This window comes from Fringilla coelebs (assembly GCF_963513975.1).
Source record: "Fringilla coelebs genome assembly, chromosome: 2".
Taxonomy (NCBI): domain Eukaryota; kingdom Metazoa; phylum Chordata; class Aves; order Passeriformes; family Fringillidae; genus Fringilla; species Fringilla coelebs.
The window spans coordinates 24660937-25157701 of record NC_140029.1 but is presented as its reverse complement, the minus strand read 5'-3'; the positions used below and the strand labels follow the sequence as shown (position 1 = coordinate 25157701).

General features: G+C 40.7%; 4 protein-coding genes across 9 annotated transcripts; 3 read left to right on the top strand and 1 right to left on the bottom strand.

The window, feature by feature from the left end:
• The first annotated feature begins 9363 nt into the window (after positions 1-9363).
• RAB20 (RAB20, member RAS oncogene family) lies at positions 9364-38451 on the top strand. Its single transcript, XM_084226388.1, has 2 exons — positions 9364-9715; positions 36437-38451. Exons 1-2 carry the CDS (start codon positions 9544-9546, stop codon positions 36955-36957), a joined length of 693 nt encoding a protein of 230 aa, XP_084082514.1. The 5' UTR covers positions 9364-9543; the 3' UTR covers positions 36958-38451.
• Positions 38452-43465: 5014 nt separating this feature from the next.
• On the bottom strand, positions 43466-183287 carry COL4A2 (collagen type IV alpha 2 chain). Of its 4 annotated transcripts, none has more exons than XM_084223454.1 (48): positions 183183-183287; positions 182691-182794; positions 182493-182553; positions 142765-142845; positions 94249-94383; positions 94125-94169; positions 91890-92006; positions 91083-91154; positions 89506-89541; positions 89353-89415; positions 87158-87193; positions 86486-86527; positions 85887-85961; positions 84722-84766; positions 83461-83523; positions 82642-82686; positions 80572-80625; positions 80233-80299; positions 78808-78909; positions 78238-78393; positions 77534-77626; positions 77063-77229; positions 74472-74544; positions 74277-74383; positions 73044-73245; positions 72201-72260; positions 71378-71440; positions 67343-67450; positions 65940-66161; positions 63624-63785; positions 62975-63145; positions 61699-61842; positions 60310-60435; positions 59766-59947; positions 58253-58316; positions 57798-57872; positions 57025-57132; positions 55973-56080; positions 54655-54726; positions 54147-54272; positions 52676-52792; positions 51176-51337; positions 50942-51040; positions 50041-50187; positions 49315-49431; positions 48263-48454; positions 47692-47978; positions 43466-45101 (listed from the first exon to the last, which is right to left on the bottom strand). In XM_084223454.1, the coding sequence occupies exons 2-48, from the start codon at positions 182732-182734 to the stop codon at positions 44847-44849; spliced, it is 5148 nt and encodes a 1715-aa protein (XP_084079580.1). In that variant the 5' UTR covers positions 182735-182794; positions 183183-183287; the 3' UTR covers positions 43466-44846. The 4 variants fall into 4 exon arrangements, with proteins under 4 accessions (XP_084079580.1, XP_084079578.1, XP_084079579.1 ...); XM_084223452.1 differs by having other exon boundaries at positions 183094-183216; XM_084223453.1 differs by having other exon boundaries at positions 183089-183196.
• A 99-nt stretch (positions 183288-183386) lies between these two features.
• COL4A1 (collagen type IV alpha 1 chain) lies at positions 183387-304429 on the top strand. 2 transcript variants are annotated; one of them, XM_084223487.1, is made up of 52 exons: positions 183387-183526; positions 231477-231527; positions 249019-249108; positions 249203-249247; positions 250760-250804; positions 250914-250976; positions 251078-251131; positions 251279-251305; positions 252590-252673; positions 252786-252848; positions 253463-253498; positions 254041-254082; positions 255676-255765; positions 256361-256396; positions 256538-256597; positions 258723-258767; positions 260488-260541; positions 261008-261049; positions 262233-262326; positions 262987-263022; positions 264531-264695; positions 266558-266653; positions 267755-267838; positions 268583-268653; positions 271678-271869; positions 272720-272888; positions 273239-273331; positions 273430-273534; positions 275012-275109; positions 275404-275554; positions 275897-276010; positions 276413-276580; positions 277137-277226; positions 277814-277966; positions 280733-280831; positions 280922-281011; positions 281850-281989; positions 282851-282977; positions 283081-283161; positions 283910-284008; positions 284518-284568; positions 286470-286655; positions 287293-287426; positions 290776-290848; positions 291544-291615; positions 292964-293092; positions 294568-294666; positions 294815-295027; positions 295780-295957; positions 298768-298882; positions 299502-299674; positions 301370-304429. In XM_084223487.1, exons 1-52 carry the CDS (start codon positions 183464-183466, stop codon positions 301449-301451), a joined length of 5010 nt encoding a protein of 1669 aa, XP_084079613.1. In that variant the 5' UTR covers positions 183387-183463; the 3' UTR covers positions 301452-304429. The 2 variants fall into 2 exon arrangements, with proteins under 2 accessions (XP_084079613.1, XP_084079612.1); XM_084223486.1 differs by having other exon boundaries at positions 282851-282981; positions 283085-283161.
• Positions 304430-443252: 138823 nt separating this feature from the next.
• Positions 443253-472081, top strand: IRS2 (insulin receptor substrate 2). Of its 2 annotated transcripts, none has more exons than XM_084201492.1 (2): positions 443253-447110; positions 469655-472081. In XM_084201492.1, exons 1-2 carry the CDS (start codon positions 443600-443602, stop codon positions 469657-469659), a joined length of 3516 nt encoding a protein of 1171 aa, XP_084057618.1. In that variant the 5' UTR covers positions 443253-443599; the 3' UTR covers positions 469660-472081. The 2 variants fall into 2 exon arrangements, with proteins under 2 accessions (XP_084057618.1, XP_084057617.1); XM_084201491.1 differs by lacking the exon at positions 469655-472081 and adding an exon at positions 448354-451229.
• The last annotated feature ends 24684 nt before the right edge of the window (positions 472082-496765 follow it).

Genomic DNA, 496765 nt, shown 5'->3' with positions numbered 1-496765 from the left:
CCTGAAGCTCACTGAAGTGGATGGATTTTTTGCTATTTGCTCTGAAGAACACAACTAACAACTGTTCATTGCAATTTCTCCATCTGCGCTCAATTATTTCTTTTTGTTAGTATCCATGATCAGTGTGTCCAGAAGTTAATTTATAACCCTAATCAAAAACTCTTAACAGAATTTAAATTCAAGTCCATCCTTCTTCATTCAAGAATTTTAGCATAGGTTTCATTTAGGTGTGCTTTTAACTGTTAATGGTATTCCTAAGAGCCAAGAAAATACTTCAGCACCTAGCTGAATATGCCATGGGATTAAGTCCATACTTGCCATTTCACTGAGAATGGAATTTTTTTTCTAGACTCACTGATGTCTTACAATCAGACTGGGTATTCCTATCTCTTTTTATTTTACCCTCTTCCATTCTTGTTTTCCATGCATATATTCTGTAATGAAGGTTTGAATCAATATTTTGTAGTCCTTCTCTTCTCCTTTGGACATACCCCCTTCTGTTTCACCTTTTAATTTCAAGCACGTTTTCCATTCATTTGTCTATATTAAATTAATTGTCACCTTTCTCTTTTTTCTGATTTATGAATAGCAGTGTTGCCATGTTATTTTATAGTTTGAGCTTTAGAGAAGAATTACAAGCTTCCTTATTTGACTTAAATAGGAACAAGCTTGCTCCAATAATAATAATATGTTAACATCTCCAATATCTTCTAAAAGTTTTCTTTACTCTGTTATTTTTACTCCTTAAATAAACTAGCTTTGACAGAAGCAGGTGTTTGAAGTAGATTAAATTATATAATATTATATCTGGAATGATTTTTACCCAGCACTTCTGTTTAAATTAGGGATTTACATTAAATAGCAGCTAACATTAATAATTTCTCCAATGTCCTCTATCTCACAGGAGCTCTTTTCTCAGTGTCTTAAAAAGATACATATTATTCACCGAAGAAATTCACGGAAGAAAAATCTCATAATAGAAACTTTTTTCTTGAGTATTTTCCTTCTTCTTTCATCCTTTAGGGTTCCAAGTTTTCCCTCTTGATTAAGAGTTTCTTGCCCTGGGTGTGAAGGAGGGTTAGGATATTTTTATATATATATATATATATATGAGCCCAAATACAGAACTGATTTGCTCCCTTAAGCAATTCAAGCGATGTTTTAGGGAGGTGGCTTAAGTGAAAATGAGCACAGATTGTGGTGCTGCATTTCTGCAGCGCTCTGAAGATGGAAACATCATGACAATGGTAATTAATAGTGATAACAAGGCCAAAGAAAGCCAATCAACAATTATATTTACCTCCCACTTAGCATTTCAAATGGAAAAAAGCGAGCAAGCAGACTTTTAAATATTTTCAGAGCAGAAGCCATTTCAGGAGCTACTAAATCAATTATTTCAGCAAATTGCTTTTGAAAAAGGAAATCCTCAGCAACAGATTTCATTTCTAGGTGACTTTCCAGGCCCCAAGAAAGACAGCAGTATCTACAGCCTGGAAAGATGTTGAAACAGCAGCATGCAATTCCTAGCAACTCATAAGTGCCAAAAAATATACTGCTTCAGCAAACATCACAAATTTTCACATAACAGAACTACAGAGAGAATAACTATTATAGCAGAGGAAAAAAGTTTAAGTTTCAGCTGCAAGCACTAGACACTGTTTGTCAGAGGCAATTTTAAAGTATTTTTGCTCTTGATTTTACAGCAGCATTTTCTCTACATAATTAGATTGGAGAATATTTTTTGAGATGACTGAAGGTCAAATTGCATCGTATTTATTTATACCTTGGCTATGAATAGTTCCACTGATCTCAGTAAGATTTCTGGAGGAGTATCCAAGGTGAGTAATGATTAAAACCTTGGTTATTAAAAAAGAAAGGGTAGAGGCAAACCAGAACAGTTTCCTAAGATCAATCAACAGCAATTTTTTGAATGGTGAAATTAGAAATGCACTCAAAAGAATAAAACAGAAATTAATTCTCAGAAACACTGTGATGTAAAGTGATGTCTGGGGACTGGTGCACTTCATTTTAATCATAAATATATTGTTAAAGATACAGAAAAAATAGGAAATTCTGACTGCACCATCTTTATGTAAACCCTCTACAGGATATTACAGTATGGCAATGTTTCAAATGTAATGAACTTGCCCTCATACTGTGTTTGAAACTATTTTAGTAAAACTTAGCATTTTTTAGTAGGCTTTTAATGTCTAGATATAATGTCTGAAACAGCAGAAATGCAACTAACTAGCTAGCAACTAAAATCTGAAATATTCTGGGGTGTTTTGTCTCTTTATACAATTTAGAAAGCAGCCCAGAAGCCCTCTTTCATATTCTAGGAAGTAAAGATTTTCTTTTACAGAAGCAACTAAGGAAGTCATCATAGCTTCCTTTTTTTCCTAGTTTCAAACTAGAACTAGCAGAGAACTGGAACCTTTTATGCAGTAAGTTTCTAATTTGAATGCTACAAACTTGACAAGAATTTCCAGTATTACTCTCCAAAAACATGCTAGTATAAAATATATTTTTATATTGTAAATTCCACTTTGATCATCCTTTTTCCTTCCAATCTCAAAGTCACATCTTCACATATGTAAATAAATCATTACTATCTTTATGCTTCTAATTGCATTAATATTTCCTTTCTAAATAGATTCTCTTATCCATGAATAGCTGAGGCATCTCTCATCCAAGGGCCAGATGTGGCCAGATGAAACAGGAGCCCATGAAGGGGTGCAATACTTTTAGGAGAAACCATTGTGAAAAATTTCTTTTCATAGTGATCAATTTTCATTTTGAAGGTTGCAGTGTTGTCTTTCTGTAAGGGGATAAAAAGAGGGTAGCTGTTTTTTCCTGCCATATTCAATCAATTTTTTTTCAACTTTAACATGCACCAGGAGGAGAAATCCCACTTCTCTCTACAATGGCCAGCATGGGTGGGGAGGAGCTCAAAGAGGAAGGAGAAAAGGAGATTGCAATGGCTTGTCCAGCCAAGAGGTGAAATAAAAGTGTAGTAACAGGGCAAGAGGCAGGACAAAGTGTAACTCCTGACTGGATGTGTGTCATGGTTTAGGAATGGTTCCCCAGTTTAGTGTTCCCAATGAAACACTCCATACCACATGCCCCATGCTCACTCCCCTGTATCCCCTCCCTTTCCCTGCAGGGAGATGGAGGAGAATTGGAGGCTCAAAAGGTGAAGATTGTGGGTTCAGACAAGAAGAATTTCTGGAAACAGCAATGAAATACAAAACTGAAGAGTAACAGCAGCAATATTAATAACAAGGTGTCTAAGAGGTGAACAATCCACATGTGAGTGCTCACCACATAGAAACCCCACCATATGGCCATGCTTTGAGAGCAGGAAGGGATCCCTTTCCCTGTCCCTAGAAAATGATGTGAGTATAGAATTACCTCCAGGCCTTAGCCATGATCCCTTCTGCAAAAATTAACACTGTCCTGTCTGGAGCCAGGGCAATGGGATTTTGCCCTGAGGCAAATTTGTCTGTGAGGCTCTTCAATGGCCTTTTCTTCATTGACCAGAAACAATGATGGCATGCTTGGCACCATGTGAATTTATTCATAGGGAATAGCTATGGCTACAGCCTAGAGAAATGACTTAAGGTATAATATGCAAAAGATACTTGATATGCATGCATGCCATTAGGAATGAGGTGGTCCAACTAAAACTGCTCTGTATATGTTGCCTTTTTTTAACAATTCATACAATGACAGAATTTAACTTGCAAATAAAAATTAAATTCTTTCCACTGTCACAAACATGTTGTGGAAATAACATTTAACAGTCAGAAGTTGTATTTTTTTTTTTACTCCCATATCATTATTAGTCAATAGAATCAAGCTTTCTGATTCTGCCAAATCTGCACTCACATTCCCATTGTGGGCTGCTGCAGTCCATAGGATGTCTCCTAGATACATGGGTCTGCTTATTATGGACAAGAATCTTAATGAGTTTATAAAAACTAAAGCAAATTCTGTCTTACTACTGGCTAACTTATTCCATCTCCTTCATGATGCCAGGAAGAATGAAAATCTAATGCATTTTTTATAGGCCATAATTCTGTAACTTCTTGTAAGCTTATGTGTACCTTTGTACATATCCACACACAGCGCCCTATTAAACTTCAGGAACATGGTAGTAGGACAGCCTTGGATTCTTGTGTGCTGGTAGAGTCAGACTAGACCTTAAAATGCTGCAGTTAAAAAAAAGCCATCAATGCAAAACTAACATTTAATGCATTTACCAGAACTTCTTGCATTGTAATCACTTTGAATCACAATGCTTACTTTTTGATTGAATTTCCAGTCCTATATTTCTGTCATTTATTGAGTACATCCACACTAAGCCCCCTGAAACTCAGGTAAAAAAAGTTTTCCTTCATATATTGGGAAGTCTAGAAAAACGAGAGCAACTAATTCCTTCATGCAGAGAAACTCACCAGTCTGGGCAGAAGGTTCTGGAGAGCTCAGATGACTTTGGTGAGCAGGAAGTACTAGCAAGGAGAGAATCGAGCTGTCTGGTCCAGTGGGCACAGCAGGATGGCTCTCTCCACACAGTGCTAGCAACAAAGACTAAACTAACTTCCTATGAAAGCCTGGGAGGGGAGCTCCTCCTGAGCTCCTGTTTTCATCGGCATCTCTAGCACCTGTGCATCAGGGAAGAGTTTATTTTTGTTCACTCAGTGGCTGAGTATATCTATAGCTCAGGTTGCTTCATGGTTTCAATCTAAGACCTGATGTTCAACTGCCTGTAACACAAGCAAATTCTAATCATCCAGGTCAGGCTTTTCTGTGATAAGGATGTCTTGAGCTGGTTTGTTTACCCTCTCAATGTCAGTGTGGAGTGATTCAGACACCGACCAGGCAGAAGTTACTCAGTGAAATACTTTTCCAATCCTGGTGAAAGAGAACAGTCCTACAACTGAGGTGCTCCAAAACCTGCAAGGTTTGAAGATGAGGTAGAGCAGGGACACTTGCCAAGGGAAGGTAAAGTTCTGTGAGCACCCAGCGCTGCTTAGCTGAAGACCCAGCGGACTGAAGCTCAGTGCCTCCAACCATGGGCTGCCTCATCAGCCTCCTCTGTGCTGACCACAAAATCAGCAGAAAATTACTCACAGCCACTGCTGAACTTGTTTTTCATCAGCTTATCGAGCTCAGTTGTCATGCCAAAGCCAGTGCCAGCCTAAGAAAAGTGCCAGGAAGAAGAGAGGGAGAAAGGTGTAGAAGTGGAACCCTAGAGAAGGGCAGACTAGCTTTTGATAAGCAGTACAGGCAATTTCCTTTATTAGGGCATCTAGGTTGTGGACTAACCCTTGGGGTGGAGAGGAAGAACCCAGTATATGTCAGAATAAATATGTAGGCAGAGCAGTGGCAACCTGAAGAATAGCTTTTACAGGCTACACAGCTGCTCATCACATTGCCACTGCTCTGTCTACATATTTCAGGCTTCCTAGCCTGGAAGAAAGCACCTTGAGAGTGAGCTCTAGTTACAGCTGTCTGGAAGATGATGAGGGCAAATATTTCTGTTTCGTGAGCATACATACTCATTAAACAGAGTAAACTCATTGCTCATTAGAAGAAAGAAGTCATAAAGGAAGGCAATAAGCAGAAACAAAACCAGAAATTGCTGTGGTTCACCAAATTGTACCTGTTTGTAGCTTCTGCAGTGACCTCATGCTTCATGAAGAGGTGCAACATAGCACTGGTGTGCCAGCACGTATTAAGGACAAGGAATAAGCCTCCTTTATTGTCCTTCTCTTTGGTTTGTAAAGCCTTGCTTGGATTCAGTAGGTAACTGAGATAGAGATGGCTCTAAGTTATGGATTCTTCCATGTTTTAAAAGTATGATGAGTTTGTACCACCTTTATTATTACAAACAGTCCCATTGAGGTCACCTGTGGTACCTCCAGAAAGCACACATCAGGTCATGCAGATTCAAGATGCCAAAAAACACAGAGACACTGGCAGAGGACAAAAAGGAGGCTGGTTGAGGTGCTGAACACCAAGTCCACAGCACACCTGTGACTCGTTGGGGGCAGCAGTTAGTAGCTGACTTGACACATCCTTTCAACCACTTGCTCAATTTGTCTCCAAAATAAGATCAGCTCAGCAAAAAACAACTTTGTTTTGTGACAAACATTTCACCTCATGTGAACTGACAAATATTGTTAGCCTGAAGACCAAATGAGGACCATAGGCAGGACTATATATGTGTATATATATATATATAGGGAAGGCTGGCAAGGAAAAAAATAAACAGGCTCTAATTTTCTCCTGCAATACTAAGCAGCTTTCATACTGCGGGAGACTAAAAAGGTTGAGTTACCCTGACGTCAGTACAGTCATTATTGGCTCAGGTTTTTGGCTTGTGTACAAGGCTAACATTCTTACTCTTGGGAAGGTCTTACTCTAGCACAGAAGTGGGTAAGAAACTTTAATGTGTTGTCCCTCTTTGTATCCTCATCCAAATGTCTGAATTTCAGAACATCTGGAGACCAGCCATGGTGAGCACATTGTCACACCGTCAGGAAGGCTAATGAATAACCTCATTGTAATTAAAGGTGTCCTCAGATGCTCTAAAATGAAAAACACTAGACAATGTATGCAGTCCACATACTTGCACTACCTAGAGAGTAAATTATTCCATATTCCTTCCTATCAAGCAATTTGACATTCTCCATGCCCATCCTGACTGCTGTGGAGACGTCTTGCTACAGACGACACAGTGATTTGGGGAAATCATCTTGCAACAGGCCAATACATCTGAGTGCTAGAGAGCAAATTACAGGCTCTTTATGTTTTCCCAAATATTTTCACATATGCTCTGTTATTATTTATATTGCATTACAGACTATCGTGAGCCATTTGACTTTAACCAGAGGTGACTTAAATTGCAGGCTGTAGTTCGGAGTGCATTCATCCAAGGCGACGTCGGCAGTAATAACAAAACACGCTGTGCTCTGCCCAGTGAGCGTGTTTTCCTGAGGTCAGTGGGAGCTCAGGCTGCTGAGGACTTCCCAAACTTGACTCTTTAAGGGCTTACCTCGGGGGACCTTGGACATAACTTGACCCTGTTCAGATCACCGCTGTCCTAAATTCTCCCAAGGATCTGAAACAACACACAGCACCTTCCAGTCCTGTTGCACCTCATTATTAGGGACAGATTGCTGTGAAACAGAGATGGCCCTTTAAGTAGGCAGTGAGTGGGAAATCAATACTAGTGGGATAAGGCACATCCCTTGCTGAGTGAGAGTTGTTAGTTGTGGCACCAGGTTCAAACCAGTACTGGACCAGATGAATTTGGTGCCTCTTTGAGATAGGCTATGTTTAGCATACAAAAGCAATACATTGCCATCAGTGACATTTCGCTGGTGACACTTTCAGGAGAGTCCCCTGTCTGACTGCTGCTAGCTGGAAATACACCCACTCAAATATGAGGGGATGTAGGTATGTGTTTCAAGAAACTGCAGAAAACATCTGTGAAGGGAATGGACTTCTCTTTTTATAGAGCATGTTATTAACAGAGCCTAAAATCCCAGCTGCATTTTCATCCTATTATTCAGACTGTTTTCTGTCCTAAGTTCTCTGCTTGCTTTTAGAAACTATTGATACTTGTTTTGAATACCAGAAAGACCTACATTTCACTAGTACTTGAAAACAATTCAAATACAGCAGAATTTTGGTAAAATTCAGAAATAATTGGTTTAAGTGCTTTGACTGCTAGGATTTGATAGCAGAAGCACTGTTGTAAATCAATAACTCTGTTTAAGCTTTTAGGTATTTTGTTATTTTGTGGACAGTAAAACAGTTCATAAGGCAAGAGTATATAAACCCAGGAATTTTTTACAGGTGCAGATCCTTATGGTCTAAACTCTTTGATACAAGATTCTTCTTTTCTCTTTCTGAAATGGCATCTGCCACTTCAAAAGGGTGAAACATATTGCACATGGGAATTTGCAAGCAGTATCCATACAAAGAGAATTTCTGTTATTTTTACACTTTCATGCCAAGCACCCAGAAGAAACCTACTTGCTTAGAGGTATGTCAGAGAAGCACTTTGATCCAATGAGTGTATTTTTTTCCCCAACTCTGGGAGTGAGATAGGAATCCAGGCAGAAAATGGGAATCTGAGGCAAAGGCTGCATATGCCACATAAAAATAGTGCCACACAATTAGCCAAGGGCAACAATTCCCCCCCCCCCTAATTAGTATTGCACACAGCTCTGAATCACATCCCACATTAATATCTTGAAGTCACTTGTAAGACTTTTTTTACCTAACCATTTAACGTCCCCTCTCTTTGGGTATCTCCAGTACTTTAATATCTGGAGCATATCTTATTCTGAACTGAAATTACATATCACTGGCTACAGCTGCAAGATTACAAATCTAATCAGTAAAAGCAGAATAAGCAAAAGTAAGCAGGCAAGGCTTAAAAAACCCAGACTGTCACACAGCTAATCCTTTTTAGCAGGTAGGCAAAAATCAAAGCATCTCATAAATACGGAGCCTAGACTGGCTGAAGAAATTCTAGCAGTTTCAACATGAGGCATGCAAGAATGAGGATGCGTGTTCACTTATTAAGAAAAGTGCTTCTATCTGACCACTTTTCTGTGGGGAGTGAGAGAAAATTAGTAAATAGTAGGTTCTCTTAAGAATACTGTAACTGTTGCTTCCTCCCCCCACTTGGTCTACACATTATCCTTTTATTTGACCCAAATTTGTAGCAAGTTTGTATTTTATTAATACTTTTTCCCAGATTTGTTTGGCATAAAGAGGACTGATGCAAAAAGGATAGGCTAGATCTCTGGATCTCTGTAATGGAATTAATCTGAATTACAGCAGCTGGGCAACTGACTGTGAAATTAAGTAGACCTGCCCCTCGGAAAATAATCCCTGACACCTCCCTCTCACCAGGGCCAAGGTGTTTGCCTGGCAGCTGTCACAGCGTGAGAGATCTTAATTTCGGAGCAACTTTCTGCCCCTCCATGTGCACCCCAGGAGGGGAACGGGATGAGCGGGCTTTGCCTCGTGCTCCAGGAGGACTCCCGAGATGGTGCTTGTGCCATCTCTAGCTGGAAGGACGCAAGCATTCCGGGACTCAGCGGCATCCCCCGAGCTCGGCCCCGACACCCCCGCGAGAACCGGGTTCTCGGCGGCCGCCCAGCGGCCAGCCTGCCCCGGGGCGGCGGGACAGCGCGCCCGGTTCCTGCGGGCCAGGGCAGGGCAGGGCAGGGGCGGAGGGGCCGCCGAGCTCCGGTCGCTTCCCCGCCCGCGTCCCCTCCCCCTGGCGGGGCGGGAGCGGGGCCGGGCCGGGCCGGGCCGGGGGAGGAGCAGCCGGAGCCGGGGCCGGATCGCGGCGGCTCCAGCGGAGCCCCCGAAGTTTTCGCTGCCGGCGGAGGCGGCTCTCGGCCCTGGTCCCGCCGCTTCCGGGGCCCCGCCGGGCGGAGCGGGCCGGGCCGGCAGGGAACCGAGCCGGGAGAGGGGGCGGGAGCGGTGGCCGGCAGGGAACCGAGCCGAGCCGCGATGAAGAAGCCGGACGGGAAGGTGGTGCTGCTGGGGGACATGAACGTGGGCAAGACCTCCCTGCTGCACCGCTACATGGAGCGGCGCTTCCAGGAGACGGTCAGCACCGTCGGCGGCGCCTTCTACCTGAAGCAGTGGGGGCCGTACAACATCTCCATCTGGGACACCGCAGGTGAGGCACCCCCGGCACAGGGCGCGGCACGGAGGGGATGGGGGTCCGGCACGGCGCTCCCCGAAACCGGCGGGGCGTTTGCTGGCGGGCTGCCCCTCTCCTCCGGCTCCGGTGAGAGCGGCGCTGCCCGCGGCACCCTCCGTGCCTTGGGATGCGTGGGGCTTTCTTTTCCCTAGTTTTGGCTGGGCCCTAGTGTTCGAGCTGCGGGGTGGGTGACCTCGCTCGGGACGGCTTCGCTTTCCGAGAAGCGGGGGCAGGAGATGAAGACGTGATCCCCGCGGTGCCCCGGAGGCGGCGGCCGGCGCCGGGAGCCCTGCCCCGCTGCTTATCGCCTTGTTTCGGCTCTGCAATGAAGTCAGTCGCCTGAATCATAGCGTTTGGCGATAGGACAGAGTCTGAAAAGAGACACGATTTCGACGGGCCATAAGGGACCTTACTACTGCTCATCTTTGATATTTTTGGAATAGATTTGCGAAATGTGTATGTACCGGGAAGATTGCGGTGCCTAGTTGCTTTCTTTTACCCGAGTAGCTGGCTACTGACTACAAGTTCAGTCAGGAATTAGAGAGGTTGCAGCTTCTCCCTTCTCTTTCTTACTAAGTTCATCCCTTCTCGTTGTGTACTGTTGAGTTTGATATCAGCTGGTGTCGGACGCGGAGTTCCCAACGCGTGCTGCCTGCCAGCCCTTCAGACGTGGCGTTCCCCTTCCCCGCAGCTGTGAGAAATCGGTGCACAAAGAGCACGGGCTGCCGGCAGCTTCTGTCTGGGATAGCAGCAAGGGGCTGTCTGTCCCACTGCTGTGGCAGGCAGCATCTCTGGGGTGCGGGACTGAGCGTGGGCTGTGGTTTGGAGGCCTCGGGTGGAGGAGGTGGGAGAGCAAGGGCTGGAGAAGTGGTTTGTGGTCTTTGTCATATGAATGTCTTGCTCTTGGTTATCAAGTCAAGAAGCTCTCCTCTGTCATGTAAAGGACCAGAGTTTCCTGCAAAATTAAGTCAGTGGACGCTCTTGCCTTTAAATTGTTCTTTGCAAATATAATCTTGTTCCTTTTTTTTTTTTTTTGCAGTTGTTTTCATGTTTAGCTGAATTTTAGAACTATTTAGCGGCAACATGAAGAATGCTGGTTATATGTCCTTGTGAAACTTGAGGAGCTGCAGCATCGTGCAATATTCCAGTTTCCTCTTGATGAAATTTCGGAGGGAAGTTCATTTGCTGTGTCACTTCGTGTCACAATCTAGTCCAAAGTAGCTTTTCCTGTGTCAGGAATTGAGAAGGAGGAAGGGGAGACACGAAACTGCCAAAAAGTTATACAGAAACACTTCTGAGAAGTGTGGGGAGGAGGTGTTTAAGAGCTTTTTCTTGCATTTAGTAATCTGTTACTATCATGAAAGCTCTCTACCAGTAGCTCTGTTTTAAATATACTTTTTATGTCATTTGCAGTATTTTTTTTTTAATCTACTTCAATTTTGCAGTTTATGTGCTGTACTATGGGGAGTCTCTTGTGCGCAGTTGCTGCTTGTTTCTAGTAAGCCAGGCCCCCGTGGGTGATTAGCAGTGGGCTTTTTTTCAGCAGAAAAACCATCTGCCTTGGTGACATTGTTCCTTGGTAATTTTCAGTGCACTCTTTTATTTTTTTTTAATCATACATAATAAAATAAGTCCCTCCAAGACTTGTCTGCTGGTTTTAGAGCCCTTTTTGTCAGTCATTTATTCTTATTGTGGTATTTTATTCAGTGTTAATTGAGGAACCTGGTTCCAGCTGTATGTGGAATCTGGAAAGCTCCAGAGGGGGAATCTCCATGTGGAGCACCCAGGTATCTGTCTCAGGACAGTGCAAGTGTTCAGAGCTCAGCAATCGCTTCCCCAGTGGCCACAATTCCCTCTGCACCCTGGAGCAAGGCCACTGCCAGTACACAGCTCTGCAGTAGAGGTTCCTGCTGCTCAGCAGCACTCCTGGAGCAGAGTTGCTGAAGCTCTATTTGCAGACCAGCAGTTGAAAAGTGTTCCTGTATTGCACCAGGGTGGCATAACACGTCTTCCTCGTTCTTCTCTGTTGCTGGAGTTAGCACTGAGCCTGGCTGACCCCTCTCTTGTGTTTCAGGGGCACACAAGGGCTCCTGCACCATCTCCCTGTTGCCTTGTGCTCCTGCAGAATGATGGAAATTTCCAAAACTGGGCTAGACTGTTGGGGCCTGTGGGTTTTTGTTTATTACCTGCTCTCATTACTCTTGGAATTTAGAGAAGCTCCCAGGGCACATATGTGCTTTCTGCTGTCCTGGTGAAGAAGGGACCTTGTTGACACTAACTCTGGTGTTAAGTCACAAGGGGATTCAAAAGTCGACGTTATTTATTTGTTTATTTTTTTTATTTTGTGTGGGTCTTATGCTTTTGCTGGGCTCAGTGTGTCTGGAGACCTTGGTTTGCACCTCTTATCTCTCTGTGGTCTCACTGTCTTATCTCTACCAGGGGGGTACCAAGTAAGCTTGGAATTTGCAGTAAGGAGGAGTTTAAAATTTAGCTTTTTTGTCTGTTTATTAACCTGATGTTGCTAACTACTGAATTCTTGTGAAGCAGTTTTTGGGTTGTCAAATACTGATACATTGTTTTCTTTAGTTATGTATGTGTAGAGCTACAGAGAAATCCAGCAACAATCATCCAGGAGAGTCGAAATTCTTTAGCACAGCAATGACAAGAATGTGGATCAAAGTTTGCACCCATCCCACCTACCTAAGTACTGAGTACCAGGTCAGGATGTCTGTCTTAATACCTCAACAGCACTTTACACAACGTATGATGTAGAAATATGGAAGATTTGGCCTAGAAAAATTAGGGTATGCATGGTAGTAGCTACTGTACTAGTTAAATACATAATTAACAAGGTAAACTGGAATATATCTTCTTTTTAAATTTCCCCCATTTGTATTTTATTTAATATGTGAATGTATGTTTATTTTTTTTGTTGCTTATGAACATTATTTTTGGGTCTGATCTCCGCAGAAGTCCCCTATGTTCTACTTGCAGTTCAGATTGTATGGTTATTTTTCCCTCTGGTATGGGGTAGGCTTTTGGCTGTAACAATGCAAGCTTCAAAACATGAAGCTTCATTCTTGTAATACAAAGTGGTGTTTGTGCACACTTAGACTTTAGTGATCGATGAGAATATCTGCAGTAGTGGTGATGGATCAAAAGTTAATTACACTAGTACAAGTGTAATTGCTGATTTTCTGAGCTATTTAAAATACGTGTCATTTTCACTAATCACTCTGTTGATTTTGCATTACTTCCTGCCCTGAATTTAGAAAAATCTCGTTTTCCTAGGAAGAACTATATTTGCTTACCACAGCGCTTAAAATGTGCATTTCTGTGTTATCTTTAATGAAATCAGTGTGCACACCTGACCTGTTCTACCGAGTTAGATTTGAAGTGTAAATCAGTTATTCTAGGGAGGAGTCTTAGCTGTACATTCACACCCCTCCTTATCTTGGAAAAATCAGCTGCTTAGTCTAGTCTAAATCTTTCATGTTCTTATCCTGAAGCCCTGTAAAATGGGTGTGCAGAAGTTTTCAGACTTGATTGTTTTTTTATGTAAATACTCATCGCAAATAGTTCAACATCTCCTGTTTTCCAATTTGATGATTATGAGAGAAATTATTTGGAAGTTGCATTCAAGTCAAGGAAACAAATAAGTCCCAGATGGAGGAATACTTGGGAGAAGTATCATATGCTTGCCATGTTCCAAAGCTCTCCTTTTCCTAGCCATCTGCTTTTGGCTGTTTCTCCATTGTCAGAGGCTTGGATAGGCTAGTCTGACCTAGCATGGCTGCTATTTTATTTGTGGTTGGTGCATAGAATTTTTTACTTCTTATATTCTGATGGAACAAATTATATTTGTTGTTTTCTCTTTGGGTCAGTTAATTCAAAGAAACTAAAAAAAAAAAAAGGCATAAACTGTACAAAAAGAAGTAACTGTACACTTTTAGCATATTTTAAAGAGCTAGTGTGCTGGATAGAGGCCTAGTCCTTAAAGCATTTGAGTACATGCTTTGAGACCTTTGTACTAGTTTTTTGAAGTAGTGTTTTTCTGCAACAAGGAAAGTAAGCAACAAAATCAGTAAGAAGACCTTCCTCCTCGCACCAAAAGATTGAGGGTTGGGCACTCAGGATGTCAAAGCTATATATATGTATTTCTGTGTGTGTATATACATATGTGTATATATAAATATATTTTCTAGGCAGTGCTGACAGCAGCACTGGAGTAAACTAAAACTTCCTGCTGGGTGCTGATGACATGTAGCTCACAGCTAGCATATAATCTTTTATGTTTGGCAGCACAAAACGTCCTGAAGTTTTGAGGGTCTTATTCCACCATTAAACCTGGAATAATAATGTGTGGTGGCTACAGCTAATGATACTGTAGGAGTGTTTTGGTTGTTCAGGCATGTTTTCTGATGCCTTGGTGTTTCAAAAGGTAAAGCTTTTTCTGTATGTTAGATTTCAGTCTCTTTAAGTTGATATTTGTTCATCTGACAGACAAGTGGTTTCTTAACCCCAGCAGCAAGGCTTCTTAATAATTAGTGGCCATGTCCCCTGTGTTGCTGGCATAGTATTAGAGCAGTGAACTGGTAAATGAATGACCAGTATTTTAGAAAGTTCACATCAGGATCCTCTAATTCTCTTTTAAGAGACTGAGTTTTGAACTTGCTAGCAGATATTCATGCAGCATTATAATGGGAAAACATAAAGGTTAACTTTAAGGAAAGCAAACTTTCCTTCTTTTCCTTCTTTTCTTCTTGAACTATCTGTCAACAAGGACTGACTTGATTTTTTTATTATTCTGTGAATACTCGGTTCGTATTTTTACATCTTTCAACCATTTATTTTTACCTGCATATATCTATATTTTTTTAACTTGTCAGAGCTAGTATATTTAGGGACAAAGGAGATAAACATAGCCTAGAAAAGGCTCTTCTGTGCCTTGGGTCAGCTGCAGTGTATCTGCCTAATGAGTGCTTACATCTCCTGTGACTGGTTTGCTGATGTCTGATGTTAATCAGTGCTGGTGAGCACGTGTGAATTGCTCACGGCTTCTGATCTCTGACTGCTGGGCTTTCACAGGCTGCAGTGCAGGCAGCTGCCTGGGCTGAGATCTCTCGGGCAAGGTGTCAATGTTTAGCTGGTGAGATGTGTTAGATTCCCCCGGTAAAAAGAATTAGGTTCCCCCCTTGCTTAGTTAGGCTTTGAGGGTTTTGTGGGTTTGGTTTTGTTCTTTTTTTTCACAATTTATCTGTGTTGATGAGCGCTTCCTTGTGCACTGAGTCAAAGGCTATCTTGAGTTGAAAGTGACCCATAAAGACCGAGTCCAGTTCCCTGCTCCTGCAGGTTCACTTAAAACGAAACCATTGAACCGTGTGACCAAGAGGGAGCTCCTTGAACTCTGGCAGGCTTGGTGCTGTGGGGAGCCTGTTCACTCCCTCTCAGCCAAGAACCTTTTCCTAATGTCCAATCTTAACCTTCCCCTGATGCAGCTGCACTCCATTTCTTGGTAAAGGCTGTGAATCAGCAAACCTGAGATGGGGTGTGACTTGGTCCTCAGAGTGTGAGACCAGCCCAGGGAGCTGGAACCAACCATTGCCTTGTGTGGTGACCAATACCCAAATTGTAGGTAGGGCAGGAACATGGTCCTTCATCATATTGAAACAGAACAAAGAGGAGGATTTAGGTGACACATTTCCTCACAAGTGAACGCTGACAGTAGCTACTCTGTTTGGTATTATTCTGGTTTTGACTTTTGGAAGTAGAGGATTACAGCAGGGAAAATGAAGCTCCAGATGAGATGGTTGGGTGGGTTAGTTGAAGCCAAAGAGGGCTCTGATGCATGTGCCTTTCTGCAGCTGATGGGATTCTGGCAGTGGTTGGGGTTGGCTGTTGCTGAATGTGTAGTGAGGTATCTTTAGTTCAGGAGGTTTCTTGTTGGAAGGACATAGGGGATATCACCTCAAAAAGTGTCTTGGGTATCAGGGACCATCAGTGGGGGAGGCTGCTGAGTGTGTACCCGCACTCAACAGGTGAGAACTAAACAACATAGAGGTTGGAAATAATGGAGAATAAATCCCTTAAGTCTGTTGCTGGTGAGTCATGGCTTGGGGACCAGTTACCAGCAAGAGTCTTTGATTTTCAGTTTTTTCTATAAGTTCTTAAGACACTTTTCTTTCCTTTCTGCCCTTGGGGAAATTATTTTGCAGAATATTATGTTAGCCACAATTAGTTGCTCATGATGGTTGTATTTAAAACAACGATGGCTGAGGACCACACATGGTGTGGTTTCCTTGAGATTACTGTGCAAGGTTATAAGCTATATATTTTCATATCTTGCCAAGGAAAACCATAAGAGTGGAAGCTCAAAGGGACAGAAATTCCTGAAGAGAGCTCACTGTCAGTGAGCTCTGTATCTAAAGCCTCTGAAGCAGATTCAGAGGAAGAAATAAAAGTTTCAGCTTTAGACCATCCCTGGAAACATGGTTTTGTTGTTGTGAAACAGTGCATTGGATTACTTTTTTTTTTGGCAATGAATGTTTCCTGAAAAGAGCAGAATAACTTGGGAGGTGATTAAAAATATGAAGAAATAATGAACTGCCTGGGAAATGTCCTGGAAAAAGTTCTGTTTTCTGTGTCCAGCAATTTAAAATACAGTGATACACAAGTAAAGTCAAAGGTAACAAATTCACTGCAGCTGAAAGTGCTTTTGTATGCAAATTAAGTAAAACCACAGAAATACCTTGTCAGAGGGAATAGTGAAAAATACATATCAAAAAGAAACAGAAGACAAAAGTAATACAATTTATTCAGCTATAGTGAACTGAATTTATTGAAAGCAGAGTTTTATTTCTAATGTGTAATTTTAGTACTGACTTGCAGAGGCAAGCTAATGGGGAGGTTATGGCACCTTGTGAGTACTTGATGCAGGCTAAGATAAACGCTGTGTGTGAACCTTCTGTGCTCCAGCCCCCACGTTAAATCCCCACTTTGCATGTGGTATTTAATCATAGTGTGCAAAATGACTGAGCTGTTCTAGCCCAAGTGGGAAAGCACTCAACAGTTTGAGTAGGACTCTCCCTGAAGAGCCTCAGTGATCTGAGATGTGTGCTTGGCTAAAGCTGTCCAGGATCATGCCAAGGCATTGTGGCTCCACAAATATGAGCAATTTTCAAGAGAACTTGAGTTTGTTCAAGTTCTTGAATTGACTAAATATGCCATCTTTTAAAGTCACAGATTCTAGGCTGGAGCAATATGGAGAATCTTCCTGATAAAGAGTTTGTGCCTCTGGCATTGCATTTTTCTTCCCTGGTTACTGAAGGAAGAGGTGTATTTTGCACATGTCTGTCAAAATTGACTTAACACCTGAAAGATTAGTTTAAATACTGTCTGCTTTATGCTGAAATACTGAAAATGTATGAGGGAGGGAGACATGAGCAAGAGGAATGGTTAGTAAAACAATGTAAATGCAGTGACAAAGCTGCTCACAAAAATTGCAGATATATGGAAATTCATCTTCCTGGTGGATCAGGAGCTGGTAGGAGAGACTGTAGAAAATAAGGGTGTCCAAGAACTGGATTATTGGCTTCAGGTAAACTGGTGTCCTAGAGGGTATATACAAAGGCATAGGTGTTCTGGGCACTAAAACAAGTTACTAATGCCCTGTTGCATTCTTCAGTTTGACTTTGTGAAATGTATACCTGAGCTGTCTAAGAAACAGCAGCTCTGTCAGTTTGAGTGTGAGGGGAAAAACACAGGGATGGGACAGGAAATGTTTTTCCCAGTAGTTCTCTGTCTAGCTGAGTAAATAGTGTGGCACAGAACAGCAGAATGCTTCACAAACTGTAATATAGAGGAGAATGTATGCAGAATACCACACATTGATTCAATTGTGGGGGTGTAGTGGTTTTAATTGTTTTTTGGTTTGTTTTTTTGTTTTTTACTGGGATGCAGTCACATTCTGTAATGGAAAACAAATAGGTATTTAAAATTAGTATTGTATGTTCAGGTGCCTGAACTTAGGCAGTCAGGGTTGTGGTGTCTTTCTGTTGACTATGCAAATGCAATTAACTTTTGCTCTCAGTTGGAAGGAAAGGGACAGTGGATACTTAAAATACAAGTGTGGGGCTGGTAACTGGCTGCTGGTTGTTGTGCAGTTACTACTTGGAGCGATCATGTATGGTGAGTACATTTCTAGTTTCACCTCAGTGCATGCACATTATGGTGACACAAGTGTTAAAACCAGGGAAACGCCTAAGGAGCCTCACAGTGCCTTGGCTGACCTTCTGATACTCTATGGGCTGGTTTGAGTCTCTTTGCTTCACACTGCAATCACATCTTATATCTACATGAATTGTTTGCTTCACTGCAATTGCTGTCTCATGTTGAAGCCACTGGCCATGTGAGCTTCCAAGGGGCAGTGTTTTACTGCCTGAACTGAAGGTACACTTAGTAATCCCTCATCTGAGTCACATTTTGCTATTGCAAAATATCCAAACAAATAACCTTTGTTTGGGTCTCCATCTAGAAAAATGCTGAGTCTGTGGTGGATACATTTGGAGCCATTAAAAATTGTGGAATAGAAAGAATATTTTCCCTTCCAAGTCTGAATGATTTCCTTTCTTTCAGAGAAGCACTGGGTACAATATCCAGGGGGTTGATCAAAAGGCATCAAAGCTGTGATAAATTCCTTTTCCTGTGCTTGATTAACTGTAATTTCATATTCAGTACCTGAAGATATGCCTAGGAAATGAGATTTCAGGTTGGTGATTAAACTTAACTTATGCAAGTGTGCTACAGAGAGCAGAGGTGGTCAAAGGAAGTGAGTGGGTTTTTGCTCTTAATTTGAATTCTTTACATAAGTAATGTGCTATCCTACATCACAGGAGATTCAGGATAGCTTCCTTTAGGGCAACCAACTCAATAAATATACAAGATTTCCACACCTACCTGGGTGTGGAAAGAAACAAATCTAGAAGAGTGCTTATTAACGTGGTTTTTAAAGGGAGATATCAGATGTGTTTGTGAATTTTCTAGAATATCTTTCCATCTCTTAGGAAGCAGATGAGAATGGAAGTTGGCTTTGCATGGGCCATTAAGAAGCCATTCATGGAGGAGCCCTGCTGGGAGCCTAAAGACCTGTGTGAGCATTTGGTACAGATACTTCTCCCTGTTCCCTCAGCCTTTCTTTTTGATACACTTACATATTTTCTATACTCTGTTACACAATTTAATTTTCCTAGCTACTGCTTTTGTACTTCAGGAGATTCTTGCAAAATACAGAGAAAAGGTGTTGTCCAGCCATACAACCACTTTTACATACTTGGTTTAAAAGTAATGGTCTTCAGTGCAGTTGAAATAAAAGGAAAATTTTTGATTTACATTCTGCAGCTGATGACTACTTAGGAGTTTTTAGTCATATATAATATTCTACCATATATATTTAAATATGTGAGATTTTGTTGTGAAAGGCCTCCAAAATTCAGTTTCTGTTCTTCATCATGGGATCTGTGATCTGGGCATATAAATCTGTACATCTGTTGTTCTTTTCTTAATTGTTGAAGGTAGAAATAAGGATCTTGTTAACATTCTAGAGGGTTTTTTGTTTATATTCCATCTATCATTTGCTCTCAAAATTTTCATTCATTCAGAAAAGGGAGAAATTACCAGAATCTGTAATGGCTTATAGGTACAAAAACAAATGAAAGTAAAAGCTGTGTGTAGTTGAGTCAGCAACTTTCAAGCCTCATAAAAGGGATCATCAAATCTTGTGGTTTGCTGCAAGTGAGACTTGGGTGTTTTAAACAAAACAAAAAATCCTTACTGTTACAGTGAGTGAATTTATTTTTAATTTTTTTCCCCTTCCTAATACAGGCTGTTGCTTTTTAAAAAAACTAAATCTCCAATTTTGTGAGACTAAAAATATCTCAAAATATCTCAAAATGCTCAGCTCCTCCAATCCCTACCAGTATAATTCCTTCTTATTTTCATGAGACTGTAAGACTGTCTTTAGGACATGAGCTTTCCCTCCTGCAGCAGATAGCTTTAGGTATGATATTTGTATTGTTTCCCTTATCTCCCTTCCTGTTCTAGTGTTTTGTGTCCTTTCCGTGTTGTCCTGTTTGACTTCTTTTTTCACTTCAAGTCTTGGGACCACAGTGGCAATGGAATAGTTGTCTTCTCTTTGAGTGGCAGAACACTTTGTGACCTAGAGATACTGCCCTAATTATGGAAGAGAAGGATGCAGTGCAAGCAGATCAGTGAGCGGTTCCCTTTCCGTAAGTAGCTTCCCCTCTTGGCAGGAGGGTTGAATGGGCAGACACTGGACAGTGGTAGCATTGCTCTTGGTCACTTATTTATCTAGAAAGTTCAGAACTGAGTTGTTTATGATTTTTAGCACTGCTTGCTTTGTACCAGGTTGGAAAACCATAATGAGATGAGATTGTGTATCATGTTTCTTTAATTCTCAGATTAATGCTCCTGAACTGTGGATGTTACGTATGCTCTTAAGTGTGTAGGCAGAGAGACCGGAAGGAGAATTAAAAGGGAGAAGTAGTGGCAGAAATGTAAGGGCCATTTGTTTATCTTAGCATAAGCTCTGAAAACACAAGTTACACATCCTGTGATAAAATTATCTTAATGTTTTGAATAAGTTTTAAATACATTCCCACAAAACCCAGGTAGCAGAACTGTCTGGCACAGTCTCCCACTTCTGATACTTGCTGAAGGCAGCCCACTGGATAACCAGAACTGCCTCCTGCTTTTGACAAATAGCCACTATTTAGAAGCACCCAGTGAAGAAGATTTGAACTGAATAGAAACTGATGGTAGCTGGTAAGTAATAGAAGCAGTTATCATTTTCTTCAAGGCTTATTATGCATGAATTCATTGCTTGTGTTCTTAGTTGAGAACATGCCTATAAATAATTGAAAATGTAGAAACAAATAATGAGTGAGCCTAATGTTATGTTCCCTGTTATTAGTATGAGTTTCTCTTCAAAAAAATAAAACAGTTGACTTTTTAATTCAGTTTGCAAGATCCATGGCCTTTATTTCTACACATTTAGCCAAGTTTAAATACTTTTCAAATTGCTGGTGAAGGGTGGTTTGAAGTTAAACTCAGTGTTACAAATCAGGAGCTAGCATACAGATATCTACTGTGCCTCAGTTCCATTTCACCAAAAGATGATTTAACCTTAAATAAAGAGGCACTTGCCAAGTAACTGCAGGGGCAGACCAGTTGTGGGTATCTGCTATTGATCTGATAACAAGAGCTTCCTGAAGCATTTCAGACAACTGTGTTTTTTGTTATGCGTGTAAGAATCATTCCTCACTTTGGAAACATGTGACACAGAAGGTCACTTCTTACAAAACAGCCTGCCAGATCTCAAATGTGGTTTTTTTGTGACCTGGACTCTGTTTCTTGGAATGTGAATGTTGTGATTCGTAGATGCCTTTCCTTCCCCCTCCTCACCTAGTAGTGATCAGTGATAAATACCAGCATTTAGCTGCTGTCTTGCATTAACTTCAGTTTTGTAAAAACTAGGCCTCTAGAAGAGCTTCTAGTTCTCTTCTTTCTGTCCTCTACTCCTAATCAACCTGGAAAGATACTATTAGGATAAAAGATTTACAGAAGCAGTGCTTGAGGGGCTGCCTACATGTGAGCCTAGTAATGAATTTTCTCTTAAAAAGGAAGTGTGGCCAATATACTTGGGTCCCTTTCTACACTGCAGTGCCCCATGCGTGTACTGAATCAAACTGTGCTGCAGCTGTGGAAGAAGAGAATGATGTCTGGCTGTGTGGTAGGGTTGGAAGGTGCATTCCCATGGATATGTGACCTTCCAGACTGATTACTAAAGGCTAAAAAACTCTTGCTTTTGGTGACCTGGTGCTGTGGTAGAAATGGCCTGGAGATTCCTGAAATTGTCTAAATACTGAATTTCTTGCAGGTTCTTGAAAGCCTCTGGCTGGTGTCCTGGGATGACCCTGAAGTGGAGTACTGAGGAGTAGGGCTGGGTTCTGTTGGCCTGTCTTTGCTGCTAGTGCTTTTGAAATATTAATGGAAGGAATTATCATGAAAGCAGGGCTGATGGAAAATAGGCACTGCCATAGCTCATGCTCTTGCAGATGAATCTGGAATGGTTTGGGCTGGAAAAGGTCTTAAAAATCATCTAGTTCCAAACCCCCTGTGATGGGCAGTGATACCATCCACTTGATCAGCATACTCAGGCCCCCATCCAACCTGTTCTTGAACATTTCCAGGGAGGGAGCACCTACAGCCTCTCTGGGCAACAAGCTCTGAAGCTCTCTGTGGGTCTGTGGAAGAAAGCTAACTTACTGTGTTACCATGTGTGACTCCCATTGGGTGGATGTGCACAAAAGAGTTTAGAGCTGCTTCTTCATGGTTTGGCTTCCCTATACGTGGGGAGAAGGGAAATGACTGACAGCCAGGAGGCAGAAATACATACAATGTGTTTGGGGTTAAAGCAATAATATGGGGAAAAAAGAATGTTTCTAAAAGAGTAGACCATTTAATTTTATGTATGGATGGATACAAAATTTAATCCAAACAGGCTCTGGAATGAGTAACAATAAACTCTTTTTGTTGTCTCTAAAATGTCAATTCCCTTAATTGAGATTTTTATTAAGTTTATGGTGTTTCCTCACTCAAAAATGGTGTACTGATTGTCTTGGTATGTATGTAGTTAACCTTTCTACAAAAAATCCTTTGGGGAATTTTGGTTTCAAAAAAAGAGGCTGCAATGAACTAAGGCTATAGCAAAGTATCTAATGAGGAAGTTAAAAAACCTAACTCAGCTTAAAACAGGAATAAAGAATGAAGAAAAACAGGATGAATTTCTTGTCTGTGAGGTAGTGGGCAGACACTGACTTAACAATTCTCTGCTGAGAGCTGGCAGGAATGCTGACGAGTGGTAGAGTTTCAGAGTGCTCATTGAGATACATTTAGAAGGGCAATCTTAACTTAGCTCCAACCACCCTCTTGCTTACTCTGCCCCGTGGGGGTGAGGGAGAGAACTGGGGGAGTAAAAGTGAGAAAAGTTGTGGGTTAAGACAAGGACAGTTTAGTGGGTAAAGCAAAAGTTGCGTGTGCCAGCAAAGCAAAACAAGGAATCCATTCTCACTTCTCATTGGTAGGCAGTTGTTCAGCCATCTCCAGGGAAGCTGGGCCCCACAATGTGTAGTGTTGACTTGGGAATACAAGCACCATCACTCTGAACATCCCCCACTTCCTACTCCTTTCCCCCAGCTTTATCTGCTAAGTGTGACACCATGTGGTGTGGGATATCCCTCTGGTTAGTTTGGCCCAGCTGTCCTGGCTGCATCCCAATTTCCTGTGCATCCCCAGCCCCCTCGCTGTTTGGGTGATGTCACAGAATCAAATAGGTTGGACCAGATCTCTGAGATCAAGTCCAACCTTTGAACGTCACCATGTCAGTTACACCACGACACTCAGTGCCATGTCCAGTCTTTCCTAAAACACCTCCAGGGACAGCCCATTCCAATGTCTAATCACCCTTTCTGTGAAGAGATTTTTCCTTAATGTCCAACCTAAATCTCCCCTGCTGCAGCTTAAGTCTGCTGCTGGTTACCCAGGAGAAGAGGCCGACCCCCACCTGGCTACACCCTCCTTTCAGGTGATTGTAGAGAGCAGTAAGGTCCCTGCTGAGCCTTCTGTTCCCCAGGCTAAACAACCCTAGCTCCCTCAACCCCTCCTCATGGGACCTGTTGACCAGCACTCCCAGGTCCTTTCCAGTCACTCTGCCCCAGCCTGTCCTGCTCCCTGGGGTTGTTGCTGCCAAGTGCAGGACCCAACCCTTGGTCTTGTTGAACCTCGTGCCGCTGGTTTTGCCCCATTGATCCAGCGTGTCCAGGTCCCTCTGCCAAACCTTCCCACCCTCCAGCAGATCGACCCAACTTGGTGCTGACTGTGGACTTGCTGGAGGTAGATTCAGTCTCCTCATCCAGATAATCCAAAAATGTATTAAACAGGACTGGGTCCCCCACTGATCCCCGGGGGATACCATTAGTGGCCAGATGCCAGCTGGCTGCAGCACTGTTCAGCACCATGTCCTGGGCCCAGCCATCCAGCTGGTTCTTAGCCCAGTGAAGAGTGCTCCTTTCCAAGATGTGGGCTGCCAGCTTTTCCAGAGCATGCCATGGGAGGTGGTATCAAAGGTTTTGTTGAAGTCCAGGTAGCCTACATTGTCTTTCAGCACACAGGGATGGCCTGCTTGTGTGTCTTCAAGATTTCTTTTTTAAGGTATGTACTGGTTAAAGTATGTATTATCTATTAATTAAAGTTAAAATATGTATTGAAGTTTATGAAAAACATGAAATTTTTTAATACTGTACTGCTCAACAGTAGCTAAAATATCCCCGTGTTATCTATGCAGTTTCCCAAATCAGCAGCACAAATCCCAAAGCACAGCCCCATACTGGGTACTGTGAATAAAATTGACTCTGCCCCAGCCAAACCAGCACACCAGGCTAATCTGCCAGTTCCTTATTGAGCAATATAAAACAGTAAGTGTGGAGTGACCTCCTGGCCCTGCAGTGGCAGTCAGACTGTGCTAAAGTACACCTGGCCACGCATTCCTGCCTGAGCTGAGGACCTGCTTCTCAGTTTGAAGAGCAAGCTTTGGGAGGGGGTGTGGGCTTTGAAGGTCTCCTTTGAGAGACTCTGAAGTTAAGCACCTGGCAACACCCCCTGCTTGGAAATTGTGTAGGGAAGTGGGCTCATCTGCAGCACCTTTACCCCTGTGGAAAAGAATTGGAAATTATGGGAAAAAGTATCAATTTTCAGGTACTGCAAAGAAAAACCAGCTGCCTTTAGAACTCACCCTGCGGAAAATGATTTGTTTTCTGTAGAAGATACTTCTCTTTGAGGAAATGAATTGGTGTTCCAGCAGGTGTTAAAGCTGAAAAGCTTCTCCCAGAGGCCAGAAGTGAGTGTGTTGCCTAGGTCAGGTTGTTGTGCAGCCCAGTCCTGTAACTGGCCTCTTTGTTACTCACTGCTGAACAGGATTTGACCGTCAAGCTCTGCTGCTGCAGTTAAGTGTTCAGTAAATTGCTTCCTGCAGAACTCTTCCAAAGTAAATCCAAGGTTTCTTTTTTCCTCTCCCCTTATGATTTCCTTCCAATCATATTTTCCTTAAGGAAAGCTGCCAAATGACCACTTCTTTCTAAGCAGCAGTTTCAACTTCTCTTTTAGACACATAGTTTCCAAAGAATTTTACATTGATGCTTTTAAACTTACTTAAACTTCTAGTTTCATTATTTCATTCCATCTCTCATTTCAGTAGAGGCATATAAGAACTTAATGGATTTAACTTAATTAGCTTAATTTAGTACCCTGATACATTTTCAGCAGACACGGCGTTGATGCTGGATTTCAGCTGGAGTTCTGGTGGAGCATTTGCTTGTAGATAGGATGGTAGTGTTTCATCAGTCTGTTTGGCCCTTATTTCTTTTGCCAGATATCAGTGTTTAGATAAAACATTTCCCTTCACAGCTGTGAGATTTCAGAGAGAAAGAGTTAAAAACTGGTGTCATTTTTTCAGATTGTGTTGAAGGTGCTCCTTGTGGTACACTTGCCTGTCTGGCAGGCCTAAGATTGGTTCTGTTCATCTTTTACAAGGCACTGCCCTTCCAGGCTGCTGAAAATAAATGAAGTGTTTGAATCTTCTGGGGTTATCTCCTTTTTCAAGAAATGAACACAGTATATGAAGAAAACAAAATTAAATGAATTGTTTGAAAAAAGTAAATCCAGCTAGCTAAATGTAAAAGTTACTCAGGGTTGTAGAGACATCAGTGAAATCTTTAGCTACAAATAGTTGGTTTTTTTTTTAATGTGGGTCTAGCCAAGGTTTTTGTTGGCAAAAACATGTTATGTGGTGTGGTTAGGAGGTTTTCTCTGTGTCTCTGTGTAATGCTTTGTATTGCTAGACGTAATATGGTGAAGTTTAAAATTTTGGATAGAAAGCATATTTGTGTTTTTATGAAATGTGATAGCTTTGGATGGAAAGCATACTGTTTCTATGGCAACATCTGTTTTGAAATTAAAATTCTTGTGAGTTCAGAAGCTCAGTCTTAATTTCACTATTAGAATTGTAAGTCATGATTTATTCTTGGCGGCAAGAAAAATAATTTTGCATTTATGTAGCAGAACAAATTCCAGGTATTCTTTTGTTCCAGAAAAGCTGAAACTAGTGGGCTAAATCTTGCAGATAATAGGAATCTTCTCTGATATTTCTTCTCCTTTATGTAGGCATTGTGCAACTGAAGGCATTGCTGATGATAGAAACCCTAAATATGCCTTTAGTCCAAAGGCACTGAGTTATGTCTCTTTATAACATGACAATTGCAGCTAGAAATATACAGACTAAACAAACATATAAGGCTGCAAATGAAGAGAGACTGGTGTTATGGGGTGCTGGCAGCAGGTTAAGCTAGATTCATTGGGCAACAGTGTGTTTTGCAAGGTCCCTTGAGCTGGTAGTAGATGGCAAACCAAGCTCTTGGTACCTTGTGCTGTCCCAGAACCTAGGAGCTGTTCTGGAAAGGACAACAAGTGCAGGGAGAGATAAAAGTCATCAAGAATTTAGGTAACACTGTGACTTCAGTGAGATTCTTTTTACATTCTCAGTAATAAAATAATATGGAAAGGTGGGAGAAAGGAGCTCTGGGTAGGGTTTTTAGTTCAGAGAAATATGCCAGAGGCAAAGACTCTGAGTGAAAAAAAATACTCATTTCTCTGGCCTAACAAGAAGGAGGTTAAGCCATAGGGGAATACCTTTTATGAGGACTGTGGAGTTTTTCTGGGATTTGGGAAATGTGGTGGTTTTTAGTTTGGTGTTTGAAGGAGGGGTATTTGTTTTTTGAACAGATTACTTTGTAAAGGTGAAATCTATAAAAACTCAGAATCTGAAAGCTGAACTCCAACAAACTAATTGGTGAGATACTAACTTTCCTTTCTTTAGATACTTTATAGAATTCAAATTCCTGCTAAGTGACAAGACAAGGACTGAGTGAAATTCTATCATCTTTATTATGCAGGAGTTAAAATTTGAATGAGGATTACACTTGGTCTCTGATCATGCTCTATAAATGTTTTTTTTCCTTTATGAATTTTTTTTCCTCTCCTCTTTTATTCTCTCCCACGTAAACTTGGTCTCCTTTCATTGAGTGTGTCTGACAAGTCTGTCTTTGGGAACCAGAAATGCAAGCCTTCACTACCAGTTATGGAATGAAAATGGACAAACTACTCTTCAGGGCTGGATTAAAAAAGTTTCTGGGAATATTTAAACTAATTAATGATCAAATAATATGGAATTTGACAAGATGACTGAGGAATGTTTATTATATTTGAGCTGCGGGTGAGAAGGCTTCATCTGTGGTAATTGGCTTTTTTGGATTCCTCTGGGACTCAGAATGCTCTGCAGGATGTAACTGGCACCTGTATAAGCTGCTAGGCTCTGCTATTAGTTTAGCTGCCTTTAGAAAATTAAGCTTTTACTTAAAAGCAGATTTCTCTGTAAACCATCACACTAACTCAACAAAACTAGGAAATTTTTACCCATGTTTCAATTGTTGGTTCTTTGGAGGTGTGCTGTGAATTAAAGCTACATGGCTTTTGAGGCTTTTCTTCCACACATCAGAAAAAGGTGGTAACTAGCCTTTTATTTTGGAGTTTCTATCAGAACATGCCTACATTGATAATCTTCTTGGAGAATACAGAATAAAACTAATCTGCAGCAAAAAATTCCCAGTATTTTCTGTTTTGTGATTCTTATCAAACAGGGGTTTGTGTGTGCCTTTTTGTGAAGAAAAGCATATTGCAACAACCCATATTCTTCAGATAACACTCAGATGATCCTGTAAATCATTAACCACATCTTGCAGAGTTTGACATGTGATGTGCAGCACACCACGCTGGCATTCTTGCATAACTTCTCAGTGTGTTATTTGTCCTAACAATAAAAGGCCCATTTAAGTGAACTTCTTTGGAAGAATTGTTTTATGTGAATTGTGCCAAAGTATCACTTTTGGAATGTTAATTGAATTGATGGTCTAATAAAAATTAAAGAGTCAGTTAAAACTGCTTGACCTGTTGGTATACTTCAAGTTTGACGAGGGAAAGATGTTCTTAGAAAGGTCAAGGGTATAAAGGGGATTTTTCTCCCAACAAATCAGGGCTTACTTGAGTGGCTTGGCCTATAAAAACAGGAAACACAGCCAAAATAAAATTATGAGCCTTTTTACTGGTGAGAACCATAAAGAGGAGCACATTAATGGTAGTTTGTGCTGTTGTTTATTTCAGCCAGTTAAGATGGGATGGGATCTTGCCACTGCATACAAATCTTCAGGGCAGGTGTCAAAATGGTTGGGCCAGACTTTTCAGTAGTGCCCAGTGTTGGGACAAGGGACAGAAGGCACAAATCAAAACACAGGAAGTGTAATCTAAACATTAGGAAAATCTTCTGTACTTTGAGTGTGATAGAGCACTGGAACAGGCTGTCCAGGGAGGTTTTGTATCCTTTTTATCTGGAAATGTTCAAAACCTGCCGGGAATTATCTTGTGCAACCTGTTCTAGGCAAGCCTGCTTCAGCAGGGAGGTTGGACTTGATGATTTCCAGAGGTCCCTTCCAACCCCAACCATCCTGGGATTTGTGTAACTTTCCTTTTGTAAATGCTCTAAACAAGCAATAGCTTGAATCTGTAAAGAAATATAGGCAGCATTAATTTAAGCAAAGTTAATAATCCTTTTTAAGGGAAGACTTGTCTTTCAAGAGAGTAGGTGAAGTGGGTGGAATTTTAGTACAAATTGTTCTGCATATTTGGTATTTGTTGGTCCTTGTTGAAACACGTCCTTCAAATCTTATTTATGGCATATTAGTTAGCTTTAGTTTAGTTGTTATACTTTCATGGGAGAGGAAAGAAGTAGGCTAAAATAAATCTGCATAAAGCTTTTTTCATTAAAGGTATTACTATTCTCATGTATAAAGTACAGTGGAATTTCCATTTCCAGTAAGTAATCACCCCATTTTTCGTTATTTTAGATGCCTTCTAGTAATTCTTTTTGTTTATAATTATTCTGAATTAATTCCTTTTCCAGACACACTGATTGTAGTGATTTTTTTTTATTTGTGTAGCAACACAATTTGTGCTTTTGGTACTCTTAGATAAAGCAGAGGAAGAGTGAGCTGCATTTCTTAATGCACACAGCAGGTGCTGGTGCAGACCTTCTAGAGGGTAGTTTGTCTTCTCTTAGCAGAATCTTAATAGCTAATTTAGATGCCCAAAAGGATGTTGGCTTTGTTATGTAAAGGAATGGAAATAAAGGATGAGCTTTATTTTCTCCCTTGCATATTGTATTAGAAGCAGAATCCCTAGTAAAAGGCCTTGATGCTTAGCAATGCTATTAATTTCATCCAGCTTTTCCTGAAACCTGTTGTAGCTTTTCCTCTTATTCCATGGAGAATATATTAATATCTAAGTAAAGTAATACTTAAGCTAAGTATTCCTGAATAAGTTTGCTTCCAAAGAGAAAAGAGTTATGCTCTTTTAAAAAATGTGTTTAAGAATTAGCCCTTTCTCACAGCCCTTCACGTACTTATCTCTTTCCTAGATTTTTCCTAGATTTTTATTTCTATCTTAATTTAGATTCCCTATTAACAAAGTTGACATATATTTTCGGATGTGTTTTATCCCAGACACTGTTGGATCACTGATGGTAGTTTAGTAGTCTTCTAAAAAAAATCTCTCTTTAATATTTTTATTTATGTAAAAGGTACAGCTTAATCTTTCAGGATAAAAGTCATACTGTGCAACCATAGCTCATAAATTTTGGATTATAGTGTCAAGGCATTTCCTGTTATCAAAACTTTCTCTGCTTCCAGTTAGATGGCTAGTTGGATTTTCTTGAGTAACTTTATCCAGTTGTCCAGGCAAAAATCAGATCTATTAAACTGAATTTTTAATATTGGATAGAATTCTGTTCTATAGCCTGCCAGTAGATTGTATGAAATTTCTGAATGTGAATTCAGTGGGGACTAGGTTATAGTGACATAATGTAATACCACTTCCAGATCAGGAAAATAATGTTACATTCCTCCTGTATAACAGTGCTCTGCAGCCTTGAGATCTGCCTTTTATTCAAATGTCACGGAGTTAAATGTATTAGAAAGCATCTTCTGCTTCACTGCTCACGTTGCATCAGGCTTTCTCCTCTGTGGCACTCAGCTCAAATGCATCGTTGGCTCCTCTGATTCTGGGACGTGCCTCCATTGGGATATTATGATCTTTTTATGGGATGAGATTTGTAGCACTTGGAGCAAATGTCCAGAGCATATTTGCCTTCCTGACCACCAGCCTCCAGGGGAGGAGAAGCAGCTCCTGCAGTACATTTCCTTTATCTATCTAAAAGCAGCAGTATAAATACCTAAATGCTGTCAGGCTTGGCTCTTAGCTTTGGATCTAAGCTTGTGAATAGCCTCTGTGATAAGGACTCAGTGTGTGTGTGTAGGTATTGGTAGGGAGAAGGAATCTTGCAACACCATGGTGCTTTTACGTGTTTTTGTGTTTTAAATCAGAGCGAAAATAAAAAGGTTGTAAAGACTGAAGTTGTGTTAATTGTTTCTATTTATTTTAAAAGTGTTTTTAAATAACTTCCATTTTCTAAGACCAGACCTAAGGGTGTTTAAGTAATTCATAGAAAATGATTGTGCAGTGTGCAAGTTCTAGTCTTTCTAGTCATTGATTTTGTGTCCAAGGGGCACATTTGTTAGTGGAAGTGTGGTATTTCTAGTACAATAATTAAAGCTGACTGGAGGACAGGGCTCAGTTTGATTTCTTGTCTTGCCTAAGTGAGAAGTGAAAGACTGCTTCTGGTTCGTGTGGGTTGTTTTCTCACACTGAGCTGCTGTTTTGCAGGAGGAGATTTAGGAGACTAGAATAATTCATGTTTGTAGAGTGGGGATGTTTGCAGGGTCTTGGCAATTCCAGACTCCTTCAGAACCCAAAGTATTTGCTCATTAAGTAAAAACTGCATAGATTTAAGGGAAGAGATGATTTCTTTCACAAATTTAAGTCTTCTATTACGAGATAAAGATTCTCGAGGTAACAATTCAGAATAAATTGTGTTTAGAAGTGGAGTAAGCATGTCTCAATCATGTATTACTTTGAACCCACTCTCTTGACTATTTTTGATGTTTTCTCTTTGGAGAGCTTTATGAAAGAATTTTCCTTTGTTCATTGTTCACTTAGCCATGTGGTTGCTATTTTCTTCTTCCATGTGTAGCTCTTTCTACTTTAAAACATGCAAGTAAAGCCCTTTGGGTATTAAGATCACTACTCTCCTATGTTTATGTTATATTCTGCTTTGGCCAAGACATACACATCTAATTTTAATAACTTAAATGGAAGCTGCTAAAAAAGGGCACAGTTCATGCCATGAATGTTGATTCATATCTAAGTAATGAGTATAAACAAAATAAATGTCATCTTTTTTAGCAGAGCTAGACATCTGTTGCATACTGAAGCTTCAACATATGCAAGTGTCTTCTCTAATGCAGCTCTGTGAATGTATAATACTGGGTGAAGGTGGAGCTGAAATGAATTTTATCGTTACTCAACTGTAATTGTTTTTGTGGTTGGTGGTTGTTTATTTCTGGGGAGAGGTGGGGGTGTTGTGTTGGAGTTTTTTATTTATTTGGATTTGTTGGTTTAATTATTTAGTTTCTCTCCATCTCAGAGACTGTCATTCAATGGGGAATTTTGTGTTGAAGAGAAACCAAATGTTGGCATTTTTCTGGCAGATCAGGAAATCATGTATTCTGACAGCTCCTGGACATGTAGGAATTGGACTCTCCAGTCCTTTGTGACTCATGTTTCCACAAATTTCTATTTATGCAATCCTTGTTAATCCTTTGGGATGGAGAGCTTTATTTTTATCCCCAAGTAACCACAGATGCAGTCCAGTTCTTAACAAAGCTCCTGACTTCAAGGGAAACATGATAAAGCCACCTACAAGAAATAAATACCAACCTTGAACAAGGTAATGAAGAACCCTGACTTCTTCACTCTCAAAACTTGACAGCCTGACTCATATGTGGGCAGGAGAATTTTCCTGAAACCTTTAGGGGCCTTTACTGTTTGTTCTTTGGTAGTCATTACATATCTTGGTATATGTGCACAAATAGAAATCTCAGTTCCTAGCAAAATTGTTTCCCCTGATGTCCTTTAAAGGGTCACAACTTTACTGCCTTGTCTGTGAACAGAAAGAAATGTTGTTCCCCTTTCAAAAGGGATCTTTGTCTACCCTTGTGATTGTGAGGATGTTCCTGGTGAGGTAACTCAAGAGCATAAGGGTCACCCTTTGAACCTTCATCTACTGCAGCTGAACCCTCAAAGCTCATTTCTTTCTAATACTGATTGCTGTGCTGTGTCATGGGTGTCATGCTTTCTCTTTTCTTTCCTCTTCCAGCTATCTCCCCAGGGTAGAGTTCCTATCCCTGTCTCTGTACACTCAAGTTCAGACTCCTATAAAGCAGAAAGAGAATCTGAAAGACAAGCTAGCTGATACCTTGTGTTTCTGTCGATTCCTCTCTACTGTTCAGATTACAGTACTGCACAAATCACAGTGAAAAGCCTTGGAAGGTCCCTGGTTCATAGACTGAGCACTTCCTGGACAATTCTGCAATCTTGTGCAATTTTAACACAATGGTGGCATGCCTCTGTAGCCCACATTTGTGTACTTTTCCCCACTACATATTTACCTTAGGAACTGAGTTGTGCTGCCACTTAGACTATGATATCAGAATAGAAACAGTACTGTTTTCAGTACTTCATTGAAAACATTTTTAGCTCTTTAATAGTTGTTGTGTTTTATTCCCTCCAGACTGAAAGTAACAGCCTGCTTTGTATTCTTGTACATGCTCAACACTGAGAGATTTAAAACTTCTGGTAGAAGCTGTGGTGAAAGCCTTTGGAGAGCTGGTAGCTAAGGAACATTCGAATCTGGCTTCTGGTCTCATAAACATACACAGCAACTTCATGGGCTCCTTTGGATACCACCCTCAGGGGCCGTGGGCAGGTGGAGATCTGAGAGCAGCATTGAGATGCTGCTGTTGTCAGTGAATCCCACAGGAAGGGATTGGGATGCTTGGATGGGCCGTGGTCCCATCCAGAGTAAGCATTCACAGGGGCTGATCCTTCCAGCTGAGAGGTCAAAGTGCAGTAGGAGGTCTTAAGTTCAAGCCTTAGTACACTTTAAATCTAGCCTTGCTTATTTATCAAGCCAGCCTCTTGCAAGCTCTGCTTTCCCTTCTTTCTCTGTTAGGTTCACTATGAACTGCATGGTACTGGGGTCCATTTGGCTCAAAACTCTCTGATTTGTTTACGACAACCATCGCAGGGCTTTGAAAATGCTCGTTGGTTGTGCTGCCCCTCTGAGTGGCTGAAGTCTCCAACAGGTCTTCATATTCTTGATGGAAGACCTTCTAGAAAGCTGGTGGTGCTGCAGATAGGGATACAGCTGTAAGGTTGTTGAACTGCTCTAAACACAGCAAAATAGAAACATGAAAAGGAAATGAAAATTAGTTTTTCATTGCTTGGTTTCCAGAATTTTCCCCGATGTTGTGCCTTTGTGGTTGATTTGATGGTTCTTGCAATTCCTTTGACTGCAAATTATTTTATAGTTCTTTCACTCTTCTCTATTACCTTTATTTTTTTGAAAAGGCAAAATTGTTTAATTGCTGGTTTCAGGGCTTACCACTTACTAATTGTATAAAAAAAAATGTGGTTGGAGTGGGACCAGATGGGTCCAGAGGGAAAAATACCTGGCCATAAGACAGGGATGGCTGTTCTTATGCAGTAAGTTTTTTGTCCTAATGTCTGATACTATTTTGCCTGACACCTTGAGGACATACATTAGTTTAAATACTTTGTGTGGTTTTGGGTTTTTTTTCTATATGGAGAGTTGTTCCAGCCTGTAAGTGTCAGAAGAGGTCTCTGCAAGGAAACTGCTACAAAAATACATTGTGCAGTTTTTTCTGCAGGTTGATTGTGCTGTGGAGACTATCCATAATTCCTTTGATATAATTAGTTCCTTAGGCAAGGTAAATTCTTACTGTTTCTTTCCCCCTTTCAACAATATATTAGTTAAAGAAGTAGTCAGTTGCTAGTTGCCCTGTAAAAGTGTCATGCTTTATATTATGCTGTGCAAGATTAGATTAGCATACAAATGCCATGAAACAAGTAATACTATTGTTCTACTGCTTGGTTGCTGTAGCAAACAATTCTGGGGGCTGCATTTTATGTTTTAGGCATCTGAAGTGGGAGAACAGGGGGAGATACATGTTCCATTGTGGTTTCCAGACCACAGTATAATCAGGGTTTGGATGAGAATAAAATTGGTCATGGTGCAAACTTTTATTGAAAACTTGGGGACACTTAAAGACTCAGTTGCAGTGCAGCGGGAAGTACAACTTTAACATGAGATTGGAGAAGAAAGCATTAAAGGACTGATCTCCTCCATCCCCTGCATCCTAATCTCCCTTGCCCTTACTCAACATACCTAAACAAGGGTATAGCTATATTTTTTTTTAACTTCCTTTTTTCCTACCTCCCAGATCATGAGTTAAAGAATTTATTTTTATGAGGGAAAGCAAATCAGAGGTTATACAAAATTGCACTGAAGTAATTTTCCATAAACTTTGCCTAATGATTTTCTGAATGCTGTTGACTGAACTTTTGACGTCTGCAATGTTTTCTAAGTGCTATTACCAACTTTTCACTTTGCGGGAAGGTATTTAAATTACATGCATGATGTTGATGTGAAATCCTCATTTTCTGTGTGACGAGAAAGTAACTGAGGAACAACTATTTATTTTTTCTCAGCATTACGCCTGAATTTATAGACATCTGTTTCTACCCTTTTTTCCAGTCATTCACCAGCCTGAAAATCCCACAATTTTTCCTCATGCAAATGATTCACATACTTCTGAGCATTCTCCCCAGCTTCCTTTTACACCTCTTTATAGTGAGCTCTGCACCTTTCCAAACCTCTCTCTCTGGCAGTTGCCAGAGTTTCACTCAGTGTTAAAAGTGCAGTGAGATTTGGATTTCATGTTCTAGCTTGAGGTTTCCCAGATCTGTTTTACTGATAATGATGAGCACTGTTTCTCTTCTGGCAGCTGTGGAGTACAGTTCTGATGTTTGTTGAAGGACTGACTGCAGTTCTGTTCCCCACTGGAGGTAGATTTTGAGTTCCTTTCACAGAGTGCATGTTCATGTGCAGATGTGTTTTCCCAATGTGTGCTGATCTGTATTTTTCAGCATTAATTTCTTCTGCCTTTCCTCTTCCAGTGTCATTTACAAGGATTTCATGATGAATCATTGATGATGATGAAATAGCTCATGGTGGTCAGTAGCTTTGTGCAGAAGATGAATGTAACCAGATCTCTTCCAGATTTTCTATAAATGAAGGCTCTATGCAAAGGGATTGTATGAAAAGAGTTGGAAAATGCTGTTGATTTTTAAATGCTTATAAGCATGTAGTTGGCTCTTTTTTTCTCTGTTGATTCACACTTATGTAGTGACCTAAGGCTGACTCTGATGGCTGGAAATCTAGTGTGTTTTATCTTTTTCTTGATGCAGTTTTGGATAGTAAAGCATACAGCATATTCTACAGGGAGCAAGTATTTGGGGAAGGTAGCAGTTCTCAATAGGAAGGAAAGCACAGTTTGTCTTCTGCCTAATTTTCTTTAGTCCTGTTGCAACTATTAAAGAACATTATTTGCTTCCCAGGATTTAAAGAAGAATCAATTTTGTCTTCCAAGAAATGAAGTTGAAGGACACCATCAAAGCTTACTTGGAGGTGCTGGAAGATAGTCCCTGAATGAGGAGAAAGAAATGTTTTAACTGTTGGTTATTGAGCAATGGCCAGGGCAACTTAAAAGATTAATTTATCTTAGAATGTATCAGGATTTTCTGTATATTGTGTGTTTAGTACTCTAAAAAATGTGTGGAAACCAGTGAAGGGACAGATGCATATCTCTACAGGCTGGATACCACAAAACACTTTTCCTGTAAAGCCAAGGTACCTGAGAACTGTGGGAATGTAGCATCAGACCACATGGCTTACAAAGTCGTTCAAAACTTAGGAAGAAGTGGATTACTGATTTTGATACAGATTTCGGAACTAGATGTACTTGAAAATGCATGCTGGATTTTATAGGAGTAATAGATTCTAGCAGAACTTAAAACAGTAGAACTTTTTTGTTTGTAAATGGTGAGGTAGATGGATGGGCCATCTGTGGGTGCAAGCAGGGTAGTAGTTAATGTGACGGAAATCAACTAGCGTGCGATGTAATGAAAAAGAAGCCAGGTTTTTTTGCTCTCTGCAAGTATGAATGCTACATGAGCTTCCTTGTTCACTGGTCTCTACAGATTCCCTTCTCTGAGACCGAGCAAGCAGTTAGCAGAACTGTTCTGTGGCACTGTTATGGAAAACCAGAAGGAGAAACCCGAAAGTGCTACAAATACCGCATTTTTATCTTCACTGCTTCATCCAGACTTGTGAAATTGGTTTAAAATTCCTTAAACTCTCTTACTTGGTTAATGATGTGTTTTCCATTGCACTAACATTTGCTGTGTTTAAACCTTTGCCAGGACGGGAGCAGTTCCATGGCCTCGGGTCTATGTACTGCAGAGGAGCAGCTGCCGTGATCCTCACGTACGACGTGAACAGCCTCCAAAGCCTGACAGAGCTGGAAGAAAGATTCTTGGCTCTGACGGACAGTGCAAGTGCTGACTGCATTTTTGCTATTGTTGGAAATAAAGTTGACCTCAGCGATGACTGTACTTCAGCGCCGGATGAAAACAGACCTGGGAAGTCGGGTGCCAGCTGCGGCTCAAAGGTGCGGAAACAAGTGCGCGCAGAGGATGCAATCGCGCTCTATAAAAAGATTCTGAAATACAAAATGCTAGACGAGAAGGATGTTCCAGCAGCTGAGAAAATGTGTTTTGAGACCAGTGCAAAGACAGGATACAAGGTGGACTACCTGTTTGAAACTGTGTTCGACATGGTAGTCCCGATAATCGTACGGCAGAAAGCTGAGGGGCCGCCGCAGACCGTAGACATCACGGACTACAAGCCAGCCAAAAGGACAAAATCAGGTTGTTGTGCCTGAACCATCGATGTGACGTAGAAAAGGGGAGGGATTTTTCACTCCAGCAAAATGAGGAACATGAACTGCTTGCAGTTGGCTAGAAAGGAAAAGTCAAGGAATAAGTAGACTAAAATGATGTATGCAAAAAAAAGAAAAAAAAAGAGAGAGAGAAACAAATAAATCTTCTGACCATTAAAGGCTTCTGGGAAGCTCTGTGTATAAAAAAATGGGAATGCAAGTGAAATTATGGAAAAAGACTTGCCAGTTTCCATGGGCTCTGAAGAAAAGTGGTGTGTTATTAGAATGGGTAGTGACAATCATTTGGACAGATTTGAAAGATTCTGATTTTTAGTGACTTGCCATTTCATGTTGCATGTAAATGATCTGTTTGTGTACTCTTGAAAACTTTCATATGATGATCTTCTTTTCCCTTATGATGCTGACTTTGGAAGACAGAACACACAGTACTTTTTTATTCTTAAGGAAAAAAAGAAAATCCAGGTGTATTTATATTTGTAGCTAATAAATCAATTGCAATCTTTTTATGTCAGACATGACAGCATACGATTTAGAAGCTGAACTATTAAAATCACTGTGGATATGTACCGTTCATTTGGAGACTTTATTAATGAGAATTCTTCTTCCATAGTGGGCTTTCATGTGTTTACAAGCAGTATCCCAGCTCTTGCTGTTCTAATTGCAACGTGCATGAGGAAGTTTTTTTCTTTCCTTCTATTTTTCCCTTGTAATTCTTTTTAATATAGGTGGGTTTTGGGGAAGAAATCAATCTTATTTTGTCTGTATTTTTGTAAAAGCCTTTAGGGGTATCATTGTGTTCAGCATCTGTGTTCTGTCTCCTTTCCCACTCCTTACTTGTTCTCAGGCAGAGCTGCAGCTTTGATTTTTATCAGCTATGCATGACATTACTACCTGGAGTAGTAATTACCTCTACCTGGAGGGAAGTGAAGACTGGTGTTTTCTGATGTGAAACAGGCTAATGCAGGAGGAAGGGAAGAAACTGCCTTTTGTGGAGTAAAAGGCCCATGGAGGAGCAATAATGAGGTACAGGTTTCTCTCCTGAGGGCAGTAAAAAGGCGTGGCTAACACTTAATGCAGCTCCTGGAGTTTCCCAACCCTCTCAGCTACTAAGAATGAATCTAGTGACCCGGGAGCTCACACTGAACTGAGGCAGAGTGAAGAACTTCTAGTTTTTAAACACACTCTGAGACCCACCCCCATTCCTCCCAAAACCAGCCAACCACTCAACCCCAAGGATGCAGCTTGCATATTTTCAGTTTTGCGAGCTCCTGTGTGGGGACTTCATCTTCCTTAGGTGCCTCTGGTACAATTTTATAAAACTAAGGGTTGGTGGTTCTTATGCTTTGTCACTGCCTCTCTCTGTCCCACCCAAATCACAGTTGTTCCATACATAGGGAGAAAATTCCTAAATAAATATTAAATTAAATTTTTACTAAATGTATTTAAAGCACTTTTTTTTTTTTTTGGAAGTACATCCTATTGAGTGAATTGCTGCAGAGCAGTAGCTCCGTTTTCTGCTTTCAAGTTAATTCATAGTACACATGTAGAGGGGTAGAATGGCTTGAGAGAAACCACTCAGCATTAAATAATGTAATCATAGGTTTGGGTTTGAAGGGACCTTTAAATGTCATCTAGTCCACTTCCCCATGCATTGAGCAGGTAGGTGTTCAATTTGATCAGGTTGCTCAGAGCTCTGTCCAATCAAAACTTGAATATTTCCACAGATGGGGCATCTGCCACCTCTCTGGGTGGTACCACAGGTGCAACACCTGTTGCAGTGTTTTACCAACCTCATTGTCAAAATGTCTTCCTTATATTTAGCCTGCACCTGTCCTTTTGTTTAAAATCAGTAACCATTTCGGTTAACCCTTTTGTTTAAAATCATTAACCATTTTGGTTTAAAATCATTGACCCTTTTCCTATTGCTACAGGCCCTACTAAGGGTTGTAACCTTTTGGGTTTGCCAGTGGCTTGCAGACACCTACCAGTCTGTCAGAGACTAAACAGCACCTGAGCTATGGTATTTTAAAGTGTGTATAATTAGAAACCTTCTAGCCATTAACAAAATTCCAGGGTCAGTGTGTAGTCTTCCCTCAGGACTGGGAAGAGACAAACAGACAGGCTACACTCTCAGTTTTGTTGGTTACCAAAGGGTTCTGCAGACACACCTGTGAGAAGCCCAGCACTGGCTTTCCTGTGTCTGTTGACAGCTGAACCTGCAACACATGCTGATTGCAAGGTCAGGCACTTTGGGAGATGCCTGGGAGCTGTGCATCTAGAAGGTACAGAATAGGAAAAATAGTTGTAAATTTAACATCCAACACTTCTTAAGGTGTAAATATTTGTAATTCTGTTGCACCAGTGCTTGATTCATATGAGATGTTAAGTAATTCTTAGTCTTTCTAAAAGCTCCAACTTGGGTGTTTTCACCAAATGAGGTGACACAGGAACCAGTCTTGTGGGCTGCACTCTTGCCCTCAAGGCTGCACTTGTCTGGTATGATGTTCTTGTTTTTTCAGTGTTGCTGGCTATTGTTCCTTGAGAAATTTCTGGGTTATGATGGGTTGACACTGTACCAGCCTTTGTGAGATCATGGGATTACAGGACAAAACCTGGGACGCAGTTGTGTAATACATGGGAGCTGTTGAAGAGAGGTCAGTTGTCTGGAGCTGGGGCTGTTGAGGTGATGTTGGTGAAGCCAGGGGAAATCCTCCCTGCCAGGACCAGTGAGGGTGGTTGAAATCATGGACTAAGGACTCTGCCTGCCGTGCCAGGGAGGGGGAACACCTTTGACAAGCATTTATTCCCCCTGCCCCTCTCCCTGTTATGTCTGGATTATGTGAAGTGATCACATAGTGAAATAAAAGAGGGGCTATTTTTGGCCAGGCTGGGTGAATGTGAGCTACAGGCTAGCCAGTGCCCGAGGTGATGGCTGAGCCAGGCTGACCATGGGGGAGGATCTGGGCCAGAGTGGTTGGGAAGGATCCATCCTGCTTTCTGCCCCTTACAGGCACTTACTGTGCAAAATGGAGATTGACATGGGCCCTTGACAACCCCAACAAGGCTACAAGTCCTGTGGGGGCCACAAAAGAACCTCCTCTGCCAGTGCCCATAGGGCTGGGCTGGCAAAGCTTCTGAGCCTCTTAGCTCCATCCTTGTGGTGGGAAGCCCTCCTGCCTGTTTCTGCTGCTCTGTTGGTGAGTCACGGGGTGCTGTGATGCTGCTCCTTTCCCTTGTTCAGCAGGGTCTGGCTGTTGTGTGCAGAACAGCTGCAGGGCCATGTCCCAGCTCCCCCTCAGCTGGTGGCCGTGTCTGGGGGTGCCACTGGTCCCATGTGGTCACAGGGGCAGCTGCTGCCTGCCCTTGGGTGCTCTTGGCATATTGGCCGTGACCCCTCAGCCTCTCCTCTGGCAACAATCTCACACCTCCTGTGCCAAGGCCATGCTTGCTGCTTGCTGTTTGCTAATTTTCTATTTCTGGCAGCCATGAACAAGCACAGTCATACAGGGTGTGAACAGACTCTGCTCATTTGGTCAATGGCTCTGAGGGAATAATTGGGGTCAACTCACGTCACTATGTTGTTGACTTCACTTATACCTTCGCTTATATCAGTGTTAATACACTGATGCACTATTACCTATAGAAGGGGAACATGATCTCATTTATCTTCTCCAGGTTTGCCAGCATGTTATACTTCACATGTTTTCAAACAGCAAAGTGGAATGGTTTGGGTTGGAAGGGATCTTCAAGAATCATCTAGTTCCAACCCTCTGGTCAGGGGCAGGGACATCTGCTAGCCACTCAACCAGGTTACTCAAAGCCCCATCCAGCCTGGCCTTGAACACTCTTGGGCATGGGACAGCCACAGCTTTTCTGTGCAGGCTACTCCAGTGTCTCACCACCCTCACAGTAAAAAAATGTCCTCCTTCTGTCCCATCTAAGCCAGCCCTCTTTCAGTTTAAAACTGCTTTCCCTGTACACTACAGGTCTTGCTAAGTCTCCTTTAGGTACTTTGAGGCTGCTGTAAGATCTCCCCAGAGCCTTTTTCAGCTGAACAACCCCAACTGTCAGCCTGTCTTCCTAGGAGAGGAGGTAAGCTTGCAGCTGAGAGGCAGTTTGACAAGTGAGTGTCCTTCCACGCAGAGCTCTGGATGAGCTCACCAGGTGAAATCCTCTGTCTGCTGCGAGTGTTCCACGTGTCTGTGTGCACGAGCTCCCTGCCCTTCTCTGAGCGCGATTGCGCAGGCTTTGGAGAAACGCAGCTCTGGCTGCGCTGACCTGAAGCATGTGACGCACACAAAGTACAGCAGCTCAAGCCTGCTTAGCACCCTGTGGGTTTTATGGTTGGTTTGTCTTTTCCCTGCACTATGCTGAGGTGTTCCACTTAATGCTGTGCTGGGACCTCTATGGAGCGGCTTGACAGCTGGCCTGCAAGCAAAGCTGAGTCAATAGAAGAAACAACAATGGATAATTTTCGAGTGTATCCATAGCAAGGAAGAGGACAAGGCCATCAGCATGGAAACCGATTAGAAAAGATACATGAGCATTTTTGCAAGCCAGACTACGTGCCTAAGTAGATGTGTACGCGTGCCTTATTAAATTTCTGTAAAACTTTTGCCAATTATATTGACACTAATTGCTTTGCACCAATGAAAATAATAAGTTATTGTGACGTAGTTAATGACTTAAGATCACGCTTTGTTAAAAGTATAAAAGCTAGAGAACACACAGAATAAAAACCCTTTTTTCTTCTTAGACCTTGGTCATGTGTGTATGTCACATCCAGCCTAACAGTGACAGACCACTCTGAACAAACTTGTTAAGATCAGCTTATTGAATCAGAGAAAATGAAGAGCCAAAGCAACTGTTGGTGGAAGAACCATGTGCCGAAGTTTTATGTGCAAGAGCGATGATCTTTGTAGGAAGATTAGGCAATACATTAGCCATGAAAATCCAAATAGTTTGCTGCTGTTGTTGACATAATCAGTTTTTACAGATTTGTTTAACCTTCACTTGAGTTCTCTTAAAACACTGAATGTGCAGCATTGCCAGAGTTGTGTGCTGTGCAACCCACAAGTGATAGCAGTATGACATCCCACAAGCACTGCTGTCTAGCAGTATGTGGAAGAGGCAAGTTGTCTCTTCTTGGATATTTGTTACTGCCACGTTTAAGAGAATTGAAAAATATGCAATAGATTTAGCTCACGTTGACTGCAATTCTTTCAGTACTGGGAGTTCTCTTTAGCTGAAATAAATAATAGTGGGATAAGTTTGTTCAGGGGCTGCCTTTCAGAGCTAATGCAGGGTCAGAGAGCTCATTTAAAGCTCAGGTAATTTCCCTGTTTATGGCCCTATCTAATTATATGAGCAGCTAATCTAGTTCAGACAGTGTGCTAGGTAAGTACCTGAAGGCAGCTTACTAGAAAGATGGCAGGAGACTTTTTACAAGGGCATGTAGTGCCTACTCTCAAATTGAGAGTAGGTTTAGATTAGATATTAAGAAAAAAATCTTTCCTGTGAAGGTGGTGATGCACTGGAACATGTTGCCCTGAGAAGTTTTGGGTGCCCCATCCCTGGAAGTGTGTAGTGGTCAAGGCAAGGCGCTGCGGAAGATTACGCGATGTAACGGGAAAGCTAGACATTCCTTTCTCCCCAACTCCCTAAGATAAGAGATAAGCTGAAAGAATGCAATCCTCCCTATTCCAGTAACTTTCCACTAACTCTAGTATAGTTCCACCCCTTACAAACCATAGAAGGTAATGCAAGACCCCTAGGTGATGTAATGCAGACCCCCAAACCTATATAACCCCATGATATGAGACAATAAACGCCTTTGATCGTCCATCACATTGATGCCACGCGTGTCACTGGCCCAGATGGTCCTGAGCAAGGATTGGACCACCGTGCTGCTCCATAGAACCAGGTCGCCATTGCCTTGTAACAAAAGAAGGCAACAGAAGTGTTTAAGGCCAAGTTGGATGTCACTCTGAACAACCTGGTCTAGTGAAAGATCTCCCTGTCCATGGCAGGGGGCTTGGAACAAAATAATTTTTATGGTCCCTTCTAATTCAACCCATTCTATTATTCTAGACCTTTAACTTAATTTATATATATATTTTTTTTTGTGGAGGTAACACTCATCAAGTCTGGTAAACGTTGGTTTCCTGAAGAACATTGTAGAGCATGAATAAGGGTTGTTTTAATCTGCAATGCCACAGTTTATTTGCTTTCATCATTCTAACAACAGATTAAATACTATTTTACTTGTTCATCTTAAATAAGTGATTTTAGAGACAGCTTTCCTCTAAGATCTTTTTAAATGCAATGAAACAAACAAGTGTTCTCTGGTTGAAGAGTTTGAGTTTCAGCAGGAGGAGTTTGCTGGGAGTGCTTTTCTAATTCCCTAGTACAAAAGAAGTATTTCAACAGAGTAGTCCATATGCTTTGTAAGGAAAAACACAGTTTACAAAATAGAAATCACCAACAAATAGAGATGTAGAAAAAAAGGGTTTATTTATGATACAGTGAGGTTGGAATGTAATAATAATAAAAGCCAAGAAGCACCTGAAGCAGGAGTGAGGTGAGTTACTGAAAAATCACTGTAATTGCTATAAATATTAATCAGATTATGTGAACATGAAATTTGTAGCTGATCCTTTTTTCCCTCCTCTCTTGCAGTGCTGACAGACAACTTTGGGCTAAATTGTTTCTTCCTACAGAAGGAAAGAACTAGGCATTCTGGCAATTATCAACCCTTTTCTACAGGAAAAGATGATGCCAAATAAATGCCTTGCTTCCCTCCCCTTTGCTTTTGCAAGGATGACTCTGCAGGTTGGGATGGTGGCCATCCCACTGCCACTTGTCCCCAGCTGCCAGGACAGGACAGATTAAAGAGCCAGCTGGCAGGGCTGCAGGTGCTGTGTTTGAGGGTCATGTGGCATTGAGCACTCCTGCAAACCCTGCCCTGTGTGCTGCTCCAACATGATGTGGCCAAACCCTGTTTGTGATCAGTGGCTTGATTTTGGAGGGGAAGAGGTGCAATGCAAAAACCAATTGCTGCTGCTGTGGGGGTGGTGTGACACAGATGAAATGTCCACACCACGATGGAGCAAGGGATGCTTTGGCTTGGGGTATGTCTAGGAAAAACACCATCAAGCTTATAGAATAAAATGCTAATCTTCATGCAGACTTCTCACCAAATTGAAAGAGTTGCATTTTGTGGTTACTGTTTTTGGGAGCCTGTGGGCTTTGTTATTGGCAGTGGTTAAGTGCTAAAGCATGGTGAGGCTTGGGAAAAAAAAAAAAAGACGGTGTTGGATGTGTTTGAAATGCCCAAGCATTTCATGTAAATGTAAATTAGGCTTCAGTGCTGGACATGAGCATTTTGGACCACAGTATATTTTCAGTATTTTGCAACAATTTAGGACTTAGATCATCCTGTGTTAATTTATGGAACTGCAGCTGTTAGTGTTTACTGTTGTGACAAATACAGTAAATAGCAAGATACATATATTCTCTTCAGGTAAATGCAGTGGGTATCTGACCAAGGAAACCTTTTATTACTGAAATTTTTTTGGTGTTTCAAAGCTGTGAGTATTTCTATCATTTGGAAAATGATGTAATATTAGACTAGCAAAAAATGTGTATATATTCTGCATAGTGGGAGAACACACCACTAGATCTGTTCGACTTAATTTGTGTTATACTTAACTTGCTTTTACAGACACTTAAAAAATTAATTTCCATTCAGCTTTTGAGGTAATAAGTTAAAAAAAGCACCAACATGATTTATTCAATTGTCTAACCACCTCAGAAGGCTCCTCAGTATAAGAACTACGGGATAAGGCGGTTCCTTGTACTGTGAGAGACGTCTATAAGTTTTTCATACAGACTTGACATCTGCTGATGTGGCTTCGGATGAGTCCTGCCTTGAGTGTGTCTCCCGAGGGCTTGCTCTGGAAGGGCTGGTCGATGGTGGTGAGCCAGAAGCTGTACTTGTTTGCAAAGTAGTGACAGGTTCCGCGGGCGCCGTTGCACTCGATGAAAGGAGTCGCCCTGAAATCTTCTAGGCAGCTCCCAGGAGAAACCAGCGACTGTCCTCCACCTTCATCACCAGCAGCAGTGTGCTAAGGGAGACAAGGAGGGCAGTGTTCAGAGTGCAGCCTCAGGCAGTGCTGTCATAAACTTACATGTGTGAAAAAACACTAGAATTGCTCCTAGTCCTTATCTCCAGAGCAGAAAGCTGGCCAGTCCTGCAGCTGTGTAAGGGCTTGGCTATGCTATAACTATACAGAGCAGCTAGCCCATGGGCTGATGCCTCTTTGAAACCTTCTGACAAACATCTTTTCTGTCGTTAAGATTTTCACTGTTGGAAATCTTAGAATTGGAGAATCATTTAGGTGGAAGGGCCCACTGGAGGTCACTTCCCCCAGTTCCCTGCTCAGAGCTGACAGCAAAGTTGCCCTCAGTTGCTCCAAGATGCTGTGAAGTTGTTAATACCTCCAAGGACGGACCTCCCACAACTTGTCTGGCCATCTTGCTCCTCTGTTTTATTACCCTCACTGAGAACAATTTTTCACCATATATTTAATTCAAACTTCCCAAATTATAAAGTCTTACTCTGCATTGCGTGTGAGGAGCACTGCAGAAACAGAATTACCTTATATACAATAACTAGTTCCTTGTAATACATGTTTTTTAACAGTAAATTACACCAGAATCATGCATCTTTACACCCCTCAACTGTTGCCTTTGACAGGTTCTGTAATTATGAATTGAATGTTGCTTTTCTTCTGTCAAAGGCATTACTAACAAAATGGGCATTTTTTCTGTCCCTTTAATAAATATATAGCTGTATTTTTAAATCATACTGTAGAATTTTTGTTAGGAACTGAAAGAATCTGTAATACAAAAGAAAGCAGCTGGAAAATAAGTTCTTAAACAGTCTTGTAAATGTAGGTAATGTAAGAGGCAGCATAAACTATTTCAACTTTGAGGCCTCTGCAGTTGGAGCTGGAAAGCAGATAGTAACACCTGCTGATGCTGTTTGAGCCCTGGTGTGGGAGCAGCCCTGCCTGGCAACCTCAGGTTGAGCTCTGGTATTCCATGCTTGCCTGCAAGCTCCAGCTCTTTGCTTACAGCATCTCCTCTGGCATTCCCTATGGCTTTTTATCCTCCTGCAACGCTTACCCATATAGGATGTGTGACAGTGGAGTGCCCTTGCTACATGAAATCTCTCTGACTTCTCTGGCTGTTTGGGCAGAGTCTGTGCTGACTGAGGATTGTCCCCTGCTCAGGGGAAGGAGGGAGAAATGTAAGCCAAGGAATTAAAACAGCATGTACTCTGAGAAAACCACAAGTGTGCTCTACTTCTTCCACAGTTGCCTGAGAAGCAAAAATGTGCACACCAAACACTTCATTTGCTCCACAAGCCAGCTGGGAACATGGGAATTTTTCTCACAATGTGTACCACAGTGCTGACAGACTTTGCTCTGGCAAAAAGTTCTCGCTAAGGTGACAACTTTGCTCTTAACAATACCCAGTGTTTACATGGGGCTTTGCAAATATTTAATTAATTCTTGGCATTCTTTTGAAGGAACTATGAGATTGGTATCAGGGCTTTTTATAGAAGCAAAAGAAAGGTCAAACACAGGGATGGTAAAAAATCTGACCTACTCTCTCAAAATGTAGGGATTTTTTTTTTTTCTGTACCAAATTTTGGATTTGCCTGTATCTTATTTTCTGAAAACTTTAAGTTTTTGGCTTTTGACATACAAATGGTTTGTGGGTAAGATTGACTATTGTTCTTTAATGATGTCTTCTGCCACAGAAATCTTGTTTCTTTTCCAGTACTGTTTACTTCGGGATTCAGCCCAGTCTTCAAAAAGTTAACAACATGGGCATGCTGCTGCAGGTTTTGACTCTTGTGTTCATTCAGCAAGTCAGAAAAATGAGCATCTGTCAGACCACTCACTGACATTTTAGATGCTCTTTACCATGCAAAGCCCTCTGGGGCTCATATGATCCCTCTGTACAGTCTTGCAAAAAAAGGTCAGGCCCTTCAGTAGGTCTTCTGCTGCACACCCAGCACTAAGTTTTTCTGTAACATCCCATTTCCTAATTATAAGATCACAAGATTGAAGAGCTCATGTAGACCATGGGATGCACAGCTCAGCTCTTACTGCCAACAACACTAAAAATTAATTTTTAAAATTACCAGAAGCTGTCTCTCTTTCCAGAGTAAGTGAAAGACTTTGGCTTAAAAATCTTCAACCAAAACACCAATGATTTTTAAATTTCAAAAAGAAGGGAAAAAGCATGTTGTTGCTTTTCCTTTTTTTTCCCCTAGATCAACTTCTTAGTAGTGATGTATGTAAATAAGTCCAAATCTTTAGCTGTGAAAATGCTTTGTATGCTCCTGTTGCACCTCAGTGTAATTTTATTTGTTAAGTCCTTTTATTCTGTTCTGAAGTGCTATTTTGTACATAAAGTAAGGTCTCCAGATGCTACTCTGACAAGAGACAATTTTCTCTGAAATTCACAGAAATTTTCATCTTCCTTTTCTGCTTCCTAGAAATTACTTTTGTAGTTCCCTGGTTCCCCAGAATGATGCATGGTTTTGGTCTTGCTGCCCTGAAGCGGAGCAGCCTTACTAGTACCAAACCCTCAAATTTAAAACCCACTGCTGCACAAAATGTGTCACTGGAGACCCAGTACCATAAGGAAGGAATATCCGATCCACAAACTGCGCCAGCCTTCAGGGCAGTGAGGAATAGAAGCTTCTTGGCTGTGGACAGCAATTGCCACAGCCGGGGCCTCGCAGACCGAGCAGCGACTGATGTATGGCTTAATGTCTTCTTCTGCCACGGGCATCATTGGGAGAGGGGCCGTAGTTGAGAGCCAGTAGGATTTATCATTTCGACTGGCATAGTAGCAAATATCCCCAGGGTTACAGTAGAGGAACGGCATGGTGCTAAAGCGAGACAAACACGAGCCAGCCAGCCCTGTTCAAAAGAAGAAGGAAAAGGCAATCATTCTCACAGGACACAATGCACCCTTCCAGTTTCCTGCTCTTCCCCAAGTCCCTGTCAGGAAAGCCCCGTGGTCCAGAATGTTTTGCTGGCTTTACAGGTGCCCTCAAACAACACTGATGATTTGCAGGAGCTCTCTCAGGGGCACTCCATGAAGACATGTAGTTTTTATACTCTCGTTTTAGTGCTTCCCATGCCTGTTTGTTGTAGTCCCAGCCTTTGGAATCGAGGCTGCTGCCAGCAATATTTGTACATACCTAGATCCTGGTTGTGTGCTTTCTCTTGTCCTTCAAAATAGAGTAGGCTGTACCCGCTCCAGAGTTTGTTCATGCCAACGGGGCACATTGGCTCCTGGTCGGACTGGCTGTGCTTCACCAGCAGGTAGCCCATGCTGACACTGCGCCCCGGCATGCCGGGGGGCCCCGGGCTACCCGGCCGGCCTGGCTGGCCTTAGAGGAGAGCAGAAAAGAAAGAATCCAGCTGAGCTTGTGCTCCCACAAATGACCTGGTGCCAGCTGATACTCCAGCTAAGCTGCTGACCACAGCTTAATGGCACGATGCCTTTTCTTTATGGTAAATTATTGTTAAAAGAGCTGCAGTTCTAGGATTATAACAGTCGCTGGATCAGGCTCCCTGATTTCTAACATAATGCATATCACACCAGAACTAGGGAAAGTCACAAATAAAGTTCTGATGAATTTGAGCATATTTGGTACAACAGAGATGAGCAGATTTTTCCTTTAAAATATTTTCTCAGTCCAAGATTTACCCGTGGTTGTTGGACTTCCTGCATTTGACTCATACACTTGAAACTGTGCTCTGGAAATACCTTTTTCTTTGTGTGCTTAGCTAACTAAGATAGTAATAGTTCTGCTCTTTGATTTGATAAGGACACAGGTATTTCCTTTGCAGACACATTCCCTGAAACTTCATCTATCCAAGTTTCACCTACCCACCCAGTCATCTCCATGAATCTAACTGTTAGTTAAACACTAGGCTGAAAATACTTGAAGAGAATAAATACACTCAAGAATGAACCAAAATCATGAGTGGACCGATATCTACAGCTATCAAAATTTATTCTAAAAATACTGCCCTAAGGTAACTGTTAACATTTAATTAGTTGTCCCTTGTGAAGTATCTATGAAGACAGAAACTTTCCTCCCCTCCCTTTCCCTCCCCTCCTCCACCTTCCTTTTGCTCCCTGCCCCTCCTCTCTCTCATTTCCTTCCAGTGAAGTAGTAACTGCAGAGTGATTAGGTGCAGAGAAATGGCAAAGAGGAAAAAAGTGCTGTGTGATAACTCTTACCTTCAAATCCCACCGGACCCTGAAATCCCATTCCTCCTTGTTCCCCTCTGGAGCCAGGAGGAGCTGGAATGCCACCCCTGCCCTGGAGTCCTGGCTCTCCAGGTGAGCCTCTGAAACCTTATACAACAATGATTGTAAGCACAGTGCCTGCAGACATATCAACATGCCCATCCCACTTCCTTAACATGAGCTCTACTTGTGTACGTTTGGTCCTGTCTGCTGGGCTGGCACTAAAGGTAAGATCCCATGGTACTTCCTCAGGCAAAAAAACCCAAGTTCATTAGAAAAGCTTGCTGGGGTGAAGACTACATGAGTCCCACAACCTTAATCCTTCACTCTTGGCACCACTTATCTCTGATGAGGCTCATGACAGAAGGTGCAGTGCATCAGCTCTACACATCACTGATGCTATGTTATTAGCATCCAAGCTGACAGTGTTCCCACAAGGATGTGCACTTTCCACCAGAGATGTTCAGTCTTGATGTGCATGAGATCCATACCTGATGTTGCTTTGGCCTTGTGAGTGTTGCCAAAGTTATTTCCTGTTTTGCTTATGTTCTGAATGCTATGAGGAGGAAGAAAGCTGAAGCCTCAGCTTTGGAAGACTGAAAATTGACTCTCCTTTCTGGCTTACAGACTTTAAAGTAGAAGAGCACCAAATCAGTGGCCTCAGTGGCCTCAATCTGCTAAGGGGAGCAGCTTTCAGCCTGAATGTGTGATTCCTACCTGGATCTCCTGGTGGGCCCTGAGGTCCCATATCTCCTGGGCTTCCTTGAGGTCCTATATTTCCACGGGGACCTGGTGAACCTTGCTCAGCAACCAGCCTTGGAAGATCAGGGACTGGCCCAGGAGAGCCTGGAGGTCCCTGGAAGCCTGTCATTAGAAGCAAGATGAGATAGTTTGATTAAAAAAAAAACCCAACCACCCTATATTTTTCCTTAATGTACTTTCATCCAGAGACATGTTGCTCTTGCTTGGCTGCACATGCATGAGAGGCCTATGGTCTGCAACTCAGCAGCTTGGGTATGGCAGCTGTATTATACTGGGGAAATATGTGTGGGTATGGGATGCCCAAGATGAGACAATCTCCCAGTATGGGATCATCTCCAAGAGACTGTCTTCACCTGAACTGTACATAGATAGGCAAAAGGAAATTTATGATGCTGCTGCTCCCTCATTTATGACACAGGAAGCTGGGAAGTTACCCCAAACAACTGCAGCTCTCTGAGGTGCAGCACCATCTTTTGGTGGGCTTCAAGAGACACAAATACATGATGATATACATGGAGTGGTGGATTTTAAACCCCTCTTTAAATATTCAGGATGTCTACTCTGCAGGATTAATTTAGACAATAAATCCTTTTCACTGACTGTAAATGTGGCTCTGACTTTGGAGTTGGCACCTCATACAAATCAAATTCATAAAGCTAAAACTTGACTACTCATGTTGAATTCCAGGCATCAGCCCCCTGGAACTTCCCAGCATTCACAGAGTCATGCAGGTTGGAGGACTGTGGAGGTCACCAAGCCCAACCTCCTGCTCAAAGCAGGGCTAGTCAGGTCACTCTGTGGAGCTGCAGGATGAGTGGTTTCAGAAGGAGTCACACATCTGACTGCATGCGCTTACCTGTTAATCCTCTATCCCCCTTGGGTCCAATGGGTCCCAGGTCACCTGGAAATCCTACTGTGCCCATAAAGCCAATGACACCTTGTTCACCCCTAGGACCTTTAATGCAAAATGACAAGTGGCATTATTGCATTTCAGTACAAATCAAGTGAGTGCAAAAGTCATGGTGTTAAAGCTGCTGTAGCACAGAAGGCTCTCCTGCCTCCTGCCACGATCAGCATTTCCCATCCTTACCTTTTGGTCCAGGAAATCCAGGCAAGCCAGGTCTTCCTGATAATCCAGGATCACCTCTACTTCCTTTTGGGCCAATTTCTCCAGTCCTACCTGTTTCTCCACTTTCTCCTTTGCTTCCTGGTGGAGCAGGTATTCCAGGCTGCCCCTGTGGTCCTGGATAGCCTGTTTAGAGGACATAGAGATTGCAATCTGTTTATACTTAACACCTGGGCACCGAGGAAAGTAACAGAACTATCTAACCATATCCCATCAGGTTCTATTTCCTTAATTTAAGCAGGGGACAGACTTATTCAGCACTCCTGCTCCTGCTCTCAGGCTGGCAGCAGTGGCAGAGGAATTAGAGGATGAAGCTCCCACAAAACAGTGTTATCTCAAGCAAGATTTCAGCAGAAATACGGTGCCTGCTGAGATACAGTCTTCCATGAACTATTTCTTCACTAGCAAATGCCCCACCTCCCTAGATGTTTCCTTGCTTCATCCTGAATTATCCAAGTAGCTAGAGAGAAATCAGAGAGCAGCAAGTATCTGACTCAGAGACAAGGACTTACTGTTCTGTGTATCTTAGTGCTTCAGTTGAACATCTGGAACCAAATAAGTACTTCATGCTGTCTTGGGAATTATGGGAACAGCTTCTTTTTCTAGAATTTCATACTGCCTGAAGCTAAACCTGGCAGGTTTCTCTTCAGTTACCTCTGCTGCTTACAAGACATTTGGACCTTTTTTTCTGAGGAGAGGATAACCCTTACTATGTAGGGTTTTGAGTGGGGCATCTCTTGTGCTGCCTTTTGAGGCTGGATCACATGAAGATACGATTGCAAGGCAAAGTCAGAGTGAGCCACACTTGTCTCATCATATTGGCTGGGATATGGTGTTCCTGTTTCCCCTCTTCTGAGTGCTTGGAGAGTTGGAATCAGTATGCAGAGTCAGGCCAACTAACAACCTCTTTAAACTTGGAAGTCTAGGCATTTTGTTGGTTTACAGCTGATTTGTCTAAGTTTTTGCTGAGTTTACACAAAAATTTCCATCCATTGTATAAAGATGTTAGTGGAACAACTTCTGCTACAAGCTCTTCATAGTGGCACTGCAGTTTGAAATGATTGTGCAGTCCAATAAGCAACAGGAATTTTAAAGAAGGAAGAGCTAATACTTTCCAGTGTAATTTAGCTTGCATGGTCATTTCACATAGGAGAATTTTGTAAATTATTAAGACAATTTAATAGACTTGCAAATCTGCCACAGACCTCAGATTTTAGAGTAGTAGATTAGCATAATGCTTCTGAAAGTTGTCAAGAGAATTCTGGATTATTTAATCTGTTATTTGCATGAAGATCAAACCCTTCCATCAGGACAACCTGGAGGAGTTGCCTTTTGCTTTCAAGAGGTCTGTCTCTATTATCTGATCTACCATGAGTTCTGTCCAACAATTTTAGTGCTGTATTTAATAGGGCTACTTTACTGAAACCAGACAGAAATAACAATGACTGCTGTTGCATGAATTACCTGGTACTCCATCTAGACCTGGGGAGCCTTTATCACCAGGATATCCTGATATATTTGAAATCCCAGGAGGCCCTGGAAATCCTTCCTGCCCAGGAATACCAAAGGATCCTGGGACTCCTGAAGGGAAGAAAAGAAATAATTAATACTGCAAGGAAAATGCACAACTGAGATTAAAATGACTCATGTTAGACTAAGGAGTGGGATTTTCAAAATAGAAAACACCTGCAGTTCCCACTGATTTTTGTTTTATTTTTTTTCAGATGATACTGTGGAAGTTGTTTTTTATTTTTTAAAAAACCAAATACTAGTCCTCTACCAAAGCTCTCTGGGTAGCAAATTACATTTCACTGTGTTGAATACTAATAATCTTGTGTCTGCCAGGTAAAATATTATTTCAATATAGGAAGTACTCAAAATATCCTAGGTATACTGAAGCAGGCAGGAAAGCAGCTTTGTTCTTCAGTGCCTGCAGGGTGAGGGCTGACAATTAGCATTATCTGGCGTGAGTTAAAACCAGAAGTTCAAATCCAAGAAGTTCTCTAGAGATGAGAAATTGTTAAGTGGTCAAAAATCTGCCCTACCAGTAAGAGATTATTCTTTTAAGTATATTGAAGTTGTTAGGAAGTTGACCTTCTGTTTATAATTGTGACAAATAAAAATGAATGAGGTAAGCTGTTTTTTTGAATGCTTGATAATAAGTCTCTGAATGGTGTTTGAGGTGACATAGCATGTTAGTAACAATGAAGTGTAACACAAAAGAATATGCATGAGCCATTGAACCAAGCAGGTAAAGGCAATAAGTTTTTATATATCAGTCAGTCCTTAATCCTTTCAGAGCCAAAATGTTGGAAAAATTCAGAAAAACAAATCCACAAAAAACATATGTAATTAGTTTATTTGTTCATAACATAAGTCTGGTGACTTCTTGATGGGTGAAAACCAGGTGGTGACCCGTTCTGAGATGAGCAGAGTCTGTTACAGCACAGAGGGCTGGAGCTTACTCTGCACTAGGTATAGATGGCACCAGCAAAGCCTTGTGTATGGGAACAGAGCCCCAGGGTGCCAGCAGGACATTCACACATTGAGAGGCAGTGAGGCTCTCAGGAGAAAGGTAAATATGGACAGGTTTGCCACAAAAAGAGAGAGGTGTCATGTGTTTGTGTAACTGGAACTTGGTTAAAGATATTTGGGGAGCTAATGGCTGAGAGCAGCCTCTGGCATTTGCAGCCTGCTGAGCCCAGTGGGTGCTACAAGAGGGGGAAGCACTCAGGCTGTGCAGCCCTGGGGAATACACACTGCTGTTCCCTGGGCAAGGGCTGGCTGTGCTGCAGCACCACAAACTCCAACAGTGACCTTGCCAGCTTCGGGAGCTCACCTATTCACCTGTCTACCCCAGAGTGTATTTTGTGACATCTCTAACACCCACATATGAAACAAGTAACAGGTGGATCCCATTCTCTGGAGCACAGACCTGGAACACCTCTCTCTCCCTTCTGGCCTGGAGGTCCTCGGCTGCCTTCTACTCTGCTTGGCTCTCCTGCTTCTCCTTTGTCACCCACTGCACCTGGGAAACCTGCAGAGCCGTACCCATCTGGACCTGTGGAGTTGTTCAGAAAAAAGAGGAAAGCTGAAACATTCCTGCATGTAACAGTGCATGCTGAAGTACATGTATAGATCATGCAGATTTACAAAATACATGAGACTGTAGTGGGTCACTGAATAAAAGGCTCATGATGAGAAAAAAGGCCTTGAAGTTTTAACTTTATCAGAGGAAAGAAATTATGATTTGAAGTTGTGTTCTGATCCACCTGTGGGGTAGCACATAGTGTATGAGTTGTTTGCCAGAGCCCACAATGAAGCACATTCCAAAGCTTTGGAGGACACAGTTTAAAAAACTGCATTACGAAGATCTCACTGACCAAACTTGAAGAGAACACAAAGTTGTGCCTGTGAACAGGCAGAGTAACAGCCTCACTTACCTGGTGATCCTGGTAAGCCCTTAGTGCCCGGTAAACCATGCAGTCCACTGATTCCCCTGAAGCCAGGCTGGCCTGTTTTAAAATTATATTCATGATTATCATAACACTTTCTATTAGTCTGTATATATTCCTGGGCAAAAAAAATCAAATGCTTGAATAAATGCTATTCTTTGTTAAAATATGGTGCATTATATGCAAATGAATTAATTACTGTAAGTTTATTATGAAATACACCACGCTATGGTTTTGTGATTGGCAAATTTTGTTATTATCAAATAAACTCATTACTGCAGAGATATTTTTAAAAATATCTCTGATCTGGCAGCATGTCATTAGTTCCACTCTTGCTGCCATAGGTTTTTTAATACCCATTTAGTTTTCCGAAATCCTCAAGCCAAGACAATTATGACATAATTGAAGACTCTAAAAGTGGTTATAATAAAGCTGTCTTCAGGAGCAATTCATTCGGTGTCATTTAAAAAACCCCAAAAAAACTCTACAAAAATGTCTGATAGCTACCTTACTGTTGTTACAGGTAAAATTTATTCCATCTATTTGTACCTGTCAAAGTGCTAAGTATGATGTTAAAGCTAGACAATGGCCAGAGCTCTGGAGGACTATTCAGTCTCAGAAAAATAAGTGTCTGTCTCTCTTCACTGTCTAAAAAGGCAGTCTTCATAACTGTATTAGCTTAGCTTTGAGGCAGAATCAGATAGAAGAATCTTATTGAAAGGTTTCTGGCTGAAAGGTAGAAAAATTCTGCTGTCTTAATATATTAAGGCATTAAGTGTCAACCATTGAGATTCTGTATCCTGTGATACAAATAGCTTCATTTGAAACTATCACCTGCATTTTCATAGCACAATTCTGTCTAAACCATAAGTCATTTATTCTTGAAACCAGATATTGGATCAGTTAACAGTTTTTGGTGATGATGCAGGACAAATATGTTGTTTGCTATCTAATGCCACATTATAATATTCTCATATTGTACATTACTACCCTTGCTGCATGTTTAGTAATTTTTTATTGCTTTTTTTTATTTCTTAGCTGTCATGAAAAACAAAAATGTTTCTCGAAAACTGCTTTCCTAGTTGAAGAGGTCATCAACAGTTAAAATGAGCTGAAAAGACACCAGAAGCCATAAATCAGCAACGTCCCATTGTTAACGCACTTGAACTTTGCGAGGAACAAATATTTTAGTACAGGAAACTCTGCCACTCTGAACTGCAAAAATCCCTTTTCTTCTTCTTCACCCCAGAAGAACATTTGCAAGTGCTCACGCAGAAATGACTGAATAGCTGAAGCTGTACAATACCTGCTTGTCCTGGTAAGCCAGGCCAGCCAGGAGCTCCCTTTTGACCTGCAAGTCCAGGAGTCCCAGGGTTTCCTTGCTGCCCTGGGGGGCCAACCAGTCCTGGCAAACCTGCGTGACAACAATGAATCATTGCTCATGAGCATCCTTAAAACCAACAGCCAAAACACTGACTTGTGCTACTTTCATTCTCCCAGGCAGCAAAATGAAGACCTTCCCTTCCTGATGTCATTGTATGGCACTGCACTGCTCATCCAAGTGGATGAAAACTAAAGAGAGCACAGGTAGGAGAGACAAAGTATAAAAGAACAGCTCATTACAAACTTCAGCTTTCTGACAACCTCAGAAAGACAGTGAGCTCCTCCTAATAAAATAACTTGACTTCTATTGCCAGTTACAACAAGTGATTTCATTTCTGTGCATGTCACTTTCCCCTTCTGCTGCACTCGTTTTGCCTTTCCCACTGAGAAGCTGATCAAACAAGAAATGTTTCCCAGTGAGGCACCTGTTGAAGCTCTTCCAGTCTTGGCTGGAGTTTCTAGGCCTTCTAATGAGAAGAAGTGTGGAGCACTGTTCTGAAAGAGCATCCCCATGATCCTCCTGCAACCGGACATGTTCTTAAGCCCTGTATGTGTGATCCAGCCACAGCTGAAGCTGACTTTGCTTCTCTTGTACAGCTGGCCCATGAGCCTGGCTCAAAGGCTCTGTAACTGTGTCCTGGGAGATACTGACTTCATTTACGGCAGGAAAGGTCATTGAAAAGCCTACTCCTCGTAGTACTGCAACATTAGAATAGCTGAGTATGCCAGCAATCAACACTTTGACTGGACACATGGTTGCTATAGAAAAGGAAAAAATTCTATCAAGTAGAATTAGGTTTTTGCAATTTTCTCTTAACTTCTGCTGTGAGTTCCATATCCTTGTCACTGCTCCTCACCAATTTACAGAATGATGAAGATAATAAAAATTTAATTATTTTCTTTTGATGGAAAGAGTATTTTTCGTTTTCCTCTTAAACAGTGTTATTCTTTGGAGTGTTAAAAAGAATATTTTACCTTCCTGTCCCACAGAGCCAGGGACACCCTGCGTGCCCTTGAGGCCTTCAATGCCAGGGAAACCAGGATCACCACCTTCTCCTTTTGGTCCCACACCTCCTCTTATGCCTGGAAAACCACAAAACCAGTTTGTTCTTTTAATTCTTTTAATATTCTTTAAAGCAAACAAGCATAACATGAACTTGGCCACTGAATGGGTCCTGGTCTTGCCACATAGAGACATTCTTCTAGTCAGGGAGCTTACATAATCTGGGAGCCACATAAAGACATTCTTCTAGTCAGGGTGCTTACATAATCTGGGACCATGAACAGTCCTCTGGCCAAATGATCCTTAAACTTGTTTTTAAAAGTGCTCCCCAAATTACGTGGAATTCATATTCAACATCACTGATATTCAAGTGCACTGCATGTACAGGGAAATTAATTCTACTACCTAACAACTCAATCCAAAATTTACAAGACTTTGCTATCCCACCTTCTATCATCATGGCCTGATAATGCTCTTTTTGTCATCAACAGCAAAACAAATTATACAGAAATGTTTACTGGAGTTGCCAGTGATGATGTTTACTGCTATAATGGTATTTTCAGTTGAAGAGGTAAATGTAGCACATATTGATTTCAATAAAGAAAAGATGAACCTCTCCAGGAGCTGTCATGGGAGCACAGGTTCAAGAGCCATCAAGAGCCCATAGAAATCTCCCCCTCCTTTCCTCTGGGAACTTTGGTATGTGAAAAGAAATACATTCAGAGAGCAAATGTGAAATTAATACCTGTTAAGCCTGGCACACCAACTTCCCCTTTCAGGCCTGGCATTCCTGGTAAGTTTATAGTATCTCCTCGATCACCTATTTCAAACAAAAATGAAATAGTGGTAAGGCTTTAATTTAAACAGCACTTCATGTTATTTTGAAGGAATCGCAACTTCAGAGGCAAAATTCTGCAACTATTATCTTTGTAGAATAAAAGAGAAGTAAATTAAAGACAGCAAAAAATGTGTCTGCAAGAGCCTCCCTCCTTGCCACAGATGGATTTATCCATGGACAGCACGTGTTGCATGAAATTAACAGTTTTAACCTTTTTAGAATCTTCCACACCTACAATATAATTCTGTAAGACTGTAGAAAGACTCTGAGATTGACAACACACTGAGGCCCCTCAGAACTTAATGTCAAGTACTGGATGGGTGATGAATACAGAGAGTACTCAGATAAAAGAACAAACTCACCTATTTCTCCATGGGAGCCAGGAGTACCAAAATGGCCTGAAATTCCTGGAATGCCCTTCTCTCCCTATCATATGATTGAAAACAAGCATCAGTTAGTGAAGATGAGGACTTATTCAACCTTCCAAGCAGCTGACTTTGGAAATACTAAAAAAGGGCTATTGAAAGTACCACTTTTGAGTTTCTGTAGTACTTTACAGAGTAACGTGGCAGCAGTCTGTTCATCTAAATCAGTACCAGCCAAGGGACAAGTTATGTTTGCAAAGACTTAAGTTTAAAATTGAGGACATCCCATTATGCATATACAGCAGTGAGTCCTTGTGCTGGCTTTGGCTGGGGCAGAGTTGTTTTTTCACAGTAGCCAGTACAGGATTGTGTTTTGGATTTATGCTGGAGACACTGTTGATAATACACAGATGTTTTCATTCCTACTGAACTGAACTTATGACGTGTCAGGACATTTTTTGCTTGTAACCCCACCCACCCTGCCAGCGAGCAGGGATTTGGGAGGGGACACAGCTGGGACAGCTGATCCCAACTAACCCAGTGGATATCCCACACTCTATGGCCTCATGCTCAGCATATAAATCAGGGGGTATGATAGACTGGGGGGTAACAATGCTTGGGGATGGGCTGGGCATCAGCCAGTTAGTGGTGGGCAATAGTTTTCATTTGTATCACTTGTCTTTCTTAGGTTTTATTTATCTATCATTGTTATATTATGATTATTATTATTACTACTATTACTATTATTATTTATTGTTCTTGTAGTTTATTTCAATTCTAAAACTGTCCTTATCCACAAGTTCTCTCCCTTTTACCCTTCCAATTCTCTTTTCCTCCTGCTGGGAATGTGTGGGGGAGCAAGCGACTGGGTGTGGCTTAGATTCTGGCTGAGGTTAAACCATAAGAGTCCCACAGTCCTTGGTTAAAAAAAAATCTTACTGAAACCTGAAGGCAAAGAGAACCTGAGAAAGGAACGTAGTTTTTGTCTCTCTTAAATAAATGGTGTCTATAAGTCTACTGTCAGGCCTTTTCTAAGATTTTATTTCTTCCAGTGTAACTTATTTTGCAGCCAGAGTGAATTACAATGAATTACCCTCCAGAAGCTAAGATTCTTAGGCTCTTTTACTGTTAGGTAAGTGACAGTGAGTAACTGTTGGCAGTGATACCACTAAGGCCTGGGACAAAGAGAAAAATAAGCCCAACACTGAGAATAATTTTTACCAGCAGCTGTGGCAACGGGATCAAAGATCTAGAAGGAACCATCTGGGTCCTCACTGGCAAAATGCCGGCATATGAAATTTGGACGTCTCACAATGAGAAAAGAAATTGCTCTGCCTGATGAATGTTGGAGGGAGCAAGCAAAAGTATTTGATCTATTCACTCAGTGCTTATGGCATTTTTATCTTTGCACTGCTGTTGTTCAGTAAAATTTCAAGGGGTGAAGGCCACTTCCTGAGAAGCTGAATGCCAGCACAAGGACACGCTTATTCCCTCATGTGCACGAACTCACTCTGACTCCTGTGGTGCCAGGGAAGCCTCTGATGCCAGGAGAACCGGCAGGACCAGGATACCCTTTCACACCTGTCAGCCCTTTCGCGCCGATGTCTCCTTTCACACCAGCCACGTAGCTGGGATGCCCAGGGGACCCTGGGGTTCCTGTCTTTCCAGGAAGGCCTGGCATGCCCTTGCTACCTGCAGGCAGGGAAGAAGAAAATTAAATAAGGGAGGACTGACATGCAGGCTTGTGTGTAAGAAGGTTTCCTGCTACTAATTTTCTTACTACCTTCTTCTCGAAACATGGCACCACAATGTGCTGTACAAGGCAACACACACACACCCACACCCACACACACCCCCATATCATCTCTCAAAGCTTTCCTTGGGGGTGACTCTGTGAAATGCATCCAGGAGCTCAGTTTCTGCTGTCAGAGACCTTGCTGGGGAGGCTGCAGCCAAGTGGAACAAAAAGCAGGGAATATTTAATTTGGTAGCTGAGAAAAAGCACCTAATGAGAGTTCTGCATGTGCTTGCCTTGTTTTACTATGACCACTGACCTTTTAAGCCGAAGAATCCCTTTGTGCCCCTCTCTCCAACATCTCCTTTTTCACCTTTAACTTCCATCATCATGCTGGGCATGAGCTTTGGAGGGTCTCCTGGGGGGCCTTGATCCCCACGGTCACCTAAAGGGTAAGAAGCCCGACCATGTTACAAAATGCTAGTCAGCAGCATGGTCAGAAAAAGTGAACAGAAGAGTGAATGAGGAAAAAAGGAATGACCTTGCACAAGCTACAGAAAATCCACTCGCATGAAAAGTAACCTGTGTCGATACAACATGGCAGTGGAAGAGTCATGCTTAAGAAAACATGAAAACTGAGTTAAACTTTTGTAGATACAATCCTGGGAGTTGGACCCAGACTCCTCTGTGAAAGATAATTTATCTCTCAGCAGATCAGTTAGGAATCATGTTTTCATAAAAAAAGTCCCAAAATCATGGTTTATCAAAAAAACCAAGAAGCACATTGGAGAAAGCACTTTAGTGAAAGAAAGTAGTTTAGTTCTAGTGCAAAGGAAATCCTCAATCAAAAAGCCTAGGGCAAAAGAAAGTGTTTGGATTTGTTACCAGCTATAGGGTTCATTTTCTTGACCTTATCGTTACTGGTGATATCAGAAAATAATGTCCAGAAGAAGGGACCCATACAGACTCTATGAGTGTCTTTAGTTCTTTGTGGGGTGCAGAGACAGGCCAGTAACCCAGACTCGTCTCCTGTGATTATGCACTGTCTCATATTTCTTCAACAAGAAGTGTATTTGCACTTCTCTTCACAGGGGCTGTTTTCACACATGTCTTTTGCTGAGACTGTTGCTGGGATCACTGTTCTGCAACCTCTGAATTGCAGATACTTTTAAAAAAAATACCAATCCCCTAGAAAGAACATTTTGGTCTTGTGGCAAAACATTAATTTAAAGGCAATTGAGTGTAATCAAAAGAGGACTGAGTTACAGTTTTCATTTCACCAACAATAATACCACCTGAATGCTTGTGACTTTTAACTTTTTAATAATGTTTTTGACTTTTAACTACTTAATTGCCTGTTTTTCAGAATATTTAACTGTCTTTACAGTGCAACTGGAGAAAAATCTAAATATTCTCCCCCAAACATGTCAGGCTTCCTGGGAAAATGCTCTCTTGACTTCTGCACATGTCCAGGGGTGCCACTATCTGAGTTCAGATGAGTAATAAGATATTTGTCTCCAGTCTTAAGTGTGTAAAGAAGTAACCTTTCCCTGAGTCTAAAATCCAGGCCTCTTGGCCAGAGGCCCATGTGTGAAATAGGTGGAGGAATGTCTGAGCTAAATTTAACATGTGAAAAATGTGTCTTCTTTGTAAAATAGTTCTGCAGATGTGAAGAGCAAACACACCAGTACCACCCATAAGCAAATACCTTTGAAGCCACGTGCACCCTGTGAGCCTTTATCTCCCCGAGCACCAAGTGGGCCAAATTCTCCTTTGATTCCCTTGATGCCTGGTCTTCCTTTCAGGCCTGTCATGCCTTTGAAACCATCAATGCCAGGTGAACCTTTCAAGCCTTTAAGAAACAAGGGGAAAAAAACTGTTACTTTAGATTTCTGCAAACTAAGTAAATATGAACCAACAACACATGACATGACATGGTATGAAAACTTCAGTGCAGCAGTACCTATTTTTCAGGTGTCTTGATGCCTACAGCAATCCGTGAGTCTGGAGCAGGCACCCAAGCTCTCTAAAAGGTAGCAGAGCCCCTGAGGTCGTGTGCTCTCAGCAGTACATGAACCTGCCTCAACTGGCCAGGAAGAGGGGTTGTGGAGATGACCAGAACCACTGCACTCTTCTGAGGGATCAGCAGAACCCCTCTCCTAGAGGTGAGCTTGAGATATGTACCTAGTTCCACATAAGGCTTGTAGTCAGCCTGGTCTACATGTAGAGATACACATCATGGGTCTAGGACTGGCTGGTCCTTTCTCACCAAAAATTCCCCTACTTCACTTTTCTAAACAAGAGAATGCCATTTTACATGGGAAATGCTAACAAACAGATCTTAATTTCTCTCAGTTGAGAGCTGATCAGTACCCCAGAGCTAGTCTTGTCCTGTCCTTCCAACTGATGAAATTGCAACATGCATTTTTAAGCATGCTTTGTGCTCAGCTTGGTTTCACATGGAATTGAGCCCTCTTCAAACTCCCTGTGTGGTGTAGGCAATGTGCATTACACATATGTGTTTTCTTGTGGCTGGTAGGTGAGAATCTCACATTCTCAACATAACACCAGTGTCCTAAAGTCACCATTGAGGTCTTGTGTCTGGCACTGCTCAGTTCACAGCTCCCAGCTTTTAAAAACTTTAAAGCCGATGTTTGGGGAAACATCTCTTAAATTTCACTGAGGACCAATGGGACCAGGACAAGGGTAAGACTTTTAGAGAGAAAACAGTAAATACTGTGTATTTTTTAAAATTAGAAATAAACCAGCCATTGCTCTTCTCAATAGGGCTGCATATCACAAGCTAGCACTGTGCCAAGCTCAACATAGGGGAAAATAGGCAGTAATTTTGGAATATATTAGGCACAAGACCCTAATTCTACTGTTTTAAATAGAGGGAGACCAGCAGAGAATAAGCCTGGTTCATGTCTGCACAGAAAAGCTTTAATCAACTACTGCTTTCAAAGCAGCAGTCCAGAGCTCACCTTTATCTCCTGGAAAGCCATCCATTCCACTTATGCCAGGGGGACCAGTCACACCACGTATCCCTGGCAGTCCCGTGTGACCCATGTCACCTTTGTCACCAGACAGACCCTTCAGGCCCACAGGGCCAGGAAAACCTTGCTCACCATCTTCTCCCCTAGCACCAGGTGGACCTGTTGTGTAAATGTGAGAACAGGCAGAGTGAAAAAGGTTTGGACATAGATGATGATTTCATACACAGTAGATCAAGAGGGAGAAAACTGCTGTCCTCCAACTTCATATCGAAGCAGGAAATCAGGACTTTTTCATCAAAGAATTGCAGAAATGATTGTAAAGATAAAGTAGCTCATCAACACGAACCAGCCTCGCTATCAGTTTGGTTCCACATCCACTTACAACAGGACCTTCCCCTCCTCTTTAATTTAAGAATTAAGCCCCTTTTCCATCAGCCCACACTCATTTGATGGCTTCTTTTTTCCACTCTGCCAGCAGCCAGCTCTGACCTGACTTGGTAGGTGGCTACAGAAAGAAAAGCAGCAGCTCTGCCTGTGAAGATCATCCCCCAACTTAACTGTCTGCTGTGGAAACCCTACAGCTGCCCTGCCACAGAGGACTAGCAAGAGGGATGATGCAGGACTGCTACTTCCTCACCGAGAGGTCCTTGAGAGCCAGGGCCACCATCTGGCCCACGGTTTCCTGGTGGACCTGGGAATCCATGTGCTCCTGGTGCTCCTGGTAATCCCATCAAACCAGGGAGACCTTGTGGCCCTGGATCTCCTTTGGGTCCTGGCAAACCTGGGCTACCATCCGCTCCTAAAAGACCAAAATTATGCATTAGAGAGCACCATATGTAGAGAACATGTTTTCATATATTTCTTCTGTGTACACCCTAGACTTCCAGGGTGTGTTTTTCCTTTGAAAATTCAGTAAGAACAGGAAAAGTAAATTAAAGGACTGGTCTTTAGATTTAAAATAATTGATGTTACCAGCAATGATCACAATATTTGCATCAGATAGGTTGACTGACTCTTTCAAATTAATTGTAATGATTTGGCACCATGTGGATATACATGCAGGTCTCTTTCAGTTTTAATCCAAATCTTTCTATTTTAATCCAGATAATTCTGTTATTCCTGATCTCCCTGTCACATTTATCTTAGTAAGAACTGAATCAAGCAGCTGACTGAACCACTGAAATGATGCTATGTATTTTTTCTAAAAATTTTATATGTAGGAAAAGTAACATTTAAGACAGATGGTGGGAACTGTGTTATTGTTTAGAAATTTTCATGTAAGGTCATTACAAGGCATTTCTGTAAGACTGATACAAATTCCTAAGCAAAAAGGCCCTATTTTGACTTCATGCACTGGGTGAAAAATTATGACTCTGCCATAAATGAGTAAAGAGGGTGTTAAGTTTTAAAAAGATAATGCCTGCTTTTCATTCAGACTGGAGAAGCAGCAGCATACAAACAGTACATGACATTTAAAATCTTGGTCAAGTGAATCTCCCTGTCTTTCTTCAGGTTTTACATCAGTGTAGGTCCATTGGCTTGATTGTAGCTAAATGAGCTATATAACTGTGGTCATTTAAAGTGGGTTTTCTCAACAACAGCATGCAGGCTTTAGTTGGCCATTCTAAACAAAGTGGCAAAGGTGGTATAAAGGAATCCCTAGTAATTTAATGTAAAATTAAATAAATTCATTCTTGTAGAAAAATTCACATGCTATCTGGAGCTATTCTGTCAGAACTGTAAAATAAATCAAGAACAGACAAACTAGTAATGCTTTTTATTTTCACTGTATTTTTTACTATTGAAAAATTAGTTCTACAAAAATGCTTACAATGAGGGTGCAAAGTCACACCATATTACTTTTTTTCAAACAAAATTGGATTTCATCCCCTCTTCAGAGATGTTAGTGATGTTTTCTGCCTTTTCTCAAACTTGTTAAAGTCCACAGAGCTGCTTTCATCCCTTTCATTTAGTCTGGGCTTTACTGAAGGTGAAACCAGCTCTCCTCATTTCAAACAACTCTGAGAAGATGATGCTCTTCTTTATTTATTTTCATCAAAAATAATGAGAAGGATATCCAAAACTAGTTCCTGTGATAAACCTTGCTTCGAGCTAGTCATACAGTTACTGCTCTTTTCTCAGTTCCACACAGGGGAAGGGGTAATCAGCCATCCAAAATTTAATTATGGGTCCAAATGCAATTGAAACTGTGTAGCAGGGTATGCTAAATTCCCATGTGTGCTTTTGAAAGCCCTTCACAGAGTTGAGAGAGTGAAAAAATCAGATTTTGTTGAGAAACACTGTTTTCTGCAGGGACTTGAGGGTATTTTTTATAGTCTGTGATATAACAAACTAAAATGAACACCCTGAAGTTATAAATAAGTATATATTATATTTTTCTTATTTGTGAGTGCCCAAAGCCTGACAAGGTAAAATAGCTTATTAGCAGTTACCTAATTCTATGTCTTAGCTAAAATTTATGAATTCAGCACTACTGCAATGTCCTTATCAGCAAAGCCATGCAATACCCAGACATTTGTGGTGGAAAAAAAAAATCTTAGTATTATTGCTGTATGTAAGTGAAAAGTCAGGATAATAGTGACACCACCATTCCCTTAACTACATTGAAAAAAAATGAGCAGTACATCTGAAAGCGACAAAGATGAGCAAAGTCTGGTTCTCTGCTATCCTCCTGTAGTTGATTTCATGTAGAGCAATGTGAAGGACTGCTGAACATAAGCAAAGGATCTGCAGAAAGTGTTCAGAGGAGCCAGGCATGTTGGCAACAGCTGACACAGAAGTGGAAAGAATGGGAGATCACCAGGCACTGGGAATTGATACTGAGGTCATCAGTACTTCTGATGCATCTCTTCCTACTCTCACATCCCTACAATTTGGCTGAAACTGTATCACACTCTTAGGCAAACCTTTCTCGATTAGAAGCAGCTGTTACCTCTAGTTCCTGGTACTCCTTGATCTCCTGGTGCACCTTTCAGCCCTGGCAAGCCGGGGAGGCCAACATCCCCTCGGGCCCCTGCTGCTGCTCCAAAAACGTCCCCAGGAAGGCCCTTTGGTCCTGGTACTCCTGCAGCTCCGGATTTTCCTGTAAGGCCTGGGTGTCCCTGCAGTCCAGGTAGCCCATTTGGGCCTCTGTCTCCCCTGGGTCCAGTGAAACCTATAAATAAAACAGGACTAGGCATCACAGAGTTCACTCCAGATGCTGGAGTTCAAATCCTAGATATACCAACATGATGTTCCCATCACCACAAATGACAAGGTAAAGGCTTCTTCTGCACTGGAAAACTGGAGCTGGACTGAAAGTTAAGCCAAATCACTGGTGAAAGATAGCATGGAAAACTGCAGGGGACTGCTCCCTGTGGCTGGGAGCCATATGGGAGCCCTAATATAGCAATCAGAGCACTCAGTGGAGCTTACCAGGGGAGATGGGGTTCGTGGTCCTGCCTATGCTGCACAGAGCCATGCTGTATGATGCACCCCTTGATGCATCAGCATGCACCAGGACATGCACCAGCCCTTCTTTTGCTTTCTCTATTGCTACTACAGATGTTGTAGAGGAGTCCAGAGAACACTGTCAGGCCATGTGCTACCTAATGGCAAAGCACCACCTGGCACTGGATTTGGGAAACTTTGCAGCACTTCAGAACCTGTGAGGATTTAGGACTTTGAAATCAGATCTCTCAAAAAAATTTCCAGAGAGCTCATAAATTAATTTGCATCAATGGCTTCTGTAACGGGGTACAGAAAAAACCCCAAACAACTCGTGACCCATTTCTCTGACCAAATACACTTGGTCAGCCACAGGGAAGTGGTAGTTTCTGGAGATAATTCCTGTCATTCTTGATGGACTGACTGATGCTTTGTGAACACACACACCCACTGCAGCTTACATGTGCATGCCACTGAATGAATCATGTGTGTGTGCAGTGGTACACACAAAGGCACATTATACTAATGTTGGAAAGAATGAACTGGAACTACTAAAACTATTATTTTCTTCCTTTCTTCATCATCATTATAAGTAAAATGCACTTGGAGTCTAAAATATCTTGTTATTGAATTTCTTTATGAGAATTTCATGAATTTTTACCGTCACATTTATAATTTTGAACAGTAAAGCAGATTGTAAAAGGTTGGCATCTATGAAATTTTTCATCATTATGGAAGTTGCAAGAAATACTTCTGTATTTGAAAAGTAATATTTTTGTCTAATGGCTTATTGATTCAATGCAGAAGGGAAGATAAGTGAAAATGTACCTAGAATCAAGCATTTGTGTTTAAGTGACTTTAGTAAAAAGGTCAAAAGTATATAAAGAATGACTAATTATTTCAAGATACCTGGAGGACCTGGGAATCCTTCCCGACCTGGATCACCTCGTGTTCCATTTAGCCCTGGGTAACCCATTGGACCTGGATCACCTGGGAATCCTCTTGCGCCTTTTGCACCTAAATTATGTAAAAGGAAGTATGAAAGTGTGATCTGAACAAACAAAACAGAAATGTACATATAATGTAAAAAAAAAGCTAGTAGTAAATACCATCATGATGTGTTTCTGGATGCAAAGATGAAACCTTTAAAAAATAATTAATGGGGCTATACAATAGCTCTTTAGAAGTATTCAAGACCCCAAAACATGGACCAAAAATCTAGGTTAAGTGCTTTTACAAACATGGATTAATCTGAGTTAAAGACTAATGATATGGAGACTACTAGAGTAAAGATAATTGGTTTCACAGACTTCTGGAGCTTTTCAATATTTTGTAAATTAAGGCTTTTAGATTAAGGTCAAAAGGCAATGTCAAAAAGGAATGTTCACAGAAATGGGCACAGATGAGATGCTGTAGGAGGAAAAAAAATTTCCTTTCCCTGCTAAACTGATCACAGAGCAGACCGGCTTAGATAACCAAGAAGCAGAAATGTAAGGCTAAAGGTTACATCTAATAATCCCTCAAAATGAATACAAATTAACTAGCCTACTTACTATATTTGTAACATTACAGGTCTAGAGATTTCCTACTAAAAGAAAGGATGTGCCCTGGAAAAAAAAAAGGATGTGCTAGTTCTTCAGGCACTGACCTCTTGTTCATACTGATTTTTCTTCTGACAGCTAAAATGATACCTCCTTCCCTTGTGATACAGTATTTGACATTTCAGTAAGGGCAAATATTACTGGTTTTTAACATCTCAAAACCTACAAGCATTTTGTAGGATTCCTTTGTTATGTTTCAAAAATTATATATTTTTTCCCATGCAATAGTTTTATTACATGAGTCTCGTTAATCCACTGTATTACAAGATCAAGATTTTTGGTAAAGTTCTTTGAAAATAATTCCTGGGAAATGCTTTGTTCCACTATGCTCCCCAGCACTTTGAACTTTATAAGTTCCCAGCTCAGGCTTGAAGGTCAACAACATGCTTTAACATTTAAAATGTTGTTGCTTAGCATCACCATGAATTACAACTCATTTATTCATTAGTGAAAGCAAGTTTCTCTCCCTAACTATGACAAACCAAGGGAAATATCACTTGGATTTTGATACTTTCTTCCACTTTAGTTTTCTGAAATTTATATTATTTAACCATGATTATTTGTAGTTTTAACTATCATTTGTGAAGGGGAGCAGGAAACATTTTAAAAAATGAGAAATAAGGTGCACATAACCAGCCAATGCAGTGTGCATATTTCACTGTGCTGTACAGGACTATTTTTTCTCTCCCTTATATGAAAAGTAACTTTTCAGAAAGAAATCAAAAGGAAAATCTTAGGCTTTCAGGTCTCAATGAAAAACTCCCATGTGCCTCTTACCCAAATGGCATCTTGGTCTTGTTTTCCATCTGCAATAACTGGCTTTCATTAATTCTGTTCAGTGTTGCACTAATTAAAAAGCCATGTGAGAGAAAGAAGTTGCAGAGGAAGAATACATCCACTGCTTACCACGTATTTCTGTAAGTCAATACGTAATGTTATCTGGTGGTAACATGTGCCAAACAGCAGGATGAAAAAAATTTTGGCAATGTAATGTCTGAGACAGAAAATGGCCTAAAAATTTTATTCAACAGCAATAGCGTAGACTTTGAGACTCCAGAATAACCAAGATGTTTGAGTGTGTTGCCAGGAATCCCAAAGGAGCACAAGGACATGAGGGTGGCAGGCTAGAAAGACGACTCCTTGCTTGATACACTGTGTGCCAATAGCACCTAGGACACCCAGAGACTTGACTGTCTACAGAGGAGCTCCATGCTGGCTGAACAGAGGATGGGAAATCTTGTGGACAAACCACTTCACTCCAAGCAGATCATGAAAATGGTGTAAAGGAGGTGCTGGTGCTTTTGTGTTGGTTTGGCCAGTGTGGGTAGGAATGATGCTCCAGACAACTCAACTGACACAGCTATGGCAAAAAGAAGCTGTGGAAATGTGTCCTTTTCCTCCCAGGCTTCTGGTTCCAGAACTGCCTCTGGAACTGACTGAAAGGCAGCTACAAACAGAGTTCTGCACTGGGCTCTGCAAGGGGCCCTTCCAGGTTTTGGAGAGAGAGGATGAAAAACAAGTCTTAAAAAAAACAAGTTGTAAAATTACTAAAGCATGTAAGCTAACAAAGGCAGAGAAAGATCTGTTAAAGAGCTAACCAAGAATACAAAATGTAAAACACATAAAACAGCATCACTTGTGTTACAGCAGTCTTACAGCTGGGAGTTAAATCTGACTGTGCTCACTGAAAAAAAAACAAACCTTCAAGCTCATATGAATGAAAATAAACAAATCATATTCAGGAAGAAACCTATAAATATTGCAAAGAAAACAAGAAGCCATGATCCTACCAACAAACTTAGGCACTAGGACTAAGGAAACACAGATAATCTTTCAACAGAGATAAAATGTTTCCTTCTAAGATGAATTAGTCTGTGATAAATCAATTAATCAATCCATGATGTCATAATAAACCTGGTGCTGAAAAAAAAAAAAAAAAGAGCTTGATCTTAAAATTTATACTCCAGATCTCTAAACCTGGCTAAAGCACAGAAACAGATGCATCAAGAATTTTACATTTACCAAAATCTGAAGGACCCAGCTATGTTTTTTGTCAGTGTCTTTACAGCTGGTGATGAGAAGGATTTATTGAAAAACAGTTTCATTGCCTAGGCTGGGAGTACATAAGTTTATAGGAACTATCAGTGCTGGTCAGACATTTCCCCTTCAAGGTCAGTCATTATGACCACCCAGCACACCTTGCCCATGTGTCTCAATTCTATCTCACACGGTCCCTCGGGCTCTGTCCTCACCTGCTCCTCCTCTTGGAAGGAGGTGTGTCACTACTGAGTCAGGAATGGGGGTGATGTGACATATGGACTCTAGGTCTCTTCAGAAGGCAAATCTGAGTTTATTACAAACCCATTATTTTATACACTGTTCTGATACAGGTGGACCTGACTGGTCATTTAACCAACACCCTGCCACACCACTGGCTAATTAAGACACCCTTTGGTAAACATCTTATGAAAAAACCACTGTTCAACACACCAGCTGCAAGACTGTTGTAATTCTTTCTCTCAGCCTTCTCAAAACTCCCCACAACGATTCCTGGGAAAGTTTATCTGGCTTCTCCCTCTCTGACTAAACTGTCACATCCACGGGTGCCCCTTTTTGTTTAAAGGAGAGGGGTGTTTATACTCCCCTGTAGGGCCCTTTGCAGGATGGAGAACAAACACAGCTCAGAGGTGGGGAACCCTCAGGGGTGGGGAGGCCCAGGATGACCAGGTGGTCCCTCTGGGCTAGGAGGGACCAGCTCTGCAGGGCAGGTGTGTGTGGCTACAGAGAGATGGGTGCTGTGTCAGACAGCCTGGCCCTGAGCTGCACCACTGGGCTCACACTTGCTGAAGGAACTCTGTACAAAACTTGAAGGGGAGCAGTGAGAAGCATCTGTCCCAGTCCTCCATCCAATCCTGTTATCACCCTGCTCTCAGAGGACAGGATTTGCCTTGTGAGGTGTGCAGTCAGCCCTGAGAGCTCAGTACACTCTCTAGCACCAAACCTGTAGGCTCTGTAGACTCTTACTTGCATGTGGAGGATAGCAAATGGGCTGTCCTTTCTGCCTTCTGCTTCGTGGCTGACACTCATTAGCAAATGGGCTGTCCTTTCTGCCTTCTGCTCCGTGGCTGACACTCATTAGCAAAGGCAGGCTTCATTCAGGAATGGTGAAGTCACCTGGGCTGCACACTGCTTAGATCTCTCTGCAGGGTCAGGTTAATGCTGTGCTCCAAAGTAATTTCCAAAACTTGCTGTCTGCCAATGCTCAGTTATAATTGATATGGCAAGATACCCTTCAAATGCAGTGTATGTGGGAAACCCAATATGGGTAAAGGCAAAACATTACCTGTGGCTCCTGGCACTCCTGGCCTTCCTTGGGATCCCTTTGGTGGCCTTACACAGCCTGCACCTGCAAACAAAAAACCAAGTTGGTCACACTATACGTGCTCCTCTACTGTCTCTCCATGTCTCTGGGCCTGCAGTTGAGCCAGTTTCATTAAAACAGGTGAAGAAAATTAACAAGCAAAGTCCTAATTTGAAAAGAAATTTTATTCTTCATTGGAAAAAAAAAAAGGCTATGTGTGGCATTTTCAGGGGAGGTCTCAAGCTGATCTCCACCCCAAGAACTGCTCTTCTGCCTGTTTTACAGGGGTTATGGTGGCAGGTCCAGTTGGACCAGCACAGGAAGGGTAGTCCAGCCTACTGTATTTTTCAGAATAAGAGAAATGCTTTGTTTCCCTGTGGGCGGTTTATACTCATGAAGCAATCAAGCTAATTTTTGTAAAAATCTAATGTTTTTTTCTTACATGTCATATGGCACCGAAAATTTTCACTCAAAGTTCTTCCTCTAAAAAAAGTTGCTAAATTTTTTTTGGGCCCTTGATTTCTGGTAGTGTTTTTATAGATTGCACAGTAATCATACAATAAACACTCAGGAGTGATGAAATAAAGAATCTCTGAATTGTAGAGACAAAAGTGCAATAATTTTAGAAAATGTTAAATTTGATTAATTTAGTTTAGAGCTACATAGAGTATATGCATTTTTATTTGTGACCTAAAGTTCAAACAGTTTACAACCAAGAGCATCCAAAGCAGTCATCAGAAGAAAGTATCAACCCATAAAAGCAGCATAATACTAAAGATATTCAAGCCATTTGTATGTACAGTACCTGACCATATTGGTTCAGTTGCATCTCCTCTAGGAAAGTCTTCAATGACCTGCCCACAGTCTGTGAGCAAAGAATTAGAAAACACAGTTATTATCTAAAAGAGAAGAATTGCAAAAAGACAAAAATGTTCTCAATTCTAACTAAATGCCTAGAAAACCAGCAGATAATGTATTCTCTTGTGTATTATGCACACATACCACACAAATTATTTGCTGTAATATACTGAACACTACCCACATATTGAGTAGATCCAGACCTAAAACCTATCCTGTCCATGTTAGGAGGCTGTCCCAAGCACTGTGTAAGGTTGACATGTGCTTGCTTTAGCTTGAATATTCTGCCAGAATATTCTGAATATTCTGCTTCTTGAAGTGGAGGAATAAAGCTCTGAGCTTGAGCCCTTCTGAATGTATACCTGGCATTGCTACACTTGGAAGGGACTTGAAAAGCTGCAGAAATGCTATGAGGAGCTCTGAAGGGTGGAAACATGATTTTCCCCGGTCAATTAAAAGATTATGTTGGATGGGAAAAATCAGAGAAAACCACCTGTGGGATTTCCAATGGCAGGACATCGCTCCTTTGCCTCCAACTGCTTGAAACCTGAAAAATGTTACTTGCTGGCACTAACACATTAATTCCTGTTATTTCAAAACCTGACATGAAACTACTGGGACTTCTGAAGTATCTCCTTCTTTAAGATTTCTGGACAATACCAGCATTTCCTTTTACCCCACATAACCCCCACCAAGCTGTCCCTTTTCAACAGTGTGCTGGCTAAATGCTTCACACAACTCAGAGCTGCTCTCCCATGGCTCTGATGTAGGACAGAGTTGTGTCTCTTACCTACTTGGCCAGGCTCTCCTGGCAGACCAGGCAGACCTGGAGATCCTGGGCTTCCAGCTTGTCCTTGGTCACCTGGAGGACCCCGGAAGCCTTTTGGACCAGGAAATCCTTCACCTGGCAGGCCTGCTTCTCCTGGAAAGCCCTTTGGGCCCAATTCACCTGGATAACCAGGATCACCAGGGAAACCTCTGATAGCATCACCCTGTGGGAAGTGAACAGAGGTGGTCACTCCTGACTTTGCTGAGAAACAACTCAAACAGTCGAACTGCTCTCATGAACAACATCTTATAGGCAGTAATTTCTCAAGTGTTGTATCCCAGCTCTTTTAATCAACATAGAAAGTAAAGTATTTATGAAATAACCTGACTTTAATGTAGGGGCATTAAAATGCTGGCCCATGAAAAGCACTTGAGCAATATGAATCTGTGTTGTGGAGGGGCTGCTGGTCCTTCCTGAAAAGCTCCAAGTTGATTTGGGGAGACAAATGCATTGTTAGAGATGTTCCATTGTGGCATTTATTTCTGAGGAAAGCTGACATAAAAAGGCACCCAAAAGATTTTTTCTCTGTCTGCACTTCCAGTGATATTTGTACACTATTGAATCACATTTTATAAACATCATTAGAGAATGCTTTTCTTTCTTCAGAAGCAATATAAAGTACCATCTTCACTGGTAGAAAAAGTACTGTGGTCTAGAGTGCCTAGTAGAGCCCTTGCCCATCTTCAAATATGATATATGAGCATCCCAGTGGTTCAAAACATCATTTGTGGTGGGCCACAGGAATTCTTCTTGCAAGGGATTTAATTTTGCCTATAGAAGGAAGTTATAAAATGAAGAAAGACTACATGTCTAATTTCTAGATAGCTACAGTTAGGCGAATTGCTATCAAGCAATATGATGACACAATGTACATTTTAAGAACATAAAATGGTAGTAAATTTTGCTTTTCTTCAACACAGTTGTAGCAAAGCTATTGAAATTCAGTCATAAAGAATCTCAGACTACACAGAAGGAGTTACTAATGAACCATACACTACCTCTAGTTTGAGTAAAGTGGAAATCAAAGATTATTCTAAAAACCCGGAGAGTAAACCTGATGCTTAATTTATCAATAACCAGCAAACCCAGTCTAGTTTTGCATCATTATCTGTGAGAGAAGGACAGGCTGGTGATCACAACTGCTCAGAATTAAGTGCACTAGTAGCTGGGTCTGGTGTATTTGCTGTTGCTCACCGGAAGGCCAGGCTGTCCTGGTAAACCATCCAATCCGTCTCTGCCGGGCAAACCATCTTCACCTCTGATTCCAGGCAGCCCAGGGTCTCCTCGGATCCCTTTGGTGCCTAAAGAAGACCTCCCATTGTGAGACCAATCTTTCATTAATACTATAAATAATAGGAAAAATACAGGTGATAAGAATTTTCACTCTACCTTTTGTAGTTACATGTAAAGAGTCTCCCTTTTCTCCTTTCCGTCCAGGAAATCCAGCTGGACCCGAAAATCCCTGGTGTTACAAACATTAAAAAAAAATCAAAACCAAACCAGAACTGCTTAAGAAATAAGTATCAAGATTTGCATTTCTACTGTACTGCTTGAAAAAAAAAAAGCCTCCTTAAATTTTACTGGTTTCCTGTTACTTTCCATGAATGATTTCCTCTTCAGTAATCCCACTCTTGTGCAGAACCTTTATTAGTATGTTCTATCAGGACTAAGGAGAAAAATCTGGTGAATTACTCAGTGTTAGCCACTAAAGAAAATGCCCCAAGCAACTCTTTGCTACCTTGGAAAAAACCTTAGGGTTCTACTGACATGCAATTCCTCCTGTGCACCACTCCCAAGGAGAACAACCTCACAGCTGGCAGCAGATTGTCATTCAAGCACTGTTCTGGGGCTGAAAAGCAGCACCACCTTCATCTACCAGACAAGGCCTTGGGCACAGAGGGATTAAATTATCAAATCACTTAATCAATCATTCACTAGTGATTGTTTTATGCCAGTTACCTTTAGCTCTGAATAATTACACTCATGATCACTAAAATATAATCTATGCATGTCAGGTTTTCCTCAGCCAACTCTTACAGAATTCCAGGGCAGACACTGAATGAAAGGGATGTACCTGATAAATTTATTTTTTGTTTAAAATACTCCTGTGCCAGATATTATTTAAAAGTGTGCCTTTGTCACCACCGTATTTTATTGACATTCTGGGTGAAAAGCATGTATAAAAACTATCTCAGCTGCAGGTCACCACAACAATGCAGGTTTGCACTTCTGTTAGTCAAAAGATTAGTTTTGATTATAAGCATTCTGTTTTACCTGGGACATATTTGAAAATTACATTTTAATGTTACTGAAGGCAATCTGTACTCTGTGGTAATTTCTTTTGGACATTGATTTTTGTCAGCCCAAAAGAAATCTCAAGAACTTAAAATAATGCTGAATTACTGCATTAACACTGCACTAATAGCATGATCTTCACATTGCTATTTTTTTTTCTTAAGATTTAGTTGTTATGTATAGTACAATTTAGCATGGAGATATTTTCAAAATATTTTACAGCTGTTTCTAATTTCTCTTTCTCCACAGAAAAAAAATCCTTTTGCTTGGGATAAAGGGATAATGTAATTTTAACAATGTAATGAAATTAAACTGACATAGATCTCATCAAGATTAATTGTATTTATCATCCACATATGTAGCTTGTTGAACATGCTTAAAAATTATGGAATTATTTTTGCCCCAGAATATGGACCAAGAATATATAAGCTACATTGTTTTACTTTTTGAATTTGCTGTGCTATGTCTGTACATGTTTATACTTTTCTCTGTTCTACAGTAACTTAAATTTTGGGATGAAGAATCTCAAAAGCAAAAAAGCCTAGTAGAAATTACAAAGTTTTAACTAAAGTATCAGTATTATATTTTTGGAAATATTTCTGACAATTTTTTATTGACTTCTAGAAAGTACAGCTTTTCATAAAAGTATTTTGAATTAAAAAAAAAAAATCTACCTTTTCTGGTTTTTTTTAATACAGCCATAATAAAGTCAAAGTTTAATGCATTATATTTTAATTCTAAAAAATCCCAAACTTTAGATAATTGTGAGTGAGCTTGGTTTTTTGATGTTCAGAAGATCCTAAAATACTAATTGAAAACATGTTTGCTCTGACATCTTTGGAGTTTACAACGGTACGTAGTGGTAGGAAAAGAGGAATGGTTTTATACTGACAGACAGTAGTTTTAGGTTAGATACTAGGAAGAAATCCTTTACTGTAAGGGTGGTGAGGCTCTGCAGCAGGTACACAGACCCAGAAGAGCTGTGGATACCCCACCCCTGGAAATGTTCTAGGCCAAGAACACTTGGATGGGGTCCTGAGCAACCTGGTCTAGCGGAGGGTGTTCCATCCCATGGCAGGGGTATGGAACTGGGTGATCTTTAAGGTCCCTTCCAACCAAAAGCATTCTACAATTCTTTGACACACAAAATCAGCTTTTGGGTCAGCATTACAAAGGACTTATTCTAAACTTGAGAGATGTGACTGACTGAAGCCAGTTCTGCCTGTGAGGAGCCATGATGCAGTTGGCACACCACACAGCACAGCACCTCTATGTACCACCAACAAAGAGGCTGTTAGGAGCCCCTTCCTCAGTGTTACTGAACTGTGTTTTTTACAAAGACTATATTGTGAACAAGAGCCTTACATTTTATCAGTTTGACATGTGCATCCTATCAGCAACAACCTTAGGTTACTACTGGAGTTGCTCCCCTTCCCTGGTCAAATCATACTCAATACAACAGTTTGAAAGGGTTCTGCCTTCTTCAGATGGAAGGAAGGGAGGGAGGGAGGAAGGGAGGGAGGGAGGGAGGGAGGGAGGGAGGGAGGAAGGGAGGAAGGGAGGAAGGGAAAATCATTTTTCCATGGAGAATAGCTTGAGAATTTGGAATTTTTTTTTTCATATAAAATTGACATATAAAACTAAGGCATATAAAACTAAGCAATAAAAAAACCCAACTATCTCACTTTTGCTCCAGGGAAGCCAGGAAGACCATGTGGTCCCTGATCACCAGGTTCTCCTTTCCTTCCAGGCTGGCCAGGGGTTCCTGGAAAGCCAGGAGGGCCACGGGGGCCAGTAGAGCCCCTTCTGAGTTCCTCACCCAAAAGGCATCTAGTGCAATCCCCTTCTTCACCTAAGGAAAAAATTGGAATGAGAAGAAAGAAAGCTCTATCAACAACAAATATATGTGGAGCTGTATCCATCTTATATATAGACTTGAGAACATTTGAGTAGTTTGTCAAATACTTGAGAAAATTACTAGGTTTTTTTTTTTTTTCCTGACAAGAATCCAACACAACATTTCTTTGTCATGTTAATGCCAGATGAAATTCATGTCGTCATGCACGTCACAGCTCAATAAACCCAGACTGAACACAGTGGAGTTTTACATAATGCATAACAGCAGATCATCTTTTGAGTTATCTGTTATTACCTACCTTTAGGTCCTTTTTGTCCTCTTGGCCCAGGAAAACCTTGTATACCAAATCTACCTGGTGTTCCCTCTCGTCCTTTTAATCCAAAGAGAGGACCTAGAAGTTTAATTTAATAAAAATATAAATTCATCTACTGTAGATTTTTTTCTTTCATTCCTATTTCTTTGAGTTGCAACACATTTTCCCGTTTCCCCTAATGTCACTTCCTGTCTAACCCAGCCTGCTGTGATGTACTCCCTTCTCTCCTCCTCTCTCCATCTTCTGACAGCCTCTCACACTCATTCTCAGTAACTTCCATCTGTTGTGGCAGAAAATCCTCAACATTCTTTGCTCTCTCTAACACTGAATTCCTCCTCTCAGCCCAACCTACTCTGCATTAGCACAAATAACCTGGTCTGGATCACCTCCTGCACGTCCTTTTCTTCAGTCTTTCAAATGTTGCCAGGACTGCCTAAAAATCACACAAATCTTTTCTTCACTGATGAGTGAAGAACTTCTCTGTGTGTCCTCCCCACCTCTCATTTAATTTTAATTTAATTTAATTTAATTTAATTTAATTTAATTTAATTTAATTTCATTTCATTTCATTTCATTTCATTTCATTTCATTTCATTCTGCAAATGTCTCACTTTGCCCTGCCAGCAGCTGTCTTTAAAATAATCAAAGATGTTCCTGAGAGTTCTCATCATCTCTGGTTTTGCACTTACCAGGGGCTCCAACGGGACCAGGTGGACCGCGAATTCCAGGTGCGCCATCCTTACCAGGAAGCCCGGGCGGTCCCGCAAAATAAGCAGGAGATCCAATTTCACCCTTTTCACCTTTCGGTCCCATTTCTCCAGGCAAGCCTGGCTTATCCCCATCCGCTGAAACAGAGCCAGGGAAGAAGTTCAAAGCAATTCCTTAACAGTGCTGCCCAAAGATGTATGAGCTTTCTCTTCTGTGATGTAACAGAAGAGAAAGTCCATACAATTGCATCTAACATGCATGGAAAAACAGGCATGCTTAGCATGGAGCAAAAATGGTAACTGCACTTTTCACTTGAGCAAATCAATAGCAGTTACAGAAACAAGGCACTGTCATCATCTCTACTTCAGTAATTCTGCAAGAGTCCCACTGGTCCAAAGGAAAAAGCTCCTCTCATTCTTTGCCCCCCCAGTTATTATATACTACTATGCACTGTCATATGATCACCATAAAGATTTTCCCCACTGTGACCCTGTGTCAGTGAAACTCTCTATAAAGTTAAGCTGTTAGAACATGTACTGCTGGGGCATTACCATCAGAAAATCCAGGAAGACCAGGCAATCCACGATCTCCCTCATCTCCTCTGTCTCCTGGGAGTCCAGAAACACCTGGGAAACCTGGATCACCTCTTGCACCTGAAAAACATCCCCAATTCCACCAAATGTGTTACTGTGATGCTGCTCTTTGTAAAAAAAGAAATATTAGAATCTTCAGTGCTTTGGAATAGTAGAGTTCACAACAGTTTCAAAAACGTAGCTTTAGACTGACAGGAATAGTGTGGAGCCACCAAGCCCAGGAAGCAGGATAGTATCTTTCACCTTTTACTGATATGCAGCTACATCGCTCCTGGGAAGCACAGAAGAGCAGCTGTCTGAGGAGAGCCCCTCTTTTTCCTACAGGAAGTTTCTACTGTAACAGATGTGTGATATGTGAGCTTTCCTTTGCTTCCAAAAGCATCTGGGCCCAGCCCAGCTACTGCCTGCAGAAAATACCATGCTCTTGTCAAAGATCAGTGATAGTAGATCAAAGATAGTAGAGGACGTGGTGTCCTCACCCTCTGCCTGCTTCTTTCTCTCTCTACACAGTCCCTCCTGCTTCTAAAAGGCTGGCAGGGTATTCGGGGTGATCTGACCAATGTTTTGGGCCTCTTGCCCCCTTTCTCTGGGAGGAAGGGAACCATTCACTGCTAGTCTCTCTGGCTTTCAACAAGACTACTAAACTCTGTGGTATGAGGACAAAGGCCAAGGCAATGGCATGTGATCACTCTTGCTGTTTGCTGGCACCTTCCCTTGAATAGTTTTGGCCTTGGCAAACTGCTATCACCTTTTATGTGTTTCTAGTCTAGCCATACAGAGCCACTACAGCTCTGCAGAACAGCTATCACTGGGTGCTACAAACTTAGTGAAAAGATTGCAATGGAAATTTGTCAATTTTGAAAAGGAAAAAAATACTCTTATATTCCTCAAGGCTTTTTAAATGTGCGGATTTCTTTTTCTTCCTTCCTTTCTTCCTTTCTTTCTTTCTTTCTTTCTTTTCTTTTTCTTTTTCTTTTTCTTTTTTCTGTCTGTCTGTCTTTCTATTAGATGACAAGAATGCTCTCTGCTGTGCTGCCACAACTGTGCTTTATCCAAAGTCTGAACCAGGACACAGAAGACAGACTCCCATTCTTCCTTTCGCTGGACAACAAAGTCACACGCTTTTTAGCTTGCTTCTTCTCTGTGGACACAGGCATGCATGGAAGCCTTTTGTATAGCAATCCAGCTCAGCAGGAGAGACAAAGAAACCACCTGCCTGCAGAAAGGTGATTAGGGCACTCTCTTGGAAGGCAATTACAGCTTCTGGAACACTTTAGCAAACACATTTTTTTTAGGAGTTGAATTCTTAGAATGTCATGCTTTTGATCTATGCAGAAGGCAGTAAAACAGCTAAGATAAACAGTCTGAGCAAAGAAGATGTACCTTTCCTTGGGATGCGGGAAGGAAAATAGGAATCTGGCCCTGGAGGACCCATCTCGCCAGGCTCCCCCTGTCAACAGAAGTTGAAGTATCACACCCAAGCACATTGTTATGGAGAATTTATTTTAAAATGAAGAAGTGTCCCCATGAAACACAAACGCCCAAACTCCCAAAGGCACTGACACAACGTTTCAGAAACCTCAAAGATATCAAATTAACAAACCACATAACCGGTTCTACAATGACAGCAGACACAATTGTTACTGCATGATGACAGAAAAGGAAAGAAGGCAAAATGACAATCTGGCTTCTTGCTTCTAGCAAGTGAAAGTCAAGCAGCACCTTGCTTCCTCGGGGACCGTGGCCACCGGGTGGACCATCATATCCTGGGATACCCTGTAATACACATAAAAACAATTGACTTTTCCTTTGTCAAAGAGAGACTAAAATTATTTGGTCTGTAGCAATTCCTGTAACACCAATAAGGTTCCCTGTGGTTTGCTGTCCCATCTCTTGGACCAAGCCTAACTCTTGCCAAAGGCCAGAGGAACCTGCTGTGCTGCAGGCTCTGTCACCCCAGCAGTGGTGCAGATGGAAGGAGCACCCACACTCACATCATTCCAGGGATGCTGCAGGGTGCAGGAGGAGAAAAGGGGATCCCCTCCATGCCAGTTGACCCTGAGACACATGGGCTAGGCAGTCAGACCACAGCAGCCTGCTGCAGGAAAACTAAACTAAAAGTCAGAATCATTATAAGTAGACATATTTTCACTGGAATGGGAACAGTGAGCAGTGAAATAGCACTGGAGTACACAGGTCCTTTTTGCTGGTCCTTTTTGCTCTTTTCCAGGTGGCTGGAGACTGTTTGGCTGAAGAAGGGCTGAATGAGAAGAACTCAGAAGCAGACAGATTTCAGAGATGCTGATCTCTTTTCTGTGTGCTTTACTCAGCTCTTCGACAACATTTGTTGTCTACAGAAAACGTTTATATGTACTCTGGAAAGAGACTGGTGTTAAAAAGGTGTGCTTTTAGTAGAAAACAGTGGCCAGATCAACAACTGATGTCAATTAACACAGTGGTTGTGTATAATTCATGCTCAGATTATTAGTCAGTTTTTTAAAATCTCAGCATCTCTCAAGTTTTACAGTGGGTACAACTCTTACCCAAAACTTCAGTGTTAATAACCAGCTCTGTAAGTCATTCTTGAAGTAGTTTTGAAGCACTAAAAGTACCACAGCTCTCAATCAGATGCTGCAAACCCAATCATGTTTCAGAGGCTTTTCCATAATGGCAAGTGTACACCTCACCACTGGAAAAAGAGCCTCTTGATTATCAGGTGTAAAATCTCTTTACACTAGGTGGAGCTGGCGCTCTAAAAGCAAAGCCAGCAGCTTCCTGCTCAACTGCAACTTCATCTGTGTGCTAGCAGGACTTAATCACCCTTCTTTCTTTCTCAAGAATAAAATCACTCAAAAGTCAACAAAAAGGAAGTTGTGAATAGCACATAGAATAGGGTGTCCCCTCTCACACACACGTTATACAATGACAGTCCATCCAAACCAATGTCCATTCTGCTACAATTATTGTCAAGATTCATCCTCAAAAAGGAGCAGCCAGTGCTCACTTCTGACTGGAGCATGAACCCATGTTAAGGTCACCCAGTGGGCTTTAATGGGTTTTGCATCAGCCTGTCCATGTATGTATCACTAATAGCAATGCCCTTCCACACCACCAGGACTGAATAGCTGTGCAAATGTTAGTTTTTAGATTTCGTGTACTTTCATGTCCCATGTGTTTCATGTTATTATTGTTATGCCTTGGTGGCAGGACAAATCTTTAAACAACTAAAGATGGCAAAGCATGGAAACATCGTGCAACCCACAGCTATTTACCTCATGGAAGTGATTTCTAATGCTGACTGAAGAAGCCTTTTTCTGAGACCAAACAGAAAGTCTCTGTCTGACAGAATGCTATTTTAAATATTTGGGTGTGTTTCCATGGGGACAGAGATTTAACTGGTATATTTATCAGTTTCCATCTCTTCTCCCTTTGTGATATGCAAGATAACTGTACATCTGCAGAAAGCTATTCAGAAAAGCTTCTGCTTGTAGCAAGAAAATGACAGAAATCATAATCACAGTAATTAGAACAATGAAAGTGATACTTCCCTGTAATGGTCTCAAAAGATGCTCATGGTTTAAGCAAAACTGGACTTTAATCACAGGGTAATTTTTTTTGCCTCACTGATGAGAAAAATAACTGACCCAAAATTAGAATGATGGATGAACCCAGATGATATCTGTTAGACTACAGCTAGTGTAATTGCAGGCAGAATTTGTCCTTTACAGTTTACTTTTCAGACAGATTGTCTTCATATGTGTTAGAAACCACAGTCTTGTATGAAATACTCACTCTTTCTCCACTGAGTCCTGGGAAACCAGTGATGCCAGGTAGACCCTATGAAGATACAATAAAATTAACAAAATAAAGTGACATTCTAACATCCTTGTGGCAAAGAACCATTATTATTTCTTAGACAAAATAAATCTAACAGCTTGAAACTCTGAGTTACACTTCAGATATGTTTTCAATTAGATTTTTGTATGGTGCAAACAGTACAAGTCTGAAATCTAATCTGGTATTATATATTTTTTTCTCCCTTAATCAATACTTTGTAAATTGACCATAAGATTATAAAGATGACTGAGATTTTTAAAAAAAATGTATTCTCAGTACTGTTCTCACTCCATTTAAGCACTTCAGAAACACTGCTCCAAAACAAGCAGTCTTGGATGCTTTAAGCAAGCATTTAGATTGACTTTTGCTTGAGTCCACAAGGAAGTGGAGTCAGACTCATGTTTGTTAACCATGGTCTGCAGACAGCTCAGATGGGAACAGTGAAGTACAGTCTGTGCTGAGGACCAGGACAGCAGCTCTGGTTAGTAAGCACAGCTTCAGGTGAGAGATGCACAAGGCTTCCCAGTGATGGCACAGGCATACCTTGCCATTCTTTGGCACACCTGGGAGTCCTGTGGGGGCCTCCTCCCACCACCATTTCAAAATGGCCTTTTTGCTTTCCTGCTTCAGGCAGTTCTGAGCTGGCCAAACCTATTGATCTGAAGAACTATAACTTCTATGATTTTTTCATCTGTGTTTTGTTCCAGAAGGCAAACTCTCAGCTCAGATCCACCCACTCAGCTGAGTGAACTCCACCTTTAATGAGCGACTCACCCTTTGTCCTGGGTAGCCCATTACCCCTTCTTCACCTTTTTCGAGAGGAAAGAGAAGAACACCCTAGGAAAGATTGCACTTCAGTTCAATGTACTTATTCATTATGTACAAAAAAATTGCAACACTGTTTTATGGAAGCTAAACAGGAAGAAAGCATCATTGTAACACAAGCATAATCTAATAATAGCTGCATGTGAAAGAACTGTTGTCCTTTTAATTAAGTGTAACATGCTTGCTTCATTACAATAGCAGGAGCAGGCCATTAGAGAGAGGACAGTGTCTCCCTCCTATCATCTCCTTTATTTCTTCTGTGTCTGCAGCTCTGAAGAAGAGCCAAAGTAATTATTCTGCTATACAACCAATTAAGCAACTCAGCTTATGCCCAAACTGTGGCTTTAGAGAGCTATTTGGCAAACACAGGCACGCTGCTATGCATCCTACTGTACTAAACAAAAGAAGGGGAGAAGCACATATCCCCTTCTGCTACATCAGCATATAATTACAGTTTTTCTAATGAGTAAAAAAAATTCCTACATGTGTAGAATATGATCAGCAGCTGAACAACTGGCTAGCAACCACAGATGGAGGGCATCAGGGCTCACAATGTGACCTTCTCCCATAACCTTGTGGAGCTGCTGACCAGACCATCTGAGAAAATAAAGCTCTGCAAAATGCTCAGCGAGGCATCCCTGCTTAGTAAAGACTCAGTTTTAAACCCCTCTGGGAAGTCAGAAGAAACCCCTCAATGGCCAAGCTATTTACTCAGTCTAGAGGTTGTCTGTGAGTTATAACTAAACCATGTTCAGTCAAGCTGGTTGACAGCTTTACAAAATACAGCAACATATGGGATTACTGCCCACTTACTCAACAGATCTAAAAAAGCATGAGACAAAAAGTTTGTATGTGTTGGACAGTAGGCTAAAAAGGATTAAAAATACAGCATGTTCTTATTGAATGAAATACAGTGAAATTTTAAGACATAGATCAGAAGAATAAGTAGGAGATTTATCAATAATTAGAACTAAAATTAAAAATTTGTGAGGGAAAGTCTTACTTCAGTAAACCAGTAAGAGAACAACTGATTGTACTGTGGAGTTATTACACATCAAGTTGTTCCATTTTTCTGAAGCATTAGAACTGGTGTCTCTGCTTATAACACATCTATATTGCTCCATATCTATATTGCATCACATCAGTGAAGAGCACACAGGTATTAACTCCAATATTATTATTTGACTTTGTTCTTCTCCATGTGACTTACTGGAACTCCAGCTTCCCCTCTTGGTCCAGGGTCTCCTCTTTCACCCTAACAATAAAGAAAAAAAAAGTATTCAGATAGGCTTGGCATTCCCACTTATGTTTCATAAACTATTACAGGCCTGCAATGCAAAGTGACTGATCAAGAGAAAAAACACTACTCTTGTACTGTTCTTTATTCATACACTTCTTGTATTAATGCTTTTATGGTAAGTTTTTGAAGTTGCTCTTTAAAGAAATACTTGATAATTTTTCTGAAAAGGTCTCTAGGCATGTCAATGTCCAGCTCTTTCCAGGCTTGTTCATGAGATGTCTGGGTGCTGAGTGCCAAAGGAATGCTGATGAATAAATGCACACTCTCCCATTTTTACCTACTGATTATCTATGAATTATTTGATCAAGAGCACCAGTTAGGGTAAGACAAATCACAGCCTAAATTTCACTCTCTATATTGATGACATCTCCATTGAATATAACAACTCTCCAGCTAAGTAGCTCAATGTGGGTGTCTGCTTAGTCATAAAAATCTCAGCGTGTACATTATTTAGGGCAGACTGCAGAGTCTTAAAGGTGTTTTTAGATCTTCCAGTATCATAGCAATTCACTCATCTTACTGCAGAAATCGAATGAGCCACATAAACTTTCTAACTTCAAATACAGGACGAAAAATAACTGGTCTGGAGGCTGGTGTCGATACAGAACACACACATACAGGGTATGACTGCCTCTGCTCCCAGCAAGGAGCAGCAGATGAGAATAAACTGCATCTTGCATGTGGGGATTTCTCCAATATGTAAGAATAAACCTTAACTCTAAGTATATAAATATCTGCATCACATAGATTAGTTATCAAAACAAACACAGTAATGGTTTCTCAGCAGGCATTTCTGCTTGTAAAATGAGATGTGAGTCATGGCCAGTAGCTGCACGCTTAAACAAAAAGAACAAGTTTGCCAAAGGCACCTCTAAACTTGAGAAATACTTTCTGAATTACTTTAGCCACCACAGTTTCAATAAATTTGGTATGATCCAAGTTTGTGAAAGTAGCAGATTTCTCTTTTGATATATTGAAGTTCTATATGTTAAAGCATGTTTGCACAGTATTTTAGTTTTGGTAGTTCAGAGCTCCTAGTTCCTTTTTTATTTTAGAAGAATACTCTCTTCGTTACCTTGTGCTTGTCAGGGGGGACACCTGTCAGTTCTCTTGTAGGAAGCCCAGGTGGACCTGGAGGACCTGGGGGGCCCTGCAGGGAAAACACAAAGGAACATTTACCAACAGCTCTAGTACCTGGTCAAGTTGATCAGCAGAGGCTCTAGGACACTCCAAAGGAGCAGCACAGATCTGCCCCTGCTGGGAGTGTGGTTCTAAGCCATATACAACCATACCAGATAAATTTGTGGCAAGTTAAATTAATTTTGTGCTGGGTTAACATGTAACAGTACTTGCTCTTGCCCTGTGTGTTTTCACAACAACAGCAAAGATTCCAGCATTGCATAAAGTTGTCTGGCTTTGTACATTTCAGAAGTGTTACCTCTGTGTCAGTGTAAATGAGGGCACAGAGAGACCTAGACATATATATGGGTTAGTTCAGCTGTGATGTCCCTTACAGAGATTATAATTACTTTCAGACCTATACTTCATCTTTCTCTTATAATTATATAATGCAATTGCAAATGAAGAGAGTATTTAAAGTATGTTAATTTATAAATAGCAGAAAACATCCACCTGCCCTTTAATAGTGATATTAATCCATTAGTTTTCCTTTACCTGTTCACCTTTTTCTCCATAGAAGCCAAGGCCCCTGTTGCCCTGCAAAAACAACAGGTCAATGTTTACCAAGTGTACAGCTCTAATCTAATATAAAATTCAAATTTAAAGGCTTTTCCAGGCTTACAAATCTGTGCGACACCACTGAAGAATGCAATCAAACAATAGCCTGGGCTTACCTTGAAGTATTTTTATAGATTTAGAAGTAATTTTACAGACCCAAACTTTTATAAAGACAACTGTTTAAAATACCATGCTACCAGTTCTTCTTTGAGTCATCCACGAGTAATGTCATGAAAAGATCAAGCATTTCTTCTGAAAGATTTTTAATAGCCTTGAATGCTAAATAAAAACACCTAAATAGGCTGGAACAATGAAGTAATATATGTTTTCCATGGAGATAAAATTGAGTATTGTGAAAACTGCAAGGATTCTCTGTTCATGGGAAGCTACTGTGACTACAGTAGCAAATTAAATCTGGCTCTAATCTTTTCAGGGTAGGTGATCCCAGTGTAAGATTAACTTCCCATGGTATGCAGCCAACACAGAAAGTCTTGTGCTACACAGTCTTTCGTGCTGCCCATGGTACTTTCTTTTACTGCCTTCAAGTAGGTCTTGGATTAACCTCAGCAACACAAAATCAACATCAACAACTCTGACACAAAGACTTACTTGTGGTCCTGGGGGCCCTGGGGGTCCTGGTGGTCCCTGGGGAAGCACAAGAGGGGAGAGCAAGTTACTTGTTGCTTTCTAATCAATGCATGCAGGAGGTTGGTTACCCTCTGGCTGAAACATAAGTATTTATTTAGTAGGGAGTGTATTCCTCAGCATCCCATGTGCCATTGTTACTACATTAGCTGGATTTACTGTTCTGAAAAAATACCTTCCTAAGTCACCTTGTAATCTTTCTGAGCAGACTGACAGTTACCCAGCCTAATCTAATGAAAACTCATTTTTCCAGGTAATAAGAACTTGTGCTCTTGGATCCTGACTAAGCAACATTTTAAGCTCATACCTAAAGCTAAGCACATCTTTAAGTGCTTCACTGGGCTGCAGTTTTGGTACTGTATTGGTCTGTAAGGGGGCTGAACTACCAGAGGCATCTCAGATTACCTACCTGGGATTGTGCAGAATGAAATCAAAGGAAGATGATGGAAAATCAAACTAAAACAGGAAATACATCTGACAGAGCCTTACAAGAGGCAGGAAAGCCATTAATTGAAGAGACAACCTCCCTTGCTTCAGTCAGCTATGGTAGTTAACAGGCTCCAAAGGGCTTTACACATTAAAAACTCTGTCAAAGCAGGGAAAACTGGGGTGAATAAGAAGCATGAGCTGCTCAGCTCATGGTGAATGAGTGACACAGAAAGGAGAAAAGGTTGCAGATGGAACTGTCCACCTACTGAGCCCTGAAAGAGGATGTTAACTGCAGAAAGCAAAGCAAGTCTAACCTGCAAGGAAAGATAGTAACATTCAGGTGAGACCTGAACTTTTTAGGCACCTCTGCCTTGCAATATACCTTTGTTTTGTTCTGAAAAAACCCCTGCTTTTGAAGCACTTTTGGTGACTCGAGTAATTTGTGAACTACTGCCTGACCTACTGGGCAGATGCACTGCACAGGGAACCCCCTAGCCTGGAGAGCCTGCAGGGCCCTGGGGGAGCCAGGCTGCCTTCCTGCACTACCCAGCACCTACACAAGAGCACTGATGCAAACTCACACCTGTGATGTGCTCATGGGTCTCTCTCACAGGTGAGTCATAGCTTTAGAGGCAGTAAATAAAGCTGGAAGCATTTTGCTCAAAAGAGATGTTGCCAATATGGTAACCAGAGGGATGTGGTTGTGGGACCTTCCCAAGACAGAGGCTCCAATAATGTATGGTTCACAGCATTCCTAATATCCCAGAAAGAGCACTGGGAATATGAGTCACTGCAGGCTGGGCTCCTGTGTGAAGCTCATGAACTTCTGTGGGTTTGCTCTAAAGAAGGGGTTAACTAAAGAACTGATTCTCCTTCAGGATGACCAGTGAGAAAGAAAAGGTGCAGTTTACTCCAGGTGATAAAACAGGCCAGTGCAGAAAATTAACTTTGAAAGGCTTAGCATACTGTGGATTTTGTTTTTGTTTTGTTTAGTTTGGGTTTTTTGGGGCTGGTGGGTAGGAGGGTGTTCCTGAAAACAGCTATGAAGGCTGTGAGCGAGAAGCCCCAGATGAATTTTTTTCCCCTCAGATCAGGGATGTAAAGTGGGTCCAAAGTAAATTTTGACAAAGCAAATGAAAAAAGTAAATGCTATGAAGTTGTGTTAGAGGAAAATAAAAGAAGCCTAAAGAAAATGAGATCTATTGAATTTGAATACATGCTTCTCACCCATGAAACTATTAACCATGGAAATAAGAAGTGTAGAAACTGTGTCTGGAGAGAACATAGTCTTCTCAAAGAACTATTCTGCAACAATTGTCAACATCAGTGCTGTAAATGGCGATTTTGGAAAAAAAAATCACAGAAAAATAGTTTAAAATTGCATTCTAAATACCATTCAACCTCCTGTGGGAAGTACAGAGAGCTAATATACATGTCCTTTGTGAGCAGAAAAGGTAACACATTCAAGTCATTCTGATAACTCAGTGTAGGGAGATGTTCTAAGGAGGCCAAAAAAATACAATATGAATCAAAAGCTTCTGACAGCCCCCCTATACCTCTTCATGCAATATTCATCCCTCAGTGTCTCACTGTGCTTTTTAAAAGGTCTAATGTCCATTGACACCTTCTTGCTATTTCTAACCTAGGTTACAATCCAACATAATGGAACTTGCTGAGATAATTCTTCTGTTTGGTTAATTTTCCAGAGAACATAATTTTAATTTACTTACTGGTCTTCCTCGCTGTCCTCTTGGACCAATAGGTCCTTGAATACCCAGCGTACCCGGAGGTCCCTTTAAATAAAAAAATCCACCAACTATCAATAAATGTTCTGATATTAGTTACTGTTGACACTTTATCACATCCACTGTAATGCTACTTACTGGAAAACCAATGATCCCTGAATCCCCAGGATCTCCCTAAAAAAAAACCAAAACAAAAACAAAGAAGTAAAAATCCAATAAATTCTATATACAACATTGAATAAAATATTTTTTATCCATTACTGTTTTTTTTCTCATTTAAACAACTAATTATAGCATGCAATGCTACTCAAACCCCTCCATACAGATGCATTCCATAGAGATGTTGGGATAACTGAATGTGGGCCATAAAGATTTCATACTCTATAGATAATTGCATGCAATAAAGTAGCAGGGTACAAAGTTGGCCAATGAAGTTAGGGATCCAAATTACAAGGGTGAACTATACAACAGACCACACCGATTTTTTTTGTTGAAAAATCCTAACTAACCAGTGGCTTAATTAGGGCTATAACCTTAGCTGAAATGTCCAAGCTCATTTCTGTGAGTTGCATGGGAATTACTGAATCATTTTGATTCTCTTCTGAGTCACTAAAAGCATTTGGAACATACTGTTTTCAGTGACCACATATTTTAACTTCAGTACATGCTGAAATGTTTTTGGAAATTAAATCCAAAAATGTTCTAGCCCAAAGACCTTTCAACACACATAAATAATGTGTTATTCAGGCCAAACACCTTCAATCATTTTGAGTAGCATCTTAACTACCTAGTTAATTTGGGTTTAGTTAACAGAATAATTTGTGGAACCAAGTAGTTTCTGAAATGAATACAGGTGTCAGTATCCATCCTTGGCCACAATATTGTGGAGCATTTCTTAAACATTACTTAATCACTCCTGATTGCTAACAGTGCAGATCTGAAGAGTTTCTAAAAGGAAAAGAAGTTTCCACTAAAAATACAGGCGACTTACAAATATGTCAAGAGAAATAGCTATTTTGGCACTTACTGCTGGCACAAAACACATACAAACAATGTCAGCAGATCCCTTCTGTGCTGAGTATGGCTCAGTTGCAGCTTTTCAATCAGCCACAATTTATACTCTACATAAGTAATGTCTTATCTCTTTTTCAAACCTTCAAATTATGCAAGATTATAAATATATATGTATGATAAAAAGGTGCAAGTGATTACAAAACAAGCTTTAAGGATTAGACACAGTAAAAGCAGCCATTGGAATACTTGGGATTTACTAAAAAAACTAAATAAAATATTGAAGGATATTCTACCCTAAGTCAATCAAACACATGCATGAAAATTTTACAGGAAAGGAGCTAATAGTAACCAGAATCATTCAATGCACAAACCAGTGGCAAAGAAAAGGATTTTGCCATACATGATACAAAGGTAGTCATTGAACAAAGAGGGAAATACTTGACCTATGTCATGTACAGTGCTTTTGCAATCCACCTATAAGCTGAAATTCCTTGGAAATAACAGAGTTGAGATTTTTTCCCTTGGACATCATATAAACCTCGCTGCAAACAGAGAAAGCAGAAGCTGCCTTTCAAAGCCTACACAAAATCAAAGTGGGCCTCTTGGGATGTGCCCATCAGAGTATAAGAAGAATTTCCTCTCCATCATGTGTCTGAAAAACCATCCTGGGCCAGAGTAACTGCGGGGAGTTCCAGACGTACCCTGTGTCGGCTGATGATCTCCGGCGCTACTATGTACGGCTCCCCCTTCTGCCCCTTGGGCCCCTGGACTCCCTGGAGGTGACCAAAAAAACCAAAACACAACGTGAGCTCTCACACCATCTCTGCTAACATGTAAACAGCTAAGAGTGAGATGAAAAATATTTGTTGGTGTTTTCGTAAGTGTACATAAACATACTGCAGTTTAGAGGTAGAGACTATGCCTAGCTTTGGAAATTTATGGTTTAGAAAAAAAAAGTGTAAACCCTCACAGTATGTAAAAGAATGAATTTCTAAATTTTTGGGGAGAAACCCCACATTACCAGTGAGTGGTATTATGTGGTAGCACCTCCTAGCTAGAACTTATGCTGTGCTTCCCAGGGCCAACATGTGCCCATGTAAATCCAGGAGCCCCACTGCTCACATCAGCATGATCCTGTGTATCTCACCATGAAAAGCCAACACTATGGCCATGGTGCAGGGTGGAAAAGGATACTTTCATTGACAATTTTGAGTTTAATATAATTTTACTGCTGTTGATTAAAGCTGTACAGGTTTTCCTACAGCACTCTCTCTGCAAGACCTGTGTGACAGGTATAGCTCTGAGCAGACCTTGTGGCCCTGGCTGCAATGCAGTGACTGAACACAGTGCAGTGTGTCCATGATGAGTCTGCACCAACGCTCTGCTGGGCCAAAAATCCCCACATTCCCTTTGTTAAGAGATGTCCCATTAACCCAACCCACGTGTGAATCAAACTCACTCCAGCAATGCTCTTAGCTTCAGATACTCACTTACTGCCAGCTACTTACAATGCTACCAGGGAAACCAGAGAATCCAGGAGTTCCCGGATCACCAGGGTCACCTGCTGTCCCATTGCAGCCATCGTGACCTGGTTTGCCCCTTGGTCCAGGCTGGCCTGGATGACCCTGTTGAGGAAAAAAAAAAAAGTGTTTATCTATCCATCTGTTTCTAGTTTTCCTTTTCCTGTAGTCATGAAGTATTTAGACATTCTCACATTAAGCCCAAGGCTTGGATCCATGGGAAACTAGGATTTTCAAAGACAGAAACAGACAGTGCCTTTTTTTAATATAGCTGCAGCTTGAACCAGATGCCCCAGACAGCATGAAAAAACGAGTAGTGAAGGACCTCTCAGAAAGGGTAAGAAAGCTATGTTCAATGCAGGCTCTGTTATGCAGAGAACTAAGCCAGATGAGGCTGCTGTGCAGGGATCCACCAAGAACTGGGATTGTTAAGCATTTCAGTGCTTCACACTGGAAGAGTGGGAAGAAATGTTCCTCACTGAGTTTGAACAGCTTCCAAGCCAGGAAAAAAGTCAAAGGTGCTGTTGGAGCTAGATTGAGTGTCATGATGAGGCTGTGAATATGGAAGAAAACAGCAGGGCTCAAAGGTAGTGAGCTGGGGGCACTCCAAGACCTTGACACAGAGCTTCTGAAAAGTTACTGCTGTCTCAAACTGTATTTTCATTGCTGTTCCTATATTCACCTTAACTGCTGTTGCTTCTGGTTTGCACTGAGGCTGATGAGAAGCAAATCCTCCCTTGAGCAGCTCTTTGTTCCAGCAGGCTCAATCACAAAAAACCAGAAACTAACATAAAACATTTCTCCCTACTCCTTTATCTATAGCAAGAGTTTTCTCTTTGCTTTTGCTCCATTGCTTAGAAAAAATAGAAGAATACCCATGTCCTTACTGAGCTCCACCAAATATTTCACTCCTCATCCCAGCAGAGACTCACCATTCTCTCTTGGCTCCCAGCCCCACATCTTAGCACTGTGCCATGGTGATTTGTTCAGGGGTCTATCTACCTGCCTTCCCATGGCCAGTGAAAAAACTGGTTGGAAAATGTAAGGGTGCCTGAAGGGCAGGGCAGCTTGAAGAGAGTACACGATGGAAATGCAGGTTCAAGTTCTGTTTGAAGGTATTTATGTATTTATCCCTCACAATGCAATGTGCAGAGGTCAGGGAGGCAGGGCTAAAAAAGAAAACATGCCCAGGTAAGAGAAGCAGTCCAGCTATAGCAACACTGGGCTTCACAGGGGAGCAATTTTCTCTGCTTCCCAGGATGTGTCAGTGCTTAGAAAAAAACTCAGCATGATGCACTGAGATGAACAAGATCCTTGGCTCAGGAGTGTTAATAGAAATGGCAAATATGGTCTTCTTTTTTTCCTTAAGGAGTAAAAAAGAGGGACACAAGGAAGACTGTGAGAGAGAAATCCCTGAAACTTGATAGGAAGCTCTTCTGGAAACAAAAGAGGGTGAAAGTAGAGTGGATGTGGATGCGTGGGCTGCAAAGCGGGGCCCCGGTGTCAGGGAGCACTACAAAGGAAACCCAAGCCTGGGAACTCTGTCCAGGGATTCCAGTGACTCAGATTTCTTTGTTATTTTATGACACAAGATGTAAAGAAGTGTAGGCTGGGAAAATACTGTGCTGTGAACTTTACCCAGTTTTCCTCTTTGAGTGTTTCAGTTTCATAGACCTGGTCCATTTGTTCAAAGTTTTACAATGTTTAGTGCTCAGTAAGATTTTTAAGACAATCTCAAACATGCCATATGAGCTATAAAGCAAATTAACCATAGTTAGTATTCTTAATATCACTGGTTGTTATACAAGCTTTGCAAATCAGAAGTAATTAGGAATGACCAACTTGTGTCCTTCGTTCACAAGCTTAAGAGTTGTGAAGTACTTCAGTCACAGGTCTTTCCCACAAAAGAACATACTTAGCTGGGTAACCTCCAGAGACAGAGGAAATTTCTATCCTTTTCTGCCCCTTTTATAAGGGGATTTCTCCATAGGACAAAGCAAATGGACCTTAATTATCTGAGGGAATGAGAGGGAGCACAGATTCTGCTCTTTTATTGTGTATCTGCAGTTCCACTCCCTTCAGCAAATGTCCTTAGCTGAGAAGTGTGTACGTGGCTGATGTAGAATTTAACCCAGAAATTTTAATTAAAGTACAAAGGCTTTAAGCTAGCCTGCAATATTTGTATTTGGTGATTTCTTAAAGATGAAGTAACCCGCTACTTACAGGAATGCCATCTGCCCCGGGGAATCCAGTGACTCCTCTTTGTCCCTAGAGTGAACAGCACAATTAAAATTATGTTCTGCTAGCACGTTGCTTATTTGCTAAAACATTTGATATTCAAAGTTACCACTTCTCCTTTGGGTCCAGTTATTCCTGGGTATCCTCTTTCACCTTTGTGACCTTTGGGACCTTGCACTCCTGGGATCCCCATCAATCCTGGTGGTCCAGTGAATCCCTGTGATCCAAGGAGTCCTGGCTGGCCCTGATAAAAACAATAAAACAGCATTGACATAGGAACAGTTGTGATGCATGAAGCTGGACAGGTTATCACTCCTCCAACAAAGTCAATCTCTCAAAGAAAAAATAAACAGAGAATTTCTTTCCATCGTAGTAGGCCAGGCTCTTTGATAAAAGTAATCTGAAATACCCCATAAAGAAACTCCAGCAGCAGTGACTATATTGCACATATGGTCACAAAATTAACACATGGATATTAGCATTATATTCACTACTTCAGTATTCATGGACACTCTATGAAAAAACTGTTTTTTTGGAATGAGGTTTCCCAAGAGCGATTCTCCTACAACATAACGTATGACACTCCAAACAAGTAAAATATGATTAACTGTGAAATTTGCTTATTGGCCATATTTATTTTAACTGGCGTCTGATATTTAATGGCAGGAATTTCTGCCTCTTTAGTGACAATATTTCTGTTCAGCAGTGGAGCCTGAAAATGATGGGACACGCATGGATCCACAGAGGTTGAAGAGTTGCACACAGGACTCCCTGGTCATTCTCACTTCCAGCGCTGGTTTGGCTCTTCACGCCACTTCAACCATTGTTTAGAAATAATCCCTGTTGGCTGCCAACATCACAAGGCTCAAAAGGGGAAAAAACAATTTTGAAATGACACAATGGAGGTTTAGGTAATGGATTGTGACAGTATGTCTGAGATCTGTGAACTGAAGTATTTGAACAGTGTTCCAGACGTAGCATCACCGAAGGCACACATGTTTTGCATGTACTCACTGCACTAATGACATTAATAGTACATTGCTGCAATCTTTTCTGGAGAAATATGTTTTAAATGGAGCAAAGCACCATTTACCAAGACATTCAAATTAAGTCAAATCTAATGAAAGTTGTTTTTAAAATGCAATTAGATTTTTTTCACAGACCAGGCTGGAACAGCAACAGTATCTCACAGAGGAGAACTACAACAAACCATGAACAAACACATTCATACCAAAAAGTTGATTAAAAAATACTATCTTCTTTTAGTATAAAATACTTACAGTCTTGCCCGTGCCTACAAAGAAAGAGCAAGAAGGTGAATGCAATTCCTGTTCAAGAGTTCAACTTCATTTAATGCCACTGAGGTGGAAAGAGGGCAGTGTGGGGACTTGAAAAGAAGAAACCTGAAGATAGCCTAATTTCTTTGGATCAGGAAGTTGTACCAAAGACACTGAACAATGCCATACTGATATTAGGCAAAATTTATTTTAGTTTCATAGGCCCATTTGTGATACACTTTAAAAATTTCATAGTCAACAACTATCTAAAATAAAGATTTATCCCTGCTATAGTTGTTTTCATACCACATACCCCAAACCACTGCTATGACTGAAGCTCAGCTGACTTGCAGCTTCAAAAGCAAATCAATTTTCCACACTGCTTCCATGCAAAATGGTTGTCACAACACTTGGGGTAGGTTTTATGCTTTAAATCTTATTGTATCACATCATATGAGTCCATATTGAGAAGCTGACACAGCCAAACAAAGTACAGAACTGGGTGCGAGTCTTTAATTTTGGAATAAGACTAAGAATGAGCCAATATGTACAGCATGTACAGTATGATCCATACTTGTACAGTATGGATCTTTTGCTCTACTGCTAGGACTGATTTGACAAGACTGATGGTTTAGGAGCAGTGCCAAAGGACATGAATTTAAGTGTTTGAGCTGTCAGTGTGAAAGAGAATTCCCTCTGCTTACAACCAAACCTGACTTTATACAGCATCCCTACTTTTAAACCAAGCCTGCTCATGTGAATTATTAGGTGCTAAGAGGCCAATGTCTTTGCAGATTAACAAACTGAGAAGAAACAAAGATTACATGAATACATCCAAAACATAAAAGAACTCGTGTTGGCAGGAGGCATATGCATCTGAACAAGCAGCTGCTCATTTCCTTATGTCAGGCACCACTGGCTGGTGCAAATGCATCCACCTCCAACAGCAGTAGTTTTTAGTTTTTTTCAAAATGCAGTGAATCTCTAAAATTTATTATGTGGAGGTACAGATCCCAGAAGACATATTTTCTGAGCTGTCTGACTCAAATGGAAATCTAGTGCTGATTAAAAGCACTAGAGTAATGACTTAAATCTGAACCAGAATTTTTCATTGCGAGTTCCAAGATCAGGAAAAAGAAAATCTTTCTTATACCACATTTTCTCCAGTTTTCTTATCTACTATGGCTCAAAATTTATTTATTTAGGAATTGATAAAATACATATGAGCATGCCCCATGAAACTGCCTTTTTAGGGAAACAGACATTTCATTCATCAAAAAATGGAGTCAATTATATTTTTTGTTTGGGTTCTTTTGGTAGAGAAGTATAAATTCTCATGCAAATATCAATCAAAAATATTTCAATTTTACTATAAAGCCTTAAAATATTATTCAATGTTTAAGGTAGTCTGTTCTTCCTCATGCACTCATATTTAGAAAGGAATCTTTAAAAAGATTCAAAAAGGATGGAAACATATTCATTACATCTGTAAAGAACACTGAAAAATGATTATCATTCATTTGTGGAGATTTGAGTTGGCTCCAGTTGCATTTAATTTCTGAAAATAAATGTTTTAGTTGCTTCTGCAAAGAAAGGAATACATGGGCTCTGAACACTGAAAATGCCACTTCACTTTCGGAATACCTGAAAGCCAGAATAAATAATCTAAATTCCAAAACCCACTCATCCTCCTGAGATAAGCAAACTGTCTCTTTAGTGCCCCTCTACCCTCCTTTAGAGGGCAGCTGGAGGTAGAACACATGTAAAACTTTTCATTGCAGTTTCTGATAAAAGGCTGGTTATGTTCAGGATTTTCAAATCTGTGCCTGGCTGTCTATAGGGACCATGCAGAGCAGTACAGTTCAAAGGTGGTATTCCATGGAACATGTTTACCTCTCTAACTCCTACATCTCTAACTCCTACATCTCTAACTCCTACATCAGATACTATTCTCCCACTTCCAGTCCCATTTTCCTGTCTGGTGTGGAGGAAGAAATAAACAAGGAATGGAAAACAAGGAAGAGGACTGGGCATCAGCACCCCTTCCTCATGCCTTCCTGGTAGTTATCTGGTCATCTGTTTGTTGAAGAATATGGGTTATTTAAGACAAGGAGAAGAGAACAGATCCTCATGGGACTAGTTTAACACAAGGCTAGAGTCAGAGCTAGGGAAATACTTAATATCATGACAATGTTTGTGTAATTCTTCAGCCAATTAATACCTTGGCTTGTTAACTGAATTAACTTTGTTAACCTTTGTTAACTCAGACATGTCAGCTTTAACTCTGCTTTCTTTATCTTAGATCTTTTGTTAGACAAGTATGTCCCCTTTTCATTAGCAAGTGACCTAAGAACATTCTCTCTTTGGCAAAGGTCACTAAGGAGATTTAAGCAAAGACAATCAGTTTGAAAGGCTCAGTCAAACAAAGCATGACTCAATTCTTAGCCCCAAATACCCCTGTGTGACACATGCCATGCACGGTACTACTCTGTCTGTGCTCCTGGAGGGTCAGAAATTCTGGATAATTCTCCAAAGCTGTAAAATTGTGCTTGACTTAAAATTTTCAGATCTTAAAAAAGAAAAAGAAAAAGAAGCAAGCCTAGGGAAAATATCATCCATGTCATAGTTCAGAAAACGCATTAAGCTCTTTCTCTTGTACATGCAGTGCCCTTCCCATTTCACTAGGGTAAACTGGACCTCTTCCCTAGTCCAGAGCATGGCACCATTACCCAATGTCACCCACCAGGGGACTTACAGGCCAGTGCTAAGAGGCTCACTGACGTGTGTGTGGAATGCCATGGCCAGCACCTCTGAGAGAGTGCATGAAAAGGAAAGGAAAAAGTGGGCTGATGGACTATCTTGAAGATTAGCAAGAAGTTTGTTCATTGTTTTTATACTTCCACAACCCTTTAGTTGAATCACAAAGCTCCCAATGTCAGGATATACACCTAAATAGGCAGTCCAAGCTTAGCTCTTCCTGCAACTTCAGCTGACTGGAAGAGGTCTCACAAAATTCTTGTGGCCAGCCTCAATATTGTGGAAAAACTACTTACAGAGAGGAGCAAAGGTTTGAAATTAGAAAGCCTGAAGGAAATCTCCCCAGAAAATATTTGCTATGTTGTATATACATTGTCACTTGTCCAGTGACATGCATGAAGGAAAATGCCGCCAAGGTTGTGACTGAATTCAATAACTACGTTTTGCAATTAAGTACCAATGGGCATAAGAAGATTCTGATCAGACTTTTAAATTTGTACTCAATGTTCATGTTTTGCAGCTGGAACTTTAATTTCCAGTTCTTTTACCAACAGTCAGATGAAAGAGATGTCATGTTGCAATACTTTCTTCCTTCTAATTTACTGTTAATCTACAGTGTGGAAACAAAATTGACAGAGGAGGGTGTGCTAAGTTTGAGAGCAACCAAATGTTCGATGTGCTATACAAAGAGAGATGCAATAAATGACAGTACCTGCTCCAAAGGTTTTAAAACACAAGAATCATGAATTGCTGAGAAATCCACCTACCAGGGTGGAGATATAAAGACAGGAGAAAATTGTTGATTTGCAATAAAGAGGAGGCAGAATCAGAGTTTCTACAGAGCTTCCCAGCCACTGAGCCCATTTCTCCATGTTTCATTACAGATAACCATTTAAGCAATTGCTTCTGGTACATGGAATGTGATGATTCAGTATTCCCCACATGGAAACGAGCCTTGTAGACCATCATTTCCTTTAACAGTGGACAAAAAGAAAGGAGGTTAATTCCCTGACATTTTAAAAAGGTCACTGGTGAAAGGACAAGTTCATTTCCTGCGGGAAGGGTGATCTGACCATGACAGAAAAGCTGGAGCTGGGATTTTTTTGTAAGAGCTCTTAGTCTGGAACGGTCCCTGTAAGAACAGATGGGGAAAGGACGTGACAGCAAGGACCTCAGTGCACTCCTACTCAGTGAGACCAGCAAGTGGAACAGACAGCAACTCAACAGGGAATAAAATAATTTATAAGGAAAATGAGCAACTTTTGAGCTGATTAAAAGCGCTAACCCAGGAAAAGACATCCCTCCAGGCACACAAGAAACAAACAGAGAAGTTTTCAAATGTAATCCTGGGAAAATGTGGAAAACTGGGTGTAAACGTAGGGAATTTGTGACTCTTTCAGGTGGTTTCAATGGATGTACTGCACTAAAGCAATCACTGACCCCAAATAAAAAATGTATTACCTTAGTGCTCTCACTACCCCCAATAATATAAACTACAAGGAAGAACCTCAGCAACCTGCTGTGGCACACGGAGTCAGACTAGGATGGGCATCTCACTTGACATTTCTGCTAGAGCATAAATCCAGGAGGTTATCTAGGAGTTTATGGATTAAAGAGGGGAATATGTAGGGGAAGGGTTTGAGGTTCAGCTCCATGAAGTGCACACTTTGTCAGAAATACTTCACCCATGGGGCTGAGAGGCAGAGAAAAGCAGACCACATGGAGCACCTGCTGCCATGGCATGGTTTGACTCAGCAGCTGCTTCTGGTGTCCCTGGGCTGCCCAGCACAGAGAGACCTCCAGAGATCTTGGGACACTAATGAGTAAAACACCTACCATGACGCAGAAGAAAATGGAACATTTATGTGCCTTCCATCATTATGTTGCGCATTGATGACGTAGTTTGAATGGTTCCATTCACCTCAGCAACTCAAGAGTTTTGTTTAAGCAAGACTTAAATGCTTTTGTAATTCCACCTAGGAAGAATAGATAAAACCGTCCACAGAAGGATAGGAAACACAAATACACAGGGCAAAGCACAACCAATGCTAGCTACTGGAGAAAAAGATCACCTGAGAGAAAAAAATCCAGAAGCTTGTGCAGGCTTGGTTGTTAATCATATTAGCACGTTACTTTATTTCTGTGTCTTCAGGACTGTAGAAGTGACTACTTCCTACAAGATGCCTTGTAACAGTTTGCAGTGAGCCTTCAGAAGCTCTCACTAGATGGCACCAGCCATTGCTGCTGCACACAGCCCCCAGCACTGCAGGTGCAGGATTCCAGACCAACCTTCAGGAAATCTGATAAGGAGTTCAGATAGGGTCAAACTGTCCTTGAGTGAGGTCTGAGGCAACAAAAGCAGAAGGTTTCTGCCAAAACGTCTGTAAGTGAGATAGCTGGGGAAGTGCAAATAAAATGGGATTAAATGCATTGTGCAACTGAGCAGCATGGCTGCCCTAAGTGAAGATGTTCTGTCACTCCACCTATATTTTGTGTAGTAGGCACATTTGCTCTTCTAAGAGAAATGAGAAAAACTCATTACCTTACTTCTTGCTAAATTTACATTTACTGTCACAGGCTTGAAAATTCTCAAATTTATCTTCCAAATCTGTATTTTTAGTGTAGGGCTGGCATTAATTTCTGCCACCACATTGATACCAAAAGGGGAGTCTTATTCTGATATTTTGGACATTTGGTAACAACATGGCACCAGGAGGAGATGGAACTTCTGCTGTCTAACTAGAATATTGATAAGCAAATCAAACAATCTTTTCTCTTGTGCCTTATAAGACTATTAATATAAGAATATTAAATTCTTAACACAGAGTAGCACTGAAAGAGTCAGCAGGCTTTAACAAAAAGGTACATAACTAATGGTTATTTCTACCTTTTTTTCCGTTTTGCTACTTTAGAGCAGATTATTTAGCTGAGTTTCACGTTCCAGCTCTTATTCTCAGAGAAGACTTTCCTTCTCATTTGTTAATGAGCTTTTTTTTATTTATAACAAAAGTAAACACAAAAAATGATAACATTCATTAAAAATAACTAAAAAATGAGGCTAGTTCAGCCTAGTGGCATGGTAACAATCTGCTGTTCTTTTAATTTCATTGTCCGGACATACGACATTTTCTCTCAGGACAGTGGTGACCAAATGACATTAATTCCAGAACAGTGATTCAGCTTGCAAAAGGGTGGATTTTTTTTTTCATTAAGGAAGGAATACACATTAAATCTTCATAAAAAAAGAACTATGAAAGCATTCCCTTTACCAGAAGCCACATCCCTTTTCTGTACTCAGTAATGAAATAATTTTGTACTGTTTTCTGTTCCCACGGTTTGATCTAATTTGTGATCTTCCAGAAAGCTGCTATGTCACCCAAGAAGATAAAACATGTGCAAAAGTAAATATATGCTGGAATGTAGGTCAAGAACTCAAAAGAACCAGTTAATAGTTTCTTCATGTCACAAAATACACAGGAGTGAATGTCAGAAATGCTTTCTGCGCCGTGCAGTGCTTCTGGTGCTTCTGTAGTAAGAACAATAGTGGGACCACAGCAATGATCTCTCAAAGAAAAGCATAAGAAAGGGCAAGTCTAGACAAAACCACATGAGGATTTCCATATTAAACCTTCAAAAGGTCATTGGATAGAGGAAAGAAGAAGAGGATGGTGGACAAGATGTGGGAAAAAAGCACTGGGCAGAGGCAAAGGGTGCTTTTGTTTGCAGACTGAGTAAGGGGATATCTCTGAAAGTACAAAGTAGAATCTCTGCTGAAATATGGCTAAACAGAAAAACTAGGAAATTTAGCATCAGAATCAAGACCTATATTAGTAAATGTATCTCTCTAGTAAGCATGGTCTACTAAATTATGTGAGAAGACTTGGAATGACTTGAAAGGCACTGAATTTTTAAAGTATTGCATTTATAGAACAGATGTAGACATTTATCTGCCTGCAGTGTAGTCATCAAAAGATCCCATCAGGTGCAGGTGATATCTCATGGCATGATATCCTAATGCAGATATTCAAACTAAGTCAAACAAATGCACCTGAATGGAACCATTTTTCTTAAGTGTCTATAAAAGAAGCCCAGGTTTCTGGCTCAAAAGCTTACCTCACATCATTGCTTTCTAAACCGTGCAAGAAGGCAATACCCCAAAGATCGAGTCCTGAAATGGTGGATTTAGCAGTTAGAATTAAGATTGAAATAAAAATTGTGCTACATGAAAAGGGAGCCGATATAAATGCAATATATTTACTTAGCCTGGCAGACAATACATGGCAGAAATGCTGCTACTGGTAGTACAAAATAGTAGGATTTTAGTGGAAGTTAGAAATATTTCAGCATTAAAGAGTAATCAGATGATAATGGTGTGTGCTCAAAAACGTATCCATTTATTCCACATTAGCCTGAGAGAGGAAGTGCAGTTAACGGAGCTACTCACTTTATGTTGGTTAAACTGAGACTACCAAGCTAAGACAACTATAAAATCAGAAAAAAACCCCCCTACTTCAGTGACATGTAAATTCTGTCCCTTTGACTACCAGCTAAATTCTGGTTTTGAGAAAGAGGTAACTAAAGTTAAATTTGGAGACATCAACTTTGAATGAACTTGAATAAACTTGAACGAGATAATGATGTTTTACAGAACACTAAAATGACATTGATTTATACTTGTCAAATGTTCATTACTACGTAATTAATTGGAGAAGGTTAGTTTGATAGCCAACCAAATATTCACCAGAGAGGAAAATCACCTTGCCAAATATGCTTTTATAATGAGACAATTATCACACTGATGGGTGTGGACAAGGAGCAGAAGGAAGCAGGGAACTCCCAGTTACTCTGCAACATTTGCTGTATCATGCCCATGGAAAGAAGCAGACTTTGGTCATGATGCCTATTAAATGTGTGATTAAGCAATTGGAGGACAGTAAATGCCTTATATGTTTTTAGTACAATGAGTATATTTCTAGAAGAAAATTCTGTTCATTCAACATAGGTTTTTACAGGATCAAAAAAGCCAAAAATTTTCCAGGGCACCATAGAATGCACCGCAATCTTCCTACTCTGCTAGTATCTCCATCAATTTTTTTCTTAAAGTTATTTTCATTCATTCTATTCATTTTATTACCATCATAATATTAAGATCAGCTGCTTTCTGGGACTTTTTAAAAGCATACCTCGCACATATTGCCAAAACCTTGGATAACGCAGTCGGCTGGATAGCTGTAACACTGCTGTTTGGCTAACTGGGCTTTCTCAAGGCAGGACAACAACCAGCACCTGCTTGAGTTAGAACATTCAGTCATAGACACAAGAGCCAATCTGCCAGCCCAATTGCTTTCAAATGGCTTTCAGTGGTGTGTGGGAGTGTTCTCAAGATCCTAAAATTCAGGAAGTTCAACACAGATGTTTTCTGTCAGTAGGCGTTGGAAGCACCAATAGTAACATCTGTTCACTTTTCATATTTGTGAGAACATTTTTTTTTTTGGTCCAAAAACCATTCACTGTTGAAATGTCCAAATTGTGCAACTGGCCAAAATGTTAAGCTCATTAGGCTCCATGAGTTTAAGAGTATGTGAAAATTAAAACCCCTGCAGGATTCAGCCTATCGTATGCCAATTTTTCCATTCTGCGTTCTTCTGTTTAAACAAAAGTGTAACTATTTTTGTGGTGGGAACAGCTATCAAAACTGACTTGATCATGCAAATAAAAGTTACTACTGGCTGTTTTAACTACAGAAAGAATTCAATTCTCTTACAGAGGCAGTGACTTTTTAGTAATTTGTGTACTGGGATACCCTCTCCACATGGGAGCCCAGAACACATGTTCTAGCAGCATGTACAAGAGGCTCGGTACAGACCTTCGTGCTCCGGTCATGGGAATTTACAGTTTGGGACAGTCTCCGAGTTCCTGACAAGGCCAGATGATTGGCTCTGAACCACCAGGAAGGACGCTGGGCTTTAAGGCAGATGTCTGCAGCAATATGAAGAGTCATTGTCGATACAGAATCAGAGACATTTTTTTTCTCCCAGCCCTTCTAGACAGATGAGCCTCAAGAGCAGTGGGGTGCTATGATATCATCAGAACGGAGTTTGTACAGTTGTTCCCTCCACGTGATTTCCCAGCCTTGATGTATCAATGCAAGTGGTCTAGAAATTTCAGTAACTGGGACTCTGTTGAAACCTGCTGTTGAATCAGCTCACACTGAAGCCAAATCAACCCTTATGCCTTCCAGTGTACGTGGGTTGTTAACCTCACAAACATTCTAACGCAATCACTTTGATGGTTGTTAAGCTGGGCCTGCCTTCACGTTGGGTTTGCCTCCAGAATCAACAGTCTACATAATCTGTAATTTATGAGAAATCTTCAGTTAGTAAATAGAAATACTGGAAAGCAGTTATCTTTTAAATAATAGAATTTTGTTCTCTGCACAGATTCCCAGTAAGTTTTTACAAGTTGGCAGTACTAGATCAAGCTGAATGATCATCTAGGGACGATAAATTATTTGGAGAAAGTACTATGGCAACCAATTACTTCAAGAATGCTCTGTGATTCTGTGAAGTCTTCTTTTTTTTTTTTTTTGAAATCAAGCAGGAGAGTAAAAATATTTTCCTTTGAATCATAAAGGAAATAGTTCTGTATTGTCTACCTGGAAAAAAATGAATCTAACTTGTGATAACTGTCTTGGAGAGGGTCAAGGGTGGAATACAAACTTGAACAGGAAGATTCTCCAGATCCATTACAAAATATCTAGTTTTTCTGGCAGACTCAGTTTGAGGTAGCACTAATGGGGGCCAAGAGTACCCACACATCTTCTGCAGATTCCAAAATGTCATCACTCAAGGGAAAGGATGTTCTGGAGAACATCAGCAGCAGACAGTTCCACAGCTGTTTAAGGAGAAAGCCTATTTATCATTTCACATGATGATTTCAAAAGCTACTGGGAATTTTTTAACCATTTATTGTAGGCAGTATGGGCTATGGAGCTTCTTCAGGAAAGGATCAGGATAATAATCAGAGCAAACCATTTTGTTTGATCATAGAATCATAGAATAGTTTGGACTGGAAGAGACATTAAAAATCATCTCTTTCCAACCCTGTTACCAAGGGCAGGAATATGTTCTACTACACCAGACTGCACAAAATCCAACGTAACCTTGAACAATTCCAGGGGTGGAACATCTACCATCTTACTGCCTCACCACACACACAGCAAAGAATTTCTTCCTAATATCTGATTTACACTTGCCCTCTTTCAGTTTAAAGCAAATACCATACGCCCTTGTGAAAAGTTCCTCTCCAGTGTTTTTGTAAGCATCCTTTAGATACTGGAAGGCTGCTGAAAGGTCTCCCTGGAGCCTCTTCTCCTGGCTTAACAGCCCCAGTTCTCAGCTTGTTTTCATAGGATGGGTGTTCTGGCCCTCTGATCATCTTTGCAGCTCTCCTCTGGACTTGCTTCAACAAGTCCATGTCCTTCTTATGTTGGGGGCCCCAGAGCTGGACACAGCACTACAGTCTGATCTCACCAGAGTGGAATGCAGGAGGAGAATTACCTTCCTCAACCTGCTGGTCACATCACCTGGTTTTGATCCAGCACAGCATGTGTTGGCTTTCTGGGCTGCAAGGATGCAGTGCTGAGTCACGTTGAGCTTCTTGCCCAACAACACCCCCCAGTCATTCTCAGGGCTGCACTCAATCTGGCCATCCTCCAGCCTGTATTGATCGGGCTACTCCAACCCAGATGCTGCACCGTGTACTTGGCTTTGTTAAACTTCATGGGCTTTTCACAGGATGACATCCTTCCCCTCCAGCATGTTGACCACACCACACAGCTTGGTGTCAGCAGGAAACTAGAGGGTGCACTTAGTCCCACTGTCCATGCAGCTGACAGAGATGTTGAACAGCGCTGATCCCAAGACCAACCTCTGAGGAACATCACTCGTCACTGCTTTCCACTTGGACACTGAGCCATTGACTGCAACTCTGTGTGTGTGTCCATCCATCCAATTCCTTGTGCACCAAGTGGTCCACCTGTCAGATCCCTGATTCTCCAGTTCAGAGACAAGGATCCTTTATTCCTTTTCATTCTGCAGATACTGAGGAGTGAAGGCACTGCAAAATTGTACTGGCAAGTTGCTTTTATTTGAAGGACATGCCTTTAGTTTGACAGGTCTTGGAGAAAATTTAGGTTGCTCTCTAACTGGTAGCTAATGCAGGTAATATGGAGGAAAAGAGAAGCCTTCAAGACAAGGAGAAACAATAGAGGGAGCTTATCTGCTCTATCAGAACACCAGAGAGACTGCTAAACAATTTGTTATAACTACTCATCTGGGTTCCATCACTGGGGACTGGTTTCAAGCTTCAGCCTGAGGAAAGTATCCTCAGTATTTGAGATTCTAATTCTAGAGTGTCTCTAAGCTTTGCTAAATTAGTGCTTTCTTGGCTAAAACACAGTCTGCCTACAGGATTAGCTGTGTCAAAGGAATCAGTGATGTGCAGTGATGCGCTGTCTTTGTGAACTTTTAATGTACTTGCAGAGATGCTTCCACCAGTCTCATGGGAGAGGCTGCATTTATTGATGGGGGAAATTGAATTACTGGTGGTGAAATGGTCAGAATGGCACAGTTCACAAGTCAACCATGACCCCAAACTTCTAAGACGCCTCTCTTGCTTTACCATATCTATTACAAGCAAGGACAAAAGGAAGCAAGAGATAAATGTGAAGCTTCTCCTCCTTTCCAAAACACTAATTAATGTTGGAACATCTGTACCTGAGATTTATAGGTCCTGGATCCTCCATGTCCCTGAGAAGATCTCAACTACCACACAGAGTATCAGCCTTCTGTATTTCTGGCAGAGAGAGTAACAAATGCACTTTTATTTATGTGGTTCCTTTGAAGTTTTGGCTCCTACTCCTCCCTTTTTTCATGAAAAAATATTTTCAACTTTTCTGACTGTTTCTGCATCTGGGAGAACCTAAGGCTTTTATGTAGCTACTGAAAAGAGGCAATGCTAGCTCTCCTGTCCAAGTTAATGCCTATAACTTTTATTCCCTTTTTTTTGTCAAGAGATAAAGAACATTTGCTATATGAGAGCAAACAAACCCTGAGCAATAGTGTTATGGAGGCTACAGTACTCAGTACAGACTGATGATGTGAATGGCTGAAAGAGTCATGATGGCCTGGAGATTGGTAATCCCCAAATTATCTGGGCAATAAAAAAGGCTAATCAAATATTACTTGCTCTAGCTGACCCTCCTTGAGCACAGGCGGTTGGACTAGATGATCTTAGAGCACCTTTCCAACCTCAGCCACACTGTGATTCAGTGAAATACGGTGATACTGATATTTAGAATCCTCTTTAGGACCCTGCAATTTAGCTGTTTGCCTATTCTATTGCTTAGATTTTTTCCTCTCTGTGATGTCTGTAGAACGTGTACATATTTATTCTCTCTTTTGTTTGCTGTCTTCAGATCTCTGTGTATCTAACACAAGCCATAAAGCACTCTAGTTTCTGTAGAACAGATAAGGGCTGGGAGTCACTGACATGAGGTGGAACAGTTTCTTACTGTTAAAAACACGGATAATTATTATGAAGTGTTTGGTAAAGTTAGCATTATTGACAAAAGCAAGATGCAGTTTTATAGCTATCTGCCAGTGGATAACTGTAGCTGTGTGTTTGTTGCAGACATACTTATGTATGTGTGAGGTCTCCCATATCTTTACAGTTTACATGGGTGCTTACAAGAAAAAACAGCCCTCTGGTCCTGCAATGATTTAATAATCTTGCTAAAATCCTGCCAGACTATCCCTCAACCAACTCTACTGATTTATACAGTTATGAAGTATAAATCAGACTGAAGAAGTTTCTGCTGTTATTTGTTTCCACCACAGGAAGACACCAACAAGCACTCCTAAGGATAAAAACCAACCTACTTTTTTATGAACACAGCTTGATATTTCCATTACATTTTGACACAAAAAAGAGGGTGCACTTAAAAGGAGAGATTTAAAGAAAGAGTCGGAATGAAAAAAGATGACAGAGCTATTCAGCTTCCCCTGAATATTTTTGATTTAGAGCCATATTTCTCTTCCTGTTTCCCCTGCTGCCTCCAAATAAACAAGAAACCCACAACAGATTTTTAACAGGGACAGAAAAAAAAAAAACAACTGAAAAATTGAATTTGTCTTAATAAGGTTGACAGAATTTTCATATGGTAAGTTTCCAGTAACAAGGACCAAAACAAGAATCAATGAAAACTCATTTTTAATTACGCTGGCTGGGGTAATGCAACATTGTCTCAATAAATACTAACCCAACTGCAATGAAGAGAATCAGCAATTTGCCTATTTGTATATTCTTTCTGGTCTTCAAGATCTTATCAATCTAATTCCTATACATATCAGATATCTTTGGAAGATGAAGCTAATTCTAAGAGAATATAGTTTAGTAACCCCATGGGGATGATGCCATTCACGAAGAATTTTAATGAAGCATCATAGAGAAAGAATTTGAATTATTAACTATGATAGATTGTGGACAAAAAAAGAAAATCAAATCTATTTCCTCTCAGCATTCAATAAAACTATTTTATTCTGAAGAGAAATATGGTTTAATATGATTTTCCAGTTAATTCTTATTATTTATAAAGGCCTGACTAGACACTGAGCTATGAATATCTAAGATTTCAAGTTACCACAGAAATTTAAATAATTTTAATTATTTTATGTGAAGTAGTTATGAGATTTAGTTCCTCCTTGACTGAACTGTTCCAAATAAATTCAATTATTTGACACAATTCAATTATTTGACAAAAAAATATGAAATTAATATATTTTGAATGTTCAGCAGAACTATTAAGGAAAATAGCTGGAAATGTATTTCCAGGCATACCAAAGTATAGGCTTAGATTGCTTTTCAGCTGTTTGACTAAGCAACATGCTACTTCATTCAATTAGTATCTTAGAGAACTGGTGACTTTGTTACCCAATTCAATGTTTAATCCTTGTCAGGAGGAATCAGCAGTGACTCGAGAAAACAGCTAAACAACAGGACCCAACATTCTCCATCCCACTGAGAACACTGCTGCCCTAAACCTTCCTTCAGATATAAGACACAGCTATTAATTGGTGTGCTTTTATGGAACACAGCTTTCAACTTAGAAAGATTAATGGCACTACCCTGACAATATGCAGGGTTCACTTGCCTCACTATAGATGAACAAATTAGTAGCATTAAGAAACCAGAAGTTTTAGGAAAACTGTTGCCTGATAATAAAGAGTGGTTGTAGGATAAACAAAACTACAGCTTTCTTGTTGCTCAGTAAACGTGTGCAGATACTGAGGACGGCTTGAGATGGGTCTGCACTGAATGAAGTGTTGTCATTGCTGTGTGCCAAATGGAAGGTGGGAAGCACCCATGGATGAGAACACTGCTCTCCAGTCAGTGCCCAGCACCTCCCCTCACTCACCCCTCTGAAGCCCACAGTGAGTGCCCTTCCACCTTCTGCAGAAAGACAGCTGGGTATCACAATCCTTATCACACCTCAAGGGTGACACAGGTGTCAGACAAGCCCTTCTGAACTGAGGTGAATTTCAGCCAGTTTAAGATTTGCTATTAGATTGTTTCAGCAGCAGCAATCCTTCATCACAGAGATAAAGAGAGACTTGGAAAAACATTTCAGAAGACAGTTTTTGTGCAGCTGCTAACAACTTCAGAGGAGAAGTGCAGAAGATATGTGTTGGGATAAAACACTCAGTGACAAAAATGTAAACACAAAAAGCCAGGCTGTGACCTAATTTAAGCCTTGTTCAGTCACAGGCTAGCTAAAGCACGCTTCCATGCTCATAATTAAAAAAACATCCTGAAATTTAAAACAACTGAAACCATACAACAGCGGGACTTCTTGCACTGTTCCAAAGATGTGTAGTGAAAAAAAAAAATCAGTTAAATGTCTGAAATTAAAGAGAAAGCATCCAAGAATCCATTTAAAAATCAATTTAAAACCTTATTAATCACTTCTTTTCCTGAACCTAATAGAGCACATTTATTTTAGTAAAAATGCACCAGTATTCACTCCAGATTAAAAAAATTGATGACACAAATTATCTTAAATTTAAATTTTGGGAAATTATTTAAAAACACTGTTGAAAAATCTACATTCTAGGTGTCATCAGTGTTCCTTGTTGCACATCAGGCATGTCAAATGGCACAGAGTGAAGCACAATGCCCTAGGCAAACACAGCTATCAGAGGGCACCTTGCAGGCCATTTTGAATGAGCACAAGAAAAAGAAATCTGAGAATTACTCCAGGAAGTCCTCCCAGCAAAGCTGACTATCAGGAGCTGAAAGCTTGTGGGTACACAAGAAGCTACTGACTGAAGTAAGTGAGACTTGATAAATGTGCATTTCATGACCTTCAAGATATGGCCCAAAACACGCTTGTCTTTTCAGGAAAATTTGATACTGCATTAGATGAGATTACACAATATGATGATTGTCAAAGCCTCACTCAAGATGAGCTGCCTGCAACCACACCTACTTATGTTTTTGCATGCAGTGGTTGAGTGGTGTGAGAGGGACACGGGAGAATCTGTGAAGCAATTTCACGTCCTCTTTTTAGATGTTCCTAGGTATCCTTCAGGAGAATTAAATGGTATAACACTGAATAATTATTTGTAATAAAGTTGGGCAATAAGCACTTCCAAAAACTGTACTTAGATATTCATTTCTTCTAAGCTTAAATTTTGTCTTGCAGAGACTCTTGCACCACTGCTATTCCTGATACCCATCAGCACACGGCATTCCTGGTGGGGCTGCTGCCCTAGAAGTCAGGGAGCCACTCATTGCATTCCATTGCCCTGCTGCTTCAGCCTAAAAAATGCAAAGTATGAGTTACTTCTGGTAAAACTAAGCCCATGCTAATTTCCTGGCTGAAGCTCATCAGTTCCTTCTCTGGAGAGATGGGTGCTATGCAGAGTGGCTGCTCTCCTCACTGTCCTTCCTAAGGACCACAGGAATCCAACGGGACAGTTGAGCTGTAAAGATGAAATCGGTGATTTTTGGGGTGCCTATTTTATGGGTCTGCTCAAATGAACCTCTCCCAAACCATCAGCGGCTTCTCACAGCATCTGCCAGAAAAGTTTTTTCAGCTTTCTTTGGGAAGCAGAAACAAGGCATACTACACAGGCATCTCTGTACCACCTGGATTTCCTTCTGCAGGGTGGAGGCAAAGGGTGAACATGGGAAATCCTCCTTGCTGGGGGTGCTGCTGATCTGCCTTGCCTTAGGGAGTCTTAGGTGACACTGTGGACTGTCAGCTCTTCCTTCCACTGACCATCAGGTGGACTGAGAGGAATGGGCCAGCACCAGTACTTGTACCCCTACAGTTCTGATCAGTGCAGTCCATCATCCCCAAGTGAAGAACACTTTCTATCTCCATGCTATTGATCTCCAATAGGCTCAACAAATGTAAAAAAATGAACAGCTCATGCGCAGCACTTGTGGTTTTTTTACAAAGTTACATAAAATTCCCACAACAATTGCAGAGATTCCTTTTAATCCTCTGCATGAAGACTACAAAACCAAAAATGAGCACAAACACTACGAAAAATGAATGTCCCAGGATACTTGCTATCACAAACATGAAATACAGAGCTTCTTGTTGAAGTTCTCCTACACCATTCCAGTCTACTCCTTCCTCATTATATCCACAGAAGGACTATTCATTCATGATAAGCTAGTTTGATGCGTTCAGATAATTCTCCATTGCTGTTCCATGCAAGCCGCAATCACGGCAAAGACTTAAGGCCTTCTCAGGATCTTGTTTCAAAATTTGTCTGTGTTGCCCAACGCCTGAACCCAACACAGTAATTATGATAATGTTTGCATGTGGTGCTATTAGCTGATTCTTGAAGCTATAGCTGAAGAAACAAGGAGTAGAAGCTTTGCTAGTAATTACAATCAGATGCCTGTAACAATCCTTGCGGTTTTGCCTGCTCGTTCAGTTGTTGCTCACACAGACTATCCACAGCATGAGTGGGAAATTCCCGTGAGAAAAGATTCTGGAAATGAGGCCCAAATGGTGCACTCTATTGGTCTGAATGAAGAAAATAAGCTTTTTTGGGTCAGTTTACTTTGATTAAGGCATCACAGAATAAATTGAATATAGCCCAATAAAGGACAAATCTTTTATCAGTGATTTCATAAAAGTGAAATGCATTCACTTTTGCATTATTATATATTTTTATAATTTAAAAAAAACTGTGGCTAGAAAAAACTTACTGGAAACTGATACACACATACTTGATATTTTTATCTAGTTTTTATTGGTAAACAAATTTCTGACACATCAGCAAGTAAACAGACTGCAAAACATATCTTTAGACAAATATCAATGTAGACAGATAAACAGTCTTGAGAGAGGAGGTTTCAAAAAAAAAATCTTAAGCTTCATGTAATATTAACAGGAATACAGTGTGCTTTCCACAGCACTGCTTGGAACGAAATGTTATGCCCATGGATGGTAAAGCAATGAATAAGCTGCAATGAATAAGTCCTGGTCGTGAAGCACTGTTTGAAGGCTGAACACGAATGCCAAAAAATCTGTACAATTAAGTGCTACTGGTCCTACAGATCCCAAGTAGGCCGTGTAAGAGCTTATCACTCTGCTTGCTGTGGAAAATCAAAGTGAAACACAAGCTCAGCCACTGCATACTTGCAGTTTTTCTAGCTTTTAAGGGCTAAACAAAGCTGGGAACATGAAGCCACAGAAGCCACCCATCCTAAGGGCAGTCTGAAGAGAGTTCAGCACTGGACTTAAAACAGCTTCAAAACCAGAGCTGCGTGGAATTATTTTGCTGAATGAAAACAGAAATATGTCAGAAAAGGTTCTTTGTATGGATTGATTTAAAAGACAGTGGGGAGGAAAAATGGGACAGAATTCTTAATTACAAAATAAGGATTTTAGTCAAAATGAGATAATGTGCCTACTCTTGAGCTAGTGAGTAAATACAGCCCTTACAGGACAGATGGCAAGCTCAGGTTTGAGCCTAGAGACAGCTGCATGGCCATGTCTGTATGTCTTTTCTAAAACTGTTTTTTCACCTCAGTCTTAAAAAAAATAAAAATAGTTTTGCCTTATTTAGGAATAAAATATAAAAAATCTTGACAATATTTCAGGTCAGCACAACTAGCTCTGTTAACATTTGTTCTGCCATCCACTACCCAAGAGCAGACTCCTTGCTTTGACGCTGGAAAACAGCATGTTTGGATCTTGCTGTCTCCTGCTTTTTACATCTGCTATGCTGTGAATGGAGTCAATGTCACCATGCTGGCTCTGCTGGCCTTATTCCAGCCTAAGATTTCCTCATGCTGGAGGGAATTGCTTCAGCTGCTTTTACAGACCAACTCTAATTCCCCTTTCCTCTGCTACAGTTTACCAAAAGGGCATTGTGCAGGAATTTAATCTTCCTTTTTTCTTCATCTTCTTCCCAACAGTGTAAATTCTTACTAATGTGGCTTTGATACCCAAAGTAAAGGAGGCAATAGCTTGTGCACTCATCTTAAATCAGGCTTTTAAACTAATTTATTTCCCCTAATCTTCATGTGAACGGAAATGTAACTGTACACACTGCACATCAAAACTCAGATCTAGATATATTTCTTTCTGAAAGATTTAGTGAAAATGGAAAGGACATTCAAAAGATAGAACAGCCTGAATATAGAGCTGGAATAAGACATTCACTGGCTTTCAGCAGTGGACCCAGAAAAGGTTACCACTGCAAAGAGATTGATGCCGAAAGTCTGCTAGAATAAGGCCCCCTCTGGGTCAACTTATGGCCATTTACAGTTTCTTCTTTATGTTAAAAGTTATAATTCACACGTTCCTCTGCCTCTCACTACACAATTTTCCTAATTTGCAAGTAATTTAGCTTTCAGTAAACTGCCATCACTGCTATTTAAACAGTAGGTGTGTTGCAATAAATGCTATTGCCTTGTCATCGCTGATTAACTCCACTGAGTCCTGTTACACCAACCCAGTACTAGACCAGAACAGCTGAACTGGGAACATATTCGGGTCTAACATCTAACAGATGTCTGATGGGAAAATTTCCAATATCTCTCCTTTTTTTCTTAGAAAGCAGTTTAAAGAAAAACTTGTTTAACTCCAGTTTCTCAAGGCTCAGAATCTCTCACAATAACAAGCTTTAGGAATAACATGGGAATGAAAGAAAGCACAGTAATGTAACAAGAGGGAATAACTGCTCTGCTTAAAATACAAACTATTTCACATGCTTACTCCTATCCATATTATATAGAATCTTTCCACTGAAAGCATTCCAAGAATGTGCCATTTACTGCTAAATCAATGAAGTCAAAGAGCATGGGAATGTAGTCTGAGATCCCAGAAGAATCTATCCAGATTGTGCTATCAACAACCTGCAATGCAGTGCAAGGTTGAGACCAAGTCTGGTACTTTGTCCAAAGTCCGGCAATTATTTTTGTTAAAGGCTACAAGCGCAGGAATTTTCAGAGTACCATTTGTGGCTGTTTGCCTTGGGAAAGTTAAGTAAAGCTGGAAAGCAACGCTTTCTTAATGAATATATTTTACTTTCTCTCAATCCACATGCAAGTGTTTATTGCAAACAAATTGCTTGTAAGCTGTTCTAAAATAACCCCCTAAAAATAAGTAATTGAAGCTTATTCTAATACATGGCAGAAGTAAGAATTTTGCTGAGTTACTACATGCTCATGTATCCCATGCCTTGTCTAATGTTAAGACCACAGCTTCTGCGATAAATATGATTCTTGTATAAACACATTCTTTCCAACAATATTCATCTGGCTCTTTGCGTCTAAGAGAGCATGAAACGTTACAGAGCTCTCAGCACTTCATTCTCTCTCTCATTCAGTGAGCAAAAATAAATCTTTACTTCTTCTGTTGGTATATAATATGCAGTGCCAGGAGCTGCAAAATCCTTCCCTTTTCTAGTAGTGTCTAGCGCACTCTGAGAACTCGCCGTTAGCCACAAACGTGAAGAAATGTTAAACAAAGTTGCTACTGCATAACCACCTCCTCCTACATGAGTTCTTGGGATAGGTTTAATCCCCAGCTGCACTTGAAGAATACACTTGTTGAGATTAATGTGGCATCACAGCCGGACTGCTTGCGTAGTTTTGTTTAAAGCGGCGTCAGCATCCCTGCAGAGCCAGCCAAGCAGCCTGTTTGAAACACATCTCACCAGGGCAAGAAATCAGATTTTTTTACATTGAATGCAGTGGAATTTCCACAGGGGCTGGGGAGATCTCGACTGCTGTTGGTGTTCGAAAGAAGTCCTTATACATGTAGGATAAAATTTAGCTTCTCCTCTTCAGTTTAGGCTGCATTACAGAGAAAGACCCAACACAATGCCTAGCTCCTGGATCCAGATGCTTACCCAACCATTTCCTTGCTGTGTATCAGGATGAGACACAGGTCCTTTATGTTTCCTTTTTCCCTTTCCTCTGCCCCTTACTCTAGTGGAAGAGCACAAAGATCTTGAGAATGCAGCCATACAGACTGTAGGGGCACTGGCACTGAAGGGCTGGCTCCAGGAAGACTTAAGAGTATACTTCAAATTAGACGCCATTCTAATGAAATAGCTGGAACCAAACAGGTACATGGAAACCAAAAGCAGAAATTCAGAACTCTACCATTATTTCATAGCTAAAATAATGGATTAGTACTCAGCAGACATGTGCAATTTAATTCTCAGCTCTGCCATGTCTTTTGTTAAACACTTGCAAAGCTCTTACAGCTGCATCAGTGGGTAACACCTCCTTTCTTCATGTTCTGCAGTGGAAAAACTGTCTTTTCTCATTATTTGCATCACTTTAGTGAGTAAAGTCCTCTTTTCAGATTAGAACCACATTTCTGCGTGAATAATGATGACAGCAGAATAGCTGCAATTCAGTCCATTGTACTAATTTGAAACTGTTTGTTAAAGAATTCCATGTTTATCTTTTTGATTATATCAAATTAGAAAGAAAGGACTACTTGCATGAAGAGGACTACTTACATGAAATTTCTTCACAATAAGTAATTGTGAGAGTGATGTGTTCAGTAAAAGCTTGGGTCTTGCACATACAGACACATGAACAGGCACACACATACATGGAAAGCTCTTCACGCCCAGCCTGCAGATATCCATTTCTGTACAGGAGTGGAATCACAGTTCTTCCACATTTGCTCAGCATCATCATCCTTATTGTGTGCCTGCTGAGCCTCACTCTCTGGAGGTCCACCTCCTGGGAGAGAAATGTGATATGGGCAGTTTTCTGTATTTAGACCTGAGAACAACTGAGAAACCCAATGCTGGCTGCACTGAGCAGCTTTTCTTTCTACTGCCAAGTCTACAGCAGCTTTGAGAATTCACGCTCTGCATAGCAAAGGGATATGTTCCTTTATCATCTGAGTCAGTTTATTCACCATTGGCATTTGCAGAGCAAATCAGTAATGCTGTGAGAAGACAGTATACAGATGAAAGCCAGAACCTGATCCCCCAAAGCATCCTTTCCAGAGCTACATTACTCCAACTGTAATACAGCACTTCACACAAAACCAAGGCTATGCCTTTTTTCTTTAGTAAGAATAATGTATGTTTATGGCTGAGTTCTCCATCAGTGTCTGTTTCTGACACAGGGAGCTAACTAAAAAAAAAAAAAATCCCTTTCCTGTTTCTTTGTGCCAAAAGGAAGCATGTTTGGATACTATTATGCAGCTTGCTGAGTAGCTATCTTAAACGTGAGGTTTCTTCTTTCCTACTAGCCATTATGGCTTCTTATCTCAGGCATTCAAACTATTTGCTAATTGCTCTCTTTTCTGTTATGGAATTTTTTTTTTTTTTTTTTTTGCAGGGGGACTTTTTGTTGCTTTACAAAGTAGTTGCTATGAAAATAATAACAACTTGTGGACAAGAATATTTCTGTCCATATTTTTAATACTGAAAGCCCTGTATTTATTTTGTAGGAATGTTAGCATTTCTCTGGGGATACCCTTGTAGAAAGCAGGTTGAATTTTGCTGTGAGATTGAAATGCTGGTGAAATAAAAAGTCTGAGTAAGTCTTTGTGACTAATTGCTACTAGGAGTTACTAGATCCATAACCATTAAAACAAGAAGAAAATGGACTTCCATCTACTTTACATTATATAAGATATATAATATATAAGCATAAAGGCTTCAACTATTTCTCATCGCAAGATCTTGCTCCCCTTTATCTCTTATTTTGCTCTAGCCTTAAGGAAAATCCAAACATATTCAAAGATGCTTGTTATATGTTAACACATTTAGGGTGCTTTTTAGATTTATCATGCCCACAAAGTTACTAATATGGATATAAAGGGAGAGAAATAGAAGTGTGACCTGTATATGGGAACAAGATTGACAGGAACCGTGCAACATTGTGCTCTAGCTGGCACTAGCATTGCTCTGCTAATGCACAGCTGGAATTCACAACTAAAACATGGAGATGGAGTTGTTGTTCCTTTTAAAAAGAGGTAGATGGTATCAAGATCAACTTCTAAAATCTCCCAACAGAAACATCTTTCCATCTGCTGCTATAGTTTCTTTATCCTGAAATTGTTCTGTGGAATTTCCTGTTTACTCTCAAACTCCTAATTTATAGATCATGTCCTTCAACACCAATGGTACAGTTTATGTAATTCCCATTCACTGAATTCCTTCATTATGTTCTTTTAGAACAAATTGGGTTATTATCTTAATGTGTGCAAGTTCAGGAGGTTTAATATTTTTCTACCAGCTACAACTTAGCTGCAAGTTTGAGCCTCATACTGACAATGGCCTTACTGAAAAATGAATATTAAATTCAAACCAGTGGAAAAAAATCTAAAGTCTATCTTACAGAGTGACTCTGGCATTACTTTTGAATTTTCTCATTTTATTGGTGCTCCCAGTGTGCATTACTTCTACCTGAAACACCACCAAAATGTAACATCTCCTGTTCAGTTACCTGAAGAATCCTTCTCTGCATCACTTTTATGGCTGATCTCAAAGTACAGGACCAGCCTGGAGCATCACCAGCATGACAGCTGAGACAGCTATAGGTGACCAACTCAAAAGGGAGAAGTTTGTGCAATGAATTTCCCTTTCAAGGAGTTGGTAGGATAGGCAGCCTTCCCACAGAGCAATGGTAGGGCTCAGCACTGGCCATACAGACACTACTTAAGCAGCAGAGACCAGAACTCATCTCTTCTACCATCTTCCCTTTTCCTCCAGCCACACTTCTCTTACAGAAAAGGACAGGCACAGAAACCCTGCCTGTGCTGTCCTTCCTAGGCAGTGCTTAAGGAGGAGGATGGATGAATCACTTTTTCCATCTCACAAAAGCATGCACTTCCATCCTCAGCCCATCTACTGTCGGCAGACTTCCTGCAGCCTGGGAAAACCAAAGAAGAGAGCAAGCACTGGATCCTGGTGCACACCACTGTTTCTGTCTCTCAGGAAGTCTTACAAAATCCATTAGTAGAGGGGCTTTGGAAAATTGTGATTCAGTTTATTTACTAAAATAAGATTTATTTCACTATGTCCTCCCCGCATTTTTAAGTGGTTTGTTGAAAATCTTCCAAAGGTTGACTCGGGAACCAAATTCATTTTAACTTAGTAGAAACCTTCTTTTAACCAAGTACATACAAAGCAAAGGCCACTTGTTGCTGACTGGCCAAACTCAAGATGAGATTAAATAATCCTCATGCTCCTTTGCCCCAGCTTCTCCACCTTCTCCCCAGAAGTCACCAGGCAGAAAAGGTCCCTTCATTCCTCTACTGACACCACTGGGAGGGGGACGGATGCTCAGTGCCCACGGCGAGAGCAGCTGAGATGGCAGTGAGCCATCCATTTAAACAGCACTTGGGCTGCACAGGGAGTGAGCTGGGCATTGTTATACCTCACAGGCTAACCTGGCCCTCAGACAAACAAAACACTACACTGACAATACTCCAATTCCCTCTATTTCCAGCAACTTTGTTCCAAGTAGGAGAGGAACACCAACATGAAAACCTGCTCCATGACAGTTTATTGAGGATCATGTCCACCACATTAACTCTGGCACAAAACAGCTTGAAGTTACCTTTCCCTCGTGCAGCCCTGAGCCCTGCTGCACATTTAGAATGGTTTCCTTTACTGCCCAACTCACTGCTCCCTCCTGCTCTCACTGCCCATCTCCTCCTCTTCTGGGCTTAGTCCCAGCCATCTGCTGCCAGCTCCTGGACAAATCACATCCACAAACTTCCTCCTTCTGTCTCCTTTCCACTGTCCACTCCCACACTCTCCTGAAGGATCTCCACCAATTAGCCAGCTAGCAAGAAGAGTATCTTCAAGTTCATTAGGTGAACATTCCTGGATAGAAAAGCACCAGCTGAAACAGAAGGGTGGGGTTGGCATGGAATAGGCAGGGAGAAAAAGAAAAACAAACATGCAGTGAAAATAGGGTAGAAAAGCAATGTACAGACTTGGGAAGTTCCATGCCTGGTAGTACGGATGGCTAATTTGGTTTCAGCAAAACTTAAGAGTGAATAAAACATCCTGCCTTACTTCTACTCTATAATCTGGTCTTCAACAAAAGTACAAAAGAAAACAAGAAGAAGGTGGCTGGAGTACTTTGATAAAATTTTTATGGGCTGTGAGATGCTCTAAAATTAATCACTAAAAGGATCCAGAAACACAAAGAGCTAATTTGAGGGCTTGCATTTTTGTTTCAGCAGAAGAAAGTATAAACCAGACCAAAATCAAACACAGCTCATTTTCAGAAGACACAGGGTGGTAACAAGCAGTTGTGTTTTGTAAGAATAAGACATCAAGAAGAGGAATGCATTCTACTTCTGACTTTTTTCTAAACATGGATCTGAGGTCGATAAAGGCGAATGAGCTCACCTCCCAGTAGAAGATAAAATTCCACTCATACAACTGATTAGCTGTAAGACAGTCCTCATACTAAAACTATTCCAACCAACCCCTCCTCCTAAAACCTTCCCACAACACCCCCCAATGCCACCCACAGCTCTCAGTGCATTGGAAAAGTAGCTGCTGACAAATGGGAGTGCTGTCCATCTACTGAGTTTTCCAAGTGTTATGTTTTGGCTATTTATTGGCACAGTTACATTGCAAATGAACTTCTCACTCACTGATGTGTTCCAGCAAAATTTGACCTAAGCAAAGCGTACCCAGTAATTTTGGCCAAATTGGCCAGGGATGATTAAGATTGCTGTTATTTTTACTTTGTTTTGACTGGCTTTGAAAAGGCAGTCCTAAACAGGCTTTTCTCACTTTCTGGAGCCTTAGGGAGCCAAGGAGGTATCGTACTGTACATGTAGAAGCTATTGTGTGTCCACACACACTGCTGTGCCATTACAGGCTGCCACTTGTACCTCCTCACTCTGATTTACCACCCAGATATGAAAAAAAATGCACTGTTGTGCAAGCATTCCTTCCAAACTTTGATAAGGGAAATGATATTAAAACTCATAGGGGCATACACAGATTTCCACAACTGCTGGTGAATGCCACATTGTTCTCATGCTCCCCACCATTTGCCAACCAGACACTGAAATTCCTACTACTTTTCTAGAAATATTCAGAGTGTCCTAGATGGTGAGTTTCTGGAAACAGATGAAACCCTCTAGTGATGAGAGAAAAGAATTGTCATGCAGACTGACAATCTCTTCAGTAGTTTTTGCAGACATAGTCTGCGGAATAATTCCCCACCTCCTCAGATTTACATCCTGTAGGTCTAGCTTCCACCAATAAGAACTACTTGGCAGTAAATGTTGCCATAAATATTGAACTGCAATATTTAGCTGTATACATATTCATTCCAGTACCAGATTCAAATGTGAAGAGATGCCACAGCAACAACATAATTCAGGAAGAAAATTACAACTCTCTCAAAGAATACTAGAAAAGTTTGAGTTGGAAGGAACCTTTTAAAGGTCACCTAGTCCAATCCCCAGTGACCCCTCCAATGACCTTCCTTGCCTCTGAGATTGTGAACACTGTGGACAAGCATAAAATACATGAAATAATCCCTATCTTCTTCTCAGCATTGATGGGCTTATGGTCAGATGGTCTAAGTTCAGTTCTGGACACTGCATCTCAACAATTAGGAAGAAACCAGTAAAGAATGGTCAGCAACACACGAAACTTTACATAGAAGTAATAAATGAATGGGTCAGCTTTCCCTAGACGGCAGCAGCAAAGACCACATGGGGTATAATAGCACAGACACCAGCACAGGAACTTCAGATAGGCTGACAAGCTTGCTGCTGGACTGTGGAAACTCCATCATTGGAGCTCTTTGGGGGAAAGTTAGATATATCTGTGTTGGCAACAGTAGCAGAAATGGCATATCTCATAGTCTAGTGGGACATAAACAAGGAAAAAATAAAGCCCTGTCAAATCTAGTAAGTGCTTATTAGTTGTACTGTGTACAGAGCCCCCAAGAGATGAAGGCCTCTGTGTCACAGACACTTCGATGCACACCAAGTAACAGTTTACAGAGCATGCACTGCAAAGAAACAAGAGGGCTGAAGGAGGGAATTGGTGATATTTTCTTTACTAGGGTTGAGAACCTCAACCACAGTGGTATTATCCAAAAGACAAGAACCTAGTTTGCAAAAATAGTCAGTACCAAACCCTGGCTCCAAGCTCCCTTTGGTGCCTTCAACTCCCACTTAATTATTGGGTAAATAAGCATGATGACCAAAAAATCAGCACACAATGGATGTAACTCCTTGTCAAACACAAAAAAATCCATTTTACTAAGGAGAACTGGGCTCTTGGGAGATTTACCTTACATGACTTCCCCCCCAGCATCTCATCAGCCTGTGAATAAGCCAAGAGAGGAAGCAGTGTCTCCTGAGAGCCTCAGGCTACAAGCAGGAGAGCTTGTCTGGAGGCTGCAGCACCTCCTGCACCTCACTTCTGCTCTATCACTGGCTGTGGGCACAGGTGGGACACCCATGCAGCAATGAATGAATATCAGAAGCACATACAGCTGGGCTGGCCAAGCTCAGTGCTGCTTCACTGCACTTGGGTGAACTGGGAGCTGTGTGATCAGCTGCTGCCTCCTGAGCTGGCAGCCAATTCACCCCAGGAGCAGTGACGGGCTGATATACTGTACGCAAGAGGGAAACACTTCTTGATTTCGTTTTTTTTTTTTTTTTTTTGGTAATAGCTCCTCATAGTCTCCTAAATTTGCAAAGCTGATAGGAGCTGAAGCTCCTATATTTTGCAAAGCTGAGGTTTTCTCGTGACAAACAATGTATGTATTGAAGTACCTCGTGTCTGAACAGGCCTGAGAGCTTCAGAGTGTAAAAAGTGCACTTCTAGTAATAAAAGCTAGTACTTATATGTTGTCTAAAGATGATACAGAAATCTAATCTCTTTGGGGAAAAAAATACTCAAACCTGTTTTGAAATCAACATTTCCGATTTTGCTCGTTGGTCATAGAGCACTCTGAAGGTGAACTGGTACACTGTACAATGACTACTTTTCACCCTGTGCATTCATGATTTACACACTTTAGTGAAAATATTAAAATTGCTTGATGCTAATAAACTTTGCTTGTTGGGATCTTTTTGTTTGTTCATTTTTGCTGTTGTTATTTTGTTTTGCTTGTTCTTCATTAAGACAAATACAATGTAATTGACAGGAATGGCAAATGAGAGCTAGATGAAATCTAGTGGAAACCATGGGTGAGATGTCCAGCTGATAATAACTGGGGTAGTTCCATCTTCTTCTTGAAGCTAGCAAGTTTCTTATAAGGGCATCTGACTGCTGTCTACTGTCATCAGAGAGCCTTCAGAAAAAACATGTGTGGGCAAAGGAAGGGGAATGGCAGAGAAACCACCTACAGGACATCTGACTACTGCTGGTACACAAAAGAGGAAGACACAGTGCAATGACAGATCATAGAGTACTGAACTTCTTTCCCCACACCAGGCTGCCATCAGTTTTATTCCAGACCACAGGAAAACTACCAACAGCCACCTGTAGACCTCCCAAGTCTCATTTCAAGATCCTGAGTGGATGTCAGAAGCCTTAAGTTTTGTGGCTACTTCTCAGTTCAGGAGTGAATTCAGCAGAGGTGAAGGTGGACTGTATAGGAAAGGTCACATGCAAAAGTTATCCTGAATGTATCCGAGTTTTGGGGCTTTTCACTTAAGAAATCAGAGCAGTCAGCTTTAGCCTATAGGAGGAGCGTGAGCGTAAGTCCTCAGTAACACGGAACATCTTTCTTTTCACAATTTTTCTCAGCATAAGTTCATGTTCAGTCGCACTGCACTGGGTACCCTAAAATCTGGAGAAGATCTGCCCTATTTTTTGACCTGGGAGACTATAAATAAATGTAGATAATAGCAGACAACTGCATATTTTTACATATATTACATGAAATTAGAGCAATATTCTACCTTGCTGAAGCGACTTTTTCCCTTAAGCTCTTGAGACCTTTGTACTTACTGAAAATGGTTGTGTGTGTGGCACTTTAATGTAATGACACCATCTGTAAGTACAATAGTCTAAGTTAAATAATGCTTCCTCACAAAGTTTCAGGCACACAACTAAGGAGTTAAGTAGTTTCCATGTTTGTTTTTCCTGGATCCTGTTCTGAGACTATCTTCCATAGCTGGAAAAGGTCAACATCCTACCATTAATACAACATTATTCCCACAAGTTTCTACAACAAAAAAACTTTTCATAAACAAAAGCCATTTTTTAATATGGTGCATCAAGAGCCATGTTTACTTGCACTGTTATTTTGCCAGTACCTTATGGTTTAGAAAAGATAAGGCTATTAACAAAATTTAAAATACATATTTTTTGATCTTATTCCACATTGGGAATGAAAGAAAATGTTACTAAACTGTCCTCCCGACTTCCTCTCTTGAGAGGTCAGATAATTTGGCAATCTATCACTTCTGAAAAAGAAAGTATACATATGTGTATTTGAAGGAGCCAAGACATGTAAAAAAAGTCATATACAATCATTCAAGATTTTTCTGAACTTTGCTCTGAAAATAAATAATGCTGACATTAAGAAACCAGTTTGAAGTATTTTATAGTTATTAAAGCAAAGCCCCACAAATCTTCTCATAATCAAAACGCCCAGAGGAACTTCTCTGCTTTGACTTAACTCTCTTTGTTCCTGTGCACTGGTTGGCAAACACGGTTCATCTGGGAAATGCACATACATTTATAGTCTTTCCATTTGTCAGCTTTCTCTAAAACTTCAAGAGTGTTCACAAAAGCAGTACCAAAATGCTTGCATGACATCTGGCTAAAATGTAAAAGGAAAAAAAAACCACTGACGAGATGTGAGTTTTGTTTGTTTGGGTTTTTTCCCTTCACATACAGTATCTAACTGCAGCACCTGTTTGGATGGCTCATTTGTTCCTAATGCATATGATTCACATCCCTTCTTTCCACAGAAACAAATGCACAAAACTGCAATGTACAATCCAGAACATGGATCTCACTATTTCCTCTCTTTGAACTTCAAATCTAAAGTAGAAACAATGTATTGGAGTGGTGGTATCTTCTGAATAAGAAGGTGCAGTGCATGGAATTAAATATGTGATAATGCTGAACTCGGAAACACATAAATTGTTATTATCTGTTAATCTACTTGATGTGCCCCTTCCCTATACCATGGCTTCCCAGGGTAATCACCGAGCTGGTACATGCTGTCAGTTACCAGTTTGAGATGAGAAATGCTCCTGTTGAGTTTCCTGACATGAGGGCACACATGGAAACCTGAAGAGCTGAGGTACTCTGTCAGCCCCTGCACTGCCCACACTCTGTCAGCGCTGGGTCATGTTACAGGTCTGCCTTGATCTCTGGGTGCATCACCTGGGGACCTCTTTCTTTGAAGGATTCTGTTTCCTCCCCTACTCCACTAAGGAAAAGGATTTTGTGTCGGGGAAGCAACTTTTGACCTTTGCCTGACACTTGAGCAAGATATAAACCTTTGTAAAGTTTCATGCACTCAGCAAAGCTTTTCATTCCCAGCAGCTGAAATGTTGGAAGATCCTGCATTTCTTTTGGAGTGTCCCTAAACTCTCACAGCTCCTTTTCAGGACCAGGCTCTGGGAAAACAGAGCATCCCACGTGTGTGTGTGTGTCTGTGCTGTACCTTTGACAACCATTTGCATGGAGCAGCATCAGCCTCACAGACACCCTCACAGTGGGTGGGAGCCCACTTCCCAAAGCTGAGGAGCTTCTGGGGAATCATTTCTGCAGCTCTCCTTCCAAACCAGCCTGGGACAGACATGGAAACTGAGACCAAGTTCCCTGGTCCTCCTCAACAAGCACTCAGGCACCATGGAGCATACACAGGGACACACACACCAGGCTGGATGAAGAGGTTGGTGGAGGCTCCCAGATGGAGGTGTCTAAGAAACCAGAAGCAAGGCTTCTTTTCATTACTAAAAAATGATTGGGAATGAGTGTCAGAGAGGAAAGATGGACCCTGGTGGCCCAGGATGATGTACCAGCACAAGAAGGGACTGTGTTTTTGAAAATAAATGAACAAAGATGTTCAATGGGTAGAAGAGGGACTTTAGGGTCAGATGGATGTAGATAGATACAGTTCAGTACTGAATAATGCACAAAGGGAAAAACAGTTCAAATAGTTGTAATTTCAAATATCTTTTTGTACCTGATTGTGGATTATGCAAGAGATGAGTTACACAGGATTAATGACTGGATGAGCAGGTCAGGATTTTGTAAGTGCATTTCTGCTTCTATCCATGAGCAAGCCAGCAGTACCAGGTACTGCTGACTACTGCCTCTTCTGAGGAAAACACAGAGAGCACGTGAAGAATATAGGTGGTGCTTGCAACTTCAGTCGAAAGACAGTAAGTCAATTCATAGGAGTAAAGATGAGGTAAATTCCTTCTGAGAAAACTTTCACAAATCTGTTCAAATTTCTGATGTCTATATTTGTCTAGCTTCCCCCCAAGGAAGAAGTTTTGTTCTGAGTTCTCCATTAAAGGAGCCCTATCAAGAACTCAGGTAACCCATAGCTCAAGCATTTTGAATTTCAAGAGAAACTACTTTCACATGCTGAAGATTTGGGTTAAAACTTGGAAGAATAAGTGCAAGGGGGCTATCCCTAGTATCCCACCTAGCTGAGACATTGAGACATGTAATGCCCTGACCAAAGGGAGAGGGACAGAACACAGAAAATACCCTTGTAATACAGGGATAAAAGTAACAGCCTTCTGAAGTGGTTACAGGAACACACTCAGTTGGACATAACAGAAAGTAAATGTGCAGTTCATATTACTCGAGCTCCATATTCACCAGCCACAAAGCAGTAAAAATACATCTCAAGCGACAGCAACAGAGGAGATTACATCACTTCAGGGACACATCTGACTCTGGCTGTAAGAGAATCTGGAGGAGCACAAGTGTCAGGCTAAAAGCTGGTAAAAGCCAAGAGAACATTAAAAGCCCCATGGCATAACACAAAGGCACATGCTCTGGACATAGACTAAACTGGCCCCAGTTTCAGGGTGATAAACAAAGCAGGGATTGTTTCACAGCCCCCATCAGAATTTACTCTTAGCAATTTCAACTGCCTGAATATTCAGAAGTCAGATAGGAAGTAAATGAAATTCATCAATCATCAGCTGGCTGATGCTCCTGCATCCTGGAGTCTTTGTGGGTTGTGCAACATTTCCTCTCCCAGGAAAAGAAATACTTGTTTCAAGCTTGAAATGCTTTTTCTTCAGTCACTAGTTCTTAACAGCAGTTTCTTGCTGAGGTTTGCTTTGCTTTGTCTCTGCTTACCTCATAACACTTTTGTATCTAAATATTAGTGTTTTAGTGTTTTGTTTGAAAGACTTGCCTTTTGTTTGGTTTACATATCGCTATATACACTCCTACAATTTTTTTTTTTAACTACCATCCTTTCCTCCTTTCAGCCCATCCTAACCAACTCAAGGAAATTTCTGCTCGTTCTGTGATTACACCAAAAGCTTTGTGTCCAGGGAAGGAGGCACTTCTAGAAAGGAAATCTCAGTAATATTTTGCTTTGGAGAGTAGTAGATTAGTATCTCCAGACAATTTTATCTCAATTCTCCCCTGACAGTCAAATTTAAGCAAAGATGGCTATTTCCTATTTCCATTACAAGAAACTGAAAGGTTCTCACAGAAGACTAAGCTGGAAGCTTAAGCATTTCCCTCCTGGACCCTCTGGAATGTCTTCGTTACTGCTGCAGTTTTGATTTAAAACACCTGGGTCTTCCCCGGTCAAACACAATGTAATTTGCCTGTGATGCTTCTGCTTTCTTACAAAACACATCAGCCTCTCAAGAATTCCTAGATGCTTAGTTAGGTCTTAAAAAGCCAAAGCTTAATTCTTGACAAATTTCAGTTCTGAAAGCTAATCAGACCAGCAGCTAGAATATGTGATCAAACCAGAATAGTCCTTTTTGCAGGACCTCAACCAAATTGTGTCTGGTGGCAATAGCTGCAGTCTGTTTGGCAAGCATAAGGCTGGGGTGGGATACACCTCACACCTTACACAGACCTGCAGCTAAGGGGATTCATTTGTAACACAGGCATAAAAGGGATCATGTACTTGCTTAAAGACACAGGTTAACTGACAGAGGTTACAAGACCCTAGGAATTACCAGATTTTGTGAAGAGGGAATTTTGAGGAAGTTTTTCCTTGAACTAAATAGCTAGTTCAGGGATAAGTTAAAGTTTGACCTGTGTTTCACTTCATGACAAGAATAGATACTCAAGACAACACAAGCTGAACAATCTTTTTTCTGAAAACTGGTATATGTTTGAATAAACAAATGGCAGGGATAGACGACCAATTATAAACTGCTACCAGGCACTGAATTTCATTATGGGAATGCTCTGAACTGAACTGAAAATGAAATAGTGTTCCACTGGGTACAGGTAAAGCCTCTGCAGCCTCTAACTGCAGACGCTTCCTGAGATCTTCAAGTTTAGAGAATTTGGAATGTAAAAAAAATATTACAGTATAAAAGATCTCTTCTTGAAGCAAAGGATTCACAAGTGGCTGCAAGAGTGTTCCAGTGACTGTAAACACATGACAGAGAAGTATGTTTATCCCACAAAAAAGGACTCCTGTTGATTTAGTACACAGAGGCAGGAACACATTTAGCTTTACAATTATGCCTCATTGCAAGGAGGGTTTATTTAGCCAGTTGGTGCTCTGATTTACACCATACAAAACATCTTTGAAGTCACTAAAGTTACACAACATAGATAAGTTAGGACATTCTCTGTCTAGGACTAAGAATAGGTAGAGAAGGAGAATCCTTACAGAGAAAAAGCGCAACACAATGTCTGTGAAAGAGTAAACAACAGCCCAAACTGCAGCTGTGTAAATGCACCAAGCCACAGCCACAGGCTGACAATGTCATGTGTGCATTTATTTATACCAGAGTGTTTGGGCTTTTATAAAAAAGATATGCTTACTGTGTATTTGGTTTGGTAAACACGAGGGGCCAAGCTGCCGTGCTTAGGCAGGAGATGCTGAAATTATATAGAGGATTTTTGCTGATTAAATGTACACACGACTGATACCATTGGCATTGTATGGCAGAAACTATTACTTATGAAAACTATCACTATAAATTACCTTACCAGAGAGGGTAGCACTCCTGTGGTAACAGAGTCACGCGTCCCTCCAGCAAGGATGGGACATGCTGAGAGGCACATGCAGCAGGCAGGAGCGTCTGCATCCCCTGAGGGGGAGCACCCCCACCCCTCTGCATGTTCCTTGTTCTGCACACCCTATACCACAGTGGGGCAGGGGCTGAAGTGTCCTGCTGAGTGTTGGCACCTTGGAGCAGGGTCAGGGTCACTCGCAGGGGCAGCCCAAGGACACTCTGTTCCTTCCCATGGGTGTTTTCGCTTGAAGCAACCTGATCTTCCTTGGTCTTAGTGGTAGTCATCAGTCCAGACTAGCCCCAACAGCCCTGTTCTCCATGTCCCATGTATCTGGAATAGCTCAGGCATCTTTAGAGGTATGGCACAGAAGGATGTTCTCAGCAAGCTTGTGCTCTCGTTCACTTGGCTAAGGTTACCACTGCAGATCAGGCCCTGATATGCTCGATCCCATGGAGCTGCCCTGCACCTTCAACATCACTCCAGCACATACCATTCCCTACTCCAGAGATGCTTGAGCCATTGTGCCAGATTGAAAATATGCCTCTACATGCCTGACAGGCCCTGAGAAAATAGCTTTAAAGATGCAGGGGTGAGCAGCTCCCTGCTGAGACACTGACTGTGGCTCTGTGCATAAATCCATCCATGATCTTGGGTCTACAGGTCTACATGGCCTAGCAGAATTTACTATGGTGGCCAAAAATGTATCAGCAGATATATTTTGTGATTACACTTTTCAGATGGCTTTACAGTTCACTAAGCAACTGTCTTTGGCACGGTTTCTCTCCTCAGACCGCTCTACTGTTTTCAGGGTAGGGTGGGTGGGGGTATGAGAGTGTGTGTAATATTTTTCTCCTGTCTCCTTTGATGATAAACCTCTATTCTGCCTCAAAGAAGTTTTTTGGTTTTTTCCCCTCCTCCACTGTGTTGAATTCTGGATTTCTCCATCGACTTCTCTAATTTTAATGCTGTTGTTTAACTGGATAATCTGACTTCTTCTATCTTACATTTATATTTCACAGCACATCTGCAGGATTTGAGAGTTCACTGCATGGATGTTTCAAACCACACCATAGGATCTTGGCAGTTACACACGACTTCAGAGATTTTATACACATACATCTGATGTACAGAGGAAGTAATTAAACCATATGGACTCTCCTATACAGTAGGAAGCACAACACAAATCTTCTCACTTGATTTATTATAACCTTATGTCATTTAGCAAAACCAACTCTGCAACCGTCTGAAGGAGGGAAGCCAGCTGAGGAGAGGAGAGGGAGGAGCTGTATGGGGAGCTGCAATCCTGAGGGGTTTTATGTGCCTGCAGCTGTGCAGGGCAGTTGAGACCTTGCTGGCAGCACCAGGTATGAGGCAGCAGAGCAGGGACTGCAGTTTGGTTTGCGAGGTCTTGTAACAACAAGAAAAACGAATGGATCTGTCCTCAGCCTGCACATCCACCTCTGCCTCTATCCAATGGCAGGGGCTAAGGATGAAGAGCTGCAGGGGACAGCAACAACATCCTCCTCACACAGCGAGTCCACCCCTCCTCTGTCCTGCAGCCTCACTCTCTGAGGAGGGGCTGGAGGTCAAGGCTGGGCTCATGCAACCTGGCTTGTCCTGTCTACAGGACTGTCATGGAAGGGTTAGTCTCACAGTGGTAAGGGACACTGCAGTAGCAGCACAGTCCTATTTGAACCGAAGAGTTTCCTGTGGAAAAAACATTTTATCCATAAATCTGCATGCTAGTGCCTACCCTCATTAAATACTGGAATAAGGAATATATATGGGTCCAACACCCACAGCATCACGTGGTGCCTTTGAGCCCTTTGCTGCTGGAGTCCCTGTCCACTAGAAAGAAGCTGTTGCTGCGCCCCTCTGGATGATGCTACCTCTGCCACAAACCTGGAAGGGTTAGCAATGCTTTTGGCACCATACAAAGAGCCACATGCAAACAGCTCCTGCCCAAGGAGCTCATATCCTAACACAGACAAGCCCAGACAGCTGCAAAGACCGCGACATCCTGCATTACAGGAGGGAGACCTCATCTCAGAACCAGCTTCCCTCATTCCTCTTCCAGGCTACCAAGACAGGAAGTCCCTCGTAGGAAACTTTAACAGATAAAGGGTGGTGAAATGGAGAAGGAAAAGATGCTGCATGCTTGAGAGCAGATAACAGTTCACCAAAGAAAGAGAAAAGTAGGGGGTCTAGAAACTGAAAAGCAGCCAAAATGTGGTTTATAGAGAAAAAGGGGTATTTAGATCAGACAAAATAATACAGACATATCTAAGTCTTTATTTGACTGGACAGAAAGACTATGCAAGTTGCCATACTCTGAATGGAGTGAAATAATTTGTTCTGGAGAGGATAGCAAGTACAACTTTCTTTTTTGCTCTTACACTTCTGCTAGACTTTGCCAACAATCCTGGGGACAAATAAGCCTGGTTTAAACAAGTTTATAAGGGCTAATAACATCTTTAACCAGTGATACTGTATTTACAAAAATTAGTTTTGCTAAGTAATAAGATAAGGAATAGGTAAACACAATTTAATTGAACAACCATGACCCATACTGAAAAAAACCCCCAAACCATCAAAAACCCAAAGTGCTTTTCTTTGCTGGGCATCTATGATAGCAGCAGACAAAAAGGAATTTTACAGACTAACACAGTCTTTTCACAGAAAGATAGTTTTAGCCTGGGGGAGAAAAAAAGCTGCACGGATGCTTTATTTGTTTGGCTTGCAGCTTTATTCATCATCTAGAGCTGTTGCCTGTGCCTAACACACAGACTTCTATCCTTCAAGATCCTCCTTCTGCATGCTCCCAAATATCTAATGGTCAATATAATATATTTTAACATTTGTCATCCTTTTCCAGATACACGTAATGGAAACACTCAGGTATACTTTAACAATCTGGTTGCAAAGACACTGAAGATGATTTGGGAACCTTTTGTACTAACTGAGGTTAATAAAGAACATTTATTTTCTTAAGTGTCAGTAAGAAAATGCTGAGAACAGACTCAGTCTGCCTCGGCAGATACTGTTTGAGATGACAGCCTGCCCATTCCCACATTCCTGGTCTCTCCAGGTCAGACTCAAAGGATTCCACTAATAGTTTGGTACTTAGCAAAGCAGACAAAAGGAAAATGGGTCAATGTTACTTGCTCCCATGTGACAAAAATACAGAAAATAGAAGCAAGCACCATTTGAGAAATTTGTAAAGCCTCAGACATATGTCATGAGAAACATTTACAATCTCTAGAGTATAATTTAAGTGCTAAAGGATGACCTGGATTATCCCTCTTGGATGCCTGTGTGAGCTACCCAGTCACACAGTAAAACCATCATCCCCCCGCTGCTCTATCTTTAAACTTCTTCTCACAGTAAGCAGAAATTGCAAAACTTGGCTGAAAGCACAAATAATACTTTTGTGCAGTAGTTGAACTGTCTGAGTGCTAGAAGTCAAAGCCTGACAGTCTAATCAAACGGACAACACATTTTTCTGAAAGCAATCCTGACAGCGCATTTAATTTCCTTAACGAAGTGAAATTCATATGTGAAAACCAAACAAAAAGATCAATGATACAGAATGACAGAATATTCTCGGTTGGAAGGGGCCCATAAGGATCATCCAGTCCAACTCTTGAGGGAATGGGCCATCCAGGGATCAAACCCTTGGCAGTATGAGCACCCCATGGTGGGAAACTTCTACCCAACAGAGCTGACAGACACACACACACACACACACACACACACACACACACACATACATACATACATACATACATACATACATACATACATACAGGAGGATGTGCTGTGCTATGCAGACACTATTGGCCCCAATGAGTTGAAAGGTGACGGATGAGTAGACACTCGAAACATTCTCTAACTTCAGGAACTTATTTTCTAAATAAGGTAATATATACTTGCAGGATTTCATAGGAAGACAGGAAGGATAAAAAGAAAGCCATTCAAGAAAAAAGGTATGGCTATATTTTTGAATGGTTGTGAATTGCATCCAAAGGATTCTTATCTCAGCATTGGCTATTATCACCAAAGTTAACTTTGCACTACTCATCTCCAGCAAGTTTCCTTTCTATTATTTCTTTACAAGAGTTAACGTTTCCAAAATTAAATTTTAAGTCTTGTTTTATTTTCTGAAATAAAATGGTTCTTGATTCCTTACTGTGATTTCTCTTCCATTTTTTCTCCATCTCTCTCATCCAAATTTGTGAAATGCAGATGTTCAAATACACTCTTAAAAATGCTGCCCTCAAAATAAATTCCTGAAATATCAGTGAAATACTGTTTCGATTTATTAGCAAACTGCCATAAGATTTGTTTTTTCAATGAGTGTAACAAGGCCATAAATCCACAGATCACATAGGTAATGCAGAAGGCATCAGATGGTGTCATTCAAAGGGAAGAGCTGAACCTACAATGCAAATAGTTAATCCAGCATATTGACTTCGGTCATAAGTTTGTTTAAACTGCAGCCTTGGTATTCATTCTGATTGATGACATGAATTCTTGAGCTCTGTCCAATGCTGCTGAATTGTTTTCTCATCACACCAGCTGAGATTGCAAACATTTCTGATACAAGGTCGTAGAAGTATCTGCGCAGGTGTAACCTTGGGCTTTAGGAGGAAGGGGCACTATCTGCATGAATGCTACACAACTTGCACTTATTTTGCTGGAGATAATGTATGTCAATCCAAGGAGTTTAAAATTATTAAACTGAAAATGCAAATAAAAAGGTGAATGTGTCCTTTTGACTACCTTTAACTAAAGTACCATTCTTCTTTTCTTTGGTACAGTTCTGTACAGTTGATTTGAAAAGGCTTTGAAGGAATTTTGCTTTCAGGGATGGAGCAAAAGGCAGGGAGTGCAAATTGTTACCATGGGATAGGCTTAAAAAAATCTTCTATTCCTTTGGATTACAAATAAATACAAATTCTATGCATTACTTATGGAATCAATCAATGTTTCATATCTGGTTGAAACAGAAATGTTTGGCAAAAGAGTGAAAGGGTAACAAGGAGCGAAAAAATAATTTTTGGAAAGAAAGCCTCCATTTGAGTTTATCTTTTAAATATTCTTTACAATGTTCTGAACATTTACAAATGAAAATGTGATTTCTTTGTGAATGTTTAATTGCACTCCTGCATGTACTGAAACAAAACAGCCTGATTTGCTTTTAATATATCTTGCATTTGTTCATTTGAAAGAGATTCTGAGGAAGACCTTTCACTGCTTCCCAAATCTCAGATTTTGTGTAGAATGCATATATGGGAAGTGGAGCTTCTTGCTCATGGGAAAGTTATCTAATCTCCATCCACCAGTTCAAAAAGATCTCTGATGTTGATTAAACATGTATAAACAGAGCTTAGGGGGAAAAAAAAAAGGAAACATGCATATTTCACTCAAAAAAATGTCAAGACAAATGTACTAAAGGCCAGCAATTAGCAAACAACATAACTATCCCACTACATGGTTGATTAATTTTCAGTGTATCCCAGCTAAAGCAACGTTCATTAAATAAAACATTAGGTCATAAAGATATCAAGCTTCAGACTGACACAAGTTCAAGTTCTGTCAAGCAAACCTGTAGACTGCCTGCCTTTTCTAGTGAACTCTAAAGAGTTTGGGTCTATTTGCTGATGACAGTTCATGCAATTAAGCCTTATACCCGAGATTTAGATGCCTATGGAAGAATATCGAGAGTTCAGGCATTTGTATATGCTGGCAGGACCACGTAAGGCTGAGTTTTAAAAGTATAAACCTAAAAAAAAGCATTCATTTGAAACCACCCTCACACACATGTGCAAAAGAAAACTGTATGCATGTATCTGAAAGCAGAATTTAGCTTCACACTGTTAAATAGATTTTACAGTAACACTTTTCCTGTCTTTTGCCGATGGAGCTGCTCTCCTCTATTACCTTGACTAGAGAAAAAAAGAAAACTAAATCTTGATGTACCACACCAGACTTGATTACAGCACTGAAATAATGAAGAGTGTCATCCCATGCATAGTGCTCATTAATACCATAGACACTTGTAAATCTGTTACCATTACAAACACCTCCTCCAAATAGCTTCCCTCAGAGGGCAGCTTTTCACCTGCGAATTTTCCAGAGACTTAACCTTGGTCTATGAAGCAATGTGAGATTTTGAAGCGCCAATTTTGCTTTTCTATCCATTCTGCTGCAAAATCTGACAATACTTCAGTAGATATGGGATCAAGTTCACTCCCAAAGCTTTGTATATGGCAAACACTGGAGAGCAAATAGGACATTTTCCAACCCATTTCTCTCTTGCTGACCATCAAAAAAATCCCACAAAACCTTGATGCTGATCTAAGAAGTATTTAGGGGTTGTCAGTCAGAGGGAAGGGGGATGATCAGCCTGGAAAAAGGGATCAGACCTCTGATAAACTCTAAGCTCTGGCTGACTATAATGTCTGCTTGGTGTGAGGATGCCTCTGGGACAGAGTGAATCTTCCAGGAGAGGACAAAGCTGGCAAGGGCAGCAGGAGGTTTGATGAGTTGACACAGAGAGCTGGATTTGGAACAGGTGGGAGGACTGAAAGGCCTTCTAAGTGTAAAGGAAGCAGAGCCCAAGAGATGGCCAGATAGGAATTTGTTCTGGTGGAAGGGACTGGTGACCAGTGGTCACAATTCTGTATTATACCCCTTGTGAGGGACAGTAGAACAGGGGTGTCCAAGGGGGTTAACTCAAGGCAGCTGAGGGGGAGACTGAGGTCCAGATCCACCTCGTGGAATAGGTAAGGTAAATAACACCGTTTACAATTCCACTTGACTGGTGCTTGCAACAGAGGATGGTCAAAAGCTGTCAGTGCTTCTACAGCAATGCTAGAAATCTAAAGAATAGGATTATGGAATTGTGCTACCTGGCAATAAATGATATCCCTGGTATAAAAGGCATCTCATGCTGGTGAAAGGAAGATAATCAGTAGCATACATAGATTAGTTCATCTAATTTACAGGAACAATAGAAAAGAAGATAAAGACAAGGAAATGGCACAATATTTGAAGGCTACAATAAAGTGTTACAGAAAAAAATACTCAGGGAGGAGGGGACCATTAGGAGTCCTTGTGGTGGAAATAACAGAAAGGTAGGACTTTGTATTTAGGATTCCTCTGTTAAAGACACCAATAATTAAATACCCAGTGAAATTAGAGAAGCTGAACAACTAGGTCAGGTAGCAATACTGGCCAATTCCAACTGCCTACATACTGTCAGGCACAATGCCTCATCCAGATGTGATAAGGAAATAAAAGTTTTGGACCCACTGACTGACTTTTTCTTAGCACAATAGACACTGAGACCCATAAGAAAGAATGCTGCTCTGGGTTTAGTGTCAAGTGCTGCACAGAACCTGTTTCAAGAGGTACTATTGAGAGAACTGCTCTGCAAGAGCTTCAAAATTTAACTGAATTTAATGCTGTAGTGTACTGAGATAAAGTAAGCCAAACAAATACATCACACAGATATCCAATTTCAAGAAGGGGAAATACATTAAAATCACAAAAATAGTAAAAGCCTGAAAAAACAGTCAAAAAGGCAAGAAGCCTAAAGCAACCTGGAGGCTTTTCAAAAACACTGTATTAAAAATCCCAGCAAACTATGTGTCACATATCAAAAAGAAAGTAAAATGGTTCAATAAAAACTCTGGACAGCTCATAAAAAAAACCTAAGAATGCCATTGTAGGCAAAAGGGTTGGCATTTAAAAAATTGCTGAAACGGACAGGAAAGCCCATATAAACCAGATCAAGAATAAATGACAACTAGGATGGCTAAAAATGAATGAGAAAATTTTGCAGAAGATAACCAAGCTGATAGCAAAAAGCTGTTTAAAGGACAACAAAAAGGCATCAAGGGAAATAGCAGCACTACATGATGCCAAGGGCTCATAAGGGGCACTTGGGGATAGTAAGGCCATAGCAGAGAAACTTGGTGACTCCTCTGCAGAGGTCTTTACTGCTGAAGGTACTTGAGAAGGTCTCTATTCCTCGAGACTGAAAAATTTCAGATAAATATGAAGGAAGTAGTAGATAAAACAGGTAAGGCAGGTGTTACTAAGTGAACACGAGTGGGGACATTCACCCCTGACTTCTGAAGGAACTCAAGTGTGAAACTGCAGAAGTGCTGGCCAAAGTGTGTAACCCAACATTGCAAACTGCCACTGCACCAGTGGGCTGGTGCCAACCAACCATGTGGAAAAGGGGCTCAAGAGGAAACTTTGAGAACTGTGGGCCAGTTCATTTGACTTTCCTGCTTGGCAAGGCAGTAGTCCACCTTAAGGAACACAATTACTGAACTCAAGGATAAGCATGGTAAAGCAAGCCTTAGTGACTACAATGCATTTGGATTTTCAAAACTGTTTTTATAAAATGCTTCACTGAAGCTTTTAAAATAAATTATCTTGGGGTTGTAAGAGAGGTGCTCTTATGGACTGAAGGCTGCTAAAGGACAGGAAGAAAAGTACCTGATGGTCACATTTCAAAATGAAGACATAACACCACTGGGTTCTCTCAGACACATGCTGTAACTCGTTTTTGCAAAGATTCCAATGGTGATCTACAGAAGGGACTGAACTGTGAAACATCTGAGTCTACAGATGATACTGATTCCTCTTAGGTTGTTAAATATGATGCTGGTGCTGAGGAATGGGGAGATCCGGTGATTTCTCATGCTGGAGAAGGACTCCACCAAACTGGATGGGTACAGTTCTGGTCTGTCACAGAAGAGAGAGTAAATGGACTAAGGGCTGGAGTGTCACCTTCAAAAGAGAACCTGGAAAGGCTGTGACTCACCCTTTTAGAGAAGAGAAAGCTGAGAGGGACTAGAACCGAGATTTACAAAATTAGGGAAACAGTGAGTAACCTAAACCCAAACTCAAAATCTCCCAGTACTGGAAACAGGGTGTATTTATTATAAGAATATATTATTATATTTATTATTATAAGAAACCAGAGGGAGCTTTGCTTAGAACAGGTCAGAAAGTGATTTATATAATTTATATCATTTGAATAGCACCACTGGAGGTTGCAAAGACACACAGTTACAGTAGCTTCAGAAAAGGATTAGACAAATTCAGGACTAAACACAGATACTGAAGGAATATTTAAATTGGGTTATCTTGGGTACAAGTGAACGGACTGCAGAAAATTGCCAGAACTCTGTGCTCCCTATAAATAGCATCTCTTATGGTAGTTCACTTTGAGAACAGAATAATGAGCTAGATGAATAACTAAGAAGATGCTTCTAATGCTATTATTTTGTGGAGGGGTAAAAAAAATTAAATATCAGTTTTCATCAGATATATCAGTTTACACCAACAGACTTACAAGGAGCTGCTATCACTATACCAGCTTGGAAGCCAGTTAATTATGATATACAAGAATTACACTAACAGTTGATAAAATCATTTTATTTGATTTAAACATTTCCCTATAATTTAATAATGGAGTTGACTTTAGAATATTTGTGTGTTCTATTTTGTTGTTGTTTGTTTTTAATTATGAAGAAACACATCTAAATCTAGCCCATGTGTTAAGACTTAGACTTGTATGGAAAATGCTTGCAAGCAAATATCACACACTAGATTTCCCAACTGTGTAGCATCCAAAAGCAGACAGAAGTAATTTTAGGAATACTGGTAATAGCTTACCCTTGGCCACTGCATCAGTGAAAGCAAAGACCAGCTATCTGTAAAGGACTGCTAGTCAACAGTCATGTCAGCCTAGGTTAAAAATAAATGTTTGGGCTTTCCCAAGAAGTGGCCTTTATGGGGGGACACAAAGCTGTCTTATAATTTCAGTTTCCATGAATCCAGTTCCTTGCAAAAACAATGGCTAAACGGCTTGAGCACTGTTAGACGCTTGACTTGGGAAGTACAAAAGAGCGCAATTTCTCACTCTATAGAAAGATCAAAAAGATTTCTACTCACTTCCACTTTCTATAAAGCCTTCTAGGCTGGTTATGAAGTGAGGCTGATTACGAACTTCAATGGATCAAACAGCTGGCCATTGTACTGAATGGAGTTATCGTTTCCTACATAAGTGCATTAATGTTTAACAAATTTTAAGGCACATATATTGTTCTCTGAGCAATGCATGGTTTGCAAAGAAGTATAAATCTCAAGATTTTAGGAGGCGCAATAAAAATCTTGAGGAAAAAAAGAAAGAAAACCAGTTTTTTAAAAATTCATTTAATCCCAACTTTCCATTTCATTCAAAACAGAATTTCAACACCATATCAGTGTTTCCCTTTACTCTTTTCCCTCACACCTAGGAATCTGTGTACTCCTTATATTATGTTCTCCAAATGTACCTTAGGGAAAGGGCGAATCTCTTGTTGTAGGAGAACAATTTAGGAGAAGTTGCCATAGAAGAAAATGAGAAGATTAATCTGGGAGATTCGGGAGAAATGTCTCAGGGAGAAAAGTCTCCTGTCTTTCCTCTGCCTCCTCACTCTGTGTCCTCCACTGAGGCTTATACTATGGTTTCTTGTCATGTGGATTTGAACACTCCTTCGGGAGCTTCGATTTGCACTGCAACTCCACTGAGTTCTTGCCCACTGTGAGAAGGGAGATGAGGCTGAGGCTGGTCCCCAAGCCTGGCTCCTGCAGCCCCAGCTCCAACCATCCACCTAGATGCAAGGTATGGTTAGATAGACTGGGTATTTGTAACCAGCTAACAGTAACTGCAACTGGACTGCAGTGAAAAGAACAAAGACCAGAGTGTCATTAAAGACTAGACAAACCAAAAGCAGCTTATAGGAGGAACTTCACTCTTTCTGCTAGGAAGATGGGAAGACAAAGCAGGACTGGAGGTGGGAACTTCAAGGAGATCATACATGGCCTGAGAGACATTTCTTTGGAGAAAGTTCTCCAAGAAACAACCCAGCATTTGCTGTGAGCTGCAAACACAGTTATCACAGCAATGTCCTGATTCTCTGCACATTTGGATTTGACCAGCTTTCCTTTTGGGAATGAAGAAGAAAGTGCCATTTGCAGGTGTCCTCACAGCCCTGGGAGCAGCTCAGATGAGAGGCAGGAGGTTGCAGGCTAGATGATGCTTTTGCTTAGCTGCAGCAGCTCCCCCACCACTACAGTGGACAGATGATGCTTCTGCTGTTTTATTTTTCTGTTCCCACTCAATTTTAGCAGTGTCTGAGTCCAGTGAAAGCTGCAGGGTCAAGCCCAGCCAAAACAGAGTAGAGGAAAACATAAAGCCACATACCTCTTTCCAGTAGGCCTGCTAGGTGGGTGCATTGATTTGTGATAGGTTGCCTTTTGCCCCTAGAAAGTGCCCCTGTGAAGCAGGATTCAACTTTCCTGTGCCTTTGCGCCTATCCTTACCAGTCCTGAACCAAAAGCAGTGTAGACAGTAGCACAGGGTTTCCAGATGCCCTGCACCTGGAGACCTGGCCCAGATCACCAAAGCCAGGATGATCTCCACACATCTTGACAGTGCCTCTCTGCCTCTAGCACAGAGTCCCAGGAGATACCAGTGGGCATATTTTGCAAAAAAACCCCTTATTTTGCAAAAAAACAAATGAAGTAGAAGCACCTATAAATAAAGAGCAGGCATTTCTTCAGACCTTCACTCCTTTCATAGTTTGCAATTATGTTTACCACTTCAATGAATTCACTTCATTCAACAGATGCAGATGTGCAGTCAGTAGCAGCAATCCAAAGAAAATGCTTTTAATTTGCCTGGCTTTAGACCTGTCACAAACAGAGGGTGAATTTCCAGAGGATGGCAGTGCTGACAGCTGGCTGCAGACCCTTGCAGTGCTGCTCCTACCTGAGCTGCAGGCAAGTGACAGCTCTGTGGCACCTGGGCTGGAGAGGCAGTGCAGAAGCAGGCTCTGCCAGACTGCCTCAGGCACTCTTACAAGTGCAAGCACGCAGGACATCTATTGTGCATGCAGTGAGTCACCTCGAACAGAGAACGTGCGCCGTGCCAGATTATACAGAGGTTTTGTGAAAATAAATATTCCCATTGAGGATTAGCATGAGACCAGAAGCTATGCCAAACCTGACTAGACTCTAAAGGCCAATCTTGTTCCTTAAACCAGATGTTTAACAGAGGTTGTGACATCTGAAGAGATCAGCAGACACAAAATGCAGGCAGTGTATGCTAACTCAGAATGAGGTGTATCATTTCAGAGAGGTAAAATACAGAGAGATAAAATATGATTTTTGAAATGTAAAATTCTGTAAATCCCTTTTTCCAATACTTTTTCACATCTTGCACAATTGACCACAAGTAGTAAAATATAATTTATGTTTTGTAGCATATCCTTTTTCTCTTTTTGAGTATCTATTTAAAAGGAGGCCAACCTCATTAGTTAGTGGGTTTACTTACTTTCCTGAGGTAAAACTGAGAATGGTAAGCAGGTACCTAAAATCTGCTCTCACTTTCCCAATCTAGATAGGAAGCAACCCACAGGAGCTTCTTGTCAGTGGCACCTGACTGCTTCTCTACTGTGGTATTTTCACATTTTCAGCTTTTCCAACCTATGCAGTTAGTTTTGTTTAACTGCCTCTTTTTCCTTTCACATTTGGCAACTTGAAATTCAAGGTCATTCAGTCAATAAGGAGCATGAAAAACATTTCAAAGTTGGTAGTTTTGCAACAGATATTTTCATGAACTCTAGTGAGCATCTTACAGCATCAGTTTTTGATTTTCAGTCAAAAGTGGGAAGTGGCAGGAGGCACTTGCCAAACTTCGTGTGCTGGATGATGAGGGTAAGGCAGTAACAGCTGGAGGGAGCCCCATGGGAAGCTGTGTCTCAGGGGATGGCTTGTTTGTCCTCAGATCATCAGGTTGCCACTGGGTTATTGTAATGGAAAGCAGATCAAGAGAAGCTCACGGTCAGGCCATGGGAGTATAACCATTACAGTCCCCATGGCATGGTGGCTCCAGGATCATCTGACTTCCATGGAGACATCAGGACTTCTGCTGTAAACAGCAATGTTCCTTGCCTCCCACCTACACTGTGACTTTCCTGCCACCTCTCCCTCCACTGAGACGTGGAGTCAAGCTTGAGGAATGCAATGGGAATGGGAACTGGTGTGGAGGGAAGGCAGAGAACTGAAAAATCTTATGAGGTTTGTGATAGCAGAACAAGCACATGACCTGCCACCACATCTCTTGCCTGACCTATTCTTAGAGATGGGTGGATGGAAAAGGCTGAGTCACTGTCTCAGCTGCAGAAGACCAAGTACAGAAGGAGCCTGCCAGCCAGGGCTCCAAGCCATACAGGATAGGAGCCCTGCCCTATTTCTCAGTGCTCTTTGTGGCAGGTGGCTAATCCCCTCCACCCCATCTCCTTTCCTCTGCCTCATTCCTCACTAGTTCCCAGAACGAAGAACAGACTGTCAGCCACAACATAATGCCAGGAATTATAAACAGTTGCCTTTCAGCAGGGATTTCAGGTTTTGCAGGCATGGTTCCTTCTTCCTTTAGTGGAAATCATATAGAATCACAGAATTATTGAATCATTTAGGTTGGAAAAAACCTCTAAAATCATCAAATGTCTGTATCCCATGCATGTATCTGGTATCTTTTCATCATTCTGATCTGATCAGCTTGTCATGGCCATCCCTTGGCCCTCATCTTTGCCTGCTACATATCATAACAAGGCATTCACAACAAAGCATTTCTTCAAATCTACAAGCCTGTGAGAAAGTAAGATGAAACACCAACAACTTTTTCCTGAAAAAGAATAATGGTTTTAGCACTCTTAGCAGTCTAGTGCAAGTTCACCTATAGCAAAATATATAGCATTGAACTTGTACCATCAAGAACAATTTACAGGAAAAAATGTTACTTACACGGCTTCCTTTTTCAGGGAAACACTGACATCCTCCACTGCAGTCTCTGCCTCCACATGGCCCTGTGTATTTCTTTCCACCCTGCAAACCAGAACACATAACACAAAAGTTAAAAGATATCAGCTAGGATATTTGAAACAGCACAATCAGTTTTGATTAGCAGACTTGCTGGGAACTGCTAAAGCAAAGATCAGGATCAGATCTAGGATTTACAGCTGAAATCTCTTTAATATGTGCTAAGAAGCAGCAGTGAGTGGCTGTCCAGTTCTTGGAGATCAGCATCAAGAAATATAATATTACTTTGTTTATTTCCCTCCACATTTTCAAAACACTGCAGCTCGAGGCTGAGCAGTATCTTACATATCTTTTGGACACATGCAATAGATATCACATCACAGAAGTGCAGCTGCTTGGATTCTTTAGGGACATGGTCTAAGACCTAGGTCACAATGCACCACATCCTTCTATGCATGCTCCAAATGGTTGCTGTATTTTGAAATATTTATTGGTGGACATAAAGGAAGATGTAGGCATCATGTTCAAAATCATGAGCCAAACTCCTGCTTTCTCCTTGTCTATGGCTACCTATTCTGGAGGAAGAAAAAATTTGCTAGCAGTCAGCCACTGTGATTTAGAAGTCACTTCCAGTTTAGGTAAATGTCTTCAGTTACATCTCTCCTGCCTGACCACAACCACGTTGGCCTGAGCCACAAATACATGGATCACAAAATATGCACCCCTCCACAGAAATCCCTGGATGGACTTCAACAGGCAGGCAAACTCAGATTATATTCCATGCAAGTGCCTGCACAGAATGCAGCAGCCACAGTCAGTCTTGTTCAGAAACCTGAACAGCAGAGATGCTGTGCATGCTGTGGTGTGACTTTTATAAATGTAACTTAATGATTAGGAATGTTGTGAAGACCAGCCTGCAGCCCAGTGGAGCTCAGGGTTTTGAACCCCTGAAAATGACCTGGCAGCCTAGTAAGTAATCTGTGAAAGGAGGAAGGGATTTCTCATCACTATTTCTGAACCTGACTTGGCCCACAGTACATAATTAATACAGTCAGAAGAACAAGAGAGAAGGGCTAAGTCTAGTGGCTACAGGAAACCCAAATCCCTCATTCAAGGCATTTCACATGCACTGCTCCTCCCATGAAACCTCAAGGCAACCCAGCTGCAGGGTACAGAGTCAGGCTCCATGTCACCTGCTCTCCTCTTGGCTAAAGCAAATGGTGCCTCTATTTTTCTGCCTCCTTCAGAGCTTCAGCTCATCATCTCTTGAAAGGGAGGTGAAAGGGATATAAACAAGGCTCCAAAACAGGATGGGTGCTCTGAACTGCTGTGCTGTTTCACAAATAGACAGTGATGCTGCTATTCCTGCCTCTAGGGCTGACTTAAGGAGCTAAAACAGAGAGGGGACCAAAGCTGCCATGGGGTTCTAAACAATCCTCTACTCAACACCTGAGGTTTTTTGGTCACATTCTCAGGTATCCGTTTCTGCCTTCACACTCCCTGAAAACACAGCTCTGAGATTTGGATACCTCCCTGGCAGTCAAATGAATAAAAGGTATGGAGAAGGCACCAAGCATTATCTAAGTCCTGCTTTGGTCATATTTGTACAGCAGACTCTTAATCTTACGACACACAGAAATACAAAGTTCCCAAAACAAGTTTTTATGCTTGTCATGAGAAGGTTCATATCTGTATCTTAAGTACTTTTATGTACTAAAACACTTTTGTTTCAGCTTTATATTTAATTCTCATATTTAATTGAAGAGGTAGGGTTTTCATACTGATCGAAGCAGTCCACCAAACTGAAACCATGCCCTGACCTAGGTTAGGTGTTTTATTCAGGAAATCATTTCATGGATGTAGCAGAATTCTGTGTCATGTTATGAATTCTGATTTACGTTTAAGCTATTGTTTAGAGGAAATATTAAATCAAGACAATTTTATAAACTCCAGCAGTTTGCTCAGGTTGGTCCATTTTTTAGTTAAGTAAAACTCACTATTTCCATGGAGTTTATTTCTTATTAACCTATTTGCAGATGAAATGTGCGTATTTTTCTCACTATCCTTCATTTAACGGAGTTTCCCCCACAGTTCCTTTTCTGAAATTGAGTATAGTTCTACTAATTTTTATGGATGCCATGCAGACAAATGGCCTGTGTGATCATATTCCCCTGGAGGGTGTGGGTATACTTTAAGGAGAACTGTGCTATGGAGTGCTGCCATTGGTAACAATCAATTCTGGACCTTAAGAATCTGTTTTTGTCAGTGCTGTAAACAACAGCATATCCCAGCCTAAGAGTAACAGACAGATACAGCAATTTGATCATGTGGGTTCTCAGTTTTGCCTACTGAGAAAAAAATAATGAGAACAATAAGTTTATTTCTTTAATTAGCATAGTGACTCTAAATTTGGTAAACTGTTGTCAAGGAGAAAATAGAAAATGAATCAGAACTACGTTAAGATATTTGTGCACTTGTAAGAAAAAAAATGGAGGAGGCTGCTAATGCTTATTTCAAATGGAAGTTCAAGGTCTATTGTTTGTGTACTATCTACCATCCAATATTTTAATTTGCCTGCTGTAACAATACCAGCAGCTAATATGGGGACACAATTGTTTTCTTCCACAATTTTAGGAAGCTTTTTTTTTTTCATTATTTTCTCATTTTGTATCCTTTTATGCACATAGATTCTGCAGATAAAGAAAAGAAAAATCTGGAAGATTCTCCAAGGGTAGGGAGCATAACAGGAAAGCATTTGATACCAGCAGTAATATACCTCTTCTTGATTAAACTTGGGCTTTTCTTATTACCTAATTTGTACCTCTTCACTTTTCAACTGCTAGTGGAATGACAATGAGAACTTTTAGTCACATGCAGCATTTTCTACTATCTTCCACGATTACAAATATCTAGAATATTTGTAATTTTTTGAAGATTGCTGCACTGCTGTTTGATCTTACATTACTGGGGGTTACAGGCTAAAACATCATGGTTTACAAGCTTGTTAATGTTCAAAAATAAGTCTGTTAAGGATTCTTGTAGAACTTTGCTTAAAACAATTATACCCATGGGCCCACAACTGAGATGAAGGGAAATCAAATGGATATATATCAGCCAGTAATTAGAATGCAAAAAGCCTGAAAGTTTCTGATTTAGCAATGGACAATGTACTTTGAAGTCCTCAACTGTTTATGTCCTGAGGAAAACAGGTTTCTGGGAACATGACACCAATGGTGACAGCCCAGTGTGGTTGTTTTGATCTGAGCAGGAGCCTTTTTGGTCAGTGGCGAGAACAGTGAGATCTAGGACATGCTTCATCCCATCCTTACACGGGCATTTAAACTGATCAACTGCACCTCTCCCAGAAAGGTCCCACTGCTTTCTCTCAACCACAAAGGTGGCTGGAGGTGACTAGCTTCCACAGAGAGATCCACTCCCTGTAGAAAGTGTAAGGATGGGGAGATGACTCTCCTGACTAGCTCAGTATGCAATTAAATGAATATAAGTGTGCCTGCACCAGAATGATATTCCAGGATTTGTGTAATCAAGCTGGAAGAACTGGCCTTCAAGTATGAAGGTGTCTGTTGAGAAGCCTTCTCATGTTTTGGATGATGTATAATCCCACTAATCTCTAAGAAGTCCAGAGTTTAGGCAGAGTTTAGAAATGGAGTTTATAGGATCTCATTTAAGATTTATATAACATAGGCACAACATCTGGCTGGCTGCTGTTTTAGATCACCCAGAGACTCTCATCAGATCTATTTCAGATACCAGACCTAAATCTCATCACAGGAGAGTAAGGGGATTAGAGATGTAGCACAGGGTAACTGTTTGAGACGTGTCTACAGAGCAGATGTCCAGCTTCACATGAGATGAATCCTGTGCTAAGTGTTCAAGTCTCACCCTTCACAGGAAGCTACACACCCTTTGATGGGAACCCTGAGTGTGAAGAACTTTATTTAAGAGTAGACATATGTGCAGACACCAAGTGAGCTATGCCATTGCACTGGTGTGCAAGCTTTCTGTGCGTAAGGTGAGGTGCTGCTTAATTAGAATTAGGTTGGAGAATCAAGAGTAAAGTATGGTAATTCTATCAAAAAATGTGTAACAATAAGGCAAGGCTGTCTCATTCAGCCAATGGTAACACCATATTAGAGAAAATATTGTCTAGGTAATAGTGTCAGAAAAAAATAACTTTTGAGTGTAAAAAATGGGACCAATGAGGAAAAAGAGATTAAGAGTAGGTTGTTTATTTGGGAGGAGTACAGGCAGGAAATGGTAGTGCAAGGGTGGTAAACACTTGGAAAATAAAAAAAAATATGAAGACGGCATCAAATTAGGTGAAGAAAGAAAGTGGTGAGAATATACTAAGAGCAAGAGCAGGGACATCTGCAGGTAGCAGTGATGTTGACTTGTGAGCACAAGCCCACTGGGAGCCCCCATGGGGAGAGACCACAGGTCTCTTGACCAGGCATGTCCTTGTGGGAAGGTGGGGTAAGAAGGGATAAGCTTCTAAGGAAGGACAGGCTTACTCCTGAATACCAGCTGCAGGAGCAAAGGCAGTAGAATTACAACTTAATAGCCCTTTCGTGTCATTTATCAGATTTTTTACAGTGATTTTGTACAAATGATAATAACAAGACAATATAGAATTGTAATTCACTGCTTCTTGCAGTGATGTAGTTGTGAATTGCTACTAATAAGAACAGTGATATAAACATTGCCAAATAAAGAAATGCTAGGTTATTAGAGGTGTTTTCTTTGATCAGCAAATCTTAAGTTACATCTACCACTGCTCAGGTTCACACTGTTCAAAGCTAAGCATCTCCAGAACTGGCTTACCCAGCCACTGTGCTGGGATGAATATATTCATCATGTTCAAGGAACATGAACACTGCTCAAACAAAAGCAAGAGAAAACATGTAAGTAAGTGCCACCTATGTTTGTAAAGCTTGCATATTTGCCTAGTGTAAATACTTCTCATTTTTATGTATAGCAAGCATACTATGTGTGTGTCACAAGACAAAAATTTTGACGCCCTCTTGCTTTCTCATAATTTCTTTTGTCTCCAAACAGTATTATTTCTCTATTTACACATCTTCAGCCAAAAATAGACAACTTAAATGCAGTTTCTTTCAGCCAAGCTCTTAAAAAACACAGAAATATATATGCACTTTTCTTTAATCTTTTCCACACGTTAATGATTTATTTGTTGCTAATCTTGGCCACATTTGGGTAGCTGTCATTTCTGCGTGCCCATTCAAGTACCTCCACTTCAAGAGCTGGTATTCTAACAAAGAACAAAAGCAACCAGAGACAGACCTCAAAGTACAGTTCTATGAGTACAGAAAGACCAGGAAATATAAGCCATTTCCTTACATACAGCTCAAAAAATAATTACGGAAATTATAATGAAAATATTGCAACTTGGAATCAAAGACTCCATACACCGACATCTTCTTTGATAACGTTTTGTACGTTGCAGTTGTGCATTAACCTCTGTGCTGACAAGCCCGTTCTGCACACCCAAGGTTCACCAAGGCGTGTTTTAGAAGTTTTAGGAGCTTGCAGAAACACCGAACTAGGACTGGAGGTGCTGACATACCGCATGCCTCTGCAGTGGGGCAATGAACAGCACACTGGAGCAGCACATTCAGATGCTTGGAGTGAGGCTTCAGCCTGGAAGTCCCGAGGGAATTCCTGGCATGCCTGAGAGTCAGCCTCTGTGTCAGTGCCAGGGAGACCAGACCAGGCCACACCTCCAGTAAGAACCTCTGCTTCTACATTTGACCTTCAGCTGTTGATACGGACATTAATTTCAAATTCGGTTTATACAGCCCTGACTTAGAAACATTATTTTTTTGCTTCTTTCAAAAGAAAGAAGAAAAAGTAAAGTAGGAGTATGACAGAGTACTCCTGCTGCTCATCATCACGAGACAGAGAAGAACTTCATCGGATTCAAATGTGACAGCACAGTTGTCTTTGCTCAAACCAAACATTTTACTCCTTTAAGAGCTGAAAACATTTGTTGCCTATTACCAAACTTATTTCTCTAGAAATATGTATAAACAGCCACTCAAAACAAGTATTGAGAATGCTGTCAGCGGAGAAGGCCTGGATTGCCCAGGAACAGGCTTGGTCACTCCTCAGAGCTACAAGGTCAAAGATGCAATCAGCCATCTGAAGCTGCCTGCTAACAGTCCCTCTAGTGCATGGGACAGTAAGACCACTGTGAAGACCTTCATTGTCCAGGGAAAGGGAGAGATAATTGGCACAGTCAGAGAGGAAGGAAAAGATGTGGGTGTGGATCCTCTCTCCAACTGTTCTGAGAATTATTTCGCTAAGAACTAATTCTTTCTTTCATATTTGAATGAGAGCCAGAACCTTTTCGAGAGTGGATGCATGGCAACTAGAATAATTTAGTGCGTGACCTCAGAATCTTATGAATGTTTACACTTCCCACCAAAAGTAGGGGGAGCCATGTATTTACATATCCTTCAATGAAAAACTCTGGAGGAGGAAACTGGTGCCAGGAAGAACACAAAGATACTTCCCACCAGCTGTATGAAGAGAGCTGGTCTCCTAACCACTCTGCCTAATGGAGTCTTCCCAATGCAATGAGAAGAGCTGTACTTGTGGTAATCAATTATTTATTATAAACTGGTGTGAAGTTTCACATGCCCTCTCCCTCTCATGTAGTGTATCAAGAAAACTGGGAAGCAGGATGCCAAGAAAGCAAGCGGCTTGCTTCAGCTCTGAGTCCTGATGGGCATGGGGATGGGAACAAAGGCACTACAAAAGCACTGCCCAAAAGCACTACTGCTCCCAGGGACTGAGATGCCTTTGTTTGATGTCTGGGGTGAGCAAAGGAAGGGCAAGGATTTAAAGTCTCCAATGCTGAAAAGACCCCAAGAGACAGAAACTGGTCTTCTCAAGGGTGTCTCAGCAAATATGCTGGAAGCAGAGATGCAAAACATGAATTCTGTATCTCTCAGAAATGAAGCTATAAAAGACTTTCCTCTTATGGACTTGCTTGTGACTCTTGATTATATGAACCTCCTGGCATGTAGCCTTGATTTGAAGGCTGCATAGTTTCATTTCAAAGTGAAACTTCACAGCTCCACATGTTCACTTTATTTGAGGTACTATTTACTGTCCCACTTCAGATTATAAAGTTCTCTTGTTGCTGTCTGGAGACACTGTCTTGGAACAATGGCAGAAGCCAGATATGATACAGTGTGAACTTATCCATCATATTTCCATAAAACCATTTCTAATTTTGTGGCTTTCATCCAAACACATATTTACCCAGAAAACCAGATGAAATCCAGAAAGAGCAGCTGTGATATAGTAGGCATTAAAAGAAAAAAAAAAAAAGGTCTTTAAGAGGCCAGGCAAAGAGAAATGCTTAAAAGTTGCTTCCATATAAAGCACAGATATTTGAATAACTCTCCAGGGGTCTTGCCTAGTTGTACAATATGAGTTTGTTTGCAAACAGCACACTTTGAAGCAAGCAGCATATGTTGTGACACGGTTTTCTGTCAAGAAGTGTGAGAATGGAAGTCTCATAATATTTTACAGGCAATAAAGTTGAATTCAGCCATATTTTTCCTTTTTTTTCTGTCACAAGGTGATTACATGCTATGCTACAAAAGAGCATAAGATAGGAAAACCCAGTTAAAACACTTTAAAATGTCATTTTAAAAACAATTTTAAAAAGTCATCTCCATGGAAAAATATAGCACTCCTGCTTATTTTTGAAGAATCAGTAATGCCATGGGAAAGAGAATCCTAAAAGGCTGCCCTAAGTCTCTGCATGAAAGTGCTCCAGCTTTCAGGAGCTAATGAAGGAGGGATAAGATGCAAAAGGCTTTTTCTGGAACAAAATTTCATCCAGAAAAGGAAGAAAAACATCATCTGGCACTTATCTATTTGAGCCTGCCTAAAGAAATGACAAATTTTGCCTTATTAATCAGCTAAGGTTTGAATAAGGAGACAGGTGATACTGCAGGAATACAAACTCTTTGAGGAGTGGGCAACCATGGTTAAAAATGGTTGAATTTTACATCTTACATCTTACAAAGGGGCAAATATTAACCAGCCATGAAGCAATACTTATGGCCCACAATGATTATAAAAAGAGAATAAAAGTGTTGCTCTGTTTTGCCAAGGCCAGAATTGGGTTTGCCTGCAGAAAAAAATACCCCACAGGTATGAGCCTAGTAAGATTTTGAAGCTGGAAATGTTTTAATAAAGGTAAGCAAAGATATCTACATAAATTATTACTATTAGTTAAGGCAAGCCCATTGGCTTCCTTGATTAAAATGAGAACTCAGACACCTCCTGAATATGCAGATACCTAAATTTAGGTGACTTCATGTCACCTGGTTCTTTGTTCAAATCTGAGAGAAAGGTAAAGGATGCAGCAGTAACTACACTGCATAGTAAGTTGGTAAGTTAACTTACCAATACAACATCTGTATTGGTAAGTTAAAATTTGATATCCTATTGAACTTGATCCCATCTTTGTAAAGCCATACTTTTGGAGATGTGTATTATTTCACTATTATCTTTTCTTATGAGACAGCAGACTCTCATCTAACATTCAACATGACATTCCTCATCTGAAAGGATTGCTGGGACATCTTAACATGAGTCCTTGTTCACAACACCCCACCCCTAGAAATTAAATGCATCTTCACAGAAACCAACTTAGGTCATTTCAAAACCAATATTACAGAAGTCAGAAGTGTTTTCTAGTTATCAGCAATGAAAAAAGTCCTTTGACTTAAATCTGTCATTTTATTGTGACTTGCCAAAGTAGATGTAATCACTTGTTAGGGACACTGAAAAGCACAGATTGTTTCTCTTTTAATTTTTAATTTTCATTCTAATATTTTATTTATGCAAGCCACTGTGCATTTTGTATTTGATCTGCCCAAGCTTATGCAAGGTGCAAGTTAGTGGACAGTGTTATCTTGATAGTATAGTTACACTGGAATGTTTTCCATAAAGGAATGAAGTCAAAGACACTATCAACCCTTAATCTGAATTTGGTTTTTGTGCAGTATCTTATATTGCTAGAATAAAACCTCCTTTCCCATCCCTAAGAACAGAAAGACATTTGTTCACATACTAGTAGCATAATAATGAACCACAGCATTCACTCATTAAAGTAGCAATTTCTATATTTAACTACTTCTGGTTTCCGAAGTCTAGTCATTTTCAGTTTTGGAAAGACATCCAAATAATGATATCATTTGCTTGAAACAATAGAAAGTCTGGATACTAGTCTATATATGGAGATTTTTTTTTAGTCTATTTATAAACCACGCCAGTTATTTGACCTGTCTAGTTTACTCACCTACGTAAATTGGCAGACTCAGGAAACTTAAGAACATATTATTCTTTGTGACTGGTAAGGCTTAAAGGTTGCTAATCATACTTCAGATAGGCAACCAGTATTTCTGAGAACTCATCTGCGCCTATTACACTAAGAACAAACCAGCCAGCCAATGTAGGAAAGTTTTTTTTACTTTTGAACCAGCAGCAGTGCAATTGCATTAGCTCTGCTCGTGGGGAGGGGACTGACAGAAACCAGCTGTTCACATGGCTGCAGCATCTGGACTTTCTTCAGTGCAGTGCAATGGTGCCAGGGCTTCCCAAAATGTGAGCATAACCACTGAGATTTTATTCCTGTTTCATGCTGTCTGTAATTACTTAAAAACATTTGATTGTGTCTGAACTGCTTTTATCAATTGAATTTTTTAACTTTGTTTTCCTCTGATAACTGTTTACAGACATCGTTCTGTTTACAGTCATGGTTCAGACATGGTTCAGACATGCTGATCTGGTTCTGAAGTGAATACTTAAGAGATCCTGGGAGTTCTTTTTTCCCTTGGGAGGGATGAAGTTGGCAATGGTTTTCAATGGCCTTTTAAAATCTTGTTGTGCCTGCAGAATCAGATATAATAAAGAAGCCAAGAAAGCTGAATTTAAATTCTTCCTGCAGAATTATACAAATCACAATTAGAAATATCTACCGAGAAGTGGAAGTATGGAACTACCCCTCACAGCACGAATTGGAAGGAATGGATTTGCACAGGTTTATCAGAGATGGCACAGATTGGCTGACACTGCATTTATCATACATGCTATTGAGTAAGTCCAGTCCAGTACAACCTTTACAGCCCTGGCTCAATTTTCAGAGTTGGCTGTTAGACAAATGACTGTAGCGGAAATATTAAATGTGGAAATTTGCTATGCAATTTTTCAGAACTGCTTCTTGGGACTGGACTGGTATTTCCTTAAAAGTAAGAAGAATGGGTAAGAGATTTGCAAACTGGAAAAAGAACTGCATTTGATGATGGAAGTGTTTACTGCTAACTGCTTGGTCAGATGCTTCACCCACCATTTCCTTTCTATTTCAGTCAAGAAAAAGCCCATGAGAACTAGCTTTCTTACTGACCCATTTCACTTTCCACTTTTGATTGCAAAACTTAACCTCCTGCCTGAGCCTTACTGCTTCTGCTCCAAGGTGATCAGTGCTGCCACTGATAAAAGCCTTGGGTACAGGTTTAGGAAATAAAGAAGCTACAGTAGAGGATCTGACATATCAGGGCTATATGCAGACATCTGTGAAAGCTTTTCTATTTGCCATGAGGTAATGAAGGTAATCTAACAGAAGAATGTATTCAGAAAGAAAATACTAATATGCCTCTTGTGGATATAAAATCTGGTAGTCAACTATCATTGATAATCTGTTTTCTCACCTATATACTTTTGATTTCATTAAATGTCAAAACATTTGCTCATAAAACTCAAATGATATCTTTCCTTCTGCCAAAGAGCTCTTTTAGTTACTTACCTAGTTAGGAGTCAAAATCTATACCTCAATATAAGTATTTGTATCTGTAGATTACAAAATCAGAAACCTGGAATGGCTGAATTGTTACCCTAAATCCTAAAAAATAATGACAGTTTATTCTTTGGATAAGTTTATTCTTTGGATATTTCTTCATCCTGCATATCTGTTTCCACATAATTTTAATGGGAGGAGTGGGAAGGTTTGTTTGTTTTATTGTTTATTGTTTGTTGTTTTTTTTTAAGGGGGGAATAGGGGAGGTTTCACTTCCTTCAAAATATCCCCTTGACTATACAAGAACATTACCACAGCCATACTGTGAAACATTGGCTCAGGATATGGTAATACGGAAATTACATTTATTTACTCAATGAAAAAAAGGGTTCATCTTTCCCATATTGCCACTGACTTGTGACTTAAAGCATGCTCTGGTTCAGTTTGGCAGCTGAGCTGATTTCTGCAATGTTGCAGAACTGGGTTAAATGCACTTTCCCAGAGTTTGATGAGTCACTGGTTCAGCTTGGTCTAGGACCCAGATCTTCCTGCTTTCCGGTCCACTTCCCTGACCAACAGACAAACACTGTCTGCATTGCTGCCATTGTTGCTCAGCCTCCACACCAAAAATGCTCTTATCATAGTACAAACAACTAACATACTGAGATTATATAAACAACCAAATATCGAGCTTTAAACTGACTTAAGGGATGTCATTTGGCTTCTCTTTCACATCCTTTTTCATGACATGCTTGCTATTTTGCAAACAGATCTACAAAATTCAGAAATGCTCATGTTTTGGCAGTAAAGAGTAGAAAATAGACAAGAAAAAAGTAACACATTTAGAGCTCACTGAATGCAGTGACATGATCTTGACTCATGATATGAGCTTGACTCTTAGAAGAGGTGGAACAAATCCCAGAGTGCTCATCAAGCTCAAAGGTTTTAGAAACTGGTAACTGATGATTTATTCAGAACATGTTTCTGTATGGGCTGTACACACCACCTAACCCAGAAAGAATAGCCTTGAATTTGAAATCCAGAGGCAACCAGAATACTGGATGCATCTATACAGCTTTGCTATAAGCAGCTTTCTGTGAAACTCCTCATAGGTGATACCAGCTCAACATAATGATATTGAGAAAGAATGCCCAAAGACTAAGAATGGATCTTAGAAAAACTTTATCAGCAATGGTGTGGAAATAACCTGGGGCTGCAACGTTCATGTTCAACAAAACAACAATGAATCCAAGCTCTATGTCCTTGCTTGCCTCCTTGAAACCTCACAGATTGTATCTCATGCCTCTGTTCAGAACAGATCTTCAGATTAAAGATCAGTAATGAGACTGTTGGTCTCTTGAGTAGGTACCATCTTATTATGGCACTGGTCTGGCTTCTCCCAAGATCTGAAACACAAAAACCCAGCGGTTTTCCTCTGACATAAGATGCAAGACTCTGCTAAACTTCAGAGTAAGTAGACAAAAACAGTTCTCCCCATGCAGATTGAGGAATCAAACTTCTAGTGAATCATTACTATACATATGGCTCAACCACCATAAAGACTGTTCTCCAGGGGCCCTTTGCACTACCACAAAAACCACAGCTTCATTTTCAGGCATCAGAAGGTAAAGAAAAATCACATATTTGTCTTGTCTTTCTTTTCTGTGATCATGGAGAAGTCAATATCTACACTATATTTTGTGAGCAGAATAGATCTCAAACGCATTAAGCTTCTAGAAGGACTCTACTACATACCCCCTCCTGGAAGAATCAGTCTCTCACCATTTACTTATATAAACTCCATGCTTCATCTGCTGAAAGCCTGGTAAAACCATTTCATTGCTACCTCTTCACTTCTATTTTCCCAACGTCTAAGAAATTATTCCAGTGGATTTTTGAAAGGCAGATCTTCTTCATGAAAAGGCTGCAGTACTGACACATGCTGGATCAGTAATGAGGTTTTGAGTCTGGTCACACTCTGTCAGCAACATCTGCTGTTCACAAAGATGAATGTCACCAAGCACTCATTTGAGGGGCTAAGTTCTGTTTGGTGCCTGCAAGCTGTGTAAGTAGAACTTCATTTCTCCATCTAACAAGCTGAGCAATAGTCCACAGAAAATTCTCATTCTCTGTTTATACTACTTAATTTGTAGTCTTCCCTTTTGTATCTTGAAAGGTAAGAAGAGGGTTTCTCTAGTCACCAGATACTGGGATCTGTTTTACTGAATTGGAAAGCTGGTAAAACAAGTCTTGGGGCATTTACTCCAAACCCTCCAAACCTTATCCACTTATTTCCTTAGAGTGTACTTACACACATACAAGTGTAATTAATTTTCCAGCTGTGAAATATAATAGCTTTTCTTCTGGTTTCTTGTCTTTACTCTTCTGTTTTTCCTGATGAATTGGGTTCCACTCAGCCAAAAGCTTCTCAGTAGCAGGAGATCCCAGATAAGTTGCTAACTTGGTTTCAGTTTTATTGATGCTGCTCAAGTACAATCTTTCAGCACAGCTGGACCATTTCTCTACAGTTCTCAGGGTGCTACACCATCCACACAATGTCCACTAACGAACATTTATTCTGCCGTTCTGATAATTCAAGCATAATATTTCAGTTTTCCTGGACCTTTGTGACTGCTGCCCATCACCTTCCTTAATCATTGACATGCTCTTTCCTTCTCTCTGTACGACACTGAGGTCACCAGATCATGTGCTTAACTCCCTAAAGTAGGTTACAGTCACACTACCATTCAGCCTTATTTTGTGGCATTAGTGATTCCTGCTGCCCACTGCTACACAGAACACTGGCTTTAGTATCTTAGGAGTGTGCTTGTTCCTGTTGGTGCTCCTGTGCTTCTTTATTACACACAAGCCAGATTTTGAGTCTAGGTCAACACTGATGCAGCAAGACAAGATACTAAAAATATGGGCACGACAAAAGGAATCTTTGAAGATCTTAACATGGTAACAATTCAGACCCTTTATGTATTTCTCTTCTCCTATTTACTGAGAAAGATAAAGGGTATCTATAGTAACACATTTCTCATAAATTCTTGTGACATTTCAATGCCTTGCTTTTTCTTATTCATTCCCAAAAAATCTCCCACTGCAAATAGCCAGTTGGCCTTAACTCTGTTGTCCCACCAACTGTATCCCTTAATCATGAAACCCAGCCTCTTCTTGCTTACTGAAGAACTTCCTTACCATCATAAAATTTTATGTTCTTGCCTGTGAATTCCTGCAACAATGTGAATTAGGATCCCAAGGCAAGTAAGTTTTTTTCTGCTTCTGCTGTTTTTATTATGTTTAGGTAAGTAAGAAAACATGATTTCTTGTGTTTTCCTCATTAAGCCACATCAATAAAATAAAAATAATGTAAAAAGCTACTCTTAACATCTCACAATAACAAACCCCTTATTCTCCACACAAACATACGTTTTTAACTCTTACAGTTCCAAAGCCCAGTATGCTTTTCTTTCTAAAAAACCACAACCAATGTAACTATTATCCCTGCATGGTAACAGTCTAACTCTCCAGTCATCTCTTTCTAGCAACAAGGGACCTAAATGAAACATGACTGAAAACAGCAGCTTATGCCAGATGCTTAAAGAGCAATAGGACACATTAGACAAACAATTATCTGGTTTTGTATTTTGACCAAACATACAAGTTATTAGCTACCTCTGTTCCATATCTTGTCTTTTGCTAACTATTCTATTCTTTCAGGAAGAGAGCAGTACAATGCTGACATACTTTGCTGTGTCTATTTTGCTGGCAACAGCTGGCATAGCTGGCAAAAGTGAGGTTAACTTCTCACTTCCCCCACTCCCCACCACCCCCCATCCTAGGAACACAGGAGGAAAAAAGGAATTGTTCTTCTGAATTGCACATCCGTCAGCCTCCTCCTGGGAAGAGACAGCTATTTCTTATCTTGGCTGTTTTACACCACTGAAATGTGAAGGGAGAATCTGAAGGAAGTCATAGAAAAGAGAGACCTCTTTTCTAGGTTTCGGAGCACTGGAGGGAACTACCAGAAAAAGGGTGGGATGGTTGACGGCGGTGGGGATGAGAATGCTGTAGGTAATGAAGAGCTACAGAACCTCCAACAATAAAAAACTTTTTAAAGAAAATACTTTTGATTTGCTATCTTTTACCCTTTTGAAAAGACATTTAAAGAAATACCTTCAAATCATTTCAGTCTGCAAACTTCTTATCCTCTAAGATTCTAAAGGAAAGATGTCTCTCTCTAATGTTATCCATGCCTCAAATATAGACAGAAAAACATCCTTTTTGCACTATTCTGGGACACACTGCTCCTGAAAGTAGGGATTTACAGCTAAATCTAGTATAAATAATGTCATTTGGTAATACTTCAAGAAATGGCAGCAGGGTTAATTTAGTCTTCCCTTGGGACCATAAATGAACACATGGATTCACTGAAAAGACACAAAGAAATTTTAATCATCTCATTTAGAGGAAGATCTATTTAAAGGACAGAGACTTGAAATGCATAGGGGCAAATTTCAAAAGATCAGGAGTTAAAGATAAGCATCCAAAATGCAGAGTACTTCTCTGAAACTTATTAGGACTATTTGATGCTCTATGAAACAGTACCAGAAATCCTGTACTGGCAGGCCATCTGCAGTTATTTCACAACTTGCTTTCAGGCTAGAAACTTGATCTGTTTGGTGGTAATTCCTCACCTCTGGATCTTGTGTAAAGCTGAGAGCATAGCATAAGAACTCAAAACCCAGTAACTTTAGAATCTCCTATCATGGAAATGTTAACCAGGCATGTCAGAACTCAAAACTGCTCATGTAACAACAGGAGCTTGGACAAAATCAGTCACTTTCTCCAAAGAAAGCAGATGATCTGAAAGGCAGCTCTTTCTCAAGGACTTCTATGGACAACAAGCCTTCTCCACAGCCTAGCAATGAAACATCATCTCTTGGCATCTGCCTAGGAGGGAAGGGAAAAATGGACCAGGCTTTATCAGGTTTAACTGAACATTTATTTTCTAGCATTTTGGACCTTTGTGTTAAAACCCATTAAGTTAAAGAGCGTAGAAAATGGTATGCCAAAACATATTTGCAAAGAATTGGGGAGGTAGGTTTTTAATAGCTCATTACAATTCTTCTAGCAATTGGTAGGCTGAAAGTTCACTATAGTGCCTATAAGGATAGGTATCCTGGGGTAAATAACGGTCCCAATAAATTGCTCTTGTCCCAAGAAGTGGAAAAAATGTGTCTATGTGGAGGAAAAGATTCCTGAGAGATTATTTCTTCTTTTCCTTTTTTCCCCTAGGAAAGAACAAACCACTTAATTCGGTCAGTCCGTTCTGCGTGGCTGGGGCTCTGCAGTGGCCGTGGATCCCCGCACCGCTGCACTTTCACTAAAGCAGCAGGAGCGCGGCGGAGCTGCCAGCCGGGGAAGGGAGTGGGCAGGAAGGGGCGGCGAGCGCGGCAGGCACCGCTCCCGCGGCGGCAGCAGCGGCACCAATAGCAGCACCAATAGCAGCACCAATAGCAGCAATAGCAGCATTAGCAGCAATAGCAGCAGTAGCAGCAATAGCAGCAATAGCAGCAATAGCAGCATTAGCAGCAATAGCAGCATTAGCAGCAATAGCAGCATTAGCACCAATAGCAGCAGTAGCAGCGATGGTGGCAGGGGCCGCGGGGCAGCCCGGCCCGGCACGGCCGGACACGCTCGGGGCGCTGCGGCGGAGCAGCTCCGGCCGCTCGCCCTGCCAGGCTCGGGCTCCCCGCTCCTCGGGGCTGGGAACGGGAAGCCACCACCGCCCCTATGCCCGGCTTCTGGAGGTCGATAATGACCCTGCGATGGCAGCTCTGTGATGGCAGCTTTGCCTCCTGCTGTGGAATGCTTAGGCTTTCCAAAATGACGTATGATTAATTGGGAGGTGGAAAGAACAGGGAAGTGTAAAGATTTATTTATTTTGTTTGATTCATTGTTCCTGAGGAGGGAAGTACTGCTCAATAAGAGAGCGTGATTTAGACTGCCAGATTTCTGGGTGGAGGCTCAAACTGGTGCAGTTTGTTTGGTTCTGCAGGATGGGTTGTTTTTCTTTCGTAAGCAAAGCTAAAATTGATTCTGACCTATACTGCTTCTTGCCAGAGAGGTTTCCCTCACGTTGAATTCCCTGCTGGGTTAGACATCTGTCTTCCTGAATGATCTCAGCTCAAAGATAATACAGACCTCTACAGAGTCAATGCATACAAGTAGGTATCAAATCTAGAAGCACAGCTGTCTTGCACAGAGTGGATGTGTTGAGTGTCATTTATCACCTGGACAGCTCGGCCAGGAAAGGCTGCTATTGCAATCACCCTGTCAGATCACACTGCTACAGTGGAGTGCCTCTATGCAAGAAATACAAATGGGGAACAGCACAGCCTTTACCCTTCTAGCTTTATGTATAATAGAGGCTTTTGTCAGCAAAATGTGTACATGTGATCCACTGATGGCTGGACTACAGACCTGGCTGAAGTAAGGATGCTACTTCGACTGCTTTCAAAGACTGGGCAAAGACTGCTTGACTTGCCACAGGAGTTGAAGAGACCATGAGCCAAACTGTTACTGACCCCCACCGACCCAATGCACCTCACCCAATGTCTGCAGCCTGGACCCAGCCTTCATAAAAGCATCCTCCTTGCCCATATTTCTACAGCAGCTCCCAAAACATTAATTAGTGCTAATTTGCAGTGTTGAAACTGTGTTAGTATGTCAGTCACTTTGTTTCATTCTGAAGAAGCTCTGTTTCCATAGCACAGCACCTGTAGCATGTGTTTTGTGGCATGATTCAGTTCCAAAGCTCAGGACAAACACAAATATCCTTTGTATCTGCCTGCTGCAGGGCAGATGTCCATCCCATCTAAATATCCCTTGCTGCAAACTGAGGAACTGATCAAGATCAGTACTACCAAACACTTCTATTTTGCTGGTTTTTAAGAGCTCATTACAATTCTTCTAGCAAGAAGAATTTGTAGGCTGAAAGTTCAATCCAGTGCCTATAAGTGCATTTATATGCTTTCTGCTTTCATATTTTTCTAATCCTTGGACTCAAAAATAGCAAAAATTAATTGTTTGTGGTAGGAGACAGCAACAATATCAAAACATATATAAGCCAAGCTGGGAAAGTTTACTTTGACTGTGTTTTAGATCTACACAGTCAGAAAAATGTATATGACTGCAACATACTTTCTATGTAAATATGAAGTGTAGAAATCTTCAATATCAAAATGATAGATCACTTGAGTTATTAATCTCTTCTTTCTGAGTAGGAAAAATTTGTTTTTCAGCTACTTTTCCATTAAATTTGTTAAGTATCTTTGAAATGTGGCTTCCTTTTTTTTAGATTAGAAGCTGCCCACACCTTCAGGAAAATAGTAGCAGTAGAAAGGTCAAGCAACTTTCTTATCCATGCCTCCGTACAGACTAAAGGCGCCTGTACTGAGACTTCTCTGCCTCAGGGAGCTTGCCCAGCTCTGCTTTGCTGGGGAGATCTGATAAGGCTGCAGGTTGGACTGACAGCGCTGCAGGCAATGAAGACCAGCAAGGCTGTTCCAGCTGTTTCCCAAGCATGGCTGGAGCCTGCCAATGTTACTGCTGTAGCACAGACTTGTGCATCAGATCAACAGCCAAAAGTGGAGAAGCATCAGTGGAATATCAAAAGCAGTTTTGGTATCCTTTTGCTATCTGATCTCATCGAGGTTACAGACTTTCTGTGGAGGGATTGTGTCTTGTTTCATTAAAATGCTTTTATGCACGGAATTTTTTTCTCTCGGCATTAAATGTCTTTCTCTGGGATATGGCAATACCTACTGCATGAAGAAAACAAGAGGTCCCACAAGCATGTGGAGAAAGTTCTTGGCTAACAATGCAGAAAAGAAAAACATTCTTCACTTACTCACTCATTTGCAAAAGAGAGAATATTCCTGAGAACTCCCAAAGCCTCTGTTATCTTTGTGACTGATCCTTGGTGGACAGCCGGCAGCAAAATGAACTTTCCAGAATGGCTGAATATCAAATAATTGTGGGTTGCCTGGACTAGAGAACAGCACCATTACCACTTATCTTGTTATGACAAAATGAGTTAGCATATTTATCATTCTTTACTTGATAAATGTAAACACTAGGGGTATGTAGGGACATAACATTTTCTTCCATTTCTCAAAAATAGCAAAGCTAAAAGTCCTCTCTGTAGGTGCAGTATGCTCAAAAATTAAAAAAAAAAAAGACTGAAGAAAGGTTTCTAGGGCTTGGTTTTCTAATTTAATAATGGGAAGAATGGTTCCTTCCATTCTTCCTGTTTTTTTGCGTCTCTAACTTGGCGGGTAGATAGAAAGCAATTTAAGAAACAGGGAGTTGAGTTACATCCAAGTAAAAAAAAACAAAAAGAGGAGCTATTGAACTGAAAGAAACTGAACTTTAGTGCTGAGTTAATATTACATAGGGGTGTTCCCTGACTTACTTGATGATGGCAACAGCTCTTGCCTTTACAGATGTGTGTATCTATCCCTTGAATTTACAGATGAGCTTGAATTGATGAATTCAAAGCTGTGCAATTCTTTCATCTTCCTGTTATACACACTGACTCCCCTAATGCTCTAGCTCCAGCCTCCTCAGTCAGAGCTGTAGGTATCCTGCAGGGCTCTTTGCAGTGCACCCACGCTAGCAGGCAGCAACAGAAAGGTGCTGCTGATTTTCCTACGTGCACAGGGAGACTCGGGTGAGCTGAGCTGGAAGCTGCTCTCTCTGGCTGGTCCCCACGTTCTACTTTCAAGCGCTGTGCCCACAGGGCTGTTTTATAAAATATGGTCTGAGAATCACACGAGAAACTGAAGGGAAAAAGAAAATGGACTGAAAAAACAACCATTATAAACATTTGGCTCCTTAATGCAGCCTAAGTCAGAAGTAGAGGCCAGAGGAGCCTGTCCATAGACTGAGCTTTGGTATTACACATCTGGAGTTCTGTCACTTGTGCCAGCCCATGAAGGGAAAAGATTCATGGGTGTTACTCCTGACACCAGTGTGTGGAAAGACCATGACAATAAAGCAGGTTCATTTAGAGTATTCAATTGCTATAAGCAGCATAAAAATGAGGTAATTGTAAGAGCAAGACTAAGTTGGAGAAAAAAATGTGTTGACTTGGAGGAAACAGAATTAGTAAACCTAAAATATGCGCAAAAAAGAGCCCATAAAAAAAAAAAAATTGACAGCTACTCTGAATCTTCTGACTGCACTAAAAATAGTCACATAAACTAACTTCCGTGCTGCTGCCTTTTCTTAAGCAGAAGTATGCAAACTAGCTTTAAACTTATCTCTTATCTCTATACTTGTTGTAATTGGAATTTTCCAGAGGAATTTGTCTAGCAGTTGTTTTTAACTAATGTTCATTAAAAGTATGATGAAGTCCCATCAGGGAAAATAAATAACAGTGCTATGACACTAGGAACACAGTTGTCATCATTAGTGATGAGAAAAAAGATAACTGTCTGCCCTGGCCAGTAGTGTTTTGGTGGTCTCAGTAAAATCTAAGATTGAGGATAATAAGTTGGACCAAATTCTGTGAACATGAGTGTTCTGTCATATTTCTTCATATTATAAAAAGCCTTGATAAGTTATTCATCTGTCTACAATATCAGATTTTAGAAGCACTTGCTGTGTATCTGGAAAATACAATATCTGGGAAAAGGAACTGCCTCTCATCCAACTAAGAGTGAAAGGCTGGAGTCCTTAGACCTTTAAGATGAAAAGCTTTCATCCTACAGAGGAGGAGACGGTTTAATGGTGAACATGGTGATAGTGCTAGGTTGGCAGTAGGACTTGATAATCTTTAAAGGTTTTATTCAACCTTAACAATTCTAAGATTTTTCTTACTTAAACTACTAAAGGTAGTCACAGAGAACACATTCAGTCAGGGAGAAAGATGAAATTGGGTTCTCAGCACATTTCATGCTACCTGTGCAGCTGGCTCTTCCAGGCTGAGAAAGGAAAATGCCTGTAGAAAGGGGGAGGAAATTCTACCGGAAATTTGGTAAAGATTTCCTTTTCTTGTTTTTCTCATGGAAGAAGGTGACCTGAACTCATAAGGATAAAAAATAAATGCTCCATGAAGCATCATACAAATCAACTTCTTGTGAAAAAAGCCTGCTCTTCTGCATGCAACACTCTTACAAGTTCTAATGGAACAACTTAATTTAACTACTTCCATCCAATCTGCACAAGTCCATCTCTGATGTACTGCTTTTGCAATACCAGAAGCAAAATTGAGCATGACTGAACTCTTTTCCTGAAATGTCATGTTGCTACACAAATAGCAGCTGGCTTCAGGCTACAACATCACGCTGCCCTTTGAGTCCAGGTTAGTCTGTGCAGGGTGGCTGCACTCTTGGGCCTCTTTGGAGAGGCAATGAAAGGACACTGTGGGTGGTAGAGAAAATAGAAAGTAGGAGCAAGAAGTGGAAATCTATTACATGCCCACAAAGCTAAAAGGGAAAGAATAAACAAAGCACTATTATTCCTTCTGTTGCTGCTTTTTTGTAATTCATTTTCTCACTGTTTTTTTTTTCACTAGATTTCTTTCATCTTCCTGTCTCCTGATCATTCTTTACCAAAAACCCACTGCGTTGAGATGCACTCAAGCTTAAAAATTATTACAAGAACCACACTGTATTTATCCTCCCACGTGTTCCTTTGTGCAGAGGCACTGCCCTGCTGACTGGGGTGCTGAGGTGGTAGCAAACACACAGTGCCCCTCACTTCAGCAACCATGCTCCCACATACACTTGACCCTGGATCCCTGTGGAGTGCAGAGCAGGGGTGTCCTATCTCTTAGGGAACCCCTATGTCCCTGTCCCCTGGCATCAGGAAAAGCTTCCTCAGCAGAGGCTGTGGCAGTGCTGATCCCTGCTAGCAGCAGCCTTCCCCCCTGGGCTCGCCCCAAGGATGGATCTGAGAAGGCAGAAGTCGCCTCTTGTTATGGGCGTGTGGTTGCAATGAAACACAGCTAAGCTGTGCCCTGCAGGGTCATGACAAACAAAAGCCTCAGAGCAATAAAGAAGTGCCTGGGGATTTAACATGCTCAGAGGCAAAGCCTTGAGCCCTTGTCTCCATGCACAAACCAGCAGTGTTTCCTAAATGACAAAAGGCTATGGACACCTGGAAGATGAGGTGTGCTGCTGAACATCTCAGAAGGGTCTGTTTGACACTCACTGCTGACTGTGCAACCAGGGAAGAGACAGAGACATCTGCAGAGGAGAAACAGGTTCTGCTGTGCCTGTCTAGACACCCATGCACGATGCAACAGGCTCAGCTGTGCCTGGCAGGGTCAGCCTAGACCTACTGCAGAGCCTGTCCAGCCAATGCAGGGCAAAGGGAAGCCAAGCCTGTCTGAAACCTGACTTCTCTGAAGCATCTCACATTGCACATTTACTCTCCTCAATACTTGGACCATTATGAAGGAGAAAAGCTTTAATTAATGAGTTTATCAAGTCAACAATTTATATCAACAAGTAGGCAAGAAGATTTTCAGGTATAGAGTTTATTTTTTCCTGACAATGTGGAGAAATTCTTAGATTAGCAGCTAGCAAAAGGAGGGATGGATGTGTGGTATGCATTCAGAAGCATGAAAAGAAAAGCAAGGAGGTAGAAATGCATGCCTGATAAAGTCTCAATTTACTTGAGAAGATGCATTTTACTGTCTTACGTGTGAAATAACTTTCTAAAATTGAGTTTCCAAAAGATCCTATTATTATTTCATCACCACTAAATTTAAAGTACTTCAGGGAAGGCTTCTGTTTCTTAGGATACCTCCCAGAAGATCCTGGCATTGGAATGCTTGACTCAGTAAATGCCTAACTTCAGCAGTACAACCTTCTTTCCAGCAAAACTGTGACCTCTGGTTATTTTTGCTAAAGAAAACATCATTTGGAGTTATCTATCTGCACAGTATTTTTTAATTTACTGAAAGAACTCCAATATTTTTCCCTTTGAAAGTAAATTTCGTGAATCTTTAGAATATAATTAAAGACATTCACAGAAGGGATTATTTTTCCATGTAGGATGAATGACATACGTTATACAAGATTGTATAGATAGGCCAAACTTCCAGTTTGATTAATCCACCAACTTTGCCCAAGGCAAGATAACCTTTCAGAAATACCTTCTCTATACAAAAAATAGGACCTGAGCCAAAAGGTGGATACTTTTGAATAGGTTTTTAATAGCCAGTAAAGCCAAAACTGCCTTTACTGTGTGCCTCTTCAAGAGTACAGACAAAGGTGTGTATGTTTCAATATAAACTGAAATGACCATTTTTAAAGATGAGAACACTAAGTTGCCTGATATTCTTATGAGACAGAGATCATCAAACAAACACTTGATTTGGAAGATTTTAAACTCAAAAGAGCCCTAAAAGCAATTGTATCCAGGGATGAACTATACAATATAATACTCACCAGTGAATGGTAACCACAATTTCATCCTTTCAGACCACGAACAGCTGTACTTTCTAAGTACACTGTGGGTGTTTCTTTGCATTATTTCATCCCTGGCACCCCAGTTAGGTAACATACAATCTCCTCTTTCTATTCATCCTTTATAAACTTAATTAAAAAGTCTGACTGGGGAGAATTGTTTGTAAACAATTGTAAACAATTCTCTTGTCAGTGGAATGACCTTTTTTCCCTAGGTATCAAGTGTCACAGTTTGTTTCTCTCTTCACCCTGTGAAGCCTGTATTAGGAAACAACAAAGTAAACAATAGAAAGAAAAGAAAAAAGCCACCAAGCTCCAGACCAGCTGAACTTAAAGGACTTAACATAATCTCTAAGCTAATTGAAACAGTGTGGTAGCCTTTCTGATAAGTCTTGTATAATATTGCAGACTTCCTGGAATACAATGCACTCTGTCCCAAAATTGCCCAGAATTTCAAATGAATCTGCATCCATATAAAGAAAAGATGCTGTGTTATGGACCAATCCTAATTTGTACTGGTAGCCCTAAAGAGACCTACATTCAACCTTTTAATAATGTCAGAATTTTAAAGAAAATGCAATAAAAAGAAACTGCCTTTGTGATGGCACTTTTCATGATGACCTGTGCTGGATGGGAAGATCTGTTGCTACCAGTGTAGAATGTAAGTATACAAGAGTCTCTGTATGACCCCAAAAGGGGGAAACACACCTTTTATTTGTGAGCAGGGATTAAATTCCCACTCTCCACCACTGCAAATTTGACAATGATCATCACAGCTAGCTGAAATGCACCAAGATTTAAGAATTGGGACTTTGCCACTCTGCAGAGTGAAACTGCATTGACTGATGAAGTTTTAACCTCACAAATGTCAAGTCTTGATGCCCACAGGAATATTGCATTGGCCCTACTCCACGTGCCAAGTAAGACAATAAAGTTAACATCAGGGTAATATCACATTTGTGGAAATAGGCCAAGTGACAAATGATACACATCTGAATTTCCTCCTTTCCTTTCACAGAAGAATTATTATTAAATGTAAAAACATAAGAGACTTAAGTGAAAACAAGTAGGATTGTTGGTTAAATTATTTAAAATCACTATGACTATCTTAAGAGAAAGAAAATCAAGAGCTTTAACTGGAATTCATTACACTGTAAGAAGTAGGCACACCAATCTCAAGTTACTATTTTCAGCCTAGTATGCATAATAGGACAAGAGGGCAAAGGTAGAAATTAAAGAAAAACAAATTCCAGCCATCAGGAATAATTTTTCACATGAGAATCATAAAAGTTGGAACACTCTATCAAGTAAGGTTAATGAGGCTAACAGCTAGCAGCCAAGGAACATCAAATTAGATGGCATCATGGGTGGATGACAAAAAAAAAAGGAAACAATTTTGCAATTATCCCGAAGGCAAAAATGCTTCTGATACTCTTTGCCTGCCAACATACATAAAGGGCCACACTTCCCTTTCAGCTTTATCTGCAAAATCCAATAACCATCCCTATATGAACTGCACAGCATCAGTGACAGGATAACCTGGTCTATGGGTTTTATGGAAGGTATGCAAGAAATGAGAAAGGAAATATTATTTTTCCTTAATTGGCTATGATTTAAAAATGATGTTAATTTATATATATACAATACCTATATAATGACATAATGAAACTAGTAAACTTGTAACATTAAGCTCTTTCATCTACCTTGCAAAGGTAAAACAAAAGCTCAGAGACTGATTTTAAAGCTATATCAACATTGTTAAATCAATCTGTGTTTATTTTAAGAGTAATCAACTACTGGAAAAATTTAGTAGGGGCTGTGGTAGGCTCTTTGGCACTTAAAACCCCAAAAAATACAGATGGGATGCTTCTCCAAAACTGGCACTGTAATTCAAATATTAATTAAACTCAGAAAATTCTCACAGCCTACTTTGTAAGTATCAGTCTTGCTTTATATATTCCATGCATTTCTTTACACCAATATGCCACATGAATCAAGTTTTCTCTATCAAACTGAGCCTGTACTTTCAGCTGATGATAGGCAAGGACTACAGATGAGAGATGAAAGACTTACAGTTACTGCTGTAGGTCTCATACAGGTGTATTGTAGGGGGGGTGTCATAGGACACTCTCTGCTTGCATGACTTCACCCCAGGTATAACTTCATTGGTTGGTAACAAATGTAGGTGATCTGGTGACATATTCTGACTCCCTTTTCCAGGACCCTATTTTCAACTTATGGTTCTTAGAAATTAAACTTGAACCTCCTTAAAGAAGGGAATATGTTTTTTGGCCCAGACAGAGAGACAGGACATACATAGGAAATACAGCTACAAAACCAGGAAAGCCTGAAGATGTATGTGATGTTAAGTCACTCATTATTACCTGGGGGAGGCTTGAAAAGCAGAACTTCAGTAACGATTAACATGAAATCTCACTGTCAGCACACACTGGAAGAATTTCTATTAATTGTTACCCTGAAAACTAAATCCAGTCAATCCTATTGTGTTCTGTTGCATCCCACAGCAACCAGCATAAAAGGTGAAATGCTTAAAGCCTGACACAAAGTGTGCTTAAACCCACTGATTTAAAGGGGGTTTCTGCAAACGTGTTGCACTTTAAAACCTGACTGAAAACTTTAGACCTTTTGATACCACACACAAAATTGGAATTTTCTGTTGAAGACATCATGCTGTTCTGCTTAAAAGCTGGTGGCATGAAATTAATTATTAATTATAGTGCCACTTCGTGGCACTGAAGTTAATTATTAAAAAACAGTGGAGCCGGGGAAGTATTGTGTTTTTCAGCTTCAATTATTTAGACTTAAAGCAACTTGTCACATGTCCTTAATGACAGAATCCATGCAACAATACACTGAGATCCCACACCACTAATTCTTTACAAATCATGCTCAATATATTGTTTGGAAATGTGACCTTTTGGGACATGTTTAATGCAGCACAGCAATACAGCACAGAGATTTAAAAATGAGTTTCAAGTGAGCTGCCTTGGGTTCTGTGTCTGGCCTGAAAAGCAAAAGTCGCAGTGCATTTGTAAAATCTCTTAGAGGACTTCATTCAGAAAGTTCTTGCTGCAGAAACACACAGTTTGCTGAAAGAACTCTCATATTAGCCATGTAGCCAGCTCAGTGATCTGTAGTGGTGGCAATGCCACTCTGATAAATTTCTTTTCCTGCTATTTTCAAAGCTAGAGATGTTACAGTTAATATAATGCAACCATGGCAGGGATGTGTGTACTGAATGCTAAGGAGGAGAAAATGGTTAACCTGCTTACAGACCAACAGGGAGAATGAGTTCCCTCTCCCCTGTATGCTGGGCCAGGCAATACACACCTTCTGCCTCATGCAGATTGGGGCATGACTCACAAACCAGCAGATCTGAGGATAACAAGGATAACACCAAGTGTCGATCTGCTGGAGGGTAGGAAGGTTCTGCAGAGGGACCTGGACATGCTGGATCAATGGGCTGAGCCCAACAACCAGGGCTGGGTGCTGCACTTTGGTCACAACAACCCCAGACAGAGCTACAGAGTGGGGGCAGAGTGGTTGGAAAGCAACCCAGCGGAAAAGGACCTGGGGGTGATGGTCAACAGCCCGATGAACACGAGCTGGTGTGTCCCCACATGGCCAAGAAGGCCATTGGCAGCCTGGCCTGTCTCAGCAATAGTGTGGCCAGCAGGACCAGGGCAGTGATTGTCCCCTTTACTCAGCACTGGTAAGGCCACACGGTGAGTCTTGTGTCCAGTTCTGGGCTCCTCCATCCAGGAGGAACCTTGAGCTGCTAGACTGCATCCACAGAAAGGCAACAAGGCTGGGGAAGGGGCTGGAGCACAAGTCCTATGAGGAGCAGCTAAGGGAGCTGGGGTTGTTTAGCCTGGAGAAGAGAAGACTCAGCAAGGACCTTATCAGTCTCTACAACCACCTCAAAGGAGGCTGTAGCCAGGCAGAGGTCAACCTTTCCTCCCAGGCAACCAGTGACAGGACAAGAGGACACAGTCTTACACTGGGCATATTCAGTTGGACATTAGAAAGCAGCTCTTCACAGAAAGGTTGATGATACATTGGAATGGGCTGGAGTCACTGTCCCTGGAGGTGTTTAAGGAAAGAGTGGATGTGGCACTGAGTGCCACGGACTGGTTGACATGGTGGTGTTCAGTCATAGGTTGGACTCAATGATCTCAGAGGTCTTTTCCAACCACACTGATTCTGTGATTTACCTGCACCATGACTGCAGTAAGAGCAACACCACAGGGAAGGACAGACAGCAAATCCTGGCTTGCTCATGCTCCCTAATTAGTCAACCATGGATCTCTCCTTGGGGTTATGTTTCTATAGAGTGGCTTGGGTTGTAAGAGACCTTAAAGATCATCTAGTTCCAACATCCCTGCCATGAGCAGAGACACCTCCCACTGGAGCAGGTTTCTCAAAGCCTCATTTAACCTGATCTTGTCAACTTCTAGAAATGGAGCTTCAAAAACTGCTCTGGTCAACCTATTCAAGTGCCTCATCACCATCACAGTAAAGGATTTCTTTCTAATATCTAATCCATACCTAACCTTTTTCAGTTTAAAGCCATCCTCCGTTGTCCTATCACTACAGATCCTGGTAAAGTCTGTCTTCATCTTTTAGGCCTCCTTTAGGCACTGGAAGGATGACAGTTTTTAAGACAGTCAGTGCAGCTCTCTGTTGTGGAGGCTGATGGACGGTCTGATGCTTGAAGGAGACCTAAAGAGGTCACAGCAAACCCCATTTCCAGGTCCCTCACAGCCTTGGTCGAGAGCTCTGTGCTGCAGCTGGGCTCCTGAGAGAGCTGCTCCCTTCTTCTGTTTGTGAAATGCTGGAGCTTCCCCTTGCCTCAACTCTCCAAGTCTTATGGTATTTGTCTTGCTGCTTTTGGACACGCAGAGATTTTGGGAACAGATCATCAGATCAAAAGGTCAAAAGTCTTTCCTGCTTGTGCTCTGGAGCAGTTTTTGTGTTCACTGCTCATTTGAAAGATGCTGGGACAGCTGGATACTACTAACAAGACTCTCTGCAAAGGCTAACCAGACTGTCTAACATTACCTAAAATTTGGTTGTGAACTGCCAGAAAAAAAGGAAATTTCTTGAAGCTATGACAAAACTGATTTAGTATTTTACCCAAGAGGGAAAAAAAAAAAAAAGAAGCAACGACCTTGCACTTTTATTTTAATTCACCATTTTCCCATGTCCTTTCTTAGGAAAACTACCCACTTTTGACAGTAGACAAACTGCAAGATTTCTGCAGCTGAAACAACTTCAGATCAATCTGACCACAAAAAGACAAAAAATGGTCCGAGGTCTGGCTTCTTAGCTACTGAGGAATAGGACTTTCCTCAAAGAAAATACTAAATTTCTATTTACAGAAATGCTGCAAACATTGGGGGATCTTTGGATGACAGTCAAATAATTTTAGGATGGTCCTTGTCCCTCTGTTAAATAAAAAATCCTGTTTTTTCTGTATGTACATACATGGGTTTGTGGAGTTTCTGCACAGTTGAATGGGGTTTCCCATTAGCTGCAGGCAGCACTGTAGTCTCTCCATGGACTGTGTCTGCAGGGTAATACTTGGTAAGTGCATTTTTATAGCCTTTTTTTTTTTTTTTTCTGAGGAGGATGAGCTTTAATCTCCCCAAATTAATTATGCCATTCTATGAAATGATGTGCCCTTGTCTTAATGGAGCATTCTTTTTAGAGCCTAATGAAAGATCAGTAGCCTCAAGTCTAAGCACACGTGTCCAGGGTGGATCTCAGTCTCCTCCTCATCTATAACGCATGATGACTGTACTTCAGTTCCTCTCTCCTTGTTTACACATGTTACTGACTTCATTGAAGACAGTGAATGATACATGACTAACATGGAAATCATGTTGAATGAAAATTAAATACCTTGAAGAAGTAGTAAAAATTACATCATCCCTAATTTGAGATGGTACAGTTCCACTGCAGCTAACAAGCCTCACGGAATCTATCTCTACATGGAAACTGGATTCTATACACAAAGAGCTCCCAACATGCCAGTATGATGATTCTGGCTGCCTGTGATTTGCTCATAGTAACTGCTGTATGTTTTTCCTTGGAAAAAGAACAGACCAGTTGGTTCAAAGCATGAAGCAGCACAGGATCATGCAAGCACGTTGCTGTAGGGCTCACAGGATTCTTTACTCAGACAAATTCAAGAAGTCCCAATCTTCAAAGTGATTTATGATACAGCCTCAAGCTACCTTACTAATCACCCATCTACTCACTTGTGACTCTGTGTGATACTGTGTCCCCAAGGGACAATACGAACCTCAAGCAAGAGATTAGAGCTGTAAAAGCAGAGGCAACATTTTCTTGAAGAAGGGCTACTGTATTATCCCCTTGAAGACACAAAAACAATTACTATGAACAAGTAACAGCAAGGAGAGTTTAAAGTTTCCCCTCTCACACAGAAACATAATCAGAACAGTGTTGGGCAGATCATGCATTGTATGGATGGTATGAGAGGTTTGGATCTCAATTTGATTACATAAATTCATAAAGGGTTAATGAAAAAAAGGGTTTATAAAATGAGATTTTTTTTCCCCCTGGATTTTTCTCAGTCCATCAACCATATAAGTTTATTTAAATAATAATTTCTTAAAAGGGATTCAGGTATAGATGGCTTGTTGTCCAAAAACAGTACCATATTTCACTCTTTTTGAGTCTAATAAAGTCTGTTTACTCAAAAGAAAGGGATACTGATCCTTTTAGTCCTGAGATCACTGAAAGGATGGAGTCTCATGAAGTTCTCTCCTTATTCTCTAAGACCAAGGTAAAAGCTAAACAGATGATCCTATGATCCTATAGTAGACTTTTTTTTTAAAGGCAGTATTAATAGCCTAATAGCTAAGGCAGCAAGGCTGTGATTCACAAAGAAATAAAAACCTTTTGCCGCAGGAAAGAAGTGGAGTAGAAAAGTTAGAAAGAAGCCTAGACTGGAAGCTGGCACTGTGTGACTGACAACTGGCAAACCCCAGTTCACATCAAATGAGGACAATTAAAACCCTTCACTTCTACTACTCACCTGTTCTTGACTGCATTCTAAAACCACAAGGTAAAAGAGCACATCACCTATTCCCTGGAAAAGCTCTTTGGAGAGCGGGGCAGTTGAAGAAGATGCACTGCAGTGTTGACACTCCAGAACAGATTACGGAGCAGTTGGGATGTTCAGCAAAAGCCACCAGAAAACAAGGATACAGCCATTTGCTAAATATTCTAGTCACTTTCCTTTTGTTGGGAAGGACTACTTTTCCTAACACTTAGGCATGACACAGAGGATGAGTAAATAGTTTTTTGATATCTATGCTTTTGCAATTTGACTTGTGACCTGTTGCCAGTCACAGCTTCTTATATGCTTATTTTTGTCCTTTATTTTGCTTATATGAAGCAAAATACCAACAGATAGGGCATGAAAATGCCATGAATCATCACATAAAGCTTAAAACAAAACTAAGAGGAAGGGTTTGGGTTTTCCTTGGCACAAATTTCCTATTCAAATAGGTGACAGTGCTGCTCAGTTCTTTTATTCCATTCTTACTCTGGTAAAACTCCCCAATACAATGTGAGAAATGAGAGTGGGCCTTGATTTCCAGCCAGTCGACATCAGTCTAAGACACACATGCTCCAGGTCTATAATAATGTGTTAAGGAGCCCTGTGCCCCACAGCCATGGTACAGACCATCTGTACCATTTAGCTGCCAGAATGGCCTCATGAATGCCTGCAGTTTGGGCTAGGAAGCTTTGACTTGCTTTGCTTGCAAAGACAGTTTTGGCCATGGTGCAGGAGTCAGCACAATGTAAGGAGCAGAGGCAGTCTCTAAGGGGCCACCCTGTTTTGGAAACTAAGGAGGCTATTACTGTTATGGACATGGACAGACTGTGCCAACTGACCACAAGGCAGAGAATGCACCTGGGACTCTGTGGTTTACTGTAAGGGACACAGCCAGAGAGGAAGCAGCCTCTATGCCTAAGTGAGTTAAGAGATAACAGATGTGCTGGCTACCTCCTGGGCACGTCTACTGAGGACAGATTTGGACAACTTCACACCGAGTTCTTCACACCTATTCTTACCACAACCTGCAAAGCACCTGGTGGAAATGTAGCCTCAGCCCCACAATGCTTACATTTCCCCATTCACATCCTTCTTCCAGCCAGCGTCACTTCAGATTTCCTAAGTTCCTTGCAGAGACGTTTGGGCAGTTTCCAGCAGACTGTTTCTCTGGCTGCCGGCTTGGGGAGATATGCAGGCTTCCCATGCTCCGTGGCCCCAGCGGCTATTCCCAGCCCTGCGCGGGAGCGGCATTCCTTTCTGCCCACTCCCTCTGCCGAGGCTCAGCCCAGGACACTCCGGCAGCCCTTGCGAGCAGCTCCGCTCTCCTCCCGGAATTGCACCCTGGGGTCTCGGTACATGTGTTCAGGATGCCGTGAGACTCAGACCAGGTGTCTGAACATCAATTACACGGGGTCAGCGAGGCTACGGCTTGAATGTGGGAATGCCTTTCCTCATCCATATGCAGCATGCCCGGGGACTGCACAGATGGAGCAGCAGGAGCCAACACTTTGCTGAGAGCAAGACGCACACCAGGGCGACAGAGAAAGCCTGCAAAACTTTCCCAGTTTCCCGTCCCAGCCTTGGAAAATGATCCTGCTGCCTACAAGCATGGGCAGGACCTGACAACAGAGACCCACATGGTACAGGCAGAGAACTGACATTTTGTACAGATGGCTTTTTTCCTTCTTTTTATCTCCAATGAACAATAGGTTTGTTTCCAAGCCTGTGTTTCCACAGGAGGCTGGGGTGTGCGCCAAGGGGGTCAGCTCTGTGTTGAGCCAGGAGCTGCAGCCTCCAGAGGATGGACAGAAAGACAGCCACACTGCTCAGGCACCGATGGCAGGTACGCAAGGTCCCGAAGTTCCATCGGATGTAAAATCTCAGGAGCTCGGAGCTGTGCTTTGTGACAAGGCTCAAACCTGAGGCAGTTAGTTGTTTTGTAATGACACAAACTAGAAGACAACAAAAAAACACCAAAACCCCAAAAAACTCCAATTGTAGAACAAAACAAATGTACTGTATGCAAAATATTTTACTTTGCCCAGCATTACGTTTCTTATACAGCCTGATTATATATTCAAGTAATTTTGGTCAGACCTCTTAGGGTCTGGTGAAATATAAAGGAAAAGTATACTTGGAATAATGGATTTATTCTTTGGCTGCATCATCCAATAGTGAGAAGAGGTGTGGGTAGGATCTGCAGCTAAGACCTGCCAAAAATAAGCCAAGCCCTATTTATCTCAATGATCTTTACTTGCTAACTTCTGAAAGCTACTTCAAAATAAAGGTCGGGATCATTTACAAATAAATAGGACGCCTGAAATATCCCAGTAAGCGTGCATCCTCAGTAACTGATATGATCTAAATGTTCTTCTGATCTCGTGTTTCTAAAATAAAAATAGAACTTGTTAGTAAATTTATATTGAAAATCAGGGGCTTTTCTAGACAAAAAGTCCCCTGTTGAGGAACTATTCCTGGAGAGATATACCAAATGATGCTGCCCTTTCAATTAATACAGAAGGCTCTGGTAAATTTTTAAATTCTGTTCCGGCCCTCCTAAAACATGTTGATTTCTGTAAAATTGCCACAAATTTGAAGCTTACACATCTGCTTTTCCAGCTTCCCGGCCTCCCTGCAGCCAGCTGGGCTGCACCAGGACCTGCTGGCTGCCTCTGCCTCAGGCTGGCTCCCCCATCCCAGCCCAGGGGAGCCCCGGCTGTGCTCAGCGGGCGCGGGGCCAGCTCCGGGCGCAGCTGCGCTCCCAGAGCGCTGTGAAATGAGCTGTGTGGGAAAAGGCCTGTGAGAAGTGGGGCTTCCCCCTTGGCCTGCCAGCAGCCTGGGAGCTCGGCTGAACGCTGGGCGTCGGTGCTGACCTGAGCCGTGCTCAGCCATGTCTGTGCCAGGCTACCCCGACCTCCTCCACCTGCGGGCAAATTCCCCAGCCTGGCCTCTGCCTGACTCCATCCCCACGGGCCTGCCCTGCTCTCCAGGGCTGGGTCTGCCCTTGGCGACCACCTGGACCTGCTGGAGGGTACATGTCCTGCCCACCTCCCCAGCCTGCCTGTGGTCTCATCCTCCTGGCTCCCCTGCCCACTCTGCTGCTGCCCAACCCACATCCACATCACCCCTCGTCCCTGGGAAGCACAAAAGTAAAGGCAGAAACTGAAAGACAGCACAAAATCAGGTGTGTCCAGAAGATGCAGCAGCTAGTCAAACGCTCTGACTGCCAAAGAGGGGAAGCTGCAACAGAAACGTAATTCTGCTGAAGCAGGGAAAATTAATCACACGAATGCAAGTTTGCTCATGAACTGTGAGAGCGTTTTTCCTTGCCACACATTGTTTCTAGGGTGTGAAAACAAGGAGCTTTCTTCGTATCAAACCAGCACCTTCAGCTTCCAAATGGACAAAAAAGGGCACGTGGAAACCAACAATGTTGGTCCTTGGTCACTCAGAAATGTTTGCATGATAAAGATCACATACTTTCACTGTGAGCTGAGTCAACTGCTGCTATCAACTAGGTGCTGCCATTTTAAAGAAAATAACTGTTGATAAACATCAGGAAACACTGCAAATTTCACTGTGCTTTTTTACTCCTGAGGAGCAAACAGGGCACTGGGAATAAAGCAAGATAAGCTACCTTCTTAGGCAAAACTATGTAAGCTACTAAATTAACATTGAACTCTCAGAAGATCTTGGATCAGTACAATATGATATGAAGAATGTTCCGCTCCTTGGCCAACTTTTGGCTTGCCAAAACAAAAGCAAAGAAGTAATTAAGAATAATCTGGTCTCAAACAAGAAATGTGTTCCTTCAAAAAAACTCCAAACCCAACACTAATACAAAATGTGCTCTGAACTACTGAATTAAAATACTTATAACAAATGTGTTTGCTTATAGTATAACTGAATAAGCTACAGTGCAGCTTTACATTCTGAGTAAGGCAAATATATTTGGATCTACAAATATTTTTTTTGCGCAAAATTTTAAAAATACATGATAGGCTTAGTATCATAATGCATAATAAAGGCTTCCAGTGGTAAAATCACTGCACAATAAAACCCAGATGTCCTACCTTAAAAGTTCAAGGAAAAGCAATGCTGAATTTCTGAAACCACTTCAGCTACTTTCAGAGCGAGGTGAAAAAACAAGAAGATCATTTTATTACACAACAGTTTACCTTGTCAGGGTTCTTGTCTCTCAGTATCAACATTTTAACTCTGAAAATTCTGGGAGGCTGGCAGGACTCTGTCTATTCTGCTACCAAATGCAGCATGACATATGATATGCCAGTTAGTAACTCAACAAGTAACTCAACAACTTGAATGTATTATAGTAAGTATTCTTTGAGCATAGTTCTGATCTATAAAGAAGAAAAAGTGAGTAAAGAACCTATATGTGACTTTGCCCAGAGAGCTCAAAAAATATGGTCACATGCAAGAAACTCCTCCTCATCATCACTAACTTCAGGCAGATACAATATTTTGCTTTTGGTGTAACCTGTCTTGTCCTTGCATGAATAACTTGATTCACTTATACAGGATATGACTGTATGCAAAGAATAGACTCTCTAATTTTTTCCACACAGACATAGAACAAATGACTCTTACAGAAATCTTTGAAGAAAGAATGATTAATTAGTAAATTAGAATCAGTATCAGTTTCATAGGCATGGCAGAAAAAAAGAATTTCAAGGAAGAATTTTGAGAGCAACAATAAAAAGACTTACTGATGAGTGGAGCAGACAGCACACAAGAAAGGAGGGACCAAAAATAAGGAATTCAAAGCTATCAACCATGACTACATGTCCATGTGTAAAATACGGGCTGTGAATGTGCTTGTCTGTCTGGCATCGTATGATGTTGATGGCAGAAGTCATGGCTCTTAAAAAAAACATAGATAAATTCCCACTTGGGCAGCCATCCTGCTGCCAGTCCACAATGTGATACAAACTCTGTGACCCTCAGCATCGAAACAGCAGCTGCCACCTCCTTCATTCAGGATTTCTCAGAGTAATTTAAAAGAGCTGCCCCTCCCTGTCAGTTCCATGACTGAACATGGAAAGAGTCCCCAAAATGCTAGGGATTTTTTCTAGGTATCATTATTCTGTCTGATTTTCTTATGGAACACCACTCACACTCAAAGATGAGCCCGCGTGGATATACTTCAAATCAAGCTGTTCTAAATTAGGATTGCAATTTATCTTTTTGGGGAACCTTCTAGGCTATTTCTGAAGCAGCCCACAGGTAGGGAGCCTGGTATTTCCAGGAAGAGGTGGATTCACTTTGGTGGTGGATGTCACTTACTTTGCACCAAGTAAGTAACATGGCAGATGAAATCAATATATCAGATTGAATCCTCCTTCCTAGATCACCTGGGCAGTATGCCTGCCTTATGACATTTTTCACACTGTGACCTAGTGCCTACATTTACAGTAGACACATTAAGCAGGATGGGCCAAGTGATTACTCCACCCTGGCTTCTTTAGCCTGGAAATCCTGTGTTAATGAAAGAAGTCCTCCTGTTTCAACCAGACAAAACTTTCCAGATGGAATAAAACAGGACACATCTGGGAAAACCTGGATGTGAGATAGCCCAGAGCATTGACACATTTAAACTTAGAGCAGTAACTTCGGCCCCCATGTCAGCAACCTAATTTCACAACAAAACCAATAGAAGTAGTACATAGTAGTGTTGGTTTTATTTTCTCTTTTAAAGATTTATTGCTTCTTCCACTTGATGACATCCTCCATGATATATCCCCTTAAAATCTCACAGAAGTGAAGAGAATTATATCTCATGCACTACTTCAACTGTTTTCTTTCTATACATGCATATTTGGTCTCCTGTTATAATGACAGTTGTGATCTGTTACTTGCTGTTATTTTTGCAGATGTTATTCAAACTTATTCTCTCTCAATTTTCTTACTTTGATCTGACAGTTATTTCTTTCTTTGCTGGGATTCTATTGCTCTTGCCTGAATATAACTTGGGAAAAAAGTAACTTTTGTTAGAGGCAGTTAAAAAATATACTAAGAGGGCACAAATAAAGGAATCAAATGTTACAAAACTACTTAGGGAAAAGTGTTCTTTTTGGAAAAAAAAGGAAAAAAAATCAGCATTAGCAGAAGATACATTGTCTCTGAAAAGAAAAAAACCCCAAAAACCCAAGAACTATATTTTTGATGTAATGCAGGGACAGAAAGGGAGAAGAAAATCTGTAAACTTAGTTGAACTTCAAGTACTTAATACTACTTAATTTTATTTAAGCCATGTGAATTATTAAATCTACAATTCAGAGTAGTTCCAAAGTTATTTGAGGCCTCTAACATCACTATCCAATGTACGCCAAAGAGCACTAAAGATAACTGCGCCTGATCCACTCCTTTTGGCTGTCTGTCCTGGCACTTCCATTCAGGGACTTCTCTTCCTTAGTTCTTCAAGCTTGCAACCAGCATCCTCTTCTCTTGCCATTTTTTTCTCTCCCAGTTCTCTGATATTCTAAACATCCTCCTTATTTGAGGCCTCTAACATCACTATCAAATGTACGCCAAAGAGCACTAAAGATAACTGCGCCTGATCCACTCCTTTTGGCTGTCTGTCCTGGCACTTCCATTCAGGGACTTCTCTTCCTTAGTACTTCAAGCTTGCAACCAGCATCCTCTTCTCTTGCCATTTTTTTCTCTCCCAGTTCTCTGATATTCTAAACATCCTCCTTCTTTTTCCTCCTCTCATGTCTTTTTCTGCTGAGAAACATCCGTCTCCCTAACAGCCAGCAGCAGCCTGCCAGGCAACACATTCAGTCAAACTCTCCGAGTTCCGCTCTTCCTCTCTCCCTCTTTCCTGGCCTTTCCTTCATCTCCCTCCAATTTCTTCCTATGTGCAATTTTTCTCATTCAACACCACTTATATCCAGCAGCTGTAACTCTTTCACATATATATGGCTGTCAAAGCCAGCAGCTCAGCCTGTCTCATTACAGGCAGAACCATGACTTTTAAGACCTGGTCCCACAGACTCTAATAATTCATAGCAGTTTTTTTAATTCAAGCTAATAAAACACTTCTTAACATTATCACATTGATCTGTGTAACAAATAGGAGAAGATTCAGTGTGACAAACAGGATTACAATTTAAAGAATATGACTGCCAGCAACTCTGGCAATTGTTCAGGTGCTGCTGCTTCCCGCTGACACCCACTTTGTCACTTTGCAAACATATTTGACCAGAACAGTCATTGCAAGGAGCAAGCTCAACCCTCCTCCCACCCCCAGCTGCCTGCTTCCAACCCCACGCCAGCCCAGGTTTCTACGAATACAAGTGATGATCTGACCCAGGATAAAGTTAGCTCTCACCCCTCTTCTTTTCTGGCATAAGTGATTAGTACAAACAAGGAATTTTCCAAATCAGCTCACCACACAACTACAGAAAGACCTCTACTGACCAAGGGAAAGAAGCAGCATATGAGTGGAAAATGGGATAAATATTGTGGTGGCAGTGCAGCTCAATTTTCATGGAAACATGACCAGACTTCCCCATTCACATTCACTGGAAGTGTTTCATCTCCTATACAGCCGCCACCTTAGGAACTACTAAATCTGAGAAACTAAACCTTCAAGCAAGCCAATTCACTTTTTCAGGATTCTCTGGAAAAACCAGCATGTGGAGATTCAAGCAGCCATGATCAGACTGCATGCATTAACCGAGATCTCTTGAACACCTCTTCAGTATACCTCTATTTTAACACCACAGCTTGCAGGCTACTGTAAGAACATGAAGGAGAATGAATTAGTCCGTGGTATAGCTAAAACTCAGGTATCATGATATGCACACTACAACACAACTTCATATAAGAAGAGCCATAATGCCACTGGTTTATGTCAACTGATCCCAGTGATATCATTACTGGGCATAAAACATTTGCAGTTATCACCAGCCTGCTCTGGTTTCAGTAGCACATGGTAATTTTATCATCCATTCAGCACTATGCAGCAGAACAATGTTTGTATCTAAATGAGGCAAAGCACATGACACTTAAGGTTCTAGCTCCTGTCCCTTCCCACAGGGCTGTGGGTCCCCAGACAGACAGGTCTTGCTCAGGCATGACGTGGAGAGATCAACCATCCACACAGGCTGATGGGCAAGCGCTACATGCCAACTGCAGCTGGAGCACAGGATTATCGTGTGTCACAGCACCTGCTGCAAAAGCCCTAGTATTCCCCAGACCTTAACACAGTATTCCCCAGACCTTAACACAGTATTCCCCAGACCTTAACACAGTATTTCCCAGTCCTTAACACAGTATTTCCCAGTCCTTAACACAGTATTTCCCATTCCCTAACTATATGGAGTGGAAAGTCATAAAGTTGCAGACAGTAGGATTAAAATATAAGAAGGATAGCTTTTGAAAAAATGTAATCAAGGTCCCCCAGTACATGACCACAGAGCCTTACCCACACTTGTGGGTCAGCTTGTGGCTGATCCACACTTGTGGGTCAGCTATTGGTCAGCTTGTGGCTGGCCAATAAATGCAGCCACAAGCCAAGCCTACCAACCTCAGTATCCTATATTCAGGCCTGATCCAAAATCTATTCCCATTAATGACAATCTTTCCATTAAACTCACCAAGCTTTGTAACTGGCAAATGTTGCACTCTCCTATGCATTATCTCTCACAGCTTTCACATCCTAGTGACAATGATGCAAGAGTTTAGTACCTTCTGCTTACATCAACAACTCAGGCAGATAGCTGCAGCCACCTACATGGCACATAACACCCATTTTTGGATTTAACCATTTAATTTAAACAACAATTTGTTTATAAACTCTGACTTGTAGAAATAAGCTTCACAGGTGAGGTTTGTATGTAAATGAAGACATTACACCTGCAGGTTAACTTTTTTTTTTTAACCAAAGTAATCATTGCTATCTGCAGCACTGCATTTTTTGTGTGTTTCTCACAAAAATAAAGAAATTGTTGGGTTTGTTTCACTATTGTTTTAACAAATTACCCAAACAGAGAAATTAACAGTGGAATACTTCAAACAACCTGACACTTGAAGCATTATGCTGCTCTGCTGAACATCATTTTATTGAAGGCAGCAATCTGTAAGGCTTGCTAAGATGATCTGTTAGTTGTTTCTTTTAATAGAAAGATAGATAAGCCATCTGGCAAGGAAAACGCAGTTCCTCACTTATTGGTACCAAGGAAACTGCTTTTTTCTCCTCTCCTCAGTAAAAGTCAGAAGATGTTTTACTTACAGCGTCCACTTTGACGGCTGACAGCACAACTTCCATCAGGATCAACAAAAGCCCCGTATCCCTGCAGGGAAAGGTGAATAAGGACGACATTGTTTTAAGCTAGTGCAAAACAAGCACGTGATAACGCTCTGAAGTTAAAGGTGACAATACGACTTTAAAAAAGTTATTTCCAAAAGCCTATCGAGCGGAATTACTTACTGACAAAGGAAAATACGTGCACTGGGAAGCTGCGAGATGTCCATTTTCGCTGCTGCCCCGGCCGGGGGCTCGGCTCAGGGCTCCCTCCCTCCGGACGGCCACCCCTGCAAGGCAGAGAAGAGCCCGCTCGCAACGCCGCTCCCCCCGCCGGAGGTCTCCGGGCTCGGCGACACCGCTGCCGGGGCAGGGAGCGGCCCCTCCGGCCGGGCCGGGCCGGGCCGGGCTGCGATCCGGGGGGAGACAGGGCTGTCGCGCCGTGCACGGACCCGCGTCCTCCCGCCGCGCAGCCACCCGCGGGGCGCGACCCCCACGGGCCGAGCGGAGCCGGCGCCCCCGGCCCTGCCCCGGCCCTTCCGCCGCCCGCCCCGCGCCCGCTCCGCACCGCTGCGCTGCCGTACCGTACCGTGCCGTCCCGGGCGGCCGCGGCCGTGTGCGGCGGGGAAGCGGCGCGCCTCCCACCTCCGCCCGCGCCCCCCGCGGCCCACCACACACCCGCGGCGGGGACCAGGAGGCGGAAGAACTGCGGCCAGCGAGGAACGGGAGCGGGCGAGGTTGAGCCCTCCCAGGGTCCCCGCCCGGAGGGGAGGAGAGGGGGGGCTGCCACCGCCCATCGTGTACGACGAGTCGAGTCCTTCGCCCCCGAGGCATTGCAGGCGCCGCGGCCGCGACGGAGGGAAGAGACGCGCATGTGGGGCCGGCCCCGCGGAGCCCCACTCTGAGTCGCCGGCGCCCCGCCGCCCAGGGACCGACGGCGCGGTGCGGTGCGCGGCAGCATGCGGCTCTGGCTGGGCTTCGGGCTGCTGCTGAGCGCCGAGCTCAGCGCCGTGTCCGCCGCGGTGAGTACGCGGGGGCGGCTCCTTCGGGCTGCGCGATCGGGCGCACACGCGGGACCCTCTCACGGAGAGCCGCGGGAGCGGTGCGGGACGGGACGGGAGCCGGCGCGGCGCCTCGGCTCTCCGGGCGCCGGGGCAGCCAGGTGGGCTTCGCGCGGATGCCCGGCTGCCCCGGCGCTGCTGTGCGGGGCTGTGCCTGCCCGCGGGCGCGGAGCGGAGCGGGGCGGGCGGCACCGCGCGGGGATGGCCGCGGGGGTCCGGCGGGGACGGGCCCCGCAGCGCTCTCCCACGGCCCGGCACGGAGCGCCGCTGACTGGGGAGGGAATGGAAAGCACGCAACCACCCGGGACTGAAAAGTACCGAGCTGTGTTTTCACTGCGAAAAATAATAATAGTTAAAAAAGTAAAAAAGAAACAATATTTATATGAATAATAGTTTAGAGTTGGCTGCTTGGATTCAAAGTGCGGTGCACTCTGCCTTTGACCCCGCGATGGGCGGTAGGCTGGGGACTGCGAAGGATTCTAATGCTAATGGTTTAAGCTGAATTTTGGCATCTTTCCGGATGGAACTAGATTGAGGCATAGACTTTGTAAAATCGAAAGCATGCAAGTAGTCTGAAAGTTTTGCTAAGGGAGCTAATTTTATCACTGTGATAATAGCTATTAGCTGTCCTTAAGTCTAAAGGACTCTCTTCCCTGGCGCTCCTGAAGTATTTGGGCTGTTCTTTTTGCATGTCTAAGTAATGGGCAGCTGACACAATAATTTGTGTTAGCTTATCTTTTTGTGTCTCCTTGCTTCCTTGAATTTGCTTAGGTCGATACTGTATTAATGAAATTCAGGAGTGCAGAAAACTTTTCAGTAGCTGTAGACACATGGCTTTTTGTCATGCTTCCTGCTATAAATGTAAGATCTTGCATTAACATTTCAGCCAACAATGGAGGTATGGGAAAGGGTTATTTTAAGCTTTTCTGCAATTTCAGCTGAAATTAAGTCCTATAATGAATTTTGACACCTCTATGTGACCAGTGGGATGTATTGAATCAACTGAAGTAAGCAATGCACTGAACTTCCGATGTCTTGTCAGTTGCTCCTAGGTTGATAATATCAGGCTTACTGTCATTGCAATAAATCACTCAGTGATGAATCCTCTAAGGTGATTGACCCAGCACTTGTCATTAAGCCATTAAACTCTATTCCCTTAAGGTTGTAATTTATTTTAATTAATTAGAGTATTTTGAAGTAAATTATGTTTGAGTTCTGAATTTGGTGTATCTAGGGAAAAAATACCTATCTGTGAGACACATTGCCACCTTATGCTGTAAAGTGAAGTCATTGGGTGAACCATGACTGTCAATCAAAGACACAAAGCTATGTAGGGATGAGGTGCTTATTAAAAGAAGATACAAATTTTAGTTTTTGTATTAGTTGTACAATTTCAGATCTTCTGTGGCAACTGTGAAGAGGCTCTGTTCTAGAGGAATCTAGCATGTGCTGGATAAATTATTCCATTAAAATCAAGATTTCTTAAATTGCAACCTGAAGCTGTTAATTATATTAAGAAGCTATTCCCATAATTAACCATTCTTTGTGTGTTAAGCTGACTGTGGATTTCCAGTTCCTTGTCAGTGCCACCAGAAAACACAAGTATGCAGTGGAAGTTGAGCTCCTTGCAGTTTTGTTGCCTTAGATACACCTTCAGCTGTACATGGGTGGCATTTCAATCAATTCAGTTCTGCTGCTGTTGTCCCCAGCTCCACACTGTTGTCTGTCACTAGCAGCCACACAAAAGGTGATGGAGATGGCTGTCAGCCTGTGCCACACCGTGTGTGGGTGGTGATGGGGAGGCTGCTCTTGGGAGATTCTTGAGCTGGGCTGATGCCTGTGCATGATTGTGGCATGGTGGTGGGAAGCACTCTACACCTGGGCAGCACCACTTCTGCTTTTGCAGAGCTGGCAGAGCTGACCCAGTGCTCACATTGTCCTCAGATGAACGTGTTCCCACTGTTTACATTTAAAGAGTAGTTGTATTAGCAGAAGATTGTGTGGTAAGGAAGGTTGTAGCAGTACTCTTTGCAATAGGCTGAATGGAGCAACCACTTTTCTGCAGGAAAAAAAATTATGCTGGTTCCTTCCTTCCCTAAAGTAGCTTTTATTGGCTAGTCTTTTGGTTTTTTTTGGTTTTTTTTTTGTTTTTTTTTTTAATGGCAGTTGTACAACCACAGTCTTGTTGATTGTACCATGGCCTTCATCACAAAATTGGTGAGGCTGGTGGGCACCTTGGAGATCATCTAGTCCAACTTCCTGCTCAGAGCAGGGACAGCTCCAACAGGCTGCTTAATGCTGTGTCCCACTGAGTTTTGAATATGTCCAAGGATGGAGACTGCTCAACCCCTCTAGGCAACCTGTGTCAGTACTTAGTCACCCTCACAGTAAATGTTTCTTCCTATGTGCAAAGTGGTTGTTCTAGGCTTGAGACCATCCATGCCTGTGAGCCCAAGCAAGTGTGACAGAAGCAGCTCATGCTGTGTTGGTGGTGGTGATTCTGCAGTCTGTCAGGGCTGACAGAGTGAAAAATTGTTTTTATCTCTGACATATCTGTGATTAAATACATACAAGGAGATTTGGAATGACTGCTCTGACAGAAGCATTTGACGTAGCAAAGCCAGCCCTGAGCCAGCTACTGTCACGATCACGTGCCTCAGTACAGAAAGCAGGAGCTGCTCCGTTGCAGCTCCCTCTGGTTTTAATGGGGCACTATAAGGAGCTTCCAGATGTGACACTGGAAGTTTAAGTGTTCTTTAATTTGATGAATTATAATGAAAATAACATTTATAGCTGATCGGGGCTTTTGTGCCGTTCTGCATTCTTCTCAGGAGATTCGCTTTCAGGTTACAATGAGAGCAGAGTGGAAGAAGGGCAGTAGATTAAGATGTTTCCAGGTCAGGATAAAAAACTGCTCCCATGAGACGGTTACAGGAGAAGCTTGTTTTGATGGATCTCTGCAGGGGCTCTCATTTCTGACACTCTTCAGGCTGCCATTTCCTTTGGAGAAAGTCTGTTTCCTAGCATTAGTACTGCTTGGCTGAGAGTGGGCAGTGCCGTGGGAATGCCTGTTTCATGGTTTGGTACCCTGTCCGTGCTGCTGCAGTGCTGGTCCTTGTGCTGCATGCAGCAGAGCAAGGTCTTCAGCTGCACTCGAGCCCTGGTCTGAGTCACCTTCCACACAAGTGGCTGCCATGTAAGCCCTGGTGGAAGGGAAGAGCTCTCCTGGCCGCCACTGCTCAGCAGCAGGTTTAGCATTCTCTCCAAGTTCCCAACCAATCTCCCTTTTCTGCTTTTAGTCTTGGTGAAAAGGGTGCTGGGACAGAGTGAGAGCAAGCTCTGTGGAGCTGATAGGGAAATGTGTCCCAAAACTGTGATAAAAGCATGCATAAATTTTTCCACAAGGGCAGTGCTGATTCCAGTAGTCCTATTTGAGCTGAGAGTGTGGTGGCAGCTGGGGATGCACTGGTGGGAGGCCAGGAGGTTCCTGCCCCTGGTAAGCCCTGTATAAAGAGTGGTCCTGTCTGTGGCCAGGCAGAGACAGCTCTGCTGTATTATTCTCATGCCTTCCTTGCATCACCTCTCCTGTTTTTACATGATATCTGGGAGTGCATTCTGATGCAATTAGGAGCCAAAAGCAAAATGAATATAATTGCTTCCAATTAATCTGACCAATTTTTCTATTCTCTTTTCTTTAAAAAGTGATTTACTGAGATGGAGATGTACAGGGCACATAAACCTAGAGTAAATTAAAAGAATGACCTGGGCTTTTGGCATGTGTTTGAAGAGAAGTCGTATGACTGAGTCTGAATCACTGGTAGCACTTCACTTGGGTGTGCTTTTACTAATGAAGTAAGGCAGGGTTGGGCAGCTGCCTTCTGCAGCAGTTATGTCTAGGGCTGCCATGTCTTTGATGCTGAGACACCCTGAGGCCATCTGGCACCCTTGTCCCTGAATGTCCTTAAGGACTTGGTAATGCCAAGAGCACGTTTAATAAACCCTAGCAAGTGTTAATTCAGGAGGGAGATATTGTCACTCTGATTCCAAAAATATGGCCAGAAGGGGAGACCCAAATGATTTCTAATGAGTAAAGCTCCTCTCAGTCTAGAAGGCTTCAGAGAAGAACAGGAAATGGCTTTGGTTGCCCTTGCCAGGCAGTGATGGGGTGTGGAAGCATGAAGAAGACAAGTGCAGTGCTCCCTTTTCCTCCTGTCAGAGCAAGATGGCAAGAAGAGGTATAAGATCTGGGGTGGCTGAGGGTGCTCCAGAGAGGGTCATGAGAGCATGGGCAGGAGGGTGGCCTTCCAGCTTGTGGCCAGCACTGCTTGCTGGGAAAGTGGAGGAGTTGTGGGCATGGGTTCACCTGTCCCAGCAGTAGGGAGTTATTACTCAATATGTATGCACAGAAAAATGCATGGGCACTTTGTGGACGAGGCTCCAGGCCCGGTGACTTCTTGCTCCCAAAGGAATGTCTTTATACCTGTTGTCCTTTCTGCCAACTTCTCCTCTCCCTCTGGCCACTTCTTCTACAGCATCATGGCTGGAGGAGGGAGAGAAGGGCAGGATATTTTGGAAGCATGCACCTGCCTGCTGCCAGCCGTGTTGGTGAGCGCAGTCTCTGAACCTGCTGAGTGTCAGCACATGCAAGTGTGTTCGTGGACTGTCATCCCAAGCTGCACAAGTTTTGCTTCTGAGTGCTTGTATCAAATGCCTGCAGGACTACTGCAATGTTTCATTGCAACTTGTCTGCTTGGTGTTTATAATCCTGGATGTCGCTAGCTTGTATAATGCCTGAGGTTATGCTGGATGTATTTTCTGTCAGTTGCCCTGATTATGTAGAGCAATGTAGCACAGCTGCTGCAGGCAGCTTAGACTATTGTTCTAAAATGTCAGAAACCTTCTTTAGGGATAGGCTTAGGAATATTGTTCTTTTTATAGAACTAGACTAAACAAAGGAAGATTCAACAACCTCTACGCAAGAATAAATTGACTTACTTCATCAGTGTTTGAAAGTTACATAGTACACCCTTCCCAGAATTTCCACTGACTTTCCCATCATAAACACTTAACACCTTAACACCTTGCAAAATTTGATCAAAGAGAAGAATTTGGGCATGGGCTATGACCGGAATGGAAGAGCAACCTGTGGCTTTAGTGAGTAGTTGAAGGTGTGAAGTACTGCTGCAATGTAAAGATGTGTGTGGGAAGATAAACTTTTGATTTCTCTGGATTGTGACTGGCTGGTATTATTCATGGTGATTTAATACATCAGAAAAGTATGTGGCATTAACCCTTCAAGAGTCTTTATATAGCAGTGTCTTGGACAATGTGTCAGTAAAATATAGCACAAGTTAAAACATTATCAATATGTAATTACTGCCATTGTGCTGGTGTAATCTGAGGTGAGTTACACTAAAGAAATAGGCAAGTGTATTGTTCATAAAGAGTATATCTAGTGCAAAAACTAGTCCTTTTTTGCCCTTTGGCACGTACAAACAGTTATAGGATGAAAAACTGACTGTTTAATCTTCCTTTATCTCTGACATATCCTCTTGCAGAAGGAGGAGCTTGAATAAACTTTCTAAATTGAAAAAGTACAGTGTAGATGTTCAAAAGCACTTCAGCTTCCAGTCCCTTGTACTTCTGCTATACTCTGTTCAGCTCACTTTGTACCACTTTGGCATCTCAAAATTCTCAAATATGTATTTTTTAGGAAACCTCTTAACATGGTGTGCTTTCATTACATTTCCAACATAGGCAAAAAAACACTGTAAGCCTGAATATTAGCTCTTCTTAACTTAGACGTTTGTGTGGTGCTGGTAGGAACTACCCCTTTCCACCTCTGATGTGCCAAGTCATCAAGCCTCTGAAAACCTGTAATTATGGGTTCCAGTGAGAACTGTAGTCCTGCTTTTATACTTTTACACCTGTGCTGGGGTGTTCCAGCACAGTGACATCAGTGAGGTGCAAGGTGCTGAGGCCTGGGTGCAGGCAGCAGGTGCTGTGGGACCCAGCAGCTTGGGAATCTGCTTGGGTGGAGATGAGTCAGCCTCATAGCAGCAAAATACTTCCTTTTTTTGGCTTGGCTTGCTTTACAGCCCCATGATTTAAAGGACATGTCAGAAAATGAAATGAGGGAAGCCAGAGAAGAGCTGGAAAAGGATGGGTTTCCTTTTTCTTGATTTTTTTTTTTTTAATGCTACCTTCATATCTAAAGTATGCTGTTCTCACACATGTTCTGAAATAAATGGCATAAAGTTTGCCATGAATGCACCAACTTAATTTATAAAATGTGTAATTGTGTCTTTAGGAAAGTTATTCAGTTACTTTTATGGAATTTCTTGTAAGGTAGAGGGTTTCTTTGTGTAGATTCAAGAGAATCACTAATCATACTGTGTTCCCCTCCTTTCCTATGCTTTTTTCCTCTCTGTATGCATCCGCTGCCTTCACCTTTACTGCTGCTGGCAGACAGCCTCTTTCTCGCAGGGTCTGAGGAAGGGTGTGCTTCTTCAACAGAACAATGTGAAGGACAAAATACAAAGTGCTGTCAAGTATGTGGAGTAAACAAATTGCAAAGTAATAATTAAGTTTCTTTCATCTTTTTGTGGCTTTCATCTGCTTGTAGCAGTGACAGACCACATTTTGACATGCAGATTTTTAAGATGGCTGAGAGGGAGCCGTCAGAATAAATTATCAGAGTTATAAAATAAGTCCAATAGTTAATTTAATGTGCTAAGATTGGTAGGAAAACCAAGAATATTTTATTTAAAAATCAAATGAGTTGTCATTTGCATTCAGAAGAGATGTAGTTTTTTATAGAAGACTGACACGTGGCACAAACTATCCATTATCTTGTCTGTAGATAACATATGCCTTATTAAAGAACATTTCAAATGCTACAACTGGGAACAGAAAGTTTTTAGGTAAAGTCTGTCACCCCCGTGGAGATCCCTGCCCAACTGTTGAAGTGGGAGTGGAAGAGATGTGCTGACTAGCTCCAGTTTGCAAACTCTGTTCTTCATCTCTGCATTGAGATAAAATGAAAGCCACAAATCAGGTTTAGATGTTAAACTTTCTTGAAAGGTGCCAGAAGTCTGGTGGTGTTGCCTAACATTGCTAGAAAAAAAATTATTTGAGGCAAGTAACATTCACCTCCTCTACTGCCTTTAAACACCAGGGTCCAGCCTTCTCTCTGCCCATGTGTGTCTCAGCTGCTGTGGGATTTACAATCTCTCTGGCTACATGGGAGGTCTGAGGGTTCAACCTTTCTTCTAGTCAAGATGCCCTCTCAGTATGTCTTCTGTGCATGTGGATGTTGTCTTAACACTGGGGAATAAATATGGTAAAGCATTTCTAAGTGGTTTAGTGGGAGAAAGAGTTCAGATTCATCATAGTCAATGATCAAAATGCCATTTTTACGTGAGGATCCTTCCTATAGATAATTCACATTGGAAATTCATAATGAAGTATGTAATCTTTCATGCAAATAATCACTAACTTAGTGGAAAATAAATAGTTTAATTAGTTTGTTCTCTTTGAGTACATGATTTATGGGGTTCTTAGTTTAGTATACAGAAATCAGAATGAGAAAGGTTCTTCCTTTTATATTTTCTCTTTGTCATGACAAATGTTTCAGTTGTAGCTAAGGGATAGAACAAATTAGCCCATTTTCACTGGATAGCTATGTGCTGACTAGATATTGTAAGTCTTTTGGTCTTATTAGTCCATTTGTTTATCTAGGGGAAGAAAACTTGTTTTCTACTCTACTGAAAACCTCTGTTGAAATATTTGTTAATCTAAAAACATTGAAACATATCCTAAGATTGTAATGAAACCCAAATAAGGCTGAAAAATTACACTGGTATGGACTGATGGGGCTGTCAAGAATAAGAACAAAAGTTTAAAGAGAAATTAGTGCACTAATAGTTTGTATTCATAGTGCACATATTAAGGGAATAATCAGCTACATGAGGGTAGATTCAAGCATTCCAGGAATTTTCATATTGTACTTGAAGCTTGTCCCTTTTATGGCAATGGTAAGTCAGTTATCTGCTAGCAGAATAAAAAAGGATGAGTTCTGGCTGCCATAAAGACAAGATATATGTGCAAGCACTAATTGTGGCCAAAACTCAGAAGATGTTTTTAGCTGAAAATGCTCGTGTGCTTTTAGCAGTTTGTTAGAATAGGCAAGGAATACTAAAGCCATGTAGATGCTTGTAATATAAAAGCTTTATTTGAGAAAATGATGATTACCTTTTTATTGAAACTTTTTTTTTTCCCCTGAAGTGTATTGACTGGGGCTGTATCTTTGTTAAGAGCAGCTGCATGTTTTGGAATCAACATGGACATTTTTAGAGAAAAGCAGAGAATGGCAAGAGGCATAAATGAAAGAGAGAAGAAAGTAAAAAGCTTAACACTATGCTGGTTTTAATTTTTTTTTTTTATGGCACAGTGATTCTGAGGAGTCAAGGATACATGATCCATCTCCAGGGGCCAGAGTAGAAAGCAGGGCATGAAAAAAGGTCAGGAAAAAGGGAAAGAACTAAGTGCTAGAGCCCTCCACTTCAGTTTTGCTTAGCTGGACAACAGCTGTGGGAGCTGGCTTTTGGTCCTGGCCACTGCCACCAGTTGTGGGGACCCTCCAGCTGGCAGTCCCAGCCTGGAAGGGGATGTTCCCTGATTGTTACTGGCTAATATCAGCTGGGACACGACTTAGACATGGATTCTGGTGCTGTTAATTCTTACGCAATGCAATCCTACTGTCTGTGACTTTCTATTGCTATTTTAAACCTTACTTCCCAGTATGGACCTTGGTGATCCAGCAAATGTTGTACCAGTGCCTAAAGTCATTGGGTTAAATAATGTCTCGGCTCACGCCCTTGAGAATGCCAAAATAATAGTTCAAATCATGCAGAAAACTAGATCCATCTTTCTGGGAACATGCCTTTGAAAATGTGCTCTGATTCACACTGCTCAGACAAACAGTGGATGCTGATTTCTGATGCATTTTCCAGGAATTATGTGCTTGATTGGGACAGAGCTTGTGATTTTAAATGGACTGGATGTGTCATAAGCATGGAAAAGCTTTGAATGGTAGCCTCTGAGATGTGCAGGCACACAACTGCTAACCTTGTAGTGATTGTAGCTCAGTGCCCTCTATCCTGCCAGGTTCAGACTCATTTTCTCTAAGTTGCTAATAATTTCAGCTTCCATTTAATTAATTTTTAGAGTAGTCAAAGAGGCTATGAATGTGTAAAGGTTTTTTTTCTGGAGTATCAAGGAGACCAAAGAAGATGATGGTGACAGGACAAAGCTAAAAGAACAGCATAGGTCAAAAATTAGAAAGATTGTTTTGTGAGAATGCTTCTGTGTGCTGTCATTATAAAAATCGTGTTTTCCTTTTAGCGCCTTCAAATAAAATCTTTAGGGGAGCAAGCCTGGCAAGTGACTGCCTTGTACCTATTTGTGTTCCCACAGCCTGTGCAAAGGTAATACACACACTAAAATATGCATCTACTGAAAAGTGTTTGTTCTAAATGCCTTCCTTGCATTCCAAAAAAACTTTCTCATTGATACCACAGGAGCTGCTGGTGCTAAAATTGATTTGGCAATGTGAAAGCCAGAGGAAAATGTCTGTTTGGGCCTCTGGATACACTACTTTGGATGCTGCCAGGCCTGCAAAAAATGCAACTGCGCAAAACACAGATATTATCAAGATTAGCTGACTCTGTGTTAAGACTGAGATGGCATTTACATGGTCCCTGTGTAGGGGGAACATGATGGTTTTGGTCCAGACTTTGCAAATTAACAATTCTGCGCACAACTTTATTTACTCACACACATCTGTGCATTGACAGACATGTACATCTGGGCTCTATTTCAGTGGAAGACTTTTTATTTTTGTTCAATGTCAATACAACAATATCCTTTATTTTAATAGTGTCCTGTTGCTTATAATTAAGTAGAACGAATTTAACTTGCAAAATAGAACAGCCTGCAGAATTTAATGCAATGCCAAAGCAGTCTGTGCAGTGAGTGTCTTCTGCTGAGCTCAGGTTTATTTTAGCTGGACTGTTGTCCTGCACCACATGGCTCACAAGCAATTCTTTGTTTTTTGTAAATCCCCATTCAACATCATAGCTTAAAGTCTGAACATTTCATGGCCAAAATGTGAAAAGTTCTGCGTTTCCCTCCCTGGGCCCTCTCAGATGTGTGCCATGATTGGAAGGGTAATTGGCAATTACATGGGACAGGTTTGCACATGGCACAGTGTGTGGCTGTAGTGTCCAAGGGAAATTGTGAAATTGATTGATATGGGAGGCTGCACATATGATTATGTCATGTTGTGTATTGTTTTGGTTAATACCCCTACTTTTCTGATAAATGTGGTTCAGCTGTCTAGAAAAATATTTCATAGTTCTGAATCCAGAGATCTATAAATCATATCAAATCAGTCTTGAAAACAGAATGAGACTTCTAGCGAAGCTGCACATATTATTGCACGAGGTGCTACTGAAAATAATTGAATATTGTGATCTGCTTAAAACATGAGCCTCTTACCTGAGTTTTCTGTACTTGAGGACAACTGATGAGTTTCTATTATGTTAGGTAAAATGTAAAGCTTTTGGTCAAGACTACTCCTTAAAACAGAATTTGTAAGTTTGTGTGTAAAGTAATCTGTTTCTTGTGACTATTGTTTGCTTTGTTTGAAAGTATAAAGTGCAGAATTTCTGTGCTTAGATTTATAGTATTAGATGGAAGCTGCATTTTTTAAATCTGAGTCACACAGTGCTAAAGGCAAAGTTATGATGTACATTAGTAATTAACCTATCTCATAGTTGTCACTGATGATGGATAGTCATTTGTGTGTTTCCCTGAGTATCAATTGTTATTATTCTGATAGCCCAATATCAAGTAATATAATTGATAGGAATTAGTCATTTGATTAAATTTTAGTGCTGATGCTTCACTATCTGACTGGCTGCAGGAATTATTTAGTGAACCATTAAGTGTAAAACTGGGTCTGTTTTTGGAGAAGCCATCAGCTTCTTTAGACTGGTCATTTACCTGCCTTTGTTTGGGAAGGTGGAAAAGGGGTGGGACTGTAAAGAGCCAAGGCACTTTGCACGTTGTGATGAAGTGCTGAGGTACCAGCTGGGTGAAGAAATAATTTCTGAGTGTATTGTCTGGGTAAGGCCAACAGCTACACTTTGCCATTCCCTGTGCCTTCCTGTGTGTGCTATGCTCCCTGGGGGTCAGATTGGTGTTTCAGCCTGCTCCTTATACCTGCTTTACTGTGCTGTATAGAAAAGATAAGCCAGCTTTTCTTTCCTGGCTGGTGCCTCCTACACATGAAGCCACTGAGGCTGGGGCTGGCCAGCAGCAAGGATGTGCAGCAGGAGGAGCAGCAGAACCCACTTTCCATCATCCCACAGGAGGGGCAGAGGACTGCATATCAGCTGGTGGGCTGTACATGCCAAGTCAGACCCTTCATCTCTTCCAGTGAGTTCAGCGGTGTCCAGCAAGAGTGCATCATTGCTTGTCCTGCTGGGACTGGAGAGTTTTGCTCTTCAGTAGAGCCTGAAGTGGTAGCCCTGCTCCATCCTTTCCTGATGTTGCCTTTGAAGCTGAGCTCTCCAGCTGACTGCAGTAGGGAGCCAGAGCAATGCCAGTTGCATTCCCTTCAAAACCTACATGAGAAATGGGAGGGAACAAGCTGTAAAAATGCCAGAAAATGTCCATAAGATCTATGTGTCTGCTTACTCTTAAGGTTTTTCAACAATTTATTTATGGCATGAGAAATTACTTTTGTCACGGAAGAATTATGACCTGCAGAGAAGTAGATTAGTGATCTTGATCAGCAGAGTAAAAATGAGTTTCATCAGCTTGGTTGTTTGAGGATGATTTTATCTTGACAGGCCTACAGATGGAAAATAGAGGCTGGTCAGATGTTCTGTGCCTCTTTTCCTCCCTCATAACCAGCCTTGCTCTGTTCCCCAAACTGAATGTCCGAAATGTCATGTCTGTGATCACTTCATTTTTCATGCTTATTTCATTGTTGGGGCTTCATGATGATGAGCCTATCATCACTTCCTAAAAACTCAGTCAATTAAAATATAGCACGTGAAAATGAAATTCTATGCTATTGTCTAACATTGAGAAGTCATTAAAAGCTTCTGGATGTTTTGACAGGTGAGAAACTACTTAGGTGTTGTGATCAAGGTAAATTACCAAGGGAAAAGTGTCTCCTCAGGCTCTCAGATGAGTCATCAAAGGGATTTTTTTTTTTTAATAGTAATAAAGACATTAACAAAGAGACATCCTCTAGAATATTATCAGTAGAGTACAAGACAACCTTTTCTTAGGCTTAATTTTTCCCACTGTTAAGTGAACATTTCAAGCTACCTTCAAAAGTGGTGGATGTATTTCTTGGCACCCTAAGTTTTTCTCTTGTTGTAACTCTTAACATTGCCAATGAGATGGATTACTTAGTGGTCTTTAAATCCAGAGATGATTGCAGGAAAGAGAAACTAATAATGTAAGGTTGACTGAAACCCAAAGGTTTTGTAGCTGTGCCCAGCAGGTTTATTACTGCTGTTTTTTAAGGACAGCTGAGAGTTGGTACAGATCACAGCATTTAGAATCCGTGTGAAATGCAAGAATACAGATGGGCTTTTTTTGGGGGGGAAAAGAAAAAGGCAGTCCAAAATGAGTAAAAGGTGGCTTTGGTTTTTTTGTGTGTTTTATTTTCGGAGTTTTTTTCAGGCCTTATCGTGAAATACTGTAAAGAAAAAAAATGGAGAAAAATGCAAAAGAAATCCATATTATGTATTTTTGTCTTAGAACAGGCAGTAAAGTAATTGCTAGAGTAATGAAAATGTATTACAACTGCACTTATATTTATCAGATTTTTTTTCTGAAATTATATATAGTTTGAATAAACAACTTCCTTTTGGAACCTGCAGTATCAGCCAAACATAATTCCTGTACTGCAATCTGTACTGTTCTCAGTCCTGTGCAAAGTATGCTGGTGTGTATTGGCATATTTGTTTCTTGACTATGATCTTTTTTTACCAGAAGCATCTCCTTTATTTTTATTATAGAGTGAAGTGCCTATGCACATACTTGTTTCTGAAATCTTAATTTCTGTTTAGAAGTTACTGATATTAATAGTGACACTTCTATCTTTTTCAGCATTTTCTTTTTCTCTGTTCTAGACATATTCCATTGGTGCCTACTCATGGAAGTATGTGCTAGTAGAACCCCCTCAGTATTACATGTAATATTCAGAAGTATTTTATCATTTGTTTCATGCAAACATATCTAGCATGGCTCAGTCATTTTAGGACTAAGAGATGCATTATGCATAATAGTGATAAAACCTCATGAGAAACAATTATCTGTTGCAGATACTATTTTTTCTTTTCCCCTCATTCCATTTTACTTTTCTTCACCCTCCTGCCCATTCCCAACACCTTTAAAACCTGTGGAGAGCTCTCACATCTAAGTGAGGACCATGATCTTGATAGATAATCAAAGGAGAATAAGAGTTCCAATGAATGTCTTTTCCCTTGCTAATAACATTGTCCTAACCTATATTCTGATTCAGTGGCAAAAATAAAATGTTGGGGTTTTTTTTTTTCTGTACTTTCAGGTTAAATTATGAACTTTCTTGCTGTGCAGTCTAAGGTTTTATTTTCCATTTCGCTTTGTTCACTGATATGTTCATCAGACCTTTTTAGATATGAAGATAAGGACCTTGCATCCCATCCAGAGGTGGAGTGTGTTTCAGAAGGAGGTCTCCAGTGTTGCCTCTGGACATGCACCACGTGCCACAAAGCCCTGGAGGGCTGTCATTTTTTATCTGAAGGTTCCAGTGCAATCCTTGTGTCTCCAGTGGTTCCCCTCCTGCTGCACATCCACCTGCTCTCAGCTACAGGCAGAATTGCAAACAGTTCAGTCCTGCAGCCTGAAGGGATGAGTCTGGCTTATTTGTAAGGAGCTTGGTCCCATCCTTTCCCTTTCCCCTTTTCCCTTTGGTGCATGCAAGGGTTTCTCCCTCCTGAGCAGCTCCAGCTGGCTGCATACCCTGTGTGAGCAGGGATCTCCAGCTCCATAACGCTGTTCAGCTGCTCATCTCATTCCTGTCCAAGGGGAGGAGAGCTTGGAGCTGCTCTGGTGGGCTGAGGGGAATGTTGAATGTTGCAGGCAGTATCCAGTGCAGCTGCACATGAGTGTGCCTGGGTTCACATGTGGGAGCAGAAATCCAGTCCCTGTTTTGCCACAGGCTGCTTTGGCAGCCCTAAGGCAGTATTTTTAGCTTCCCTGTGTCTCCCTTTCCTAAAAGTGAAATAAGGAGAACAAAACCTCCTGATATTCAAAGTAAGATAGAAGTAAGTTGTGTGATATTCTGTGACAGGTATTATACAAAGCTTTAAAGTGTGTAATAAAAATGAATTTGATGGAGACTGAAGATTAATTTCTCAGTATGACCAGCTTCAGGAATAAAAGGAGTTCACACACTCAAAAGTTGGCAGCACATTGGCCCTCATGACCTAACATGTAACTCTGGCTTGCCAAGCTTTTTCCTGTATTGGCCCTTGCTGCTCTCATTTTAGGTGTTTCTGCAGTAACCACAGAGACAAAAACTTTAAATACAGAGGCTAAATATCAGAATGGGAAAAAAGGACAAATGATCAAGGGGAATTTTGTGATGGGTTCAGGATGGTATACCAAATTAACTTGGGATTTCCATCCAGTGATTTTGGCTATGTCTCTCTGATCCTCTTGGAGGACCCTCACAATAAATACAGTATATATAAAAGCATATTTTCTAAGTTGTTTCTGCCTAGGACCCCAAAACAGAAAAATCTTGGTTTTTCTATCAGAACAGGAAAGTATTCACAGAATTATTTAGATGAGTAAGGTAGAGTAGGAAAATAAAACTAGTAAGACAGAATAGCTTTAAACCTGCATACCTTATGAAGCCCATCAGTTTTTCTGAGGTAAAACCAGCCAAGATCTCCATATAAATTTATTTTAATGATTAAAAATAGTCTTTTGGAAATGGAAATTTAAACTTTTAATTTTTTTTTCCAGTTTAACATGAAATTCCTGTCCAGTGAAAGAAGGGGAAATGAAGTAAATGAATAAAGGAAAGGCTTGCCAAACAATGATAAGCTTTGGATTGTTGCAAATAACCGTAAGAAGTTTAGTATCAGTATAGGAGAGTATGTTACCTGTTCTCCTCTTCCTTCACTGCTAATTGAAATCAGAGGGGACTGATTTTATTCTTTACAGTTAAATTTACAGCGTTGAACAAGCCAGGGAATCCAGGCTGTTCTCAGCTGGATAACAAACAGTAGAGCTATTCTTTTGGTCTGAAAACCCTGACCTCGTAGGGAAAAGTGATCCAACTGCTTCCAAAATAGGCACATCTGTATACTGTGCTACTTTGTCTCTCAGGGATACTTGGTGTGTGCTCCACCAGCTGAAGAAGGGGTGAGGTAAATGCAGAGTTCCAGAGTAAAAGGCATGAAACTACACCTAATCCCAAAAATTTTAGGCATCCCTGGGTGTTTTTTATTTAGAAAAGTTCGTGTCAATCTATTTTAGGAAGTAAGCAGACAGCTTCTGTTCTTCATTCTCCTCACTACTTCTAGTTCTTGGTGAGCACTTAAATGCTGTACCTGTCTTAAATACACTTACAAATATTAAATCACTCTATGGCATCATATTGAAAATATTTTTTTTTTATTCACATGCTGAAATACTAAAATTGAGATGGAAATACAAAGCAAGTATCCAATCAGTTGACTTCACTCTAATTTTGTGTTGAAAATGCAACGTTTTTGAGATAATCCAGAAAAAACATTGAAATATAAGCATGGTTATAGAGTGAGGGATAGATGTGGCTTGACTTTTGTAAGCCCTGATTTTGCCTGTAGACAGTTTTCCATGTGGCGTTGAATAGCAGAGCTCCCAGTCACCACCAGCTCCTCGCCCCAGTAATAGCAGGTAGCTGGGAAGGATTCCAGGACCCATTGGTGGGGAAAAGATGTGCTGCCTCTCCCCAGAGAGCAGTGAGAACAAGCAGCCCTCTGAGCAAGCCTTTGGATTAGGAGAACAGTAGGGTTAGGAGAACAGTTAACCACACCAGCAAGGCATTGGCAGTGAAGCTTTTTGGTCCCTTGTAAACGTTTTGTGATTAATATAGCAGGGTTGGGCAGGATAGGGAGGCAGGTTGGACTGACTTGCTGGCTGAAGCTGAAGCGGCTGTGTCCCACAGGGCTGTCAAGAGAGACATTTCCACTCCTGTTCCTCCTGTGTGTCAGCGGTGGTGTTGCTGTGAGCTCTGACCCGTTCGGGGCCGGCTGTTGCCGAGCTGGCTGCTGGCATGGCTGGCTCCTGGCAGGGCTGGCTCCTGGCAGGGCTGGCTCCTGGCAGGGCTGGCTGCTGGCCGGGAGCGCGGCCAGACCGCAGCTGTCCGCGGCACGAACCGCGCTGACCGCAGCCCCAAGATGCGCTTCCACCTCGGAGCCGGACTGACCTGCAGCAGGGGTGCCGGGTGAACGGGGCTGACCTGCTCTCAGACAGCTGCAGCCTTGCTTTCTCTCTAGCCTGTTTGCAGTGCCCCCTCCATGCATGATGTATAGCCAAATGCGCTTCCTTCCCACCGCTGGCCATGTGCTGACATATTAATGTCTTCCTACAGAGAAAATGCTTCAGGAATATTCTGTTTTCATAGTCAAGCTCCGTGCAACCTAAACATGGGCCCCTTTTGCATCATTCTAGCCTTTAATTGCTTGATGGGTTTCACAGGATCACATCTTATTCAATACATGGAACAGAATGTGCTCGCTGAGCAAGGGAAGATGCAGGAGTTTTTGCCTTACTCTTAACTTTTTGGACTTGTGTCTTACTTAAGGTCTAATAAACAAGTTGTGCTTTGAAGGCAGAATAAATGCATTCAACTTCTCATGAGCTTCCTGTGACATTTATCACAGTGATACCTGAATGTTCTGAGAAAGCATGTGCTGATTTTTATATGCATACTTCCCAGAAGGAAGGAGGCAGTGTATTGCTGCACTCAGTTTTTTCATCCCATTCTGTCTGTGCAAGCCAGAGTGGTGCTTTAACCTTTCCTGAAGATTTCATAGCTATTTGCTGACTCTTTGGGAGAGGAAGCCTGGGAAAGGTGGTGTCAAAATTACCTCCTAATTAGCATTCAGTAGCATTTCACAGCCTGCTTTTAACAGAGTAACTTCAGCTGAAGCCAGGACTTTGAGGTGTTTCATTTGAGAAAAGATCCAACACTAAACGTGTAGAAAAAATGGGGAATGTATAATTAGTGACTGCCTGTGAAAAGTGTGGAAATGATTTGTGCAGCATCTTCAGTTGATTTCATGGGAGAGGCACAGACTGGATCCCATTCTCCAGGGCACCAGGCAACTGCCTTAACCAGGAAATATCTTTCCAGTTGTCTGTCTCAGCTCTCTGTGCATCCTGCACTACTGCAGCAACCAAGCAGCAGACATGCAGGCAGTCAGCTTTAGGATTGCAGAGCCTAGTGCTGAGATTTCATGCTCTCCATATTAAATGGGTCTGAGTAGGGCTGGTGCTGGCCAGGGATGGCCATGCTCTCTTACAGCTCATACCTATTTTTGCATTTCCTAACTTGCTTTAGCTTGGAAGGAGAAGGTTGTAGATTTAATACCCTCCAACAAAAAAAATAGTTCAAAGAATAAAGTAAGTTGATTAAAAAAAATAAAAAAGTAATTTTTTTTCCATTTTGACTCTTTCAAGGAAGACTTTTTTCCCCCAGTCCTAAGGTTATGAAGTGTAGGTACATCACAGAGATTGTGATGAGATGTACCATTTCCCTGCTGCTTTCAGTTATTCCATCACTTTCTCAGGGCAGGAGGAAGGTGTGGTATTTGAAATCCTTTATGAAAGGCTTCACACTTACTTACTGAAAACAGTGGTTAAATGGAAATTCATTTTTCTGTGTCTCATCCAGACTACAGTTTGGTCCACCAAAGAGCCTGCACTTTTGCTTCTTCCTTCTCATTTTCTCAGCCCCGTGTCTTTCACCTGACTGTATTGGTTATTTTCCATTTACATTATCTGTTTATCTTACCTTATCCACATTATTATCTTTTTCTCCTTCTTTTTGTGCCTTAATAGTCCAGCCCCCATGTATTTGACTGTTATTTCAGTTTTACCCATCTTCCTTCATGAAAACCATTGACCTTACATACATGAAACCATTGACCTTACATCCATTGGTGGGCCTACAAGCTTTGTCTGTATTAAGCAGGAAAAGAGTAGGCAGCAAACTACGGGTTTTGATGTTAGCATCGTGTATATTTGAGTATTTTCTCCTTTTAACTGCTGATGAGCAGGAGTTCCTAGTTTACAGCTGCTTAATCTGTTTGATTACAAATGCTTAGGCTGTGCTTCTCCTTTGGTGTTCCTTCCTTTCTGTTGAACTATTGCCAGATATAATTCATATGTCTGAAAACATGGAAGAGTTCATGGAACAACTGTCTTTTTCCTTGGAAATAGTTCAGTGGGCTTTTGGTATGGCGGGGTTCTGTGTTGTGTTTATCTCTGTCTCCTTCTACGCTTAAAATTACCGTGAGAAAATAAAAAGGTCAGATGCTGCAGGGCTTCCTTGCAAACCTGCTTTCCATGTCACGAATGTGGAGCTTTTAAAGCTAGCTAAAAGCTGTGTTGAAACAACTGGAGAATGATAAAATCCACGAATTCAGATGAAGCAATGGTGAAACAGCAGTATGGTTGTTTTTAGGCCTCATGTAGACAGAGGCAGGTTTTTGCAACCTGTTTTGAATTATCTTTGGTAGTAGAAAATGGTATATTACTGTTAACTGTGTGGAACTTGGGGTTTTCCTAAGCATGTTTCTCCTTAGAGAGGAGAGTATCTTTCAGAAGATCAGTGTTGGCACTGTGACAGGACATGTCCTCCTACACATGATGCCTTCTGTGCACTGCTGGTAGCCCCAGGCATCTCCTGATGGCACTGAGCGCCTCGAAAGTAATCATCAACCTGGCGTGCATTGTACGTGTGCTAACCACACAGTGTGTTGGGAGATTGTTCTAATTGTCTGTTTAAAGGGGTAATTAATTATAAAAAAGGTCTTAAGTTATCCAAAAAGATCGTGATATACCTCCTCTGAATAAAGTGATTTGATGTTGTGAAGCTGGATAAGCAGTGTGTAATTTTATATAGCCTTTAGGACGAAAAGAAATGTGTAGTTTTCAATCTGTTAAGAAGCTGAACAGAAGTACAGTAGAAGGGAAAAATTAGAAGGTAAAGTGTAATATTGCAGCAGGTGTTTTATAGCTTGCACATTCAATAATTTTGAGACTTAGAACTAAAAGGCTACCTGGTGTTTCAGCGAGCTTTACTTTAGATCTTTAACACTGGGCTTAGGGCTGTACTAAGACTCAGAAATTAAGAAGGAAGCTATAAGAAACCTGTCAGACACAAGTTCCTGCTCCACTGGAGTTCTGTGTTCTGATTTTGCTGAATGGGTTCAGTAAATATTGATTAATAGTTGCAGGTAGGTATCATGTCATAAACGTAATCTACTAAGAATCACTAAAAAGTTTGAGGAAATATGGGACTGGCTGCTTTGGCTACTGTTGATGTTTGAACAAGAATTGTTTTCCTTTTATTCAAAGTGAACAAATACTAGGATTACATCACATCTTTAAACATTTATTTCCATAATGCATAAAACTGCAAGGAAAATAAGTTGTGCTTCTTGAACAGCAAGATTTAAAATTCTCACTGTTGGTATTTCATTGGTTTTTAGGGCCAGTTCTTTTTAAAGAGTTTTGCTTTTAATATAAATGATCAATTGTTTTACATTTTCAAAGGAATAATAATGACATTGTGTTGCATTCTAGATAGTTCGGGGTTTAGGAATGTGACTTTTATTTTAAGGTTGCATGGGATCTCCCAAAGGCATTTCACTTTTGACCTTTAGATGAAATAAATGGATGTTCCCTCTTTGTGAAATGGACAGAGCCTGCTGGTGGAGTGCAAAGGCATTTCTTATTTAGCACAAAGTCAAGCTTTATGTGAGGAATTAGATATACAGATTAAGCAACAGTACTAAAATGAAGTAATGCCAATATAATGCCAATCTTGTTTTCACCCTGAGTTTACATTCTTAGACTCAGACTGGTAATGTACATCTTTGTTGTTAGCTCTGCCTTTAGCTTCTTTGCTTCTGATTTTCCATTCACAAATTCAGAGCAAGAGATGCGTGTGCATGTATATGTGTGATGAGAGTAGTACATATATTTGAGGTAGTACATATATTTGTTAGCAGATATGTCTAATTTTCACAGTAGAACAGTTTTGATTGTCGGTGGTGAGAAATAGGTAGATACCTAAATTAAGACTTTTGCAGTACATAAATCTTATACTTTGTCTTCCTTTTATTATGGTGTTTCTAACATGGTCATTCTTTCAGCTGTTCTTCAGGGCACTGTATGTGCAATGGTTTTGTGTGGCATTAATTTTTAAAATAAAATTTGTGTGCTATAAATGGATTTTATATGTTAGAAAAAGAAGAATTAAAAAAATCCCATACATTGGGAGCAGAAGGTGAAGAGATTTGTTGTGATGTTTAGGAATCTCTAAAATCCATTCATAGCTGTGAACCAGCTTTTTTGAAGTGCAGAACCGATCAGAAGGACCAGGCTCTGGACTTGCCCAGTGGTTTGTCCAGCTTTCCAACAGTGGGATGTGGCCTTGAGGGGTGACCATGGTTGTTGTTGTCAGTCCTGCCCACCTCAGAAGAACTGTACACAGATGGGCAGTGCTGGTGATCACTTGTCCTGGCTGGGGATGTAGCCAGGCCTGCTCAGTTTTGGTTGAACAATGCTATAAGGAGGAAACACAAATGTTGTTTCCAGTTATTTACTGTACATGCAAAGTAGGTCAAAGTGGTGTTGAAATGTCTACTTCAATTTTCAGGCAATTGGTTTAGATGTACCAATAAGGATAACAAAACTTGTCAACACCCTTCTTCTCTCTCACCTCATTTCTGCTGGACCTGCATAGTTGAGGGGACAATCAAGCAAAAATATTGTTCAGATAAATTATTAATCACTCATCCATAAACTGTTACTTTGAATCCCAAGCGGTATTGTATGGGGTAAAGTGTATCCCAAAGGAAGAGTGTGGCACTTCAGTACTACAGTGCCATGCATTTTCTTTTTCAGGAAAGTTATGAGTTTCGGTATTAAAATGGATTATTGTTCAGTTAAATTTTTTCTACATATTTAGGTCAAAATCTGAAGCTTGTACAGCCCCCATTTCACTGAGATGCAGGACATTTGGGCCTGAAAGGCATTTCACATAAACAAGGGCTTTTGAAGAGCAGGTGTTTCTAAAACTGTTTTGAGAGGCCTGAGCTTTGAATCACCCCAGTTAAGTGCAGATGATTTCCTTGTTTCAATGAACCTCCTCACCTCTGTAGTTTGAGCCCTATTTTGTATTTAGATGAAAGAATTGCAGAGAAAGTTAAAACTTCCAATAGTAGTGCCTGCAGAGTTGCTTTTGTAGGTGAGAGATGGCTCCTACAGATGAGGAGAGAAAGGATGCCTTTGTGTAGGCTCCTGCTTTGCTGCTTTCCTCTGACTATTTGTTTTGTGGATACACTCTGGAGCTTTAATGAGCTTTCTATGCCACCTGCTCCCAGTGCTGGGCTCTGGTGTTATGAAGAGACTGGACTCTCAGCTGTCTGTCTGCCTTTGATTGTATCAAAGGCAGAAACAAGGGAGGGAGAGACATTTCACTGCCCAGTACCCTTCTCAGCAATTAAAGTGATAGATGTGGAGAACATCCAGCCTGGCCACTGCTTATGCCAAGCACATTGGACTGGGCACCCATACAACTTTGTGCTGGTAAGGACACAGCAAAAGGAGTGTTTGTCGTTGATTTGATGTGATTTGTGCTGTGGGCTTGAGCCAACACACCTGTCTGATAGTCAGGGATGTTTTGATTTTGAAAAGCTGTCAAAATGCTTCCATAGCTGTGCAGCTTTTCAATCTGATTTTGTTTATGGGAGAGTGGAAGGGTGAGTATAGTTGTATAATAAAAATTCTCAGTAATTTGTTTTGAGCTACAGGGAAGTTTTTTTACCTTAATGAAGTATCAGTGTGTTAGAATAAACAGGTGGAAGATTGGAAACAAAAGCATTGGTAGAGCTTCCAGTTCCCTCCATGGCACTGGGGCTGGGGGACCAAACCACCTCTGCCTAAGGGTGGCAGTGGGAAGCAGTGTGAATCAGATGCACCCAAAACACAGTTTCCTGTTTCATAGAAGCATCAAGTTCAGTGATTCCCCTCTCTGTGCTGGCTGCAGAAGAAAACCATTCTTGCATTCTTCCGAGTATTTAACCCATCATCCAGTTACAGTTGTGAAAAATACAAAAAGATTGGAGTCCATAAAAGGAGATAATTTGAAGTTAATAGGGGAAGCTCTGTGTCACACAGAAATGGAACACAAGCTGTCATGCCTTTCACTCTTGTGTTCTGCTCTATTAAATTAATCTGCCAATTTAATTCATGTCCGTACTAAACCAAACTTTACATGACATAATAGAAATTAGCTTGTGTTTCTGCCTTGTTGCCTCGGCTCTTTCATAATGCTGTAACTTTCTGCCTGCCTGAGGACAGCAGGGTGAGCCTCAGTGTGAGCTGAAAGGCAGGAGATTGAATACTTGAAGCTAAAAGGTTGGCCAAAATGTCCACTCTGCCTCTGCTGTGCTCCCTGATACAGATTAATCTAAAGTGGTTAAATATACAACTTGATTTATGAAGCACAAAATTGTTTCAGCAAATGAAAGCTACCTAAGCCTGTAGCTGTAGGATATTTTATTGCACTTTTTTTTCCTTCAGTTAATAAGTTAGTACAGTAGCAAGTGCAATAACTGAAATACTCTGCATCCCAGTGTGTTTGATGAGCCAGGAGTATCAAAGTCAGGTAAGGCTGATGATCATTGCTCCTAAAGTTTAAGGCAAATGGATTTTACAGCAAGGAACTGCATGTGAGAAAAAATTTAGCTTAAATCACTGGAAATGAAGATTAGAGAGGAAGCAGCTGTGCCCAGCTGGCTGATGGCCATGGCAGTGGAGCTCTTTTGGAAGTCTGGATGCCCTTGGTGCTGCGTGCTGTGCTTTTTCTCCCCTCCATTGCTTTAGCTATAGGCAGGTGGGAGACAGGGGGCCCCTGGCTGCCCAGGATAAACCCAGTTCTGTTTGGAATGGCTGACATGTTTCTGAACTGAAAGAAAGGGGGGGACAGAAGTAAGCCTCTTTTTTGTCTCTGTGTTCTCTGAGAGAGGACCCTGGAGCTCCTGTGGGGATGAGGGTGACAGCATGGACACAAGGGAGGGTGGGAAAGGTGACTGAGATGATGGGGGTCAAGTGAAGACACAACATATGGGAGCCCTAGTATCTGCAGCCTTGGTTTGCTGACCAAATGTGACTAATGCTTGGAAGAGTAATGGTCAGATCCCACCACTGATCTGTTAATTGAAGATGGCTTTTGTCTTAATCTCCTGTATTGCAACATGTTGGAGATATGCGTCACTAGATGTTTACTGTGAAGATTACTGATGTTCTTCCAGATTGCCTTGTGTATGCTCAGTTTTGAAAACTTGAGTACAATTGTTCCACTGTGAATTTTAGAAACATATGTTCAGGGATATATATCTTTCATATTCACTTTGTGCAGCTGCAAACAAAAACTTGGTACTATCTCTTGCTTGCGAGAAAAAATAAAGGACGTGCCATACCCATGGATGAGTCATGATTCATTTATGTTCTATGAGAAATTATAAATGCTATTGCATGACCTTTGTCATCTTTGTGTACAGTGGAAAAAATATGCCAAGCCAGGAATATCAATGAAAGTCCTCCCAATAACCAAAAACAGGCAAGTGAGTTCCCATTGGGTTGTTTTTGTTTTTTTTTTTGTTCTTCACTAAATGGGTCTTTATTATGGAACAAATGATGATGACTGCCTGAGAATTTACAAGCTAAATAAGCTTTGAGATCATACAGCCTGCTAGATTAACCATCATTATTTGATCTTTTATCAAAGGAATGGGGTGTTTTTGGTGGGCAAACTGAGTCTGAAACAAACCCATCTGCTTCTGTGTTTTGAATTAAAGAGTTATTTAATTTATTAATTAGCAGGTGATTTGGATAATTCATTTATTGCAAGTGTGCCTGTAGCCGTGCCCTGTTCATTTGGTGCAGTACTGAAATGTGTAAAAGATGGTAGATGAAAAATCAAATCTTCACACCTAGATCTGAAATACAGCTAGAACATCCAGGACAAGGTACATCTCCTGGGTTCATTCCCTCCTGTGTTTCAAGTAGTGTTCTTACCCAGTGCACTTTTCTTATCCACCCCCTTTCTCCCCAGGCATCTGGGATTTTTTTCAATGAGAGTTAATGTTTGGCTTGGAACTAATCTAACAGCTTACTACAGCTTGCTCTGTGGACCCAAGCATGCCCTGTAATGGATTAGATACATGTCCTTAGAATAGGAGGGATAATGTGTCTGCTGTCCAGGGATATTTGTGGGGGTGGCAGAGAAATTGGAATGCACAGATAATAAAATGCTCTTTCATTCATGTCAAAATTTTCGTGAAGTTTCATAATGCTATTTTCTGTGAGTTTGTGTTTTCCTAGTCTGTGTTCTTGTCTGACAGTTTTTGTTAGTTATTATCCTGTTTATTAACATATATGGGCTCTAACATAAGGATATACCACTTGCATTTTTCGTAGGAAAGTGGGAAATTGAAATAACTTCTTAGGCTGAAAAGGGACATTGTAGGAGTATTAGTCTTTTAAGGCTGAAGAAAGGGAATTTTGGGGACATGGGCCCTTTAAATTTGGTTTTCGTCTGTTCAGATGAACTTTCAGAGATTATGAAAATGGTGTGGAATTGTGAATTGTGGTTGGTGATGATTGTGAATGATAGTTTTAATAATTTCTGAAAAGAGGAAGAAGCAGAAAGTAGTTGGAAGAATAAAGTTGAAGTAGACAGTCTTCAACAGGCTCTGGGATGCTTTGGTAGGATCTTGCTGGAAGCGAGACTAAACAGTTAGTGTTGTACTTTTAAGCAGCATAAACTATACAACCGCAATGGGAAAATCAGAAAGTGTAATCAGAAACTAATTGAGAGATGCACTGAAGAGATTGAGGGAGTTGGGGCACATTCCACAGAAAATGGCAGTGAGGCCAAATTACTAGAAACCTTTAGAAGTACCACGGGCATACAGGGACAAACTTGGAAAGGGATGAATGAAATAAAAGGATCTGGGGGCATAATAGATAGTCCTTGTGCTTGCAGATGGTAAGGGAAAACCAAAAACGCAAGAAGCTGCACCTTAGTAACTGGAGATGAAAACCTCATGACTGAGGCTTATATGTTCAGGTGGTTAATGCATGCATCATGAGGAGTCTGAGCTATCTTGGGGAGAGAGCAAGCTAGAACCTACTTAAAATTAGATGGTTATTTTAAAGTCATTTGACCCCCATGACTCAGACTCATGGCAGGACTCACAGTCTAGCTTTTTTTAAGCTGCAGAACCATTAGACGAAGCAGTGTCTCTCTCCTGCCCCTGCCCAGTCCCTGGAGCTTACTCCCACTCCTGAACTCTGCCCCTTCTTGTGCTGCCACAGGAATTCATCCAGTTATGTGGCAAAACAGGGGAGTGAGTTGATTTGGCTCTAAAGTTTTGATGTTTTAAGAATGCTTTGTTATGTTAATTTTTGGAAAACTGCTTTCACCTACCCAGTCCACTGCACACTTACGTTGCTGGTAGAAGGGCATCAGGGAGAAGTCTACTTTTGGTGGCTGTGCTTACATCAGCTGTTGGTGGACCTACAGCACTGCCTCATGAGTGTAAGCCTGAAGTTCCAGCATATAAGAGCTACGAGGGTGTATTGGTATGTTATGCTGATGTGATTGCCTGTATCTTCTTATGCTTAGCACTGAACTCTTGTTCCATCTGCTGTAATTGCCCTACTCTGAGCCAGTTCAAGTTCAGTAGCCTGTGGAAAGCAGAATTATTCTTTTAAAAATAGTTCTTCTTTTTTGGGGGGGGGAATGGGATGATTCCTTTATGGTGGCAGTGACTGAGTTTACTGAGATAGACTCAGCTCCACCTTTGGTGAGTGGGCTGTAGCAGTCTTACAGTTGTCAGCACCTGTCTTTGAGTAGTTATGTGAGGACAGAGAAACTGTAATAATCCCCTTTAAATGTTGGGAAAGGAATACCTGTGAACTCATTCAGACTATTCAGTTTTTCTCAAATTCCCCAGAAGGATCCCTGGCCGACTAAACAGAGTGGAAGCACCCATGTAAATAAACACCCACGCGGCTCATGCTGGCACCAGCTGTATTAAATCATCTCAGTGGCTCTGTAACACAGTAGCAAGTGGAGAGTGGGAAGGAGCAGATAACAGTGATTTCAGTAATGGTTTTAACAAGTCTCATCTACTTTGTGATGGAAATGTCATGTGTAAATGTTGGGTCAAATGGCAGAGAGAGACAGTACCATACCATCCTCCATGGGAGGCTTGTGTATCCTCTCTGGAAAAAAAGGAGGGACATCACTTCTCTGAAATGTGAGAAAAGAAAAAGAACCAAAAAACTTTAGCTAACTGAAAAGTTGTTTGTAAGTGGGTAAGAGTAAATTCTTTCTGTTCTCCAGGTAAGACAAGAATCATTAAATTTCCAGGAGAAGGATTCAGATTGGTCACTAAAGTACTAAGTTTTAGCAAAGACAGAGAAGCATTAGGTGAAGTATAGTTGATCCTCTCTTGAGACAGTAGGCTTAGTAGCTTCTTGAGGTCTGTTTTTCAGATACTATTTTCTAGTATTTCAACTTAAAGAGGAAACATGATTCTTAACTGCAAGTATACACCAGCAGAAATTCAATGTGTAGACAATGAGCTGCAAGATACCTTCAATTAAATTTATTTTGCTTCAGAGGAGCAGAAGGACTGTTAGGCATTACATGATGTCCTGTAGTTCTCTCAAATATTGGCAATTAAACTCAGTTTCAGTGTGCATCAATAAACACTTGGAAAACTAATCAAACTAATCAAAACTAATCACATGCTGTATTTTTATGTTTCTTCATTCCCCATCTTCCCCTTTGTGGGATTCATAAGGGAGGTGCTTTTAAATTTTTTGTTTCTTTGTTTGTTTCAAGAAGGAGGCTATGGGTGATTGCTGTAAGCAAAACGGCTTTGCTTGAATGCACCTCAAACTGCCTGAAAAATAAATGTGCAAAAGGCTTAGAGGATCTTTAGGTTTTTTTGGGGGGTTGTGCACCAGATGGAGAGCCTAACTAACCGCCTTTCCTCCTGACCCTTTGTTTACATTTTTCTCAAATACTGGGGAAGAAAAGTGCAAAAAAATCAATTAAGTAACAGACATTAGTGAAGCTTTTATTTTTTCAGAGAAACTGGAAATGTAAAAACATGCTTCACAAAATAGGTCTTTGTCCAATGCTGTTCTTTCTTGGTAGCCAAATTTATCATTCTCTAAGATTCTTCATATTGCCTGTAACTGTGAATTTTTAATCATCTTTGGGACTGAATGCTCATAGGAGTTATGAGGCAGTATTGAAAAACATCAGTGAATGTGGTTGAACTGAGTAGAGACCTCTTTGGGGGCAGAGAGCAGTTTTAATGTTTCTAATGTTGACAGGGATGAGGGGTGTGTGCTGCCAAGCATGCCAGTTAATGTGGAAGAGAGCTCCACTGTCTCCTGAAAGGCTCTTTCCTCACCCTGCTTGCTTGCCCTCCCATGTAGCACAGCTTTTCAGCACTTCTTACATTTTACACAAAACATATGTATGGGGACAGTTCAGCAAAAAGACAGAGCCAATATATTGTTCTCTTAATTTGGTTCACATATGGCCTTGGACATATGTGCAGTTTAGATTAAATTACATGAACCATGGATTTAGTACTTCAGGGTGAGTTTTTAAGCATTGTATTTGTTATGAAGATAATGCTTCCCCTAGTGGGAAAAGGAAGACTGGATTGTTACAGTGACACATCTTTGTAATTTGAGATGACGTTTCTTTTCAGAGCTAAGACTTTGTACATGTAATTATAATAAAATCCCAGATCCTGGGTATTCTAAACTGCAGACAAACACAGTTCAATAGAGGGATGCAGACAATTATTTTTTTAGTAGTTTTCATCATGACTTAGAAGCCAAAAAGAAAGAGCTGTGTTCCCCTTGTGCTTAAGAGCCACAAAAATATGAGATGCTGATTCATAAAAGTTTGTCAAGATGAGAAGGATTCTTGATAGCAAACAAAAAAATTTACCACGTGTTAGGATTGGGTGGCAGCCCTATGTGAGTGTCAACACACCCAGACTGGAAGTGCCAGGGATGGACAGAGACCTCCCTATGGTGCCTTCTCTTCCTTTAGTCCACAGTCCTGATCCAGTCTCAGTTTACAGCTCATCTGTGGCCTATCTGGGGGATTTCTCTTTCTTCACAGCTCATCTTTTCACTGACCATCTCCTACTCACCAGTCTTGTGTGAATCAAAGTCCTTCATATTCTCCAGTTCTCCATATCTGATTCCCATACCTCTGCTGCCTTATCAGCAGGAGACTCTCGCAGTTCCCTTTCTGAGGCTGCCCTTGCCCCTGGGTTAAGCTAATGACATCTTCATCTTTATCTAGGTACCATGGTCTAGTGCACTCATCCCAGCAGTCTCTTCAGTCCATCCTCTTATCTGGTCCTTTTTGTCACAAAAAGCCTGTTTCCTTTTGACTTTTTGCCATTTCCATACTCCCAGCCTTCCAGTACAGGAGGCTTCCCCAGGGTTTTGGATGCTTCTGCACTTGTCCATCAGTCCTGCTGAAGCCACAGCGGATGCTGTGTGTGAGCGCATCCCCTGTCCTGCTCATCCCAGTCGCCGTTCTGCCCAATGTATGCTCTTCTAGGAGGTTGCTTCATTTCCCCTGGGATCCTGTTAATCATAGTTCAAAGGCTGTATTTGAGCTCATCCCAGTTGGGGATGTAGCTCATCTCAAACTTGTTGGTTTTTTTCTTAGAAATATTGTCTCTCTTCTCTTAGTTAGCCGTGTGAAAGGAACGATGGAAACAGGTGTGCTCTGAGTACTATTTCAGTAAATTGGTGACAATACAAAGAGATAGTCCATCTGTCTAAGGAATGCTGGTAGTGGAAGCTTAACTGATGTGTGTCTTTGGGGGAATTCATTGAAATTAAACCTGTGTATTGTGAAGATCCACACAATAAGTACAGTTTTTGCCTCCATTGACATGAATATCCCACTGACCAACTGAACTTCCAGCTCTGTCAACAAAGGAAATATAGTGAAGGATTGTTTTAATATTTTTTTATTTCCAGTCATGTATTGTAGTTTGTTCAGTAATGAAATACAAGTGTGCCATGATTTGGAAGTATCTTAAATATCTCTACTTAATTCTTATGGCCTGGTGATGACTTCACTCCTAGAAGAAGCTGTTTCTCATGCAACTCTTCTAGAAGTTAAAGGTTAAAAAGCTATGTAGACAAATGGTGATGTTTAAGAAAATTTCACAGTGTCATTTGAACCAGCATAGTTCAAACTGTGTCAGAGTTTACAACATTTCCTGTTTTTGGTGCTTTGTAATTGTAATCTAATCTCTCTTGGTTTGGAGGAGAGATTAAATCATTGCCAGGGACTAATTTTCAAAAGCTGAAAGAACCTGAAAAGTCAGCTGGTTTTGCTTAAAAGTGAAAATATAAAGTGGAGTAAGTTTCTATGTTGAAGTGAAAATAGGAGGACAAATATTACAGTAGTCACTGAAAAGCAGTTGTTCAACATACACCTGTCTAATGTTATTTTTTTTCTGGGTAAAGGCTAAGGCTTTGTAGAAAATTTATTTCTGTAATAATGCATTTTTATAATCCACTTCTATAATACTTTAAGTATTACATTGCTAAATCCTGAAAGCACCTTTCAAGAATTCTTAAGCTAGTACCTGTAAAATGAATTTATTTTTATAGCAGATTTATTATTATGTGGGTTATACAGGTACTGCATTTGCATTGCTAGAACAGCTCTTGCCACTTGCGCTCATCCAAGTCCAAATCTGGTCGTGCTACACAGTTAAAGAATGTGAATTGGTAGAGCAAACCAACAACTAAATATTAATGCTGCTGCATGCCTTTACAAGGTGGAACAAATCTGTCACATTACCATACAAGTAAGCTATAAAATAAAAAAAGGTCTCCAGGGACCTGTCACTGGTGTGGAAGTTTCCACACAGGACATGGTGAAGGCACTCCACAAATTGCCAAGAGCAGGATTAGGATGTGAGCTGGAAATGTGTCCTTTGTCCCAGGTGTGTGCTTGTCCACACTGTGCATGTAGAAGGAGCCAACCTAAGGATTCTTCAGCATAGAACAACTTGGGCATTGTTTAGTTTGTCCTTGAGCTTTTCACTGCCAAAGTTCCCTTAAGACAACGTTTGACTGCCAGTGGTGTCTTCTGGTCAAAAATAATCAAAAGCTTTCTGTACTTTTACATGTGTTTCTTAGAGCCTAATGAAAGTTTACTTGTGATTCAAATATTTAAGAGGTGGTGCACGTATTGCCAGTAGCACTCGAAATAGAAAAGACCAAGATAGTTTGTAAGGGAAAAGTTATGAAAGAAAATGGTCCTTCTGCCACTTCCTTTAGAATGAACTTTTTCATTAGGAATTTGAAGTTAATCATGATTGTTAAGAGAAACCAAAGCATTTTTAATGTACTTTCTGTTTGTTTTTTGTTTTTTGTTTTAGTAACAGGCACATTTTTTAAAATGTTCCATTACTTCTCCACAATTATTTAAAAATTCTGGAAGTAATACACTTGAGGTTTTGCAATGATAAAATTCAGATGCTTTCTTCTTTACAAAATGGCGACACACAGCCACCTAAAAGGAAGGAAGGATGTGAAAAATAAGACCAAAGGAAGAAGGATGCTGCCTTAATGAGTAAAACAGAATCTTTGTGGTACCAGTTGCTTGATGTTTCCATCTTCCGACAGATGCTATTTTTGTGTGGAGTTTTTCCAAGGGATGAAATGGTGACTCCATGGTCTAAAAAGTGATACAAGGTACTGCTTGCTACAGGATGCCTTGATTTGAGGATTGGTGTTTTTGTTGTGTACATTTCAAGACATCTGTTCAATACATCCTGGGATGGTGACATGTTTCTGAGATAAAATCAGGGTTCTTTTGCTTTTGCAGTTAAACTAACTGTTTACCTAAGCAGCTCCTAACTTTGGTTTTGGTATTTTGGATTATTTCAGAAAATCTGCTGAGTGTGGAGGCTTTATATGAGATAACTTTAGATGAGTTGACTTTATAACATGCGATGTAAAATTCTTATCATGTGAGAAATAAAACAGCTGTGTTGAATATTAATGCATTACTAATAAGTAGTGATAAAGTCAGGATCCTGTACTGAAGGTAAGAGAATTTGTGGTGATCTTGTTTTACTTAGGCCAGTTGGAGTGCCTCTTAAATTAATAAAGCTCTTTGACTCAGAAAATCAGACTGAAGGTAGTCATATTTATTCAACAAAAGTTGTGCTCATATAGCCAAATTGAAAGGATTTTTCTTACAAATCTAACAAGGTTTTTCAAAATTGTTGAATACCTTGAAGTTTCTGATCATAATTTTAGGTGATATGGTAGGTGCAACACTCTTGAAAGAAACTGCTATGGTGGTTTGATTCTGCTTAGTGCCCTGTACATTTGACAATTGTGAAGTTTATTTTGATTTTTAATAAAGGAGCTACTAATGTTAATGGTGTTGTTAAACTAAACTTTGTGTATGTTTTGTCTAGTGGTTTGTCATTACTTACATTTTTAAAATTGGATGCTTTAGGTGTTTCCCTATCCAGCAAAATGCTCATTTAGTTCCTCAAAGCTTGTTGGATGTTCAGAACCTCTTGAAGGTGTTTTGATTCACGTGGCCTGTTTAACACCACTTTTGTCTCCTTTTTGAAGCTATTGTGGCAAGGAGTCAGATATTATGGGTGCATATAAAAAAACCCAAAACACATGTATCTTTTTTTCTCTCTGGGTTCAGTTTTTGTTTTGGCAAACAGTATCCATCCTCCCAGCCATTCTGCTGGTGTGTACAGTTTGTAAATCACTGTAGACTATGTTCCATCTGTCAGACACTGTGGCATGAGTATGTTTGTGACTGCAGATGTTTGGATTCTGATTTCTGTTGAGGTCTGTGGAGATTAGTTTTGCTTTTTTTTTTTCCCTCTAATTTTAGTTGGAGTTGAAAGGAATGCCAGACAAAGTAAAATAGCAATTCATGATCTTCAATCTGCCCCTGTGGAGAGTCCTACAGGTTCTGCAGTCTGAATGTCCTTCTCCTTCTCCAGCTTGGGACAACCTGCCTCTGCTCTTTGTTCTGCTTTTATTTGTCAACCAAAACTCCCAGTCATATATCATAGAACCTCCTGAACTGGGATGGACTCAGAAGGATCATTGAAGTTCAACTCCTGGCCCTAGGTGGGTTACCCAAAGAATCACGCCCTGTTCCCAAGAGCATTGTCCAGACGCTTCTTGAGCTCTGTCAGCCTTGATGCTGTGACCACTTCCCTGAGGAGCCTGTTCCAGTGCCCAGCCACCCTCTGGGTAAAGAACCTTCTTCTGATATCCAACCTAAACCTCCCCTTATACAACTTCAGGCCATTCCCTTGGGTCCTTGTCACTGGTCACCAGAGAGAAGAGATCAGTGCCTGCCCCTCCTCTTCCCCTTGTGAGGAAGTTGCAGTGAGGTCTCCCCTCAGCCTCCTCTTCTCCAGGCTGAACAGACCAAGTGACCTCAGCCCATAAGGCTTTCCCTCAAGGCCCTTCACCATCTTTGTTGCCCTCTTCTGGATGCTCTCCAGTAGTTCAATATATTTTTTATATTGTGACACCCAAAACTCGAGGTGAGCCCACCCCAGCTCAGAGCAGAGCAGGACAATGCCCTCCCTTGCCCAGCTGGCCATGCTGTGCCTGATGCCCCCAGGACAGGGATGTCCCCCCTGGCTGCCAGGGCACTGCTGGGTCTTGTTCAGCTTGCCATTGACCAGGACCCCAGGTCTCTTTCCACTGCTCTGCAGCCTCTCACTCTCCAATCTGTTCATACATCCTGGGTTGTCCTGTCCCACGTTCAGGGTTGCCCTATCCTGAACAGCAATGCTGTTTTCCTGCTTTGCTTTCTCCACTGTAAGTCCTCAAGTAGTGCCAGTCTAGAGTGATACTCACTGAGGTCATGTCAAGTGATGATAGGGGTGTAAACTCTGATGACTCTGGCATTTGCACATTATAGTTATTAAGATGCTTTTAAATAAAGTAACTTCTGTTTCTTTCTAGCCCTGTATATTACTTCAATTAAATGTTTTATCTTAATGAGGTACTTTTCAAACCCAAATTATTTTACTTGATGATCAAATAAACTGTTAGAGACAGAGAATAATAAATATTATAAAAACCTAATATAAATAAATATCCCCTTTAAAGCAAGCACCAGTGAAATTAAGGAAATAATCTCCTTGTAAAACTTTTGCTTACATTACGTCTGGTTAAAATATGCTAATGGTTACTTTATCAAGCAGTCTGAATCTGCCCTAAAAACTTGAATTATTTAATAATTGACTTTTTTCCTCTCTTTCTACTTCTGAATTACATCAAGTAGAAAAAGATACATAAGCCAATTCAAATGGAGTAACCATTTTCCTTGTGCAAGAAACATGAGCTAAGCCCAAAGGAAATGTGATATTAGTTTAAAAAGAATATTTTTTAATAATTACTCTGTTTAAATTTATACACTCTTTTTGATCTTTACTGTGTAGATTCCTGATGTATAAGACAGTCAAACGGATGACAGTTTTTAAATAAGTAAAAAAAGATAACAATGAAGTCACTTAACTCCAGTCTAAAGAATAATGCCAAAAGTGAAAGGCCCCTTGACAATCATGAGCACTTGCTATGTGTCTGTAAGGCAGCAGTCACAAGCTTAAGGCTGTGTATAGGCAGGATTAATACCCTTTTGGTTAACGACACGCTTTTATTAAGTAGAGGTAGTGATGTTAATGACTTCACTTTTTAACTTCTCAAGCAGTGTGAATATGAGATTTTTTTTAAAAAGTGTTATTTAGATGTGTGGTTTAAAGTGTGGTCTGTTCAAGGGAGCGATTTGGGAATACATCTGGCGCGTTAAGGATGTTGCCATAAGAATGACATGTTCTGAACTTTGAGTTTTAGTACGACTTTTGCAGATGTGCTGGCCTTGAAAGGCAGTCTCGTGATGTGACTTTGGGTGGTTTTGCTTGCATTTGTCACTTTGATTCCTGTTTTTTTTGAGGGCACTTGTTGCTTAAATTTGTCAATATTTGCATAGTTTATAGTGAAATTATTAAGCTGAACATTTTTTCATCCATGAATCTACGTGGAATGTTCTGAAACAGCTAGACACTTATCATTTGCAATGAGCATTAATTCTAGCAAAATGCTGGTCTGGTAGGACTGTGTGAGATTTCACCTTTCTTTTGTACATGACTTACATTATCTGAGGATCATTTTCTTGAGTTTATGCCGGTATGTTACTGCTGAGAGCACACTGCAGATCACAAGGATGTATGTTTAAGGAAGAGGGATAATTATGAATTTTAAATTTCTTTCTAGATGTACTCTGGATGACACATCTTCTAGAGGTGTTTACAGGCAGGGAAGTTTTTGGAACGCTCCTTTTCAACATCTCTCTGAGTCCCCTGAAATTTGCTAATTATGGTATAAAGCCACGTTGTTAGTGCCACAATGTATCATCATCTTGGTAGTTAGGAAGCCTGGCTAAGCTTGCAGTCACATTACAAGTAACTGCTACAGTGAATTCAGCCAGTGTCCATAATGATATGAAGCTGGTCAACCTATTTTCAAAAAATACTTTCAACCTTCTTTCACAAATACCAATAAAAATGAAAGTACCTTTGTTGGTTACACTGTTGGAGAAGGGAGTATGATCAATAGTATTTTAGTATAAAGGTAAAGTCTGGGGACCTCCAGACTTTTTCTGTCACAATATCATGCAGTAGCTCATAAATGTATCAATTTACCAATTTATCTCATAAAATGATACATCCCTTTGATAATTAAAGTACTTGTGACATCTGTGTCAATCTTAAACCCCCTGCATGAGAGTGTTCCTGGGCAGTTTTGCCTGTGGTCCTGTTTGCATTTTCTTGCCCCTCCACCATGGCAGCATTTATTTGATTGACCTCATTGTGATGGTAATTCAATACACTAAACTGTACCATTACAAAAAATGTGAGTAAAAAGGTCACTGTATTTAGTCCTCACATAGTTTAATTCCATGATGTGTTGAAGTGGCAGGACAAGGGCAGGGTTGTGACTGCAGGAAGGAAAACAAACGTGTGGCAGGTCCCAGGAAGAAAGGTCTCTGTGGCTTTACCCATGGTGACCCAGCCCTTCATCAGGTCTCAGGAGGAAAGGCCTTTGTTGCACCCTTCATCTTGCCCTTTGGGTGCCTTATACCTCTTATTGGCAGGATCTTTTTTTTGGAAGAACTCTGAAATGGATACTCAGCCTGCTTCTATAATTACCTGTGTTTATTAACTTCAGAAAATTTTGATTAATTTTTTTGATGAAGTATGAGATCTTTAGTATTGACCTTTCACTGGATGAATGACCTTAAGCTTATTGTTTCTAATTCTAAATAACAAGCATGGATTTTGAAGCCTATTTGTGTCTGCTTAATCAGTGCAAGATATCTTATTGCTGAAACATTATCTGTCTGCTTCTTACAGTTTTTAAATAAGCTGCTCACAAAATATTTACAGCTGAATCTCAATGTTCATCAATGTTTGCACTTCTGCTGACCCTTACATGCAGGAATACAGGTTAGGAAAATGTTTAATTTTACTCAACTATAACTTTTCCATCACTCAGGAAGTTGCCATAGAAAAGAATGGATTTTCAGCCTCTCTTCTAAACCATGTTATTTCCGTTCCTGCGATGAGTGCTATTTACTTTTCTTCTTGTACCTAATTAGTACTGCATTTTTGTAAACTGTCAGATATCAAGCACTTCCCTGGATGCTCATGAAGTATGCTTTTATTTACAAAATACAGTCAGCAACTGAAGTGGTACAATAAAAATTATGTTGTATGCTTTACAAGAGGAAAAAAATCAATTTTTGTCAGCTTCCTGTCTAGTCAACAAAGAAACATAAAAGAAAGAGAGGACTGACAAGTTTGTTTCCTTTTGCGTCTGGCAAATGTTGCACACTAAAATAATATTTCCTGTGGCTATTTTGTTCTCATGCTCCAACATTTCAATTTTTATTAAAAGTGGATTTTCAAATGTCAATTTGGAAAAATACGGGTTGGAGAAAATTTTGTCTGTTTTTCATTTGGGCCAGACAAATAAATTAGAGAACATGTCGATAGCACTGGTTTTTGCTCGCGACTATGTTTTAAAAATGGCAAAAGCATCCAGTTGACCTGCCACATAACTGAAAGTGAGTTCCATGGCTGAAAAATAAACTAAAAAGAAAAAAAAAGTTGTTTGACAATCAATCTATATTATTACTCAGTGACTTTTTTTAATACAAATTGCTCTTTAATAGAGATGTTTATTTGCTGTGCAATGTGCATTTAGAATGTCACAATCCGGTTGCAAGTGAAAATGGTTTTTGGATTGAGGAGCTAATTTGCGTAGGAAGACATGGCACTCTAGTTTCTACCAGTATAAATATTCTGCTGTGTTTATGTAAGGGTGGAATTCAGAGCAAGTTACAGTTTCAGGCTACAGGACTTCAGGGCAATATAATTCAAACTGAAGATTTGCACTGCCTTTCTCTGAACTCCTTTTTACCATAAGGCTCTTAACTAAGAAATGAATGCAACATGAGGTGTAACTACTGGAAATGTGCATTTAATGGGACAAAGTGTGAGTTTGAAACTTCTACTTTGCACCTAAATCCCCTGTCCATGTAATTTTGATGTTGATTGACAAGGAAGACAGCAACATCCTGAAAGAAATCCAATCCATCCACTCCCTGTTAGCCCAATGCACACAAATTCTGTGAGTTCTTGCGAGTCATTCAGATCATTGTTAGCTTTTATGCCAATGTTGTGATACTGCTACTCATCAGAGAACAAAAGATGTGGGCTCCTCTCCATACCACCTAATTCTCAGAGAAGTTTTGCCATCCATAGGGTGAGGCTGTGGCAAAGCTCATCATGGTTTTTGTTGATGTCAGGTAGAAGGGAGTAAAACTGTCATAAGCTACGGGTGTCCAGGTGTGTTTGTTAAAGACAGAGGCTGTTGTTCACTGAGGGAAGTATTTTCCTGCTGCTGGCATTGTCTGTGAGGGATCTAGAGCCAGCACCTTGCTCCAGATGTGAGGTGGTGCCTTAGGGGCATTATAGAGTCTTGCACAGCAGACCTCTGAACTGAAATTGTGATTTGGGGCCATACCCACATAATTACTTCTCAGCCATACCCACATAATTACTTCTGTCCAATTGCTGAATGTCACGTGTTTTGAGGGCTGAGGTTTGTTTTGGGGTCTCTTTTTCCTCTTGTTTTCTTCTCTCTAAACTCTTTTTTAAAAGACACCACCACTTGGAAAAGCCCAAATCTTTCTGCTTAACTGGTGTTTCTCAGAAAGGAATAAAGCGTCCTTTGGGATCATTTCTTTGTAACAGCAAAGGAAAGTAAAAACCCACTTTTTTGACTTCTGGTCAGCTGAGTCCTCACTTCTCTGTTGAGCAAGGGCTTTTGTTAAGCCATGAGCTTTGCATTTAAGAGGGATATCTCTTGAGAGTTGTGACTCTTCAACAGTCAGAAAGACCCATACGCATCTGGAGTCTTTAAATATGCAGTAATGTCCTTTGAAGTGTAGCTTGAACTGAGTAGATTATTTCTGGGTTGTGCAGAGTCGTTAGGAGAAAAGATGTTGGTGTGTCCTGAAGAGAAAGCAGGTCATAATCAATGGCATCCTTGACTGGAGCAAAAGACAAAATTCAGTGGCCTGTTAAGGAGCAGAGAAAGCAGTACTTCCCCTTATGGCTTTTTAGGAGTCCAGACAGATGAATGACTAGTGATTTGTTGCTAAAATTATGAGTGTACTGTGAACTAAAGTTGTAAGATGGAGCTTAAGAGAAGGTGCCCAGATAAATTGATACCTGGCAATTTGTTAAAATATTTGAGAGAAAATGCATGGTGTAGACTTCTGATACTGCTTCCATTCCAGAAGCAGTAATTATGGTAGTATTATAATGCAAATAGTCCAAAAATGTATTTCTGAAAATACTCTTCCAGTTTTAGACCTTTTCTATGGTGCTGTAGTTCCTGTCTGCAAGAAGTGGCTGAAATCTTTCACTAGGGCGGTTAAATGCAGGTGTAGTTTTTTGGTTGTTTTTTTTTTTCCTGTAACAGTGATATTGACATAGGATGAACCTGTTTGGAGGAACTTTGAGATCTGTGCGGAAGAAAATTGGGTTAAGTAGGTTTATCAAATGAATTTTTGTGTATTTTGGCTGGCTGCTAAGTAGACTAAACATGCTACATGCTTTTTAAATCCTGTGTTTGACAAGGATGTTGAACTGCTGTGGTTACTACTGCTGTTTCCAGAATACCATAAGGCTCTTAAAATGTACAAATTAATTGCTCGTTAACAATCTTGTGATTCATTGTTGAGTCTGTTGGCCAGAGTGAGGCCATTGTTACCCTACCTGTCTCCTCAGTATTACTGAGGAGATGAGCAAGCTGGTGTTGTGAAGTGCAAACAATGCATTTAAAATTGTTTATATTAATTGTTACTATTTCATTTTCAGAAGTCTTGAAAAAGTTGAGGCTTCTTTCAGAAGAAAAGATAACATGTTTTACTCGAGAAATCAGAACTTGGAAAGTTCTGATAAATGTATGCAAGAGAAGTTGCATATGTTCTTGTAAAATTTGCTAATCTTTAAATGCCCTGACAGAGACCTCCTGGAAGGGTTTTAGAGGCAAGTTGTATATATACCTGCAATATGCCATGGAGGTCAGTGGAGTCTTCCATCCACTAAGGTTTTCCTTGCAGAAGCTGCAACATTTGACAGGTATGGGCAAATCTTCTGGTAAGGTCAGACGGGGCTGTGCGTGGCGGATGTTGGTGCTGTGCTGGTACAGCCACAGCTTCAGGGAGTGATTGCAGCGCTGAGGAACTGCTGCCTGTGCCTGTGCAGAGCCTGGCTGCAGGTTAGCCATACCACATAAAGCCGTGTTGTTTCCTAAGTAATGCAAGTTCAGGCTTGGGAGAGCTGGAGGGTAAGGAACTGCTGATGGGCAGCAAAGGACTAAGGAAGGAGCAAGGGGACCCTGGTCATGCCGTGTATGTGACATGAAGGCAGGAGGCCTCCTGGGCAAGACCCATGGTGATGGTTTTACCTGGAAGTGCACGCAGCCTCCTCCACTGGTGATGGATCACATTGCAGTAGGGTGGTAAAAGAAAATGAGGAGCTGCACAAATAGAAGCTGCACAACCTGCTCAGGGGAAAGCCCTGCTCAGTGATGTGAATTCAGGACACAGCAGTAATGCAGCCTGTGCTGGACTGTGTGTCACTTGGGTTTCTCCTCTGTGCTCAAACACAGAAGTCCAGTTTATCTTCTGTGCTTTTTTCACATCTTTGGTGTGCGTCCCAACTAAGAGGATATTGCTTCTCTGTTTATTTAGTCTGGGTGAGGATGGTGGGGGCTGAAGACCTCTGCTTCCCAGCACTGTGTTTTTTAAAAGCTGTTACTTCTAAATGTATTTGTTTATGTTGATGTTCATGTGTATCAGCTAAGGGAAGGGAAAGCAGTGCTCATGGATGTTCTGTACACATTTGCAAAATGGCTTCACTGGCTTCCTGCATGTCTCTCCTGATGCATCTCCTTTGCTTTTGGGTTTATGAGAATGCCTTGCTGGACAGGGGTTGCAGTGCAGGAGGGCTGCACCTCCCTGCAGACTTGCTCTTTCAATGCACTCCCCCATGTAATGGGGGCTTGCTGGGGCCAGGCAAGTTTAAAGGGAAGACTTAGTGATTGTGTGGGCAGCGTGGCAGAGGTGGCTTTTCCATCAGGACCAAACGCACAGCAGCCACAGGGATGGCCTGTGCCCTTTGTGGCCCATGGTGGCACACCTCTGGGGCTGGTTGCCACCCTGGCATCCGAATCTTACCTCGTTCCCAGTGCTGCTTAGAGAGGGTTGCTCCCTGTGGGAGGAGGGAGGGAGGGAATCCACCTTGGCAGTTCCCTCTCATCCTGGTTCTGCCTCCAGCCTGGGTTGGGAAAATGCTGGGAGGTGGAAGGTGCCTGGGAGGGGCTGCACTGCCTGCTGAACTGGTGGCCGCTACCACCTCTCCCTCAGTCCCTGCCTAGTTTTGGTGGCATTGTGTTTTGTCTGCCTGCTGGAATGGTTTTGGGGCAGGCTTTTAACCACACTGAGTGCCCGTACTCAAACTTGCTATGGATACCCCCTGTGCTTGTGAAAATGGGGTCATGCACTGAACAGCACAGGCACAGGGGCCAGAGGAACTCTGAGGCATTTCTAGAAAACAGTGAAGGTGTGGATTTATTGAGAATACAGCAAGAAAACTGCCACCTGTCCTTGCACCACCAGCCACCACGCCATTGTAATGACACTGACCATTTTGCCAGGTTATGGCTAGATCCAGCCTTGTACCTCTGGCAGGTGCTGTAAGTGGTTGTATGGATCCATCCCATAAAGCAGCAAGAAGAACAAACTTGTGTGATTTGTTTCAGAGTCCACAACCTCTGCACCTCAGGAACAAGAAAGAAGTTTGATGTTTTGTTAGCCCTGCACTTGTATACACGGGGATTGCTAACGCCAGTTTCACCAAACACACGAGTTAACAGGACAGGGGGCTTGGATCTCTTCCGTGCAGGACTTCTTTTGCACTTTGCTTTGTGGGCTCCAAGGTAGTTGTATATGAGGTGGGTGCATGCAACAGCCATGGGGGGGTTCTGCAACAGGATTTCCTGTCCTCTCTGCAGGTTTTTTCATGTTAGCAAGATGAGGAATGCGAGTTTCTTACCTGTATCAGCTGGCTTTAGTTTGCTTGTTCACAAAGTAGAAGAGCTGAGTGAGGATTGTTAGCAGTGATTACCATAATTGAATTTAGGAAGGGTCATGCCCTTTGAAAGGTATTCCTGAAATGGCTTTTCACTGGGTGTTAGGAAGCCCTGGAACATGCTCTAATCCTCAGCTGTCAGTGAAGAAACACCAGTGGCTGCAACACCAGAAGACCTTACTGGCACCTGGAATTTTTTTCACTTCTTTGAAAATAAAACTAACAGTGGAGTTCTTGTATAGGCAAAGGGTGCAAAGCCTACTGGATGGATTGGTAAATACAGCCTTCTCTGTTGGAGGCTGAGCAGTATCTGACAGTTCATGGAAACAGACCTGTTAGTAGATAATGCTCATGGGAGGCTTTTTTAGTATGTATTCACAAACCAGTTATTTGCTTTGAGCTGTGCAGTATGGAGTCTATAATGTGATATTCTGAAAATTTGCCTAAGTAAGCAGATACCTTGATTGTTTCCAGAGCTTCCTGTAAAAGAATGTAGCTGGAGGAAACAGTTGTTTTAAATGTCGTTTCTGTCCAAATATGGAACAACAGGAATAACTATATTTCCTGTGAACTAACGGGAAGCCCCCTGGATTTGCATCACTTTGTGAAAACGATGTTCACATCACCAACAGGAACGTCATATTCACAAAGCAGCCTTTAGGGTAGTCCCATGACCCTACCTCCAGGATAGACCCCTGGGGAATTTGGAAAAGAATGTAAAAAATGAGGTTCAAGCAACAAAACATTTCAGCGCCAGCAATCTGATATTCTTTTGATTAAGAAGACACAACTCTTTTTTCAACATATTTTAAGTGAAGTACTTCCAACTGATGCTAATTTACAAAATAAATATTTTCATGAATAGTTATTTTAAAATCTACTAAATTCTGAAAATTTGCTAATATTCCTTTGAGTGACTGAAGTACACTGGAGATAGATAAGAATCTGTGGTCTGTCTGCAATTTTTGTATGAACATCCTGCATGATTATGGTAATGCTAAAAACAACAACAAAACAGCCCTCCCACTAGCCAAACAGAAAAACTGTGCCAAAAATATATGAACGACCCCCTCTTGTCCCAATAGCCATAATGATTTTTTTTTCCAATTGCATTTTATAGAGTTTTTCTTAAAATTAATTATCTTCTGAAAATTGTACAAGGCTTTTCTCAGACTCACAGAATATTCTGAGTTGGAAGGGATCCACAAGGATTGTTGAGTCCAGCTCTTAAAGTAAATGGCCCCATACAGGGACTGAACCCACACTCGGTATAACTAGCACCATGCTCCAATCAACTGAGCTAAACTTTTAAATAAAACCAGAGCTGCATTGTTGTAATTAGTAAAAATTTCATTATGCACAGCAATACTTCAGAAAGTGTCTTGCCATTTTTTCCAGATATTGCAAATATGTTAATTTGGAATTTGGGACTCTAAACTTAAAGTTCCCCTCAGACTAACAGGACTGCTTAACTCATGCAAGTAATCATGAAGTGCCACAGTTTTCCACTGTGTAGGTTTGTTTTCATCTGGTCCAGAGCAATCCCCAGAAGATATATTAGAGGAATGGCTCTGCATTTACAGAGAGAAATGAGTGGGAGCCACTGCTACTTCCTCCTGTTACACTCATGTACATCAGCCTACAAGCAAAGAAGGTCTGCAGGAGAATGAGTATTGTAAACCTGAAGTTTAGTGAGTGTTTGGAGATTATTGGGCTGTATTTATTTCCCTTGCTTAAACACAGGCATTTGGTGCCTTCTGAAATATATACATAGACCAAGCAGGTATGACCAGGACCCTAGGGAAGAGTTGTTCCAGCCTGTCCTGGCAATTGAAAGCAGATGATATCCCACAGGACATCTTGAATGGCACTGTTCTGCTGTCCTCTGTGAAGACTGGGTCTGCAGAAAATTGAAATGACACAACCAAGAACTTTACATAGCTACTGCATGGCAGAGGCTTCCAGTCACTGCTGACGAAAGCTGAACTTAATTTGTTGACCTAGAGGGTTAAAGTTTCAAAACCAGTAAGTCTTCCCTTGGTTTGGGGAATTCCCTGAACAGTCATAACTGGAGTCTACCCATGATTTGCTGGGAAAAATTTAAAAAAAAGGACGTGAAGATAAGCTGCCAGTGTTGGTTTGTGAAGGGTCTTTTTTGTTTGTTTTGTTTTTTAATAATGAGAAAAATAACTCTGGGCAGGAGGAAAGACTGGAGCTTGCTGACATTAAAAAAAAAAAACCTGTCTTTTTGTCCGCTATTTTTCTGTCTGTAGACATCTGAAATTGATGGGTTTACAAAAGACATGAGAACTGTGCTCAACTTCTGGTCTTTGCTTTAAGTCACCAAAATGAAGGAATAGCAGATGTTCCTTTTCCTAAACCATTTTAAGAGTTGAAGTTCAAATAATCAGTTCAGAAAAACTGGCTTTGTATCAACTCCTTTAAGGGTGTATAACTAAATTTTGCTAATTGCTAAAACAGTGCAGATTTTTTTTTTTGTTATCTTTGTTCTAGCTAAGTGTAAATCAGGAGTTTTAGCTACATGATTTTTTTCAAAGTTGTTAATGGACTGTAAAATCAGTTAACAAAAAACTAATTTTAACTGGAATATAACAGTGGTTTCCTCTAGTGGTACTTTGCACACAAAATAGCAGTTCTGCTAATTCAGTAGTTATATCTAAAGGTTGAAGACAAGAATAGTAATACAGCCAGGGAGCTATTTTGACATTCTGCAAAGAGAAGAAAATATGAGAGGAATGCAAGATAAGTGTCCTGCAGTTGGCATCAGCTCCTTATTTCTGTGTTTGGTGGGATGTGAAATGTGAAGATATTATTGATCCAGCTCTCATGTCAGCTACATGAGTTGCATACATGTGCACTTAGGAAGAAGTGGCTGCTACATAGGGATAAATCTCCCTTGGGCTTCCAAGAGACTGGGCTTACACACAGGTGGAAAGGGGTTGATTTTGTGGAGAGAGGAGATTCAGACTTAAAGCTGTCACTGTCAAACAGCCATCCTATTGGCTTAGCCTTTCTTGTGTTTCAGCTTGGAACTGGAATTGGAATTCAGCTCAAACTGGGGTTTAAACAAAAGCAATATAGAGTGGGAAATCTTCACTGTTTAATTAGAAAACATCATCAGTTCAAGCATTCCCCTCTAAACAGAAATTGTCATTTTATAACGAATTAATCACAAGATGAAGTAATTATGATTATTTTTACCTTTTTGAAGCACTTTGGCTATTAAATAGGTAATTTGTAAATAGAGAATTTTGATCTCTGTTGTAGCCTCACCTATCCACAGTATTTTCTGTTATTTGAAAGACATTCTATTTTGTACAGGAGAAGTGACTATGTTCCCTGGAATGAGATTTTTAACATGAACAGAGTTAAGTAACCAGGGAGAGTTTAATTAAATTTTTACCTTACAGTTGTGCTTTGCAGGCTACAGTGTGAACTCTATTGATACCTAGGCAATTAGCCTAAGCTGGTGGCTGTTCAGCAACTGAAATCCAGTAAGCAGAGCCTGAGGTGATATTGTGGGAAAGGGAGCTGTATTTTGTCTTGAGAAATGCGCTTCTTTAAGAGAGTGTAGCTTCCAAGAACTGACTCTGCCTTTGTATTTTTTTGGAGATGTGCATTTCCAAATATGGCAGTCATCTCCCTCCTAGGCTGTTTGCATCGTTCCTGTGCAAGTTCCAAGCAGTAGTCCTCAAATGCCAGGAAAGTAGCTGGACGTGGAAAAGCAGGGCAGAACGCAACAAGTCTGTAGCTGCGAGCTGACAGATGTCTCACAGGCTGCCTTGCAGAGCAGAGTTTGTTCCGTCTGCTGCAGGGAATTTTAGCAGCTTTCTCAGCTCTGTCACTGACAGGGCTTAAGGCTTGTGAGGCTCATTGTGTGGGTCATGGAATCTAGAGGTGCAGATTGGAATGCCCATTCATTAGCAGGACTTTTTTTTGAACTATATGTGAATGTGATAGAAAATAGATAGGTGTCCTTTAGGCAAACACTCAGGCTGCATAGAGCACCTCTGTGTGTGTCGTGTTGAAGGGATGTAATCTTTTTATAGTTTAATACTGATTTGCTTGGATGATTCACCAAGCTTATCAGTTGCAGACAGTCTGGGAGAATGAAATGGAATGGAAATGCTTGTCAAGAAATGAAACAATTTGCATCACTAAAATAAGCTTCTGCTTCTGGGCAGACTTATATTTTGTGGGTGGAGTAAGATAAAATTAATGTCCTCTGATGTTGCATGAGAGGCTGGCCTGTGGTTTAAGGAAGTTATGGCTATTTGACAATTGTGAGTGTACCATGCAAAACAGAGGAGGTACCTGGTGCAGTGCACCTGGCCAAAGTCTTTGGATTAGCCTGTAACTGGCTCCTAGACAAGGAATAAAGAGACTGCCTTTTCATCTACCACTCCCCCCCCCCCAGATTATGCTTCCTGCCCAGCACTGTTCCTTCTCTGTTTTGGCACTTGGAGGACAGCAGTGATTGTTCCAAGCTTCATGCAGTTTCTGGGGAAGGCGTTGTCTCTATGAGGATGTCTGGGAGATATGACAAAGTTATTTCTCTCTATTTGTATCAATATCTCTAGTCATATATAGTGGGATATCATTAAGTGGATTATTCATGTCATGAGACTGATTGAAAACCAAAGTTTAGAAATGAATAATAATTTGCATAGTTTCAGTTTAATTGCCTTGTGATGATTCCTGTACTTGCTATATAATCATCCTTTTCTCTTCCAGCATCTCATTACTTAAGTGCCCCTTTGACCTCCTTAAAGTGACCTTTGATCCACAAGCTTCTTCCAGTCTGGCCCTCCCATTCTACCAGGGAAGCAGAAGGAAAAACCTCATACTTCTTCCTAGTATAGGCAGAGTGCTATCACATTGCTCAGATTCTAAATGCATTTTAGTAGTTGAGGATAATGCTATTCAGCAGTGGCTGTCATTGCTGGCCAACCTCCCACCCACCCACAGAGGCTGCAGTCAGTGACAGCAGGAGATGATGTTACTGTAAAATAAAGGCAGTGTTTTATAGAGCAGGTGCCTGTTCTGGCATGGCATGCTGCAGCCCTTGCCCCAAACAGGACCTTGTGCACTTGTGCTCCCTGGTGCTCAGTACCTTCTTACCTTCCTCGCCTTTGATTGTTCTCATCTGAGGCATTAAAAAACAGGAAAAATTGAATATAATGGACTCATTTTTGTGGGGACAAAAAGAGGCTCGAAAGCACAAGCCCATTCTTCTGGCTATGCTAAATTTGAGAACAAAACCATACTTAAATAACAACACAGTTTTTTTCTAAAACAGTGCATGTTAAATAATAGGCTGAAGGAAATATGTGGGGATTAACTTGAAAACAGATGTTTATAATGATTCAGGGACTTATGTTAAGTACATTCCCAGACGCAATTAAAACAGACTTCTCCTGAATTTAGGGGATGTGTTGATAAAACTGATAACATTCTCCATGATCCTGGAGGAGGAAGTATGAGCTGCAAGCAGGCGTCCTCCAGCTGAGATCTCATCAGGTCTGAAAAACTAAGAGAGGTCACACCAGGTCACTTCTTGTAATGGGAGACCCAATGTTTTTCCAGGCATAACCATGTCCTGCAAGGAGTAAAGCTGATTATTCAGTGGGTGGCACGTTTCCCTTCTGATCCTTGCTGAGGTTGCACTGCAGCATGTCTTGGTGTTGTCTTCAGGTCCAGTTCTCTTTCTGCATTATATCATAAAAACTCATTCTAATAATGTTAATTCTCACCTTTGTGTGAATTTATGATATGACATGGTGTAATAATGTAAGATGAAAATTTGTAACTATTTTTGCTTTATGTCAGTATGGAGAAAATTCTACTTCAAGAAACAAATTCAGTGGATGTACATATACAAAAAAAAGTGTCAACAAAAGCAATAAATTTTTCAGGAGATAGCACTGTAGTTTCATTGGACAGCCCCCCTTTTTTTTTTTTTTTTTAAAGTATTAAAGCCCCATTTCTCTTTGATGCTTTACTTTAAAGTAAAATATATTTGCCAAGTAAAAATGTTACTGTATTGTTTAACTATCTGGGGTAATATTTGTTGGTCTCATTGGGGGCTTTCCAAATGCAAAACGGATTAGGGGCATTTTCTTTTCATTTCCCAGCAGTACTGAGATCCCAGTAGACTGTGGAGCCTGCAGGTGTAGAGGGACAGGTGCCCAGCATCTGTGCTGAAAGCTGTCTCAGGGGAGGTGCTGTTCCTGTCTGCTTCTGAATAATGGCCTGAAGGGGCTGCTGAAGGATCTCCTGTGCATTGGTGGAATATTCACTGATACAGATGTTTTGCTTCTTTTCCTCATAGTTTGTTTCTGAGGGGCATTACAACAGTAAAAGCAATTGACAGCTGAGTTGCTTACCAGTTGCTTCATGACTGTGAGGAGGAAAATTAGACAGTAGCCCTGATGCTCCTAAGGGCATCTTTGGTAACACAAAGTGACTGTAAGATTTTACCTGTGCACCAGTTAATCTGCTTTCTCTCATGTTATTTAGCCCATGTATGGGCTTAAGCAAGCTTTCCCTGCTCTGGCCAGCCTTGCAGTCAGCGGGGTGCTGCTGACATCCCTGGCTCATTGCAGTGTGTTCTGCCTGTCACCCAGTTCAGACATTTAATTCTCAATTTCTTTTATTTTCAGGGATGTTCTGGTTGTGGAAAATGTGACTGCAGTGGAGTAAAAGGACAAAAGGTAAGCCAGCTCTGTCCCATTTCATTATCTTGCCAATTTCAACCACAGGGTATAAAATCTACTGGGAGCCAGGTGAGTTACTGGGTTCAGTGAAGGCTTGCACTGCCAGGGAGCATTGCCAAGGCCAGGCCAGTGCCATCAGCAGGGTTTCTGAGCAGCAGCCACCTCTGTGGCTGTGGCTGCAGAGGGCAGGAGGGCCAGGGCTGGGGGCAGGTGAATGCCCTCCCTCTGGAGTGAAGCCCCCAGCCTAATGTGGCCGTGCCCTCTCTCCTTCCCCATTGAGTGGGATGCTAACCCATCACTCTCACCTTTCCCTCACCTCATCTCCAGCCTCTTCAGTGGGTAGCAGGCTTGACATCCTGACCTCCTCTGGAAGTGGGGCAAGCAGTTCAGTTCAGTTCAGAAATGCTCCTCTCAGCATGCCATGCAAGACTGCCCTCCAAGATGGCTGTGATGCATCATAATCAATGTTCCCTGACCAGGGTTAGCCCTGGGAGGCAAAGACTTGCAGTAGGAGGAGGGAGGTTAATGATCAACTTAGATACAGAAAAGTGTTGCAGGTCAAGAAAAAAAAATTTAAAACTTTTGACAGAACCTTGCAAATGAGTTTTAAAGTTCTCATTCAGTCATCTAAACTTTTGGTATATGAAACAAAAAAAGGCACTTAAAGTCTTCTTTTAAAGCAGTTACAGTGAAGAAAAATTACAGTGCACTTAAGCACTCTGCGAATTCCCCCTGTAAACTACCTGCTTTTGTAAATATTATAGACATTCAACCACTCTCCTTATCTCTTCCAATTTTGCTTGTAGAGATTTTAATCTATGATGTGTTCTCTTGTGCATGCAAATGTGCTGTACATCTACCATTCTAAATGAATGTAAACTAGTTTTCTCATCCTGTGGTTGCTTTGGGTATGTGTTTCGAGGTAAGTTGTTTAGGTCACCCAAAGGAATTCTTGGAAGAGATGGGGGTGGATGGGGGTTGTTTGCTTTTTGTTTTGGGGATTGTTTTGTTCTTTGAAATAAATAGACAGCTGGTGTTCTGTGCTGTCTGAAAGGCAATAGCTGCATATTTATGGATGATGGATTAAAGAATGTCTGTTTGGTGTTTTCCAGAACTAGGAATGTAAATTACTTAATTGGAGACCCAAGCAAGATAATTTTCTTTGTAACAGAGCATAGATGAATTTTTGATACAGATAAAAAGTATCAAGGTCCAGAGCATCATTCAAATGGAGTCTCATTTTTTTAATGACCCATTAATGTCTGTTTAATGAAAGTCAACTATATATTGAAAACAAATACAGCAAAGATTTGGGAAAGGTTCAAAACTCTGAATTTATTCCTTGATAGCTTGATCTTATTGTTCAGTAACAAGTACAAATGAGTCATGGTGTAATCAAGGAGACATATTATAACCCTTTTGTTGAAAGACATCAGTTTTCAGTTCACAGAGTATGCCAGCATCTTGTAAAAAGATAATTTTAAAAAATGATACCTTGGGGAAATAAATAGTATTAAGCCTTATGCTTCATTTATTTCCAGCTGAGTTCCTGTCTAGAGCTCTTGCTGGCATTTTTCATTTGCATAGTACAGAGAACGTCTCAAAATGTTCTGTTTAAAAGAAATAGATGCTTGTCCAATATGCTAGAATCCAAAACTACCTCACATTAATGCAGGCTGTTTAAAAATGTTGATGAGAGAAAAAGATCAGTCCATAGTAACTGAAGGCATATTAAGTTCCAGTGTGTCAGTGTACTCTCCACTCTTCCTAATGGGTTCCATCACAAATTTCTCTGACTTTAAGCAGGCATATAATGAAGTATTCACATAATTTTATACTTTATAGGAAATGTAGTTATTGACATTAGAGACATCTGGACAGGTGAATGTCTAGTTATACCTAGAAAACAATAGTCAAGGCAGGCATTTGAAGGTATTTTGGAATGCATTTAACATGCATAAATCTGGTTTAGCTCAATGCTTGCTCATTATGTTAACTATTTTTCAAACATACTTAAATTTTGAACAGATAACTGACTTTTATTTTTAAAAAAATCTGCCCCCTGCCCTTCAGCCCTGTGTAGTTTTTTTATCCTGATTTGTTACGTTTGATGTCTGTCTAGAATAAGGATAGCCTGCCAGTTGGTCCCAGGCCTGGAGACAGAGCCTTGTGAGGGAAAGTAAGGGGAGCATCCTTCCTGCTTTCCCCTGTATTATTTCTGTAATTTCTGTTTCCAACAAATGCATTTAGATTTGAAACTCATCCCTGCTAAATGTGGTTCCCATTAACACACACATCAGTAATGGTACCTGTTACTTCAAAAATCTATGTGAATGTTTCTTAATCAGAGGACAGATGAGAAAGACTGGTTTTAGCCAAGATCTGGGCTAGGAGAAGGCTGCCATGCCCAGCTCCTGTGGTACCTCAGGAGACCACATAAAAGAACATCTGCTCTCCACTTCTCATGTGGGAGGACATATCCACTCTACCCTCCACCATCCTCAGCCAACATTCTGCCTACACTGGAAACCCTTTTGATCTGGCTTCCATGTCATGCAGAAGTGCACAAATGCTGAAGGGCCTTTTCCAATCCTCCCACACTCTTCAGCAATCCACCCACACCACTTCACTGCCATGGGAGCCCCGGGAGCTGCGGAAGTGGGTGCTGGGTTTACTCTTTAATGCCTTAATTATTAACATCTGGAGGGATACTTCCTAGTGTAGTGTGGGAAGAAGTTCCAGACCCAGAAGTTCCAGACTAGAGTTCAATTAAAATTCATTTGGCCAAATAATCATATTCATGATCTCATCAGAAAAAGTGCTGAAAATGGTATTTGACTTAAAAGCTGTGAAATGCCCAGGAAATAGTACCCAAGAGCATTTCAGACGTGGAAGAGTAAATCACATTGCCATGTTTTTCTCTCTCCTTTGAGAATAATTTCATCAATATGATGGCCATATTTAGAGTACATTTAAAATGTTCTCTCATCAGACTGTTTCCATGAAAATTGCATTTCTATGCCAAACTCCTTTAACGTGACTCATATGTTATCAAGGGCATATAATTGACAAACTCTAAGGGTTTTCCCTTTCAGAAAATTCAGAAAGTGAGTGTAATTGCAACAGATGGCCCTTATCCTATAAAGCCTTTATTATTACGCTGAACATCAAGCTGTTGTTTTAAGCTATATAATGTCAAATATCACATAGTTGCCAAACAAAAGGTACAGAAATTTTAGAAAAATATAATATTGCTAAAATAATAAATAATACCATACTGTTTTCCATTAGAGAGATTAGCCTAAAACATCTTCGTTTATTACCTCATACTTTTTATTTGGTTTTCTGCATAATAACTTGACTGTTCTCTTAAACCTCACTGAAGTGTGAGATCTGTTTAAATTGATTAGAGTGTTGAATGCTTGCCTGCATTTTACTGAGCTACTCAGAAGAAGACTGAAGCTATATTTTCTCTTTTATGCCTACCTAGATTTTGAGAACAATTTCAAGCAGCTGTCAAGATAAGAAGTGCTAGCTGTTAGTGTGTGCAGAAAAAACACGTTAAGCATTTAATTACCATTCAGAACAAAGACTGCACAGAGATGAGTAAAATTCTCCATGCACTGACTTTTTCTAAAAATGTTCCTTCTCTCATTCATGACCATTTGCACTACTTTTACTCTGTATCAGAAACAAGTGTAAATGGAGCCAACACTGGAACCTTGCTGTAAGCAATACAGAATGATTAAACTTCTTAGACTTATCAAGTTAGAATGCACTGAAGTATAAATCCTCATTCTTTAGTATAAATATTTTATGATGATTTCACTGTCTCAGCATTACCCACTGAAAGTTGAAGTCAACAAGAATATCAAACATACTTTTGTCATTGAGCATGAAGTATTGCAATTTTAAAAAAATTCTTTGCTAGATAGAAGATAAGACTAGAAGTAACTCTTAATGTACTGCTGCTTTTAACATTTTTATTATTTGAAAGCAAGAAAACTTGAGCAAATAACGTTATTTTGGCTTATATTTGTTTCCCTTACTCTGAGGCTGTATCTGTATTATTATACCTACATAAATTTGAATTCTCTGTTTGCCTTGATGGGTGCATCACCCATGTGTGGATTGACCATGCTGAGGAAGTACACAGACTGGCTTTGCTTGAAGTATTTTGGATCTGGAAGCCAGGTAGCTCTGACTTAGACTGAGAGCCAGTGGGACATCTCTGGAGTTCCCCATCAACAGAAGCAGAGACCAGTGTTTTCTCTCCTGCACAGTTCTACAGCCTTAAAGATCACAGATGGTTTTGGTGTATGCAGAGTATTGTGCTTCTGCCTTTGCTCTGTGTAATGAAGAGCTGACTGCTGCAGTGGACTGTGTCCTTGTATTTTTTTTTTTAAGGTTTAACAGACTGGGAGGACCTGTGAGAGTTTTCTGTCATTTTGCATACCAAAAGATAGAACAAAAATATTTCTAATACTGATAATTTAACACAGGATAAGCCCCCTTGTTGGAGACAAGCCCTGGCAGTTAGTGGAAGATCACTATTAAGCACTTTGAGTTTCCTTGAAAATACATCAGAGGCAACAAGTCAGTTCCTTTAGTGGAGCAAATCAGTAATCATTAGATCTATCTTTCTATAGTCAACCTTTATTAGATCTTTTAGAATCAAGAATGTTCATTTTTTTAATCACTTTTCATTGACACTGCTTGGTTTTAGTAAGCACTGCTCAGTGTTCCTATTTAAATCCCCGGAGAACAAGAGGACACAATCTTAAGCTGCACCAAGGGAAGTATAGGTTGGATATTAGGAGAAAGTTTTTTACTGAAGGAGTGATAAAGTACTGGAATTGTCTGCCCAGGAATAGAGTCACCATCTCGGTATGTGTTTACAAAAAGATTGAATGTGGCTCTCAGTGCCCTGGTTTAGTTGAGGTGTCAGGGCTTGGGTTGGACTCAGTGATCTTGACGGTCTCTTCCAACCTCGTGATTCTGTGATTCTGTGAAGTGGCTGCTGTAGGAACTTTGAGTCCAGCACCAGTTTATGCCTGAGTTGGAAAGACCTTGAACAGGGGACGTTAAGGAAACCTCAGCCAAATAATGTACTCTGGAGATGGCCATAAAGTTGGAAAGAGGGGTGACAGGGAATGTGGGAGGCAAAATGTGTCTGCAGTCTGGAAAGGGCTAATAGATAACATGAAATCATCTAATTATGCCTGAAAGGGCAGAGTCAGAAGACAGTAATAAAATAAACAGAGATACTGATCAGCTGCAGATCTGATGTTCTACAGGGAAACTTGTGATTCATAAATATTTTTGAAAGTCAGGATATTGTCAAAATGGTTTTTGTCAGTTCTGCTTTGGCAGTAGTATATTTTTATTGATTTATCCTTTACTCTGAGAAAAATAGTATTTTGAATTCAAATCAAGGGAAAAGAACATAATTTTTCACGAAGAGGGCTGCTATTCTTGAAAAGAACAAAATATCAAATAACTTTGAATAATATTGACTGCGATATGCTAAATGTTGAAGAGTTCTCTACTCTTTCCCAGATGTCAGACCAAACTGCTGAGTGGCATCAGAAACCATCATCTTTTCTTAGCCTTAAATAGTTATATTTGTCCTAGTTGTCTCTGGCAACATTTTTTATGTTAAGATACATTTTTGCACTCAGTACAGTGGGTATCTGTGATTTATACGAACTGGTAGATGACACTGATCAGTTTATCTCTATGGAAAGAGGGCTATAAAAGCTGTAGTATTATGTGCTGAGACATGCTCATATTTAGTGTTCAGAGCTGTCTTCTGAAGGTATTCGCAAAGCAATATTTCATTTGGCACAATATGACCTTTTAAGCAGCTGTTGCTAGATGCACTATCTTTGATTTTAAGGGTATTGGCACAATGAGCTCAAGCTCTATTCTTCATGGAATAAAACAAGCTTGCTTTTAAATTTGCACAACAACTTTTAGTGTATGCCTTCACTAGGGTTTCTTGAAGGATTGCAGGGCCTTAGCTTGATCTGAAGTATGTGAGCCTCCAATGAATTAGTCAAGTTTCCCCAGTGTGAGATACGAGATATAAGATAGGAAAAGATGTGTAAGATCTCTGCTTCTCTGAAGTCTTCAGGCTCAGGAAGTGGAGCTGCCCAGTGCCTGTGCAATACCTGTGCATAGCTTGAAATCTTCCCAAATTTAAAATTATGCCTATACAGCGTCAATATCTACTGACTAGCTACTGATTACAAAACTTTTGTCCAGTGCAGTTTTTCAGTATCTGGTCTAATTGCCCACTAAAGCTCTGTGATGCTGCAAGGGTTTGTTGGTTTAACTCAGGAGTCTGGGACAGCAAACCCTGGGGTACAGCAGTAGCTACATTTTGTAGTTAATCCTTTAAGTTTCTTTAAATAATCCTGCTCTTCAATTTATATTGTATTTGCTGGGATCTCAGACCAAGACAGACATTAAAGTAGACAGTTCTGTGATATATCAGTTCCCACACAAGAATTTAATCCTTGATGTGCTTAATAATCATTTTCTGTGTACATTTTCTCTGTAGCAGTATCCACAAGAAGTGACCTGGGTGCATATAATTATGACTAGGGAACCATAGTAATATGGTATATAGTAGTCTTCTTAAATCACTTTCTGGTCAAGAGCAAAAAGTTGTTTGGGAAATTGGTGGGGTTTTTTTTTTAATTTTAAATCCCATACCTCATGGTAGTTAGTTGTTTGATTCCTTTCTCTCAGCTACTTCTTACTTCAGATTTTAGACTTATGCTTTCAGAGAAAGGTCATAACTAAGATTAGTCACTGAAAACATCTGGCCATATGATGTTGGCCTTCAGAAAAGCAGATCTGGATTTTCTCAAAGTTTGGATTTCATTAAGGAAGGGTAAAAAGCCAGATTTTATACAAAGTTCTCAAAACCCCTTCCAGCAGAAGCAATAGCAAAGCTCGTAACAGTATATGCCTGGAAGGAGACAGAACAGTAAGAAGCAGCATGAAAGTGGGATTTTCAAAGAGGAAACCTGAAGTAGCTGCTAAAGGAGTGATAGTGGAGCACTTTATCACACAGGGAAGTTTCTAACCTGCTGGAGAACATATTTAGTTTAACCACAAAAGAAGTTTTATATCACAGTGGGAGCAAAAACAGTTGAGAAACCGTGCTTAAGAGATGTTGAAGAGGATTTACATTTCTCTTCAAGTAACAACAACACCTGAGAAAGGGCTACAGAATAGTTAATTGAAGCATTGATAACATAGCAAAGGGAGTTCAATTAAATGATGAAAATAATGACTAGCTTTCACTAATGACATTTTCTCTTATATAATCTTCCACAGCAAGAGAAAAGCAAAATCAATGTAAAGCCAAGGGAAAAGAAACTTTGACTCCTGTCTGGAAAATCATGTTTATATCTCTTAGAATATTTAAGAGTGATTATAATGGCAAAACGTACTCATAAATTTTGTAGCTCTTAAAGAAAGCATGTGACAGCTTCCACCGAAGTTCATCTGGAACATTTTTAAATGTATTGATATGCCAACAAAAATAATTCTCACCAAGGCTTGTGTCAAAGTTCAGTGTGCACAGTGTACTGAGCTGAGTGAGTGAGCACAGTCACCAGCATCGAATGGGGTGTTCTCTCACTCTTTTCTCACTGACTGTAAACACATGCAACAAAAGCATTTCATGGCTGGTTAGCAGAATACTTAAAGCCTTGAGGGGGTTTAGTCACCCTTAATTTTGTTAGGTTTGAGTGGCAAGCAAAGTCTGAAAGATGGTGCAGAACTGCAAAATAAATGGTTTTAAGTGGTGGTGATGGAGGGGGGGGACTCTGGTACAGAGAAGCAGCCTGAAATGCCCTCTGGCTCCAATGTCAGTAGTTAGGTGAAATAAAGGGAGGAATACCGAAGGCTTGCACAGGGAGCAGTGAACAGATAAACCAGTGCTGCCTCCATCTGTACCAAAGCATCTTTAATGGGATCGTGAGTTAAGGATGTGATCACAACACCTCAACTCAAACTTCGTTTCTGTCTGAAAGTGTGGAAATAGAGGCTGGAAATCCAGCAGGGACACATCCAGCCCCGTGAAATTCCTATAAAAGGATCTCTGTGGGAAGTTCTAGTATTAAATGCAGTGACATCAGTGTCAAGGCAGGAGACACCGTTTCCCTCATCAAAAAAGGAGGGATGTTAGTGTTAGTGAAACTCCCCCGAGTATGAGCTTTGGGTATCAAACCTGCCCTTGCCCGCTGTCTGTGGCTGGGCTCCGTTCGGGAAGAGCAGGCGAGGGCCGGCAGGGCAGGGCTGTGCCCGGGCTGGCAGTGTCCCAGCAGCCGGGCTGGTCACTTCCCTGCGGGCTCCTCTGGGTGGCAGTCAGACATTGCGGATGTCGCTGATTCTGACCGGCCTCTTACGTGCCCTTCTCCCTTTTTTTGGGCAGAAAAAATCTAAAAGCCACCTGCTGAGCAATACAGCAACTTCTGGTGTACACCAACGTGTACTGACAAAGATACTGACATCCTCTACAATGTCAAAATAAGAAAGATACTTGTTTTCATTATTGTTAATAATTATTGCATCTTTATGAACTTCATTGACTTAGGCTGAACAACCCTGGAGGAATTACAAAAATATATATTGTCGTGTCTGTTTTACAGTGGATCTGGTGGAGTCAAGAGACAATTAAGTGAAGAAGCGCTGATTGACACTTTTGAGGCACAATGTTGTCTGCCTTGTGATATTTACATGATTAAAAGTCAGAAGCCAGAGAATTTCCTCTGTTTTGTGGAAAGACATTTTACTCCTATGGAACTTTCAAAATGTTTTAATCTTTAGAAATGCCATTTCCAACCTGACCCAAAAAAAGCAGCTAGACTAGCACTGTCTCAAACAGTGCTGTCTGTCACATGCCCTCAAGATTTGAGAACCTCATTATGAGAACTTTATTGCAGTCTGTACTGTCTAGGACCAGCTGCCCATGTTTTTACTATTTATGGAAGAGATTATTTTCTGTAAATATGTCCATGACGAACCTTTGGCAAGAGAATAAAACTTGCATGTAACGTCACTTTTCATTCCCAGTCTAGGATCTGAACAAAAATAAATTAAAAACTCAGAGAAGTTTAGGACCCTTTTTTCCCCCCTGCTGTTTCATCTTTAAATGTGAGCCTTTAAACAATGCCAAATGCAAACAAATGCTAAATAATTTTCATTAATGAAGTAGGAAGGGTGTGGAACATTTTTACCCCTTATATTCTTGGACCTTCAACACTGGAAGTGATTTAATACAATGTGTAATAAAACAAAGGAAGAGTTACTCAGACCTAATGTGTTCAACAGATGATTAGAAGGGGTGGGAAATATAGCACCCTTTTGATTCAACCTGTATGCAGGTGATAGAACTTCCTTTTTCTTTTTACAGTGCAAACACATCTGTCCTTCAAACATCCTCTTCCCTTATGGTTCTTTGAGGTTCTTCTGTTCCCCTGAGTGACTCTAGCTGATGAGAAGAGGTTCCTTGACCGATGTGTGATAAAAGATTCAAAAACTAAAATAAAGTTGGAGAACCTCATGTGTACCTTTTGTAAAAAAATTTGTGTGACTTCCTTCTGAAGCATCATAAGCTGTGTTATTGTGTTGGGCTTTTTTCCTTTTTTTTTTATAATCAAGAAAAGTTTAAACAAAAAGACAATGAACCACATACTTCGGTGTTAAACTGCCAAATTCTGTGCAGCCAGACTTCCACAGCTGAAGATAAAGTTTAGTTGCTGTGAGTCGTCTTCTTCTCTCTCATTTTCTATTTCTGTACTTCATATATCATGCTCTCAATCATGCTATGAATAAATATGTACCCCCTCAGCATCCCAGCTACTTCTGGATCTGTAACATTTATCTATGCTGGAATGCAATATCACACAATGAACCAAAGACATGCAAATATAAGGAATATTGAGAGCTTAAGGTGAGAGTGTACATGGCTCAAAAAGTCCTAAAATGTGAACTTTGGGCAGCTGCATTGAAAAAAACTGACTACTACATTTGGAAAATGAGGAATATAACTATGAGTCAAGGAAGAAGAGAAATTGCATGAAGAAGACTTCTAAGTTATGTAGGGAGTGGCTCTTACTCATAGTTGGTTTAACTGAAATTGTATGATGTTGATACAATGGATGAGGAAACCAATTGCTTGGCACCAATTAAATGATAGCCATGATTGGCTTTTGAATGTTAATTTTACTTCACTCACTTCTTATTCAGCTTCTGAATTTCTTTGAGACACATTGTGTATCCATGCACTTGAGCACCAGCTAAGCACATAGATACTGATATGTAGGGGAAAGGATAATCAAAGATTGTTATTTCTATTTTTATACTCCTGGGAAACACTTAGCAGCTTCCTGAGGAATGTTCTGTACAGCCATGAGGTGCCACAGAAATATGCTTTTGCTCTGAGCATTCCTTAGTATTTAAGAGGCAGAAGCCCAGGTTCAGTCCCTTAACCTTAAACCTGAAAAGCCCTCTAATGAAATGTTTATATCAATGGGGTCGCTGTTGGAGGTTTGGGCTCATCTTGGACCAAGCTGCAGAGGTTCCTCAGTGTTGTGAATTCATGACCCTTGAGAAAGGATACTTTCACAGTCAGAAGAGTAATCATGTCAGGGAGTGATAAAACACAGTGAGATTTGGTGATCAGCGTGCCTGCCCCATGGTATATGAACCTGTATGGGTTCCTGTAAATTAAGGGTACAGCACTGGCTTTTGCACCATAAATAGCTGCTCCCCAGTGTCCTCCCCTCAAAATGCAGCCTGAGAGCCCATTTGGCTGTGGCACTGGAGGAGTCCCACAGGAGAGAGTCACTGGGGAGGGAGCAAAGGGAGGAGGAGATGCAGAATGAGCAGCACGGCTAAGGGGTCATGAGTAGGAGAGTGCTGTTCCCCAGCAGCTCTTGGGGTGGCCCTTCGTTGTCACACATGTCTGAGTACAGTGTAGAGCAGCCCTGGTAGTGCTTGAGGTTGTTCAGGGCCTCAGCCAGCCTGGCTGTGGAGCTGTGCAGGTGATGTGAAGCTGTCATGGCTGCTCCTTCTGCTGCCAAAAATGCTGCACTCATGTTTTCATGGGGCTGAGTTCTTTCAGATGCTTCCTGGCAATGCAAGAATCCAGATTGGGCTCGCTCTCTCCCCTCTCTCTGCCTTAGCCCCTCTTCCATTCCACATACTGCCAGGAACTCAGCCCCAAAACTTCTGGGTGAGCCAAGATCTTCACAGAGCTCCTACACAGATTCTTTGCATGTCTGCAGAGTTATGTTTGTGTAATTAATTGCTTGTTACTTGTGTGGCTCCAGAATTGTATAGCTATGGTGCAGATAGATTCTGCTGAAGAATGTGCAGTGGGAATTTAGTAATGTTAAACATGCTCAGTGCATTTGAGGACACATGTCCTGTAAGCATATAGCAGTAACTCTGCTTGACTGATATCCACTTCACACTTTCAATAAAATACTGAAAATGCTAAGTGCAGCTGAGGACAAACAGATGACATTTATTGTACATGTTTATTTTATTCCTGAAATATATTCTGGGCCAGTGCTCCCTCTGGTGGTTAAAAATTCCATTTTAATAAAAGAATGGCTATTCTCTGTGTCTTCTCTAATGTAACACTGAGAAACACTGAGGCAATTACAATTCTCTAACACATGTTTAAAAGAGTGTTGACAGAAACACTGTGGCTTGAGAGCCACGCTCAGGCTGCCCAGTGCTGTTTCCCACTGTGGGCTGTCATTACTGCTCTGACACCTTGGAGCCAATTCACTGGGTGCTCACAGGTACATCAGCTGAAGGAACAAATACAGAGCTGCACTCAGCTCTCACGTGGCTGGCGATAGTCTGGGTAGAAACCATTGCTGTGGATTTTATGAGGTCACACTGGAGCATCAAGGTGTGATGACTGCAGCTTTTCCTGTTAACAGTCAGGCTCTTTTTTTACTCTGTTTGGAACTGCATTGCCAGTTTTCATCTTGAAACAGCTGCATTTCTTTGCCAGATATGCCCCTGGTAGAATTTCAGTTCAATGAATGTTAAATTTTGGGAGCAGGACAGCACGTGCATTTGTGGGAAGAATTCTGAGTTTATAACACGTTGGAGTCAGCAGTGACAGTGGCCTGAAGACAGCCCTCTGGCAAGCCAAGGATTTGTTGGCTCCCAGCTCCGTTTCCCTTGCAGCAAAGGCACAGCTGAGGAGCTGTGGTGGAGGAGCTCCAGCAAACCCCACTGTGCTGGTGTGAGAAACTGCTCTAGCTGCCATTCCACCTTGTGTCCTTTTGTCCTGCTGTGTCCTCCTCACATGGGCTTTGGCAGCTGCATGGCCACCTGGCTCAGCTCAGAGAGGCCAGACCAAGCTCAATCACTAGAGAAAAGGGAGTAAATTTAGTGAGCTGAACTGGCTGAGGGAATCAAACCAGGTGGTGTAAAGAAGGGTGAGGTGGCACCATCCCTTTAAAAGGAGAAGAGCCACCTCTGCTGGGTAGATCAGTTTACCTGCCTTGTGACATCTTTCCCTTAGACTGAGTTCTGTGCCTTTCAGCTGAGGGACAGACACGTGTCTGTCCTGCTGTTTCAGCTGCTGGGGGATCTCTGGCAGAGGCAAATGTTAAGAAATGAAGCATCTTTCAAATGGCTTTGGGAAGATCTACACATTGTTATTCACCATGTGCCTGAGTCTCTGGAGAGCCTGAGAACATCATATTTGTACAGACACAGACACCCTGTGAGCCCACACGTTGGGAAGCAGCTGATTTATATCCATGTTACCAGTCTCTCAAGCCTAAAACCTCCCAGTCCAGTAGTCCCTAGGCAAAGTAATAGGGGAAATAATTTATAATGGGGTGGTGATTATTTCCTCCCCCTCAGCCCTTGATATATTACAGCTGAACCTTCTGAAATGACTTACTTTATGTGACTCTCTTGCTTAGCAATCTGTGCTTGTTCTGTGTGCCAAACAGCATTTCATGGCTAATTTGGAAGTGTAGGTGTCAGAAAAAAAAACATCAACTCATGCAGTTAAGCTCTTAACAGGTTCATGTCTGTTTAGAAGTCCATTCAATTTTAATTTGAACTACCTAATGCAAAGGCATTTCACAAAAGCTGTCACGGACATTTTGCTTATTAATTGAGTGCAGTGGTGACTGAGCGCTTGCTGTCTTTTTACGTAGCACCTCTGCATTTTCAGCAGTTGAGTGGCAGAATATTCATTTTTGTGAGCTGAGTAATGTGTTCTCCTTTGTGCTCTCTGACAGCTTGCATTGAATCAGCAGAGGTACAGATGACATGGTTACATCTGTTTTAATTTTTGAGTCTCATGAATTGATTTGTAAGAAGCAGAAGCTCTTTCAATATTACTTGCCAAGATTTTGCAGCTGTGAATATTGGAACTTGAACAATACATAACCCTTGCAGTCAGAGTCTCATGCTCTTCATGCATCACAGCTAGAAATCTCAGTGCTGAGTAAAAAATAAGTGGGGTAGCAATGATGACCTGTTGCTTGCCAGTTTATGCAGTGTATGTGCTTAATGATTTCCAGCATAAATGTAGCACAAGCACTCACTGTTGGGCTGTTTGGCTGGAGAATTGAATGAAGAAAGGAACAGCCAGGCAAGCAGGGGAAGGATGCAGCAGATCAAGTGTTTCCTTGCAAGGCAAGGCATCTTCAGGACATGCTTATGTCTGTTCTGTACAGCATAATAAGTGATAGCTTCATGTGATCTTGCAGTTCCAAGTAAGCCACTTCAGGTAGGAGTGCAGCAGTGTAACTGTTGTCACCTCAGTGGTCTGTGGGCTCTGATCCACTCAGTGACTTTAGGATACCCTTCAGTCATGGGACTTTGCAGTTTAAGGAATGTATAGTTTCTGTACTCTCTTGTTCAGTGTAGATACTCTGCTAGAATTTTACTGTAATTTAGTGTAGTATCACTGATGAAAAAAAATACGATGAAAGTTTGTACTAGCTCAAACAGGAGTATTGAAGTAAAAGCTTTATTTGTTAGTCCTGACAAATGCAGGCACCATTAGTTTTCTAAGGCTGTTGTACAAAGAGGAAGACTGATACCTGGACTAAAGAAAGGAAATGGAACCCAGGAGGCATCCCTAGGTCTCTTACTGGGTCTCAGTGGAACAGGTTGCCCTAACTTCTCTGAGTGTCCATGGGTGGCATAGAGAAGTTAAATCCCATTAATTGTCTAGCCTAAAACTGCAGAAATTTGGACTTCTTACACAATCATTAGTTTGAACTATTTACCCTGGGCTTACTTTGCAGTAAAACCAAATGGGAAGGCAGAGTAGAGGGAGAGGTGTTAGCAGTGTGTAAGTCCATGATTCCCTGCTAGAATAAGCAGCCAAGGTGGCAGGTTGCATGCAGAGAAGGATGCAGCAGCTCTCACATGTTCTTTTATGCTTCCTTACTTCCCTGTTGCAAAAAGATGAGCTCAGTTCCAGAAAGAGAAATCATGAGTCTGCAGGCTTTGGGGTGGTACAGACCTCCACGTGCTCAGGAATTATATTTTCCAGGCCTTGGAACATCCAGTACCTTGACTGGGTGTCCAGAAGTTCTGGACAAATAGCCAGTTGTTTTTCTTCTTGGCCTAACAGTTTAAGTAGGGAAAATAAAAATGTTTCCAGGGAGACCTCAATATATCTTAGCTCAAAGTGACTTGTTATGCTCCTCCAGCTGTTTTAACCCTCAGGCAGGGCATCCTGGAAGGCTGAAGATAGCCTTAAGAGAATTTACTATAGTTGCCTTAGAAGTTGTAAGTTTTAATGTATTTTAAGCCTTTAGGAAACCTCCTTGGTCAGCTGAAGCAGTCATTCCCTTAGTAAGTGATTTACAGGCAAGTTAGGGCCCATTTACAGTTCCAGAATGATCTATGGGAGTCTTAGACCAAGTGAAAATCTGATCTGTAAACCTCAGTTTTCACTTTCCTTAAGAATGGAGGAAAGACTATTTTTCTGTGTTGCAGGGTGCAGTGGTTCAAAGTGTAGTGAAATCCTCAGGGGCAGAACTTCTGAGAGCAGAAGGTGTTAGCCAGGTTACACATTACTGATGTGGGTCACCTGTGGTACACCGGGGGGCATATTTCTCTGTGGCTGTCAAAATAATCTCATTTTCTTCACATTTGCACGTGTTGTACATTCCCTCAGCAGTGGAAGACCCTCTTGTATGTACTTGAGTGTCTTCTCCTTCCTTAGCCTATCGCAGCAGGTCATGAGAGCAAGTGCCCAGGGTTCAGTGGGAAATTCTGGTCTGAATGACAGAACAGCTGATTTTGTAGAAGTACACTTGTGACAGCAGTGCAAATTAGCCAGTATGGGTTTATGTTTAACTCTTTAAATTTACAAATATATTTCAGATGGTTAATTATTTCAACATTCGTTCAGAGACCTCCATCATGACGCATTCTTCCTTCACATATTTTTCAAAACAATTTTAGTTACTTTAGAACTTGGACTTTGTACCTCTACAGCTGACCTAGAAACATATTCTTCCAGCTGTTCTGATGTTAGCCTTGTTTTGCTTTGTTTTCTGGTCTAGCACACTGCTTCAGATTTGGCTCAAACCAAATAAAGAATTCTCAAACCATGATAAAGAATATTGGTAATTAAATAGAGGAGGTCATGCCATTTCAGCACTTCAAGGAACTGTTTGCCTCAGAAAGTACTCTTATACTGAAAAATTTTATTTTTGTGGGAAGATGGAGAGGAGAAGCAGCAGCATAATTTTTTCTATCAGCAATTTTAAATAAATGAATGTTATTTTAATTTTACTTCCTTGTGCTCTTATTATCTCACTTAGTTTTCTCCCTCCCTCCTTGGCCCTGCTTTTCATACCCATCAATAATGTCCCTTTGCCCTTGTCTCTTAATTTTAACAAAATCCTGGACAAGGAACTAAAAAACAACATCAGCCCAGTAATTCCACAAATTTTCCAATTCCTCTCATCTTCTGACACTGTAACACCATGTCTGTTGGTTATCACTCAGTTTCCTCTGTCTGCATGTCATAACTTTTTCTTTGCAAGATGCCTGTTGTACTTCCTGGACAAATGAGCTCTCCAAGACTCAGCTGTTCTCACGTGTGCTCAGTCCTCAGCTGACCTCTAAGTAGCCAGCATATTTCTGGGAATCTTTGTCCTCAGCAAACAGGAGAAAAGTTTATTCTTAATCGCCATCCTGAAATCAAATACTAAATTGGTTGTTAATTACAAGTTGCAATTTCTTCTATCACTGTTTTGCTGAAAATCCTTAAGTCTCGGTACTGTCCTTTAATGTGTTTTGGACATTGTTAATTTTATTTTCTTTTTGCAGTCCTTTGAAAATGCCTGTATTTTGGGTTTCTAAAGCAGGTGCCATGTTTTTTAGCTGTTGACCAAACTTCCTCTTTTCACAGTTTCACACTAACCTTTTATTAATCCAGTATTCCCACAGTTTTTGACAGGATGAAGTGGTTCTGCTCATGTCACATCAGGCCTCGAAGGGACAAATCTGGTTACTTCCTGCATGGAACCAGTGGCTTTTGATTTGCTTGATTGGCTGTTTCCAGGGATTGACATGCATAAGTTTTTTCCCCTCTCCCTACGTGTAGGTTTTGCATCCTCTATTCAGATAATGTTCCTCTTGTTTTCACTGGGAGTGCTGATATATTTGCATGTATAATAGCTGCAATATTGATCCAGGGTGTGGATAGGTTTTCTGCCTCTAGATTTATCTGGTTTAAATACATTTGAAGCTGTAGGGAGAGGGACAGCACAGGTGTCCCATACAGCATTAAAATAGAATCAAGAGGATGACACATATACAAACACAATTTTGTGTTCAGCTTCTTGGGAAGATCCTGAATCTTGAAGCACCCTGTCTCTGAACCACCCTGAAATTCAAGTCCAAGTGACAAACCTGGTCTCCAAAACCTGCTGTTGTGAGTGGTGTATTAGAAGAGTGGTATTTACCATTCATACACTAGTTGACCAGACAGTGATATTTTTGGTTTTCAGAAATTTAGTTGCTGATTTGAGCTGTTAGATTTTCTTCTGGGACTTAGCAGCACTTCTGGAGGAATGCAGGTAGGTTTTATTAAAGGGAATGTGACCTCCTGTTACCAGGAGAATAAATCTGCTATGAAGAGTGCTATCCAGAAAAAAAGGTTAACAGATATTTAAAGTGTGCTTTTGTATTATGCCATACTCAGCCCTTGCCAATCTATTATTGAACCTATTATTGAACCTAATATTGAATCTAGTATTTAAATTCATTGAATAGAAACATTTCTTTATTTATAATAATCCTTCTTTCAAGTACCAGCATGAACTCTTTGCTGTCACATCTAGCTTCTTGTCACTTAACAGGTTCCTTGAGCACAGAAATGGGATATGTGAGTTACTTGAAGAAGGAGCTTCAGTTGTGTAGTTGCTAATTAGTTTTTCTTCTTCCACAGGGAGAAAGAGGCTTGCCTGGGCTACAGGGTGTGATTGGGTTTCCTGGAATGCAAGGACCTGAAGGTCCTCCTGGGCCACCAGGGCTTAAGGTAAGAAGATCTGCTTTAGTATTCAAACAATCAGATTTCACTAAATTGTCCCAAAATTTATCTCAATTGTTGTTGCTTCTCTTTTACTTTTCAGGGTGATACTGGAGAACCAGGATTGCCAGGAACAAAGGGAACAAGAGTGAGTTCTGTCTTACTTTCTTGCAATTCTGATGTCTTTGGATATGGCTGCCTTCAAGTGCAAGAGAAATTCTCTGAGTTAATGAATGACATCCTCTTGAGCTGCACAATAATTTCAAATTTTTCACTTTTACCTTTCAAGTTCTTGCTGTATTGGACAGCCAGTGCTTTTATTAATTTGCATTGTTACCTGATACTTATCACTGTGTCAACATCGCTGGTTTTAGTGTGCCTCTGATATCTTTCTGACATACCAAAAGGCTTTTTTCCAGATTCAGAATGAACCAACCTTATTTCCTCTGGCAAAATCTCCTTTATATTTACATCTACCCTTGAAGCACTCCAGCAGACAAGCTGACACAGTCATGAGCACATATGTTCTGAAAAGATACAGAGCAAATTAAAGCCAGGGACAAAGATTTCTCAACTTTGCTAGAAGAGGCTCTGAATATCTGTGACCTTCCTGTAATTTCTGTTAAATGGGTCACTTATATAGCACTTCTTTTAGTACATTGTATTGGCCAGGGCCATACCTGTTGGGGTTTTTTGAGGTGCCAAGCTCTTTCTGAGAATTTTTACTTTTCCTAATGTCATGATGAAACAGGATTCAAATGACTTGGCCAATAATGATGCATACATTTTCAGCTATACCCTCTTGCTCACAGATTCTCAAAATGCCATCTCAGTTTTGTTCTCCATTTGCCTGCAGTTGCTGCAGCAAATAGAATTTACTGTATTAACTGCAGTTTATGAGGTGTTACAGAGAGGATATTCTGCTAGATCAAGAAATCCATATTTCAATCCATGATGTTCATGTTGACCTGGGGTTTCCTGAGTGTTAATGTAAATTGGCACCTCTTAGCAAATGTATTTGCTTGCTGCAGAGTAAGTAAAATGTATTTTAGCAATTAGGAAGTTTGAAGGAAGCAAATACATTCTCTGAGCTCGGGATTCCCATACATCTTTTCTGCTTCATAATACATGTTTTAGGAAATGCTGCATGGATAAGTAAGATGATAGGATGAAAATTATGTGCCAACTTAAATGCCTGATTCATTACACTGAAAAGCTGTTCAAGGAGAAAGAATTATCTCAGCCTGGTAGGATTTTTGATAATAAGAATGAATTGATACACTCAAGAGTATGAAAGACAGAGAAGCATCTTTATAGTGTGTTAACATTATCTACTGCTGTGAAGAGATGCCTACAGTAAATTTCATTTTGGGAGCAATGTTTCTGAGAAGGGAACACCTGTGAATTCTCTTTTACCTCTACATGAGGCTCTGATCTAGTTCTTACTGCTTAAAAACTTAAAGAAATATAAAAGGTTACTTTTAGTTGCTCATTACTAAGGTGACATATTGAAGAGGTTTTGAAGATTAGAGCTATTTTGTCAAGGGAGTTTAAATGCCACTGATTTGTGCTGTCAGCCTTGGAGATGCAAATTGAACTGCAGCTTGTCCTTGCTGTTTTGTGGATTTGTCATTTCAGTTTGTGTTTTTCTCAATTGCAGGGCCCCCCAGGAGTATCAGGCTTCCCAGGAAACCCAGGCCTTCCTGTATGTATTAAATATATGTGTTTTTACAAGGAGCATCAAACTTTCAGTTGAGACATCTGATCTGGATTATTCCTAATATTGCTAATTTATTTGCTTTCTCTTCATGTAGGGCATTCCTGGACAAGATGGCCCTCCTGGTCCACCTGGCATTCCAGGATGTAATGGCACAAAGGTGACATTTACATATGTTTATACCAGCATCTTTGTGTTGAAATTAAAAAACCCCTCAAGCATATGTTCCCTAAACAAAACCATTTTTTCTGTTCTCCTTAGGGTGAAAGAGGTCCAGTAGGTCCCCCAGGTTTACCAGGACTGACTGGAAGTATAGTAAGTAGATTCTTTCCTGCTTGACTCACTTTTTTTAAGACTGACTCTTGAAATGCAAATATATATAGGAAATGATACTGAGCTTAAGATGTAATATATACAATATTGAGGAGCAATAACAACAGCTGTGTCTGTTTTTTTTCACAGGGACCTCCAGGACCTCCTGGAATGAAGGTACGTTTGTGTGATCTCTACACCCTTTAAGACTAGCAGCAGTCTTTACTTAAGGACTGAAAAGTTGTATTGCCTTGTTTCACTCTGTACTCTGTTTTGCAACCTCACTAAATATAGTGGGGTGACCTCCTCACTTTAAAACAATTGAACATATGTGCTGTTCCCTGCAGGTCTTAAAAGGGTGAGTATTATATGGATTACAACAGAAAAGAAGCAGTGCATGTCATGAATTATATATAAACACTATGGTGGCCCCCCAGTTGGGTATAAAAGTTTAGATAGGTTTTATGAATCAAACGTTTGGTTTTATATTAGCATTTGATTTATCTAAAAAGTTTCACATGGATCATGTTTGTGGAAGAACCCACATAAACCCCACAACATGAGAATCATCCAACAACACTAGACATTTTTCATGTAGATAAAAAATCAGACTAACTAACTAGGTGTCTGAGTGCCTTTTGTGAACTGGAGAAGGAAGCTTTGAATGACATCCAAGAGCTTTTTGTCTTTAAAATGAATAGATATTATCTGGAACTGTAAGTTAAATATAAGTCTAAAAGTAATCTCAAATTTGTAATGACATGACAACCCAAGTTATTAAAATGTCCATTTCTCTTACTCTCACATGGAAAGAACTGTTTCATTATAGAAAGACTGAAGTACTCAGCTGCTTCTCCCCCAGGCATGTATGCATAGGTACAGAACTGAAATAAAATAATTTACAATATTGTAACTTTGTACAAAAACACGGGAAAAATGGTATTTTTACTCTCAAAAGAAGGGACATAAAGAAATGGATGTCAATCAGAATAGTTTTCTAAAGAAAGGCTGTGTTCCTCTCCTGAAGGAAAAGAACACCTTAAATGGCCTGTATGTCTAAATTAGGTGTGTAAGCATGAGGATCTCAGCAGGGCAAAGGGATTGTGAGGTTATCACTCCTCTCAGCAGCCAGGCCAGATGATTCAGTTGTGTGGTGACACTGTAGTAGTGATAGATTTCATGGAAAAATCATTCTGACTACCCATTACAATACAGGAAATGAGGTATGAAGATAGTTTTGGTACTGAAATCTCTTCAGGCTGCTTTAGAGTACACTTGGCAATTAAGGTCTTAACTTTTAATATCTCTATGTTTCAGCTGAATTAAAAGAAATAAGGTGATTTTTTAAAGTCAGCTTTCCAAATGATTCCAAAGTATGCATAGCTACAGCTTTCCTCTCCTGGTAGGTTTGAATGTATTTGAATTCGTGCTCAAGACTTACTCTTTCCATTCTTTTTATAGGGAGATCCAGGTGAAGTGGTTGGTATTTTAGCTCCTGGTGTGCTGAAAGGTGAAAAAGGGTTTCCTGGCCAACCTGGACTGCCTGTAAGTAAAAATGATGTTGGAATAGCAGTGAGTTTCAACTAAAACTATATCAGTATAACGAAATTACCATATAAGTATCACTTTCTTATGATGTCATTTGAATTTTTCACAGGGTCCACCTGGAGCTTCAGGGTTTCAGGGACCAATGGGACCAATGGGCCCTCCGGGAGAGCCAGTAAGTTTCCTTTTATGGTGATTTGCACTTCACTTAGAGATATTTATTACAGGAATGTTCTGGAAGGTGTGTGTAGCAGATCTTGGATGGGATTTGGAAAAGTTAAGGTGTGTTTCCAGACTTCATGTTCAGTCTTCTGAACTCTACTACCATGGCAGAAGTTACTGGGCAACATGGGTTTTCAGTAGCAGCTGCTCCTACAGTCCTCGTCTCTTCTTGTACTCTTGGAGGGTATTTTTGTGGGGGAGAGACTGTAACTCTCCTTGGTTGTCCTTTCCTCTCTTCCCCAATTTAATTTATGAAAAATAAACTACATACCAAGCGTCCAGATCAAAATCCAAACTTTTGCTGAGGTTATTCTTGTGGGTGGCAGCACTGAGCATTACTGTGGAAGCACATCATCATCTCTCTGTTGTTATAATAATTAATGAGATATCTAAGATTCTCTTTGTTATTATTTTTTTATTCTAAGTTGTGAATTATGCACAGCAAGAGCAAAATTAAATTATTGGGTTTGATGAAAAGATCTGCCTTTTTGCTGTTTACATAGAAGAAGACATTATTCCACTTAGTGTACTCTATACACAAGGATGCTAAAATGTATTATCTTGTAGGGTCCCCCAGGGCCGCCAGGACTTCCAGGCGAGAAGGTAAGGCTCTTTAATACAAGTATTAAGTCCATTTGTGTATTTATTTTGCATACCAGATCCTCAGAACTCTGGAAACTAAAGGTCCTAAAGGTGTGGGGTTTTTTTATATTTTGGGATCTATTTCTGTGTCTTAATGAACATCATAAAAAGAGATTTTTACAGCTTTTTTTTAAAATTTTTCTAGCCATGTTATCTCATTTAATCAAATCAGTAGTAATTACACCATTCTCTGGTTATTTGAATTAATTTTAAAATGTCAACATTTTCACTAAGTGTTGGGTAAAAGAGCATATTGACAATAAAATTATATGATGAATTTCAATCTGATTTTTCACAAGTTGCTGTGACACAGGGCTTAAAAACAGCAGGGGAGTTAGGACATCATTATTTATTTGTTTCACACATGCACTTAAAAGACATATTCTGTCTTTTACATTCTCCCTTGGCATTTGACAAGTACATAATACCTTCATATGTTTATGTATATGCATGTATGCACTGCAGAAAAAAATTGACTAAGTGTTTGTAATTTACATTTTCAGGGCTACATGGGCTTGGGCTTTCAGGGTCCCAAAGGTGAAAAGGTAGGTCTCTTGTAAACTTGTAGAGAACAACTTTTAGAAATATTCTTGATACTTAATTTTAAATGAAGAAAACTCTTGAAATCAATCAATGGAGAAAATCAATGCTGTGATTTTTGGAAGACTTGAGTAAATTTGTAACTTACACCTAAATGAAAAGTAATGAGCAGCTACAGACTTTTTAAATGGTGATGTTATACCTGACATTAATTTAGGTCACCATCCTGTTTTCCAGCTGTGCCTGGAAAGCTGCTTTAATTTGCAGTGGGTAGATCTGGAAACATTTATTCTGTATATTAGGACTCACCATGAGATTTTCTAAAAATCAATCTAGTTCTAAGGGATGAAATTTAATGTGCTGTTCAGAATGATCAGAATTAATTGTTGTAGGACTCTAATGCCTGTCTGCCTTATTTTGGTTTGGTAGTGCATGCATTTGAAGCATATCTTTCAGTTGTCCCCTTTAATTGTGTTTTGACACAACCAGGAAGAGGTTTCAGAGCACACAGAGGGGTTTACTTTTGAGTGAATCTAAGCCAAGAGATGTGCTCCAGGATCCCATTTATTCTCTTAATCAGCATCAAATGGGAGGTAATACATGTCAGCTTGAATCTGTTACCTCTCACATTGAGAGGTCTGGGCTAAAGTGCCTTATGTTCTGTTTCTGGGAGCCAAGACCCACATGTATTCAAGGGCTATTCAGTGAACTCATAATGTGTCTGAGCACTTCTCCAGAAGCTTTTCATGAGAGCCATTGACAGAGGGCTTTTGCAGTATAAGTAAATTATATTACTTAGGTAGGGTTTTTTTTTTAACCACCACCACCACCTTATTAATAGATTTTGAATCAATATTCCTAATGGATAGAATATTTTGCAACGTGACACGCTGTTGAAATTAATTTTTTACCATGATGTTTATTGAAAAATGTTGGAAAAGATGACATAGGAGTGTGTGGACATTTCCTGGACTCCTCAGTCTGTAGCTAAAGATAAATGGTATTGCTGTGCATTACTGCTTGACAGAAATTAATGGAGTCTGTTCAGAGGTGTTTTACTGTTAAATATGGAGCTTTTGCACTGTAGAAGGAGGTGAGGCTCTGACCCTGCAATGGACACATGCATACTAGAAAGTCATCCACAGTTGCCATCTTGCAGTTGGCCTTTATGGACCTCCATAAAGCTTTTGGAGCACTGTAAACTTTGGAGCACTAACTTTTTCCTTTAGCCATTGACTTTCTGTACCTGACCTCTTTCCTCCTAATTTCCTTCCTCCTGAAGGAGGCACTATAAAGCTTTGGTACTATTGTTATAATTATTTGGATATATTTGTGATATTTGGTTAATCAATCTTGACCTTAAGAGTAGATTCGGAGGTCTTTCTTCAGGGCAGTCTCTGTTGGTAACCAGTTACACAGTAGTGACTTCTGTAACCCTTTGTCTTGCTGATTTTGCTGAAAAAAGAATTTTTAAAGAATTCATTTAGCTGTATTTTTAAAAGCAAGTGGTAGTTCTCTTTAATGTTACTGATCTTAGGCATATTTGATCTCAGTGTCGTTCTGTTTTCAATGGACAATTCTGGATTTGCTATTGACAGGGAGAACAAGGGGTAAGGGGCCCCCCAGGACCCCCAGGACCAGCACCTCATATGAAAGAAAAAGGGAGTGAAATCATAAAGGGAGAAAAGGTGAGATGTTGAATGATTAAACTTCTTGTACTTTTCATTAAAATATAATCTATAGGAATTAGAAAATATAAGTGAAACAGGAAAAAGAAAATACAAAGTCACCTAGAACAAACTTGTCAAAAATTTCTGCCTGTTTAACTTCATGGAGTTTTAATTTTCAATCTAGAAGTCTCTCTAAAAAATACATGATAGATGGTAAATGCATCAATAATTGCATAAATAAGTGAGAAGCAGATGACTTTCAGGGGAAGGAAGATTAATAAGAATAAGATATTGTAAAAATATTTGGGAAGTTTAAATTAAGAAGCATGTACTCAACTTTTCATATGCACATTTGTGAAATCTTAGTGCTAATGAATTATTCAATTACTGAATTAAGCAGTCAAAGCAGTATATACTAGTAAAATAAACTAGTTTAATGGATTCACATTTGACCTTTGTCTAAATTCTTGCATATCATACTGTTTGGCATAGCTCTTGAAATGGAGAACAGGATTAAGTGTGCTTTAGCTGAAATGAAGAATTATTTAAAACCTAAATGAATAATGTTTAAGTTTTTGTTTTCTAATTTACATTTTTTAAATAATTTCATTAGGGTGATCCAGGTGAAAAGGGCGAACAGGGAATCCCAGTGAGTATTGAGTTATTTTTTATACTACAATAAAAATTTGAAAGACTCTGATAATAGCACTAAATGTCTCTATATCTATTCTTTAAAAGCGTATTTACTTTGGAATTTGGCAGTATTTTTAATCTCGTGTTTATTTTCTAGGGATTGCCAGGTTCAGGTTTCAAAGGAGACAAGGGTGAACCTGGGCAGCCTGGTCCACGTGTGAGTATACTCAATTTTATCAATATCATAATTGCAGTTAGTGAATGTTTCTATTATCTAACTAAACTTAGTAACCATTAGTTAACAGCAAATTTTCTGTATTTCATACCAGCAAGTTTTGCTGTAGGACAGGTGTACAATCAAGGTAGTAGTAACATGCAGTAATGTTAGTATGCAACATTTCAGTTAACTAAAGGCATTAACAGAAGCTTGCAGTGCTGAAGGTGAAGGCAAAACTCCCATTAATCCAAACTGAAGAAAGATGAAGTCATTCCAGAATGGAAGAAAATGCAAAGAAAAATAATCACTTCGTAGGAGTGCTAAATGGAATGTGTTGAATTTGTTTCAAATACTCTCATGTACAGTTGGCAAAATAAGCCTGCTTAGCCTGAAGGTAGAGATTCACACAAAGAAAATGAATGGAGCAAAAAATTCAGGTGGCTGAGATCCTTTTGCTTGCTGGTTTCTAGCCTGGCTGTAGCTGCTTGAGGACACAAGGTCTGCTACATTTGTCTGACCTGACCCATATCATAGTCCCATCCATAGAACTTCTCCATGAGTCATGCTGTATCTTTCACAGCTGAGCAGGTAGAAAAATTGTAATTTTTTCTAAATTCAAATGTATCTAAAGTACTCTAAGTAATTCTGTTTCTTCATGTGTGGGTCTTGATAAAATGTAAGGCCCAACATGCCATAGGCATTCGATTGTACTTCCATATGAGAAAGAAAAATCTCCCTTTCTACTATGTTTCAAAGTCAGATGTTTTATTAACTTTTCAGTAAAGTTATGTGATGGGATTTTTTTTTCTATCCTACATGTTTTTACTCTTATTGTAAATGCAGGCTTAAACCTGGAGGAATGGAGACATGTTGGCTTAGAGCTTTTTGACGAAACCAGAGCAACTGAATTTATCAAAAGTACAAATTTCAGTTTCTGAAGAGCTCCCTGAACAAAGTTTCTAAGATATTTTATTTGTAATTGTTTAGGAAGTCATAGCTACTTCTGAAATTAAGCTAAGCCTTGAAAGATGATCAGATGTTGCAATCTGATATTCTAGTTCAAAGAAACTAAACCACATAATTAATTCTGGTCACAGTATATTTGAAAACTCTCTTGACTTTGCAGATCAAAGTTTTAATTAATCATTAGAAACTACTATTAACCCTTCATTATAAGAGACCATAGCTGCACACCTCAGTGGTGGTGGCCTGTTCACATTTGTTCTATCATTTTTGTCCTTCAATTGCATTCAGACAAAATCATTATATCTAAACTGATGGGATTATTTTTAGACTGAATTACATGCACTGTTACTTTGTGTATTAAGTGCCTACATTTCCTTGGGTTTATGGGACAAATTCATACTGCTTATGCTACACATGCAATCTAAGCACTGGGACACCAAATGAAAGGCAGCGACCGGTGGATCAGGCTACAAGCTCATGTCCCAGTCCTTTTATGGTGCAGAGGAAGGGAAGATGCTGAAAAGTAGGTTTGCCCATCCAGATCATTTATCACATAACTGTTGACTGCTTCAAGGGAATCTTATCCTTTCTGTAGGTTGACACAGTGGACTAATAGTTGTAATTTTAGTCTGGAGGAGGGAATTTTGACTTCTAGTGTATTATCTGCCTTATGATTTGAATTTCAGTGTGAGGGAAGTGGATTTACCACTACATTACCACACAATCTGATAGAGGGCCACTCTCCAACCCTTCTGCTGAAACTGAACCACTAAATATCCATGTAAAAATGTCTTGTGAAGTTGAAGAGCCTATATATAGAAAGGGAATGTTGTGAAGGAAAAAGATGGATCTGGTTCCAGTTTCTTGTGCTCTAGAAATATTTTTCTTGAAGACTCTGTGACAGGGAAATCTGTGTTATTTCTGCATCTGGGAATGGATTTGCAGGATTTTATTTAATTTGGCATCTTGGAGGGTGTTGGGTAATACAAGCACTAGGCATATTCACCATTTGTACCCTCTGCTCTTCTAGCTGAATTAGCATAATTTGATTAATGCATTGCAATAATGATAATTTTGTTCTAGTATTCCACCCACTGTATTTAGAAATTGCATGTATGTGGTTGTCTGTTAAAGCAGAGTGGAACTTGGTGTTTTACAGGGAAAGCCTGGAAAAGATGGTGAACCAGGACTGAAAGGAGAACCCGTATGTATTTGACTAATTTTCAAGTACTGTTTCTTACATTCAAAGCAGAGAACTGTGTATTATAGATAGTGATATTTTCTAGCCTTCTGAATTTTTTATTTGAATTAGCTGCTTTCGATGACTTTGTGACTTTTAAAATTTTTAAACTTTGCTGCTGCCACAGCTAAGATCCACCTTGTCATGGGTTGACCCTGGCACAGTGCCAGCGCCCCCATGAAAGGTGGATATCCAAGATGGTTACCGTGAGATGTGACCCAGGAACAGAACAAAACAGGCTCCAACTTGGGAATGGAGGGAAAAAAAACCAACATTTTATTAATCTACATAGACACAAAAGGGGAAAAAGGGAAAAACTACACACAACAATCCACAATGGAAACATCTTCAAAAACACTTCTCCTCCCCCCACCTCTCCAACAAACAAATCCCCTCTAACACATCAATTCTCAATCCAATACCCTCCTTCACACACACTCTCCCCAGTTCATCAGGAGAGAGGAGTCTTCCTCTCACACCATGGGCCTCCCCAGGGAAACACTGCAAAGTCCCCAGTGCTTCCATGTCACACGCTGCAGCCGCCCGAAGAAAATCTGTAGCGGTGACCGTCTTGAGAGAGGAGTCTTCCTCTCACACCATGGGCCTCCCCAGGGAAACACTGCAAAGTCCCCAGTGCTTCCATGTCACACGCTGCAGCCGCCCGAAGAAAATCTGTAGCGGTGACCGTCTTCCTTCCATGTCCAGCACTCTCACCACTGTCCATGGATCCAAACTGCTCCTTAGGTCCTTTTAAGAATGCTTTGCCCAGTTCCAAGAGGTGGCCGCCTCTCACCATTTGGGACACCTGTCCCCCCCATATTATTTCCCCTGGGGCCTGGGGCTCTCAGGAAACAGAGATCCTTCCCTGGAGGCAGAGGGCTCCACCACACCCTCCCCCTCAGTCTCTGTTCTCTCCGCTTCTCCTCGCGGCCTTGTCACTCCTGGCTTCTAGCCAACCGCCTCCCCCAAGGAGCAGTCTCTGTATTATCAGAAGAACTTGGTTTCGCCCGTGGCTGTGTAAGAGAAAAGTCCAGCCAAAGCCACTCCAATCATCTCCTCCACCTAGGGCACTCTCATCTGCAAGCATTCCTTCACCTAATCAAACTTCTTCTTCTTTCATCCTCTTTTCCCCTCTCACTCCTCAGCTGGGGAGGATCAGTGTTTTTAAAGCTTCCAAAAATTCACAAAAAAAGGTTAAAAGCTCGGCCCGGTCTGCTGGCAGCTGGGCACCTGCCGCCCCCCCCACTTTCTCCTCCTGGCTGTGCTCCCGGCACAAGATAACAAATTTCTAGCCTGCACAGTCTCTATCATCCTCTCTCCCGGGGGGGGGCTGCCCAAACCATCCCAGGACTCCTCCACCCCTGCACCTTGCCGGGGCTCCGGCCTTCCTTCCCAGGCCGCATGGCCTCCCCTCCCCCGCCCAGACGCCGCTGGGCAGGGGAGAGGTCAGAGCAACTCACCGGCCGGACTCCAAAGAGAAAGGTCTTCCCTGCCTCCTCCGCTTTTAACCCCTGAGTGTGTTCTCGGAGGCGTACCCAAGTCCTCAGTGGCCACACCAAATGCCAATTTCACATCTGGCCACTGATTGGTTTGACCATAACTTTCCAAAAAAAAACTCTCTTCCGGGTCAAACCATGACACACCTATATTTGTCTCTTCTGGTTTCACTGCCTTCTCCACACAGGGTTTGCCTGGAGGGTTTGGGATTCCAGGACGGCCTGGGGAGCCTGGCACAAAGGTGAGTAGTAGCAGCTTTTGCTTCCCTTCACACAGAATGAGTTAACAGCTATTGTGGTGTGTTCATTGATTGCATTAAAGCAGTCATGCACATAAAGCAATATTAATTGAATGTTGCTTAGCTGTATGTCATCATTCAGAGACTGTGAGAAGTCAAATGAAGGTATCCCCAATTTAGATTTCTTACCTTGTTAATTAATGCAGGCTTTATTTTCACAAGCTCTTTGTCCAGCCAGCATAGGTATAAGTATTCTTCCTTAAAACCTCCAATTTCTCTTCAGATAGTGCAAACCAGTACAGGCTTGCAAACTAGTACTACTGCTGGTTATTATAGCATTCCAGGTAGTTACCATGTGGATATTGTTTAAATCTGTATCAAAGTGATACAGATTTGGAATGAGGAAATCTGATTTTGTTGGCAAAAAAATCTGATCTGGATTTAAAACATAAATTGTATTTTGATTTAGGGTGACAAAGGGGAGCGAGGTTATCCAGGACCTCCAGGAAGAGTAAGTAAAATAAATTTTTATTTAATTTTAAACTTAAAATAAAATAAAATTAAATTGTGTGTAAGTCAAAGCACTCAAACAATGAAGAAAAAAAGAGATACTTTGTACAGTCTGATCTTGTTCTCTTCAGTCATGTCCATATTTTTCCTTAATGGAAGCAAAAGTTGGGAGCAGTTCTTTGAAGTATGTTTGAAATTTGGGAAAGGAACCCTCAAAGAATATGAATTTCAAGTGTTTTGGACTGTGAATATTACAAGCATTGCTAATCAGTACACAGTACCCAAAAGACAGTTCAAAAGAGTAAATCTGCCAGTTTCAGGGTTGTGGTTTAACCCAGCTGGGAGCTAAGCACCACACAGCTGCTCCCACACTCACCGTCCCTCCTCAGCATGGGATGGGAAGGAGAATTTGCAAAAGGTAAAATTCATTAGATAAGAACAAGCTATTAATAAAATTAAAGTTACTAATATTAGTAGTAGTAATAATCATGAAGAAATGGGAGATAACAAGAAGAGAGAAGAAAGAATAAAACCTGAGGAAGACAGGTGATGCACAGTGCAATTGCTCACCACTTGCTGACCGAGGTCAAGAGTCCCTGAGCAGAAATTGGCCTTATGCACAAGAAGAAACCAGGGGAGCAATTTATACTTTTTTTAACACTTCAAATAAAAAATGGGGTTAGTCAGGAACAAAAAGATGATTGGTGGTGCTGCTTCCGTCATAGTTGTATGGGAACAAATGCCCAACATCTGCTAATTTGGTTTGGAAAATTGTACGTACTTTCTGAATATTGTATTGGAAATACTAGCATCCTATATATTGAGCTCAGATCAATGTTAGCAAAAATTGGCTACATAATATTTTAAAACAAAAGGTAATACAAACCTAATGAATTAGTTCTTAGACCATGTTAGGGTTTTCTGGCATCATTCTTTTTGAGGAAGATGCTATAAAAGCTCTCCACTTAATCCTTAAATTGATACAAAGGCATTTGAGTAGAATAGGAAATATTTATTTGCTCTGGTAATTCCTCAGCAGCTGCAATCCTCTCACTTGCTGAAATTGCAAGTATAATCAAAAAAACCCTGCTGAAAATTGTCAATAAAACTCTGTACGATCAGATGAAGATGGGGGAGATATGATGGCTCAGTTGCATGTTTCTAGTCTTTGTCCTGTGATTTAGATGATAGATGCTGGACCAGTGGATACCTTTGGTGAAAAAGGAGACCCTGGAGTTTCAGGTTTGCCTGGACTGAAAGGTCAAAAAGGTGAAAAAGGTATGTATTATGTCTTGTCTTTTTAATTGAGTTATACTTTTCGTTTTCTCGGTAAAGGAAATTAAAATTATACTATCTGTGCTCAGGAGTTTTATATAACAGTGTAATGTTCCAGTTATGTAATTGTTTTCAGGTTATTATATTTTGCAATAGCTTGTAAGACACTTCTGATTCTCAACATAGCTAAGATGGTCTTTCAGTTATAGTTAAAAAAATGATAAATTGTGATCAGTTTTTATGGCAGGTAAATAATTCAGTGAGATTATCTAAGAAGTATGGAAATCAACATGAATATAAGGAGGGTAATTAATGCAGAGAATCTTAAGACTCCTTTATAAAAGTCAGTTGCTAATTTTTTATCCTAAGATTGGCTTGCATATTTTAAAAATGTCTTTAGTAAACAAAAAATCAAGCATTTCCCTCCCCATTTTCCCCATTACAGATCTTAGCCAATTCAAGAAAAATTACTGGGGAAGCTGGCACAGAGCAGGACCTTTTGTCTGAATGTATTTCTTGAAGCTATATATAGATTATTTAACTTCAGATTTGTTTCTGAATGTGAATAGGCATGAATATGAATTTCAGTTATATCTCCTAAAAGTTCACTTTCATTGGCATTGCAGAATTCATTGCCTAATTGAAACCTTCTCTTTTCTAAAGGCTTCCCTGGTGCACAAGGAATCCCAGGACCTCCAGGTATGAACTTATAACTATTGATTTTTTCACATTTGTCATGTGCTCTTGGGTGAACAGTCCTTAGCTGCTTTCAGTTACTGCCTGACTTTCTGAACACCCAAGCACTGACCTCTCCAGGGTCTAATCATCCCTGCAGACCCTTGCTTTTCTCATGTCTCTGATGTGATCCAGCCTTGTTCTTTCTGTTCTGCTCTGATAACTTTCTGCTGAAATTGAAAATGTAGTGCAGAGTCGGTCAGAGACAGCCCAGAGTATGACCCCATGGGGCAGGAGGAGCTGTTAACTGGGAATGTTTGGGAGTGTGAGCACATAGACCTGAGTGTGTGTGCTCATCTTTGTCTGGCTCTCACTGCAGCTCTGTGTGTGTATGTGTGAGCATAATAAAACAAGGTTTGTAGGGTGAAATAATACATATAATCAAAGTCATTCCTGAAGGCGTCCTGCTTTTTTGGCTGTGTCACTCGGTCTAATAAAAGTTATTTCTTTTGCCTACAAATGTTGCATTTTTCAGAGCCTTAACATCTTCCCATCCATGGTAACACTGCTTTTATGTGTATAAGTGCATGTACATGTGTTTGACCCACACCATGACATTTGCTTTTTAAAAATTAGGCAAATCATCTCTGGAGACCCGACACTTCACACATCCTGCAGTGATACTACCATTACCTTCCTTGCTTTCATTTTCTATCTTGGCAGTGAGCTAAATATGAAATTAATGTGAGCCAGGGTCAGATAGTTTCCAGGAAATTTTTCACAGGTTAGGGAGAAGATGCTACACACCACAGGCTGTAATGATAGCTCTTGGTCTGTAATTACCCTGCAGAGATTGAGCTTTGTGTGACTTCCGTATCTTCCTGCAGTGTTGCAGATGACTCAGAATGTTTTTTTAATGGTCAAGTGTAATGATGAGTTATGAACTGGAAGTCATTAAAATTTGAAGACCTGTGTGACTGTACAAATAGCTAAAAGGAGATCTTAAGTAGGGTTTTTGGTAGTTTTTATACTGCTTTTCTTTATTGTCTGGTTTTCACTTATTATTCTTACAAAGCTTCTTCATTTTGGCATTCCTTAAATCTGCTAGTATTGTTGAGTACTTATTTTTTGAAGTTATCAAACATACCCTCCCTTTCTAGATGTGTTTTAGATTTGGTTTGTTATGAGGTAAGGATGTGTGCAATAGTTTCTAGATGGAATAGCTAAGTTAACTCCAGTGTTCCCACTATTTACTACCCAGCAAAAGTGTGTCCAACTAAATCTCAGAAAAGCACTCTAATACAGATGAGGTCTGTTTGTTTAGGGATCTAACAGAACTGAGTTTCTCTCAACTGTAGTGAGTATACAAACCCCATTTATTTATAAATCACCAGTATTAAAAATTCAGTCCCTTTTTTCTTTTACATTAACATTTTTCCATTTCTCTCTAAAACCCTGTGAAAGTAATGTGTTGCTAATGTTGCTGTCTTTTCACTTGTCATTTTTACATGTGTGTTTTACTCTGTCCAAAGGTCGACCAGTTCCAGACAGGGTAGGATCACCTGGTGTCCCTGGAGAGAGAGGTGAAAAAGGTGAAAAGGGTTCTCCTGGATTCCCTTCACCTGGAATCCCTGGAAGAGATGGATTCCCAGGTCCCCCTGGCTTGCCTGGCCCACCAGGACCTCCAGGCAAAACAGGTAGGTAAAGCCCTTGGTTGCTTTTCACCTTGAAGACTCATAATGCACATTAAAAAAAGAAAAAAGAGACAAGATTATAAAAGCTATTATCAGGATGCATCTGTGTCATGGAAGAAACATATCAGAGTTGTTGATGAACCAAGTAAAAGCTGTTGCGCAGTGTAGGAAGCCGCTTGTTTCCTGACTGGGAAAGGACAAGGATTCTTTGCTAAATAAATGCTTCAAAAATTTCTACAAAATTCATTGTTAATTGTTAGAATATAACCAAACAATTTATCTTAATTCACATTAATTTGTTCTATGTCCTATTGTGTCAAGGTAGTGATATTTATATATTTTCAATTAAAAAAATAGCAGATACTAATACTGTCCTTAGCATAAAGATAGCTGTTCAGTATGATGATTTATAAGTCTGCAGTTCCAGTCTGTGTAACAGATTGAACAGGTGTGAGAACTGCTGTGTGAGGTACTAGTTTGCCAGGAGTTTTTATTTTAACATAAAATTATCTTAGAGGAGAATGGGGTCATAGAAAGGCTTGGGTTGGAAGAAACATTAAAGATTATCTGGTTCCAACCCCCCAACATAGGCAAGGATGCCACCTATTAGATCAGGGTAAGCACCTGCTTTATGGAATAAATGAAGAGCCAGTAATGATGTGACAAGTAAATATTAACATCAGTAGTAATAATAACAACACTACACACGTTTTATTAGATTGTGACAAAAGAATTTTAAAGAGGAAAATGGTTTTGCTCTGCAATGATGCAATAACCAAGTACAAGTGGAAGTGGTCCATGCTAAATAGTTCCTTAAAACTAATGTTTTAACTCATTTAAACCTTTTACTATAGGTGATACTGATATTGTGAGTTAAATTGTCATTCCAGCATCAGGAATGATATCCCTATTACAATAGTTAAGGTACTTTAAAGCTATTGAAAGAAACATTATTCTCTATGGAATCCCTAAACCAAAGGTACTTTGTTCAAAAACAGGGGAAGATGCCTGGTTGTTGCTGCGTTTGCCAGTGAAGCAATGCAAAATCCAGCACGTGGAATATGGAATTAAATAGCTAAATTTTGCATTTTCCTAAAAATTTCCATTTTTCATGAAAATTACTGCCATTGCTTAATTCTTCTACTTCCCCAGATACTTCTTTAGCCTTCGAGTACATAATGGGAAGCAATTCTTTTTCATTTAACTTGTTTTCCAAACTTCACATTAGCATTTTGACTACTAGCTTTGGCCAAAATGATGTCATATTATGTTGGGTCAGATCCTGCATCATATCATCAAACAGAACAAGCACTATTTATATTCTTATATCAAGCCTGAGAAATATTTTCATTTGATACCTATTTCAGATCCTAACATATAAAGTTTGTTGTTTTCAGGAAGCTTGATCTGTGTGAAGTTAAATAGATGTTGACAAGCTGCCCTTACCTAGAAAGTTTCCTAAAATGTTGAAAAAGAGAAGTCAGGGTACAAAAAAACCTTCTTAATGAATCTCTCTGAACATCAATACTCTCCATTCTCTTCAGGGTCAAACCATCAGTTTTTCACCCGTGATACTTTACCAAGCCAAAACTTAAAATGAAAATAGATTTTATGCTGAAATTGTTTGTAACCTTATTATGGCAGAACCTGTCTTTTCTCTGTAATTCTCAGGATTTCCTAAGCAGTGTATATGGAATAAGAATACAGAATCCCAGTTAAATTTTTCCACGTAAATCCAATAAAGGAGTAAAATGTTGTCCTGAGTTACCACTTTTCATAGGTAACATTTCAGGTAGGATGTAAATGCAACCCTATAATGGCAACTTGCACTTCTCAAAACAATATTTATTGTAATTTCATTTCAGATGGAATTGATCAGTGCCAGCAGGGAGAACCTGGTGCACCAGGTAGTCCTGGACTTCCAGGGAGAGATGGATTTCCAGGAGAGATGGGAGAGAAAGGTAATAATATTTTAAAGTGATTGTATTCTAATGCTTGGTAGCCCAGAGCTTGGGTATGTAAAGAGGCTGAGCAAATTAGGCTGGATCCAGAGAAAGTTAGTTAAAGTTAGTTAAACAGTTCATGGACATGGAAGATGTTTCTTGACTCTCTGGTGAGTAAAGAAGGATATTATGTTTTGAATTGTGTGATATGAACTTCTCTTGGCCTGCTCATTGTTGAGAAGTGATAAAGGATGGCCCAAGGCTGTAAGAGGAGCAGAAAGGGTTCAGTACAGCCCTGTGCAGTGTAAATGGAGCTATTAAAGGCAATTCAGGGTGGGAATTCTGAGGTGCAGGTTTAAAGAGGAGCCAGGTGAGTTGAGAATGAAAATGGTTTATGAATCATTGCCATGAGTATAATTGCAGATAAAATTTTAACACCTATAGACAGCCTTAGGTTGGACATTAGGAAGAATGGGTGATAGGGCATTGGAATGGGCTGCCCAGGGAGATGATGGGAGTCACCATCCCTGGAGGTGTTTCAGAAAAGACTGGATGTGGCACTGAGTGCCATGGTCTGTTGACATGGTGATGTTTGGTCATAGGTTGGACTCAATGATGGCAAAGGTCTTTCTGATCTAACTGTGGGATTCCATGAATGGGACTGTCAACCATGCGTTTTAGCAGCATTGACTAAATGAACATTTAAAAAAAGAGCTGCACTCATTTACATGGTGGTTTCTCCTTTCTAATCTCATTTTGTATAATCTCTCAATTATAGTGACTATAGAAGTTATCCTTTTTCTGCTTTAATAATTTTATTTTCTCTATACCCACTAAATATTTATTTTCTTCTTTTTGATCCTCTTCAACCTGGTCCCCTTTAGCCATTATTTTAAATACTAACCCTAGGGTAAGACTTATGTTGATTTTCATGCCGTTCCTTTAAAAATTTTAAAAAATCTTGAACATCAACTTGCTGATATTTTCTCCTTGAAGCATGGAATTAGAAGTAGCAATTTATTTAAATATTAAATTGACATTTGCCCTGAATCCACCTGCTTGCAGTTATCTTGAATCTTTGTGTTGTTATTCATGTCCTTTGTTGTTTTCTTTTTTCAGGTGACAAAGGTGAAGCCTGTGCCTTGTGTGATAAAGTAGGACCTCCTGGACTTCCAGGACCACAAGGGCCACCAGGTCCAGCAGGTAAGAATTCCTTAATAACCCAAGAATGAGCTATGTAGGCTAAATTCTAAAAAATGTAGCATGCATAAGAAAATTAATTACATTTTGTCCCACTAATCAAATTGCTTGTGAAACTAACGAAAGGACTAATGAAAGAAGGGTGGCATATTGCTATTTTTGACCTGCTTCCAAATTTCAAATACAATCAACTAGAATTACCAGGGAAGCAGAAACTGGCCACAATGAAGGGTCTTTGCAAATTGTGGCCCAAATATTTTCACAGTGAGAAATAATGTGGGAGCCATTTGCCTGTGGCCCAGGCTTGACAGTGACCCATACATTTGTTTCCAATTGCAACACTAAATTCTGTGGCCCAAAAATAAAACTATTTTTTTGCTACCACATAGGAAAAGTGCCACATGCCAAAAATTATATTATACCTAATGTTTGTTCTAATGCTGCTCAGAAAAATGAATGTGGCTTCGTTAGTTTCAGTTCTGCATTGGTTAAATGAATTGATAAATTCATTCCTAAGTCAAATCAACTTCCAAGTTTGTGAATGCAGGCATGCAACACAAGTGCATGAATCAAGACAGCTTCACTGGCTTTAGCAGCATTATGCTGGTATTACTGGGAATGGATGAGACACTTTACAGGGGATCACAAAGAATTCACATACAGTGAGCTATTTGTGTGTAATATATTTTTTGCAATATATTATATTTTGTGTAATAAATTAAGCCGTGTTATTGTCTCTCTGAAAAGGTTTTCCAGGACAAGCAGGTTTCAAGGGTGACAGAGGCTTACCTGGACTTGATGGCCTTCCAGGGGTGCCTGTAAGTAATGCCTTGCCAAATGCTGCATGTCCTGCTAGGCACGTGATCAAAACACATGTAGTAATCAGTGTATCAGTGTGGTTGTGTAACAGTTCTGTTTAAAAATAAGCAACCCCCCCCTCCCCAAAACAGTGCACTGATATGATAAAATTAGGGTTAATTATGCCTGATTAAAATAACATAGGAAGAAGTGGGTTTGAACTGTAAGAGCTAAAAAAGAGCTGTCAGATATTGGTTATGCTTCTGAGTTTATTCATCATAAAAGCTTAGTGGGACACATGACCTTCTGCCTGAGCAAGCTAAGCAGTGGAGCTGGGTAAAGATTAGGATTTCTCAGGAAACAGATGCAGGTATTCCCTGACCTTCTGAATTGTTCCAGTAACGTTTTGCTGGTGAGTACAAATATATTGAGAGAGTGACAGTGCCATCTAGTGTAGTGTAAGCAATCTGCTGTTAGCATGCAGCACACTGTGGCAGTTCTGCTGAATTTTGAATCATAGAACAAGAGAAAATGCTGAGTTGGAAGGAGCTCATCAGGATCGTTGGGTCCAGCGCCTGGTCCTGTGAAGAACATCCCAAACATCACACCATGTGCCTGAGAGAGTTGTCCAAATGCTTATTGAACTCCAGCAGGCTGTTGTTGTGACCACTTACCTGGGGAGCCTGTTCCAGTGCTCATCCTCTGGCTTTTTTTTCCTGATACCTAACCTTTTTCCTGATATCTAACCTAAACCTCCTCTGGCTGAGCTTCATGCTGTTTCCTCAATTTCTGTCACTGCTGACAAGAGAGGTCAGTGCCTGCCCCTCCTCCTCCCCTCATGCAGACGTTGCAGACTGATAGGAGATCTCCCCTCATCTCCTTTTCTCCAGGCTGAACATATCAAGTGACGCCAGCCATTCCTCATAAGGCTTCTCCTGCAGACTCTTCACCATTCTCATGGCCTTCTTCTGGAGGCTCCCCAATAGTTTAATGTCATTTTTATATTGTGGCACCAAAAACAGTATTCAATTTGAGGCCGCCCCAGCTCAGAGCAGAGCAGGACAATCCCCTCCCTTGCCCAGCTGGCCATGCTGTGCCTGATGCCCCCCAGGACAGGGCTGGCCCTCCTGGCTGCCAGGGCACTGCTGACTCTTGTTCCATTTGCCACTGACCAGGACCCCAGGTCCCTTTCTGCAGCACGGCTCTGCAGCCTCTCATTCTTTGGTCTGTCTGCACACTCAGGATTGCCCCATCCCAGGTGCAGAATCTGGCACTTGTCCTTGTGCTGGTGATTGCCCATCTCTCTGATTTGTTTCTCTCTGCAGGGCCTTTCTGCCCCCGAGGGAGCTGACAGCTCCTCACAATGTATTGTCACTGGCAAACTTACTTAGTATTCCTTCAAGTCCTGCATCTAGGTTGTTAATGAAGATTTTGGGAAGTGTCTGCAGTATGTTCTGTAAAACACAGTTAGTAAACAGGAAAGTCAAATACTTTTGAAGAAATAAAGCAAAGCTGTGAAAGTGGGTAGCCTCCTAATAAGATTACTTGTAAATTACATTGAGGCAGCACAACATGACTCTCAGTAAGGCCAGAAGCAGAACAGCTGTAAGTGTAACGCTTGTCTGAAATGTGACACAAATGACTCCTAGAGGAGCAGTGTACTTCCACAACTACATTTGACCTTGTCAGAATCCATTTAAAAGTGCCCCTATGGACACTGAGGTTTGCTGTGAAAACCTACCTCGGTGTGCATGTTCCAGTAGCATAATGGGGGTTTTGACACCATTCCTGGTGTGAGTAGACTGAGTGTTCCCAGACCTCTTTTCCCCAAAGCTGCCTGTTCCCTTACAGCTGATCCTTTCTGGCCAGATAACTTCTCAGTGACATCCCTGTGCACTGGCTTTATCACACACTGGGGTTATGTGAGCTCCCTCTATCACCAGTGGTGCAAGAGAGGTACCTTCAGAAGTAAAAAAAACCCAAACCATTTGTATGAATTCATTACTCAAGGAATCTGTTTCTCTCCCTGAAGTATAAATAAAGCCTTGTTGCCCGAATTCAGCCAATGAAAGTTGACGGAGATGAATTCCTTATCTATTGCCACCACAATAAATTGCATTACCCGCTGACTGAATGTACTATAATATCAATGGGATCCATGAAAGAAACAGTGAGGAAAAAAATGAAAAACATTCTAATGTATTTAAGATTTTTTGTTGTCTGTCATTTGTTCTTAGCGCATGTTTTGCCACGCCTTTATATTTTAGTTTTATTGCCTCATAGGTGCTGTTCATGTCTTTAATCAGACAAAGGTTGGCTGCTGTTCTGAATGCTTTTAAGCTTGTTTTGCTCTGCAAAGTTCAGCCAGGTGGTGATCCAGCATATAATTTAACTTGCAAGAACTACATAGAGGCCAACCTTGCAAGCTGACATGGCTTACAGCCATGCCAAAACATCAGAGTCTGATTCAGAACACTCCAGTGCTAATGAAAAGATCACCACTGACCCTGGTAATCTTCTGGTTCAGGCTGAAGTAGAGGCACACGTGAGCTGTACATTGCCCATGAAGTTCGTGTTTTACTACCCTAATGAGTAGCTCTGAGTCACTAGAAATTATAGGGACTTTTCCCATAAGAAAAGTTCATTCAAGTCCTAGACAATATGTAGGGGAAAAATTGAAATCCTGTAGGCATACTGTTAGGTACGTAATTTCTTTCCAGAGGAGGTTGCAAAACTGTTTTCTGGGCATGTGCATTATATTCTGATATTATCAACTATGTCAGCTGTTCAAAGTCGATGAATATTAATAATGATTGAACACATGTATTCACATCTGCTGAATGTTATGGATAAACTACCCAAGGGAGAAGCTTTCTGCTTCCAAGGCTGCTGTGTCTTGGGAAATGTTCTCATTTGACCTCCTCAGTCAATGACTTGGTGGTTCCCTTAATTTGGATTTGCAATTCAGTTTTTGAGGGTGGCTTTCTTCTGTAGTTGGAGGGTTTGTAGGGCAACTAATGACATCTGAATTTATGAAATTTCAGGGTCCCCCTGGCACTCCAGGACTTATGGGCAGCCCTGGGCCAAAAGGAGAACCTGGAGATTTTACTTACGATTCTATCCTGAAAGGCGAAAAGGGCGATCCTGGTTTCCCAGGACAGCCAGGCATTCCTGGAAGAGAAGGAAGACCAGGAAAAGATGGATTTCCAGGCCCCCAGGGTCCAAAAGGAACAGCGGTATGTTTGTTTCTTTACGTTTGCATATTGTCCTACTGCGTGTTTATTTATGTTTCCTTACTGTGCTATACATTCTGTCTTTCAGATCAGAATTCACATGCTTTTGTGCCCTATACATGCTATGTGTTTCTTGGCCTCATTTATTTTTTCACATCTATTCTTTACCTTGAGTAGTACATTCTTCCTCAGAAAACCATTCCATTTTCACTGGAAGTAGTGAGGAAGACAGTTCTTCAACAACAGACTATTTCAGAGCTAGGTTTTTCAGACCATTTCTTTTTACATGTCATGCAAATAAGTAATCTGACTCAAATGCATTCAGCATGGCTCGTTACTTTCAGGAGTATAGAGAAAAGGTTCAAACATGGACAGTAGTTTTATTCCTTTCTGCCTTTCTCACAGCTGGATAGTGAGAACTAGTGTGAATGACTTAGTTGATATTTGGAGATGATTGAACAAATGCAGTTATCCAAGTAGAAATTGTGAAGACAAGATTCAAGACTGTTCTAGCATATTTCTCTTCTTGTGGAAATGAATGCTTCAAAATGTGGCACTGATAGAGTTGAGCTGATGTGGATGTGGAGCTGAATGTGGAGCTCAGCTCTGCTCCCAGATCCACTTTTAGAAACATGGCCTTCATGATACAGTTAGCTGCACTACTAGGTGTGATCTCCATGTGCTGTTCCACATGGAACCTTGTTCTGTTTCCATTAAACTCAGTGGAAAAAATCCACTTTCTTCAACATTACAGATACCTGTGCTAAATTCCAGTTGCAAAATATTCAGAGAGAATGATGTGTTCTGTCTTGCCAGCCAGGCAAGAAGTACACTTATACTTTCCAAAAATTAGGGTACAGCTGGCTTGAAAGGAGAGCGTGGTCCCCCTGGCCAACCTGGATTCCCTGGAGTGCGTGGTGAAAGAGGTTTTCCTGGCCCTCCTGGAATAGGTGCTGCAGGATTACCTGGTGACAAAGGAGACAGAGGCTTTGCTGGAACCCCAGGTTTACCAGGACTTCCAGGTAATGCTATAACATGTTTTAAAAAATACAAAAAAAATTTCTAAATTGTGCCCTTTAAATGGTACAGCCTAGAGGATCATCAGGAATTTAAGCCTGAAATAAAAAGACTTCCTAATTTGAATCAGTGCTCGCTTTCACCACTAAAATTGCAAATTTTTGAGGGCAGTTTTCTTGAAGGATTTGCTAGGAGCAATGGGATGGTTTAGGTTCATCCTAGTTTTTTATGAAGCTTCTACCAAAAAAACTTCATAACAAGTCACTTTTAATGGTATGGATGAACTGACAATGCTGTCAAGGTAGCAGTTTTATTTCATCAGTTCCTGTACTCTAATACAGCTTTACATTTACAGGAGCAAAGGGGGAAGCAGGACGAACTATATCCCTCCCTGGACCTCCTGGGGCCGATGGCCTTCCTGGGCCACCTGGTTTCCCTGGACCCCAAGGTACAGCAGTCTCTTAATCTTTGTCTGATTATCAGGATGGTTCTGTTCCCTAGAAGTTGGCCTTTGTGTTAACATTTGTCTTGTTTTTATTTGCAAAGGTGACAAAGGGAATCCTGGGCTTCCGGGTAGACCTGGCCTACCAGGAGAAAAAGGTGCTGTTGGGCAGCCAGGGATAGGGTTCCCTGGACCTCCAGGTCCCAAAGGTAAGATAAAGCTGTCCATCTAACAGGGCTGGTGTAACTGGAGTATGGATGGAGGTCTGCACTGTCATCCAGCCATAGCTGCATGGGATTTGGGAGGTGCAGCTGAAGAAGCTCCCTTGCAAAAGTCAGCCAGCAGCACAGTGAGCATTCTTTCGACAGAGTTCAGCTGCACACTTGCTGTGTGTAGTGCAGTGGTGCACCTACAGACAGCGTCACAGCTACTGCCAGAGTGGGAAGTGGTCTGGTACAGCATCTTACCTTGCAGCAGCTGCAGCTGCTGAGATGAGATCACCCTTCTGAGAGATGAAAAACACTGCGTGTAGTTGGTCCAAATAATATGCTGATGTTACTGTAACAGCTGTGGGCCAGAGCTTACAGCTCTGCTGGGTTCCAGACAGCTGAGAGTGGCTTGGTTAGAATTCCAGCTACTCAACATAAGTGTAGTCTTCCCTCCATGGCCATTGTCAGCCTATGCAAGTAGCTTAGAAGGAGTCTAAATGTTTTGGAATTTTTGAAGATGTATTTCACAGTACTGCTGCTCATTTAGAGCTAGATGAATGAACTTCCAGCAGCCACCTCAATCATCAAAATTCTTTTGTGTCTTCGTTATTATTTGTTATAATTCCACACATGAATGAACTGGGAGGGTCAGAAATTTAATAAGGAGAAAGGGCATATTTTTCTCTGTAACCATGTCTGGTTCCTCTGAGAGTGCATTGGGACCTGAACAGAAAAGGCCCATTGTGTCTGTAAAGAACTGCTGTATGCACATTGATGCCAGATGAAAGAAATGACACATTAAATATATTTCTTTAAAGGACCTTTCCATGAACTCAGCCCTGCCCAATGACATTCTGAGGTCTTAGCCTAAAAGCTGGATTTCTGCCTGCTTGGTCTGAATTTGTTGTGCATGTGCTGATGTTGAGTGAGTGCTCTCTTTAAGGGATTTGCAGAATGCTGTGGGTATTCCTTCTTGCATTCCTAAGGTGCAGTTCATGGGCCAGCTCTGGCATAGAAACCTTCAGTATGAAACCCTCAGCAGGACAGTAGAGTGTGTCACAAGACATACACTGCACAAAAGGTGTTGATTCACAGGCGGGCTTTGTTGTGCATCCCTCAGTCTGATGTCCCACATGCCTTTTCTGAAGAAGACTTTGGGAACCCAGTTTTGCAGTATGTTTCTCACAAGGCAGATGGGAGATGAACCCACAAGGCTATTATTTAAGAGGAGACACTCAGCATTTATTTCTTCTGGATGCTTGTTCCTCATCAGAAGCCAACTGCTGCACAAAAGTCAGCGTTTGAATCTTAGTTTGGACATTTGCGTACTGGCAGGTCTAGAAGTTTGACTGTCCAGGTCTTTGTTAACACGTCCTAGTAGATAGTTTGTTTTAGAGTCTTAAAGAAACAGCAGAGGTCACTTACAGACAGAGAGGGCAATGATGTGACTCTTGGCTTGTTTTGCTTTGTTTTATAGGTTTCCAAGGTCAGCCTGGCTCACCTGGTCTTCCAGGAACTCCAGGAACCCCTGGTCTGGATGGTTTGCCAGGAGTTCCAGGTTTACAAGGCCAAAAGGTAGGTGTCAGCTGCTGATACTTTCATCTGTGACTCCCCATGTTGACAGGAACGTGTGCAAGGAAAAACTTTACAAGTTGGCCAAACTGCCTTTGATTTTATGTTTCTCACTGTGCACACAAGGGGACAGAGTAGATGGATAAATGCTTGGCATTAAAGGGTTTACAGCTCTCCCCTGAAGTCATGTATAGAGATCTGTACATAAGTCCTATACAGCATGATTTAAATACATTTAATAAATGATTTCTTGGTTTTGATGTGTTGATTCCTAATCTATTGTGTTTTTTTGGCTAGGGTGAACCTGGTGTAGGTCTGCCTGGCCCTAAGGGATTGCCAGGCCCCCCTGGCCCAGCTGGCATCCCTGGAGAGAAGGGAAGTCCAGGACTGCCTGGTTTACGTGGAGAGCAGGGCTTTCCAGGCATACCTGGACAGCAGGGATTCAGAGGTAACGTCACTGGAAAAATACAGTTCTGGATTTGTATTTTGTTTTGAAGTCACTCTCCTGCAGATGCAGTGAAAAGTCTGTTAATTACTGAAATATCCTATTGATACCTTGGGGAATTGCCCCTTTTCTGTCCCTTTTCTGTTTTTTCCTACTACCCACCAGCAGCAAATGCTAGCAGCAAAGAGCAGCCCTTCATCCAAACCCAGGCTTGGAGGTGTTGGTGGCTGAATGAAGTCTCCTTGGCCATGTGCTTCTAAAGCACCTCATCTGGCATCTTCAGCAGGCAGGATGTCAAAGAGCATCAGAGAATGCTCGGTCTATGTTTCTCCTGTCTCCCTGCAGGTGACCCTGGTCTCCCAGGTCTCCAAGGCTTGCAGGGCCCTCCAGGTGCACCGGGGCTGGGCCCTCCAGGATTGCCAGGACCCGCTGGGCAGCCAGGACCCCAGGGACCACCAGGTGAGCAGAGAATACTCCCATGATGCTGCTTAAGAGCAGAATTTTGATGTAAGCGGATAACACAGGTAAAAGTTGCTTGAGAACTTTTTGCAGTGTGAAGTTGATGGGGATAGATGGGGGGACATGCCAGTGGGCCTCCTCCAAGTGGTCCAAAATGCAGGGTGAGGTCTCCTGAGAGGATTTCTGGCATTTGGATTGGTTTCCTTGGGTCATTGATGGGTAATAGATACAGGTTCAAAGCCCTTCTTAGGAAATGAGGACTGGTTCTGCTGTCTGCCTTTGAGTCTCCATCCTCTATGCTATCTAATTTGTGAATCACAGGTGGACATGGTCAGATATGCTTATTAATGGTTTTCCTTGTTTTTTGTTAAGGACTAATCCAGTACCTTCTGTTTTTCCCAGGATTTCCTGGATTAAAAGGAGAAAGGGGCTTCCCTGGTGTCCCAGGTCTAGATATGCCAGGACCGAAAGGGGATAAAGGTAGCCCGGGCCAGCCAGGAGTCCCAGGCTCTGTGGGGTTACCTGGTCTGCCAGGTCCACAGGGGGCTGTTGGACTGAAAGGATCAACAGGTAAACAACTTGTCCCTCAGAAATCAGCATCTTTGACAGCTGTTTTATAAAGTTGTGGCAGCACACCCTTTCACTCGGTTAGGAATTGATTGGTCAAAGAGCCCAAGCTTGGGAAAATGCATGGACTGATGTCAGTAAAGCAGCTCTGCACATGTAACTGAACTGCTGCTGCTGAAGTCCTTTCATGGACCAAATCCAGCAGGTTGAAGGAACTAGCCTTGCTCCTGAAATAATGAAAGAGGATTATTCTGCACAGTTTTAGTGGCAGAGTATGGTTTTACTAATGCCTTTGTTAATGACAGCATTGTTTGCTGTAATAGGAAGTTTTAAGAATTTATCAAAAACCCACTACAAACTGTTTTCCTCTGGTTTTCATAGTACTGTTTTTACTGTTGTTTTCTCTGTTGGGCTGTTTTAGTTTAATCATCTTCTTTGTCCCATTTTTCCTTAAGTAGTGCAACTCCTAATATGATAGGCAGTAAATAGTTCTGTTTCTTGTACTTCTTTACACTGCTTCGTTTATTTTTTTTTATTCACTTTTCTTCTTTGGCTTCAGGACCCAAAGGAGAAATGGGAGTTATGGGAACTCCTGGATTGCCAGGAACTCCTGGGCCAGTTGGAGATCGAGGGTTTCCTGGTGAAAAAGGTAAGAGAGAGATTTTCTTAAATTAAAAATTGCAAACCCCACATCTTTTCCCCAACAGAAGTAGGGAAGTAACCAAAGATAAGGAGTGTACTTGACCTAAGGAACAGTTTATGTCAAGTGACATTCCTCTAAGTTAGAAAGAGTATAAAAGACCATATCCTAGGAGCAGTCGTGAGTTTGGGCACCAAAACATGATTTTTGATCCATTCTTCTAGAGCATAAGGGTTTGCTAGATGTGGGGCTGCCATAGGTATTACTCTAAGAAAAATGCACTATTTGAAATTATAAAAAACCAGCAGGAAGGTCTTAATTAAGAGCCTCAGATGATGCTCTGTATTACTGCCAAACTCCTGTCCTTATTGTTTCAAGAGTTTGAAATTAGTGGCTGGGAAGTGGGAAAAATATGTCAACTTTCTGACAGAGCTATTGTGAAGTCTAAAAAAAAACGAAATCATAGGAGCTGTTCCAGAACATGGTATTTGGTGCTTAAAATCTAAATAAATAGCTAATTTAATTTGTTGTTTTCTACTAAATATTCTTGCAAAGTTTTATATGTGCCTATAACATTCAGTGCTGTCTCTTTATAGGTAGCCAAGGTTTCAAAGGTGTAATTGGACCCCAGGGGGATCCTGGCGTTAAGGGAGATAAAGGTGAAGCTGGTCTCCCAGGAAAACCTGGAACAATAGACAACATGGACATGGTTAGCCTCAAAGGCCAGAAGGGAGATCAAGGAGAAAAAGGTAACTTTATTCTCTAACTGTGTGAATAAGTGGAATTAACACTCATATACTACCAAGCAGCAGTACTTTGAATTCAGTTTTTTTGTCAGTTTTAGGCAACAGTTTTTAAAATAAAATTAAAGAGTTTTGCGCAGCAAATATAGATATTTTTTCTGGTATTTTTCAACTCTATAGTAAAAAAGAATAATCACAGAGCAGAAGGGTTTTATTTGAACAGAAGAGGTTCAATTTGTTCTTTTAGAATTGATTTTACCTCTTTAATCACAAGAATCTCTGAAAATAAAAGAAATTTTAAAAGTAAAACTAGAGATTTCCAGTAGGGAAAAGCTGTCTTTCATGTAAAACATGTAGCTGGGGTTGTGAAGATCAACTGATATTGTAAGAAAAAAAGTGAGCAGCCTTTTTTGACACATGTTTCTTGTGACCTGAAGAAAATTCAGGAAAGAAATGCATTTATATCACTGATACCAACAGATGAACTTATGTCAGTTTAGAAATATCTGGAAGTACACAGGAGAAAGGCAGTCAGTTTTCTGTTTAGAGACTTCATGGTTATAGATTTGTTAGCTTTTTTAGATAATACATTCTTCTTGGCTTTTTAGTTTTACTGGTAATTGATAAATTAGTTGTTTAAAATAATTTTCTCTTCTGCATTTCTTTTCAAAGAAAAAATGGTGTATATTTTGCATATTTTTAATATTTTTTCTTCTTACTGTGCATTACTTTTTATTTAAAAAACCAAGAATTTTTAATAAATGGTTACTTTTTTTGTTAAAATAAAAGTGTAGAGCTTAGAAGGGAGCTACTGAAATCTAGTGGTCTTTAATTTCCCTCAACCAAGTCCTTCAGGCTTTAATAGTATATCATGTTTTCTGAAACAATTATCTTTCTTTTTATACGTTATGATTTCTTCCCAGTTTGGCTGAATCCTTGTTAGAGTGCACATTGCTAAAACAAGCAAAGTACTTTAACTCAGGCCTGGCTAGAATGAAATTTCCCTTTCTTGAAACAATAGCTAACTGAGTTTGTGATTAGCTATAATTCTTAGTCTCTTAGTTCTGGACTACTGTGTAATAATTTTTCATTTTGTGTGCATGTTTTTGACTTCTTCTATCACACACGTGGTGCATTATGCTTTTTGATTTTCACTGTGATGGTTTTCAAGCCTCACTCCAACTCCTCAAAATCCTTCTGTAGTCTAATCCTCTCCTCTTTCTGAGCCTTTCCTTTTGAGTGTCATCTGTACATTTCATCAGTGTATTCCAGGGCAGACTCCTTTCCAGTTTGACAGTGAATCACTAATAACTATACTGTGTTGTATTTGAACTGTGGAAACAGGAGAGTATCCCAGTCTTAGCTACCTCTTATCTCCATGTCCTGGCTAATTGTCAGAAGGAGATCTGGGTTCACGTGTTCTGGTTGGGTCTCAGAGAAACCTGGGCATGTGGGTAAGTAGTGCCTTGCAGCTTGGGCAGCCAGGGACTGCAGGGGAGGGTGCCAGCAAGTGAGGAGTGAGTACATCTGCCCTTCAGCTGAGATGCAGCTTCTGAGAGTACTTTTAATGAAGCTCCCAGCCTATAAAGATTTCATCTAGATTATTTTTTCTCATTTGTTTCTGGTCTTGATATGTACAGTGGTATGTAAAGTCTTAAAACTGCATAGGTTGTTTTCACTATTTCCTTATCTTCTACTGCCATGTAGGATGATTAATTTTATTTTGTTCCTAGAAATCTTAGTTAGGCACACTTTTTACATGCAAATAAAGAAACCTTTACTGAGAAATTCAAATGGTTAATTTCTTTAGTTTCTAATTTACTAATCTCTCCATCACTAACAATGCATGCCTGCAAACTTCTACACTCTGCCTTTTCCTGACCACATGCAGTTTACAGATTGACCTGGCTCACACAGCCTGGAAGAGTAGGTTCCAAACAGATCCCAGCCTGCAAATTTCTGCTCTTATCTCATCCTGTCCAAGCAAAAGATACTTAGTACCAGCAGAGAAAAATAATTTAGTTATACTCCGTAACTTTGCTGATCTTTTGGCTGCTTTCATTCCTCTAGACATGAATATCACAGTAATGCTTTTAGAAGCTTCCAAAAGACAAACTGTGCAGAGAAGACACAGAATTTTTGTGGCATATTATGAGCGATGCTTAATGAAAAAATTTGGGTTTGGACATCTTGAAATGTTTTTAATAAAATCTGCTAACATAAAAACATTCAGTGACTTATCTTCAGTAACCTGTTGTCCTGCAGCTCTATGTAACACTAACAGAATTGTTTATGACCAATAGGCATGGACATAAAGTTGGAGAAGAGGCACAGTAGAGAGTAAGAGATCAAGCCTTCTGAAGGTGCTTTAACATTAAATAGAACAGGGAAAACAGCAAATTTCTGGCTGTTTACTAGTTGTTCACATGTGCCTTTTTAGAGAGCTGAACAGTCAAATCAATAATTTCTGTTAACACCTGTCAGCCACTTTTCAAATAACTCATTAATCTAACTCAAACACACATTCATTCCAATTTCTTTTATAGGTATAACTTGCTTTGTAATTTGCACAGACACCCATAAAATTGCCATAGTTTTCAGCCTTTTCTCAGTACTGGTTTAATGATTGGAAAGTTGTGTTTTACTCAGCCATTTCCTTGTTCAGCAGAGAGAAGCAGCAGGGATCAAAAATTAACTAGAAGGATTATTATATGTAATTACAGTAAATTGTAATAAAACTGATCTCACTGTGTTTTTCTTTTCGGTGTCCAGGGGACCATGGAGAAACAGGACAAAAAGGGCTACCTGGGGACTATGGAGAGCCAGGAATTCCAGGGAGAGATGGTGAACCCGGTACTCCAGGACAACCAGGTATGTCTGAAGCTAACAGCAGACAGACTATTTGTCAGGTATTTTAAACTTTGTTAATGATGGGATTCATAATTTCTCTGTTGTCCATAGGACCGAAAGGTGATCAAGGCCCCCCAGGGTACCCAGGGGATCCAGGAGTTCCAGGACAAAAAGGATCGGTTGGTGAAATGGGTTTGCCAGGTACTGATTGCTAGGAATTTCTTCTTATTTTTCTCCTTAAGTTTATATAGAATATGAGAAACCTGTATGCAATATTTGTTGGTGTAGATCTACTAAACAATTGCGCTGTTTGCAGTGACTGAATGTTAGGCTTTTGAGACATTGCTTTTCAATCCTATTTTCATATGCAAATTATAGGATGGTTTCCTAAGTTTCTACATGCAAACCCTTTAGCTGGATCTTCAGGTTTTCTGTATTTGTTTCAGACAGGCAGTTTTTTGAGAGGTGCCTGTTTGTCTGTCTCTGTTAGTCTGTCAGCTGCATTAAACTTCTTGTGTATTTTCCCCCTTCTAAAAGGTTTGGTGAGCTGCTGTGTACTGCCTGTCAATTATGGATTGTAGGGGTCTGGGGATAATGTTGTTATGGAAGGAATTGGTAAAGAATAAAATGGAGAAGAACCTACAACTCAACATGGAAACTGTCTCCATTGGGACAGCCTTGTGTCTAGCATATTTAGGAAATCAAACATGAAAGTCTGAAATGGTAAATGAGGACAGAAAACATATGCTGCAGAAGAGTCACTTTGTAGTACTATTAGAAATTAATCAAGTAAAAATAAAGTTTTATTCAGTTCATATTTTTAGCAAGACCTTTGTTTATTCTGAATCCAAGATTCTGACTGTCTTCTATGAGTAGAGTTGATCATCCCATAGAAAGTCCCATTTAGAGAGTGAGTTTTAAAAGAAAACTTAGTTACTTTCACAGCTCTGAATAGTTAAAGCAACACTGAAACATCACTGTCAACTCTGCTGAGGTACCACTGGTTCTGATGTACCCATTTTTCCCTTCCCTTTACTAGGAACACCTGGAGAAAAGGGTCTTCCTGGAGTACCAGGTTCACCAGGCACACCAGGGTTCCCTGGGCAAAAAGGGGAAAAAGGAGACAAAGGAGCACCAGGTTTTCCTGGAATTGGCTTTCCAGGGGCTCCTGGTGAGAAGGTATTTATACCCCTAGGATTTGGTTATCTCTACCAAGCACTTGAAAAGATGCTGTTGCCCTTTGAGCTGTTGTGTTTTCTAGTGTCCTAAATTAACTGCCTTATGAAAAACTTGAAAGGTGTGCATATGTACAGGTTTAGATGCATTCTGTTTGATGGAACTAATATCTCCAGTGTTCTTTTTTATTATGTCTGTTCAAAATAGGCTAATTGGCAGTGCTAGAAATGTAGGGAAGGGGAAGAACTTTAAAAAATACTAAGTAAATAATGTGTAAAGGGCATTTTACAAACAGGGAAATAATCACACTAAAATAATGTTACTGTACTTTTAGAAAGATATTATACAGTGCTCAGATACTATTGAAAAGTGAACTGTGTTAATATTGTCTGTAAAGTTTAATTTAATCTCTAATAGTATCTAATAGGATTCTCATTTGTTTCATATATCTTTTCCTAGCTGTACAATGACAGTTATAATGAATTTATAAGTAAAAATGGTAAAAAATAATACCTGCTAATCTGGTAGCAAACTTACTGAGGACTCAAAAAAAGGCTTTTTTTAAGATGATGAAGTGTAATAAATTAAAAGGCTAATTTTGAAAAGACTTTGTATAATCATCCTAAAAATGCATAAAAGAGTGCTCATTTTCATATGTAGGTATTAAGCAATTGCTAGATTACTTGAAAAACTCTGATAGTGGAATTTAACACCAAATTTAATCCTAAATTACATTGTGTAGGAGTGGAAAAACAATGGAATTCTTTAAATTCAGATGGATAAGAGGGGTGACATCTACCACTGCATACAGAAAAAACTGTTTCTGAATTAATGTCTGGATTTTATGTGTGCTGCTTCTTCTAGGGAGAACCAGGAAGAACGGGTAGTCCAGGTTTATCTGGAGATAAGGGTGAAAAGGGTAGTGCAGGAATTCCTGGAATGCCGGGTGCCCCAGGTCCCAAAGGATCCCCTGGCATGGCAGGATTTCCAGGCAAGTGTTTATGCTTTTACAAAACAGAAACTGCAGTGAAAAATTAAAGTAAAAATTATATCAAATGTCGCACATGGAAACACATTTTTCTTCCTTTCTTTAGGAAGCCCTGGCCGCCATGGTGAAAAGGGTGAAAAAGGACTGCCTGGCTTAAGTGGGATTCCAGGTTTAAAAGGAGAACCAGGTAAAAAAGAAATATACCAACAAAGGACACTTAAAATATTGTTTGTGTCCAGGCAGTGGCTAAAACAAAGTCTTTTGCATTCTGCATTTTGGCTCAGCTATTTCACAGTGCATTTGTTCATTGCATAAGTAAAAAAGACATTGCTTGACAATAATGACATATTTCCTAGGTAAATATGAGTCAGTGTAGTGGGGGGGTTCATATTCTTTTGCCCTGTAAGAGGAATAGATTTTACCACCTTCCACAAGAGCACTTATTGTTACAGCCATTACTTCTGTTGTTTCTGAGTTAATTTAAAAACAATTCAGTTGATCTTTATGCCCAAACCTGAATCATCACATTATCATCATTTCACTGATGTTAGAAAGGAAATAGAGTATGGAAGAGAGTAAACCCATTGCTGTTAGGAACATTTTTGATCTTGGAGTCTTCTGTTCTCAGTTTTTTGGCTGCAGGACACATCATCTTACAGGACAATGGACTGTGCTGTTCACAAGTCTTTGCTAGAGGTCCTGCATTCTAAACTCACTGAGTTTCATGATAATTAACTGTGTCAAAACCTTTAATACTTGAGCCCTGTCTCAGACTGATTTAATTCAGAAGCAAACTCAGTGAAAAGTCACACTGAAGTCATCATGCAATATCTGCTTGGTCTCTGTGGGAGCAAAAAAAAAAAAAAAAAGTAAAGCTTTTCATGAGAGAAAAAAAAAAAGTCATAGTTCAAATGAAAATGTCAATGATTTTTCAGGTGAACCTGGTCTTCCGGGTCCTGCTGGTGCCACTGGTCAGAAAGGTGAACCAGGTTATGATGGGATTCCAGGTGCAGCTGGTGCAAAGGGTGAACAAGGTACTGTGACTGACATCTTCAGTTCCCATGCTATGAAAATGCACAGACACAGGCTGCAAAAGAGTAGCTGGTAGAGGTGGATCCTGGTTTTGAATCCTTTGGGTGAAACCTTAGAGAATGAAGTCAGTATTGGTGTCCTACAGTCATCCAGCATTGCAGCGTGATCATTTAGATGAGCAACTGTGTTTAATCAATGTAATATTGAAAGAATCTCTTTCACAAAGGCTGGTAATACTTGAAAGAATTGTGTTTTGGCATTTATTTCAGCCTGAAACTTAGCTGTGAAACAGTGGAGCAGCCTTGCCTTTTCTTTGGGTAGGGTTTTCAGTCATACAGGACCCATTGTGCTAAATACAATACCAGTACATAACAAGAACAGCCTCTGCCCTGAGGAACTTTTGCATAACCATTTATTTAGAGTTTGTATTTGCATAATAGAGTTTTATTCATTAGGGGTTAAATGTAAGTACTTTCCCAACTTCTCATTTTTTGCTGTCTCTATACTGCAGGTCTTCCAGGTAGAGGACTTCCAGGATTTCCCGGTGCAAAGGGAGATAAAGGTAAAACACTTATTTAAACAATTATAAACCTCCTTCCCAACATACAATAACCATAATTCTGTAATGCAGACATACTTTGCACTTCATTCTTTTACATCCTATGCCTTCTCAGAGCAGGCAGAAGCTCTCAGAGGTTCAAATACTGATTTCTGTTACAGTGGCAACATCTTGGAGTTAGATATGCCCTAAATAGGTAATTATTCATAGTGTGGAATTCTCTGCAAGCTGTGGTGTGATGAGGTATTATAAATAACTCCCGTATTTGTGTGCTGTGCTTTTGACTCCAAGAATTTCTGTTTTCCTACTAATTTTGCAAGAATCAAAGTTCAGTGAGGCTCTGCGCACAGACAGCTATAGGTAGTGGTTTTGTGGCCAGGATACTGTAGTTATTTTTTTGCCTGAACCTGTTTTGCAGCCCAGACATATTAATGGCTAAATTAGTTATTTACTGTATCTCAATAGAGCATGTCTAAGCTATGCACAGGGGCATGGTGCAGAGATGCAAAAAATAGCAGAGTCCTGCTGAGATCCCTCTGAAAATTTTTATTACCTGGGCTCAGGACTTAATTGCTTGGGTACAGTCACATGACTATGACAATTCCAGTCCCCTTATGTTCTTTGAAAAGTGTGTCACTACACTGTGCTGTGAGAATGGTTTGATTGGCTTGATTAAGTGCTCGTTCAAGGTGTCTGTAATGCACCATGCTCCAGTTAATGAAATAAGTATATCCTAGACATTAGTCTGCAATAGATGGAGTAGTGAAGAAACATCAAACTGCTGTTGATAAAAGAAATTGTGTATAATGGGGGAATTTTCAATTTTAACTATCCACAGTTTTCCATTGTGGAAAACACAAACAATTCAACTAGTTCATCCATGAAATTAACGTGACACGGCAGATTTTGAAGAACTTTCATAACTTTAAATATCAATGCCCTACCTCACTCATTCATTCTACTAATAGAGGAGACTTGTCTGGACAATCCAAAGTGATAAACCAGAATTTCAGAAGATCTTTCACTTACCATCTTAGACTGATTAACAGTCATTAACTACTGTGAAAACCCTAATGAACTACTGTGAAAACCCTAATGTTAAAGAACTTAATAAATGTAGCAAATGTTCTAATCATAGCTCGGTAGGCATGTAGAGCACTACATTATGAGAACACTTCTCTCACCTTCCCCATGTCTCATTTTGTCAGCTCAGCTCATTTAAAAATATCTGGGTTTAGAGTAAATATATATATTCTAAAGGTATTTCTTTGGTAGTTCCAAAGAAACAAGTCAAGGATTTAAAAACCTTGTTCTGCTCAAGCAGAGACCCAGGGGTAGTGTTCTCTACACATTTTGGGTTTTTTTATTATTTTACTTATACCAGTTACTCTATATTCTTTTTCTCAGTCTAAAACTAGATTGAATTGCAATTGTAAACTATTTGTACAAGCCTGAAAGTAAGTACAATGGGTCTAAATCTAGATCTTAGTGAAAAAGTATTCAATTTTTCTCCAGGAGCAAGACCTTTTGTGCTTAGTCAAAGCACAACATCCATTACTTGACTATGACAATAATAATTGCTGTGGAGTAAGGGTTTGGGGGCTTTATAATCTTTTTGTAAGGAGGGGTAGAGGGATGCTGAATGTTAATCTATTTTAAGAGTGACTAAAAATAGCCCAGTGATGAGTTTAGATGAGAAAAGGTATGTCAGTCAAACTGCTTTCCTCATATTTTATATCATAATATGAAGAATCATACAATTTTCCTGAATTATAGTAATGTATGAAGTTAAGGTCAGTGTTTTCAAAAAGAATAACGCTTACTATGAGTGGATAATATGGCAGAAGGTTTCAGTGATTGTGATCTTCTCTCTAATCACATTCTGTGGTTGTTTCAAATCTTAGGTGCAAAAGGTGAAGTGGGTTTTCCAGGATCCCCAGGAAGTCCAGGGATCCCAGGCCTGAAAGGAGAACCAGGATATGCAGGTCCACCGGGCCCTAAAGGGAACCAAGGTCTCCCTGGGCTACCAGGAAGTGCAATTGAAGGCCCTAAAGGAGACAGAGGACCCCAAGGCCAACCTGGTCTTCCAGGTAATTATCTTTAGTAATAAAGTATTGCTGTTCATCAAGGCTTGCCTAATTAATTAATTAATAATACAGTCGATACTGCATTTCTTTGTTTGTCCTCTTCTCCCAGGTCAGAGAAAAGCCTTTGTTCACAGGCAGTTTTGGCAGTATGTCCTAGAACAGGCTGGTTTTATGTCCTCAAGCAGTTAGCTTTGTACAGAAATCTTTCTAGTGTTGAGAAGGTTGCCTCCCATTTCCATGTTTCCCTGTGGACTTTACTGTTTTGAGGCATCCAGGGCTGTATGTTCCTGTGTGCTGGAGGTTAATAATTTAAAAATAACCCAGCTTGGCCTTTCCATGGCAGTGGCCTGTGCTAGAGGCAAAGGAGGAGAGTGGAGCAGAGCTACAAAATATCTCTAGCATGTTTGTGCCTGAGGATGGGCTATCTGCTTGTTCTGCACCCTGGAAAACTGCCTCCATCAGCCACAGGCTGAGAGATGATTGGAGGAGGAGTCTCCCTGCAACAGATCCTCCTACTTATTTTCTTGAAATGTTACAACAATTATTTTGGTTCTGTCCGTCTGTAAACCCTGTTTGTCCTCCATCACATACTGCTGTAAGCCAATTTTGCTACTGCATCCTCTTTTCTTCTGTGTTTTAGGTTTACCAGGTCCAACAGGGCCACCAGGACCTCCGGGTCTGAAAGGGGCCAAAGGAGAGCAAGGGAGCAATGGCTGGCCAGGGAGTCCTGGGGGTCCGGGAATGAAAGGTGATCCGGGTTTCCAAGGACTGCCAGTAAGTTACTTTCAGTACACTCCAGATTTCCTGAAAGCTGGTTCTTGTAATTAATGGATATATTAATCATACAGTTTCTTGTTCAAAACAATGATATTTTATGCTCAAAGCGCCTTTGCGCTCACTGCTGATGATGTAAAGTCAGTTTGAAAGCATTTCAGTGCTCTCCTTGGAAAGGCTGCTCCAGTGAGCTAATGAACTTATTAGAAATTTATAGATAGTGAGTGGTAACATACAACACCCAAAATACAATTTACAGTGTTTTAACAGTACGGGATGGCTGAAACACATCCATAAATCTGGTAAATGCATTAGTAGTTAATTTTAAAGGTTGCATATTTCATGATAAATTGCCTTCTGAAAATACCTGAACTGTTTGGTTTTGTTATGAAGGCTCTCAAATAAAGTGCAGTTGCAGTACTGTCAGTGATGAAATATTGCTGCTGATTTAGAACTACAAACAGGCAATACTATTAATACATTTTTGTCATATATTATTCATTTTCCCTGTCTTAAAATAGTCACTTTTCAGTATACTAGCGAGAATGAAGTAGAATAGGACAGTCACCCAGAATAGTTTGTCTTCTTTATTCTTTCTCTCAGGGTGTATGATCCCTTTTTCCACACTGAAAAATATACTCTATTTTTTAACTTTTCATTCCTTCTTTCCTACTTCACTGGGAATAGAGATCATTTAGCCCAGAGTAGGAGGAGGCTCAGAGGGGACCTTATCACTCTCTACAACTCCCTGAAAGGAAGTTGTAGCCAGATTCTCCCAAGTAACAAATGACAGGACAAGAAGAAATGGTCTCAGGTTATGCCAGGGGAGCTTTAGATTGGTTATTAGGAAAAATTTCTTCACTGAAAGGGTGATCAGGCATTAGAATGAGCTGCCCAGGGAAGTGGTGGAGTCACCGTCCCTGGAAGTGTTCAAAAAATGTGTGGATATAACACTTGAGGTGTTTGGTTTAGTGGTGAACATGGTGGTGTTGGGTTAATGTGGTTGGATTTGATGATCTTTTCCAATCTTAATGATTCTATTAAAAAAGGACAATAATAATAAAAATAATATTATGGAAAAAAGGATGAGAAAATTCCTAGTGTACAAAAGGAAGAAAGACTCGGGAATAAGGTCCTGATATGAAGTGCAGGACTTTAAAGGTCCACTTTATTTTTGATTCTGCAAAGATTTAGTGCATCTTTTTCTGCATCCAGGAGTCACTTCACAGAGACTTTAAGGATTTGCTTGCATGTTCAGACCTTTTTATATTTGATACCATGCTGTACCATACCAGCTTTGAAGGTAGTAAATTCCAACATAACACTCCAGTATATTTTTCCTAGTTTAATAATTTGCACTGCTTTTGCAGAGAGCTAAATTTCTATACCTCAGGAAATTGTAATGCTTTTCACTGGCTGATATACTAGTCTGAGATTGTTTGCTGAGAAAGAATGGGAAGTGCCTAAGGGTTTTGATTCCATGCCTTCAATCAGAGAAAATGTTTCACTATCCATGAGCCATAATTCATAGTAGCAGGTTGTTAACTCAGTGTGAAATGCTGCAGTGAGAGTGATATTAAATATTAAGCTTCCTCTGGTGATACATACTAAGATGAGTTTCCACTGCTCCCAGTGTGACAGGCTCCTGCCCTGATTCTGGCTCAATTGCTCATACAGGTCTCCAGGTACAGTTACCTATATCAGAATGGAGATTTTGTTGCAACATGAGTGACACAGGCTGTCCAGAAATTGTATCCAAAGAAACTGAATGTGGAGATCAGGCTGTGAAATACAAATCTCATGTTTTTTTCCTGTTCATTTTGGTGTTGAAATGGGATAAGAAACATTTTCCTGAAATAATTTTGTTCTGTTTGGAGCAGATCCAAAAAGTTGTTTACCAAGCTGTATCTGATGAGAAAAAAAAGTTTAGGAAATGCATACTGTTATGGGAAATGTATTTTAATGGAAAGCTTCCAATAAACTCCTCTTATAAATATTTTTTACCATTATAACCTAATATATATATGTGTGTATATATATATTTAAACCCTCCCCTCTTTTAATGTGGTTGACTCATAAGTGCCTTCTGAATGAAAGTTATGGCTCCTGCTTTGGGCTTCAGAAGTTCACATATTATGATACAAAGAGACGGCCATTTCTTTAAACAATCCTCTATACTGTGACTGTGTGACTGAAAGAAACCAGGGAATCTTACTTCAATCATGCTTTCCTTAGCACTCCTGAGAGTAGCACTTCTTTTGTTTAACTTTGGAGTCTTTAGAAGTTTAACTGTGGGCATCCCTTTTTAACTAGTCATCTCTTCTCCCTTCATAATCAGTGAAAAGAATTAGACATTTGTTGTTCTTTTCCCCTTAATATAAACATCTAACTTGCACTGAATGAAAAATCACTCCTGTGTACCTATTCTAGCTCTGCAAATATGACAGGATTTGCTCTGCAAATATGACAGGATGACTTCTACTGTTGGTATTGTTTTTCAGTGGGTGTTCAATTCACATCTCCAGCTTCTGGTTGGTAGGTTACTTAGCAAAGGGATTTTATTTCTTTCCTCCACCTGTGTTCTGTGTTTTATTACATAGTGAACTATCACTGTAATACTAAATCAGCCAGGGAGAAACTCTAAACTATACTTACAAGCTTTTGCAGATGATCTACAACAGACAAAAGAAGAAAATAAATTTGCAGCCATTTGAATGACTATTTACAGTGTCTTTTTAAAAAGGGTCTTGGTTTTCCTTGAAGTGAAGCTACAGTGAACTTGTTACCATTAATTTCAGGGCTACAGTTTAGAATGGTGAAGGCAGAAGGAGGAGTTCCCACTGTGTTTGAAGTGTTTTAAGTCCTTGAGTGTTTTAGCCCTGTTGAAAAGTAAAAATCTCCAGAGAATTATAAATTGTTGAGCATATTTAATTTCATCCCATGTGTGAATGTAGACGTTTTCAAGTCTGCTAGGATTACCCCATTTAATTACCTAAATAGCAACCTCCTGCTGGGACTGCGCTGAAATTATCTGAGGTTTGTGCTTACAGATGTTTTTCATGATAATATGGTCTATGGTTGAGAACCTTTTTACTGGCTGCAGTGCTAGTAGGACCTCATTCTGGTCTGGTATCTTTTGCGGCAAAAAATAGTTTAGAAAGAGCAAAGTGTCCTCCTGTTCCTGTAGGAGAAGCTTCACAGCTAATCAAGGGAGAGAATGTCCATTTCTAAAATTTAATGGCTTTGTCATATTATATTTTTTTCATAGGTTTCCAGTAATACACAGCCTATTTGAGAGTCATATAATAATAGTGTAGGATAACTATATTTCACATTTTCTTTTTTGCAGGGTAGTCCTGGTTTGCCAGGAGATGTCGGTCCAAAGGGTGATCTCGGACCTCCAGGAGTTCCAGGTGTTCCAGGTGAGGAGGAAACTTAACATACTCCTGAAAAGTATGCAAAAATGTCTCTTTCATATCCTTCCTCTCTCACCCAAAGAATGTTGTCTCTATGTTAATAATTACTGAACAGAACACTGAAAGCTGCATCATAAAACATACAAAAGCATTGAGATTTTTCTTAAGATTTTTTGTCTCTTGCTTATTCTTGCATTGCAAGTATTAAGTGTGCACTTCCTTTAAAAGATGGATGTAAAATCGATTGTGCTGCCAGTCAAGAATCTTTTAAGATTTTCTTGAGAATTGAAGAGGCAAATATTATATTTATATGTGAGGAAGTGAGCTCTTTATGTCTCTCTTGTTGAATATATTCCTGCTAGTGTCACTATCATGTACATGAAAACACCAGTTGTATAAAAAATACAGTTATTCATAGAAAAAAACATAATGCTTTTAATTTAGAGAATGATATTATTAAAGTAAGAGAATTTTGAGGAGAAGTGAGAGAAAATATAAGAGAAATATATTTTCAGTCATCATTTCTTTTGTGACTTAGTGGTGGTGTTTTTATCGTGTTTCTGCAAATAGTTAAAAAGTACTTGGGCGAGTAAAGTCATGTCCTTGTCAGCATCATGGGGGTCATATATGATTATTTCACACATATCCTTCCAAATTAAGAAATTACTGAATTTTCATGCAAATATTTCCTTTGACTTCAGGTCCAAAAGGGACTCCTGGTTTCCCAGGCCTTAAGGGTGAGCGAGGTGACCAAGGACTTCCTGGATCTAAAGGTATAATGAAGACTTTGAAGACTTGTGCTTTTTTCCCCCAGATTTTTTTGATAAAATGGTTATTATTTTGGTGAAATTGTTATTTTTGATTAATTTGTTGTTATTTGTGGCTACCACTCCATCACCCTTTTGTTCTGTGTGAAAACTCAGAATATGAAACCAGCATGTGTCAGCATCTGAATGGTCAGATTAGAATCATAGAACGGTTTGGGTTCTGCCTGCCTGCCATGGGCAGGGACATCTTTCACTAGACCAGGTTGCTCAGAGCCCCATCCAACCTGGCTTTGAATGCTTCCAGGGATAGAACTTCTGTAGCTTCTCTGGGAAACCTCTGTTCCAGTGCCTCACCACCCTCACAGTAAAAAAATTATCCTCCTTAAGTCCAGTCTAAATTCACACTCATCCTGTAAACACTTCTTTTTTTCCCACTGTTGCCCCTTGTCCTGTCACTCCAGACCCTGGTAAAAAATCTCTGTCTTTCTTATAAGCCCCTTTTATATACTGAAAGGCCACAGTGAGGTCTTCCCTGGGCCTTCTCTTCTCCAGGCTGAACAACCCCAACTCTCTCAGCCTGTCTTCACAGAAGATCTCTTCCACCCCTCTGATCATTTTCATGGCCCTGCTCTGGACCTGCTCTAACAGGTACATGCCCTCCTTGTACAGGGGACCCCAGAGACACAGATTGGAAGCAATGGAATATAATATTCCAATATAATACCCCAGGTGGGCTCTTACGAGAGCAGAGCAGAGGAGGAGCATTACTGGCCACACTTCTTTTCATGTGGGCCTGTACTGGCTTTCTGGGCTGCGAGCAGCCATTGCCAGCTCATCCCATTTTTCATCTGCTTGTGTTTCCCAAGTCCTTCTTTGCAGGGCTGTGTCAATCATGTGTCTGTACTGATATTGTGGATTGCTCTGGCCCGTGTATAGGACCTTGCACTTGGCCTTGCACTTGTTGAACTTCATGAGGCTCCCACTGGCCCACTTGTCACACATGTCAGGGTGCCTCAGGATGGCATCCCTTCCTTCCAGCATATTGACTACACTGCTCTGCCTGGGGCTGTCTGCAAACTTGATGAGACAGCTCCATGCAGCCTAAGGTCTGGACAGCTATTTCAGTCCATGAGAAGTCTGCTTGGCTGGAGATATCAGCATAGATAGGCTTCAATTTGGGAAGCTTTGCGGTTTTGTTCACATGTAAAGTCTAGGATGTGTTGATATATTGTGACTATCTGTGACAGGCTCCAGTCTCTGACTGTATAAATGGCAATACAAAGTAACTTTTTAAATTTTTTAAAAAATTGTGCTACACTAAATACATGATGATTTTCTTGGTTGATTTCCACAGGTTTACAAGGTCCACCAGGCCCACCAGGTCCTTTCCAGCTTATTAAAGGGGATCCTGGCTTACCTGGACCTGTAGGACCAGTTGGTCTCAAGGGATTCCCAGGACTTCCAGGTCCCAAAGGACAACAAGGTGAGAGTTTCTAATTTGCCAGTAGAAACACATTTTTTGTAATGTAAAATAGTCAAAAGTAGGCTAGATACGACATGATTTTTGGTATAATATTATTCAATTTTTGTAAGCCACTTCAATTGTGTCAATGATGAAGAAGCTCCTTTTTGAAGCTCATCCAAAACAGATGCCTTCCTGGTGATTTTTTTATAGGCTCTCACTCTGCAGGCATCACATCAGTATCTGAAATCAGCAGTAGGCAGGATGACTTGCAGCACTCTGCTTATCCTTTCCCCAAAATGTATTTGTTACGGTGTCTTCTGTCATTAGTCTCGAATCCAAACTTAATTACTGTGTGCCTCTGGGAGAAGAAAGCATGAGGAAAAACACTTGATGCTGGAATGAAAAGTAATTCCAGAGGAAGCTTGTTCCATGGTCCTGGATTTCTTGTTTTAGTCCAGATACTGCAATTTTTATAAAGAGTAGGTGAACTGCAAAAATGAAACACATCAACAAGTAAGAGAATGGAGCAAGTGGTAGGAAAAATGAAATGCTGGCACAAGGACATACTGTTCAGAATGATGGGACATGGAGAATGAGAGGTCAGGAGTGTTAAGTTTCTAGGGAAAGCTTTTTTCCTGAATGATTTATGTTGAGTTGATGGAGAGTTACAGTGGAGGATAACGAATATCTTCTTCCTAGTTAATATAGCAGATATGAAAGTTTTCTCTTGAAGGTGATGATACAACTCTGCAACTGCTGTCCTTTATGAAATAGCTATGGAACAGTCTCAGTGATTGAACACAGCATGGGTTTGCTTGTGCAGAATCCATTGCTCTGTCACTAGTAGTCAATTCAGTAGATCAACACAATGTTTCTTTTTGGGTGATCAGGAAAAGGAAAGATCTGAGTGTCTAAAGCTTCTGATGAGTCACAGAAATATTGCTATAGTGCTAGTCACAGAAATATTGCTATAGTGCTAGTCACAGAAATATTGCTACAGTGCTGATGGTATTAAATTCCTTTTCCTGAAGTCAGATTTGCTGAGTTTCTGTAGGATTCATAGCATCCCTAAAAATTGATAAAGGGAAGACATAAAATATGTCTGAATTGGGAAGAAGCTAAGAGGATACCCATTTTCCCACTGTTCATGATCCTACTTTTTTATGGTCTATTTTTGATTGAGTCATATGATAAGCAGAGAGAGAAGAGATTCCTTTTCATATTCCAGGCAAATGCTAGTTTGTTTAGAAACATGTTCTCTCCTTACTTCTCCTTCTCTACTAGAGAATCACTTTGCCTGCAGTAACCCTCATATATTTTCTAGTATGCACTGAATCTGCAGGATTTTAGTTTATGCTGAGGCATACCTATGCTGTACTGTACTAAAAGCCGAAAGGTCAGAACTAACATGAAATAATAACCAGTAATAATTATTCAACGGGGGTGACAGGACCTTGTTGAATATTATTTGAATATTCTTTGTTTTTCAACAGGGGTGACAGGACCTTCAGGTGTACCTGGACCGCCTGGTAGTCCAGGGTTTGATGGTCAGCCTGGGCAGAAAGGAGAAGCTGGTCCTTTTGGTCCCCCAGGTAAGTCCCTGCATTCTTCAAAGACTTGATTCCTTCACTGAAAAATAACATATGGTATTAGGTGTGAATGTATCTAATGTCACTTTTTCAGTTATGTAGGGGCAGTACTGCTGTCTGCAGAACTAAAAGGAGCCTCTCTGTATTGTAGGGCCCAGAGGATTTCCTGGCCCACCTGGCCCTGATGGCTTGCCTGGGGCTATGGGCCCACCAGGGGCACCCTCTGTTGCTCATGGCTTCCTTGTCACCAGACACAGTCAAACCATTGAGGAACCATCGTGTCCGTTTGGAACGAGGCTGATTTACCACGGCTACTCCTTGCTTTATGTACAAGGCAATGAAAGAGCACATGGCCAAGATCTGGGTAAGTGAGGACCAAATCAGAATTCAGTTAAAATTCATTACAAACCAAATGCTGCTCTCATTTGTAGAACTGCATGGAGCAAATCTGTGTAATTGCTCTGGCTCAGACCTAGGCATCCCTGAACAAGGAAGGTGTTGCTCTACCACAGTGAATACAACACCTGGTTACTGAGATGGCTCACGGGTCTTGGACAGTCTGATGGAACTGGGTTTGCTCAGCCTTAACAGATATTTCTGGGGGGTCCTTTATTGCAGTCTACAGCTGTCTTCAGGAAGGGTAGAGAGTATGGAGTCCCTTCTCAGAGGGTCTCAGTGACAGAAGCAGCAATGGACCACAAGTATGAGACACATTTAGTGAAACATAAATAAAAGCTTTTTTATCATGGTGATGGTGAACCACTGGAATAGAACCCCAGAGAGCTGGCTGAATTTCTTGTCTTTGGAGATCCTCAAAACTCAACTAAATCTGGACTCAGGAAACCACATCTAACTGGCAGGGCAGCAGGATAGATGACCTTTAGAGGTCTATTCCAACCTAATGTATTCTGTAATTCTACAGGCAAGACTGGACTACTCCTTTCCTTGTCCTGTTCATTCCTCATGAAGCTAAGAGAATTCACTTCCTCTGAGAAAACTGGGCCATCCAGAGCAAGCGTTCTCTGCCTTTTTTAGCTGCTCCTGGAAATAATTGTTAGGCAGTTGGCAGTGGCTTAACAAAACTGTTAAGAAATAACCTTTCACGTAACATTTCAGGCACAGCAGGAAGCTGTCTTCGTAAATTTAGTACCATGCCCTTCTTATTCTGCAATATCAACAACGTCTGTAATTTTGCATCAAGGAATGACTACTCCTACTGGCTATCTACTCCTGAGCCCATGCCAATGAATATGGCTCCTATCACTGGTGATAATATCAGACCATTCATCAGCAGGTATGGTTTCAGTTCTGCTGTCTTTATAAAGTGAAAAAGCCTGTGGAAAGAGCATAGGGTACTTTATTTTTCTGGACAAGGTTTTGAATCTGTATATTTTTATTTCCTGCCTTTTAATTTAAAGTTTAAATTCTTTTGATGAGCTGTTTCAAAGTGTGTGTGTTTTCAGTTTAGACTTTGATCAAAAATAAATCCATTTTGGGGGAAACCCAAACAAATAGAATAGCCTATTTTGAGTATAATTGAAATGAAAAGATATACTTTGAAATGTTGTCTTGAAAAAGTTGTGATGTACTTTGAAGGAGAAAAAGTTTTGCATTTTTTCACAGTTCTTGTCCAAAACACTTCTGGTTTTTGACTAGCCATAGCTAGAAGCTTTTTAGGGCTCAGTTTCCTTTTGTTTGAAAATGGTAGCATTTTTATCATACAGTAGACTGACAGGCTTCTTCCATTGTTTTACACATTCTGCTTGAATACAGCCATTATTGTCTGAATTAAAGGAAAAAATTATAAAATGAATAATCTATTTTTTTAATAATTCCAGATTCACAGCTAGTTTAAAGAATGGTACTTATATCAGAGACATAACTGTTCTGCATCAATGCAGTGTTGAACTTTTGGTCCATTTGAAATTTTAAGATCCCTAGAAAACCTCTGGCATGATACGTCCAGTGCTGATGGCAGAGTTGTGAGTGAGAGTGTGGCAAACTGCCCCACCATTAGATATGAGTTTGACAAGAGAATCTTCAGCTTACAGCTTTAGTGATGATCATTAGATATAGGCATTACTATCCTTTCTGTCATTGTTTCTAATCTGTATCAGCTCTTGCTGATCTCCCTTCCAGCCATATTTAATGAATGGGAGTGGAGTTCGCTGGTAAAGATTTCTGAGGTACCTCCAAGAGAAAGGACAATCCAAATCAGCAGTAGGTTGTATTCTGGACATCTTGGATGTTCAAAAAGCTATATGGCTCTACTGCAAAACATTTGATATTTATTTTGCATAGTGGAATCCATCTTGTATCTGCAGTTGTACTCTGTATTCTTGCTTTTGGTTTAGTACCAAAGAAGTTGGTATGTTTTGAAAATGAATGGGCGGATTGAGGACAAAATTCTCAAGAGAGACTATAGCTTTTGTTGGTCTTAAACTTTTGGTTGTTAGTTGCATGTGAATGGAAGGGGTTTGACTCTCAGAAAAAATTCAAATCGCCAGCCTCTGAAATTCATATTCCTTTTGTGCCATCCCATATCATGCAAAGCAGCCTTTAACAGTCACATTTGAAACACTTGTTGAAGGAGGTACTAACCAACACTTTGCTTTGTCTTATGCCTACGGATTAGCTCTTGCACCATAAGAACGCGTAAGTGTGTATGTGTATATACGTGTGTGTGTGTGTGTGTGCATGTATGATTATGGATTTTTCTCCTCATAGCATAGAGAGAAATAGTTGTAATATTCATTTTAGAAAACTAGCAGAGAATCTGGAAGACTCTTCTTTCAATTTATTTTATTAGTTGCTGCTTTTTAACCAATAGTTTTCCCTGTCCAAATGTAGAAAATGTGTAGAAGTGTCACTTGCTGCCTTGAATCATAGGACTTCTTTTCCTGTAAGGCCTTCTACTGAAATACCAGAAATCTCTTGAAGCAAAGCAGAGCTCCAAGAATAGAAGCAGCTTTACATTCCTTCTTTTAACTTACTCTTTCATTGATGTGTTTCTTAAAATAACTCTCTTGCTTCTGACTAAAGATGAAGGCAGTAGGTATGAAAGCAGTCTTCACAAGGCAGAAATAGAAGGCTTTCATTCTGAATACCTTTGCTTCTCTGCATTTTCCAGAATCCAACTTAATCCATTTTGCACTTGGTTCTTTTCCCTGCTCTGATAACAGGAATCAGACTGTTTTGTTTTGAATAATTTTCATAATTGCTAACTGCAGCAGCCAGTTGAAGAATTGTACAAGGAAAAACTGATTATATCTACCAAATTCCTTATTACCAGCCCCCATATTAAAATTCCAGCCCAGCTCATGGGTTTTTTATGATTCTGTGGAGGCATGATTGGTCATCGGATTATTCAGTAACCTAGCAGTTCTGAGACATGAGGAATTTATCTAAAGTAAAAGAACTGGTGCTGCATGCCTTTCTGGAGAATTGCTCTGAAGTTTGTTGTGCGCGTTACTTTGCTAGAAATCTCTTACTGGAGATGCAGACCACAAATGTAAATAAAAAACACTTTAAAGGAAAATGCATGGCAAAGAGTCTGCATTAGATTAGATTAGCAGTGATTGCCTTTGTAAGACATTTTCCAGAGAGATGGCTTTTTCTCCTGAAATCAGAGCTAAGTTTAGCATGATGAATTGCTGTTACTTGCTTCTGATCACTTTTAAGTGTAGACCACTTCTAAGTGATACTTGCTGAGATACAGTGTTTGGCCATTTGCCCCCATGTTCATGACATTGAGCACTTTTAGAAACTTCAGTACAAACAGGACCAGGAAAAGAAAAATACGTGTAAATATTCAGATAAAAGGTCTCTTGTTCTTTTCTCATAGGAAAGCTAATAGGAATAAGGCTTAATAGTTGAACTGTCTCTAAGTAAGGGAGAAATTAGAAGTTTATCAAATAAGTTAGAAATTACAAAAAAGAAAAAAGAACCAGTTGGCTATTTTTCTAAATGAAACATTGTGATCTTCCTTTGGTTTTGAACATGACAACATTTTCTATTTCTAGATTCCATAAAGAAAGTAGTTTCTGAATAAAGAACTATTAATCCTTGAGTGCAGACAGCTCATTCATGTCTTGGTCCTTCTAGATGCTCTGTGTGTGAAGCTCCTGCTATGGTAATAGCTGTTCACAGTCAAACAATTCAAATACCACCGTGTCCTGAAGGCTGGAGCTCACTTTGGATTGGTTACTCCTTTGTCATGGTAAGTGCACTGGGACATACTCTGAGCTGAGGAAAGCATTTGTTTCAGGGTTTTGAGCTAGGGAAATTTAGTATCTGACTCTATCCCTTCAGGTTTTAGGAGGGCATTGACCTCCACCCTTTGTAGTGACTTCAAAAAGTGTTTTCCTTAGCAAGGCCTGGGCATGGTTTGAGACACAGCTGGATCCAGAGCTGTTAGCACTTGGCAATGGGAGAGAGGCCACTGTGATGTGGGGTGGGAATGGAGTTAAGCTATTCAGATTAAAGCCATACCAGACCTTATGCCTCCTGGGCCAAGAGCTAGACCTGGAATATTGCTTACATAGAGATAGCTTGAGTCCTGCTGTCTCTCCTGAAGGACTTCTGTGCATACAGCTGTCCCTGAAGCTGATATTGCTCTTGTGTCATGCTGCTGTTGAGTGAGAGAACCCAATGCCATCTCTGGAGTCTTCAGCTCCACCTTCTTGTTCCTCCTTGAGCTGAGCAACAAAACAGAGTAGATGGACGGAACAGAGGACGGGGGGGGAAGTGTGAAGAAATATTTGTGCGAGAGAGTTCATTGCAGTTGTACAGAAGAGGTGGAGAGTCCCTCTCTGACCAATCCTTTTGCCTTTTCCCAGCACACCAGTGCTGGTGCAGAGGGCTCTGGCCAGGCCCTGGCATCCCCTGGCTCCTGCCTGGAGGAGTTCCGCAGCGCTCCCTTCATCGAGTGCCATGGCCGGGGCACCTGCAATTACTATGCAAATGCTTACAGCTTCTGGCTTGCCACTATAGAAAGGAATGAGATGTTCAGGTAAGTTCCTGATTTATTTATCACTCTTTGAGACTCAGTTGAGCCTTATCACTGAATAAAAGAAGTATTTTTTGGGTCTAATACAGGTTCAAGTATTGGCTGTCCATCAGCATAGTTAATTTATGTAGTTAAATACTTTTGTAACAGAAAGAAAAAAAGTTAGTAGCTTTCGGGGGAATTAATGAATGTATCATCAGGTTGTGTTTGCAATGTGTCATTTGTATCATGTATCTTGCTTTTCAGAATAATCTAAGAATGTTCACAATTCCACTATGTTTCTGATTGTATTCACCAAGTGGTAACTGGGATAGGCTGACATACCGATTGAAATTAGATTCGAATATAACATTTCCTGTAAATGGACATTAATAATAATAGAACTACTTACAATTTGTACAGGTGTAACATATAATAGAACTACTTACAATTTGTACAGGTGTAACATATAATAGAACTACTTACAATTTGTACAGGTGTTAAACTAAGTGAGTTGAACAATTATTTACCTTTCCCTAATGTTAGAGGAAGTATGTTTGAGTAAAATGCAGCTAGTGGTAATAGGCTTTGTTCTGGTCTCCTGCACATGAGTATTTTTCAACACAGGCTCATTTGCTCTGTATGAATGTTACAATATGTTGGCATATAGGTCAGTTCCCATGTCTGCATAGCTTAACTGGTCAGCAGACATTCCTCTGGAGTGCAGGTAATCACCCTCTTCCCCCACAGTCCTGACTGCTGCTCCTGTTACCCTTTGTCTCTTCATGTCTTCTGGCTGGAGCTGTGAATGCTGCCTTGCCTGTCTCAGAATGAAGCAGGTTGTTTAGCCAGTTTTCACTCTTTTGTTTATCAGATAGCTGTCAATGAAGTAGGTAGAAAAACTGAGCACTGAGACTGAGTATTGCTGGGGCTGTAATAATCTCATCAACCAGAAAAACTACTGCCACAACCACCCCACCACTGGGGTAAGCCCTGGATCCCTAGGAAAGAGGAAAGCTGGTCAGAAGAAAATTTAGATTGAGCACTACAGTTGTTTCCATTCCTTGAGTCCTACCCTGAGACCTCTCACTTTACACGCTTTTCTGGCTGCAAACTATGCCTCAGATTAGTAAAATAATCTCAGATCAGGGGGCCCAGCTATCAGAAATCACAAATACTCCTCAATTTCCTGTAAACTCATTATCTTTTTTAATGAAAATCATTAAATGCAAGCACATCTTTGTCTGAAACTGATTTATTTCTAGTTGCTAGGAGTAATTCCTTGTGACAGAGACTTAAGGCTTTGGTTTGTGTTTCTATATGACATCACATGATTTCCTTTGCCAGCTTTTCATTTGTCTTTAAAGTCACATGAGTTAGCAAAAACTCATAAACAGTCAAATCTCAGATTCTTTGCCAATTTTATTTTATTACTCAAATTCTAGATTGTTTTCAAACTGCTATTTTAACAGATGGTGTTCTAGGTTAAGGAAATGTTATGCCTTGTGAAAGAACTGAATTCTTCAGTAAGTGTGTGATGTTTAAAACTAGTCTTACGATAGTTTGTGACCAAACTTGGAAGTGATTACACACTGGAGAGCTTAGGAACACCTTCTTGATTCAGCAAAGGCTGGAAGGGAGACTTGCATTCCAAGCTGGTGTTGTCAGTTATGAACCTGAAAGTTGTTAATGGGTCTTTTATTTCTTTCTTTTCTGTAGGAAACCGACTCCCTCAACCTTAAAAGCCGGGGATCTACGCTCAAACGTTAGCCGTTGTCAAGTCTGTATGAGAAAAACATAATGACTTTTGAATTTCAACTAATTTCACACAATATGGTGCTATTCGTTTAACAGCAATGAAGCCTAGACATATATCATATGTACCTCATTGTTGTCCAATATGAAAACAGTAAAGTGCCTTTTAGGAACTTGCATAACTAACACACACTGCTTTACTGGCCCTGTCCTTGCTAAAGAAGAAAAGAGACAACAAAAATAAGCTTCAAATGTTGACATGCCAAATGGCACTTTTGATCAAAGTATATGTATTTTTTATATAAATGCAATGCACTGATAGAATAAAAAGTCAGCATTTATCCAGAAAAAAATGCAAAGGTGCTAGGAGGTATGCAGTTCTGCCTTATACTGTTTGACCCCCCTTTCTCATTCTTGTATTATATATTTAGATTCATTTTTCTTCCCCAGATAAGTTTGTTACTGTTATCTAGGTGTCTTAAAATCCCAGACTCTTGGGTATGTACTTATTGTTCTTGTACAAAGAAATACTAATGTAAAAAAGAGGTTTGGGATTACAGACTGTGGTTAAGCAACATGTAACCATCTTTTCACAACATAGAGTGCCATCCTGCAAACCTTCGCTTCTGTTTGTAGCCTTTAGTGCTGTCAGTATTAATGGGTCTACATCTAGAAGAGATTGCCAAATTGGCTTCACAAATAGGCAAGTAAGTGTTTCTGCTATGTTGGTACTATGCAGCTTCTTTGTGCAGTAGAACAAACTTTCCTGTGGAATAAAGAATGATCCTGCAATGGTCAAGAAAAAAAATATATAAATATTTTAGTAATTTATATAGATATCAACCATTAGGCAAATCACGCTCTAAGTTTATCATATCAAAAAAAAGCTTACAAAATTTTTCTTCTTTTCAGTGTCATGAATTAGGTGTTAAATGCCAAAATATGATGTGAAATGTTCATTTTACATAGCCATTTCAATGCTGAAGTTGCAGAGACTGAACCCAGGTTAATAGCTATTTGTGTTTATAATAGTAAATTCTGCTTTGAGCTTATAGTCTTTATTCTGTATTTAATATTTTTCAGGGTTTTAAACACTACTCACACACTGAATTACTTGATTTTGAAAAGTATAAGGCCTTAATTTTGTTAATATTGTGCCAAAAAAATTCTTTAAAGTGGCCTCAGAAATATTTCTAAAGAATTTCTATGCAATGATACCATTGTTTGAGCATGTCTGTGTCCAAAAATGTTTTATGGACTATTACCATGCAAATACCAAAAGATTTTTGCAAATGCCAAGGCCTTTGTGTAATTTCTTACATGTGTATTTCTTAAAAATTCAAGTTTGTAATAAAACTATTTGTGTAAAAAAAAAAAAAACAGAAGAAAGGAAGATGTTTTTACTAATTTGTTATTAGCATTCATTCACAGCAATTAATTAATTTTAATAAGCCACCAATAAATGCAAAAGCTTGATGCAATCATAGATGATTTTTGTTTTGCACATCTTGCAGATGTACAAAGCATCTTCTAAAGGGGGAAACAGGGCACTGTACTGACACCTCTGTTGTTATCTTGTAAGAACTGAAACTGATAGATGAAACATGAGAAAATTATAGCTGAAATGTATTTGATACGAACACATTACAAAAATCTGCTCAATTCATCTCAGCTTGTGGGAATCAACAAATTATGCACATTTTTCACTTTTCATTTGAATTTTTTGTGCACAAACAGAATTGAGTTATCCAGGATAAAAATTAAGATATCTCATATAACTTTGTTTTTAAGTGAGCAAGGTAAACCTTGGCTCTGGTTGAAGAGGAAATGGGCCATGCTATAGTTTTCCTTGGCAAAAGCACATAATTTGCTAAAGTTTCATGTTCTTTTCTAAAATTTGTGAAGACACTGTGGCTGCTGCTGTTTTGAACTTGTCTTTCACTTAAAATCCTTCAGGACATTCTCTGACCAAAGGGCTGAAGGCTCCTGCATAGAAATTGGCCATTTCATTTAGCAATGATTCTTAATTCTCATGGAAGTTCTGACACTTGATAATCTTATTTATAAAAGACCAGTCCTCACAAAAGTTCCTTTTTAGTCTATAAGATAAAACAGTCTGATTATGCCTGAGCAGCCTCATGCAGTTTTCCCAAGCACACTTGACATCCAGAAGAAGAGGAGAAGACTATAAGGTGATTCCTAGTGGCATCTAGGAAAAATTATTCAAAAATTGAGTCTTCACTGACTCAGAGCATCCAAACTGCTGCTCACACTCTACATTTTATCTCCCAGTAAGCTAGGGATTTTATTTGCTATGCTCAGATTGTCTTAAAAGTGCCAGACAGTTGGGTTTATAAAGTTCTTCATGTATGTTTAAATCAGCTTGGTGTGTATGAACCTTCTCAATTGGGAGCATTTGGAAACAGGGTCCTTTGAAAATTTTTGAAAACTGCTTGAACAGTAGTTTGATGTCTTCCTTATCTAATAGTAATGATTTATTCTATAACCTCCAGCTCATATAATGACCTAAACCATTCTCATGCTAAAGATGCTATTTCTTCTTATATCAGTCACTAAACTTTTTGGTGCTTATTGAATACCAGTCAGATCTCCTGAAGATGTGTGAATGCTAGATTTTGATGCCCTGGGTGAGGAAGAGCCTGTGTGAAACACTACCTTGCTTTCAAAACTTCTTAAGTACCCCATCTTCAGGCATTTGTGGCCAGTGTTGTGGCTACAATAAAGTTCATCGTGTGAACAGGCAACTGCTAAGTCATCAGTTATTCAAATCGTCTTGCAGAAGCTTCAACTTCAGGAGAAAATTTTTGAGTGCAGTACTTGAAGAGTCGCTGTCATGTTCCAAATAAATACATTTCTAAAACAGCAGGTGGTGCCCTTGCTCTCTTTGCAGTAACACTGGGATGGACAGCTTTACACTAACAAATACCTTGGTCTCTCATCTGCTAACATGACCCTATGGAATATATGACTATTTTCTCATGTCTCCATCTCCACTTTGACATGTTCTAGTCACTGGCAATTTTCCTTTCGAAATAGGAATGGATCAGTTTTCAATTAAAGAAATTTCTAAACATGCTGCAAAATAAAAATATAATATAACTAAGTGATCTGATAGATATTTTGAAGCAAGTGATGTCTTAGCCTGTGTGTCTTTTCTGATAAATGTACATTCAGTTTATAAGTATATCTCTTACTTGTTTCATAGTGGTAACTTCTTTGATGAAATACTATTTTTTCTATGTAACAAGACTCCTGAGAACAATATCCCCCTACTAGGCTCCCAGAAAAGTGATTGTATTTCTCATGACTAAAATTGTGTATCTGCAAGAGTTTTTAAGAATTCCTTTCCTATTTTCCATGTTTTATAAATCTGTAATAATCTGCACTAACTGCATAGGTGAAACATGAACAAGGAACCAGGCTTGCGGATCTCAGAGCACCAGCTAAATAGAAAATACAGCGGCTGGCACAAAGATCCCTGACCAGTTGAAATGCAGCTACCTCAGTACCTGCCTGTATCTCCATCCCTTACTCTGTAAAGGTGCTTGGCCATGCCTGCACTGGGACTTCTGGAAGGAGACCAACAGCATGTTTACAGAGGTAGCAGTGGAGCTTATCTCTCTCTCTGCTGGTCATGTCATTGCAGCGATGTGCTGCCCACTGAGTTTCCACCTCTTCATATAGAAATTATCTTTCTTATGACCCTCACATTCTGAATTAGATAAGAGTGAGAACATGAGAGACCAGGGTAGATCTTTAAATGTGTATTTCGAGCTCAGACAAATGCTGACACTGGTGATGGATGGTCTGGGATATAATTAATCATTTTTAAGAAAAGAAGTGGTTACTTGGAAGTGTTCAGCCTGTCAGTTTCAGAGGTAAGATGGTAAAGAGAAGGAAATAATTCCACCCATCCATTAGTATAAGTATAGGATGAAAATTTGTGAATGTATAATGTTGCTGAAGTTTCTACAGCATAATTATGAACAAAAAATAATGTGCAAGTTTACATTTAGCACTAACAGCTAAACAAGAAGCACATGTTCTTTATGAAAGATGTACTAACAAAACAACCTCAAAAAAATTTCCTGGATGTATAATCTTTAAACCATTCTCTTTCTTCAGAGTGTCAGAGGAAAGTCCTTAAAAAAATGCAGAGGGGAGTGTGTGGGTCTTAGCTATTTCTCTCTGGCAAACAATAAGCTTGTTGTGTTGCTTGAGGTGTTAATATCTGTGGGAGGATAAATCACTACTACTTCTCATGAACACAGGAATGCTTCTATTGTAAGATATTTTACCCAGTCAGGCTTACTGACACCACCTTCTCTCTTCAGCTCCCACTGTAAGAGGATGATACTCAGGTCTGAATATTCTTACTTACTTTTCAGTGTTGATTTTACAAGGCACATTCCTTTCCAGCTTTTCATTTTCTTAAACCAGAGAACAGAGTATAAACATTGAAAGGATTTTAAAATGTCTGAATCTTTTACATATGTTAGAGAATTGCCCTTTTTTCCCTCTGGCTGTATGCAGTCAGCTGTATTTGTTATAATTGGTGTGCAGAGGACCGAAGACTTGACAGAGTGAAAGTTATAGATGGAACATGATCATTTGATGCTCTGTCAACTCCTGTCTCGCCTAAGAAAATGTTAGATTTCATGCAGAATTGTGGCAGGACTCGTTTGTCATCTCAACCCCACGAAGTGCGATTTACGCTGTAGTAAATAAACATGTAAAATGGCTTGGGTAGGGGAGAAAGTCCTTGTGAAACAGTCTAAAGAGCATTGATCAAACCTTTTTGTTCTGCTTGGTGCACAGCTTTTAGACCAGTATAACTCATGGCGTGTTTTTGCTAGAACGTTCCTCTCAGTCTTACACCAGAGTGCTCATTTCTCACCATTGTTTCCTGGAAGAGGTTCAAAGTGAGGAGAGTGAGAACATGCTCGGTGTTTCCTTATGCCAAAGCTTTTGTTATCTTTGTGGGCATAGTAGCTGGCAGTAGAAGATGTTCTCGTCTTCCTATTTCCTCTAAATAATTAGAGCGGTATTTTTTCCAGCCTAATTTTGGACATGAACCTGTTTGAGAAATGTGATCAAAGTGTCAACAAAATCATAGGGACTTGAAATGCAGTCACATGAATCCCATGTCAAGAGTTCCTTCTGTGTACCACTTTCCAAAATGCATCTGGGAATCCCCGCAGAAACACTGATTCCCCGGGCAGTCTCAGTACACATTGTTTTATAGTTATATTGGGATCCACCTCCTACTTCCCTGGCCTGGATGTGTTGCTGTGTCTTTGGGACCTCAGACTGGTAAGGTGAGTACCAAACAGAAGTGAATGCAGATTGCTGGTAGCTCTCAACATCTGCAAACAAAATTGCTGTTTGGTCTCACTTCCACGTTGATGGCCTACAACTTTTTCACAGATTATTTTTTGCTACGTTTGATCAGTTGGGAATTGTCAACTGTCTCTGTTCAAAGCTAATACTATCCAGGCCTTTTGGCATTGTTCCTGAACTGAGGAAAGGACATAGCCCAGGGCAATGAAAGATACACCCTGTCTAATTCTCAGCCTTTCTTTTCCCCATAAAAAAAAAACACATAGAAAAGAAAAGAAGTTCTGGTGTCTAAAAAAACCACAAAGAAACCCCTGCCACATTTCTCCTTCCCCTCTCTTCAAAGGCAAATCTTACTTCAGGGAAAGATGATGACCTCTTTAAAATAGGAAGGAAAAAATTGAAAAAGGAAATTTAAAAAATTATTTCCTGGATTATATATTCACTTTATAACAACAGCTACTCACAGTAAGAAAGACAATATCTGAAATACTACAATCACATATAGTTACGTGAGAGTTTTGAGGGATTCCCTGTAGAGATCTGGATTTCTTAGGAGGAAAGCTGCTGAAATTGTGAAAGCTGAATTGAAAAAAATAGTCTTCTGAACACAACCATATAAATTTGAAAGAAAAAATTGTATTCAGATTGCAGAGATTACTGGGATTGCCTGTGGTGCAAACCAGAGGCACATTTCCTAGAGGAAGTCACTGTAACTGGGAATCACAGGTAAAAACAACTGGAACAGTTGGGAATCTGCTTAGATGAGGTGCTTTGGAGCTCCTGCAAAGTAGAACATAAGAGAACTGACCTAAAAAATTGAGTAAGTCCTACTTGTCAAAGGGCAAGCTTGTCTTGAGAGGCCATTTGTGATGAGGATCTGAAAGCAACAGCCAAGTGTGGAAACCACCATGTGAACATTATGGCTCTTCTGTGTAGCCTTGGTACCAAAGCACTTTTTGGGTATTTTCTGTATTCTCCTATTGTAATCAGAAATCTTGCCAACACAGGTATATTAATAACTATTTTCAAGAAGTAGTTTTCTTCCTAGAAACTACTTTCTAGAGAAAAAAATTTAAAGTTTTTCTTTTCTATCAAGCAAATTGCAGAGAATCACAGAAAGAGAGAGAGGAAAAAAAAAATTGTAGTTGTTTGTTTGCTCTTACAAGGCACTGAACATGACCTCTCAGGAATGTGTAGGAGAGGAAATGAAAAGCAGACGTGGGAAGCTGAAAAAGCAGTGCTTCTCCTCTATCATTAAGTATATAATAAGGTAGATTACATCAGTTGTTGTCCTAGTCTCCCTGGTGAACAGGTGTCATAGATACAGCACTGTCTAATCAAATATTAACTCATCATGTGGCAGCAGTGGAGAGAGAATGTGTAAGATCATCTACCTCCTTTCACATGTGGCCAAGTCTTCAGCACCAAAGTTCAGCAAAGGACATTCTTATCATTCTTATGGGTTCTTATGAATCTAATTTTATATAGTTGCATAGACTCATGACAACCTGATTTTCTTCCTGCTTCCTGAACAAAATTATGTTAGATACAAACATATGAATATGGCAAATTCAGACAAAAGTTATGTTTATGTACATGGTTATGCAATGAACCCACAGGAGCTTAGTACTTACTGTTTTAAACCTTTCCTTAGAATAAACTGATATAAAGGGCTTTTGTATTTTTAAGTTGTTTACAATTACAAATAAATGCCATTGCTCCTGTGGAAGGGAGATGTCTTGCTGTTAGTTAGACAGGAAGTTCTTAGCTCCCGGACTGGGTCTGTCACTGCTGGGTCATGGGCTCCCTAAGTGTCTGGTACTCCTGAATGGTGATGAAAACTTGTTTAGTTTTTGGTTATTCCATTGCACTTGCTAGACTTTTTAATGTATACAACTTCACATACAATCTAAAGTCTTGCAGTGCTTTTAAAATGACAGCTGAATCAGATATGTGGGTATTGTACATAAGCTATCAAATAACCTGAGGAAAGGTGCCTGATGAGAGTCACTTTCTGTCTTCTCAGTCTCTTTCCTGAAGGAGGAAAAATTCAGTGACATGGTATTCAAAGCAGTGCCTCCAAAGCAAAGTAATGGTAAGTGAAATGAGGCAAGGGTTTTTTTCAGGAAATGTAGGTTATCACTTACTTTCTTTTCTTTGGGCCCTAGGAAGAGTCAGTATAAAAGGAGAAACAATCGCTAGGAGAGGTTATTCTGCATAACCAGATATCCTGACATAGACTTTTACAAGTGTCCTCTTTGATTCATCCTAGATGTCCTTTTTCCAAGATGAGAAGCCTAAAACTCCTTCTCAGAGTTTCAAGGAGGGGATTAGAAACTCCTGCTATTTAAAAAGAGAAAAGACTTAGTAAACTGGATGTAAATTGACCTTAAAAAAATCAGCCAGGGGAGTCTATTGTAACCATCAAAAAAAGGGAGATTTGGAGCTATTTTTTCAATAAGAATGAAGGTACAAAAATGTTAAGCATGAAGGCCTGACAAATTTGCATGGCTATTTGGTGAGATGGACTGGGCTGGCAGGGCTGAATGACTAAAATGGTTCTAAGTACTGAGATGGTGGGGGGTGTGCAGGGTGAGCGTCTTAATGGTGCTTCATTTCCATTTGGGCCCAAACCAGCACACCCTCCCAAGCTGTGTTAGCACTTAAAAAAACATATGCACAGCTCTTGCCCATATCTGCAGTTTCTTATTATCAGATACTACCCTTCTGTGTTCAGGTGAGATTCTTATTATGGATTATATCTCTAAACATATATATTAAAATAATAAATATAATGCATAACACATTAAATCAACAGTTATTTTATATATCTTTTACCTCTAAGGCCTATTAACCCGTAATGTGTACTACTCTTCACAAATATTATTGAAATTCATCTGACACAAGGGTGAACCCAATCTGTAATAAGTAAGAGGTCTTGCTCAGTTATTTTTAATTATTCATTGAAGGTGGAAGATGTGCCAAGAGCTGGAGAGCTCTAGGTGCAAATGTGAGCTCTGGCTCAGCTCCACCTTGAAGGGAGGTACAGGTGCAGACTGTTCCCTCTCCAACCTGTTTGCTCTTGGGAAGAAGCCCAGCACAAAAAAAAAAAAAAAGGGAGACAATCTGGTCATGAGCTCCAGCCTGTTCATGGTGTGGGCAGTCAGTGTGTTAGGACTGATGATATATTGTGGGGTAAACTTTCTCTGTGGCTGGGATATGACCAAAGTCCTTGACTTAAAAACACCACACCTGCACTACCCTGCAAATACCGCTGGTGCTACCCTACTCTGCTTCTGCTCAAGTCAGTGTTAGTTCATGGGAGAAAAGATGGTGAGGCTTAAACATGTTGGTTTGTATTTTAAAAGAGGCAAACAAGCACTGCTGGGCCACCTGCTGATGATAAAGCCTTGTCAATTTATCTGAGATTAATTGAAGATATCTCCATGGGTTCTGTATTGTATCACCTTCAATATCTCTCAGACACCTTAATGTGACAGAGGCAGCGAGAGAAGGCAATATTCTTGAGCTCTCACTTCTGGAAAGGAGACCAGTGAAGACTTGTCATCAGTTTCTATTGACACAAAATATTTTAGCAAGCACTTGCCATTTTAACTATTGTGGGGAAAACAAAGTAGTCATCTGCCTCCTCTAGGAATTTTCATAGCTCATGAGACTAATAGTTCCTGTCAGGTAGCTGGAGAGCTTTTTCATTAAGCATAGCTCACAGCCTTTTTGCATTTGGTATTGAAAGCACAGGCTCCAGCCTTATGCTACCCAGAACATGCTACATATTTTAATAACTTCCTAGAATCACTCACCTTTTGAAAAAGGCACAGCACTGTGCTGTGAAACACAGAAAGAACAGCAATGAGTCTACAGGATTCATAATCTCTGTACAATTTGGGCAGAAGTCTAATACTCTCATTGAAAGGCACTGAGATCAGGCTCTGGTATGATCTTAGTGAACTTGTTATCCTTACTTTTATGTCATGCTCAGCATGTGCTGTGACTTGATCTAGATTTAAATTTTTTAAACAGCCATGTTATTGGTGGGTCATAGAGGGTTTGTTACAGAAGAAAAGAAACACAGAATAGAAATACTCTCTTGTTTTTGTAAGAAGTAAAGGCTCATTACCAACAGAGAGATTCTACTCCAATAAACTTGTACTGATGGGACAGGTTTAAGCACTTAATCCTTTTTCTGCTCCTGTTATAACAATTCCTAGAATATGGAAATGCTAACAGGATGTTTTTCATAGAGATTAAAAAGGATTATTCATTTTAGTGACTCATCTCTAGCCAGTCCATTGTTGAAAGTTCTGGTTGATTGTACAAACAGTGTGTTTTCCTAATGAAATGAAAGCAAACTGAAGAGACCTGGTCCTTTTCAGCCACCATTTATTCTGACCTTTGTTTGCTGTCTGTTATCAGTACAACAGTTAAAAATCCCAGCAAAGTCTAGTTCTCTTCAGTGTGTCCCATGTGTGAGCCCAAACATCTGTCCCTCCCCGTGCTCCAACTCCACAGGCTATTCAGAGACAAACCACCACAACAGGCAGTGTCCACTCTGTTTCGTTTCAGAGTGCTGTAACCTTTTTGGGTCAGTATTAGGGACACATATTCACCTGGTCCTGCTTAGAAATTCTGGGAACAATAGGTCTGAGAAAATTTTCTGCAACAAAGGAAATTCTCTTTTGACAAAGTAAAAGGTACAGCTGGGTGGAAGTACAAGAGCAAGTAAAATGCTTCACAAAAAATAGGCAAAAATATCTTGCTTTTTTTAAAGAAAGGCAGGAATTGTGCTGCTGAGTAAGGCTCTCAACTCTCATCTTCCTCTGCTATGTATAGACAAAGTCTGTCCCTTTTATAAGGGCAAACTATAAACTCCTGGTAGAATTAATTTTCTGTCCTTTTTAGTCTGCTTGAAAAATATTGAAATAGTGAAAACAAACAACAAAAGCCTTTACTTTAAAAAATACAGCCTAGCTTGGAATCTGCCTTTCAACATTAACTTTCCTGATGCAATTGAAGAGCTTCTTACTTTATCTCCAGGGGGTTATCTGCATAAAGCCTCTCACTAAATTTTTTTTTTCATATGTGGGGAAGTGATTTGCTTTCTAAGAACTACTTTTAATATTTCCATTTTTTACATCTTCTACAGGCTTGTTACTTGCTACTTTATGGTCAAGAATTGGCAGAAGTCTTTTGAAGTATAACAAAGGCATATATTCAAGATAGCTTTTTGGACTATGATCTCTAAATAATTACTTTTACCCAGTAAGAAAGGTAATTTTCTTACTTTGTAGACAAACTAGACTTAAATTAAACATCATGAAGCAAAAGTTGCCAGGAAGAATGATTTTCCTGTGAAATAGGAAATATATGTTCTCTTGACATCATTGACGTGACACATACTGCCATCTGGGGTGTTCTGAGAAAGCACCTGGCTTGCTTCCTTACCTGCTGCTCTTGTCCTTTCCCAGTGGCCACATCAAAATGCCCTACAGATACAAAAATGTCATCAAATGTCAGCCTTTCAACCTTACCTAATGCCATTTGCTCCAGGCTTTTGCAATTAGGTTGATCATCCCCATTTCCTGCGGGCAGAGGAGTTGAGGCCAAGATGCCCAGGAACCACGGGCTGGGAGGAGAGCTGGAGCCCAAATTCTTCACACAGTGCCTGCTCTGAGGCCATGTCCACAGGCACTGCTGTCTTTGTGCCCACAGTTCCTGCCAATTGCTGCCAGGAGCTTACAGCTGTATAACACCATTACTTCTGAACTCTTCACAGAATCACAGAATGACTGGGATTGGCAGGGACCTCTGGAGGTCACCCAGCCCAATGCTCCCCCTAGAGCAGACTCACTGAGAGCAGGTTGTCCAGGATTGTGTCCAGGTGGGTTTTGAACGTCTCCAGAGAAGAAGAATCCACAACCTCTCTGAGCAGCCTGTTAAAGCATCTTAAGAGACCATATGATAATGCTACTTTTATAGAGTATTTTTTTGTGCTGCAGTATTTACCCCAAATCAATCATACCTAATATTAAATTCACTTTTTCTGCTCCACTTTCTTTCCCTGTGCCTAGGTAATTGAATGCCAGTGAAGTGCCTAATCTGACAGGTTATTAGATATGTGTCTATGTGTAGGTCACTAAGAGTACATTAGGAATTAAATTACATTTGTCATTCAAACTATCACGTCGACCAAGCCACTGCAAGTGTTAATGATTTTACAACCGACTGCACTCTGTTATGTCTCAGGTTGGCACATTGCCAAAGAGTGATTTTTAATTTTTTTTTTTTTAATAAATAAAAATTCTCTTTTCTTTCCACATTGGTGTCCTCTTACATGGCATTATAGTCCTTGGATACTTTCAGAGGAATGTGAAGACGCATAGAGAAAGAAACAAAAAAAGAGGTTAAATTGCAATCTACTCTCTGTCCTATGTTTTTTCTTTGTGGCAGATGGTGGAGGTTCCTATTACACTGTTCAGTCTTCCAGGGACTGGAAAGAAGGTATTTCATTGCCCTCAGGAACTCAAGGGGGTTTGTATTATAATGAAGTAGCAAGAAGTTTCAATTGGTGCAGTTGCCAGGAAGCTCACAATATATGTTGTATCTTTATCATGAATCTGGTTTCATCTTACCATAGGCTGAAGCAAGAATGATAAACTGTATTAAAAATCAATATCATTTAGAAATGTATGATGGAGAGAACAAGCAGGATTTTTCTAGAATTTAGAAATAAATTGTCTGTTGACTACTGCTGATGGCTTAATCTCCCCTTCATTCTGTGAACATTAGGATATGAGGCCAGCTGGGGTTTACGAGATACTTCCAAAGCATGGTTATTCCAGCTAGAAATGCAATCTGCTGTGAAGTCAAATCCCCACAGTGGAGAGAGGCTGCTGAGTCTTTGCACTCTGCCAGAGCACAGGCTACACCCTGATCGAGTGTAGCCCAACTGGAGCCACAGCTATGACAGGACACTGAGCAGAGACGTGGCAGCCTGGAAACTCTGTCCCTGGTCATTATGTTCATTGCTGCTATAAAAAGACTTCAGTCAATTATAAATTTTGTCAGAACATTCTAATACGGATGGAAGGAGAAGGTCGTTTTGAAAATAGCTCGTATTTATTTGTCTGTCAATGCTCATAAGAAATGATACACATACACCAGATGCTAGGCTGGCTGTGCCCTTTGTTCATAACTCTGTCAATTCAAACAAAACTAAGAATGTCCAAGTGATGTAGTTTTAATAATCCCAAAGATTAGCAACTAATCCCAAACCATAATGAATTTTCCATCAGCATGACTTGTAGGTCACTGTCACTATAAATCTAGTTTAATAAAGTTTGTTACCCAGAGGAATGCTCATGGAGTGCAGAAGAAGAGAACAGAAGCCAGGGTCAGTGATGGAAAAAGTAAAAATAATAAAACATTGCCTGGAAGGTACTGTATTAACAATCTGTAGATAACAAAGCACTCAACTCAACTAATACTTATATACTCCCCAAGGAAAATTCCTTTAAGGAGTTAAACCCCCATCATCTTTTCCATGTACATTGCTTTCTGTTCCATTTAATCTCAATAATACCAAGTCTTTGTGTCATTAGTAGAGCCCTTGGTTATATCATGAGTGTTCTTTGAATGTTTGCTGGGCATGTTGGGTGAAGAGACTGGAACTTGTGCTCAAGTAACAAAATTCTGAACAAAATGCTTCCAAGTCAGTAATGCTCTACAAAGACAAAGATGTGTGAGGAGAGACATCCTTGGCAAAATGGGAAAAACAACTCTGGTCACAGCATGCCTTTGCTGAGTATGTCACAGAAATATTACCAGTGTACCATGAGGTTCCAAAAACTCAGTCCCAAATTGCTCTTTGTGACCCACAGACACCTGAGGCCATGGCCTATGGAGGTATGAGGTTCTGGTGCAGATTAAATATCTCAAGACCAAAACTGCACCAGAAGCCTTCTCTTCAGAAGCCAGGTTACCTGGCAGGGAAGTACTTAGGATTACCTTAATCTCAGTTGTGGCTAAACACTCACACGACCTGAAGGAATTTCTGAAATGGTACCAAAAACACATCCATGTGAACAAACAAACATTTGACACTGACTCCTGCAATGTTGCAGGCTGGATGGGGGGACAATCAGAGCAGTAATGAACCAGCTGGACGGTCAGGCTCAGAGTCTCAGGGCCAGGGGATCACTTTTCTGCCTGGAACATGCTACAGGGGAGCTACCACAGAGTCTATCCCGGGACCTGTCCTTCCTCAGTTATCTGGCAGAGATTGTAGAGCACACTCTCACCAGATAATACAAATTGCTGGTGGCCAGACAATGCTCTCCATGGAAGGACTGTCTTTCAAAGGCTCCTTGACAGGCTGGAGGGATGGGCCAACAGGAACCTTATGAATTTCAAGAAGCAAAATGCAAAGAGCTGGGAAGGAAGAAACTCTTACAGTCCTTCAGGCTGGGGACAGCTCTGGGAAGGAGCTCTGGGGCAGCGAGCTGGGCAGGAGCTGGTGTCAGGGCCAGGCAGCAGCCCCTGGGCTGTGCCAGCAGGGCACAGTGAGGAGCTGGGGGCAGAGCCCGTGCCCAGCCCTCGCTGCCAGAGCACATCTGGGCAGCCCCAGCTGGGTGCCCGGAGCAGGAGGACGCCGAGAGCTGAGCGAGTTCAGCCCTGCAGGGCTCAGGGCTGGAGCCTGGCCATCAGCAGAGCATGGGGCTGGTCCAGGCTGGGCTGAGACAGCTCTGGGGGCACCTCACAGACACCCCAGAGCCTGGGGAGGGGAGGGAGGGGAGGCAGCCGAGCCCTGGGCAGCAGGAGCTGACACGGGAGGGCTCAGGCACTGAAACATTTCCATGAGGACTGGCAGGTCCTGCACAGGGAGGCTGGGCAGGCTCCATCCTTGGGGGATTGTGAAACCTGGCTGGGCAAAGCCCTGAGCAACCTGGTCTGGCCTCACTGCTGGCCCTGCTGGGGTGCATGAGGCACCTCCTGTGGTCCCTTCCAACACAAACTAATTTATGATTCCATTATTCTAATCAACAATATTAGATGTAGACCATGAAGAGTATTATTCCTGTTGTGATGCTAATCCCATCTAAACATGCACTGGTGATAAATCCTGGCTGGGGCCAGTCACCTAGACCCCCTGTGTCTTCACCACTGACATAAATCAACCTACATTTTATTGACTCAAAAGCATTTAAATATAGCAGTCATTTTTGCTCATTTTTTACTCAGAATGGCACATTTGTCAACACTATATTTCACTGCTTTTTCTCCAACATAGGACCAGATTAAGAGTTCTACCCTTTTTATCTGTTACTGTTTATAGTTCATCACCAATATCCTGTGATGGATCTGAGACTTGGAGAGGGTTTTTTCCCCCAATTTGTTCTTTTTTTTAAGAGCTCTGTTATAATTTTGAATTCTAGAGGTGGTTCACTGTGACTGGTGGCATTTCCTGGTCATTCACTAATGACTGGTGACTGATTCCTTCAGTTTTTTGCTTCTCTCCTTCCTTTTTAACGTTAAAACCTATGGCAACTGACTTTAATTTTTTTTTCTTCTCGGATTCTAAAGATTTATTTTGAAGAATTAATTATTTCTCTGCATCTTTTTCTTTATAATCCATTGCATTTCTTATGGTTTCTCCATCACAGTGCTTTATTTAGCATCCAAGAACTAGTTCTTAAGCATTTCCTCATGTGCTTTTTAAAAGCATTTCTTGCCCTATATATACATTCCAGTCTAAAATCTAGTCTAAAGTCTAAACCAATTAGTTTAAACATTTAAAAAAATTGCTATTAGAAGCTTGATAAAATGTTATGCTGATTAGTAGCAGTACTGTGGTCAAATATATTTAACTCAATTATGACCACTGATAGACAGGCAAACATAAATATTCTAAATCTCCAGTTAAAATTTGCTCATCAAAATGAGCTCTAACATGGCAACTCTCTTATTGTCATGTTCTATGAATATTTTAGGATCTTTGTAGTTATCTTATCTTGCTCTTCTCCCAGACTTAATCACTAGCACATTTTCAGACTCCCATGAAAAGCATCTAATGTCATTTATTTGTTGCCACCACCTAAAAAAGTGAGGCTCTTTCTGTAAAAGCTCCTAAATCTATTAGCTATAATACAGATAAAACATAGACAAGGTAAACTCCAGAGATCCCTTCCAACATCAGCATGCTATTTGTACGTGTGATTTCTCCTGCTGTACTTTCAGTATGTTCTTCTACGTTCGCTTCCTATTCTTTTAACATCTACCATTTTTATATGCTTCTCACTGAATACATTATGAATGAGATACAAAAGCCTAGATATTTCAAAGACTCTTGAATCTGGGCAGCATCATAGGAATGGGGTTCATTCTCAGGAGCAATATCTGATGTCTAAGCCAGTGAGATCCACAGACTCTGCTTTAGCTCACAATGCTGGTGCCACAGCCTTTCTGGGCCCATAATTACCAAGATACCTTCCTTGTTAGCTGGTGAAGCTCTGGTTTCTGCTAGGGCCAGGGCTATGGCAAGACTAATTCAAACACACCCAAGAATGGAGAATATGCCACTCTGAAAAATAAAAACATTCTGTGAAAACCTTCAAGGTTCATCTTACTCTACTAGCATCCCCTTGGTTTGAACAGTGATGTTGCACAATTTGCAATTCCTTCCTGATTTTCTTTTTCTTACAGAACTGGGGTCCAGATTGCAAAACCAAGGACTTCTTCCCTCATCAGCTTTCTAGGAAAAACATTAAGAGACAGTAGCCTTTTTTCCTGTATGGAGACATGCTGTGCTCTGGTAGCCCAGGATGTCTCTGCCACATACCTGAGCCATCCCTTTCCCACCAGAGTACCAAAAGCCCTTACTATTGTCCATCTTCACCTTGAAAAAGAGAGAGCCTACAAAGCAGATCTACCTGACTTGAATTACTGTGAACACTTGTGAATCCAGCCAGTTGGAAAGGATAAAGAATGAAATTTGTGAAAAAAAATGTATTTAATGATATTTATGAGATTTATGTATTTAATGAAATAAATTCAGCTTGGTAGAAAATGGTCCTAGGTAATAAAATGCTGATTAGAAGAGATAGGATGGTCACACCCAGTACAAACCCACACTAAAATTATACTGATAAAATCTGGACTGTTCCCTCTGGCTTCTTTGAGAGACACTGGAATGATTGCAGCATGAAAACCAGATCTCCATGTCACAGAGTCATTGTAGCTACGTGTAAAAAGAGCTGATTTAAGACCAAAGATTAGTTCAACATGACTATATGATGTTTGAACATGACTATAACCATGTAGTTATAAAATTGTTTCATATTCACAGTGTGGGTTGAAGGAAAGCTGAGGAAGTGGGGGATGCTTAGGCTTAGATTAACTCTGAGTTAACTCTTCACACCAAACCCATTCTACGTGAATGGCAGTCCTTAGTCCCAGCTGGAAGTGTGCAAGAGCCCCATGAATGAGGCTGCCCTTTAGTTTAGTTAACAAGCTGGTTATAAATATCTCATTGACGCCCTGTAGTCACTGTCACTTCTGTTACCCCTAGCTGGGAAAGCGTTGGGAGTGATTTTTGCAAGGTACTTTCCTGCAGGCCAGCTGCAGCCAGTTCAGCTGAGGCAGGCTGGGGCAGTGTGCTGCTGTGGCTGGAGCCCAGCATGCAGTCAAAAAGCCTTTGTCAGGCCCTTGGCTCTGATGGGGGAGTGAGGAGCAAGCAGGTTATTTCTGACCTTGAGCAGCTAGCCTGAGTTTGTCAGATCCCTTCTACGTGCAGCCTGGGCACCCCTGAAATGTCTCTCGCAGGACATAAACATTTATGATTTCTTTAATGCCAAATCCTTGGGCTCAGAACCAGTTCAGGTCAAATGAATACCTGCTATTCTTCACTATTGCAGCTTAAACCAAAATCAGTGTGCTTGGCTATTCAGTCATCTGTTGCTTCATGTTTTTAATGAGTGTAGGACAGTCCTGCCTGTCTTACTGGTTCACAACACTGCGCAGACAGTCTCAGTTCCTCAGAGTGAGAGGGTGCACAGGGACACCCACATTTGCAGAAGTGCCACCACTGTGTGAATTCTGTTGAAGTGAGCTAAAAAAACCCTTCACAAAGCAAAACAAAAAAACCCCAAAAAACAAACTTCAAAAAGGAAAAAAAAAAAAGGAAAAAAAAGGGAGGGCTGGATGAGGCTCCCACCATCTGGCTGATTCTTAGGCTTTGGGTGGAGCTCTCTGCTCCACATGCTTGTCTCTCTCACTCAGTCCTTTGTCCTGGTTTCACTCCTCTGCTTCACTTCTCACTTCTACAACACATAGCCATGTCACACAGGTCCACTGTAAGTTAGTTATATGCAGTTATATGACTGATTAAATCAATAAGCAGCAGTCTTTTTTTTGGAATAGACATTCTAGTTTTTCTTCTTGTGGGTCTTGAGATTTTGCTAAGGAAATAGCTTTGCTTAATAGAGTTTTGCAGTTTCAAATCATGGAAAAACTCTCAAGATAGTTGTAAGATCTTATCAACCCCTCTTCGCCTTTCTGTTTGCATTGGTATATTCACACACATAGAATTACCAGTGAGAGGTTGGTTGGTTTGGGTTTTTAAATCTTTTTGCCAGAATTTTTTGCTTCCTGACTTGTTTGGTACTGAGACAAACTTCAGTAGTACAACATCAGTGATTTTACCCACAGTAAATACCATTTATTTTTTCTTTTCTGAGTCTTTAGACTGTAGCCCTACCCTTCCGAGCTGAGATATGATCATGTCACTCTCTCAAGGAGGACAAGTCAGGTTGCAGCACTCACTAGGTTAACCAAACATAAAACACGAATGCAACAGATCACAATCACAATGAATAAATGCCTTGAGAAACAAGAGTTCCAATTTAGCAGAAAAACAACAAATTAGCTTGTTATGAATAACATTTACTATAACTTCACAAGTGAAGATGCCATTCTGTTCAGCTAACTATATAAGACACAAAATCACAGGGTGAAAGTGCCAAATTCTAGGAAAGGGAATAAAATTCATACCTTCACATCAGGGCTGATTAGAAATAACAACTATTGCATCTCAGTTTGTGTTTGTTTTAACCTGCTATTGCTCAGCTAAAGGTCCTTTCCACTGATGACAGTTTTGTAAGATAAATCTTGCAGGTGATGCAAGATGCTTCAAAATGCACACAGAACTCTGCAGACTAGTAAGAGGGGGAAGCTACTCAAAGATGATTTTTTGGGTCTTTTCCAATCTAAATGATTCTGTACTTCTATAAGAAGTTGAAAACTGTAATCTTGCAAAGACACCAAGGATCTCTTTGATTTCAAATGAGAGCTGTGATGTGATTAATTTTTTTCATGTGCATATGCATTTGCAAAGTTAGGTCTGAAGCATGGAACTTTTTGCATGATTTGAAAAAGAAAAAGGGAAAAAGCTCTGGTGAAAGAAGAGAGGAAGTAATGCCTTTCTAGGCTTGACTGACAATGTGTCTTTCTACTTCAACTATGTATATGAGTTAGTGGATTTTAAAGTAAATATATAGTGGAAAGGAGCTCAGAGTTGCAAAACCATGAGATAAAAAAAGTAAGAAAGACTAATTTTTTTTTTTGGGGTGAGGCAGACTACTGAGGGAAGTGCAGTGTAGTGCTGAGAAGAAGTCAGAAGGCAAGACAACAGCAAAACTTTGTCTCTGCTGATTTTAGGGTAGACAGGTAAAGCGACATGTTTTGAAACTAAGATGTAACTGTTGTTACATGAAAAATCCTAAGTAAAGACATATGCAAGACAGGGGTCAACAACACATTCATCCCCCAATTCCTCCCATTGTGATTTACTTCAGATATCTTAGTTCAGAAAAATTTAATATTTGCCCTGATTTTGGATGGCATGATTATGTAGTGAAAGCCACATCTTTGTATCAACAGCAAAACATCTGTCTAGAGGCCAGACCTCAGCACAAATTCTACACCTGTGGGCCTTGACCCCAGCCTAGTCAGTGAGGCTGAGACCATGTCCTGATACCATCACATACCTATGTAGACCTTGTTCATTCTTGAAGGACCTGTTTGAACCACACCACAGAAATTGGGAGGACTAAGGTTTTCTGAGATATGACAAAAAGGAAGGGTAAGAAAAACTCATTTAAGCAGCAGCATGTCGTGGTCAAGGTAGGAAATATGCAGAGATATCAGGGAAAGAAATTAGATCCACAGGCATACAGTCAAGGTGACTGAGGGATGGAGAACATCTCACCCAAAAGTGGTGGGTGGGAGTCAGTTTGAGTCTAAGATGCTCAAATTGTGATTATGTTATCACCCATGGGCCACTAGTCTCAGCTCCCACTGCTGTCAACAGAGGTTTGGTCAATGGGATCCAGGGAGAAATACAGCAGGCACGTTGCTTGGGGCACGATTCTGCAGGTTAATATCGACATCTAATGCCAATAGAGATGTCCTGGGCTGTGCCACCTGGCCTACAGCTGCCTCTCCTGACACCAGCAGGACAAACAGGTCTCTCTGATATCTGCCAGTCTCAGGTAACTGCATGCACCTGAAGAGGAGGCTGGACACTTTTGTCCAAGGGTTCGTATGAAGCAGCTGAATTGAGTCTTAGTTTGAGTCTTTAGTCTTGAGGCTGTTTTAGAATGAGCCTCTAGGATGCTCTCTTGGGTCTTCTAAATTTAGGTGTTTTATTTTCCACAGAGATGCTGGTTTATATTTCCCATATAGGTGCTGGTTAGCACCTCCAAGATCTAGTTAGCTCCTCCAAGGTGCTAGTTAGGTCTCCAAGTTAGAGAGTATCACTCCCCTCACAGGTGTGCCTATAAACAGGCTCCTAGTGAAGGTGAGCCATGTAATCTGAAAATGGTACTCAAGCTGATCCTTGGGGATAACTCCTGGTTCTCTCTGACTTTTTTTTTTTTAACTTAGCTATAAAAGGAGGAAAGCCTGAGTAACTTGCACTTTAATATCTGACTTCTAAATATCTAAAACCACGTGAAGCAAAACTCACAGTAGGGTACAAGTTCCAGAAGAAGAATTGACAAAATTTAGGTCTGATCAAGAGAAGAAAAACAAGTTTTCTCTGGAATTCTTGGTGCAACTTTATCTGAATGATTTCATACTGGTATGAACACTTTAATTACAGGATCATTTTCCAATTTTGATCATGAGGAGACTGGTGAAAACCAGTTCCAGGGTAAGTGTGCCTTTGTGGCATAACTTACAACATTTCACTCTGGAGACAAAGGCCTGGGGACAGAAGAAGAGAAAGGAGAGAAGGGCTGGTAAAACCAATGTCAGGGGAGGTTAGTCAAGTCATGGACAATTGTAGTAGAAGGAAGCACTCATTTAAGTCCCTTCCGATTGTCTAATAGTGATGATAAAACCTTGGCTCCATTTATTTTGTTTTTAAATGGTTTGTGTTTTTATACTTGCTTTTTATTTCATTGTGAGCCTTTTGTTTGCTACAAATTGCTTCAATATGTCTTTGAACTGCCTGTTTGAACACACAGCTTAATTCACTTCCATTTTCAAGAGTAAAATATCTCAAGCACTTAAAAATGTTTAGAAATAGCTCCCCACTCATAAAACTTTAAAATATTTTCAAGTGTCTGGAGTAGAAAATGCTGCTGGTTTGAAAGATGTTTGGTCTGTTTGAAAATCAGTTGGATGTTTCATTTAAAATGAAATTACGTAAAAATGATTTGTCAGCTTAAAGCAATTTTAATTTAAGATGTCCCTTGAAATTGCTTTCATCCTCAAAACTTCTCATTTTTTGCTGCCCTTACTCCTATATTATCCTTATATATAAATATAAGGATAATATAAATACATCCTTATATTTTTGCAGCCTTCAATCCTGCAACCACTGGTGCACAACAGGACAATCTAATTGACTCCAATGGAACAACCCCAAAGAATCATGCTAGGCCTGACAGTTTTTGCAGAAGCAGGGTCTGGATGGTGCATTCCCACCTCCCACTTGAGGGACCTAACCTCACTTGCTTGCAGGAGCCATGTTAGAAGGTTTCTTTACAGGAAATCATAAAGCTCTTAGCAGCAGATCTTACTGTGAATGTTCTGAACAGACTTTTAAATTTAAGATGTCTCTCACACTCAGTAGCCAGTTATGCTCACAGTGGTGTAGCCTTTCTTCTGAAGACAGCAGGGATTGTGGTCAGATGAGAAGGTATGTTATCCTAGGGTTAAAAAAATGCTTCAGGTCTGGAATGATGTACAAACAGGTAATAGTTTATCAAGGACCTAATGCTCAGCTATGTAAAAGGTTTTTGTGAAAGGTATTATAAAGGAAGCAGAGAATACAATCATTCCATTTCTAGTTTGCTGTGCCTTGTTTCATGAGCCCCTTAACTTTGCAACTTCAAAATAAAATTGCTTTGTATTGGGCTTGTAATTGTTCCCTTTCTTTTTAACATTTCATTTTGTCAACACAAAGCTAATACAATTATTTTCTCATAGGAAATGTCTGAATCACAGTCTTCAATGTGGAAACATGGGAAGCCTAAGTCACCTTTAGCAAGGAATCCCTTCTGTGGAAAGTCTGGAAACTTTACAGTGTTATTTGCTATACTGGCTGAGGTATTTTTGTTCCATTAAAAACAGATGCTCTTCCTGAGTATTAAGACAGATTAATTTCACAGATACAATGGGATCCCATTATAACAATCTGGTTTTGTTTCTAATCAAAACAATTTCATCATATGCATGACGCCTGGCTATAATATAACTGTTTTGATGTGCAAATGGAAATCTGGAATTCTGACTTTCTTACAGTGTATGTAAATGGTGGCTATATTTGTAGACTCTAAAAGTGGATTCAACTGTACAAATGAAATGTTTGAATACATACCATCTGTGTTAAACATATGTTCTTTTAAGGCCTGAATTTGCCACTGCCATTATTTCTTTGAGATTACTCCAGTGCACTTTGAACTGACTGGGCATCTCAGAACCCAAGATTAATTGGCATCTGTCTTGTAAAATCTTGACGCATATTAATAGCAAGTTGCTCTGCAATTAACAGCAACAAAGAAAAAAGGGTTTGATTAGTTGTGAGATAAGGCACTTCTGGATGCTGTGAGGAGTACTTACTGTGGCCCTGGCACGGAGCCAGTCATGCACAAATTTGAGCTTCAGAAGTGACAAGGCAGGACCCTGGGAGCATAAGCACACAAGGCGAACAGCAAACAGCAAGCAGCCTGTGGTATTGTTGTCACATCTGGTCCCAGAGATGGGAGTGAATGGAGGGCTGCTCGTAAACAGCTGAGCTGTGGCACAGCTCTCCTGGTGCCTTTCCAAGAGAGGTATGCTTTCAGTGAGTAGAGGCTTAGTTACGGAATTTAATGCTCTTTCAAGAACATCTGTGGCTTGTTTTCCTAATTAGAAGGGCAGTCCACAAACAAACTGCTTTCTATGCTGGGAGAAGAAGTGACATCTTAGAAAGACTCTCAACACTTTTGAAGATGCAGCAACTCACAAGGGGGAAAGATAATCGAGCAGCTATGCTTTTCAGAAGTCACCTCACTTTTTGATAGTGTTATGTCACTGAGCCCTGACAATAACATGTGTGTCTTAAAATGAAATGTCACTGGGTCCTCCACTGATTATACTTCATCATAATTGATAGCCTAAGCCTTTCTGGCATTGGATTTGGTCTTGTTGTTTGATTTATGTGTGCTGACTCCAGAGCCTTGGAAAACCTCAGTTTGAAAAACTGAGCTGAAATCAGTGGTGTTGTACAAGGGTGTATAGTGATTCCCTGCAGCTCAGGTTGCAGGATAGGAAGACAGTTTTATAACACTGAAAATTGCTTTTTGAATTTGCTACTATGAAATGCCAAACTAACGTGCTCAAAATTTTCATTTTCATAAACGCACTGCTGGTATATGACTGGAAAGTGTGAATTTCCAGAAGGCTGGGTTGAATCACTGTGCAGAGTCTGGTCAGCACTGCCCCGACTCACAAGGTGTTGAGCCTAGTGGGTGTGTAAGGAACTCTCCACCTAGTCCATGGAAATGAAAGAAGGAAGGAAAGCTGATTTAACAACAACAAAAGATTTTTTTTCTTTTTCATGTCAAGCAGTTGAAAAAGTTTTCACTGTTTCGGCAGTACAGGGAAACTCAGATCTTACCTTTACAGCCTACTCATCTTCTCAGGCTTTTCCCCTGATGCTTCTTTAAGGCTTTTGGCAGCCCATCTCTTAGTGATTCCTTCCTTTCAACAGAAAACCTAATCTTAATCCCCCTGTCAAGATATATATATTGGATAAAGTAAATACGTTGGATGAAATAGATAACTTTAATAAAAAATAAACACTTCTACAGCCTTACATATCTAGACAATTGTCATTATAAATAAATGCTATATATATGCACGTGTGTGTGTGTATTTGTTTACATCATGAATAATATTAAAATATCTCAGTCCTCTGAATGAAGTGGAAAGATATGAAACAGGAAAGACTTACTCTTGGTTAACTAGAATCATGTTAGAGAACATTCAAACAAACCAGACATCCTGAAGTCCACAGGGCCTGAGATTGTATACACAAGTGCTGAAGGTGTTAGCTGATGCCACTATCAAGTCACTCTTGATTATGTTTGCAAAGTAATGGAATGCTCAAGAAGGGAAAGAAGGAGGATCTGTGGATCTGTAGATTGGTCAGCCTCAGCTCAATCCCTGGGTAGGTGTAGCAACTGATCCTGAAAACCTCTTCCAGACACGTGAAGGAGAAAAAGGTGATCAGGATTGGCCAGCAGAGATTTACAAATGGGGAATCATGTTTTACCAACCTGACAGTCTCCTTCCATGAGGGGATTAGCTTGCTACATGAGGGTAAAATAGAGAATGTGTTTAACTTGACCTTATTAAGGCTTTTGACACCGTGCATCACAACATCCTCACACACAAGCTGACAAGATGCTCATTAGATAGTACACAGTGAGGTGCATCAAAAACTGGCAGAATGGTCAGACCCAGAGGATTGCAGTCGTTGTGATAAAGCACAGTTTGAGGCAAATCAATTGAAATGTATTCCAGGAGTCAATAGTGAGCCCAATAATAGTCAACAAATGACCCCCACTAGTGACTGTGGAGCAGAGTGCTCCCACAGTGAGATTGCAAACAACAGAAGACTGGGAAGAGTGGTGGGTATGCCAGATGGTGTGCTCACATTGAGAGGAACCTGGATAGGCTGGAGAACTGGGCAAATACTAATTGTGTATTTCAACAAAGGAAATGCCAAGTCTGCCCAGATGTGCAGACAAATAACACTGAGTATCAGTAGGTGCTGGGGGCACCAAGCTGGAAAGCAGGTCTGCAGAAAAGTATGTGAAAATCAGTGAGCTGAATATGATCCAAAAATGTGCCTTTGTGGCAAAGACCAACAGGACAGCATTAGCATTGCCCTCAGGTTGATAGAAATGGTCCTCCCTCGCATTGAGAGGGAAATACTTAAAGTTCTGGGTCCAGTTGTGGGCTTTCCAGTGCAGGAGACACAGAGACACTGGAAAATGTCCAGTGAACAGTCACAAAGAGTGGAGCATCTCTCCTATGAGGAAAGGCTAAGGGACCTGAGACTGTTCAGATTGGAGAAGATGAGGCTGAGAAGGATTTTATCAGTGAGTATAAATGCCCAAGAACAAAAAGGAGACAAGATCTTTTCAGCAGTGCTTAGGGGCAGAACAAGAGGCAATGGGCACAAACTAAAAAAAAATTTAAAAAATCAGTCTGAACACCAAAAACTGCAAGAATGGTCTAACACCTGAATGGGTACCTCAGAGAGGTGGTGGAGTTTCTGTCCTTGGAATCATGTAAAATCAGGTTAGGGTCCTGGGCAACCGGCTCTGCCTTATGTTGATTGAGAAGTGGGAATAGACTAGAGGAACTGAAAAGTTGCCTTCCAACCTGAACCATTCTGTGACTCTGTGATATTCAAACAGTAGAGTTGTTGATGTGTTTTATTGCATTTGCTCATCAGATATAAAAGTATCTCTGTGGAAGAGTCCGTTATCAGAGCAGTGGCACATAAGAATTGCTATTTAAAGCAAAAGTGCTTCTACTACTAATTACAGCAGACCTACAGGAGCTTCCTAGGCTGCACAGGGTGAATTGACTTCCTCTTAGTGACCATTCCCCAGATTCCCTGCTGTAGTTTTGCAACAATGCAAACAGCACTGGCCAGTAAAACAACGCTGTAGCTATTTGGTTAGTACTTGAAATGGTCTCCACTAGCATGCTTGGAAGCAGGTTATAAAAGCCAGGCTAGCACTAGAGCAAAAGCAGAGAGGAATACAGCGATCACACGGGATTTCTGCTTGTCTTCCCAGTATGTAGCTATGCTGGGAATTCTGTCACACGGGTGACATGTTATGTCAATTCTGTAGAGTATTTTCCTTTTATGGCCATGCTGTGTGGTTCCTGTAGCTGCTGATATGAACATTGCTTTGGCAATGCACTGTAATTAACTGTCTGCTAAGTAACAATGCCTTTAAACCAGGATTTTAAAAATATAGTTATTTGTAGGAGAATGCCAGATAAATAATTGAAGCACTGGAATGAGGCGTTCTTAATACTATATTCTGTGCTGTTTGATGACATAAATATATCTTATTAAAAAAAGAAATTTAGCCTTCAACAGCTAAACCCTTTTGAGTATGTCAGACACTTCACGTGAAGACAGGTTGCAGTTGATGTATAACTCTTACCTCTCTCATTAAATCTGAAGAAGACTCTGTCCCTTTTCTTTTTTCTTAATGCACATTGGTCTGCTATTTTATAGTCGCTGTACAGAAACATCAACCATTGCCATGTAACTGAAAACCCCAAAAAGATGCATGTTTCTGGAAAGAATCAGATTTCCTATGCAAGTTCTGACCAGACAGTCACTTCCCAGAAATACTGTACTGCGTGACATACTCACATTTGTGTTTGGGAAATCCCAGGAAGAAATGCAACCCACTGGGTGGGTATGTGCACTCTGAGTGCCCAAATCACACCTTTCTGACCCTTTTTCAAGCCTCACTCAACTTCTGTGCTCTCATACTCTCCACTTTTGCCTAGAACAACTCTTTCCTTTCATGCTCCTGTTCTCTGGGCACTCTTCCCAGACCTATCCATGAGTTGTGCTCACCATTCCCATCTGCTGTTTCTAATGCTAGAAAAGAAAGCACTAGGTAAGGGTAAGGAGAGAAGAACCTCAGAGCCACTTGCTCTGGAGCTCTGCAGGAAACACAGTGATGGGTCTTTTCTCCCAGTGATGGCAAGGTGAAGAGAAACATAAGACCTGAAATCTGCATGTGATTTGAAGACTGTGTTTGAATCCCATGTTGGAGCACACTTTTCTATCCTACTTACTCAGGAGTGTTCCTCTTAAATTCAGTGATGTCAACAGGTAGCTGCTATCCAGGGTGACCTGGACAGGCTCTCTTATCAGGACTTGGGATGGTTTAATTTCTGCCTTCCAGAACCTGAGGGGAGCCTACAGGAAAGGTGGAAAGAGACTACAAGAGTATGTAATGATAGGAAAAGGGAACATGGCTTCAAACTGAAAACAGTTGGTTTCAATTAGATATTAGGGAAAAAACCTTTCCTGAGAGGGTGGTGAGGCACTGGAACAGGTTGTGGATGCCCCATATCTGGAAGTTTCCAAGGCCAGGTTGGATGGTGCTCCGAGCAACCTGATCTATTGGAAGGTGTCCCTACCTGTGGCAAGGGGTTTGGAATTAGTTGATCTTTAAGTTCCCTTGCAACCCAAAGCATTCCATGGTTCTAGGATTCTATGACCGCTGGAAAATGCCCTGACTGTCTGATGGAGAAGATAACCCATCTCACCATTTTAGCCTCAGGCTGCTCATCTTTTGTTTCTTTCCTGATGCATTCTTGTTCCCGCTTACTTCTCAGGAGCCATTTTGCAAACTGCCCATTTCCACCTTTCTGCTTCCCTTCCCCTTGTGTCTGCCTTTGGTCAGCTCCAAATCTCCCTTCAGAGGCTTGTTGTTCCTGTGCTACCACACAAGGTCTTTCCTCCTGCTGCCCCTTGCCCACAGCCCCTTCCCACCCCCACCCTGGAATCCTGTCCCAGACCTGGATGCTCCAGTTCCATTTTCCTTTTCTGCTGTGACCAGGTGAAACTGAAATCTTGCTCTGTCCTCTGCAGCTTCCACCTGGAAGATGTGCAGGAAGGGGGCAGTTTCTAGGCAGTCACTGATTTCTGAGCAGGTGGAATCACTGTTTCTGAAAAGCTTGTAACTGGATCATGTTGGATGGAAAAAGGCAGGAGATTTTTCACATGTAAGTCACTCATCTCCCATTGCATTTCAAGTGACTTGTTTGAACCTCTAGATTTAAGAGCAGGTTTTAGAAGTCTGCAAAATGTACAAAACACTCACTCTTGTGGGCGGCTTGATCTCGCCATGTCAAATTTTCCCCAACTATTCATCATCCAGTTTCCAGCTGAATCTGCAGCTTTTCATACATATAAGTTAGAGGTTGACAATTCCTAATATGGGCAGTTTTGTAAAGAGTTTTATCATGTAATTATCTTATCATTTACATGCCTGGCTAAATTCCTAACAGGGGCTGCTACCAATCCCACCTAGTATAGAGAGAAAAAAAAAAATCAATAATTTATTGATTTAGAACACCAAGTACTGAACATTATAGTAAAATATGTCACACTGACACTGTGTTTTCATGTTGCCTCATCCAAGACTTAATTAAGACAGCTCAAAAAGCATATTGACTTCCATTAGCTTTGTATCAAGCTCTGACTGAACAAACAACTGCTTATAAAAGATGAGAGATAATAAACATGGCCAGCTTGTTTTTTTACAATGTGAATTTGGAAGAAAGAGAGAATAATGGGCTGAGGAATGTTTTATTTCTTCTTGTCAGGGTAAAAGAAAGGAAAAATACACCCAAGATGTTTTTTTAAAAGATCCATTTAAATGGGACCACTGCTGAAGGAGGCAATTATTTTTTTATCATAAAAGCTTGACAGCCTCCTTTTAGGGCTGAAATGCAGAAACAAAATGAAATCTTTTGTATGATAGATTGAGTTAATGCACAGCAGCTTTCTGAGTGGGAAAACCAGAGAAGTGATTAGGTTATTTTTATTACTTTAGCTAGAGAGACTGGGTACTGCTTCTACAACTAGTCACTGGGGTATAATTAATAGAACATTTGCCAATAGAATACAGAGCTTTAAAAGCAGATGCTGTTTGGGATTTCAGCTATCTTGCTGCATCTGGTGGCTGTGAAGAGTGCAGGGCTGTGTAGCCCAGTCTGAGCTGCTCCTGCTGTACATGCTGTACGTGGTTAATCTGTGCTGCTCTGACAGCCCCTGGCCGTGCAGAGGTCCAGGCAGAGCGTGGGGCTGTCCTGGCTGGGCTCTGGCTGGGCTGGGAGCCCCTGGCAGCTCTGGCAGGGTGTGTGCGCTCAGCCCTGGCTGTGCCAGCTGCCAAAATGAGTCCCAAACTCGGCTTGGCAGACAGGAGAGGTGTGGCTGCTTTTCAAGAGGAAATGAGGAGCCATTTTACCATCCTGGACTGGCCTGAGAAGCGAAGAGCTATCCAGAGCCCTCCTGTCAGGTCAGACCTGCTGGTTTGTGGTGAAATCTCAGAGTGCCACAGAGAGAGCTCCTCTCCACGCCACCCCAGAAGAGCTGCCTCCCCTTCCCCATCCACTTGCACCTGTGAAGGTGCTGTCTGATAAGGCTAACCCAAGCTTAGCTGATAGAATAATTGCCTTCAGCCCCTTTGGGCATTGCAGGTCCTTACAAGAACGGGGAGATGGAGGAATCTGATCTCAGCTGCACTTGCTTTGCATATTACATGCTGGTCCAAGGGAATAAAGCAGCAAAGTCAAGCAGGAACTTAAAAACTGTGTGTATTAAGGACTCCCTGACAAAGGCACTGATCTTGTCCAGCACAGTTAAATACACCTTATTCTGAGTTTAGGATACATCTTCTCTGCTCTGTAGAGATGGATTTGGATTACACTGAAGTTCAAACATCCCAGTTTGGGCTGGAGATGGGGTCAGTCTTCCAAAAGGGTCACATCACAAAGACTAAAACCACATCTCACTGGCACTGCATCCTCTATTTCTTATTTTGCATAGGAAATAGGCATAGACATGAATATGGACCTAAGTGTTTATTTACATGCTCCTGATTAACATGTTTACCACTGGGGAAACAGCAATTAAGATGAGTGGGAGATATTAAGAAAATAAGTGTAATGAAAGATCTGTAGGCTTGTTTTTCCCAAAAAGGACGCTAAGAGGGAGAAAAATTAATTTTTGGTGGATGCTGTGTAACCCTTGAAGAAAATACAGTCTATTTCTTTGCCTTTGACATATTTGAGAGATCTCATAGCCTTCAAACCTTTTTTCCATTTTATTCTTCATTGTTTGCAGTGCTTTAGATGTTCTTATGCAGCTTGTTTACAACTGTTTACAATTTTGTTTACCACCTGTTTACAATTTTCTCCCTGAATCCCTGAGCCTGCTGATAGCCAGAGAAAGGAAATGCATGTGCCTTCCCTAGAATTGTAAAACTGCTTAGGTTGGGAAAACCTAATCTTAAAGCTCATTGAATCCAACCATTTGATCTCTTCCTGACTACAGGTCCAATTTCTCCACTTTGGTGTGGAAGAGAGGGACAAACAAACCACTGAGATCTAGCAGCCCCTTCCAAATTGTATTGCATGATAACTCCAGGCATGAATGAGAAAAATGAGACAAAGCATGCCTCCCATCCCAGCTTCTCTGCTGTCCAGGTAGGGTTTTGTTTCAAAGTTCCCATTTACTTTTCAAGTCACACGGACAGAGTACATTGGGAATTTCCCACCTTCCAAAGCACAGCTCCTTTAACAAGCGATTGTGGAGCGATTTAGGTCCTGTTATTGGTGACAAGGCTGTGAGCAGCCTCCTTGGGGCCCTGGGGACCCATTTTCTGCTCAGGTTGACTGGTCCAGACCCACCTGGCTGACTGCACAGCTCACCCCCTTCTTGTCCCCTTGGCCTTTCCTCAGCCCTCAGTTCTTGCTCCCCAGCCTGCACAGGACAGTGCAATGCAGTGTCTCACACTCAGATCTGCTTCAAGGCTGATTTTTTCTGCTAGTCTCTTAATATTTATTTTTTATTGCTCGTTGGTATAGTTAGTACCACAGCAGGTAATCCTATCTGCAGATTTTCAGAGCTACCCCGGCAGACTTGAACATAACATAAAGTTCATTTCCAGAGCTTAACAAGCTGCCACTCATCAGCTGCCATGGTGGCTGCCTTCCTATGCTCTTAGTCTGCAGTAAATACAAGATTATTCAGCTTATCTTAACTCTTTATTGCTGCAGGCTCAATTAAATCCAATTACCTCACATTTGCAAGATAACGCACACATACAGGATTACTGCCACTCAGTTGCTGGTGGAGAATCGGACAACAGCTGAGCCCAGCCTAAATATTTCTTACTTCTAAGGACATTTTATATGGCTGTCTGCCTGTCTTTTGAATTTGTGTGCATAGAGCTTTGTATCTGAGAGAAGGTGCACTGCCCCTAGGTGCCAGCTTCTATTATTAAAGCAATTTACATTAGGCTGAACTGGTGACAGTGGAGAGAAAGAAACAGGCTCTGTAACAAATAGGAACTCTTAGCCTCAGGCTTACATAATACTCTAGGCATTGAAAGGTTAGGAAATTCTCTTACAGGAACCTCAGGCCCTGTGCAGTTATCCAGGATTTGTCAGAGATATTTCAAGGGATGAAGTCATGCAGTATTTTTCTGTTACTGTTTGGTGTCTTTCAGCAAGATGAAAATTAAATCTCAGATCTCCCCTGTGTGCTTATAGTTAAACTTTGGAGAAGTTTACTGCTAAGTGGGAACACAGGATGAAAAACTTAACCAGGAGAGATGGAAGAATTCAAGGTAGGCATGAGAAAGGATCAAGTCAGCAGAAAGCGTTTGTGGGGCAAATAAGGCAATACAGGCAACTTCTGAGAGACAAGGAACTTTCTAAGAAAAGTGGCCACAAATAGAAGAAGGACCATTTAAATATGGCATGTGTGCTGATGTCCTTATGAGTAAGATATTTATAGAAAAATGTTGCACACATGGGATGCCCTGCCATCTAAGGCTTAGTGACTCTCAGAAAACTGCTACTTAGGCAAGCCATTATTTGCATGATACAACCATGTGATAATGATTACAAAATAAATTGCACACCCTTTTAATTTTTTTTTTTTTAATAAAAATGGCAGAATGTGTCGTTTGGAGGGCAAGGTGACCGCAGATTATTTTTGAATGTAACATTAGTAGCTGGCTTTTCAGGTAAGGTAGTATTAGCTTTTAATGGTTAAACTAAAAAAAGAAGTCTTCATCTGTTACCTTCAAGCAGATTTCAAGAGTCTTGAAGTGCTAATTTTGTACCAGAATGATCCTGAGTGCCATGCTGTTAACATTCCAGAAGAGTATTCCAGCACCTGCTCTCACATAGAATTAGCTCTACTTATATTCCTAAAAAGAAGACCAAATGTATTATAGTATCTTCTATAAATAATTTACATGTATCTTCAAGAGCCATTGATATTGTAAATATTCAGCAGTTTCTGTTCATACAGTAATAGGAAGAGATAATACAATTTATGGATAACTTCAATTTCAAAGTAAGTGGAGAACCAACTGTTTGGTCTATAATAACACAACGTGCTTTTAAAACCTATACCATTATAATACTGGTTATTGGTTAATGATAAAAACTAAAACCAAGAAAAGAATGAATTACATTCATATCCATTTGTTTGTAAAACATCTTCTTTGAATGCTGAGATGGATTTAAATGGCTTGCTCTTTATGTTCAGTGCATACAGCAGTGATTTCAATAAGGTCAAAACCAGTTAGGTAAACCTTGAAAGCATTTGCTATTTATAAGTCACTGAACTTCGAACAAGTACACATCATGCATTGGAATCTGACCTACCAGAAGTAAAATCTAAAGGGGATTGAAACTCACAGAGGCGTTACACCACTTCTCACACAATATCATGTTTAAAGCACGTTCTCCCAGGAGATTCTCCAGCCAATATGGTTCATAGGTCAAAAACTTTCAGCTTAATTTATCACAGCCTTCAACATACATAAATATACGAGTGACTTTAGTGAAAAACAAATAGTGAAGAGAGAAACTGGGACATTTATATATTTTTCAAGGTAAGTTCCAAAGCAGCCTGAGAAGTATCATTCTGGGATCCAATTCCCTCCTGCCAACTGGCAGCACTGGAACAGACAATCTAGATTTTATCACTTTAACTCAATTCTATCAATCAAGACTGAAATAAGCACAGTACTGATTTTTACTGTTCATATTTATTAGTAAAGATTCTTTTCTATAGAGACTTCCATCTGCACTCCAGGAAGTGTCAGATCTTTTGTACCTTCTTTCTATGGGTTTATATCAACTATGCACCGAATCTCTATGACACAGAGTCATAAGGTGCACAGGAGATTTTCAGCTACATAGAATTGTAAAAGTCAGGGCAAAGACATTCAAAAGGCAGTATTACATTCAAATCTTTGAATTCCTAATGCAACCTTGGATAGGGAGGTGTGAGACCCCCTAATGCAGGCTGTGCTGTGGGGAGGGAAGGGGGACTGATTTTATCTTCAGCTGACCTGGATGGACTTGGAAGAGGACATATGTCTACAGCTCCATCCAAGGGTTATAAATATGGGATTAAGTTCCCATTCCTTTATGCTACACTTCTATCTAGGAAAGCTGAGTTACCTCAGTATTTCCACAGTTGTAAGCTAGTGATCTTTGCCATAATGGCTATACAGTCACATTTTTGTTCCAGAGCAGTCTGCCTAGCTTTTATAGGCCTCCCATTAAAGTGACTCCTTTAGTGACTTTTTTATAGAGCAACTATAATTGGGGATCAAATATTTTTGGTGGCAAGATATAATTCCTACGATTGGCACTTGGTAAACTGAAGATATGTTTCAGATTTTGGAGACAGAGAGATGAGAAGACTCTGTGATCTTCTTAAAAATCTACCCAAAATGTGGATAATATATTTAGATAAGAGAAATGTTACAGCCATGAGAAAGATCTATGAAGCTGTCTGAAAGGAGAAGAAATTATAGAAATGAAAGAAAAGGAACAGAAAATTATATTCTTCATGGGACTCTCTTCAATTTATTTGCAAATGTCCCCAGCTCTTTTCTTACACAGTATGAAGCCCAGCTGTTAATCACACACACCAACAGCGTGGATCTAACTCCTGCACTACATTTAACCATGGCAAAGTGACTATTAGCAGGTATGATCCATGGGTGTTCTTGTAGAAATGGAAGAAGCACAAAATAAAAATAACACTGTCAGCTGAAGAGGAGCATTTGCGCTCACGTTGGAGGTGGAAACTTGTCACATCAGACATCATCATGAAAAATCAGACATTGTGTGCTCATGTAGAGGCCAGTCCTTTGGCTGAAGCATTCTCCCAGTTAAGGAGTAGCTGCTGAGTGACAGAAATCATGGGTTAAGATGCCAGAGCGAAGGGGTCATTTCACAAACTTGGCCTGTTAGAATGTGAGCCCTCCCTGTAGCATATTTAAAAGAGTTCGTAGTGTTAGCGTGTTCCACTCTGGCTGGTCAAGTTCGTGTCTCCTGTCCACAGGTACCTGCTGGAAAGAGAAGTGCTTTGATGGAGTTCAGTCAGGGACAAACCTGTGGGGGATTGCTGCTTTACTGTTGCCACGCAGGAGGCTTATAAAGTATCTAAATGTACTTTTGCTTCCCATTTGGCCAGTCTGTCAAATGCAGAGAAACTACACATGCATGTTTTCCTCAGCCTGGAAGTCAGAACAACTTTTTCTTTTACCAGGCTGTTTGTTTTAAGTTTGATTAACACCTGGGGCCAAGGGGAATGACTGTACATACTGAAATCTGGAACAAAATATCAGACAGACATTTTGTTAATGATGTCCCAGAGTAAAAGAGTCTCCAGATACTCTTTCTTTTACGTCACATTGTGCTGTGAGAAATTGTGTTGAGATTCAGAGACTTTAACAGATAGAGAGTGGACTATGATTTGGGGGTAAAATAAGTCCTCTTTCCATTAATAATTTACAGGCATAAAATTTACACTGATTTCATTATGAATTTGCCCTATGTAGCATCACTTAGAACACTCTGAGTCTTGAGTCCTGGATGTTTGGAAGCAGTGAGTTCATAAGGGAAAATACTGTTGTTCACTTTGCTTTCTTTTATTATTAATTTTATTTTATTTCTATGATTAAAGGAGTACCTGCTACCTCTGTCCCTCTTTAAAGTTTCAGTTTTCCAAGATGAATATGTCTTTTGGAATGTGGGTAGGGGTAACCTACCACCTGAAACACACAGATATTATTTTTGTGCTGACAGGAACAACCTGTAATTTTCAATATCTCTAACTGTGAAATAACCTATAGTAACTTACTGAGATGTGAATGTATTTACTTCTCAGTCAGCTATGAGTGTCAAATGCTAAATTCAGAATATAAATACATTAGGTAAATCTGCAACGCTTATTGAAAGGATCTGGGTCCATAATCTTTTAGTAGCCTTTTGCAAATTTTACAGGTACACCAGTATATGCACAAACTTATTTGAAATCTTTGGAGTTAAATTTCCTAGTATAAATAAGGCCAAAGTTGACAAGCCTGAAAATGCCCATATTGGCACATATCCTGGGACAAGCAGTTCCTATGACCAAATCAGGTTTGGCTATAGTGACCCAGAATACAAAAACTCAGGCTTACCAGCACTCTAAACAATTCCCAGTTCAGAGCTGACCCAAACTGCATCATACAAGGCCCTGTTCTGGAATGGAGCTGAATGGAGAATTCTGTCATCCTAGACTGGTACTGTCTCTTGCCAGAACTACCCATGTCTCATGTTAGAACTACCTGTGGCCTTTTGCTCATTTTGGGACTCTGTGGCTCTTGCATGTACATTGGTTCTGACACAACTGCATGCCCACTTTAATTCAAAGAAATTTGTTCTTTTTGCTCATGTTAAATTCATGAGGATTTTTTCCTACCTGTTCTATGGCATGAAGTGGGCACAAGTTTTCTAGGTGTTTCAGAGCTCTGGCTTCAAGGGAAAAATCTGACCTTATCTTTAGAGGAGCTGTTTTCAGCTGTTAAACAGACAGCCACAGGGAGGAGGGTCTGGCCGAGTCTCTGCTGCAAAGGAAAAGAGGTTCTGTACCAAATTCCCAGCCCAAGTCTTACTGCCATGGCTGGATTTTGCCCACCCAGTCCATGGCTAGCACTTCTAGATGTTATTTGCCATTGCAAGGGCAAATGGGAGCCTTTTGAAAAAGCAGCCAAGCAGTGGAAACAGTCAAGTCTCTAGGAGCTGAACTCATTTGCTTCTCCTCTTGCTGAGCAGCAGGGCTGATGTTTGTGACTTCCAGGATGTGTGTTGCCTTAGAAGAGGTAGAATAGCTCTGTTCCTAGCATTTTGCAAACTAACCTTCAGAAAACAGTACCAAAATTGTGTTTTAATGATGCCAGCCATCCAGGAGATCCCTGAGTAATATTTCTTAACACTGCTTTATTCCAGAGATCTTTATCACGCATGATCCACTGAAAGAGAAATAAATATGAATCTATCTACTTGTCTTTTTAGACCAGGAGCTCAGAAACACTCCTGGTACTTTCTTATGCTTCTCACCTCTCCCTGTGCAACTGCAGACCCTTACCTTCAAACCAAAAACATCTGGAGGGGCATGCTGAGCACTCTCTTTGATCCTTTCCTTTGGACACCCCAAAGGAATTGTGGGTGCTGGAATTGTGCTTGGTGCTGCTGAAAAGACCAGTTTGCTAGCACTCCTGGGTGGGTTTTTTATTTTTAGCCTGTGGCAGAAAATATTTCATTTGGGATTTGTTTTCCTCTACCACCACAGAACTGGGAAGTTGCTCTTCTGTTGTTGTTGATCTTCTGTATCAGTTAAAGGAATTAAATAAACACACTTCATTTGTCAATCTGACAAATGAAAAGAAAGAGAAAAGAACAAACCCAGCATCACAGGATGCTTAGAAAATGACTTTTCTATTTTTAGCCTGGTACATTTCAGACATGTAAACACCTCTATTAATCGCAGACCCTGAGGCAGTGCTCTAGGGATTATTGAATTGCTTGGAAAGCTGGCAGCCCTATATGGCATGCCAGAGAAGGACTTGACAAGGCTAATTGTGTTCCAAGTTGTTTTCAGCACCAGTGGGAAATGAGGTCTGTGTGCTGGATGTACTGTACAAACTAAGTAGTGACGGAGGAAGGGAGGTGGGAAGAGTGAGGTGCTGAATAAAGGTAACAGGATCCATAAGCATATGACATTTCACTAATATATTTGGCCTCTGGAATCTGAAAGGCAGTTGCATGCTTAACAGGCATGTGATGTACTATCGTGAGTGCCTGCATTTCCCTTGGAAATTTGAAATTGCTTTTAGCTCTGGAGTACATCTTTCTCTTTTCTCTGCACCAGTAAGAATAGAAAAATCATTATTAATGATGTTTTTCCTCTAGACACAGGATTTTTCAGATCCTGAGAAGTAACTTTTTTTCCCTGTATGTGTTTATGAACCTTAAAAATTATGTCCACAATGTTTCAACCTCTACTAATAGCATTTCAGGATTGTCCTCTCTTGCAAATTCTCAGTATCAACAATTTGCAAATACCTTTTGTCTTGTCTTCCTGTCTTCAAATATGAATTTCCATCTAATCTACTGCTTGATTGGCTTATCTTCTGTCCTGTGAGGTGTTCCTTAAAGAGCATTCAATTCAAAACCTGTGTGAGCAGGTAAAACTTCTGTGCCTGTTTATCACATATTTAAAATTGTTTCTGTTCATCAAATTCAGTGTATTTCACTAACTATTCAAAACCTGTTTATGTGACTCTTTGTGTTCTAATGGGAGGAGTCAGGTAACCTTTAAAGGCTTAGAGATCCATGAAAACTAGCTTGCTTTCTATGCTGCAGAAAAACATGCCATGGAAACACCTCATTGAAACACCTTTAACAACATTTCCTCTTTTTATGAGCACTGCAACAGATTTGTGCTAGGTCTGGCTTTGGTGCCTTGGTTTCCTCTGTCACATGCTGTTAAACATAAAATGTGCTACAGAAAGTGGTCTGTTTCTTCCTTTCTAGGGTATATCTGCCAGTCTTACAGTGACAATGCAATCTAAGATTGTGATCAAGCTTGAGAGTGCCAGCTCTTAAGAACTGGTGTTATGAGCCCTCTCATTGAGGATTTAATAACAGGAAATTTTGGGCAATGCAATCTCACAGGGAGATTGTTGGGGTTTTGGAATAATCTGTCTACCAGAATAATAAAAGAGAAGCCAGATAAAAGGATTGAAAGGATGTGAGACGAGGTAAGGAGGAATGGAGGGTGGGGGAAAATAGCCAGGAAATGAGAAAAGGTCTGGAAGAATATCAGGGGTGTGATGGAAAGAGATTGTGAGAAGAAGCATTTCCAGAAGGGAGAAGCCTGGCAGAGAAGTATTAAATGGTGTTAAAGGGAGTGATGCATGCTCTGGCCTGGGGACTGGAGCAGTTTGGGGCTTGCAAGGGGAGCTCTCTTTCTAGGAGTCTGGACCAGGAAACAAAAGGATGGTTATGTTTGGGAGCAAGCTAACAGGCAACCTTTATGTCCATCTTCCTAAAAGTATTATGAAATACCTTGTTGGTGCAAAGGCTTAGAACAAAATGGTAAGGATGTTACTTCTCATCAACTGTTTTCAGTTCTGTATTGAAGGATACATGTATCCCACTGAAAAATAAAGAGCAACATGTGTTATCTGCACCACCAAGCGACTGTCAATGAAATGATAACATTTCACTTTCTCCTCCCAATCAAATAAGCTGTTCTCATCCATTGACTCTACTGGCAGCAGGCCTTCATCTGCATTCCCCCATGAATCATGCTTGAATATTGGCTGGGAGGACCTAAACCATGAGTGGGGACTTACCAACAGTGTGGTGGGTCCACGGTCCAGATTAGTGTTCCAGGAATGTCATAACCTCTGAAAGTACCCTCAAGTTCAAAAACAAGTGTGAGGATGTCTTGCTGAAGAGAACTCTTTTCAGTCATTCTTTAGCTTTGAAAATGAATGTGAAATCTTGAAGGGATGTTTCCAGGCAGTGTAGGTTTTCCTGTTTTCCACTGTGCCTGACATGAATGAGATCAGCGCCTGAAACCTGCACCACAATGAACTTAGATCTTAAAGAAACTGGGTTTCTCCCAGTTTCCCCTATCAAAACAATGATGACCAAGTCACCAAAAGAGCTTCAGGATGGTGCCAGCACTGTAATAATTTTAAAAAGAAGTTTTAAATACATTAAAAAAAGGTGATGTAGGGATGACACTTTCAGTATAGGATAGTCCCCTTCTGTGGAGACCCTTAATACTTGGAGAGCAGTTCATTTATGAAGGAGAGAGTTTAGACATTTGTACCCAAATACTTAAGTAAGGTCTCATGATTATTTTGTTATACTATAAAAAAAAAGTTAATAGGTACTGTGCATTGGTGTGCTTACACTAAACTGCAGCATGGTGTGCTGATGATCTAATCTGGTATCATATTTGGACAGTAGGACATCAACCCCACATGGCCTGTCCTTTACATGGTCTTCAGATTTTTATCTGAAGGCGAGGAAAGTAAATCATACAATTCTTTGCAAAATAGTTTGGCTGTAGCCAAAGTACCTGCATAGATCCATAAATTGAAGAGTACTCAAATCTTCCCATCACATCCTACACAACTGTGGTGTATTTATTTTTTGTTACCACGAAGCTGAACTTTAAAGAAAGTAAAAATAAATTAGCTCCTAAGACTCTGTTCTGAGAAGCTGTAACTACCAAGACCAAGACTCCACAGACATCAGCACAAAAATGGCAATATATTCTGCCAACAAACAGTGTGCTGTTCCACTGCTGTAGGACTAGCAGCCCCAAATTGCCATCTGTGTCTCCTGCAGTGTTCAGTGTCCATGTGGTGGATTAGCTGGCATATGTCAACATGTGAAAGAAGGAATTGTTCTGTCTTGTTGAAGGGCTTTTTCTGTTCAGAATTCTAGATATTTACACTTGTTCATCTAAAAGGTAAAGTGTTTGTTATGAGAGCTGTTGTTCTGAGAACTGCACAGAACAAATAGGACACATAAATCTTGACTGTAAAGAATTTATCTAGTTCAGAAAAAAGACTTACAGGGTCAGATGGACGACTAGTTGTGCATTTTAAAAATTGCTATAGATGGAAACCTGGGTTTTCAAGAAAAAATTTCACAAGAAATTCTTGATTTGAGCTGATTTGGTTTTAGACAAGAACTAACCATAAGTTTCAGTTCAGATATTCTGCTGTAAAAGTTATAGTTAGGCTGCTCTGGGTTTTCTTTCTCTGTGGTAATTACTCTTCATGACCTGAACTGCAGTCCCACTGATGCAATCTTGTCACTTGCTAATAGGGGATCAGGTAGTGTCTCACAGAAGAAGCAGTCTAAACAATAAACATTTTATTTACATAGAAGAATGTACAGCAAATACACTTTAATTCCCAGGGGAATAGAAATATTGCACCAAAAAGAGATTCACAACAAATTTTCATGCGGCAATTTAATTTCATTGGTTTTGTCTGTCTTTCTCTTGTGTAAGGGCACTTGTCTTCATGCCAAACAGACACCAAGGAGCCAGAAGAGTGGGGGATTTGTAGCTGAAAGGATGAAGAGACACTGGTTTCTGAAATACTTGGAGCTGACAATACTGCTAATCATCTGTGGCTGTTTTTCAAAGAATTATAACCTGGCAAACACATTCAACTTCTGCTGACTCTAAAAGGTTACTGAGACAAATATATGGTTGCCTACTTTAGCAGTGTAAACTTGCCTGAATAATTTTTCAAAGCTAAGAGAAGGAGAAACTTGGCCCGAGACCACTACAAACCCAAGAAGCAATGAAATCCTGCCTAGATGAATTATCTAATGTTGTCACAATCAGTACACATTCATGATTATTTTGCTAAACACACATCTAGCTATGGTTAAAATGCTTCTGCTGAGAGTACTCTGGAATAGAAACCACCTCTTTTCACCTAGAATAAAAGGACAATATTGTGTGATTCCTGGTTCCTCCAGAGAGGTTCTGTATAAAATAAAATTCCAAAAGAAGTCCTAAAGGCAGTGGAAAAGTAGGATGTAGCATCACAATTCCTTTTGCAGGAATTTTCTCATTATTTCACAGAGTTATGAAGCTGGTCTGGCCAAGCTCTGTATCTTTCCAGTTGAATCCTATACATGAAATATTCTCCCATTTCTGGTAGTTTAGAAAGTAATTACTAGGCCATGGTCAGAGAAAATTCAGGGTAGATCTGCAAACTCTTTAACAATTTAACTGTGAATGGAACAAGTTAGATCTCTGTGGAGACCCCCTCAAGGTAAGTTCTGCTGATGTTCTGCCAGGCTTTAAAATATTGTTTGCAACTTTAGAATTACAATAAATCTTTAATAATTCACCTCAGCAGCCTCTCTCAGGGGATTTTAACCCAAGTATCTTGCCAGCTTTCTTAAACACGCTTTACTGTGTATAGACACTTCAGCTTTTTGTGTATTTCTGTTTCTTTGCCCATATGAACCACTCCTTAAAATGGTCTGTTTCCCTGGCACTGGGAATGAAACTGGAACAGCTTGTCCTGGCAACTGTTGCTAGTCTACAGTAATTGGATGTATTAAAAATAAAAACAACAACAAAACAATTGTTTTTCCTCATTCCTTCCCAGTAGAAATCAGTTAGTCACAGCCTTTATTTAGCACATGTGACATTTACCTAAGCAGAGGCAACTGGTGAGCCAGTTCTGTGTAACAGGCCTGGGGAGCACAGATCTTACTCATGCTGCAGACTTTGTTCTGTTGTCCTGCTTGTCACCAAGGGTTAGTCATTATTCAGGATGTTTCTGGTAACAGGACAAACTGCTACGAGATCATTATTGCCATGAATTTGAAAGGGATTGGATGGAGGAATTACTGTTGGGGGTACCTGCCCCCAACAACCCATGCAAAGAGTTTTCCCTGGGCTTCATGTCAGGAGCACATCCTTGGCACAAATTGTCACCTTCAGAGCTTCTTTTCTGCAGTCCATCGTATTCCTGTGTGCTCCTGCTCATGGAGGTGTTCTTGCAATAAATGACACATTTGTGCCTCCATCACATGGTACCTTCCCTGCCTCCTACCTGTCCCCATCCATGCCATCCTTATCTCCAGTCTTCAGGGAGAAGTGGGGGTTAATTTTTTTTCTTGAGATTTATGACATGTGAGTTCTGTTGTCTTAGGGCGGCTGTTCAAAACAGGTCAAAATTTGGGGGCAGTGTGGGATGAGTGAGGAAGGATAATCAGGAAAGTCTTGGCTGTTTTATGTGTTGTTTCGTTTTTCTTAAGGTAGCTGTAGTGGAAGTGGAGGCCTCTGGGGAGTTTGTAGATTCAAACTGATTTCCCTTCTCAGACTGAGGTCACCTCGAGCTATGTCACCCAGAGAGAAACACTTCACCACCTGGCATGCTGAAGATGACCTCTTGATATGATCTCTGGATAAAATGCAGTTTTGACTCTGTAACCTGCTTGTAGTGATGTGCATTTGGGCAGTAGTATAGCTGGAGTCTAGATACCTGTCCTGCTACATGCCCTAATAACTGTGTATTCTCCTTCCCTGCAGACTTCTCTCAGTGTTGTGACTCCAGCTCATAATTTTTTTTGACTTTGTTGACAGCATCTAAAAGAGAATGAGTCAACTGAAATATGCAGTGCAACATCTGATTATTTTTTTCAAGGTGTCCCTTTGTTTCAATGGGAAATATCAGAAATAATTCTCAGTTTGTGCTAAATTAAATTGTTCTTTAGGTTTTGCCTCCATTCTTGTCACATCAGACATAATCTCTCCCTCCGTTCTGACCAGCCTTTGTGTTGCCTGTGTTTTGTGTGTTGCTTGTTTTGAGGGGTGGTTTCTGTCTGTCAACTGTCTAACTCAGAAAAAGGCTCTTTCTTTTCTCTGACAGCATCTTGAGTGAAAAATAATGCTCCCACATCTCAGTTTCATCTAGGCATCACCCTGCTTGTGCAAAGCAAGTTATTTGGTATGTACATTCACATGAGGACATTCTTTAACTCTATCAGCTGGCGTTTAATCATTGCTTAGATTCAGAATATATAAAATTTTATTTTTAAAAGATACATTGCTGCACATAAAAGCCTCCCAGGGAGACTTTGAAGTTTGAAGATAATTATTTGGCAAGCAATGTGGGGTCTGCTGACATGGCTGGTTAAAGACCACATTGTGTTAATTTGCAGTTATACTAACAGAGATAAGAAGCCTGAACTAAAGAACTCAATACAATCAGGGGCATGTAAATGGGACCTGTGCTAAGCCTGCTGGATCTCCTGAGGTTTTGGCTCTAGTTTAGAGCATTTCTTTATTTAAAACTCCTCTGTTGAAAAGTGAGATGTGTTGAATGTTCCAGAGGAATGTGAAAGCTGGAAGACTCTCAAGAAAATGAGATTTCCCTTTCATGCCTGATAAGTGATTCATCTATTGTTACCTGCTTTTCCTTTCCTAGATAATTACAGAAAATATGAATTTTATCTCCCATGTTAATACTATCTATCTAGTGTTAAAGACTTTACTGGATGAATTGATATGCTCTGAATTTTGCAAAAGCTCCACAAACAGAGGTATTGGGCAGCAAATAACTAAAGCCATTGGTCTTCTAGTTTGACCTTACAGAAAGTACCTTAAGATGAACTTTGGTTATTCCTGTGGGAGTGATTTAAAATACCTGCTCCATGTTTCTGCCAGGTATTATTACCCCAGCAGCAGAGGCAGCAGAGAGGGTGATATACCTTCTCTCTGCTGCAGAGGTCATAGCCTGGTGTATTCACTGAAACTACAATAAGACTTAGGTTTTGGGCAGTAACTCCTGGCTGTGTGGGTAGGCAGCTGAGAGTAATAAACTCTTAAACTATTCCAGCTTAGATTGCAAGAACTCATTTAGAAATGCTGTACAATCTTGGGCCCATATTTTCTAAAGTGCATTTGCTGTCATGAGGCTTTGTGTATAGGTTTCACCTACATACATGTGGCCATTTTTCTTCTCATCTGTACATGAAACCACAAAATGAAATTGTCTTGTGTGCAGTGTGTGGATATCCATCATATTGATCACAGAAATGTCCTGATGCGTACAGAAATCCTGTTCCTGTCTTTGTAAAGTCTCTGGTAGTGGCACCATGTTCAGGTACCTGGCTGGGAGCCTTGAGATGGCAACAGCATGCCAGGCTTTGGACAAGTCATGTAAACCCCTTGAGCTTTCCCCTTCTCACTAAAGCAAGATACTTCTTCTTCTCTCTGGTAGGACCTGGGAGCTGCTGTCTCAGTGATGCTTTCCCAATGCCATGCCCACAAACCCCATCCCTGCCTTGCTGCAAGCCACTCAGCAGCTTTCCTGTATGCCATGTATGGCATCTCTGCTGCCAGCTCCTGCTCAAGGTGGAGTGTACTGCTCAGAAATCAGTTCAGTTATCAGCATCTATGGAAAATCTCTCATGGCATGGAGACACTGTGGATTAGAAGGCAACGGCCACACAGCTGTGATGTTTGTGGGTTTAGGTTGCTTTGTTTGGGTTTTTTTTTTTAGAAGGTAAATGCTGTGTTATAATCCCTCACAATTAATATATTCTTAATGGAGGCAATAAAAAGATTAATTACGTTTGGAATTTTGGAATAATTATTTTGGAATAATTATTTTGGAATAATTATTTAAAGACTGAAAGCAACAGTAATGATCCCAGTCTAAGTGGGGACAAGAAAGAGCTATGACAATCCACATCCCTGATCACCAGCTCCTCCTCTGCTGGTCAAGGCTTCATCAAAAGCTTTCAAGTAGGCTTTTGAAGTCACATTGACCACAGTGAGTAGCAGAATTCTCTCAATGGTTTTTACTTGCCCCCTTAATTCTTGGCATTTTCTCAGGAGCATGAGATTTGATTGAGACCAACTTATTTTTCAAATCTAAGTCAATTATTTCCATAGACTTTATATGTTTTTAAAAAGTATTAATGACCAAACAGCTGTACTTGACATTTCTTTTGCGATGGAGGAGAAACTGACTAGTGGTTTTCCATAATAGATATATCTATTCAGGAAATGTCTGTTGGAAGCAGAACTTCAGGGTTTATCTTGGCATAGCCAATTTGCCACTTGGAAAGAATAGCTTCATTCATGGCTCTAGATTTTGTTGTTGCTAAGGGTTCTGTGCTTACTAAAGTGTAGTATACACATATAAGGGACAAAGGTACACTATCAATGGAGTTGCAGATGAGATTTTGCAAACAGCTATCTGAATAAATAGTTAACATATGTCACTCCTCAGCCTCCACTCATGTTCACTTCCCTCAGCTGAAGCCACATAGGAACTATGGTGAATACAAGAAAATCTCAGCTAAATCTTAGTGATCAAGCATGTAATCAAATAAATAAAAATACTGACCTCATTTCTGACAGCTTATTCTCAGGTCGGCATCTGGAACTGGAGGACAATAACACCTTTAACTGATAAATGGCACATCCTTTTTTTTCTGGATTACTTTAATCAACTTAGATTTCTGTTTCACTTTTTCACCTCAGAAAATGAAGATGATGAACACAACCCAAGTACATATTGAAACGGATGATGCTTGTCTTTTTCCCCTATAATCTTCATCTGCCTCTGCCTTGAAATTTCTGTTTCTCTTTCCCTCCCTCTGCCCTGAAGAATCTTATAACGAATTTGGGTGAAGTCTTTAAAAAAAAAAAAAAAATTAAAAAAATCAGAAGAGTTTTTCTTGGATTGCATCCTTCAAATAAGGTCTGAAGCAATTTAAATAAAACATGAAGGTTTTTTGTTCTTCAATTAGGGAAGATCAGTTATTAGTGGGTTATACACATGTAAAGAAGTTACCTCACCTGAAATATAATTTCCACACTTATTCCTTCAATTTACATTGTTCATAACCATTTTAACTTTTATAATCTGTGGAATCATAACAAAATTTTAAAATTATCTGTAAGTACAAGCTGTAGTCCTGATTAAATCCCTTAATTGCTTGAAATTTTCAGCCCACTTTTGAATTACTTCATGAGCAGATTGGAAATGTTCCTGTTAATAAAAACTCAGGATCTGCACGTTTTCTTAATAACAATGATTTTACAAATATTATTGACTTTCTTCAAAGAAAAAGAATCCGAGCAATAGATCTGGCATTGAAGTCACTTTCCTTAATACCTCTTTCTCCCAAAATCTCATTGATCTGGGTTCTACCCAGAACCTGTTTGTAGGCACTTTTTGCTATAGTTTCAGCTTGGGGTGTAGTGTGGATTTTCACTGGCACTGTGGATGCAGAGGTAGGTGTCTGGTGCCTGACAGTATTTCAGAGGTACTGTCTCTGGATATGTTCACTGTGGACTTGGCACTGCGGGGTTGGTGGCTGGGCTCGATGCTCTCTCAGGTCTTTCCCAACCTAATGGCTCTGTGCTTCTAGGGATTGCTGTAGACCACCTGCACTGCTTTTCAGGGTAGGCCTGCAATGTTTCTGCTGCAGAGTGGCTGAGTGCTCAGAAAGCAAACTTGCTTTCTAATTTTCTTGCTTGCTAGCAAACTGGCTCTTGAGAATCAGTTAATGATAGATCGTGTATCTGAAGTTGGCACTGCGTTGTGGATTGCAGCCATAGCATTAAGAGCCTTTAAAGGTTGAGTGGCTATTACTGATCTATAAAACATTATTGCATAGCAATTTATTCCACAAAACCAAAATGATAAAAGCAGAAACTGTATTCATTACATAAACAGCACTCTTCCACAAACAGGATTGACATTCTATAAGCAGCACACATGTAGGAATGAGAATTTTATAAAACAAACCATGAAAGGAACAAACTGTTACAGTCTGATGTAATTTCAGTAACTTTGTAGTGGGGAATTTCCACCCACTATGTGTGAAAGAAAAAGTACATAAAGTCCTGCACACTCATTATGTTTTGACTTCTTTGATAGTGGCAAGCGTATTAGCGGGTGAAATGATGGCTTTGTGTCCTTTCTGGTACTCCTTGACCATTCACAGACAGTCATTGCTTCCTAAAGTTAGGAAAAAGAAACTTTGTATTTAGATAATTAATATGATTCCTAATTGGAAGAAAACTGACGCTTTAATTAAAAAAGAACCACAAATACTGAACAGTTATTTAATGGAGGTGTTTTTTTTCCTTTAGCAGTAAAAAGTAAGCTCATTGGGAGGAAGATTGCATGATAACTTACAGTCAATTTCTTTCAGACATCAGTAATGGAAACTGTCCTTTTGAATATAATTACATATGTGAACAATCAGGGAAATCGGCCAAAGGTTTCACTGCTGGGAAGTTAATCTTTCATCTTTTCAAATATTTATTTATAAATGTTTTCAAAGAATTATTTATAGATCCAGATCAGTTGCAGGAAGAACAGCAGCAGCTATGGTCTCAATGTTTGCATTAATTACTGGGAAAGTATACATGTGTATGTGTATATATATATATATATATATATATATACACAAACACACAGTATTTCAGACATACAACAGAAACTTTTGTATTGCTAAAACTAAAATCAAGCTCATAGTTTCCATTTCCAGTTTTGAACCACTTTTGTGTTATGCTGCGAATTTTACTGACTTATTATGTTCAGGCACTGCTTGTCATTCAAATTTATGTTACTCATACAAACAAGTCTGAGCGTCAGATATTGGAAGGTCATTTTTTGGCACTCCACTTCAGGAAAGATGTGAAGCAGTTGGAAAGAATCTGGAGGAAAGTAACAGAAATGAGTAGAGATCCAGAAAACATAAGCCACGTGAAAAGGTTGAAGGTACCAAGGTTGTTTAGTCTAGACAGGAGCAGAGAGAGGGTGAAAATTTTAACACTTTTCGTATATCTAATAAGCAGCTTTACTTATCTATTTCCAAGCTGATGGCTGATAAAGCAAGAAGGAATGATCTTAAACTCCACTAAGTGAGAGACAGATGAGTTGCTAGGAAATACACTGTAATGGTAAGGCGAGACAAGCCCTGGAGAGTGCTGGAAATTTGATCATCTGGAGATTTGAAAGAGCAGGTTAGGAAAAACGTCAGCCAAGAAACTTTGGAAGGGGGGTAGCAGAAGGAATGAAAGGGTTGAACTAGGCAATCTTTTGACAATCTTTTGAAAATTCCTTGTTCCTGGACTACATTACTTCACATCCTGGGCTGTTTTAGTACCTTTGCTGCCTTTCCAGGCATTCAAGATAGCCTGGAGACAGATGCCATTTTCCAGATCAAAATACACCAGTGGAAAAGGTTACCTTCCCATGTTGTTGCATGCAGAGGGACCATGCCATTTCTTTTTTCTGTCATTCCAGTCAGCTACCAGAGTGGCTGAGGTGGACCCTCCAAAATCATTTCAGTAAAAACAGCTAAATTAATGAAGACCTTTTTGAAGTGTGTATGCTATCTCATTTGACTAAGCAGCAGCTGTCAGTAGTTCTCCAGCAAGGTCAGGGATAAGGAGGAGGTGAGTCTGGGCACTTTGAGCACATTTTCTTCTTCCCTCTTAAGACTTTGCAGACATTGCTCGTAATTTTCCCTATAACCTTGGTGCTTTCCCATCTGCCATCCTTTCTTCAAGGAACAAGCATCTTTCCCATCCTTGGAAGTGCTCAAGACCAGGTTGGGTGGGATTTTGAGCTACCTTGTCTAGTGGAAGGTGTCCTTGCCCATGTCAGCATGTGTTGGAACTGCAGGATCTTTTAAGGCCTCTCCCAACCCAAACCATTGCATTCTATCATTCATACATCATGGCTTGTACCTCTAAGATATTTTACCAGACATAAAATGAATATATGTAAGGATAAGTTACAGTGTAGGGGGATGCAATAGAAGAAATTAAAGGTAGTATAGGAAGTAATCTTACCCCTTAAGGAGTTGCAGCTGAGCCAATTATTAAAGATTAGGAACAGGCCTGACTCTAACAGGCCACAGCTGTAGCCAATAAGAAGAAGAGTGTTATAAAAGAGTGGATTGGGAGGGGAGGAATTAGTTAGTTGGCTGCTAAGAGGATGGATGGATGGATGGATGGATGGATGGATGGATGGATGGATGGATGGATGGATGGATCGATCGATCGATCGATCGATCAGTGCTTAGAGGAGCTGCCTATGAGAAACATTGAGGGGGTATGAAACTCTAGCAATATGGAACCCTTGCAATATAATGATAATAGAATCTTTGTGTTGCAACAACAACATTACATCTTTGTGTTATAACAACATCCGTGCAAGACAGACTGGTGGTGGAGTCTCAGAAAAAATGGGCAAAGTAGATAATGTTTAATCATTGTTTCAAGTGTCATGTCTGTTTTGATATATTGCCTTTCTGGCAAACTGGGTCCATCCTTCAGGAGCTGCCAGCATGAAGCTGATAAGATATTGCTCACTACAAAATCAGTCCAAGAAGTTATGGTGGCAACTGGCCTGGCTCCTGTTCTCAACAGCCTGTTAATGTTTGGAGGGTAATTTGGACATCTCAGCTCTTTGCTATCTGAAACTCAGGATATAACTTTAGATTCTGCAGAAGAATACAGAAATTATTAAGATACTGCTCAAACAGTATTTCTCAGAGTCTTACTCTGAGACCTCAGAAAGACTTAGAGGTTGTGTACTTCACCTTTTGATGCCTGTATTTGGGTCAGATCATTAGACCATGCCAGGTACCTGGCCCTTCTCTTCAGCAGTCTCAGATTGGAGAGGATTCAAGATCCTATGAGCCTGGCAGAAAGCACAGCAGCTGGCTGTGAGGGGACACTGCTGACATTGCCCTCTCCATAACCTCTTGCTACTTCTGGCAAGGTAAGAGTCCTCACCTCCTCTAGTTTTGACACAAAGGTAAGGGAAATATTTAGAACTGTGAATTTTGAGGGAGAAAACTGAACAAGCTGTATTCATCCCAGAATGCAAGACAAAAAACTTTACCAAAAACCCTTTGGATGTCTTAGCAGTGTTCAGACTGTGGTGAACTCATTTAAAGCATTCCCTGCTCTGGCTCTGGCCCAATTGGAGGAGGAAATATTTTGCAGGACTGGAGGTAAGATGCTGATAAAAGATTTTGAAGGGATTGTATCTTAGTTAATGGATGTGTCTTTTTAGAGACTATCTAAAAGAGAGTGGGGTAGAGCCGTGTTCTTGACGAGAATAATCTTTGTATTGCACAGATATTTTGTTAAGGATCTCATGAAAGTAGGGTTTAGCAATTGTTCAGTAATATATTGCAGACTGATACCTGAGTTTGTAACTGCTAAAAGGTTAAAATAGACCCCAAATTTTCTTCCAGTTTTTTCGACCTTGCATCCATCTGCGACATCTCTTGTTCTACCTTGCATTTTTGGACCCTCTAAAAATCCCAGGTGTGTGTAAGCATGACTCACACAACCTCCATCTGCTGTGTGATCCATGTAGGGCACAAGCATCTTATATCACTGTCATGAAGCCAAGGGGTCCCTTTGAACTAAACATGCTTTTTGTATGGGCATAATGCCATCTTTACAGGACACTGCCATCTAAAGATTTTGTCTTTCCATGTAACTGTTTGGAGGATGCAGAGGGGTATTAAGCTTTGTGTCCTTATAAAAAAACCACTAATGTAATGGAAGATGAAAATGAGTTCCAAAAAGCCAAACTTTTTATGAGAGATCCTAATGATTGAGAATTGTTATGGAATATAGCATGACCCTGATCATTTTGATTTAAAGAATTAAATTTGCTATTTTTCTCCATGTTATTTTTGATCCTATATTTTATGAAGGTACTTTGTTAACTTTCCAAGAGGCACTGTACAGAGTTCCACCCTTAGGTGCTGGCTATCTGCTTTTAACAGCAACTGCATGCAAAGTTGCATTTCATCCAGACTAGAGGTTGAAATACTTGCCAGATACTGCATAACACTAATGAAGGTCAATACAGTTTGTTCAGAAATAGCTCTAAAAATGGAAGATAGTTCCAGTCTGTACACCCTCAGCTCACAGGCTTACCTACAGTTTATAGGTTTACTCACATTAATCTAAGGGAATTTATCAAGACATTAAAAATGATATCCACAGTTTCTTTTAAATTGTTCCTTCCATATGTAAAGAAGTTCTGGAGACACTGTGTGACAAGACAGAAATCAATGGCCAAATGTGTGTGGCAGGGGAAGTTAGTAAAGCTAGTACTCAGAAAGAAATTATTTTGCACGTGTACTGGTCAAAATAGAAACACCTACCAGAGCAAACCCCACTACCTAGAAACAGTTTCAACTAAAATATTTCAGCAACACAATCAAGGAGTAAGTGACTTCAGAAAATAAGAAATGACTGGTGTAAGTGACTTCAGAAAATAAGAAATGACTGGTAATGCTCAGGAAAGCCAGCTGCTTTGAAAGAATTTAATAACCTTTCACTGCACATGGAAAGAGGCTTGTAAGTATTGTACAGGCATGTTTTGTATGAAGAGCAGCCTTCTCCCAGCTGCAGTTTGTGAGGGCAGGGAGGGGGAATAATTGCAACATTCCTTGTAATGTCACCATTCACACTTCAAACGGGACATGTATGGGAACAAGAATAACACTGGTGCTGTTCTGAATGTATACTAGAAAGCACCAAAGTGGATATAATTTATCCCAATGGCATCCAGATGCCGTGGAAACCAATCTCATATAAGCCAGGATGTTTCTTTTATGATTTAAATTCTGTTTCTACTGGCCACATGAAGCACATGAATACCACTAAGGGAGAATTCACATATAAACTACCAAACACTTCTCAGCAATTTCAAACCTTTTCTGAAGTGACAGTAATATTTATATGATCCCTGTATATATTTTCAATCCTTTCGTTGCTTCTAGAAGAAACAGAAAACTCTTTTATGTGGAACTTTATGTAAAGATTTGTCTATGACATTGTACACAAAACCAGATTGCATTGTACTTCCACTGAATGGAGAAATGGCCAGGACAGAGGGTGGAATGAAGATACTATTTCCCAACAGAGTGACTAATTAGAAGGCTCTAAAAGTTCTTAAAGTCTTCCTTAACAGCTTAAACAACCTTTTATTATCTTTTTATCATTGTTCTCAATATCAAATGCCGCTTGTGAGAAGGAAAAGTAGATTGTTTATATACTAAAGGGAGTATAAGGTGCTTGTGTGGTTGGAAATCTACTTGAGGAGCAAAGATTAATTTACTTTTTTTTTTTTTAAGAGTGTCTGCATTGAAGACTGAATTTTCTGTAATACACTTAGGGTTTATTGAGCACCAGCTGGAGATTTGATCAGCTTTCTGGTATTTTTTCAGAGGCAAATGAACCAAGTCACTAGAACAATCTCAGTCCTCCCATAAAGTTTGTGTGGCTTACTTCTGTTGGCTAGCTTTGTGTTGCAGAAGACAGACATTATCTCTCAATCACTCACCATTTTCCAGCTGGGTCCTTCAGCTTCTTCATAAATTTATAATTAATCCTACAGTGTTGAAGCTTAGAAAACTCTTCTATAAAAGCACTTCTTATTACAGATGACTAATCCTTGCCATCTCTGCCATCCTGCTATGGGGAACTTCATAAAATGGTAAAATTATTTGGGTAGGAAGGAACCTTTAAGATCATCTACTTCCAGCCCCCTGACAGGTTGCTCAGAGACCCATTCAACCTGGTCCTGAACACATTTAGGCATGGGCCAACCACAACTTCTCTGGGCAACCTGTTATTATGTCTCATCCTCAGAGTAAAGATTTTCTTCCTAATATCTAATCTAAACACCTACTCTTTCAGTTTGAAGCCATTTCTTCTTGCCCCACCACTACATGTCTGTGAACATTCCCTCTTCAGTTTTCCTGTAGACCTTCTTCAGGTACTGGAAGGCTGCTGTAGGGTCACCCCAGAGACTTCTCTTTTCCAGGCTGAAAAAGCCCAATTGTGTTAATCTTTGTTTATAGGAGAGACACTCCATCTATCTAATCATCTTGGTGGGTCTCCTCTGGACTCATTCCCCCAGGTCAGCGTCCTACCTGTGCTGGGGACTGCAGAGCTGCATGCTGTACTTCAGGCAGTGTCTCATGAGAGTAGAGGGGCAGAATCACCTCCTCTGAGTGTAGCTTCCCCTGGCACTGCCTGTATTTTCTCATGTCTCAATGCTGCAACATATGCATTCACAAGTGTTCTGTGTTTTCACTGTCTGCAACAGCTGCATTGATGGCAGTGGTGGGTGTGTATAAATACCTGGGGGGAAAAGTGACTGCCATGCTTAATGCTCTGCAACACTTAACAATGATAGCTGCATGTTTATTTTCTTTGAGGTTTGTCAACAACTATTGGCAAGGTGTAGGGATGGACTGCTTCTGTCAGCCCAGATGGTGCTCAAAGTAGAGTTTATTCAATGATGTTTTAAAAATATTTACACACATGTTTTCTTACAAGTTCTGAGAATATGATTCTACAATATATGCTTTGCCTTCAAAGGCTGTTTTTGGTAAAGGCTACTCTTCTTTCCTTTTTTACTCCTTCCTTCCCCTTTTATTGAAAGTCTCTGTCAGAGGAGCTCAAGGGTAGGCTACAGGGCTCAGCTTTGGATGCTATCATCCTGAGCAGCCTGTATGAAGTTCTTTCCCCAAGGAGTTTGAGCAGAACAGAGCACGGGCCCACAGCTGGCTGCTCCAGTTTGCCCTTAGGCAGCTGATGGAAGTGAATTGACAGTAGATGCCAAAGTGCAAAGTGGTTTCCTGCAGAGTTTGTTCTGTGACACTGCTGGTGACCACCAGCAGAAAAACAAGCAGGTACAGACCAGAGGAGAGCTGTGACACCTTTAGTCCCTTCAGGGTTATCAGTGAATGTGCTCATCTGTCTGACAGCCACACTCAGAGCTGCCAGGGGAGATGTATCTGGGTGTGCTTGGAGGGAGCTGCCTTGGGCACGGCCTGGCAGGCAGCTGAGGCAGCCCAGGGTTCAGTGCAGGCTGCACTTCCAGTTATTTATTCAGCTTCTCCCATGGTTTGCACAACCCAGGCTGAGAGCTGTGCTGCCATAGCTACACAGCAACATCACTCCTGTGAGTTTAAAGTGAGACTGGGCTTGTGAGCATGAGCTCCAGCCATGGCTCTGCACAAACAGTCCAGCTCTGCCCTGTTTGTTTGTTTCAGTTCCCCAATGGGATCTTCAGGCACTGCTGCAATAGAAATAATAATGAATAATTAATAACTTCTGCTGAATCATTTGAAAACTATTCACCATGCAGTTGATGTTTATTAGTGCAGAGTAGGTGATGCAACAAAAGACAGCAAACAAAATGAGCTGTGGACTGTTTTGCTTCAATTCATTGTACATTTTCTTCTGGGGATAATTATGTCTTAAAATGAAAGCAAATTATGTGCATTTGTGGTTGGAAAGATTCCCCTTGTCTCCAAATATCTTCTGAAAGTAACTTTGTTTATTACTCTTGTCATTATTTTACTATTAATACAATACTGATAAGCATCTGGAGAGAGGTGATTTTTTTTCAAAAATAGAGTTATGAGATGTCAGAACTGGGTATGTTCTGTCCTTCTGTTAATATTTCTATGTTCTTTTGGCATAAATTCATGTCAGCCTCCATCTTTGAGCCCAAAACAGCTAGATGGAGCTCTTTGCTCTCTAATTAACAGGAAACCATCTTAAAGAACTAATTTAAAATCTTTGGACCAATCTGCCAATGAAAATATTCTCATTTTTTAAAATAAGATAGCTCTGAGTAAGAGCTATGTAGGAAGGTTTTGCAAGATTAGACCCAAAGGCATAAAGATGTTAATAATGAGCATGTGAACAAAGCTGGTTCTGCAGTGCATGGACTAGCAAAAAAAAAAAAAAGTAACAGAATAAAATATAACTTGAAGGTTTTTTGTCAAGCAGTAACTCAGTCATGCACACATATAGATACAAATATTGAATGAGATGATATAATGATCTTTCTCTGTCTCAATAAACCCAGACAGATGCCAAGTGCATTCGTTAGTGAAGATAGCTAAGGTGCTGCTTGTAAGAAGTTGCATTGAAACAAGCCAGGTAGAGGTCCTATGATCTAAAATACCATGGCTAAGAGAAGACTAAACATTGTATTCAAAATCTACACAGCAAGGCAGCAGTCTTATAGCTGGTCTTGCTATGTTAGGCAAATCTACCCTAGTGTGGATATCTTTCCTTCTGTCAACCCTCAGGAAATAAAGATAAATTAAAATGGAGAACTATTTGCTTTGGAGCAAAGATACTCATAATTTATATACATTTGTTATCACATTTTGGAAAAGGTAACTAAGAAGCATAGATATGAGGATGTTCACTCTTTGTTTTTCTTTGCAATACACGCAGTTATGCTGATTTTACACTAAAACCTCTTAGAATCGCTGGAAGATTTTCCCACTGGTAGGAGAAGCTAAAAATAAGCTATATCATATAATTGCTTTCACAAACCACTAATCAAACTCCACTCCTGAAACTGTGCTTCTCCCACCTACTAAGGCATCCTGGTTATTACAGACACACAACAGAGCTGTCTGCTTTGGTGTCTCCTTCCTGGTCTACCAACACCGTGAGCTAGCAGAGGGAGCAGGGTTGCAGTGACACTGTGGTACCCATGCTCAACTTCAGGGCACACAAGCACTTTCCAGAGGCTTCCACCTCCTGCTCCTTATGCTGTCTGTGACCTGGACTGGTCTTCCTGAGCAGGCAAAGGGTGCTGGAAATACTCACTTCCCTAAAGTACCTCCCTGGCCATGGCCCATGGACTCCAAAGCAGACTTTGGGATTCTCTCAGCTGTACATGGCACTGTGGACCTGAGCTGTGTAATTCAGTCTCATGATAATGCAGTCAGTCACAACTTTTGTTCCTCTTTGCCTGTTCAGCTCCAGTCAGCAGCCACACAGGAAAGCTGCTACAGGTTCTCACTGCAAGATTAGAAACTTTCTGCTCTCCCACTGTAACTTACTTCTAGCCTGCTTTATCTCATGCAAGTACACCAAAAGCTTAACTAGATCCTCCCTGATGCTAATGGACTAGAGTCATGCTGTGGCTACATTGGCAAATTAATTGCAGTAATACAACTGGATTGGTAGGCAAAAGCAGCCATTGAGGACACTCTTGTGTTATATCCTTCACTGGCACGTTGGAGTCATATCACTTGAGGTATGATTTCTTTCAGTTGAGTGCCTCCACTGCATGTGTGATTCAGTTTTCCAAAGGAAATCTGTGCTTCAGACCTTTTCTTCCTGGATCCTGGGTTCCTTTAGGAAGGGCCACTGTATCTGTCTGTCTCATGCAGATAAATGCCACTACTCACAGCAGTATTATCTCTCTAACATCAGACACATGAAAATATCACCTCTGTTCCTGCTCATGCTGTGCAAGTCCCCACCTACACCTCGGTTCACTTCCCTCCTCATCGCCTGCACAGCATTTGCTGCTCTGTGCTGCAGTCACAGAGTGAGTCCTGTGGCTTCAGCAGGTGTCCCAGCAGGACAGCAACCAGAAACTGACACTACTAGCATGCCCAGATTTCTGTCTGATGATTTTGCCCAGGCTTGTTTGATGCTGAATTGAGACTCCTGGGACTGCATCACCACTGGGATGATCAGTAGCAGGCATGATATTTTCCACTGCACCAAGAATCTCTCCTGTGAGCTGGCTTCAGGGTCTTGTCCATCCTGACATGTAATTTTTCAAGCTGATATCTGTATTCAGAAAAGCAACTGCAACCCTAAGGAACTTTGCAAACTTCAAAGCCTGGTCTGTGGCTAATAAGCATGGGATGGACAGGTCCACCACAGGCAGAGTGCAGTGAAGCTCTCCAAGGCCATTCTCCACAGCTGCTTCCTATACCCAGAGCGAGTCACTGACATAAGCAAACTCGCTGAGGCCTTTCCCATTCAGGGGCTGCCTTGCTGTTTGTGCTGTGGGAGAGATGGACAGGGCCCTTCTTCTTCCCCCTGGTTCCCAGTGCATGGAAGCTGTGGTCTCCTAAACTGCATGGCCTGACACCCCTTGCTCAGGACAAAAGCAGCCAAGATGCCTTGACAGCATTTGCCAAAAGGCGTGAGGATGCCTGTGCCTTCTGCAGCTCTGGCTAGGCAGTCTGTGGGATGCAAGAGCCATCTTTTCAAGCTGAACAAGGCTCATTCAGGACACTCAGGCCAGGTGGCAATGCTGCTCATGCATGCATGACTGGATCACAGGTCTGTGCTGAGGACTACACGGCCAAACGTGACACACTTCTTACTCTGTGCGCAAGTCGTGCAGCACGCTGCAAGGTGGAGGGCCACACAAAGCAGCCTTGATGACAGCCCCCTCCAAATTATGGGTGCCTGCTGTGTCCTGCAGGACTGTGGGAGAGCAGATTTTGGACTGAAATGCTGAGGAGTGGTTTCTGCAGAAAAACTGTGCAAAATCTGCTGCACCCTGCGCATGAAACACCTATCTGAATATATGCAAGGGATGTGATCTGTTCCTTCATGGATGCAAGAGCATCTGAAACCAGATGCTTACATGTCCCCATCTTTTCCAGAAATTAAACTTCATAGTGGAAATAATAAAGTTTAAAAAAGAAAAAAAATCTCCAAGTGTCTTTTAGGTCTGCTTAGTCCTCACTCTTCCCCTAGAAGAGGCTACGGTGGATTTTTGTAGCCCAAGAGTTGAGCTTCAATTTCTCAGCAGTGCCCCTCAATACACTATTCCTCTTCAGCAAAGATGGTTACTCCAGTTAAATCTTCTCTAGCTTTCTCTTTCCTATGACTTTTTCTGTGTATCAGTATGTGCTTTGACTCAATAAGTCTCAGGAAACCACCCTCACTCTCCTGAGTCTCCTGCCCTCACAGGTCTTTCCTGGAGTAGCTGTTCTGGGGGCCGTAGCAGCCAGAATATCCATGGGATTCAGCTGAAAAGGATGGTGTGTGGGTGTGTTTTTTGATGCTTAACAAAGATCTGACAGGAGAAGAGAGCCTTGAGGGTGGTTTGCTTGCATGTGGCACTGCAGGGAGCTGGCAGCAACACAGTGGTGGGAGAGAAGCTTGTTGAAGGTTCTGTTAGTTGGAACTGCTTGGGGATGGGACAATCAATAAATGTTGCAGTAGTAGATCTAGCTGGTCCTGAGCAGTGGGAAAGGGCCTCTCAGCAGGAAAATTCTCCTCCCATGTCAGAAAAAACTCTGTCTTACTTCTCCTTCATTCTTTTCAAATTTTAGGAAAAAAATCTCCCGTCTTTTCCGTGCCTTGGCTATCACCTCAAGTGTTTGATTCACAGAGACAGAGGCCCTTCCAGCCTCACAAATTGCTCCAGTTCCTTGCCCAGAGGGACTTAAAGCTGGAGTCCCAGCTTTGTGTGCTGGCCCTCTTACTCATGAGCCCTCAGGGGCCCAGCTTTCCACAATGACACAGTTATTTGAGGAACCACTACACCCTTCCCATGCTAGGAAGGGCCATCAACACCTACAGCCCACAGACCCTTCTCAGGCACCTTGCTCTTATCCTATGGAAAAAAAAAGATGGCACATGCCAAGATGACTCTGAGCTTTAGCTCAAGGTGAAATACCTGTATGTAAGCAGAAATGGGTTAGCATAGGTGATCATTTTCTCAGCTGACTGGCCTCATCACTTCTAAGGAGATCAGTGTGGTAGGGAAATTGGTGAGAAAATCCACGTGGCCAAGAAAGAACTACTTAGGAACAAGGGTGTAGAAAGAAAGACCAGGAAGAGATGCAGGGAGTGGGGAAAAAACCCCATCCCTGCATCTTGTCAGTTGTAACACAGTTCAGTGTGGACAATGTTGGTTAAAACTGGTAAACAGGGCCAAACAAAAATGGCAACACAGTGCCTGTGACTGGCTGTTGGAAACAGGCAAATGGTCACTGTGCTGTCCAGAGCTTTTTCTCTCTCCACCAGGCTCTCTACCTGACACTGCTGGGTATAGGTTCCTCTCTAAGTCCCTTTCTCCTTCCTATTCTCTTCCCAGAAACCTGAGCTTGAAGGCTCTGGAGGAAGGTGAAGGAGATGCTGTTGTTGTCACTTCTCCTGGTCCTGAGATCCTGGCCCTTTTAAGGGAATGTGGAAGAAAGATGGAGAGGAGTGGCAGCCAGCTTCTACCCCATAACATCTTTGTGTTGTAAATACAGGGAAGTCTTTCAACATGTGCTTTTCTGTCTCATGACTGAGGGCAGAAGTGGGAGCAGCAGTGTTATTGTGAATGGTACCATATCTACATCTTCAGGTGATAATCCAGTGCCTGCAGGAAGGGGCCATGCAAGACTGTCAGTTTACAGTAAGCTAAGAAGGATGAATCACCATAGAGTGCTCTATGCACAGCTTTCCTGGATGTCTGGACTGAGCTACATGCTCCTGCTGAGTGGCATTGGATGAAAAGTTATGGATGTAGAGGCAGGTGCTGCATGAAAAAATACTCTGGCAGATTTCAGACCTTGAAGAAAGAATACCTTGCAAAGTGGTCAGGTCACCAATGCAGTAAACCACAGCTACAAATACATGCCTGTAGTACAGTGGCTAGAGATTCACCTCTTCTCTTCCCAGCATGGAGATGTGAGTATGAAACTGTGCCCACGCTCCAATTCACCTGGACAGAAGGTGACTATTGCAATTTATGGTGGGAGTGGCCAAAGCAGAAGCTCCTCTGAATGTCCTCACATGCCTCCTGCAAGGTTTAGGTGTGGGCTCTGGAGGTCAGCACTGGCCTTGTGGCCCTGGGACACAGGGCTATGGAGGTTCAAACAAACAACCAACTTTGTGGTGGACTCCCAGTCACAGAACTTTTAAAGACATCTCTGATGGACACAGACCTTCCTCTGTCCTGACAGTGTGATTGTTTTTTTCAGAAAAACTATCTTGAATTTCAAGCAACACTGCTAGCAACCTGCTGATACTGCTGCAATGTTATTTAACTATCCAAGAGTTTCCCCCTCTTCATCTCACAGTTTGATGAAAGATGTAATTTCATCAAGTGTCTGTAAACCTTCCAGGAGAATGGGCACGTGTCTGATACTTTGACACACAAACAAAAATTGCAAGCTGGAAAAGGAAGCTGTGGCAGGGTTGGACTGGTAGCCAAAAGGAAAGGTCGCAGACCCAGGGATGCCTCTGTAGAAGATGAAGTCTTTGCAAAAATAGCTGAGGCATAACAGTTGTTGATAGAGAGACAGAGATGACACTTGTTCATTTGAATGTCAGAAGAGATGCTTTGTGGGATCTGTGGAAGAGTCAAGAGCCTCCTCACAGCACAGATATTTTATATAACACCTAGTGGCAATGTGGCCCACACCCTGGCTCAAAACCCACTGTCTCCATGGAGCATCGGAACACTTTTGAAATTATAATTTCATTTTAAGTTTCCTCCAAGGGGAATTTAACTTTTGTGCACCACAATCACACTGAACCAAGATGCTGGAACTGAGGCAAACAGGTAGGTCTCTTCAAAACTGCACAACTGTTTCAAGCCCCAGTGTCCATGTAGAATTCTTTCTTCACTCTTTGGAGGATAAGGGGAGACAAGCTAAGATTTTTACATCAGTGTTCTGCCCTTATAGCTGAGATGTAACATTGTAGATTGATGCAATACATACAGGATCCCTCATCTACCGTCTATGTTCACTTTCTCTTCTGAGGAATTTGAGTGTAGGGATTCTTTTAAGCATCTGACCCACACCAATACAGAAGTGGGATCTGGACCTGGGAACTTGGAAGCACCCACAGGTCAGTAATAAGGACATGACTGGTAGACTGCCTCCCCTGAACACAATGCTGCACTGAAGCTGGATGAATTCTACTGTGTCCAAAAAGGCCAAGTTTGATGTCAAACCTTTATTCTTATTTATAAGTAGAGGGACTTTTTTATTGTTATTTGGCAGTAAACAATCCAAGAAGATGTCTCTTGAAAGTCCTGTAGTACTGAAAAGATTGAACAGAAGTAATCTAAGTAATTGGAGACAGTAAACTTGTCCCATTGGACTATCTGCTTTTTTAAATTTCTCACTTCCAATGATGCTTTTGGAACTGAACAAATGGAAAGAAAATTAACTGGGTTTTTTTATTTCACCAAAGCGTAAGAAAGGGCTCTTGTTTAAATCAACTCTGCTACTCTGTTTAGGAAACACATTTTGAAAGCAAATCTTTCGCCTAGAATTATAATTAATATATCATGAAATTAAAACTTTCCAGTGTACTGTCTGGCATTTCCTCTTTACTACTTCATGTCTTCCAGTTGGATTAGCATCAAAGAATCATCACAAGATGTTTGCCTGAGGTTCAGCTGCATGATCACATCAAACTTTTTTCTTCACACCTGAGGAATTATCTCAGAGTTAAGAGTTTTATCTACTTCAACTATTAAGCACAAATATTCAAGCTTAATATATCTTTTTACACTTATTGTGTGATGATCAATAGGAGATTTTTGTTTGATTTTGCTCTTTGGGTACATTACTCTGGAAACAAGGTACTCCAACATTTCAAGATTAATAATTGCTGAGATTTTGCAGACTATGAGGCACCAAAATGTCCTGAAATGCCTTGCCTGACAAATATATTTACAATCAGACTTGTTTAATCCTTAACTGATCATCAAGTCCCATTTATATGTAGGTGAGAAGAATCTTCAGGCTAACGAAAGAGTGACAGGAAATCAGATAGTCAGATATTTGGACAAAGGAAGGAGATATTATCCAGGCCTGAGTGATATTCTGCAAAACAAGGAAGAGCAAATGCCAGTTCAGAGTTCAGCAGGGCAGATGAGAAATAGTATTGCATGCTGCCTTCTCTTTCCTCTGTTAACAGTAGTACCTGGTGTGAAGAGTCCCTTGATAGCCATGACCCTTGTAGAAAGCTGCTGGCAAAGTCCAGCCACATGGGCACTGAGGCCAGCGAGGTTCAATTACTCCACCTAGGACACAAAGAAGTAATTTCTGGCATGCAGGCACTGCTGGCTGATTGGCAGAGCCATAGGAGAGATAAATCAAAGCAAATCCAGTTTTAAACTCCTTGTGCTATCAGTGCCCTGCTGTGCTGGTAAGTCATCTTCAGTGCCCTTGTTTTCTTCTCCCATTTTGGACAGGTTAAGGAGAACATCCATGAGCCATACAGGAGTATAGCTCATGAAGCTGCTTGCTACCTGCTCTTCCCTGAGCACCCATCCTACCATGTTGTAGCACAGCTCTGGGAGAAGCCACTAGCTTCCAATGGCAGTGGGTATTCCAGTTATTAATTAGTGAATAAGAAATTGAGCTCTGCTTGATTTGGATTCCTATAGCTTATCTGCATTAATTCATGTGCTTAGAAGTAATCTGCTCATCATCCTTCTCTTTCTCCTATTGTTTGCAACAGTCACTTATTTCCTATGCTGAAATGTAGGATATTATCAGATGTCTATGGAATGGAAGCAGGCCTGTCTATAAAAGGATATTCTACATAAACAGATGCTTCTCTGAGGTGTGGGAGTTTACTGACATAACCATTTGTGCAGCTGAACCTCCTCTGATTCCTTTCAGACCTCTTATCATACACAATGTCCTTCAAGTGTGAGACTGAATTTATAGTTGAATACTGATAATTTCTCATTTATTCTCTCAGAAAATCTGGTTGGGGATAAGGTAAGGAAAACAAATGGTGAAGATTCTATACTACAGAGAAATCAGAGAGATTTTAAAAAGTTGTCAGATTAAAATGAATAATTTTTTAAGAGGCAGCAACCAATATCTTATACTTCAGGAAAAGCCATGTGCAATGTCCACAGAAATTGTTTCTAATGGTGTTGATGGTATTCTTTCCTGACCCAGAAGTAATACAAAAAGTTTTCTGTCCTTGTGTGTATCTGTAAAATGAGTTCTAGACAGATTAGGAAATTCTAAAATAGAACAGAGGAAGTCATTAGGATTAACCTTTGTGGTGACGGCATCAAAAAGTCAACTGTGAAAAGTCATTGAACATACCTTGATTGTTTATGTAAATTAATACATCTGCACTGTTAAGGAAACTATTCCTTCATTTCCTTATCTTATTAATTTCTTTTCTTAATTCCATGATATCCACTCCCTTAAACAAGGGATCTAGTCAGGGCAGAGAGGGAAGGTAGGAAGAGAGAGGAAATGTCTAGTGGAAAGGTATGGCTGTGCAGGTTGGCAGGCAGATTAGCCAGGTGATGAATGATACTCAGGAATGTTTGCACACTGTGCCCCATTAATTGCTCTCCATGAAGTGGTGAACTAAGGAAGGAAAGGCTGATTTTATTTTAATCTGAATTGCTCAATGACCAAAGTTTCATTTCATCAGACGCTTTCGCTTGTACGGCTCAGCTCCCTATCATTCTATCAACAAATAGTAAATTTTTTTGCTGCTTTTTATGTATCTTATATATTTTGCTATTCATGTTTTTGAATAGCAGTGTAAGTTCATGGATGCAAAAGGAAAACAAAGCATGCTTACTATCCTTGAATCATGCAATGCCTGCTAGAGTGCAGTACTAAATACTGTCCATGTTGTAAAATCAGAGCATATCAGAGTGAATTATTAGAGTACATATTCAACCACAACTTCCCTTCATTAAATTTAAGTCTTCTTAAGAGGCCTTCTTCTATTTTAGATCATGCAACTTAAAGTGCATATTCAGTTGAAAGTCTTGGATAGTAGCAGTGCAGTCCACTTTGCTAATTAAACCAGAGCTGTGTTTAATTCATTTTGACAGCACACTTCTTTCCCCTGTTGTATTTGTAACAGCAGGAATTCTGCTTGCTGGCTAATAGCTCCACAGAAACATGCAGTTACAGAAATTGCCCATCAGTCTTCATGTTTCTTGCCGCGGCCAAAATAGTAAAAGCACAGAAACTTATCTGACCAGATATAAATTGGGTGTGTGCCATGGAGGCTTTCCTGTTCCTCCAGGCAATCACAGGGCATCGATTTGCGCATCAAGCAGGGGGCAGAAGCATAACTACAGATGTTCTTAATGTCTGCCAAATTCCTCAATCCTATTTAGAAATAACCACTGTTCTTTCTGGTCCCTTGAGCTAATGCATAGAGTAGACTCAACTAGTTACCTAACATAATAAAGTGAAAAAGAGAGTAGGTGTATGGTGTGAAGCCATGGTGATGCACAGACTAGATGTTAGACAGAGTAAGAAATGAGCTTTCCTTCCATCCATCTATCAGCTGTTTGTTAGAATGGTAGCCAGAGAGAATACAGCCTGATAGGAGAAACTGGAACCTACAACAATGATATCCCTTGAGACCTAGTAAAGGAAGACAGAAGCAATAGTGTCTGGATTTGTGAAAGAGGAAAATAAAAGAAGCATTGCTTTTTGGCAAAAGGAGAAAAGCTGATAATTTTCTTCCATCTCCATCTATACCTCCTGTGTCTGCTCATTCACTGTCACGGCCCTAGGGTGCTTTTAGAACAATGGTCCATAAGAACCTTCAGAATTCCAGAAAAGTGTTTGAAACTGCTATGCTGGCTCAGTATGAACAGCATTTAACTGCAGTTGAAAATGCAACACAAAAATTCATTAGGTGCCACTGCACCCCTATGAGACACGAAGGGGTTGTCTTCTCTATTTTGCAAATAAACTATTAACAACAGCAATTATTAATGCTCAAGTACCAACCTACAACATTATTAACAAAGACCAATACACAGTGCAGCTTTCCTCCGTAAAACTGTCTTTTGTTAAAAATACATTAACCAGTTAAAAAAAGAAAGAGGATTTCAAGCTAATGAAAGACCAGGAATTTTTCATGTAGGCTATCCACAGCCTGATGACAGGAGTCTCTCTGAACATAAATGAAGACAGGATGAGCCGCCCACTAAAGGAAACATTCTTTTCTGTCCCTCTCTCTCTCCCAGCTTGGCCAGGTGCACATGGCCCTTAGGCATTTTGGAGAGGATGCCCGTGTAAGAACAACACCAAATGCTTGAGTTCGTGCAGAAGTTGAGCCCAGAGGGCAAGGCCAACCTGGTGCTAGGCAAGGAGGCTGCAAACCCCAACTCTGGCCTTTCATGTCTCTTTCTCTTCTCATGATGAAGCAATGAGACCCTTGGTCAAAGCACCCTCCTTCCTCCCCAGAGCAGGCCTCATGCTCCTCTTCTCTTTGCATCTTTGTGCATGCAGTGGGTACTTTATGGCTCTTGTTCATTCAAATACACTATCCAGCTCCTATTGACAAGACAACCAATTATCCTGGAGTGATCTCAGAAATTATGCTAAAATTGGCAGAGAGATGCCTGTCAGGGTGTTTTTAGTTATTATTAGATTTTTCATTGCAATTTTACATATTTTTTTGAAGTATATGAACTCCTGACTATACAAGAGTTAAGCACACAAATACCTTTTAATCTGTGGTTCCTAATCCATGCTGAATATGCATTTCCACCTTAGGTGAAACAAAACACTTGTAGGTTTAATGTTTGATCTAAGTCCTCAGCTGAAATGCATCAAAGCTGGTGAGGTGTCTACACTTTTCTTTTTTTTTCCCCAAGAAAATGATTTCCACATTTGAAAATAATAATTGTAACTATTTTCTCTAATGAAAGAGTTGCTATTTCACAAGCTGTTTCACCTTCTTTGGCTTATTCTTTTTCTGTGAATTTGTTTTTGTATCAAGCAAAGAGAGCTAGGACAAGGCAGCTGATGTAAAAGCACAACCTTTCATTGTTTTGTTATACTTGCCCAGTGCCCTGGAATTTTATTTCCATGACAGCCTTCTTGAATGGCATATTTGCTATTTTCAGTTTACTCTGCGTGCGTTTGCGTATGCGTGTGTGTGCGTGCGTGGGTGTGCCTGCAGAACAATTCCCATTGATGAGAAAGGCCAGCAGAAGGTTTTTAGGAGATGTTATGAAATACTTAGAAGGAAATAGTGCCTGTAGCTGCCAGAACAAATAAATTATTAATGTTTACAGCTTAAAAGTTTTTAGAAGCCAGGCTGTTCGGGATGAGTATACACATGTATGTGTGTGTGTGTGTGTGTGTGTACGTATGTGTGTGTTAATATAAAGGTCAATGACTCACGCAGTGTTTGGTCAATGAATGAGTAAAACAGCCCAGGCTGCAGGCACCAACTAGCACACAGGCCTAGGAATATCACCCAGAACCCATGAACTGACATTTCACTTGCTTGGGACTTTCTGGCAGCCCTGCTATCGTCATTGCTCTTTATTGGGTCCTTTATGATGTTATAAAGGACATCTAGTTTTTCCTTTTGTAAACAAAAGTATAGTGCATGTTTACAGGTGAATAGTAGTACTTAAGATAGCTAACTCTCTTTTATTCCAGGAGAAGCCTAGCAGCTGCTTTGATGGTAGAAGTTTGGTGTTCCCAGAAATCACTTCTATTTGATCATACAACTAGCCAACATCCACTTTGGCATAAGAGCTCATTCTGTCTTCATTTCTGAATAACTGACAGAAAAAATCCATATGGAAAAATTCCTCCATTACCCGCACAGGTAGACCTACAGCTCAAAACTGAAATAATATTTTTTAAAATGAAGAAACTGTATCTGAGAACAAAAAGAGAGTTCTGATATTTTTAATGATCTACATATTTACAATAAGGAAAAGAAATGGCATTAGATTGGTTTTGACTCCTTATCCAGCAGTAAGACCTCTAGCTCTATTGTCTATTTAAGCAGATTTGCACTCAGACCTCAAGCTCCACAAGCAGTGAATGCTCTGAAATAAGTGATGTGTCTCTAGCTGAGAGCTGAGGCATTCCTATCTATGTAACATTCACTGATCTCCATTATCTGAAGCCATACAGAAACTCCTTCTAAAACATCCAGAATTATATTCTTCCTAAATAAGTGAATGAATATTGTTTTCTGTGGAGAGAAAAGTGTTCCAATATTTCCAGACAAAGGAGGAAATTGAACCTTTCAGACATCCAAGATTCCCACACCTTGGATGTCTGAAAGAGTAATGGTAGATTTTTTTTCCATGCCATTTTTCCATTCAATACCTACATCTATCTTTTCTTTGCCATTACCTTATTGTTCTTTTAAATTATCTTTCTTGGAAATAAGTAAAGGGTTTCATTTGTTTTTAGGGTTTTTTTTTTCCCAATGGATCATTTCAGCAAGAAAATTGGGATACTTCCATTGTTAATATCACAGCAATCCCCAGCTTTTGCTCTCAAAATCTGGGTTGCACCTGTTCTATTTTCCTTATTTAAAACTGTAGCAATAGGAAAATAGTGCTCATTGATAGCCAGAACATGCAGTCCCTGACTGCATACAGAAAATACTTGAGCAAATATTACACCTTCCAGATGTGTGTGCAGAGCATGAGCAGAAAGGATTCACTCTCTAAGCTCTGAGGTCTGGACTTAAAGAAAGAGCAAAAGTCAGACTAGGAGAATTTCAGTAATTCTTCAGTGCTCTATATCAAAAGAATTTTTAGAATTTAAATATTATATGCATAAATATATGTATATGATTTTCAGCAATCAACAAATTCCAGTTAAGTTTAGGTTGCTTTCTTCTCTGTCACTTTGCCAGATTTAATCAAGGATTAAAGCTGTGACTTCTTCACCCCTGCAAGAAGGGTTCATGCATAAGGAATTGGGAGAACTGCAGATTGTGCTCTGGCAAACTCAGCACGTGTACCTTTGAGCCTGGAAAACCAAAGGAAGCACGGACAGATCTGCACCTGAGAGGGCCTGCTAGCTCTGCAGATGCAGATACTGAGTGCAGCCAGCTGGTGTGGAGTTGGTTGATATCCAGAATTTGTGTCACTTGCAACACACTGGTTTGCTGTTCACACGGGGATTAGGTACGGCTGCACCTGAAAAGGTTGAAGTTGGAGGACAGTGTGTTCCTATCAAATTACATGAGGGCTTAGAGCTCCAACACTTGGCTGATTCAGCTTCCCAAGTCCAGTTAGCCAAGCTTTGTGCTGCTTATAATACATGCAGCATCCAGAAGCTCATCTTCTCATGTCTTCATTTTAGCACTCTCACTTTCAGGAGTGAGATCAGCAAGCAGAGCATCAGTGAAGATGAAATCTTCCTTCATTAGCTCCTCTCTAGAAAGACAAATTTCAACTTAAGCTTGCATTTGTGTGTTTGTAGGGATGAGAGAACAGTCACCACTGTTGAGACAATAAAGACACACTTTGCCAAAATCTGGGGTGATTGAGGGCAGAGGTTTATTGTGAGCTATAGAATAATGCTGTGGGACAGAATCCCAACATGATATAGAGGGAACATGGCATTCTGACATGACAGAACTGCCCTGACAGGTCAGAGCTGAACAGTAGTATTGTTACTCGGTGCTAAAAACCTGCACAATGCAATACCAAACATGCACTACATGAATGCACCAGGTGAAACCTGCTGAGCCCGTGCTCATGGAGGCCTTGCATTATGTGACAATACCCTTGGAAAGAGGGAGTGCCTTAAATCCTGTAGGGTCATAAATACCAGCTTTTGTCCTTGTTCTTTATCAAGTACAACTTCAAAATCACTGTGAAAACTCCTTCAGTATTCCTAAGTATGCAGATTGGGGGTGTTCAGGGGATTAGAGAGTCTACACAGCCCACACAGTAAATGTATTTGTAAAATACCGCTTAGGTGTCTGAAAAATCATGGGACACCTCAGGTTTCCATAGCAGTGCAACTATGTCTTCAAATTGCTTTGTGTTCCACTTCCAGATACCTTTGGCATGGCTGTTAGCAAAAGCAAATTAAGGTTGTAATAGACCCACCACCATCAGCATTTGACCACCTCCAGACAACTAGTGTCATGAGCTATTTATGCTTCCTGATCTATAATTTCTTGACTCTCAGCAGCTGCTTGGCCTCCTCCCACCCTTTCCTCTCAGGGTACTTCCTATGTGAAAGGTATCATGTGTCTGGGACACACTTTTGCCATCTCTGGTGCTGAGCTCTGTCTTGGCAGCAGACTCATTGAATCATGTCAGTTCTGCTGCCAGCTGGACTGTTTCTTTATGTGGAGCCCTCTGACCAAATGGCCATGAACTCACACACCTTGCCAGTTTTCCCTTAATTCTTATTCAGCCAGCCACAAAGCAAAAGCAATCAAAAAAAATGATTTGTCACTCTGGTCTCTGAAGCATGTAAAAATTAAAATGTGCATTGAAATGTATCTCTAATAGAAAAACAAGAAGGTTGCCCGGAGAAGTTTGTGGCCTTCTTACAAAAAATAGCTAACATTCATAAATGAGATCTAACGCTGTTCTGTGACTAGGTTTGGGATAGAAGTTCTGAGGTATATGAGAAAAAAGGGTAGAAATGATACAGAGTACTAAAATCAGTTTCTGCACCTGTCAATATGATGGCAGTACACGCTATATCTTTCTTTCAAAAATATCATAGGGGATGTTTGTGAGATCAAACCTAGAGAAACAAGTTTTTCATTATCTAGTAAATTAATTGGACCAGTAGTCAGAACTGTTAGATACTGTGATGAATGTAATAGGGAAAAATAATTGCTGCCTTTGAAAAGAAAATGTCTATTTCTGAAAGTCTCAGGATAACAGTAGATTCCAAGGAATGGGACTGATACAAAAGAAAAAAAAATCACTTTGTATGAAAATTTGATGGTTGAGCTGGTTGGATCCTTTTAACTTTTTTGTAGAAATGCCAGGAGGTCCTAGTAGACAGGAAATCCAAGTATACATCCATGGATTTCAGCACTCAGAACAATCTTGAGTCTCAGCACTCTTCATCCTGGGAAACAGACCCAACTCTATAGCAACTCTCAGACCCAACAGACCCAACTCTCCTGTTCTTATGTGCATACACACAAAAACACACTCATTTTTGTCACAATTTCATGTGAACTTAATACAGATAGAAAGGTTACCACCGAATGTTTCTCTAGAAGGGGGGAAATAGAAGTTACATTTCAATACAAAAATGTTTTGTTGAAAAATTCCAAACCCTCCTTAATAGATAAGCACACAGTCCTGAGACCCAAAGTGTTTTTGTTAAAGCCTGTCACAGTATTTTTATAATTGTAGCTATGTATGACAAATAATGTTATCTGCTTTGGATTAAACAGAGCTTCTAGGGACTGCTGGAAACAAACATCTCTGTCAAGATACCAGAAAAACTTTTTTTTTTCACCATCTGAACTGTAATGAAAATCTTTCCTCAGCATGCAACATCAGTAGTAAAAATCAAACAATGCTAAGATGGACAAGAAGATGGAGGAGAATATGGTTATGCAAACTGCGAGTATGCCAAATCATGGTACTCACATCTCAGAATAATAAAGTAAAGCAAAACAAAGCCTAAACGGGGGTTTCGTGCCAATGAGCTAAAATCATGAGGATTATGTGGAAACCTCTGCATCATGAGAACGTGAGATAGTTCATGCAAGGAAGGAGAAAAGTAAAAGAGACTAAGTGACAGACAAAGTACTGGAAATTTAAATGGAATGTAAATTGGGAAAGTCTTTTCATGGGTCTCATAAGAGAAGAGAAAAGGGATGGCACGTGAAATTGGGAAACAACACATTTAACCACGACTTAAAGGAAATTTTCTTTATGAACTGTGTAATTATCCATTAGGACTGCTTGCTAAAAGATAATTGAAGCAAAGGGCTTAGCAGGATTTAAAAAATGATTAGATACAGATAATGGGAACATTCATAGTTAATTAGACAGGATAAGTAATGGACAGGATATACTTACAGTTTGCAAGAGCAAAAGAGAACTACCAGTTAGTGGAAGTTAGGTTGACATTACCTACACAGAGTATGCACCTGTTCATTCTGGGTTTTGGTACACCTTTTTCTGAAACATTTTCTGTCAGACTCAGGATGACAAACCAATCTGTGGATCAATGCTACATTGGCAAATGGCAACTACCATGTCAAAAAGGCAGCAAGGTGTGGTCTGGGAGGTCTGTGAGAGGCTGGAACCAACACAAAACCAGTATTTTGCTCTGCCCTTTAGAAAATGCACCAAATTGTTGAGTCCTTCATGACCTTGGAAGTCTTTTCTCTGTGCTGGACTTGGGCAAAATGGGCTCATGCCTTCCCCAAAAAAGTCTGGTAAGGCCTGCATGGGCTACTGTGTCCAAGCAGGGTTTTTCAAGGAAAACAACCCAAGACTGAACCAGATGAGCTCTAGGACAGGTCCCACTGGAGACTGATGGATGCATCCTCTGGCAGCAGAGGCAAAACCAGCTCAGTGAATACCTGCTGTTTGCTGAGTGTCTCATGGCATCTTGGGGTCTTGGTTCCCTGGGTTCCTTTCCAGCCCTTGGTGTCCTTGTGAGAGCAATGAAAGAGGAAGAACAATGCTTTCTTTTTTTCATCTCACAGCAGAGCTGAGGACTGGATGAAGAATTTACCTGAAACTGGGGGTTGGGAAAAAAATCACTGATCTGGTAACAGACAATCTCAGAGTTGAACTGGTCCATTTTAAAAGGATTAGAAAGTTGTAGCTCTCAGCCCAATCCAGTGAGGTATGGATTTCTCTACTTCGGTGTCACACATTTCTTTTGCCTTTTCAGGGAAACATACCCATAGAGAAGAGTCTTTTTATTCATTTGCCATAGTTGTACAGTATTTACAGTGATTTTGCCACTCAAAGAGTGTTTCTATGATCACAGAATTAACAAACTGACTGACTCTCCATAACTGTGGCATGCTGATCAGTTGAGGGTTACAGAAGAATTTTAGTCTTTTTACATAGGCTGGAAAATTATTTTCAAAAGTCCAGTGAAAATAAAAATACAAATTAATATTACTCTACTTGCTAAGCCTACTAACATCTAGCATTGTGAAGTAGATTGCAGTAAACATTTAAAAAGACTGTATACCCTTTGTGGGTCATTCTGTGGGTCTAATTGAAGGATGAGATAAGGTTAGGTATCTGCTGGATGTTTTACCAGAAGTCTGGCCTCCCATTATTTTAGTATTGTTCTTGGAAGATTTTGTAGGATTTGAAAAATCCAGTCTGTAGTATTTGAGAAGCTCTGTTCACTTAATATTTCATACTTCTTCTTTATTCAGGCCGAGTCAGCATACACTCTCTTGTTCAATCCTCTGAAGAAGAGCTTTTTCTATTCCTAAATCCTTATTTTAATTAAGATTTTAAATAAAATCTTATATCTTAAAAACTACAGTGTAAAAGCAATGTTGAAAGCATACGATTGACCTTAAAAAGACTGGCGTTCTTACAATAACTTTTGGAAGTGTATTTTCATGGCTTATATATAACAAACAAATAGATTATGTTGCACCCTAATGTCAGTGTAATATAATTCTCAGTTGTCATAATAGTTGGACAAAATATTATAAATAACCTTTAAAATTTAAAATGTAGATACATAGAGAGGATATGTGTGGTTTAATCAGAGCAACATAAAACGACTTACTGAAGTTTTTTTTTTCACAAAGTGAAATCTGACTAATTTATGCATAGCCTATGAAACCAAGCATACGCAGAGCATAACATAGATATTTCTAGGCAGAACAAGGCTTAAAATCTGCAAAAAACCCTCATGACATCTTTAAATTATTGAAAAGCAACTTTGATGTTTCTCTGCACATTTCCATAATAATATAAAATATTTTTAAATCTCAGTTTTTCTTTATTGGGTATTTCTGCTACTATCTTAAAGAGCAATTGAAATTTTGGAATGTGCATCTGAAAATTCGTGGATACTTTTAGGAATCTGTACTTTTCCAAAAATTGTATCAGATATTTATTATTCCTGCTTGCATATTTTCAACAATTTTCGTTCTGTGTTTATCCAATTTATATGTTTCAAGTAAACAGCATATTTTGCAACTGGCAGAGATGTCAATACCAGATCTATGCAACAGGATACAGAGATCCTTTTATGATGCTGTTACAAATGATGTGGCTGGGCAATATCAGATGCCCTCATTTTTAGTTAGAAGTAACTGAAATAAAGCCACATTTAAAGATGTGCCTGTCATTGGAGGTGGTGCTTTCTGATGAGACAGCAGCTGGAATACATCTGTATAGGGAGTTGTTAAGAGATATGTAAGTCTACAACCACAATATCATTTGAAAAATAGCTTTTTACAAACTAAGGTACTTCCTATGAGAAGATTTTTTGGGCAGTTTTTGAAAAGATGCTAACAATATCACTGGTCATATTTAGGGCTGGAGAAACCTTTTAGTAATTCCAGATTGGTCCATGATATTGTCAGCAAGTGAAAAAGGGAATATGGTCATGCTTATTCAACAGCTGAGGTAGTGTGTGAAGAAGCCCTCTGACCTTGTTCTAATCCCAGTTACACTGTGTGAAACCAGACTAATTCTGGAGTTAATATTCAAATAATTCAAGAAATATTCCTCCAGCCTGCAATTTCTGCATTTCCTTCAGCATGCATAGGACTTGTCATTTTTCTAATTTGACAGAAAACCTGTTCTCAAGGTGCCATACCATTTGCAACTCACAATGTCCTTTTTTTTTCAACAACAGTTTTGTATGGCTCAGCTCTGCTGGTAATTCTAATAAAGATGCTGGTGATAAACAAGAGGGCATTCATGAAAGCACAGGGAGAGGTAATTCAGGATACACTGTTTTCTAGTAGGTTGAAGTGAGGTATCACTCTCCTTATATGACTCTTTTTATTGCTGTACATACTGCATAAACATAAACTCTTTCATGTCTGGTTACTTTGTTTATCATGTGGCTGTTCATATACTCAGACAATTTCTTAATTAAACATTGCAAAATCTTTACAGTTTCATCTCCCTGATCCTGTCTCAAAGTTAACCTGATGAAAGAAAAGCTGCCATGACAGCTCTGTGCCCTACAAGGACTTAAATAACCAAGGTGGCTCTGTTGCACACTCCCTGCAAAATTGCTAATGCAAAACAGGTTAAACAAATGCATCCTAGTTGCCTGTGAGATGCTTCTATTTGCCATGGAAACTAAGTTTTGCTTCTTGGTTCAAGCACCCAATGCTGATACTTGAAACTCCCAGAATAGTTTTATCTTAGAAGTAGCTAGTTGCAAAGAGGGAATTTCTTTGGTACAGTCTTTAAATATTTAATGAAAAAAAAAAAGGGAATAGACTCAAAATTCTGTTCTCCTGAACATGCAATATTAAGAAAGAGGAACTTTTTATTTTCAAGAATTCAGACATGTCCTATTTATTACTATTTCACCCCAAAAAATATCATTTACCAAAAAAAATTACTGGCTGAAGGAAACACACAATTTTTGGATTTCACTCTTCCTTCTGGCATGGTACTCACTTTTTGACTGTCTCACATCCAGCTGCAAAACAGATCAGTGCTACCAGATCCTGTTTCTGCAAGCAAGCCCCTAGGAAACATATCAGTTCACATAGCTTTGGTTTAGCTCTTGCTTTGTTGGGCATTATCTCAGTGTTACAGCTGCCAGAGACCAAAGGAATATTTAATTGCTGCTTCACACTGAAGGAAGGATGTTTAGTGTATGCATTACCTTTAAGCACACCTCCACTATCAGCTCTTACTGTCTTTCAGCTGGATTTTAGTCTGTCCTGTCCCAGTACAAAAGGTGTTTTACATTAGTCCCTATGACAGGAGTTCTGCATATTGGACTTGCAGAACTGGAAGATCCCTCATATTCACGTGCTTTGGGAAGGGAGAGTCTTTGATATGAAGCTGGGAGGATTTGAATTTTTCAGGATATATTTTATTTCTTCTTTCTTCCTAGTACAGTTGTCCAGTTGATCATAGAAGAGGTTGGCCAGTTAATATGGATAGAAGAGTGAATTTGCATAAATCTAGGGTGTAGGGTCTTAGTGGGGAGGAAAGTGGGAATTATATGCTGGAATCAGTAAGACTTCATGAGCCTGTTCTACAGACCATTCTGTTTGATGTCAATGAGCCACCAGACATTGTTCATAAGCTAACACTTGCTTTGTGCCGTATGATTTGTAATATTTCACTTTTGCTCTGGACTGCAAATGAAAATCACCCTCAAGGGTACCAAGTATATAATGATGTTCAAATGTATACATGTACACATAAGTGCATATACTTGTTTTCTTGGGAGAAACATCTACAGACAAGATGAGGCTCGCCTCAAGGCACATCACATCTCCTCCTACCCTCCTCTATGGGGATTCATTCTGCAAACTGATGAGTGTTGAGTCAGTTGTCTTTCATTCTTACCTACAGCAGGAACAACATCCCACAGCTATCCAAAACCGATGTAACATTGGTTGAAGACAATAAAAAAACTTTGATTTCAGGCCGAAGAAGGCATCCTTATCCAAAAAGCTGGTTGTTTTTTTCTGGCTAGTTTAATAAAAGATATTGCATATTGCCACAAGGTTTGCCCAACATACCTTTTGGCCATTCCTTCTACAGCAATATAAGTAAAGCTGTGCTTGGCATAGAAAAACTCAGGATTAAGGACCTACGCCCCCTTACAAATGCTCTCCATGGACTTGAGCATCTGAATGTCCCTAAGCACAGTTAGACTCTGAGTGCAGTACTAAGTGCAACTGGTGTGTAAAAAACAAATACAAAATCCTAGAGACACTCCTCAGCTGTTTCAACTGCAAAAATGAGTTCCTTGAAAGATTGTTCTTGATATCAGTTCTTTTATTAAGTACAGTGAAACACAGAAATTTCAGTGCATTTATAGCTAGAGCTGTCCCCAGTTAACCACACTAAAATTGGGCTGAGAATTATCATTCCTGTTTTCATTAACTAAGTTAACTATGAGCAGCCATATTTTCATGGCTGAGCATTCCCCAAAATATACATTTATGTTCTGTGCAACGACTCTCTTATGCAAATATCACCAAGAGGAATTAATTGCATGTGTTCTTCTCTCACACCCTTGGGGTAGAGCTTGTTAGGTGCCACCCCGCTGAGCACAGCACAAGTTCAGCAACAGGAACCTTTAAAGACTGCGAGGTCCCTACAGATTTCAGCTCCAAGAGACCTCTCCTGACACGTCCTCTCCTGACAGCAGCCATGCCTCAAGTGGGAGTGCTTGGCAGTCCCCACCACTGTCCCCTGTGAAGATTTGCTTGTGCCAGCACTTTTTACCCTGTTTCAGCTTTAACCTAGCTCATTTTGATGGATGTGGGTTGGGGACTGGCTATCGGAGTAGCTCAGCCAGCAGGTCCCTAGGACAGTAAATCCTGGCAGCCTGGCAGGGACAGCCCTGGAAGTGGGCTCTTCACCACTTCCCCCTGCAGCTGACAGAGACGGAGTGGGGACCTAATCCGTGAAAGTTTTGGGTGTCTTTTCCTTTCTTTTAATACTTTTGCCTCTGAATCCTTTTTAGCACAACAACAACTGGTAGTCTAGTGCCAAGTCCCCAGCTTGCTAAGGGACTGACATATGAATTTATATAGGAAGGAATATAAAAGGAAATATTCAATCTTAGAATATGGAGGCTTTATTTTTCCAGGCATAAGTGAAATTATCCAACTATGGAGGAGGACTGTTTTCATGCTCCCCCTGAAATTCTTCTCTGGAGCTCATTGAGCTTCTGACTCATTCATTCTGTGCAAAACAGAGTGATTACATATTTTAAAAGCCCGTATCTTTATTGCTGTTTGTGTACTCTCCCCGTTCCTTTTGTTTCCTTTTGTTTTTATTCCCCTGGTGGTTTTTTTTTTTTTTTATTTTTTTTTTTTTTTTTTTTTTTTTTTTTTTTTTTTTGTGGGGGGGTTTGTTAGTTTGTTTGGGTTTTTTGAATAAGCCAAATGGGTAAAAAGGATGATATCTTTAACCTGCCTTTCAGTCCAGATCTCATTATGGGCAAATATTAAACACTGTTTCAAAGCTTTTAACAGAGAAACCCTTATTGTCTGAGGTGTGAAAATGCGTGTCTTAAAAAAATATCTTTCCTTATTTCTTGTAGGCGCTGTCACTGAAATTCTGCTGCCTGGAGATCAGAGGAACCCACATTTCTTCCTGCTTGACTAGCACAAGGGCAGGCCTACATACATACCAGGAGACACTTCTTGGGAGAAGCTGACAGCTTAGGCAAAATGGGAAGGCCAAAATGCCTGCTACCACCTCTGGGACAAAAAAAAAAAAGGAAAAAACAGAGAAAATAAGTGGTTCCTCAGAGAAGCATTTCCAGGCTCTGCTATAATTCTGTAGAGAGAAGGAGGTGAGTGGGCAGATGATGGTAGCTTGTGATGGTTCCACTGGCCTCCTTCATTGGGGATTGACTGGCAGGTCAGCACAGTGGTGCAGGGAAGGCGGCTTACTGGTGGCACTGCTGAACAGATGCAGAGCAGTTCTCCCCACAGGTTCATTGTCTCTGAACAGAGGTCCCAGCCAGGTAAAAGGGATGTGCAGTGCCCAATGCTTTGCAGCAATCTGATGCCAGCTGCTTGAGCTGGAGCTGTATTGTCCTGCACTTCCACTTCGGCTCTTACTGGAACAGACTGCAGCAGGACAGAGACTCTCTTCACTTTGTTCTCCATTAGATTTCCTTTCTCTGACCATGTCTTCTTTCCTCATCTTTTCCCTACGTCTCTTATATCATTCCTGTTTCATCTCATGCTGAGTGACCATTATCAGTGGCTGTGTGTCATAATACAGACATTTAGACATCATATAGACATCTGGGCAGTGTCTTCATTGCTGAGGTTGCTTGGACTCCTGGAGATCTTTCCCTTTCTAGTGAAAAATTTGAGCATCTTATATTAATTTTGGATTATATAACAGTACTAAATGCTTCACCTGATCTTAGCACCTTCATCAGATGTTCTCTGACTATTTTCAGTGGGGATAGCGGGATTTCTATAATTTCTGCTCTTCTTAATACACAGTTAAACTGAAGCAAAACCATGCAATTTGTTCATTCCATTAAGCAACTCATCCAAGATCACAGTGGATTTCAGAACCTGTATCACCTGTCAAGATGCAATAAGATAATAGTGCTACAAAGTGGCATTATCATCTCTCTTCTTTCAAAATAGTCTAACGAAGGTGTGCAAATGTTTGACTTTCACTTGAATTGCACGATCCTGGGGTAATCAGATGAAGAGAAAAGTCACCATTCTGAAAGGGAAAAAGTCTGCATGCACTCACATCCACCAGCACAAACCTGTCTTACCTCTTCAGTACCACTGAAGCATGATGCCACTGAAGCTTTGTGCCAATAAATATCCCCAGGACAAGGCTGCTTACAAGTCTCCCATTCATGAAGTTCTCTATTCGCTGTCATGTGCGATATTTCAAAGGCATAACAGTAAGAAAATGTGAGCTATTTTACAAGGGTGAGCTAAATGCATTTCTTCTGCCCTGTGCTTGAGATGAAAAGAAACCAGGCAATTAAATAAGGAAGTCTGGGGCCCTTTTTATGGCATTGTATGTGACCGCAAAAGGGAGGATGGTAATTGCCACTGGTGTGTGATATCCTTTAGCAACCTGGCTCAGAAAATATCTCTGCATCCTAGAATGAATGCTGGTGTTTTATAAAGCCTGCAGGCATATCAGTCTTCAGTAAGAGAGCTCACCCCATTAAAGCATTTAATATTAATTTTAATCCAGGGAATTCAACTCCTCTCTTTAAACCTTTACAAACAAGTTTAAAGCTGACATGTGCCATAAATTCGTAGTGGTCTGTAGAGGTTTTTTTATAAGCTGAACAAAGCATAACAATTCCATAGGGAATTCAGCAAAGCCCAGTTGGTGTGTATAGATAATACACTTAGAGAGGAGTTCTTTCTACTTTTTATAACAGCTACTGTATGTATGAAGTCTACAGGAAAATGTCACTGTGATAACAACTATCCCTTAAGTCCGGCATGTTATAACAAGAAGACAGTGCTGCTCCTTTATCTGTGGGACAATAAAAGAACAAAGTAGGCATCCTGTCCCATAGCCTGGACACTGTAACACAGGTGCAGTTTGCCATATATCACATTGATGACATTTGTCCTGTTCTGCTGCAAAACATGGAAAATACTTTTGTTTGACTTCACTTGCTCCTTCCTTCTGAAGGGTTCAAACAAATGCATATTCGTTGCTTTAAGATGAAAAAACACTGAATTTCAGGTCTTGCCCATTTCACTCTACCATGACAAGATATTGTACTGACAGTGGCTAATATGCAGTCAGTACTTAACTGACCACGGTTTGGCTTCTAGACTGGTCCAATTTTCTTCCTCTTGGGCCTCATGTAGTAAAGCAATGTTGACTCCCACCTCTTCTTTGTCAAAGACTCTGACCTTCACCTGCTATGCTTCAAGCAAGTACCAAGTGCTTTCAGCGCTCCTATTTCACTGCACTGGGACACCATAATGGTGCTGAAACTCTTCCCTGGAGCTGGCTCACTGGCACTGCTGCTTATTGAGCTGCCCCTTGTGACCCTGCTGTGTTGCTGTGTTCTTTGGCAGCTGTGCCCTGTGGCAATCCCAAAGGCTGCAGCTCCATTGCACCAACAAGTCTCAGGCTGAAGCACCAACTGCCTGTGGGACACTGTTTGCCATCCCATCAGGTCTGCTGATCCAGCCCTCTTCAGGGCTACACTTCAGACCTGAAAAGTGAAAAGATCTAAGCTAATAACCCCCTAGTCCTGCCCTAGCAGTAGTAGTGGTGTTTTTTTAAATGGGAACATTTCTTTGATCCTACGAAGGAGCAGCTGAGATGAAAGAATATGGGACTGTCTTAAACCTGCTTCCCTGGAGAAATCTTAAGTGAACCCTTATGTTCATTTATTTTCTGTTGGTATTTACATGCTGACTCCAGTCATAATTAATCTGCAAGTTCCTTAGGGCAGAGACTAGCCTTTTGTTTGGTGTTAATTAGCAGTTTATGCAACAAGGCCTCTGTGACTTGACTTCTAAGTGACATAAAAATCAATGTGTTATGTTTTTCAGGTTTGGGGGAGGTTCTGGCAGTCTTCACACAGAGAAGATTGACATTTGGTTGAGGATCATAATGTGTGCACATTAGCGGAATGATGCTACTAAAATGATAAGCAGTTATGATTCATTTGATATTAAGACTTGAATGATGGCATTAGGATTTTGAGTTAGTAGTCTACTGTGGTCTAGTCACCCTCATCTCTCCAGGCTTTATTTCAGGCTGTCTGCACAGTCAGTAAAGAAACAATGCATGGATTTACTCCCAATTCATACATGCAGTGTTTTCTGGAGTGGTTAGGGTTGAAAACATTTTTATTCTCCTATGTTAAGACTTGGATTCCTTGGGGGATTCCAATGGGCTGCTAACTGTGTAATGGCTGCCAGGAGCTGCTACTGACCAAGTGTCTATGCTCTTCTGGCTCTGGTCTCCAGGTCAGTTAGAAAACAGTAAATATTTTCCACAGAATTTTACTAAGGAGCTATAAAATCTTTTCTGAGGGGAAAAATAAATAAAATAGGGTATATTTCAAATTTTCAATGCAATACTAAAAGCATTTGATTCTGAACAAAATACTCAGTTTCAGCTGTTTAACTGGTCCCTAAAAAAAAGTGAAAGCAGGAAATGCGCTACGTGAAAGCTTTTTTTCCGAAGGCAGTTTTTCATTAAAACTTTTAAATCATCTGTATTTGTGACAAATAGAACACACATGGGGATTTAAGATATTGTTTGTGTAATATGTCAGAGAAAGAAATTTAGGGCTTTTTCCAAGCATCAGAGAAATGTTAGGAGTTCTCAAACTGTTACCAGTCTTATTAATCACCCTGGATTTTAAAGTATGTATTTCTAACCAAGCTAAATAATTAAATGAAAGTTAAGGCCAAAGTTTGCCTGTGAATATGCATATGCAATATCCATTTAAGTCAATATGAGGACAAAATTTAGCTCATAAGCCTTTTAACTGATAAAGTCCTAAAATAGCTTTACAGGCAAGAATTTCCTGGCAAGACTACAGTTTTGTAAATCTAAAAGCATGCAATCATATTTCAGTGTAAAATAGCATATAAATATCAAGCCACATCTTGAATTATAGCCAAATGCAACACTACATCAAGCACAGCTCAGAAGTGCTATGTACAAAATTATTGCTTTGTCAGGTTTCTGCAGTGGTGCATAATAAACACAGACATTTGCACATACATACGTATCGTTTGAAAAAACTGGAAGATGCAGTGGTCCTCTTTGTCTCAGTTATAAGCTTTTTTTGCTTAAAGGAATGTAACATTTAGCTTTTAAAGTCAGAACAGGATGTAAGTGGACAGTATTTCAAGGAGAGTGTTATGTCTAAGACTTACTGCCACTGTGTAGGGCTGTATCCCTCCTGGGGTCACATGCAGCACAGTCAGTGGCTTTCTCAGAGTCAAGTAAAGTACTTATGAGTTTAAGTAGCACAGGCATTTTTATAAAAGCCTTTCATCCCTGCCTGCCCTCCTCCCACCTGCAATCTGCATAAGTCTCAAAACCCAGTGAGAAAATTTAACACGTCAGGAAGTAATAGTACAATTAATCTTTCCCAGAAACTTTTCCATTCCTGCTTGGTTATTCCACTCCACCTATGCATTTCCACCCTAATTTAACATTTATCCATCCTAGTTTAACTATAACTTCACATTTGCTCTCCCAAATGTGAAGTTCAGCATTATGCATTGCTGGAGCTCCATCCTGGAGGAAAAGTCAGAGGATTTGCAAATGAAGGCTTAGTGACTGCTGCAATGGACAAAGCAAAAGTCGAGTCAGGAAGTAACACTGAGGGTGATATCATAATGAGGCCTTGGAGTGGATGTCTAGAACAGAGGCTAGAGAGAGTTCAGAGACTAAAGTAGGTATTTATTAAAGGCCTTCAGCTGATACCCCTTGGGCAGTCAAAAGCCTCCCAAGGCTACACCCAAGATGAATGATGGTCACAGGTTTTTCAGTAGGTTTGGTCTATTTGCATATCAGGGGTTAGTTGTCCAATTACAGGCACACAGTTTGTGGTGATTGGGAGTGGGGCTGTGGCTGAGCCTCATCCCCAGTGGGTACAGCTGTGAGCAGCACTGACAGCACTGACAGCAATGAGCCATGGAGTGCCCAGGGGCACTGACCAACCCCCAAAGGGAGCAGAGGGCACACAGGTGCAATGCATGAACAGCAGGGGGATAAAAGGCTGGGCTGAAGGTCAATAAAGGGCTGATGCTTGAAGCCTTCTCTGATGCCAGTTGTACCCACTGTGACATCAGATAATGGAGTCATATCCCCTGGTTTGCTTTCATCCCCCCAATTCACTTCTGTTCATACTTTTCAGACCTGAGGCAGAGGGCGTCCTTGGTTCTCAGGCCTGGAAGGATTGTTTTGTCTGACCAGACTGTGAAGAGAGCTTATTAACACTCTGTATGGAGTTCAGAGTTATACACTAATGCAGTACAGGGTCTGAAAAAACATAAAAGCTAAAAACTTAAGGCACCAATAATGATAAATCAAAGTCATCTCTGCAGCCCACTGTTTACAGATGTTGGTGCCTCTTGCTGTGGCCAGAGAAGAGGACTTTGAGGCAGCCAGGATAACAGCCCAGACTACTGCTTTATCTGTTAGAATGGAAAATAGAAGGTACAAGACCAAATGGGAGTGAGCTCTGAGGCCAAAGAGAAAGATGATAGCAGATTGCCTACAGATAAATGAGCTTTCTTTCCTTGCCTCATTATATGGTTGTGTTCACATAGGGAGCTTTCCTGTAAGACCACAGGAAAAATTCACAATGTCCACAATTCAGCAGTTAAGAGTCCTGGAGAGAGAAAAGGACAATGACAAGGAACATGAGTGGGGCCTTTCTGAGCTGTATCTAACTAGGAAAGAGAGGCATAAGTGAGGAGATCTAAATAAGCCATTTCAACTCATGCTCAGTGAGCACCTTCAGCTTGAGCCCACCTTGGGTGCTGAAGCCCCTCAAAGTACTGCCTCAACTTCTCAGACAATTCAAAGCTAGTGGCAGCTGCCTAGTACCAACTGAGCAGGGTGGCTTATTCGAGTACCATGGAGCAGCTGCAGACAGCAGTAAGACATGGCCTGTTCCTTCTCACAGGGATGAGCAAACACAGTCCTTGGAGGCAGCAGGGCAGGGGCTGAGTCTAATCACACCAGCCATCCTGAGCCACGCTGTCCCCACCAGTAAACCAGAGCCCATAATGCTGCCTGTGGGGAAACAGCTTCTTTTTACTGAGACATGACTTCTTGTGAGCTCACTTTGTGGACTGATACCTTCTTATAACAGAAGGCAGCCCTTGTATTGATGGCCAAGTTTTTATTCTAGGTGCAACAGTTCTCAAGACACCAACTGCTAGCCTTTCCATCAAACGGTAGGAAAAAAAAATTAATTCCCATAATTCCTGCTGTTTATTTTTAAAAGCAGTAATACCAAAAAAACTGGTCTTCAGTGAAAAGTAAGTTACAGCAGATTTCGATTTGTGAATGCCTTAGCTTTCTCTCAGAGGAGAGGGTTTTTTGCATTCCTGCTTTTGTAAAACAAAATGCAGTGATGAGCCAAGAGGCTTAAAACATTCAAAAGAATACTGATTTTTTTCTGTTTTTCTCTTTGAAGAAGTATTAGCTTTTTCAAGAAGCTTCTAGCAAACACACTGGTCACAGTTGCATTCCATCTTCCATACCCTCTCATCTATTCTAGGATTCAGTGTTCACAACACTTCCTTAAACAAATGGAATTATTTTTTTATGGAAAAACTGAAAGTTCTTCTGTATTGATTAGTGAGTCAGTTAAATTGGAAATTCTTCTGCCAACTGACCTCATTTTAAATCCAAGACATGGAGGTTTTGCTTCATCTTTCACCACTGTTTATTTAAGAATGGCTTATTCTGTCAGTTCCACTGAGCCTCTCTTGTCTAACTCCAGTGAAAGTGAGAAAAAACCCCACAGGCTTACTGAGTCTGAAGGCTTGTGCAAACAATGCAACCCTAGATGAGGATTCATGCCATTTATAACTATACATCTATAAATGTATACGCACAGAGAAAAATACGCACAGCAAGCTTTTAAAAAGGGCTGAGGTAAAATTACATTTCAGTCAAGTTCAGGTTAAAAAAGCCTCGGAACACACTTAATAAAACTTGTTCTGACAATATTCAGCTTTACTATTTCCATTATTATACATATTTTGAAAAGAATTTTCAGAAGATCTAATGATTCAAGTCACTGTAGAGCCCCTGCAGGCAGCCCCAGACCAACCAATGCATCTCTCCCATGACTTGGGGCGTTCATAGGTTTGTCACTGTTATGCAGACATCTTCATGAAGCTACTGATATCCTCTACTGTTTGAAAACTGTGCAAGTGCTTCTCAGAAGGACACTTTCTGGTGGCATGCTCAGTTATCTCCCTTCTCTCACTGTTCTTTAAGCTCTATCTGGATCAATCTGTCGGCTCAGTTTGCAAAGCTGGTTTAAGAGTCCTTCTTTTCCCCACTTTGGCTGCTCACCACTATTGCTGAGCATGTCACTGCCCCCTCAGCAGTGCTGAAGCAACAGTTACACCACTGAAATAACCTAAGAGCTATTTTCCAAAAACTTTATATTTTAGTGGGGTTTTTTTTGTTGTTTTAGGTTTTTAAACCTAAACCCAGTTTAAACCCTTTAAACCCTTGGTGGCTGGCTCACCTCCATAGAATTAAACCAGCACAGCTGAGGAAGTGATAGGTTAGAGCTGTGGGGCAAGAATAAGCAGCAAATGCAGGAACCTCTTAAATCAGCTGCCACCTGAAAAAAAGTTCCTATAGCTACATCGTTGTGTGATGTGCTGGGGGAGTAGAAGAATTTATGAATATAACTGCAGTGATTCATGTGTTTGGTGTTCTGGAATGTGTTGAGCATATGGTATTGCAGGCTTTATGTAAGTGACCTTGCAAGTTTGTATTTTTAAATCTATTATGGAGAAACTAATGAATAGGTTCTGATTTCTCCTTCCTACTGGGATAAATCCTGAATTTCTGGTAAGCATACTCTTTGGGGCAGAACCCCCAACTATTCCTGTAGGACTAGAATTTCTTTCATCCCAATGGAAAGAGGAGCTTTCCACAACATCTCCTAGGAGATTTTTGCTCTTAGCATATGCTATCTTGTTGTTTTGTTGAAATTTTTCTTGTGGGTTTTTTTCCTGTGCGAAGAAATTATGTGAGCCATGTTAGCAATAAAGAGATAAACTGTATACAAAGTCTTAACATTTTCCAACAGCACAAATAAGCTAGGAATCATCCTTGACACATATAAGACTGTGATGGTACCAGTGAGTGACAGGCTACCAGGGAGCCTTACTCACCCCAGAAAGTCCCTCACCCTTGGTGATATGCTGGTGGATATCTCCACTGTGCTCTTCTGGCCTGGCCTCCTGTGGGTGATGTGAGGGAGAAAAGAACTTGCTCTGGATTTATTACTCAGCGTGTTGATCAGCTCAATAAAACCTTCACACCCAGACCACAGTTTTTCCACAGTAAAAGGGCTGACACCCAAGGCTCAGCATAATCTTTCTTCTGAGTTTTAGTTTAGCAGCAGACACCCAGTGTGCCATGGCACAAAGCATGGGGACCTAAAGGTGCTAATGCTAATGACATCTTGTAGGCAAATACATTTCCTCTGTGTTGCACTGAAATTCCTTGACTAGGTGCTTAAAAATTATGTACTGTGCTTAACTGGCAATGTCCTAAAAGTGTGATAATGGTATTTTTTCATTACAAATAGTTAATTCTAAATATTACATCAAATGGTGTTGAAGTCTTTAAAGTAAAAGGCCTCAATTAGCACTTTGTGGAGTTCTGGTCTGCCTTTGGTGACACATATGGTCTGCAGGGCCTCAGATGCAGAAATTGATCAGAATAGCTCTTTCAAACTAATTATTCTGCTGAGCCATTCTTCAGGCACCCATCCAAAATGTAAATGAGCATGTTCCAGAATAATTACTCTACTCAAAAAGCAGGGTAAATATCCCAAAATGAAATAATTTCTGTTCCAAATTAGGCTCTCTTTTTAGAGGAGTCATTTGGTAATATTGGAATAGCAAGGAAGTATGGAGAGTGTGTGAAGATTTTGATTACTCATACAATTCTGCTGTCAGTAACTTCTCTAAAAAGTCATAGATTTCTACATTTGTAAAGCCATTTAGAGTGTGTGAGGTTGCTACAAGCACATCTACAAAGCTAGATGGTTATGTCAGATATATATGTTCCAAGTAAAAAATAAATTGAGTTCTCAGTTTGCATATTTACTATGGAGATAAGGCTTTTTTCATAGTTTGAGTACAGCACAACCAATGTAATGATCTAGTTTACTTGCTTGAATGATAAATTGACTAAGGCCCCATTTAGTTGAACGTTTATTTGGCAGAGTGTGTTCCCATGTCATATCTCCCCATTCGTATCCTCTCCCACTGCATGGTGAACCAGGATGGGAAACTGGTAACCCAGAAAAACACTCAGAAAAACTACACCTTTTTCATCTGTATTAATTCCTCACTCCACTTTGGGGGCCTTGTTTGGTGTCTCACACAGTTGTACCACACATGGTGTACAAGGGGAAACGAAGGGCAGACTGGCAACAACAACCCATCTTCCTTCTGTTTTGTTGGAGCTTTCCAGTGCTTTCTGTAAGTGTAGAAAACTTTCTGCTGTTAAAGGTGGTAATGAATAATTTCCAAATCAAAGATGAGCGAGCCTGTGTGTATATCCAGTGGCTGTCAATCAGTCCAAAGGCACAGTTGTGAAACAGGATCATATTCCTTCACCACCTTTCAGTATATATATTAATTTGTGTTGTGTTTAAAACTATGTTAGCTTTAACTTTTTTTTCTTAAAAGACACTGTGCTAACTTCTCAATAGTCTAGCTTCTTTTCTCAAAGGCCTCTCAGAATTTGGTTCAGGTCTCTACAAGCAGCATGGCCGGCTTGAAATTATAGCACCACAGTTCTAATTATTTGCATACAAAATTAAAATGCAAGAGGATAATTATGCAAAAAATGTTCTCTTGTCTAGACAAAACCTTTTAAGGTTGTCAGGATGGGGGAAGGCTTCTGCATTTGTCTCCAAGAAACTCTGCACTCCTACCATGCAGAACAAGCGCCCTGAGGACAATGCCTCTGAGACAAGGCAGAACTAATGATTATCCCCACACATGCACTAAGAACATTGTTTTTGATAGTGTCAGGCTGACTACTCACATGTAAGGCCAACGTGTTCTGGCTTGTGCTGGCTTTACTTCATACCTGATTTTTGTATCAAAAGTGACTGTTGATTATGAATCTGTCTTCTTCAACCAGGCCAAATATTTTAATTGAGAACCGGTCTAGAAATACATGGATATATCGGTCCAGCCCCATGGTAAATCTAATCTTCAGAGAAGCCTTTAAGATAGAACAGTCAGCTCTGAAAATGTCTTCTCAATAAGATAGAACAGTCAGCTCTGAAAATGTCTTCTCAAAGGCATCTGGCTAGTTAAGGAGCTGAAATTCAAGGAGCTACAACCTTAGGAAGTGTTTTGTGAATGTCGGTGCGCATCTTTGTGCATGTGCCAAATTTTTGAATGTATAGCTCTTCCATTGCCAGGGATATGAACGTGAAAATGTCTAATAAGTAAGCCTTGAGCCAAGCAGAAATGAGACAACCAAAAAATCTGGCTAACCCACAACACTTTTAGATATTTCTCTCCAGAGGACATCTATAAGCCACTATATTTTAGGACCAAGGCTTTTTATTGTTCCTAAAGTGTTAGCAGGAGGACCACAGTAAAAAGCCAGGGCAAATAAATCATCATGAAAAATCATTACTGAGCAGACACAGAAGCCAAATTAAAAATAGAACCATCATCACTTTATTAAGAGTCATATTTTTTAAAATGCCCATAGGACAGTGCTTCTCTTACTTTTGCCCTAGGACTGAATCCTGGTTCTGCACAGTTATCCCCAGGCAAGCATGCGCAAACTCCTACAGATGGCTTTATTTTAATGTGTACACATACCCTGAAGAGCAGAAACTGTACATGCCATATCTTGTGACATGTATGCTGTCCATAAGCTTGAGTAGAGTGCCCAGGGATGTGAGCACAGGCTGTGAGACACCATGGGCTGGGGCAATGATGGGGGGCTGTGGTGGAGGCATGGCTGTGAGATACCATGGGCAGTGATGGGGGGCTGTGGTGCAGCCATGGCTGTGAGACACCATGGGCAATGATGGGTGGCTGTGGTGCAGCCATGGCTGTGAGACACCATGGGCTGGGGCAATGATGGGGGGCTGTGGTCCGGGGGCAGGGTCATACACCTGTGAAGAGGGCATCCTGGGGCACACTGTGTCACATCCTGGAGGCGCTTCTGCTCTGTGAGAGCCCCTGTGGAGACACAATGACAACTGAGTAACTAAATAATTGGTTCCTTTCCGACTAATGAAGGCCAAATTCCAGCTGTAGTCTGAAGTAGGAGAGTAACCATGGCACTGCCCTCTACGTGCATCACGTTGGCTTGTCCAGGCAAAACATTATCTGTGTACAAACACGGGGCTGACAATTTCTGACCTTTAAATCATACCAGAAGACTTTGGTCCTGCTCTGTCTTGATGTAGGGAGTTCTTGAAGGGAAAAATAACCCTCTGGGCACATGGCACTTTGAGAGCATGAACTTTTTAACAGCTGTCTGAATGTGACCCAAAGTGATGAGACATGAGATTATCTAGTAGGAAGGACTCCATTCTGATGAGAATGAGGTAGAATTTTACATTAAATTCCTCCTATGAGGATGAGACATCAGTAGATAAAATGACTGAGATTGTACCTAGCAATCAAGGATTTCCCAGACAGATGGTGGGGCTGGAAGACAGGGGTGTTAATTGCTATTGTTTATTTGGTGGCCATCTAGCCTGTTTCTTACAACAGTAAGTGGGTCGTACTGTTATCTCATATTTGCTGTGATATTCATTGTTACACTTCCACAAAACTGGTCAACAGTAAACATTGTAGAGGCTTCCTGCTCTATGATAGGAGTCACAAGGAGGCACTATTACAAGTTGGGATAAGATGTGAGACAGGATTTAGGGATCAGGGCCTCCAAAAATTCAAATGTATAGGACCAAGCCTGCAATTTTAGATTGCCATTTAGGTACTGTCTTGACTTGAAAGCATGGAGTGCTTTGTTCCTGTTTCCAGTTCAATATCTATATGTCAACCCACGGCTATTTTATTTAAAGCACTAAACTGAAGCTAGGAAGGGACTGGAATCCACTAACACTCTCTTGTGCCTTCAACAGTAGGCCAAAGAGCAATTCTTCTGTCTGCATTACATACTTGTGTCTAGTCCTTCCACTTCTGCAGTAGCCCCTGCTTCCCCCTTCACAGTGGGGTGAAGGAAAGGTAGATTGTGGTCTTTGTGGAGACCAGTAGCAACAACTTCTGGGGGAAAAAAGAAAAAACCAAACCTAAAGTAATCTGACAGAATCACAACTTGGCTTAGGGTGCTGAGAAAGACCTTTCTTGCCCCCTACTCTCACACACATTTGGTAGGACAAAAGTCTTCTTAGCCTGAGGCCCAAGCAACTAGTGAGAAGGGCTAGGGGAGGAGTTGGGCTGTAGAAGTGATTGCAGTTCACTTGCCTAGACAAACACATAAAAATGAAATGGGAGAGTCAACTATGCTGATGGAAAGGCTGTAGAGAAATCCAGAAATACTGGTATGATAGCAGGATTTTCCCAGCATTAACTGTCCCCAAGCAGGTATTTCATAACAAAAATCAGGTGAAAGTTTAGCTACATCAAAAGTTGAAGCAGGGGAAAAGTTCTGTGACACAATCATCTCAGAAATTCTGTCTACCAGCACTTGCATTGAAAAGGAAAAGGGCAAATACGAGCTTGGGATGCTCAAGACATACCATCATTTGGCTACCTTTGAATTTGCTTTATCCCTTCCCTTCAATCCTGTTGGAGTAGGTGAGGCACAAACTTCCTTGGATTCCTTGAGGAAAGAAGATGTCACAAGTGTTTGTGCTGCTGGCGCTGGGGAACACATGGTGAGGTGGAAAGCTGGAGCACAGCCACCCGAGGAGCACTTTTGCAGGTGCTGTACCAGCAGTATCACATCACTGCCAGAGCAGCACATGCCTCAGGGCAGTCCAGTTCAGGCCCTTTACCCACAGTCCCTTCCAGGAGCCTTCTTCCCTTCCCCTCCATGGGGGATGAAGAGCCCTGGATCTGCAGGGATGACCTCGAGGGGCACTCTGGAGATGATATCAAATTGTGTTGCTTCTGCTTTCTCTCACAGCTGTTGTGCCTTGTTCCTCTGCTGCCTTCCAAGCCAGCAGCAGCCTCACCTGTTGTCAGCATTAAGGCTCTCAAACTCTTTAAGCTCTTTGCTGAAAGATGCTCCTCAAGTGTCAGATCCAATCGTGCCTAAGCCACACTAGTGAAGGTGCAACCCCAATAATAGTATGCAGAAATTATACTGAAGTGATAAATACTTGAATGATTAATCATCAGGCATATGATTTGCTCTGATAAACTAAACTAGAATAGCACTGCTATCTTGATTCAGGCTCTGAAAGGAAGTAAGCTGATTGCTGCAGCATCTAAATGCTGTCCCACGGCCAGCCCTCCCTGGGTTTCAGGGGACTCTGTCCATTTGTCCTGCCTTCTGCCTGCATTGCTGGCACCTAGGCACAACCATTTCCTGGGATTTCCAGGAGACAGACCCTAGGATCTGTAATTTCTAGACTGTAAGGTAACCTGGTGTCCAATGAAACCCGTAACCAAACTTACTCTCAGTAGTAATGTGTTTGCTAGCAGTTCTCCAAACAGTGTTACTGCAGGTATTTTCTCTGTACACTGTGCTATCAGTGGGCATCTCCCTCAAAGCCAATAGAGACCTGGTAAGTGCAATGACTGTGCTAATGGCTGATCAATGGAAGTTATAAGGGCACCACCCTTTCAGAAAACAGCAGCAGGAAATATGGCTCTTGCTTTCTGACACTTCACTGTGGGGATCCTGCTAACTACGGAGATTGGTAGGGAATTGAATCACATCATTAGCTGGACTACAAGTCCACCTCTTCCTTCACTAGTTGCAGCAGCCTCAAGTCTCAAACTTCTGTGAAAACAAGAGAAGATCCTTGAAGGCCAAGCAGTGATCAGTTGAAATGCTGCAATGTACGTGTGTATTTAAATATGTATGTGTACGTATGAAAACGTGCCTGTGGTAGGGACAATTATATCAGCACAGTAACAGGAAAATAGATGGCCTTTATTGTTTGAGTACAAGCAGTCCTTTAAGTAATAGCACAGTTGTGTAACAGCATGGAAATTTAAAGCTGAGCTCTGTTTGCTCTAACCAATGCAAGGCTGGCACCCTGTCAGTTCTGACTCAAGCAGCACATTGTAACACTTCAGCCCTATTGAGCTGTGCGTCACAAGGAGAATTATTTGGTACTCTGTTACTTATAGACATAGCAGGGCACAAGCAGCAGAATGGATATATATTTTTTTTTTCTGGTGAGTTGTGGGTTTCTATTTGCTTTTACTGGGATGCTTTGTAATAGGATGACTGCCAGACTGGCTTTCCTACCTGAGTAAAATCACCTTACCTGAGTAACAGCGCTGTTTGTAGACAGGACAACAGCTTTACACAGTACTCTCTACTGTAAGCATTGGTGAGGTAATGAGGTCATAGAAATAAAAAAAAGTTAGATATTTAAGGATTTTAATTTCACTGCTGACCAATGTAAAGAAAATAACTCTCCCTGGTTTTCTCTCTACTTTTCTGCAGAGGTCTGCAGTCACTCTTAGTAAAGACCACTGAACAAGCAATAGAACTGAAGCAGCTGTGATTTCATCCTCATTTTACCTCTGTGCAGTATTATTGCCCAGTCCTTTATAAAACTTTGTGATAGTCCAAAACTTGTAACACAAGCAGTTTACACTGTTGTGTTTGGGTTTTTTTTTGTCAGATTCTATTTAAATCTTTATTTTCAGAATTAGCAAGCATCTCATGTTAACTTTTGTCCTGAATAGCAGATGTTTTTTATTAATTAACGTATTGTCATAATTTAAAAATCTCTTTTCCTCTCTTATGTTGTGACATACAATACTCATGTACGTCATAACTCACTGCTTAGTCTGGTGTTCAGTTCAGAAAACAGTTAACCCTTTTTCTCCTCAAGAGTAGCTGAGTAGGTATCCTCTCTTCTCCCTTTGTTCTGACAAAGGCTCTTTCTCTCTCTCCCTTCAATGTAGCTCCCTTCTCAGCTGGATGGGAAGAATAAGATGGGATGAAAAAGATGGGAATGAATGAAAAACTTTGTGACTTCTCTCTTGCTTAAGTACTTGCAACATTCTGTGGGTAGTGATTTCTGTAACCCTTTGTAATCACTCACCAGGTTCCACTTCACCCAGGGAAATCTTCCAAGCAGCAACAGAAGGAGACATGCCAAGCTACAGAGCTTGTCATGGGCATCAAGAAACAAGCACTCTTATCCGAAAGTGCTTTTAACTAAATGTTAGCCTCCTTCTGTTTTTAAATTCATTATGCATCATTGCCCACATTCATACAGAAATCTTGTTCTCTGAAGGCCTGAAATCTTAAATCTCCTTAAAGTAGACCCACCTGCAAAAGGGACAGGTGTTACCTTTGCCAGTGGAATTTCTGGATCGTTTGGGTGCTTTAGATAGTTTTGTGTAAGCTTTTCAGCTATAAAGGAGGTTACACTCTACTTCAGGTTGTCAACACTATAGAGGAAAAACAAGGCTAAGACAAAAGCCATAGTTTTCAGTACCTTGGAAAACACGGAAAGAATTTTCAGTGTGCCACACTGTTTTTGAATATTGCTCTGATGCACTGCTGTACAGTCCCAAGTGAGTAATACTACAGGTAAATGACAACAGAAATTAAAGTCAGATTTCTTATGGGAAGGTTTGATAAACATGGATTATTTGCACTACCAGTCCCATGGAATTATGTTTCAGAGGATATTTTAAAAATTCACTTAAAATAATTTTTAAGTGGTTGTTACCATCTGTGGTCACAAAACAGCCTGAAACTTATTAAGATTTCAGCATATTGACTTCAGCTGAAGACTTCTTGAATCTTGGCTTTAACTTGCATTTAGAAATAGATTTAGCTGGGAAGTGGCCATTGTCCCAGCTGCACACTGCTCAAAGTTCAACCGTAATAACAGAGAAGTTCAAATGGGATTGACATCCAATCCTCCAGTGCTGTAATTACCAGCATGATATATAACTGTATGATTAGCATTCACATGCCCCCACTGATGCCTACCAGTTTCTGTTTATGGCTGTAGGACAAATTGTAAACAGAGGTAATTCAGGCATCTGCCCTGCTCAGCCGCCGCTGGGAGATGGATGGGATAGTTGTGAGTGCTGCCTCAGCTCTCCCAGCTAAACTGGCCAGGGAGCACAAGCCTGAGCCCTTTTAGAAATTGTGTTTTAAATTTATTGCAGCTGGAGGCGTCCGTGTGTGTATCTAGAAGCTCCATTCAGAGATTATGAGCTCCTAGACAAACAAGTAGATAAGTCCTAGTTGGACTGGAATTAGGGCTGGAAGTATATTCCAGAGGCCTAATTGGTACAATCATTGCCTCAAAAATGCTGATACTGAAACAAACCAAAACAAGCTCCCCAAAAAGCAAGAAGAAAAGTAAGAAAAAAACCAGTGAAATATTTGAGGGAGCAGGTGACTCAGGTGCTTCTCCTGGTTCTTTTTCCTTTTCCTAGAGAGTCCTGTTAAGGCTGTAAGATAGCTCTGGGCTATGTCCTTTCAAATCACACCTACCAGTCATTCCTTCCTCACTTACTCATTGTCTCATCACTCATCTGCTCCCATCTATCCATTTGCTAATGTCATTCACTACCTACTTAAAAATTATCTTTCATCCACTTACTTAATGAAAGATTCAGATAGCTCAAAGAGTTTTATTTTCTGTTTTAAACTTATTTTTCCTGCACTCCGGAAGACTTTCTCTCAGAAGTGAATGAGCAGAAACCCGTGGAACTTGGAAAGAGCGTACTCCTAGGACAGTTTTCACTCCCCAGAAATGCCTCAGGGCACAGAGCTTTTGACCTTCTCTATTTTCCTCCCTCCTGCCTTTAGAACATAAGAAACTCCATAGGAGCAGGATGAACTTCTCTGCTTCCACAAGAAGCACTCGAGAATTTCTCACTCACCACATTTACAAAGTATGTGCTGAGCTCTGAAATGCACCAGACTTAATTTATCACTAAGGCTAGTTGCAAAAATAAATCGCAACACTTTTTTATTAATCGCGTTTGAGCTTAAACACCTTCTGCAGTGTACCCTGCTCTACATTATTTTATAGGCAAAGCCCCCAGCCTTCATGATGAAACTTTTTAGACTTTGAAATCTGACATCAACATTTTTGATGATGAGGGTTCCAAATTATCTCCTATCACAAAGAAATTTCCAGTATTCAACTTACTCCACAATTCCAGAACTTTAGATAGTACTTCAGTTGACAGAGGTTTGCAAATTTATGCTTCTCCTTATACATTTCCCTTAGATATAGAAGGTTCTCCAGTTTTTATTCATTTCCTAGCCATCATCATTATTAAAAATGCCCAATGCTTTAAAATAGACATAAATGCAAGGAACTACAAATTTATCACAAGGAAAATTTGATGTTTAAGACAATCTCATTCATTTTTTCTTGACTCTTGACTGCTGTGTTTGGAAACACTATATAAAAAACGCATTAAAATTTTACATTTTTCTTCTGACCGCCTTGAAATCTATTTTTTTTTTCTGATTCTAGGTACAAAAAACCCCTTTCAAAACTGTGAAAATCTCAGTTGTAACTCATCTTTCTTCACCTCATTTCCTAGTGAGTTTAAAAATGATTTTTCATATCTTGCTTCCAGAGGACTTACCTGAATAAAATAAACAGGTCAGTAAAAATATCATTTGACAGCATATTTGAGCTCAAGAGAAATTTTCTTGGAGATTTAAGGAAGTGAGAGACAACTGTCTGATAATTTTATTTTGCTTCACATATACAGACTGCAGTAATATGCCAGAAGCTAGAAAATCACAGGCTGAAACTTTGAGGCATTGAACATTTTGAGTGAAATCTATCAGACTATCTATCAGACCAAGGAGCCCCTAGCAGACAGTGTCACAGGAGCTGTGTAGGAGGCTGTGCAGGGCGGGGAGCAGCATCCCTCTGAACCTGGGCTCAGCACCTCTCTGGGCTCAGGCAGCAGGGAGGGAGGGAGGGAGGGAGGGAGGTCATTTTTAGCTCTCCAAGGGAGCTCCTGGCAGCTGGGGAGAGCTGGAGCAGGAGCCCTGGCTCTGCTCCCTGGCTGGACTCACACAATGAGCCCAGAGGGCTCTGCCAGCTCCCTGCTGGTGTCTGGCTGCTGGCTGGCAGATGTAAACAGCTCCTTAGCTGGAGGGCGACCACGGCGTTCAAAGCCAGCACACATACACACACAATGAATATTTTTACTCCCTCCTATAAATTGTTAGACATTTGCTGCCAATTATTTGCTTGAAGTTAAGGCTTAAAAGCTTTCTGTAGTCCTTTTCTAGCTTTATTCCTCCCCTATTAAAATAAAAAAGAAAAGTTATCAATCTTGTTTTGACTCTGAGTATTTCACAGATGTTAAGGGGATACCTAGCTGCTGGTACTTTAAATGACAGGAAGAAAATTTTTGTTCCCCCAGGCAAATGTTCTACCTCTCATACATGTCCTGTTCCAAAAGGGGACCTGATCCCCTAAGGACAGGAGCTGCTCTGACCTACCTTATCTCAGCCCTGACATTTTGCTGCTACCAGGAGCCTTTCCTGAGACAATAACTGCAGGAACAGGGCAAAGTTTGTCCAAAAAGTGAAGAGACAAATACTCTCCTTTGGCATCTCTTTTGAGGCCAAAGGGCATTAAGCACTACATGAACTCCAAAGTGCTGATTGATATTTTGCTGCTTGTACAATCGGACATTAGCAGGGACAGGAATCTGGCACTCAGTTTCCACTTCCTACAGGAACCAGGGAAGAAACTCTTAATTTAATAAAACATTTCTCACTTTCTACTGACTTTCCTGGTTGAAAGAAACTCTTAAACTCTCTCCTAGAAATACTTTTCTCTAAATACCCTTTCTCTCTAAAATCTAAATTATCATGTTTTGACACAGCTTCTATCAATTTCAGAAATCCAGTGACTTCAGGTTGGTCCTGCCCTTCCTGGCATTCTCACATCATGACAGTTACAGAAGTCTTAATTTTTGTTTTCTGTTCTAATTTTGCTGTCAACATGCTGGAATAAGGACAACAGATTTAGAAGGTCTACTTAGTATTTCGACATATTAAATACACCTGTTATTTGAAGTTAAGGAGAGTAGGTTTTTGAATCATCAAGTCACTTGTAATTTCATATAAATAGCATCTTCATGATCTGCAGAATTTATTTTAATTCATATTCTTTGTTTGGGACATTTTTGCTTCGTTTTTGTCTGAGATGGAAGGTGGCCTTTTCATTTTGTTTATAATACTACTGCTGTGAACTTACTACCAGCCAAGTACTAAAATTAAAACAACACACAAAACATGTACACAGAGCTCACTGCAGGGAGAATATTTGATTCCAAGCCTGTGCAGACATGGAGAGGAAAAGGGATTTACGTTTGCCAAGTTACTGTTGTGGCATGATGCTGTACACAGGTGTGCTCCCTAAATGCCGCCTGCCTCCAGGATGGGTTCAGTTGTCAGCACTCCAAATGTATATTTTCTCTAAGCAGTACTGTGTTTGGCTTGAATCAATGGCTATTGACCAATGTATTTAATCTTTATCACCTTGTGGTTGGGTTATAGATAAAACTTGCTGCCAAAATGATCTTCCTACAGCTCCCACATAAGTCCATGCCTGTATCTCGTGACTATTCCTGATTTTTATGCTATGATGTCATTCATTTTAAACTCAAAGATGCACATTTTACACCAGGAGCATCTGCTCAGTTTTGCTGCTGAAGTCTGTCACTGCAGCAACAGGGAGCTCCATGAATTCGCTGTGAAAAGGAGGGGTTAATACAATGGAACCAAACCCTTTATTAATTTAAGCTCCTGTATCAGGTTCTTTTATACTGCTTAGGCTTTTGCTGCCTGCCAACTGTATCTCTAACTGAAGCTGGAAACATCAGAGGAGATGTCTGTAACCTCAGTGGCATTACTCTCAGCTGGTATGAGTGGAATGTTGGCTCTGCATGAGGAAACCATGGCTCTCCTTGTTAACTCCTACTGATAAAGCCTGCAGGAAAGCCACGCATACATCTCATACGTAAATTTGGTTTTGGTTTGTTTGAACTGGTAACTATCACAGCTTGGTGATCTTTCCATTGTTTGCCAAGAAAAATGTAAATAGGGGGATTTGTGGGCCAATGCACAGCAGAAATGTTACAGCCTGGTGCAAAATAAGTTGCAGATACTTTTCTTTGCATTCTCTTCTGTTGTCTGAAGGAAATAAACAAATAAAATAAACCATTTCTTTTTTACACCAGCTGGTTTTCAAAGCATCTCCATATTCAAGTGTGAAGTCTAGCCCTTTAACTAAAACATAAAATTGTTGATTATAAAGGCAAGAAATACAAGGAAATATATTCCATATTGGTGTAAAATGCTGTGTAAATTCATATGCTTTCTTTGTATGGTGGGTTACTATTTGCTTGTCAGCGACTGCTTAAGAGCTATATACATAGAATTTAACTTCCACTGAAATCACCGTGAGACTACCTTTACTTAATGATTAAGTATTTGCAACATTTGCCTAAGTAATACATTAAATCTCTGCCTATTTTCTGCATGCATATATACATGAGGTTGTGAAATAAATGTTTTCTGTGAATAAACCTGGAGTGGCCACAGATCATGAGGTTGTATTTTGTGAGAATGCACAAATAAGTGCATCCAAAATCTATTACACAAATGATGGGCATGTGTTTCAGAGTTGGTTTTTTTTAATGTAGTTTTCTTCTTAATGTTTGCAGTACATCTCTATCAGCAGGTGGTGCAAGGCAAAGAGGAAGAACTGAGTTTTGTCCTGCTGAGATCTGCTGTGGTTCCAGAACTGTATATCTGCATTGCATCTACAGAACAGAACAGCATATATGATAGACTAGAACAGAATATTTCAGTTGGAAGGCACCTAAATAATCTTCCAGTCCGACTGCCTAAAAAATTCCAAATGCCTCTTAGACACTGACAGGCTTGGGACATCAACCTCCTCTTTAGGAAGCCTGTTCCACAGTCTGACCACCCTCCTGGTAAAGAAATGCTTCCTTATACTTAACCTAACCTGATGCAGCTTTGAGCCCTTCTGACACATCCTGTCTGGGAAGGAGAGCTCAGCACCTCCCTCTCCAGTCTTCACTGGACATTCTTTTCAGCCCTTTCACCAGCTTTGTTGTCCTCCACTGGACACATTAGAGGACCTTCACATCCTTCTTAAACTGTGGAGGTCAGAACTACACATGTACTCCAGGTGAGGCTCCACCAGTGCTGAGATCAGTGGGATAATCACCTGTTTTGTAGTGACTATGTTTGATGCACCCCAGAATGGGATTTGCTCACTTGACTGCCTAAGCTCCCTGATGACTCCCACTGAAACAATTGTCAACCAGCACCTCCAGATCCCTTTCTGCAGGGCTCGTCTGCAGCCAGTTTTCTTCAAATTCATCAATTGTGTGTCATTTCCAATCCTTTTTGCAGAAGACGGCATTTAGACTTGCTCAATTTAATCCTAATTATTATTGTCCAATGATCCAGTCTATCTAGATCCCCTGTAAGTCCTCTTGTCCCTCAAGGGAGTTGACAGCACCTCCCAGTTTGGTATCACCAGCAAACTTGCTAACAGTGCATTCAATCCTGAATCCAGATTGTTGATAAATACCTTGAACACGACTGGCTGTCACTGCTTGTGACCAGCCACCAGCACTGCGATGTGGCCTCATTCCCTGCAACGCCTTGAGCCCTGCTCTTCAGCCAGTTCCTCATGCTGCATCCTATGAACCCCTCCCATAGCTGGACACCTTGCACAGAAAGGTGATGTGAAGGACAGTATCAAAGGCCTTACAAAAATCAAGATAAACTTCATTCACCACCTTCCATTCATCCCCTAGATGAGTGAGCTTATTAGAGACGGATATCAACTTAGCTAAACAGGACTTTCCCTTTGTGAACCCACATTGCCTTGTGCCTGCTAATAACATTATTATTTAAATGCCTTCCAGTAGTGCCCAGAAGGACACTGAGGTTGGTGGCCTGTGGCACACACAGTGCAGACTTGGCAGGTGACTGCTGCAGGACCTTCAGCTCATGCTTCTTGTGAGGTGCCCTGAGTGGTGGCCCTCTGTGTTTCTTCAACCTTTATTACCTCTGCAGTGAAACTGCTCTGAACACCACTGATGTGCTTTGTTGTACATCACTAACACACAAGCACAGACTGTGCATTTTTGTGCTCCTCATTCTTTCTGTTACCAGCCTTACAAGGTTGTCTGCATATGTGATATAGTCCACAAATTCCCCAAGTCATATCAATGATGACATTGTAATATATAATATTATATGTAAGTTATATATAAATCACTTATAAATAAATGGTATAATACAAAAGCAACAGACACACACTTAAGCATGTGCACAGTAATATATTTGCCTTTTCTAGATCTTTTAAAATCAGTAAGGAGAAGGTCTTCCTTCTAAAGTCATATTTTTACTTCAATGCAAGGTCTTTCCATTCTGTTCAAAGGAACTGGGTGCTGTTAGATGGTAAGTATCACTGGAAAGCGGCCCACTGACTTTTTTCAATTAATGACATGGATATAAGGGTTTTTTGCAAATTGTGTGGTTTATTGTTCTTCAGTGATTGTCCCAAAATACTGTATAATTTATTATGATAACTAGATAGCAAAAAACCCCTGTGAGCTCAAAAGATAGATGGCCCTGTTTGTTGGAGCTTCAGAAAAATGCCGTGTGATACGAATGTCAATACTCAATAATTTATGACATTGTAAGGTGATTTTGTTTCAGAGTTCAAATGGTGTTGTTGTATGCCAAAAGTCTTTCAAGATCATGTGTTCAGAAGTCTTTTAACTAGCTGTATATTTCAAGGGGGAGTATCAATTTTCAGCTAAAAGAAGCTTTAAAGAATTTTAAAAATTATTATTATTATTATACCTCAGTTTACTACAAAATACATACACCAACTAAGACAAAATACCTGCAAGGTTTAGGTATAATAAAAGTAGAGACAAAGATTTAGCTATTCTAACACGGATGGAAAGAAATCCATAGACAAAGGAAAATCTGTAAGGTAGTAATTGATTTAAGTGTGGAATGATTCATGTCTCAATTGTGTGTGAAGTACAGATAGGAGATATTCCAGAGCACAGCACACAACGTACCCTGCACTGCAAAATAGCAAAGAGTCTTTAGGCCAGAAAAAGCTTATGAGATAGGCACAAATACTTTAACTACTGCTATGAATGGGGGAGCATAACCATTCTGGGCTTAAACTTGCTGTAACAGTAGCTCCCATGCTCGGTGGAAACTGATGCCTCTCATGTGATGAGGGGTAATCTGGAAGATGGTGACACATGCCACGTGACTAGATGCAGAATGTAAAACGTCCCTTACCAGCTCCTCCTGTGACACTGGTATCCCTAAATTGAATTGCAGTGACATATTTTGTTTTGCATTTTCTCAAATGCATGCATTTTTCCCTTTTAAAACCTACCTCATAATGACCAAATGAAGTAATTAGGTTTTCTACCAAACGTGAAGAGGAATTATGATATCACAAAGTGGAAATGCTTATCACAATTCACTTTATCTCTTAATAATTGGTGGTTTTCAGCAAAGAAGGGAGAAGAGAGATAAAGCTCTCTCTGATGGTCTCATCTAGTGGATAGCTAAGACATTTTTTGAAGACTAATTTAGTGAAGTGCTATTTAAAATTATTAAGAAGTTAAGTAATGGTGTTAAAATTGCTGCTCAGCTCCAAACACAGCAAATAAAACCCTGGTATGTCAGCTACAAACTTGAAGGTGGTTGGAGGACAAGTTTTGGGAAGACATGTCTAGACTTCCTTGTAGAGATAGACTTTATCACATGGACCATTATTCAAGACTAGGACCTTGAGCCACCACTGCAGTTTTATTTCAGGACGATTGAAAGTAGTCCAATAAGTTCTCTGTAAAATAAAATATTTTTAAATGATAATCAACAGTAGGTTAAAATTATGCCACTCACAGATTTTGTAAGGAAAGATTGAGATGTTGTCTGCATCTGGTCCATGGAAACATTTCAACTGCTTGCCACAAGCCTTCATCATAAAAGGCATAGGGCAGTCTCCAAATAAAATTAAAGTGTTAGACAGATCTGATCCTAAAAGTTTGGGGTCACTTCTCTCAGACTCTTGCTGGCTTTTTTATTTCTCCAGATGCTAATCTGAGAGGACAAAATATAAATGCTTACTGAGACATTTCAGGTCATTTTAGCTTTCTCTCTCCTCTTTCTCCAATGAAGTTACTTGGTTAACCTACTGCCGAGGCTCTCCTGAAGTGACCTCAAGTCTGAAACACATACACTTTGAAATAAATGAATTTCTCAACAGTTCAGCCTATCCATGTCATTACTCTGCATCACACTTCTTCAGATATGAAACTCACTCTGTTTCTGGCAGTTGCCATACTTCTACAGGATTTACTGGTGAGGAACCAGCCTTGGTGATACACCTGGGCACCATCTCCTTCTAGATGTACTTGAAAAAACAGTGGGAAACCAGGTGCTTTTCTATTAGCTTTCTGTCTGCCTGAATTTCTAGTTTTGTGGATCTGGCACCTTTCAGATGGCAATTCATCGTGGTGGGGAAGTGAGCACAGTGCTTTGGCTTCTGAGGCTTCCTTTGTGCTCTGCAGTAACCACGTTCCTGCTGCCAGGGACCATGGCCAAACTGCTGCTTTTCTGAAAGAAGACTGACAAGCTCCTGCTTGAAGCCTGGAAAAATACCCTCAATAGGTGAGTCCTCACGTGCACCAAAACATGGAAAGAAAAATTCCTTTCCCAGAGTTCCAGGTCACCGATTCTTGACAGCTTATGACTTTGTTTTCCCTAATCTTGTCACTCTGGGTAGGTTCTGAACATGCAGACTGATGTAAGTGGGAATGGGTGAGATGAGCAGGAATCTGTATGTAGACCCTAAGCAGAAAAATAAATGTACTGAAGTGTTGTCTGCATCTGTGTACTTAAAGAATTAAGTCTTTAGCAGATATGGATTAATATGAAGTCTTTGAAATCTAGAAACTCTTCCCATTTACACTACACAGGAATTTTGTCCTTGAGCATCTTGTTCCTTTTGTCCTCCTGGATTCTTATTAGTATCTTGCAATTCAATTTTAACAAATTGCAGCAATACACAGTAATCTGACTATAAAATACATCAACATAACTTTTAGAAAAATACGCCCTAATTTTTGAGATACAGACAACACTTAATACTTGCTGAAGCTGATGGGAGCAAAAAACATAGCATTTCATAAAGTGGTCTGAGATTTTTGTAATCAAAATGAACCATTATTTTATTTTATTTTATTTTATTTTATTTTATTTTATTTTATTTTATTTTATTTTATTTTATTTTATTTTATTTTATTTTATTTTATTTTATTTTATTTTATTTTATTTTATTTTATTTTATTTTATTTTATTTTATTTTATTCTTACCAAAAGCTGTCTTACATAATTGCCTGCTTGGCTTCACGACCCACAGTAGGGAAATTGAGAGCACTATTCTTAATAAATAATAAAACTGTGTTGAGCTTCTCACTGATAATGGAATGGGGTTTATGGTGCTCCCCATTCAGTATGCTGGAGTTCCTAAAAGTAACTTTTAAACTGAATCTAAACCAGTAGTATTACATTGCAGCTAAACTTTGAAGTAAAATATATGTATTTGGACAGTACTGCCATTTTTTTTCTAGCTATAAATTTAGAAACACAGGATATCCTATGCTTTGTATAAATCTTATTCTTTATGAAGTTGCTGGAAAACTGGCTTAAATCCACAGCTTCTAGGTAACAAATAGTTCTCACTTTGCTTCTAGGTAACAAATAATTCTTACTTTGTTTTTCCACATATAAGGGAATATAATTTCTGCCATCTGTTTCAGCAATTAATTTATTTTGCAGTAACTTCAGCTGTTGTCTGCAGTGACTTCAGTTACAGCTTTAAAAACTCTTTGATCAGACTCGCCAGTAAGGTATTGTAATGTAGGGTTTAATTTCTTTGTTTTATTTATAGAACCCATCACTTTTCTACAGTATTTTTTAATGCCTACAAGTAGAAACTGATATCTGTACATCATAAAAGGTGATTAGAACACAATTTCTTGCTTAGGACAGACCAAAATCCATAAAGAATAATCTTTACACTTCTTTTCCTTTAGGAATATTTTTTGCAACTAGTGAATTTGATGTGTTAGTCTTTGACAGTTTATTCTGAGCTGTTATTTAAAGGTCTGAATTTTTAAAAAGAACTTGTGTTTTCCATTATTTTGATTTGCCTGATGTGAATATCTGACAAGGTACCCAAGATGTGTTTTCATGGCACAAAGTATTCAGTGAAAAAACTGTCTTCAGATACTCTTTTCCCCTTTTTTTCCTGTTGCCCTGCACTGAGGCATGAGGCTGAAAACATACCCTCAGCACTGCTGAAAAACTGTTTGTGGCACCACACTGTGAGGTTGAACATGAACTAAAAATCTTGCAGATAAACTGTTTGTAGTGTGAAACCATGGCCCAGAAATCACTTGTCACTCTAGACACTGCAGGTCTTCCTGTTCCAGAATTTGGAAAATCATCCTGCTCTGCTTATTCCACTTCTATGAGTCAGTTAAATCACAGTCTTTGAACTCCTCATACACATCTCCATACCCAGCACCCTTACAGAACTGTTGTTCACTGGAGCTTTTCCATTATGACAGCATTGTTCAGGTCTAATAAAAATGTGGAGGCATTGCAGGCAGGCAAATGCTGTCATTCCCTTCTGTAACTGTTCTTTGAGGCTGAGGGTGTAGATTCATTCCTCCAAAAGGATACAGGCTGCATCTGATCAGAATTTGGCAATTACTTCTGTGCAAAAAAATTGCAGTGTGATCTTTCTATTGTAAATTCTGGTTTTGTTATTTATCTGTCTCTTGGCTGTGGGTGAAACTGGAATGAGAAAAGTGAGGATTTTTGTTAACAGGGTAAAGAAGCAGGAGTTGGACAGTCATGTTTGTGCACCTCAATACAGGAGGAAGAAATTGCATACTCTGGCATCCTGTGCTAGAAGGAAACCTGTTATGTCTGTAGCTCTCCTGGTAAATTCAAGCTTATTTAAATATTTCTGGAGAGTCATTCACTGTCAAATGCTTCCACTGGGAGCCCAAATACATGAGGAATTACACAGCACTTTTGTCAAAAGATAATACGTGGGGCACTATGTGGTCTGTGGCAGTGACAATCATAACCTTGTCAAAAAATAACCTTTGTTTAAGCAGGATTAGAACATATGAATGTGTCTGCCCATAAATATTATTCACTATCAGAAGTGTTCACAGGCAGACATTCAGAGAAAACCTAAATCTTGACTTCCATTCAACATGACTGATATTTTAACTTAGATTGTATTTAGTTCTATCCTAGTACAGAACAGGCTAGACTGCAAACCATAACTACTTGTGGGTCTATGGCTAGTCAAATAAAAATTACTTGGAAAGTAAGAAATGCTAATTTCCTGACACTTATTTTCTTCTCAAGAGAACATAAAATCTTACATTCTTCTGTTAAAGAGAGACACTCTGATTCTACCCATAGTCCCAAGGATATTTTGATAGCAAAAGTCAAATTATTACACTGTATCATTGCTACAAGTTAGAAAATTTCTTAGGTTTTATTTGTGTAGATTGATAGTGTGACTGGAATGAGATTGTTCTTTATGAGAAATAATGAAATAATATTTTAAATCTGACAAAATCATTTTTCAAGCTGATGACATATTAGCAATTATTTTAGCAGTTCTTTGATCAACCTATGAGAAATAATCTAGTATGTTCAATTACAATTTTATGTACTGTTGATACTTGTGCTATAAATAAGGGATTGCATGTAGGTCACTCAACTGTTTGGTTATAAAATCATATACTTAACATACTGATGTCATTAAATTATTATTCCAGGTCACTGGGTAATCACACTGGGTGATCACTGGGTAATTTTTAAAAGAAGGAATCATCCTTTCATGGAATCAGCTTCTAATTCAGCCCATGAATTCCTTTAGTTCCAGATCTATTTTAAGCAAAATATAAAGGGCTGCAAGTATGTTTGTGTTGCTTACACTTCTCTGTGGGAAATTCATGGAATCATAGAATGGTCTGGGTTGGAAGGGACTTTAAAAATCATCTAGTTCCAACAACCCTACCGTGGTCAAGGATGTCCCCCACCAGACCAGGTTGCTCAGATCACCATCCAGCCTGGCCTTGAACATTTGCAGGGTTGGGGGTCTGCAGCTTCTCTGGGCAGCCTGTTCCAGTGCCTCACCACACTCACAGTGAAGAAGTTGTTCTTAATATCTAATCTAACTCTACTCTTCTTCAATTTAAAGCAACTGTCCTTTGTCTTATCTCTACATGCCCTTGTAAAAAGCCCCTCTCCAACTTTCAGTATTCATTAAAATATGAGTAACTTGTTTTGGCAATCTGCTTTCTGGATTCTGACCTGAAGCCTTCTGAAAGCATAAGAAGGGCAGTCAGGTCTCGATATTGCATCACAAAAGTGGGATAGGAATGAGTAAGTGGCCTGAAGTGCACGTGCTCCCTCTGACCTGTACCACACTGCTTCAGGCTGGTCTTCTTATCCAAGACTTGCCCAAACAAGCAAGATGTGAGAGGCCAGTGCAGAGCTGGGGAGTGAACCATCAAATCACTGGGGCAGTGATTAAAATCAGGGCTAGAACTCACTCCTTGAGTACTACTGCTCTACTTGTTTGGGAGAGCAGGAACAGTACAGGGCATTAATGTACTGTTCATGATGGTTCATGAACTCTTCATGGAATTTATCCTCTTGTTTGTCATAAATGTAATGGGAACAAGAATTCAATATGTCTAATTTGATTAATACTAGGTGAAAAGCGTGGCTGGGCTAGCCATGAGTGAGTATGAATTCAGTTTCACAATAGTTCAGATTCAGTGGTAAGACTAGTTTCCCATTCTTTTTCCTCCTCCCCATCTCAGCTGGCCCTTTTCTGCCCCCAGTTGCTCATTCCCACGCCCTGTCCCCTCCAAAGCAAATGTTATTTGTAATCCAAATCAGTTCAGTGATCCAGTTTAGATTGCAGTTCCACAAACAGTTGTGTTGACACAACTGTGGAGGTGGTACAATATGGGGAGGCAGGGATGAGTGGTTTGGGACTGCATGTTGTGAAATGACAGCTTGAAAGTGATACCTGGAAATGAAAGACTTTTTGCATTAGACCTGTGGAACCATTATCACAATTATAAATCAACAAATGAGAACATAAATCTCAGTAGAGAAAGTCAACAAAATAAATCACCTTGTCTTCATACAAACCCTAAGCTGGGGTGTTCTGGTAATCTGCCTTTTTCTGCCTTTTGTTCTGCCAAGCTGAAGCAAGAGCTGAAATGTTCAAGACTGTCCTGAATTATAAAATGGGTTGCACATGTTGTTGCTTTCTTCCCTGCGTCCTCCCCCCGGTGAGTTTATTTTTCATTTTGAAGCTTGTTGGTGAACTCTGTCATTCTAATGCTCATCTAATTCCTCATTCAGTTTTATAGTTAAGCAGTAATTAGAAACTATCACTGGGGAAAAAGTATGCTGCAGCTATTTGATGTGATCCAGCCTCATACAAAATATAAACTGTCCAAAAGTAGCAGTAAGAGAATTGCAAAGGACCCATTCTCACTCAAATTCAAAATAAAATGTTAAACCCTATATCTTAGAACAAATGCTACTTCTCATAACCATTTCCAAACAACATTCAGTATGGTTTACAAGGGAGAAAAGCGAGAGTGGGTTTTCTTTGCTGAAAGAACTGAAATTAAGGAAACTCAGCAGAAACCAGAATAAAGCCAGGGGCCGTGTAACAGGTACGGCAGGTCCTTCCCACATCCCAGCGCTTCTGCGGACAAAGTCCTCCCATTCAGACATTTGCAGGTGGACGTGTGTGTTAGGCAGAAGCTGATGTGACATGGCCAGTGAATGTCCCTGGCTCTCAGCCTCCTTGGCCCCACAGTGGCCCAGCCGGGCGTGGGCTGGGCAGGGAAGGGCGCTGGGACCGGGCTGGGCTCGCCTGCCCCAGCGCCTGGTGCTGTCCCTCTGCAACCTGCCCGCCCCCACTGTGAATGCCACTTCTGTCCTACAGAAAACCTGCCGGTAGGGACACTAAACTATTTCTTCAAGGCAGGGAAAAAAGCCCAAACTACTGGTTGACTCTCTACCTATATTATTTTTTTAACTGCTTTACCTATTCATAAAATAAGGCAGGAGGGGGCAAAATATTTATCTTTGCCTTGGGGACTAACATCTCAAAAAAACCCCATGAGGTTAAAGGGAAAGGTGAAGAATGAGAGACCCACATATCAAACCCTGCTTTTCAAAATCAGGAATGCAGTGGGAGGAGGAAGGAAGTGGGATCAGTCAGGACTGAATGAAAATATATTTGCAATAGCTTTTGTCCAAAATGTTTTCTGTGATTTTTATAATAGAGCAAGCGTCCCTCCTCTCCAGAGGCAAGACCAGACCTTAAAAATTTATTTTACATTTCTGTTAGTGTTGTGGTATGTTTATTGGTTGCAGTAATTTTATGATTGCTTTTCAGTGGCTTGGAGGCATAGAGTATGCTTTATTTCTAGATCAATATTGCAACAAATTGCATTCAGCAAACTGTGAAATCTGCTAGGATTTTTCATTGAAATTTCTCACCTAACCCATGGCAAACGCATTCTGGCAGATTTATCAGATGACATTATCCTCCCTCACCCCATCATTCCTGGACCTGACCCATAGAGAAGCTCCCCTGCCTGCCCATAGCCAGGGCTCCCCCTGCCCTGCCCAGGGCCCAGGACCCCATGTCAGTCCCCTGGGGCTGTCAGGGCACAGCTCCTGCCCTGGGGCTGTCAGGGCACAGCTCCCTACAGCCCTGCCCTGCTGGCCCCACTGAGCTGGGGCAGGGATGCCCTACACACCTGTCACTGAAGCCTAAAGGTGGGAGACCTGTCTCCAGGGTTTCCATGACTTGGTGGGATCTCAGCCATGGATTTTTGGCTGTTGCTTTGCACTGTGCACAGAAGTTCTGTGTGTTTCACAAATGTCACAGGCATGTGTTCAAGACTTTTTCTGTTCCGTGTCAGTTTACCTCACACTCTTGGCTAAGAAGAAGCCATGCAACAAAAACGTTGTGAGTGATGAAGGTGCAGAACCTTCTTCTGAATCAGAAAAAATAGTTTTTCAAATGGGAACTGCAAAGTCAGCTCTTACAAATCTGCAAATTCAGGACCCAGGCAGATTGCTGAATAGACAATAAAATTAGGAAACAACTTTCGAATAACAACTATTTGTTCCGGATAAAAATTCCAAAGTACTTATTAGACTTTAAGAGCTCTTGATATTTGTGGATTTCATAGTCATACTAAATTTGTTTTCAAGGTTTTTTTGCACTGCAGGGTTTCTATATCATAGAAAAGAGGTGTTCCTGGTTCTCCAGTCTCTAAAGATGGAGGTCCATGAACACTTTTCCTTCTGACAATATTTTCCTCTCAAGCTGCTTGCCTCCATTCCCTTACTGATATTTATCTCCTCAGCTCTGCCAGTGGAGTACTTAATAAGATTTTGCTCAATAGGTTTTTTTGCTCAACAAAATGTTCTAAACTAAGAAAAAGCTCCAAAAAGGGAAAAAAGGGGTCTTTTCAACACCGATTATTTCACAAATCTAATTTAGAGCGTGGTACTGAACACACATTGTCCTGCAACACGGACACAACTAAGGAGGTGATAGATTGTGGTACAAGGAGGGAATGAAGAGCTGGGGTGAGAAAGGACTGAAATTTATTAAATTGGTTTTGTCACCAGAGAAAATGAAGCCTGGAACTGCACTACAGCCCTTGTCTGAGTAGGGCTGGACAACATGAAGATTAAAAAATACTGAGAGCAGCCAGGAGCTCATCCATATGAGCATCCCACAGGATATGCTGCAGCAGGGAATTTAAACAAACAAAGTGCCGGTAAAACAAAGCTCCTAGTGTTGAGGATATTTTGGTTACAAAATTAAAATACATCTATCCTTCAACTACAAATCATTCTTTTATTTTTCTAGTGGAAAACTAGAACAAGTATTTATAAAGTGCATCTTTTTGCACCTAGGTTGATTTTGCAAGAAATTGATGAGAAAGTTTCACAGGAATAAGAATTGAGAACAACTACGAGATTTTGAAACTTCACGGGAAAGCATTACCTTGGCTTGGACAAGAAGAGTTTTCTTGGTATGTGTAGGTGTATGCTCTTGATGCATTAGCAGACTCTTCTAAGTCCGTGGTGTTTTCAGCTCAGGCGCTGATTAAGAGCTCAGACCTTTATGATTACTTTATAAACAGTCAAGGCAGTTTAAGATGTCTACACCTGCTATGTGGTTTGGAGGTGGAACCATCAGTGCAGGTGTTGTGAGCAATCTTGAAAGGGTTTGCCAGGCACAGCCCTGCTTGGGTTGCTGTCCCTGTTGGGTGCCTGTGGCAAGGCAGGGGAAAAGATTCCTGAGCTACCCCTGATCAGCTGAGCTCAAGGGCAAAGCCATTCTGCTGAGAATTGGGAACAAATCTCAGAGTGCCTAATTGCAAGCCCCATTTAGAGCCAGAAAGGATCACCTCTCCCACCTTACAAACCAAATTAGTGATATAACTTCTGTGCTTCCCCTGTTCTCCCTCCTGGATTATGCTCCAGTGAGACATTACAGGATCTGGACCTCATCAGAGTTTAGGAAATTAGCATACTGAATGCTAGGCTTAAACTCAAAAATTTCCAAATGTATCTGAAACGATTTTAAGTAAACCAGAAAGAAAATTCTTTAAAATAATAGTGATATTATTATTAGCTTTGCCAATGGTAAAGTACATTCACTTCTCAACACTTGCTCTGAGCAACCACGGCCTCTAATAGACCACAAAATTGTCAACTGCAAGCTGAAAAGGAGATTAAAATGCATACTGATTTGCAGTAATTTATTATAGGTCCTTGTAGGAAAAAGCACAGAATACTTCTGTCACTAATAAAGTTATACTGAAATGGGATTCCATGGGATTGTGCTATCGTTCAAATAACATTATACACGCTCTTAATAATCTTGCACTGCTAATAACCTTCTACTGCTAATCTTTGTATAATGTGAAACTGCAAATTAAGAAGTCTTTTCATGTACAGGGGCAGAACTTCATTTAAAGACCTTGATGGTGTAAGAAACAGACTGAAATAAATCCACATTGCAAACAGTCAGCTAATGGACACGAAGATAAAGAAGGACTTGGGAAGACAGAAGCAGTGCAATGTCAAATCTATATTTTGCACAGTTTTGTACAGAAACTATTCCTGTTAAAGCAGGAATGTACCAATACATGAGTGTTTTCTGTGAACTAAGAAATGTTAATGGTAAAAATTATCAATGAGGTTGAAAAAACAAAATTTCTTTATATTTGGGCAGAAAGAAAATTAAGATTAATGGACTCTGATTAATCCCATATTCAACTTTGGAAATCTAGTAGCTTGACAATACTAAATATCCTACTCACTTCCTATTTTTATATCAAGGTACAATCCAAGACTTATGTTGATTTTATAAACATTGTTTGTTCTTATCTTAATTTACTATTTGTGCTTATGGTGGTTCAACTTTGATTAAATTAAAATCAGACCACGGTATTGATGACTTTCCTTCTAAGTTCTTCCTGTAACATTTTTTTCCTAAGAGGAACAGTCTGTTTTATTTTGATAGAGTAATTTAAATTCACTGAAATAATAAAGCTTACTCTTTAGCATATCCAGTTGGTGTACCCCTGCCACACAGTTGGACAGATCGCAGCACTGGCAAAAACATTTTTCTGGCAGCAATCCTTTCATAAAAAAAAAAGGCTTTCTTTCATTATTTTTCAGGGGTTGGGGCTGTTTAACACCAAAAGAACCCCACCCTGGTTTTGAAATACAAGCATGATTTAGAGCCAGGTGATTAAAAATGTAATTTTCATTATTCCACTATTAATAAAAAATTGAATTTCCTCCTGCAAACTCTGCTGTTCCTCTGCCTCTAGCCCATCTCAGCCACAACACTACCACCAGTGTTTTCATAAAATGTTATTGCACTCTTCAATGCACGTGATCCAAGGCTGACACCGCAGAGCAGGGCTGTGGGAAGAGGACAGTCACACCCTTCTGCAGGTTGTTCTGTCTTGTGGCCCTCACTGCATGTCCCTGGAGCAGTTTGAGCTGAACAAGAGGATGGAGGATCAGCTCCTGCTGCTGAAAGCAAGCGGCACTGAGATGCTATTCCCACACTGCCAGGCACAGCTCCTCCGGCAGGACGGGTGTCCGTGCCATGGTGCGCGCTGTCCTGCCATCTCTGCATGGCCTGGACATCCAAGAGATAATTACCCCTGTTCACTGGGAACTTCTTTCAGAGAAAGAAGAGACAGCAATGTCCCTGGTGAGGGCTCCAGCGCTCCCATTCAATTTATGTGCACTTTTATTTAGCTTGTTGATGGCCCTTTCTGTCCCCAGCCCAGCACAGCCCCTCTGCTCTGCCTAGGCACAGGGCTGGCTCACATTGGCAGGGAGCCGGGGATGTGGCTTGGATTGGGACTGTTCATGTCTGAGGATATATGAAGCATAGAATTATAGAACCATAAAGGTTGGAAAAGGCCTCTAAGATCACTGAGTGCAACTGTTCACAGCCCAAAAATCTACAGATCTCACAGCCAGGAGGGGAAATACAGGAAGAACATTCAGACAGGGAATGAGTCAAAGCTGAGCAGTGAACAGCTGAACAGTGAAAAATGTCAAATCTGGTTGCAGATCTTGGAAAGTGTGTCATGAATATGGCAAAGAACTTAAAATTTGGGTCCCTGCTTTCCTCTTACTTTTCTCTGGGTATCCATGTTAAAACACCTGGAGAGTACTCAGGTGATTGCTAATGGCAAATAATTACAGCAGAAGCGAACAGGAACTGTACTTTGACTTTATGAAACCCTGAAGTCACCAAGTTCTCTGAAAAATCCAGCTGAAAGGCACATTACATGGGGGACACAGCATTAGAGGACCTTTTTTCTTTTATTTCAGTGTCTTCACTCACGACATGAGAGAGAAAAATAACAACCCCACCAGGGTGTCAGGAAAATAAATGCATTAATATTTGTGGAGAACTAGAGCACTACAATGAGAGTACTATGGGAAAGCCCATGAGAAAATGAGTGAGTCTCTATTCAGTGCTGCATTTGGATGGAGAGCAGTAAATAATGGATAGGGCAGACATTGAGAAGTGAATCTAAAAAGAAATATTGAACAACTACCCATTCATTGTGCTCTGTTCATCTTTTCCTGATCCTGCTCTCTGCACCTCCCATGAAGTTTGTTGAGTTTAATCTCATCTGATTTTAGTTTATAAAATAAGATGTCTAGTCTGTGCTTCCCCTGTAGTCAGTGAAAAGAGAAAGGTACCTTAGGAAGCAATTCATCACACTGCCTCTGACAGCTGTGTTAAAATGAGGTGATCACTGTCTGGGGTGTCTATCTCTTTTCCTGGACACACACTGATGGAGTGCAGAAAAACAATTTGGCTTAGTCCTCCAGAGTTGGGATGACTTCAGTGTTTAGATTAATCCCTCCCTAAATCTAAGTCTGAATGGAACAGTGTGCCATCCCAAAACAGGTAAATCATTTTAACAGCCTTGTTTTCCTTCTGGTTTTCTGTGAATCATGATCTGTTTTGCACTGTGAAGTAAAAATGCTGAAATTTGCATTAGATTGTCAGTGACAAGATGCTTCAAAGGTGCTATTTGTGGAGCAGCTGGAGAGTGATGGCATGACACCTGATTAGACATAGAACATCTGTTTTTGTTTTCACTGTATTGACTAGAGAAGAATCCCTCCCTTTCTTTATGTCACTGTATGTAGAAGGTTCCTTCACAGTATATAAAACTGAAAAAAAAAATATAGTGATTTTGAAAGAAGCTATTTTGCATTAGGAGTATCCTTCCTTATCCTGGGCAAGTTATTTTAATCATTCATATTGCCAATCTGACCTTTGTATTATGCCAGGATGAGGAATCACACACAGTGCACAACCCCATTAGTAAATCATACAGAGCCAATGATGAAATTTTATTTTGTGACTGAATATGTATTTAATTTTAAATCCAAGACAAAGGGGAGAAATAAAAGCTCAAACGAAATAGTTTGGTTGCAATTAGATGGGGGAGAGATTTTCAGGCATAATTTTAAAAAATTTTATTTATTATCTTTCTGTCATTAATATGGATTTGTTAGAGCTTACCTCTGTATTACAAGGACCAGGTTCCTATGAGCTTCTGAGGACTGGGCTTCTTGAAATGGTGAATAACTAGCTTAGACTTAAATAAACTAGCTTAGATTTTAAATTTTTGCTTTTCATGAAAACCTTGGTGAGCTCGAATCCAGTTGTATTTTATTTGTTCTGAATTCTTTTCTTCTTCCAGGATTGCTATTACAAGGCATCATTTGTAAGTGAAATTCATGACCGTATTTTTGATGGTTAAATTTAAAAACTTATTTTGAAAGGGCGTTTTGTAGGAAAATGCAGAATAGGAGGTTAATTAACAGAAAGCTCAACAATCAATCATCTTCAATTAAAATTTGGCTATAGCTAATGCAGTTACAAGCCTGTGTCAGCCTCTTCACTCCAGGGACGAGTCAAATACATAATGCAAATCCACCCTACTTTTCTTCATAACATTAATATTCATTCTATAAAATTTTCATGGTAGGTGAAGTTCTGCATTTTACTTTCTGACAGCAACTCAAAATAGCAGCCTTATGCTGGTCCTTTCATTTGTTTTCTTTATTTTCTAAACACTCCTGTTTCTTGTATCCCCAATCAGGCAACTCCTTTGCCACATGCTTACACCAAGGCCTACTGCATCTTATAATCAATATTAAAAACAAACCAATAAATCAAAGAGCTGACCAAATGAGACAATATGGCTTTAGAAGCCACCTAAATAAAAGTCAATGTGGCTTCCAAACGTTATCTCAGGTATTACTAAAAATAAAGGTAGAAAAAGATAAATTCCCTACATTTAGCCATTGCTAAGACATTGCTGGAATTAGTGACCTGCAGGAAGTGATCATTTGTAGACTGGGTAACCAGAACAGAATTTCAATGGACTGATTTAAAAAGTTGCCACTTTCAGTAGTTTAAAAGTTTTATTGGAGGTTGGTATAGAGCCACGTTAGAACTGGCTACATAAAGACACTTCATTTGTTCCAGTGAAAAGCTGGCTTAAATTGGTTTAAGGGGCTTTGCACTGCAGTGAATGAAGAATACTCACATGGTTGGTTCTGCCATAGAAATGGCATCTCAAAGAAAGGGGAGGCTAAGCAGCTGTAAAGTAAAATATATTGAAGTCCATGTGTTCTGCAGTGAACATCTCCCCGTGTCCCAGGGGGCCTGACCACATCAGACAGTCAGCTGAAAAGGCACTTTCTATATGGTGGAATTTGTTTCGTATTCTTCTGAAGGTCTGTGAGGTATGTCCTACATGTTAAATGTCCAAAACATGCACTGGCACTCTCTGTATTCTCAGATGTGCAAAAATGGAGACAGAGGCTTCTGTACACTCCCTCCCTCAACCATTAACACATGTGTTTACATTACCTCCTAATTTATTAAATTTTACCTTGTTCTCATAGGCACAATGCAACTTCAGTCTATAAACAGACAATTTCTTCTGGGCAGTCAGTCTGGATAACACAAAACCCCAGAGCTACCTCTGTGGGTAGTTGGGGATAAAAGATGCAAAGAACAAACTGAGGAAGCACCAGCTCTGGCCAGAACTGCTCCTTGAACAATATCAGTGGCTGCAGTGCAATTTAATGTGGAATGGTTGCAAGAAACTAGAGAGCTCTGAAATGTTAGTGCTGGATGGTACAAGTTAGGATTCAAGGCAGTTTCAGTGTCTCACAGCATCCAGAAAGGCTCATGGTCAGACACCTCACCCACCATCCAAAAATAAGTAACCATGCTGCTACTTGAAAACATGAGGCAAAACACAGAGCACAAAATTTTAAATTTTTTTATGTTTTAATTTGCCTTTAAAAATGTGTTTTGGTCCATTCAGGGTTTTTTTTCCAGCTTTTTAAAGTGCAACAATGGACTCAATGACTATTAGACTTAGGGAGTATATTAGATTAGATTAATTTTAATAACACTATAGATACTCATCAATCATATGTTACCTAATACTCTCTCTCTGAAGGGTTGCTTGAAAATCAGATATTTTCATTTACTAGCAAGGTCTGGATTGAAGAGAAATGTCTCATACACCAACTGAAATTCATGGTGCAATGTCTATAAATCAAAACTAAGTAAACATTTATGTTTAGTGTGCAGACAGTTTTCTCCATGCTTCAGGGCTTTCATACTGATTTCTTTTATGCTGACATTTGCTCTTGTCCATTGACTATTCTGTCACTATCTGCCAGTTTTCTATAACCACTTATACTGTCCTTTCTGCTATATTTTACTGCTGTTCTACCCTGTGCTATTTTTTCCTTCTCAATACTCCTTCTCTGAAAGCTTTAAGGAAATATCTGAATGAAACTCCAGGGAAAGAATAATTTAACTGCATGGGGTTTTTTGACTCCTGAAAAGATTTAAAATCTCTATAATATATTTGTTTAACTTTCTTCCTCTGCTTTTTTTCCCCCCTGCTTTTTAGTTTTTTTCCTGTGTTTCAAACTAGCCCATGTTAAGCTGCATTATCTAATGAGCTAAAACGTTAGGGCAGATATGTTGAGAAATCTGCACTGAATTTAGTGCCTAGGTGAATTATGGTTTTGAGTCAGAATTAGGGGAAAGGCAGCAACCTTATTTAATTTTATAAAGATGTCTCTTAAACCAGCCAGAAAATATTCTATTTTTCACCATCACTGAATGTGAAGTGTGTGAACTATGTGAATTACCTTTTATTTTCCTGTTTTGAGCCAAAGTATGTTCTGAGTTGCCAAACAGGAGAATCAGTGTACAACTAATATTATTCCAAAGTCGAGTGCTGAGTGACATTTTGAATTATGTATTCCCACTATTGTGCATAACTACCTTCCCGTCTCTAATTGTGGGTCCCTTTTTGTGCATTTTAAGTAGTTTTTCATCTTGACTGAATTATAATTTTATCTGAACCTTTGCAAGTATGTGTGCTAATTATACAAAAAATCATTCTGCATTCATTTTGAAACTAGAATATGTTTTCAAGAAAATGTTTCCATTCCATAAATGTTAAATTAAAACTACTCCTAGATTTGCCAGTCAAAAAGATTTTTATTCATGTTTTATATTAGAATATATTTATGAGACACACAAATAAAGTTACAACTTGTTTTCTACATTTTATTGTAGTATTTCTGTCAATAAAACAAAAATAGCCTAAGACTATAAAGATAAATTTCTAATACAAGATACAGAATAAAATACAGGGCAAAATTAATATAGGTTTTTTATTTTAGAGTAATTTTAAGGAAATATTTTCCAAAAAAGTGTTTTCCTTTTACTAGTTTATCTTAGCTATGAGATATAATTTCATTTTAATTTTAGCTATTTAAAATTATACCACTGTACTTCTGATTACACACATAATAATAGGTATTATTTTAAAATGAGAGGATCCACAAAGAAGATAGATTTCTTATTATTTCTTACCTAGTATGGAAAAGGAAGGACAATGAAATACAAATGATCACTTGAAGATTTAAGTGCTTAGTTACTAAATGATTAAAAGAGTAATGGAAATAACTAATTTTAAAGTAATTTTGAAATGTAATTCCCCATTATACCATCAGTGATCCAGGCACACTGTGATTTACCAATGAAAAATTCAGCATCATATTAGGCAAGAGAAAACTTATGTCAATAGCTGCTACAACATATGAGCCCTGGTTTTCAGGACAGAGAACTCGGTGGATAAAGCATTGTTTTGAATAATTCACAAGTTTTTAAACTTCATTACAGTTATTCAGAGCCAAAACAATAAGCCTGACTCCTAACTTGGCTATTCCTATCATGAAATTCTGATCTGTCAGTGCTAAAGAATGCTCTCCTGGCAACAGATATGCTAGACAGAGGAATTACCAGTATAATTAGAAGCCCAATATTGATTTGAGCATAGTTTAACACTCAGATCTGAGTACAGTTTAATTGTAAATTGTATAAGCTAATTTCTGACAATTAGCATAAAGCCAGTACACGTGCATAAAAGTCAGCCTGAATGCCATTTTGTTTTTGCTGTGCAGTCCAAAAATTAGTATCATGGGCCCATCTGACTTAAATCACACCTCCTTCACAGAAAGTACAGTATTTGGAAAACTATCATAAAAAATAGTTGGAAATATAATAGTTGGAAAAATATAATAAATAGTTGGAAAAATATAATAAATAGTCCAAAACTTAGAATATTTAGAATGATACCAACTTTTGGAAAACTGTGTAAGTTCTATAACTGTTATATTATAAACTATAGGAGTTATAAAAAGCAAATTGACTACACCAAGTCTTTTCTTAAATAGTGTTGAAAAAAACTTTTAGCCACAGGCAAATCGGATTTCTTTGCACATGGAGTCACTAACCAGTCATTGTGTAGGGGAAGTGATCTAAGACTGCACTGCTTAATGTGGTGATTTTGTCCTGAAAATGCTTTCACATCTCTGTGAAACAGAAGCTTTATTTTTTGTAAACTCTGCCTTTAGTAATATCAGAAAACTGATCCATGTCCCCTTGTGTGCCAGCATTACAGGGACAGCAGGACATGGACAAGGTACAAGAACTAGCTCCATCAGTGGCCAGACTTCTCAAACTGAATTAAACTGTTTCTGATGCCTTATGCCTTTGATGAGGTAACAGGACCTTCTGTAATCATGTGAGGAATTGAGCTTTGATGCATCAATGAGCCTTTCTCCAGCAGGTAAGAGAATATTTACAAGAAGAGTCCTTTTGTTTATCTTCCTAGGCTGCCAATCCACTGAACTGAATTGAAATGAATTCATTAATTGAAACCTACTTGATAGTTTTAGAGAAGGTTTTTGATTTCTGTTAAGCAACATCTGGCTAAAAACTTTCCCCTTTCCTAAATGTGAAGAGAAGAAAATATATGATGTTCCTATCTAGAGGACTTGGTGAGAGCACTCAATCTTCAACTTGAAGAAGGGTCAAAACTCCTGAAATATGTTAAATACACCAGCTCAGGGGTGGCCACTATCTAGGCAACACAGTAATTACAGATGGCCTACCAAAATCTAGTGTTTTCCTAAGTGCTTCTCAGTCAAAACATATTGTGTAATGGACATAAGGCTTGTCTTTCAGCTTATACCCCCTGGCTCCTAGGGAAGAATATATTAAGATACCTCGTGCTGAGTGTCAGATGCACAGCTTCTCACTGCTCTGGTTACACTGGGAGCAGAGCAGCAGACCTGTGCATTCACATTCTCTGAACAGGATTCCTTCGCCCAGGGCTTTTCTCCTGGGAAGCTGAAAGGCAGCGAGAGGCCTCAGAGAAAAGAAAAACAGTTCTTATCTCATTTGCTTCTCCTGTGTTGTGCTCATGTGGAATGTTTGGAGGTTGGTTACCCAAGGTGATTGTTTGATTGGACTCCAGAGTTGTTTTGACTCACTGGCCAGTTAGGGGCAAACTGTGTCGGGACTCTGGAAAGAGTCACGAGTTTTCATTCTCTTTTTAGCATTCAGTAAGTCTCTTTTCTGTATTCTTTAGCATAGTATAGTATTCTTTAATATAACATAGTGTAATAAAGTAATAAATTATCCTTCTGACAACATGGAGTCAGATGCATTGTTCTTCCCTGCCACGGGGCTTGCTGTGCATTTACAGTTCGGACCCACCTTCTGCCATGGGCACGGCCGCACCACCAGCAATAGCAGCAACAGTGCTTACACAGGATCACTTGGGAAAGGTAAGGGGTACCAGCTGAAAATGCAGAATAGCAGCAAACAAAAGAAAAGCTGTACTTTAAAAAGAGCACAGCTGGGACAACCTAGAACAGTTTATAGCTCCTCCTGGCTGTTCTTCTCTTCTAGAAGAAACTGGAAAACCCCTTTGTAAAGTTGAAAGAACAAATGCTGGGTCTGCTCTTCAGCTGCCACTGTCTCAAGCTTGGCAGACTGGCTTAAAAGGCCATCAATCCCAGTTAAACGTAAAGGGCTGGACAGCGGGCTGGTGTGGCTGGGAAGCAAACACGCTGGTTTTGCTTTGGGCATGGTGATGTCCACAGAGAGGTGCAGCAGATCCTGGGGGCACTACATGCTGAATTGTTCCAGCATGAATCAACACAGGTTTACTGGTGTCACTCTACTTTAAGGCACCCTTATGCAGTTGGAATGCTGTTGTTCATGAAAAAAAGAGCCTTTTTCTTAACTCTTTTCTAAGGATTTAGTTAGCATTATAGAGCCTGAGGCTTGGTCTTGGGCATTTCATTGGCAAATCGTGTGTGTGGGGACCTGGACAAAAGACTTGCCTTCAGTGATCACATTTATTTTCTTGCCTCCACTGTCTTCTTCAGGGCCAGTAGCTCTACAGACTCTTCCTGAGAAGGCTGTGATGTTCTCATAAGAAGAACAGTCCTGTAAATAGCCTATTTCTTAGTAAATTGATGAAAAATAAGACACAGAACAAAATTATCATTAGCATTTTCTAGAGGCTGTCATCTAGTTCATCTTCCCTGTCAATTTAATCCATCCTGTTCATATTTAACCTTTTCCAATAAGAAGTATTACCTGAGTTGCCAATTTACTCTTAATTCTAGACTGCAGAAATCCATTCTGACTTGTCTAAGGTTACACTTACTACCAAAATGTGTCCTTATTAAATTCAGAACAAAATCTGTTTTTCAGTGGGTCTCAGCCTTTAAGCAAAGATAATTCAAATTGGTTTATTTTCACCAGTATAACTATGTCCTACGTACAAGTTCCACTCTCCATTGAAAGCAGAGGGTGGATCTTCCACACTAACTGTGCAGTGTGAGTTAGGACCTCTACACAGTCACATGATGTCCATTTGATCCTGTTCTTACTATTGAAAATTTATAAAGATGACAAGTGAAGGCTAGCATCTAAAGAGATTGTCACCTGCAGCTGCTTCTCTACCCCCTGTTTTCTCCCTGACCAAGGTTACAAATGCCTCAGGCAAACAGCCATTCACCACAGTGAGGGATCCTCAGCCACCTTGCAGCTGAGGCAGGCAGCTCAGCATAAACTTTTAGTACAGGTGAACATAAACTGTCAGATTTTGGACCAACATGGTAATACATGCACTTGTAGTTGATCCACCTGGCTCCGAGCTGGGAGGTGATTTTCTGGCTGAACACAGGTCCTGACACTGTTTATAAGGGTCTATTTGGAAACAGCAGCATACTCTGATAATGTTTTAATATCCTAGATTCTCAGTATCCTCTCAGGACAGACAGCTCCCTCTTTCCCCCTATTACCTCTTCTAATCTTTCCTGGGTAAAACTGGCTCAGTTAATACAACATAACAATGATGGTTGTATTAGCCATCTACAGATGGTAGTAATTTCAGATACCATGGGCAACCCTTGAAGGGGATGCATGTCCACAAGCTAATGTCTTAAAGTGGTCACTTAAATGTGACCAACATTGGGCAAGAAAGAGCAATTCCCAGATGCAGTTCTCCATCCCCACCTTTACTGTAGGGTGACTAAGTCATGAATGAAACTGTGAATGGCTATGAAGAAAAGAAGCACGTATCACTGCTGGTTTATTTTGACAAGCCTAAAATCTTTGGGGTTATTATGGCTGCTTCCCAAAGAGCCTAGCCCATCTTGCAATAGAGTGAGTAAACTCAAAAAGAGGGGAGAAAGCTAGACCAAAATAGATTACTGTGAGCAGGAAATATTACAGCCACACAAGCATACGCCATTCTAGCTCCTGAGTCAGAGTCCTGTGTGAGCATGAGTCAAGTCCCTTAATTGTATCAGCACAACCACAAGAGATTTCTAGCTATGGCACCTTACTGGGGCCCCTAAGCCAAGCCTAAATAGGAAAAAGCCCTATGTTTTAAAATTAAATGGCTAACAAAAAAAAAAAAAAAACATTTCAAACAGGATTAAGCCCAGGTTAACATCCAGAAAAATTGTTACCTGACAAGTATGCTTTAGTGAGGAGAAGTATCACAAAATGTTTGTTTGAAAACAGTCACTTTCTTGTATGCAACTTTTTTTTACTTTGCCATACTTTGTGCTGCTGGAAAGTTCCTAAAGTTCCTGGCTTGTCCTTCAGTAATACTGGTAATTTCAGACATGCACAGTGCACACAGTGAATTGCATACGTCAAACCTACTGAGTACTCAAACTAATATGATGAGCAGAAAACAAGAAAGAATGGTGTGGGGGAAAAAGGGATGGAAGAAATGTAGTAAATTTAGTAGGCATGCACTGACTAGATTTTCTGTAAAATATCAGGGACAAGAACCCAGGGGTTTTTGTGGATGTGGATCACCTGAACCTGAAGGAGTTTTTCATATTCTTGTGATTGTCTTTTCCATATGCAAACCCAAAAGTTCTTAAAACATATGTAAGAAAGCGTTATTTACAAAGGCAGTCCGGTCATAGATGTAAAGAATCCAAACAGATTTCCCCTTAACTCAGTTCAGTGTTATTTTCCAAGCTCCTCTCTTCACACATGCAAGAGTCTTGCATTTAGAACAGGCTGCCTGAGGTCACAGACAGGATTTAACAAGTGCAAGCCTGCTTAAGGAGGCTGATTTGAACTGAGTGGATACAGAGCCTTATTTATGACACAATCATAATCTGAATGAAATTGGTTTATGTCTTGTTGGTGTTTAAGAGTACTGTGCTACCCTTATGCAATATTTGCATTGGAAAATAAGAGATTTGCATGGGAGTGAATAACTAACATTATTCACAAGGCATTACAGGATTTTACAGTGGATCTTTAAGAAGGAAATCAGGATGATACAGCGGCATTGATTTGAAAATAAAATCTGGATGCTATATGTGAAATTCTGTTGATTTATTTTAGTGAAAAAGACTGTCCCACCGTCACTCTGAATTTAAAATGCAAAATCTCTTACCTTTTAAATAATACCTTTTGCTCCAGAACACTTGCAACCTATCTATCTGCATCATGGTGTTAGTGCAGGCATGTTGAACACGGAGAAGTGACTGAGTCAGAATGAGAAAGCCCTGTTTGGAGCACATAAGGTCATCTCTTGAATAGGAGGATTTTCTGCTAGCAGCTGCCGCTGCTGAATCTGACCAGCGACTGGAAGGCATCATGCCAGAAGCTAGGAGATAAAAAGATCTTCAGGCTAGGAAACACAAAACTGAAATGAAGAGGAGCTGATCAGCTCTTTTTTCTAGTTTTAAAGATAGGTCAGGAAGGTGAGTGAGGCAATGACTGATGGGGTTGGCACCTGTGGGTTTGGCTATGGGGGAAAGATACACTAAAGTAAATTTAATTAGCTTTGAAGCCAGCATAGTTATTGCAGTGTCTGTCCCTGATATGCGCATTCTTGGTAAAGGAGAGCATTTTTCATTTTCAACCTGTCATTAATGGATTCAAAGTTAATGGGAAAAATCATGCTTACTCTGTCGTAAAAATGTACACGTGAAAGTTTGCTCTGATAAAAAAAAAAAAAAGTAGAGACAAATCCATGTCAGGAAAGATTTGTCAGAATAGTCTTTCCAGAAAGCTCTCTTAAGACAGGGGCATCCTGTAGGGGCAACAAAAGGCTTTGCCTGTGTAACATGCACAAAAACATGTGCAAAAGGGCCAAATAAGCTGTGCACTGTACCACTTCTGTGCAGCAATGAGTGGGTTTCACCTTGGGGTGCTACTGGTATAAAAAGGATGCAAGACAAACACCTTGCTGGCCATTTGTATGGCTACCAAGGTTACTTGTTATATCAACCCTTTTGTCTGCTTAAACTCACATCTATCTTTTTTTATACCACATTTTATGTCATTTAAGACTAGTCTGGTGATGCATAAAAACACCACCAGACAGACTATTGTCCTATCCATACCTTGGTGCTAATCAATTTCTAATGCAATAGTGAGCACATCGAAGAACATATTTAACACCTGATAACGTATAACACACAGGTAACACATTGGTTTTGCAGAGGCACACAAAGAAGATGACTCTATTGATTTGGACTTTACTGCTGAAAAGATTAACTACTTTTTTTTTTTAACCTTAAAGAAACCAACATGTGCCAGCTCTCCTGTCATAAGAACATAGTCAAGATAAGGTACTTTAATTTTGGACTGAGGGGAATTTTCCAAGGTCAGACCCAGCCTAAGAAGACAGGGCAGATCTTGCTAAACTAAACTTATGGTAAAGTACCCAGCACTTGGCTGTGTTTCCAGTTTGGCATATCATATATATCCAAGTGATTTTAGTGGAAAAACACTGGATTTATTTTAGCAGCAAATAACTACTTTTTGTAATCTGCTCCCATGTTACTTCAAAAGCATTTCAGCAATTCTCTCCACATAGCACAAAGCTTATAAAAGAGACCTAAATTCTACATGCAATTGAAATTTGCTGGACCTCTAGGTGTCTATGACAAGTCTCTGAAACAGGGAGCAGTATGTCCAGGGTGTTTCATTATATTTGGTGATGCAATTTGTGTTTGGAATAGTTGTGTCCACACACATGGAATTGCTATGCCTACACAGCTGTTACAACATTGCTGCTTTGCATTCTTGGGAGATTCCATGGTTTATTGCCTTACCCTTCTGGTTTTTTCCATGCTTGCTCACTGTGAATACTCCAGTACAGAAAGCAGTGGAGTATTTTCTAGGATTTTCTCTCATTTCATCACAACTTTGGAAATGAGCTCTGTTTTTAAAAGACTATTGATCATCAGACAAGAAGCACTGAAGACCACTGAGAGGCTCCTGGAGCTACTTGAACACCTTTAGGGACAGGTGCCCAGCTGAAGCTGAGAAGGGAACTGACTTCAAGAACTAATTCATGAGAAGGTGAAGCTCAGTAGTGATGACATTTCAAAAGGTTTGGGAATATTAACCTTCAAGAGCCTTAAAAGGAGAAATTGCCCCACGACTGTAAGAAAGGAACATTTTGTAAGGGTTTATCTTGGCTTGGTGAAATATGCTCATCCATTTTCATCTGTAGAGTCACCATTCTCATTTGGTAACCATTCCTGTAGACAGAAATCCACAGAAAAAATGGTCAGGTTTATTGTGAATGGGTTGTATGCAAGAACTAAAATCCTGGTTGGCATATATGAGTTGGCAACACACAAGAATTTATTGATGAGACTAAATATTTGAAATTAGTTAATTTTGTTTAGGTCATTAGGTAATTCTATGATTCTACCATTAATGTGACAGATAAGATTATTCTCACTTCAGGTTGTACCTCACAGAAGGTGGCATTTTCCTATGGTATAGCAGATGATCACCATGGGAAACTTGCTAAAACTAGAATGACATGATGAGTAAGTCCAAGAAAGTGACATTTTTAGAAAGACTAGGCTATTTAATGCTATTTTTTTTCATTAAGGGCAAATATAGAAAATAATAATGCTATGATTATTTTTGTCTGTTCAAAAGACTGAGCATACCCACATATCAATGCTTCCCCTGTTTTTGGAGACTTTCAAAGGATGCCTTATTCTCAACCAAGTAGGGTGATTTTAGATTGTGCATTAATAATATTCAAAAGCTGTATGCTTGATTGGAGAAATCTGCCTCATGAAAATCACTTTATCTGTAGAAAGAATCTCTGTAGATTCTTTCACAGCGAAGTAAACAGAAACACTGAGAAAATTTGAGAAGTCAATAAGAGTGATAGTAAGCTCCTCTGTCGGATCAGAAAGACTAGAGTCAGGGATGCCCCACAAGTTGTGAAGTGAGTGCACATTTGTGAACAAAATGCCTGCCCTCTTGGGGCAGAAGTGGGGAAATTTTTATATATTAATTTTTTTAATATATCACACAACAGGATTTTATTGAATTCTGTAAAGCTTTCAATATAATCAAGCAAGGTCAGGAAAATAATTTCAGAAAGTATAAGTTAGTTAGGGCAAGAGAGCGGCAGAAAATATTCTTTGGAACTTTAGAAACATACTATCCCTTTGGGCAGATGAATAAGTTTATAGGGTCCCACACAATCACATTTTATTTGCTTCTTTACAATGTGGAATGTGGAAGAACAAACCTGTACCTGCAAACTGCTACCTCAGAAGCCACACTGTTAATGAACAAGTTTTATCTCTGAAAAAATAACATATTCTGATTTATCTGCTGTCTGTCTTCTGCAAAAGCTGTTTCTAAAGGATCATGACTATTCTCCTCTACTCTCTCTCCTCCTAATCATGGTAAATTTACCCTTTTTTTCCATTTCTCCATAATTTTGTCACTTCTGTGTACAGAGAATCAATAAATATGCCACACTTTGATTTCCTTTCCTTTTTGTGTAGATTGGACAGGTGTTTATCCAGTGTAGGCACCTGTGGCCATGGTTGCTGCAATATAGCATGGATGAGAATGATAAAAAGGAACAAGTAGTCATTACCAAAAAAATGGCCTCTGTGCCAAAAATAATAAAATATAGCTCTTTCCTTAATTGCACAATATCCTTGCCAAGATAGGGAACTGTGTTTGCCTGAAGATTTCTTTTTTAATACCCATGGGTCAGTATAAAGTCATCTGTTAAATAACTATGATTCTGCTGTCACTAAAGATATAAAATACTGAGAATCTCTATGGTTATTATAATATTTGTGTAGTCAGAGTTGAATGATTTGTAATTCAGTCTAAAGCTGAAGGTAAAAATTTAAAAAGTCAGAATCTTTATTTTATCCTCTTTTTTTCTGTTGTTATCCCTTTGTTTCTGCTCTTACAATTAACTTACCTTCCACTTCTTAGGCCACACAATGTTGCCCTGTTACACATGCATGTCTCTGATGGAAATGATAGAATAGGAGAAGAGTAACCATGGTGAAAGGTTGTTCAGAAGACTTCATTTAAAAGTTGTTTTGCATAAGTGGGACTGAGGTCTTGAACCTTGAGGCACTTCAGTGTTCAACTCCAAAGCTGGTATAGAAAACAATTTGTTTAAAATAATTTTTGTATCTTGAAGATTTTGAGGGTCACTTGCTTCTTTTCCTCATGATTATATAACAAACTTTTTTCTTTTTTTTAATCTCAGTGAGAAAAGAGAAATGATGCATGGATGTCCAGATGTAGAAGTCTGCTCTGCAAAAAAACTGGATCAGGACTAATCACCACGGGCTCCTTTTATTGTCTGTGGGGGGAAAAATGGAGAAAGGAAAAACACTATAAGGCATGATTCATACCATCCTAATGCAGGCATCTAAAATAGGTCAGGTTCATTGAGCTCTAAAATGTCTGTTTTTCTCTATGGACAGAGGCATGGTCACCCTGGGGAATCCCTGGCTTAGATGTGGATATGTATGTTATCAAGTAAGGTGAGATGATTTCCACCCCATGTAACTTCTGTGACCAAGAGTAAATATCTATAAAGAAAGAAACATTGCCTCTATAAAAAAGGGCTTCTAATGGAATGCTATGTGCTAAAGCTTTTGTTCCACATTCCCTACAATGACCTAGATCCTATAAAACTTAAAGATTGAAATCTCATCCCAGAGAAAAGCACGTTATAATACTGCATTATCCTTATTCTGACTTGTGAAACTGATTTCTCACTCAGCTTAAAACACATGCCAAGAAGTACACAGCAATGATCTAATTAAAGATGTGCATACAGAATTGAGAGCTGATTATTATGTGTATTATAATTACTGCATACAGCAGTACATCAATATATTAGCGTATATACACATATATGTGTGTATATACATGCTAATAGAACACTTAAAAGACAATTATAGATAATGGTTGTAATTTCATACATTAATAAATGCTCTATATTGGTATGCAAACTAAATAGATCTATGAAAATGTAGGGATAACGACAACAAGAATATCTCCTTACTTTATTCTGAATTTCTGAAAGACTATTTAGTACAATAGAAATCTTAGTGCTGACATAGTTCCATCACTAATTGTGGAAAAGAAAAGCATTCATTGAATATTTCTGTTTTGCATTTAGAAAGAAGAGCAGTTTCTGCATTGCCAAACTATCATCTATTCTGACATTTTCTGAAGCAGATGGTAAAGAACGTCTATTAATTTTTTGAAATTGGCAGGTCCACATAACTTGATTGAAAGATTTTAAAAACAATTTGTACTGCTCTGCATTGGCAGAAAGCTTTGGCATACTGGAGAAGTCCAAGAGGCCTGGAAAAATCGAATACCGTGTTGATATTTCAACAACGTAAACAGGATGACCACGGTAACTCTAGATGAGTTAACTTGACCTTGGTTCCATGTGAAAGAATGGAACAGCTGATATGGGACTCTGTCCATAAGGAAATAGAAAATGGCAACATAATTACTGCCAGTCAACAGGACTTTATGCAAAACAGGTTAAGTTAAACAAACTGCATAGTACTTTTATGAGATAAGAATTCTGATTAATTGATTTGTTTAATAAAGGTAACTATGTTGACAAAACAATGCCTTTCAGACTTCTGCTAAGCCGTGATACCACATGACACTCTGATTAAATGTTACACCAGAACACAACCAAGACAACATATAATAAATGAGACTAAACTGCAGAATTCAGAATTTCAATGTGTAATTGTTAACTAAAATTTACCAAGTATCACCAATGTGCTGCTACCGCCTTAGACAGTTATTCAATCCATTTACCTATGGGATGACCAAAAAAAAAAAAAAAAAAGAGGGCATAAACTGTAATAATATCTCTCAATTCTGAAAATGGCAAGAGGAGAGAAATTATGCGGACAGATTACAAACAGGAAGTGGTTTAGACAACTGTAGCTAAGTAAAAATTATATGGGTATAAATATTGCCAATTAAAAGCTGTTTCGGGAGTAGAACATAGAGATTACACTTGCAGGACTGAGTGTAGTGGGTCTAAAAAAATGGGTAGGAGATGGTTGATGGTTAATTTTTTAGTGCAAAGGAGCACTAAGTTGGTTAATGTGGTCCATGGTTTCACACTGGAAGGGATGAGAACTGGTCTTTTTATGGCTGTTGTAGTCAGAACAAATTGAGCTCTCCATAGAGAAAGACAGAAGCAATGAAAGCTACCACCCTACAGACACATATTACTCTGTTTTGAACTATAAAACCAAGCAGTTTCCTTGGGATATATTGCAAACACAGCAGATGAAGAAATAGTTAGCAGGGGTTATGTACATCTGCATAAATAAGGGACAAGAACAGCAGGGAATTTTTCCTTGTGTTTGGGGAAACCAGACTTTGGCTACATTATCTGTAAATAAAGTTGCACAACTTTGCTAGCATTTGTGGTGTTTGTGTTTTTGTTTTGGGGTTTTTTTAATTTCAGTAAGTACAAAACAAGTCTCAGAGTTAATCAAAAAGCTTGAGGCTGAGATGAAATTTTCAAGATTTTTACTGGGAAACTTATCCTGACCATGTCCTGCTTATTTTCCTGTATTCTGGTCCTCAGGGATTTGCTGTGTAAGAGCTGGAACTCTTTCCTGGTCCCTCCCTGGGCAGCCATCACTGGCACGGAAGGACAGAGCTGTCTGTGGCACACACACACACACACACACACCATCCACAGCTACCCTGCTTCCTCCAGTCCCTCTTTTCGAGGAACGCCAGAGAAAGACACTAATTTTCCACTCTTTGTTTTCCTTCCTGGTGTGTTTTCAAAGGGAAAGATGATAAAGACAGGCTCTCTGCAGGTCTCACCTCACTCTTGCAGCTCAGAAAGCAGAGAGCATCTATAAAATAAGCTTGATGGGGATTTGAGGAGCTATATGAGATTGCATGCAGCCAGCCAAGGGACCCTGATCTCTTACTCCTCTCCAGTCTCCAGGGCCAGGGTTTTGGGTGGAAACCATGGAGCAGGAAAAGGGGACATTCAATATTCAAGTTCCATTTCTCTATGGAGTCAAACCTGCTTGGGATTCGGTAATCTGGAAGAGCTCAGTAGGCTGCTGAAGGGAAGCAGAGGCGAAGCTGAAGAGAAAAAAATTGGGGAGATGCATATCTCTTGGTATTAGTCAGTGTCTGTGGATAAGACAGAAATAATGGCTGATAATGTGATGGGGAATCAGACTGGTGCATCAGGCCATGTGAGGGAGCAGCCTCACGCTGCCCTCCAGCACAGGCATGTACCCCACACACCTCAGGGTGCAAAGTACCTTTGGTGAGTCAATACCTTACAGTCCTGCTGCCTTTTCTCTCTGATCTGACACACAGCCCTCTAATACATCACTTCATGGCATAGAAGAGCCTGAAGCAAAAAAAAAGTGCAAAGTGGGACAAATGGAGAGAAGTCAGGCAGGAGCAAGTGTTCAAATCTCATTGTTAATGCATGAGATTCAACAGACTGGAAACCGAGAGGCAAATGGGGGGCAGGAGTGATAGTGGTGCTGGGAGAGTGTAGGAGTCAAAAAATCACCTAATCTAATCTAATCTAATCTAATCTAATCTAATCTAATCATTGCTGATATTCATATGGGATGGGAAGATCAATAATGGTGAAAAGGGATAAAATGGATAGGTCATCAATAAAGCACTGATGAACAAAATCCCTGCCCCTCAGCATCTTCACCATCAAGGATATTGTGGGCTTCTGTCTTTAATCCCTCTTCTAAATAGCCTGTAATTCTACCCTTTCTAAAACAATGACCCAACAGCTGGTGTCTTCCTTCTTTCTCTACCATCATCAACAAACCATCTGTGAGAAGAGAGAGGGAAAAAATGAAATGTCTATATTTTGCTCTCAGTGGCTTCCCTTGCTGGCTAAGCATCTGTCCCACAGCTGTCACACAGCACTTAGAGAGCAATGAGTAACCTTAAAGTCCAACCGTTTCCTGGTTTTCAGGAAAATCATCTGTGTTGTGCTCTGTAATGCCTAAAATGTTTTCTGAAAATTTCCAATAAATTCCAAAGTGGTAATATTGTATCCAGGCAGGCAAGCAATCAAATATATTAGTCTTGGCCTTTTAAAAGAGAGGGGGCAAATGTTAGCTAGTTCTCTAGAGTACCTTTACAGCAAATGGAGGAAAGTTATTCTCTAATGGAAATATGTCACACCTTTTTTAATACATTGTTTTGTGATTGCTGACACCAAAACTGTATACAACTAATCATAAGGGTCTTTCAAATTAAGCTGAATGCTTTTGTTCAGTGAGCAGTGCACACAAAGTTGAGTCCATCAGGGTTTTATTTTACAGAAGCTCTAAAAATGCCCTAACTGGCAAGAAGATGAAGTGTGGCATGGTGAGAGGGAATGATATCGGTCTGGACATAAACTTCCTGGTACAAAGTTAATGCCTTAATTCTTTGTAAAAAATTTGAATTAGTAGTTGCAATTGATGGAATCAACACCTACATATGTGGCTATACATTATCTCCTCCATTATTAAAATACACATTAACCAGATTCACTATGCTTAATGTTAAACTTCAGAACTACCTGAAGAAAGGATTAATAACCCTCCCTTCATTACTTTGGAGGAACTCTAGAGGCTAAAATGCATTAGTCATTGAAATTTTAGATAGCTGTGGTTAGCTGAGATGAAACCACTTCACCAAACATGCAGGCACAGCCAATCCAGCCAAGTTTACAGCATGTCTTCACTCACCCCATTGCTTATGGGTATAACCTAATGGCCCCTCAAGGCCTGTACAGGAAGACTTAAATATCATAAACGAGTTTGATCACAAGTTGTTTGTGCTGCAGAGGACATCAGATCTGAAACCTCCACAGCTGGCTTTAAAATTCATGCTGCTATAATAAATACAACTTAAATTGTGAATACCTATTCTTAAGTGACTTGTTAAGCCTGCAAAAAAGTATAAAATTTATCCAAGAAAAAATAACAAACTAGAATGAGGTTGTTGAGAGAAAATACATCTTGTGGATTGTGATGGTTTTCTTCAGATATAACAGCTCTTCTGGAAATGCAGAGTACATCTGCTGCATTTTTGTAACATACCCTGTGATCTACTGTGGTGGTTTAAAACCCAATGGGAATTAAACTCCAAATAATCTGGTCTTCTTCCCCCTGCCTCTGCTTCACTGAGAGAGGAACAAAGGAAGAGACTATGCATTGAGACAGTAATTTATCAAAACCAAACAGCCATGGAATAAGAAATGCACAATAATAGCAACGGCATTAACAACAAAAGTGTACAAAGGAGAAGGTGCTTTACACACAGAGGTGTTCATTACCTTCACTCTGTTCTGCATGGCTGCCAAGACAAAGACACGATGGCAAGCACTATCCACAGCTGGCATTCCCTGTGTCCAGCTGGCATTCCAGAGTCCAGGACGAGGAAAAACAGTGATGGACAAACACCCAAAGCGCTGGATGGTCTGCACTGCGCCACCCCCTTCCTGGGCTGCTGGCTCGGGTGCCGTTGGCAGTCTTCAGCTTGGCTCCTCCGCACTCGGCTTGGGATCGGCTGGGCTTGGGCTCAGGCTCAGCCCAGGCTCAGCTCAGGCTCAGCCCAGGCTCGGCTCAGTCATGGCTCACCTCTGCTGCTCTGTTCCTGTGACTGCTCCCCACAGCAACACCACAGCCTGTGCGCTCCGCTGGGCTCAGCTGTGTCTGCCACCTGCAGCTGCATTCTTCCCGAGGGATGGGAAGGGATGGGCAACCATGAGAGAGGGACAAAGTCTGCAGGGCTGGTCCCCAGGAAGAAATGGAACAAAATGGCCTCACTTCCAGAGCGTGTTCCCCCTTTCTTCCCCCCCAAGCCACCCTGTCCAGAGAGGATGTGCGTGGTATAGAATAGCAGCCTAGCTCCACCCCTTTACCAGCACCTGCAAGAAAAACTAGGACATCTAGTCAGCACTTAAAGTTTAAAATGAGGGACAGGAATGAATTTATTGAAACTAATGAACTTGAGACAAAATATTGTCAGTTCTGTGAGGTCATTTTCAAATGGAAGGGAGCCCTGTCAATTGATGTGCGCTCCTCAGTCTTGCTGACACAATTCAGAGGGAACCGAAACACAGGAATCCTGAAGCACAGGAAGTTCAACATGAAGATAGGCAAGAACTTCTTTACTGTGCAGCTGACAAGGTACTGGTACAGGCTGCCCAGAGAGCCTGTGGACTCTCCTTTCCAGCAGATATTCATGAGACATCTGGACACAATCTTGAGCAGCATTTTCTAGGGTACCCTGTTTGAACAGGGAGATTGGCGTAGATGACCTTAAGTGATCCCTTCCAACCTTACTCACATTAAGATTCTGTGAGTCAGTGACTGGTTTGTAAGATTTTCAGGTTTTTCTGAATATTAAAATCTAAGTGGAGGCAATGTTTAAAGTAGTGTATCAATTTGATTTGTGTGTGCAGTGTGGTTACAAAGCTGAACCTGCACTTGAACAAAGAAAATAAAAATTAATTAATTACAGAGAGTCTTCAAAAGTGAGAAATATTAAAACCTGCTATTTTTTTTTTCAATCTGAAAGAAAAAAACCAAAAATCACTAAATCAACAAGTCATTAAATGGTGTAGTAAGATTACTTCAGTATTACCTGCCTAAAGGATTGGTAATGTAAGGATGTCTCAAAGTGTGAATGTTTTGGGGACTGTGGTTTTTACCTTGTATTTCTTTAAATATAGACAACAACTGTTGTTTTTAAACTTGATTATCCTGCAAGAATAGCAAGATCACTTCCCCATAGGCATTTTTCAGCAAATGTTCAATTAACAACTTTACAGCCAACTACTGACTTTAAAACTATCTGATTTTTCCACAAGCTATAAATTTTATCCGTGTAACTTACACCAGTGTGATAGCTACATTTTTAGAATGTAAAAATGGATAAACACACTGGTTGTGTTTATCCATTCCTGAACAAAGCAAAAATGTCATTTTATTACAACGAAGGACACCTTCTCAGGAAATAGTTGCAGAGGAGACTTCTGTAAATAAATGCTGGCAAGGGTAACCCAAAGGCCAAACTGCAGTACAGCCCAGGGTTCTCTCACTTGGTTCAATTTAGTTGGGACAGAGGCTTTTGTTAGCAAATAAACTCAGAACAGTTTGTACCAGAAATGCAAGGTCCTTTCAGCTCACTGGAAGGTATAAGGAAAAGATACCCTTAGGAAGCTTCACTTCTAAGGCATCTTTCAGGTCCTCACACAACGCCAGCTGAAGCAAGGGTTTGCTTTGGTTTGGGCATTGCAAGGTAGTGAACTGAATCTCAGCTCACTGATCCACTTCCATACCAGCTGCGTTCAAGAGGGGACAGCAGCTCTTGCAACGTCGGCATTTGGAGTTACTCATCTGTTAAAAATCTACTTCTGTAACCTTGAAAGTTTTTACAAGTCGGTAAAGAGTCTCTGAAAAAAGAAGTGTGTAGGAATGAAGTGAGGCACCCAGAAGCATTCCCTTATTGTATGATTAAGTGCAATAGACGAAATTAAAAACATGTTCATGTGCCATGATTATCTCATTCTCTTCTGTTACATATGCTGCTCCTTTGCTTAATCAGCAGTTTAACTGAAAGCACACTCTTCACTTGTATTTCATTTTCTGGTCTCACACTTTAGTAATGAACATGTCATGTTCACATGAATATTTAAAAAACGTTAAGTGACCATTTCATTTTGCATCCATGAGCACTCAGCAGAACAGGCAAGAATCTTTTCTTTTTCATTTCTGTGAAATTTACTTGACACCAACTTTTTAATCAAGTTATTATTATTAGACATGCAGATTGCCTCCAACCATGGTAGTGCTTGATACAACAAGTATATTGGACATGCCACCTCCTCCTTCTTATGCCCCACAATCCATGAGAGAGTCTCTAGCATGGGTGCGGTGTTTGAGCCCTTATGCCCAAGAACTCGGAGGAAGTTTTATTCAACCTCTCTCACAGGCACATGAAAGTGCATGTATTTCTGGTGCCAAGAGTTTTGTACTCATCTTGTGGTGATGCTTAACCTTCCTGAAATTAATAGTTGCACTTAATCTGCATACCTGAAAAAACCTGTTTCCAAAAATATATTTAAAAAAGATCCTCCACCTCTTCCCTCAGGACATGTGTTGCTTTTGCATGTAAGCCCATCAAAATATGGAAGGCTGACACTTTTTAGTTCTTTACATGCTGAGCATGCCTGCAGTCTCCATTTGTTAGGAAATGGGTGAGCTGAAGCTGCTGCTTGTCAGTCAACCACAGCATTCATGGGACTGCAGAATTGCATTTGCCTCCCCACACTGGCAATATTCCTCAAATCATTGCATATGTACAATATATACATTAGACAAAACAGAAGGAGGCCCACCATTAATTACCCATCTACACAGTTTCTAACACAATGGAAGCCTGAGGCTCCAGTGAGTTTCCCAGACGCTGCCTAAATAATGCAGATAGATGGTAATTTTCCTTGAAAGCAGTCAGCCTACTCTGAGGGCAAGCCTTCCTCACCTTATACACATAAAACTTCCACTGAAGGGATGCACTGAGAAAAGCAGGCAAAATTTTCCTCTGCAGTGTCTCTATTTCCCCAAATGTCTCCATATTCCTGGTGGTCTTGTGCATACACAAATGAGATCAGCAAATGTCCTGCACAAGCAAGAATTGCACCAAAAGTGTATCCCAAACACAAAGAGATGATTCATAATCATAGTTTTACACTCTTTATTTTGCACAGTTAAATTAGCAGATGGAAAAAGAAAAGGAAAAAAAATCAAAGAGAGAGAGAAAGTGAAGGTTGTTCTTTTCTTTTTCAACAGTAATAATCCTGGAGCTATTTATAGGTGTCTATATATCACAGAAATCCAACAAAACAGGACTTGAAGTAAACATGAGATCATCTAGACTATCACACTGCCCTGAGTCAGGACAACTGTACTTGTGTTGTTCCTGAGCAATATTTGCACAGCTTAAAATGCTCTAGTGATAGAGACTCTATAAAAATCTCTTGACAGTCTACTCCAGAACTGCATTACCCCTGCTGTTAGGAAAATTATCCTGATGTCAAGATAAATGATGGAGGAAGTTAGGCTACCTTCTGAAGTTTGTTTTCTTTTAAAGGCTAGAGGAAAACAAGCTACTACCTAAAGCAGATGCAAAGGCCAGATGCAAATAGCCAAATGAATTGTAAGGCAGAGGGGAAAGCTGAATGACTGGAATGATATTGCTGGGGAACAGCCTTTAAGAGCATTCAGAAAAGAACAGAAAAGTGGCTAGAGTAACCTGCCTAGGGAAAAAAAGTAAACAAATAGATTTTCAAACAGAATACTACTAGTAAGAAACAGAATTAAAAAAGCAGAAAACAGACAAATAAACAAGCCCTCTTCTGTTCACGTCCTATGGTGTTTGGGCAAATGAGGCTTTGCAAATTTTCTGTAAATATTGTATCAAAGAGATATTGAATTCTATCATCCATTCTCATCTTGGTGAGAAAAATACCCTAAAGGACTATAGATCTTGACTATCCATACATGTGAGAAAAGTACATTACAAAACCTATTAAAAAAAAAAACCAGCAAAAAAGGGCTGTATGTTCTCAGAGGCAAGAGGAGTATTGACTTCAATTATTGCTTGAAAATATTTCTCTCTGTTGCTTCACGAACACTTTGTTTTTTCCCCTAGGACGGAACGGGTTATATTCTATGAGGCTTTTTTCTTTAAATAACAATATTTTTTAAATCAGTGATCAGTCCAGTCGGAATGAAAGACAGCATTTCCCCCGGAGTGGTGGGGGGCGGGGAAATCCGAACTAAGAGAACGCAACAAACCATCAACAACAACAGAAGGTGTTTGGAAGCCCGTGCGTGCCCCCGCGGTGCCACCAGGAGGGGCAGCCCCAGTGCGGTGCCGTCAGGAGGGGCAGCCCCAGCGCGGTGCCACCAGGAGGGGCAGCCCCACCGCGGTGTCACCAAGAGGGGCAGCCCCAGCGCGGTGCCACCGCGGTGTCACCAGGAGGGGCAGCCCCAGCGCGGTGTCACCAAGAGGGGCAGCTCCAGCGCGGTGCCACCGCGGTGTCACCAGGAGGGGCAGCTCCAGCGCGGTGTCACCAGGACGGGCAGCTCCAGGGCGGTGTCACCAGGAGGGGCAGCCCCAGCGCGGTGCCACCGCGGTGTCACCAGGAGGGGCAGCCCCAGCGCGGTGCCACCGCGGCGGGGGCGGCGCGGGCGCGTCCCGAGGCTGCCCCGCGGCCCTGCGGCTCCGCCATCGCCGCCCACCGCGCACATACATACAGGAGAAAAAAAATAAAGAATAAAACCCACAAAAAACGCAAACCAAACCCGAACCAAAATAAAACCCGCAACCAACAAAAATAGATGTTCCAGGAAGAAAATCCTGGTGATTGCGAAGCGCTGACGCATATCAGCCCCCAGTGCGTAATTTTCGCACCGGCAGCGGAGGGGCGGGAGCGGGGCCGGAGCTGATCCACACCCCCCGCACGCCCCCAGCCCTTCCCCAGGCTCGCCCCGGCAGATTTACCAAAAGCGGCCATTTCCATTTCCGCGGGAGGCGCCGGACGCGCGCAGCCCCCGCACCGCACCGGGCGGCGCTACCGGCGGAGCCCCGCGGCGGGAGGGGCCGGGGCCGGCCCGAGGAGCCCCCCCGGCTGCCCGAGCACCGCCCGGCCCGGGGACATGCTGCTGCAGCAAGACCTGGTCCCGAAGCGGCCTTTTGCGGGTTCACCTGTCACAGGAAGATGAACTGTCTCCTTGTTCAGACCCCGGGAACTTGCGCAGGGCTTTCCCCAAACGCCAGGCTGGGGACTCCGGGGTTCTGAATCTGCCACTTGAGATATAAATTTGAGGAAGAAATGATCCAAATTGAGAAAAATATCCAAGTCGTAGTAAAAAAAAAAAAAAAATTAAAAATCTGTAAATAAGGCATGCTCCAGATTTTTCTCACCTTAATCCCCCCTCCCATATAAGAATGTACAGGGTAGTGACATCAACATTATTTCTGTGTATATTTCAAATAATTAATAAAAATATTATTTGCTTCAAGAATTACTGAATATGCACAAAGTTGCATAACTGTAACCCCTATTTATTTAACCTGGAATTCTCTGGAAGACTGTGGGTGCTATATTCACTGAAGCAAGTAACCTTTACTTAAGAAAGAAGTATTTTTAGATTCTGTGATTTCTGAGTATCTTTCCCTCTTGTACAAAACCACCCATAGTTGTTTACACAGGACCAGGGTGAAAAAAATTGACAGCCCCTATTTAAAGGTGAGGGCAACTGTATCAATTAGCATTAATCTTGCTATAAAGGAATAAACCCTGCTGTTAGGAGTTACTAAATGAGTGGTATCAACAAAGTCTTTTGTAAAATTATCTGGAAAGATGACCTGTCCTTCCTCCCAAATAACACAGACTTCTCTACTGGATAGTAGCACAGTCATGGTACATTAGCACTCAAAGGAGTTGAGAAAGGTTAGAGAGAAATGAGTTCATCGGAGTTCATGTCCTCTTACACTCAGGTTATGAAATGTATAACCAGAATGACACTGTATCAGGAATATGCAAATAAATGTACCACGGAATAAACTGACTTCACCTGTTTATGTAGAAGTTCAAGGACATCAAAATATAAATCACTCTGTTTTGTTGGAACAGATAACTGTACTCTTGATAGGATAAGAAAATGTTGCTGACGCACATAATCTTTCTCTGCACCTTTTTCCCATGGCTTCACTACCATCAGCTCTGTGAACCTGGCAACAGGTAGAAGGCAACAGCCAAGCCAAACATCAAACACATCCCTTTCAACTGTTACTCTTTATCCTGATATTGAAAGATATTTCAAAATGATATTTAGAATAAGAACAAATTTTGAAATTCAACCTACTCATGCATCCAGTTTTTCAGAAAGGGTCTTTTGAGTAACTGTGACCTTGGGGCAGTATTTAAATATAGCTACATATTCACAGGGCCTCATGCTTCAGTCCTGCTAATGGAGGTGAGGGCAGAGGGACAGGGAACAAACAAAAAACCCCAGCTGGACCCTGTATGTGCTGGGCTTGTAGAATCAAGCTTCCAGATGTAATTAAAACCAGTTGCATGCCTCTAGAAGTAATAAATTCAATCATTTAACAATCATTATTCAGACAAACAGCCTTCCCAAGCAAAATTCATCGATGCCTTGAGAAGTTCATTGCTTGCAAACCAGTGCTCCTGGCCAGTGTTTTGCATCCATCCATATAGCTCAGTAATGAAAACATGAAGTTTAAGTACACTTATAAATAAATGAAATGATCCTAACTTTTTTTTTTTTTTTTTAATACAGCTAAGGAACCCCAAGTACTTGAAGCATGGAAATGTGCAATCAGTGCCAACAGAACTGTATTTGCTATATCTAAACTTCATTGCCAAAACCAAGGTCTACAATTTTCTAGGCATGCCTCAGTCATTTTAGGGTGGACAGAGGTAACATTTTATGGTTGACATAACTGATGGCAAATGCCCCTCACACAGATAGTATATTTTGATAAATCTGACCATTACCCAACACAATTTATTTTTCTTGGAGGAAAAAGGAGATGGCTGAAGCCTGGTATGCTAGCAAAAGCATAGTTTAGCAGGCAGGAAAGATGCTAATATTAGAACTATTTGGTCGGTGTACTTTAATATTAGTGAAGCATTCCCAGTCAAGATCTCAAACTGGAAGGAGATGCGGTGAAATAGAGTTGGGGCAGGGTAATATGACAGAAGAAAAGGAATGGGAGGGTAAAACAGGATCATTTTTTCTTTCAGGATGATGAAATTGTTCTATAGAGATGATTTAAGCAACCATCCTCTGGCAAATCTGTTGTATTACTAAAGATTCTGTCACCCCTATGTTGTGCCTGAAGTTGTTTGGTGGAAAAAGGGTGCATGTGTTGTGCTTAACCATCCCAATTCACGCCTCTCTGTAGCTCTGAAACCCCACTTATTGCAGAAATTAAAGCAAACATTGCTATACAATGCACAGGAATAGCTAAATCATAAGACATGCCAGTCTGTAGGACCAGTGAATTTTAGCTGAAAGGTGGGATGGACAATTGGTATTAGTGCATTTATTGTCATTAAATGTCCCAGAATTACACTGAAATGACTGCAAAAATTTTTCAGAAGGGATATAGTGTTGAAAAACAATTCAGGAGAGTTCAGAGAAAACTTTGAATAAGACAGATCACCTATGTAAATGAAGAACATTCATTCCAGCATGTTGGTCATGAAATAATTTCCTTTTTAACCTGAATTTTACATGTGCCTGGGTCCCACTTCTTGTGTTCGGTACCCCAGTTATGCATTAAAAAATCCAAAAAACCCAAACATAACTGTGGAAAAATAATGCTTGTTATGAATCAACTCCTGCTAAAAATGAGCTGCTGAATATATATCAATGCCAACATAAACTTTAAACTGCAACCTTGGACTCTAGTCTATTCTAATGCCTTTGTCACAGAAGTTGTTTGCAAACAAACTGTGCTGCTATAGCCAGTATATTTAATTTGTATTACCCACATGGTCAAGAATAACATATACGACTGGGTAGATGAAATAATATTTATCTTTTTGACATTTCAGACCTACGAATGCTTGCGCAAGGCCACCAATATATTTCATAAATGTCTGAGGAAAATATTTTCAAAGGGGTTTGCAGAAAAAAGTTTGAGTTTATAGGCCCAGATCACCCAGTGGCAAGAAACTTTTAGTTAGATAACTAACTCCCTTACATCTTTGGTAGTGTGGATATAGGAGACAGTTTGGCCCACTACAGTCATAGCTAGAAAATCAACTATTCCTGAGTTTTCATAGGAAGCTGTCCTCACTGAGATTTCTTATGAAATCATTACATATAATCTAAGTTTATAATTACCAATTCTATGCATTTTTCCAGATAGAGAAATCAAAGCACATTGCCAGGACAGTAGAGATTGTCAGCATCATTTTCTGTGAAGAATCACACAGGTACAGAGAGGTCACAGGTACCTTGCCTAAGGTTACACTCTTTTCTTGCTTCTGCGGGGAGGGTGGTGCCTCTGATCTCAAATTACTCTCTAACTCCGTTGACCCCCCCCTAAATTTAATAAACCCCGATAAGTACTAGTTAATTTTCCCATACAATGATGGCAGAGGTCTTCCTTCATAAGATGCTTTACTGCAGCATACCGGTATTTACAGTGAGTCTTTTCCAATCACGCTCCTCTCCCCCTGTTACAGCTGTCAATTTCTAAATGAGTTATTATGACCCAAACCGCGGAGAATTTCGTGCAGGACCGAGCTGAACGGCAACAGCGGTCCATGCGGGCTGCGGGCGGCCCCGCCGCCTTCCCCGTCGGGAACATGGGGAGAGCTCGGCCACGGCCCCGCACGGCGGCAGCTGGAAGCGCCGCATCACTTTCGTCTTTTTTTTCCCTTGCTCGTTTGTTTGTGGTGTTGTTTTTGTGGGGTTCTTTTTTTTTTTTCCTCTCGTCTTTACTCGCAACCTTGGCTGTTTCAGCTTCGGCGCAAGCCGAAAAATGAAAGCGTGTCCGAAGGCACTCCAGGGAGAGACGGGAAAACACGGATGGATGTTTTCGTGACCCCAGCCTCACTTTTCTTCCCGGGCATGTCCAAAGAAAGGCTTCCCCAGCCGCTCCCGGGGCGGCGGAGATGCGGCTGCGGTTAGGAACAGGCTGGACGGTGTCAGTACAGCTTCTTCCCTTCATCCCTTGACTTTTACTATCGCTGTCCTCCCCGCACCACTCGGCGCGCTTGGTGACGCGCCGCGACCGCCCTCATCGGGGGGCGAGAGCCCGGCATCCCCGCCCTGCAGCCCCCTCCTGGGCCCCTGCGCTCCCCCTTCCTTCTCCCGCTCCCGCCTCACACAGGAAAATGCGGGCTGGACAGACCCCCGCCCCTCCTGCCGCCCACCCCGGCCGGGGCCCCTCCGCCCCCCCTCGCCGTTCACCTCCCTCCGGTGGAGGGGAGAGAAAGGCGCTCATTGATCCCCGGGCGCGGCCCGCCCGGTGACGAGCGTGCGGCTCCCCTGTAAACAAGCGCGGCACCTCGCACCCCCCGCCCCCGCCGTTCCCCGCCCCGCGGAGCCCCCGCGCGCCCGGTGAGGGAGCGGGAGCGGCGGCGGCGGGGGGAGCAGGGAGGCGGAGTGCCCCGGGGAGGCGGGGGGCCCTGGGGCCGCTTTGCCCCCGCCGCCGCTTGTTCCGTAATCACCGCGCCGCGATCCCCCAACGGCGCCGGGCTCGTTTCCAGAGGAAACGCGGACGCTGCCCTTATCCTCCACTAAAGCGAAGCGCCCGGATAAATTTGTACTGTTTCATTAAACCGGACCACCAGCGGCAGCCCCTGCCCCCCGGGGTGGCATTTCCCCGCCGCGCGGGGCGGGAGCAGCGCGGCCCCGCGGGGAGCGGGCGCTGCGGGCGGGGCGCGGGGGCGGCCGCGCGCGGCGTGGGCGCTGTGACACACCGGGCGGAGGAGCGCGCGGAGCCGCCGCGCGTGTGCGGGCAGGGCTGACGCACACGCGCGTGTGTGCGGGGGCGTGCGGGGGGCGCCCGGCGCTCACGCACGGCCGGAAGCTCCGCCCGGCGGGTCCGCAGCACCTGATATGGCCTCGGCGAGCTCCGCCGGCACCTCGCCGTGTCCCGAGCGATGGCGAGGGCCAGCACCGGGGCTCGCCGGATGTGCCGGATCTCCCCGCCGTGCCCACGTCCCCGGCAGGTCCCGCGCTGTGTGCGCAGAGGGCAGCGGCGACAGCGACGGGTTGCGCTGCGCCCGAGGGGGGCCGGAGGCTGTGGGCGGGAACGCGGAGGGGCGGGAAGGGGGCGGGGGGGCGAGGCTCCCGCCGTCCAACGGCGTCGCACGGCCTCGCTGCCGAGAGCCCGCCCCGCCGCCCCATTGAGGGCCGCAGCCGTCCTTCGCGCTGCCCGGCGGCCAATGCGGGGCGGTGCCGGCGGCGGCGGCGCCCCGCCCCGTCTCGGTGTGTGAGCGCCTCGGTGAGGCGGCGGTCACGTGTTGTTTTGCTCTTTAGTTGGGGCACTCGGTGCGATGTGTTACTTACGGCGAAACTCCCGCCGGCGCCGGCAGCACCAGCGGCAGCAGCGGCGGTGGGGGAGCCTTAGCGGCGTCGCCGGTACTCGAGCCGGGGAGGACGCCGGGCGGCCGCCAGTAGCACCCGCTGCCTAGAGGTGACAGCGGAGGATCCCGCTGCGGCTCCGAGCACTGCGCTCTTCTACGAAGGAATAACTTTATTTTACCTGCTTTCCTCCGTCCTTCCTTTTTTCTTTTTTCTTTTTTTTTCGCCGCGGCGCTCGGGCTCCGGATCCGCTCAGCGTCGGCGACAGCAGCGAGAGGAGCCGGGCGGCGCTCCCGCCGCGGGGCTGGGGATGGCGAGCCCTGCTGTGCTGGGGCTGCTGCCCCCCCTGAGCTCCCCGCCCGGCCCCAACCTGAACAACAACAACAACAACAACCAGGGCGTCAGGAAGTGCGGGTACCTGCGCAAGCAGAAGCACGGCCACAAGCGCTTCTTCGTGCTGCGCGGCCCGGGCGGCGGCGGGGAGGAGGCGGGGGGCGCCCGGCTGGAGTACTACGAGAGCGAGAAGAAATGGAGGAACAAGTCTGGGGCACCCAAGCGGGTGATCGCCCTGGACTCCTGCCTCAACATCAACAAGCGGGCGGACGCCAAGCACAAGTACCTCATCGCCCTCTACACCAAGGACGAGTACTTCGCTGTCGCGGCCGAGAACGAGCAGGAGCAGGAGGGCTGGTACAGGGCTCTCACCGACCTGCTCAACGAGGGCAAGGCGGCCTGCCAGGGGTCCCCCTACCGCCACCTCGCCTCCCCCTTCTCCGCCTCCTGCGGCGCGGCCGCCGCCTCCCTGGCCGCGGCCGGCGAAGACCTTAACTACGGGCTGATCGCGCCGGCCACCGCTGCCTACCGAGAGGTCTGGCAGGTGACGCTGAAGCCCAAGGGCTTGGGTCAGAGTAAAAACCTCACCGGCGTCCACCGGCTCTGCCTTTCAGCCCGCACCATTGGGTTCGTGCGCCTCAATTGCGAGCTGCCCTCGGTCACGCTGCAGCTGATGAACATCCGCCGCTGCGGCCACTCCGACAGCTTCTTCTTCATCGAGGTGGGGCGCTCGGCCGCCACCGGCCCCGGCGAGCTCTGGATGCAAGCGGACGACTCGGTGGTGGCCCAGAACATCCACGAGACCATCCTGGAGGCCATGAAGGCGCTGAAGGAGCTGTCCGAGTTCCGGCCCCGCAGCAAGAGCCAGTCCTCCTCCTCCTCTTCCTCCGGGGGGGCCGGCGGGCCCGGCGGCAGCGGCGCCTCCGCCACTCATCCCATCACCGTACCCGGTCGCCGGCACCACCACCTGGTCAACCTGCCTCCCAGCCAGACCGGCCTCCTCCGCCGTTCCCGCACCGACAGCCTCGCCGCCGGCGCCAGCACCAAGTGCACGCCGTGCCGGGTGAGAACGGCTAGCGAGGGCGACGGCTGCCGGGTGGGCTCCGCGGGCGGCAGCCCTATGAGCCCGGGCCCTGTGCGGACCCCCCTGAGCCGCTCGCATACGCTCAGCGGCGGCGGAGGGCGGCAGGCAGGGAAGCTGCTGCCGGTGCTGGCCGGCGGTGGCGGCGGCGGGCTGCAGAGCAGCCGTTCCATGTCCATGCCCGCCTCCCACTCGCCCCCCTCCGCCACCAGCCCCATCAGCCTCTCCTCCAGTAGCGGCCTCGGCTCCGAGCCTGTCCACCCGCATCACCCGCAGCGCCCGTCCAGCGGCAGCGCCTCCGTGTCCGGCTCCCCCAGCGACGCCGGCTTTATGTCCTTTGACGAGTACGGCTCCAGCCCAGGCGGCGACCTCCGGCCCTTTTCCTCCTCATCCACTGCCAGCAACCGCAGCAACACCCCCGAGTCGGTGGCCGAGACCCCCCCAGTGCGGGACCCGGGGGGCGGCACCGACCTCTACGGCTACATGGCGATGGAGCGGCCCCCGAGCGGCCGCCTCTGCTACCGGCCCTGCCCCGACGCTGCCAGCGACAGGTGCCATCGGAAGCGGACCTACTCCCTGACCACGCCGTGCCGGCAGCGACCCGCCGCGCCACAGGTTTCCTCCGCCTCCCTCGACGAGTACACGCTGATGCGCGCCACCTTCGCCGGCAGCGCCGGCCGCCTCTTCTCCTCCTGCCAAGCCGGGGCTTCCCCCAAAGTGACCTACACCCCCTACCCGGAGGACTACGGAGACATCGAGATCGGTTCTCACCGCAGCTCCGGCAGCAGCAGCACCAATCTGGGCCCGCCGGCAGTGGGGGGAGGAGGGGGAGATGATGACGGCTACATGCCCATGACCCCCGGCGTGGCCGCAGCCTTAGGGCAGGGAAGCCGGGGCAGCGATGATTACATGCCCATGAGCCCCACCAGCGTGTCTGCCCCCAAGCAGATCCTGCAGCCCCGGGCAGGGGTGGGTAGCGGGTCCCCGGGGAACGGGAGCAGCTACAAGACCAGCTCGCCTGGGGAGAGCTCCCCTGACGATAGCGGGTACATGCGGATGTGGTGCGGCTCCAAGTTGTCCGTGGAGAGCTCAGATGGAAGGCTGAGTAACGGCGACTATATCAATATGTCCCCTCGGGACCCCCAGAATGGGCCCCAAGCTCCCTCTCTCACCCCCCCAGACTTCTTTTTTGCCCCTTCAGGGCATGGGTCCACTGAGCCCCCAAAGCCCAGCTGCTATTCATACAGCTCCTTACCCCGCTCCTACAAGAGCCAGGGCTTGGCAAAGGACAGCGACCAGTATGTCTTCATGAACTCCCCGGGGAGGATGATCCCGGAGGAGGCGGTGTGTGGAGCGAGCCAGTTGCCTGCGGGCACCTTCGCCCCCTCCAGCCACACGGTGCCTTCGCCCCTGCGGCACAGCCGGACCGAGAGCTTCCTTAGCCAGCGGTGCCAGCGGGTGGCCCGGCCCAGCCGCCTCTCTTTGGAGACCTTGCGGACGATGCTGCCCAGCATGAATGAGCACCCTCTGCCGCCTGAGCCCAAGAGCCCTGGTGAATACATCAACATTGACTTTGGGGATGCTGCTGTCTATTCTCCCCCCTCGCTGCCTGCTGACAGCCCAGCCTCCTCCCTGGGCTCAGGCACGGGGCAAAGGCGCTCCCCTCTCTCTGACTACATGAACATTGACTTCGGGTCACAGTCACCCTCCCAGTCGGGCACGGTCTCAGTGGGCTCCTTGGAAGCTCTCTCTCCGGGTTCTTCCTCCAGCACCAGCCAGCCCAATGGGCGCTACCTGAAGGCAGCTGTGGGGATGGCTTGTTCGTCCAGCCCATCGGATGGTGGTGACTACACCGAGATGACCTTTGGCATGGCCACTACCCCACCTCAACCCATTGTTCAGAAACCAGAAAGTGCCCGGGTCACCAGCCCCACGTCTGGCGTGAAGAGGCTCACCCTCTCTGGGGTGGAGGCTTTCATTCTCTCCAGCCCTCCCCCAGACCCGAATCGGGGGGCCAAAGTAATCCGGGCAGATCCCCAGGGGCGGAGGAGGCACAGCTCAGAAACTTTCTCCTCCACCACCACTGTGACCCCAGTGTCCCCCTCCTTCGCACACAACCCCAAACGACACAACTCGGCCTCGGTGGAGAACGTGTCCCTCAGGAAAAGCGAAGGCCTGGAGGAGGAGCAGGGTAGCAGTCCCATGTGCCGGGAGACCTCGGCTGGCTTCCAGAATGGCCTCAACTACATTGCCATTGATGTGGTGGATGGGTCCTTGGCAAACTGTGACAAATCCAGGTTGAAAGCTAGGCACCTCCTGAATGGGGGCATCAATGGAGTAGAGATGAGCACCTATGCCAGCATAGACTTTCTGTCTCACAACATGAAAGAAGCCAGTGCTGTGAAAGGTGAGTAGCTACATCTGGCTGCTGTGCGTGTGTGTGCTTTGTGTTTACCATCACGAGGTTGTGTGTTGTTGTGTAGAGCACTATCCCTCTTCACTTCCCTAGAAATCACTTCTATCCCTTTTTACATGTCCTGCAATAAGTAGTCTTGGAGGAACGTGGTGGCTCTTTGTATGAGGAAAAAGGTTTAATTTTGGAATATTTATTCATGTTTCAGTACTACTGTGCTGTTATGTGTTTATACCTCTGGGTACCCCATGAGAAGTTGCTGTTTACACAGTTTCTATGTTTGGGCTGCATTCAGAGTTAAGTAAGCTTTTGCAAAGTGTTTGGAACATGTGACCTAAATAGTTTATGTCAATGCAACTTCTAAATACTATTTAAAAATGTAAAATGATTGAGTTAAAACCAGCATTGTTTCACTGAGGACATCAGATTACAGAAACAATCCTTGGCTCTCTAGCTGAGAAGGTCTGAAATATCAAATTGAGAAGGATAAATTTAATATCATGGTTTTGAAATACCTTATTTCTTGCAAAAGTTTAACAGTAAATCATAGTGAGCATGGAATGTGAATTTTAAAAATGGTAATTCTTTCCAGAGGTCACTATATGCTTGAACTGTTGTATGCTGTATCGCATATTTCACTTAAGGGCCCAACCTGTGTTGGTGTGTAACAATGTTCCAGTTGAGGGCTCGTGGATTGCAAATGTTGGGTGTCAAACTGAAGAAATCTGAAACTTTGGGTGAGAGAGAATTTCGCTTTTCAGTATGTAGCTACTCCTTTAATTAGGTGCTGGTTATGCTGAGAAAAAAAAAAGGAAAGAAACAAACACCCTTCCTTCTTCCCCAGAATAGAACTCCACCCTGTCTCAGTGAGTGAGGGTTGTACAGAGCTGGGGGCTGGTTGAGGAAGGTGCAGAGCAGCCACTCTGTCGAGGAGGAGAGGTTAATAATGAGACACTTGTCAGGATGCTCTTGGATTTTATGCAAGACATGGTAGTCAAACCCTTATGCACAGATAGCTGTAGTTTGTGTTTATGGGTATAGCTGGGTGAAATGACAAGCCCTGTAGTAGCTGCTTGGAGGAGAGTAGGTATTGCTTCTCTAGTCACAGTGCTGGTAGAAGCGTCGATAACAAGTGAGCCTCACAAGCTTGTAAGAGCCACTTGCAGGGTTTTTTTTTCCTTGTGTTTCCTTAGTAGCTAGTTGATTTTGAAGAAGAAAATATTTTCTCTTTTGATAGGAAGTACAGGAAGATGGAAAAGATGAGAGATCCCACCGTTTGCAGTGCAATCTTTGAACCTAATTAAGACGAGAGGATTGTTGAATGCAATGTCAGAGTTTGAAAAGATGAAGGCTTATTCTGAATGACTGGAAGGGTTGAGGGCCGAGCCTTATTTGTCTCTTGCGTTTAGTTTTGCTGGGGTCGCTTTCAGGATCCTTGCGGCTGGCCCGAGCCCGGTGCGGATGCTGCAGCCCCCGCTCTCCTTGCCCGGCCTTGGGATGGCGGTCCCGGGCGCCAGCAGACGATCACGCCCCCTTTGCTTTGCAAACGGATTTTTCGCAGAAACGAGGAGCTTGTCTTGAGCCACCTACAGCCCCGATTGCAAATGAAGCCCGGTGTTGGGAAAGAGCTATTTCCACAGCATTCCCCAAGCTGCTGACCCTAAGGGGGGAGGGAGGCGGGCTCCGGTTACCGGGAAAACCCGGCGCGGGAGCGCGGCCGCGGCAGGCGGCGCGCGGGAATGGGAGCGGCGGGCGGTCAGATAAGGAGAGGGAAACGACCGCCGTCCTTCCCATCTGTAAACAAAAGGATAATGCGGAGAACGCAACCGTGCTAATGTGGTACGCGGCTTACGGCCGAGAGGGCTCAGTGCTGCTGCTGCGTGTGTTTGTCCAAGGACGGTTATAGGCTTGTCTTTATTTTAATATTTAATCTGCATGTGTGTTTGTTTTTCCTCTTTTCCCGTAAGCTTCTAAACGCAGATCACATGGAGGAGTGGTGCGGGGAGGCTCGTTGGGATTGACCCTATCTGTAGGAGGTGGGCTGTCTTCTCCAGCACCTCGCTTCCCTGAGAAGGGTACCAGCCTGTAGGGTGCACTCAGAGGTACGGGATGCAGGGATGGATGGATGGAACCAGAGTCAGGTCAAGGTAGTAAGGAAGAACCTCACACCACCAGCATCCTCAGCCGACAGTGGGTTAGGTACCAAAAACAGGGCATCAGGTTGATTGCACTTGTGGCAGCCAATCTGGGAAAGTCGCAGCGTGGGGAAGGAGAAATACATCATAACTTCATTGGTTTAAGTTTAATCAAATAATAAACTTTTGCAAATTTCCTAGTTTCCCTTTTGGTTTTCATTGGGATTTCATACTGAAGTTTGTTTATGCAAGGTCTTCTGCTAGTGCTTAAAAAGGTCACCTAGAATTTTGCTAATGTATTTGAGTTTCAAACATTGTGATTCAGGAGACTAAAAGAATTTTATGTTTTACTGAGAAACATTCTGTTTAAAGAAAACTGTATTTTGTGCATAGAAAAGATTACTTCAACAGTAGTATTTTGGGTAGATTTAAGAAAATATAATTCTGTAAAAAATGTTGATTTGCACAAGAGATAGCTTATATAATCAGCATTGTTTGTTTAGCTTGCACTTTTTTCAAACTTTGTTTTTAAGTACATTAGAAAAGTGAGAAGTTTTACTTCAAGAGTGGTTTGCAGTCATGTTGAAATGATGGAGAATCCATTTCTGTTTACTATTTAGAACAGAATACTCTTGAGATACAGTGTATACAAACAAGCTCCTTGTGATTACTTTCTCAGAAAATCAGTATTTTGATTTGTGCAAAATACATGTAAAAAACCATGCTTTCAGTTATTCTTTAAGGATTTTGATTTGTGCAAAATACATGTTAAAAATCAGTTTGACTTCTTCCTTAAGGTCTGGAGCAGTAGTTATATTTTCATGTAGATAAATGCTTTAAAGAAAATTATTTGTGTAATTTAAAGGTTGCTGGCTTCCATGTGTAGTGTATTTCTCTGCTATCAGTAACTTGCCTCTGCTGTAGGGAGTGCTTTGCTTTTGGAAGTCTCTGTCCATTTTTTTCTGTCATGGCAAGAGCAAGGAGTGCATCCTCAGCTGCTGTCAAAACAGAACCGTTAGAATGTTGCTTGAAATTATCACTTCATTTAGTTCTACTGTGTTCTAAAAATGTGCAAATATTTAGGAGTTGGAGAAACAATTGCCTTCATCTGATATGTAAATAAAATAATACTGTTATTGGTGGGTTAAAACTTGTTACTTGCTAATAACTAGCCTTTGTTCTTAAACTATGTTTTTTGCTTAGAAACATGGATTGTGAATGGATTTCATTATTTATGGTAATGTTTACACTAATTTTTCTCATAAAGTGTGAATTATTTATTCCAGTATATTTATGACAGATTACAATCAACAATTGACTTTTTATGGTGGATCTTAGTTCTGAAGTCAAAGTTGAAATCAGATAGGAGTTTTGTTTCTATCTCAGTGGGGTTAAGATTTTACCCTTTGTGTGTAATCCTGGAATTCTTATTTAAGATTACCATTAAATGTAGTGGGTGTATAATAGGGAATTTTCTTTTATCTAAATCACCAGAGTGGGTTATCTTTAATTTTGTTTTTTTTTCCATTCACAGAGTGCTCTGTAGTTTCAACTTGTAGATGTTTCTAGTAGTTGGCCTAGTTTTCTAAAATTGAACAGATACTATATGTAGTAATGCAAAAAACCTTGAGGGTTCTTTCCCTCTGTCAGTTTCTTTTGCCTTGATTTGTTTGAAGAAGTCATCATCTGTAATGCAGCTGCTTAAAATTGTAATAAGGTGATTTTTTTATAATAATGGTCCTCCCCTTGCACTTGCCTTGTCAATTAGCTTTTGGTTTTCTGAGGGTTTTATGGTTGCACCTAAATAAAAAAGCCTATCTTAAGAAATTTCCATCTCTGTCTTTCTAATGGTGTTTTAGATTGTGGAAGACATAAACTTTGTTTCCTTTTTCTTTGGGATTACTTTACACAATGAACTGTATTATTAAGTTGTTTTTTGAGCTCCTCTTCATACGCCACCTGCCAAAAAGTTTTGGTTCTCAGAGCAACACGAGAATGCTTGTCTCTTTAACAAAAGTAAGGCTCATTTTAAAATAACTTCTTGAAAGTATTAAAAGAACTATATGCTGTGTTAGAAATCTATACATCTTTTAAAGTCTTTTTTGAATAAATCCATTGTAGTAGTTTCTCTTACTGCTAAGTTCTTTAAGAACATCAAACTACCAGCAGAAAGAACTGAGCTACTTTTAATAACTCAGCTTGAATTTTAACTCACACTTAGAATTAAAAATTTGAGGTTTTCTTTTAAACATCTCGAAATTCACTTACTGTCTTGCAGATAACACTTTGCAGTGACCAAATGGTTGGATCTGAACCTAGCAGTGCCTCTCATGAAACACAAAATGTAAACTGAAATTATTTAGGATTAAATGAAGCTTTTAATACTTTAAATTACGTTGATTTTATGGGTGTCAGCTTGTTACAAATGGATAGAATATCAAGACATCTATTAGACTTTTTTTGCTTTATACTTTAAATTATGTTTAGCTGTACTGCTCATAGGAAGAATGTCATGGCTACTTTCAGTTACTAAGATAAATTTTTATAGACCAAATTGAATGGTGGGTTTGTTCTAAAATGAACCAGTACAGTCATTGCTCAAGGCAGAGGAAATGCTTAGGTTGATGATTGCTTCTGATTACTTGATTTCTTTCAAGATAGCTACAGAGGCTAACGTTCATTTGTAAGTAGGAAGAATAAAGGAGTGTTTGAGCAGAAAGAGCATTAGGGCATGTTTTATATGGTGGGGTTGGTTTGTTTTTGTTGGGTGGTTTTTTTGTTTGTTTGTTTTTTGTTTTTAAAGAGAGACTAACATGGGTTTCTTTACACTTGCTTTACTCTTATTTTTAAGTAGTGTTAATTACACTGGAATGCTGAAGTGGTTTATAAACTGAAACACAGCAAGCATCCACTGAAAAAGTTAGACAGTTACTGTATGGAATCTAACTTTCCTCCCTATTCAGCAGTTAAATGGCAGCATAATTACATTCAGGTATTTTCTGTCTGTAAGTTTTTCTCTAAAAGCACCATTAATATGTTTCTTTTTAAAGTAATAAACATCTAAAAAAATGGTTGTATCTGTGGTTTTTTTCTTTTGAATTTGTTGAAGTATACTATACTTTTTATACTTTTTATGTTTTTGTTCTTTGTGTCCGTGTTCTTTGTGTTAGTCATGATACAGCAAATTTTGTGGAAGTTTAAACATTAAGTTGATACACAATGTGTAATAGCAATTTAAAGTGTATATGCTGACTGATTTGTTGAATTAGGATGTGTAATTTTGAAAGTTTCACAACTCTCTGGGTTTTTTTGTAGTTTCTTACAGTGATTGCTTTGAAGTGATCTGTGTATTCATGGAAATCAGTATTATCCCTTGAGTTTTCAGAAGATGCTGTAGTGACCTCCAAAGTTCAGATATGTTTTCTTTGTGTCTGATGTCTGGCACGCAGTTATTTTTAAAGTTTTGTGTGTATGTAGGGGGTCAAGAGTGGCAGCTTTGAGAAGCCAAGTTCAGCTCAATAGTCCCGTTGTTGCTGGTTGTTGAAAACACTGGCTCCCCTGCATCAGAGTTTTCAGAGGAAAACTTTTTTGTTTGTTTTGTTGTTGTTGGTTTTTTTTCCCACTTGTGTTTGTGTCAACTGCCTTTAGCTATCTAGCATGTGTGCTTCTAGGATTAGTCAGTTTGCCAGGGCTCTGGAGGACCAGCAGCAGTAAACAGAACCAGCAAAGGTGACTCCCATTGTCTTTAAGTGCAAGTTATAAAGTAGCATGCATTTTGCCCTTAGTCTCTGTCAGCTTTGGAGGAAGCCAGGATTACTGGTTTAGATTGTGTTTTCAGTTTCTACACTAATACATGTAGAATGAATCTCTTAGTTGTAGGGTTGTGTCTGTAGTTAACACAAGTTTTTAAAACTTGGGTATTACAAGCCTGATGCAAACCATAGAAAAACCAAGCAAAGATTGCTTACGTCTTTACAGAGGGTCACTTGAAAGTATTTCTTGGCATGTTAAAGTGCTAACACATCCAGTAACGTTTGAGGCTGGCTCAAAGACAGCAGTAGGTTGTAATCTCTGTGTAGCCAGTTAAACAGTAATGAGTAACTTTCCTGAAGACTAGGTCAGTGCCTGCTTATTTCCATGGAGTTATGCTATTGCTTGGTAGCTCAGGTGACAATTTGGATACTAAACTGGGACTGTTTAGGAAAGATTTTCAGTCTGATTAGGAGAAATCCCTTTAGAAATTAATTTAAAAGACCAGGGACAATACTTGGAATTCTGTTACTCTTTTTGCTTTAAAAAATACTTCAAAACAGTCTTAATTGTTTTTTGTCAGTGATGATGACCCCAATTTGTGTTTAGCTGTAGCAAATAGTAATTTTAAAAAACAAGTTCTTGCTCACAGTGCAGGCAAATACTCTCTGGAAAGAGGCTTGCTACAACTGAACAGTGGGGAGCTACTTTCCAAAATAAGCATAATTGATGCTAGGGTGGCTTTTTTGGTTTTTTTTTCAAATCCAGAACTGCCCATCTCAGTTAAATAAAGGTTATTTCAGAGTGTGTTTTTTATCTCAGTAAATCAATCAGAAAAATAATTAGGAAAAAACAATTCAAGCCACAAAAATAAGCCCCCACCTCTGATGGTGACATCTACACTGCAGAAGAGTAATGTAATAGCTTTATTGCATAGATTAGGAATGATTCAGTGTTTTGTTTACATTATTTGTCAATCTCTTCAGCATCCTAGAGGAGAACACTTCCTTCCTGGCAGATGGCAGCCCCAGGGCCATGCACCTGCCATTACAAGCACTACACAGTAGTAATCTACCCCAGCATCGCTGTTGACAAGAGGCTAATGATTGGAGACTGTCTGCCTGACAGCCTAAACAAAATAGGAACATATTTGTCCTTCAGTGAGGCTCTGAGAGATCTTAGGTAGGACAGGCAGGACAGTATGCTGAAGAATTATAATGGGACTTAGTTTAGATCTCTTTGGTAGCGTTTGTAGCATGAGCCACGTGTAAAATAACGACGCTTCAAAAAGCAAGCGGTGTCTCAGAGAAGGATTTTCTGTTTCTCTGGCAGCGCCATGTGACGTGTGTCAATGGCTCAGGGTTGGTGTTTGCGTGGGCTGCGAGCAGGGAGCGCTTGGCTGGTACGTGGGGCCATGAGCTCTTAGAAAGTCCGAGTGTCTCTTTGTTTGAGTGGTGTGGTTGGTGTTTGCATAATGCATTCCTATTTCAATAATTTGATTTGTAATTTTATGTGCTTTCATTATGACATTAGACCACAGTCTCTTTTATTTTTTGTTCATTTCTCTTATGCCTAAGTGTGCATTTGCTTTTTTGCTTTGGAACTAGTGTGGGCGATGTTTCTAGGGGACACTACCCAAGGCAAGGGTATCTTTGAACTAGGCCAGGATGTTCTTTGCTAAATTTAAAAACTACCCAAATATTACCCAGAGTTTGTAGGGTATTAAGCAGGATTACATGACGCACGGATTAGACATTGTTGAGCAGCTTGTTTTTGTTTGAAGGGGTCAGAAATGGAGGCACTGGGGCTCTAGTGTGATGCCAAAATAGCAAATTTGCTGATAATCACAAACAGCAGAAGTTTCTTAGAAACAGTAGAGCACTTTGTAGAATTTTCCAAGCTTTCTCCAAGTGATGCTTTAGTAAAATTTGTTTGATATGTGCTGTGATATAAAACTCACTGTTCTGTTGAGTTTCAATTTCCAAATCTGTTTCAGAGGTACTTTAAAGTAGACTAAGAACACTACTGTAAGTGCAGCTCGAGGCAGAGGACTTTGATTCTCTTCAGTCAAAGAAAAATCAATAAATCATTCCAATAACAGTGAGAAAATCATGTCAATGAAGTAAGATCTAAGCTGGCTTTGATTAATGTCTTGCATTGTGTCCACTGAGGCAGTGTATTATTTTTAAAAAATGTGTATGACAGTCATGTCTACCTCATTAAATTGAGTGGCATTGTCAAGTTAAGGTAGGGAATCAGAGTTATGAAGACTTTTTTCTATTTTGGGTTGGGTTGGTTTGTTGGTGTTTGGGTTGGGTTTTTTTGTTTGCTTGTTTGTGACTTTTTTCTTGGTTTGGTTTGGTTTTGCTTTGAATCTAGGCTTTTTCTCACCAGAAGTCATGATATTGATTGAACAAGACATAGACAGTCTTTCGGGTTAGGCTTAACTAATGTAGAAGTCAGTGGTGTTGAATAGTTGCTCAAGAACAAGAAAACAATATTTTTTGTTTAGTCTGCCTTCACTGACAGATAATTTAGTCTATAGAAACTTACCAGCAATAACTGGTAATGTTGCATTTTAGCATTATTTTAAAGAATAAGAGTAGAATTGACAAATGGATGCAAACCTCACCAGTCTTCTAGTTAATGCAAAACTTTTACATCACCAAATTGACAGCTTCAAATACTGTGGTATCTCCTGTGCTTGAATTACTGAGAAGTTATGGAGTGAATTTCTCATGTTGTCTTTTTGCTAGTTCCTCTGGTAGTGATTTTTTCAAAAACTCCAGTGAGTTGTTTTTAGTTTACTTGAAAAGGCAAACCAAAATCAGGTGATGTGTCGAACCAAAATTTTCACTTATACCTGAAAAAGACTTATTGTGATGGAATAATGAGATTTGGAACTGGAAGGTAGAGGTAGAGTTCTCCTGGAAGTCAGTTGCACTCAGTTGTGTTATAATGTCATTCATTTTTACATCATAAACATTTGGTAAAGTTTATAGGAGGCTGGACTTGCATCTTCTACAACAGCTCTCATTCCTGAGCAATTAGTTCTGCCAAAATTAATGAAATAGTACTATAATAATACTGTCTCTTTAACATAATGAGAGGAAAAATTACACTTTCATTGTAACAATCCTGTACATAAATGATAAAGATTTGTCTTGGTGATTGCCATGAAAGTTGTTTGTCAACTATGAAAAGTCATTTTGTTAAAAATTATTTACAACTAATTAGTTTTAATCTAGCATAAAACTTCAAACATTTATGTTTGGATTTGGAGTCAGTCTTGTCTAACAATACAAAGTTATGTAATTTTCTGAATGTTGAGGTTACAGAATTAGTGCCTATGCCTTTAACAATAGGTATAGAAAATTTACTATGTGGATGAGCATTAGGAATAAATATATATATATGTGTGTATATGACCCTGATGCACAGAATACTTGAAAGAATTTGCCATAAACTTAAAATTGTTAGTACTTACTGTTTTACAATCCTGATAGTCTAGCAGTTACTCTCACAAATACCAGAGAAACTCTTAACATGCTCTAATGGGTTCTAGGATAATACTGCTTTCTTTTGGATATCTTTAGAAAGGTGACTTATTATATGGTTCTGTTTTAATCTTCAAATGTCAAATGAAAATAGGATAAAAATGAGCTTTTAACTTTAACCTTGAATGGTGTATTTTCATATAAACTGTAGATTGTATGGGCTCTAAATAAATAAATAAATTGATGATAATTGGATGTTGAATGTTAGCCAATAGGATGATTTCCAGCTACAAATGCACTGATGTATTTCAGCTCTGTAAGTGATTTCTAGTTTAGGTTCTCTTTTCCCTCATACTACTCCTTCCTGCTCTTAGTGTGAATATTCAAGGGACAGTAAACTGAAAGGTTTGTAAGATGGGGTAACATGGGATAGTGTATCTGTTACTAAAAAAATAAGAAACAAAATTAGAACTTCATAGTAGTGAAATATTATTGATTTTTAGTGGAAGGCAGATTCAGCCCTCAGGAAGTAAATTGATGGACATTTATTTTGTGCACTTAACTCTGTGAGGAAGTTGAAACAACAGCTTAGATCTTGTAGCTGAGTGAGCACAGTAGAACTGGTGTGCCTGAAAGCAGAGAGAGCAGGACCGTGCTGTGGATGAGCTGGGTAGGATGTTTGGATGCCAGGCTGCTGTTTGATGGAGTCGTTGTGAGGGGTCATTTAGAGAGTCTTCTGAGTCTGAAATTACTCCTTAAGTCTGGAGTCTTCTTCATCAGTCATGAACATGGCAAGCTTTAACTTGCCATACTGGCCACGTGGATGCTGTCTTGTCACATTAAGAGAAAATGCTGCAGTATTTTCTATTCCTCTCCCTTGGTTTCTCCTCATGTTTTCAATTTTCTGAGCTCTCATAGATGGGCTGTTGTCATTTTTACAAGGTGACAGCATTTGAGCCTTACTGTTTTAAAAACACATACTGAGAGTTATTTCCATGATATTTTTTGTCAAGTAGATTTGGGCTGGTATTCCACTTACTTTGCTAAAGTATTCTACTCTACCTTGCTGAGAAATAGTATTGACCTAGTGCAGCTTATGCTGTATCGTTAATAAGGCACAGGAGAAACAGAATGAAGGGTTTATAACAATAACAAAGAAAAGGTGCTGGGACTTCAGAACATGTTCATAGGAAATAGTGAGTTATTTTTAGAAGTGATGCGTAGGGAGACAACTTTAAACTCTCCAGCCCTACTGTAATGAAGTTTGTGTATCCTGTCTTTAGTCAGGTGTCTTAACCCCTTTATCAGGCACTCATTTTTTGCCTGTCTTCTTGGGGAATTTTCCAGTTTTTCTATGGGTTACCTGAGTAGCTGATGCTTCATTCTGCTCTGAAGACAAAGTTTTATTAAGTTCTGCTGAAGGTGTCAAAACAGTGGACAAAGAAGTCTTTTATTGAATCCATATGTTAAATTTTTTTGCAATCTAAATTTTTTTTTACTGTGTAAACCCATTGTTTTATTGGACTGTGAAGTGGCTTTATCTTATTCATTAGTAAGCTGTGGTGTGTGTGTGTTTGTTGTACCTGAGTAAGATCTCAGTTTTGATTCTGTAGTCAAACGTTTTAGTATGTCTCAAAATACATTAACTCATTATTTGTATTACATACACATTATTTTCTTACTCCAAGTAAGAATTAGCCTAGTTTGTGCTTGATACATAAAAACCTGTTGTCTCATATTTGGTAATTTTAAATTTATTCAGGAGCAAGAGGAACTTGTGTAAAATCTGATTTAGTTTAGGAAAAACATTGAAAATAAGTGCTACAGGATATATAGCATACAGTGGCTGTGACTGTAATGGTTGGATGAACGGCCTTACTATCTGTCTTCTGAGTTTGAAATTCTGTTTCTTCATTGAATCATGGAGGTTTTTTCCTAGCAGGTGTGTTTTTCTTGGTGTATATGGTGACAATATTCTTTAACTTCCCTTTTTCTGGAATGTGGTAACTTTTAATTTGACAGAGATTTCCAAGATTTTTTGTAGTAGTGATAAGATATTAATAGGGAAGCTCAGAACCATTTCTCTTCTTTGTCTGAGGTCATTTTTTTGGCCATTTGTAACCACATAATAATCTTTCTGGAATAGTAATAATTAATTACTTCAATTAATTTTTCAAGGTATTTTAGCTAAAAATAGCTACTGGAAATAAGGACCTCTAATACAGTCCCCAGAGCATTTTTTGCTGTAATTTGAAAAGCTTTGTTATAGAGAAGCCTCTTCATGCTGGATTTATTTCCTGTATCTTTTGTGGACATGGTTATATGATTTTGTCCAAGACTTACTTCTGCTCTATGCAAAAGTGTATCTGTGGTCCCCTGTCTCAAATGTAGATTGAATCTGAATTTTGTTTTTTTGATGATGATTGTTGGAGAGGCTGAGGCATCAAAGTGAAAGACACTCAAAATTGTTGTATCTTTTATTAGTGCCTCAGGTTGCTTGGTTGCTTGATTTTTTTTCCTCGTTGTAAACAAGCAGCTTGTGTTTGCTGTAGAAATGTTTTGGTAGGATTGTTTAGCCCAGACAGGATGGGATTATTTGCAGGCTGAGGGAGGATATTCCAGAGGAGGCAATTTATCTGTGTTTTTCTTAATAGGTTTTGTGAAATTCAGCTGTACTGGGATTCTGTTTTGGTCTGATGGACATCACTCTAATTAAAAAGGGAGAGGCTATAGGTTAACCCCAGGACATGAGAATCTTAAGGGACCTTCATGTATGTGTCATAAGTGAAGCTGCTTCGTGTCTTCTGTGTTGCAGATTGCAACTCCAATGTCTCCAGCATGTCCTAAGGGTCTGTGTTCCTGGTTTAGATTTCCAGGTAATGTGTTGATTATTTTTAATCTAGCCAATGCTGTTGCATTTTATCAGAACTGTAGTAATAACTGTGTAATGCCCACATTTGCACCTTAGGAGCCTACCAAAAGACTCCTCTTCAGAGAAGGATCTGTCTTCCATAAGTAGTCATTAAAACGGGTGCCTTTTCAGTATTGAAGAGGCTGGCCTCTCGAGATTGAAGATGGGCACAAAACCACCTCCCTTGATCATAGAGGGAGCCTATATGCTTGGCATAAATGGAGCATCTAACTTCCAGAGATCTGCAGCTGGTGAGATCAACCTTGCTGTGCAGTGTCTTATTTTAAGCAGAAAGACTTAAAATAAGACTGATATTTGTATGTGGATCAGCTAACATAGTTATGTATTCTTGCTTGACCTGGACTGTACTTTACTTAGTTGATGATATATTGTACTTGTTCAGTAAATGTGAAATTAAAAGGGATTTATGTTCTCTGTAGCTAGGCAGCTTCTGCACTGTTGACTGAACACTTTTCAATATATTTCCTGGTCAATCACAATATGTGACTTATGCAACAGTGTCAGGGCTTTGGCACTTGCAAGCAAACTTGGGCTTTAAAGGTGCAGATGCCTTGGGGGAAGTACTGGTGTTCTGCAAAGCATTTCTTCATGGCAGTGCCTGTGATCTTTCTGTTGTTCTAGAACATCAGCATCATAGCTCTATAAAGTCTCAGCTACTGCATTGTACCCTACAGGAAGTCATAGCTCCTTAATGTGATATCCTGGGGTGTTCATCACGCTTATTAGAGAAGTCCTAAGCAGCTTTAAAGAGCTGGGATGTTGGCAGTAGGAGAAAATGCATGCAGGTCTTGATGTGCTGGAAAGCCTCCCTGAAATTTAGGGGAATTCTCTGCCAAGCATCCTGAGACTAGAGCCAATCTCTAAAGTGTTCCATCTTAAGTGACAAAGATGGGTTTTAATCTGTTTTATAGACACAGTCCTGGCAGCATAATAAAATTTCAAAAAGATGTGTCAGTTGTGTAGTTGTGTGGTCAGACATATTGCTGTAAGTAAAATGTATTTTTTAAAAAATGCTAAATTGGTACTAGTGAGCCTTTCTTAGAAAGTTGAGTGTAATTGGTTGCTTATAAATATATTTGCTGGCAGCAAATATGGGGAGCCATAAAAGAAATAAAAGATGCCTGTGTAAGAGCACTTGGGACAGGAGGAAAAAACTGGTGAAACAGTAGAGTACACGTCTGTTTCTGTAAATACTTACTAAGAGCTCTTATAATTACAGAAGAAAGTGTATCTTGCACTGGAGCTAGTAATGTTGCATGTAATTGACACTAATTTTTGGATCTTTTTAAAGAAATCCCTTTGAAGCTTTGAGAAAAGTGCTGTGAAAGCACACTGTGCTCTGAGAGCATAGTATTTTTCATACTTTAAAAGGTTGGGTGCTTTTGGGTTTTTTGCTTGTTTCTTCTTGAGGGAGGTAATACTTTCTACTGCAGTCTCATGGCTGAAAAAACAATGAAATGGGTGCTGTTTTCTGAACTGAGATTGATTGCATGTCTCACATATTCTTGCTCATGAGGGTGGGTAAACTTGGTGCTTTGCATTCACCTTGCCTCTCTTAAAAATGCAGAGGTTTAGTATCTGCTTGGTCTTGCAGAACAAATCATTCTGGGCTTGCTTCACTTTCTTTGCAGTAAACTATTAGATGGGGAGGATTCAAGGTGCATCCAGTGGAGCTGGCAACAATTGTATTCATTCAGTATAATCTGTGTTTCTTGCTTGAGAAAGAAAGTAAAATATGGGTAAGAAAGAGGACATGATTATATGCTTTTTGCTTTCATAAATTATTTTCTGACCAGCGTCCAGTTTCAAAACTGGTGTTCTCAGATGATTTAACCACCTAAATTACTTTTCTAAACAGCTCGCTAAGCTTTTTGCCTCTGCTTTCCAAGAAAGTATTAGTTAGCCTCTGGGCATGATATGTAGATGATATTTATAATTTCCGTGTGAAAAAAATACATCTCTTCCTTTAATGTCTTAATGTAATACCAGCTTCTTTATGCAATGAAATCCACATCAACTACAAAAAGAAATGCTTATCCATCTCTGAATTAAAGTCAGAGTAAGAAGTTTCAGATGCCCATATTTGTTTTAAAAATGCAACATAAAAATATTTTAAATTTATTTTCTATCATTTCTTAGCAAAGTATTTAATGCAAAGGAGACTAGAAGAAAATTTGTAAATGACAAGTCCAAGTATCATTCTTTGAGACCTCATTTTGGTTTGATTACTGGGACTGTTTGTTGAAGGAATAGTGGGAAATGTCTGCTGGGGGGTTGTGTTAGAGTGGTTGTTTTTGAGTAGACTTAGTGGGCTTCTGTAGAGTGATAAGTACTAAGGCTGAAAAACATGAAGGTGTTGAAATCAACAGGGTTGGGACACCCTGCTAAATTTGTGATTCTGGCTTTCAGAAATTATGCACTGTGCCAAATGCTGATAGTCTACAGTAGCAAGGAAGTTAAGAAGAGTTTGGCTCATGGTCTTTTACAAGCTGGCTTGTCCTTTTAGGTCAATCGTTAGAAAGGAAAGAGAATTTTGGGTAGTATCTCCATTTGCAAAATCCGTATCTTGGATTTTGTATGCAGCTGCTTTTGACCCACTGTCAGAGAGAGGAAACTGGATTAGGGGAGAGTATAACCTGCTTCAGTGCAGCACTTTTGTGTTGTATTGCTCACTTCACTAAATGGTTTCAGGGAGTGGTGATGTATTGTCATCATGGAACACGATGAAACTTCTTGTCTAGCTTCATCTTTTCCTCACTTCTCTGTTACTGACAGATTCACATTGACAAGGGTGAGGCCATAAAAGATCTCTAGAAAAGTATTGATAAAATTGGAAAACAATCCTTTAATGTGTTTATCCTACTTCAGGTTGCTCAAGAGTTTTAAGTGGGGTTGTGGCAAGAAGAGAAAGTTGTAGGGAAAAGGTTGCCTTCCTGTGCATGCCAGCTTGTTCCTCTTACACCTTCCTTGCTTTCTTTTTCTCTCACTTCTTTCCCTGTGTGTCTCTTCTGCAAGAAAATGCATTTCTCTGGACATATCTCCTAGCCTGAAAGTCCAAAAGCTGCAGTAGCCAGCTAACATTCAGTGTGTTTAGGTGGCAGGTGAGATGCCTAAGTGCATGTATGTCCTGCCAGGGGTGGTTGTCTCCTTGGTAAGCCATTTGAAGGTCAGTTTACAGAACAGGAGGGTGGTTGACTGTGAAAGTTGGAGAGCCCTGTGTTTTAAAACATGCTGCTCTCTGGAAGATAAATGTCTTCCTCTAGGATTCTCTTGTAAATCTGAGGCCTCTTTTGATACTAGGTGCCTAAGCCCATTTGGCAGTGATGGAGGCAGGGATTAGTCTTTGAAAGGGTGCCTGGATGTAGTACTTCTGTTCCCCTCTCCACAATATTTATGAGGCAAGAGCACTTACCTGGGACAGACCAGTGTCCACTACGTTTCTGGCTGAAAAAAGATTTCAGTCCTCTTTTCCCCCTCACCACCTTATGGCATGTCTTAACCATATATTGTTTGGTGGAGTGCTCTTGTTCTTTCTTACTGCAGCTGTTTTCATGGAATAATTAGCCACTGTAATGGAAAGGGAGACTGAACATGACTTCCCACAACTTACATGATTCCTTATCCTGGTTCCTATGAATATTTGAATTTTTAATGTGAATATTTCTTCAATTTAACCAGTGGAAATTATTACTTTTTATCCCAAGTGGGAGAGGGAAAAAAGCATACTTTTAAGCTCTTTGAGAACACTCTAATGTTGTGTTTTCAGGCATGTGTTTTCAGCCTAGTGGCTCAGGAGCAGTTCTTGAACTTTGGTTTTTGTCCAGTGTTACCTAGAATCGCAGTCAAGCTTTTACTTGAGGATTTCAACCAGAAATCTGATTGTACTGTTTTTGGTTTTTTCCCACCTCACTGTTACCTACTGGAAATAGGACAACTAAGTTTGATGGCATTTCAGTTGGCAGTTGTGTGAGAATATCAAGCTCTGCTTCACAAGAGCTCTTCTTCCTTGTCAAAACTGGTTGACCTTGTTAATGACTACTGATATAAATTAGAAGAGGCGCAAATATGCCTTTGACATCCCAGCTGAGCAAACTTCCCAGCAACTGTGAAGGTGTGTAAAAGGATATCATCTCTGTTCCTAAAAGGTATACCAAATTGTATACCTCACAGAGTTTGAGACCTTTCAGAACTCTTATTTGTCAGAGCCCAATATAAAATAGGGCAGAAAAATTGTTGCTTAAAAGTCACTGTTTCTTTCCCTTGACTCTAAGGAGTTGGAATGGCTGGCTCTGCATAGGGTGAGTAGGTACACACAGTTTAATAGAATTTAGCTGAGTATTGCCTAGTATATGATTTTGGGGCAGGCATGCTGATTCAGTTGGTGTTGTGTCTCCAGAGATGGGGTTGGTAGGTAGTTCAGTGTGTTACTCACTGATCCCTTCCAGCCTTGCTCCTCATCACTTGGAAGGTGAGCGTGTTGTTTTGCAAAAATTCTGTCTCTAAGAAACTTCCAGCTTCACTTTGTGTGCAAAGTGGCACTGCTGGAGTTCCCACGTTGCTGGCAGGCTGCACCTGGGAAAAGCTGTGCTTTCTCCTTGGTGTAGTGAGTGGAGCTGTGAATTCAAGCCAACAGCCCCACTGGGGCCATGTTTGTGGTGTTGGGTGTTGAATCTGCACCGATATGGGAATAGTGTGATGATTGTAAGGTGGGAGGCAATTTCACATGTGTGATAATGGTCCTCAGCCAAGAGCATGACTTCTTGTTAATGATGGTTAAAAGCTGTGTGTGTACTGTGGAGGGGCTCTTTGACTGGCTGCTACAGACAAATCTCTCCAGTGGCAAATTATCTGTCTGTCTTCCATATCTGCTGCTGCTGCGTATGTGTTTCTGTCCTCCTTACAAGCTCCCAGTGGAAGGGCAGAAGGACGAAACATTTTTATTTTCTAGCATTTTGTTTACTCAGAGAAAGCTGCTTGATTTTGTTTTATTTCATGTAATGCTTTTGAATGGTTGTATACGCAGCTTGCAAGGGAGAGGATAATTGAACATATTTCAGATAGTCCTATGTTGAGGGGTTTCTGTCTAATTTATTTTATCCCTAAGCATGGGATTAAATCTCATCTATACAAACTTGTTTAAAAGTAAACATTGGCTGTGGCTCTGAAATTAAGCGATATAATTGCAGCTGTGTTAAATTAATCCTAGGAAAAATGAGCATGTCTATTTTCTTAATTTTAAATTAGAAGTGCCTATATTTATTATAATTTATATGGAAAATGTATTTCTGGACCAGCACTAGAAATTCATTACAATTACATTTGTAAGTTTAATCCTTTTATTTTCCACATAATTACATTTTAATGTTTAGTTCTTAGTACTACAAAATTCTATAAGAACCTTGACAAAATTATACGAAACACAAATTCTGAAGTCAACTAAGCATAGCCCACATTCCATCTATGCTTCTATAGACTCAACTGCTTAAACTCCAGTGCAAGATCATAGGTAAATAAGTATTTATCTTGTAAATATATGGCATCAAATAGAAATAATTCTCGTTTTTAGTACCTTTGGTTAAAAGTTGATGCTCATTAGAAATTCTGGGGGTTTTGTCCATGACAGCAGATGATGAGCATTTTGACCTCTTAACAGTATGCTTGGACATACAAACCCAAAAGGTATTTGCTGGTACTGACATGCAACATCTTTTTCCAGACAGTCTAGCAGTTTGCTTCCCACTTTAAAAGCTAAACTTTCCCCATGGTTATATTAATGCAGTTCAAAGTGATGCTATTCTAACCATTTGACACAAGAGTTAAACGTACTGTCAAGCTCATTTTAACATAGGTAACTGTGGATGCAGAATCCCTACTTTACTACTCTAAAGAAACTCAGTGTCTTTTTATTATTTGTCATGAAAAATCTATGTTGACCAGATGCTTGCTTTTTTAAATTCATAAAGCAAGAGACATATCTGAACAACATCATGTACTGTTTCTTAGTGGAATAACATATCAAAAGAGCCTGGTTACTTGGTGCAGCATGTTTCTAATTATGATCAACCATGACTTGTTTAAAAAATAAAAATAACGTTGCCTTTTCATTTCATGTTTAACTGGTTTTTCTCATCAAATGTGGAAACATTTTAGTTTGGGGGGATAGTATTCGTTGACAAGGTTTACAAAGTGATCTTTGTAAATTTTTAGAGTATACTACTTCATGTTTTCCTGCAAAGTGTTGGTAAAATGCATGTTTAAGCTCTGATTGAAACCTGTTCCTCTGAAAGTGTCTGTGCTCAGCTTTATTGGTAAGAGTAGTCCTGCTAATGGAGCATAGGTTCTCTAGAATTACTTCTGGAGAGCCATAGCTCAGCACATGAGTTGTTTTGTTATCTTTAGCAGGGTTACCTATGATGTTAAGTACAGTATTCATTGCATTGCTTAATGAGAGTTGGAGCCAGGTCAGGATTTGGTTCCCACTGTGCACTTCCCAGTAGTGTCCTGGGTAGCAGTCAGGCTGCATCTGCATTTGGGTGCTCGGCCAAGTTGGTGACCTTATGATGAGTGTGCCTCCTGTGATGCCTCAGTAAGGAAGCCCTTGGAGGCTCTGGTTCAGATCCTGTCTGGTTTCTGTCAGTGCCTGGTCAGCAGGGCTTTATTTCCATCAGGCCTGTGCTGTTCCTTCCTACCCTCAGCCCCGCTCTCTGCTCCACTTGCCTGCAGACACGGGCTGCTGTGGGCATGGGACAGTGTCCAGCCTGTGTGGGTGCCTTTGACCCATCTCCTGCTGGGAGCCCAGCCACACAATGCCTGGTGCTGCAGGAAGCTCGAGCGCTGGGAGGGCAGTGTAACCCGCTGATGGAGGCTGCACTGACCCTTTCTGTGTGGCCAGCAGCTGTGCCCATACGTACATCTCCTCTCAGGTGTCTGGTGTACCAAAGTGACCTCTCTGTGAGTGGGATCCAGTTCCTTGGGTTGTGCTGTCTAATGGCCTGGCCTGATGCCCTCAGATGGACGTGTTGTTAACCTCCAGTTTGGTTGTATCAATAGGATTGCTCGTCCAGGAAAAGTTAGTTAGCAGAATCACAGCCTTAATCGATTTGGCAGATAACATGGGGAGGAGAAACAAAGGGATAAAACCACTGAGTGATATGCCTGGAGTCAGGGCAGAAGCCTGCAGCGGAGCTGGGGGTTCTGTGTCCAATGCCTGATGTGCTCTGGCAGTCACACTGCCAGTGGAATAAATTTACTGATTATGAATAACCAGCAACGTGTTTTGCCACAAGCTACATGAATAACTGTTTCTGCCTGCCTGCTTGTTAGCAGATGAGGATTATTTTTAGAAATTAAAAAAATTTGTATTTGCTGCTTACTGACTTTGAAAATTAATAAGCAGAGTAGATCTTCTTTAATTGACTAACAACTGTATTCTCTTCACAGTGTATTTAGCAAGTCTATAGTATTTGGTAGTTTCATAGCGGTTTGTGTGTGTGTTTATTCTCTGATTTATTCTCTGAGAAGCACTGGTAGAATCAAAAGTAGTTTTGGAAACTCGGCAGTGATCATGGAGGCTTTTCTTAATGAAGCTCAAAACCAAGAGGAAGCCTCAGTATTGACACAGTGCTGGACTTTATATTTTGATTAGTGCATGTCCATGGGGAATGAAGCTACCAAAGAACATGTTTGTGTGCTGTAGGAATTTTGAGTTCCTGTATAAAGATGGTGTGTACTGCTGTGACTTGCTGTGTGAGTGGAAGGTTGAACTGAGGCTTGAAATAAATAAAATATACTAATCACTGAGGTAAAAATAAACATGATACTGAAATTTTTTTTTGGTTTTTTGGTTGGTTAGTTGTGGGGTTTTTTTGTTTGTTTGTTTGTTTGTTTTTACTTTGGTATGGAACTTGCAGGTTTTTTTTTCCAACTAGGCTTCCTCTGAAGCTGGCATTGTTATTACATTGGTCAAGTGGTACCAGTAGTTATTTTTCCTTTATTGATTCAAAGCTTATTCAAAACATGATTCAAAGCTTATTGAAGTCAGAGGAAATAGTTTTATTATTGAAGACTGTGTTTGGGGTGGTTTTTGAGTTATAGGTCATCATTAGAGACTCGTTGGATAATGTGTTTATTGCATCATAAGTCTTAGGCTTGTGCCCACAGTCCTATCATCTGCCTACAAAACCATGCCAGCTAAGTATGGAAGTGCTTTGAAGCATCAGCCACTTCACCTCCCCCAGTTTGATTCTGACTGAACAGTACCTGCTGTACTGTAAGAACCACATCAGATATACTTGGTTGCTAATACTCTTCCCTCATATCTGCCCTAGACTGGCGTATGTCTGTACTGAACCATACTTGTTTGTATCCTTTGCATTTTCCAGCAATTTCTATATCTGAAGATGAGGATTTTAAATTTTTTAAAAAATATTTTATTTGGCTTTCAGTCTCATGCTCACTTTTGGAAATGTAAATTTAGTTGCAGTGTTGGTTTCCATTTGAAGGAGGAAAGCAATGACACAGAATTAGCAGGTACCTTTGAACACTCACTTGTTTGCCTACATGATGCATCTACGGTACTTCCCTGAACAAAAATGGAAACCAAGTGGTTTGTTGAGTGTTTCTTCCTCAAATGAGGAATTGCTGCTCCCATCTGAGTGCTGTCCATCCTTGCCCCATATTCACCCATGCAGCCCTTCAGGATGGTGTTTGCAGATTTGGAGCTCCCTCCCAGATGCATCATAAGGCAGTTCTTGAAACACCTGTTGAGAACAAGCAATGAAAACTTGTTTACTGAAGGTTGAATGGATAGATTTGACTTAGTTTCTGATCAGAAAAGTGGCATCAAGTAGGTGGCAGTGGGTGGGGGCAACAAGGCACTTTCCTTTTGGTCTTGGCAAGCTATTAGTCATCTCAAGATGTGGCATGAAATAAAATCCCAAGTAATATCCTAAGTATTGGATCATATAGTGGCTCCAACTGACTGCTGCAGGACTAATGCCTTGAGTAAAACTTAGCTGCCAGAGATTCAAAGCAATTTAGCAAGTCTTATGCGCATGCCAAGGGACATCAGCCTTTGTTTTTGTGTAAACTTGAGGGAAGAGGCTTTGTATTGGTTTATTCAGAGCCTTATAGGGATTGAAACTTGCACTGATAAGTGCTGGGCTTACTTTGACATCCGTGTTTTCTATCTAATTTATTTTGGTTCTGTGGTCCCAAAGGAATTAAAATGTATAGGAATACTGACTTCCTGTATCAATACAGTCAAAACTATAGACCTTTCTAAGTAAGAGTGTTTGTTCCCAAAATGTTCCAAATAACTTGTTTTTAGAAAAACCCATGTAATACATAATCTAACTAAAATTTTCATTTAACTTGTAAACTTGGGGACAGCATACAACAAAGAAAATTGCTATAACTATTAAATTTTGATTTTTAATGGCCATGTCATCAAATCATTTTAATGCTGTGAGCTAATAAATAATAATGTTCCTTTGTGGGGTAGACACATGCTATCCATTAATTCTTTGCAGTGAAGAAACACTACAAGAGTCAACTGCATTCTTTGAAATAGAATTGGTCTCATTGTAATCAGTTTCTGTTTTACTGCATAATTCACCTTGACTGTTTAAAGCAGCTTTGTAGTCAGTAATTGTTTTTCCTTTGGTATACCTATTCATTTTTTTACTTCTGAAATAATAGTTGTTTCTTAAATCAAATAACTAAATTAAAAGAAGGTTATCTCTGTACTTTCTGTCTTCCCTAAAGACAAGATGTTTTTTCTCAAACTTGTTTTTAATGTCTGGAAATGGAAAGCTTTTTGTGATATCCAGTTGACAAAAAAAGAGTTTAGATTGTACCTATTTTCTCCAACCCCTTTTCCTTTCCATTGATGCAAAAAACTGTGATGGTCACAACTTGATTGGGGGGGATTTTGTGTCAGGTTTTCCAACCCATTCTGTGTCCTGCAGTTTGCTGACCTGAAGAGCCTTAGCTGAAAGGTTCTTAAAAAAAGGGGGTGGTGTTGGATTGGGGAATACTCCCTTTATTGCCTTTGCAATCCCATATGGTGTATACAAATATGAGAGCAATTATTGAACAGCTCTTTTTGATTCAACATGAAAACCCACTCTGAATCATCTCTGTGGTATTTTTGGTGTTATCTGTATCATATATATGAAGAAATTTTTGCGGCTTTGATTGACTTTCTTTCATTTTTCTTTTCAGAGTGAAGGAATTGGTTTTCTCATCATGACCTCAAACAACAGAGTACAACATTCAAAGAAGCTGCTCGGCATATACCTTTTTGTTTATTCGTTTTTTTGGTTTCTGTTTTTGGGAACTGAAGCTGCTTAACGTTTACTTTTTATTGTTGTTAGTGTTGGTCCTAACAGTTGCATAACTGTTGTGGGCTACACCGTACAACAGATCTGGGAGGAAGGGAAGGAAACCTGCCTAACTCATTACCTGTCCATGGCATCTATGTTATCATTTTGCTGCTGTTTCGACAGAAGTTGGAGATGCTCTTTAAATCATAGGAACTTTTCTGCCGGCCTCTTTAACTAATGGCCAATGCCTTCATTTTCTTTCTCTTCAAAGACAAACTGTATTTCTTCTCTGGCATATTAGGGGATTCTGTAACACCTGCTGAAGCAGCAAGATCTGGTATTTACTGGCATAATTTCAAGCCTACGACAGTCCTACCTCAGTTCAAAGTAAAGCCGGATTTGCAGAGTTGGTGTACGACAGGAACTCCTTTCTCTCTGTGCTGAGTTTCTCAAGAACGGTCGCCAGCCTTACTGAACTTGCAACTTGTACAGCTGCTGCTGCTGGGTTTTGAATCACTAGCCCCAAGTTTTACTTCTCAGACAAAGCCTAAACAGGGCACTGAAAAGTTTAAATGGGATGAAACTCTTGTGAATCAGACTTGGACAGAGGATTCAGAGTAGCTAAAAAGTATAAAATGTGTAACTGAAGCAACATAAGTTAAAAACATCGACCTGTATTAGGGGTATCTCTGTACCTTTGACACACTTGTTTAATCCTCTCTATGTAGGTGTTTATGTAGGTACTTCAGATTGCAAAAGCCTTTTCTTCTATTTACAAGCTCACTTTTGTCAGCTAACTGTTCTTAGCTGCATTTCTTGTAACCAAAAATCCACATAAGCATGCTAGGAATGCAGGGATGATAATGGGTATCAGGCAGACTCAAGAGCTAATGTTAACACAGTATTATCTTGCCATCTATAGAGTCCTGATATTTGCCTTTTACCAAGAAAGCACCATTGTAGCTGCAGGCACTACTACAGGGAAGAAGAACCATTGCAGTCACTTATCCTGAGTTCTTTTCAAGGCTAACTGTGCATCACATTTCCAGTGGCCTGAAAATCTGAGTGGTGTGGCAGCAACTGTCACAGAAGTCACACACAGCTGTTGCACCAGACTAGCGGAATGTCATGCCACCTTGTTTCTCCTTTGCTTGAAGTGTTTGTGTACATTTTAAGGGTACCCCACCAGTGCCTGCTCTGATAGACATGTAAGTATTACTAAGTTATGAGTTATGTGAGGCTCTTTCATTTTTTTTTCTTTAATCATTGTGCTTGGTGGAACCTGTACTTCACTTTTGACAATGCATTATCTTTTTTTGGGATTTTTTTTTTTCTGAGGAAGACGAAGAGTCAATGTCTTACAAATACAACGAACGGCAATGCAGTCTTCCTGCTTACATGCTGAATTTTTAGAACTGAGGATTGTATTACAAGACAAAGATGAATGTAAACTAATTCCTTCCCTACTCCATGGCACACTTTATTTTTCAGTGTAATTTTTGGGGTCCTAAATCACAGCAATGCATAAGTTAATACAATATTAGACCTAAAATCAATTTAAATATCTGATCTGATTGAGTTTTTCTCTAATACTGATGCTATAAATGGTTCTAAGACATTCTAAAGTGCTGCTTGTTCAAGTCTGGAACTAAAAAATCCTGCATACCTTTGACATTTTCTGTCTGACCCCTCTCTTCCCCCCACCAGCACTGAGTGTGGTACCTGCTGAATTCAGTGTTTTGAATGCCTCTATTTTCAAATATCCCTCTGAATCAATTAAGAAATCATGCCACTATAACAAATGGTTAAAATGCATACAGCAACTTAAAAAAAAAAACCACAAAACAAACAAAAAACAACTTGACAAAATAATAAACTATTCTCTATCCTGTATATTTCACAAAGGCATATGCAATACTTACATTCTTAATTTAGTTTACAGAATGGAACCAAAATGTATAAATGTTATGTTTGCTAAAACTTCACAATGTATATTGGGTCTTTGTACATTTTGCCTGACTTACCTTAAATTTAAAATATTTTTTGCTATATAACCTTAACAGTTATTAAGCAGTGTTTTCTTTTTGGGTACGTATTGTTTCTGGATATCAAGATGTTAAATATATTTCTTGCTATTGTGATATGACAAGAGACTTAACTTATCTTGCTGTGTCTTCCAATGTACACGCTGTATATAAGGATAAATGTGATGCTGCTGGAGACCAGAATAAATGGAACTAGAGTAGTGTATTGTATTTAGTCTGTATTGTTCATGGATGCTCTCCTTAATAGCCATATGCAATAAAATACATTATTTATGAAAGGAGTACAGTATTTGTGTGCCTATTTTCTCTAGGGGTGAAGTGGATTTTTCTGGTAGTTTACATAAAATCAGTTTTTTCCCCTCTTTTGAATGGAAACATGCTTTCTGTGAATAAATCTTATTGCACTGCGCATGTTTGCTTTGCTTTTAATTCCTAAAACATCATTAAATCATTTAAAATCTTGTTTAAGTATAAAACAATTGGTTTTATAAAAGTGAAGTTTGTGTATTTGAGGAAATAACTAGGAACAGAAATCATCTTAAATTTTAATTCCAGTTTTAGAAGTGAGTGGAAGATGGTGGGAGTCCTTCTGGCAGCCTCTGTCGTGAGAGCAGGCTTGCCCTATAGAAGCTGTGTAGTCACTTTTGCTGGTACAAAGACAGGGGGACTAAATGCTGTTTGTAGTTATCTCCTGCTGCTGGTTTGTGTCTAGGGAACCTGGGCTGCAGTCTGAGACACCACGGGGTTACTGTAGCCTGATTTGGTCAGTAGGAATGTCTCACACCTGACAGGAGACCCTTTTTCAGTGTTCCTTGCACCCAGGAAAGTGATTGGTGTGGGTCAGGCACCTGACGGGGAATATGGCAACACCAACAGTAGCTTCATAAAAAGCTTGATTGTTTTGCAGCAGTCTTGGTGAGAACTCCTTTGCTTAGCTCAAGAGTGTCTGAGTGGCATATCTTTGATCAGCAAGGCCTGCTGGTGCAAGGACAAGACAAGATCGCACTGTCTTTCATGTTTAAACTCATTTGAGGTCAAGTCCTGCCTTGGGATATGTATGTTATGTTATGTTATATATGTATGTTATATTTTTCTGGCCACATCTGCCACTAAATGGCTGGTACTTTCATGGTTGCCTGATGTCTTGGGGATGGTTCAAGGACCATACTTGTACACCTTGGTCTTCAGAGGGCAAATCCTGGCTCACTGTGGTGAGTTCCTTCCTCTGAAAGTGGCTTGAATGGAAAAGAGCAGTCCTCTTTCTTGCAGCAGTAGGATCATCCTGTGGCTGCTGGAGTGTCCATATACGCCACAAAGTGCAGAAATAAATGTAAATGCTCCCCAAGAGAGAACTTTCGGTTCCTTCTCTCATCTGTCCTGACCTTCTTGTCTGTAGGCTTTTCTAGGGGAGAGAAAATGAGGCACTGAGTTTTGTGGTGCCTACATCCTTGGCAAGAAAAAGCAATTGTTTCAGTCTTTGAAATTGCTGTGGGGAAATACAGTTATCCAAAAGAACTTCCTCATTTTTCCGCTGTCAACAGGGTATGAGAGTGGTACCTTACAACACCATAGGAGAACAATGTCTTTGGTAAGACATCTGGAAATCCAGTATCAGATTCTCTAGAAGGTGCAATTTCTGATAAGCAGAAAATAAAAGAAAACTTTGGATATTTGTTTCCCTCAGTTTAATGTGATGAAGGATGCTTTGAAACAGAGGAACATTTGCACTGACTTGGAGGTGGTGCTCTTCAGTCATTTTCTAGTGGCTGTACTTCTCCAGGATAAGGGGTCCATGGCTTCCAGCCTCCATGAGAACCTGCATTTACTCTTTGTGGTACATGGTTCAGACAAGGGTTGATGCATGTCCAGGTGTCATCCCAGCTTGCTTTCCATTCTCAAACACCATGGGAATGCAAAAGGGTTTAGGTCCTTGCTGCACTCATTCTAAAGTAAGCTGTGAGTGTTCTGGGGTTTGCTTTTGGGAGAGCCATTGCTGAATGGCATAAAGGGAACAAATTTGGCTGGAGGTGCAAGCCTTAATGCTCTGCGGGAGGCAAATCACCAACCAAATCTTTTAGTACATTACTACAGCTTCAGTCTTTCCCAGATGGCTTTTCCACCTTGAGAAACTTCAGTTTCAGCCAGCTCTTGCAGAGATTAAAAAAGGAATAGGGATAGAAAATATCATCATTCATTTTTGAAAAGATAGATCCCAGTTGGGTGCTTTTTTTTTCAACTTTTTTTTTTTTAATTTATCATTGTGATGCGTCCTATCAGACTAAACATATGTTTTATAGTGTTCATGCAGGGATGGGGAAACCATGGCATGTGGGATGGATATGCACATAACATTACTTCACATGAGCTATGGCCTCATTTTTTTTCATTTTATTAGGCAACATAGTGTCATGTGTTGAATGCACGGCAGCCAAAGCTTTTTGAAAAGTCCACTTGGTCTTCAATATTTCTTCATTGGGCCTCCTTGTGTTTTTTCTTTTCATGTTCTCTTTTCCTCTTTGCTAAAAGTGAGTAATAAATACAATTGTAAAAACGCATCAGTAATTGCTAAAATGAATGTAGAAGGTGAGGAGCACTACAGCTAAAATATGAGTTCTTACATAAGAAGAGGATGCAAACATCAGGCTATGTTTAGGTGTCTCAAATGGAGGAGGCAAAAGGTGAAATTAGACACCTTGAAACATTCAAGGAGGGACTAGATACAGGATTCCCTGTTTCCAACAAGATCCCCTTAGTTGGAAACAGGCTTTCTGCAGATGGACCAGTTCAATTTAACTCCCACATTTGACAGCAGTTAAGCATTAGTATATTATTCTGTCTCAACCTTTAAAATTTCTGCAACTGTTCATTAAAGTAGTTTTCCTTCTCATTAAATAATGATCCTCTCTGAAAACGTGGGTGTACCAACCATTCATTCCTTGGTGTGAATAAGCTGTGTTGCAGAGCTGAACATCCAGGCCTACCATTCTACCTCAGACAAACTTCAACATGGAAATTTTGCTCAAGCAAAGGGGTCCAGACCTTGTAATATGACTTAGATTTCTCCCCGCAAAAAATGAACTGAAGTGTGAGTGTAATTCCAAATAGAAAATCAATTGATTGAACTTATAAGGGATGAACTAACTACATCCCCACTAGAATATTATTGTGTAAAAGTCTGACCTTAAAAGTGTAGAGTCAATATATGCTCTTATGCTCCTAATTACTTTAAAAAGATTCCTTTCACTAAGGCAAAATGGCTTTTTGAACAAGTACACTAAATGAGTGTGAAAAGGTGTTCTTGTACCCCCTATGAGGTCTCCAGGCATAGTCTAATTATCTGATGCTACAATATATTACAACTGTATGTGACATGGCAGTTAGTCCTGGGGGGAAAAATAATTTCTGTGTCATTGGCCCTTTACTGGAAATTTTGCTGATTTATATGCAGATGTTGAAGAGAGGGGACCATCCTTCAAAAGGACAAGAAAGTGCAGCAACAGGGGATGTATTATGCCTTTATTTGAGCTGTGTGATAAACACAAGTGAAGATGTCATGGTTCATGTACATGAATATAGACTTAAGCTACCTAGATAAAGGAGAAATAAGGAATACAAGGCAACAATGTTGCCACATCTATTATTTTATTTAATCCAGTCCAGAGGTTACTGTGAGGTATTTACCCCTTCCCTATGGAGCAGGGATTGCCTTAAATTATCTCACACTTGGTGTTGTGACAACACAGACACTGGGGAATAAGTTCACACCGGTCAGCTACAACGTGACCACCAGTTGCCCTTCTACTGCTGCCAATTTGTAGTTTAAATATCACAAGCTGTTGCACAAAGATAAACTCTGGAGCCCTGGTCCCAGTGGCCACTGATTAGGAATATGCCACCATTGCATTCATGGTGATTTACTGCAGCTGCAGCTCTGATCCAGAGTCATTTGGGAGGTTGTTTATGTATTTCTGATACTTTTTTTTTTAAACCTTATGTCCTCTAAAGGCTGTTCTGCATTGTGATATGATTGCCTTTGAGTACTTCAGGAAATGTAATTATAGTAATTTATCATGTCTATCAAGCAATTCCATGTAAATATCTTAGTTCTTAAGTGGGGTACATGAAAGGTATTTTCTTTCCTAGAAGGCCAAACCTCACAATGACTGCCCACTTTCTCAAGGCTAAACTGCTTTTAAGTGACTTTTTTTTTACAATGGTACAATGTGTCAATGGAAGCAGAGTGGAATTTTCACAACTTGTCTATGCCTTTAGCCAATGAATCAATAAAGCAATCCAGTATTTATTTCAGCTGCAGATAAATGAATATTTCTCTAAAGGTTTTATAAGAGTAAAGGTTAAATTTTAATCTTATTTATCTAAGAACAAATATTAAAGTGTTTCTACTTTGAGTAGAGTCTTTTCTTAGTAACAGACTTGACAGAAGAGGAGTAATGTTTTCCTTCTTTACCTGTGATGCATCATGTTTAATATCCCTGTGCTGGGTGCTATATTATTTTAATCAAATAATGGTTTTACTATTTCACAGGAAAGACTTTCACTGTATAAACATTTAATTTTTTTACTGACTATGCCTGTATTTCTCAAATGGTAACAGAGCCCAGGATTTTTCTGTTCTAATGGAATAAAAACCAAAGGAAATTTCTAATTTGGCAGCTGTAGTCCATTGCCTTCAAAACCAGAGAAGAAGCACCACAAAAAAAAAAAAAAAAATTCAAGACAGTATAATTTTCATTTTGAAAACTCTCTCTTTTGTTTGTTGACAGTCACACTTAACGTGATATACCTGGAGTACACCATTGCCAGGTTATTTCCATGATCTTTGCTCTTCATTTACAGGCATGCAGATATGGGGAAACGTCCAGGGGCCATGGACAGAAGAACCTCGTTTATGCTTGGACTTGTCTTTACGCTTTCCAGCCATTGAACTCCCTGTCCTGTGACAAATTATACGGTTCAGAAATTTTGTTGTTCTACACCGTGAATGTCCTCAATTTTATATATAAAGCAATGGTATACCATCTCAGTTTGAGGTGCACCATCACTCTGTGAAGTTCTCCCACACTGTTCAGAAAAATGCTCTGGTTCTCTTATGCAGCAGCAGCAGCACAAGAATATCAACGGATACTCTTGACAAAGGTCCAATTATACTTGTTACTGCTCAAGAAATCTCATGCTTTGTGTGTGTTCAAATAGAGTTTGTCAGGTGTCAGTGTATTTGGAGGACATTGGTTAGTTGGTTGGTTGTCCTGTTTTACTAAAGAGCGGGCGACTGTTTTACTTCTCCTCAAGCACAGAAGATCTACGCAGTGATATCTCTGAAGGTTCCCTGAATGATAATTCAAATGACCCTGCAACTTTTGTCAGCCACCAGACTTCAGATTCCTGCCTCAGAGCCTGAACCACGGGCTGTGCCCCTCTCTTAGTGTGTCTGAAAATCATCACATCGATCTGTGGGACTGAGAGGCAGCAAAGGCAAGAGCTCTGCAAAGCTCTTTTTGAACCCCTGTCTCACTACATTAATCTGCAAGGAGGCTTTGCAAGGTGTCTGACTTGAGCAAAAGAAAAGTGGGACTTTTTGTATCTCCTTTAGCATTTCAGTTTATTCAGGAGCCTTACAAGGGAAGAAATAACCCCTCCAGCTAAGTAGGGAATGGTGTGCATCATTAAACAGGAAACCTCTGTGGTGGTGGGTATGGAAGCAGTGTAATACCGAATGCCTTAGGGCGAGCTATGGGATGGATGCATCACCTGCCTGCTCCTCTCAGGCTGCTCCCGCTGCAGCCCACACTGCCCGGGAATGTCCCAAACACCAAACTCAGCCTGGCCATCCTGCTCTCCCCAGTGAGAGGCAGGAGTGCGACCCTCCAGGTATTTTAGCACCGTCCTCCAAGGGAGGGGCTGTCGCTGTGGAACACGGAAGAACACAGGCACACACCGCTGCTCTCAAGGTGAAGAGAAAAGGGGAGTTTATTTTCTGACTCCAACATTTATAGTTTTCCAAAAGTGACAGTGGATTGGAGGGTGACAGTGCCACCTCCCCACTGACACTGGACAAACCAACAGTCCATCAAATTTCTCCTCCTCCATAAAGGAATGCAAAACAATGTGCTATTTACAGAAAGTGTGTGAGAAAGTTCTCTAAAAGAATGTCAACATCAAAAGGCTTAGAAAATCTTAAAAAATCAGGGCGACAAGGTGCAGCCTCCCCGGGCAGCCCCCGGCCGGCCCTGGCTGTGTGCGGCACTGTGCCCGCCTCCCTGGCAGCGCTGCGGAGCCTTTGTCAGCTGCTTTGCTGCGCTCGCAGGCATCCCCCGACCGATTGCCATGCCTGCCTCCTTGGCGAGGAGCCAGCGATTTGTTTACCTCGTAAAAGAAGATTTATTAATGTGTTTTTCCTGTTCAAATTTATTCGTGTGTCGTTTACCCTGTGTAGACGATTTTGCTTTTCTAGTACTGTTTATGTTTTCTGTTGGCTGGGGAATATGGGAGGTTTGTTTTTATCATTAATATATTGGTGAGCTAAGTAATTGTTTGCAAAATGGACCACGTACAATTTGTGGTTGAAGGGGGTTTTCTATTATTTTTTATAATTTAATTTTTTACGTTTCTAAATCAAGTTTGGCTAGCAGTTATTTTTATGTAGTCTCACTGAAGTCAATACAGTTCCTTAGTTAGAACTGAGCATCATACTCAGCCTGCTGTAGTTTTCCCTCAAGCCTTGTAGAAAGGGTGTATTTATGTGACATATCCAGGATTGCCAGCACCAGTGGCCCTGCAAAAGGACTAGATGCAGTCTGAATGTTAGCAAATGAAACCCCATAGTTCTAAACTGCCAGGATAAGATAACCTGACAAATGTAAAGAAGCAATGCTCAAGATATTGATCAGCATTAATATTACACTGCTGCCAAAAGAGGTGATGCTATTTTAGCAGAGAAATCAGATTCAGGTTTTTTGATAGTGTAGACAAGCACATCAAACAAAGTGATGAGAAAGCGGTAATTTCACAACTTTCACTGCACAGTGTGGCTGTGCAGAGTGCAGAGTCTACAGAGTGTGTAGCTTTTTTTTTCATTTTTAAATGATGGGACAACAATGAAATCAGCAGAGTCCCTTCTCTTCCTGTTACATGTATCAAATGATTTTTCAAGATTTCTGTGGCCACTTTGTGTATTCTTGATGGGCTGTGAAATGAGAAGATGCTAAAGAGTGACTGCTCACAGTGCATTCTGCTCCCTTCACTCTGCTTTTAGGGAAGGGAGTGGTGCCTGGGGCAGTGAGACAGGTAGGGAGCAGTCACCTGTGGCTGCCTGGGCTCTGAGAGCCTGCCAGATAGAGGGGAATCAGGGAGGCCAGATGTTCAGCATATTGCAGGGGTTTACAATGGTCCTCATGTGATTATTTAAGCATAGGAGTTCATACAAACCAAGAATCGTAGCACAAGCTTTTCCATTCCTCCCTCCTGGAGCTTAATTAAGTTTGTCCTACAAACTGTCATTTTGAGATGAAATTATTTTAATCATCTAATCAAATGAATTCAAGGTCAGGTTGAGAGAAGGAACTAATGAATACATTCTGAAAGAAAGACACTTTCTGTTCAGTGCCACTCTGTCAGGGAATAGCTGAGATCAATTTCCTCTTCCTATAAAGACATAGCACTGAGGCTTAAAAGATTTATGTTAAAAAAAAAAAAAATCTTCTCCTTTCAGGATGGAAAAAAATGGGATTGATTGGCTCCCTCGGAGAAAGGAAGTCCTTGTCTAATTAACACCCCCATTTGCTTTTTTTTAAGGTAAAGCATTAAGTGATGATGTGTAATAATCTTTTGTTCCATATTCTGTTTCCAATTCTGCTAGATCAGTGAGTCAGGGTCAGCAATGAAACATTTTCCACTGGCCTCACGACCACAGTGAGGAGGATTTTGAAAGCCAGCTTCCACATTCACTCCTCAAAAGAGAGACATGTTCCAAAAAACTGTAAGATCTCTGTCATCATGAATACCTATGTTTCAAGTTTAAAAACCTGTTTCCTTGGTAACTAGACTTGTTAGGCTGGTCTGCTTATACCATGTATGCAGAGGCCACCACATACCATAAAAAGCTTATTGAGCCATTTAGCAAAAACATGTAATGCGTTAGAATTTTGTACTAATCTTAAAGAATTCCTGAGAAAAAAGAAAAAAAAATTTCTCTGCTGCTTGCCTTGTGCTGTATAAAATCTTCTTGTATGATGCTGGAAGTCATCATGATGGAGGATGGCAACACTGACTTCGTGAAAGTCATTTCTTTCTGGACTCGCCTCTCCATCACAATTCCTTCCTGGATTCCTCCCAAGCACGGTCAGCTGTGACACCCATTTATTGTATTTTTTCTGTCTATGAATGCTTCTGTTATGGGAGACATTTTAAACTTGGCTATTGGGGGCATATCTCCATGCTGTCGTCACATAGCTGTGTGATGGGCATTAACTTGGATATCCCTGACTGGCAATTTGACTCCCCACACCCAGACAATGTACATTCATAGCATCTTGGTTGCCTGCCACTTAGCCCATCTGTTGGATTGACTCTTTGCCCATTTAAAAGTCAGTCAGACAGGGGTGTAGGTGCCAAGAAATGTGAATTGAGAAGAGGAGTCTGCATAACGCTGCTGGCAGAGCATCTTCAGTAAGAGCCTCCTCCTTTGTGGCAGCCATCACTGCCAGATGCCTCCCTACAGTGGGTTACAACTGCTGACATTTACCAACCCAGAAAAGGATACAGGAGCAGAGAAAAGGAGGGAAGAGTTTCACGACTAGCCTTGGCAAGTTGCAAGGCAAGCTGTGCTCTTGCAGGTATTCGGTTCACAGCACAAGTAAGAGACGCATGGAGATTGCAGGGTATTAAAAAGTTACTCAGTAGGACGGGGAACACCTCGTCAGTGTGCTCAGGTGAACCTGAGGCAGCCCATTACACTTAAGGACAGAGCCAATGACCCAGCAGAGGTAGCTGCAGGAGCCCAGTAAAGGTATTTTTTCTCCTCTTCTGTGTATGAGACCTGTATGAGAGTGTTAGCCCTGCCTGGGGAGTGTTTCTGAATGTGGAGCAGATCCAGCCATGCCTTAAGGTCATGTCTCTCTTAGCCACAATCGGGTTGTGGAGTGAATTAACTCATCTGTGTCTAAAATTTATAATCCAAATCTGGAGTGTCAGGCACACACACGTTTGCACAAATGTCCATAAATGCATGTTTCACTTCAAGATTGGCTCACCAGAATTACTTTATCTGTGAGACTAACTTGTGTATCTGTCTTCTTTGCCTGGACAGCCCTTCATTTCTGCTGAATAGCTGTTAATGCTGCTGCTCTTTACACCAGAAGCACAGGTAGCCACTTTCCATCACCATTATTATACTTGAATATATCAGAGAAATATCTCCAGTCTGTCAGTGGCTATGGTTCAGCAGTACATTGTAACTTAACTATTATTTAATGGATAATTTTATTTTCTGATCAAAATTGAAACATAAATAGATGTGTGAGGCCAGTCTAAACTTCAGATTTTTTAGATAATTCTTTTTATTGATGAAAAGAATCATCCCAGACCAGGTGAACAGCTTTGTTTGATTTCAATTACTTTATTATGTTTCCAGACTTTCTTCAGTTTATTGTTTGAGTTTTTTTGCTTTTTGTGTCAAAGAAAGATGTGGCTTTCCCAGTTACCTTCATGAAATACATTATGTCACAAGGAGCCCATAGTTAATGCAGAGATGGTGTCTGTCTTCTCATGAACCTGAGGAAGAAGTTTGTGGAGGGCACTGAAAGCAAAGAATTGCCAAGGTTTTTTTATTTGAGGGTTTTTTAATTTGTTTTCACTTGATGGAGCTTTCAGGCACCAAGAAAAATTATTTTTGTGATAATCCAACTCCTTTTCCATTTTCTGTTATTTTCTCTTCCTGATGTCTTTTGCCCAATGTCTAATCACAAGCAGAGAACCCCAATTTCTGCAAACCTGAGCTTATGTGCTGAAGAAGTAGCACACCAAAAGTGATGTCTGATGCTGTGCTCCACTTTCCCTGATGTCAGCAAGCAACACTGAGGAATCTGGTGTTCAGCATGTCGTCTCTGAGCCAAGAATTAGGGACCACTGCCTGAGGGGACAAGAAGCAGATTTAGTGTGCCTACTTGTCAGTTAATAGTCAGCCTTATGTTGTACAGTAACAACTCTACTTGCTCATTACAAGGAAGATAACAACCAGTTAGAATACAGGAAAAATTCCAAGCAAGAGTAACAATTCTCCCCCCCATACCCTATTTACATCACTTTTAGGCAGCTTGCTGCAATTCTAAACACACATGGTATCAAGTAGTACCAAAATCATTGGGTGCTGATGCATGTGTAGCTTTTGCAACACCAGTCGTCTGTTCTCTGGTGTGCTGGCCATGTCACCTAACTTCTCTGCCTCTTTCCCCATGCTTTTGCCCTCTGATCTTACACTCTTGATCTGTAAGATGTAGCCTGCAGGGTGTAGATACATGATGGGGAAGTGAGGGCTCTTGCTTGACCCCAACGATGTCACTGATCCATATTCCAGAAGGGTGTTGTGGGGGAATGAGTTTGGAAAGGGACCAGGGCTTTGGGGATACAGGGACTGGTGGGGATAAGGTAAGCTGTGTTTCTAGAAAAAGGAGAAAAGCAGAAAGGCAGGTTGGAAGGGAGGAGTTCAGTAAGCCATGGGATGAGAGGAAAAAAAAGAGAATTCTAGGGATAAAACAGGAGGAGACAGGAAGAAGAGAAGGTGCTGGAGGTGCAGGTCTCTTGGTGCTGCTTTCCTTGTGTCTACTCCAGAGTGGTCTGCTGGAAAAATCCTATTGTCTGGAAAACAGAGGTGTTAAATATTTAGTGCAAGGTGCTGCATCTGGGTTTGGGAATCACAGACACGAGCACAGACTGGGAGAAGTCATTGAAAACAGCCTTGTGAAAGAAGAACTTGGGGGTTCACATAGAGGAAAAGCTGGCAATGAACCAAAACTCTGCTCTCAGAGCCCAGAAAGCCAATTGTGTCCTGGGCTGCACTCAAAGCAGCATGGCCAGTGGGTTGAGGAAGATGATTCAAATGGCAGTATGCAAATCCAAGCAGTCCAGTCCAGGTAGTTGCTTGTCAATAGATCAATCCATCCTGGGGAAAGAAAGAAGCACAGAAGAACGATCCTCATCACATGGGAAATACTTAATGTTCAGTCTGACTGGAAATATGGGAAATGGAAGTTCAGTCTGGGTTCAGTCTGAATGGAAATAGGAAATATGAAAGTTTTAAGAATTGAAAAAAAAGTAAAATACCCTTCAAGTGTTGAAGTGCTGCAGCCCAATAATAGTTCCAGTCAATGAAAGCAGCCTTTTAAAATAGCATAGCCTAAGTCCTCACTCTTCTTCCATGTACTGTACAGGTGGTCTTCAGCAGACTGCTGCTTTTTGGTCCCAGAAAAATATTGGGGTTTTTTCCCTTATTAAAAACTATTCAGAACTCAGCTGAGAAAAACACATATTATTTATTTAAACTGTTTGTTAAAACTAGATTAATTCTTTTGGCATTTATTTTTCCCCAGGTCTTTTTCAGCCAGAGATTGTGAGTGTCCTAACCTAGGTCCCTTTCCCATTTTGGATCATGTGTTTGTAAAAGGCAACCTTTTGTGTTCTAGTGGATATCTAATGGATACTCAGCATTAACATAGTTAAACCCATTTATAAGCCTGTGTAATATTTGTATGCTGCATATTCTGTATATTTTCTTTGTGTAATCTTTATGCCTTCACTTTTATAAATATCCTGTATAAGTAACAGCCTCTTAACACTTTTACAGCACATTGCTGTGGAGGAGGTACTTCCAAAGCAGGTCAGTGAATTTGGAGGCTACAGCAAGAAGGAACGACTCTGGTGCCACAGTCATTCCCCGCCAAGTTAAACGAGCAGACAGCACCGCCATGGAATAGGCAGGCCTGCATTCTCTTTGCCCCTGTGCATATTTAGAATCATTGAGTGGTCTGGATTGGAAGGAACATTAAAGATCATCTTGTTCCAACACCCTGCCATGGGTTTCCCTCTTGAACTTATGCAATTCCTGGTGCCACCTGAGGTTTCATGCTGCTGCACAGCACACTAGGAAGGGAAACACCCAGGAGAAAGCTCTGTCAGGCAAAGGAGCTTGGATAGCTCAAATGTGGGTCTGGTCCCCACGGTGGTCCACTGCAGCAACATGCACCATTTGAATGGCAGAGAAAGGGAGAGGACAATGTTGAATCAGAAAAAAAAATGGGATTGCTTCTTTTGGCCTCAATGTTGGACCAAAGTGTTTGTGAAATTAAAGTCTCTGAGTGGTTAAACCATGAATAAAATTTTATTCTGGCTGAAAATTTTCTCTGGTCAATGGTCAGCAGCATCCATTTCAACAGGCTCCTGGAATACAGAAAATAAATCTATTTTTTACTGTTTTTTTTGTGTAACTTTGTTTGTTAATGCTTGACTGCAGCAAGTCTTTTCCAGTCTGACTTAGGTTTTCCCTTTGCTCACACTCCAAACTGAGATATAAGGGGTATAAACTGACACAGTTTTGAACTTTTGGGGGCAGCCTTCATTGTCTCTATGACAACAGTGCCCTTCAGCAGCTACTGCTGGGGTCTTGAGTCCTTCCAGACATGAAGCCTACCCTGAGGTGTTCTTGCATGTGTGTAGTTAGCAGGAGACAGCCAGAGAGCAGCAGGAATGACGGCTGCCCTCCGGAAAGGTGATCTGGCTGCCACTCCCTCCCGCAGCCTCCCGATCCAAAAGGCAGATGAGGTTAATGTAGCAGTCTGCAATAAGTGACACTTTTTCAGGTACTTGTGTGGGGGGGTCTGAGACCTTTTCCAGTCTCATTTATGTGTGCAAGCACAGCTTTTGCCCCACACTTAGACTACAGCTGTTTGCACAATGCGTCTGAGTGAGGTAACCACGTATGAGGCAAGGTCCAGCATGGCCAGCAGTCCTCAGTGGAAATATGTGCAGTTCAGCACAAAAATGGAAGTCTTCCAAACATTGCACAATCTCTCGCTCAGAAATCCTCATTTTAAGGAAAATCAATCCAGATACCCTCGATTTAGGGAGGGACTATGGGTTCTGTGGGCTGCGTAAGGGCTTCAGAAAGCAGCACAGGGGGTCTCCACTGACAAGAGTGCCAAGGGTAAGTGGCACACAGCCCCCAACAAAACCAGGCTGAGTGATGGATAAGAGGTGCAGCTCAGCTGAAGCACAGGCATCTCAGGTGTTTGGAGGAGATCTGTTAGAAGGCTAATGATCTTGGGATTCTGTAGACGGCTCTAGGTACACTGTATAATAATGGGAGACTCTTTTTGTCCTCTTTCCTTGTTAAATAAGACCAATATATGGATATTTGAGGTTAGAGGAAAACACTTCTATTGATAGCAAAAATAGTGGCATAGTAGGATAAAAATACAAGTTCTTTTATCAAACACACTGGTCAATATTGTGGTTGTGAAATGCTGAGAATATATAAGTACCAGTGAAACATCAGGAAATAAAAGTGCTTTCCATCTTTACAGCCTTTCCCACCCCTTTATAAACCTCTTTCTATTTGTTTTCTTTTATAGGGCAATGCATTTCTTCCTTCCTTCCAGCTTCACCTCTGCTCCCCCAACCTTTTGTTTTACTATAGTTGTGTTGGGAAACATTGCCTTTATTGTCAGTATCGCTTTCATTTGTAGTTCTACTTTGTTTTGCAAAATAATTCAGGAATTCTCGATCCCAAGACATTTGTTTGAAAGCATTTCAGTAAAGTCTGTAAGGAGAAAGACATTTATTCTTCCGCTGTTCATTTTCTCTATAATTTTTTCTTCTCTCCTTGCTTTTTCCAATGACCACTACTTTGTCCACATAGAATCCAAGGAAAAACACACTTCTACATTTTCCAAAAAAGCCAGTGTTGTTTTCTGTCCTTTGCAAGATGCCACACGTGCAATTTCCCTCCTGCCTGGAGGTCTGAAATCATCACAACAATGCCTTCTGCATCAAGGGCTCAGGGACTCCTCTGCAGCAAAACACTTGAACAAACCCTTAAAGTTAAGCCTCTGCATAAGCTCTTGAAGGAGGTGAAGAAGTATGAATGTACCTTGAAATGCACTGAGTTCTTGTATAAACATTTGGACGATTTGCATCCAAAAGTGAACTTATGATATTTTTACACCAGAAGTTGCTTTTCACTTGAAATGTCATTTCCATTGACAGCAAAATCATTTGACTTTTCACAACAAACTCCTCAAAGCCAAGACTCCAACAGGAATAATTATTGTTTTTTTGAATTCTCACAAAGCATGAAAAAAGGAAAATTCTCACATTACAGAAATTTTGGCTGGTATCTTTTTTTTTACTCAGGAGGGAAAAAAATCTAAGACCATTGACCCAAGGTCTGAATTTAAAAATTGTCATGAAAATGAAGAGAAAAAAATATGTGGAGTTTTGTCTGTTTGTTTCTCCTGCTTTGTGGTATATAAACCAACCTGAAAGTTTTGAAGATCAGATATGATCCTGAGTCAGAGTCCACTTCCCCATGTTCAGCATGATTGAATTTGGCATTCAGGTTTTTTCAGACTGTTCTCTTCTTTGGAAGGGGAGTTTGCAATCCCTGCTCTCTGGGACTGTAAATGACAGTGTAAGGTGTAAAGTACTGGAAAGCCCACCTAAAATATCCATTCCTTTTTACTTGGCACAGTCAGATATGTGTCAGGGATTGCTGTACATCCCTAGAGCTTCCAACACCCCATGCAGATTAGGGTATCTTGAAATTTGATAAAATGTCCAAGGAACGGACCTGCCTAATAAAGAACTGTAATTACTTGCATGGGACAAATGCACTTTAAGATAGATTAATAACCTGTTTCTGATGCAGGGAATGAATCAGGAAGTCTTCACACAAAGAGTCTGAAAGATCAGGCCCCATGTTATCAGGATTAAGATGTTGCTATGTTGTTATCTGGGATGAAGTGAGGGATTTACATAAACATCATCTTCCCCTTGCTGAGGATCAGCCAATTTAAACAACCTGTAGAAGTGGTTTCCATGTTAAAGAAGACTATGTTTGCATCTTGAGCAGTTGTTGCTGTGGTTTGGTCCTGTACAAACCCAAAAGAAGCCCCTATTTAATTTCACATTTGTTACCGTGTTTCCAGTCTTTTTGGACATATTGATGGTTTTGTTCATCTCTCAGCACAATGCCCAGGCAATTTGGCCAGGGAAGGAATACTCCTGCCTAGTGGGACCACCAGGTTTTGGGAAGTGCTGTTGTCCTTCCTCTGCCACCTTCCAGAGTTGAGAGAAGAAGGGAGAGAGAAGGGGAAGTGATTTGTTTTCTTTCTGTCTTTGTGTGTGTGAGCTGTGTAGAGGCATCCTCTGTTGGCATCCAACTTAGCCATTGCATCTCATTTTCTGCTTTTTTGGTGACACAGGGGAAGGGGTGATATGGGGCAGCCTCAAACAGCAGGCCTCTGGATTGACAGCCACTCTTGTGATATGAAATGCTGAGTGGTTGTCACAGCTTCATTAGGCATCTCCAATGGGATGACACAGAGAGTGTCCTGGAGATCAGGGACCTGGGATTAGGGACTCATAATCAGTGACTTCAAACCTGTTTCTGATGACCCTAATCAACCACACCAAGTTTCCTGAGAGAACATCAGGGTCCTTATTTCACTTTTTGTTTGTTTTCCTTCTGTATACAAATCCCTTGTTGGGGAACTCTGAAAGCTTTAGTACTTTAAACAAATACAGACATGAGGAAGAACACAGCTCTTTATAGCTTACTCATTTTGCAATTCATAAGGCCCTCACAAGAATTTTTTTTGCTTTAAAATTTGGAACCTGCACATTGATGCACTTTATCTTGCCTGGCAAGTTCAAACCAGCTCTGATGAAAGCCACCTTTGAGTTGATTTTTTGTTTGCATTAAATGCCTATTTGAACTTTGGTGTGGGTGGCTGACCTTTAGAATCAAAAGCTATACTGCTGCAATGCAGCTAGAAGCACTAAAACAAGTGTCCTGGCAGTTAAATAAAAAGTGACTGGCTGGGCTGAGGTACACCAGTCATGTTACTGCTGCCAGGACAACTCGGTGCCCACGTGATGTTTTGTTGGTATTTTTCTTTTTCCCCTATAAATCTCAGTTACATAAATTTGCTAGGGGGAATTTACATCTATGACTCTGGCTTCAGAGGCACCTTGGATGAAATTTAAAGCAACTCCAGGCACTTTTCTCTGGAATGCAAGATCAGGAGAGTGCTTACATGTTAAAAATAAAAAACTAGATCAAACAGAAGTGTTTTATTCTTTAAAGTAAACAGAGCAAAGGCTATCAGTGTCAGACACAGCAGCAGTCAGGTGAGTGCTGACAAAAGAGACTGAAGAAATTTTTCCTAACAGAGGAAATTATTGAGGTTTATTTACTTTTTCCAGGGAGAAAAAGATAATTTTTAGAGGATGCAGGATACTACTACTACTACTAAAAAATCAGAAGGCAAACTTGTTTGCAGAAAACCCATTGAAGCTCTCCAGCTTTTGGCCCTTTTTGGAAAACTACTGATCACTCTAAGTTCAAAGAGGTCAGTAGAAAATCAGGTAATGCTCTCAGAATCCAGCCCAGTGGCAGGATGAGACACTGCTTTGGGGAATGACTCCCTGATTTATCATTAATAAGATGTAGGCAAGGAACTCTGGACTCATGCACAATTTTGCCAATAGATAAATATTTTTTGCATAGTCATGTTAAAGCAATTTCCTGGCAATGCTGCTGTTTACCTGGCTTCATTGTGAAAGCAGAACTCAGGTTTGTTTCTTAGGCTGCCTGGATTCTGTAATCTATTTTGGATTTCCTAATGCCAGGCTAAATTTACTGTGTGCTTGATTTGCACACAGTAAATTTAGTCTGCTCCATCAAGCATTAACTCCAATGCAATGGAGTACAAAAATTGAGCATGCCATTAAAAACCAAAGTCTCAGAAAACCAAAAAATCAGAAAGAACTGTATTTTCAGGTATGTACCAGACAGAGATTTTAGTTACTTATCAGTGATAACATTTTGTCACTGGAGTCGCTGATTTCAGGGTTCTCAGCCCTTTTTCCTTCCTAAGTCTGTTACTCTTGAAAAGAAACTGGTCTATCTTTTGAATCATGTAGGTATTGCAAAGAAGACAAAACCTGCCTCAACAGCAGCACTGCAGTGACTTTTGGCAATGACACCCTGCTATTTTTCTTGCTTTGGAGCCACGTGCAGCAAGTACAGCTGGGTTAAATAAAGTTTAGGGGGAGTTGAAGGAAGTGCATGTTGTGTGTTGGAAGTTCTGGAAGGAAGAGGAGTCCCTGAAAGTCCCTCTCAGACAGTTTTAAAAATTATATTGGACAATGGACATGATTACAGCTTCATTACATTTCCAATTCTAAAGCCCAGCCTGGCCAGCTTGGGGTGCAGCCCCTTGTCCCTACGTGTTGAACTTCCAATGGAGCAGACACACATCTGTGACAATAACATCACACAGAGGAATTTTGCTTACTAATGATGATCCATTTCTGTCTTATATACAAGAAACCTGACTGCAAGAGAATAACTATTATTGGTTGCAATGGTTATCTTATTAAGTGCTGCTTTAAAAAAAAAAAGAATAATAGCAAATTTTCCTGACACAGCTGAGCCAAATTGATAACAGCTACCCTTGAAGGAATGAATTCCATCCTTGTCCTTCTCCACTTTTCACATCCTGAATCTTCCACACACCTCATTTCTTTTCCCACTCACAAACATAATTCCCTTCCCTTCCTCTTTAGGCTATCTCCATCATCTGGGAAGAAAATCCCAAACCCACCACCCCACATTTCTGTTTCCACTGAATATTCATATCATTTTGATGAATGGAATTCACTAAACTTTTTGGTTGTCCCTCTGTGCTGCCAGACAACCAGCACAGCTGGCACAAGGTAAGTGACAGACAAATGTGTCCAGTGCACATGACAAAGGTGTGTAGGTCCTGTAGCAAAACAGATATTTGGCTCATCCTGCAGAACAAAGCCATACTCCAAAACCTACATCCCAGTGACATGATCCAGTAATATTTTCCTGTTATCAAAATCAGTTTAGGAGGTTCTGATTTTCTGGTTCCTCTGCCTGTTCCCACTCTTGGCAATGTTTCTCCTGCTCATTTCTTAGCCATGCTGATACAACTGTTTGTATAGATGTGTTGCAAACTGGATCACTGGAATTACCAAAATCCCTTTCAGAAGTTTGTTTTTTTTTTTAAAGAAGAAACCTCATCTCTAATCCTTCTGGTGATTGCAATCAGAGTGCAGCCCTAAGAGCCCAAGGCAGCCCTGCAGCCTTTTCAGTCAGCAGAGCTGAGAGGGCACTGAGCTGCAGCAGTGAGCCAGGGGGATTTGCAAAGAAGGGAACCAAATGTCCAGGAACAGGGAAGCAAGGAACTTTTTTGCAGTGCTTTGCCAATAGAGAAAGCAAATGTCTAAGTTACGTGGATTTAGGTTTTGTTTCCAGTAAAGGCTGCAGGGAACATGACCAGGTAATGTTCAGCAGCAGATGAAGCAGAACTTCTAACCACTGATGTAATTATAAATTTTTACAGTGAAAACAAAAGGCTAAGGACATCAAGGTGACAGCTATGTTTTCAGCTTTGATCATACAAATTGAGAACTGTTGCCAGCTGGGAATAGTTCAGCCTTTCCTGGGATCCAGCTTTAACAAAGAAGCAATTTTGCTGTGGGAGCTTCTAGGCCTTTTTTGTTACACCTGACTGACACATACTTAAAAATATATATAATAAAGAACATTTTCTAGGTTTGGAATGAAAGAAATGCTCACCATCACCATGGCTGTGGTTGCTTGGCATAGGAGAATGTGAAGTACAGTATAGTATTCTGCAAAGTCCAGGTTAAGGAAACCTACTATTTCCTAGTAGATCTTTGTCTAGTGTTAGACAAACCTCAATCAGTGATATGTAAAGAGCACCTCATGCTGTAATTTATAGGCTTGTATAAATTACCATTGTCATCTCAAGTGTTTATGTGGGATACAGATTTTTGGTTTTAAAGTATATTTACTCTGAGAGCTGAGTTCTTTGAATACCAGGTATGAGAAAACATTGTCTCCCCAGGGTGTCAATGACTTGCTTATATTAAGTACATAGTCCCTAGCAAGTTTCTTTCATGGGGAGAGGACTTCAGCTGAAAGGGACCTTATTAACTCCCCAAGTTAAATGGGGAGAGCAAATAACCCTCAGTGTCCCAATTATCAGTCTGATTAAATTATAGATCACAGGTGTCTGTGAGAGGGTAAAGGTTTGAGCTTGAATGAGAGCTTAACAGTAGCCAACTTTTAACAATATTTTCTTCTGAGAGCAAAAGACAATAATTTCATCCTAAGAAGAGTGTGCATGGGAGCATTTTAGCAAAGTAAAATGTCTTTGAGTGGATCTAAAGTACACACACACATATAATCATTATTTCCTATTTTATTTCTTGAAATTTGAATTTAAATCAAGTAATAAGTGTGCCTCTATCCGTACCTTTCTGCATCTATTTCAGTACATATTTTTTAAGTCTGTCTTGGGATGAAGTTGATTTGAGGGCAACTAGAACACCAAAGAATTTTTTCTTATGGATGTGATGATCCTTAAATCCTGGATTATTTGTTTCTTTTCTGTGATCATATTTTGAAGGACTGAAAAGTTAGTGTTCCTTCCCTAATTTATAAAATAATTTGAAATCTAGAACACCACTGTAAATAAAATCTCTTCCAATAAGAAATGTTAACCAGCATTTCATTGATACAAGAGAGTGTTCTTGCTGAAGTTTTGATGTAACTGGAAAAAAAGATATTTCAAAGAACTCGATGATAGATGAACCATATTCTCATGGTAGGAGAATAAATAATTTTTGTTTAAATCTCAAATGCATTAAATAAGAAAATAAAGAGCAATGCAGGCCAGCTGTCATTAGCATATATTAAATGATATGGAACATATCAGACCTGTAATTGCGTGAATAAGAAAAAAAAATAAGGATAGTCATTGTAGAAATTGCTGCAGGTGCAAGATATTTAGGATGCATTCTACCTAACTTAACCTCAGTTCAGCCTCAGAGTTTCAAGGTTTTAGGGCCTGTGCAGATGGGATTCTAATCAGGAATGCAGGTTCAATGCCAGAGGGGATAGAAGTCTCCTTTGTTTACAATCAGAGCTGCTTTTTGACCTTCAGCCATTGAAAGCTCTCATTCAGCTTTGAAAATATGAATGTTCTCACTACTGATGCTTTCCAGGCTTCTTATTTCTTGTTACCATGACTAAAGCTAAGCCAGGCACATGCTGTTTACAATTGCTGCTCATGCTCTCCTAAGCTGGTACCAATGTTGCTGTCTCAGACTCTTTCTAAGGCTCTGATTCTGTGATTCCATCTTACACTATTCAATATACTAAGGTCTATTACAAGCATCAAGATTAAATTTTTGATCTGCACCTCAGCAAAATCCTTTTGGAAATCTTCTGTGGAGTTTAGATTTCCACTTCTTTCTGTTTGAACAGGTCTGTCTAGCTCTTTCTTGTAGAAAACAAGAGCTTCCAAGGAGTCATAATAAGGTTTGTGATTTTTATGAGTGATAGAACCCCAGAAGTGATATTATATAGGCTAAAACAGATGAAAGATGCATGCTCTAATGCCTTAGGGTCAGTGTTATGTAGGTAAAATTCAGAAAAAAACCAGTGTCTGTGTGGCTATTTCATCTGCCTTAGGTGTTTTTGGAAGAATTTCTTTGTCTGTTTCCAAAGATGTGCATGGTCTGCCACTTTGAACTGCTGTAGGCATTCTGGGGCTCTGAAGACATTTTTCAAGCCTCAAGAAATGTGCAAGTCATCACCAAAAGCTAACAAAAGTATAAGGTATGTGCTATCAAAACTTCAAAGCAAGGAGGGAAAAAAAATACAGGTGGCATTCACAGGAGGCTCATTTTCCTAATGCTTCTGTTTTGACAAGGAGAGGGCATAAAGCAGTGAGGCTGCAGCCCCTGTTTGTGCTGCAGAGCTACCAGGTCACATCAGCCAGCCCTGTGCAGGAATGTGATAGAAATGTTGTAGAATCAACATTTTTGTGCAAGGCAAGAGTGATGCCAACCATGTGGATACAATGCCAGTTCCTTTGGGTGATGCCTAATTTACTACAGGATTTTAGCAAGGTGTGTAACTGGAGTGATTTTGCAAAGAGGCAGTGCTAGAATGCTGTTGGTGGCTTGGGGATATGTTTTGCTGTTGACTGGTCAAAACAGGTTCTACTACAGCTTTATGGTTTGTTCTAGCTGACTTCTTCCTGTTTTTATAAATATTCCATGTTGGATGCCTTGTTAAGGTGAAAGCTGTTGAGTTTGTCAATATAAATCCCCAGATGAGATAGGGATTAGAAAATTTAGCAACTAGAGACAAGACTGAACATTCAGGAAATAAGACCAGATGTAGATGGGAGAGTAGGAATGCAGAAAAATTGTAGTCCATTTAGATGTCTTCTTGAAGAAATTTTCAGGAGAGAGTTAGCAGGAAATTACAATATTACTTATTCAATTTATAACTAGTCAAAAAAAAATTATGGAATTTGAAATTGGGTTCTGTGTGATTTTAAACTAGTGTCTATAGAATCCTTCTGTCTTAATGCAGGGATGTAAACAATGAATGAAATTGATTGGTCATATTTCCTCTTTAAATGAAAAAGCATGATTTCTCAGTTTGCATACCATCAGGTTTTTTCCCTCCCGAGGTCTAAAGAGCATGTTTGAAACAGTTTTCTATCTGTTACTGATACTTTGTCCTTTTTCCCTTTCCCATAACTCACAATTGACCCTGAATCGGGTTCCAAGAACAATTCGTACTGTTGGATTAAATCAATAGGAAAGTTTTATTGCTTGTTTTCCTTTCTGCTTTATTTCCTTGTTCCTTACTGTGCTGCTGTCCTGTGATTTTTATTTTTATTTAATATTTAATTGGGAGGCTAGTAACCAACTTGTAAATTGTCTTGTTGGTTCCTTTTCTTCTTAATCAAAGGAAAATTCAAAATATAGCTTCTTAGGAAAATTTCTTTGTGGAGGTAACAAAAAGGATTTCTTTCATTACTCCTGGGTGGGAGGAGGATGGTTGGAAGAAATCAGTGCAGGGGATTTTCTTCCTTTGAAGCTTTGTTCCACTCCCTAAAAAATATTCTGTTATGGAAGACAGGCTTTACTGCTGGTTTATGAAGGACCTGTTCCCACATGTACAGAACACTTCCACTCCTACAGGGTAAGAAAATACATTTCAGATATGCCTGAACTGAAACAAAGTCATAATTCTGGCAGTCACTGTGAATAGCCATCACTTCTGGGTGTTCATCATCTTACAAAGCTGGGCTTAAAGACGATTATAGTGAGAGAAGGGAAAATCTTGGCCTTTAAACATCTTAGGCAGTTTTGCTGCTGACTTGACTGAAGTCAAAATTTCACCTAGAATTTAATTTAGCTTGTCGAATGTCTTACATTCCACTGTCAAGTAGAAGATTTCCTGTCTTTCTCTGGTGGCTAATATCCCAAGGATTTGTAGATCCCTTCAGAAAAAGAAACTGGAATTTATGTTGTTATGAGTTTGCCTTGCAGTCTTTTCATTCAGATTCATGATTCTGCACTCATGCATTGAAATGCAAGAGATGAATCTGATTTTAAATGACAGGTGAACACCTTCAGATCAGGCATATGGTACATCTCTATCTATACAGCAATTCTGCCAATGGATCCTTCCTCCATAATGAACAGATTTCAGTTCAGTGACACAGTGATGATAATTCATTCTAGAGTTCAGATACATACTTGATTGACTTTAATTTAAATACTTTAAGATAATAATAAGAATAAATTTTATAATTCTGGCATTGTAAGAGCTTGAAGGCAAGTGTCAGTTTGTTTCACACCTCCTAGTAGATTAGTTTTCTAATATATCTCCTTTATAATGCAATTGCAGTGGCGAGGCTGTAATTTGGGTTATCTGCCAAATGTTCTTATGCCTATTTACATTTCAATCTTCAACTGGAAGTGACACATACTAGGTATTTCCAAAATACACACCAGATTTATACAACACACAGAGAGAATGAGAGACTTAAGATGGAGACTCTTGCTGATCACAAGTTTTTCTCTGTCATTTCATCACAAGCTCCTTTTAATAGGTATTGATTAGGTAGAATCTGAAAATACCAAATCTCCTGCCACAAGGCTGAGTTATCCAACTCCCCGACTAATAAAAAGAATACACACAAACATAATTTTTTTCTACTCAAGAGTCAAAGAGAGACATGTGGACAGGGGGCAGATTGTGTCCCAGAAGACTTTGGGGCTTAGCCAAATGATTTCCAGTCTTTGGGAAGGTGTCACTCATCACCACATTTGTGGCCCCTCCAGACATATGGGACAACAACATTTCAAGCATCTGAATAAGCTGTTACCAGCAAATATGGATGTTCCTAGCTCTAGTCTTCAGTGCACGATGTGTCACTATATTGACCAACAAAATTTTACATTTTTCTTGGGTTTTTTTGCTAAATCTGCAATTTTATGCACCGCATTTCCTGCAATATAAGTGCCAAGGGGCAGCTCTACTGCTTTTGTATGACTCGCTGGTTTTGTCATCTTGTGTCCTGCCTTCCATGCAACTGAAAATAAAGGGGGGGATGCTTCTGGTGTGCCCACTTCTGGTGGCAGCAATGCAGAGTTGGCTCTGTGCCACCAAGGGCTGCTGGACATGGTGCTGATACTGACCACAGCCAGGACTCCCAGAGCCACCTCTCCTTTGGAATGCCAGGATATGCCTCCATAAAATGTAACAGCAAGCTGCTCTGTTGCTGTGGCTCTACTGTATTCCTTTCCCTCCCTTTACTGTACCCACTCCTCCTCACTACTGCCAGAGCACCTTTTGCAAGTCTGAGTTGTTCTCTTTTTATGTGGTGGGCACCCTTTGATAAATTGGAGGACTCCTGAGCAGTGCCCTTTGGAAAGTCTTTGGGCTACTGAAAAGAGTAAAGGGAGAATCCATCACCAAGGTGGAGAAAACCTCAAGAGTAGAACAACACATCATGACAAGAATTTTTGATAAAGGTGTCAAAATTTGGTGCATGTTTTTTTTCAGACTTCATGGATTTAGTCTCTTTTAAGTCTGAATAGTCAAAACCTTAAAGAGAAAAGAAGTCCTATTAATTATTCACATTCATAAGAGGAAATTATGGGATTTTCACATATCTTTTATCTGATTCTAGGTCTGGAATCTTAGTGAGGACTGTTGTCCTCACTTAGTGGGTCTTAGGGTTTCACTTTTCACTTCCTGGTGTGACACTTAATATTTTGTGAAAGAAGTTTGGTCATAAAAACCTTGGTTATAAAAAAAATCTGCCATTGTGAAAAGCTAGATATTTTCTTCAGAATAGTGAATAAATAGTCTGCTCCTGATTTTACTGGTGCAGGGGTAAATATGGAGAAACTTTAGTGAGGCCACAGAATTACATTTGTATTCATTCAAATTGAGGGAGAGATCAGAATCAATAATATTATACTTTTCCATGTTTGAAAAGATTGTCAATATTATCCATGTTTATTGCAGTGATATTTCTTAAAGAATTGTGCCTTGATCTCCTATCTTTAGTGATTAGTCCAATGAGCTCAATTAAATCAAAGAAAGCTTTTTAGCATTGTGTTTACTAAAAATAGATCTGATTCTTACAGCCTCAGACAGATTAAACTCTATTTCAGGTGCTGAAAGCACAGACTGCTCTGGCACGATGTCGTTAATGAGACATTTCTCTCTGAAACCAAACTTACATGCAGGGGGAAAAAATAGATATTTATTCAATGCTGCTCAGAACCTTAAAAGA

What these genes read in the sequence shown, in the direction of transcription:
- RAB20 (XM_084226388.1), top strand. Translation starts at nt 9,544, where the DNA reads ATGAAGAAGCCGGACGGGAAGGTGGTGCTGCTGGGGGACATGAACGTG. An exon ending in CTCCATCTGGGACACCGCAG is followed by an intron (nt 9,716 to 36,436) that starts GTGAGGCACCCC and finishes AACCTTTGCCAG; the next exon opens with GACGGGAGCAGTTCCATGGC.
- COL4A1 (XM_084223487.1), top strand. Translation starts at nt 183,464, where the DNA reads ATGCGGCTCTGGCTGGGCTTCGGGCTGCTGCTGAGCGCCGAGCTCAGC. An exon ending in AGGTTTACCAGGACTTCCAG is followed by an intron (nt 272,889 to 273,238) that starts GTAATGCTATAA and finishes TTACATTTACAG; the next exon opens with GAGCAAAGGGGGAAGCAGGA. An exon ending in AGCACATGGCCAAGATCTGG is followed by an intron (nt 295,028 to 295,779) that starts GTAAGTGAGGAC and finishes GTAACATTTCAG; the next exon opens with GCACAGCAGGAAGCTGTCTT.
- COL4A2 (XM_084223454.1), bottom strand. Translation starts at nt 182,734, where the DNA reads ATGGACATCTCGCAGCTTCCCAGTGCACGTATTTTCCTTTGTCA. An exon ending in CAGGGATCATTGGTTTTCCA is followed by an intron (nt 89,416 to 89,505) that starts GTAAGTAGCATT and finishes TTTTATTTAAAG; the next exon opens with GGACCTCCGGGTACGCTGGG. An exon ending in TGGATTTCCTGGACCAAAAG is followed by an intron (nt 51,041 to 51,175) that starts GTAAGGATGGGA and finishes TTTGCATTAAAG; the next exon opens with GTCCTAGGGGTGAACAAGGT.
- IRS2 (XM_084201491.1), top strand. Translation starts at nt 443,600, where the DNA reads ATGGCGAGCCCTGCTGTGCTGGGGCTGCTGCCCCCCCTGAGCTCCCCG. An exon ending in AGAAGCCAGTGCTGTGAAAG is followed by an intron (nt 447,111 to 448,353) that starts GTGAGTAGCTAC and finishes CTCTTTTGATAG; the next exon opens with GAAGTACAGGAAGATGGAAA.